Raw genomic sequence first — 576,716 nt, 5'->3', positions numbered from 1 at the left:
GGGCCTGTCTTCTCTCTTTCCCTGGTGTCTGAGATACTGCAGTCTTCCTGATGCTGCAGCATCTTGACGCTTTGCTTTGTTCTCAGTGGCCCCCAACCTGGCAAGCAACTATGCCACCAGTTCTCATCAACACTCTTAGTCAAGTGAGACAGAATATTCCCTCAAGGAGCCCCACAAAAACTTTGGGCCTATGTTCCACTCTTCTCTTTTCTTCCTACAGGAGAAGCTGGGCATTGGGAGTTTTCTCCCAACTGTGCCATGCTATGGGGAATGGGGGGAAAAGCTAGGGCAGGCAAAATGCAACAAGGTTTTCTACCTGCTTCAATGTGGCTCTCTTGGCTTTGTATTAGCCTGGGTGCTGCAGCCTCTTAACTGGTTTGTGGAAGTCTGACAATGGCAATTTGGTCTGTATGTTGTTAAGTTGCTGTCTCTATAGGGCAACAAGGGCCTAGGTCTTCCTATTCTGATATCTTGCTGATGTCCCACCCTCTAAAGCTCTATTTTTAAATGTAATACACTATACTCCTTTGAACCGAGAACTGATTTTTCTGACTTTGCCGCAACTGAAAATTTATTTAACCATTTGAATTGCAAATAAGTGATTGAATTGGGATATTGTCATTCAGCTTCACAGTGGTCATGAGAAGTCATTGTCTTAATACTAAAGATACACTAAGAAAAATCCAAGGGGACAGGACAAAGCATATAGTCCTATGTCTGTGTTGTTGTTGCTGCTGCTGTTTTACAGTAATTTAGACTGTGAGCACAAACTCCGTAGTCAGACTTCCTGGGCTTTTATCCAAGCTCTACCACTTACTAGCCGAATGTCCTTGAGCAGGTCATGTAATCTCTCCTGCCACAGCTTCCTCATCTATAAAAAGGGAAGAACAAAATTACCTACCTTATAGGGTTGAGGATTAAATTATATGCTTAGAAAAGTACCTGACAGAGCGTAAATACTTGTTATTGTTGTTCCTACTATTGTTTTGATTCACACAGAAAAAAATCATTACCTGAGAATATGAATTTAAAATTGATTTTTAACTTGGGGAGAAAAAAAATGAGAACTTATGAAATCCACTGTTCTTTTCTCATGAATTCTTCGCTTTCCACTCATATTAACAGAAGGAATAATAGTATAAATAGAATAGTGAAGCAGCTGTGAATACCCAATTATATTTTATTTAAGCTAATGCTGAAGTTAGTTTACTTTGCTTAGTATAGGTCAGTGGAATGGATTAGCCAAACACGATGTGTGGCAGGGAAGGAAGAGGATGGGTCAGATGGTGTGAAACACTGGTTGCAAATTGGCAGATGTTAATAACTGTTGACATCCATTGGGTGTTCAGTCACTGCTCTAAGCACTTCACTTGTAGTTACTCTTTCAAGTCTGACAACACATTGAGGAGTATATATTAGTATTATCTCCATTCTGAGGTGAAGAAACTGAGGCCCTGAGTGGGTAAACAACTTGCCCAAGATCATACAACTAGTCATTGGCATAACCAGAATAATCCACGCATGTATCATTGAGAATGAACTTTACATGGTGAAGAAAATAAGAATGTCATTATTTATTATAGAATCTTAATTTGAAGGAATTTACATGTAATCTCTTTGAATCACTAGGATATTTGTGCCAATTTGACATCAGATGATATTTTTCTTAAAGTTCAAGTACATAAATAACTGTATGTGTAAAATTAATGCAGAACTACTTCAAAGAGAGTGTTTTTTTTACATGGTATCATTTTTTTTTTCCAGAACTCAGTTAATATTGTCAAGATAACTAACCATTTTTCTGGAAATTGAGGCACATAGTCCTACTTCTTAAGTTAGTCTCTCCTTTGAATTGATGTGTTACTAATAATTTATCTTTTGAATGATCTATCTCTTGTAAGAGTCTCTGTAATTCTTTCTTAAGAGTCTTAACTTTGTGTGTGTTGTTCTCAACTGGGGACAGTCCCCTCACCCAGGGAATACCAGGCAGTGTCTGGAGACATTTTTAATTGTCACAACTTGGAGGAGTGTGAGGTGCTACTGGCATTTAGTGGGTTGAGGCCAGAGATGCTGCTAAACCTCCTACAGTGCACAGTGTACACGACAGTCCCCCACAGCAAAGAATGTTAATAGTATCAAGGTTGAGAAACCCTGATGTGTGTGTATGTGTGTGTGTGTGTGTATCAATGACATTCTAAAACATAGGGATACAAAAAGAAATTAATTTTTAGATGGTACTTTGTTATCAAATGCAAATGTTTATTCTTTATCATTCAGTTATAATTGATCACTTCCAAACAATTGTCACTTGATAAGATTCTATAAATGTGTATTGAGCACTTCTTCTTTGCCAGGCACCATGCTAGACACTAGAGGTAGACACCATTCTCGCCATCATGAATCTTAGTATATCCTTCTAAAGGGACCTGAACATTAAGTTTTGTATCAGCCTAGATTAGACTATTTCACAGTATGATATTTTCCCCCAAAAAGAAGAAAGGAAATTGGCTATTGACTTTCTCAACTCAAGATAGAAATATAAAAGTAAATTAAATGAAAATAAATGGAATTAATGAAACTGGTCATTGTTGGCTTGAGTAAATTGATGGAAAGTGTTGGCGATGTCAAACCACTGATTTTTCTTTTCTCCTGTCCTTTAGGGAGTAAGTTTCACAGATATCATTGCTCTTACTAAAAGTCGCTGTCTCTTAGGACATAGTGAAAATGACATTTGGAATTTTTAAAATGGTCTCTTCTAGTCCTACTCTTCCTGTTTAGTGACACTGTTAGTGTTATGCATAATCTGGCAGAGCTAACCTTATGCAGGAATGAAATGAATATAGCAACACAAAAGCACTCAAAATATTTATCCCCGTTATGCCTGAAGTTGCAGCACTTGAGAATAATTCCTTTGGGTAGGCATTATGTCTTCAAGAGTTTTGTATTAAAATGCAGATACTCCAGAGAGAAAAAGAGGGAGAATATAACAAAAAGTAAAGTTTGTAAAAGATTTTATTTTAAATTTTCCTACTTTGGGGATTTAGAAAAGATACTAACTTGGAAAAATATGAGGGGAGAAAAGCAGATTACAATTTACAAAATAGCAGGTACAATGTAAGATACGTATCACATGCTTCGTGTATAATATGTGGCATATATATAATACACTCTCAGTGGTGTGATGGTAGGAGATTTTTATTATTTACTTGCTCATACACACATATATTTTGTTTCTTTTCCAGTTAAGGTGTCCTATTTATGTCAGTTTTTTATAAAGTTAATTATTTAGGTCAAAAAGAAAGCACTGAGTCCTCAGGTAGGTTTAAGCTCAAACTACACAAAGTGTTCTGGAGATCTGGAGGGGGTGGGGCACATTTTGGCCCCACCAAAGAGAACATGTGCAGTCCATGAAGGACCCGGGATGGAATCGCAGAGGTCTAACTCTTGACACAGCTCCTGTCAAAGTTGAGCATGTTTCCACTGAGCGGGCCATTGAGCTTACACAGGATATAACGCACGCTGGAGACGGCAGTGTGACTTTGTCCTGAGTCGGGGATGGGTGTCACTACATGAGGAGGAAGAGATGAGATTGTTTCCTTGGCAGATTACAGTTACATTCTGCTCAGCGTGAGCTGTAAAGACACAAGCCCTTTTTCAAAATCTGTGACACACTGAAAAGATTTCATGCTCAACATAAGCAACCAAACCAAATGCACAAACATGTGCCAAACAGTCTGCCACCGTCCTCAAAGGAAGGCTACAGACAGACACACTTCTAAGTAAACCACCACATCTAATGGCTGAGAATTCTGCTAATGACATACTTGATTCAAAGAAATGCAATATCAGAACTTCAGAATATAGAAGTGTTTAAGTTACAGCCAGTGTTTGCAGGTTAATAGCTCGGAAAATACTCTGAAATCAACAGTGAAGATTGTTCTCTGTTGCAGTGTGATTATGTGCAATGTTTCCATTTGTTTCACCAAGCATATGTTGAGTACCCGCTGTGTTTCATCTGTGCTAAGTTTGAAGCTAGACAGATGAATAAGCTATGATCTGTGCACACAGGGCTTGGAGTTCAGTGAGGGGCACCAGCCCGTATGGTGTGTGTATGATGCCATGGAGCACAGAGGAGGGATGCTGGGGGCATGGGGGTGCTGGGAAGGTTTGGGAGGAGATGATGCTGGAACCGAGCCTTGCCAGACAGACAGGGTGGAAAGGAAGTTTCAAACTGACATAAAAGCACAGAGACATGCAAGAGCCCAGAGTTTTAAAAAACTGCAAATAGGGGCTGGCCGGTGGCATAGTGGTTAAGTGAGCACACTCCATTTCGGTGGTGCGGGGTTCAAGGTTAGGATCTCAGGCACGCACCAATGCACTGCTTGTAAAGCCATGTTGTGCCGGTGTCCCATATAAAGTAGAGGAAGATGGGCACCGATGTTAGCCCAGGGCCAATCTTCCTCAGCAAAAAAAGAGGAAGATTAGCATCGGATGTTACCTCAGGGCTAATCTTCCTCACACACACACACACACAAGAAAATGGCAAGTAGTTCCAAAAGATTGAATTGTACTTCCACTTCTGGCCAAGATGGAATAACATGGACTGGGTTTACCCTCCCATCAGAAACAACTTAAAAAACAGGCACAATGTAGAAAACTCTTGTTTTCAGACCCTGCACACCAGGCAGTGAGGACAGTGACCCCTGAGAGAGGGGAAACCAATGAGGGGAGCCCTGTGGTCATCCTAGCTCACTGCCTGGAGAGAGTCTCCAGGGTGCAGCTTAGAGAGTGGGAGCCCATGTGGAGCCTGAGTGTCCGGGGAGGCCATGGCATCTTCAGTTCTCAGGAAGAGAAGCAGGGAGGGGAGCGCTGCACAGGGAGAGAGCTCCAGAGACCCGCAGAGGCTCCCAGAGTCTTCAGGGGAGTACTGATCACCTGAGGGTGGGGGAGCTACCCGAGGCTCAAGAAAGAACCATTGGATAGGAGCAGAGGGAATAGTCCTTGAATGAAAAACCTGATAATTCACAGGGCATCAGATAGAGTATTTAAAGAACTTTGCTTCAGTAGTGTGGCAAAATTAGCTCTAGAATAAAGGCCACTCTCATCCTGCCTATCAAAGCTTAAAAGAAGCTTCAAAAAGATGACACTGTGTCTAAGTTTTTTTAACTGCTTCCCAGAATAAAGCTCAAGAAAATATTTATAGGAATAGAAAAATATCCAGCACCTAAGAAGGTAAAATTCACAATGTCTGGCATCCAGTGAAAAATGACAAGGTGTGCAAACAAGCAGGAAAATACAATGAATAATGAGGAGAAAAATCAGTCAATAGAAACATTCCCAGAAATGACACAGACATTAAATTAGACAAAGATAGAATTAGTATATAAAGACATTAAACAGTTATTATAACTATATTCCATTTCTTTAAGAATCTAAAGGAAAGACTGAGCATATTAAGTAGAGAAATGGAAGACATTAATAAACAAACTGAACTTGTGGACATGAAAAATACAATATCTATGGTGAAAAACATACTGGATGGGATTAACAGCAGATTAGACACAATAGAAGAAAAGAATAGTAAAGGTGAATGTGTAGCAATAGAAACTATCGAAAATGAAACACACAGAGAACAAAAGTTTAAAGCAAAATGAGCAGATTGTCAGTGAGCTATGGGACTTCAAGTTGCATACACTGTAACACTGTACCTGAGGCCAAAGCTGATTGATTTACAGGTGGACACCTTGACCATGGCTGGGTCCATGACTTTCTTCCTTGGGACTGTGAATTTAGGACCCAGAGAGAATCAAGCCAGTGTCACTCTGTGTGACTGAAGCAGGAACACAGAAATCTTCATTGTTTCCCACCAGGTAGACTGAGAAGCAGAAGAAGTTAGTCTATAACAATGGGAGGAAAGAAACAGACATATAGAGGAAAGTAGAGATGTAATATGGAGGGAGAAATCATGGAGTTTTCCACGTCCTGGTTCCAGTTGCTTCTGAGCTTAGTTGTACCCATCCTATTCAGCTTCTTCTTAGAGTCCATGAAATATGTTTTTTTGTCACATATAATGAAAAAGGCCTTAAATTATATAGAGGTGATGCATTTGATTTTGGACTCATGATGGGAGTGTTTATGGGATATCAACATGGAAATGTCCAATAGGCAGGTGAACAGACTTCTCTGAAGTTCCGAGAACAATTATGCACCCCAAATTTACATTTTTATTCTATCCATCTATAGAATAAATAGACTCCCTAAATCTGTAGCAGTATATGAAATTGACAATGGAGAAGATATAGAGGGAAACAAAAATAAAGCCAAGGATGGGACCAGGAAAACAACCACATTAAAGAGGCAAAAAGTGTATCCAGAGAAAGACTGAGAAGGAACATTTATCAAGGTAGGATGAGAGCATAAAGTTGAGGAAATCAAAAGAAGGCAGAGTCTAAAGAAAAGAGAAATTGATAATATTGTCAAATTCCTAAAGGACCTAAGACATTCCTAAGCTTTGATTGGCAACCACCAACTTCCTATATTTCTAACCTTCCTTCCTTTTTTCTGCCCATATTTACCATACTTGAGTTTATATTTCCGTTTCTGATCTCAACATGCTAAGATAACCATAGTTATTCATCTCTTTAGGATAGTTTGACTTTGGCAGTCTTAACCCTACATTATTTACAATACCTGACAAGGATCTGATCAAAGCAGATCCACAGAGAAGAGCTGAGCCCTTCTCCCCAGAAAAACAATTGCATGCCAGTAGGGATTGGGGGAGGCCATGAAGGAGCTGGAGGAGAGCATATGTTTTCCATAAGAGGAAATCAGGCCTCATCAATCTATGAAAGCTCTTTTGGGAGGCACATATGAATACGGACAAAAGCCCATGAATGGTGTCTACTTAGATTTCCAAAAAGCCTTTCACAAAGTTCCACACAAAAGGCCATTTTAAAAATGGAGTTATCCTGGTATGATGGAGACTGGTGCAATGCACAGGGATGTTGCTTAGAGACAAGAAATAATGGTTTAGGATAAAAAGGCACTTCTTGGGAAGAATCGTGAACACAGGCATTCCCCTATGACAACACTTGTTTAATATTTTTATGACTTATTTGCAGGAGGGAAGGCACAATGAAAAGCCCAAGGATATGGGAATAAATTGATGTTAGTATGAGGCTATGTGAGAAGGCAGAAAATATTGAATTGTACTTTATAGGGGCAAAAATATAATATAGAACTTAGGGAAAAATAATCTCAAGTATACTTAGAAGTTTCTTTACTCATTCATTCATTACACAGTTATTGAGGATCTACTATGTGGCCAGATATTGTGCTACAAGTTGGGGAGAAAATAATTGAGAAGGGGTTTCTCCCTGCTGTGAGAGAGCTTAAATGGAACAAGAAGATATTCCTGAATCTTGAGAAAAGTAAATTAAAGGTGAATAAAAGGATGTAGCTCACACAACAGGAAACACATGGAGCTTAGTTTTCTAAGAGTTAAGCTAAGGTTGCAAAAGGTAAATATACTCAAAATATTTAGATAATTCCTAAAAGGCACTGATATGCTGGCTCTGTTAAGGGAAGCTAGAATATTTGGGGCTGCATCCATAATATCTCTATACATCAGACCCACTTTTTGTTGCAAGGGACAAAAACCCAATTCAAAACCAACTGAAAAAAAGGTAAGCCTGACTTCAGGCATAGCTGGGTGTGGAGAGGCAGGAGATGTCACGAGAGCTTGGTGTAGCTCCCTCACTCTCCACCTCTCAGCTCTCTGTTATTCTGTGTTGGTTTCATTCTGAGAGTTTTTTCACAGGGAGTAAAGGCGGCTTACATATGGGTATGGAAAGTGGAAAAAATTCCAGTTTTCTGTGTTGCACAGCACCTGTGACCTTAGGAGACCCTTTTTTTCCCAGCACCCCCGTCAATTCCTGAAAAAGGACAGTGAACGGCCCATCCCTGAACCACTCACTGTGGCCAGAAAGTTGAAGTATCATTACTGGCCAGGCTGGGGACACCACAGCTGCCAACCCGAAGAGCCAGGGCGAGGGGGAGCAGTCAGCCTCCCAGAACCACACAGACTGAGAATGAGGAGGAAGTCATTTCCCAAGTAGATGGTCGGCAGACAAGAAGTAAGAGAGAACTATCTGCTTCCTCTCTATGTCACCATAGACTGATTACGGTGTGGCAGGAGCCTCTAAGATAATCCCCCTCTCATTCCTGCCTCCTGCTATTCACACCCCTGTATAATCCCCTCCCTTTCAAGGTGGGGGATTTAGTGACTCCCTTCTAAAGAAAAGAATGTGGCAGAAGCATGGAACGTCACTTCTGAGATTCCGTTATAAAAGACTGGGCGTTCCAGGGGCCAGCCCCATGGCCTAGTGGTTGAGTTCAGTGCGCTCCGCTTTGGTGGTCTGGGTTCACAGGTTTGGATCCCAGGCATGGACCTACACCACTCGTCAGCTATGCTGTGGCAGCATCCCACATACAAGATAGAGGAAGATTGGCACAGATGTTAGCTCAGGGCCAATCTTCCTCAAGCGAAAAAAGAGGAAGATTAGTTCAGGGTGAATCTTCCTTGGCCAAAAAAAAAAAAAAAGACTGCAGATTCCATCTTGGATGCCCTCTTTCTAGCTCTCTCTTGGATTGTTCACTCTGGGGCAGCCAGCTACCATGCTGTGAATCAGTCCTATGGAGATGCCCAGCTAAATGAGCTTGGAAGTGGACTTTCTGAGACTGATAATAACCAGGTGTATGAGCTTGGAAGTGGATCCCCCCCACGCCAGTCTTTAGATGAGACTGCAGACCTGGCTGACAGCTCAACTGCAGCCCCATGAAATAACTGGAGCCAGAGGCACCCAGCTAAGCTGTCCCCAGATTCCTGACCCACAGAAACTGAGAGATCATACATTTTTACCATTATAAGCCACTAAGTTTTGGGGCAATTTGTTAAACAGCAATAAATAACTAATACACTGTGGTTGGTACAATAAGGCAATATTTATGTTCTTATGTACAAGTGACCAAAAATAGGTAAATACATACAAGATCAGATAAACAAATCTGTTAAAATATCATATGTGATTCTGTCATATGTTTGAATATTTTCTGTGTTGAATGTGAAGAAAATGAACTTTTCCCCCATAGATGAAACTATTGGGTATTATTTTTATCAATAAATAGACTGAATATATAGCAGCTGCATTGTATCTTATTAAATACAAATATTAAATCAAGTTACAGTAATTACAGCATTCTGTAGCTAGTTAAAGTCTAGACTACATTATTTGGCTGTGTTCTGGACTGTTTCTCTAATTTTTTTGTGGTTCCAATGAGATTTTCAATTGTAATTGGAGGTTAAAAAGAATCATTTTGCCAAGTTTCCTTTGACTCCTTGTTTAAAAGATCTGACACAGATCACCATGAGGGAAAGGACCATATGAGGTCAACGTGACTTTGTCTTTGAGATCTGTTTATGTCTTCGTGTTGGTAGTTACCTAAGTACCTCTCCCTGATGAAAAGTCTAAAAAAATCTCAAGGGAAAAAGAAAGAGGACTGAGTCCAATATCAAAAGGATGTTTATTAAAGCCAATTTTCTTTAGCAGCAGCCTTGCAATAAAAGATATTTTTAAATGTATAAATTCATAAGCCTGGGTATAAACCTAGACTGATGCAGTTCCATAAAAATTATCAAGTTGTAACCTCTAAAAGCTAAGTAGGTAATAGAACTGTTGATTAACCTCAACTGAAGTGCTTATACCTGCTACTATATTCAGAAGTTAATAGCTACCCTGGGGCGTTTTTAACTTACGTGTGACGTTGAGTAGGGTTTTCCTCTGATGATCGCCCTAGTATTTCAGAAAATTCTAATTAGCAACTAATTACCATTGCACCCTGTCATCACACAACCCTCATGTTGCTGCTGTAACTTTATTTCTTCAAATACGACAGAGGGAGGCTCCAACAAGTTCTGAAGCTGCTTTTGATAATTATATAGCACAGGGAACAACACTACCTTTACTATTACTTCTGTAAGATATAACTGTCTCCAGACAACCAGTGTGCTCAATGTAGAGCCAAAACAAAGTTGGTCTGCTTGTGTATTTGGGAGACCAGCGTCTCACAGTGAGCCTGTGATATGTTTCCCACCGTCTCATAGGGAAGGTTATATGTCTCCAGATTTTCTTGCAAGGCACTGGAAGCAGGGCCCTTTACTTGGGATTCATTGGAATTCAATGAATACCTAGAATTCATTACTCATTACCAGTTAACTCATTTTATGGTGCAAATTTCTTCATCCTAACCAATTCTCACTCACGTGCATAGAAAATTCCATGTTTTAACATATAGTATTACATTTGGTTGAGTTTTTTTTTTCTTTTCCTTCCTTATATAACTTGCAAGTACTGGAGAGGACTGTTTTGAAAGTATTTAATTGTTGTTCAGTCCTCTGAAGCTTAATGAGGAAAGTTGTATGAATATACACATAGTAATGCAAACATATTCCTTTATTGTCTAGGTGCTAGGTAATGCCCAAAGTTATTGAGCCCAAGGAACTGAAGTCGTGTTTGTGATGATGGATGCTTTGCAGAGAGCCAAGTCTATAGAAACTGGAAAAGAAACAGAACTGATAGTTCCATCTTCTCTTCCAGGGACAAGAACTTCGACACCCCAGGGCCCTGAGAGGTTTAGATCACCCTGGAGCTGTTGCAAAGCTAATCTGGTGCCATTCTGTGGAAATGGAGGGATTCTGTGCACCACCACCCTGATTTCACATTGGAAAGCCAAGGGTTTTTTATTCCAACTCCAGACAATTCCACAGAGAAGTGGTTATTATGTATGATTATTTGCCTACTTAAACTAGAAAAGTTTTCTATATATAATAGCAAAGAAAGAAACCATAAAGGAAAGACTGATAGATTTTCCTACAAAAAAGGGAAAACATTTCCAAGCAAAAAGAAAATACAGTAAATAAAACTAAAAGGCAAATGAAAATAATGGAAGGTATTAGCAAAATGTATGACAAAGGATTAGAGCTAATGTTTTTAATACACAGTTCTTTTTAATCTCTATAAATACAATTAAGTTTCTTTTTCTTTTCCTTTTCTGGGGATAGTGTCTAGAGGCATTCAAATTGGTCCAGCACTCGACATACTGTTGTAGGCTATCTTACAATACAGCCTCCAGCAATACCAGGCTGTCCTGAGCCCCGGGTATTAGAATTGTCTATCTTTATACCAAGAAGGGAGGGACAACACCAGAATCCACATGTCACGTGTGTCCAGGACAGCTTCAACGATTTCATGCCGTGAGACCTCAAGTTCTTATGAGATTGTCTAAAACAAAAAACCATATCATCTGGGCCTGTGGTGCCTCCATGGTTGCTAAATGTGTCTATGACAGGTTCAAGTATGCTTTTCTAAAGGAGGAACAGAAAGTGTCGACAGCACAAGCACAGTCAGAAAGCTAGATTTAAAAATGGAGATTTTTTTTTTTTTTTTTTTTTTTTTTTTGTGAGGAGATCAGCCCTGAGCTAACATCCGCCAATTCTCCTCTTTTTTTTTTTTTTTTTTGCTGAGGAAGACGGCCCTGGGCTAACATCTGTGCCTATCTTCCTCCACTTTATATGGGACGCCGCCACAGCATGGCTTACCAAGCAGTGCGTCGGTGCGCGCCCGGGATCCGAACCAGCGAACCCCGGGCCGCCGCAGCGGAGCGCGCGCACTTAACCGCTTGCGCCACCGGGCCGGCCCCTAAAAAATGGAGATTTTTTTGAATAATAAAAATAAAATCAAAAGCCTTCTAAAAATTTAAGTTTCTTCTGTTACTACATCATGGGAAAATGGATGGGCATATTTTCACCAAATTGGGAGACATATTTGGGGTGACCTGACTTAAAATATAGCCTATGTGTTGTATAAGAGGTCCATTTGGGAGGACCCTGGGGAAAACCAAGGGAGTTGGGCAGTGCTGCGTTAGAGCAGCTGGACCTGAGGCTCAAAGCAAGGCCCTTGGGAGTGTCCATTGGGTCAGACATACTAGCTGAAGTATTAATGGTATTAACACTGGCTAAAGCATAGAGTGTTGTGAGGACTCAATGACATCATCCATGTAAAGTGCTGAACTCAATGCCTGGCACATTCACTCATTGATTCATTTACTCAGTAAATTTTTATTGAGTGACTGCTGTATATCAGGTGCTCTGTTGTGTACTAGGGATACAGCAGTGATCAAAACAGACAGCAATCTCCACCCTCTTGGGGCTTACATTCTGCTTAGGTTCCTTTTTTTCTAAATTATCCAATTTGCTGGCATGTAATTGTTCATAGCAGTCTCTGATAATCCTGTGTATTTTTTGTGATATCAGTTGTAATGTCTCCTTTTTAGTTTAAATTTTACCTATTTGAGTCTTGTCTCTTTTCTTGGTTAGTCTAGCTAAAGGTCTGTCTATTTTATCTTTTCAAAAAACCAACTCGTATTTTTGGTGGTCTTTTCTATTGTCTTTCTAGGCTCTATTTCATTTATTTATGCTCTAACCTTTATTATTTCTTTCCTTCTGCTAACCTTTGGGTTCGTTTGTTCTCCTTTTTCTAGTTTTTATAGCTTCTTGAGGCATAAAGCTAGGTTGTTTGTTTGAGATTTCTTTTTTCTTAGTGTAGCCATGTATCACTTTATATTTCCCTCTTAGAACTATTTTTGCTGCATCCCATACATTTTTGTATGTTGTGTTTCTATTTTCTTTGACTCAAGGTATTTTTTGATATCTTCTTTAAACTATTGATCGTTCAGAAGTATGTTGTTTAATTTCCACATATTTGTGAATTTTCCAGTTTTCCTCCTGTTATTGTTTTCTTGTTTCACACCTTTGTGTTTGGAAAAGATAGCTGGGATGATTTCAGATTTTTAAAATTTGTTAAGACTTGTTTTGTGGCCCAACATTTTGTCTATCCTGGAGAATCATCCACGTGTAAGGAAGGAAAAGAAAAATGTGTATTGTGCTGCTCTTGGATGGGATGTTCTAGACAAGACTTGTAGTTCCTTTTGGTCAATAGTGTTTTTTCACTTCTGCTGTGTCCTCATTGATTTTCTGTCTCAATGATCTATCCATTGTTGATAGTGGGGGAATGAAGTCCCCTCTTACTATTTTATTACTCTCGATTTCTCCTCTCATTTCTGTTAATTTTTACTTTATATAGTTAGGTGCTCCGATGTTGAGTGCAGTATATTTACAATTTTTATGTCTTCTTGATGAACTGCCCTTGTATCAATATATAGTGACCTCCTTGTCTCTGGTGAACAGATTTTGACTGAAAGATTATTTTGTCTGACATAAGTATAGCCACTCCTTCTCTCTTTTGGTTACCATTTGCATGTTATTTAGTTCGAGTCCTTCATTATTACTCTATGTATGTCCTAAAAGCTAAAATCAGTCTTTTGTATGTAGCACAATGTTATATCTTGTTTATTTTGTCTGTTCAGCCATTCTTTGTCTTTGATTGGAGAATTTAATTCATTTACCATTAAAGTAGTTATTGGCGGGTTAGGACTTTCTATTGCCCTTGTGTGTGTGTTTGTGTGTGTGTGTGTGAAGATCAGCCCTGAGTTGACACCTGCTGCCAATCCTCCTCTTTTTTACTGAGGAAGATTGGCCCTGGGCTAACATCCGTGCCATCTTCCTCTACTTTATGTGGGATGTCTGCCACAGCGTGGCTTGATGAGCAGTGTGTAGATACACGCCCAGGATCTGAACCTGCGAACCCTGGGCCACCAGAAGTGCAGTACACGAACTTAAGCACTATGCCACCAGGCCAGCTCCACTATTGCTCTTTTTTGGATTTTCTGGTGGTTTTGTAGTTTCTTTCTTCCTCTCGCTGTCATCTTTTGTGATTTGTTGATTTTTTTGTAGTGCTATGATTTGATTTTTTTCTCATTATCTATTGTGTATCTACTAGAGAATTTTTCTTTGTGATTTCCATGAGGCTTATGTAAAATATCTCCTACCTATAGAAGTCCAATTTAAAGTGATAACAACTCGACTTTAATTGCATACAAATCTGTACACTTTTATTTCTCCCCTCATTCACATTTTATGCTATTAATGTCTCACAATTTACATATTATTATATTGTGTATCCACTAACATATTACTGTAGCTATAGTTATTTTAATATTTTTGCTTTTAACATTCATACCATAGTTAAAAGTGTTATGCACCATCATTACAGTGTTGGAATAGTCTCAATTTAACTATATGTTACATTTACCAGTTAGATTTATACTTTCATATGCTTTCATGTTGCTACTTAGTGTTTTTTCATTCAACTTGAAGAACTCCCTTGAGAATGTCTTGTAAGGCAGGTCTTGTATTGATGAATTCCCTCAGCTTTTGTTGGTCTGGGAGTGTCTTCATCTTATCTTCATTTCCGAAGGACAGCTTTACTGAATAAGGTGTTCTTGATTTGCAGTGTTTTTCTTTCAGCACTTGGGATAGGTCACCCCACTCCCTCCTGGCCTGCAAGGTTTCTGCTGGGAAAACTACAACCCCTTTAAATGTGATGAGTCACTTCTCTCTTGCTGATTTCAAAATTCTCTTTTTGTTTTTGACTTATGACAATTTGACTATAATGTGTCTTGGGGTAATATTCATCACATTGAACTTGGTGGGGTCTTTTGAGCTTCAAGAACCTGAATATCTATATCCCTCCCAAGATTTAGGAACTTTTCAGTCATTATTTCTTTAAATAAGCTTTCTGCCCATCTCTCTCTCTCTTTTCTCCCTCTGGGACTTTCTAATATGTATATTCCTTCCCATGGTGGTGTCCCATAGATCTCATACACTTTTTCACTCTTTTTCATTATTTTTTCTTTTTGTTCTCCTAATTGGATAATTTCAAATGATGTTTTTGAGTTTGCTTATTTTTTCTTCTGCATGATAAAATCTGCTGTTGAAGCTCTCTCTTGAATTTTTAGTGTTGTCATTATACCAGGGTTTCTGTTTGATTCTTGTTTATGATTTCTATTTCTCTATTAATCACCTCATTTTGTTCATTCATTATTCTCCTGCATTTGTTTAGTTGTCTATCTGTGTTCTCTTGCATCTTATTCAGCTTCTTTAAGATGACTAATTTGAATTTTTTGTCAGGCAGTTTGTAGATCTCCACATCTTTGAGTTAGGTTACTGGAACTTTGTTACTTTTGATGGTGTCATGTTTTCCTGATTCTTTATGATCTGTGTAGCTCTGTACTGTTGTTAGTACATTTGAAGAAGCAAATACTTCTTCAAGCCTTACAGACTGGGTTCCACTGGTAAAAATCCTCCTGTCAGGTCCGTGGTCTGATAGGTTTGCCTTCAAGGTCACAGTCAAGCCTACTGGAGATGGGTCACATGGTTTTGGCTGGGTCCACAGTGGTGTCCATGATTTGTGGGGCTGTTACTAGGGGCTTGGGCAAGCTGAATCCTGTCTGGCCCCTCAGTGGATAGGACTGCATCCAGGACCTTGGTCAACAGGGCTGGCTGGGCCAAAGGTCAACTTCAGGGTTCACATTAGAGTCTGCAGAAGGTGGACCTGTTTCCAGGTGTGTGGATGGTTAAATGGTAAATCTCTTGTCAGATTCCTGGGATGGCCCCACCAGGACACTAGGTGGATCCCTGGGTGGCAGGACTAGCCCAGTGCCACAGCTTAGAGGTGTTCTAAATAAGTCACAGGGCTCCTTCAGGATCTGCAGCCAGATTGAGGTCTGCAGGTCCTCCTTAGAAGGCACAGATGGGGTGCCTCCTACCAGGTCCCTTGGTGGGCATGTCTGCTCCCTCACTGCTGCTGAGAGGGGCTGGAGCCACGTTACAGGACTGCTTCAGAACCCATGGTTGGACCTAGGTTAGTGGACCTGCCTCCAGGGGCACAGATGGGCGTGTCTCCCAGCAGGTGCCTGGACAGGCATAACTGCTACTGGAGTGTGGCTGGGATGGACAGGAGCCAGGTTACTGGGCTGATTCAAGATCCACTTTTGGAATGATGTCTGTGGGCCATCCTCTGGGGACATGGATGTGTGTGTCTCCCACTGGGTCTCTGTATAAGCTTGTCTGCTTCTGGAATGTGGCTGAGAGAAGTTGTAGCTTGGTCATAGGCCACTTCAGGGTCCACAGCAAGGACCAAGGCAGACGGTGCTGTTACGTAAGACACAGAGAGGCGTAACTCCCTCTGGGTCTCTTGGTGGTTGGTGCTGATGGCAGGACCAAGGCCAAATGGGGCTGTAGCCAATTCAACAAGGAAACAAGGCTTTTAGTATGGGTGCAGCCAGGGATATGGTCAGCAAGCCTGAGACCTGGCTGTGGGGTTGCCTTCTCAAAGAAAAGTCCCTCCCCAGTCTTGGGCTCCACCAGTGTTTCACAGCTGCCTACTTGGATCTTGAAGGTCCCAAAAAGTCACTTTTGTCCATAGATGGCTGCCAAATTATTGTTCTTATGGGGAGACAAGAGGAGGAAACGTCCTATCCACTATCTTGCTGTCATCCCCATAGGTATGATCTTTTCGGTTACTCTGGGGATTACATAAAATATCTTATAGTGATAACAACCTATTCTAAATGGATAACAACTTAACTTCAATTGCATACAAAATCATTACTCCCTTACATTTCCAACCCACACTTTATATCACTTTCAAAATTACATATTTTTATATTTTGTATCTATTAACATAGTTTTATTGTTATATTGTTATAGTTACCCTCTGTGCTTTTACCTTTTAAATGGTATACGAGAATTATAAGTGATTTTTGTTACCGTTATCACAGGATTCTGTATTTGTCTATATGTTTACCCTACCAGAAAGCTTTCTATTTTCATGTTTTCATTTTGCTTTCTAGTGTCCTTGTGTTTCAAGATGAAGGACTCTTTTACAATTCTCGTAAGGCAGTTCTGTTGGTGATGCTCTTCCTCAGGTTTGTTTATCTGAGGAGGTCTTTATCAAGCCTTCTTTTTTGAAGGACAGTTCTGCTTGATATAGTATGCTTGGTTGGCAGGGTTTTTAAAATCTGACTGCACTTTGAATATATCATCCCACTCCCCTCTGGCAGGCCTGTAATGCTCCTGCTGAGAAACTGCAGATAGTTTTATAGGTCTTCGCTTGTATCTGATAGGTCCCTTTCATGCTGCTTTCAAGATTCTCTCTCGTCTGGGACCTTTGTCAGTTTGACTATAACGTGTTTAGCTGGAGCCTTTTAAGCTTCTTGAATTTGGATGTTCATTTCCTTCTTCAGATTTGGGAAGATTTCAGCCATTATTTCTGCAAAGAAGCTCTCTTCCCCTTTCTCTCTCTTTTCTCTTTCTGGGACTCCCATATGTGTATTGATCTGATTGATGAAGTTGCAAAAATCCCTTATGCTTTCTTCATTTTTCTTTGTTCTTTTTGTTCCTCTGACTCAAGGATTTCAAATGACTTACCTTCAAGTTCACTGATTATTTCTTCTGCTTGATGAACTCTGGTGTCCAACCACACTTGTGAATTGTCCAACTCAGTTATTATATTGCTCAACACAAGAATTTTTTGAGGTCATTTTTATAGTTTCTTTACTTGTTGGATATTCTGATTTTGTTCATGAATCATTTTCTTGATTTAATTTGTGTCTTTCTATGTTCTGATGTAGCATGTTGAACTTCTTTAAGGCAATTATTTTGAATTTTTTGTCAGGCAATTCATAGATCCCTGTTTCTTTAGGATCAGTTTCTGGAGATTTATTTTATTACTTTAATTGGGCTTTTTCCTGCAGCCAAACCTGGACACAGTTCACAAGCAGAAGCCTTGTGCTCTCTTTAACAGTTGGGGGCAAAGGAGGGAATGTGGAATTGTAGGGTTTCCACTTCAGCTGTCTGTCTGTGCTGGCCCTTCATCCTTGGCAGGTTCCTAGGTGTGATTTATGGTCTCTGAGAGAGGGTGGGACAGAGCTTCAGGAGTGGGTTCTGGAGCCAGACTGCCTGCCAGACTTCCAAATCCTGGCCCCACCCATTAGAGCATTGTGACCATGCATAAACTTACTCATCATCTAGGAACCTTGCAAATAGTTGTGCTACCTCAAAGAGGAAACAATACTACTTGGCAGATGGTAATCCTTTCTGATTCATTCATTCAAAGCTATTCACTCATTGAGCAAGCAATATGAGGATAAAGAGATGTCTCCGTAGGACTGCTGTGACAAGCTCACAGTCACTGGAGCCACAGACACAGACATGTAGACTCCAGAGGGTGTGAAAAGATTATAGGAGAAACACAAATAATGAGGAAGGAGAGGCAGGGTGGTGGATGAGAGGCAGGAGGTAACTCAACTGCAGATGGGACATTTGGGCTGAGGTCAGTAGGATGGTAGGATTGCTACAGTTAGAGATGAGGAGAGAGCCCCCACTGTGCAGATGAAGACAGGAAGGCAGGGCATGTTAGAAGAAGAGAGGGTATCTAATATGGTGGCCATGTAGTGGCCTTAGATGATCAGGGGCAGGGAGTGGGCACAAAGCAACAAGGCCAGATCGGCCTCTCTGTAAGAGGACCCATAAACTAAGGACAAAATTTGGGCTTTTATCCCATAGGCAACAGGATACCATGTGATCAGGTGGTCATTTGGGAAGTTTCCTCTGGAGGACTTGAGCAGTTCCAGCTGGGGGCAGGTCACTGTTACAACACACAGTGGGAAAGCCACAGTCTTTATGATAACAACAAAACCAGCTGTAACCACGTGAGATTTCTTATTGTACAAGAAACTTCAAAACCCAAGGATCCCAAGATATGTTACAGTCCCTGCTAACATTTGTCCTGCTTAGCACCCTCTACACTGTGTCTGAGTCGGTCCTCACACCAGTGCTGTGAGGTGGGGACAATCAGCTCCTGCTTAGAGCACGAGGTCACACAGCTAGGATATGGGACAGTTAGGATTTGAGCACTAGTCTGGGGAGGTCCTGAGCCGGCCTGCCTCGCCGTCTTCTCATAAGAAAGGGTGCTGTCCCTTCACAGGAAAGTGTTCCACAGCTGCAACTACTTCACATTCTACAGTGTGCTGCTGTGCCTGGGGGCCTGCCTCTCCAGGCTGCTCATCAGCTGCATCGAGGGCACATGGCTGACTGCCCTCGTAGACAAGGCCATCACGCAGAATGGCTATGAGGGAGCAGACATGGGTAAGTGGCCCATCCCAACTGGCCACAAACCTGGGGAGGGCTGGTCTTGCACCTTTGTAGAAGCTTCCTGGAGGTCAGGTATCAGCAGTTCACAGTTCATACTCTTCACTTGTGCTCAGAGCTTATCTTCCCGTGGAGGCTATAAAGCTGAGTGGGAAAAACATTCAACCCAGTGGTTAGAAGGGAGTTTAAGTCTACTAAGTAACCAGCACTTTTGACAGACCTTTGAAGTGTAATGGAGGGCAGAAACAGGTAGCGGGATTCGAGCTGAACAATTAGAAGTTTAATTTATGGATGCATGGCTTAGACATTTTTGAGAAAGAATGCCTCTTAGATTTAATGGTGTCAGTTGGAAACTTATTTAGTCAAGAAAATGGTCTGTTCAGTTGAAATACTTCAAAATCAGCCATTTCTGTGCAGCAAAGGTAGTTTTTCTACTTCGGGCCCACGTCTATTCATGCAGTCATCCATTCGTTATGTGACTGATGCCTTCTCTCTATTAGCCACAGCAGCTCCCAGCCCCTTTGAGATTCAAATTCCTCACAAGATGGATGGACTAGAATGTGATCTCTATGAACCCTTGCAGCTTTTTGTACCTCATTTTCTAGATTCTCAGCAAAGACACAGGCACCATTTAGGAACAAATTGATGCTGGGCCAGCCTGTGACCTACTGCCTGGCTTGATTGCCTTTGGGATTTTGGGGGCTCTATGTGGACCATTATCACACCAACCCATGCTCATCAGCTTTTCTCGCATCCTGATTGCAGGCCACAGGCTGTCAAATACTGGGGCCTAAATCAGTCAGCAGATAATGCCTGCTGTTTGAATCCACACTGGGGTTGAACTCCAGGACACAAGTACGCTGACTTCCCTGGTATCCCTGAGATGCTTCAGGTTCCCCCTCCCCTGCCCCCTTTCTCCACACTCCATGCCCTGGGAGCCCTTCTACCTGGGAGATCAGGAGGCTTAGCCCCCTGTCAGCCTGGCCATGGGACCCCTGAAGCCTCGTGTCCTTGCCCTTCCAAATAGGCTCCTCTCTTTTTCCTGGAAATGAACTCTACCTCTGCTAGCTGAGTCCTCCGTCCCCCATTTCTTGGAGTCTCTGTCCATATTCCAGGCTGCAGGCCTGCTGCCCTCCACGATGGGGCTCAGTTTTGCCTAATCTGCCCTGTTGCTCACCAGAAGCTCTCTAGGTCACCAACTCCTGCCCCCTCAAGGCTCTATACTGTCTACTCCCACCCCTTCCACCCCTATTCCTCTGCTCTGACTTCTCCTTGGAAGCTCATAGCCATGTCTTATCTGTGGACATTCAGTGCCAGTCAGGACTCGGCTCATTTCTGTTCCTAACACTGTAGATACCCAGCTCTGTGGGACAACCTCAGATCCCTCCAGCCATCTTCATGTCCCCGGGAGTCCTGGTCCAGCTCCTCCTTTCACATGTCACACCACCCAGAAAGCTTTTCCAACAGGCTCTGAGAAGAACAGAGACAAGCTGCCCCTTCCCCTGGCCCATCTACTCTGATTCTATCTTAGGTTCCTGCCTCTCAGCTAGGTCCAGGATGAGGTGGCTCCTGTTGCAGACTTTGATCCATAACCCTAGACTGGTCATCCTCAGAAAATCAAAACCAGGCCATGGTTCCTGTGAATTTACCCAGATTCTGCAGACATGGTTCAAGAGTTGACACTGTCCTCCAGCATCTGCTCCAAGGCCACTCCAGGATGTCTGCCCCCTAGAGAAGATGCAGACTACCCAGAAGTTGTCCCCTGCAGTGTGATAGCCGGCACAACCACTGTCCATGCAGATAGCATACAGCACTGACTACTCGGGGCTGGCCACGAGCTGAGCTCAGCTGGGCTGAGTGATCAAGTCGTAGGTCTATTTCACTCCCTCGGCAAAAAGATCAGTACTAGTTTAGAGTTCTGTTGATCAAACTTTGCCCAATGATTTCCACCATTCATGGGTAGGAATAGCCTCAGGGAGTTGCATGTTAAGAAGCACTTAGTTTGACTATATGACAGAACTTTGTTTTACTGAAGCAGATGATAAATTATCTACATCAGGGCCTTTTAACTGTGTGGCTCTATTTTTCTCTGGAAGAAGTATGGCCTCAACCCAACAAGATTCCCATTGCTTCCTCCTTTCTATGTCTTATAGTGCATGGGATAGAACATAATTTATGATCCCTTCCTCCAATCTGTTAGGGCAAGCAGGAATACACTGAGCTCTCTCTCCCTTGGCCCTTGGGATGAGGAAAGGATCAGAAGTGACCTGACCTTGGTCACGTGGAAGACACACAGATTCCCTCTGACAGGGTGGAGTCACCTAGGAAATCCACCTGTCTGAGGAGGCAGAGATGGGGTGGATAGGCATTCTATGTGGGGGACAAGAAGAGCAGAGGTGTGGGAGGAGAAAAGCCCTGGGCATGTTTGAGGAGCGTGATCCATCTGGTGTGTTGAGTTTAAGAGTGTTGGAGGCTGGTTAGGCCATTCTGAGGAGGCCAGAATGCCAGGCTGGGAGGCCCAGGGCTTACCCAAATTCTTCACATTTCAAGCATAAGGTCTGTGATGTCCTGGGACCTGCTCAAAGTCTGACCATTCAAAGTCACTCACAAAGCTTGTGCAAAAGCTATGAGGACCCACCAACACGATGAGGGAAGTCCTGTCCACCTCGTGAGTCCCACAGCCACTGAAATTCAGTAATCATTAGTGAGCACCTATTGTAAACTCAGTCGTGTTGCTAGGTGTGTTTTCCTCTTTTAACTTAATCCGCACAACTAAGCTTTGTCATTCTGCTTTCAGAAACTGAGGAAACTGGGACTCAGAGTGTTGGGATCCCCACACCACCAATTTCTAGTTGTGTGACATCCGCCAAACTACTTTGCCTTTCTGTGCTCCTTTTACCGTATATATAAATAGGGAGTGATACCTACCACATCCAAAATTCTTCTGAGGACAAAACGAGTTTATGCATTCAAACACTGTCAATCTAGTATGTGACATGTCCTACACTCCCCATAAATATCAGTTATTGTTTTTTGTAATGTGACACTTTGTGGTGATCTGATGACTGTCTTCCCACCTCTCACTGTTCTCCCAGATCCATGAAGAAAGAGGCCTTCTCCAGTTTTACTCACCATTACCAAGTACGTGCCTGTAACGTGGTAAGATCTTGGAATGAGTAAAAGAACAAGGCTATGATGAATGAATCTTTCAGCCATGAATTCAATACTGAAATCACTACTGGCATCATGGACAAGTGGGAACGAGAAGAAGATCAGGAACACGGGGTTCTGGTTTGAGCTCTGCCACTAGCACAAATCTCAGTTTCCCTGAATGAGAGCTAGTGCTGCCATCACAGTCAGTGCTCCTCACTTGCAACCAGCCAGTGCTTACTGAGCACGTGCTACATGCATTTGCCATCCCAGGGACAGAGGACACCTAAGGAGATGAGGTCCTGCTGCAGCATGTGGCACAGGCCTCTCTTGCAGCTCTTGCTGTGATGGTCTGTCAGTCTCTTCCCTGGACTCCTTGTGAGTTCCTCAAGGGAAGCAATCAGGTGTCTTTCATTCATGATGGCATTATGTATTGATAAAAAGTACAATCCATCAAGACGATGTCACAATTTTAAACACACATATCTAACAGCAGAGATCCCAAAACATATTAAGCAAAATCGACAGAATTGAAAGGAGAAATAGACAGTTCTCCAAAATAATGGAGATTTCAATACTCCACTTTCAAAAAAGGATATTACAACCAGACAGAAAATCACTAAGGAAATAAAGAACTTGAACAACACCATAACCAATTAGACTTAACCTTCCACCCAAAACAGCAGAATATGTATTCTTCTCAAGTGTATATGGAACATTCCCCAGGATAGACCATATTTTAGGCCCCCAAACAAGTCTTAGCAAATTTTTAAAAAAATTGAAATCAAATAAAGTATAATTTCTCATCACAATGGAGTGAAATTAGAAATCAAGAACAGGAAGAAAACTGGAAAAGATCATAAATACATAAAAATTAAACAATACAGCATTAACACCCAGTTGATGAAAGTTGAAAATATGAGGGACACTAGAAAACACCTTGAATAAAATGAAAATGAAAATACAACCTACCAAACTCTTGGAATGCAGAAAAAGAGATGCTCACAGGGAAATTTATAGTTGTAAACACCTACATTAGAAGAAGAAAGATCTCAAAACCATAACCTAACTTTACACCTTGAAGAGTAGAAAATGAAGAGTAAACCAAACCTGAAACCAGCAAAAAGTTATAATAAATATAAGAGCAGAGGTGAAATAAAGAACAGGAAAACAAGAGGGAAAATCAGTCAAATCAAAAGTGTTTTCTCGGAAAAAAGCAATAAAATTGGCAAACTTTTAGCTAGACTAACCAGCAAAAAAGAAAATGGATAAAATTATTATAACCAGAAATGAAAGTTGGATATTACTACAGACTCTACAGGAATAAAAATGATTATAAGATTGTACAGTCTTCTTTGCCAATGAAGAAGCCCTCCCAGCCCTGCATGAGGGGGTGAACTCTGCTTTTCCTAAGGACTCTGTAATGGTCTCCCCCAGGAAGCTGCCTTGCAAGTACTGCTGATTCTCCTGAGGACCTACACCCACCAGCCCCATTTGCTACTAGGCCTAGTAGCCTCAATTCCCAGCATGTCCCAGAGACTGAAGTGTAAAATATGACCCATGAGGAGTTGTGCTATGTTCCAAAATAGCTGCATCCTTTCCCCAGTGTATACAGAAACAAATCTAGGAAAACTGTGTGCAAATGGCTATTAAGGGGTTTGGATAATGGTGGAAGGAACATAAAGTTGGATCCGGTCAAATTTATTGATATGGGCCAACTAGGCAGAGATTCTCTACTCTTTGCTGTGTCTTGAGAGAATACAAAGAGTTCCAGCAGTTTGATTGGTTGCCTGGAATACACTAAGTGAGGCTGACCTTCCTTGGTCTCCTATAGAAGAAGGTATCCAAGGCTTAGGTGATTGGAATGTTAGAATGTATTTATCATGAAAGACATGCCTACCCACCCCAACAGGGTCCAGAGGACACACTTGCACTACTACTGTGGAAATAAATTCATGAGGGCAGCCCCAGAGTCCGTGAAGAGCTCTGTGGCCACTCTCCTCTTTAGGGCAGACATTACAGTGGAATTGCTGCCAGTGACCTGGGATCTTGATATGCAGTGAGGACACCTGGATCCCGGGGCAGCAGAGACCAAGCAGAGGCACTGAATCTCAAGAGACAAGGTGGTTATGGTTTCTGTAATGGATAGTGGAGTCAAGGCAATAATGAGAATCCATTTGACTCACAGAAACCTATGGTGGTAGCTAGTTGATCAGAGTGTCTGTAGAGGGAAAGAGAAGGCAGTTGATGAAATTCTTGATCTGTGTAAGAATAGTTCTAGATCAAGTGAACAGAATCACTGCAACAGTCATGGCCCTTCAAGCATTTCCCAGCCTTGAGCCACTTGAGAGATACAGGAGCCCTGGTGTGAAGGGGAGGCTGAGTCCCTTGAGTAAGGATCTAGATATACTATTTAAAATTAAAACGTTTAGGGGCCGGCCGGGTGGCGCAAGTGGTTAAGTGCGCGCGCTCCGCTGCGGTGGCCCGGGGTTCGCTGGTTCGGATCCCGGGCGCGCACCGAAGTACTGCTTGGTAAGCCATGCTATGGCGGCGTCCCATATAAAGTGGAGGAAGATGGGCATGGATGTTAGCCCAGGGCCGTCTTCCTCAGCAAAAAAAGAGGAGGATTGGCGGATGTTAGCTCAGGGCTGATCTCCTCACAAAAAAAAAAAAAAAAAAAAAAAAAAAATTAAAACGTTTAATCTTTTCCCAACCTTCCCCTAAAGGATATACATCCTTTTGTGATGGTGACCATAATTAGGGAAAAGGAAATAATCAGAATTATAGGGATTATTGAATACAGGCTCTGAAGTGACACACTAATTCCAGGAGACCCAAAACATCACTGTGCTCCATGAATCAGAGTAAGGCTTATAGGATCAGGTGATCAATGTAGGTTAGCCGAGATCTGTCTCATAGTGGGTCTAGTGGGTCCCTGAGCCCATCCTATAGCTTTTCCCCCAGTCCCAGAATGCTTAGTGGTAACTGACATACTCAGCAAATGGCAGAATGGGGTTCCCTGACCTGTGGAGTGAGGGCAATTATGGTAGGGACGGCCAAATGGAACCCACTAGAACTGCCTCTACTTAGGAGAATAGTAAAATAAGAGAAATACTGCATTCCTGGAGGGACTGCAGAGATTAGGACCACCATCGAGGACTGAAGGATGCAGAGGTGATGAATCCCACTACATCTGCATTCAGGTCATCTCATGGCCTGTGTATAAAACAGATGGATCTTGGAGAAGGATGGAGGATTGTCATAAACTTAACCAGATGGTGACTACAACTACACCTGCTTTCCCACATATAGTTCCATTAATTGAGTCCTGATACCTCGTATACAGCTTTTGATCTGGTAAATGGTATTTTCTTTATCTGTTATAAGAGACACTAGAAATAGTTTGCTTTGGCCTGTCAAGGCCAGCAATAAACTTTCAATGTCCCACCTCAAGGTGTAGCAGCTCTCAAGCTCTATGTCATAACTTAGTCTACAGGGACCTTGATCACCTTTCTCTTCCATGAGGCATAACACTGTTCCATTACTTTTCTGTTTTTTGGGGGGTTTTTTGGTGAGGAAGATTGGCCTTGAGCTAATATCTGCGTTCATCTTCCTCTATTTCATATGTAGGATGCCGTGACAGCATGGCTTGATGACCAGTGCGTAGGTCCACACCCGGGATCCGAACCCGCAAACCCCAGACCAGCAAAACGGTGAGTGAACTTAACCACTCACCACCACGCCAGCGCCTGTTCCGTGACATTTTTGACATCATGCTCATTCAACCTAGTCAGCAAAAGTAGCAGCTGTTTTATTGGAAGACACTTGCATGTCAGAAGGTGGGAAATAAATGAAATGAATCAGGGGCCTCTCACCTCTGTGACACGTCTGCGAGTCTAGTGGTGTCAGGCCTTTTGAGGTGTCACTTTTATGGTTAAAGATAAGTTGCGGCATCTGGCCCTTCCTACAAATGAAAAAGAGGCATACTGCCTAGCGCGCCTTTGTGTATTCTGGAGGCAACATATTCCTTATTTTGGTGGGTAACTCCGGCTCTTTTACCGCAAGATCCAAAAAGCTGCTAGTTTTGAACGGGGCCCAGAGCAAAGAAGGCCCTGGGGCAGGTGCAGGCTGCTATGTAAGCTACTCTGGCATTAGGGCCATGTGATCAAGCAGATCCAATGGTGATTGAAGTGTTGGTGGCATTTGGAGATGTTGTTTTGTGGCTTTAACAGCCTCCTAAGATGAATCACAGCACAGACCCTTAGGATTTTGGAGCAAAGCCCTACTATCCACTGAAGACAACTGCTCAGCTTTTGGCTTGCTGCTGAGCCCTAGGAGAACTGAATGCATAACCATGGGCCACCAACTTAGCCCGTGACCTGGGATGCCCGTCATGAACTAGGTGAGGCAGCACCCCACCGTCCCATGAAGTGGTGTCTACGAGGTCAGTCTGGAGCAGGGCCTCAGGCACAATCAAGTCACATGAGTGTGTATACCCAATGTCTGTGACCCCCAGCCCTGACACATTCCCTTCACTCTCCCAGACCACATCTATGGCCTCATGGAGGATACCTACAATAAGTTGACTGAGGAAAAGAAGACTCAGGTCTGCTTTATATATAGTTCTATGTGATAGGCAGGCGCCACGCAAAACCACACCAGCTGAAGCATTACAGTGTCTGTGTGGGACATCCCTGAAAGAAAGTGACAAGCTACAATACTCCCAGGGGGCCCAGACTTAAGCAATGCACCTGGTTGTTTATTTTGCTTGGAGGGAGAAATGGCCAGAGATAACGAGTCAAGTTCAGTTCACAGAGGCACGATTTGGCTGGCTGGTCAAGAGCTTGGAAGGAATGTGAGAGGAACATTGGTGGCAAGGAGGTGTGGAGAAGAGGCATGTGCCTATACTTCTCTGAATGGGCAAAAAAGGTGAATTTCTTTGTTTCCTATAAGAATGCGCACCAAAGGGTAACCTCAGCAGAGGAGGATTCTAATAGTCAAGTGGACAAGATGACCTGTTGTGTGGGCACTACCCAGCTTCTCTTCCCAGCCACTCCTGTCGAGGCCCAAGGGGGCCATGAACAAAGTGGCTGAGAGGCAGGAATGGGGGTTATGCATGGGTTTAGCATCGTGGACTTCCACTCATCGAGGTTGATCTGTCCACAGCCACTGCTGAGTGCCAAATCTGCCAGGAGCCTAGACCAAAACAGGGTCCCTGATAGGGCACTATTCCCCAGGGTGATCAGGAAGCAACCAGGTGGCAGGTGATTACAATGCACCTCTTCTACCATGGAAGGGGCAGTGTTTTGCTCTTAGTGGGTTAGACACCTACGCTGGATACAGATTTGCCTTCCCTTCACACAATGTTCCTGTTAGCTACCATCTGTAGACTCACAGAATGCCTTATTCACCATAATGGTATTCCACTCAGCATGGCTTCTGATTAAGGAACTCACTGCCCATAAATGAAGTGCAGCAATGGACCCATGCTCATGGAATTCACTGGTCTTTTCCTGTTCCCCACCATCTGAAGCCGCTGACTTGAGAGAAGAATAGGTGTGTGAAGACGCAGTTACAGTACTACTACCTAGGTGGCAATACCTTGCAGGTTTGGGGCGGTGTTCCCCAGGAAGCTGCTTATGCTCTAAATCAGCGTCCATTATATAGCACTGATTTTCCCATAGCTGGGATTCACAAGTCCAGCAATCAAGGGTGGAAATGCGAGGGGCACCATTCACTACTACCACTGTTACCCCTCATGATCCACTAGCATAATTTTTTTTCATGTTCATGTGACCTTATGCTCTACTGGTTTAGGGATCTTCATTCCAAAGGGAGAAAACACATTGATTTCTTTGGACTGGAAATTAAGACTGCCACCCAGCCCCTTACGGCTCCTCTTGCCTCTGACTCTACAGGCAAAAGGAAGAGAGTTTCCATGCAGGCCGCGGTGATTGATCCTGATTACCAAGAGGAAACTGGACTGCTGCTCCACAATGGAGGTAAGGAATACAGGAGATTCCTTAGGGTTTTCTTAGTATCACGTGCCCTGTGATTAACGTCAATGGAAAACTACAAGAAACCAGTCCAGGCAGGACTACGAATGGCTGTGACCCTTCAGGAATGAAGGTCAGGTTCTACTACTGAAATTGAAAAGGGTTTGCAAAGAACCACAACCAGCTGAGGTGCTTGCTGAGGCAAAGGGAATATGAAGTGGGTAATGGAAGAAGGTAGTTATAAATACCAGCTATGAAAGGGTGACTACCTGCAAAAACATGGAGTGACTGTTATATTTCTTCCTTATTCAGGTATGAATAAGTTTGAGTATTTTGTGTATTTTGTACATTAGTTAAATTTACATAAGTTTAAAAAAGCAGTAATACATCTGATAAGGGCTTAATCTCCAAAATATATAAAGAACTCATGCATCTCAACAACAAAAAAACTACCAACCCAATTAAAAAATGGGCAAAAGACCTGAACAGACATTTCTCCAAAGAAGATATACAGATGGCCAACAGACACATGAAAAGATGTTCAAAATCACTAACTATCAGGGAAATGCAAATTAAAACTACAATGAGATATCACCTCACGCCCGTCAGAATGGCTATAATTAACAAGACAGGAAACAATATGTGTTGGAGAGGATGTGGAGAAAAGGGAACTCTCATACACTGCTGGTGGGAGTGCACTGGTGCAGCCACTATGGAAAACAGTATGGAGATTCCTCAAAAAATCAAGGATAGAACTACCATATGATCCAGCTATTCCACTGTTGGGTATTTATCCAAAGAACTTGAAAACACCAATTTGCAAAGGTACATGCACCCCTGTGTTCACTGCAGCGTTATTCACAATAGCCAAGACTTGGAAGCAACCTAAGTGCCCATCAAGGGACGAATGGATAAAGAAGATGTGGTATATATACACAATGGAATACTACTCAGCCATAAGAAACGATGAAATCCAGGCATTTGTGACAACATGGATGGACATTGAGGGTATAATGCAAAGTGAAATAACTCAGAGGGAGAAGATCAAATACCGTATGATTTCCTTCATTAAGTAGTAGATAATAACAACAATAAACAAACACATAGGGACAGAGATTGGATTGGTGGTTACCAGAGGGGAAGGGGGGAGGGAGGAGGGTGAAAGGGATAATTTGGTACATGTGTGTGGTGATGGGTTGTAATTAGTATTTTGGTGGTGAACATGATGTAGTCCATGCAGAAATAGAAGCACAATGATGTACACCTGAAATTTTTACAATGTTATAAACCAATAAAAAAATAAATAAATAAAAAAATAAAAAAGCAGTAAAAGATTGAGTGATATGTACCGTTGTGCAAACGTGATTCTCTTATGGATGACTGTAAGTGCACTTTTGACAAATGGATGCCCAAAGGTGCAATAAATTGTCGCCCTTCTGCTATATCATTGGGCACAAGGGTTATTAAATGTTGCCACACGCAGGATCAGTTCTCAGGAGCCTCATAGTCCTACAGTAGAAACCCTGCGGGCACCCTTGACTACCTCCTCGTCCTGATTAGACATGGGAGCTGGCGCTTCTCTTTCTATTTGGAGCTAAAGTATAGTCTTCCCTATCTTTCCTTTAGCAAATCACTTTCCTGGATGGCTGTGCCATGTCAGGAAGGGCCTGGGCTGCTGGGAACCAGGATGTATGCTCAACACCAGCTTGCACTGTAAAGGCCTCCCTGGCAGAGTCCAGCCTGCTGTGTGTCTGAAGGACACTTGCAGCCTTCTGATGGAGGAGGATAGCTCAGAACTGCCAAGCAATTCATCTGGGCCTTGACTTACAGGGTGTTTCCAGACGTGATGTTCAAAAAGCCACGTGGGAACCCTTTAGTTCCTGGTCATGGGGTGGGTTCTCAGGGTGAGCTCAGAGCAGTGTCTGTTCACCACCAGATGGGAAGCACTTCAGTATTTTGATTGGTAAGACTGTGTCCATTCATGGCCATGGATCATCAGTGTGGTGGCATTCCCTCAATGGACCTGCCTACACCCTCCCCTCTCATGCCTCATCTTTCAAAGCTCCCAACAGGAAAGGTTCACAGCCCCCATGACACATAACCACAGCACAAGGCTGTGGCAAATAACACAGCCATCCCAGGGGGCTACAAAATCTATGGGTTCAGGCCCATCTAGCCCTTTAGGACACGTCAGTAAAATCATGACTGAATGTGTAAACTGGCGAATGTCAGAGACCATGGACTTCAGAACCACACAAACCCAGAAGTCACCTTGGTATGCAACGGAGAGGGTGGTGGTTTTCTGTGGCCAAATAGAGGGACCCATAGCCTGGGAAATGAAAACCCATCCCTGATCCACCAGATCAACTCCCTCAGGGAAGAGTGGCCACAATGTACCTGACAGAGGCTGGGGCCTCCAGGACATTTCCTCCTGAAACAGCATTACATAAGTACGTGAAGGGATGCTGGAGAGCCTAGTGTGTAGGCAGCATAGACATGACGGAAGGAGGCCCAGATGTAGCCTTAAAAGCTGCATCACAAATCTTCGCCTGTGGATAGAAAACAAGCAGGAAAAGGAAGTCAGAGACCTGGACAAGGATCCCAGGAGGATTCAAATCTAGGTCAGGGGTGAACACGGAGCCCCTAGAGGGGCCTGAGGAAGGAAAGTCCTGCCTGCCTTTAGACCATTTACAAGTGACCTTCCTCGGGCCTTGTCCTCTCCCTGTGCACGTTTTGATATTTTTACCTCGTTTTCCCCACTTACAGCTGATGCAATTCCAGAGGTTGAACTAGAAAACTACAAGTTCCTAAAATGTGATCAAAAGAAACCTCAACAAGATAAGCAGAATGTAGAAAGGCAGCCCCTGCCTGTAGCACGACATGGTCCTGGGTAGTGCTGTTTTAAAGACACCCACATTTCAGTGGTTGTTGCTCTGCCTGTGAAAGTACCTTCAACCTTTAAATCCCAACAGAATGGGCACCGGGCCGTGTCTGCTCCTGGAGCAGCTGAATGATACTGAAATGAACTTGTCCTCTGACTTAGGAGTGACCCCACTGGCCAGGGAAGGGGCTGGCCCTTCTCCCTTCTCCTACATACAATAAGCTGATGACCCAGAAGAGTTCTTGATTCAAGGAGAAATGTGAGATTCTATGTCTCCCTTACATGCCGACAGAAAGCGACAGAACCACACCACAACTCCCAGGCTATAAAGGGAACAGGACTTTAATATAATATTCAAATATGGCATTTATTATTTACAACACATAACTACTGTCACTCCCCAATGGGTGAATAGGCGCTGGGGTAGACATGTCAGGGAACTGGGGTGGGGTCGTCCCCGCTCTCTTGGGGTTCACGGGGCCCCAGGAATCAGCTTGCAATGCTCCCCTACCCATCAGGTGGGAGGAGCCGGCCCGGTGCATCGCAAGCGTCCCAGCTGTGTCCCCGCTGCTGAGGATGCGGCTGTGATTGGCCACTGGTATGGGGCTCGGTGTTGGGGCCTGGGGGCTGAGTAGAAGAGTCGGGTTATCTTGGGGGCCCTCCCTCAGAACCATGGCGCCACACCCTGTCCCCACTGCACTGGGTGCTCCAGTCCCTGTGCTCAGTGCTGTCAGCCACCAGTACCCCATTTGTCCCTGTCACATGAGCGATCATTTAGTATCACCTATTTTACAGAGGAGGAAACAGAGTCTCAGGAAGCTGGAGAGAGTCACCCCAGTCACAGGACTGCTCAGTAGTGGAGCTGGGATTCCAGTGCCAGCTGTCCGACTCCCAAAGGCCACGCTTAGCCCGAAGCTTTACTGAACCCCTAGGAGTCAGTCACCCCGGCCCAGACACTCACTCACCCCTGACCTTGATGATGGCCGGTTCTCCTTGGCCTTGAGTATTCTGCTGGCCAACTAGGCCTGGGGCCCTAGCTGGCAGGACAGGCTGTAGCTACAGGACACAGAAGCACCTGTGAGCCTACCAGGAGCCACACCTCAGGTGCCCCCCCACTGCCTGCCCAGCAGCTGGAGTCTGGGTGTCCCAGAGGTCGCAACACGGTAAGGCCTGGGGCTGACCAGGGGGCCACGGAGACAGGCTCTCTGGACTGGCCAACAAGGAGGGTCCACCTCTGCCCTCAGCCAACTCCTGCCTGGCCTCACCTATCATTCTCCTTGAGCAGCTCCATGTCCTGGAACCAGGCCCCAAATCGCTCCTCGGGCTCTGGTTCTAATTCTTTGCAGCCACCTGGAGCAACAGGATCTCCCTCATGACTCGGTATTCCTGGGGCCAGAGGGAAGGAGAGGATGGAGACAGGGCCTGGGTGGGGGATGCTGCAGCGGCCTTGTGGGGGGTGAGGAGTGGGGCAGGGGACCAGTCCTGGGAACTATCCTTCCCTCCAGTCACATGCAGGCTCTACCTGTTCTCAGAAGGGGAATAATCAGCCCCTCCTCCAGGAAGTTTTCCTTAACGCCATCCTCCCCTCAACTCACCTGCCAATTGGATGGATCTCCCTCTTCTCTGTTATCAAACTCTTCCTCTCAATCTAAGATACTGGGGGTGGAGCCAGGGACTGTTCTGCCCAGAGGGTCTCTGATTTCCACCTCCTTCCCCTCCCCTGCAGGGAGGGCCACAGCTGCTCACCTCAGTCCTTTTCTCAAGGTTGATCTCATTCCCCTGGAAGGCAGACAGCCAGAGTCCATCAGAGCCCCCCAGCCTGACTGGCCCTCTATGCCCACCCCTTCTCATGGTGCACGACTGCCAGGTCCCCAGAGGGGGCCGGGCATGCAGAGAAAACAGGACTTGGACCTAGGCTGGGCTCTGGGCTCCAGAGGAGGAGGACAGGGGGGTGAGGCTGAGGGATCCTCTCTGATGACAGACATGGAGGCTGAGGCCTCAGGCAGAGGGGACTGCTCAGCCACTTATGTGCTGCCTGACTTGGGGGGACCCGACATCTCTCTCCCCCATGGGCAGCATGGGACGGAGAGGCTGAGTCCAGCTTAGATAAAACCTCACGCAGCTGTGCCATCAGGCAGCTCTGAGCTTCCCCAGCCTGGGGATAGTTTCTCAAGTGAGAAACTATCAAAACCACAGCCTGCCCAGTCCCCCTTTCCCCCTCGCCCCTCCTCTCTTTCCAGACCTCCAGCCTCCACTCTACCTTGGTCATCAATTCTCTTCTCAAGGACTTGTCATGGCTATAGAGCTCCTTAAGTTTTTCTGAGCTGTCCCTGAGGGGAGTGGAAAGAAGGAAGGATAAATTGGGGGATAATGAGAGGGGTCTGAGTGCAAATCCCTTTTCTTTGCAAACCCAAGAGATGCAACCTGCCTGGAGGAGTGTTCTCACTGGGCTCCTCTGAGCGCTAAAGTCTCGTGGGACTGGGCGGGGGCTCTCCTGTTGGTCACTGGGGTCTCCATTCCCCAGCTCTACAGAGCACCTCTGTTTGACCACTTTGAGTTTCAACTGGGCATAGAGTTCTGTTGCCATAAACACTTGAAAATCTCCAATGTGGCTCAACCCTGGCATTTAGGGAAACTGAGTCCTGAAGCAGAACTGGTGCACTAAGGACCCCGGGAGGCTTAGAGACCCCCCCACCGAGGCCCAGGCCCTGTCCCCAGCATTTGCTGCCTCCCAGGAGTTCCCACGTGACTGAGGGGGCAATGGCAGACATACGAGAGATCCCCCATCCACCCTGGTCCTCCTATGGAGAGGGGCCTACCCACTGGGAAACATCCACCCACTTGTTCTTCAGGTGGCTTATGGAGGTTTTCTGCAGAGCAGAGATGACAGCACGGAGTGAGGAGAAGTTCTTCAGGATCTCGCACTCCTGGGGAAGGAAAGAGAATGAGCTGTGAGGTGGGGTGCTGGAGACCCGCTTGCTCTAGCTTCAGTCCCCTTCTATTTAAATCTCTCCTCCTGGATGAGACAGATGCTCAGGGAGCCCCAGAAGGGCACATTTAGGACCCAGAGAGTAACACTCACAGGGAGGAGGATTTTAGCTCAACCCAGGGAAGGAGCCAGGGAGGAAGCGAGCATCCTCCCACTGGGACCTGGAGTCAAGGTCAGCGGGCCCCTGGAAGGAAAGGCCTAGGGACTGTGCAGGGGCTTAGACCACACACTGCAATCCTGGGAGCTGATAAAGGTGGAGAGGCCGTTCCCAAGGCTCCAGAGAGGGGCTCCACTGGGCCTCCCGCAGCACACCTGGGCCACTTGGATGCAGTGTTCCACCACCCTCGCCCTGTCCTGGGCCGTCATGCTCGGGTCCCCGAGGCAGGTGGTGACGACGAGGCTGACCACCCTTCTGAAGTGGTCAACGGTGGCTCGGACGGTGGGTGCCAGGTGCTCATTGCCGGGCTTGTTCCTCTTGCCCCAGGTGGATCCCAGGCACTGAGAGGGTACCACCTTCCGGAAGAGCTCCTGGGGAACAGGGGGAGTGTCACCCAGCCCTGCCACACCCCAGCTCCGTGTCTACCACCCCCAAAGTGCCGCACAGGGGTCACGGTTTAGAGCTGGAGCTCAGGAAGCTCAGGATGTGGTCTGAGCCTTGTGAGAGTCCCTGGGTTTTCTTCTCTGTCCACTGCAGGCACCCAGCACAGGATGACCCAGGACCCAATACTGGCAGGGAAGGGAGGGGGCATTTGCACCCAGCCCGTCCTGGCTAACTCCAAGCTCCAGACGGTGGCTCAACTAGGCTCATCCCAAGGGGGCATCTTCCACCACCCTGATGCCCCCTCTGGTCCCACTCCGATTCTGATGCACATTCCCCTGCGGCAGCTACAACCACAGGCTCTGTCTGTCTCCCTTGTAGTGAAGTACACATCAGGTCTCTAATAAATGCTGAGGCTGTTGAGCCTCCTGAGCAGCCGGTTGGGTCACCAGTGACCTGGCTGCACACAGTGAGTTCCCCTCCCCCACTGATGGGCCAGGCCCCGCGCAGCTTTCCGTCTCTTCTACCTCATGGAGCCGGCACAGCCACTCTGTGCAGCAGGTCCTGTTAGTGTCCACCTCTACGGTCTGCAGGTGGACAGCAAAGCCTTGGGGGTTCAGAAAGTTGCCCAGGTCGTACGGTTGGTAAGGGGGAGCACCAGGATTTGGGCCCAGGTCATAGGAGTCCGGATCAGGTCTGGGGCACTGATGGCAGAGGGAAGGCCTGCCCCTCCGCCCTGAGAGCCCAGCTGCTCACCACATCCATCACGGTCAACAGCTCCGCCACCAGCTTAGGAGGGAAGGCCGTGAAGTTAGGCTTCTTCTCATCCTCCTTAATGGCCACAGGTGGAGATGGACTTCCCACTAGAAATGATGGTCCAGGTGACTCCAGCTCAGCAGCTCCCACTCCTGCTGGAGCCGACGTGGGCCCTTGCTCCAGCTCCAACACTGCTGATGGAGGGGACGCTGGCTCCAGCGCTAGAGGGGGTGGTATTGACGGAGCTGGAGCCAGCTCTACCTCCACCACTGTCCACTGCCCTGCTTCTGCCGCCGGCTGGAGCTCTGCAGCTGGCGCTGCAGCGGGATAAAGAGAAAGGTTCACCCACATAGCTGACTTTCCACGTGTCCTTCCAAACACAGGAAAGATCCCACTTCCCTTCCGGGAATACCCAGCCTGCAGGCCGCCTTACCCTCTGGCTCTGCCTCAGTGGCCTCCAGAAGCTCACACCGGGCAAGGGAAAGAGGGTCACGGCAGCTCATCTCCTAAGCAGGCAAGGTGACCTGCATGTACATCCCCTTTAGCTTGAAAAAGGGACAGCCCCAGTCTGGTCCCTCCCTAGTTCTGGTCCAAGCCCGGCATCTCAAGGTCCTGAGTGTGGAGACCCTCTGCTCCTGCTCTCATCTCAGAGCAGCACTGGATGGTGCGGGTGGCCTCGTGCACCTGCCCCTTGTCTAGTGAGTTGGTGGAGTCGAAACCATTGGGCAGCTCCTCGACGACCTCCTGAGTGGAGTTCTGCAAAGACTGCCCGGAAGCTGGGCCAGAAGGAATCAGGGGCTGCTTGCACACTGCCACTGGGGCCGACCCCCAAGAGAAAGTCTGCTCCTCAGTTCAGGCACAGGGGGCATCCCTGCAAAGAACTGTGGTCAGGGAGGGAAAGAGATGAAACCTCTAGGGCTCGGTAACATATGAGAAGAGGAGCTCACCTTGTCACGCTGCCAGCCATGACCCTGTATGAACATGACAGACCCACCAGGCTTCCGACACCGAACTACCAGCTCCTGCCTAGGAATGACCCACCCCTCATGCCCTGCCTTCCCCCCTCCACACAGACACATGCACACACACACACACACACACACACACACACGAAGAGGGGCAAGGAGTGTGGGGCTGATCAGGTGGGATCACAGTTGTGTCCTGGCCTGCACTAGCCTTTCCTGGGCTGCCCTGTTGTTATCTTTCGCTGCCTCCTGCCAGATGCCCAGAGGCATCGGGGATGAGGGCTGAGCCAACGTCGGCAACGACGAAAAAGATTCTCTTTCTGGGCTTTTTTGAGCCAGATCTTCCAAAAATCGGGACACAACAACTAAACATCTTTGTCTGTTGACCGTCGCCAGTCAAGTGAGCTGGATGGGGGTCTGTGGGTGCCTGGTTACCAGAGTTCTAAGATCTGTTGAGGTCTATGACCAAAGAAGTGAGGTCATTTTTCAAGATTCCATTACCTGGGCCCCTTCCCTCAATCAGACTTGCCCAGAGCTGCCCCCTGCCCCCAGGCTGCTCACCCTCCTCCCCCATGTCATCTCCTGAACTGTACACAAGGAGCCCACACAGCCCTAGCCACAGCTCCCTGGAAACCTCACTCGGGTCCTAGCTTTGAGGAGACAGAGATGAAGGCAGACCTCCTTTTTCTTACCAGTTCTGCATCCTGGGAAAGTCACTGTGCCTCTCAGGTCCTCCCCAGTCTCCAAACCTGTACCATGGGGATCAGGCTAGAATCTACTTCCTAGGGACGTCACCCAGTGTATATGAGATAATATCTATTACCCCTGTGGGCTAGTGTCACTTGTACCTAAGGCCCAAACTTAGAGATGGAAGAATAATAATGAGGGGTGACACGCAGCACAGAACACCACTCAAAACAGGCCTGGGTTCCAGGAATGTGATATTGGGACAGTCACATCCAACTTGGCCTCATTTTCAGGTCAGCATCATGAGGGGGTAGAAACTAATGGAAATTCAGATATTGCCATACTGTGGCATAAAACCATTCAATTGTTTGCTGCTTTATGTAGAATCAGATCCAAGAGCCTCATCTTGGCCTATGAGGTGGACAGCCTCCACAGTGGTACCCAGTAAGCCCCACCCATGTTATACACCTCCCCGTGGAACCACTAAGTGGTTAGTCACTGGCTTCTGAACATAATAACAGCCAAAGTGACGGGATGTCTTGTCTAGATTTTAACTAAAAAAGTCTCTCACTTCCACTTACTCCGTGTCTCTCTCTCTCTGTCGAATCCCTGGAACTGCGGAATCAAATACCGGTGTTTTGGGACTGCCCAATGTGGAGGCCCATCGAGGAGAGAAGCAAGGGAGTGCCCAGGCCAACAGACAGAAGGGAACTCAGGCTCTCAGTTCAAACTGAACCCTGAAGGCTGAGAGTGAACTTGGGGGCCAGTCCTCCCCCCGTCGAGCCTCAGTTGAGGCCAAAGCCCCAACCTGTTAAACTCATTGAGGCAGAGGCACCCAGCTAAAACCTGCCTGATTGCTGATCCACACAAATTGTGAGGTAGTCAACATTTGTAGTTTTGAAATGCAAGGTTGCGGCAATGAAGTCAGAGAGGGAAAGGTAACTGACACAGCCCACCAGGCCCTGGCCCTACCTTCCACCCCAGCTCCTGTTCTCTCCTCCCAGGCTCCCTCCAGCCACACTGGCCACCTTTCTAACCTCTTCCGGCCAAACTCACTCTTGCCTGCAAGACTCTGCATCAGTCGCACCTTCTCCCTGACACAATGCTACCAGGCTCATGCAGGGCTGGCTCCCCCCTGTCATTCTGGTCCCAGCAAATGTCACCCCAGTGAGGCCTTTCAGACCCTCCTACCAGTGACCCCCAGCCCTCCCTCACAACCCCCTGCTGTGTTTCTCTACAGCACTTGCTCTTTTCTTTCTCATGTCTTTGCTTTTGTCCCTTTCTCCTCTAGATTGTGAGCTCCTGGCGGGCAGGGACCACTTGGTCATTTTCATCCTGCGCTTCGGCCCACCAGGGCACCCAGCACAGGGTGAGTGCTCAGTGCACAGTTGCTGAATCAGTACATGGGAAGCTCTTGCACCCCTCCCCCTGCTTATGACCAATTTTGATTGTGGAGATGAACACTAGTAAGAGGAGGTACAAGTTGTTTCTGAGGCAGGGGGACAGCCAGAAAGACCTCTGCTTGACTCTTCGCTGCTCCAGGTGCTCAAGAAAAGTTCAGTGGACACTGTGTAAATTCCAGGTTTACAGCAGAATGACTTGATATATATATATTATGTAACGGTTACCAAAATAAGGTTAGTTAACATCCATCACGAAACAGAAATAAAAGCTTTTTTCCTGGTGATGAGAAGTTTTAGGATCTACTCTCTTAGCAACTTTCAAATATACGACACAGCAGTGTTAACTTGCACAGTGCTGTATATCAAGTATGTCTCAGTAGAACTGAAAAAACATAAAAACAAAAACTCACTGGCAACCACTGACACAAGAGGTTGCCTGCCTCCTGGTGGCCAGCACTAGCGCTGCAGCCCTTGCCAAAACTCCACCAAACAGAAAGGAACTTTTCTTCAGGTGTCCTCAAGGCAGAGGCTCTCCAGGGTCCCAGGGGTAAAGGAGCAGGACCTGTCGGCTTCGAGGGAGTGGGAGCAATCTCGGGAGCCTACCTTTCCCCCCATCTTGCTGTCCTGCACCAGGTGTCCTCTTCACTCCTGAGGCATCCAACCTCAACCAGGACAATGAATCTCCCCTCCCTCCAGATGAGGGCCCCGACGGTCCAACAAGGACTGGTCTTCTCCCTGGACTCTGGACTTGGTGTCCAGTGCTCTAGCATCTTCTTCCTTATCCCCAGTTCTCATCCACCCAAGCCCCCAAGCCTCCTCAGTTCTAAAGGATCTCCAGGGGGTGGAAAGCATTTTCTCAGCATTGATGACAGTAGGTCATCGACGGAGAACCCACTCCAACAGACATGTTGCAAGCACATGGAACGCTTGGAGTCACCTGCGGGATGCACTCCACTTTATATAGAAGGACCCTCATTGAGGTCTTCTCTCCTGTTCCCAATGCCTACACTAGGGGAGGATGGGCTCATCACAGTTCTGGGTGCCCGCAGAGGTGGACTGCAGGACCCCAGTCCTGTGCTCCCCAGGCTGGGCCAGGGATGGGTCTGGAACAGGTAGAAACCTAGGAACCTTACACATTCCTCTGCCCATCTCTGCGCCCCTGGACACGTATCTAGGAGAACGGATGTTACTGCCCCGTGGGAGAGCTGCCTGCAACCTCTCTCCCTCTTGCCTCCTGTCACTTCCCCGGTGTCAGCTCTTTCTTGACTGCACCTCCGTGGTCCCCACATGAGAAGTCAGTGAGAGTGGGGGTGCCTGTGCACATGCGATGATGAGGGGAAAATGACCCCATATGGAGAAGGGTGGGCAGCAATCCCCTGGGATCTTAATGCCTCTCATTGCCAAAGGAAACCTGAGGGAAGGGGTGGAGCCTTGGCCAAGGAAGCTGGAGCTCTCTCTAGTCTTCGGGACCCGGACTACCTCCCGTGGTCTGGGCCAGTACCTGCCTCTTCCTGGGCCAGTTTACCAACTGTACAGTGAAGGGTAAGATGTGCAACAGCACAAACATGTGCTCGGCCAGGACAAGTCATCAGGCCCCATAGATACATTAAGTACGCTTTAAGTGTATTGAAGACATTAATATTGCTGTGCAATCATCACCACGATCCATCTTCAGAACTCTTCTCCTCTTGCAAAACTGAAACTCTATACCCATTCATGAATAACCCCCCATTCCTCCTCCTCCCAGCCCCTGGCAAACACCATTCTACTTTCTGTCTCTCTGAATCTAGCGACTTCAGGAACCTCATAGAAGGGAAATCACACAAGGTTGTATTTTTGTGACTGGCTTATTTCATTTAGAGTAATATCATGAAGGTTCATCCATGGTGTGCCATATCTTAGAATTTACTTCCTTTTTTAAGGATGAATAATATGCCATTGTATGTATATACCACATTTTGCATATCCATACATCCCTGGACAGAAACCATAACCGGGCCCAAAAGCAAGCCCAAAATAAAATGGGGCCCCAGCCCGATTTTTATCAACTGTCCCCTGGAGACTCCTTTCTTAAGGCACGTCTCATATGATGTTTACTAAGGATCTAATCTTGAGCCGTGAGTTGTTTTTTTCAGAAACTCCGTTTTTGCTCCTTGAGCAAGTTTCAACTGGTTTGAGCCAACGAGACCACAAGATGGCTGGCAAGACTCAAACCACGAGTGCACAAGTGACTGGAGAATGACCTGGGGGACCAAGAACTCCCCTGTCGATGATGTTAAGGACACCGCCTTTCGAACGGAGGATGTATGACAGAACATGAAAATCTTCTGCGCTTGCAGAAAATGCCTAGGACTGCCCCCAACCTTCCTGCACCTGCTGCTTTGCCCTTAAAAAGCCCTTTTCAACAGCCCATCGGGGAGAAAGATTTAACCTTTGTCTGCTGTCTCCTTGCTGGCCAACCACGTAATACAGCTTTTTCCCTTCTACAAGAGTGGGTATCCCATGTTTGGCTTAAGGGGTGCATTGGGCAGCGAGCCCTTCCTCGGTTACAATACTTGGGTGGCTTCCATGTTTTAGCTGTTGTGAATAATGATGCTATGAACATGGGTGCTGAAATATGTCTTTGAAAACATGCTTTCAACTGTTTTGGGCTGGGGTATATGCCCACAAGTGGAATTGCTGGATCCTATATAATTATATTTTTAATTTTTTTTAGGAATTGTTATACTGATTTTTACAGCAACTATATATTTTATATTCCTGCCACAGTGCACAAGGGTTCCAACTTCTCCACATCTTGGCCAACACTGATTCTACTCTTTTTCTTCTTTTTTTGATAGATGTCATCCTAATGAATGTGAGGTGGTCTCTCACTGTGTTTCTGCTTTGCATTTCCCTTATGATTACTGATGTTGGGCATCTTTTCATAAGCTTATCGGTCACTTGCAGATCTTCTTTGAGGAAATGTCTATTCAAGTACTTTGTTCATTTCTGATTTGGGTTGTTTGTTTTTTATTGTTGAGTTTAGGAGTTCCCTATTTATTCTGGATAGTAAGCCCTTGTCAGATACATGGTTTGCAAATATGGTCTCCCATCCTGTGGGTTGTGCTTTTACTCTGTTGATAATGTTTTTTGAGGCACAAAACTTTTTAATATCCATGAAGTCCAGCTTGTGTATCTTCTTATTTTATTGCCTGCTCCTTGGTGTCATATCCATGAAATCATTGCCAAATCCTATTTTGTCAAGTTTTGTCTTATGTTTTCTTCTAAGGCTATTATAGTCTTACATTTAGGTCTTTGATCCACTGGGAATTAAGCTTTGTATATGGTGTTAGATAAGGGTCCAAGTTGATTCTTTTGCATGTAGATATCCACAATTTCCAGCACAAGTTGTTGAAAAGACTGTCTTTTCCTCATTGAATAATCTTCGCGCCCTTGTCAAACATCATTTGGTCATATGGGTGAGGGTTAATTTCTGGGCTTTCAATTCTGTTTCCATTGGTCAACATGTCTGTCTTTATGCCATGACAATGTTGTTCCGATATTGTAGATTTGTAGTAAGTTTTCAATCAGGAAAGAATGAGTCCTCCAACTTAGTACCTCCTTTCAAGATTGTTTTGGGTATCTGGACTTACTTGAGATTCCATAAGAATTTTTGGATGGGTTTTTTTTCTATTTCAGCACAAAATGTCCTTGAGATTTTGATAAGGACTGCACTGCATTTGTTGATCTCTTTGGATAATATTGACACCATCACAATAAGGAGTCTTCCAATCCATGGTGATGGGATGTCTTTCAGTTCTGGTAGTGCCGGGTGGTTGTTCAGGTTGACGAGTGCTCGAGGTAGTCATGCAGAAACCCACAATTCCTCCTCACTGTGCCTTCACCATTTCCTTAGAACCCATCGACAGTCAACAGAAGGCAAAATGCATGTAAAATGCACGTGGGAAGTTTTCAAGGACTGGGTGTGCATGGAGCACACATTTCTTCCACTCCTCTCCATTAGCAAGAACCACGGACTGAACTAGCAGACCCTAACACAAGGGGCCTGCAGACTCAACCAGCAGACCCCAACAAATGGGGACTGTGGACTAACCAAGGGCTAAGACTGATGCTCTCTTAGAGCATCTTGTCAGTCTAGACTGACCCATTGACCCTGGACTGAAATGCCAGTTAGATCGGGAGCTCAACACAAAGACAGTGGATCTCAGATCCGAGAGGAACTTACCCACGGCCCTCAGAAACAGCGAAAAAGATGGAGACCTCAAAGGTTTTGCAGGTACCAATGCCTGTGTTTCTCATCTCCGAAGCCATCAGATGAGTCCTTTGAATCCCACTGCTGCCACCAAACTGTTACAAAACAAAATTTAACTGAGTAAATTTTAAACATCTTATTGGCTTTATTCAACAATTCATGAATCAGGCAACATCCAGTCTAGCAGAGAGAAAGGAGCGCCAAGGAGCTGGACAACATGAAGGACTTTTATAGGCAGAAGGGAGCAGGAACAAGGAAGTTACACTAGACACAACAGCGGGTTGGTTACTGCAAGGTTACCTTCCTTTAGGGGATGGCAGGGCTCCATCAGGAAGATGACCTACCTGCTGCTCATCAGGCGATTCCCCACTGACTGGTTTAAGATTCCATTCCTGGGAGGGCCAAAAGTCTAATTAAGTCTCAGCTTGTTGACATGGGGCTTAGCCTAAGCGGCTCCATTTGGGCCTGGTGTCTTGTTTTAAACACATGACTTCTGCTGGTCCCTGCTTTCCCCAGTTACCCCCCGGCTGTCCCTTCACTGACCATTGTTGGTCACACACCCACTGCACCTGCCTCCAGTCCTTCCCCCCCAACACCGTAATCTCACACACAGCTCCTCCCGACAGTATCATGACGTCTCCCACCACACGTCCCCTATACCTTCCACACTGCCAGCCAGATGCTTCACAAACACCACCACCATTTATGTCCAATGGGCTGAGAGGGCTGCCCGTGCACTGGGAATCAGGAGTCGCAGGGTCTGTCACTTGGCCTCCAATAACCTATTGTACCCCAGCTGAAGTGCTTACCCTGCGGAGAGACTCAGTTGTAGCCAACTCCATCGAACAACATCATCTTTGCCCCAGGCTTCCTTCAAAATGCTCCCCCCACTTTCTGCCCCAACCGCTCCTTGAGGGGTCATTTTGGGGTAGCCTTCGAGGCCACCCTGGTGATTTTGTGCCCAGGCACAAACATCCCTCGGCCCACAAACACTTTAACCATACCCCCTGAAATCATATAGCACAGGTAACCAGTCAATGGATGCAAATTACTGGTTTTACCTCCAAGACCGCTAATGAATACTTTACACCAGGAGCATCCACATTTGGGTTTTACTGTGGGCTGATATCACAAGGCTCTCACCCAGTGAGCTTCTCTCTTCCCCAGCCCTCTGAGCAGCTTGCTCCAGGATATATTCTGCAATACATCATTGTCTGTCTCTCAGACTGCTTCCCTCAGGTCGCAGGAAACTTCCCCTGAGTTTCCTGCCCTGACTGGCTACCACCAACCCATATAGACACTGTCAGTCCTATAGCACTGGGTGTTCAGTTCTACTAGGACTGACTGACTGGACTGGGCACAGGTGCGGTGGCCCTACCCACACAAAATCAGGAAACTGAGGCAACCAAGAAGTATCGACAACCTTAACCCAACATGGACAACAACTCCGTAAGACCCTATCCTAGCCCTTTTACAACACTCTCATGAGTCTCTTGCCTAAATGGCTTTAGAAAACGGCCTGGCCCTAGAGTGTCTATACCAGCTAAGGAAGGAGGGGTTTGTGCCTTTCCTGGAACCACTTGCTGAATGTACATCAACACACAAGTCCAAACCTACCACCACCAGATGACCCAAGAGGTTAAAATATTGCATAATATTACCCAAATCTTGAACAGATACCCAAGGCCCCTGAGATCACTAACCTACTTTCATGGCTGGTCTCTCCAAGTTGGGGACAATGGAAACGGACTGGATTTTAGACTGTTGCTTGTACAATCACAGGACTTGTTTCTATAGCCCTCATCAGATGTTTACTCTCTTGGCTACAAGATGCCCTACCCCTAATAACTCCATTAATTGCCCTTATTAAATATCCCAACCAACTTAAAATTAACTAAATTAAAATTAATCAATACCCTGATTAATTTAAAAACTGTAAAATTTTTATCCAGGAAAATCTGCTTAACATAGAATACACCGTTGAGAGCATTTTAAAGTATACAGTTCAGTGGCTTTTAGTACAATGATTATGTCGTGTGGCTATCACCACTATCTAATTCCAGAACATTTTCAACACCCCCAAACAAACCCATACTCATTCGCACTATTTTCTCCTAACCCAAGCCCATGGAAACAACACATCTGTTTTCTCCCCCTATGGATTTGCCTATTCTGGACAGTGCATTCAAATGGCATCATGCTATCTGTGGCCTTTGTGGACGGCTTCAGTGAGCACACGTTTCAAGGTTCATCCATGGCTGAGCATGTAGCAGTATCTTATTCCTTTCTATGGCTCTATAATATCCTATATTATGCATAGGCCACATTTGGTTTATGCAGTCGTAACTGGATAGAAATTTGGGTTTGTTTCACCTTTGGACCATTGTGAATAATGTTGCTTTGAATGTCCATGGACAAGTGTTTCTTTGAACATATGTTTCCAATGCTCTTTCGGACATACCTACCATGTGACTCTCCAGGTTAATGGTAATTCTAGGTTTAAGATTTTAAAAAATGCCAAGCTGTTTTCTGCAGTGGCTGCATCATTTTACTTTCCCACCAGTAATGTTATGTGGGTTTCCCGTTCTCCACATCTTTATCAACACTTGTTATTTTCCATTATGTTGAGTATAGCCTTCATTTTGAGTGTGAAATAGTATCACACTATCCTTTGGATTTGCATTTTCCTAATAATTTATGATACTGAGCATCTACCTAGTGCTTATTGGCCATCTGTGTATCTCCTGGAGACATGTCTATTCCAGTTGGTTACCCATTTTCATTGGTTTCTTTGTTTCTTATAATTGACTTCCAGGAGATCTTTATATAGTCTCAATATTAGAGCCTTCTCAGTTACATAACTTGCAAATAGAGGAGACATCAGTACCCCACTTTTAACACTGGATAGAATATCCAGACAGAAAATCAGGAAACAGCAGACATGAAAACATTAATGGACCTATCAGACATACACAGAACATTTTACTGAACAGCAACAAAATGCACTCTCTTCTCAAGGGCACATGGACTATTTTCCAGAACAGATCAAGTGTTAGGTCACAAAACAAGTCTTAACAAAATTAAGAAGACTGAAACCATACCAAGTATCTTTTCCAAATACAATGGCATGAAACTAGAAGTCAATAACAGAAGGAAAACTGGAATATTCATAATACATGGAAATTCAACAACAAACTCTTAAACAGCCACTAGATCAAAGAAGAAATCAAAACGGACATTAGAAAATAGCTCCAGAAATACAAAAACAAAAATAAAAACACCAAAACTTACAGGATGCAGCAAAAGTAGTACTAAGAGCAAAGTTTGTAGTGATAATCTTGTACATTATAAGAGAAGAAAGATGTCAAAGAAACAACCTGACTTACAACGCACAGCATTAGAAAAAGAAAAAATGAAACCCAAAGTTAGCAGAAGGATGGAAGTCACCAAAAAGAGAGAGGGAAAAAATGAAAGAGAGTATGAAAGATCAATAAAAGTAAGACTTGAGTTTTTGGAAAAAAATAAAATTGACAAACCCTTAGATAGAATATCGAGGAAAAAGAAGAGAGATGACTCAAATAAAGTAAATCAGAAATGAAAGAGGAGGCATTACAACTGATGCTTCAGAAAGAAAAAGATCAGAAGAGACTATTCTGAACTACTGTACACTCACAAATTGGGTAACCTAGACAAAATAGATAAATTCCTAGAAACAACCTATGAAGGCTAAATCATGGAGAAACAGAAATCTTGAACAGACCAGTAACAAACAAGCAGACTGAATGAGTAATCAAACACCTCCCAACGAAAGGAGAGTAAAGTGAATGCCCGACTTCACCAGACCCCTGAGCCAGCCTGCCCCAGCCCCAGGCTGACTCCCGTGGACCTAGCTGGCTCCCTGCAGGCTTCTGCAAATCCAGGCCCCTGGCTCACCCTGGAGCATGCCAGCTCTGGTGGCCTCAAGCAGCATCCTTGACACCAGGCTCCCACCATGCTCCTGGGAACCCAGGGCCCCATCTCAGCCTAGGGGCTGCCATCTTAAACAGCCCAAGGTGGCTCCTGTGACCACAAGTGGTGTCCTTGGCACCAGGCTCCTGGTGGGCTCTGGTGAATCCAGACCCTTGCTCACCCAAGTTCCTGCCTACTCCAGGCAGCCACAGGCAGCACCCACAGCCACAGGCAGCTTCCGCAACAGGGCACGCAGTGGGCTCCCACAAACCCAGGACCCCAGATCACTGCAGCACTTACCGGCTCCAGCAACCCCAGGTAGATTCCATGGCATCAGGCTCCCTCAGGGCTACTGGGAAGTCAGGCCCATGGCTCACCACACCACCTGCCAGTTCCAGCAGCTGTAGACAGCTCTCATGGAACCAGGCTCCTGGCAGGCTCCCAAAAACCAGGCCCCCTGCTCACCCAGGTGCTTGCTGACTCAGGCAGCCCTAGGCAGCTCCCACGGCACCAGGCACCAGCAGGCTCCCATGCACCCAGGCTTCCATCTTGACCCAGCACCTGCTGGCTCCTGCAGCCTCAGGCAGCTCCTGTGGCACCAGGCCCCCAGCAGGCTCCCAGGAATCCAGACTTCTGGCCTACCCCAGCACAAGCTGTCTCTCATGGCGCCAGGCTCCTGGCAGGCTCCCGTGAACCAAGGCTCTCAGATCATCCCAGCACTGGCCAACTCCCATGGCCCTGGATGACTCCTGTGGCTGCAGGCTCTCAATCAGGACCTGCCAAACCAGGCTCCAGTGGAGCTACTCATGAACTCAGGGTCCCAGCTGTGCCCAGGGCCAGACACAATACCGTGGACCCAAGCTCTCCACTCACCCCAGTACCAGGCTGCCCAAGGACTCCAGCAGCAAGCCTGCCCCTGGACACCACCAGATGGCCTACCCAGGACCCCTAGATGGGCTGACTGTGAAGGCTTTGGTTTGCTAAAGCCAGTCTGTAAAGAGTGGAAGAGGTGTCTACTTCTTCAAATTTGCAGACACCAATGGAGGCCACAAGGATCATGAATACTCAAAGACCCATGACACCACCAAAGAAAAAGAATAAAACTCCAATGACCGACCAAGAAATGGAGATATAGGAACTATGTGACAAAGGCTTCAGAACAACCCTCTTTGAGAAACTCATAAAACTATAAGGAAACACAGATAGACTACTAAATGAAATAAGGAAACAGCACATGAGCAAGTGAGAAGTTCAACAGAGAAACAGAAATCTTTAAGGAAAAACAAACAGAAATTCTAGAGTTGAAGAACACAATGACTAAACTGAAAAATTCAATAGCAAGCTTCAAAATCAGATTCAACCATGTACAAGAAATAATTAGTGAACTAGAAGATGTGTCATTTGAAATCATCCAGTCAAAGAAGCAAAAAGTAAAAAAAGGAATGGATGGGAACGGGGAAAGGCAGTGTGAATTACGGGATACCGTGAAAAGAAACAGATAAGCATTATTAAAGTACCAGAAGAGAAGACAGGGAGAAAGGAAAAGAAAGTTTACTTAAAAAAATAGCAGGGGCCGACCCGGTGGCGCAAGCGGTTAAGTGCGCGCGCTCCGCCGCGGCGGCCCGGGGTTCGCTGGTTCGGATCCCGGGCGCGCACCGACGCACTGCTTGGTAAGCCATGCTGTGGCGGCGTCCCATATAAAGTGGAGGAAGATGGGCACCGATGTTAGCCCAGGGCCGTCTTCCTCAGCGAAAAAAGAGGAGGATTGGCGGATGTTAGCTCAGGGCTGATCTCCTCACAAAAAAAAAAAAAAAAAAAAAAATAGCAGCTGGGCCAGCCCCAGGGCTTAGCAGTTAAATGCGTGTGCTCCGCTACCAGCGGCCCAGGTTAGGATCACGGGTGCGCATCGACACACCATTTGTCCGACCATGCTGAGGCTGCGTCCCACATACAGCAACTAGAGGGATGTGCAACTATGATGTACAACTATCTTCTGGGGCTTTGGGGAGAAAAGGGGAAAAAAAAAACCAAAAAAAAAAAAAAAGTGATGACTAGAAGAAAGAAGTTAATTATGGGAGGGAATGGAGGTGCTAACTCACTGTACTGTGGTAATCCTTTCACAAATCATCATTTTGAACACGAAAACTTACATATGTTATATGTGACTAATATTTCAAGAAATCTAAAAAAAAAATCTCTCAACAAAGTACAACCCAGGACCAGATGACTGCACTGGTGAATTCTACCAAACCTATAAAGAAGTATTAAAAACAAGCCTTCTTACGCTCTGTCAAATGTTGAAAAAGAGGGAACACTTCCAAACTCATTTTACGACGCCAGCATTACCCTGATACCAACACTAGACAAGGACACTAAAAGAAAATAAAATTACAGACCATTACACCAGATGAACATAGATGCAAAAATCCTCAACAAAGTACTAGCAAACTGAATTGAACAGCGTATTAAAAGAATTATACACTACGACCAAGTGAAATTTATTCCTGGTATACAACGGGAGTTCAACATAGAAAAATCGATCAGTGTAATATACCACATCAATAAAATGAAGGGGAAAAAACATGACCATCTCAATGGATGCAGAAAAACCATTTGACATAATTCAACACCCTTTCATGATAAAACACTCAACAAACTAGAATAGGAGGAAAGTGCCTCACCATAACAAAAACCATATATGAAAAACACACAGCAAACATAATACTCAATGACAGAAGGCTGAAAGCTTTTCCTCTAAGATCAGGAACAAGGCAAGGATGCCCACTTTCACCATTTCTATTCAACACAGTACTGAAAGTTCAAGCCAGAACCATGAGGCAATAAAAATAAATAAATAAAAGCCTTCCAAATTGGAAAGAAAGAAGTAAAATGGTCTCTGTTGGAAGACGATATCATCTCATATGTAGAAAACACGAAAGACTCCACAAAAAAGCCGTTTGACCTGCGGCCGGCCCGGTGGCTTAAGCGGTTAAGTGCGCGCGCTCCGCTGCGGCGGCCCGGGGTTCGCTGCTTCGGATCCCGGGCGCGCACCGACGCACTGCTTGGTAGGCCATGCTGTGGCGGCGTCCCATATAAAGTGGAGGAAGATGGGCACCGATGTTAGCCCAGGGCCGTCTTCCTCAGCAAAAAACAGAGGAGGATTGGCGGATGTTAGCTCAGGGCTGATCTCCTCACAAAAAAAAAAAAAAAAAAGCCGTTTGACCTAACACGAATTCAGGAAAGTAGCAGCATACAAAGTCAACACAAAAATCAGTTGCATTTCTATACACGAACCATGAGCTCTCTGAAAAGGAAATTACAAAAACAATTCATTTATAATAGTATCAGAAAGAATAACATGCTTAGGAATTAACTTAACCAAGGAGGTGAAAGGCTTGCACCATAGAAACTACAAAACATTTCAGAAAGAAATTAAAGAAGACATACATAAATGGACACATATCCCATGTTCATGGATTGGAAGGCTTACTATTGGTAAAGTGTCAATATTACCCAAAGCAATCTATAGATTCAATGTAATCCCTATCCAAATCCTAATGATTTTTTTTGCAGAAATAGAAAAACCCATCCTAAAATTCACATGGACTCTCAAGGGACTCATAATAGCCAAAACAATCCTGAAAAAGAACAAAACTGGAGGACTCACACTTCCTGATTTCAAAACTTACCACAAAGCTACAGTAATCAACAGTATGGTATTCGCATAAAGACAGACATAGAGACCAATGGCATAGAATAGGGAGCCGAGAAACAAAGCCTCACATATACGGTCAAGTGATTTTTCACAAGGGTGCCAAGACCACGCAACGGAGAAAGGTTTCTTTTCAACAAATGGTGCTGGGAAAACTGGATATCCGCATGCAAAAGATTGAAGCTGGACCCCATCCAACACCATATACAAAAATTAACTGAAAATGGATCAAGGACATAAATGTAAGACCTCAAACACGAAAACTCTTAGAAGAAAACATAGGACAAAATCTTCACGACAGCGGACTTGGCAATGATTTCTTGGATATGACACCAAAGGTACAGGTAACGAAAGAAAAACAATGGACAAATTGGACTCCATGAAAATTTTATAAGTTGGTACATCAAGAGGCACTGTCCACAGAGTAAAAAGGCAACCCAAGAGAGGGAGAAAATATTTGCAAATCATGTTTCTGACAAGAGACTGATATCCAGAATATACAGAGAAGTCCTAAAACTAAACAACTAAAAAACAAGCCAAGTCAAATATGGGCAAAGGACTTGAAGAGACATTTCTCCAAAGAAGACTTACAAATGTCATATAAGCACATGAAAAGATGCTCAACACCACTAATTATTAGGGAAATGAAAATCAAAACCACAATGAGACACCACCTCACACCCACTAAAATGAGTGCTATGGAAAAGACAGAAAACAACAAGTGTTGGCCAGGGTGCGGCAAAATTAGAACCCTGGTACACTGTTGACAGGAACGTAAAATGGTGCAGCCGCTATGGAAAACAGTATGGATGTTCCTCAAAAAATTGAACATAGAATTATCACGTGATCCAGCAATTCCACTTCTAGAGATACATCCAAAAGATCTGAAAGCACAGCCTTGAAGAGATATTTGTACACCCATGTTCATAGCAGTATTGTTCACAATAGCGAAAACGTGGAAGCAACCCAAGTGTCCACTGACGCATGAATGGATACACAAAATGTAGTATATCCACACAAAGGAACATTATTCAGCCTTAAAAAGGAAGCAAATTCTGCAATATGCCACACATGGATTAACCTCGGGGACATTATGCTAACAGAAATAAGCCAGTCACAAAAAGATAAATACTGTATGATTCCACTTACACGAGGAACTGAGAGTAGTCAAAATCGTAAGAGATACAAAGTGGAATGGTGGCTGCCAAGGGATGGGGGGAGGGGAGAAGGGAGAGTTATTATTTAATAGGTATAGGGTTTCAGATTTATAAGAGTTATGGGGATGAATGGTGGTGATGACTGTACAATAGTGTAAATGTATTTAACGCCACTGAAGTGTACACTTAAAAATGGTTAAGATGGCACACTTTTTTGTTATGTATATTTTAACTCAATATACAAAAAGGGAAAAAAAAAAAGAGAAATGAGCTATTAAGCCACAAAAAGACATAGTGGACCCTTAAATACATATTGATAAGTGAAAGAAGCCAACCTGAAAAGGCTATATACTCTGTTCCATAGTTTTCATGTATTCCAATTACACGACATTCTAGAAAAGGCAAAAGTATAGAAACACTATAAAGATCAGTGTTGCCAGGAGTTGGGAGGCAAGGAACGAAGAGGCAGAGCACACGGACTTTTAGGGCAATCCAACTCTTCTGTGGGATACTGTCGTGGTGGACACATGAGATTATGCATTTGTCAAATTCCAAGTACATGACAGCGAGACAGCGAACCTTAATGTAAACTACGGACTTGGTTACGAACACTGTAGCAGCATCAGCTCCTCACCTGTGAGGAATGAACCGCACTAACACAGGTGGTCATGCAAGATGTTAACAGTAGGGGAAACCGCAGGGGAGGAGGGAGAAATGCTCTGCACTATCTGCTAAATTTCTCTGTCCATCTAAAACTTTCCTAAAAAACAATCTATTAATTAAAAATTAATCAATGGAAGGTAGGGAGTGGGTAGAAATACGCACGAAACAAGAATATCAGAACACTGATAAATGTTGAAGCTGGGTAATGGGGACATGGGGGGCTATCACACTTTTCTGTTTAATTTGTGAATGTTCAAGGTTTTCCACAATAAAACATTTTTAAAGCTCCAGATTAAATCTAGATTATATATACAAGGAATCAAAGAATATGAAGAAAGCAGATATTTTTGAAGCAAGTACTCAAGGGGCACACTGAGGGAACGTGCAATCACACTGGATAGAGAGTGAACGTCCTGGTTCCACCAGGAAGGTTTGGAGCTCAGTGAGCAAGGCAGGCGACAGCACAGTCAGGCAAGTGACTGATAATGAACACGGAAAATGTTCACCCTCACTGGTCACAGAAATGCCAACGATGGGCCCTGACAGAACTGCCCCAGGATTTACAACGTCGAGACACCCAGAGTTAGAGCGGGCTCAGGGACAGAGCACCACGTCCTGTGAGAATGCCAATCAGCACCGGCTTTCTGGAGGGCAAACCCCCCGAACCCTGGAACCCGCAGGCCACTGGCCCGGCTGCTCTGTTGTATGGACTCTGTCCAAAAACAAAGTGATTGGGTAAAGATGATGGACTGAATAAACATATGTAGAGCCCCTCTGACATAAAATCCCTAAAAAATGACCGAAAGATTCCTTCATTGATGAACAAATTCATAATAGCCCTGGGAACCATCAAGAGAGCCAAAATTTGAGGAAGACATCAAAGAGAGACAACAGCTGGTGACCGGGGACCCCAGTGGGGGGCTCTGGGTGGGCCATGGAGACCCAGCCAGGGCGCCCTCTCTTCCTCCCCCTCTTCCCCCTGCCGCTCACCTAACACCTCCTGCATCGCCCCTCCACTCCCAGCCACTGCCCACCTCACGCTCCAGGAATACAGGAGCAGAGGCGCAGGGCACCCTTTCCACTAGCACAGCTGTCCTCTTGCTCTCTGCGCCTCCCCAGGCGGCGGAGCCCAGCCCTGCACCTCCTCAGGGCCCAGCACGCTCCTCCCGGGCCCTCAGCCTCCTCCTCTCCATCTGGTCCTCCCTGCAGCACCTGCTAGCTCATCTCCACCTTACAAACAAACTCTCCCTTGGACCCATGCTCCCTTCTGGCTACTGTCCACTTGCCCGACTCCCCTTCATGGCGAAACCTCTTAAGTAAAGGGCCTCATCCCTACTGCCCTCCCATGGCTCCCCTTCCCCCACTCTAGACCCAGCTTCATTCCCACCCTCTCAAGGAGACTGAGGTCACCAGTGATCCCACGTGGCCAAGTCCAGCCATCTTCTCTCCATTCTGATCAGAGCTGTATCCCACCCAGCTGAGCACCCCTCCTTTCTGCAATACCCTTTTCCCCTCGTGGCTCCTGCAACCTCATGCTCCACCATTTCAGTCCCCTTTCCTGGACCCTCTTCAGCTACACCTCTGCAAACACTGCCTGCTCCTAGGCTGGGCCCGGGGCCCTTCCACAGCTGCAGTGTCTCCAGGAAACCTCATTCAATTCCACGTTTTTAAACATCTCTGACCTCATCCTCACTCTGCAGACACACCGATGCAACTTCAAGAGCTTAGGTGCTAGCTCCCCAGCATCAGCACCTAAGGAGTATCTCAGACTCGACTCCTCTCAAAATTTCACTGTCATATGAGTTCCAAAATAGCATCAAATATTTCCAAAAAGGAGGAAAAATTTGCATACAATAAATAGTGGTGAACAAAGTAACCGATAAAACGTATACTTACACCCAACCATGGTTGCTTGATGGGGAAAATAAGAACACAGAACTGTGATCAGACAGTCTCAAGCTGGGGAGCGGAAGGTGAGGAGCTGAGAGTGTAGAACACAGGAACTGATCAACTCTAACCATTTCCAGAAAGAAAGGCAGAAACTGTTGTTCCTAAAAGCTGAAAGACACCCACTAGAAGAATAGAAAAATCATGAGAAAACCTAACAAATTAAAAATTAAATTAAATGGTAGACTCAACTTCCAGTTTATCAATAATCACGATTGCGAATGGAGGAAATTGCTCTATAAAAAGACGAAGGCTCTCAAGTTGAGTTGAAATATAGTCATAAAATAAAGGGATATAATATGGTTGAAAATGAGGAGATAAAGAAATAAGATTTTAAATGGACAAAAAGGGGTTTTCTGTGTTGCTGTCAGGAACACTTATGCACCCAACAATATGGTCTTGAAACATAAAGCAAAACTGGACAAACAAGAAGACACAGGCACCTCCAGAATCACAGGGAAACCTACCTTACCTCTCTTAGAAATCCACAGGTCATGGGGCGGCCCCATGGCTTAGCGGTTAAGTGCGTGCGCTCCGCTGCTGGCGGCCCAGGTTCGGATCCCGGGCGCGCACCGACGCACCGCTTCTCCGGCCATGTTGAGGCCGTGTCCCACATGCAGCAACTAGAAGGATGTGCAGCTATGACATACAACTATCTACTGGGGCTTTGGGGGAAAAATAAATAAATAAATAAATAAAAATTAAAAAAAAAAAAGAAATCCACAGGTCAAGTGATACAGTAAGTTAGGAAACAGATCTGTTGACGAACACAAAAAAGCTAGATCTGGCCTCAGCCCGAGGGACAACAACGTAAGCAACTAGTGGAGAGGATGCATTCTCCTCAAACCACAATGAAACAATCACCACAATGGACTGTGTGCTAAGCCACAATGAAATCTCTAAATTGTCCACAAAGCAGAAATCTATAAGTGACCATATTACTAGACCTTCAAGCAATAAAAGTAAAAAATAATCACAAAATATTGGCTCCCCTCCCTCAACCTATCCACTTGAAAATCTGTCCACACTCTTCTAAATCTCTCAGGTTAAAGGGCGGATCCAGACAGACAGACAAACTCTTTAGAAATGAACAGCAAGGAGAGCAGCATGAGGCAAATCCATGGCGTGGGGACAAAGGGACAGACGAAGGGACACAGCCTCCACTGCAGGTATCAGGGAATATCACCTGTACACGAAGAAGCTGAGCACTTCCCTCCAGGAGCCAGAACAACACCACAATAAAACCAAAGACAGAAGAACGAAGCGAGGATTCACGAGGCAGGAACAACAACGTAGACCTGAGCAATGGAGTCAAGGGCTGGCTGTCTGGAAAGACCTGTAACAGTGAGAAACCTTGCGCAGTCTGACCAAGAGGAACAGACAAAGGCACCAAACTGTACCATCAGGTATGACAAACTACAGAAACAGCTTTAACGTGATAGGAGAACATAGCAGATAACTCTGACCAGGACATCAGCGGTCCTCAGCTGGAGCTGTCCTTCCCCCAGGATGCATCTGGAAACACGCGGGATGGGTTTTGTTTCTAGCTTTGTGTTGTCCTAATGGTTGTTGCCCCGGGGGTCCAGGAGGTCCTGAACAGCCTGTCACATAGAGCCATTTCCCACCTGACGTGTTACTGACATCTGGAAAGACAAGCACTGATCCAGATTAAATGAACAATGTGGCTGAGCAGCCCAGTGGCGTAGGGGTTAAGTGCATGCACTCTGCTGTGGTGGCCTGGGGTTCGGATCCCGGGCGCGCACCGATGCACTGCTTATCAAGCCATGCTGTGGTGGCGTCCCATATAAAGTGGAGGAAGATGGGCATGGATGTTAGCCCAGGGCCAGTCTTCCTCAGCAAAAAGAGGAGGATTGACAGATGTTAGCAAAAAAACAAAGAAAGAAAGAAACAAACAAATCAATCAATAAATAAATAATGTGGTAGGGAAATGTTTTCCATGGATGTATAACAGGCAAAAGATGGTACCCTCAGTACGTAAGGAATATCGAGAAACCAATGTTTACAACTACTAAACTGTAAAAGAGTGGGAAAATCAGAAACATAGCCAATAAATACATCAAAAATATATCTAACCTATTTGTACAGGTGGAGAAATATGTATGTAAAGCACAGGAAACAGTCTAGGAGATGACACACCAAATTTTACCATGGACAAGGACAAAAGTTGGGAGATAGGTGAGAAATAGGAGTTTTTACACTTCTTAGTTTATATATTTCTGTAGTTTTAATTTTTACAAAAGTGAACGTATTCTACTCAAACAGATGTTTAAAATTTTAAAGAAATTATTAAAATATTCAAAATGACTTCAGTTCAAGGATATTCATTAAAACATGAATGGGAGGAGTGACGTCAGCGTCACGGCGGAGTGAGCTTTCCCGTAAACTCTTCCCCCGATAAGATACAACAAAAGGAACAGTCACAGACCAACAACAGAATCCTAGACAGTGAAAAGCAAGATCAGAAAGATCCACACTGCTGCACATCTCAGAGAGGAACGTGCTAGGCCCCCAGAGGAAGTGAGGAGAGGTAAGGAGAACTCTTCTCCCTCCCCATCAGATCAGCGATCCCAGTCCACATGGCTCCCAGTGAGGGGATAGGGGCAGCCCTCTGCGGGGAAACCATAGCCCTTCTGGCTCTCTCCGCCAGTGGGAAACTCCCACACAGAGTACTCAGAACTGCTACGGGGTACCATCAACATCTGAGCACCCCAGGAGAGCGGATACCGAGGGGCGAACGAGAAGCCCCCCACACCACGGACCCAGCAGGCAAAAGAGAGAGCACCTCCCCCGCCCGCAAGCTGGACCCTGCGGATCAAAGCGAACAGCTAGGGCAGAGTGCAGGGGGCACAGATTACACAGCCCTTTACCCCCACACAGTGGCAGCGGGTGGAAATTGCAACCAGATATTTCCAGGATGAGGAAAAACAAAGCCAATACAGGAACCACAATGCAATGGTACAGGAAATCACCAGACCAGAAGGAAAATGACAAGCACCCAGAAACCAACGCTGAAGACACAGAAATCCATAACCTAAACGACAGAGATTTCAAAATAGCTATCATTAAAAAACTCAATGAAATACAAGACATCACAAACAATTCAATGAGATTAGGAGTTTCTTCACAAAAGAGATTGAAATCATAAAGAAAAACCAATCAGTGCTGATGGAGATGAAGAACACAATGGAGGAGATAAAGGAGAACCTGGAATCTTTAAAGAACAGAGCTGACAACATGGAGGAAAGAATTAGCATTATAGAGGATAGGAATACAGATATGCTCCAGATGGAAGAGGAGAGAGAACTAAGACTAAAAAGAAATGAAGAAAGTCTCCGAGGAATATCTGACTCTATTAGGAAATGTAACATAAGAGTTACAGGTATTCCTGAGAGAGAAAAGAGGGAAAGAGGAACAGAGAGCCTATTCAAGGAAATAATAGCTGAGAACTTCCCAAATCTGGGGAAGAAGCAGGAAATACCAGTAAGCGAAGCCAACAGATTACCTAAATATGTCAACAGGCAAAGGCCCACTCCACGACATCTAGTGGTAAGGCTAGCCAGAGTCAATGACAAAGAAACAATATTAAGGGCAGCTAGACAAAAACCAAAGATAACGTACAAAGGAACTCCCATCAGGCTCTCAGCGGATTTCTCAACAGAAACTTTACAGGCTAGGAGAGACTGGAATGATGTATTCAAAATACTTAAAAACAAAAACTTTCAGCCAAGAATAGTCTTATCCAGCAAAAATATCCTTCAAACATGATGGAGAAACAGTAACTTTCCCAGATAAACAAAAGCTAAGGGAGTTCATGGCCACGAGACCCCCCACTACAAGAAATACTCAAGAAGGCCCTCAGGCCTGAAAAAAAGAAGAGAAAGGGAATACAAAGCTTGGAGCAAGGAGAAAAATAGGTAGACAAACTCAGAAAAATAGTAGATCTTTACCAGAATAGGTTAGCAACCACTTAAATACCAAAATCAAAGATCAAAGGAAGGAATTCACCAAAAATAAATTTAACCTTATCACTGTAAACACACAACCACAACACAAGATAGAATAAGGTATAACAAGAACGACTTAGAAGGCAAAGAGGAAAGTGATTGAATTGACTTAGTATAAGGAAATAGGAGGCCATCAGATAATGGACTATCTCATACACAAGATTTTTTATACAAACCTCAAGGTAACCACTAAACAAATAATCAACACAAAATCACATATGATAAACAATGAGAAAACTAGAAGAGTCATAAGACAGAAGAACCAAAACTGAATTGGCAGTCCGAAACAAATGGGACAAGAAACAAGGGAAATGCAAAAGAACCAGAAAATAAGTGACAAAACAGCAACATTAAGCCCTCATATATCAATAATTACCCTAAATGTAAATAGATTGAACTCTCCAATCAAAATATATAGAGTGGCAGGATGGTTTAAAAAGCAAGACCCAACAATATGCTGCCTCCAGGAAACACATCTCAGCTCTAAAGACAAGCACAGCCTCAGAGTGAAAGGATGGAAGACAATACTCCAAGCTAATGACAAACAAAGAAGGTGTTACCATACTCATATCAGAGAAAGTAGACTTCAAGATAAAACAGGTTAAGAGAGACAAAGCAGGGAAATATATAATGATAAAGGGGACACTCCACCAAGAAGACATATCACTTATAAATATATATGCACCCAACATAGGAGCACCAATGTACATGAAGCAACTATTAACAAACCTAAAAGGAGACATTAACAACAACACAATAATAGGAGGGGATCTTAATACCCCACTTACATCAATGGATAGATCATCCAGACAAAAAGTCAATAAAGAAATAGTAGACTTAAATGAAAAACTGGATGAGATGGACCTAGAAGACATATACAGAGCACTCCATCCAAAAACAGCTGACTACACATTCTACTCAAGCGCGCATGGAACATTCTCAAGGATAGACCATATGTTGGGAAACAAAGCAAGCCTTAATAAATTTAAGAAGATTGAAATCATAACAAGCATCTTTTCAGACAATAATGCTATGAAACTGGAAATCAACCATGAAAAAAAACTGGGAAAGTGACAAAAATGTGGAGATTAAACAACATGCTACTGAACAACCAATGGATCATTGATGAAATTAAAGGAGAAATCAAAAAGTATCTGGAAACAAATGAAAATGAAAATATGCCATACCAAACCACATGGGATGCAGCAAAAGCGGTCCTGAGAGGGAAACACATAGCGATACAAGCCCACCTTAACAAACAAGAAAAAGCCCAAATAGGCAACCTTAAATTGAACTAGAAAAAGAACAAAGCCCAAAGTCAGCAGAAGGAAAGAAATAATAAAAATCAGAGCAGAAATAAATGAAATTGAGACCAAAAAAACAGTAGAAAGGATTAATGAAACAAAGAGTTGGTTCTTTGAGAAGATAAACAAAATTGACAAACCCTTAGCCAGGCTTACTAAGCAAAAAAGAGAAAGGGCTCAAGTAAATAAAATTAGAAATGAAAGAGGAGAAATTACAATGGATACCACGGAAATACAGAGGATTATAAGAGAATACTATGAGAAATTATATGCCAACAAATTGGACAATCCAGAAGAAATGGATAAATTCTTAGACTCATACAACCTCCCAAAACTGAACCAAGAAGAAATGGAGAATCTGAATAGACCAATCACAAGTAAAGAGACTGAAATAGTAATCAAAAACCTCCCAAAAAATAAAAGTCCAGGACCAGATGGCTTCTCCGGTGAATTTTACCAAACATTCAAAGAAGATTTAATACCCATCCTTCTCAAACTATTCCAAAAGATAGAGGAAGATGGAACACTTCCTAAGTCATTCTACGAGGCCAACATCACCCTGATACCAAAGCCAGACAAAGACAATACAAAGAAGGAAAATTACAGGCCAATATCGCTGATGAACATAGATGCAAAAATCTTCAACAAAATATTGGCAAACCGAATACAGCAATACATTGAAAAGATCATACACCATGATCAAGTAGGATTTATACCAGGGACGCAGGGATGGTTCAACAACCGCAAATCAATCAACGTGATACATCACATCAACAAAACAAAGAATAAAAACCACATGGTCACCTCAATAGACACAGAGAAAGCATTTGACAAGATACAACATCCATTTATGATAAAAACTCTCAACAAAATGGGTGTAGAAGGAAAGTACCTCAACATAATAAAGTCTATTTATGACAAACCCACAGTCAACATCATACTCAATGGGGAAAGACTGAAAGCCATTCCTCTGAGAACAGGAACGAGGCAGGGCTGCCCACTCTCACCACTCCTATTCAACATACTGGAGGTTTTGGCCAGAGCAATTAGGCAAGAAAAAGGAATAAAAGGAATCCAAATAGGTTACGAAGAAGTGAAACTCTCACTATTTGCAGATGACATGATTTTATATATAGAAAACCCTAAAGAATCCATTGGAAAACTATTAGAAATAATCAACAACTACAGCAAAGTTGCAGGGTACAAAATCAATCTGCAAAAATCTGTTGCATTTCTGTATGCTAATAATGAACTAACAGAAAGAGAACTCAAAAAGATGATACCATTTACAATTGCATCAAAAAGAATAAAATATCTAGGAATAAATCTTACCAGGGAGATGAAAGACCTATACAATGAGAACTACAAGACATTATTGAAAGAAATCGATGACGACATAAAGAAATGGAAAGATATCCCATGCACGTGGATTGGAAGAATAAACATAGTTAAAATGTCTATATTACCTAAAGCAATCCACAGATTCAATGCAATCCCAATCAGAATCTGAATGACATTCTTCACGGAAATAAAAAAAAGAATACTAAAATTCATATGGGGCAACAAAAGACGCAAATAGCTAAAGCAATCCTAAGAAAAAAGAACAAAGCTGGAGGCATCACAATCCCTGACTTCAAAACATACTCCAAAGCAATAGTAATCAAAACAGCATGGTACTGGTACAAAAACAGACACACAGATCAATGGAACAGAATTGAAAGCACACAAATAAAACCACACATATACGGACAGCTAATTTTTGACAAAGGAGCTAAGAACATACAATGGAGAAAGGAAAGTCTCTTCAATAAATGGTGTTGGGAAAACTGGACAGCCACATGCAAAAGAATGAAAGTGGACCATCTGCTACCGCCATTCACAAAAATTAACTCAAAATGGATCAAAGACCTGAAGGTGAGACCTGAAACTATAAAACTCGCAGAAGAAAATATAAGGAACACACTATTTGACATTGGTCATAGAGGAATCTTTTTGGATGACATGCCTACCCAGACTAGGGAAACTAAGGAAAAAATAAACAAGTGGGACTTGATCAGATTAAAGAGCTTCTACAAGACAAACGAAACCAGAATCAAGATGAACAGACAACCCACCAGCTGGGAGAGAATATTTGCAAAACATACATCTGACAAGAGGTTGATCTCTGTAACATATAAAGAACTCACACAACTGAACACCAAAAAAACAAACAACCTGATCAAAAAATGGGCAGAGGAAACGAACAGACACTTCTCCAAAGACGATATACAGATGGCCAACAGGCACATGAAAAGATGTTCAACATCACTAATCATCAGGGAAATGCAAATCAGAACAACACTAAGATATCACCTCACACCCGTTAGAATGGCTATAATCACCAAGACAAAAACAACAAATGTTGGAGAGGATGTGGAGAAACAGGAACCCTCATACACAGCTGGTGGGAATGCAAAGTGGTGCAGCCTCTATGGAAAACGGTATGGAGATTCCTCAAAGAATTAAAAATAGAGATGCCCTATGATCCAGCCATCCCACTACTGGGAATCTATCCAACGAACCTGAAATCAACAATCCAAAGAGGCTTATGCACCCCTATGTTCACTGCAGCATTATTCACCATAGCCCAGAAGTGGAAGCAACCTAAGTGTCCCTCGACTGACTATTGGATCAAGAAGATGTGGTATATATATACAACGGAATACTACTCAGCCATAAAAAAAGACAAAACCGTCCCATTTGCAACAACATGGATGGACCTGGAGGGTATTATGTTAAGTGAAATAAGCCAGAAAGAGAAAGACAAACACTGTATGATCTCACTCATATGTGGAATGTAAACCAACACATGGTTTACTGTGTTACCAGGGGCAATGGGGGTGGGGGGTGGGCACAAGAGGTGAAGGGAGACATATATATGGTGCTGGACAAACAAAAATGTACAACCCCAAACTTCACAATGTTATAAACTATTAAAACATCAATAAAATAAATTAATTAATTAAAAACATGAATGGAAAGAACCTCCCCATTACTTTAAGAGTCTCCCATAACTTTTCTAATAGTTTATTATGTCGATATTATTTCACATTTAGATCCTAACTCATTGGAATTTACATTTGTGTGAGAGATGCAACAGAAGCTGACTTTCTCCTGTTCAAGTGGAAAACCAACCATCCAGGCACCATTCATTGGGTAGGTCTGGCTTTCACAGCTGACCTGCAATGCCTCCTTTCCCACCTGCTAAACCCTGACAGCTACCGCTGCCTCTCCAGTGCCCTAGAGCAAGCGGGGTGAGCTCTGCAACCTGGGCTCCCTGTCTACGAAGGGCGGCTACCAGCAGAGCCTTCTCCCAAGACAGCAGCAGGCATGCTGCACACAGAAGTGCTCAGGGGCCGTCTGCTGCATAGCAGGAAACCCCTCATGATGAGCAGGCAGTGGGGGAGCCCCGAGCCCCGGGACTGACCTTGGCTGGGGGCAGCAGGCTGCTAAGGCAGGGAGCCCCCTCCCTTCAGCTCATCTAGCTCCTCCTGCAGCGTCTGCACCTGGCTGTCGGCGGCTGCCCCTCTTCAGCTCGCCGTTCTTCTCCACCTGCCCCTGCAGGCGGCACCCGTGCTCCTGTTCCCCCGGGAGCAGAAGCAGTAGGAGTGCAGTGAGTCGAGGAGTTCTTGGGCCCCCAGTGCTGACAGGATGAGCCCGCTGAGGGACGTGGGGCCGGTGTCGCTGTGCTCGCCCTGCACAGCTTCTGCGGCTGGCTTCGGGGTGACGTCTGTTGGAGTGGAGGGGCTCTGGGAGGGTTTCTGAGGCATCATTGTGAATGATGAACTTGGGGGCTCTGGGCCAAGCCCTCGTCAGGCCTCAGGCTGGTCCCGCTGCAGCTGGGCTCCGCGTCTCTCTTCAGCCTCCTTCGCTCGACAGGCTCTGGGGGACAGATGGCCTCTCTCGAGTGTACACTGAGGAGAAACTGTAAGAAGGAAACCAGCCAATAAATCTGCACGCCCCAGATCCTGGGGGTAAAGTCACCCACGGAAATGCCACTCTTACCCAGCAGCCCCTCGCTGGGAAGAGGGGGTTTCATCGCCAGCATCTACAGCAGACGTGTTTGCATCTCCCTGGCTGCCTGATGCTGTGGAGGCCACACTGTCTCCTGGAGTTCCTTCCAGAGACTCTGCGCCCGCTTCTGACTGGCGGCTTCCCGGGCAGCCCTGGCTGCGGGTTCACCCTGCAGAGGGGCTCGCTTCAACTTGCGGGACCCCGGCTAGGCCCTCAGGTTTTCCCTCGAGGACGACGATGAACCTGCAGCTCCTTTCCCATCTGCCTCACTCACATGTTCCCTCAGGCCCCCGGCGGCCTTCCTGGTGTCCTTTCTCCTGGGGCGGCCAGGGCCTTCAGCCCCCTCTTCTCAGTCAGGTGGAAGATGGAGGGCACGGCCGCAGGTTTGTGCACGTAGTACTGATCCTCCAGCCTTTCCGAGAGCTTTTTTTGCTGAAATGTTCGCTACAGATGAAAGAATGCTTAGTGGGGTCCAGTCATCCCTGTGAACAGCTTTTAACCACTGGACCACACATTTTGAGCTCTTTATGCAGAGCCTGCAAGGATAAATGAGAAAGTAATTAGAAAGAAAGAATTAAATGTCTCGCCCTAAAATGATCAACTATGAAAGCAAAACAAGTGTTTCTGCGGACACCCAAATCTGTAGCGACTTTGCCCATTAAACCTTTAGTAAAGATTTAAGGACTCTTTAGTAAAGATTAAGGCACCTTCTGCTTGCAAGTTATTACTGGAATAGAAAGATGAAAGACCCACTGTCTACCTTAAGAAGCTCACCATCTGTAGGGCAGAGAAGAAAGGAAGGGGAGGACCTCCTCCCAGGCTGTGGTAAGTGCCCTGTAGGGACACAGATGCTCGGGCAGATAGCACAGGATGGCATCAAGACAACAAGAAAGGCTTCAGGAAGCCCCGGACATAGTTCCTAGAAGCTCATGGCTGCCCAAACCTCCTGCTGTCCCTGGGATGCAGGACTTGGGCTGCTAAAACAGAGATGGTTGGTCCCCCCATTTCAAAGCCAGGCCAGGGGTCGGCCAGCAGAGCCTCCCAGGCACTCAGCAGGGCGCCTGGCCCCAGCTCTGCGCAAGCAGCTGAGGATGCAAGACCGCCGCCAAGAGGAGGTCAGCCCCAAGAGCTGCAGTTCCGTGTTCCTCCTGTCCTTCCACTACCAGGAGAAAAGCTGCTCCCTGTACAAAGCAAGCAGCCCCTGCAAGACACCGACCAAGACACTTCATCATCTCTTCTCCTCATTAAGGTAAAATCTCTATTTAGACCAAACTATGCACATGGGTGGGGGCGGGGGGTTGGAGGGAGTCTCTCCCGAGGGCTGTCTGCTCCACCTGAGGTCATCTAGCCCCCTGAGGCCGCTGTGGACCAGACCAGGTGGATAGTAGGTCCTCAGGGAGTTTCAAGCAACATGACCTTCTAACCTTTCTCAATGCTTTGTGACTAGTTACCAAAGGACCCCCACCTCCTTTGCCCCCAGACCACGTTAGACCACCACACGTGCCAAGAGCAGCCTTCTCTGCAGTGCTTTGCCTCATTCTCAAAAACAGTAACAAAACTTTTGGGACACAGGCTCTGAAGGAAACTGTCAAGAAAGCATGGTGGCTAACCTCTGAAACAAGCTCATGTTACTAGTTCTTTGGATAGATTGTAACAACTTCCGACTTAGAACAAACCACTGTAAACTTTCAATAAGATTACAGACAACAAGTGCCATTCAGGTCTTTCAAACTTCAATAACAACCTGCAACACGAAACAAAAGGATCTGCCAGGTTTTCAAAGTAGAATGTCTTCAGCGCACTGTTCTGGGACCTCCAGTGTGGAGTCCAAAGGACTCGGTGAACTGGCTGAATTCCAGAAGCCCTCCTGAAGGGAGCCAGGCCAGGAGGAAGGCAAACCCCTCACCCCGCTGTGGGAGCCCAAGGAAGATGGTGGAGAGAGAAGCCCCTTCCCTGAGCCCCCAGGGTAAGTCTCCCTGTGAGGAGTGGGCTGCGCCTGGCTCTACCCAGGATGCTGTCAGATGCCCAGTCTGCAGGGTCAGCCTCCCCGTAAGGAGTGGGCCGCGCCCTCCTCCACCCAGGATGCTGTCAGATGCTGAGTCCGAGTCCGCACCATCAGCCTCCCCGCGAGGAGTGGGCTGCACCCTGCTCCGCCCAGGATGCTGTCACATGCAGAGTCCGAGTCCACAGGGTCAGCCTGGCCCGCAGGGTCAGCCTTCCCGTGAGGAGTGGGCCGTGCCCTCCTCCACCCAGGATGCTGTCACATGCAGAGTCCCAGTCCACAGGGTCAGCCTGGCCAGCAGGGTCAGCCTCCCCGTGAGGAATGGGCTGCGCCCTGCTCCGCCCAGGATGCTGTCAGATGCCTCTCCAGGACTCACCTCCAGCACAGAGCCACCTTTCTGTGCACTGCCAGGACCCTTCTGCACTGCCAGGACCCTTCTAGCAACAGAGCGCCGGGAGGGACGTCCATCAAAGAGGTACAAGCTGCATTTGCTCAGCCGCATTCCTGATCGCAGAGATCAAGGCAGGCTCCATGCCATCAGAAGAGCAGAAAAGTCACAGCAAATGCAAAAAGATAGTGACCTAAGGAAGAGCGTTTCCAGAACACCCTGTTTCTCGACATTGTTGGCCCCAGCCGGAATCAGTGGAGACCAGGGTGGCCGCGGGGTGGGGGTGAGAGGGTGGTGGAGGCCATAAAGTGGGCGCCAGTGGCCGTGGTGGCCCGAGGCGCCCGGACTAGAGACAGTGGCACAGACAAGGCCACACAGCGCCCGGCGCTGACTCACCCGCTGGACCGGCCCGAGGACAAAGTGCCGCACGCCTCGGGCTGGACCGCGCGGGGGTGCTGACTGGGCGGCAGCGGCCGGTTACCTGCGGAAGGAGACGGCGGTTTCTCCTGCTGCCCGGCGATGGGAGCAGTTCGCGGCCGCACAGCGATCACCATCCCGGGCCTCAGGCTATCGGGCCTCAGGCTATCGCGCCGCCATGCTCAGGCCCCCTCCTCACCACCCCACAGCGGGACCGCCACAAGGGTAAGGGCTCGCTGCGACACTCTGTGGGACGTGGAGCTGATCCCCGAGGCCTGCAGGACGGCAAGATGGCGGCGCGCTCCTGCCCGTCGGCCGTAAAGCAAGATGGCTGCGCCCATGAGCCTAGGCAAAATGCCGGCCAACGCGCCCGCCCAGGGTCGCGCTGCCCAAACGCGTCTGTTCCGCTGCCCCGATAGGTCGCTGCTGCGGTGTTCAGAGCAAACGACCCAGACCGCGGGGGAGCTGACTGTGCGGGCAGGCCCTCTACGCAGGGACCTGCCGTACGCCAAGATGGCGACCCACGCACTTCTGCCTGCACTTCCGGCCTGGCCCGCGTTGCTCGGCCGGATTGGCCCCAGCGGCTGCCCGTCGCGTGGCGCTCATTCTCCAGGGCAGCGGAAAGAAGAACGCGGGTGAGGGCGTGCCTGGGCGGGGCGGCCTGGGAGGCTGCGCTCGCCTGGGCCCTCGGCCGCCAGGACTGGCCGGCGCGGTTTGGGGCGGGGCCGCGGGGCGGAGCATGGTCCTCGAGCAGAGCGGGTGGCGGCGCCTGTGGTGAGACCGGCGCCTCTGACAGCCCGCTCCCTGCGGGTCTGGACGCTCTTCCACTCCGCCCGCTGCGCTCGGGCGCCGGCCTGACAGGACAAGGCCGCTGGGGCGGGTGGGGGGCGGCGAGGGGTAGTGGGGCGTTGGGGAGGGGAGGGGAGGGGAGGGGTGCGCCAGCGGGGCTGGGGCGCCGGCCTGACAGGCCAAGGCCGCTGGGGCAGGGGGCAGCGGGGCGTTGGGGAGGGGAGCAGAGGGGAGGGGTGCGCTGGCGGGGCTGGGGCGCCGGCCTGACAGGCCAAGGCCGCTGGGGCGGGTGGGGGGCGGCGAGGGGTAGTGGGGCGTTGGGGAGGGGAGGGGAGGGGTGCGCCAGCGGGGCTGGGGCGCCGGCCTGACAGGCCAAGGCCGCTGGGGCAGGGGGCAGCGGGGCGTTGGGGAGGGAAGCAGAGGGGAGGGGTGCGCTGGCGGGGCTGGGGCGCCGGCCTGACAGGCCAAGGCCGCTGGGGCGGGTGGGGGGCGGCGAGGGGTAGTGGGGCGTTGGGGAGGGGAGGGGAGGGGTGCGCCAGCGGGGCTGGGGTGCCGGCCTGACAGGCCAAGGCCGCTGGGGCAGGGGGCAGCGGGGCGTTGGGGAGGGGAGCAGAGGGGAGGGGTGCGCTGGCGGGGCTGGGGCGCCGGCCTGACAGGCCAAGGCCGCTGGGGCGTGGGCGGGGAGGCGGAGGCAGCGGGGTGTTGGGGAGTCTGTGGCTCTTTTCCACGAGAGGGGAGCAGAAAATGGCTGCCTGGAATCCTTCGTATGAAGTCCCTGTGCCCCTCCCAGGCTCTCTCCTGGCACAGACATCCTACGGGAAGGCCTTGGAGTGGAGGTTCCTCTGTGCAATCTTTCTTGGGTGTTCTGGCCTGTCAGCACTGCTCCTCCCTGGGTTTGTCACCTTGAAAAGATTTACTCACTTAGTGGAGCTTCAGGTTTTCAAAAGTTAAAGTTTATGTAATCAGTGGCCTTGAAAAGCAGTATAAAATATTTCCAAAGAGGCAAGAAATAGGTACTTCAGAAAAAAATAAAAGATTCTAATATTACATTGAATGTGTTAAAAATTCTGGTTTCCCCCTTGAGCGTGTGTAGTCCTGTTCTGAGGTCAGTTATTTTCTTTGGGATGGGGTGTTCCAAATGGAATTCCAGGGCTTACGTTTGAACAGCAAAAGTGTTAAGTATGATTAATTGTTTATAAAACAGTGTTTTGCCATGGAAATAACAATTAATAATATTTTCTGAAACTAATAAATACATGTGGCTTTTCTCATTGTACCAGAAAAATGTTGTATAACTTTCTTCCCTCCTTTCCACATAAACCGTGGGTTTGTGTGACCTTGCTGGATTCTTCAAACACTGGGCTGTGCCATTTACAAGATCACTGTGGTCCAAAGCGACGTGACTGGGAGCAGAAGCCTGGGGTCAGGGTCTCTAAGCTAAGCCCCCCTTGAGCCTGCACAGGGAAGTACTTGAGGGCCCACACGTTCTTCCTGGGTGTCCTCCCTGGTCATACCCACTGCAGAAGGAGCCTTTCTGCTGAGAGAAGCTGCAGAGCCCTGGAAAGCTGGGAAGGCACCTGCACAGGGGGAGGGAGTTGCTGCCCTTCCTGAGGTTGTCCCTGTGCTCCCCTTGGGCCTGTGTCTACACGTAGGGTGGAGTTTTGCACCCACAGTGCAGGTGCCTGCAGAGGGTAATTTATGCACATTGGGAAAGTCTGTGAAGTCAAGAGTTCTGTGTCTGGATTAGGGTTTATGAATTTAGGGTTCATTTGGGTCACAACCTTAAACCGCATCCTGCCGAGAGTCTCCTCACTTGTGAGAGTGGAAGCTGAGAGAGGGAGCCCTTCTCTTCCTCCCCGGGCGGAGGAGGGTGTGTGAGCTCCCAGAGTCCATTCCTGTGGCTGCTCAGGTGTCCCCACCCTCCTGCACCAGGAACTGACCCACTCAGGGCTTCTGTCCCCACCAGGAGAGTTTAGAATGTGTTTAACTTTCTGAATGTGGCTTTCCTTCTGTCCCTGGGAAGCAGGCTGCTTATCTGTCCTGATTCCAATATTTGTGTTTCTTTGCTTTGGATTCCTGTATCGATTGAACAGTGCAGCCCTGTGCCTCTGGTTTCCCTTAGCACCTTGTAATTTTATTTCCTATATAACAAATAACATTTCGAGTTTCTTGGGCTTAAAAATGTGAATTGATGGAGAGATCTAATGTCAGTAAGGCAAGAAAATTGTGGAACTAAATAGAATTTTTGTCCCTTTTAGGCAAGAGACTCTCAAGATGTGAAAAGAATGTGTTGAAGTTTACAGGTGCAGTTTTCGTCTTTACATCAGTGTTTGCGTGTGCATGTCCCTAGAGAACACTGAGATTTAAAAAGCTAAAGCAATGGAATTTCTATTTTAATTGATGTGAAGAAAACTAATCAAACTAATCCTACTATGTTTAAGGAGCTAAACCCAAACCCCTGTTGCGTTATAATATGCCACTGATTCCTGAAAATACTGCCTGTGTGAGATACAGTGGAAGGACAAACTAGGATGCACCTTGCCCTTTTAGTTAGCAAGCGATATGAAAATTTCATTTCCTCTGGTTTACTCTTTTGTAACCGTTAGTGTGCTAAAGGAATTAAATCTTAGAATGGTTTCCTATGTACAAAAGTTAAAATTAAAGAAAAACTATTAAATGGGAAAACATGGTATGTGTAAATTTCTGTTTATATTAGATAGATCTGTAAGATAGAAAAGTCTAACTTCAGAAGAGTCACTGCCAACACTTCTGGGTCCCCTCCAGCGCTGTTACTCCAGCCACCCCCAGTACACAGTTCTGATCATTCTTGAGCTTCCTGTTGGTGTTTCTTTATATAAAAACAAGCCATTGTGAATGCTTATATAAAAACCAAAAAAAATGTTTATATAAAAACAAGCCATTGAGAATGCATATTTTTGTACGCATGTTAGTCCTTGTAATGAGCGGTCAGACTCCACACGTTTTGATGTGTGCTGACAGCTTACGCCTCTCCTCTCCCTCTTCCCCTCGTGTCCACACCTGGACAAGCTGAGGAGAAAGTCCATAGGCTCCCTTCTCTGGCATTGGCTTTGGATCCAACCACACAATCCCCTGTCTGTGTGCAGAACTCTTGCCCTGGTCTCACCCCTGGCAAAGATTTCTTGCTTTGACCAAACTTTAGTCAGGCTCCTGAATCTTCTTGTAGGCCTGTCTGTGCACTTCCTTGTAAAATCCAGTTTTAGCAAGAACCTTGCTAAGTCAGTTTAACCAGAACCCACACCCGTATGTCTGATCGCCCTGGCCATCTGCTCAGGCTCCTCCTCTTCCTCCACCATCCCTCAGGTGGTGTCTGATCACTCTGGCCTGTGTTCCGTAAGAATCCTGTTAGGTCAGGTTAGCCAGTAACCCAACACTTGTTTTTTCTCTTAGTAATTTTCCATGCCCTGACCCCCACCATGCTGCCTTCGCCGTGAATTCCCACTCGCCCATGCTGCATTCAGAGGCGAGCCCAATCTCGTTTCTCCCCCACTGTGAATCCCATCATGGTGGTCTCTACGTATCACAGTGGTTCTGAATAAAATATGCCTTACCATCTTTGACAAGTGTCATTGAATATTTTTCTTTAAAACCCCCAACCACAATAAAAACCCAGGCCAGGCTCCTTTCCTTGCTCCCTCAAGCCATTTCAGAGCTGCTTGAGATTCTGGACCTGCTCTCCTGGGAGACCTCTATTATGTGAGTCATAAGACTTTTCCTAACTTCTGTGTGTGTGTGTGGAGAAAGGCACACACCAGCATCAGTCTCTACATGGGAACCACAGCACTTGCCAGTGAGCAGTCATATTTTGAAAGGAAGCTCTTTCTCTGAGTGGTAGGTTTCAACAGTGGGCTCAAAGTATTCAGTGAACCATGTTATAAACAGATGTCCTGTCATCCAGGTTTTGTTGTTCCATTTGAGCATTGACTTTAACTTAAAGTCACCAGATGCATCACACCTAACAAGAGAGTAAGCCTGTAGAAAGGCCCGGGGTGGGGGTGGGGTGGATTGGAGGGGGAGGGGAGAGAACAGGATCAGTTAGAGGAACCAGAGGTCAGAGTGTGAGACAGGAGTTGGAGAAGGGGCCAGAGCAGTCCGTAACAGCACAGCAGCCAGGTCAAGGCCCTGTGCACCAAGTCTGGGAGTCAGGACCTTCTCCTAATTGCAGTCAGTGGGGGAGCCCCACTTCTGGTTGGATCCCTGGGGGACAAGAAGGCAGTGTCTTACCACGTCTGTCTGTCCACAGTTCCCAGACCCTGGCCAGGGAGCACGAAGCACTGATGCAGAAGTACCTGCACCTGCTGCACATCGTGGAGACGGAGAAGACAGTGGCCAAGCAGCTACAGCAGCAGATCGAGGATGGGGAGATCAATATCAAGCGGCTGAAGGCAGAGGTGACTGCTGGCTAGGGGTGCAGATGAGGCTGGCCAGGGGGCCCAAGGCACAGGCCCAACACCTCACATTCCGGGCTCCTGCAGGATCGGGGGGCACATGACAGGCAGGGAGCCAGCTTCCAGTCACAGCTAGGCCAGCCTCCAAACTTAAAGTTAGTGATGCTGGCAGAGTGGGAAGGGCCTTAGTCAGATCTGAGTTCAGATCCTACCTCTGCCACTTGACAGTTGCAACCTGGAGTACGTCCCCCCATCCTCTGTCCCTGCATTCCTTCATCTATAAAACAGCCTTTCTCTACTTGCCTGACAAGAGTGTGAGGATTGAGTGAGGTTATTTATGGGCGAGTTTTTAATTACTCTGCTGATGACCACATTGACTAAGCATTCCCACATTATCAGCTGAAGTGTCCGAGGACACAGGGTCCTGGTAGGTCATCATAGTGTGGGCTCCTGGCTCAGTTCCAAGCAGTCGTTCCCTCTGACTGTTGTAAGAGCTCCTACAGGGGCTCACTGGACATCAGTCTGGAGGCCACACTGTTGCTAGGTTAAGCCTTCCAAAACTTCACTACTCAAAATGTGGTCCATGAAGCAAGAGCATGTTAGAAATGCAGAATCTCAGGCCCTGCCCAGACCTCCAGAATCAGAATCTGCACTTTCACAACATCCCAGTTGATTGCCATTTACATTAAAGCTTGAGAGGCGCTGGCTCTCTGTCCCTTAGACGCCCCTCACCAGCTGTCTACCCCAGCGCCGAATGATGTGATTGCCTCTCCCCCCTCATCTCACCATGCTCACCAGATGCTCAGAGCCATTTGGCCATGTCACACGAGGACCGTGGACGCTGAGCTGAGGACGGGAAAATGGAAACATAGATTCTAACCAGGTTCAGCTGCATGATTTGTAGGGCCTGAGGCAAGGGAAAAATGCAAGGCCCTAGGGAAGTCGACCTCCCCTTCTCACATCCCACCAACCCACCCATGGCAGACAGGCGACCCCCCAATATCAACCTCCAACCTCCTCTAACCTCTGTGCCATGATACACTTGGTACCTAGATGAGGGGTGGGCAAGAGGCCCATGCTGAGTCACCCACCTAGTGCCCAGGTATTGTCTCCTCCCCCTGCTCTGAGACAGCATTGGGTGTGCACTGCACCCACCCTTTCTGCACCTACCCCGAGGCCCCTGCAGAGGGTGGAGGGTGACTCACGGTGGGATGTGAGTCTTCCTGGCTGACTCAACCCATTTACTCCCAGACAGAGGGTAGAGGAGGTCATGGGTTCTGGGGTGCCAGCATGTGGGGAGCGAGCAGCTGAGAAACAATCCCAGGGAGGCAGCAGGAGGCAGGAACACATGAGGGCTGAGTCCCACTCCCCTGGGGCGTGCTCAATTGTTCCATCAGATGTTACTCCTGAAACACAAATTCAAAGAGAAATGGTTAAGAACTTCAAGGTGGCAACCACAGAACTTGAAGCCCCAAGCATGGGGCCTTCTGAGCATAGGACCCCATCACACGCCCTTGAAGCCAGCTCTGCCTGGAATGTTCAAAGATCTGAAATTGCCAATTCCATCTTATGGTGCCGCTGCCAAGCTCTGAACTATGGTCACATTAGCTTGGAACTTGAGTTTGAACAAAAGTTTCAGATTCCACACACCTCTTCTACCCTGCACCAGGCTCTGTCAGACATGCTTCCTTAGTCAGTCCCCACAACCATCCTCATAGGATCGAACGAGGAAGCAGGCTCAGAGAACTCAAGTCACCTGCCCAAGCTCACACAGCTGGGAGGTGGCAGAGGCAGGACTAGAACCCAGGTCTGCGTGTCTACTTGCCAGTCTTCCCACTCTACTCGTAGCCTCTTCCCACATGGCTCCTGGGATGGGGGCTTGTCCCGTGTCTAAACCATCTGGTTCATTCTGAGATCTAGCCTAGCCCTACACATATCCCTGAAACCAAGCTGAGTCCTTGCTAGGGACCAGGGAATAGGTCTAGGGACCAGTATCAAGTTAGTGGCATCATGATCAAGGGTGTTATTCACTCACTCACTTGTTCACTAACTGCCTAAGATCAGCTGACCACTGCCTAATCCTGTTCCCCAGGCTCCTCTTCCCTCAACACTCGGGGCTCCAGCCAGTGATCCCTGGTCATGAGCTGAGCACCTCTTGGCCTTTGCACATGCTGGGGCTTCTGTTTGGAGTGCCTCTGCCATCCCTAGGCTTCTCTGCCTGGTAGAATCCTACCAAGCTCGAATGCCTCCTCCTGGGGACTCTCATCCCAGAATGTGCTCCATGCCTCCTGCTCCAACGGCTTTCCCACTGTAAGCATGCCACATCAAAGCCAGCTCCTTGGGTTTCTGTACCCCACCAGGCATGGTGGGACCTCCATGAAGGCAGAGTCATTTATCACTCTGTCCCTTCTGCCTCTCACATAGTGGGTACTCTGTAGGGGCTTGATGAATGAATGGACATCAGGCTCTGTGGTAGACAGTAAAGAGATGGAAGTTCCTACCCTTAAGATCTGATTGTGGTAGAGTGTGCTTGGTGACATATTAGAGCTTGAGGAGTGAATCCAGGTAGATAATGAGTCATTTTATGGCCAAAGAGGGTATGGGTTCATGTCGCATATGGCCTTGAAAGATTTTGGGGGTTGGTAGGCCAAAGAAGGGGTGGGTGCAAAGGTCAGGGCCCTCTCTGGTGCTGGGGAGCACAAAACTGGTCAGTTTTGACTGAAAGTGTGTGTGTGCTTGTGTGTGTGTTTGTCAGTGTGGCAGCAGAGGCCTGTTTGGTGGGAATTTGGAGCAATGTTTCCAACTGAGTGCATTACTCTCCAGGGCAAATAAATTTTTTAAAGAAGACTTTGAAAGATCAGCTTGGTAAAGCTTTCTGGCTGTAGTCTCTCTCTCCCTCCCTCCTTCCCTCCTTTTCTCTCTTTGTCTCTCTGTCTCTCTCTCTCACACACACACACAGACATATCCTGCCGGGCAGAGGGCACCTGTGTGCTCTGGAGGGGCTCCAGGATGGTGAAACAGAGCCCATTTCCCAGGAAGTAGGCCATCAGGTAGGCAGGAGGCGCTGACGAGCCAAATAAGTGAGGAGTGACGCCCATGACAAAGACAGAGGGTCTTAGAACGTCAGAGCTGGGAGGGATCTGAGAACTCTGAGGTCCACAGAAGAGGAAGGGACTTATGCAAAGTCACTCTAAGGTCACTTCCAGCGCTGGAATCCAGGCTTAACCTTGGGTCTCCTGGTGTAGATCCTTGGCCTGTGGCTGACCCACAACTTATTCCTTCCTTGCTGGGGAGACGGGCCAGATAAAAGGTGCATGTTCGGGAACCACTGCGTCACCTGGATGGCTTCAAGCTCTCTTGGGCCACATTTGCTCTGATAGCCAGAAAAATTCCTCAGGCACCATCCCACATATTCCTGAGGATTTTCTAGGGTCTTCCATTTTCCTGGCCACATCTGACTTCCAATTCTGCTCTCCTGACTTCTTGTATCACTTCTCACAATGGCTGTCTTCACTCAGTCTTGACTGCTCCTTACCCCCGTGTGGTCACTCCATGTGTCCGTCAGGTGGAGCTAGATTCTACTGCAATTACAAACAACCCCCAAGTCTCAGTGTCTTAAAACAACAAAGATTGCTTTCTCTCTCACACTGTGTTCATTGTGGGTTCTGCTCCACCACATTCTCAGAGACAGGGACACAGGCTGACGGGGCTCCACCATCAGGAAATTCACTAGTCCCATGGCAGGGGAAGCAATGTGGCAAATGGTGCCTGACAGCTCTGCTCACATTTCATTGGACAAAGCGAGTCACATGACCACACCCGACTTCAGGGTCCTGGGCAGTACAGTCCTGCCCTGTCCCAGGAGGAGAACCAGAGTATCCACGAAAGCCCTAATGACATCCGACTGACTCCTCCTTCAGTCCCCAAGACCCCGACACTGGCAAGTATGGACCAGACTCTCTGAAAGGCTTAGATACAGTAGAGGGGGTTTCCAGTACTGAAACAGAAAATGGCTTACAGGTGAATAGAAGACATCCTTGCCCTCCTGTCACTCAGCCTTTCCTGCTACAGGGATTTCTTGCTGACCTCCTCTCCTGACACTGACCTCTCTCCACATGCTTCCAACTGCCATTTTGTTGGTGGTGGGAGTGTTCATAATCCCTTTATCTGTCAAAACCCTCGCCCCCGTCCAGTGATGTACCAGAGCTGGCTCATATCAACTTGCAAGTTGGTTGTGAAATTTTCAAGAATCTTGCAAGCTTGTTATTCACCCTTTGGTAGATTAAAATGGGCCAAGGTAAGAATGTTTACACCATGGAAATCGGCCAGTGCTACCAGTCAGAGTTTTTCTTTCAGAGAGCTGGTCGTTAATCCTTTACCAATATACCCTTGTCTACACCTTTTTTGAGGACCAGCTAAATACTTTGCTGGGCCCAGTGCAAAATGAAAATGCAGGGCTCTTAAGAATTTCAAGGCAGCAACAGCAGAGCCTTAAACCAGGCATTAGGCCCTTCTAAGCAGGCTGTGCACAGGTCACACATCGAGGACACTGGCCCTGTCTCTACTCCTTCTATACTCTCCACCCCCAGAGCCCGCACCCACAGCCATCTCTCCCTAGAGGTAACAGGAGATCACACCCAAACAAAAGTCTGCACAAAATTTATTATCGAAACTATCCAGCTCTGCTCAGTCTCTTCTCTTCCATCTAAACAGCCCTCTTGGGCCCCATCTTTGGTAATCAAAAAGCTCCAAGGACCATCTAAAGCAACGGGACCATCCTCCTCTAGGAAGAATCCTCTGCTTCTCTAGAATCCTCAGTTTGCCACCATTTCATTGTTTTAATAGCTATTTTTCTCCCATTTATGATTGGAAGTAAGTTGGGATGGCTTAGGCAGCCCTAAAGGGCAGGGTAGGAGTTTAGAGACGGTTGTGGTATTTTCCTGGCTTGGGAGCACTCAGAATCCTGGAAGGCTGACTCTGCAATAAACTGCAGCGATCTTAATTCATGGTTTAAGGTAAAACTGTAGCCGTGGAATCAGGGTTGCAAACCAACTTTGACATAGAGAGGGCCGCCTTGACCCCTTCTGAGGCAGCCCCTCTGCAGGGCCCACTCTATGCCTTGAGTCCTGTTTCCCATGTTCCTCCTGCCATCCACACCCCTGCTGCCCTGCACTCAACACCCTGTCATACTCTGCATCTTTGTTCACACCATCCCCTCTGCTCCAATTCCTTCCATCCTATAGCACACCTATTGGGCACCTTTTTTTTTTTGTGTGTGAGGAAGATCAGCCCTGAGCTAACATCCATGCCAATCCTCCTCTTTTTGCTGAGGAACACTGGCCCTGGGCTAACATCTGTGCCCATCTTCCTCCACTTTATATGGGACGCCGCCACAGCATGGCCCGACAAGCGGTGCGTCGGTGCAGACCCGGGATCCAAACCTGGGCCGCCAGCAGCGGAGTGTGTGCACTTAACTTCTACACCACGGGGCCAGCCCAGTTGGGCTCCTTTTTTGTCCTGCAAAACCTCTGGGTAGCGCTTGTGGCTTCCATGGTGAGACCCTCCCACTGCAGTAGGGGCACACCTCTGTTCTGGCCTCACCTTGTTGGAGTATAAGTTACCTCTGTGGGTATCTGACACCCTTCTTAGGCTGGAAGCTCCTCCAGGGAAGGGATCTGACATCCACCTCCGGCTGTGTCTCACCCATGCCCAGCATGGTGCCCACCACAGAGACTCCATCAGGACATGCTGACAGGATTGGCGCAAAGGGAGACAGAGATGGGCATCTCTTAGGCTTGTAAGAGGCCAGAGGGGATGGAGAATGAAGGAGAGAGAACTGAGTTGTGTGGCAGCTGTTGGAAAAGCAAGAAGTACAGAGATGTTTAGCAAAACCTTGACTGCTAATAAACAAGAGAAAACCCTGGACTAATTCCCCCATCAATGACTGCACTGACTAAATGCATTCTGGATTAAAGACACTGTCTCCAGACAGGGGACTGGGGTGTGGCAGGAGCCAATGAGCAGTGCTGCTAATGGGTGTGGCAAATGAGGATTTGCCTCTGATGGGCCAAGAAGGCCAGACTGTTGGATGGCAAGTGGGCAGGGCTCAGCTGAGATGCCAGGCATTGAGCCAGGTTGGGTAGCCAGAGCTGGACTCTAGCAGGCGAGTTGGGGTGTAAGCCCGAGTCCCAACTCTCCATCGCCATCGTTGACAAGGGTCAACTGAGCTAGCCTTGGACGTCAGCCAAGCCAACCCGGATCCAAAGCAAATGCATCCCCAGAAGGGACCTGCAGGGTAAGAGAAAGGCAGCCTCTGCGAGCCCAGCAGGGCTGGGGCTCTTGCCTCCATCCTGACACTGGTTCATAGCAGGGATGGGCTGTGGCCCAAGGCTTCTGCAGGGTCCCCAGGCTCACAGCTCTCCAGAGCTTTGCCCACCTGGCCCGATCTTTAAATCCGACTCCCAGACTACTGGTGTTGCCTGTGCAGGGAGCAGAGCGCCTGACCTGACTGCGTCTGGTTTTTGCTCTGGTCCCTGTGGAGTAGATGTCCTGTAGATGTCTCTGAGAAGAGCGCCATCAGTTTTACATACAGACTACTTTTACCCACACACTCACCCACACACACACACACCACCATCCTAAAGAGAAAAGGATACCACGTCCAAATCCCAGAACTGGCAAAGAGAGCAGACTGGCATGGGGGTGATGACATCAGGGCAGTGAGGGTGCTGACTGGGCATCCACGTGTCTCTGAGCTCTGCACAAGCCTGTGTGTGTAAGTCTCTTAGCTCTTTAGAGGTCAGATCCAAGAACAGCCATTATTTCATGTGCCAAGGTTCTCAGAGAATCGAAAAAATAGAAAAGCCTGCATCGGCCCTGAATATTTCTCCATTAGATATTTTCAGCCGCTCTTCAAGCACAGGCCGGGGTAGTTTTAGCAACCCGGAAGTGGACAGAGGGTAACTGTCCCATTTTGCTTTTAAAGTGCTCCATTCGCTCAATTGTCAGAGCCCATGCATCCTGCGGTTCAGCAAGTGGCCTTGAGGGGACAAAGCCACATGCCCTGAAAAGGGAGCAGAGCTGGCTCTGTGGCACATTTGTGATTTCCTGAGCTACTATCTTTGGATGTGTGCCACTTAGCTCAGAGGTGTCTCTGCGCCCACTCAGCACTTTCCACCCCCTGCTCTTGTTGTACTGCGCGAGTGAGACCCCAGGTGGGGGTTTGCCCTCAGGGCACAAACTGCTGTGAGAAGGCACAGTCCCCTGTGACAGCTCCCCTTGGAGGACAACACTAGGGGCCTCCAACAGCCAAAGTGCTGGGTCATCACAGAGAGATGGAACAGAGAGCACACATGGAGAATGGGACCAGTAAGGGGCATCTGATGTGGCAGAGAAAGACAGAGACCACTGCAGGGAGATGGGGACAGGCTCCTAGGCTGGGGCTACCCTGACTCCTGGAGGGGTTCACTCTTTCTCTCTGGGCTTGTTTTCCTGTCCACAAATGGAGTGCATGACAGGGTCCCTTTGGCTTCCCCTCTGTCATTCAGCTGAAACCCCAGACACATTGGGGAGGTTCCCAGGTCCCCAGGGAGGTAGGAGCTGGGAGTGATGAGCAGGGGCAGAGGAGGAACAGTTGGGAGGGGAGGGGGCTGCAGGAAGTAGAAGAAGTCTCTCTGGCATCCTTACAGCTCATCCTGGGAGAGGAGACTCGGGCTGTGTTCTGGAGCTGGCTGGCTGGGGAGTACGGGCGGGGAAGAGGGTGCTGGGAGGGGAGCCATGGCAAATGTGGCTGCCAGGGTTGCTCAGGGGCCCCTTACCCAGCCTGGTGCTAAACTGACAATGAGAAGGCATGTTCCCCAGGTCTCTTTAGGTGGTGACAGAGCAGGTGCTTGGGAGAATCCAGGTGTTTTTGCTTTTCTAAGTTTCCCCCCAAAAGGGAGTGGTGGAGAGCTAGCATTTACTGAGCACCTTCTCTGCACCAGGCCCTGTTTTGAGAGGTTCAGGGGATTCGATTGGAGATGTAAAAGAAACTTGCCACTCCAAACAAATGGACTGAAGGTATATTTTATTATACAGAAGAGAGTAAAGGTGATAGTCCGCAAACAGATCCGAATAGGTCAAATAATAAGAGGGAAAAACACTAGCTCAATTGGAAAGGGAAACATCGACATCGACTGAAGGGAAATGACACAAATCAATCAGAAATTCAGACACCAGGTTGACTGAAAAGAGTACACATCAGATTGGTTACTCACAACATCCACTCCCCACTGCTGGGAGAGTGCCTTCAATTGACATGGCTGGGCGGGAATCCAATCATCAAAAGTCCTGGGCCAGGTGTCCCCTTCACAGGTGAGACTCTCACCAGGCCTCAGTCTCCAGCGGTTTATATAGCGTCAGTAGTTTTCAGAGTAAACAGTTACAGAGTTTACAGAGCAAGCATTCAGTGTTCCCATGCACAAATGGTTATCAGTGGCATATGTGCACTGAGCCTCCTGGTTATTGTCCCAGCCTGGCAGTTGTGCATGTGCATTGTTTTCCCTGGTTATGGTCCCAGCCCAGCACAGATGGCCAGTCTGTCCCAGGCTACAATGCCCAAAGGACCTTGAGATGTTACAAATTGCAACTATCTCCGTGGGAGAAAGGCCAGTTCCCACCACACAGAAAGCAGCTTTATATTTCTTTGTGTGCTGGTGGCTGTAGGTCAATGGAACGGCCAAACATGGCTGCACTCATGTCAAGACAGGCCCTCAAATTGTCCCATTACTTGCAGGAGTGACCTCATTTCACCTTCATATTTTACAGAAAAGAGGTTTTCTGAGGTTCAGACATGTTAGGCATCTTGCTAGAGGTCACACAGCTGAGAAGCAGCTGCAGAAGAAGAAGCAGCATAGGGCAGATTTGAGCCTGCTCTGTGTGGGTCTCAAGCCCTAGCTCTTTTCACATCATCAGTGGCATTTCCTCTGAATTCTCCAGAGCCCTGAGTTCCTCTAAGATCCCTCAGGGTCACCCCAGCAGGTGGGCACTGAGGGTGCCAGGAAGGCTGGCAGTGAGAGCAGCTCCTGTCCTCTGCCAGCTTCTGGGGTGTGTGACCATGTTTAGAAAAGCTTGTGTTTGGTTTAGTGCTCTGCTGTCACCATCTTGAAATTTTGTCATTTTTTAAAAAGGGGTCCTGCTTATTTGCTCTGCACTGGACCCCACAAATTACATAGTGTATCCCGCTGATGAGGTTTTCACATAAGGTGTCACATGAGAAAGACATTTGCTGCTAGAGTCCCACGGGTGGTGGCAACCTCTGCCCTCTCCCTGGGCCCCTAAGCTCTGCTGGACTTGGGGGCGGGGAACCCTTGGAGGGGCAGGAACTCCATGGCCGGAGCTTACCCTGTGCCTCCTCTGTCAGTGAGGCCATCGTGTGTTTGCACCAGGTCTCTACCAAGGCCTGAAGGCCTGCATCTCCAGCTGGCCCACTGGGGCCTGGGTGAGCAGGAAGCCCTGGCAGAGGTCCCCAGCCCCACCTGCACCCAAATCCACCTGAGAAGTCCCTCTCCAGGGTCCACTCCTCCAGGCTGGCGGCACTTCCATCCTCCCGGGGTGTAACAGCGGCCCCTTAAAAACACACAGAATCCCTCAGAGGGAGCAGAAGAGGAAAGACAAGTTGGCAAGCTGTTTTTCTAGGACGAAGCGAGGTATTTTTAGTTTCTTATCTACTTTTCCCCTTTTAAAAATTATATATATGAACCCATTTGAGAAAATTTGACAATCTAGGAAAGCAGAAAATGTTAAAAGCTATAACAGCCATAGTTCTGCTTCCCAAAGAAAACCACTGTAAAGACTTTGGTGTGTTTTCTTCAAAATTTTTTCTGTGCACAGGTCTTGGGGTTTTTACCCCCATTTTATTTACATAATGTCACAGGGGCCGGCCCGGTGGTGCAAGTGGTTAAGTGCATGCACTCTGCTGCGGTGGCCTGGGGTTCGCTGGTTCGGATCACGGGTGCGCACCGACTCACCGCTTGTCAAGCCATGCTGTGGCGGCATCCCATATAAAGTGGAGGAAGATGGGCATGGATGTTACCCCAGGGCCAGTCTTCCTCAGCAAAAAAAGAAAAAAAAAGAGGAGGATTGGCAGATGATAGCTCAGGGCTGATCTTCCTCACAAAAAAACAATAATAATAATAATGTCACACATGAATATTGAATTTGAATCTTGATGTGTTTTTTTTTACTTAACATTATAGCACAAATGTTTTCTCATGCTGAAAGTATGCTTTTTGATGGCTGTATGATGCTCCAGTACCTGTGAGCATGCCCTCATCCATGCAGCCATCTCCCATCATTGGCTCTTAAAGTTGTTGCAACTTGTTGCTACTACAAACACTCATCTCTGCATCTGAAATGTTCATATGGGAGAGCATCTCCTTGGGACAGGTTTCCAAAAGTAGAATGACTGAAATAAAAGGTAGAAGCACAGTCAAGGCTCCCACTCCGTCCACCCTGCGTCACTGCTCTCCGAGCTGGCTGTACCGCCATGACGGCCCCAAGGGCTCCACAGCAGGACCCCTGCATTGCGCCTCTCCCATACTGAGTGTGACATTTTGTTGTTCACTTCCCTAAGTCAGAGAGCCCCGCTTTTCTCCAAGGTCACAATGAGAAGAGGCCCTAGAAGGACGAGGTCTGCACTTCCTGTAGTTGCGTGGTTGAAGGTGCTGTCCCTTGGGTAGTGGAATGCCCTGCATAAGCTCCCACTTAGAGTTCATCGCAAAGAAAGCACATTTTTCTTTTTTAATGGAGTTTGTAAGCAGAGGTTTCAGTGGGTCCATCCCTGCCAATCAAATACTGAAGGACAGGTTTGGGGAGATTGGCTGGTGTTTCAGGGGCTGGAAGGCAGGGTGTTGTGTATCCAGGAGATTGGGACAGAGCGGGCCAGCAGCAGACCCAAGTTGCTGAACCAGGGGAGGCATGGAAGGACAGGGACACATGGATAAAGGGACAGACAGCTGATGGGACGTGACTCGGGAGGACATGTCATATGGGGGAAGCCCTGGAATGGGGGACTCAGGAGACCTGGTTCCAGGCCAGCTATTGACTCACCTTATGACCACGGATGGGTCACTTCTGTCACTGGTGGGGCACTCTGGGAGGGAGGCCTCTTGGGAGAGCCAGGGCCAAGGGGGATGTGGAGCTGCAATTCAGTTACCACAGAGGCCTCAGCCGAACCCCCAAAGCTCCGGAGCTGAGTGGCCCTTCAGACCCTCAGGCGGCGAGGCACACCACAGCACCCACAACAGCCCTCTCTGACCTTCCAATACACAGGTGTTGGACTAGACACGGCCACATCTCTATAAAGATCTGTGACTCTGATGCAGTCCCGATGCCTGGGGCCACCTATCTGGCCCTGGATAGGGCAGTGGTGCCAGAGTCATCCACAAAGGCAAGGGTGTCTCTGGGTGGGAGCTCTGAACCTGGACCTGACCTCCGTGGGTGGGGCTGGGTGACCGAGGGCTTGTGGGGCATCTCCCGAGCAGGTCCGTTGGCCATCCTGCTGCTGATGGTCAATTTCTATCAGGAGTTGGTCTCCAGCCACCAGTACAGCCTGCAGATCCTGGCCCACTGCAAGCAGAACAGCGACGTGACTTTGACAAGCTGCTGAAGCACTATGAGGCCAAACTGACTGCAAGGAGAGGGTGCTGGAGGCCTTCCTCACTGACCCCATGTTCCAGCTGGCACCTAGCCCTGTCCTTGAGGGCGCATGCCTGGGGAGCCTACTGGGGACCAGGGCAGTGAGGGCCCTAGCTGGGAGGAAGCCACACCTGGGGGCACCAGGGGGCCATGGCCGGGACAGCCCAGGCCCTAACAGGCCCCAGCTCTGGGCTGCCTGGAGAATGGGGTTAGAGCCAGACCCTGACCCAGCGGATGGCAGGCCTGTCCAGCTCCACAGAGCAGGCAGTGTGGGAAGGTGAGGGGGAGCTCCTGGTCCTGAGCCCACTTCCAGGCCCTTCCTCCTGCTAGCTTAGAGCCTCAAGCTTTGGGCTCTTGGCCCAGACAAGACCCTGGAAGAGGCTCCACGTTAGAGTCTGAGATCAAAAGTGCTGTGGGTGTCTATCCTCAGCCCTGCTGGTGGGAGTGCTGGGAGCTGAGAGAACCATTCTCTGTCTCCTTTGTCTCTCTCTCCCTCGCTACGTTGCTGCTCTGTCTCTGACTTGCTTCATCACTGTCTCTCTCCTTGCCTCTGTCTCCCTGTCCCTCTGTCCTTCCCCATCCTTGCCTCTGTCCCTGACCCCTGCCTCTCCCTGCTGCAGATTCCCAACACATTCTGACACTGCACGAGCTCCTGGCCCACTTTTCATCAGCACATCGAGCCAACAGCCTGGACGACGCCAGGGCTAAATTGGGGGGGCTGTCTGGGTGAGCCCGGCTCCCAGGTGCCCCCACCAATGGACAAGCCAGGACTGAGGATGCTCCCCAGTGGGAGTTTGCTGAGCCCCAGATGGTAAAATCTCTTGTTCAGGTTAGGATCCCAAGGGGTGGTGGTTGGGGGACCCCCAGCCTGCCCCACCTGGAAGCAGGGCCCCTGGAGCAATCTGAGGAGTTCACAGCTCAAGCCCAGGGGAAAGTTGGTGGGATGGTGTGGGTGGTGTGCTGTCCCTGGCACAGATGGGTTTCGAGGAAGGGCCCTGAGCACTCACGTGGGCCCATCTGCCAGGACGGGGATCCGCCCAGTGACTCGCAGGCACTCTGCCAACTTCCCCTGTTCTCCAGTGTCAGTGTGTCACAACGTGTGGTATAGGAGCCCCAGAGGGGAGCCTGGGTGATGGGCCTTCATGTACCCAAGGCTGCATTCAACAGCAGGCAGTGTCATGGGTGGACAAGCCAATGACTTGTCCAGTGTCAGAGGCCCCAGCCCTCTGGTCAAGGCCCCTCTGCTGCCCCTCTTTCTGTTCCCAAAGCCCAGAGGGAACCTTCCTCTGCCAGGGCAGAAATAGAGGGACCAGGGAAGAGGCCACTACAACAGCCCAGGCAGCAGTTGACGGTGGCCTGCACCAGGTGGTGGCACTGGAGGTGAGGAGGAGGTTCAGATTCTGGGTGTGTTTTGAAGATGGAACTAACAGGAGTTTCTGATGCATTAGATGTGAGGTGAGAGAAGATGGGACTCAAGGGTGATTCCAGAGTTTTTGGCTGAGCATGCAGAAGGTTGGAGTTACTGCTAACCGAGATGGAAAAACTGGCAGGATGGGTAGGTGTGGAGGGGAAGTCTTTCTTGCTTCACTGGAGCTTGACTGGGGGCATGTTGAACTTGAGATGGACAACAGTGGTGGAGGGGACAAGAAGGGAGGAGGGCGTTTGAGTCTGGAGTGTAAGGGAGCGAGCCATTCGGGAGCCATCAGCTCGGAGATGGTATTTAAAGTCATAAGACTGGTGAGATCACCAGAGGAGTGAGTTTAGGCAGGATCGAGATGTGTACCAAGAGCTGAGCCCTGGGGTCTCCACTTTGTGCAAGCCAAGAGATGATGAGCAACCTTGTAGTCAGTGATGGGCTGCCAGAAGCTGCAAAGGAGGGTCGGTCTGCAGCGTGTAGGGTCTAGTCCCCAGACCTGCCAACCACTCAGTGCCCTAAATGGCTTCCTGAGTCCAGCAAAAGGCAGCCAGTAAGGCCACGTCTCCCAGCTGGGCAGAGGGAGGACCAGGCTGGAGCAGGACAGGGCACTTGCCCCAGAGTGGAGGTTCATTCAGGGAGCAGATGTAATCAGAGTGTGATTGCAGACTAACAAAAAGCATTGTGGGGTGGGGACCCCAGTCCTCTCCTGCCCCAAGGAGCCAAATCCTGTACACTTCCCCAAGGAGAAGACTTGGGGCTCCAACGAGGCTCCTTGTCCCTGCGGGATGCCCTATCCCGGTGTGGGCAGTGGTGAGGAAGCTACATGGGTGCCAAGACGTTTGTCCCAAGACCCTGATCCCCTTTCCCGAAGCCTACTCGTCTTTTGTCCCACCTGATCACCTGCACCTGGCCTGAACACAGCCCTAGTGACACAGATGAGGGTTTTCCTGTCGCCCTGACAGCAGCCCTTTCATCCTCCTCTCTCCCTCCCTTGGGGGACTGAGGAAAGCTCCCAGCCGGGCAGGAAGCCAGCAGATAACAAATCCTCCCTGGCTCTGCTCAGAAACACTCCTCCCCTGGGGCTGACTCTCTCCTACCTCTGGCCTTTGTCCCGCTTTTTCTCCTGAACCTCATCTCTTGGGCTCACTGTAACCCAGGTCGTCAATTCCAGCTCCCCCGGCAGACTGCGGCCCTGGGCACTCCTCCCCAGCTGCGGTGACAGTGTGGCTCTCAACACAAACCCCAGCAGGGGCTGGCAGCAGTCCTGAGCAGCTGCATCTGGCACTTGTCTAACAGTGAAACTAGTGTTGCTACTGTGGGATCGCCCCCTTGTTTGTAGCAAATACAGCCCTCCTCAGCAAAATCCCCACCCTCGTCAAAAGAAATGGTTCTGCTTACCTTTGCTAACCTGCAAAAATGAGTCCATATCCAGGGAACTAGCATATCCTTGAAAGGTGCCTCCCTGTACCCTGTCCCTTCCAGAAGAGGGCTAGGGCCTGGGCTGCTGAGAAGAGAGTTGCTGGGATGGAGGGACTGAGGCTCCTAAGAAAGAGACCCCATCTCCATGCTTCAGTCTGATAACCAGAAAACAACGATAACAGTAGTTTTATAATAACACCTTTGCAACCAGTGATACTAGAAACAGTGATCACTGCCCTTTACTCAAGCACCTGCCATATGCTGGGCCTGAGGTCAGCACGTGAAATGCATTCTCTTCCATCCTCATCCGACCTTCTACAGATGAGCAAACTGAGGGTCAGAAGGGCCCAGTCATTTGCTCATCACGCTGAGTTCGTTAATCACCGATCCAGCTCGACCAGTGTCATCTCTCACTGCTGGGAGAGTTAAGTTGGACAGTGTCTACTAGAGAACTTCGTTAAGCCACGCATATTAACCAGCCCTCTTGGTGATCTGGTCGTGGTTGTAGAATTTGAGGCATCAGTAGACAAATAAGGGGTTTTGTACTTTTCTTGGAGTAGGTGGAGTACTTTTTCCAGACGCTCCTCCCGCCAAAATTACTAACTTCCTAAGACTCCTGAAAACCCATCAAGGCTCTTAGCAAAGTTGGCAACTCAAACACCTCTTTTCCCAGCAATGCTAGTTTTAAAAAGCAGTTAAATGGCGCCACCTTCTGGAGGAGGGGTGTTGCGGCAGTCAGAAGATGACAAATAAGAGTGTTGTCATTATTCTCAGATTGAGGGGCAAGGTGTGTCTTGCTCCCCCCAAGACGTGCTGGAGCCTACTGGAGTCAGTCTTTCTGTGAGCCAGTGGGATTGCCAGGTGTTCCAAAACTAAGCCATTCCAGGGCCTGAACATTAAGGAAGCAACTGTATAAAGTGCATTGGGGGAGGGATGGAGACAGTAAGTGCAAAGGCCCTGAGGCAGGATGGGTGGGTGGAGTTCTATGGATGGAGATAAGGCCAGTAGTGGTGTGGGGGGCAGAATAGTGAAGAAAGGTTCTTTCCTCTACTCCGGTCCTCCTCCTAGTTTTTCCATCTCTGTTCCACGAGGTTTAGACTTTTAAATCAGACCTGTTTTCTAGCTATTAATCTCCATTTCCTTCACTCTGAAATAAGAACACCTTTCTCTTTGGCCTGTCAGAAGGATGATGTGAGCTTATGCCCATAGAGTGCCCAGCACGGTGGTCATTCAATATGCATTCTCTCTCCCCCTTTGTGACCACAGGCTCCACCTGAGAATCCTGGGTGCCAGGCCTTCTTCCTAGGTCTGGCCAGAGGCCCAGCATTCCCTTCTCCCTGAGAGACGGGGGCAGCCTGTCTCTGACTTATTTTCTGTCCCCACAGGATAATGCACAATGAAGTAAATGAGACAGAGAGCATCCAGGAAAACATAGCCATGGAGGGCATGATGGTCGAAGGCTGTGAGACCCTCCTGGACACCAGCCAGACTTTTGTGAGATGGGGCATGGCACCCTGCCTCCCCCCAACATCAAGGTAGGCCCCAGCAGTGGTGGCATTCGGGGACACCACCAGTTGGTTTGGCTCCCATGTGCCAAAATCTGCCAGCGTGATTGCGGAGTATTCCGGGGCTGCTGGAGGAATGTGACAGCTGTATGTAGATGTCGGTATCTGCACACATGGATGCAGATATTACTGGTTTTCACAGTGCCCTTCTCTCCAGATGTACACATGATTCTTCCCAGATGCCCTTGATGTGTCTGTGGATGTCATAGTAAACACTGACATGTCCTTTTGGGGAGAGAGGAGTGGAGGATGAGGACCGATACTGATTGGCCCCATGAATCACAAGCATGTTCAGCATCTGAGGGGAAGTCGTGTGGGTCAGTCCCTCTGTCCCTTGCTCATCATCCTTGGCCCCTTGCAGGAGGCTGTGATCACAGCGGTTCTCACGGGTAGGAGTTTTCCTTCACCCTCAGCCTCCACTTGCCTTGGGAGCTGTGTTTGAGAGGCACAGCCCTGTGAGGGGGCAGCTAGAGGCTGTGACTGAGGGGACTGACTTCCAACTTGGAGACGTTAGAGCTGCACGACATTTGAGGTCACCTCTTCAGATTCCACTTGCTGTGGGACCCTCAGCTTCTGCTTACATGCCCCCGAGGTGACCTCCACCTCAGATGGGCCTCCTGAGTTCCTTCTATCCAGCCCTGGAACACTCTGAGCAGATGAAAAGCTCAAAGGCTGTGCAGCTGCCTTTGGCCCCTGCTGCCCTTAGCAAGGGTATCGTCGACTTGAAGTTTTGTCCTGAACCCCTGTGTGTGGCCCCCTGTGCCCTTTCCCTAGGCCGACCCTGTGACCTGCTGAGTGCAGGGCCATCCTCCCTGTGTCCGGCCCCCTGTGCCCTTTCCCTACGCTAACCCTGTGACCGCTGAGCGCAGGGCCATCATCCCTGTGTCCTGGCTCCCCCTGAGCTGCATTGGGCCTAAGCTGGAAGTGACCAAAGAATGACCTCTCCTGGGGTGGGCAGTGTCACCACAGTCTAGGAATCTGCTCCATTGCCCTGAGCCTAAGCATTTCCTCCCCTCCTGATGGGCTGGGCTGGATGTGGAGAACAGACAAGGGAGCCCAGCAAGGTTCCAGGCAGTGATGGACATGGGCAGAAGGCAGAGTGGTGGCTCAGAGCAGGCCTGGGGAGATGGAGCGTCAGGGAGGGCTTTCCGAGGAGGCATCACTGGAGTCGAGTCTTGAAGGGTAAGTAGGAGTGCACAGGGTGGATGGGGTGAAGGAAGGGCCTTCCAAGCCAAGGAGCAGCACTCAGGAGCCACAGGTAACTTGCCCTGGAACTAGAGTGGGAGCAGAGAGGGGAGGTGATGGGAAGGAGGGAGAAGAGCTGGAGCAGCCTGCTGGCGGGCCTTGAAGGCCTAAGTCCCGAGGACAGTGAGGAGCTGGCGGAGTAAGTGGGGAGAGGAGGCCTGGAGCATGTCTTAGGGGAGCTGGGTTGGCAAATGGGTTCATCACAGTCCCCTGCTCTGCCCGGGAGTGGCTTTGGAGAGCACATTGTCGAGGACTGGGGGCTCTGCAGCCCAGCACGTCGTGACTGATTGGTGATGTCTGCTGCGGCTGTGTGTGGCAACAGGTGCCCTGTGTCTCTTGCTCATCCCTCTGGGACAGAGCCAGGTCCACACTTGTTCAGCCTCCTGCTCACCCGACCCAACCCTAAAGAGGTACAGCCTTTTAGATACAGGCTACAACCTTCCTTAGAGAGGGAGTACAAACAATACCCTAGTTGGCCTAAATTCAGCTACAAATTAAGAAAGCCTTCAGGTTCAACAATATACTTATCTTAATTTCAATCACAGAAACTAACTCCTAATCTAATGCTGCATTAATCTATTAATTCATAGAAGTAGTACTGTTACTATGAGGAACAAGAATTATTTCTCCTTGCATAATCTTATATCAGAACAGATAATCACCGAAAGTTGACAATAAAATAAATTCAACCCAATAATCATTTATTACATTAATCATTAACCCAACACAGGTAGGCATTCAAGGAAAGATTTCAAAAAGTAAGAGAAATTCGGCAAACACAGCCCCCACCTCTTTACCAAAAGCATCTCCTCTGGCATTTCTGGTGTTACAGGCACTGCTTACCCAGTGACACGGTGTAAAGGCTGCAATGACTGGACCCTGCAAAGGCAGCATCATCATTTGTTGTCTAAATGAGGGCTTGTATGAACGGCCACTCGAGGGTTTTACTCTCTCTTACCTTTAATCAGTGATATTGACCTTTCCCTGAAGAGGCGGGAATGAGAAAATAAGACGAGAAGACCCTATGGAGCTTCAATTCATTAAAAAAAAAAACAAAGGTAAGCCAAATCAAGGGATAACAAAACTTAAATGGACTAACAATTTTGGTTGGGGTGACCTCAGAGAAGAAAATAACCTCTGAGTCATTAAAATCTAGACCAGCTAATCAAAATATTTTATCACTTATTGATCCAAAATGTTGATCAACAGAACAAGTTACCCTCGGGATAACAGAACAATCCTATTCTAGAGTCCATATCCTCAATAGAGTGTATGACCGCGATGTTGCATCAGGAAATCCCAGTGGTGTAGCCACTATTAGTGGCTCATTTGTTGAACGATTCAAGCCCTGGTGAATTCAAGCCCTGAATTCAATCTGAATTCAGACCAGAGTAATCCAGTCGGTTTCTATCTATTCCATATTTCTCCCAGTACGAAAGTGCAAGAGAAACAAGGCGTACTTTAAAAAATCACATTCAAACTAATAGATGATGTAATCTTAATCTAATATATATGTGTATATAGCCCTGCCTATGAACGGGGTTTGTTAGGGTGGCTGATTAATTGCATAAAATGTAAACCTTTATAGCCAGAGGTTCAATATTTCTCCCTAACAGCATGTTCATAATCAATCTTCTTTTATTAATTGTCCCCAATCTACTTTCCATAGAATTCCTTACACTAATTGAATGAAAAGTATTAGTTTATATATGACTCTGTAAAGGACCACATCATTGGCCCCATGGTCTGTGGAGACACCAGTATTTACATCAGTGTCACAAGGCCATCAGCTGGAGTTCACATTGGAAGATGTACCCAGGAAGACACCCTACAAAGGACCCACTAGCACACAACTGAACAAGTCATGTGGACTTTTGTCGATGACCTAGTATTTAAAATGGTAAGATAAAGATGCAGGACTCTAAAGTGTTCATGGAAATGCTGAATGCACAATTCAGAAACAAAGAATAATCAACAAGGTAAACCAACTACAATAGATTTATAATTGCTTACATGTACACAGTAAGAGTTTTTGCTGAACAATTAAGTATTCAGGTATTTGTCTTGATGAAAATATGAAACTTTATGTTGAATAAAAATGGGCCATTTTCCTGTATTAGTACATTACTACTCATCACTTAGCCAATTGCTATAGTTAATGGAGTTATAAACATAATTACAAAGGCATGTATCCATCTGGAAATTGTAGGGCCAAAAATAATGTTTTCAATATTATGTATTAGAATATGTATATACATAACAAGGATGAGAGAAAACTTTGATTAAAGCAGATTAAAATGTAATCTAATCTTAAAAAAATAAAAAGGGTCTCAGTCCTGGGAGATTGGGGATAGGCAGTAAAATTTCATAGAATTCTGAGACTGGAAATGGGCTATTCCCTACTTTCATTTTTTTGTTGTCATTGCCAAGAGAATTTGGCCACCAAGAACAGAGAGATGGAGGGGAAAGAGGACATGGATGGATATTGCAGACATGGGAAGGGTTCCATTTTCAGGACACCTTAGAGCTGCCGGCTGTCCATATTCATTCTTCCTTCCTTCCTTCCTTCCTTCCTTCCTTCCTTCCTTCCTTCCTTTCTTTCCTTTCTTTCTTCCTTTCTTTCTTCCTTTCTTTCTTTCTTTTTCTTTCTTTCTTTCTTTCTTTCTTTCTTTCTTTCTTTCTTTCTTTCTTTCTTTCTTTCTTTCTTTCTTTCTTTCTTCCTTTCTTCCTTTCTTTCTTCCTTTCTTTCTTTCCTTTCTTCCTTTCTTCCTTTCTTTCTTTCTTTTCTTTCTCTCTTTTCTTTCTCTTTCTTTTCTTTCTCTCTTTCTCTCTTTCTCTCTCTCTCTCTTTCTCTCTCTCTCTCTTTCTTCTTTCTTTCTTTCTTTCATCTATCTATCTATCTATCTATCTATCTATCTATCTATCTATCTATCTATCTATTTTTGTGAGGAAGATCAGCCCTGACCTAACATCCATGCTAATCCTCCTCTTTTTGCTGAGGAAGACCAGCTCTGAGCTAACATTTATGCCCAATCCTCCTCCTTTTTTTCCCGCAAAGCCCCAGTGGATAGTTGTATGTCATAGTTGCACATCCTTCTAGTTGCTGTATGTGGGACGCAGCCTCAGCATGGCCAGAGAAGTGGTGTGTTGGTGCGTGCCCAGGACCTGAACCCTGGCTGCTGATAGTGGAGCGTGCACGTAACCACTAAGCCAGGAGGCCGGCCCAGGTTATCCATATTCTAGATCATGTAACCACAAAGAATTTCCCCTGGGAGATGCCATCTGTAGCTCTTCCCTCCCAATTTCCACTCATTGCTTTTGGTGAGATCATCCTAAATGAGAACAGGCTGGGAGGAAAACAGAGCTGCCTGGAGGAAAGCCCATCTTGTAAATTGACCCTGCTCTGGAGCTGGCTGGGCAGAGGACAGGAGCTGGATGATGGATACCGGCCCCTCTTCAGTTCAGGGACTTTCCTTTATTGCCCAAAGCACTGGCTGTTAACACTGAGGTTCACTGAAGGCTAATGGGATGAGGTGTGAGACTAAGGTGTCAATAAATCACTTGATGCAACATGTTTTCATGCGTATCAATATGTGCATAACTACAAAGAAGGGCCCTAATGTCTTCATGATCCTTAAGTGAAATCTGACTCACACCCATTCAGGAATCATTGGCAATAACGTGTCATGTAGAAGAAGGATCGTCAATCTAAATGAACTTATCCACACACTCAGTGTCCTAGTCAGTATGAGATGCTGTAACAAAAATACCATAGACCGGGTACTTTATTTTTTTTGCTGAGGAAGATTCACCATGAGCTAACATCCATGCCAGTCTTCCTCTATTTTGTATGTGAGTCACCCCCACAGCATGGCTGCTGATGCTGGTGTAGGTCTGTGTCCAGGAACCAAACCCAGGCTACCGAAGAGGAGCTCACTGAACTTAACCACTGGGCAGTGGGGCAGGCCCCTAGACTGGGCATTTTTAGGGTTTTTCTTTTTTTTTTTGGTGAGGAAGCTCAGCCCTGAGCTAAGATCTGATGCCAATCCTCCTCCTTTTGCTAAGGAAGATTGGCCCTGGGCTAACATCTGTGACCATTTTCCTCTACTTTTTATATGGGATTCTGCCACAGCATGGCCTGACAAACGGTGCGTCACTGTGCATCCGGGATCTGAACCTGTGAACCCTCTGGCTGCCAAAGTGGAGCATGCACACTTAGCCACTGAGCCACGGGGCCGTCCCTAGACTGGGCATTTTTAACAACAGAAATGCATTCCTCACAATTCTGAAGACTGGAATGTTCAAGATCTAGGTTCAAGCTGATTTGTTTTTGGTGAGAGCTTTCTTCCTGTTTTGCAAAAGGACAGCTTCTTGCTCTACCCTCATCTGGCAGAGAGAGCTCTGGCCCTCCATCTCCTTGTAAGGGCACTAATCCCATCATGGGGGCTTCACACTCATGGCCTCATCTAAGCTAATTAACTCCCAAAGGCCCCAATTCCAAATACCCTCACATCGGGGATTAGGATTTTAACTTATGAAATTGGGTTACATAGACATTCAGTCCATAGCATTCATGAAACCAACAATTAACAAATATTTATAGAAGTCATACAGCCCCAACTGAAGAATGTTCTGGAGATCATGTGGCAAATGATACAATGGCCTTCCCTTCACAGAGTCTTCTAGTGGAGGCAATAAAAATTAACATCCAAACAAAGCTTGTGATATTAGAAAGCTAACATAGATCAATTATGACAGATTATACTTTTAATTGTTTTTCTGGTAAGACAGGTTTCATTTTCTGAGTCCAGATTAAGCAAATTCCCCTGGGTGAGGGCATGTGTGGCAATCTCACCTAAAAAGGCTCTTCCCTTTTTGAAATTTTATTTCATATAGTCCTGTTTGCTTCCACATCCCTTTGGTGTTTTCAAACATACAGTATTTATTAAATCAATGTTTAATTGTTGCTCTGCCTTTACCACATCTGACTGGAAGCAGAAATTACTGGACTTGGCTGGAACCAAATTTCAATTCATTTTTCCTCCTCTTTCTGCTCAGACTCTCTTCTCTCACTGTTGAAATAGCAAATGCCTTAGGGGAGAAGCTGCATGGAGCTGGGGCTCACAATCTTGTGCTTCCCTCGTCTCAGAGATTATAGACTCCCAAGTCCTGTCTGCACAGGATGTTCTCTGACCCTTCACACAGCTGTTCTGTGTGCTTTGTCCTACTTTTCTAGCTGCCCAAGGAAAGCTACTCAGTAAAAGTGGAACCTGCAGTTATTTTACCCTGAAATGTTTTAAATGTTTTAAACCAATGAATATTTGTCATTTTTCAATGAGTATTTCTATAATTTTATAAGAAACATTTAAATAGGAATTTTAACAGCAATATGGCTGTTCTTTGGCCAGAATTCCATGTCATTCATTGTTTGGAATTATATCTAAGCTTTGATGCACTCTCCTCAGTGCCTTTTAAAATATCACTGTTCCTTACATTTAAATATCTTGTGATGGGTTTGTATCAGTCACCTCCTTTGTACCATTTCAGATCCTCTTGGGTCCTCATACCCTTGAGTCACATGTCATTTAGCAACCAGCTTTACAGTTATCATATTTGCTTTATGCAGTTGTCTCTTGACTGCTCCCCACATTTTTTCCCTGTACCCTCTGCCTCTCCGTCTCACCCTGGGGTGTCCATGTTGATGCTGAGGTGTGAAAAACCTCCTGATAAAGCCCATACGTGCACAGCCACGTTCCTTGTTGTGTGGATGTGTGTGTGTTCAGCAATTCTGTATGGTCACAGGGTGCATGTCTATTATGGCATCCATGTGAAGGTGTGTTTTGTTGATGTCTGTGTGTGTTTAGAGAGTTCAAGTCACTGTGGGCTCTGAGACAGTGAGTGGTCTGTATGTGTGTGTGTTTGTGTATATGTTCTGAGTATCAGTGTGCATTATCAGGTGTAGTTTACAGTCTGAATGCTGCTGGTCATTTGCGAATAGTGTGTATGTGGGTGTGGGTGTGTTGTCAGCATTTCCACGTGTTCAGAGGATGTCTGTCATTGTGGTAATGTGTGGAATAAGTATGTTTTTAGAGATCAGTGTGGGCTCCAACACTGTTTGCCTGTTAATAGTTCAACCCTCTACACCCCTGAGGAAACACTGAATCCAGACAGACACAGGCCCCATCAGGCCCACAGAGATCCTACTCAGCTGTTTTCCTCCCCTCACAGAAATATGAATGGGTAGCCAAGGACCACTTGATATTTGAGGAATTCCTCTAGCATGAAAGATGGAGCAAGAAACGCATACACTGAAGTGAGGGACTAAAAGAGCAGCAAGGAAATCCAGAGATCATAGTGAAACTTCAATTGCATATCTAGTAACATCTTCAAAACTATTAGAGATGGACCAGTCCCATGGCCTAGTGGTTAAGTTCAGAGAACTCCACTTCAGCAGCCCAGGTTCAGTTCCTGGGCGTGGACCTACACCACTCATCAGTGGCCAGGCTGTGCCGGCAACCCACATACAAAGTAGAGGAAGACTGACACAGATGTTAGCTCAAGGTGAATCTTCCTTAGCAAAAAGAAGCAGCTTGGCAACAGATGTTAGCTCAGGGTGACTCCTCCTCAGCAAAGAAAAAAAAAAAGATAAGACATCCATTAAGTGTATATATATGTATTGATGTTACCGCACAATATTGAGGTTCTCTTGCCCAATGCACATTAAAAAAGCCAATTATTCTGGCATCAGCTTTTGGGAAAAGAATTGTAGCTTTATTTTGTGAGATTGACCTGCAAGGAAACAGGGGGCATGTGTCTGTCTCAGATCTGTCTCCCCTATCCAGGGCTTGGGGCACAATTTATGGGATGAAGGGCAGGGTGATCTGACATGTGGAGGTAGATGATTGGAAGTAAGGAGAAGTGAGGTAATTGATTTTCTTTTTTTACAATGTATTAAGATTCACTATAAAGCAGTTTAATCAAATATTAAGATATTGGCTTAGGGGTGATGGTATTTTTTCGTTTGTTTTTTTAATTTTTTGTTTATTTCAGCAACATTGGTTTATAACATTGTATAAATTTCAGGTGTACATCATTATACTTCTATGTCTGCATAGATTACATCATGTTCACCACCCAAATACTAATTACAACCCATCACCACACACATGTGCCAAATTATCCCTTTAGCCCTCCCCCCTCCCCTTTCCCCTCTGGTAACCACCAATCCAATCTCTGTCTCTATGTGTTTGTTTGTAGTTATTATCTACTACTTAATGAGTGAGATCACGCAGTACTTGACCTTTTCCCTCTGACTTATTTCACTTTGCATAATACCCTCAATGTCCATCCATGTTGTCACAAATGGCTGGATTTCATCTTTTCTCATGGCTCAGTAGTATTCCATTGTGTATATATACCACATCTTCTTTATCCATTCATCCCTTGATGGGCACTTAGGTTGCTTCCAAGTCTTGGCTATTGTGAATAATGCTGCAGTGAACACAGGGGTGCATGTATCTTTACACGTTGGTGTTTTCAAGTTCTTTGGATAAATACCCAGCAGTGGAATGGCTGGATCATATGGTAGCTCTATCCTTAACTTTTTGAGGAATCTCCATACTGTTTTCCATAGTGGCTGCACCAGTTTGCACTCCCACCAGCAGTGTATGAGAGTTCCCTTCTCTCCACATCCTCTCCAACACTTGTTGTTTCCTGTCTTGTTAATTATAACCATTCTGACGGGAGTGAGGTGATATCTCATTGTAGTTTTGATTTGCATTTCCCTGGTAGTTAATGATGTTGAACATGTTTTCATGTGCTTGTTGGCCATCTGTATATCTTCTTTGGAGAAATGTCTGTTCAGATCTTTTGCCCATTTTTTAATAGGGTTGTTAGTTTTTTTGTTGTTGCAATGCACGAGTTCTTTATATATTTTGGAGATTAACCCCTTATCAGATGTATGGTTTGCAAATATCTTCTCTCAATTTTTAGGTTGTCTTTTAGTTTTGTTGATGGTTTCCTTTGCTGTGCAGAAGCGTTTTAGTTTGATGTAGTCCCATTTGTTTATTTTTTCTATTGTTTCTCTTGCCCCGTCAGACATGGTGCTTGAAAATATGTTGCTAAGACCGATGTCAAAGAACGTACTGCCTATGTTTTCTTCTAGAAGTTTCATAGTTTCAGGTCTTACATTTAAGTCTTTAATCCATTTTGAGTTAATTTTTGTGTATGGTGTAAGGTAATGGTCTACTTTCATTTTTTTGCATGTGGCTGTCCAGTTTTCCCAACACCATGTGTTGAAGAGACTTTCTTTTCTCCATTGTATGTTCTTGGCTCCTTTGTTGAAGATTAGCTGTCCATAGATGTGTGGGTTTATTTCTGGGTTTTCGATTCTATTCCATTAATCAATGTGTCTGTTTTTGTGCCTGTACCATGCTGTTTTGGTTACTATAGCCTTGTAGTATATTTTGAAATCAGAGAGTGTGATACCAGAAGTGAGGTAATTGATGATCTGTGCAAGCATAGTCAAGGTTCATGGCTCTTCATTGGATATGTGTTCACAAATTGGTAGTGTTACCATGATCTGAAGATGGAGTTTTTAGCTCCCTGATGTTAAAGAGGTCACTTATCAAGCATTTGTGCAGGCCCAATTGATAGGTTGGTGGTCTCAACGGGCCTGAACTGGATGAGGGATCTCAGTTCCTGAAAGAAAACTCTTAACTACTCTGTTGATAAGATGAGGTCAGTTGAACTCGTCCTGGAAGGCCCATGGTTACGTTGGTATATGCATATATATGCATATGCATGACATTATCTGTATATGTGTTAACTGTAGAGTATACACAAAGCCAGACTGTAGTTAAAGTGGTCAGGACAGATTTTAGTCAGTAATATACCACTGCAATAGGGAAGAGGGAACAGGGTGAACTGAACTCAATTTTGTTGTACAGAGGTGACTGAGCATTTGAAAGGGAGAGTGAGGGAGCAGGCAGGGGGTGAGCATGGGCTCAGAAGAGTCAGGGAGGGAAAAGTTACAGAGTGTTGGTCAGTGCAGTGTGATCTGGCCAGTTGTGTCTGCTAGTTGGAAATGATCAAAGTTTCACTTCTCTCCTCTCACTGAGTCTGGGAGACAGACACCCTGTCCTCTTCTCAAGGAATGGCTTTCAGGACCTTGAGAAATGCAGTTATAGGAGACACATATACAACTCGAAAGGAGAGAGGAAAGAATCACAGTTGTAAGCACTTTTGGGTAAATGCTCTAAGAAAGGGATGTCAGGGGCCAATGATCAAGTGTTGGCCAGAGCAGTCAATTCTTTTGGCTGCCTTGAGCATTCTCAGGCAGGCACTTTAAGGGGCAGGGGTCATCCTAGGGATGTGGATTTGAGCTGTTAGAGACTATGTCAGTGTTTAAGTCTTATAATGTGTGTGTGTGGTGAAATCATTTGTGCTGAGAGGTCATAGTTATTATAGGCCAAGATTGAGGCCTAGTCAAGAAGAGGGCTCAAAGGATCCTGGCTTGAGTTTGGTCAAGTACAGGATCATATATATAAATAAGATATGTATATTTTTTGAATAATATAAATCTTTATATTGAGTAATATAATATATTGAATTAAATAATATAAATATATATGTAATGAATATATATTGAATGTGTACAAATAACATAAGTATGTGTATATATATTTGAATTAAATAATATAAATATATATATGATTTAAGGAATATTCAAACATAATAACAGAAATTTCCAGAATTAATAAAAGAATCCTATTCTGGATTCAGGCAGCTGAATACATCTCAAGCACAATTAAAAAAACAATCTAGAGCCAGATCCATACAGGGAAAGCAAAGAACACTAAATACAAAAGAAGATATTCAAAGCCCCACAGAGGAACAGAACATTTATGGAGACTTACATTTAGACTATGATACATTTCTTAACAACGGAAGGCAAGAGAGTGTTGGATTAAATCTTTGAGGTACAGAGAGAAAATAACTTTCAGTGTATACCCAATCAAACCATATCTCAAGAACTGGGGTGAATTAAAGATATTTTTATGCAAACATTTACTAAGAGTATTACCACCAACAAATGTTCATTAAGGATCTTATGAAGAATGTACTTTAAGGGGCCAGCCACCCGGTGTAGTGGTTTAAGTTCAGCACATTCCACTTCAGATGCCTGGGTTTGTGGGTTTGGATCCCAGGCGTGGACCTACACCACTCATGAGCCATGCCATGGTGGTGACCCACATACAAAATAGAGGAAGACTGGCACAGAAGTTAGCCCAGGGCTAATATTCCTCGAGGAAAAAACTTAAAAAGTAAAAGAGAATGTACTTTAAGAAGAAAAAAATTGATAGAAGAAAAAATGCTAAGGTGTAAAAATGGATTGTGAGAATAAAAAAGGGTAAACATCTGAATAAATCATTGAAAGCATGACTTTACCAAATAATAATAATATTGACAATGTATAACTGATGGAGTTAAAAACTAATGACAAGGGAACTTCTGTTTTAGAGTAGACGAGGACAGGAAAGCACTCTTTCTGCACAACTGGACAAAGACAGATAAATTATATTTTTAGAGTATCAGAGAACTTCAGAATCAACCAACTAAAATTCCAGAAAGAAGAAAAACTCTTTTATGTGAGCAAGAGTTTTTATCTTTCTTTCCCCTGCCGGCGTTTTCTAATTCTGGGTGCTTGCCAAGGATCTGGCTTGCTCAGTCAGATCCTCGACTAGGGAAAAGAGAAACTAACCAAACTTGTAGTGATTCTGCAGGACTGGTGTGGCAGAGGAAACCTGAGGGCTTTCAGACACACAGCTGCTCTTCCTCACAGCACCTGTGCTACGTTTTGCTGCCACACAGGAATCTGGGGAACTAGGCCAAAAGCTTCCACAAAGCAAAGTGAAACCTCCAGAAGTGGTGGAAGTGGCCTAAGTCAAACATACTGCTAGTCTGACCTTCAGGGAATTTGCCATATTAAGGTAGGAGGCTGGAGACCTGCACTGAGATATCCGAAGGGCGTAGCTGAATTTTCTGTGGGCTCCTAAACTTGAGGAGACAGAGATCTACCAGACTTAGAACCAGACACCTGTGCGAGGGAAGGAAGCACAGCAAACAGGAACAGGGGGAAAGCGGAAGGGCTGGGTTTACTAAAAGTGAGACCCGGCCCCAACTCTGATCAAGGTCTGATTGGACTCAGGTGCTCCAACCTCACTCTGTTTCTCAACGAATGAAGATAAGGTCATGTGAGCCTCTCGAATTACATTACACAGACCTTCCAAAGACACTGGTGAGAGGATGGAAAAGGCAAGCCACAGACTGGGAGAAGACCTTTGCAAATCACATATCTGACAGAACTCTAAAGAACTCTCAAAACTCAGCAATAAGAAACTCCAAATTTAAAATGGGCACAGATTTGGACGCTTCACCAAAGAAGATACACAGATGGCAAATAAGCACATGTAAAGATGCTCAACATCATTAATCTTGAGAAAAATGCACATAAAAACCACATTGAGATACTGCTACATACCTATTGGAATGACTAGAATTAAAGAGGATGACCATACCAAGTGTTAATGAGGATGGAAAGTAACTGGAACACTTCTACATTGCTGGTGGGAACACAAAGTGGTTCAGCCTCTTTGGAAAACAGTTTTAAAGTGTAGTTTGTTATGCTGCTAACAAATTAGCACAAATTTCATGTCTTAAAACAACTCAGATTTATTGTTTTACAGTTCTGTAGGTTAGCAGTCTGACATGGGTCTCCTTGGGCTAAAATCAAGGTGTTGGCAGACCTAGGTTCTTTTTGGGGGACTCTAAAGGTTAATCCATTTCCTAGACTTTTCAAGCTTCTAGAGACAACCACATTCCTTAGGCTGTGGCCCCCCTCTGCCACCCTCAAGACCAAGAACTCTGCATCTCTCTGGCCCTGCTTCCCTTGTTGCATCTTTTTCTACTCTACTGTTTCTCTCTCCCTTTAAGGGCCTTTGTGATGCACTGGGCCCACCTGTATAATCCAGGATAATCGCCCTATTTTGAAGTCAGTTGATTAGCAACCTTACTTCCATCTGCAAATTTAATTCACCTTTGCCAAGTAAACTAATATATTCCCAGGTTCCAGGGATTAGGACATCTTTGTGGGCCATGACTTTGCTACACAAAAGGTTTTTAAAATAAAGTTAAACATACAGATACCATGTGACCCAGCAATTCCACTTCTAGGTGCTTACCCAAGACAAGAAGACTTATGTTCACACAAAAACTTGTTCGTAAAGATATACAGCAGCTTTATTCATAGTCAAAAAAGACAAAACTGAAAATAACTCAAATGTCCTTCAACTGGTGGATGGATAGACTGTGGTACATTCATACAGTGGATACTACATTCAGCAATAAAACAGAAGGAACTGCTGATACAGGCAACAACATGGATGAACACTCAAATCAATGTATTGTGCTAAATGAAAGAATCCAGACTCAAAAGGCCAAATACTGTAGGATTCCATTTATATGATATTCTAGAAAAGACAAACCATAGGGAAAGACAACAAATCATTAGTCGCCAGGGGTTGGCGGGGGGAAGAGATGACTACAAAAGAGCAGCTGAAGGGAGTTCTGGGTGCTGGAACTGTTCTGTGTCTCAATTTTGGTAGTTGCACAGCTATACGAATTTGTCAAAAGAGTTGTACAAAGAGGAAAACAAATACATCATTTTTCACCCATCAGATTGGCAAAACTTTAAAAATCTGACAATGCTGACCTGACAAGTCCCAGGGCAAGGATGACTCAGACACTGTTGGTGGGAATGGAAATTGTTAAAACTTCAGAGGATGATTTGGCTGCAGCTCGTCAAGTTTCAGATGCACGTCAGCCTCTGGCCCAGCAATCCACTCACAGGCAGGTATCCATTCTAGGGAGTCCTCCACACGTGTGCTTGAGGAGACACGCACAAGGATAGTCATTAAACATGCTAGGGGAATCAATTAATTGTGGTTAGTAGTTATTTAAAAAAGAAAGGAAAAAACGCATATGGGAAAGAATCAACCATGCTGGCTACATATATGATTTGAGAAGGTAACTCACTGCTTTGTCTCCTTAATAGTACGTAGCACAGAGAGCATTGTACTAGGAATCCTGAGACAAGCATCTGAGCATTTAGTTCCAACTCTGCCACTACGTAGCATTCAGACTATGGACAACTTAACTCGAGAAACCTCACTTTCCATTTCCTGGAAAATGAAGAGGTTAGACTCTACAACCACTAAAATTATTTCCAACTCAACAATTCTATGATTCAATAAGTCAACAATCAAAAATTATATTCCAAAGTACCTATGTTGAGAAACTGTTTTTCCCAGGCACCCTGAAATCAGAAACTATCAGAGAAATAGGACATCTTAATATATTGATACATAAAATGGTCCAAATTTCTTGGTATGTCTATGATGAGCGTTTTAATCAAGATCGTAACTCAGAGCGTATAAACAGCTAAACCCACCATATTGACTTGGGTCACCCTCAGGTAAAACTTATATATCCTCTCCCACTTTAACATTCCAAAACAAATTCACCATACTAATGAGTCTATCTTGTCAAGTTCAGGTCTGTCTAGCCAAAAGTCATTCATGTATATGGTAAGATTTTAACAAAGATAAAATGATGAAGGGCTTTTTGTATTTTTGCCTGTTTCATCTATAAAGATCTTACATCATAATTTAATAGCTTCAGCCTGCTACAATAATTTAAAGAGCCTTTTGAAACTTGTAATATGCCATGTCCAACAGGATCTAGTAAAAAAATCAGTAGTTCAGAATCCAAAAAAGCTTATTTAAAAATTTCATTACCGCCAATACTTACACTTCAAAGACACCAATAACCAACATGTCATTTCTTCCTACTGCAGAATTTAATAGGTTATTAACTTCTGGTATCATCCAAAAGCATAATTAGGATGGTATCATTAAAATGTATTTTTTAAATCAGAAATATTAAAACTAATGATTAAACTATTAAACTAAATGATTAACTAAATATTAAAACTAATGACAACTAACAATCTGTTGTCTTTCCCTATGGTTTATCTTTTCTAGACTATCATATAAATGAAATCCTACCGTATTTGACCTTTTGACATTTCACCTTGTCAGTCAAATCAAAATTTCAAAATTCTTTTTCCTTGGGCTTTCCAAATCTAAATTCTTACATCTAAATGAGTACAGAGACAAAACACACACTACACACTACTTCTAAAATCCTCCTCCTGATCCGATTTTAATTTTAGCACCAACTGCCTAGAAAATCTTTTTGACTGAAACCAAAATTCTGTACACATTATGTCAATCATCAATTGATCAGTCATCAGTCTATGTTAACAGGTGAGTTATTATTAGGAAGTTACATAATTTGCACCAAAGATTGTTTAAAGCTCCTTTCATTAAATGCAGTTTACAACAATTCACAGGCTTCAAAGTTGGCCTTGCAAATATAGAGTCAATTACCAGAAACCATTAATGCCATTAGGCTTTTCTATAAAGGTGGTCCCAAGGAAGTAGGAACGTTTATTTGTTTAATGAAGGCAATGAGGAGCCCAATAGCCTGAGCCAGAGGTTGGGCTCCCACCGCCTGGGGCAGCCTGCCAGGAGCCCCGTCCCCCGCCCCCGACACCGCGCTCCCGCCGTCTGCGGTGGAGATCTCCAAACCGAGCCCGCTGCCCACCACCTACCTCAGCACTGCCTCCTGCCCAACGCTCCTCCACACTGTAGAAAGGAGAACTCCCCAGCGCTGAAAATCCTGGAGAAAGGATCCAGAAACCACTAATTCCCACCACACAAACCCCTGCAGCACCACCTCCGCACCAGGGACCCCGCCTCCAGTGTGCGCGCCTGGGGCTCTCCAGCTCGCTGGCGCCTCTGCCTCTATGAGCGCCGGTCCTGCGCATGCGCGGGCCTCCGAGGATACAATGGGAACCGCTGGGGGCCAGCCGGGTGGGGGTGAGGGGTTGGAGACCCACGTGTCCCTGAGATGGAGAGCAGTGGCGCTCTGCAGCCCTCGACTCTGCTCTCCTTGGATGACCTTCAGCTCCTGGAGAAGATCTGTCTTCCCTTGAGGCGGCTCCTCCTGTCCTGAGAAGCACGTCACATGATCTAAAATTTGTTTAAAAAAGGACAATGACATCCTTAACACCCGATGTGTGTCGTGTCCCCAGAAGAATTCTCTGCTTCCCCAGAAGACTAGACAGAGAGCAGCTGGGACCAAGTTCTGACCCGGGAAGGAAGGATGCTGAGTGCGCAGCTGTCTCCTCTACCCTGACTCCTTCCCCTGATCTGTGGCCCTGATGGTGTTGGGGGTGCGTGTAGGTGATGACTCTCAAGTGTTTGCCCACGATATTACATTTCTTATGATTTAGTGGTTAAAACGGGAGGCTAGCTGTCAGTTTCTCAGAGAATTTCACTTGTAGAAATGTCTTTGGACAAAGTTTGTTTTCATTTCTGATTTTTAAATTCAATAATAATTAAAATACTTATTTTCTTAATTTCATTTGCATGCTAAAACAAACTTAAGTCACTTAGTTTTCACCAAATTGCCCACATTTTCCTTAAAATTTTGGAAGTATTGCTGTTTGAGGTAAAGAAAGTGTTTGGGAAGAACAATTACCCTCAGATAATATCTTCCCAGGGAAAGGTACGAACACATAGTTAAGAGCCATTTTGAGGTGGCTGGCGAATACATCCAGTTTGAGTTCTACAATGGATCGTCCAAAGGAAAGGTTAAATTAGTAATTTTCTGAGGAGTTTGCAAGTAAATGTTCATGTCGCCTTCACCTAATAGGTCTGCTGATTTAAATGAGGGTTTAGCTTAATGATAAAAGTTTTCAAGAGACTGAGAAATATTAAGTAAATGTACTTTAAAAAAAAAAGTGCAAATTAAAGTAAAGCCCGCCATTATCCTCTTTAAAACAGAGTCACAGTAGCACTATTGCCAAGGTATGAGAAGGAATAGAAATGCTTTATAAAGTCAATTCTTCATTTCTAAAGGACCTAATGTGACATTCTAGAAGTCTCCATAGTCTTTTAGTCATCTACATTTAAATTGCTCAATTTATGTTTTAAAGACTAATGAATCTGAGGGCAAAATATTCAAGGTCAGTGTTTAATTGTTTTTCATTGTTGCAAAGTACATGGGTATAAAGTGTGGCTGAAATCCATGGTCTTGGAGAAGAAAAATATACAGAACTTATTTATTACTCTCACAGTGTGTCCTGACTTAATCCTACAAATGTCCCAAGAATAAAGCCTCAGTGAATTCCATTCTGTTCTTAGATATGACATCTTTCATTCGTAATGAATAGTCTCAAATTAGGCTCTAGCTAGTAATTATGTTCCTGATGCAAATAGGCAATAAAAAAGAAGCCGGGCTTGATTAAATTGGGCTCAAGAGGAATACTTAGAACCAATATTTGTTTTTGGCTTTGTTTTTCTTTATCAATTTCTTTCTCCTCAGCAGAGTCAGCAGATAAATGACACAGAAAGCTGAGAGACTGGAGGGCAGGGTCTTGAGGAATATGAGATTTCCTAATGTTCAAGATCCTGTTTATCTTTAAAATTCTATGGTTTTTGTTATTTATGTAGGGGTTCATTTTTTTAATTATTTCTAATAGTGATCATAATAGTGAGACTAACACAACTTAGCACCTGTGGAACACTTTTCAACGTAAAAATTTAAGTTATTCTGACAATTGTTAATATTTTAAAAAGCTGTTAAGAGCTAACCTGATGCTCAGAGGATTTTTAGCGTAGTGAGACTGTTCTGTACGTAATAGTGGCTACATGTCACTACATGTGTGTCAAAACCCATGGAACTGTACAACACAAAGAGTGACCCTTAAACTAGGGTCTATAGTTCAAAATAACGTATTAATAGTATGTAAACAGAAAATAACTTTAAGCAAGGGGCATTGACTGATGGAATTGTGGACTTAAATTTAGTTATACAGATAGCCAACAGGCACATGAAAAGATGTTCAACATCAATAACTTTCAGGGAAATGCAAATCAAAACTACAATGAAATATCACCTCACACCTATCAGAATGGCTATAATTAACAACACAGGAAACAAGTGTTGGAGAGGATGTTAAGAGAAGGGAACTCTCGTACACGGCTGGTGGGAGTGCAAATTAGTGCAGCTACTATGGAAAACAGTATGGAGATTGTTCAAAAAATTAAGACTAGAACTACCATACAATCCAGCTCTTCCACTGCTGTGTATTTATCCAAAGAACATGAAAAAACTAATGTGTAAAGATACATGCATTCATTCATTGTGGGTTTCTGCACTACTACCTCAAGGAGTGCTGCCCCCTCAACCTGAACAGCCACCTGGCACTACTAGAAATGAAAGACATTCCCTCACCATGGATTGGAGGACTCCTTATTCTGACGATGTCAACATTATCCAAAGAGATCAACAAATCCAGTGCAGTCCTTATCAAAATCCCAAGGACATTTTGTGCTAAAATAGAAAAAAACCCATCCTAAGATTTTATGGAATCTCAAGTAAGCCCAGATACCAAAAATAATCTTGAAAGGAGGTAGTAAGTTGGAGGACTGATTCTTCCTAATTGAAAACTTACTACAAATCTACAGTATCAAAACAGCATTGTCATGGCATAAAGACAGACATATTGACCAATGGAAACAGAATTGAGAGCCCAGACATTAACCCTCACCCATGCGATCAAATGATGTTTGACAAGGGTGACAAGATTATTCAATGGGGAAAAGTCTGTTCAACAAGTTGTGCTGGAAAAAGTGGATATCTACATGCAAAAGAATCAACTTGGACCCTTACCTAACACTGTATACAAAACTTGATTCCCAGTGAATCAAAGACCTAAAGGTAAGAGCTAACACTATAATACCCTTAGATGAAAACATAAGACAAAACATTACAAGATAGGACTTGGTAATGATTTCATGGATATGACACCCAAGGAGCAGGCAATAAAATAAGAAAATACACATGCTGGACTTCATGGATATTAAAAAGTTTTGTGCCACAAAAGTCATTATCAACAGAGTAAAAGCACAGCCCACAGGATGGGAGACCATATTTGCAAACCATGTATCTGACAAGGGCTTAATATCCAGAATAGATAGAGAACTCCTAAACTCAACAACAAACAACAACCTAAATAAAAATTGAACAAAGTACATGAATAGACATTTCCTCAAAGAAGATCTGCAAATGACCAATAAGCATATGAAAAGACGCTCAACATCAGTAATCATTAGGGAAATGTAAATCAGAAACATAGCGAGAGACCACCTCATCTTCATTAGGATGGCATCTATCCAAAAAAAAAAGAAGAAGAAAAATACTAGAACCAATGTTGGCCAAGATGTGGAGAAAAAGGAACCCTTGTGCACTGTGGAGGGAATATATAATATATAGTTGATGTAGAAATCAATATAACAATTGCTAAAAAAAAAAATTAAAAATATAATTATATAGGATCAAGCAATTCCAATTCTGGGTATATACCCCCCAAAGAGTAGAAAGCATGTTCTCAAAGGCATAGTTCAACACTCATGTTCATAGCATCATTATTCATAATAGCTAAAACATGGAAACCACACAAGTATTGTAACTGACGAAGGGCTCACTGCCCAAACACCCTTTAAGCCAACCATGGGCTACCCACTTTTCGTAATAAAGGGAAAAAGCTTTATTACGAAGTTGGCCAGCAAGGAGACAGGAGACAAAGGTTAAATCGTTCTCCCTGATGGGCTGTTGAAAAGGGCTTTTTAAGGAAAAAGGAGGGGGTGCGGGAAGGTTGGGGTCAGTCCTAGGCATTTTGTGCAAGTGCAGAAGATTTTAATGTTCTGTCATACATCCTATGTTCAAAAGGTGGTGTTCTTAACATGATCGGCAGGGGAGTTCTTGGTCTCCCAGGTTATCCGCCAGTCACTTGTGCAGTAGCGGTTTGAGTCTTGCCAGCTGTCTTGTAGTCTCACTGGCTCAAAGCTGTTGAAATTTGCTCAAGGAGGAAAAACGGAGATTCTGAAAAACAACTCATGGCCCAAGATTAGATCCTTAGTAAATATCACATGGGACATGGTTTAAGAAAGTAGTCTCCAGGAGACCGTTGATAAAAATCTGGCTGGGGCCCCATTTTATTTTGGGCTTGGTTTTGAGCCTGGCTATAGTATCAGTCCAGGGATGTATGGATGAGCAAAATGTGGAATATACATACAATGGCATATTATTCATTATTAACAAAGGAAGGAACTTCTAAGATATGGCACACCGTGGATGAACCTTCATGATATTACTCTAAATGAAATAAGCCAGTCACAAAAATACAACCTTGTGTGATTTCCCTTCTATGAGATTCCTGAAATTGCCAGATTCAGAGAGACAGAAAGTAGAATGGTGTTTGTCAGAGGCTGGGGGGAGGCGGAATGGGGAGTTTTTCATGAATGAGTGTAGAGTTTCAGTTTTGCAAGATGAGAAAAGTTCTGAAGATGGATCATGGTGATGATTGCACAACAATATTAATGTCTTCAATACACTTAAAACGTACTTAATGTATCTATAGGGCCTGATGACTTGTCGTGGCCGAGCACATGCTTGTACTGTTGCACATTTTACCCCTCACTGTACAGTTGGCAAACTGGCCCAGAAAGAGGCAAGTACTGTCCCAGACCACAGGAGGTAGTCAGAGTCCTGAAGACTAGCGAGAGCTCCAGCTTCCTTGGCCAAGGCTCCGCCCCTTCCCTCAGGTTTCCTTTGGCAATGAGAAGCATTAAGATCCTAAGGGATTGCTGCCCACCCCTCTCCATATGGGGTCATTTTCCTCTCCTCATCATCGAATGAACACAGGCACACCCACTCTCACTGACTTCTCATGTGGGGACCACGGAGGTGCAGTCAAGAAAGAGCCGACACTGGGGAAGTGACAAGAGGCAGGAGGGAGAGAAGTTGCAGGCAACTCTCCCACGGGGCAGTAACATCTGTTCTCCTAGATACGTGCCGGGGCCCCAGAGATGGGCAGAGGAATGTGTAAGGTTTCTAGGTTTCTACCTGTTCCAGACCCATCCCTGGCCCAGCCTGGGGAGCACAGGACTGGGGTCCTGCAGTCCACCTCTGTGGTCACCCAGAGCTGTGATGAGCCCATCCTCCCCCTTGTGTAGGCATTGGGAAGAGGAGAGAAGACCTCAGTGAGGGTCCCCCTGTATAAAGTGGAGCATCCAGTGGGTGACTCCAAGTGTTCCATGCACTCACAACATGTCTGTTGGACTGGGTTCTCTGTCGATGACCTACTGTGCTCTGAAACCCTGAGTAAATGCTTTCCAGCCACTGGAGATCCTTTAGAACTGAGGAGGCTTGGGGGCTTGGATACATGAGAACTGGGAATAAGGAAGAAGATGCCAGAGCACTGGACACCAAGTCCAGAGTCCAGGGAGAAGAGTAATTCTTGTGGGAACCTCAGGGTCCTCATCTGGAGGTAGGGGGAATCATTGTCCTGGGGGAGGTTAGGATGCCTCAGGAGTGAAGAGGACATCTAGTGGGGGACAGCAAGAGTGGGGGAAAGTAGGCTCCCGAGATTGCTCCCACTCCCTCGAAGCCAACAGGTCCTGCTCCTTTAACCCTGGGACCCTGGGGAGCCTCTGCTTTGAGGACACCTAAAGAAAGTTTCCTTTCTGTTTGGTGGAGTTCCTCCCTGGGTTGCAGTGGTAGTGCTGGACACCAGGGGGTGGGCAGCCTCTTGTGTCAGTGGTGGCCAGTGAGTTTTTTGATTTTTTTCTTTTCCGGTTGTATTGAGATATACTTTATATACAGCACTGTGCAAGTTAACACTGCTGTGTGGTATATTTGAAAGTTGCTGAGAGAGTAGATGCTAAAACTTCTCATCCCCAGGAAAAAATGTTTTATTTCTGTTTGGTGATTGATGTGAACTAAACTTATTTTGGTAACCATTACATAATATATATACATCAAGTCCTTCTGCTGTAAACCTGGAATTTACACGGTGTCCACTGAACTTTGCTAGAGCTCCTGGAGCAGTGATGAGTCAAACAGAAGTCTTTCTGGCTGTTCCCCTGCCTCAGAAACAACTTGTACGTCCTATTACTAGTGTTCATCTCCACAATCAAAGTTGGTCATAAACAGGGGGAGGGGTGCAAGATCTTCCCATGTACTCATTCAGCAGCTGTACACTGAACAGTCACTCTGTGCCAGGTGCCCTGGTGGGGTGAAGTGTAAGATGAAAATGACCAAGTGGTCCCTGCCTGCCAAGAGCTCACAGTCTAGAGGGGAAAGGGACAAAAGCAAAGACATGAGAAAGAAAAGAGCAAGTGCTGTAGAGAAACACAGCAGGGGGCTGTGAGGGAGGGCTGGGGGTCACTGGGTAGGAGGGTCTGAAAGACCTCACTGGGATGACATTTGATGGGACAAGAATGACAAGAGGGATCCAGCTCTGCATGAGTCTGGGAGCAGTGTGTCACGGAGATGGCACCACTGGTCCTAAGTCTCACAGGCAGAAGTGAGTTTGGCCAGAAGAGGTTAGAAAGATGGCCAGTGCGGCTGGAGGGAGGCTGAGAGGAGAGAACAGGAGCTGGGGTGGAAGGTAGGGACAGGGCCTGGTGGGCTGTGTCAGTTGCCGTTCCCTTTCTGACTTTATTGCCCCTAACCTTGCATTTCAAAACTACAAATGTTGACTATCTCACAATTTGTGTGGATCAGCAATCAGGCACGTTTTGCTGCGCACATCTGCCTCAATGAGTTTAACAGGTTGGGGCAGTGGCCTCAACTGAGGCTTGACTAGGGGAAGACTGGCCCCCAAGGTCACTCTCAGCCTTCAGGGTTCAGTTTGGACTGAGAGCCTGAGTTTCTTTCTGTCTGTTGGCCTGGGCACTCCCTTGCTTCTCCCCTCTATAGACCTCCACATTGGGCAGCACCAAAACACCAGTATTTGATTCCTCATTTCCAGGGATTCGACAGAGTGAGAGAGAGAGAGAGATGCAACATGAGAGAGGGAGTAAAAGGAAGTGAGAGACATTTTTAGTTAAAATTTAGATGAAACATCCCATCACTTTGGTTGTTATGATGTTCAGAAGCCAGTTACTAACCACCTAGTGGTCCCACAGGGATGGCTATATCATGGGTGGGGCTTACTGGGTACCACTGTGGAGACTGCCCACCTCATAAGCCAAGATGAGGCACTTGGCTCTCATTCTACTTAAAGCAGCAAACAATTGAATGGTTTTATGCCACAGTATGGCAATATCTGAATTTCCATTAGTATTAAACCCCTCATGATGCTGACCTGAAAATGAGGCCAAGCTGGAAGTCACTGTCCCAATATCACATTCCTGAAACCCAGGCCTGTTTTGAGTGGTGTTCTGTGCTATCTCCCACCCCTCCTTGTTATTCTTCCATCTCTAAGTTTGGGCCTTAGGTACATGTGACACCGGCCCAAAGGGGTAACAGATATTATCTCATATACACTGGGTGACGCCCTAGGAAGTAGATTTTGCCTGATCCCCATGGTGCTGATTTGGAGACTCAGGAGGACCTGAGAAACACAGTGACTTTCTCAGGATGCAGAACTGGTAAGAAAAAGGAGATCTGCATTCATCTCTGTCTCCTCAAAGCTAGGACCCTAGTGAGGTTTCCAGGGAGCTGTGGCTAGGGCTGTGTGGGCTCCTTGTATACAGTTCAGGAGATGACATGGGGGAGGGGGGTGAGCAGCCTGGGGGCAAGGGGCAGCTCTGGACAAGTCTGATTGAGGGAAGTGGCCCAGGTAATGGAATCTTGAAAAATAACCTCACTTCCTTGGTCATAGACCTCAACAGATCTTAGAACTCTGGTAACCAAGCACCCACAGACCCCTATCCAGCCCACTTGACTGGAGACAGTCAACAGGCAAAGATGTTTTGTTGTTGTATCCAATCATTTGGAGGAGCTGGGCTCAAAAAATCCCAGAAAGAGAATCTTTTTGGTCGTTGAAGACGTTGGCTCAGCCCTCATCCCCGACGCCTCTGGGTGTCTGGAAGGAGGCAGTGAAAGGTAACACGGGGCAGTCCAGGAAAGGCTAGTGCAGGCCAGGGCACAACTGTGATCCCACCTCATCAGCCCGACACTCCTTGCACCTTTTCGTGTGTGTGTGCATGTGTCTGTGTGGAGGGGGGAAGGCAGGGCGTGAGGGGCTGGTCATTCTCAGCCAGGAGCAGGTTGTTAGGTGTTGGAAGCCTGGTGGGTCTGTCATGTCCATACCCCGTGTCATGGCTGGCAGCATGAGAAGTTGAGCTCGTCTACTCATATGTTACCGAGCCCTAGAGGTTTCATCTCTTTCCCTCCCTGACCACAGTTCTTTGCAGGGATGCCCCTCTGTGCCTGAACTGAGGAGCAGACTTTCTCTTGGGGGTCGGCCCCAGTGGCAGTGTGCAAGCAGCCCCTGATTCCTTCTGGCCCAGCTCCTGGGCAGTCTTTGCAGAACTCCACTCAGGAGGCCACCCGCACCATCGAGTGCTGCTCTGAGATGAGAGCAGGAGCAGAGGGTCTCCACACTCAGGACCTTGAGATGCCGGGCTTGGACCAGAACTAGGGAGGGACCAGACTGGGGCTGTCCCTTTTTCAAGCTAAAGGGGATGTACATGCAGGTCACCTTGCCTGCTTAGGAGATGAGCTGCCGTGACCCTCTTTCCCTTGCCCGGTGTGAGCTTCTGGAGGCCACTGAGGCAGAGCCAGAGGGTAAGGCGGCCTGCAGGCTGGGTATTCCCGGAAGGGAAGTGGGATCTTTCCTGTGTTTGGAAGGACACGTGGAAAGTCAGCTATGTGGGTGAACCTTTCTCTTTATCCCGCTGCAGCGCCAGCTGCAGAGCTCCAGCCGGCGGCAGAAGCAGGGCAGTGGACAGTGGTGGAGGTAGAGCTGGCTCCAGCTCCGTCAATACCACCCCCTCTAGCGCTGGAGCCAGCGTCCCCTCCATCAGCAGTGTTGGAGCTGGAGCAAGGGCCCACGTCGGCTCCAGCAGGAGTGGGAGCTGCTGAGCTGGAGTCACCTGGACCATCATTTCTAGTGGGAAGTCCATCTCCACCTGTGGCCATTAAGGAGGGTGAGAAGAAGCCTAACTTCACGGCCTTCCCTCCTAAGCTGGTGGCGGAGCAGTTGACCGTGATGGATGCCGTGAGCAGCTGGGCTCTCAGGGCGGAGGGGCAGGCCTTCCCTCTGCCATCAGTGCCCCAGACCTGATCCGGACTCCTATGACCTGGGCCCAAATCCTGGCGCTCCCCCTTACCAACCGTACGACCTGGGCAACTTTCTGAACCCCCAAGGCTTTTCTGTCCACCTGCAGACCGTAGAGGTGGACACTAACAGGACCTGCTGCACAAAGTGGCTGTGCCGGCTCCATGAGGTAGAAGAGACGGAAAGCTGCGCGGGGCCTGGCCCATCAGTGGGGGAGGGGAACTCACTGTGTGCAGCCAGGTCACTGGTGACCCAACCGGCTGCTCAGGAGGCTCAACAGCCTCAGCATTTATTAGAGACCTGATGTGTACTTCACTACAAGGGAGACAGACAGAGCCTGTGGTTGTAGCTGCCGCAGGGCAATGTGCTGGGTCCTGGGTCATCCTGTGCTGGGTGCCTGCAGTGGACAGAGAAGAAAACCCAGAGACTCTCACGAGGCTCAGACCACATCCTGAGCTTCCTGAGCTCCAGCTCTAAACCGTGACCCCTGTGCAGCACTTTGGGGGCGGTAGACACGGAGCTGGGGTGTGGCAGGGCTGGGTGACACTCCCCCTCTTCCCCAGGAGCTCTTCCGGAAGGTGGTGCCCTCTCAGTGCCTGGGCTCCACCTGGGGCAAGAGGAACAAGCCCGGCAATGAGCACCTGGCACCCACCGTCTGAGCCACCGTCGACCACTTCAGAAGGGTGGTCAGCCTCGTCGTCACCACCTGCCTCGGGGACCCGAGCATGACAGCCCAGGACAGGGCGAGGGTGGTGGAGCACTGGATCCAGGTGGCCCAGGTGTGTTGCGGGAGGCCCAGTGGAGCCCCTCTCTGGAGCCTTGGGAACGGCCTCTCCACCTTTATCAGCTCCCAGGATTGCAGTGTGTGGTCTAAGCCCCTGCACAGTCCCTAGGCCCTTCCTTCCAGGGGCCCGCTGACCTTGACTCCAGGTCCCAGTGGGAGGATGCTCACTTCCTCCCTGGCTCCTTCCCTGGGTTGAGCTAAAATCCTCCTCCCTGTGAGTGTTACTCTCTGGGTCCTAAATGTGCCCTTCTGGGGCTCCCTGAGCATCTGTCTCATCCAGGAGGGGAGATTTAAATAGAAGGGGACTGAAGCTAGAGCAAGCGGGTCTCTAACGCCCCACCTCACAGCTCATTCTCTTCCCTTCCCCAGGAGTGCGAGATCCTGAAGAACTTCTCCTTGCTCTGCGCTGTCATCTCTGCTCTGCAGAAAACCTCCATAAGCCACCTGAAGAACATGTGGGCGGATGTTTCCCGGTGGGTAGGCCCCTCTCCATAGCATGACCAGGGTGGATGGGGGATCTCTCGTATGTCTGCCATTGCCCCCTTGATCACGTGGGAACTCCTGGGAGGCAGCAAATGCTGGGGACAGGGCCTGGGCCTCGGTGGGGGGTCTCTAAGCCTCCCTGGGTCCTTAGTGCACCAGTTCTGCTTCAGGACTCAGTTTCCCTAAATGCCAGGGTTGAGCCACATTGGAGATTTTCAAGTGTTTATGGTAACAGAACTCTACGCCCAGTTGAAACTCAAAGTGGTCAAAACAGAGGTGCTCTGTAGAGCTGGGGAATGGAGACCCCAATGACCAACAGGAGAGTTCCCTCCCAGTCCCACGAGACCTTAGCGCTCAGAGGAACCCAGTGAGAACACTCCTCCAGTCTGTTTGAAACTCTCAGGTTTGCAAAGAAAAGGGGTTTGCACTCAGACTCCGCACATCATTCCTAAATTTATCCTTCCTTCTTTCCCCTCCCCTCAGGGAGAGCTCTAAGAAACTTAAGGAGCTCTATAGCCAAGACAAGTCTTTGAGCAGAAAACTGATGACCAAGTTAGAGTGGAGGCTCTGGGTCTGGAAAGAGAGGAGCGGGGTGGGAGGAGGGGTATTGGAAATTCTGTGGTTTTGATTGTTTCTCACTTGAACGTTCTCTGAAACATTCATGTCTATCTTGTCCAGATTAACAGAAGGATCTGTTTGGTCCATGGGTGGGCGGGGTGCAGTTTGTGGGCAGGAGGCCCTGGTCGTGGGACACAGTGGTGTTGGCTGGGCTGTTCCAGGAGGAGTTGCCGAGCTGGTGCCATCAGCAGGTCTCTGGCTTCCATGCATGTCCATCCTGCTGGATGTAGCTTCTTCCAGGCTGTTGGGTGTTTGGGGTGGGTTTAGCCCTCAGCCTAAACCTGTCCTCAAGAAGCCAGGCCACTGCTGCTCCTTCTGTCTTCACCAAGTCTCAAAGTGGAAGGCACCCTGCCCACCCCAGGTTTGGGAACGACAGGAGATTCCCATGGCCCAGGTGGACAAACAGTCTGTTCATCCTTGGGTCTGAACATCTGGACCAGAAACAGATGTGTGTGCATTCTGTGACTCCCCACTGGACCCCTAGAGCAGTCACTTGAGTCAATCACAGGAGTCTCACCTGAGTGCCCAGTTGGCAATGACATATGCCCCAGGTGGCTTATGTGAAGAGTCTAGGCAACTGATGGATTCTTAGTGGATACTGCTGAAAGGACCTTGGTATCTGACGTAAATGAGGAAGCAGAGCCTCCTGTCACTCCCCTCCCTGTGGATCAGAGTATGCACCTTGGGTGTCCGGTTCCCGAGTGGATAAAGAAAGAGTTCAGTGCAGGAGAATATCCTGAGGGGTTCCTTGGGGAGGAGAAGGCGTTGGCACGGCCTCTGTTCCAGCCCGGGGGCCAGACACTCCATGAGACTGGGGAAGGCAGGAGCCACTCAACCAGACTCCCAAGACACCCGTTCATCTCCATCCACGGCTTGGCCCAGGATCACGCTTTGAGAGCTCAGGGGACAGTACTGTGGTCAGTGGTGGGGCGGGGGTTAGGTGAGGAGGATGGAACAGGGCCTCTGGCTGGGAGGGGCAAGCGGCCTCTCCTCTGTGGGCCACTGAGCAACTCACTGCCCCTGTTTGGGCCTCTGCCTCCTCATCACGGAAGGGAGGGATGTTGATTGTGTGGTGCAGGCCTCATACGGTGGTGATGAGATAAGAGGGAGAGAAGGAATGTGGGAGCTTTCCGCCTGCTCCACACGGAGGGGTGAGGCCGAAGACAACGATGACAGTCATATGCCACAGAGTCCTCAGGAGAACCTGTAGGGTAGCTGGAGTTCTCAGACCTTCCAGATGAGGAAAGAGGAGTAGGGAGGCCAGGCCACAAGCCCAAGCTCACACTCAGAGTGAGAGTTCGAGCTGGGCTTGTTCTAGAATCACAAGACCTTGGAGGATGGAGTGGCATTGCTACCAGTTGACTCGAGTCAGATGTCCAGGGTCGGAGGCCAGTGGTGCTGGAGAGAAATGGGGTGAGGGGAGTATGGCCTCACTGACACTGTCCTTGACCCTGGCAGGAGGGGCCCTCCACGTTGCCCCCCGGAGATCATCCCCCAGAGAGTGCAGGAGAAGCAGCAGCAGCAGCAGGTGAGTGTGCCTGTGGGGGAGGGGCTCTGCCCTCCCCGCTGGAGGCCTCAAATCAAGAGAGGAGGGCCCTTCCTCCTGGTGCCACAGTGCCTGAGTCCTCCAGTAGAAGTGACCAGGAGGGGGGTCTGGAAGAGCTGGTGCAGGATGGGTTGTTGTGGGGAGGGCCGGGGACCGCATACCCTGTGATTTGCCAGAAGCTGGCGTTGGGAGGTTAGGAGCAGGAGTCTGGTTTTATTGGGCTGTGAAGGGAGGAGGTATTGAGGGGAGGCTGCTGAGGGTCTCGGGCTGCTCCCCGTGGGAACCCTGGGGTGGGCCAGGAGGCTGAGGGTGAGAACTTTTCAAGGGAGGGTCTGCAGAGGGTCGACTTGACAGCAAAGGCTCATCTCACCTGATGTGACAGGGTGTCGTCCCCTATCTTGGCACTTTCCTCGGTGACCTGCTGATGCTGCACCTGGCGATGAGTGATTATCTCGAGGTGGGTGAACATGGGGACCAGGCAGGGAGGACCAGGATCCTGAGCCTGGGGATGCAGGAGCCCCCGAACTGAGCTCTGAGCTCTCAGCAATGAGCACTTCTCTCACGAGAGCCTTGCAGCTGCCCCTGGGAGCTGGGGCATCAGGCCCATCTTAGGGATGAGTGAACAGAGGCTCCGTCTGAGACACCCATTCTGGTTCCCCGGGCTGGGGAAGCTCAGAGCTGCCTGACGGCAGAGCTGCGTGAGGTTTGATCTGAGCTGGACTCAGCCTCTCCGTCCCATGCTGCCCATGGTGAGAGAGATGTCGGGTCTCCCCAAGTCAGGCAGCACGTAAGTGGCTGAGCAGTCCCCTCTGCCTGAGGCCTCAGCCTCCAAGTCTGTCATCAGAGAGGGTTGTGCTGCCAGGTCCCTCAGCCTCACGCCCCTGTCCTCCTCCTCTGGAGCCCAGAGCCCAGCCTAGGTCCAAGTCCTGTTTTCTCTGGATCCCCGGCTCCCTCTTGGGACCTGGCAGTAGTACAACATGATAAGAGGTGGGCATAGGGTGCTACTTAAGCTAGGGGGCTCTGTCTGATGGACTCTGGCTTCTGCCTTCCAGGGAAATGAGATCAACCTTGAGTAAAGGACTGAAGTGAGCAACTGTGGCACTCCCTGCAGGGGAGGGGAAGGAGGTGGAAATCAGAGACCCTCTGGGCAGAACAACCCCTGGCTCCACCCCCTGTATCTTACATTGAGTGGAAGAGTTTGATAAGGGAGAAGAGGGAGATCCACCCAGTTGTCGGGTGGGTTGAGGGGAGGATAGCTTCAAGGACAACTTCCTGGAGGAGGGGCTGATTATTCCCATTCTGAGAGCAGGGAGAGCCTGCATGCAACTGGAGGGAAGGATAGTTCCCAGGACTGGTCCCCTGCCCCACTCCTCACCCCCCACAAGGCCCCTGAAGCATCCCCCACCCAGGCCCTGTCTGCATCTTCTCCTTCCCTCTGGCCCCAGGAATATCGAGTCATAAGGTAGATCCTGCTGCTCCAGGTGGCTTCAAAGAATTACAACCTAGAGCCCGAGGATCGATTTGGGGCCTGGGTCCAGGACATGAAGCTGCTCAACGAGAGTGAAAGGTGAGGCAGGGCAGGAGTTGGGTGAGGGCAGGAGTGGACTCTCCCTATTGGCCAGTCCAGATAGCCTGTGTCTATGGCTCCCTGGTCAGCCCCAAGTCTTATTGTGTTGCAACCTCTGGGACACCCAGACTCCAACTGCTGGGCAGGCAGTGGGGGGACACCTGAGGTGTGGCTCCTGGTAGACTCACAGGTCCCTCTCTCTCCTGTAGCTACAGCCTGTCCTGCCAGCTGGAGCCCCAGGCCTAGTTGGCCTGCAGAATACTCAAGGCCCAGAAGAACTGGCCACCATCAAGGTCAGGGGTGAGTGAGTGTCTGGGCTGGGGTGACTACCCCTAGGGTTTCAGTAAAGTGAGCTAAGCATGGCCTTGGGAAGTCGGACAGCTGGCACTGAGAACCCAGCTCCACTACTGAGCAGTCCTGTGACTGGGGTGACTCTCTCCAGCTTCCTGAGACTCCGTTTCCTCCTCTGTGAAATAGGTGATACTAAATGATCGCTCATGTGGCAGGGACAAATGGGGTACTGCTGGCTGACAGCACTGAGCACAGGGACTGGAGCACCCAATGCAGTGCGGACAGGTTGCAGGGCCATGATTCTGAGGGAGGCCCTTCGAAGATAACCAGACTCTTCTACTCAGCCCCCAGGCCCCAACACTGAGCCCCGTACCAGTGGCCGATCACAGCCGCATCCTCATCAGCAGGGACACAGCTGGGACGCTTGCGATGCACCGGGCCGGCTCCTCCCACCTAACGGGAAGGGGAGAATTGCAAGCTGATTCCTGGGGTCCCCTGAGGCCCAAGAGAGTGGGGACGAACCCACCCCAGTTCCCTGATATCTCTACCTCAGCACCTCATCACCCATTGGGGAGGGACAGTAGTTATGTGTTGTAAATAATAAATGCCATATTTGAATATTGTATTAAAGTCCTGTTCCCTTTACAGCCTGGGAGTTGTGGTGTGGTTCTGTTGCTTTCTGTCGGCATGTAAGGGAGACACAGAATCTCACATTTCTCCTTGAATCAAAAACTCTTCCGGGTCATCAGCTTATTGTACGTGGGAGAAGGAAGAAGAGACAGGCCCTTCTCTGGCTAGTGGGGACAATCCCAAGTCCCCCTAACCCAGAGGACAAGTTCATTTCAATATCATTCAGCTGCTCCCAGAGCAAACACAGCCCGCTGCCCGTTCTCTTGGGATTTAAAGGTTGAAGGTTCTTTCACAGGCAGAGCAACAACCACTGAAATGTGGGTGTCTTTAAAACAGCACTACCCACGACCATGTCATGCCACAGGCAGGGGCTGCCTTTCTACATTCTGGAGGAAGAGGGAATAGTTTCTGCTTCTCTTGTGGAGGTTTCTTTTGAGCAAATTTTAGGAACTTGCAGTTTTCTAGTTCAATCTCTGGAATTGCATCCACTGTAAGTGAGGAAAACAATGTAAAAGATCAAAACGTGCACAGGGAGAGGACAAGGCCCGAGGAAGGTCATTTGCAAATGGTCTAAAAGCAGGCAGGACTTTCCCTCCTCAGGGCTCTCTAGGGTCTCCGTGTTCACCCCTGACCTAGGTTTGAATCCTGCTGGCATCCTTGTCCAGGACTCTGAATTCCTTTTCCTGCTCTTTTTGAATCCATAGGGAAAGATTTGCGACACAGCTTTTAAGGCTACCGCAGGGCATTATTCCATTTACATGACTGCTTTCTGTGAACTAGGATTTTCAGCGCCCCTGCCTTCCTTATGCAATATCCTTTAGAGCAGAAATTCCCCAGAAGGTCCCCAGCCTCTCTCTCAGGTTCATCCTGGCTCCTCCTCCCTGGCTTGGCCTGATGGTCATGGGTGAGCTCTGCTTTGACAGGATAAGGGACCACAATCCTGGACTGTGAGTGACCCTACACTCTCCCTTGCTGTCCAGGGTGACTTCTGATCCCATGTCATTCTGAGGTCCATGGTCTCAGACAATCTTCCAGTTTATGCACTCAGTGTTGGTGTTACCATCTCGTCCAAAAGGGGCAATTGGGTCCGAGACCTTGAAGTGTGTCATCCCTGGGTGGCTCTGTTTTTTTCCCCACTCGTGCTGTGGTTACATCACAACCACCTGTTGGGGTGTGATCTCTGTTGGGAGCTTTGAAAGATGAAGCAGAGAGGGGTGTGGGGTGTCCAGCAGGGAACGCCACAGCATTGATGATCCATGGACATGCATGAGCAGCCTTAGCAATTAAAATACTGAAATGCTTCCCACCTAGTGTTGAACAGACACTGCTCTGAGCTCACACCGAGAACCCACCCCATGACTAGGAACTTTCAAAGGGTTACCACGTGGCATTTTGAACCTCATCCCTTAGGAACACCCTGAAGACAAGGGCCAGATGAATTGCTTGGCACTTGTGAGTTATCCCCTCCTTTCTGATGGCTACAAGTGTCACCTAGACACACAGGCTGGATTCTTCCAGGAAGTTTCTCAGGACAGCCAGAAGCTGAGGCTGAATCTTGGTTCCCAGCATCCCAGACCCTTCCTGACATGGCACAGCCATCTAGTAAAGTTTTTTGGTAACAGAAAGACTGGTAAGGCTGTAATTCCCTCCAAAGAGAAAGAGAAGAGCCAATAGTGAAAGCTTGATCCCTCACATGGAAAATTAAATCCCAACAAGCGGTGGGTTCTTCACAGATTACTGATGCTGAAAATGTCTCTTTTGATGACAGCTCGATCCCCCAACTGCCACGTCCGTCTTCATGAATCAAATTTCCAACACATATGGATCTAAAAACCTGAGAAATCTGGTATTTCCTTAGATGCAACTCTGAATTAGCATGCAACAAAGAACATAAAAATGGAGACCTAGAAGTAAATATCTAATTTGAGGACATAGACATAAAAGCAATTTTGAAATAATATTTTGTAATCTATTAGAATATTACACAAAAAGAATAATCCACTTTAAGTAGGTTTTACTGTGACTGTGAGGGGAAAAACTGAATAATCCCCTGACGTTGATAACTCGCTGCTGACTTTCAAGTACAAATAAATAACGTAAATAGTAAAGGAAGAGGAGAGAACAGCATGAAAAAGGAAGATCTTTCTCTCCTCACCTGAAACCCAACCTCTCACCTCAGAAAGAAACCGCTGTCAATATTTTCTGTGTCACGCAGTGGAGTTTAATAAAAGTATTGGTATATGTTAAAGTTTCAAGAGCTAAAAGCAAGGAAACATTAGGGACGCTGCCAAGAGACCTCACTGAGATGCCTGCTTCATTTCATCTGCTCTCTTGACGTCCTCCTTGGCCCCGCACTTTCTCTGCCTTGCTAGCAAGTCTGTCTGTCATCAGTGCTATCACCAGTCTCTCTCCTGTGCTCTTCACTGCCCTTTCCTCCTTCCTGATACCTTCCTCAGTCACCAGAAATTGTTGGCAGTGGAGCTGTGGAATGCCCAGATCAGCTCCTGGAATCATCTCTGCCAAATCTGAAGACCGGCAGGAGAGAGCATGGGACCTGGCATGCAGACCACCTGCGAGCACACCTGGCAGGGATTCACCTGTGTGACTAAGTGCAAGTGTTTCCAATGCTTTGGCAAGATTGAAAGGACTTACAAGTTGTCCTGCACTGCTGCAGGCCTGGAGTCCTTGCGGTCTCTCGGGCCAGTAGACCTGGTGGGGCTGGTCCAAGTTGTCCTCCCCAAGGCCCGTCATTGCCAGGATGGGATGGGATTCTAGTAACCGGCCTCTTGAATGTCACTGGACAGCCTCAAAGGGATGGAGATGCTTAAACCAAGCTTTGGTTTGGACTGGTTCCCACAGTCACGCTGCTTCCTCTGTGAAGATGTGACCATCATCCTTCTTATCATCCTTCTTTTCCTCTTACCCTACAAAAATAAATCATGAAAGTGGGTCAAATGATAAAGGAAGCTTGCCTTTTTAGGACAATTATCCTGGCTGTTTTGTACTTCCATCCTCCCTCTATCCTCTGGGGATAGATCTGATCTGTGTCCCGGGATGTCATCAGGCAGATTTGCATCAAGAACAGAACGCTCAAGGTCAAAACTCAAGGCTACTCCAGATCATTTCTCCCCCTCCATCTTGTTAATACTCCCTCCTTGTTTGAGTGTGATTCTATTCTCTTCTTGTCCTTGTCAATCTCAACCACACAAGTCTTGGCACTCCCTCTCAGGACAGTCGGTCCTCAGTCTTTTACTAAATCCCAAATCCTACCATTTCTGTGTTTTCTGACTACTCATTTGCTTAATCCATTGACCACTTGGTGTTCATAGAAGTTAAATCAACAGTGACATTATCAACCACCTCCTTTCAGCGACTTACTCCCATGTCCCAGATGTTCACATAATCCAAATGGTTATGTTCAAAAGTAAATAATTCAGAAAACATATTCACCCACCACAAATTACTGATCTCTAACATTTTTATTCAAACACTCATGCAGTAGATACCTGTCCCTCAAGATCAGAAGTAATGTCAGATCACCAATCCTCACCTTAATTTCCTCCTACACCTATCAATCCTGGATTCCGTGGACTATGACCTCAATAATTTCCTTGGAATAATAAAAAATTCCTTACCACTCATTTATGTTGTAAACCTCCAAACCCAGAAGATCCCGATTATCTGCTATGCCGTAGCTACTGCTGGCCTTATAACAAGCTGAAGAAAAAGCACGAAACATGATCTTTTGATACCACTGTAAATACAAAACCATCTGCATCAACTGGGAAGCACCCATAAAGCCTGGAAATTTTGTTCTCTTTTTTTTTTGTTGGCTCAATAGGAAAAAGACAAATCAATTAAAAAAATGGGCAAGGGAACAGAATAGACTTTTTCCAATGAAGACATACAAATGGCCAACAGGTGTATGAAAAGATGTTCAGCATCACTAATCATCAGAGAATGCAAATCAAAACCACAATGAGCTATCACTTCACACCTGTAAAGATGGCGATTATCAAAAAAAACTAAAGACGACAAATGGTGGTGAGGATGTAGAGAAAGGAACGCTTGTGGGAATTTAAACTAGTACAGACATTATGGAAAACAGCATGGAGGTTCCTCCAAAAATTAAAACTAGAATATGACCCAGCAATCCCACTTCTGGTGTATACCCACAGGAATTGAAATCAAGGTCTAGAAGAGATACCTGCACTCTAATGTTCATTGCAGCTAATTCACAATAGCCAAGATACGGAAGTAACCTAAATGTCACTGATGGATGAAATGGATAAAGAAATGGAATATTAGTCAACCTTGAAAAAAGAAGGAATTCCTGCCATTTTTGACAACATGGATGGACCTAGAAGACATTATGCTAAGTGAAATAAGGCAGACAGAGAATGGCAAATATTTCTATGTGAAATCTAAAATAGTCAAACTCATAGAAGCAGACGTTAGAATGGTGATTGCCAGGAGCTGGGAGGATAGAGAAATGGAGAGCTGATGGTAAAATTTTACAAAGTTTCAGTTATCAAGATAAATAAGTTCTGGAGATGTAGGATATGGCATAGTGCCTACAGCTAACAAGACTGTATTGCATATGTCACATTTGCTAATAGAGTAGATATTATGTTAAGAGTTCTTACCACAGAATAATAGTAATAAAGGAGGTGAGAGAAAACTTTGGGAGGTGATGGATATGTTTGTGGCCTTGATGGTGGTGACAGTCTCAAGGGTGTATACTTATGTCCAAATCCATCAAGCTGTGTATGGAAAAGTATGACTTCATCATTGATTCCTCTTCACCTTGAAATACGCCATGTCCTCATCACAAGAGAAAAAAAATTGTAACTATGTATGGGGACGGATGTTAACTGGACTTATTGTGGTGATCATTTCAACATATACTCAAACATTGAATCATTATGTTGTACCCCTGAAACTAATTTAATGATGTATGTCAACTTTACCTCAATAAAAAAACACAACAGACAAAACCATTTGGATATTGTAAATGAGTTCAGTGAATCCCTGAAACTGCCCCATTCCTATATGGGAGTTACAGGAAGCAGAGAGGATGAAGTAAGATGGAAGAAAGTTGTACAAAACAGTATTCAAATTAAAATCATTTAAGTTGCTATCGGCTCCTTGTGACAAAGTTCTGTGAGCACTGATCTTCTTTCACATTTTTCCTGGAAAAGCATACTTTCAGATCCAACCCATAATAGTTTCATCATTTGCTCTAATAAGACACTTTCAACTTAATAAATAAAACCAAAAGCATCCCTTATGTATGAATAAAGTTAGTGAACTTCACAGAGAAAAGAGCATATTTGCACAATCTCAATAAAGGAAACAGAAGAACTGAATGATGATCGAGACTCATCCAAGTTTCTCTTTGAAAGCCAGTGAAACCAGGTTATCTTTTCAAGGATGTGTGTAGAGCTATCAGCTTTGGAAGATAGAAAGAGTGGCCTCCTCTGGAGCAAAGGGCAGGCTTGCTTACTGCCCAGTATAATAAAAATAACAAACCCCAGGCCAAAGGTCAGCAGACCTCCTGCCCGTTATCAAAGATTTGAGTTAGTTCCTTGAGCTCTGAGATTTTGCGACCTTCTGCATGTCACCTGGCCCACTGTGTATCACCCTGTAGGAAGTGGGATTTAGTGAACTGGTGCAAATGCTGATACTCTGGCCACTGCTATTGCTGTGTCATCAAGTCCTCTGTCTCTGACCCATGGGTCTCGTGTCTTTTGCCAGCATCTGTAAGACCATGGTAGGCTAACTTATTGGTTCGCAGGTAAGGTAAAATATCAGACCTTTCACAGTTCCTGACAAGCCCTTAAAGTAACTAGTAGTCTTAGGAACAGAGAGCTTATCCAGAACAATATGCATGGATGGTCTTCATAGTAGACGTCATAAGTCTCCAAAACTTCAGTAAGTCTCTCTGACTTCTTTTATTTCTACTCCAAGTAGAAGGAGAGGCACCAAGCTATTACAGACCTAGGGCTTGTGCAAGACACCTGGAGACCTAGTGACCAGAAACTTCCCATGGGGAGCAAAGACAGATGGGCATATTTCCAAAATGGACCCATGTGCCTCCCGATCATCCAAAAGCTAGTACATAATCTTAATTTATGATGATTTGTTTCATTAAATTTTTGTGATGGGCCAAAGATACACTTCTAAGAGGATTGAGGCACATGGCAGTTGTAAGCAAATTAACACATTTGGTGAATATCAAACTCTGAACTAAATTTAGTGTTCTAATCAATTATAAGATAGAACAAATTTGCTTAGGTAGATTAAATGATATTTAATGGTATGCCTGATTATTACTCTGCAATAATGAACAAACAGCTCATGTAAATAACTATAATTGGTCTTACTTTAAAATATGATAGTCAGGGGCCTGCACCGTGGTTTAGCGGTTAAGTGCACGCACTCCACTACTGGCGGCCTGGGTTCGGATCCTGGCGCGCACAGACCCATCGCTTCTCCGGCCACGCTGAGGCCGCGTCCCACATACAGCAACTAGAAGGATGTGCAACTATGACATACAACTATCTACTAGGACTTTGGGAAAAAAAGGAGGAAGATTGGCAATAGATGTTAGTTCAGAGCCAGTCTTCCTCAGCAAAAAGAGGAGGATTAGCATGGATGTTAGCACAGGACTGATCTTCCTCACTCACACACACAAAAATGATAGTCAAGACTGTTTGAGATAAGCTGGAGAGAAGGAAGGGGAGAAATTTAAAAGGTAGCTGCTCTGAAGCCACTCTCTAGACCCCTGGATCTACATGTAACCCAGGAGATCGAGGCAGACGGCTGTGTGCCTAGATCCTCCTGCACTGTGGTTCTCAGGGATGTCACGGGGCTGAAGCAGCTTCCTGAATCGTGTTTACACGTCCATGTGTACAATACTCCTGTCCATGGGGATGAACCACCATTCAATCATCCCTTACACCCCTGTAATTAACAATTAGATTTCAAAATCATTGTATCATTACATGATAATTTATTCCTCAAACCTGTAGGAGGCCGAGCTAAAAGAAAATCAAATTTCAATGGCTTATTTTCTTTGAGGGACCAAGATGTTCTTTCACACTTGGAATCCAGATTAGAGGATAAATCCATCAAATCAATGGAAACAACTTAAGAAATGGACAGAGGGATATTTCATTCACATATAGACAGTTTGAACTGTGGCAAAAATAGAGTTTTATATATATATATATTTTTTATTGATGTTTTAATGGTTTCTAACATTGTGAAATTTTGGGTTGTACATTTTTGTTTGTCCATCACCCCATATATGACTCCCTTCACCCCTTGTGCCCACCCCCCACCCCCACTGCCCGGGTAACCACAGTCCAGTTTTCTCTGTCCATGTGTTGGTTTATATTCCACATATGAGTGAGATCATACAGTGTTTGTCTTTCTCTTTCTGGCTTATTTCACTTAACATAATACGCTCCAGGCCCATCCATGTTGTTGCAAATGGGACGATTTTGTCTTTTTTTATGGCTGAGTAGTATTCCGTTGTATATATATATATACCACATTTTCTTAATCCAATCGTCAGTCGAGGGACACTTAGGTTGCTTCCACTTCTTGGCTATGGTGAATAATGCTGCAATGAACATAGGGGTGCATAAGCCTCTTTGGATTGTTGATTTCAGGTGCGTTGGATAGATTCCCAGTAGTGGGATGGCTGGATCATAGGGCACCTCTATTTTTAATTCTTTGAGGAATCTCCATACCGTTTTCCATAGAGGCTGCACCACTTTGCATTCCCACCAGCTGTGTATGAGGGTTCCTGTTTCTCCACATCCTCTCCAACATTTGTTGTTTTTTGTCTTGGTGATTATAGCCATTCTAACGGGCGTGAGGTGGTATCTCAGTGTTGTTTTGATTTGCATTTCCCTGATGATTAGTGATGTTGAGCATCTTTTCATGTGCCTATTGGCCATCTGTATATCTTCCTTGGAGAAGTGTCTGTTCATTTCCTCTGCCCATTTTTTGATCGGGTTGTTTGTTTTTTTGTTGTTCAATTGTGTGAGTTCTTTATATATTATGGAGATCAACTCCTTATCAGATGTATGTTTTGCAAATATTCTCTCCCAGCTGGTTGGTTGTTTGTTCATCTTGATTCTGGTTTCATTTGTCTTATAAAAGCTCTTTAATCTGATAAAGTCCCACTTGTTTATTTTTTCTTTAGTTTCCCTAGTCTGGGTAGGCATGTCATCCGAAAAGATTCCTTTAAAACCAATGTCAAATAGTGTGTTGCCTATATTTTCTTCTATGAGTTTTATAGTTTCAGGTCTCACCTTCAGGTCTTTGATCCATTTTGAGTTAATTTTTGTGAATGGCGATAGCACATGTTCCACTTGCATTCTTTTGCACGTGGCTGTCCAGTTTTCCCAACACCATTTATTGAAGAGACTTTCCTTTCTCCATTGCATGTTCTTAGCACCTTTGTCGAAAATTAGCTGTCCGTATATGTGTGGTTTTATTTCTGGGCTTTCAATTCTGTTCCATTGATCTGTGCGTCTGTTTTTGTACAAGTACCATGCTGTTTTGATTACTATTGCTTTGTAGTATGTTTTGAAGTCAGGAATTGTGATGCCTCCTGCTTTGTTCTTTTTCTTTAGGATTTCTTTAGCTATTCGGGGTCTTTTGTTGCCCCATATAAATTTTAGTATTCTTTTTTCTATTTCTGTGAAGAATGTCATTGGGATTCTGATTAGGATTGCATTGAATCTGTAGATTGCTTTAGGTAATATAGACATTTTAACTATGTTTATTCTTCCAATCCACGTGCATGGGATATCTTTCCATTTCTTTATGTCATCGTGGATTTCCCTCAATAATGTCTTGTAGTTCTCATTGTATAGGTCCTTCACCTCCTTGGTAAGATTTATTCCTAGGTATTTTATTCTTTTTGATGCAATTGTAAATGGTATTATCTTTTTGAGCTCTCTTTCTGTTAGTTCATTATTAGCATATAGAAATGCAACTGATTTTTGTAGATTGATTTTGTACCCTGCAACTTTGCTGTAGTTGTTGATTGTTTCTAACAGTTTTCCAACAGATTCTTTAGGGTTTTCTATATATACAATCATGTTATCTGCAAATAGTGAGAGTTTCACTTCTTTGTTACCTATTTGGATTCCTTTTATTCCTTTTTCTTGCCTAATTGCTCTGGCCAAAACCTCCAGTACTATGTTGAACAGGAGTGGTGAGAGTGGGCAGCCCTGCCTCGTTCCTGTTCTCAGAGGAATGGCTTTCAGTCTTTCCCCGTTGAGTATGATGTTAGCTGTGGGTTTGTCATATATGGCCTTTATTATGTTGAGGTACTTTCCTTCTATTCCCATTTTATTGAGAGTTTTTATCATAAATGGATGTTGTATCTTGTCAAATGCCTTCTCTGCGTCTATTGAGACGATCATGTGGTTTTTATTCTTTGTTTTGTTGATGTGATGTATCACGTTGATTGATTTGCGGATGTTGAACCATCCCTGCGTCTCTGGTATAAATCCCACTTGATCATGGTGTATGATCTTTTTAATATATTGTTGTATTCGGTTTGCCAATATTTTGTTGAGGATTTTTGCATCAATGTTCATCAGCGATATTGGCCTGTAATTTTCTTTCTTTGTATTGTCTTTGTCTGGTTTTGGTATCAGGGTGATGTTGGCCTCATAGAATGATTCAGGAAGTGTTCCATCTTCCTCTATTTTTTGGAATAGTTTGAGGAGGATGGGTATTAAATCTTCTTTGAATGTTTGGTAAAATTCACTGGAGAAGCCATCTGGTCCTGGACTTTTATTTTTTGGGAGGTTTTTGATTACTATTTCAATCTCTTTACTTGTTATTGGTCTATTCAGATTCTCCATTTCTTCTTGGTTCAATTTTGGGAGGTTGTATAAGTCTAAGAATTTATCCATTTCTTCTAGATTGTCCAATTTGTTGGCATATAATTTCTCATAGTATTCTCTTATAATCCTCTGTATTTCCATGGTATCCGTTGTAATTTCTCCTCTTTCATTTCTAATTTTATTTACTTGAGCCTTTTCTCTTTTTTTCTTAGTAAGCCTGGCTAAGGGTTTGTCGATTTTGTTTATCTTCTCGAAGAACCAACTCTTTGTTTCATTAATCCTTTCTACTGTTTTTTTGGTCTCAATATCATTTATGTCTGCTCTGATTTTTATTATTTCTCTCCTTCTGCTGGCTTTGGGCTTTGTTTGTTCTTCTTTTTCTAGTTCTGTTAGGTGCAATTTAAGGTTGCCTATTAGGGCTTTTTCTTGTTTGTTAAGGTGGGCTTGTATCGCTATGAGTTTCCCTCTCAGGACCGCTTTTGCTGCATCCCATATGGTTTGATATGGCATGTTATCATTTTCGTTTGTTTCCAGATAGTTTTTGATTTCTCCTTTAATTTCATCAATGATCCATTGGTTGTTCAGTAGCATGTTGTTTAATCTCCACATTTTTGTCACTTTCCCAGTTTTTTTTTCCTGGTTCATTTCCAGTTTCATAGCCTTATGGTCTGAAAAGATGCTTGTTATGATTTCAATCTTCTTAAATTGATTGAGGCTTGCTTTGTTTCCCAACATATGGTCTATCCTAGAGAATGTTCCATGCGCGCTTGAGAAGAATGTGTAGTCAGCTGTTTTTGGGTGGAGTGCTCTGTATATGTCTACTAGGTCCATCTCGTCCAGTTTTTCATTTAAGTCTAATATTTCTTTATTAACTTTTTGTCTGGATGATCTATCCATTGCTGTAAGTGGGGTGTTAAGATCCCCTACTATTATTGTGTTGTTGTTGATTTCTCCTTTTAGGTTTGTTAATAGTTGTTTTATGTACATTGGTGCTCCTATGTTGGGTGCATATATATTTATAAGTGATATGTCTTCTTGATGGAGTGTCCCTTTTATCATTATATATTTCCCTTCTTTGTCTTTCTTAACCTGTTTTATCTTGAAGTCTCCTTTGTCTGATATGAGTATGGCAACACCTGCTTTCTTTTGTTTGCCATTAGCTTGGAGTATTGTCTTCCATCCTTTCACTCTGAGCCTGTGCTTGTCTTTAGTGCTAAGATGTGTTTCCTGAAGGCAGCATATTGTTGGGTCTTGCTTTTTCATCCATCCTGCCACTCTGTATCTTTTGATTGGAGAGTTCAATCCATTTACATTTAGGGTAATTATTGAAATATGAGGGCTGAATGTTGCTGTTTTGTCACTTATTTTCTGGTTCTTTTGCATTTCCTTTGTTTCTTGTCCCATTTGTTTTGGACTGCCAATTCAGTTTGGTTGTTCTGTCTTATGATTCTTCTAGTTTTCTCTTTGTTTATCATATGTGGTTTTAATTTGATTATTTGTTTAGTGGTTACCTTGAGGTTTGGGCAAAAAATCTTGTGTATGAGATAGTCCATTATCTGATAGCCTCCTATTTCCTTATACTAAGTCAATTCAGTCACTTTCCTCTTCCCCTTCTAAGTTGCTCTTGTTATACCTTATTCTATCTTGTGTTGTGGCTGTGTGTTTACAGTGATGAGGTTAAATTTATTTTTGGTGAATTTCTTCCTTTGATCTTTGAGTTTAGTATTTAAGTGGTTGCTAGCCTATTCCGGTAAAGATCTACTATTTCTCTGATTTTGTCTTCCTACTTTTCTCCTTACTCCAAGCTTTGTGTTCCCTTTCTCTTCTTTTTTTCAGGCCTGAGGGCCTTCTGGAGTATTTCTTGTAGTGGGGGTCTCGTGGCCATGAACTCCCTTAGCTTTTGTTTATCTGGGAGAGTTACTATTTCTCCATCATATTTGAAGGATATTTTTGCTGGATAGAGTATTCTTGGCTGAAAGTTTTTGTCTTTTAGTATTTTGAATATATCATTCCAGTCTCTTCTAGCCTGAAAAGTTTCTGTTGAGAAATCCGCTGAGAGCCTGATGGAAGTTCCTTTGTACGTTATTTTTTGTTTTTGTCTAGCTGCCCTTAATATTGTTTCTTTGTCGTTGACCCTGGCTAGCCTTACCACTAGGAGTCGTGGTGAAGGCCTTTGTCTGTTAATATATATAGGCGTCCTGTTGGCTTCGCTTACTGGTATTTCCTGCTCCTTCCCCAGATTTGGGAAATTTTCAGCTATTATTTCCTTGAATAGGCTCTCTGTTCCTCTTTCCCTCTCCTCTCCCTCAGGAATACCTATAATTCTTATGTTACATTTTCTAATAGAGTCAGATATTTCTCGGAGTCTTTCTTCATTTCTTTTTAGTCTTAGTTCTCTCTCTTCTTCCATCTGGAGTATATCTGTATTCCTATCCTCTAAAGTACTAATTCTTTCCTCCATATTGTCAGCTCTGTTCTTTAAAGATTCCAGATTCTCCTTTATCTCCTCCATTGTGTTCTTCATCTCCATCAGCACTGATTGGTTTTTCTTTATGATTTCAATCTCTTTTGTGAAGAAACTCCTAATCTCATTGAATTGTTTGTCTGTGTTGTCTCGTATTTCGTTGAGTGTTTTTATGATAGCTATTTTGAAATCTCTGTCATTTAGTTTATGGATTTCTGTGTCTTCGGGGTTGATTTCTGGGTGCTTGTCATTTTGTTTCTGGTCTGGTGATTTCACATATTTTTGCATTGTGGTTCCTGTGTTGGTTTTGATTTTCCTCATCCTGGAAGTCTCTGGTTGCAATTTCCACCTGCCGCCACTGTCTGGTGGTAAAGGGCTGTGTAGTCTAAGCCCCCTGCACTCTGCCCCAGTTTTTCTGCTGCGATCCGCAGTTTTGTTTTGTTTTGTTTTTTCCCCACTGCGATCCACGGGTCCAGTCCAGTTTGTTCAGGTCTGCCTCGGATCGCTAGGTCTGGTCAAGCTGCAGACTCCGGGTTGCGGGGAGGGGGGAGCTCTCTCTTTTGCCCTCTGGGTCCCTGACGTGGGAGGCTTCTCATTTGCCCCTCTTTATCCGCTCTCTGGGGTGCTCAGATGTTGATGGCAGCCCTGTGGCTCCTCTGAGCCCTCTGTGCGGGAGTTTCCCACTGGCTGAGAGAGCCCGAAGAGCTACAGTTTCCCGCCGAGGGCCGCCCCTCCCCCCTCTCTGGGAGCCGCGTGGACCGGGATCGCTGCTCTGATGGGGAGGGAGCGGAGTTCTCCTTACCTCTCCCCACTTCCTCTGGGGGCCCAGCACGTTCGGCTCTCAGATGTGCGGCAGTGTGGATCCCTCCACTCTAGGTTTTCACTGTCTGGGATTCCGTTGTTGGTCTGTGGCTGTTGCTTTTGTTGTATCTTGTGGGGGAAGAATTCACGGGAAAGCTCACTCCGCCATGATGCTGACGTCACTCCTAGAGTTATATTTTAAAAAATTAGAATTTTTTGAAATTTGTAGATATTAAAGACTTTGTTCTGCTTATACTCCCTTTGGTTTACCAAATCAAACTCACTCTTTAATGGGCATTTCTAGCATTGAGTGCTAATAACAGCAGGTTTTTAAAATTCTTATTTTTCCCAGGTCAAAGACCAAGGGCAGAGGTCTTCCAGAAGTCAAGTCTAATCTACCTATGGATGTGGCAGACTTAACTATGGATGTTCAAGGCAGACATTGCCAGCAGAACCACATCACTTCACCCATAGGTGAGTTTTTACTAGTAATCACAGAGACTTGAGGCTATCAAAAGAAATTCTTTATTAAGAACCAAAGTTATAGATTCCTATCTTGGGTTCATTACTTTGAATTTTTGACCCAAATCATATATATCTATTGGACCATATTCAATTCTATGATCTTTAGAAGATGCAGCCTACAGCTGAAGAGAAACAGATACAACACCAATATCTTATCCTCTCTGAAGCCCAACTGAGAGCCCCTGGAGTCAGAAGTTTTCAAGACACGAAAAAGTCATCCTTCTTCTGAACAGAGAAAGTAGAGGCTAGTCAAAGATTCAACTTTAAATTGTTAACATGACTTGTTAGAATGTGATGGAGCAAGCAGAATACCTTCTAAGTTTCATGATTTTTCTCCAGAATACTGGGATGGATGACCTTGAAGTGCAGTTTCTCCATAAATGTCTTTATTCAGTGATAAAATTAATTTCCCTATAAAATAATTCCCATAAAAATGTTAAAAATATATCATAGTCTCCGACTAAAGGGAAACAAAGCAAATTGAGCGGTTGAATAGCAGTGTAATAAATTCCATAACAGGATCTTACTGCGGCATTATGTATAATAATGAAACTGGATATCATCCCATCTCTATTGAAGAAGAAATAAACAGATCATGGTATTCCTGTTCTTTGAATAGCTCTAAAACATCTAAAAAGCTAAGTTAGAGTGACGTGCACGGATAAGGAGAGACGTCTATGATATATGGTTTAGGAAACAGCAAATTGCAAAAAGATGCAGTTATGTAATTTATGTTAAAAAATCTTTATGTGTATTTATAAATTCATAAGAAATGTCCAGAAGGATAAACCCCAACCTCTTAACAATAGTTCCTTCTGAGTAGGGGAGCCAGTTTGCAGGGAAGGGGATGAAAGGGGAAGGTTTCACTTTACTCAACATAGATCTGTGTAATTTGACTTTTTTTACAGAATGTATTTCTTTCACAATTAGAAAAATGAGTGATGTGACCGTTGGTGCAGGGCAACAGTATTATGTTCACTAGTCTCTGTAATGTATGTTACTGCACAGCATGGACTGTAGGAGAAGCCCAGAGGAGCAATGAAGACAAAGAAGACATGACACCTGCAAAAAGTCAGTGGAGTATTTCTACATAACAAACCTTCCAGGTGAATGACGGTCAGTATCTTCCACTGCTCCAGCTCTCGCAATGAACCTAGAACCTGCCCAGGGTAAGCCTGAGGACCACGCACCGCTAGTCCACTCCCTGCCCAGAGCCTGTTTGTGCAGGGTGACTGCCATCAAGCAGACAATGGACTCAGGATGGGGCGTGTGCCTTGAGGGGGTCTGGCAGAGAGGCACAAAGTGGAACACCAGCTAAGTGCACACTCCTGAGAGGCAGAGTTCCAGGAGGAGACTCAAAATGTACCAAGAAACTGTGTGAAGTGAAGGAAGCTACTTGACCTCTCTGAGCCACAGTGTCCCCCCTGTAATATGTGGATCACAGACCTACTTCACAGAGCTGTTGGGGAAGATACATAAAAGTGCCTGTGACAGCCAGTGTCCACATTATTAACAAAGTCGTATCCGACTTCAAAATAATCGATGAAAAGAATAATGTTGATGAGACCAAAGACGAGATGCCCAGCTTCATAACAGCCCCAGCAGCATGAGAATGAGAGGAGCTCCAAGTAAGCAGGGTTCTTCACAGCTCCACTGGAGATGATGAACACGGGCTACACCAGGATAAGGGGCTGTTGTACAGTGACTCGTGTAGTGAGGGTGGATCCCTAAAGACGCTGTGAAATACAGTTACAAACAGTGGCTCCTAGGAAACAACTACAAAGCAATCAACGCAGAAGATAGGAATGGGAAGGAGGCAAGCAGAAGAGGGTCAGAGCCACAAAATATGACAGAAGACACTGCACCACGATGAGCGCCCAGCTCTGTCAACAGCTGCTGTGGTTGCGCCAGGAGATCAAACGTCTGAGACAACAATTGTGGGGACTGCTGGGAGCACAGTGGTCACTGCAGCCACACCCCAACAGCAGTGCATCAGAGCACACAGACCCCGAGACTTTCCTCAACATTAATCCTTGTTTCAAGATGATGAATATCCTCATCTTACAATGTCTCTTTCCAACATTTGTGGAAGAGTGTCATCAGAACCCCCTGAAGAGGGCACAGGCCAGTGTGGGATGGAACACTGGGGACTAGGGGAGTGGCACTACACCTGACCACATGGACTATCAGTTGGGCCTATTGAACATGAGAGAAGAACCCGAGGATGTGGTCTAACGAGAATTCCCCGCCTTGCCACATTCAGAGACACTACAGAGTTTCTCTTCCGTTCTTTACAAAAATGTTAAAGAATTCACTTTTCACTAATTCATAAAGAGGCAATTCTTGACAAAATGACAGGGTCCAGTTTCCATAACCAGGTTTTTCAGTTGTTTTGATAATATGCCACATTCAGGAATCGGAAATGTAACCTATTGGGCTGTGTAATATAAACAAGGACGTTTTTTAATGTAGATCAACACCCAGATTTTTAGGGAGGGCGTAAATCATGAAAGCTGCTAACCACTCCTCCACAGCTTTCACTAAAACTTTTAAGTTAATTTACCAATATCAGGAAAAGAGAATTTGGCAATTCAAGTTTTTTGTTTCTGCGTTCAAGCATACAGTACAGTCAAGAGAATGAGCAGAAAAACATTAACAAGAAGGTCTTGGTTGCATTTCATCTTTTGCAAATAAGCAGGATATTTTATGCTCTGTTCCTTTCATCAATCTAATCAATTTTTAAAGAATACGGTACATCTGACTATCCCTAAGCATGTTTATCCTGGAACCTTGCCAGAATCCAAAGCAGAGATGTTAAAGCTGACGGGTTTCAAATGCTGCCCAAGTGCTGTCTACCTTGAACATCCCTCTCCCAAATCTGGACCACCGGTCTCTTCCTGAGGGATCAGAGTCATCACCCATGTCCCTGAGAGACTGGCCACTCATGCCTGGGCTGACATTAGGTTATCAATCAAAAGGGCAAAATGCTTAAGCTATTCTCATCTTAAGGATGCTGTTTCAGAGGCATCTGCACTAGAATGTGTTGATGAAAACGTTCTACTGGATACCTGCCTGGGAAATGGGTTGTTCTCCTCTGCTCTCAGCAGCTCCTAGGGAAACCAATGATTAACTTCATGGATGTCTCAACTTCCACATCTGCAAAAAAGGCAAGCAACAGCCAATGTTACCACCCTGCACAGTTCTTAAGTTGTGCTTGCAAGAGGGGCCACAGGAGCGAATTTCTCTCAAAAGCTGATGAAATGATTGCACTTTTGCTGGAGAAAGCAGATGGCAGCAGGCAAAGTGTAAAGTTTCTAGGATGTCAAACCAGTTCCCATAAGCAGTTTAGAGAAGCACCTGGCCCTGGACTAGGTAGGAGGTTGTGGAAAGACCCATAGGCATGCAGGTAGGAGGAGGAATCAAGCAGAGGAGTGAGGCAGTGGAGAAGAGGCGCAGGTCCAGCTTCTATTTTGGACAAAAGCAGTTGCACTCTGCAGGCCCGAGGCTGCCCATGCAGCCACCACAGCTTCCTAACTCACTGGTCCCGCTCGTCCCATCACATCCCTCTGAGACTCAGTCCACGTGGAGCAGGTGAAGAACCAGAGTCCTCAGCCCAGGGCAGTTTGGTCCTTGGCAAAGAGCACACTGCCCTCCTCCTCTCCCCAGGGTTAAGCACCGCCCCGTGCCCAGAGCGTCCTGGGAGTTGTAGTCCTGCAGCCCTTCAGGCTGCTGGCTGGGAGCCGTTAAGAGACAAAAGCTCCCAGCAGGCACAGCTAGGGGGCCCAACTCCCTCATTGTCCCTCCACCACTGGGCCCCACTCTGCTTCTCCACCCCACCCTCTACCCTGCCTCTTCTCTATACCATGCCCACCCTCCATGCCCTGTCCACCACCCAGAGTATGTGCAGGGTGGTTGGGCCGCATCCCTTGAGGCAGTACTCAGGTAGGGGTGGGGCTCACCAGCCTGGCTGTTGCTGACGATGCTTGCAGCCCTCGTGGAAGCTCCCTGGCCGGTATTTGAAATGTAAATTCAATATCTAAAATGGAAATACCGGGTGACTGGGATCCTGGAATTTGCCTTTTCAAGGCCACCTGTCCTATCATACCCTCGATCCCTCCAGGCTGCCATGATCCTCCCTCTGGACTCCATGGTCAGGGTCGCTGCAGAGATCCTCTTTGGAACCCGCCTGCAAGAAGGGCCCATACCTTGGTCAGGCATCTTAGAAGGACTGCCCTGAGCCATGTTATAAAAAGGAGAAAACATCACAGTGGGCAGCCCCAATTCCTGCATTATACAGACAGGAAACTCAGGTGCACTGGTAAGTGACCCCTAAGCCACTTCAGGGGACCACGCGCATGTCCCTTCTCCGACGATGCACGCAGGCTTGTTCACTGGACTTCCTTATGTAAGTGTGGACCTCTTGGCCTTGTTAACACAGGCAACAACACCAAAACTTCCCGTTGGTCCTTCCCACAACGTTAGGCAAGTTTGTGTAGGAAGGTAATATGCAATTTCTGCTCTAGTATAGGGCTGGCTCCTTGGGAACCAGTTTTAATATCCCTTTTTAAATATACCCTCAGAATCGCAAAATAATTAAGAAAAATAATTTGTTGCTCTTGGGCGTTATGGTGATAATTCTCCTAAGTCATTTTTCCATTTAGCTTCTCTGATTGACTCTAAATACCACAGGACCAAACCCTTCTCAGACTGGGATGCACAGCTCCACTTCTTTGCAGAGAGGACACGCAACAGCAGAATATCCGTGGTCCAACTTCTGAAGCATCAGTATTACCACAAGATTTGGAAGAAGCAAAGTTAGGTCATTTCCAAGGTAAGGAATTAAAAACTTAAAACTAAGATGAGGTGGGAAAGTCATATGCCATTAATAGTTGTCAGTAATCTGTGCTTGAAATGTCAGACTTTCTCTGAGAAAGAACTCTGAGACTCTATTTCCCATTGTTTTAAATAGGAAAAATTAGAAGGCATAGCAAGTCTATCGAAAAATCCTACCAATTTCCTAAGTCACGATATGGCACCTAGATATAAGTTACGAACATCGTTGCTCCTCGTTTTGTTCCTCATTCAACCCAGTCCCACAGGTCTTGAGTGCATGCTGTGAACATGGCACTGTGCTAGGTGTCAAGGCCTTGGTGAGCATCATCGTGGGGGTGGACCTTGCTGGGAAAAGATTGCATCATAAAAACTCAAAGCCACACCACTTGCCAAATTGAGGCAAAAATGGAAAGACCCAGGGCTCCATGCAAGGGTGAGGGCATTAATATATACTTGGGAATATTAAAATCCATCTGATAACGTCATGAGTGAATGTGTTCCACTTTAAAACAAAACACTGCTGTTATTCTGAGATATTGAGTTAGTATCTTTGTGCAAATATGCAGGATTTAAAATATTTGTTGATGTATAACATGAGTACAGAAATATATGCAGAGGTCATCCATGTAAACCTCAAAGAATTATTACAAAGTGAACACACTCCTGTGACCAAGAACTAGCACCAGCTTCACTCAGGCCCCAACAATCCCTTGCTCCCTCCTTCCTCCCCAAAGGTAACCGATATCTTACCAGTGAACACTGTATATTGAGTTTGTCTTCTTATACAAGTGTTTTATTACAGAAAAATTTAAACAGTATACAAAATAAACAAAATAGCATAGTAGGCCCATCACCCAGCTTCAACAACTACTTATAGCCTGCCATTTTTGTTTCATCCACACTCCTTCCCATTCCCACCTGACTTTATTATTCTTTTAGTCCTTTTTGTGTGTGTGGGGGGGGGGTAAGATGTACGCACACTGAAAAGCACAAGTCTCAATCATAAAGTTTTGGTAAATAAAAATGCCCATATAACCTTCACCCCTTTAAGAATAGATTATTTCCATCACCCCCAGAAAACTCCTTCCTGTTCCTTCCCAGGCAATTTTTTCCTTCCCCCGAGGCAGCCACTGTTCTGGTTTTTTCACCATAGGTTCATCTTGGCTGAAATCATCCCACGTGTATTGTTTTCTGTCCAGCTTGCCTCCCTCGGCACGAGGTGGAAGAGACTCACCCAGCATGTGTGTGTCAGCGTTTGCTCCTCCGCACAGCTGAGGGCGTTCTGCTCTGTGGATGCCCCACAGTGCACTCGTCTTTCTCCTGGGGATGTGCAGGTCATCTCCTGCAAACATTCTTATACAAATCCTTTTTGTATGCTGTTTAATTCCTTTATTAGCATTTAAGTGACACACCTTTGCAGTTTTTAGTGGTAGGTCCAGATTACAGTATGCATCTTTAACATAGCACAGCCTACCTAGACTCAATAGTGCACCAGTTTAATCAATGTAAAATATAGAAGCCTTGTTACAGAACAGTTCCATTTACCTCTGTCTGTCCTTTGTGCTATTGTCATAAATTTTACATCTATCCATGTTATAAATCCCACAATACAGTGTTATAATTTTTGCTTTAAATAGTCATAGGTCTTTTAAAGAAATTAAGAGAAAAAAGTTAAGTATTTGGAGGGAGATGCTTTGAGGATCTGCAAATGTACTGTTTCTTCTTTAAGTTTCACTCACAGTTTTTGCATTCATCAGTCAGTCTTGCCCACAGTAATTGTTACTGTGGTGTTCTAGTGGCGATTTTCTATTTCATGCTATCCAGCCACATTTATTATTTGGAATTCTGTGAGGAAGATTCCCCCCCCCCCTTCTTCCTTTCTTTGTCTCTTTCTCTCATTCTATTTTCCCCCTTTTTTTCTTCCTTTCTTCCGTAATCTTTTTTATATCAGTATAGACTCATGGATATTTATTTTATTCTCTGGGTAATAATTCAATGCTACCATTATTTATTTTGTTGCTCACAGTTTTCCAACTTGAGCCATTGGGAAGTCTTTCAGATTGATTCCTTTTGACACATCTCATCACTTTCTGTGTTTTTTCTTAAAAGAACTTTCCTACTTTCTGGCACTACAAGATGCTCCAGGCTCATCTTGTATTTTCCATCCCCAGCTCTAGTATTAGCCATTTCTCCAAGAAAACCTGGTTCTTTTTATTGGAGAATGATATTTAGAAACCAAGATCTGGGAGCTAAATGTGCTCATTGATACTAGGGTGTCACTGCTTCTAGACCCTCTCAGCAGAGCTTGGAACTGTATATATGAATATAAACTCTATCTATCAATCTATCTATCTATCTGGATAGATATATGAAAAGAGATATGGATTCATACTGATACTTCCAACTCCAATCCAGCACCACAGAGTTTATTCTAGCATTCTCCTTTTGTTTATTTGTAACTTCTTTCACCAACAGTGAGAAACTTAGCTCCAGTTAGCTACAATATATTTACTAATGTGTCAACTAGTTTCAGAATCGCTAATTCATACCCTTATGAAAAACAAATTTACCACCTAGAGTACAGTGTTTGTCTCCAGTACTTTAGTTTTACAGTATCCCATCAAAACACTGTCTTCCAAAGTTACTTAGGTCAGGACCTTTCATCCCCACCCCTTCTGTGTGGTTATGTCACATGCTTGTAATACAGTGACATTCATTTGTCACTGCATTCCATCTGAGTTCCCCAGCATGCTGATTGATTTTTAAAATTTGCAGAGTAAAATTCATTCTTTGCGGTGTACAGTTCTATGAGTTTTGAAAATTTTATGGTCATGTCTCCACGTCCACAGTGCCACACAAAGCTGTTTCTTTCACCCCCAAAATTCTCTCATACTGTCTCATTGTAGTCAACCGCTTCCCCCACTCCATCCCTTGGCAACCACTGATCATTTTCCATCCCTGAAATTCTGCCTTTTCTAGAAAGTCATATAAATGGAATCATATACTATATAGCCTGTTGAATCTGGCTTCCTTCATTTAGAGATATGCATCCAAGATTCATCCATGTTGTTGTGTGAATCAAGAGTTTATCCTTTTTATTGCCAAGTGGTATTCTAATGTACTGATGCACCACAGTTTCTTTCTCCATTCACCTGATGAAGGACATTTTGTTTATTTCCAGCTTTTGGCAATTATGAATAAAATGGCCATGAAGATTCACACAAAGATTTTTGTTTAAACATTAGTTTTCAATTTGCTTCAGAAAATACATAGGAGTGGGATAGCTGAGTCATATAATAAGTGTATGCTTAAATTTATAAGAACCTGCTAAACTGTTTTCCAAATGCAACTATCATGTTGCATTCCCAATTCTAGTTGCTCCTAGTCCTCAGCAACACTTGGTGTTTGCAATTTTATTTTTTATTTTAGCCACCTAATAGGTGTGCAGTCTCTTATTTTGGCTTCTGTTTTGTTTTTGAAAGTGAGTTCTGCTAAATATAGATTTCTGTGTTGACTTTTGGGTTTTATTTCTGCACTTGAAAGATGTCATTTTGTTGTTGATTTGTCTCTTTTGTTTTTGGTAATATATCATCCATTAGTCACATTATTTCTCCCTGTATGTAATGTCTTCCCCTGTATATATGTATTTCCCTGACTGCTTTCAAAATTTTCATTTTATCTTTGGATTTTAGCATCTTGACTATCATGTACCTAGGTATGGTTTTATTTTGTATTTTATTTTGTGGGTTTCCTGACTTTCTTGGATCTAAAATTTTAGATTTTCCACCAAATTTTGGAAGTTTTGTGCTATTACTTATTGATTTACCTTTCTGCCTCATTTAATTTTCTGTCTCTCCTCTCTCGGCTGGGGACTCAATCATCTCACAGGTTGTAAGGATCTCTTCATTTTTCTTCAAAATTTTTACTTTCTTTTCTTCAGACTGGATAATTTCTATTGCTCTATATTCATGTTTCTTCTACTGTTTCTAATCTATTGGTAAACTCAAAAGTATTTTTTTATTTCATCTTTCTATTTGGTTCTTTTCTGTAATTTCCATTTCTCTGCTGAGTTTCCAGATCTGTTCATTCATTATGACAATATTTTTCTTTATAAAAGCTGCTTTCTTATCTTTCTCTGCTAATTGCAACACCTTGGAGATAGTTTCTACTGCCTGCTTTTTGTCGTGTATGGATTATATTTTTCTATTTCTTCAAATCTCACGATTTTTTAAATTATGTACTGGAAACCATGGATGATAGTTATAGAGACTCTGGATTCTATTGTATTCCTTTGAAGAGTGTTGTTATTTTGCTAACAGGGATTTAACTTGGCTGGACTGAAACTCCAATCCTCTCTCCTTTACAGTGGCCATAGCTGAAATCCTCATTCAGTTCTTTCATATTCCAACTGCTGTTTTTACACTAGGCCCCCTGGGGCCTACACTGCATGTGTGTTGTTCAAAGATCTGCCAATTTGGTGTTTGTGTGGGACACACTTTCATACATATTTTAACATTTTCCGGTTGTGGCTCCCTCCCTTGCAGAATTTCTTCCCTAATTTTCCAGCTACTCTGCCAGCTCCAAAATACATCCTCTAACATTACAAGTAAGACTGTAGTTTTTCTCCTGTATGGGCTATGCACAAATTTTGGAATGCTTTAAGGCAAAAGACTCAAGCTTGCATATATCTCCTGGTGCAATTCCCCTCATTCAAGGGAAGACTCCCTCTCGGTTCTGCTTCCTTTGGAAGAGATTTATACATACACACATATACACATTTATTATGCCATCAACTTCCATAACCATCAGGAAATTCTATAACTTCTGCAAGATTAACAATTTTACCTTACACTATATTTATCTCATGTGGTTTAAAACATCCAGAAATCATTGATAAACTGACCCTGCCGAAACTAAAGCCTGTTGAATTTTAAGAGATGGTCTCTGTTAACTAGGGAGGGATTTCAGATTGAACTTAATTTTATAAGTGGTCCCTTTATTACAATGTATTGTTCTATTATGTATTTCACTTCTTTTTTTAAAAAAGTGATAGTTGAGGGCACTTAGATAATAAAACGTTGAGAAGATAAGGAACTGATATACTCTGTAAGCTTCAAATGTTTTCAAGCATAAGATACAATAAGAACTAAAACTAAGAAATGGCAGAGGAAATAGAGATCAGAGGATGAAATTGCAAAACTAAATCTATAATAATATCTCAATGGCTAGCGTTGTGGTGCCAAGAAGGTGGTGAAGTCAAAGAATTCATAAAGATGATAATAGACTGCAAAGAAAAAAAGACTGAAATTTTTGTAGAGGGAATTTTTACAGCGATATTACAGATAGAGAACAGGGAAGATAAGTTGGAGTGAGAGACTATTTGTTTCTTAAATTATTTCCACTGTAGAGAACAAAAAAACAATTTTCTGAAATCTTTATTCCTCTCTATGACCCTATCTTTACCTGCAAACTCTCAGCCCTGAATCAGTGTCACAGTCCTCCTTTTCCATCCCTGGGGAATAGGGCAAATAAACTCATCTGAAACCTCAACTGCCCAGCCTGTGAAATAAGACCAGCCATCCATTCTCACAGAGGAGCCAACTGGAGGTAGGATTTTTAGTTCTGAATTCCACTAAACATCTTCAAAGAATTGTATCTGGCCGTCCTTATCCAGGGCTATCAGTGAAGGGCTGGCTGGCTTTCAGAGAAGACCAATTCACAGTCAGCTGAGACATTTTCTGTTGAGCTCTCTAGTGAAGGCTGTGGGGTTTGTCAGTAAGAGTTGATTTCTATATGGGTTATAATTTTTTTATTTTATTCATAGATTTATAAAGAAATTTACATGGTATTACTTATTATCAATAATAAAAGTTGTCTATTCTCTAGTCATTTAGGCAAAATCCTCCTCTCAGGCCCCACCCATGGACAAAGCTCAGATTTAATCTCCAAGAATCTGCCAGGCACTCTGTGGTCCATGGGAGGCCTCAAGTTAGCAATGTGTCCCCTTGTGTGCTGGTACTTAATCTTCCATCTCTTCAGGGTACAACTAGACAGAGACTCAAAGGACTTGACATTGGATAAATGTACTTTGCATTATCTTTAGACTTCTACGCTTTTCCAAAAGACTCTCAACATTTCCAGTAATTGTGTAACAGTTTACCCAACATTAAAGTTCTCACTCTATTAAAATAAATAAATTTTGAAAAGGAAAAAAGTGATCTTTGCAGTTTTGTACAGAATCTGTATAATAGGTGCATCCTTATAAATGGAGGAGAGATAACAAATTTAACTATTTTGGTTAGTTAACACAGTAAGTAATATACTTTATATATTATCAATTTTGAGACTATTTGTATTTAAAAATACTGCTTCAAACCCCTAAATCATTGTAAGTGGTAGAGTCTGCCATCTGCTTTGGCTGAACAATTATATACAGTAAGTCAGCCAAAATTCTTCCATTCCTGTATAATCTTATATATGGGTGGTAATTGTCAGTTCTCATAGATTATTTGAACACGTGCATGTCACAAAATACAAGTGGCCATTAAAAATTAAAATGTTCACCAAATACAAGATTATCTCATTCCCAGGAAAAGAAAACATTACTGTAACATTAAAGCTAAAACTGTCAAAAAGGAAGGCAAGATACACTCAAGTAAAGCTTTTGTTGAAAAGTTAATTGGCTCCTCTTTGAAACTTTGTCATGTTTATTATGTAAGCGAGATACTTTCCGAGCCTAGAATATAGAAATTGCTTATTAGTAAGTTAACATTGTGATCATTTATTTTGTAAATGTTAATATGAGAGACATAATTCATTTTCTACTATATTCATATTTTCAAGTTCTGCTAAATCTAAGGCCACATTAATTGGAAGTTGGGATACCTCTAGACATCTGAAAAATATGAGTCCTACACAGAAGCATATAAATTCTCTAATCAGCAGGCTCTAAATTCTAAAACATTCTAAGGTTTTGGAACAAACCAATGGCATTCCAAATTTACAGTAAGGTTGCATGTGCCATACATGATTCTATAGGAAGAGAAATCCAGATTTAAAATAGAGGAGACTGTGCACAAAAATAAAGTACATTTTCACGTCTGAAAGGGGATTTCAAGAAAGAAGGGACTCTCAGAACATGTGGTAAGTGGTAATTAACTTACCAAGGGCTCTGTAAAGGAGATCATATTGCGGACAAAAGAGCTTCACATGCAGAGAGCTAAAATGGCATCTCTGGAATCCTTACGATGATACAGACACTGAACTACTTTTTCCTAAAATTTTTTTGTGTGTGTGTGTGTGAGGAAGATCAGCCCTGGGCTAACATCCGTGCTAATCCTCCTCTTGTTGCTGAGGAAGACCGGCTCTGAGCTAACATCTATTGCCAATCCTCCTCCTTTTTTCTTTTTTTCCCCGAAGCCCCAGTAGATAGTTGTATGTCATAGTTGCACATCCTTCTAGTTGCTGTATGTGAGATGCAGCCTCAGCATGGCCGGAGAAGCAGTGTGTCGGTGCGCGCCCAGATCCGAACCCGGGCTGCCAGTAGCAGAGTGCCCACACTTAACCGCTAAGCCATGGGGCCGGCCCCTTTCCTAAAATTTAAAATGCATCTTATCCTCCAAACAAATACCACTTCCCTGCCTTGCAGCTTACCTGGGCATGGTGATGTGTGGGAATCATTTTCTAATTCATTGGCTCTTAAACTTGATGGACACCAGAAGCACCTGGAGGCCTTGTTGAAACCCAGATTGCTGGGCCCCATCCCAGAGTTTCCAGTTCAGCAGATCTGCAACAGAACCTGAGAATTTGCATCTCTACCCAGTTCCCAGGTGATGCTGATGCTGCTGGTCCAGGGAACTCACTTTGAGAACCACAGCCTAACTTACACCCTATGTATGGTTACCAAATCCATTATTTCATCCTTTGGCCACTACATTTTCTTTATCACATCAGCACCTTAGCTCCGAATCTCCTCACTTAGCAATGGGAATACTTGGAGAGTTTATAAGCTGGTCCTCCTTCCCGGCTCAGTTCTCCCTTTTCCTCTTGATACTACAATCTCTTGCCAGGTAATTCTTTAAACATCAGTTCATCATCGAGCGCCTCGTTCAAAAACTCATGGCTCTTATGCTGAGCACAAGACATTTTAAATTCTCTACTTGGCTCATAAGGTCTGTAATAGCCTGTAGAATGTGAACACCCTGTTCCCTATCCTGTCTGCTATAAAGGAGTATGTGAGGATTACACAAGATATGCACAGTGATGCTCGTTATGCACAGTGTGACATTCTATAAAGTCACTGTGAACACTGAATCGGTGAATATGACCTACTGCTCCTATGGGAAATGCAGGGTTAGGGTCATGCAAGCCTTAGTCACATTTTCTTCAATGGATCAAAACATGACTTTGTTCTCTGTTTCTCTTTAAAGTCACATTATTTAATATATATTATTGATATATTAACATTGAACTCACACCAACAACACTGTACCTCGTGTCTGAAAGAAGCTTGTCAAACACACATACTTTCTCTGTAAAGACACGTCACAGCCTCTTGCCCTGAGCAACACCAGGCAGCATTGCAGCACTACACATGGGGGACATATTAAACAGCAAAGTCACCAACACAAGGCACAAAAAGATAAAACATGAAGCACTAAATAGACTGCAAGAAGGACACTTGTTTACAGTATGGGCTGAAACGAGGGCAGAACGTCACCTTGTTCCCCCTCAGCAGGGAACGTGCACGTCCAGTGAAACGTCCAGTGCACGTCCAAATTTTTCACCACTTTGTGCATATCTGCAAATGGACATGAAAGCCCTGTGAATGTTGATTTGGGGGCTGCCAGTACATTTTAGCTAGTGGGCAAGTGTGCAAACACGGAATCCACAAATAATGAGGATCAACTATATTATGAAGACATCTTTTCAAAACCAGAGTATTGCTCAGATATAAGAGCAATAATGATAACATAACAGCTAACATTTAAGTGCCTACTATGTGCCAGGAGCTCTTCTAAGTAATTTAAATAAGTTAATGCATTTAAATCTCACTAAAACCCTATGAGACAGGAGTTATCAGTAGCCGCATTTTATAGATGAGGAAACTAAGGCTCGGAGAGGAAATACTTTGCACAGATTCCCCAGTTAAAAGTGGAGTAACTGGGATTGGTGCCCAGACACACTGGTCCAAAGCCCACAGCCTCAACTATTATGGTAGGAATGTGAATGAATTTTCTACCACTCCCTGAAATGCCCCTTCTGCTCCAGCCAGTGTGGTCTCCCACATACTTATTCACTCATCAAACATTTTCTGAGTGCCCCAAAGGTGTCGAGTACTGTGTTTAGATACTGGAGGGACAAATAGAATGTCGACGCAAATAATCCATAACCAATCTATAAATCAAAATTGCGGTGAGTTTATTATGAGCCAACCTCTGAGGACCATATAGCCCGGGAGAGTCCTTTCACGAAGAAATGGAGCACTCCAAAGACATGGGGTGTACAGAGTGGTTCCATACCATCAAAGAGCATGTACCACATGTGTTTGCAATGTCCCTTTTACAATAGCCACAACATCGACCTGTTGGCAGGTCGATTGATGGACACAGTGGGTATCAGGTCTGCTGTCTCCATGGATGTGGCTGTTGTCTTGAGTTGGGTGGTCCCAGGATGGGCGCAGCAATCAAATCCTAGCCTAGGGAGAAATGCTTATCCTTAAGGAAATGCCAATGTGAGGGAAGTTGCATTTACATCTTAAGGGCATTGTTGTTGTCTTTGAGACATGTTAATTGCTTAATGCGGATATACAATGGATGAACAGAGGCTACAGACCCCTTTTGGAAAAAAAAAAAACAAGGTGAGGCCCAATTAGTTTTACACCAAATGGCTTCCTCATGTGCTCCAATGTATCCTGTTGCTCGCCATTTATTTATCAAGAAGAAGGATAGTCTCAGCTTTAAGGAGCTCACTGTCTATGAGACATGAAGAAAACAACAGTTATGGAAAAGTAGATAAGTACAGGGTTCCAGGGTGGGGACATCAAAAGGGGTCTCTGGATGGAGATCTCTCAGGAAAAGTGTCCAAGAGGAAGAAACATTTGACATGAGTTTAGATTAAGAAATAGGAATTAAGTTGATCAAAAAAGTGGGTAGGAGGACAGAAGAAACACATAAAAATACAGATATAAAGGATGCTGAAGATTTCGGAAAATGGTATTTTTAAGGCTGGAACAAAGCGGACATGTAGGAGACAGTGGGTGATGAGGCTCAAGATGAGGACAGCAAGGCAAAGCCTGCGTGCTCTGAGCAGTCATTGAAGGAGTCTAAGCAGATGTCAGATTTAAGCAAATTTGGATTCTAGAAGGTAACTCTGGAGGCACTGGGGAGGAAAGATTAGAAGAAATTAAGACTGGAACTAAAGGGATCTGTTGGGAGACTAGGCAGCGATCCAGATAAGATAGGCTTTGGCTCAGGCATGGGGTCTGCAGGTGGAGGAGGCCAGGGGGTGGGAAGCAGTGCTGGGCTTCTGGAGGAGGAAACTGAGCCTCCTCTCACTCACAGGAAGACTGTGCCTGTCATGGCCTCCCCACCCCCATGCCCAAATGCCATGTTCCTTTCTACGTCTGTACCTTTCCTCTCTTCCCCCATCTGAAATCCTCATTCTTTCTTCCCTCCACCTGCCCAAAAGTAGTCCCTTTGAGGACTTGATCTAGTTTACCTCTCCTAGAAGCTGTCCTTAATTACAATTTCTCGATGACATTACCATTTTTTTAAGTTCTATAATACAACATACACTAATACCTTGGCAGAATCTAATTACATCTTGAAAACAATTTCACGGATGTGGAGAGCTTATAATTCTTTGTATTTCCTTCAATACCTACTACAAATACCTTGCACATATAGGTCAATAGACGTCCAGTAAAGTTCAATAAAGAAGAAGCACCCTTTATTAGCTAAAAACTTTTGTGAGCTCAGTTATTCCTTTAGATCAGCTGCTTGAACCATTTGTCTTTCTCAACAGGTCAACAGTGTTGCCCAGAACAAATGAATTTTACACCTTCTCAAACTCAATAGAGCAAAGATGGGACTTCATTCTCCCTGCAAGCCTTACTGCCACAGAGAAAAGCAAAAACAACGTGTGACATCTAATTTTTTTCTCCACAATCTCGTCTCAAATTGCAACTGTTTTCCAGATGCTATCTGCTTTTCATTCTTAAAACTGACAGAAAAGTTTCTCATTATTTCTTTTTCTTTTCTTTTTGTGAGGATGATCAGCCATGAGCTCACATCCGATGCCAATCTTTCTTTTTATGCTGAGGAAGATTAGCCCTGGATTAACATCTGTACCCATCTTCCTCTACTTTATATTGGATGTTACTACAGCATGGCTTGACAAGCGGTGCGTTGGTGCGCGCCAGGATCTGAACATGTGAACCTGGGGCCGCCGCAGCATAGCACATGCACTTAACTGCTGTGCCACAGGGCCGGCCCCTCTCTTTATTTCTAAAGCTGAAATGTCTAAATCAGTCTCTGGGCTAGCTGGAGTTTCCATAAAATGAAAATGTACATTCCAGAAAAGTCCTTAAATTTCCAAAATCATCCTTAATATATTATGGTAAACACCTTGGCAGAATGTCACTGATTTTCAGTGTCAGTGCCTCCACAAGGGTATCCTTGCATTGTCTCCCCTCCCAACCACCTCTGACTTTGCCCCTCCCCAGGCTCATGGGCTCAAAGTGTTTACTGAGCACTAAGAATGATCAGAGTCTGAGGGAGACTTCAAGGATGACTAAGCCATGTTTTCTGACCCCAACCAGCTCTCTCCATCTCTCCTTTAACCTCTATTTTTCTTGCTCTGGTTTCTACTTTAGTTGTTTACTTGTCTTGTGAATTGTTGTTTTGTGGTTTATAATTACCATGTAAATTCATATTATGTTTTGCCTTAGAGTTTAGAAAGAACTTACGTTAAACAATGTTTTTTTCCCAGAGCTTGATGTGTCTAATATCTTCCAATGCAATTCAAGTGGCTTCTTGTTTTTATGTCTCCATCATTATTCCTTCAGAATTATGTTCACTCCACACTTTTGATCTGACCAATGCTGCTTTACTCTTTAAACTTTTCTATGAGAAGACTCACGTGAGGAATCCCTCAAGCACCATCAACTAGGCGACGCCACATTCCTCACATCTCTTTCCTTGATTTGTTCCTATATAAAGATGTTTCTTTTTTTTTTTTTGGTGAGGAAGATGAGCACTGAGCTAACATCCATGCTAATCCTCCTTTTCTTTTTTCGCTGAGGAAGACTGGCTTTGAGCTAACATCTATTGCCAATCCTCCTTCTTTTTTTCCCCCAAAGCCCCAGTAGATAGTTGTATGTCATAGTTGCACATCCTTCTAGGTGCTGTATGTGGAACGCGGCCTCAGCATGGCCAGAGAAGCAGTATGTCAGTGCGCGCCTGGGATCCGAACCCGGACTGACAGTAACTGAGCGCACTTACTTAACCTCTAAGCCACGAGGCCGGCCCAAGATGTTTCTGAAACTAATAATAAATCGTACCAAGTGGTCATTGTATAAAAAGCACTATCACAGATAACTTAAAGAGAACAAATGGAAAAGAATATTCAATTCCTCAGATAGGTTTGCAATCAAATGACACATTGAGGGGACCTGGGGACACTGAGCAGAGCAGGATCCTAAGAGAAGAGTTTTAAGTCAATTTCAAATGAGGTTAAAACTGGAATGAGATAGTATTTTATCAGTTAGCTGAAATCATAAACATTTTTCTGACCTTTGAGTGTTTATTTGCATATAAACTGTACATGTGGGGTAAGAGAGTGCTGATATTGTTTAATTTCTTTTTATTATTCAGCACTTTGTAATAGATGTGGCTATTCACAATTAATAAATATCATAATGTGGAGAGATCCAACTTTCAATTGCCTGATATTATCAATTCTTACACAAAGCTAGAGTTTTAAAGATCAAATTTCATTCTACTTACCTTTCAACTAGTCCATTTATATCAGAAAGATGCTGAGTTTTAGGAAAATACTTCAAAACATAAATTTTACATGTAATTTCAAAAGCAAAGAATTAGTTAAAAACTGGGTGGTAACCCGTTTTGCTACCATATATTAATCTTTAACATGGGAGCAAACATTTTTAGAAAATATAATTGATATTTGCCTGTTTGTATATTGTAGAATGTTAAAGGATTTAAGTTTTAATAGTATTTCAAATACCAGAGAATAAAAAACAGAATTGTTTCAGTTTTATGAAATACTTTTTTAGACATAGCAGATTTTCAGAGCATATTACTTGAAAATAAAATAATTAGTGATGTTTAAGCAATGTGGTTTTATTTTAAACTTGCTCATTCCATAGGAGCATCAGTAAAAGCCCTCCAGGGGTAGCTGACGCTCTTTCCCTCCACATGAGCACCAGCTGCGTTTGCTTTAAGCATCAGACTCTCGGGCAACACCATAGCCCTCAACTCCGTTTAGTTGAGAAAAGGCTTTAAGAGTAGTGTGTTTTTTCCAGGGGTATGGAGCTCCCAGACTTATTAACTACAGGGAGAGTGTAAGAGTCAGAACGCATTCAATAAACTCCAGTGTGCTCAGGTGAGAGGGTAAGTGCCTGAACTCACATCTGAAGAAGAACTTAGAGGATGCTTTCTGACTCTGCTTCGTGCCTCTGACTAAGCAGCCCTGGACATCCCCGTTACAGCCACGGAATAACACAGGCAACCTTGATGGACCAGAAATCCTCCTATGTCCATCATTTGTACAGAGCAAACTGGCTTAAGACCTCTTGTTTCCTGCTGCAGTGGTAATTTACAGACATACAAAACTGCCATCTAGTGACTAAGAAGAAAACAGCAAGGTGCTTTACATGAAAAATGAAATTGTGATTTTTTAAAAAAAGAACAGTGAAGCACTGAGGTTGGTAAAGTTGACACAATGTGGCACACGAAAGTTATAATAAAACTGAAAAATGTGTAGGTGAAGTAATCAGTTGTTCTCTCTGCCTCTAAAACATGACTTGACATCTGACTCGTAAATAGTATAGTTCAAGTACAGTAGAATAATTTTGGAAATAAACTTCTCATCTCATCCAATGATGTTGGCAGGAGCCGGTATTAAATAGCCAGATGGTGAGTACCCATGTTGAAGTACCATTTTTATCACCGTGGAGAGCATATGAGGCATAAAACCCAACATACTGATGTTCAGGTCTTCCCTCTTACCCTTGATCAATTTTGCAAACATGGTCTTTTTTTATTTTATTTTTGTGAGGAAGGTCAGCCCTGTGCTAACATCTGCCAATCCTCATCATTTTTTGCTGAGGAGGACTGGCCCTGGGCTAACATCCATGCCCATCTTCCTCCACTTTATACGGGACACCACCACAGTGATGGGGCAAGAGGGAGAATCTCCCTCTGCCCTTTTCCTTAAGGTTCTTATGGCTGGCCAAATAATTAACAAGACATGTTAGCAGGAGAAAATAATACCAAGTTTAATAACATGTATACATGGGAGAAACTCAGAAATGAGCAACTCGTCCCTCTGTCTAAGCTGCTTGCTTAAGTATTGCAGCTAAAAGCGAGGAACGTGTTGGGGGTGGGTAGTGGTCTGGGACATCAGAGGCCAGGAAGACAATTCTTTTCAGGGTCGTCTATAGATAATGTGGTCAGGGAGAGACAGAGTTTTTGATAAAAGGGGCTTGGTGCTTTTCCTATTGTAATCTTTATCCTACATTATCTTTACAGCCATCATGATAATAACTCCTTCCTGAAACAGATCTTTTGTTTTAAATTCTTTAGGCAGTTTGGGAGGGGAAACTCAAATATTCTTCCTGAGTTCTCTGAGTCCTTATTGTCTTCAGCTCGAAATAATCCGCATACCAGAGTGGTGCCTCCTGGGGTAGCTTGCCCTGAGCACCATCAACAGCATGGCTTGCCAAGCTGTGCGTCGGCGCACGCCCTGGATCCGAACCTGCGAACCCCAGGCCACCGCAGCGGAGCTAACGCACTTAACTGCTTGCGCCACTGGGCAGGCCCCTAAACATGGTTTTCTTTATCAGTTAAGTATGAATTATAATAGTTACTTTAAAGGATTACTGTAAGAATTGCATGAGGTAATACAGTAAAGGAACCAGTGTAGAGTGATAATTAATTCTCCTGCCCTGTCTCTCTTCTATGAAACATATACAAATCATCTAAGAAGAGAAGTCGTCTATACCATAAACTTATGACAAAGAGTCAATGGCTCCAGAAGTAAGGGCCACCATTGTTGAGAGCTTAACCTCAACTGCTTCCAAATACTCTTAACTCTCAATTAATTTTATGTGTTCTCGGTCTTCCAGACACTTCGCTGGCTACAAGGAAAGCAGAAGGTGTGAAATTTAAATTGATGTGTTTCACCCTTGAATGTCCAAGCTGTAACATCAGGTGTTTTAAATCACCTAGTTCATCAGGTTTTCTGCTTATTACTATATATTTTACCATGGTTCACAGCCCGAGAAAAATAGAAAATCATTATAATATTACACACATGAATCTATTTCTTGACTATTACAGCTGGAATCTTAATATATAGAGCAATGTTGTACAGAATACTTTTGTCCAGGTTTTCTTTGGCATTATCATATATAATGAAGAACTCAGTAACATATGCCCTGGAGATAAGGATTTAGAAAAATCTAATATACTATTCTAGTCATGCCTCAAAAAAAATGCTATAAAAATAATGAGAGGATATTTTGAAGGCACAATTTTTCTTAATTATTTCCAACTTTATGTCCCTTTACCTCTTTTTAATCATTCTGCATCATATTCGCTATGGGCTAATTATCTCACAGTAATTAAATAACCCTCAGCTGAGTCCACCATGCCTCTTCAAGTGCCCCAGCCTGATGTTGGTCTCAGCTCTGACAAAAGGAAGCTGGGAAAACCTGTTTTGTAGCACTATTCTTAAGGATATCTTTACTCTTACAATAATAGTTATATTTTTGAAAGGCACCAGTGGATTATAAAATCAAGTACTCAACAAATGTTGTATCCTCATTTTCCCTCCAGAGGGAACACAACTTCCATGTGTAATGAAGGGCTGCTGCTTTATTGTTTTTTCCTTTCAAGATATCACTTGTAAAACATGTCAACGTAAATAATCTATAATGAATCTATAAATCAAAACTGGGGTGAGTTTATTATGAGCCAACTTTTGAGGACCATGGCCCAGGGCCTTCCTTCCCTAAAGAAGGAAGGGCACCAAAGAAGTGGAGTGTACAGAGCGGTTATATACCATCAAAGAGCATGTATCACATGAGATTGCAATGTCTCTTTCACAATAGCCACAAGATCGCCCTGCCAGATTGCCCTGCCAGAATAGCTATTGACGGACTCAGTGGGGAGGGCGTGGCTGGTGTCAGGTCTGTTGGTTCCAGCTGGGTGGTCACAGGATCAGTGCAGCAGTGAAATCCCAGCCTAGGGAGAAATGCTTATCCTTAAGGAAATGCCAAGGAGGGGGAAGTTGCATCCTTATCTTAAGGGCATATATTCTTCTCTTTGGGACATGGCAAAGCAGATACACAATGCAGGTGACAGGCCCTTCTGGAAAAACAAACCCAGGCCAAATTAGTTTTACCCCAAATGGCTTCCTCATATGCTCTAATATATCCTATTGCTTGCCATTTATTTATCATTTTCTCACTTTCGATCTATAATATTTTGATAGAAAGCATTGAATGATCAAAATATTGTCCCTCGGCCCCAGAGTGGTTGTTGCCTGTCCTGGGTCCCTCATGTCCCTCGGTGCCAGGCTTTTGTCTCATTTGTTTGCCCAGTTGTCCACCTTGGGGGGAATTAATTGGATATAGTGAACAAGCAAAGAGGTATATATATATTAATAGAGGAAGCATTTCATGGGCTTTGGATTAATTTTAGGTTGTTGCACAAACATTGTATCTGTGCTTTTTATGACTCCTTGTGTTTACGCTATTCACAATTATAGAACAAGTACAGTAACAATGATAATAATTTAACTTCTTTGAAAAGATTAGTGTAAAATGAGTTCTTAGGCATAGTCCCTATCAAAAAAGGAAGTTTGTCCTAGGTTATAAGATCAATCGACCACCTCAAGTTTCATTACTCCAGCTTACATGACAGTCTTACAGCACTGAGAAAAGAAAACAGCAATTAGTTTAAATATTATGACTAGTACAAGAATTCCAAGAAGTAATAGAAATAGGAATTGCAATCCAGATCAAAAAAGGGAACCAATACCAGAAGGGAGACAACCAAACAACTCAAGACTGAACGCAGGATCGCTTAGGGCATTCACCTGCTTTTTCATGGGCTTTAGCAGAGATGACACATTGGAAGACTCGTCAGGTATGAAAACACAGCATTCAGTTTGAATGATTGTACATGTACCACCTTGGGATGTAGTTTAAATATCTAAGGCCATTCTATCTTGAAGGACAGTCTTTTTATTAAAGACATTTTAGTATTTAATAAGGCAATTCTTGCTTGACTGTCATTAAGGGCTTCTGTATGTGATGTGACATCATTTAGCCCTAAAAAAGGAACAAATATAGCTAGCTGCTCGGTGGTCATACCAGGGGAACACTGAATGAGCCCATCTGGCATTAAGCAGAGGCAGGTTGGCAGCAGTTGTCACTGTGAATCCTTCCCTGCATTTAAGAGAAGATAGGGTGCAGTGTTTTAGCCATCAGGCCAGTAGTCAAGGCCAGAGATTTGTTCTATACAACCATTAAGTTATATTAGGAGCCACCCGATAAATGCCTGGACTTTAAGACCAGACTGTTCCAAATCAAGCACCTTGCTTAAGTATGATAGTATTCTGAAAATCTTAAATGTAACAATTATAAAATAGGTATACAGTTTAAGCATAACAAAGGTTTAAATGAGTGGATTTAAGGTTGGGAATACAGGCCTGGTCCGGAGTCTTGGGACAGCTGTCTACAATTGATGTCTTCTTCTCATCCTGGTTTGGAGATATTCGTATTGGCCAGTTGAAGTCAGCTTTCAGAAATAGGAACTGTAACACGCTTAGATGCAAAAGCCTCTTTTTAAAACAAGAAATGTGAATCCATGAGTCTATGTCTTTTGATTCTGCAGTGCACGAACTGGTTAAAATTACCTGGTATGGTCTTTTCCAATAGGGCTGTAGAGTCTTTTATTTAATGTCTCTTCTGATAAGTAAATTTTCTAGGTTATCATCCTTATGGTCTGGGAGAGCTCTGTAAAAAGAATCGGCTACCGACTTCTCCTATATATATTTTTTTAAGTGTCTCAATGAGAACTTGGTAGTAATTAAGATATTTTCTTTACATGAAGTTGATCCATACATTTCTTTATCTAATTGCATAGGCTGTCCAGGTATTATCTCAAAAGGAGACAGCCGATATTTAGCAAAGGGCGTGAATCTAAGATTGAGGAGCAGTAGTGGAAGAGCTTTCAGCCATGAGGTGAAATGTTCCTGAAAACTTTGCCAATTGAGTTTTGATTGTGCCGTTAGTTCTTTCCACCAATCCTGAGGATTGGGAATGTTAAGCGAAGTGGAAATGCTGTATCATTGGCCCAATATTACAAATAGACTAATTATTTGTCCAGTGAAATGAGTTCCCTGGTCACTATGTAACTCAGCAGGAATTCCCCAAACAGAAATTATTCTCTCTAATAGTAATTTACCTACTATTAGAGCCATTGCTCTTCTGCAAGGAAAGGCCTCCACCCAAAGTGAGAACACACAGTCATTACAAGATATATTTATCCTTGAGATGGTGGCATTTGGACAAAGTCCGATTGCTATACCTCAAAGTGTCCCTTAGTAAAGGGAAAGTGGCCTTGTGATTCATGTAGTAGTTTCCTTAGATGATATTTTGGGCATATAACACAATCAGTATAGCTTTATGAGCCGCTGTGGGAGAAGGTTTTTAAAAGCATTGCTCTTCCCACAAAATTATCTTTTCAGGTGCCCAATGGGTTAATTGGTGTATATGCTGGAGCAGTGGCAATTGTGCTCCAATAGGTACTATGGGTTTTTTTACTGGGTGCAAACCACATCTGTGAGGGAGTGTCAAAAACTCCCCCTTTTGACTGCTATATCTGTTTCTCTTCTTTCGTGGTGATTTCTTTCAAGCCTGTGGAAAGAAGTCTTTTATTGGGTTAGCAGAGTTAGTAGGTATTAGCAGGTGTGGGAGATCAAGATTTGGCCACCCTGAAATATATCTCTTTACCTCGATTGTTTTCTTTGACCGACATTTGACCTCCCCCAATAACTGCCTAAAGAATTTGACATAGTAACTCTTTCCTGCAACAGATCGTCTATCTGATGGCTGTAATATAATGTAAAATAGATGTTACAATAGGAAAGACACCAACAAGCCCATCTTATCAGAAGTTCTGTCTCTCTGGCCACATTGTCTGGATGGCCCTGCCGAGGAGTTGCCAGACAAACATTTATATTTATAAGGGAAATCTCCATTTGTAAAGATATCTCTCTCTCTGTATTGGGAAGAGGGGGTATGACCTCATTTCTAGAAACTTATCAATGTGGAAGGCGAGGCCTTAAATCTGCATAATAACCTTACTCTTTTTTACAGAGCTTTAGTGGTGATCTGTAACTGACACCCCCCACCCCCACATCCTCCTCTGTCTTTATGTAAAGACGGTATTTAAGATCAGAATTTCTGCTATTGTGTTGAGAAAAGCAGTGTCCCTGGTTTCTCCCATGTATACATGTTATTATATTTGGTATTATTTTCTCCTGCTAACCTGTCTTGTTAATTATTTGGCCAGCCATAAGAACCTTAAGGGAAAAGGCAGAGGGGGATTCTCCCTCTTCCCCCACACAGGCATTCTCGAGGGTAGAAAGCATATCCAGCTTGGTAATATCTTGCTTATCACTTAAGTAAGACCCATCTGTAAACCAAATTAAATAGAATGCAGTCGTGGTCTTTCCTTTTGTAATGTTGGAAGCAAGATAGCAGTGATAAAATAGTGAGTAATATTTACCTATGCAGTATAACCTAAGAAGTTTTATCATTTCCTTGACAAGGCTGCCCGTGCAATTTAGCATACTTAACAAGTCTAATTAGTTTAGCATCTCCCTCTTTATAGGAAGAGATAAAATTTTCTTGAGAATTGCCAGGGCCCTTTGAAAACTCTCAAAGAAAAAAGTTATTAGACAGACTTTATTTAGGATATGAATTTTGTGGAGATTGCCAAAAATATAGAAGGGTTTTAAACACTTGGTCAGACAAGATCAAGGAGTTGCTGCTCTTGTCGCAGTGAAATCATACTTAGTTAACGAACAGCAGTTATACAGTCAAAAAGACCTTAATAGAGAGACCTCAGTCTTTTGAACATAGTAAATTACCTTAACAAAACAGATTTCTGTTCTTTAGATAAACTTAACTCAAAGGTGAAGAAAAATCTTTTTACCTAATAACCTCTATCAAGAGTAGATTAAGAGTAGAATAGGGCCGGCCCTGTGGCTTAGCAGTTGAGTGCGCATGCTCCACTGCTGGTGGCCCTGGTTCACATCCCAGGCGTGCACCGACGCACTGCTTCTCCAGCCATGCTGAGGCCACGTCCCACATACAGCAACTAGAAGGACGTGCAATTATGACGTACAAGTATCTACTGGGGCTTTGGGGGAAGAAAAAAAAAGAGTAGAATAAAATTATCCTTTTAAAAGGAAGAAGACCAAATTTGAATTTTGTACCAGCTTACTTTTGATATTAAAAATCATTTACTTAATTGGATTTAGTTTAATCTTAGCCAACTTGACAGTGTATAAAACTCCTCTGGGTTTCTCTTCAACAAACCTTCTATAACTTTTTGTTTACATTCAGAATTTGTGCCATGTGCTCCTTTTTTTTTCCTTCTAGTACTTTTCAGGGCAAATTTATCTTTCCTAACCAAACAAAAATATTTCCATTTTTCATATCTTCTTAATGAAAACACACATTTTACTCTCCTTGAATACAAACATATTTTTCTTAATTTTTTAGTAGTTTAATCACATATTAGAAATTTTTAACCCTTAGAAACATTAATTTTTAAGTAAAAACTAAGTAAGCAATTATAAAATTTCTTTTGCCATAGCATAACTTGGCTTGACAAATTTATATGGACACTTTTTATAATTTTTGGAAACATGTTACTTTATAGTACAATCTTTTAAATAAAACACAAGACATGTTTACTAATAGACCCAAAACACCTTTTAGCTTTTCTGTAATAAGCCAAAAGTAGATAAACCTATATTTAGCAATCAATGTCTAATATTTTATCTAATTTGGAAATGACCTAGATACTCAATGAATTTTTTTTTTTCTGAGGAAGATCAGCCCTGAGCTAACTTCCATGCTAATCCTCCTCTTTTTGCTGATGAAGACTGGCTTTGGGCTAACATCTGTGCCCATCTTCCCCCACTTTATATGGGACGCCGCCACAGCATGGCCTGACAAGTGGTGCATCGGTGCACACCCGGGATCTGAACCCGAGCCACCAGCAGCAGAGCGCGCGCACTTAACCGCCAAGCCACGGGGCGGCCCCTCAATAATTATTTAGATTGCCTACAAGACTTTATGAGACATTAGATAATATTAGCCATCATTTACTATTTTTGAGACTCGTTTTGTAATAGAAATAACATCAGTTTATCTGACGAATAAAGGCTGCATATCTGCATTTTATTCAATGCTGAAAACTAACAAGATTAAATAAGCTTTTATTTACCAAAGATTATTTCATATCACGTTAACTGGAAAAATATTTGGATTTAGAAACAACTTTTGTAAGTGCTTACTTCAAGTTAATTGAATAGACCTCTTGATTTTGACCATACCCTCCGGAGGTAAGATATCACGCATATATAACATACATGTAGAGACACACACATAAAGAACAGACAGATGCAACAAAGATTTTATAGCCGCTGTTTTAGAAAATTTATTAGTTTCTATCTGCAGAAAGCTTCTTAACCATTTTTTTTTCTTTCAGTCTTAGGCCCCCTGCTGTCTTAGCACTTGGGCAAGTCTCCTGGGTTCAGAGGCCAGGCCGCCCAGCCGGGAACGGTCCAGCAAACTCAATTTCCCGCTTTTATTTTATTTTGCTACAAAGTCTGAACAATTTCTAGGGACTGTGTAGCGGGTCAGGAGTGTACTGCTTGTGAGTGTTACTCACTAAAGAAAGGTCGTAATGACTCTCTTACGTACCTCGGTTTCTCCCGCCCGCAGTCTAGGTACTGCCGTGGGGGTTTGGAGCTCGGGTGACCAACCCTCCTGTGCGGGTCCCCGGACGAACCTGTGATTAATTAACATGAATGATAGTGGAATTCCCTATAGGAAAGACCGTTACACGTCGTGGTGTTCGCCTCTGACACCCCCGTTGAGATTCTCAGTTGCCTGAGAATGCCCGAAAGGCCGGGAGGAGCAATGTGCCTTTTCTACGGAGCTGAACAGATTCAGTCTCTCATTTCTCTATCAAGCAGTTTTGATCATACTTTATAAACATAATTCTTCCCAATTTTAAGCCATATTAATGTCACCCTGCCCCATTCACTCCAAAAGTTCCCCCTAGGCTCCCCAGGCCTATGAAAGTCCCTTTACATTTCTCTTTCCTAGGAATTCCTCCCTAGGTTCCTCTGACCTAGGGAATGTACCAGCACCCCCTTAAGACTGTGGGAGATCAAGATTTGGCCATCCTAAAATATATCTCTTTACCTTGATTGTTTTCTCTGAGGGACATTTGACCTCCCCCACTAACTGCCTAAAGAATTTGACATGGTGGCTCCTTCCTGGAACAGATCTATCATGATGGCTGTAAAGATAATGTAGGATAGAGGTTATAATAGGGAAGGCACCAAGACTTTTTATCAAAAACTTTGTCTCTCCCTGACCACATTATCTATAGATGACCCTGAAAAGAATTGTCCTCCTGCCCTCTGAAGTCCCAGGCCACTACCCACCCCCAACACGTTCCTCGCCTTTAGCTGCAATACTTAAGCAAGCAGCTTAGACAGAGGGGCGAGCTGCTCATTTCCGATTTCTCCCATGCATACATGTTATTAAACTTGGTATTATTTTCTCCTGCTAACCTGTCTTGTTAATTATTTGGCCAGCCATAGGAACCTTAAGGAAAAGGGCAGAAGGAGATTCTCCCTCTTCCCCCGACAAGACACCTAGCCTTAAGCCTTGAAAACAGCTCGAATAAACCCTGGACTGTCGACTTAAAATAAAGAGGTCTAGGTTTCAGGAGAACTCACTAGTGTCACCTGAAGAATGCAGTAATCTGGAGGACACAATGGGTCCCTATTGGTACCCAATGCCAGTTCAGTGTAGATTCCAGGTGGTCTCTGGTGGGTTTCTCTGAAATCCTGCCATGACTACACCAAGAAATGTCTACGTAAATCATCTGTAACCAATGTACAAATCAAAATTGGGGTGAATTTATTATAAGGCAACTTTTGAGGACCATGGCCCTGGGCCTTCCTTCCATAAGGAAGGAAGGGCACTGAAGAAGTGGAATGTACAGAGCGGTTATGTATCGTCAAAGAGCATGTATCACATAGGATTGTAATGTCCCTTTTACAATAGCCACAAGATCACCCTGCCAGGTTGCCCTGCCAGAATAGCTATTGATGGACACAACAGGGAGCAAGTCTGCTGTCTCCATGGGCGTGGCTGGTGTCAGGTCTGTTGTCTGGAGCTGGGTGGTTACAGGATGAGTGCAGCAGTATAATCCCAGCTTAGGCTGAAATGCTTATGCTTAAGGCAATGCCAATGAGGGGGAAGCTGCACCCTTATCTTAAGGGCATTTACTCTTCTCTTTGAGACATGGCAAAGCAGATACACAATGCAGCTGGCAGGCCCTTTTGGAAAAACAAACTCAGGCTGAATTAGATTTACCTCAAATGGCTTCCTCATATGCTCCAATATATCCTATTGCTTGCCATTTATTTATCAAGCTCAGGGCATGTCTTTCAAACAGAAATCATCGAGAATAGCATGAACTAGTCACTTACCAACAGATGTCACTGTGGCAACAGAATATTAACAAGTGGCCATCAAATATAACCATTTTCCCAAATATTGTATTTCACTGAATTAATCAAAAAGGGATTCTTCTTTCTTATACTCACAAATCTCAACTCTGAACTGAACACTAGAGGTAGCCAATTTTGAATAAAGACCTTTAACATCAAAGCCAGCCAATAGATCTTGTTAAAGAAAATCCAAACTTGGGAACACTTTGTTTTCCATCACATGCAAATCCTCTCAAACTCAAGATAAGGTCCTGGTTTTGTGCAGATGGAGAAAAGCTTCTCTTCCTCTTTTTCTATTCTGATAGTCCAGGGAAGAGCCCAAAAGATCTCCTGGTGGAACATGAACAGTTCTTTACATTAGAAACGCAGGCAGTGTTTCCTAGCTTCTTTTCTATAGGCCGAGCGAGACCTGCTGACCTGACCAGAGGAGCAAACTTCTGGGCTCCAACAGTAAATAAGACTGTGTGCAGTTTACCACACCAATGAACTACAAAGATATATCAAGAAATATTTTGAACACCCACACCTAAGCTCTCCGTTTCCCTCTGTTTAATTCCATGGCTACCTGAACTGAGTTCATTCTCCATCCCCATCCCTTTCGTGATAGTTTTTATCTCCTTGAATCACCATGTTATAACATCTAAGAGAAATTTATCAAAACACTTTCTTCAAAATAGCTAGCTGAAGTATAAAAGTTGTAGAGGGTCAAGATTTTAAGATGAATGTGATGTACAGAGTAACTGTACTACAAAGTAAAAAAAAACGAATGAGAACAATAAGGAAGAAAAAATTGATAAGGAGAAGGAATATAATAGAGAGTAAAAGTAAGAAAGAGAGAAAAAAGAAGAAAGAAGGTGTAGGAAAGAGAAAGAGTCAGGAGAAGCATGAGAAATGGCAAAAAGGGGCACGAGCAGAGGGAAGACACCATGCTCAGAGCAAATGACAAGACAACTGGCTTCTGAGCAGGGCTCAGGTCTAGAGTCACTGGGCTGCGTTTGAAAACTCCACTCAGTTCTAACATCCAGAGAATGACCACGCCTCATGCAAACTCTGACGACACTGATTACCAGCGCTGTCCTCTCCCGGGACCTGCTGGAGCTTTGAGAACTGCCTCTGTCAGCAGCTCTGGGACTGACAGAGTCCCCACTAAATATTCATCAAACTAGGATGGTGGTTTTTGTTCTGAATTACTTTTTTTTAAATTTTATTTATTTATTTTTTCCCCCAAAGCACCCGTAGATATTTGTGTGTCATAGCTGCACGTCCTTCTAGTTGCTGTATGTGGGATGCAGCCTCAGCATGGCCGGAGAAGCCGTGCATCGGTGCACGCCCGGGATCTGAACCGTGATATTTTAAAAAGAATAGGGCCGGCCACATGGCTTGGCGGTTGGGTGCACCCGCTCCGCTCAGGCGGCCCAGGTTCAGATCCCGGGGACGCCCCTACGCACTGCTTTTCGGGCCATGCTGGGGCCGCGTCCTAAGTGCAACAACAGGAAGGATGTGCAGCTGTGACATACAACTATCTACTGGGGCTTTGGGGGGAAAATAAATAAATAAAAATTAAAAAATAAATAAAAAATAAAATGAATAGACACAGAGGTAAATGAAAAATCATGGAAAGTCCACACATAGACCTCTGCAAATGCAGACAACTTGATCTTGGTCAAGACAATAAATGCACTCCAACATAAAAAATAATAGTTTTTTAAGTCTTTAGTCTTTTAGTCTCTGGTCATCATCAACCATGGTGATGATACAAAAAGATTACCCTATGGAAACAAATGAACAAAGACACCAACTTTGCACCTTAGACATAAGTTTACTCAAAATCACTCATCAACTTAAATATAAAATACAAAACTGTAAAAATCATACTGGGAAACAGGAGAAAATCTTCATGATTTATAGTTTGATGATTAGTTTTCATATACAAGACAAAAAGCACAATCCATGAAGAAACTAATTGATCATGTGGACTTGGTTAAATTTAAACTGTCCAATCTGGGAAAGACAGCATTCACAGAGTGGAAATACAAACTCCTGACTAGGATAATACATTTGTAAAACACATATCTGCAGAAAGACCTGCATGCAAAATATTCAAAGAACCAATCAAATACTGCAACAAGAAAACAAACTCCCCTAATTAAAATAAATAGACCAAAATATGAATAGACAAGTTACCAAAAATATATATATACATGGGAAATAAGCAAATATAAATTGCTCAACAACAAGAAATTATTGGAAAATAAAATCCATTGTGCATTAAGAAAAAGCAAAATTAAAACACCAATGAGATACTCTACTCTTCTAGTAGAATAGCTAAAAACCAAAAACTGACAATACCAATTACTGGTGAGGATGTAGGACAATAGGAAATCTCATTCACTGCTGATGGGAATACACACAGTACAACCTCTTAAGAAGACATCTTGCTAATTCTTGTGAAGCTAAATATAGTGTCACTATATGGTGCACCAATTGTGCAGCAATGTATTTCTCCAACTACTGTGAAAATATACATCCACACACAGACCCCTAAGAACATCTAAAAAGCAGCTTTATTCACAGTGGCCAAAACCTAGAAGGAACCAATATGTCCTTTAACAAGTGAATGACACCCAAGCGTGGGACACTGAGGGAAGACACTTGAGGCACACATGGGCTACAGGCACAGGGTAAGGAAACACACAAGTTCAGACAGGGGCTAGAGGAAGAGTAAATGAAAACACTGGTTGTCTAGATAGGCTGGAGGCACAGAGAATGTAGACAAACACGAGCTGGCATGGGCTGAAGCACAGCGGACAGGCACACTCAGGGATGGAAAGGGATGCAGACACATGGAGTGAGAGAGACATGTGAGGTTTGGTATAAAATGTGGGCACAGGAGATAGAGACACTCGAGGAAAATATATGCGCTGCAGGTAATTGAGAGAACGACATGAGTTGTCTGACATGGGTTTTAGAGAGAGGGGATGGAGACTCAAATGGGTTGGCAAGGGCTACAGGAACAAGGAATGGAGACTTTTGAGAGGTGGTATGGACTGAGGGGAGAGAAAATCTTGACAAAACAAAAGGGCAGACATGGACTGCAGTCATATGAGATGGTGACACTCAACACAAGATATGAGCTTCAGGTAGAGGGATGGAGACACACAAAGGCTGGCTTGGTTGCAGATCATGGGCTGGAGACGCTATGGGGCCGACATGGCTTGCAGCACAGAATTTAGAAATACACTAGGGAAGACAAGAGATACCAGCTACATCTGTGTGTAGCCTTAAATGAATGTATGACTATGGAAGAAAGACAGGAAATCCACAATCTCAGCTTCTGTCTCAAGAATTAAAAGAGAATAACACGGACAAAAATACAGATAGGAAACAATAATAAAGATAAGAATCAATGAAATAGAAAAATACTAAAGAAATAAATCAGGCTAAAAGTTATTTTTAAAATATTAATAATGTTAATAAACCACTAACAAAACTGATTAAGGAAAAGAAAAAGAAATGAAACACAAATGACCAGTATCAGAAATCAAATAAAAAGTATTCTCTACAGAGTGCTTAGATCTTAACGAGATACATCATTTTGTGAAATACTTAGCACTATGAATTTGACAGCAAAGGTCAAAATTCACTTTATAAAAAATCCATATACTGAAACTGACACACAAAAAAACATAAAATAGGAAAACTCACATATCTACTAAATAAATTGAATTGTTAGATGGTCAAACCAACTAACCAACAAGAACAACAAACACTTTCCACAAGCAAAACTCTAGGTCTGGGATTATTAACTATTCCAGACAATAGAGGGAGGATGGAAGGAAAGGTTCAGATTCCAGATTAGACTGAACACAAAACTAATATAGATTTTATTCACATTGAATACAGTACAAAGATGATTCTTTACCACACAGGACCTCTGAAGTCATCTTTCCACTATACTACCCAATAAATTGAACCTAGAGAAGAACTGGAGAAAAAAAGCACAACACTTATAAATATATATATATATTTTTTATAATTTTATTTATTTTTTTCCCCCAAATCCCCAGTAGATAGTTGTATGTCATAGCTGCACATCTTTCTAGTTGCTGTATGTGGGACGAGGCCTCAGCATGGCTGGAGAAGCTGTGCGTCGGTGCGTGCCCAGGATCCGAACCTGGGCCACCAGCAGCGGAGCACACGCACTTAATCGCTAAGCCATGGGGCCGGCCTTATTAAATATTTTTAATACAGTAAAGAAACTGAGGTGATCTAAACAGAAGAGGAAAATGCTAATAGGTGACAATTACCATCTTCAATGTATGAGGAAGTCCAGAGAAGGCTAAATTTAAAAAGTGGATATAAAGTGAAAATTATTTAAATAACACAAAGAAAAATTTTATTATATGGCAAAGTAATATAGCAGACAATCAACCAATCAATAAAAAACCAATTAATTAATGTATATCATTGATTAGTGATATCAGAACTGATTTCTGGAGGTTGTGGAGTTTTTGTCCCTGGAAACTTCTCAGAAACCAACATTAAGCCATTTGTCCTGGATAGACTTTAGACCTTCTCCTGCTGGGGCTCAAGACCCCTTCAAGTTTCTTCTTTAATTTTAATCTCCTGCTAAATTAAATCAGAGAAGGCATGGTGAAGTCAAATATGAGTGTGGTCTGGGGGGTTCATTAGAGGAGCGGTAGAGAAACAGTAAACACACCTGGGATGCCGTAGGGTTCTGAGAAACAGAGCAATAAGTCTGTGAAGGGCTTGAGACATATTAGGTCCTCAGTAAATAACCATTGTTATCACTAATAATTCGTTTCCAATAGTGTAGATAAAAGAAAGTTGGCTATTCTGTCAAAAAAATCTTCCTCAAAAATGTCTTAATTGACTGAAGATTAAATAATCAAAGCTGGCTTTGTTTTTAATATTCTTTCCTAGCCACATAGGGGTCGAGGGAAGCAAACAAAGTAATTGGGCAACACTTAGGAGAGTCATAAACCTTGAAGTCAGAGTAATCTTTGCTTTAGTCTCTGAAAATTCAGGAGCCTCTAGATCCAAATGCCAACACATTCAAGTTGTTGGTGAATCTTGATTAAGATTTTGATAGTTTTGGCTGTCTGCTCAAGCAAAGCATCCTTTGAAACCTAAGGTTTCTAAGCCGGTGGTTCTCAATGTGTGGCTGGTCAGCAGCATCACCTGGGAAATGGTCAGAGACGTATATTTTCGGGTCCCCCATCCTACTGGATCACAAACTCTGGGATGGGATCAGCATTCTGTGTTGTAGGGGACCTCCACACAGTTCTAATGCACACTGGAGTTCGAGAACCACTGTCTTAGGAGAAGCCAGTCCTAGGTACCACATAGGGTTAGCGTGGATTCCTCTCTCACGAGGGCTTCTCCTGAGGCCCCATGGCCAAAATAAGGATTCTTTTTTTATGGCCATAGGAAGAAGTATCGGCTCAACTCCAGGTAGGCTTCTTCAGGAATTTTTCCAATATGACCAGGAGCTCTGAAATTTGGATTCAAAAAAGAAAAAAATACAAAAAATTGGTTCAACGTTCAAGAAATTTTCCTGCTTCAGATTGAGGGTGGAGAAGTAGCTGAAATAGAGAAAAATTTCCCAGAACACTGATCTATCAGTTCTTGATGGAAACCACTGAGTTCCTTCAGTGGAACTAAACAATGACCAGGAAGGTTATGGTTAGTCTGATGTGTTACAGGAGAAAGAAACACAAAGATAAAGGAAAAAAAAAAAAATAGGAGAGAGGGAGAGTAAGGAAGGGAGATAGAAACAGCGACCATCAGTCAGAGGTGGTGAGAGGAGGGGAAAGGAATAGAAGATGCAGAGGGAGAGAAGCAGCTGCCGCTCGGTAGGAAACATACCTGTTGACACTGTGCACGTGTGGCTTTCATAGAAAGGTGTAAGGTTTCTAAAAAGCAAAGAAAATAAAAACAAATCCATCCAATTTAGTAATTTGTCCTAAATATTAATTGATCAGGTCTGATCACGCTGATGTCTTCCTTCTCCTTTATTCCATCCATGTCTCAAATTCTATGTCCTGCCCTTGTCTAAGGCTTCAGAAACACACCACAATTCAAACTATCACAAGGTGAACCTTTTAAATCATTTCAACTTCTTCTTCCTTGCCCTTCTGCACAAAATAGATGCCCTACGTGTTAGCTTACGCTTCGGTGCCTTTCAAAAAAACTTTATTCTTAAAAGTAGAGTTTGAGATTTACAGATAATTGAACAGAGAGTACATAGAGCTCCATACACTCACCGCACTTCCTCTCCCCTCTCTCCCAAGCCCCATCTCCCCTATTATTAATACCTTTTATTAGTATGATACGTTTGTTATAATGAATGAACAATATTGAAACGTAATGAACTACAGTCCCTAGTTTAAGGGTCACTCTTGGTGTTGTACAGTTTCATGGGTTTTGACTCACATATAGTGACATGTAGCCACCATTATGTACAGAACAGTCTCACTACCCTAAAAATCCTCTGAGCATATTATCAGCTCTTAGTGGCTTTTTAAAATATTAACAGTTGTCAGAAAAACGTAAATTTTTACAATGAAAAATGCTTCACAGGTGCTAAGTTTTGTTAGTCTCCCTCTTATGATCACTATTAGAAATAACGAAAAAAAATGAACTCCTATATAAATAGCAAAAATCATAGAATTTTAAAGATAAAAAAGATCTGGAAGATTAGGAAATCCCACATTCTTCAAGACCCTGCTCTCCAGTCTCTCAGCTTTGTGTGTCATTTATCTGCTGACTCCGCTGACGAGAAAGAAAGAAATCAATAAAGAAAAACAAAGCAAAAAACAAGTTTTGGTTCTAAGTAGTCCTCTTGATCCCGAGTTAATCAAGCATGGATTCTCTATTATTGCCTATTTGCATCAGGAACATAATTATTAGCTAGAGCCTAATTTGAGAACATTCATTATGAATGAAAGATGTCATATCTAAGAACAGAATGGAATTCACTAAGGCTTTATTCTTGGGACATTTGTAGAATTAAGTCAGGACATGCTGTGACAGTGATAAATAAGTTCTATATATTTTTCTTCTCCAAGACCATGGATTTCAGCCACACTTTATACCCATGTACTTTGCAACAATGAAAAACAATTAAACACTGACCTTGAATATTTTGCCCTCAGATTCATTAGTCTTTAAAGTATAAATTGAGCAATTTAAATCTAGATGAGTGAAAGACTATAGAGACTTCTAGAATGTCACGTTAGGTTTTTTAGAAGTGAAGAATTGACTTTATAAAGCATTTCTATTCCTGTCATACCTTGACAATAGTGCTACTGTGACTCTGTTTTAAAGAGGATAATGGCAGGCTTTACTTTAATTTGCACCTTTTTGTTTTAAGCACACTTACTTAATATTTCTCAGTCTCTTGAAAACTTTTATCATTAAGCTCAACCTTCATTTAAATCACCAGACCTATTTGATGAAGGTGACATGAATATTTACTTGCAAACTCCTCAGAAAATTACTAATTTAACCTTACTTCAGATGATCCATTGTAGAACTCAAACTGGATTTCCCAGGCCCTTCAAAACAGCTCATAACTCTGTGTTTGTACATTTATTTGGGAAGATATTATCTAAGGGTAATTAATCTTCCCAAATGCTTTCTTCACCTCAAACAGCAATACTTCCAAAGTTTTAATGAAAATGTGGCCGATTTGGTGAAAACCAAGTGAGTTGTTTGTTTTAGCATGCCAATGAGATTAAGAAATAAGTATTTTAATTATTGTTATTGATTACAAATATCAGAAATTAAGAAAACAAACTTCTTTGTCCAAAGACATTTCTGCAAATGAAATCATCTGAAAAACTGACAGCTAGCCTCCCGTTTTAACCACTAAACCATAAGAAATGTAATACCATGGGCAAACACTTGAGCCTTGTCACCTGCATGAGTCCCCAACGCTGTTGCCCCATCAGGGCCACAGATCAGGGAAAGGAACAGGCAGAGAGGAGACAGCTGTGCTCTCAGTGTCCTTCCTTCCTGGGTCAGAACTCGGTTCCAGCTGCTCGCTGTGTACTCTTCTGGGGGAGCAAAGAATTCTGGGGACACGAGACATCCAGTGTTAAGGATGTCATCATTCTTTTTTAAACAAATGTTAGATCATGTGACGAGCTTCTCAGGACAGGAGGAGCCGCCTCAAGGGAAGGCAGATCTTCTCTAGGAGCTGACGATCATCCAGGGAGAGCAGAGTCAAGGGATGCAGAGCGCCAGCCTGATCCCGCTCTCCCTCTGAGGGACACTTCGATCCCCACCCCCCTCCCAGCGCCCCCCCAACAGTTCCCATTGTATCCTCCGAGGCCCGCGCATGCGCAGGACCAGCGCTCTGAGCGGCAGAGGGGCCGGTGAGCTGGAGAGTGCGGGAGCGCGTGCACTGGAGGCGGGGTCCCTGGTGTGGAAGTGGCTGCCTCAGACGTTTGTGTGGGGGGATTGGCGGTTTCTGGATCCTTCCTCCAGGATTTTCAGTGCTGGGGAGCTCTCCTTTCTGCAGTGTGGAGGAGCGCTGGGCAGGAGGCGGCGCCAAGGTAGGTGGTGGGCGGCGGGCTCGGTGTGGAGATTTCCACCCCAGATGGCGGGAGCGCGGTGTCGGGGGCGGTGGATGGAGTCGGGGGACGGGGTTGCTGGTGGGCTGCCTGAGGCGGGGGAGCCCAACGTCTGTCCCTTGGAGGAGCAGAGGAACGCCGCCTGGCCAGCCGGTCTCTCTGCCTTGGCGGGGCCCCACCCAGCGGAGGTGCTGGGGGCGGCAGGGAGTCGCCTGCCCTCTGTGCGCGCCCTTGAGTTCGCGCTCCCCCAGGACCCCGTCTAGGCCAGGTCGCGACATCCCGGGGTGAACACTTTCCTTCAGAAGACAGCCAGTGGTCAGCGCTCCTCTGCCTGACTCCGCGCAGGCTATTGGGCTCCTCACTGCGTTCTTGAAACAAATAAGCGTTCCTACTTCTTTGGGACACTTTTATAGAAAAGCCTAATCCCATTAATGGTTTCTGATAATTGACTCTATATTTGCAAGGCAAATTTGATGCCTGTGAATGGTTGTAAACTGCATTTAATGAAAGGAGCTTTAAACAATCTTTGGTGAAAATTATGTAAGTTCCTAATAATAACTCACCTTCTGTTAACATAGACTGATGACTGATCAATTGAGGATTGAGATGATGTGTACGGAATTTTGGTTTCAGTGGAAAGGTTTTTCTTGGCAGTTGGTGCTAAAATTAAAATCGGATGAGGAGGTTTTTAGAAGTAGTATGTAGTGTGTGTTTTGTCTCCATACTCATTTAGAATTGTAAGAATTTAGATTTGGAAAGCTCATAGAACAAGAATTTTCAAATTTTGATTTGACTGAGAGGGTGAAGGGTCAAAAGGCCAAATACGGTAGGATTTCATTTATATGATAGTCTAGAAAAGATAAGCCATAGGGAAAGACAACAAATCATTAGTTGCCATTAGTTTTAATATTTAGTTAATCATTTAGTTTGATAGTTTAATCATTAGTTTTAATATTTCTGATTTTAATGATAGCATCCTAATTATGCTTTTGGATGATACCAGAATTTAACAACCTATGAAATTCTGCAAGAGGAACAAATGACATGTTGGTTATTGGTGTCTTTGAAGTGTAAGTATTGTTGGTAATGAATCTAAATAAGCTTTTTTGGATTGTGAACTACTGATTTTTTTTACTAGATCCTGTTGGACATGGCATATTACAAGTTTCAAAAGGCTCTTTAAATTATTGTAGCAGGCTGAAGCTATTAAATTATAATGTAAGATCTTTATAGATGAAACAGGCAAAAATACAAAAAGCCATTCATCTTTTTATCTTTGTTAAAATATCAAGTAAATCTTACCATATACATGAATGACTTTTGGCTAGACAGACCTGAACTTGACAAGTTGGACTCATTAGTATGGTGAATTTGTTTTGGAATGTTAAAATGGGAGAGGACATACGTTTTTCCTGAGGGTGACTCAAATCAGTATGGTGGGTTTCGCTGTTTATACGCTGTTTCTGAGTTACGATCTTGATTAAACAGCTTGTCATAGACGTACCAAGAAATTTGGGCCATTTTATGTACCAATATTTTAAGATGTCCAATTTCGCTGATAGTTTCTGATTTCAGGGTGTCTGGGAAAAACAGTTTCTCAACATAGGTACTTTGGAATACAATTTTTGATTGTTGACTTATTGAATCATAGAATTGTGGAGTTGGAAATAATTTCAGTGGTTGTAGAGCCTAATCTCTTCATTTTCCAGGAAATGGAAAGTGCGATACCTCAAGTTGTCATCCATAGTCTGACTGTTACTTTAGTGGCAGAGTTGGAACTAAATGCTCAGATGCTTGTCTCCAGATTCCTAGTACAGTGCTCTCTGTGCTAAGTACTATTAAGTAGACAAACCAATGAGTTACCTTCCCAGATCACATATGTAACCAGCAGGGTTGATTCTTTCCCATATGCATTTTTTCCTTTCTTTTTTAAATAACTACTAACCACAATTAATTCAGTCCCTTACCATGTTTAATGACTATCCTTGTGTGTGTCTCCTTGAACACATGTGGACTCCCTAGAATGGACACCAGCCTGTGAGTGGATTGCTGGGCCAGAGGCCGATGTGCATCTGCAACTTGACGAGCTGCAGCCAAATCATCCTCTGAAGTTTTAACAATTTCCATTCCCGCCAACAGTGTCTGAGTCATCCTTGCCCTGGGAATTGTCGGATCGGCATTGTCAAATTTTTAAAGTTTTGCCAATCTGATGCGTGAGAAATGATGTATTTGTTTTGTCTTTGTACAACTGTTTTGACAAAGCACAGAGCTGTGCAACTACCAAAATCAAGATACAGAATAATTCTAGCACCCAGAACTCCCTTCAGCTGCTCTTTTGTAGTCAACTCCTCCCCCACCCTTAACCCCTGGTGGCTAATGATCTGTTGCCTTTCCCTGTGGTTTGTCTTTTCTAGAATATCATATAAATGGAATCCCACAGTATTGGGCCTTTTGAGTCTGGTTTCTTTCATTTAGCACAATACATTCATTTTAGTGTTCATCCATGTTGTTGCCTGTATCAGCAGTTCCTTCTGTTTTATTGCTGAATGCAGTATGTATTGTATGAATGTACTACAGTTGATCCATCCAGCAGTTGAAGGACATTTGAGTTATTTTCAGTTTTGTCTTTTTTGACTAGCAAAAATCTGATATAAATCTTTGCAAACAAGTTTTTGTGTGAGCATTAGTCTTCTTCTCTTGGGTAAGCACCTAGAAGTGGAATTGCTGGGTCACATGGTATGTGTATGTTTAACTTTATTTGAAAAACTGTTTGTGGTAGCAAAGTCATGGCCCACAAAGATGTCCTAAACCCTGGAACCTGGGAATACATTAGTTTATTTGGCAAAGGTGAATTAAATTTACAGATGGAATTAAGGTTGCTAATCAACTGATTTTAAAATAGGGAGATTATCCTGGATTATCCAGGTGGGCCCAGTGCATCACAAAGGCCCTTAAACGGGAAAGAGAAGCAGTTGAGTAGAAAAAAAGATACAACTAGGGAAGCAGGGCCAGAGAGTTGCAGAGTTCTTGGTCTTGAGGGTGGAGGAGGGGGGCCATAGGCTAAGGAATGTGGTGGTCTCTAGAAACTTGAAAAGGCTAGGAAATGGATTAACTTTTAGAGTCCCCCCAAAAAGAACCTAGCTCTACCAACACCTTGATTTTAGCCCAAGGAGACCCGTGTCAGACTGCTAACCTACAGAACTGTAAAGCAATAAACTGAGTTGTTTTAAGCCATGAAATTTGTGGTAATTTGTTACAGCAGCATAACAAACTCCACTTTAAAACTGTTTCCCAGGGGCCGGCCCCGTGGTTTAGCTGTTAAGTGCTCGTGCTCCGCTACTGGCAGCCGGGGTTCAGATCCCGGGCGTGACCGACACACCGCTTCTCTGGCCATGCTGAGGCCACGTCCCACATACAGCAACTAGAAGGATGTGCAACTATGACATACAACTATCTACTGGGGCTTGGGGAAAAAAAAAAGGAGGAGGATTGGTAATAGATGTTAGCTCAGAGCCAGTCTTCCTCAGAAAAAAGAGGATTAGCATGGATGTTAGCTTAGGGCTGATCTTCCTCACAAAAAATACATAAATAAATAAAACTGTTTTCCAAAGAGGCTGAACCACTCTGTGTTCCCACCAGCAATGTAGGAGTGTTCCAGTTACTTTCCATCCTCATTAACACTTGGTATGGTCAACCTTTTTAGTTCTAGTCATTCTAACAGGTACATAGCAGTATCTCAATGTGGTTTTTATGTGCATTTTTCTCAGCATTAATGATGTTGAGCATCTTTTCATGTGCTTATTTGCCATCTGTGTATCGTCTTTAGTGAAGTGTCCAAATCTGTGCCCATTTTAAACTTGGATTTTCTTATTGCCGAGTTTTGAGAGTTCTTTATAGTCCTGTCAGATATGTGATTGGCAAAAGTCTTCTCCCAGTCTGTGGCTTGCCTTCTCCATCCTCTCACCAGTGTCTTTGGAAGGTCTGTGTAAAGTAAGTCGAGAGGCTCTACATGACCTCACTGGGAAAGAGTGAGTTTGGAGCACCTGAGTCCAATCAGACATTGATCAGAGTTGGGGCCGGGTCTCACTTTTAGTAAACCCAGCCCTTCCGCTTTCGCCTGTTCCTGTTTGCTGTGCTCGCCTCCCCAGCACAGGGGTCTGGTTCTAAGTCTGGTAGATCTCTGTCTCCTCAGGTTTGGGAGCCCACAGAAAATCCAGCTATGGCCTTCAGACATCTCAGCGCAGTTCTCCAACCTCCTACCTTACATCGCTTCACAATATGGCAAATTCCCTGAAGGTCAGACTAGCAGTATGTTTGACTTCGGCCACTTCCACCACTTCTGGAGGTTTCACTTTGCTTTATGGAAGCTTTTGGCCTATCTCCCCAGATTCCTGTGTGGCACCAAAACATAACACGGGTGCTTTGAGGAAGAGCAGTTGTGTGTCTGAAAGCCCTCAGGTTTCCTCTGCCACACCACTCCTGCAGAATCACTACAAGTTTGGCTAGTTTCTCTTTTCCCTAGCCAAGACTCGGACTGAGCAAACCAGATCCTCGGCAAGCACCCAGAATCAGAAAACGCCTGCAGGAGAAAGAAAGATAAAAATCCTTGCTCACATAAAAGACTTTTTCTTCTTTCTGGAATTTTAGTTGGTTGATTCTGAAGTTGTCTGATGCTCTAAAAATATATTTATAATTTATCTGCCTGTGTCCACTTTTGCAGCAAGAGTGCTTTCCTGTCTTAATCTCCTCTAAAACAGAAGTTCCCTTGTCATTAGTTTTTAACTGCGTCAGTTATACATTGTGAATATTATTATTGTTTGGTAAAGTCATGCTTTCAATGATTTATTCAGATGTTTACCCGTTTTTATCCTCACAATCCATTTTTACCTCTTAGCAGTTCTTCTATCAGTTTCTTTCTTCTTAAAGTACATTCTTTTTTACTTTTTAAGTTTTTTCCTTGAGGAAGATTAGCCTGGGTAATATCTGTGCCCATCTTCCTCTATTTTGTATGTGGGTCACCACCATGGCATGGCTGATGAGTGGTGTAGATCTAATCCTGGGATCCAAACCCACAAACTCAGGCCTTGGAAGCAGAGCGTGCTGAACTTAAACCACTACACCAGGTGGCTGGCCCCTTAAAGTACATTCTTCAGAAGTTCCTTAATGAGCATTTGGTGGTGGTAATACTCTTAGTAAATGTTTGCATAAAAATATCTTTAATTCACCCCAGTTCTTGAGATATGGTTTGATTGGGTATACACTGAAAGTTATTTTCTCTCTGTACCTTGAAGATTTAATCCAACTCTCTCTTGCCTTCCATTATTAAGAAATGTATCATAGGTCTAAATGTAAGTCTCTGTAAGTGTTCTGTTCCTCTGTGGGGCTTTGAATATCTTCTTTTGTATTTAGTGTTCTTTGGTTTCACTGGATGGATCTGGCTCTAAATTTTTTTTTTAATTGTGCTTGAGATGTATTCAGCTGCCTGAATCTAGAGTGGAAGTCTTTTATCAATTCTGGAAATTTCTGTTATTATGCCTGAATATTCCTTTAAATCATATATATATCTTTATATTAATTCAAATATATATACACATACTTATACACATTCAATACATATTCATTAAATATATATTTTAAATTATTTAATTCAATATATTATATTATTCAATATAGCGATTTGTATTATTCAAAAAATATACATATATTATTTATATATATAGTTTCCTGTACTTGACCAAACTCAAGCCAGCCTCCTTTGAGCCCTCTTCCTGACTAGGCCTCCATCTTGGCCTATAATAACTACACCCTCTCAGCACAAATGATTTCACCCCCCCACACACATTATAAGACTTAAACACTGACATAGTTTCTAACAGCTCAAATCCACATCTCTAGGATTACCCCTGCCCCCTTAAAGTGCCTGCCTGAGAAAGCTCAAGGCAGCCAAAAGATTTGACTGTTTGTTCTGGCCAACACTCCATCATTGATCCCTGACATCCCTTTCTTAGAGCATTTACCCAAAAGTTCTTACAACTGTGAATCTTTGCTCTGTCCCTTTGAGTTGTATGTGTGTCTCCTATAACTCAGGACTGCACTTCTTTTTTTTTTTTTTTTAAATTTTATGTATGGGCCAGCCCCGTGGCGTAGCGGTTAAGTGCGGGCGCTTCGCTGCTGGCGGCCCGGGTTCGGATCCCGGGCGCACACCGACGCACCGCTTGTCCGGCCACGCTGAGGTCGCGTCCCACATAGAGCAACTAGAAGGATGTGCAGCTACGACATACAACTATCTACTGGGGCTTTGGGGGAAAAAATAAGTTAATTAATTAATAAAATTTTTTTATTATAATTATAATTTATAATTATATATAAATAATTATAAATTATAATTATAAAAAAATTTTATTAATAAATAAAATTATTTAAAAAATTTATTTATTTATTATTATTATAATTATAATAATATAATTATTATTATTATTTATTAATTAATTAATAAAAATTTTTTTATTATAATTATAATTTATAATTATATATAAATAATTATAAATTATAATTATAAAAAAAATTTATTAATAAATAAAATTATTTAAAAAATTTATTTATTTATTTTTTCCCCCAAAGCCCCAGTAGATAGTTGTATGTCGTAGCTGCACATCCTTCTAGTTGCTCTATGTGGGACGCGACCTCAGCGTGGCCGGACAAGCGGTGCGTCGGTGCGCGCCCGGGATCCGAACCCGGGCCGCCAGCAGCGAAGCGCCCGCACTTAACCGCTACGCCACGGGGCTGGCCCAGGAGTGCACTTCTAAAGGTCCTGACAGCCATTACTTGAGCTGAGGACAGGGTGTCTGTCTCCCAGACTCTGTGAGAGGAGAGAAGTGAAACTTTGATCATTTCCAACCAGCAGACACAACTGGCCAGATCACACTGCACTGACCAACACTCTGTAACTTTTCCCTCCCTGACGCTACTGAGCCCCTGCTCACCCCTCTGCCTGCTCCCTCATTCTCCCTTTCAAATGCCCAGTCATCTCTGTACAAATCAAATTGAGTTCAGTTCACCCTGTTCCCTCTTCCCTAGTGCAGTGGTATATTACTGATTAAAATCTGTCCTGACCACTTTCACTAGAGCCTGGCTTTGTTTATACTCTAGGTTTAACACACATACAGATAATCTCATGCATATGCATAGATACGCATATACCAACATAACCATGGGCCCTCCAGGACCAGTTCAAGTGACCCCATCTTATCAACAGAGTAGCTAAGAGTTTTCTTTCAGGAGCTGAGACCCCTCATCCAGATCAGACCACTTGGGACCACCAACTCATCAACTGGGAGTGCCCAAATGCTTTATAAGTGACCTTTGGACATCAAGGAGCTAAAAACTCCATTCTCTGATCATGGTAACACTGCCAATTTGTGAACATACATCCAATGAAGAGCCACAAAGCTTGACTTTGCTTGTGCAGATCATCAATTACCTCACTTCTCCTTACTTCCAATCATGTACCTCAACACGTCAGACCACCCTGCCCTTCATCCCATAAATTGTGCCCCAAGACCTGGATCAGGGAGACAGATCAGAGACAGACACATGCCCCCTGTCTCCTTGCAGATCAATCTCACAAAATAAAGCTACACATCATTTCCCAAAAGCTGATGCCAGAATAATTGGATTTTTTAATGTGCATTGGGCAAGAGAAACCCAATATTGTGCAGTAACATCAATACATATATATGCACTTACTGATTGTTTTATCTTTTTTATTTTCTTTTCTGAGGAGGATTCACCCTGAGCTAACATCTGTTGCCAATCTTCTTCTTTTTGCTGAGGAATATTCACCCTGAGCTAACATCTGTGCCAATCTTCCTCTATTTTGTATGTGGGTGGCCACCACAGCCTGGCCACTGATGAGTGTTGTAGGTCCACGCCCAGGAACTGAGCCAGGACCACTGAAGTGGAGTTCTCTGAACTTAACTACTAGGCCATGGGACCAGCACATCTCTAAATGTTTTGAAGATGTTACTAGATATGCAAATGAAGTTTCACTATGATCTCTGGATTTCCTTTCTGCTCCTTTAGTCCCTCACTTCAGTGTATGTGTTTCTTGCTCCATCATTCATGCTAGAGGAATTCCTCAAATATCAAGTGGTCCTTGGCTACCTGTTCATATTTCTGTGATGGGAAGAAAACAGCTGAGTAGGATCTCTGCGGGCCCGATGGGGCCTGTGAATGTCTGGACTCAATGTTTCTTCAGGGGTGTTGAGTGTTCAACTGGTAACAGGCAAACAATGTTGGTGTCCACACTGATTAATAACATACTTATTCCACACATTCCCACAATGACAGACATCCTCTGAACACGTGGAAATGCTGACAACACACACCCACATACACACTATTTGCAAATGACCATCAGCATTCAGACTGTAAACTACACCTGATAATGCACACTGATATTCAGAACATACACACAAACTCACACACACATACAGACCACTCACTGTCTCAGAGCCCACAGTGACTTGAACTCTCTAAACACACACACACGTCAACAAAACACACCTTCACATAGATGCCATAATAACCATGCACCCTGTGACCATACAGAATTGCTGAACACACACACATCCACACAACAAGGAACGTGGTCGTGCACGAGTGGGCTTGATCAAGAGGTTTTTCACACCTCAGCATCAACATGGACACCCCAGGGCGAGAGGGAGAGGCAGAGGGCACAGGGAAAAAATGTGGGGAGCTGTCAGGAGGCACTTGCATAAAGCAAATATGATACCTGCAAAGCTGGTTGCTAAATGACATGTGACTCAAGGGTAGGAGGACCCAAGAGGATCTGAAATGGTACAAAGAAGGTGACTGATACAAACCCATCACAAGATATTTAAATATAAGGAACAGTGATATTTTAAAAGGCACTGAAGAGAGTGCATCAAAGCTTAGATATAATTCCAAACAATGAATAACATGGAATTCTGGCCAAAGAACAGCCATTATTGCTGTTAAAATTCCTATTTAAATGTTTCTTATAAAATTATAGAAATATTCCTTGAAAAATGACAAATATTCATTGGTTTAAAATATTTAAAACATTTCAGGATAAAATTACTGCAGGTTCCACTTTTATTGAGTAGCTTTTCTTGGGCAGCTATAAGAGCTTGACAAAGCACACAACAGCTGTTTGGAGGGTTGTAGAACATCCTGTGCAGACAGGACTTGGGGGTCTACAAGCTCTGAGACAAGGAAAGCACAAGATTGTGAGCACCAGCTCCATGCGGCTTCTCTCCTAAGGCATTTGCTATTTCAATGGAGAGAAGAGAGTCTGAGCAGAAAGAGGAGGAAAAATGAACTGAAATTTGGTTCCAGACAAGTCCAGTAATTTCTGCTTTCAGTCAGATGTGGTAAAGGCAGAGCAACAGTTAAACATTGATTTAATAAATACTGTATGTTTGAAAACACCAAAGGGATGTGGAAGCAAACAGGACTAGATGAAATAAAATTTCAAAAAGGAAAGAACCTTTTTAGGTGAGATTGCCAGACATGCCCTCACCCGGGGGAATTTGCTGAATCTGGACTCTGATAATCAGACTTGTCTTACCAGAAGACAATTGTAAGTACAGTCTGTCATAATTGATTTATGTTAGCTTTTAAATAGCACAAGTTTTCTTTGTTAATTTTTACTGCCTCCACTAGGAGACTCTATGAAGGGAAAGATATTGTATCATTTGCCACATGATCTCCAGAACATTCTTCAGTTTGGGCTGTATGACTTCTATAAATATTTGTTAATTGTTGGTTTCATGAATGCTATGGACTGAATGTCTATGTAATCCAATTTCATAAGTTAAAATCGTAATCCCCGACGTGATGGTATTTGGAAGTGGGGCCTTTGGGAGTTAATTAGCTTAGATGAGGCCATGAGTGTGATGCCCCCATGATGGGATTAGTGCCCTTACAAGGAGATGGAGGGCCAGAGCTCTCTCTGCCAGATGAGGGTAGAGCAAGAAGCTGTCCTTCTGCAAAACAGGAAGAGAGCTCTCACCAAAAGCCACTCAGCTTGAACCTAGATCTTGAACATCCCAGTCTTCAGAACTGTGAGGAATGCACTTCTCTTGTTAAGAGTGCCCAGTCTAGGGATGGCCCGGTGGTGCAGTGGCTAAGTGTGGGTGCTCTGCTTCGTGGCCCCAGGGTTCATAGGTTCAGATCCCAGGCATGCACCGATGCACTGCTTCTCAAACCATGATGTGGCAGCGTCCCATATACAAAGTAGAGGAAGATGGGCAAATACGTTAGCCCAGGGCCAATCTTCCTCAGCAAAAAAGAGGAGGATTGGCATCAGATGTTAGCTCAGGGCTGATCTTCCTCACACACACACACACACACACACACACAAAACCCAAAGATGCCCAGTCTAGGGGTCTGCCCCATGACCTAGTGTTTAAGTTCAATGAGCTCCTCTTCAGTGGCCTGAGTTCGGTTCTTGGACACAGACCTATACCACTCATCAGCAGCCATGCTGTGGGCATGACCCATATACAAACTAGAGGAAGACTGGCACGGATGTTAGCTCATGGTGAATCTTCCTCAGAAAAATATAAATAAATAAAGTGCCCAGTCTATGACTAGGACACTGAGTGTGTGAATAAGTTCATTTAGATTGACGATCCTTCTTCTACATGACACGTTATTGTCAATGATTCCTAAATTGGTGTGAGTCAAATTTCCCTTAAGGATCATAAAGATGTTAAGGCCCTTCTCCCTAGTTATGCACATATTGATACACATGAAAACATGTTGCGTCAAGTGCTTTATTGACACCTTAGTCTCACACTAGATCCTATTGGCCTTCAGTTAACCTCAGTGTTACAGTCAGTGTATTCCCCAAAGGGCAATAAAGGAAAGTCCCTGGACTGAAGAGGGGTCGGTGTCCATCGTGCAGCTCCTGCCCTCTGCCCAGCCAGCTCCAGGGCAGGGTCAATTTACAAGATAGGCTTTTCTCCAGGCAGCTCTGTGTTTCTCCCAGCCTGTTCTCATTTAGGATGATCTCATCAGGAGGAATGAGTGGAAATTTGGAGGGAAGAGCTACAGAAGGCGTCTCCCAGGGGAAATTTTTTGTGGTTACATGACCTAGAATATGGACATCTGACTGCTCTAAGGTGTCCTGAAAATGGAACCTTTCTCGTGTCTGCCATATCCTTCCATGTCCTCTTTCCCCTCCATCTCTCTGTTCTTGGTGGAAAAATTCCCTTGGCAACGACAATAAAAAAATGAAGGTAGGGAATGGCCCATTTCCAGTCTCAGAATTCTGTGAAATTTTACTGCCTATCCCCAGTCTCCCAGGACTGACACTCTTTTTATTCTTTTAAGATTAGATTACATTTTAATCTCCTTTAATCAGAGTTTTCTCTCAACCTTGTTATGTATATACATGTTCTAATACATAATATTGAAAACATTATTTTTGGCCCTACAATTTCCAGATTCACTCATAGTTGTTTTCTGATGGATGCATGCCTTTGTAATTATGTTTATAACTCCATTAACTATAGAAATTGACTAAATGATGAGTAGTAATGTAATAATACAGGAAAATGGCCCATTTTTATTCAACATAAAGTTTCATGTTTTCATCAAGACAAATACATGAATACTTAATTGTTCAGCAGAAACTCTTACTGTGTACAAGTGAGCAATTATAAATCTATTGGAGTTGGTTAACCTTGTCGATTATTCCTTGTTTCCGAATTGTGCATTCAGCATTTCCATGAACCCATTAGAATCCTGCATCTTTATCCTACCATTTTATTTTTTTTGTTATAATTTTTATTTATTTATTTTTTCCCCCAAAGCCCCAGTATATAGTTGTATGTCATAGCTGCACATCCTTCTAGTTGCTGTATGTGGGACTTGGCCTCAGCATGGCTGGAGAAGCGGTGTGTTGGTGTGCGCCTAGGATCCGAACCCGGGCCGCCAGCAGCGTAGCTCGCACACTTAACCACTCAGCCACGGGGCCAGCCCTATCCTACCATTTTAAATACTAGGTCATTGACAAAAGTCCACATGACTTGTTCAGTTGTGTGCTAATGGGTCCTCCGTAGGGTGTCTTCCCGGGTATGTTTTCCAATGTGAACTCCAGCTGATGGCCTTGTGACACTGATATAAATACTGATGTCTCCACAGATCATGGGGCCAATGATGTGTGGTCCTTTACATAGTCATATATAACCTAATACTTTTCATCCTATTAGTGTAAGGAATGCTATGGAAGGTAGATTGGTGACAATTAACAAAAGATGATTGATTATGAACATGCTGTTAGGGAGAAAAATTGAACCTCTGGGTATAAAGTTTTACTTTTTATGCAATTAATCAGCCACCCTAACAAACCCCGTTTATAGGCAGGTCTATATATATATATATATATATATATATATATATATATATATATATATATATATATATATATATTAGATTAAGATTATATCATCTATTTGTTTGAATGTGCCTTTGTAAAGTATGCCTTGTTTCTCTTGCCCTTTCGTACTGGGAGAAATATGGAATAGCTAGAAACTGACTGGATTACTCTGGTCTGAACTCAGATCACGTAGGGCTTGAATCGTTTAACAAATGAGCGATTAATGGCGGCTACACCGCTGGGATCTCCTGATCAAACATCGCGGTCATACACCCTATTGTGGATATGGACTGTAGAATAGGACTGTGCTGTTTTCCCGAGGGTAATTTGTTCTGTTGATCAATATTTTGGATCAATAAGTGATAAAATATTTTGACTAGCTGGTCTAGATTTTAATCACTCAGAGGTTATTTTATTCTCTGAAGTCACCCCAACCAAAATTGTTAGTCCATTTAAGTTTTGTTATCCCTTGATTTGGCTTACCTTTGTTTTTTTTTTAATTCATTGAAGCTCCATAGAGTCTTCTCGTCTTACTTTGTCATTCCCGCCTCTTCAGGGAAAGGTCAATTTCACTGATTAAAAGTAAGAGAGAGTAAAATCCTCGAGTGGCCGTTCATACAATTCCTCATTTAGACAACAAATGATGATGCTGCCTTTGCAGGGTCCAGTCACTGTGGCCTTTACACCATGTCACTGGGCAAGCAGTGCCTGTAACACCAGAAATGCCAGAGGAGATGCTTTTGGTAAACAGGTGGGGCCTGTGTTTGCCGAGTTTCTTTTACTTTTTTAAATCTTTCCTTGAATGCCTACTTGTGTTGGGTTAACAGTTAATGTAATAAATAATTGTTGGGTTGAATTTATTTTATTGTTAACTTTCGGTGATGATCTGTTCTAAGATTATGCAAGGAGAAATAATTCTTGTTCCTCATAGTAACAGTAGTACTTTTATGAATTAATAGATTAATGCAGTATTAGATTAGGAGTTAGTTTCTGTGATTGAAATTAAGATAAGTATATTGTTGAACCTGAAGGCTTTCTTAATTGGTGGCTGAATTTAGGCCAACTAGGGTATTGTTTGTACTCCCTCTCTAAGGAAGTTTGTATCCTGTATCTAAAAGGCTGTACCTCTTTAGCGCTGGGTCTGGGGAAGGCAGGAGGCTGGACAAGTGTGGAGCTGGCTCTGGCCCAGAGGGATGAGCAAGAGACACAGGGCACCTCCTGCCACACACAGCCGCAGCAGACATCACCAATCAGTCACGACACGCTGGGCTGCAGAGCCCAGAGAGCCCCCCAGTCCTCAACAAGTTGCACATGGAAGCCACTCCCGGGCAGAGCAGGGGGCTGTGATGAACCCATTTGCCATCCCAGCTCCCCTAAGACGTGCTCCAGGCCTCCTCTCCCCACTTATTCCGCCAGCTCCTCACTGTCCTTGGGACTCAGGCCTTCAAGGCCTGCCAGTAGGCTGCTCCAGCACTTCTCCTTCCTTACCACCGCCTCCCCTCTCTGCTCCCACTCTAGTTCCAGGGCAAGTTACCTGTGGCTCCTGAGTGCTGCTCCTTGGCCTGGAAGGGCCTTCCTTCACCCCATCCACCCTGTGCACTCCTACTTACCGTTCAAGACTCGACTCCAGTGATGCCGCCTCAGGAAGCCGTCCCTGACCCTCCATCTCCCCAGGCCTGCTCTGGGCCACCACTCTGCCTTCTGTCCACGTCCATCACTGCCTGGAACCCTGCTGGGCCCCGTTCTCTGGTCTTCACCTGTACCCCAGCCCCTCAGGTGGGAAGGAAACTCTTAGGCTCAGGGCAGTGGAGCAGATTCCTGGACTGTGGTGACACTGCCAACCTCAGGAGAGGTCATTCTTTGGGCCTCTTCCAGCTGTGGCCCATTGCAGCTCAGCTGGAGCCAGGACACAGGGAGGCTGGCTCTGGGCTCAGTAGATCACAAGGTCGGCCTAGGGAAAAGGCACAGGGGCTACACAGAGGGGCTCGGGACAAAACTCCAAGTCAACGATACCCTCGCTAAGGGCAGCAGGGGCCAAAGGCAGCTGCACAGGCCACAGGAAGTGCTGGCGAGCTTTTCATCTGCTCAGAGAGTCCCAGGGCTGGATAGAAGGAACTCAGGAGGCCCATCTGAGGTGGAGGTCACCTCGGGGGCACGCAAGCAGAAGCTGCGGGTCCCACAGCAAGTGGAATCTGAAGAGGTGACCCTGAAACTCCTTGCGGCTCTAACATCTCCGAGTTGGAAGTCAGTCCCCTCAGTCACAGCCTCTAGCTGCCCCCTCACAGGGCTGTGCCTCTCAAACACTGCTCCCAAGGCGAGAGGAGGCTGAGGGTGAAGGCAACCTCCTATCTGTGAGAACCGCTGTGATCACAGCCTCCCACGAGTGGCTAAGGATGATGAGCAAGGGACAGAGGGACTGACCCACACGACTTCCCCTTGGATGCTGAACATGCTTGTGATTCACAGGGCGAATCAGTATCTGTCCTCCTCCTCCACTCCTCTCTCCCCAAAAGGACATGTCAGTGTTTACTATGACATCCACAGACACATCAAGGGCATCTGGGAAGATGTGTACATCTGGAGAGTCAGGAAATGTGAAAACCAGTAATATCTGCATCCATGTGTGCAGATACCGACATCTACATACGGCTGTCCCATTCCTCCAGCATCCCTGGAATACTCCACAATCATGCTGGCAGGTTTTGGCACAGAGTAGCCAAACCAATTGGTGGTGTCCCTATGTTCCACCACTGCTGGGGTCTACCTTGAGATTCGGGGGAGGCAGGGTGCCATGCCCCATCTCACGAAAGTCTGGCTGGTGTCCAGGAGGGTCTCACAGCCTTCGACAATCATGCCTTCCATGGCTATGTTTTCCTGGATGCTCTCTGTCTCGTTTACTTCATTGTACGTTATCCTGTCGGGACAGAAAATGTCAGAGACAGGCTGCCCCCGTCTCTCAGGGAGAAGGGAATGCCGGGCCTCTGGCCAGACCTAGGAAGAAGGCCTGGCATCCAGGATTCTCAGGTGGAGCCTGTGGTCACAAAGGGGGACAGAGCATGCATATTGAACGCCCGCTCTGCCAGGCACTCTATGGGCATGATCTCACATCATCCTTCTGATAGCCCAAGGAGACAGGTGTTGGAAATGGAAATGGAGATTAATAGCTAGAAAGCAGGTCTGATTTAAAAGTCTGAACCATGTGGAACAGAGATGGCAAAACTGGGAGGACAGGAGTATAGGAAACCTTTCTTCATTACTCTGCCCCCCACACCACTACTGACCTTATCTCCATCCATAGAACTCCACCCACCCATCCTTCCTCAGGGTCTTTGCACTTACTGTCTCCACCTCTCCCCCAATGCACGTTATACAGTTGCTTTCTTAATGTTCAGGCCCTGGAATGGCTTAGTTTTGGAGCACCTGGCAATCCAGCTGGCTCACGGAAAGTCTGACTCCAGTAGGCTCCAGCATGTCTGGGGGGAGCAAGACACACCTTGCCCCTTAATGTGAGAATAAGGGCAACTCTCCTATTTGTCCTGTTATGACTGTCGCAACACCCCTCCTCCAGGAGGTGGCACCATTTAACTGCTTTTTAAAAATAGCATTGGTGGTGGGGCCGGCCCCGTGGCTTAGCGGTTAAGTATGCACGCTCTGCTACTGGCGGCCCAGGTTCGGATCCCGGGCGCGCACCGACACGCCGCTTCTGTGGCCATACTGAGGCCACGTCCCACATACAACAGCTAGAAGGATGTGCAACTATGACATACAACTATCTACTGGGGCTTTGAGGGGAAAAAGGAGGAGGATTGGCAATAGATGTTAGCTCAGGGCTGATCTTCCTCACACACACACACACAAAAATAGCATTGGTGGGAAAAGAGGCCTGTGAGTTGCCAACTTTGCTAAGAGCCTTGGTGGGTTTTCAGAAGTCTTAGGAAGATAGTAATTTTGTGGGGAGAAGCATCTGGAGAAAGTACCCCACTTACTCCAAGAAAAGCACAAACTTCTTATTTGTCTGCTGATGTCTCAAATTCTACAACCATGACCAGATCACCAAGAGGGCTGCTTAATATGCATGGCTTCCAAAGTTCTCTAGTAGACACTGTCCAGTTTAACCCTCCCAGCAATGAGAGATGACACTGGTCAAGCTGGATTGGTGATTAACGACCTCAGCGTGATGAGCAAATTACTGGGCCTCTCTGACCCTCAGTTTGCTCGGTCGGAGTGAGGATGGAAGAGAACGCATTTCACGTGCTGACCTCTGGCCCAGCACACAGCAGGTGCTTGAGTAAAGGGCCGTGATCACTGTTGCTAGTATCACTGGTTGCAAAGGTGTTATTATTCAACTATTATTACCCGTTGTTTTCTGGTTATCAGACTGGAGCATGGAAAGGAGTCTCTTCCTTAGGAGCCTCAGTCCTTCCCTCCCAGCAATGCTCTTCTCAGCAGCCCAGGCCCTAGCCGTCTTCTGGAAGGGACGGGGCACAGGGAAGCACCTTTCAAGGATATGCTGCTAGTTCCCTGGATAGGGATTCGTTTTTGGAAGTTAGCAAAGGTAAGCAGAACCATTTCTTTTGACAAGGGTGGGGGTTTTGCTGAGGAGGGCTGTATTTGCTACAAACAAGGGGGCGATCCCACAGTAGCAACACTAGTTTCACTGTTAGACAAGTGCCAGCTGCAGATGCTCAGGACTCCTGCCAGCCCTGGCTGGGGTTTGTGCTGAGAGCCACACCGTCCACGCAGCTGGGGAGGAGTTCCCAGGGCCGCAGTCTGCCGGGGGAGCTGGAATTGACGACCTGGGTTACAGTGAGCCCAAGAGATGAGGTTCAGGAGAAAAAGCGGGACAAAGGCCAGAGGTAGGAGAGAGTCAGCCCCAGGGGAGGAGTGTTTCTGAGCACAGCCAGGGAGGGTTTATTATCTGATGGCTTCCTGCCTGGCTGGGAGCTTTCCTCAGTCCCCCAAGGGAGGGAGAGAGGAGGATGAAAGGGCTGTTGTCAGGCCGATAGGAAAACCCTCTTCTGTGCCTCTAGGGCTGTGTTCGGGCCAGATGCAGATGATCAGGTGATCAGATGAGTAGGCTTCGGGAAAGGGGATCAGGATCTTAGGATAAAGTCCTTGGCACCCATGTGCCTTCCTTGCAACGGCACGCACTGGGACAGGGCATCCCACAGGGATGAGGAGTCTCGTTGGAGTCCCAAGTCTTCTGCTTGAGGAAGGGTGCAGGATTTGGCTCCTTGGGGCACGAGAGGACTGGGGTCTCCACCCCACAATGCTTTTTGTTAGTCTGCAAACACACTCTGATTACATCTGCTCCCTGAATGAACCTTCACTCCATGGGCTGTGCCCTGCCCTAGTCCAGCCTGGTCCTCCCTCTGCCCAGCTGGGAGACGTGGCCCTACTGGCTGCCTTTTGCTGGACTCGGGAAGCCATTTAGGGCACTGAGTGGTTGGCAGAGCTGGGGACTGGACCTCACACGCTGCAGACCGACCCTCCTTTGCAGCTTCTGGCAGCCCATCATTGAGTATGAGGCTGCTCATCATCTCTTAGACTCCATAAGGTGCAGACCCCAGGGCTTAGCTCTTGGTACGCACCTCGTTCCTGCCTAAACCTACTCCTTTGGTGATCTCACCAGTCTTGTGACTTTAAATATCATCTCTGAGTTGATGGCACCTGAATCGCTCACTCCCTTACACTTCAGACTCAAACGCCCTCCTCCATCTTGTCCCCTCCACCACTGTTGTCCATCTCAAGCTCAACAAGCCCCCAGTCAAGCTCCAGTGAAGCAAGAAAGATTTCCCCTCCACACCTGCCCAGCCTGCCAGTTTTTCCATTTCAGTTAGCAGCAACTCCAACCTTCTGCTTGCTCAGCCAAAAACTCTTGAATCACTCTTGCCTCCCATCTTCTCTCTCCCCACATCTAATGCATCAGAAGCTCCTGTTGGTTCCATCTTCAAAACACACCCCGAATCTGAACCTCCTCCTCACCTCCAGTGCCACCACCTGGTGCAGGCCACCGTCAACTGCTGCCTGGGCTGTTGTAGGCCCCTCCTCCCTGGTCCCTCTGCTTCTGCCCCGGCAGAGGAAGGTTTCCCCTGGGCTTTGGAGACTGAATGAGGGGCAGCAGAGGGGCCTTGACAAGAGGGCTGGGGCCTCTGACACTGGACAAGTCATGGGCTTGTCCACCCGTGACACTCCCTGCTGTGATGCAGCCTTGGGCACATGAAGGCCCGTCACCCAGGACCCCCTCTGGGGCTCCTATACCACAGGTTGTGAGACACTGACACTGGAGAACAGAGGAAGTTGGCAGAGTGCCTGCGAGTCCCTGGGCGGATCCCCACCTGGCAGGTGGACCCACGTGAGTGCCAGGGCCCTTCCTCGAACCCCATCTGTGTCAGGGACAGCACACCACCCACACCATCCCACCAACTGCCCCCTAGGCTTGAGCTGTGAACTCCTCAGATTGCTCCGGGGACCCTGCTTCCAGGTGGAACAGGCTGGGGGTGCCCCAACACCCACCTCTTCGGATCCTAACCTGAACATGAGATTTTAGCATCTGGGGCTCAGGAAACTCCCGCTGGGGAGCATCCTTAGCCCTGGCCTGTCCACTGGTGGGGGCACCCGGGAGCCGGGCTCACTCAGACAGCTCCCCCAGTTTAGCCCTGGCGTCCTCCAGTCTGTTGGCTCTATGTGCTAGTGAAAAGTGGGCCAGGAGTTTGTGCAGTGTCAGAATGTGCCTGGAATCTGCGGCAGGGAGAGGCAGGGAGACAGGGACAGAGGCAAGGATGGGGAAGGTCAGAGGGACAGGGAGACAGAGGCAAGAAGAGAGACAGTGATGAAGTAAGTCTGAGAGAAAACAGCAATGTAGAGAGGGAGAGAGAGTGACCAAGTGGACGGAGAATGGTTCTCTCAGCTCCCAACTCTCCCATGAGCAGGGCTGAGGACGGACACCAACAACACTTCTGATCTCAGACTCTAATGTGGAGGCTCTTCCAGGGTCTTGTCTGGGGCAAGAGCCCAGATCTTAAGGCTGTAAGCCAGCAGGAGAAAGGGCCTGGTGATGGGCTCAGGACCAGGAGCTCCCCCTCACCTTCCCACACTGCCTGCTCTGTGGAGCTGGACAGGCCTGCCATCCGCTGGGTCGGGGGCTGGCTCTAACCCCATTCTCCAGGCAGCCCAGAGCTGGGGCCTGTTAGGGCTTGGGCTCTCCCGGCCATGGCCGCATGGTGCCCGGAGCTGTGGCTTGCTCCCAGCTGGGGCCCTCACTGCCATGGACCCCCAGAAGGCTCCCAAGGTATGTGCCCTCAAGGACAGGGCTAGGTGCCAGCTGGAACATGGGGTCAGTGAGGAAGATCTCCAGAACTCTCTCCTTGCAGTCAGTTTGGCCTCATAGTGCTTCAGTAGCTTGTCAAAGTCACTGTTCTGCTTGCAATGGGCCAGGATCTGCAGGCTGTACTGGTGGCTGGAGACCAACTCCTGATAGGAATTGACCATGGGCAGCAGGATGTCTAATGAGTCTGCACGAGGAGTGGCTCCACAAGCCCTTGGTCACCCAGCCCCACCCACAGAGGTCAAGACCAAGTTCAGAGCTCCCACCCAGAGACACCCTTGCCTTTGGGGATGACTCTGGCACCACTGCCCTATCCAGGGCCAGATAGGTGGCCCCAGGCATCAGGACCACATCAGAGTCACAGATCTTTATAGAGATGGGGCCCCATCTTGTCTGACACCTGTGTATTGGAAGGTCGGAGAGGGCTGTTGCGGGTGCTCTGGTGTGCCTCGCCGCCTGAAGGGTCTGAAAGCCACCCAGCTCCGGAGTTTTGGGGGTTCAGCTGAGGCCTCTGTGGTCACTGAATTGCAGCTCCACATCCCCCTCAGCCCTGGCTCCCCCAAGAGACCTCCCACCCAGAGTGCCCCACCAGTGACAGAAGTGACCCATCCAAGGTCATAAGGTGAGTCAGTAGCTGGCCTGGAACCAGGTCTCCTGAGTCCTCCATTCCAGGGCTTCCCTCCACAAGACATGCCCTCCCGAGTCACGTCCCTTCAGCTGTCTGTCCATTTATCCACTTGTCCCTGTCCTTCCATGCCTCCCCAGGTTCAGCAACTTGGGTCTGCTGCTGGCCCGCTCTGTCCCAACCACTTGGAAACACAATACCCTGCCTTCCAGCCCCCGAAAGCCCAGCCAATCTCCCCAAACCTGCCCTTCAGTACTTGATTGGCAGGGATGGGACCACTGAAACCTCTGCTTGTAAACTCCATTAAAGAAAAACATGCCTCCTTTGCGATAAACTCTAAGTGGGAGCTTACACAGGGCATTCGACTACCCAAGGGATGGCACCTTCAACCACGCAACTACAGGAAGTGCAGACTTCGTCTTTCTAGGGCCGCTTCCCATTGTGACCTTGGGAAAAAGCAGGGCTCTCTGACTTAGGGAAGTGAACAGCAAAATGTCACACTCAGTGTGGGAGAGGCACGATGCAGGGGTCCTGCTGTGCAGCCCTCGGGGCCGTCAGGGCAGTGCAGCCAGCTCGGAGAGCAGTGATGCAGGATGGAAGGAGTGGGAGCCTTGACCGTGCTTCTACCTTTTGTTTCAGTCATTCTACTTTTGGAAATCTGTCCCAAGGAGACGCTTTCTCATATGAACATTTCAGATGCAGAGATGAGTGTTTCTAGTAACAAAAATTTGCAACAACTTTAAGAGCCAATGATGGGAGATGGCTGCATGGATGATGGCATGCTCACAGGTACTGGAGCATCATACAGCCATCGAAAAGCATACTTTCAGCATGAGAAAACACTTGTGCTATAATGTTAAGTAAAAAAACAAACACATCAAGATTCAAATTCAGCATTCATATATGTGACGTTATGTAAATAAAGCGGGGGGAAAAACCCTAAGGTCTGTGCATAGAAAAAAATTTGAAGAAAACACAACAAAGTGTTTACAGTGGTTATCTTTGGAAAGGAGAGCTATGGTTGATATAGCTTTTAACATTTTCTGCTTTTCTAGATTGTCAAATTTTCTCAAATGGGTTCATATATATAATTTTTAAAAGGGAAAAATAGATAAGGAACTAAAAATATATTGCTTCCTCCTAGAAAAACAGCTTTTGCCGACTTGTCTTTTCTCTTCTGCTCCCTCTGAGGGATTCTGTGTGTTTTTAAGGGGCCGCTGTTACACCCCAGGAGGATGGAAGTGCCGCCAGCCTGGAGGAGTGGGCCCTGGAGAGGGACTTCTCAGATGGATTTCAGTGCAGGTGGGTCTGGAGACCTCTGCCAGGGCTGCCTGCTCACCCAGGCCCCAGTGGGCCAGCTGGAGATGCAGGCCTTCAGGCCTTGGTAAAGATCTGGTGCAAACACCAGATGGCCTCACTGACAGAGGAGCCACAGGGTAAGCTCCGGCCATGGAGTTCCTGCCCCTCCAAGGCCTCGCCCAAGTCCATCAGAGCTGAGGGAACTAGGAAGAGGGCAGTGGCTGCCACCACCGGTGGGACTCTAGCAACCTTTCTCAAGTGACACCTTATGTGAAAACCCCATCAGCGGGATAGACTATGTAACTTGTGGCCCAGTGCAGAGAAAATATGCAAGACTCCTTAAAAAATGACAAAATTTCAAGATGGTGACAACAGAACACTAAATCAAACATTGATTTTTCTAAACATGGATCACACGCCCCAGAAGCTGGCAGAGGATGGCAGCTGCTCTTGCTGCCAGCCTTCCTGGCACCCTCAGTGTCCACCTGCTGCGGTGACCCCAAGGGATCTTAGAGGAACTCAGGGCTCTGGAGAAATCAGAGGAAATGCCACTGATGATGTGAAAAGAGCTAGGGCTTGAGACCCACGCAGAGCAGGCTCAAATCCACCTTATCCTGCTTCTCAGCTGTGGGACCTCCAGCAAGATGCCTAACATCTCTGAACCTCAGGTCTTCCCTGTAAAATATGAAGGTGAAATGATGTCACCCCTGTAAGTAATGGGACAATTTGAGGGCCTGGTACAGAGAAGTTGCTCAGTAAATGCTAGCTCTCCACCACCCCCTTTTGGGGGGACAACTTAGAAAAGCAAAAACACCCAGATTCTTCCATGCACGTGCCCTGTCACCACCTAAAGAGGCCTGGGGATCATGCCTTCTGACTGGCAGCTTAGCACCAGGTTGAGTAATGGGCCTCTGAGCGCCCCTGGCAGCCACATTTGCTGTGGCTCCCCTCCCAGCATCCTCTTCCCCGCCCATGGTCCCCAGCCAGCCAGCTCCAGAACACAGCCCGAGTCTGCTTTCCCAGGATGAGCTGTAAGGATACCAGAGAGACTTCAGCTACTTCCTGCAGCCCCCTCCCCTCCCAGCTGTACCTCCTCTGTCCTTGTTCATCACCCTCAGCTCCTACCACCCTGGAGACTTGGAAACCACCCCAATGTGTCTGGGGTTTGAGCTGAACGACAGAGGGGAAGCCAAAGGGACTCTGTCATGCACCCCATTTGTGGACAGGAAAACAGGCCCAGAGAGAAAGAGTTAACCCCCCTGGGAGTCATGGCAGCCCCAGCCTAGGAGCCTGTCCTCACATCCCTGCAGTGGTATCTGTCTTTCTCTGCCACATCAGATGCCCCTCCCTACTGCCATTCTCCATGTGTGCTCTCTGCTCCCTCCCTCTGTGATGACCCAGCACTTTGGCTGTTGGAGGTGCCTGGTGCTTTCCTCTTCTGTGAGCTGTCACAGGGGGCTGTCTCCTCTCCTAGGAGTTTGTGCCCTGAGGGCAAACCCCCACCCTGGGGTCTCACTCTCTCAGTACAACAAGAGCAGGGGCGGAACGTGCTGAGTGGACACAGAGACACCCTTGAGCTGTGTGGCACACGTCCAAAGATAGTAGCTCAGGAAATCACAAACATGCCACAGAGCCAGCTCTGCTCCCTTTTCAGGGCATGTGGCTTTGTCCCCTCAAGGCCACTTGCTGAACCACAGGATGAATGTGCTCTGACAATTGAACGAATGGAGCACTTTGAAAGCAAAATGGGACAGTTACCCACTCTCCACTTCCGGGTTGCTAAAACTACCCCGGCCTGTGCTTGAAGAGCGGCTGAAAATATCTAATGGAGAAATATTCAGTGCCAATGCAGGCTTTTCTATTTTTTCCATTCTCTGAAAACCTTGGCACATGAAATAATGGCTGTTCTTGGATCTGAATTCTAAAGAGCTAAGGGACTCACACACAGGCTCATGGAGAGCTCAGAAACATGTGGATGCCCAGTTAGCACCCTCACTGCCCTGATGTCATCACCCCCATGCCAGTCTGCTCTCTTTGCCAGTTCTGGGATTTGCACGTGGTATCCTTTTCTCTTTAGGATTGTGGGGTATGTGTGTGGGAGTGTGTGTGTGGGTAAATGTAGTTTGTATGTAAAACTGATGGCGCTCTTCTCAGAGGCATCTACAGGACACCTACTCCCCAGGGACAAGAGCAAAAACCAGACGCAGTCAGGTGAGATGCTCTGCTCCCTGCACAGGCAACACCGGCGGTCTGGGAGTCTGATTTAAGGATTGTGCTGGGTGGGCAAAGCTCTGGAGAGCTGTGAGCCTGGGGACCCTGCAGAAGCCTTGGGCTACGGCCCACCCCTACTAGGAGCCAATGTCGGGATGGTAGCAGGAACCTCTGAGCTCACAGAGCCAACCTTTCCCTTATCCTGCTGGTCCCTTCTGAGGATGCATTTGCTTTGGATCCAGGTTGGCTTGGCTGACATCCAAGACCTGCTCAGTTGACCCTTGTCAACGATGACAATGGACAGTTGGGAATTTGGCTTATTATCCCAACCTGCCAGCTAGAGTCTAGCTCTGGCTACCCAACCTGGCTCAATGTCTGGCGTCTCAGCTGAGCCCTGCCCACTTGCCACCCCACAGTCTGGCCTTCTTGGCCCATCAGAGGTAAACCCTCATTTGCCACATCCCTTGGCTGCACTACTCATTGGCTCCTGCCCCACTACAGTGCCCTCTCTGGAGACAGTGTCTTTAATCCAGAATGCATTTAGTCAGTGCAGTCATTGATGGAGGAATTAGTCTATGTTTTCTCTCTTTTGTTAGCAGTCAAGGTTTTGCTAAAGATCTCTGTACTTCTTGTTTTTCAAACAGCTGCCACACAACTCAGTTCTCTCTCCTTCCTTCTCCATTCCCTCTGGCCTCTTCCAAGCCTAAGAGATGCCCATCTCTGTCTCCCTTTGTGCCAATGCTGTCAGCATGTCCTGATGGAGTTCGTGTGGTGGGCACCATGCTGGGCATGGGTGAGACACAGCCAGAGGTGGATAAGTCAGATCCCTTCACTGGAGGAGCTTCCAGCCTAAGAAAGGGGTCAGAAACCCACAGAGGTAACTTATACTCCAACAAGGTGAGGCCAGAACAGAGGGGTGCCCCTACTGCAGTGGGAGGGTCTCACCATGGAATCCACAAGCGCTATCCAGAGGTTTTGAAGGACAAAACAGGAGCCCAATTGGTCTGGCCCCATCGTGTGGCAGTTAAGTGCATGAGCTCCGCTGCTAGCGGCCCAGGATCCAAACTGATGCACCGCTTGTCAGGCCATGCTGTGGTTGTGTCCCATATAAAAGTGGAGGAAAATGGGCACAGATATTAGCCCAGGGCCAGTCTTCCTCAGCAAAAAGTGGAGGACTGGCATGGATGTTAGCTCAGGGCTGATCTTCCTCACAAAAAATAAAAAAAAGGAACTCAACATGTGTGCTAGAGTATAGAAGGAATTGGAGCAGAGGGGCTGATGTGAACAAAGATGCAGAGTACAACAGGGTGTTGAGTGCAGGGCAGCAGGGGTGGGGATGGCAGGAGGAACATGGGAAACAAGACTCAAGGCATAGAGTGGGCCCTGCAGAGGGGCTGCCTGGGGAGGGGTCAAAGTGGCCCTCTCTATGTCAAAGTTGGTTTGTAAACCTGATCCCAAGGCTACAGTTTTACGTTAAACTCTGAACTAAAGATCTCTGCAGTTTCTTGCAGAGTCAGCCTTCCAGGATTCTGAGTGCTCCCAAGCCAGGAAAAGACCATGACCATCTCTAAACTCCTACCCTGCCCTTTAGGGCTGCCTAAGCCATTCCAACTTACTTCCAATCATAAATGGGAGAAAAATAGCTATTAAAACAATGAAATGGTGCCAAACTGAGGATTCTAGAGGAGAGGAGGATTCTTCGCAGAAGAGGATGCTCCCTTTGTTTTAGATGGTCCTTGGAGCTTTTTGGTTACAAAAGATGAAGCCCAAGATGGCTGTTTAGATGGGAGAGAAGAGACTGAGCAGAGCTGGATAGTTTTGCTTAATAACTTTGCTTTTGTTTGGGTGTGATCTCCCGTTACCTCTAGGGAGAGTTGGCTGCTGGTGGGGGCTCTGGGTGTAGAGGGTATAGAGGGACTAGAGACAGGGCAGTGTCCTCGATGTCTGACCTGTGCACAGCCTGCTTAGAAGGGCCTAATGCCTGGTTTAAGGCTCTGCTGTTGTTGCCTTGAAATTCTTAAGAGCCCTGCATTTTCAATTTGCACTGGGCCCAGCAAAGTGTTTAGCTGATCCTGAAAAAATATGTAGACAAGGGTATATTGGTAAAGGATTAACTACCAGCTCTCTGAAAGAAAAACTCTGACTGGTAGCACTGGCCAATTTCCATGCTGTAAACATTCCTACCTTGGCCCATTTTAAGCTACCAAAGAGTGAATAACAAGCTTGCAAGATTCTTGAAAATTTCACAACCGACTTGCAAGTTGGTGTGAGCCAGCTCCAGCACATCACTGGATGTAAGGCGAGGGTCTTGGCAGATAAAGGGATTATGAACACCCCCACCACCACCAAAATGACAGTTGGGAGAGTATGGAGAGAGGCCAGCGTGCGGAGAGGAGGTCAGCAAGAAATCCCTGTAGCAGGAAAGGCTGAGTGACAGGAGGGCAAGGATGTCTTCTATTCAGCTTTCAGCTGTTTTCTGTTTCAGTACTGGAAACCCCCTCGAGTGCATCTAAGCCTTTCAGAAAGTCTGGTCCATACTTGGCCCATGTTGAGGGCTTGGGGAGTGAAGGAGGAGCCAGCTGGGTGTCATTAGGGCTTTCCTGGATACTCTGGTTCTCCTCCTGGGTCAGGGCAGGACTGTACTGCCCAGGGCCCTGAAGTCGGGTGCGGTCATGTGACTCGCTGTGTCCAATAAAACTTGAGCAGAGTTGTCAGGCATCATTTGCCACATTCCTTCCCCTGCCCTGGGATTGGTGAATTTCCTGATGGTGGGAGCCCCGTCAGCCTGTGTCCCTGACTCTGAGTGAGAATTTTGTGGAGCAGAACACACAATGGACACACAGTGTGAGAGAGAAAGCAATCTTTGTTGTTTTAAGCCTCTGAGACTTGGGGGCTGTTTGTAATTGCAGCAGAATCTAGCTCCACCTGACGGACACATGGAGCGACCACAAGGGGGCAAGGAGCAGTCAAGACTGAGTGGAGACTGGCACTGTGAGAAGTGATACAAGAAGCCAGGAGAGCAGAATTGGAAGCCAGATGTGGCCAGGAAAATGGAAGACCCTGAGAATCCTCAGGAATACGTGGGATGGGGCTTGAGGAAGTTTTCTGGCTATCAGGTGGACCCTGAGAGCTTGAGGCCAGCCAGGTGACACAGTCGTTCCTGAATATGCACCTTTTATATGGCCCGTCTCCCCAGCAAGGAAGGAATAACGTGTGTGGCAGGCACAGGCCACGGATCTACAGCCAGGAGACCCAAGGTTGAGCCTGGGTTCCAGCGCTGGAAGTGACCTTGGAGTGACCTTGGATAAGTCCTTTCCTCTTCTGTGGACCTCCCAGTTCTCAGTTCCCTCCCAGCTCTGATGTTTTATGACCCTCTGTCTTTGTCACGGGCATCACTCATCACTTATTTGGCTCCTCAGCACCTCCTGCCTACCTGATGGCCTACTTCCTGGGAAATGGGCTCTGTTTCACCTTCCTGGAGCCCCTCCAGAGCACACAGGTGCCCTTGCTCTGCAAGGTGTGTGTGTCTGTGTGTGTGTGTGTGTGAGAGTGAGAGAGAGTGAGGGAGTGAGAGAGAGAGAAAGACTACAGCCAGAAAGGTTTACCAAGCTGATCTTGCAAAGTCTTACTTAGAGGCCGGCCCCATGGCTTAGAGGTTAAGTGCACCCGCTCCGCTACTGGCGGCCTGAGTTCGGATCCCGGGCGCGCACTGACGCACTGTTCGTCCGGCCATGCTGAGGCGGCGTCCCACATACGACAACTAGAAGGATGTGCAACTGTGATATACACTTATTTACTGGGGATTTAGGGAGAAAAAGGAGGACTGGCAATATATGTTAGCTCAGGGCTGGTCTTCCTCAGCAAAAAGAGGAAGATTGGCATGAATGTTAGCTCAGGGCTGATCTTCCTCACACACACACAAAAAAAGTCTCACTTAAAAAATTGTTTTCCCTGGAGAGTAATGTACTCAGTTGGAAACGTTGCTCCAAATTCTCATTACAAAGGCCTCTGCTGCCACGCTGACACACACACACTTTCGCCAAAACTGACCAGTTTTGTGCCCCCGGCACCAGAGAGGGCCCTGCCCTTTGCACCCACCCCTTCTCTTGCCTACCAAACCCCGAAAACTTTCAAGGCCATATGCGACTTGAACCCATACCTTCTTTGGCCATAAAATGACTCATTTTCTACCTGGGTTCACACTGCAAGCTCTATTATGGTGCCAGTCACACTCTACCACAATCAGACTTTAAGGCTAGAAGCTTCCATCTCTTTACTGTCTCCCACAGAACCTGATGTCCATTCATTCATCAAGTCCTTACAGAGTACCTACTATGTGCGAGGCAGAAGGGACAGAGTGATAAAGGACACCCCTGCCCACCAGACCAGGTGAGGGACAGACACCTGTGGAGCCGGCTCTGCCATGGCATGCTGAGGGTGGGAAAGCTGTGGCAGCAGGGGTCATGGAGCACATTCTGGGATGAGAGTCCCCAGGAGGTGGCAGTCGAGCTTGGTAGGATTCCACCAGGCAGAGAAGCGTGGGAGTGGCAGGGCCACTCCAAACAGAAGCCCCAGCATATGCAAAGGCCAAGATGTGCACAGCTCATGACCAGAGAGCACTGGCTGGAGCCCCAAGTGATGAGGGAAGAGGAGCTTGGGGAAGAGGATGAGTAAGTGGTCAGCTGATCTTAAGCAGTTAGTGAACGAGTGAGTGAGTGAATGACACCCTTGATCATGAAGCCACTAACCTGGTACTGGTCCCTAGACCTATTTCTTTGTCCCTAGCAAGGACTCAGCTTGGTTTCAGGGATATGTGTAGGGCTAGGATAGATCTCAGAATGAACCAGATGGTTTAGACACAGGACAAGCCCCCATCCCAGGACCCACTAGTAGTGTGGCAAGACTGGCAAGTAGACATGCAGACCTGGATTCTAGTCCTGGCTCTGCCACCTCCCAGCTGTGTGAGCTTGGGCAGGTGCCTTGAGTTCTCTGAGCCTGCTTCCTCATTCCATCCTATGAGGGTGGTTATGGCGACTGACAAATAAAGCATCTCTGACAGTGCCTGCTGCAGTGTAGAGGAGGTGTGTGGAATCTGAAACTTTTGTTCAAGCTCAAGTTTCAAGCTGATGTGACCATTAGTTTAGGGCTTGGCAGTGGCACCATAAGGTGGAATTGGAAATTTCAGATCGTTGAACATTCCAGGCAGAGCTGGCTTCAAGGGTGTGTGATGGAGTCCTGTGCTCAGAAGGCCCCATGCTTGGGGCTTCAAGTTCTGCAGTTGCAACCTTGAAGTTATTATTTCTCTTTGAATTTGTTTTCATGGGAAACATCTGATGGAACAATGGAGCACACCCCAGGGGCTTGGAACCTCAGCCCTCATGTGTTGCTGCCTCCTGCTGCCTCCCTGGGATGGTTTCTCAGCTGCTCGCTCCCCACACGCCGGCACCCCAGAACCCATGACCTCTTCTATCCTCTGTCTGGGAGCAAATGGGTGGAGTCAGCCAGGAAGTCTCACATTCCACAGTGAGTCACCCTCCACCCTCTGAAGGGACCTTGGGGCAGGTGTAGACAGGACGGGTGCAGTGCACACCCGATGGTGTCTCAGAGCGGGGCAAGGAGACAATGCCTGGTCACTAGGTGGGTGACTCAGCAGGGACATCTTGCCCAACCCTCATCTAGGTACCAAGTGTATCATGGCACAGAGTTGTGAGGAGGTTGGAGGTTGATATTGGGGGGGTCTCCTGTCTGCCATGGGTGGGTTGATGGTCTGTGAGAAGGGGAGATCGACTTCCCCGACTCCACCCAGGGCCTTGCATTTTTCCCTTGCATCAGGCCCTACAAATCATGCAGCCAACCCTGGTTAGAATCTGTTTCCATTTTCCCATCCTCAGCTCAGAGTCCACGGTCCTTATGTGATGTGGCCAAATTGCTCTGAGCATCTGGTGCGCACTGGTGAGATGAGCGGGGAGAGGCAATCAGATCATTCGGCGCTGGGGTAGACAGCTGGTGAGGGGCGTCTAAGGGACAGAGAACCAGCACCTCCCAAGCTTTAATGTAAATGGCAATCGACTGGGATGTTGTGAAAGTGCAAATTCTGATTCCGGAGGTCTGGGCAGGGCCTGAGATTCTGCATCTCTAACATGCTCTTTCTTCATGGAAAACAATTTGAGTAGTGAAGTTCTAGAAGGCTTAACCTAGGAACAGCGTGGCCTCCAGACCGATGCCCGGCGAGCCCCTGTAGGAGCTCTTATGACAGGCAGAGGGAACGACTGCTTAGAACTGAGCCAGCAGCCCACACTATGATGACTTACCAGGAACTCTGTGTCCCCGGACACTTCAGCTGATAATGTGGGAATGCTTAGTCAATGTGGTCATCAGCAGAGTAACTAAAAACTCACCCATAAATAACCTCACTCAATCCTCACAACCTTGTCAGGCAAGTATAAAAAGGCTGCTTTATAGATGAAGGAATGGAGGCACAGAGGATGGGGGGATGTACTCTAGGTTGCAACTGTCAAGTGGCAGAGGTAGGATCTGAACTCAGATCTGACTAAGGCACTTCCCACTCTGCCAGCATCACTAACTTTAAGTTTGGAGGCTGGCCTAGCTGTGACTGGAAGCTGGTCCCCCTGCCCGTCATGTGCCCCCTGGTGCTCCCTGCAGGAGCCCAGAGTGTGAGGTGTTGGCCCTGTGCCTTGGGCACCCTGGCCAGCCTCCTCCGCACCCCTAGCCAGCAGTCACCTCTGCCTTCAGTCACTCGATATTGATCTCCCCATCCTCGATCTGCTGCCGTAGCTGCTTGGCCACTGTCTTCTTGTCTCCACGATCAGCAGCAGGTGCAGGTACTTCTGCATCAGCGTTTCACGCTCCCTGGCCAGGGTCTGGTAGCTGTGGACAGACATAAGTGGCAAGACACTGTCTTCTTGTCCCCCAGAGATCCAAGCAGAAATAGGGCTCCCCCACTGACTGCAATTAGAAGATCCTGACTCCCAGACATGGTGAACAGGGCCTTGACCTGGCTGCAGTGCTGTTACCGACTGCTCTGGCCCCTTCTCCAACTCCTGTCTCACACTCTGACCTCTGGTTCCTCTAACTGATCCTGTTCTCTCCCCTCCCCCTCCAATCCACCCCCTGGGCCTTTGTATAGGCTCACTCTCTTGTTAAGGGTAATGCATCCGGTGACTTTAAGTTAAAGTCAATGCTCAAATTGAACAACAAAGCCTGGATGACAGCACATCTGTTTACAACATGGTTCACTGAATATTTTGAGTCCACTGTTGAGACCTACCACTCAGAGAAAGAGATTCCTTTCAAAATATGACTGCTCACTGGCAAGTGCTGTTGTTCCCATGGAGAGACTGATGCTGGTGTGTGCCCCCCTCCACACACACACTGAAGTTAGGAAAAGTCTTATGACTCACATAATAGAGGTCTCCGAGGAGAGCAGGGCCAGAATCTCAAGCAGCTCTGAAATGGCTTGAGAGAGCAAGGAAAGGAGCCTGGCCTGGTCTTTTATTGTGGTTGGAGGTTTTAAAGAAAAATTATTTAATGACACTTGTCAAAGTCGGTAAGGCATATTTTATTCAGAACCACTGTGATACGCAGAGACCACCGTGATGGGATTCACAGCGGGGGAGAAATGAGATTGGGCTCGACTCTGAATGCAGCATGGTCAAGTGGGAATTCATGGCCAGGCAGCATGGTGGGGGTCAGGGGATGGAAAATTAGTAAGAGAAAAAACAAGTGTTGGGGTTTCTGGCTAACCTGACCTAACAGGATTCTTGCCAAAGAGAGGCCAGAGTGATCAGACACCACCTGAGGGATGGTGGAGGGGGAGGAGGAGCCTGAGCAGATCTCGATGGTGATCAGACATACGGGTGGGGGTTCTGGTTAAACTGACTTAGGAAGGTTCTTGCTAAAACTGGATTTTACAAGGAAGTGCACAGACAGGCCTACAAGAAGGTTCAGGAGCCTGACTAAAGTTTGGTCAAAGCAAGAAATTTTTGCCAGGGCTGAGACCAGGGTAAGAGTTCTGCGTACAGACAGGGATTGTGTGGTTGGATCCGAAGCGAATGCCAGATAAGGGAGACTCTGAACTTGTTCCTCAGCTTGTCCAGGTGTGGAAACGAGGGGAAGAGGGAGAGGAGAGGCGTAAGCTGTCAGCACACATCGAAAAGTGTGGAGAACAAACATGCGTACAAAAATATGCATTCACAATGGCTTGTTTTTATAGAAAGAAACACCAACAGGAAACTCAAGAATGATCAAAACTATGTACTGGGGGTGGTTGGAGTAACAGCGCTGGAGGGGACCCAGAAATGTTGGTAGTGACTCCTCTGAAGTTAGACTTTTCTATTTTACAGATTTATCTAATATAAACAGAAATTTACACATACCATGTTTTCCCTTTCCACAGTCTTTCTTTAATTTTAACTTCTGTACATAGGAAACCATTCTAAGATTTAATTCCTTTAGCACACTAACGGTTACAAAAGAGTAACCATAGGAAATGAAATTTTCATATCTCTCGCTAACTACAAGGACAAGCTGCATCCTAGTTTGTCCTCCACTGTGTCTCACACAGGCAGGATTTTCAGGAGTCAGTGGCATATTATAATGCAAGAGGGGTTTGGGTTTAGCTCCTTAAACATAGTAGGATTAGTTTGATTAGTTTTCTCCACATCAATTAAAATAGAAATTCCACTACTTTAGCTTTTTAAATCTCAATGTATTCTAGGGACATGCACACGCAAACAATGATGTAAAAACGAAAAACACACCTGAAAACTTCAACACATTCATTTCACACCTTGAGATTCTCTTGCATAAAAAGAACAAAAATTCTCTTTAGTTCCACAATTTTCTTGCCTTATTGACATTATATCTCTCCATCAATTCACATTTTTCAGCCCAAGAAACTCAAAATGTTATTTCTCATACAGGAAATAAAATTACAAAGAGCTAAGGGAAACCAGAAATATAGGGCTGCACTGTTCAATCGATACAGGAATCCAAAGCAAAGAAACACAAATATTGGGATCAGCACAGATAAGCAGCCTGCTTCCCACAGGACAGAAGGAAAGCCACATGCAGAAAGTTAAACACATTCTAAAATCTCCTGGTGGAGACAGAAGCCCTGGAGTGGGTCAGTTCATGGTGCAGGAGGGTGGGGACACATGAGCAGCCACAGGAATGCACTCTGGGAGCTCACACACCCTCCTCTGCCTGGGGAGGAAGAGAAGGGCTCCTTCTCTCAGCTTCCACTCTCACAAGTGAGGAGACTCTCGACAGGATGCAGTTTAAGGTTGTGACTCAAATGAACCCTAAATTCATAAACCCTAATCCAGACACAGAACTCCTGACATTCACAGACTTTCTCAATGTGCACAAATTACCCTATGCAGGCACCTACTCTGTGGGTGCAAAACTCCACCCTGTGTGTAGACATAGGCCCAAGGGGAGCACAGGGACAACCTCAGGAAGGGCAGCAACTCCTTCCCCCTGTGCAGGTGCCTTCCCAGCTTTCTAGGGCTCTGTAGCTTCTCTCAGCAGAAAAGCACCTTCTGTGGTAGATATGAGCAGAGAGGACATGCAGGAAGAACGTGTGGGCCTCAAGTACTTCCCTGTGCAGGTTCAAGGGGGGCTTAGCTTAGAGACCCTGACCCCAGGCCTCTGCTCCCAGTCACGCTGCTTTTGGCTACAGTGATCTTGTAAATGGCACAACCCAGTGCTTGAAGAATCCAGCAAATTCACACAAACCTACACTTTAATGGAAAGGAGGGAAGAAAGTTGTAAAGCATTTTTCTAGTTCAAAAAGAAAAGCCACATGTATTTATTACTTTCAGAACATAATGTAAATTAACTGTTGTTTCCATGGCAAGACACTGTTTTATAAACAGTTAAATCATACTTAACACTTGCTGATCAAGTGTAAGCCCTGGAATTCCAGTTGAAAACACTGCATCCCAAAGAAAAGAACAGACCTCAGAATATGACTACCCACGCTCAGGGGATGCAGAAAGGGAAACAAGAATTTTTAACACATTCAATGTAATATTAAAATCTTTAATTTTTTCTGAAGTTTACCTATTTCTTGCCTCTTTGGAAATATTTTATACTGCTTTTCAAGCCCACTGATTACATAAACTTTAACTTTTGACAACCTGAGGCTCAACTAAGTGAGTAAATCTTTTCAAGGTGACAAACCCAGGGAGGAGCAGTGCTGACAGGCCAGAACACCCAAGAAAGTTTGCACAGAGGAACCTCCACTCCAAGACCTTCCTGTAGTATGTCTGTGCCAGGAGAGAGCCTGGGAGGGGCACAGGGACTTCATACGACAGATTCCAGGTGGCCATTCTCTGCTCTCCTCTCGTGGAAAAGAGCCACAGACAAACTATAAATCTCACAGTCAACTCAACCAAAAGGAAACTCCCAACAGCTCCCCACCAAGCAGGACAGCCCCGAGTCTCCCCAGCTGAGTTTCTTATTTCTTAGCTCAGGCCATAAACTCAGCACTGACTTCAACTCCCCCCTCCCCAGCCCTCACCATTTCCCATCTGTACACAGTACTACCGTCTCGATCTCCAAACACACCCAGAATTCAACCTCCTCTCTCCACCCTGACCTAAGCCTCCAAGGCCTCTTGCCTGGCTTCTTGGAACAGCCTCCTAACTGGTCTCCTTGCCTCTGCCCTGGCCCCTCTGTAGTATATTCTCAACAGAACAGCCAGATCAAGTCTGCTAACCTTTTGTCCAACCATCTTACTCCTTCTCTCAAAACCTTCCAAATGGTCACCATCTCATTCAGAATAAACGCCCAAGTCCTCACTATGACCAACAAGACCCCATGATTGGGACCAAGCCACCACTCTGCCTTCAGCTCCTGCTGCCCTCACCGGCTGTGCCCTGGCCACACTGGCCTCCTTACTGCTCCCAGAGCAGGCCACTTGCCCTTTCTCCTACACTGCTTTTGGGCCTTGTTCAAAACCTACCTCTGCAGTGAGACGTTTCCTGGCCCTCCTGGCTACAACACCATCTCTCTCCAGCCTGGCACACATCACTCTCCCACAGGAGTCACACCATTGGTGTCACATCTAGACCGTCACCCAGGGCATGCTTTTTGTGTTTTGTTCACTTCTCTGGCCCCAGGGTCTAGAACAATGCGTGACACAAACCTTGCACTCAATAAGAAATGTAGCTTAACGAATGGATGACTGTAAAAACAACAAGGAACTGCCTAACACTTGGGTAAGGAAGGCCAAATCTGTAAGAACACCAGGGGCCAGGGGAGGCTGGTCCATTAATCAGCCCTAAAAGGACGCACAGCATCATGTTAGAAAGAAAACTCCCCACCACATCCTACAAATACCATACATCTTTTTAGCAGCATCAACAGAGCCCTTCAAATGTAAACACCTTTTCTACTTTGAAGCAGCCTTCTGTGTCCCATTACCGCTCATCATATGCCTACCGCTAACTTTAACATGATAACTTTCAGATCTAATGTAATATGACTGACATTAAACTGTGTTTTCTACCTTACCCAAGTCTCTCTTGGGAATGATTGTAGGTATGTAAGCAGTAATAACCTGAGAACAGATGGAGAAGTAAATAATTCTATTCCTTCCCCCACCCTGTGCCCCCAGCAAACAGTACAACACTGTCTGATTCTTTGTTTTTTTTAAACAAACTTCACCAGAAATACATCTGCTGAACATGATCCTTTGGAAGTCAGGGCTACTGTTTCCTTCAGACATCTAACGCATTTAAGTGTCCAGATGCCACAAACTATTGAAATATTGCTCACGTGTCTACCGTATAATTCCCAAACTGAGATTTCAGTAAACTTACGTTGCAGCTGCCAGGAAAAGAAAAAGGAAGCAAAAACAATGCCATCCACGATGACAAGTGGAATTAAACCAAATGAAAGTTTTCCTTTACAGATGCAGGGATACTTGAAAGCAAATCACTCCTCACAAGTAGTGAGGGAACTAAAATTGCTGTGGGAAGAAAAAGAGAGCCCGTGTACAAATGCTTTCAAGGCAACTTGCAAAATTCCAAATTATCATGCCAGCAAAGATTAATGAACTGTCTCCTCTGGAGCAGAAGCGTGCTGGCGATGGTGGTCAGGGCAGGCCACTCCAAGATGCACCACTCTGGTATGCGGATTATTTTGAGCTGAAGACAATAAAGAGTCAGGAGACTCAGGAAGAACATTTGCTTTTCCCCTCCAAAACTGCCTAAAGAATTTAACATAGAAGACCTGTTTCAAGAAGGAGCCAATATCATATGATGGCTGTAATATAATGTAAAATAGATGTTACAATAGGATTGGCACCAACAAGCCCATTTTATCAAAATTTCTGTCTCTTCCTGGCCACATTCTCTATAGCTTGCCCTCAAAAGAGTTGTCAGACAAACATTTGTATTTCCATTTCCATGTGAATTGTCTTCTTCCCTGTGAAATCCCAAACCACTACCCCTCCAACACCTTCCATGCCTTTAGCTACAGTACAATACTTAAGCAAGCAGCTTAGACAGAATGACGAGCTGCTCATTTCTGAGTTTCTCAAATGTATACATGTTATTAAACTTGGTATTATTTTCTCCTGCTAACCTGTCTTTTAATCATTTGGGCAGCCATAAGATCTTTAAGGGAAAGGGCAGAGGAGGATTCTCCCTCCTGCCCAACATTAGCATTGACCAAAGCACCAATACCTCACCCCTGCTCCTCCAACACATTGTATTAGGACCCCAAGAAGTTAAGGCCCAACGAGATGGATTGTTTCTCTTTCTCATCACAGAAAAAGAAGTTGGAATGATCTATCAGTCAACAAAAACATGCATGTGTTGTGAGCACTGGAATATGTCCCTCCCCTCCAGCCTACATCATAACTACAGAGGAGTTAGCGACCTTCCACTTCTTAAGTCCTGGCGGGGAAGGAAAAAGCCTCCCAAGAACCATTGCCCCAAACCCACTCAGTGCCCCCCGTCCCCTCCCTGACTCCCTGCTGCCCTTCCCGCCCTAGCAGCCATGGGCTTGTCAGGCCAGCACCGGAGCACCAAGGCTGGATGGAAAGAGCGTCCAGACCCACAGGGACCTGGTTGTCAGATGCACCGGTCTCACTATGGGAGCTCTCCCCACCTGCTCTGCCTGAAGACCCACTCCCCACAACGGCCCCGCCCCAAACTGCACCAGCCAGTCCCAGCTGCTAAGGGCCCAGGCGAGCACAGTCTTCCATGCTGACCGGTGCAGGTGCAGTTACCCGCGTCCCTCTCCCCGCTGCCCAGGAGAATGAGGACAATGTGATGCTCAGCCGCTGAGGCCAATCCAGGTGAGCAACGTGGGTGGGGCCAGAAGTGCGGATGAAAGTGTGTCAGTCGCCATCTTGGCGTCCGGCGGGGCCCCTCTCGGAGGGCCGGCCACATTCTCCCACCCCCTCGGTCTGGGTCATTTGCTATGAATACCGCAGCAGTGACCCATCAGGGCAGCAGAACAGACGCGTTTTGGCAGTGCTCCCCCACGGTGGGTGCATCAGGCAGCAGTTTGCCTAGGCCCACAGACGTGGCCATCTTGCTTTACGGAGGACAGATGGGCACACGCCGCCATCTTGCCATCCTTTGGGGCCTGGGGACCAGCTCCCACTTGCTGCACAGTGTCGCTTTGAGCCCTACTCTTGTGGCAGTCCCACTGTGGGACAGAGAGGAGGGGGCCGGAGCCTGGCAGCATGACAGCCTGAGGCCCGGGATGGTGATCACTGCACTGCCACGAACTGCTCCCACCACTGGGCAACGAGGAGAAACAGCCATCTCCTTCCACAGGTAACCAGATGCTGCCGCCCAGTCAGCCCCCCTGGTGTTCCAGCCCAAGGCAGGCAGCACTCTGTGCTTGGGGCCTTGGGTCCGGTCCAGAAGGTGAGTGAGCGCCAGGCGCTATGTGGCCTTGGTCTGTGCCACTGTCTCTGCTCCAGGCACCTCGGGCCACCGTGGCCATCCTATGGCTACTGGCGTCCACCTTATGGCCTCCACCACACTGTCACCCCCCACCCCCTGGCCACTCTGCTCTCCACTGATTCAGGCTGGGGCCAAAAATGTCAAGAAAGAGGGTATTCTGGAAACACTCTTTCTTAGGTCACTATCTTCTTTCATTTGCCGTGACTTTTCTGCTCTTTTGATGGCAGGGAGCCTGCCTTGATCTCTGCGATCAGGAATGTGGCTGAGCAGATGCAGCTTCTACCTCCAAATGGACACGCCTCTCAGATGCTCTGTTGCTAGAAGGGTCCTGGCAGTGCAGGGAAAGGTGGCTCTGCACTGGAGGTGAGTCCTGGAGAGGCGTCTGACTCTGCAGACTCTGCATGTGACAGCATCCTGGGTGGAGGAGGTTGCGGCCCACTCCTCATTGGGAGGCTTACCCTGGGGACTCAGGGAAGGGGCTCCTCTCTTCACTTCTTCCTTGGGATCCCACAGCGGGACGAGGGGTTTGCCTTCCCCTTGGCCTGGCTCCCTTCATGAGGGCTTCTGGAATTCAGCCAGTTGAGTGAGTCCTTTCCTGCGGACTCTGCAATGGAGGTCTCAGAACAGTGCACTGAAGATATTCTACTTTGAAAACCTCCTGGCAGATCCTTTTGTTTCATGTTGCAGGTTGTTATTGAATTTTTAAAGACCTGAATGCCACTTGTTGTCTTTAGTCTTATTCAAAGTTCACAGTGGTTTTTTTAAGTCGGAAGTTGTTACAATCTATCCAAAGAACTAGTAATGTGAGCTTGTTTCAAAGGTCAGACAACATGCTTTCTTGACAGTTTCCTTCAGAGTCTGTGTCCCAAAAGATTTGTTACTGTTTTTGAGAATGATGCAAAGCACTGCAGAGAAGGTTGCTCTTGGCATGTGTCATTGTTTAACATGGTCTGGGGGCAAAGGAGGTGGGGGTCCTTTGGTAACTCGTCACAAAGCATTGAGAAATGTTAGAAGGTCAGGTTGCTTGGAACTCCCTGAGGACCTAGTATCCACCTGGTCTGGTCCACAGTGGCCTCATGGGGGTTAGATGAACTCAGGAGGAGAAGAAAGCCTCGAGAGAGACCCCCTACGTTCCCATGTGCGTAGTTTTCTCTAAATAGAGATTTTACCTTAATGAGGAGAAAAGATTATGAAGTGTCTTGGTCAGTACATTTCAGGGGCTGGTTGCTTGGTACAGGGAGCAGCTTTCCTCCTGGTAGTGGAAGGACAGGAGGAACAACGAACCACAGCTCTTGGGGCTGACCTCCTCTTGGCGGCAGTCCCATATCCTCAGCTGCTTGAGTAGAGCTGGGGCCAGGCTCCCTGCTGAGTGCCCGGGAGGCTCTGCTGGCCGACATCTGGCCTGGCTTTGAAATAGGGGGACCAACCCTCCCCATTTTAGCACCCAAAGTCCTGCATCCCAGGGACAGCAGGAGGGTTCGACAACCATGAGCTTCTAGGAACTATTTCTGAGGCTTCCTGAAGCCTTTCCTGTTGCCTTGGTGTCATCCTGTGCTCTCTGCCTGAGCATCTGTGGCCCTACAGGGCACTTACCACAGCCTGGGAGGAGGTCTTCACCTTCCTTCCTTCTCTGCCCTACAGATGGTCAGCTCCTTAAGGTAGACAGTGGGTCTTTCATCTTTCTATTCCAGTAATAACTTGCAAGCAGAGGTGTTCCTTACATCTTTACTAAAGGTTTAAATGGGCAAAGATCCTAAGTATGGGTGTTCCCAAAAACACTTGTTTTGCTTTTATAGTTGATTATTTTAGAGGGAGACATTTAATTCTTTCTTTTTAATTACTTTTTCATGTATCCTTGCAGGCTCTACATAAAGGGCTCAAAACTTCTGGTCCAGTGGCTAAAAGCTGTTCACAGGGATGATTGGCCCCTACTAAGCATTCTTTCATCTGTAGTGAACATTTTACCAAAAAAAACTCTTGGACAGGCTGGAGGATCAGTACTACATGCTCAAGCCCATGGCCTTGCCCTCCAACTTCCACCTGACTGAGAAGGAGGAGCTGAAGGCCGTGGCCACGCAGGAGAAATGACACCAAGATAGCTGCCGGGGTCCTGAGGAACATGCGAGTGAAGCAGATGGGAAAGGAGCTTCAGGTTCATCCTCATCCTTGAGGGAAAACCTGAGGGCCCAGCCAGGGTCCCGCAAGTTGAAGCGAGCCTCTCTGCAGAGCGAACCCGCACCCAGTGCCACCCAGGAAGCCACCAGTCAGGCGCGAGCACAGAGTCTCTGGAAGGAACTCCAGGAGACAGTGTGGCCTCCACAGTGTGTGGCAGCCTGGGAGATGCAAACACGTCTGCTGTAGATGCTGGCGATGAGACCCCCTCTGCCCAGCCAGGGCCTGCTGAGTAAGAGTGGCATTTCCATGGGTGACTTTATCCCTCAGGATCTGAGGCATGCACATTTATTGGCTGGCTTCCTTCTTACAGTTTCTGCTCAGCACACACTCAAGAGAGGCCATCTGTCCCTTGAGAGGCTGTTGACCCAAAGAGGCTGAAGAGAGATGTGGAGCCCAGCTACAGCGGGACCAGCCCTGGGCCTGATGAGAGCTTGGCCCAGAGCCCCCACATTCATCATTCACAATGATGCCTCAGAAACCCTCCCAGAGCCCCTCCACCCTCCAACAGATGTCACCCCCGAGCCAGCCGCAGAAGATGTGCAGGGCGAACACAGCGACACCGGCCCCACGTCCCTCAGCAGGGTCATCTTGTCAGCACTGGGGGCCCAAGAACTCCTCGACTCGCTGTCTCCTACTGCTTCTGCTCCCGGGGGAACCGGAGCACGGGTGCCGCCTGCGGGAGCAGGTGGAGAAGGATAGCGAGCTGAAGAGGGGCAGCTGCCGACAGCCAGGTGCACACGCTGCAGGAGGATATGGACGAGCTGAATGAAGGGGGCTCCCTAACTGAGGAGCATGCTGCCCCCCACCGAGGTCAGTCCCGGTGCTCGGGGCTCCCCCACTGCCTGCTCCTCATGAGGGGTTTCCTGCTCCGCAGCAGACGGCCCCTGAGCACTTCTGTGTGCAGCATGCCTGCTGCTGTCTTGGGAGAAGGCTCTGCTGGTAGCCGCCCCTCGCAGACAGGGAGCCCAGGCTGCAGAGCTCACCCCGCTCGCTCTAGGGCGCTCGAGAGGCAGCATTAGTTGTCAGGGTTTAGCAGGTGGGAAAGGAGGCATTGCAGGTCAGCTGAGAAAGCCACGCCTACCCAATGAATTGTACCTGGATCGTTGGTTTACCACTTGAACAGGAGAAAATCAGCTTCTATTGCATCCCTCACACAAATGTAAATTCCAATGAGTTAGGATCTAAATGTGAAATAAAATCGACATAGTAAACTATTGGAAAAGTTATAGGAGACTCTTAAAGTCATGGGGAGGTTCTTTTCATTTGTGTTTTAATGAATATCCTTGAACTGAAGTCATTTTGAACATTTTAATAATTTCTTTAAAATTTGAAACATCTTTTTGAGTAGAATACATTCTCTTTTGTAAAAATTAAAACACCAGAGAAATATATAAGGTAAGAAGTGGTAAAAACTCCTATTTCTCACCTACCTCCCAACTTTTATTCCTTGTTGGTAGTAAAATTTGGTGTGTAATCTCCTCTACTGTTCCCTGTGCTTTACATACATATTTCTCCACCTGTACAAATTGGTTGGATATATTTTTGGTGTGTTTCTTGGCTATGTTTCTGATAATCCTGCTCTCTTACAGTTTAGTAGTTGTAAACATTGGTTTCTCGATATTCCTTATGTATTGAGGGTACCACCTTTTGCTTGTTATACATCCATGGAAAACATTTTCCTACCACATTGTTCATTTAATCTGGATCAGTGCTTGTCTTCCCAGATGCCAGTAACTCTTCAGGAGAGAAACGGGTCTATGTGACAGGCTATTCAGGATCTCCGGGACCCCCAGGGCAACAACCAGTAGGACAACCCAAAACAAGAAACAAAACCCATCCCTCGTGTTTCCAGATGCATCCTAGGGGAAGGACAGCTCCAGTTGAGGACCACTGATGTCCTGGTCAGAGTTATCCACTATGTTCTCCTATCACGTTAAAGCTGTTTCTGTAGTTTCTCGTACCTGATGGTACAATTTGGTGCCTTTGTCTGTTCCTCTTGGTGCCTTTGTCTGTTCCTCTTGGTGCCTTTGTCTGTTCTTCTTGGTCAGACTGCCCAAGGTTTCTCACTGTTACAGGTCTTTCCAGACAGCCAGCCCTCGACTCCATTGCTCAGGTCTATGTTGTTGTTCCTGCCTGGTGAATTCTCACTTCATTCTGCTGTCTTTGGTTTTATTGTGGTGGTGTTCTTGCTCTTGGAGGGAAGGGCTTAGCTTCTTCATGTACAGGTGATATTCCCTGATACCTGCAGTGGAGGCTGTGCACTTCCTCTGTCCCCTTGTCCCCACGCCATGGATTTGTCTCATGCTGCTCTCATTGCTGTTCATTTCTAAAGAGTTTCTCCTGTCTGTCTGGATTCCCTCTTTAACCTGAGAGATTTAGAAGGGTGTGGACAGATTTTCAAGTGGATAGGTTGGGGGAGGGGTGCCAATATTTTGTGATTACTTGTTACTTTTATTGCTTTAAGTTCCAGTAATATGGTCACTTATAGATTTCTGCTTTTTGGACTCTTTAGAGATTTCATTGTGGCTTAGCACACAGTCCATTGTGGTGACTGTTTCATTGTGGTTTGAGGAGAATGTTCGCTCTCCACTAGCTGCTTACATTGTTGTCCCTGGGGCTGAGGCTAGATCTAGCTTTTTTGTGTTCGTCAGCAGATCTGTTTCCTAACTTACTGTATCACTTGACCTGTGGCTTTTTAAGAAAGGTAAGGTAGGTTTCCCTGTGGAAAGGGAAGGCACCTCCCTTGGGGTGCCTGTGTCTTCTTGTTTGTCCAGTTTTGCTTTATGCTTCAAGACCATATTGTTAGGTGCATAAGTGTTCCTGACAGTTATCAACACAGAGAACCCCTTTTTGTCCCATTTAAAGTCTTATTTCTTTATCTCCTTATTTTCAACCATATTATATCCCTTTATTTTATAACAATATTTTAACTCAACTCGAGAGCCTTCATGTTTTTCTAGAGCAATTTGATCCATTTACAATTGTGATTATTGATAAATTGGAATGTGAGTCTACCATTTAATTTAATTTTTAATTTGTTAGGTTTTCTCATGATTTTTCTCTTCTTTTAGTGGGTGTCTTTCAGTTTTTAGGAACAACCATTTCTGCCTCTCTTTCTGTAAATGCTTAGAGTTGATCAGTTCCTGTGTTCTACACTCCCAACTCATCACCTTCTGGTCCCCAGCTTGAGAATATCGGATCTTAGTTCTGTGTTCTTATTTTCCCCATCAAGCAACCATGATTGGATGTAAGTATAAGTTTTATTGGTTATTTTGTACACAACAGTTTATTGTATCCAAATTTTTCCTCCTTTTGGAAAGATTTGATGTTATTTTGGAACTCATATGACAGTGAAATTTTGAGATGAATCGAGTCTGAGATACTCCTTAGGTGCTGATGCTGGGGACCTAGCACCTAAACTCTTAAAGTTGCATTGGTGTGTCAGCAGAGTCGGGATGAGGTCAGAGATGTTTAAAACCGTGGAATTGAATGAGGTTTCCTGGAGACACTGTAGCTGTAGAAGGGACCAGGGCCCAGCCTAGGAGCAGGCAGTGTTTGCAGAGGTGCAGCTGAAGAGGGTCCAGGAAAGGGGACTGAAATCGTGGAGCATGAAGTTGCAGGAACCATGAGGGGAAAGGGTATTGCAGAAAGGAGGGGTGCTCAGCTGGGTGGGATACAGCTCTGATCAGAATGGAGAAAAGATGGCTGGACTCGGCCATGTGGCATCACTGGTGACCTCAGTCTCCTTGAGAGGGTGGGAATGAAGCTGGGTCTAGAGTGAGTGTAGGGGGTCCATGGGAGGGCAGTATGTATAAGGCACTTTATTTAAGAGGTTTAGCCATGAAGGGGAGTTGGGAAAGTGGACAGTAGCCAAAAGAGAGCCTGGGTCCAAGGGAGAGTTTTGTTTGTAAGGTGGAGATGAGCTAGCAGGTGTCTGTGCTGCAGGTAGGACCAGATGGAGAGGAAGAGTGTGCTGGGCCCTGAGGAGGTGCCGGGCTGGGCTCCTGTTATGAGAGGTTTGGGGATTCAATTGTAGATGTAAAAGAAACTTTCCACTTCAAACAAATGGGTTGAAGGTATATTTTATTATAGAGAGGATGGTAAAGGTGATAGTCCGCAAACAGATCTGAATAGGTCAAATAATAAGAGGGAAAAAACACCAGCTCGACTGGAATGGGAAAACATCCACATCAGCTGAGATAGCGGCACATTTGAATAGGTCATATAATAAGAGGGAAAAACATCAGTTCTATCGGATAGGGAAACACCAGATCGACTGAAGGGAAATGACACAAATCAACCAGAAAGAGAAACGCCAGGTTAACTGAAAAGAGAACACATCAGATCAATTACTTCACAATAAATCAATTACTCACAACATCCACGTCCCACTGCCGGGAGAGTCCTGTCAATTGTTTCGGCTGGGCGGAAATCACACGTCCTGGGCAAGGCGTCCCTTCCACAGGTGGAACTCTCACCGGGTCTCAGTCTCCAGCAATTTATATAAGCAGTTACAGAGTTTACAGAGAAAGCATTCAGTGTTCCCATGCACAAATGGTTATCAGTGGCGTACATGCACTGAGCCCCACACTCTGGCTATCGTCTCAGCCCAGTAGTTGTGTACGTGCATTGTTTACCCTGCTTATCCTCCCAGCCCAGCTCAGATGGCTAGTCTGCCCCAGGCTGCAGTGCCCGAAGGGCCTTGAATTTTTTACACATTGCACCTATCTCCATGGGAGAAGGGCCGGTTCCCACCACGCAGAAAGCAGCTTTTATATTTCTTTTTGTGCTGGTGGCTGTAGGTCAATGGAGCAGCCAAACATGGCTGTACTCATGTCACGACAGCTCTGCTGCCTGGCGCCGTGCAGAGAGAAAGAGGACGAGCTGTGCTCGTGGAAAGGGCGCCCTGTGCCTCTGCTCCTGTATTCCTGGAGCGTGAGGTTGGCAGTGGCTGGGAGTGGAGGGACGATGCAGAAGGTGTTAGGTGAACGACAGGGGGAGGAGGGAGAGGGAGAGAGGACACCCTGGCTTGGTCTTCATGGCTCACACGGAGTTCCCCACTGGGATCTCCGATCACCAGCTCTTGACTCTCTTTGATGTTTTCATCAAAATGTCGGCTCTCTTGATGGTTCCCAAGGCTATTATGAATTTGTTCATCAATGAAGGAAACTTTGGGTCATGTTTAAGGGATTCTATGTCAAAGGGGCTCTACATGTGTTTATTCAGTCCATCATCTTTACCCAATCTCTTTGTTTTTGGACAGGTTCCATACAACAGAGCAGCCGGGCCAGTGGCCTGCAGGTTCCAGGGTTTGGGAGATTTGCCCTCCAGAAAGCCGGTGCTGATTGGCATTCTCACAGGACGTGGTGCTCTGTCCCAGAGCCCGCTCTAATTCTGGGTGTCATGACATTGTAAATCCTGGGGCAGTTCTGTCAGGGCCCATCGTTGGCATTTCTGTGATCAGTGAGGGCAAACATTTTTCTGTGATCATTATTTGTCACTTCCCTGACTGTTTTGTTGCCTGCCTTGCTCACTGAGCTCTGAACCTTCCTGGTGGAACCAGGACGTTCACTCTTTATCCAGTGTGATTGCACGTTCCCTCAGTGTGCCCCTTGAGTACTTGCTTCAAAAATATCTGTTTTCTTTGCATTCTTTGATTCCTTGTACATATAATCTAGATTTAATCTGGAGCTTTAAAAATGTTTTATTGTGGAAAACCTTGAACATACACAAATTAAACAGAGAAGTGCGATAGCCCCCCATGTCTCTATTACCCAGCTTCAACATTTATTAATATTCTGATATTCCTGTTTCGTCCATATTTCTACCCACTCCCTACTTTCCATTGATTATTTTTTAATTAATAGATTTTTTTTAGGAAAGTTTTAGATGAACAGAGAAATTCAGCAGAGAGAGCAGAGCATTTCTCCCTCTTCCCCCACAGTTTCCCCTATGGTTAACATCTTGCGTGACCACCCGTGTTAGTGCGCTTCATTCCTTACAAGTGAGGAGCTGATGCTGCTATAGTGTTCGTAAGCAAGTCCGTAGTTTACATTAAGGTTCATTGTCTTGCTGTCATGTACTTGGATTTTGACAAATGCATAATCTCATGTATCCACCACGACAGTATCCTACGGAAGAGTTGGATTGCCCTAAAATCCCTGTGCTTTACCTCTTCGTCCCTTGCCCCCCAACTCCTGGCAACACTGATCTTTATACTGTTTCTATAGTTTTGCCTTTTCTGGAATGTCGTGTAATTGGAATATATGAAAACTATGGAACAGTGTATATAGCCTTTTCCAGTTGGCTTCCTTCACTTAGCAATATGTGTTTAAGTGTCCACTATGTCTTTTTGTGACTTGATAGCTCATTTCTTTTTTTTTTCTTTTTGTATATTGAGTCATAATATACATAGCAAAAAATGTTTCATCTTAACCATTTTTAAGTGTACACTTCAATGGCGTTAAATACATTTCCACAGTTGTACAGTCATCACCACCATTCATCCCCATAACTCTTATAAATCTGAAACTCTATACCTATCAAACAATAACCCTCCCTTCTCCCCTCCCCCCAGCCCTTGGCAGCCACCATTCTACTTACTGTCTCTATGATTTGACTACTCTCAGTTCATACAGTATTCGTCTTTTTGTGACTGGCTTATTTCAGTTAGCATAATGTCCCCAAGGTTAATCCATGTATAGCGTATTGGAGAATATGCTTAATTTTTAAGGCTGAATAATATTCCATTGTATGGATATACTACATTTTGTGTATCCATTCATGTGTCAATGGACACTTGGGTTGCTTCCACGTTTTAGCTGTTGTAAATAATACCGCTATGAACATGGATGTACAAATATCTCTTCAAGGCTCTGTTTTCAGATCTTTTGGGTGTATATGCAGAAGAGGAATTGCTGGATCACATGATAATTCTATGTTCAATTTTTTGGAGGAACATCAATACTGTTTTCCATAGCAGCTGCATCATTTTACATTCCTATCAACAGTGTACAAGGGTTCCCATTTCGCTGCATCTTGGCCAACACTTGCTGTTTTCTGTCTTTTCAATAACACTCATCTTACTGGGTGTGAGGTGGTGTCTCATTGTGGTTTTGATGTGCATTTCCCTAATGATTAGTGGTGTTGAGCATCTTTTCATGTGCTTATGTGCCATTTCTAAGTCCTCTTTCGCAAAGGAGTCTTCAAGTCCCTGCCCATTTTTGAATTGGCTTGTTTTTAGTTGTTTAATTTAGGACTTCTCTGTATATTCTGGATACCAGTCTCTTGTCAGAAATATGATTTGCGAATATTTTGTCCCATTCTGTGGGTGCCTCTTGATGTATCAACTTATAAAATTTTCGTGGAGTCCAATTTTTCCATTGTTTTTCTTTTGTTACCTGCGCCTTTGGTGTCATATCCAAGAAATCATTGCCAAGTCTGGTGTCATGAATATTTGATCTTATGTTTTCTTCTAAGAGTTTTCTTGTTTGAGGTCTTACATTTATGTCCTTGATCCATTTTGAGTTAATTTTTGTATATAGCGTTGGATGGGGTCCAGCTTCAAGCTTTTGCATGGGGATATCCAGTTTTCCCAGCACCATTTGTTGAAAAGAAACCTTTCTCCATTCCATGGTCTTGGCACCCTTGTCAAAAATTACTTGACCATATATGTGAGGGTTTGTTTCTGGGCTCGCTATTCTATGCCATTGGTCTCTATGTCTGTCTTTATGACAATACCATACTATTGATTACTGTGGCTTTGTAGTAAGTTTTGAAATCAGAAAGTGTGAGTCCTCCAGTTTTGTTCTTCTTTTGCAAGATTCTTTTGGCTATTCTGAGTCCCTTGAGATTCCATGTGAATTTTAGGACGGGTTTTTCTATTTCTGCAAAAATCATCATTAGGATTTGACTAGGGAATACATTGAATCTATAGATTGTTTTGGGTAATACTGACTCTTTAACAATAGTAAGCCTTCCAATCCATGAACATGGGATGTGTGTCCATTTATGAATGTCTTCTTTAATTTCTTTCTGAAATGTTTTGTAGTTTTTATGGTGTAAGCCTTTCATCTCCTTGGTTAAGTTAATTCCTAAGCCTGTTATTCTTTCTGATACTATTATAAATGAATTGTTTTTGTAATTTCCTTTCCAGAGAACTCATGGTTCGTGTCTAGAAATGCTGCTGATTTTTGTGTGTTGATTTTGTATCCTGCTACTTTTCTGAATTCATTTGTTAGATCAAACGGCTTTTTTGTGGAGTCTTTTGGATTTTCTACATACGACATGATATCATCTTCAAACAGAGACCATTTTACTTATTTCTTTCCAATTTAGATGCCTTTTATTTATTTATTTTTATTGCCTCATGGGTCTGGCTTGAACTTTCAATACTGTGTTGAATAGAAGTGGTGAAAGTGGGCATCCTTGCCTTGTTCCTGGTCTTAGAGGAAAAGCTTTCAGTCTTCCATCATTGAGTATTATGTTTGCTGTGTGTTTTTCATATATGGATTTTGTTATGTTGAGGCACTCTCCTTCTATTCCTAGTTTGTTGAGTTTTTTATCATGAAAGGGCATTGAATTTTGTCAAATGGTTTTCTGCATCAATTGAGTTGGTCATTTTTTCCCCTTCATTTTCTTGATGTGGCTTATTACATTGATCAATTTTTGTATATCGAACTCCCCTTGTATACCAGGAATAAATTTCACTTGGTGGTAGAGTATAATTCTTTTAACATGCTGTTGAATTCAGTTTGCTAGTATTTTGTTGAGGATTTTTGCATCCATGTTCATCAGGGATAATGGTCTGTAATTTTATTTTCTTTTAGTGTCCTTGTCTAGTGTTGGTATCAGGGTAATGCTGGCCTCGTAAAGTGAGCTTGGAAGTGTTCCCTCTTTTTCAATATTTGACAGAGTGTAAGAAGTCTTGTTTTTAATACTTATTTATATGTTTGGTAGAATTCACCAGTGCAGTCATCTGGTCCTGGGTTTTACTTTGTTGAGAGATTTTTTTTTTAGATTTCTTTAAATATTGGTGACATATAACATAGATAAGTTTTAGGTGTTCAAGATGATGATTTGTGAAAGGATTACCACAATACGGTGAGTTAACACCTCCATTCCCTCACATAATTAACTTGGTTTTTCTAGTGATCACTTTCAAGATCTACTCTCTTAACAACTTTCAAGTCTATAAGAATATAGTATTGTTAATTATGGTCACCATGCTGTACATTAGATCCCCAAAACTTGTTCATTTTACAGCTAGAAATTTGTGCAATTTGACTCACATCTCCCCATTTCCCCCAACCCCGCGACCCTGGGAAACCCATTTTTGTCTCTATTCCTTTGAGTTGGGCTTTTTTAGATTTCACATATGAGTGAGAATATATAGTATTTGTCTTTCTCCGTCTGACTTATATCATTTAGCGCAATGCCTCAAGGTCCATCCATGTTGTCGCAAAATGCAGGATTTCATTCTCCTGCATGGCTGAATAATATTCCATTATATATTACATGTATACATATATCTCACATTTTCTTTATCTATTTATCCATTGATGGACACCTGGATTGTGTCCATGTTCTCTGTGAATAATGTTGAAATGAACATGGGGGTGCAGATATCTCTTCAGAATAGTGACTTCAATTCCTTTGGGTATACAGCCAGAAGTGGAATTGCTCATTTATATATATTTCTATTTTTATTTTTTTGAGAAAATTCCATATTTTTTCCATAGTGACTGTAGCAATTTACATTCATACCATCGGTGCACAGGGTTCTCTTTTCTACACAGCCTCGCCAACACTTGTTGTCTGTTGTCTCTTTGAGAATAACCATTCTAGCAGGTGTGAGGTGATATCTCATTGTAGTTTTGATTTCATTTCCCTGATGGTGAGTGATTACGAGCATCTTCTCAGGTACCTGTTGACCATTTTTATGTCTTCTTTGAAAAAGTATCTATTCAGGTCCTTTGACCATTTTCATATTGTTTTGTTGGTTTCTTTGCTGTTGAGTTGTAACAGTTTCTTATATACTGTGGATATTAGCCCCTTTAGTTTGCCAATTGTTTCATTTGCTATGCAGAAGCTTTTTAGATTGAAGTCATCACACTTGTTAAGTTTTGCATTTGTTGCTTGCACTTTTGATATTATATCCAAAAAAATCTTTGTCAAGACCAGTTTCATGGGGCTTTTTTCTCTATATTTTCTTCTAGTTGTTTTATATTTGGTGTCTTACATTTAAGTCTTTAATTCAATTTGGGATCATTTCTAGAGTGGTGTAAAATAGGAGTCCAATTTCAGTTTTCTGCATGTGGTTATCCAGTTTTCCCAGCACCATTTGTTGTAGAAACTATCCATTCCCCATGGAGTCTTCTTAGCTGACTTGTCAACTGTTAGCAAACTGTATGTGTGTGGTTTTATTTCTGGATCCTTGATTCTGTTCCATTGGTCTAGGTGTCTCATTTTATACCTGTATCATACTGTTTTTATTACTATAGATTTGTAATAAAGTTTGAAATCAGAAATTGTGATGCCTTCAGCTTTTTCTTTCTCGGGGTTCCTTTGGTTATTGGAGGTCTTTTGTGGATCCACATGAATATTAGGATTATTTGTCCTATTTCTCTGAAAAATGCCATGGGAATTTTAATAGGAATTGCATTGAATCTTGAGATGGCATTGAGTAGCATGAACATTTTCAAAATATTAATTCTTCTGATCCATGATCATAAGATATCTTTTCATTTCTTTGTGTCTTTAAGTTCTTTCATCTGTGTCTTATAGTTGTCAGTTTCTAGATCTTTCACCTTCTTGGTTAAATTTATTCACGAGTATTTTACTGTTTTTGATGGTATTGTAACTAGGATTTTTTTCTTTATATCATTTTTAGATAGTTCATTGTTAGTGTAGAGAAAGGCAACCGATGTCTATATGTTGATTTTGTCTCCTGCAGCTTGAGTGAATTTGTTTATTAGTCCTAACAGTTTGGGGAGGAGTCTTTAGGTATTTCTCTACATAAAATCATATCTGCAAACAGAGACCACTTTGTTCCTTCATTTCCAATTTAGATGCTTTATATTTCTTTCTCTGGCCAAATGTCTCTGGGTGAGACTTACAGCAGTGTGTTGAAGAGTGGTGTTGAGACTGGGCACCCTTGTCTTGTTCTTTGTCTTAGCAAGAAAGCTTTCAACCTTTCACTGTTCAATATGATGTTAGCTGTGGGTTTGTCATGTAAACCTTTTATTATGTTCAGGTATGTTCCTTCTGTAACCCTTTCTTGAGAGTTTTTATCATGAGGTGGCGTTGAATTTTGTCAAACTGCTTTTTCTGCATTGAAAGATTATTTTAGGATTTTTATCTTTCATTCTATCAATGCGGTGTATCACATTCATTGATTTGCATCATGTTGAACTTAATCATGTTGTTTGATCCTTTTTTTTGAGTTTAGATAGTTTTGTTCTAATGTGTCTTGGAGAAGAAAGTTTTAGTTTGAAATTTTAGGGTGACCAATCGGCATCAGGACCTTGGATGTCTACATCTCTCCCCAGATTTGGGAAGGTGTCAGCTGCTACTTTTTTAAGTCAACTTTCTTTTCCTTTCTCCCTGTCTTCTCCTCTGGTACTTTAATAATGCTTATCTATTTCTTTTCAAGGTATCCCATAATTCACACTACCTTTCCCCAATCCTATCCGTTCCTTTTTTTCTTTTTGCTCCTTTGACTGGATGATTTCAAATGACACATCTTCTAGTGCACTAATTATTTCTTGTACATGGTTGAATCTGATTTAGAAGGTCTCTATTGAATTCTTCAGTTCAGTCATTGTGTTCTTCAACTCTAGGATTTCTGTTTGTTTTTCCTTAATGCTTTCTGTTTCTATGTTGAACTTCTCACTTGTTCATGCACTATTTCCTTATTTCATTTAGTAGTCTATCTGTGTTTCCTTAGAGTTTTATGAATTTCTCAAAGAGCATTGTTCTGAAGTCTTTGTCACATAGTTCCTATATCTCCATTTCTTGGTCGGTCATTGGAGTTTTATTCTTTTTCTTTGGTGGTGTCATGGATCTTTGATTATTCATGATCCTTGTGGCCTTCCGTTGGTGTCTGCAAATTTGAGGAAGTAGACACTTCTTCCACTCATTACAGATTGGCTTTAGTAAACCAAAGCCTTCACATTCAGCCCATCTAGGGGTCCTGGGTGGGCCATCTGGTGGTGTCCAGGGGCAGGCTTGCTGCTGGAGCCCTTGAGCAACCTGGTACTGGGGTGAGTGGAAAGCTTGCGTCCACAGTATTGTGTCTGGCCCTGGGCAAAACTGGGACCCTGACATCATGAGTAGCCCCACTGGAGCCTGTTTTGGCAGGTCCTCATTGAGATCCTGTGACCACAGTAGTCATCCAGGGCCATGAGAGTTGGCCAGTGCTGGGATGATCTGAGAGTCTTGGCTCACGGGAGCCTGCCAGGAGCCTGTGCCATGAAAGACAGTTTGTGCTGGTGTAGGCCAGAAGTCTAGATTCCTGGGAACCTGGGGCCACAGGAGCTACCTGAGATTGCAGGAGCCAGCAGGCGCTGGGTCAAGATGGAAGCCTGGGTTCATGGGAACCTGCCGGTGCCTGGTGCCATGGGAGCTGCCTGGGGCCGCCTGAGTCAGCAAGCACCTGGGTGGGCTGGGGGTTTGGTTCTGTAGAAGCCTGTCGGAAGCCTGGTTCCATGAGAGCTGTCTACGGCTGCTGGAACTGGCAGGTGGTGTGGTGAGCCATGGGCCTGTGTTCCTAGTAGCCCCCGGGGAGCATGGAGCCATGGAATCTACCTGGGGTTGTTGGAGCCAGTAAATGCTAGAGTGACCTGGGGTCCTGGGTTTGTGAGAGCCCAATGGGTGCCCTGTTATGGAAGCAGCCTGTGGCTGTGGGTGCTGCCTGTGGCTGCCTGGAGTAGGCAGAAACTTGGGGAAGCCAGGGTCTGAATTCATCAGAGTCCACCAGGAGCCTGGTGCCAATGACACCACTTGTGGTCACAGGAGCCACCTTGGGCTGCTGAAGATCGCAGCCCCTAGGCTGATATGGGGGCCTGGGTTTCCAGGAGCCTGATGGGAACCTGGTGTCAAGGATGCTGCTTGGGGCCGCCAGAGCTGGCATGCTCCAGGGTGAGCCAGGGGCCCGGATTTGCAGAAGCCTGCAGGGAGCCAGCTAGGTCCACAGGAGTCAGCCTGGGGCTGGGGCAGGCTGGCTCAGGGATCTGTGGTGAAGTCGAGCATTCACTTTACTCTCCTTTCGTTGGGAGGTTTTTGATTACTGATTCAGTCTGCTTGTTTGTTACTGGTCTGTTCAAGATTTCTGTTTCTTCATGATTCAGCCTTCATAGGTTGTTTCTAGGAATTTATCTATTTTGTCTAGGTTACCCAATTTGTGAATGTACAGTAGTTCAGAATAGTCTCTTCTGGTCTTTTTCTTTCTGAAGCATCAGTTGTAATGCCTCCTCTTTCATTTCTGATTTACTTTATTTGAGTCATCTCTCTTTTTTTCCCTAGATATTGTATCTAAGGGTTTGTCAATTTTATTTTTTCAAAAAATCAACTCTTACTTTTATTGATATTTCATACTGTCTTTCATTTTTTCCCACTCTCCTCTTGGTGACTTCCATCCTTCTGCTAACTTTGGGTTTCATTTTTTCTTTTTCTAATGCTGTATGTTGTAAATCAGGTTGTTTCTTTGACATCCTTCTTCTCTTATAATGTACAAGTTTATCACTACAAAGTTTCCTCTTAGTACTACTTTTGCTGCATCCTATAAGATTTGGTGTTTTTATTTTTTCTTTTTGTATGTCTTGAGCTATTTTCTAATTTCCCTTTTGATTTCTTCTTTGATCTAGTGGCTGTTTAAGAGTTTGTTGTTGAACTTCCATGTATTATGAATATCCCAGTTTTCCATCTGTTATTGACTTTTGGTTTCATGCCATTGTCTTTGGAAAAGATACTTGGTATGATTTCAGTCTTCTTAATTTACTTAAGACTTGTTTTGTGACCTAACACGTGATCTGTTCTGGAAAATAATGTGTGCCCTTGAGAAAAGACTGCATTTTGTTGCTGTTCAGTAAAATGTTCTGTGTATGTCTGATAAGTCCATTAATGTTTTCATGTCTGCTGTTTCCTAATTTTCTATCTGGATATTCTATCCATTGTTAAAAGTGGGGTACAGAAGTCCCCTACTATTTGCAAGTTATATAACTGAGAATGCTCTAATATTGAGACTATATAAAGATCTCTTAGAACTCAATTATAAAAAACAAAGAAGTTTGAAATGAAACTTCATTCAAAGAAGTTTGAAATGAAACCATTTTCATTGGTTACCCAATGAAAATGGGTAACTAGCTGCAATGGACATGTCTCCAGGAGAAACATAGATGGCCAATAAGCACTAGATAGATGTTCAGTATCATAAATTATTAGGAAAATGTAAATTCAAAGCATAGTGTAATACTATTTCACACTCAAAATGAAGGCTATACTCAACATAATGGAAAGTAACAAGTGTTAGTAAAGATATGGAGAATGGGAAACCCACATACATTACTGGTGGGAAAGTAAAATGATGCAGCCACTGCAGAAAACAGTTTGCCATTTTTAAAAATCTTAAACCTAGAATTCCCATGGACCAGGAGAGTCACAAGGTAGGTATGTCCAAAAGACCATTGGAAACATATGTTCAAAGAAAAACTTTTCCATGGATATTCAAAGCAACATTATTCACAATGGTCCAAAGGTGGAACAAACCCAAATTTCTATCCAGTTATGACTGCATAAACCAAATGTGCTCTATTCATAATATAGGACATTATAGAGCCATAAAAAGGAATAAGCTACTGCTACATGCTCGGCCATGGATGAACCTTGAAACATGTGTGCTCACTGAAGTCGCCCACAAAGGCCACAGATAGCATGATGCCATTTGAATGAACTGTCCAGAATAGGCAAACCAATAGGGAGAGAAAACAGATGAGTTGTTTTCATGGGCTTGGGTTAGGAGAAAATAGTGTGAATGAGTATGGGTTTGTTTGGGGGTGTTGAAAATGTTCTGGAATTAGATAGTGGTGATAACCACACGACATAATCATTGTACTAAATGGCACTGAACTGTATACTTTAAATGCTTACAACAGTGTATTCTGTGTTAAGCAGATTCTCCATAAAATTTTTGAATTTTTTAAATTAATCAGGGTAATGATTAATTTTAATTTAGTTAATTTAAAGTTGGTTGGGATAGTTAATAAGGGTAATTAATAGAGTTATTAGGGGTAGGGCACATTGTAGCCAAGAGAGTAAATATCCGATGATGGCTATAGTAACAGATCCTATAATTGTACAAGCAACAGTCTAAAATCCAGTCTGTTTCCATTGTCCCCAACTTGGAGAGACCAGCCATGAAAATATGTCAGTGATCTCGTGGGCCTTGGGTATCTTTTAAAAGATTTAGGTAACATTACGCAATATTTTAACCTCTTGGGCCATCTGGTGGAGGTAGGTTTGAACTTGTGAGTTGATGTACATTCAGCAAGTGGTTCTAAGAAAGGCAAAAACCCCTCCTTCGTTGGTTGGTATAGACAGTCTAGGGACAGGCCATTCTCTAAAACCATTTAGGCAAGAGACTCATGAGACTGTTCCACAAGGGCTAGGATAGGGTCTTATGGAGTTGTTGTCGATGTTGGGTTAAGGTTTTCGATACTTCTTGGTTGCCTCAGTTACCTGATTTTGTGTGGGTAGGGCCACCGCACCTGTGCCCAGTCCAGTCAGTCAGTCCTAGTAGAAATCAACACCCAGTCCTATAGGACTGACAGTGTCTCTATGGGTTGGTGGTAGCCAGTCAGGGCAGGAACCTCGGGGGACCCGCAACCTGAGGGAAGCAGGCTGAGATAGACACAATGATGCATTGCAGAATATAGCCTGGAGAAATCTGCTCATAGGGCTGGGGAAGAGAGAGCCTCACTGGGTGAGAGCCTTGTGATATCAGCCTACAGTAAAACCCAAAAGTGGATGCTCCTGGTGTGAAATATTCATTAGGGCCCTTGGAAGTAAAACCAGTAATTTGCACCCATTCACTAGTTACCTATGCTATATGATTTCAGGGGGTATGGTTAAAGTGTTTGTTGGCCAAGAGCTGTTTGGGCCTGGGCACAAAATCACCAAGGTGGCCTCGAAGGCTACCCCAAAATGACCCCTCCAGGAGCAGTTGGGGCAGAAAGTGGGGGGAGCATTTTGAAGGAAGCCTGGGGCAAGGATGTTGTGCGATTGAGTTGGGTACAACTGAGTGTCTCCGCAGGGTAAGCCCTTCAGCTGGGGTACAATAGATGATTGGAGGCCAAATGACAGACCCTGTGACTCCTGATTCCCAGTGCACGGGCAGGCCTCTCAGCCCATTGGACATAAATGGTGGTGGTGTTGTGAAGCATCTTGATGGCAGTGTGGAAAGTATAGGGGACATGTGGTGGGAGACGTCATGATAGTGTCGGGAGGAGCTGTATGTGAGATTACGGTGTTGAAGGGAAAGGACTGGAAGCAGGTGCAGTGGGTGTGTGACCAACAATGGTCAGTGAAGGGACAGCCGGGGTGTAACTGGGGAAAGCAGGGACCAGCAGAAGTCATGTGTTTAAAACAAGACACCAGGCCCAAATGGAGCCGCTTAGGCTATGCCTCACATAAACAAGTCGAGACTTAATTAGACTTTTGGCCCTCCCAGGAATAGAATCTTAAAGCAGTCAATCAGGAATCACCTGATGCGCAGCAGGTAGCTCATCTTCCTGATAGAGCCCTGCCATCCTCTAAGGAAGGTAACCTTGCAGTAACCAACCCGCTTTTTTATCTAGTGTAACTTCCTTGTTCTTGCTCCCTTCTGCCTACAAAATCCTTCATTTTGTAGAACTCCTTGGAGGTCCTTTCTCTCTGCTAGACTGGATGCTGCCTGATTCATGAACTGTTGAATAAAGCCAATAAGATGTTTAAAATTTGCTCAATTTTATTTTGTTTTGTACCAGTTTGGTGGCAGCAGTGGGATCCAAAGGAGACACCTGATGGCTTCGAGGATGAGAAACACAGTCATTGGTACCCTCAAAACCTTTGAGTTCTCCATCTTTTTCATTGTTTCTGAGGGCTGTGGGTAAGTTCCTCTTGGATATGAGATCCACTCTGTTTGCCGTGAGCTCCTGATCTAACTGGCTTTCCAGTCCAGGGTCAGTGGGTCAGTCTAGACTGACAGGATGCTCTAAGAGAGCATCAGTCTTAGCATTTGGTTAGTCAGCAGTGCCAGGCAAAGGCTTAGCGGTTCAGCTTGAGCTGCCAGATGGTTCTGCCAGGAACCCGAGTCCCTGGCCCTTAATTAGTCCACAGTCCCCATTTGTTGGGGTCTGCTGGTTGAGTCTGCAGTCTCCATGTGTTAGGGTCTGCTGCTTCAGTCTGTGGTTCTTGCTAATGGAGAGGAGTGGAAGAAATGTGTGCTCCATGCACACCCAGTCTTTGAAAACTTCCCACGTGCATTTTACATGCATTTTGCCCTCTGTTGACTGTAGATGCGTTCTAAGGAAATGGTGAAGGCACAGTGAGGAGGAACTGTGGGTTTCTGCAAGACTACCTCGAGGAGTGCCGCCCCCTCAACCTGAACAGCCACCTGGCACTAGTAGAAATGAAAGACATCCCATCACCGTGGATAGGAAGACTCCTTATTGTGCCGGTGTCAACATTATCCAAAGAGATCAACAAATGCAGTGTAGTCCTTATCAAAATTCCAAGGGCGTTTTGTGCTGAAATGGAAAAAAACCTAACCTAAGATTCTTATGGAGTCTCAAATAAGCCCAGATACCAAAAATAATCTTGAAAGGAGATACTAAGTTGGAGGACTGATTCTTCCTGATTGAAAACTTACTATAAATCTACAGTATCAAAACAGCATTGTCATGGCATAAAGACAGACATATTGACCAATGGAAACAGAATTGAGAGCCCAGAAATTAACCCTCACCCATGTGATCAAATGATGTTTGACAAGGGTGCCAAGATTATTCAATGGGGAAAAGTCTTTTCAACAAGTTGTGCTGGAAAAAGTGGATATCTACATGCAAAAGAATCAACTTGGACATTTACCTAACACTGTACGCAAAACTTGATTCCCAGTGAATCAAATACCTAAGTGTAAGAGCTAATGCTATAATACCCTTAGAAGAAAACATAAGGCAAAACTTGACAAGATAGGATTTGGTAATGATTTCATGGTTCTGACACCCAAGAGCAGCCAAAAAAATAGGAAAATACATATGCTGGACTTCATGGATATTAAAAAGTTTTGTGCCTCAAAAGTCATTATCAACAGAGTAAAAGCACAGCCCACAGGATGGGCGACCATATTTGCAAACCATGTATCTGACAAAGGCTTAATATCCAGAATAGATAGAGAACTCCTAAATTCGACAACAAAAAACAAACAACTCAAATCAAAATTGAACAAAGTATATGAGTAGACATTTGCTCAAAGAAGATCTGCAAATAACCAATAAGCATATGAAAAGATGCTCATCATCAGTAATCATTAGGGAAATGCAAATCAGAAACACAGTGAGAGACCACCTCACATTCATTAGGATGGCATCTATCAAAAAAAAAAAAAAAAAAGAAGAAGAAAAAGAATAGAATCACTGTTGGCCAAGATGTGGAGAAGTTGGAACCCTTGTGTACTGTGGTGGGAATATATAGTTGCTGTAGAAACCAGTATAACAATTCCTAAAAAAAAATAAAAATATAATTATATAGGACCCAGCAATTCCTCTTCTGGGTGTATACCCCACCAAGGAGTTGAAAGCATGTTCTCAAAGACACATTGCAACACCCATGTTCATGGCATCATTATTCATAATAGCTAAAACATGGAAGCCACCCAAGTATTGTAATCGAGGAAGGCCTCACAGCCCAATGCACCCCTTAGCCAAACGGGATACCCACTCTTGTAGAAGGAAAAAAAGCTTTATTATGAGGTTGGCCAGCAAGGAGACAAAGGTTAAATCTTTCTCCCCAATGGGCTGTTGAAAAGGGCTTTTCAAGGGCAAAGGAGTGGGTGCAGTAAGTTTGGGAGCAGTCCTAGGTATTTTGTGCAAGCACAGATTTTCATGTTCTGTCACACATCCCACGTTCAAAAGGCAGTGTCCTTAACATGATTGGCTGGGGAGTTCTTGGTCCCCCAGTTCATCCTCCAGTCACTTATGTAGTTGCAGTTTGAGTCTTGCAAGCCATCTTGTTGTCTCATTGGCTCAAAGTAGTTGAAACTTGCTTAAGGAAGAGAAATGGAGTTTCTGAAAAGCAACTCACGGCCCAAGATTAGATCCTTAGTAAATATCATATGGGATATGGCTTAAGAAAGTAGTCTGCAAGGTACTGTTGAGAAAAATCTGGCTGGAGCCCCATTTTATTTTGGGCTTGGTTGTGGGCCTTGCTATGGTATCTGTCCAGGGATGTATGGATGAGCAAAATGTGCTATATACATACAATGGCATATTATTCATCCTTGAAAAAGGAAGGAAAGTCTAAGATACGGCACACCATGGATGAACCTTCAAGATATTACTCTAAATGAAATAAGCTAGTCACAAAAATACAACCCTGTGTGATTTCCCTTCTATGAGGTTCCTGAAATCACCAGATTCAGAGAGACAGAAAGTAGAATGGTGTTTGCCAGTGGTTGGGAGGAGGGGGAATGGGGAGTAATTCATGAATGGGTATAGAGTTTCAGTTTTGCAAGATGAGAAGTGTTGTGAAGATGGATCGTGGTGATGATTGCACAGCAATATTAATGTCTTCAATACACTTAAAACATACTTAATGTATCTATGGGGCCTGATGACTTGTCCTGGCTGAGCACATGCTTGTGCTGTTGCACATCTTACCCCTCACTGTACATTTGGGAAACTGGCCTAGAAAGAAGCAGATACCGTCCCAGACCACAGGAGGTCGTCAGAGTCCTGAAGACTAGAGAGAGCTCCAGCTTACTTGGCCGAGGCTCCACCCCTTCCCTCAGGTTTCCTTTGGTAATGAGAGGCGTTAAGATCCTAGAGGATTGCTGCCCACCCCTTTCCATATGGGGTCATTTTCCTCTCCTCATCATCACATGTGCACAGGCACACTCACTCACACTTGAATTCTCATATGGAGAACTCGGAGGTGCAGTCAAAAAAGAGCCAACACTGGGCAAGTGACAAGAGGCATGAGGGAGAGAGGTTGGAGGCAGCTCTCCCACGGGGCAGTAGCATCCATTCTCCTCGATTCGTGCGCAGGGGCCCAGAGATGGGAAGAGGAATCCCTAAGGTTCCTAGGTGTCTACCTATTCCAGATCCATCCCTGGCCCAGCCTGGGGATCACAGGACTGGGGTCCTGCAGTCCACCTCTGTGGGCACTCAGAACTGTCATGAGCCCATCCTCCCCTTGTGTAGGCATTGGGAACAGGAGAGAATACTTCAGTGAGGGTCCTCCTGTATAAAGTGGAGTGCATCCAGCGAGTGACTCCAAGTGTTCCATGCACTCACAACATGTCTGTTGGACTAGGTTCTCTGTTGATGACCTACTGTGCTCTGAAACCCTGAGAAAATGCTTTCCAGCCCCTGGAGATCCTTTAGAACTGAGGAGGTTAGGGGGCTTGGGTGGATGAGAACTGAGGATAAGGAAGAAGATGCCAGAGCACTGGACACCAAGTCTAGAGTCCAGGGAGAAGACTAATCCTTGTTGGACCCTTGCGGTCCTCATCTGGAGGTAAGGGGAACCATTGTCATGGCAGCAGTTAGGATGCGTTAGGAGTGAAGAGGACACCTGGTGGGGAACAGCAAGAGGGGGGCACGGTAGGCTCCCAAGACTCCTCCCACTCCCTCGAAGCTGACAGGTCCTGCTGCTTTACCCCTGGGATCCTGGAGAGCCTCTGCCTTGAGGACACCTGAAGAAAGGTTGCTTTCTGTTTGGAGTTCCTGCCTGGGCAACAGTGCTAGTGCTGGCCACGAGGGGGCGGGCAGCCTCTTGTGTCAGTGGTGGCCAGTGAGTTTTTGTTTTTATTTTTTTTCAGTTGTATTGAGATATACTTGATATACAACACTAAGTTAACATTGCTGTGTGGTATATTTGAAACTTGCTAAGAGATAGATCCTAAAACTTCTCATCATCAGGAAACAATCTTTTATTTCTGTTTGGTGATTGATGTTAACTAAACTTATTTTGGTAACCATTACATAATATATATATATCAAGTCATTCTGCTGTAAACCTGGAATTTACTCGGTGTCCACTGAACTTTTCTTGAGCTCCTGGAGCAGCGAAGAGTCAACCAGAGGTCTTTCTGGCTGTCCCCCTGCCTCAGAAACAACTTGTACCTCCTATTAATAGTGTTCATCTCCAAAATGAAAGTTGGTCAAAAGCAGGGGGCGAGGTGCAAGATCTACCCATGTACTCATTCAGCAGCTGTGCCCTGAGCGCTCATCCTGTGCCAGGTGCCCTGGTGGGCTGAAGTGAAGGATGAAAATGACCAAGTGGTCCCTGCCTGCTGGGAGCTCACAGTCTAGATGGGAAATGGACAAAAGCAAAGACATGAGAAAGAAAAGAGCAAATGCTGTAGAGAAACACATCAGGGGGCTGTGAGGGAGGGCTGGGCATCACTGGGTAGGAGGGTCTGAAAGACCTCACTAGGGTGACTATTTCTGGTACCAGAATGAAAAGAAGGAGCCTGCCCTGCACAAGTCTGGGAGCAGTGTGTCAGGGAAATGGCACCTGAGCTCACAGGCAGAAGTGAGTTTGGCCAGAGGAGGTTAGAAAGGTGGCCAGTGCAGCTGGAGGGAGGCTGGGAGGAGAGAACAGGAGCTGGGGTGGAAGGTAGGGCCAGGGCCTGGTAGGCTGTGTTCGTTACCTTTCCCTCTCTGACTTCATTGCCCCTAACCTTGCATTTCAAAACATCAAATGTTGACAATCTCACAATTTTTGTGGATCAGCAATCAGGCATGTTTTAGCTGGGTGCCTCTGTCTCAGTGAGTTGAACAGATTGGGGCTGTGGCATCAACTGAGGCTCGACTGGGGGAGGACTGGCCCACAAGGTCACTCTCAGCCTTCAGGATTCATTTTGGATTGAGAGCCTGAGTTCCTTTCTGTCTGTTGGCCCAGGCACTCCCTTGCTTCTCTCCTCAATGTGCCTCACACATTGGGCAGCCCCAATACACCGGTATTTGATTCCTCACTTCCAGGGATTTGACAGAATGAGAGAGAGAGAGATGGCACATGAGAGAGGGAGCAAGAGGAAGTGAGAGACATTTTTAGTTAAAATTTAGACAAGACATCCCATCACTTTGGCTCTTATTATGTTCAGAAGCCAGTTACTAACCACTTTGTGGTTCCACGGGGATGTGTATAATATGGGTGGGGCTTACTGAGTACCACTGTGGAGGCTGCCCACCTCATAGACCAAGATGAGACACTTGGGTCTCATTCTCCATAAAACAGGAAACAATCGAATGGTTTTATGTCACACGATGGCAATATCTGAATTTCCATTAGTTGCAACCCCCTCATGGTGCTGACCTGAAAATGAGGCCAAGTTGGAAATGACTGTCCCAATATCACATTCTTGGAGCCCAGGCCTGTTTTGAGTGGTGTTCTGTACTACATCCCACCCCTCCTTGTTATTCTTCCATCTCTAAGTTTGTGCCTTAGGTACATGTGACACCAGCCCACAGGGGTAATAGATATTATCTCATATACACCGGGTGATGTCCCTAGGAAGTAGATTCTAGGCTGATCCCCATGGTGCAGGTTTAGAGACTGGGGAGGACCTGAGAGGCACAGGGACTATCCCAGGATGAAGAACTAGTAAGGAAAAGGAGGTCTGCATTCATCTCTGTCTCCTTAAAGCTAGGTCCCTAGTTAGGTTTCCAGGGAGCTGTGGGTAGGGCTGTGTAGGCTCATTGTGTACAGTTCAGGAGATGACGTGGGGTCATAGACCTCAACAGATCTTAGAACTCAGGTAACCACGCACCCACAGCCCCCCATCCAGCTCACTTGATTGGAGACAGTCAGCAGGCAAAGATGTTTTGTTGTTGTTTCCCAACTTTTGGAGGATCTGGGCTCAAAAAATCCCAGAAAGAGAATCTTTTTGGTAGTTGGCAATGTTGGCTCAGCCCTCATTCTTGACGCCTCTGGGTGTCTGGCAGGAGGCAGTGAAAGGTAACACGCGACAGCCCAGGAAAGGCTAGTGCAGGCCAGGGCACAGCTGTGATCCCACCTGATCAGCCCCACACCCCTTGCCCCTCTTTGTGTGTGTGTGTGTGTCTGCATGTGTCTGTGAGGAGGGGAGAAGTCAGAACATAAGGGTCGGGTCATTCCTGAGCAGGAGCTGGTTGTTAGGTGTCGGAAACCTGGTGAGTCTGTCATGTTCATACCCCAGGCCATGCCTGGCAGCATGAGAAGGTGAGCTCCTCTAATCATGATACCGAGCATTAGAGGATTCATCTCCTTCCCTCCCTGACCACAGTTCTTTGCAGGGATGCCCCTCTGTGCGTGAACTGAGCAGCAGACTTTCTCTTGGGGGTCGGCCCCAGTGGCAGTGTGCATGCAGCCCCTGATTCCTTCTGGCCCAGCTCCCAGGCAGTCTTTGCAGAACTCCACTCAAGAGGTTGTCGAGTAGTTGCCCAGTGGTTTCAACTCCACCTACTCACTAGACAAGGGGCAGGTACATGAGGCCACCCACACTTTCCAGTGTTGCTCTGAGATGAGAGCAGGAGCAGAGGGTCTCCACACTCAGAAGCTTGAGATGACGGGGTTGGACTAGAACTAGGGCGGAACCAGACTGGGGCTGTCCCTTTTTCAAGCTAAAGCGGATGTACATGAATGTCACCTTGCCTGGTTAGGAGAGGAGCTGCCGTGACCCTCTTACCCTTGTCCAGTGTGAGCTTCTGGAGGCCACTGAGGCAGAGCCAGAGGGTAAGGGGGACTGCAGGCTGGGTATTCCTGGAAGGGAGGGGGATCTTTCCTGTGTTTAGAAGGACACATGGAAAGTCAGCTATGTGGGTGAACCTTTCTCTTTATCCCGCTCCAGCGTCAGCTGCAGAGCTCCAGTCAGCGGCAGAAGCAGAGCAGTGGGCAGTGGTGGAGGTAGAGCTGGCTCCAGCTCCGTTGACACCTCCTCCTCTAGCGCTGGAGTCAGCGTCCCCTCCATCAGCAGTGTTGGAGCTGGAGCAAGGGCCAACATGGGCTCCAGCAGGAGTGGGAGCTGCTGAGCTGGAGTCACCTGGACCATCATTTCTAGTGAGAAATCCATCTCCACCTGTGGCTCTTAAGGAGGGTGAGAAGCTTAATCTCACGGCCTTCCCTCTTAAGCTGGTGATGGAGCTGTTGACCGTGATGGATCCGGTGAGCAGCTGGGCTTTCAGGGCGGGATGGGGCAGGCCTTCCCTCTGCCATCGTTGCCCCAGACCTGATCCAGACTGCTATGATCTGGGCCCAAATCCAGGCTCCACCCTTTACCAACCATAAGACCTGGGCAACTTTCTGAACACCCAAGCCTTTGCTGTCCACCTGCAGACCGTGGAGGTGGACATTAAGAGGACCTGCTGCACAGAGTGACTGTGCCAACTCCATGAGGTAGAAGAGATGGAAAGCTGGGTGGGCCCTGGCTCATCTGTGCAGGGAGAGGCTCACTGTGTACAGCCCGGTCCCTGGTGGCCTAACCGGCTGCTCAGGAGGCTCAACAGCCTCAGGACTTATTAGACATCTGATGTGTATTTCACTACAAGGGAGACAGACAAGGCCTGTGGTTGTAGCTGCCACAGGGGGATGTGCATCAGAATGTGGAGTGGGACCAGAGAGGGGATCAGGGTATTGGAAGATGCCCCCTTGGGATGAGCCGAGTTGAGCCACCGTCTGGAGCTTGGAGTTAGCCAGGACGGGCTGGGTCAAAAGCCCCTCTCCCTTCCCTGCCAGTATTGGGTCCTGGGTCATCCTGTGCTGGGTGTCCTCGGGGGACAGAGAAGAAAAGCCAGGGACTGTCACAAGGCTCAGGCCACATCCTGAGCTTTCTGAGCTCCAGCTCTAAACTGTGACTCCTGTGTGGGACTTTGGGGGCTGTGGACACAGACCTGGGGTGTGGCAGGGCTGGGTGACACTCCCCCTGTTCTCCAGGACCTCTTCCGGAAGGTGGTGCCCTCTCCGTGCCTGGGCTCCACCTGGGGCAAGAGGAGCAAGCCCGAAATGAACACCAGACACCTACCGTCCAGGCCACCATCGACCACGTCAGAAGGGTGGCCAGCTTCGTCATCACCCCCTGCCTCAGGGACCCGAGCATGACAGCCCAGGACAGGGCGAGGGTGGTGGAGCGCTGGATCCAGGTGGCCCAGGTGTGCTGTGGGAGGCCCAGTGGAGTCCCTCTCTGAAGCCTTGGGAACTGCCTCTCCACCTTTATCAGCTCCCAGGATTGCAGTGTGTGGTCTAAGCCCTTGCACAGTCCCTAGGCCCTTCCTGCTAGGGGCCCGCTGACTTTGACTCCAGGTCCCAGTGAGAGGATGCTCACTTCCTACCTGGCTCCTTCCCTGGGTTGAGCTAAAATCCTGTTCCCTGTGAGTGTTACTCTTTGGGTCCTAAATGTGCCCTTCTGGGACTCCCTGAGCATCTGTCTCATCCAGGAGGGGAGATTTAAATAGAAGGGGACTGAAGCTAGAGCAAGTGGGGCTACAGTGCCCCACCTCACAGCTCATTCTCTTCCCTTCCCCAGGAGTGCGAGATCCTGAAGAACTTCTCCTCGCCCTGCACTGTCATCTCTGCTCTGCAGAAAACCTCCACAAGCCACCTGAAGAACACACGAGGGAAGTTTCCCGGTGGGTAGGCCTCTCTCCATAGGAGGACCAGGGTGGATGGGGGATCTCCTGTATGTCTGCCATTGGCCCCTCAGTCAGCTGGGAACTCCTGGGAGGTAGCAAATGCTGGGGACCGGGCCTGGGCCTCGGCAGGGGTCTCTAAACCTCCCGGGGTCCTTAGTGCACCAGTTCTGCTTCAGGACTCGGTTTCCCTAAGTGTCAGGTACTAAGTTGAGCCAAATTGGGGATTTTCAGGTGTTTATAGCAACAAAACTCTATGCCCATTTGAAACTCAAAGCAGTCAAAACAGAGCTGCTCAGTAGATCTGGGGAGTGGAGACCCCAGTGACCAACAGGAGAGCCCCCTCCCAGTACCATGAGACCTTAGCGCTCAGAGGAGCCCAGTGAGAACACTTCTCCAGGCCATTTGAATCTCGGGTTTGCAAAGAAAAGGGATTTGCATTTAGACCCCTCACATTATTCCTAAATTTATCCCTCGTTCTTTCCCCTCCCCTGAGAGAGAGCCCTGAAAATCTTCAGGAACTCAATAGTCAAGACAAGCCCTTGAGCAGAGAACTGATGATCAAGGTAGAGTGGAGGCTGGGGGTCTGGAAAGAGAGGAGGGGTGCGGAGGAGGGGCAATAGGCAGGCTGTGGTTTTGATAGTTTCTCACTTGAACTTTCTCTGAAACATTCCCGTCTATCTCATCCAGGTTAACAAGCAGAGGGATCTGTTCTGCCCATGAGCAGGTGGGGTGCCGTTTGTGGGCAGGAGGCCCTGGTCATGAGACACAGTGGTGTTGGCTGGGCTGTTCCAGGAGGAGTTGCCGAGCTGGCGCCATCAACAGGTCTCTGGCTTCCATGTATGTCCATCCTGCAGGATGTAGCTTCTTCCATGCTGTTGGGTGATTAGTGTGGGTTTAGCCCTCAGCCTAAAACTATCCTCAGGAAGCCAGGACCCCGCTGCTCCTTCTATCTTCACCACATCTCCAAGGGGCTGCAGCCTGCCTGCCCCAGGGATGTGCATGGCAGAGGATTCCCATGGCCCAGGTGGACAAACAGGCTGCTCATCCTTAGGTGAGAGATGTGTGTGCATTCTGGGACTCCCCCCTGGACCCCTAGAGCAGTCACTTGAGTGAACCACAGGAGTCTAACCTGAGTGCCTGGTTGGCAATGACATATGCCCCCGGTGGCTTATGAGAAGCGTCTAGGCAACTGATGGATTCTTAGTGGATCCTGCTGAAAGGAAGTTAGGAGTCTCATGTAAACAGGGAATCAAAATGTCCTGTCATCCCCTTCCCTGTTGATCAGAGGTGGCACCTTGGGGGTCCAGTTCCTGAGTGGATAAAGAAAGAGTTCAGGGGCCTGCCCAGTGGTGCAAGTGGTTAATTGCGCGCACTCCGCTGCAGCGGCTGAGGGTTCACCGGTTCGGGTCCCATGCGCGCACCGACGCACCGTTTGTCGACCTATGATGTGGCAGCGTCCCATATAAAGTGGAGGAAGATGGGCATGGATGTTAGCCCAGGGCCAGTCTTCCTCAGCAAAAAAAGAGGAGGATTGGCAGATGTTAGCACAAGGCTGATCTCCTCACAAAAAAAAAAAGAAGGATTCAGTGCAGGGGAATGTCCTGAGGCGTTCCTTGGGGAGGAGAAGGCTTTGGCTTGGCCTCTGGCCCAGCCTGGGTGCCAGACACTCCACGGGACTGGGGCAGGCAGGAGCCACTCAACCAGACTCCCAAGACACCACATCCTCTCCATCCATGACTCGGCCCAGGACCAAGCTTTGAGAGGTCAGGGGACAGGACTGTTTTCAGTGGTGGGGCTGGGGGTTAGGCGAGGATGTTGGAACAGGGCCTCTGGCTGAGAGGGGCAAGCGGCCTCTCCTCTGTGGGCCCCTGAGCAACTCTCTGCCCATGTTTGGGCCTTTGTCTCCTATTGAGGGAAATGGGGGGATGGTGATTGTGTGGTGCAGGCCTCACAGGGTGGTGTTGAGATAAGAGGGAGGAAAGAAATGTGGGAGCTTTCTGCCTGCTCCACCTGGAGGGGTGAGGGCCAGAACAAGGATGACAGTCTTGTGACACTGAGTCCTCATGAGAACCTGTGTGGTAGCTGGAGTTCTCACACTTTCCAGATGAGGAAACAGGCTCAAGGAGGCCAGGCCACGAGCCCAAGCTCACACCCAGAATGAAAGTTGGAGCTGGGCTTGTTCTGGAATCACAAGACCTTGGAGGATGGAATGACATTGGTACCAGTTGACTCAAGTCAGATGTCTAGTGTCGGAGGCCAGTGGTGCTGGAGAGAAATGGGGTGAGGGGAGTATCGCCTCGCTGACACTGTCCTCGACCCTGACAGGAGGGGCCCTTCACGTTTGCCCCCCCAGAGAGCAACCCCCAGAGAGTGCAGGAGAAGCAGCAGCAGCAGCAGGTGAGTGTGCCTGTGGGGGAGGGGCTCTGCGCTCCCAGCTGGAGGCCTCAAATCAAGAGAGGAGGGTCCTTTCTCTTGGTGCCACAGTGCCCAAATCCCCTAGTAGAAGTGACCAAGAGGAGGGCCTGGAAGAGCTGGTGCAGGATGGGTTGTTTTGGGGAGGGCCAGGGAAGGCACACCCTGTGATTTGCCAGAAGCCGGCCCTGGGAGGTGAGGAGGAGGACTGTGGTGTTCTTGGGGTGTGAAGGGAGTAGGAATTGACGGGAGGCTGCTGAGGGTCCTAGGCTGCTCCTCATGGGAACCCTGTGGTGGGCCAGGAGGCTGAGGGTGGGGACTTTTCAGGAGAGGGTCTACATGGGGTCTACTTGAGAGCAAGGTCTCATCCCACCTGCACCCCGATGTCACAGGGTGTCTTCCCCTATCTTGGCAATCTGCTCAGTGACCTGCTGATGCTGCACCTGGCGATGAGTGACTATCTCGAGGTGGGTGAACCTGAGGACTAGGCAGGAAGGACCAGGATTCTGAGCCTTGGGATGTGGGAGCCCCCAAACTGAGCTCTGAGTTCTCAGCACTTGGCACATCTACTCTCATGAGAGCCTCGCAGCTGCTCCTGGGAGCTGGGGCATCAGGCCCATCTTAGGGATGAGTGTAAAGAGGCTCTGCCAGAGACACCCGTTCCAGTTCCCCAGGCTGGGGAAGCTCAGAGCTGCCTGATGGCACAGCTGCGTGAGGTTTTATCTGAGCTGGACTCAGCCTCTAACTCCTATGCTGCCCATGGAGGGACAGAGAAGTCGGGCGCCCCCAACTCAGGCAGCACATAAGTTGCTGAGCAGTCCCCTCTGCCTGAGGCCTCAGCCTCCAAGTCTGTCATCAGAGAGAGTTGTGCTGCCAGGTACCTCAGTCTCACTCCCATGTCCTCCTAATCTGGAGCCCAGAGCCCGGCCTAGGTACAAGTCCTGTTTTCTCTGCATGCCTGGCCCCCTCTGGGGACCTGGCAATAGTGCAACACGAGAAGGGGTGGGCATAGGGGGTAGTCAGGCTAGGGGGCTTTGTCTGATGGACTCTGGCTGTCTACCTTCCAGGGGAATGAGATCAACCTTGAGAAGAGGACTGAGGAGCAGCTGTGGCACTCCCTGCAGGGGAGGAGAAGGAGGTGGAAATCAGAGACCTTCTGGGCAGAACAGTGCCTGGCTTCACCTCCTGTATCTTACATTGTGTGGAAGAGTTTGATAACAGAGCAGTGGGAGACCCATCCAATTGGCGGGTGGGTTGAGGGGAGGATGGCATCAAGGATATCTTCCTGGAGGAGGGGATGATTATTCCCATTCTGAGAACTGGTAGATCCTGGATGGAACTGGAGGGAAGGATGGTTTCCAGGACTGGTCCCCTGCCCCACTCCTCACCTCCAACAAGGCCCCTGCAGCATCCCCCACCCAGGCCCTGTGTGCATCCTCTCCTTCCCTCTGGTCCCAGGAATACCGAGTCATGAGGAAGATCCTGCTGCTCCAGGAGGCTGCCAAGAATTACAACCTAGAACCCGAGGGAGCGATTTGCGGCCTGGTTCCAAGACATGGAGTTGCTCAACGAGAATGAGAGGTGAGGCTGGGCAGGAGTTGGGTGAGGGCAGGGGTGGACTCTCCCTGTTGGCCAGTCCAGAGAGCCTGTCTCCATGGTCCCCCACTCATCCCCCGGCCTTATTACATGGCGACATCTGGGACACCCAGACTCCAGCTGCTGGGCAGGCAGTGGGGCGACACCTGAGGTGTGGTTCCTGGTAGGCTCACAGATGCCTCTCTGTCCTGTAGCTACAACCTGTCCTGCCAGCCAGAACCCTAGACCTAGTTGGCCTGCAAAATACGCAAGGCCAAGAAGAACCGGCCATCATCAAGGTCTGGGGTGAGTGAGTGTCTGGGCCGGGGTGACTGACTCCTGGGGGTTCAGTAAGGCTTCGGGCTAAGCGTGGCCTTGGGGAGTTGGATAGCTGGCACTGGGATCCCAGCTCCACTATTGACCAGTCCTGCGACTGGGGTGACTCTCTTCAGCTTCCTGAGACTCCGTTTCCCCCTCTGTGAAATAGGTGATACTAAATGATCGCTCACGTGGCAGGGACGAATGGGGTACTGGTGGCTGACAGCACTGAGCACAGGGTCTGAAGCACCCAGTGCAGTGGGGACAGGGTGGGGGGCCATGATTCAGAGGGAGGCCGCAGAAGATAACCCGACTCTTCTACTCAGCCCCCAGGCCCCAACACCGAACCCCGTACCAGTGGCTGATCACAGCCCCATCCTCAGCAGCAGGGACACAGTTGGGATGCTTGCGATGCACCAGGCCAGCTCCTCCCACTTGATGGGAAGGGGAGCATTGTAAGCTGATTCCTGGGGTCCCCTGAAGCCCAAGAGAGAAGGGACGACCCCATCCCAGCTCCCTGACATCTCTACCTCAGCACCTACTCACCCATTGGGGAGGGCCAGTGGTTATTTGTTGTAAATAATAAATGACATATTTGAATATTATATTAAAGTCCTGTTCCCTTTATAGCTTGGGAGTTGTGGTGTGGTTCTGTCGCTTTCTGTAGGCATGTGAGTGAGACACAGAATCTCACATTTCTCCTTGAATCAAGAACTCTTCTGGGTCATCAGCTTATTTTATGTGGGAGAAGGGAGAAGGGCCAGCCCCTTTTTTGGCTAGTGACATCACTCCCAATTCCCCCTAACTCCCAGGACAAGTTCATTTCAGTATCATTCAGCTGCTCCAGGGGCAGACACGGCCCCCCGCCCGTTCTCTTGGGATTTAAAGGTTGATGGTACTTTCAAAGGCAAAGCAACAACCACTGAAATGTGGGTGTCTTGAAAACAGCACTACCCAGGACCAGGTCGTGCCATAGGCAGGGGGTGCCTTTCTACATTCTGGAGGAAGAGGGAATGTTTTCTGCTTCTCTTGTTGAGGTTTCTTTTAACCAAATTTTAGGAACTTGTAGTTTTCTAGTTCAATCTCTGGAATTGCATCAGCTCTAAGCTGGGAAAACAATGTAAAAAGATCAAAACATGCACTTGGAGAGGACAAGGCCCGAAAAGGTGATTTGCAAATGGACTAAAGGCAGACAGGACTTTCCCTCCTGAGACCCCTCTAGTGCCTCCATGTTCACTACTGACCTAGAATTGAATCCTGCTGGGATCCTTGTCCAGGACTCTGAATTCTGTTTCCTGCTTGTTTTGTATCCAATGGGAAAGATTTGTGATGCAGCTTTAAGGCTACCACTGGGCCTCATTCCATAAACACGACCGCTTTCTGTGAACCAGGATTTCCAGCACACCTGCCTTCCGTATGCTATTCACTTTAGGGCAGAAATTCCCTAGAAGGCTCCTCCCTGGCTTGGCCTGATGGATCCCGGGTGAGCTCTACTATGCCAGGATAAGGGACCATAATCCTGACCAGTGAGTGACCCCACACTGTCCCTTGCTGTCCAAGGTGAGATTTGAGGCCGTGTCATTCTGAGGTCCACGGTCTTGGACAGTCCTCCAGTTTACACACTCAGTGTTGATGTTGCCAACTTGTCCAAATGGGGCAATTGGGCCCGAGCCATTAAAGTGTGTCACTCCTGGGTGGTTGTGTTTTTTTCCCCAGTCTTGTGCTGTGGTTACATTACAACCACCCGATGGGGTGTGAACCTGTTTGGAGCTTTGAAAGATGAGGCATGACAAGGGTGTGGGGTGGTCCAGCAGGAAATGCCACAGAACTGATGATCCATGGTCATGTATGAACACAGCCTTACCAATTAAAATACTGAAATGCTTCCCATCTGGTGGTGAATAGATACTGCTCTGAGCTCACACTGAGAACCCACCCCACGACAAGGGCTTTCAAAGGGTTACCAAGTGGCATTTTGAACCTCATCCCTTGGAAACACCATGTAAGACAAGGGCCAGATGAATCACTTGGCACTTGTGAGTTATCGCCTCCTGTCTGATGGCTGCAAGTGTCACCCAGACACACAGGCTGGACTCTGCCAGGGAAGCCTTCTTAGGACAGCTAGAAACTGAGGATGACTCCTGGTTCCCGGCATCCCAGGCCCTTCCTGACATGGCACAGCCACCCAGGAAAGTGGTTTCGTAATGGAAAGACTGGGAAGGCAATACTTCGCCTCCAAAGAGAAAGAGAAGTGCCAATAGCGAAAGCTTGATCCCTCAACTAGTCAATTAAATCTCAACAAGCAGTGAGTTCTTGTCAGATTACTGATGTCGAAATGGTCTCTTTTGATAATAGCATGATCCCCCAACTGCCATGTCCATCTTCATGAATCCAATTTCCAACACATATGGATCTAAAAAACTGAGGGACATCTGGTATTTCCTTAGATGCAACTCTGAAGTAGCATGCAAGAAGGAACACAAAAATGGAGACCAAAAGTAAATATCTAATTTGAGAACATAGACATCGAAGTGCTTTTGAAATAATATTTTGGAATCTATTGGAATATTACACAAAAAGAATAATCCACTTTAAGTAGGTTTTACTGTGACTGTATGGGGCAAAACTGAATCATCCCGTGACGTTGATAACTCGCTGCTGACTTGAAAGTACAAATAAATAACATACATAGTAAAGGAAAATGAGAGAACAGCATGAAAAAGGAAGATCTTTCTCTCCTCACTTGAAACTCAACCTCTCACCTCAGAAAGAAATCACTGTGTATATTTTCTGTCACGCAGCAGAGTTTAATAAAAGAAACATATTGGTATATTTCAAAGTTTCAGGAGCTCAAAGCAAGGAAACATTAGGGACGCTGCCAAGAGACCTCACTGAGGTGCCTGCTCCATTTTGTCTGCTGTCAAGACGGCCTTCTTGGCCCCTCACTTTCTCTCCCTCGCTAGCAAGTCTGTCCGCCATCAGTGCTATCACCAGTCTCTCTCCTGTTCTCTTCACTGCCCTTTCCTCCTTCCTGATACCTTCCTCAGTCGCCAGAAGTTGTTGGCAGTGGAACTGTGGAATGCCCAGATCAGCTCCTGGAATCATCTCTGCCAAATCTGAAGACCGGCAGGAGTGGGCATGGGACCTAGAGTGTAGACCACCTGCGAGCACACCTGGCAGGGATTCACCTGTATGACTAGGTGCAAGTGTTTCCAACGCTTTGGCAAGATTGAAAGGATTTACTAGTTGTCCTGCACTTCTGCAGGCCTTGAGTCCTTGTGGTCTCTTGGGCCAGCAGACCTGGTGGGGCTCATCCAAGGTGTCCTCCCAGAGACCCTTCATTGCCAGGATGGGATGGAATTCTAGTAACTGGCCTCTTGAATATGTCACTAGACATCCTCAAAGGGATGGAGATGTTTAAACCAGGCTTTGGTTTGGACTGGTTCCCACAGTTATGCTGCTTCCTCTGTGAAGACTTGGCTATCATCTTTCTTTTCCTCTTACCCTACAAAAATAAATCATGAAATTGGGTCAAATGATAAAGGAAGCCTGCCTTTTTAGGACAATTATCCTGGCTGTTTTGTACTTCCACCCTCCCTCGATCCCCTGGGGATAGATCTGACCTGTGTCCTGGGATGTCATCAGGCAGATTTGCATCAAGAACAGAAAGCTCAAGGTCAAAACTCAAGGCTACTCCAGATCATTTCTCCCCCTCCATCCTGTTAAAACCCCCTCCTTGTTTGAGTGTGTTTCTATTCTCTTCTTGTCCTTGTCACTCTCAACCTCATAAGTCCTGGCACTCCCTCTCAGGACAATCGGTCCCCAGTCCTTTACTAGTTCCCAAATCCTACCATTTCTGTGTTTTCTGACTACTCATTTGCTTAATCCATTGACCACTTGGTGTTCATAGAAGTTAAATCAATAGTGACATTATCAACCACCCCCTGTTAGCGACTTACTCCCATATCCCAGATGTTCACATAATCCAAATGGTTACGTTCAAAAGTAAATAATTCAGAAAACATATTCACCCACCACAAATTCCTGATCTCTAATATTTTTATTCACACACTCATACAGTAGATACCTGTGCCTCATGATCAGAAGTAATGCTAGATCACCGATCCTCACCTTAATTTCCTCCTACACCTATCAATCTTGGATTCCATGGACTATGATCTCAATAATTTCCTTGGAATAATAAAAAATTCATTACCACTCATTTATGTTGTAAACCTCCAAACCCAGAAGATCCCAATTATCTGCCATGCCGCAGCTACTGCTGGTGTTATAACAAGCTGAATAAAAAGCATGAAACATGATCTTTTGGTACCACTGTAAATATAAAACCATCTGCATCAACTGGGAAACATCCATAATGCCTGGAAATTTTGTTCTCTTTTTTTGTGTTGGCTCAATAACAAGAAGACAAATCAATTTAAAAAACGGGCAAGGGACCCGAGTAGACTTTTTCTAATGAAGACATACAAGTGGCCAACAGGTGTATGAAAAGGTGTTCAGCATCACTAATTATCAGGGAATGCAAATCAAAACCACAATGAGCTATCACTTCACACCTGTTAAGATGGCCACTATCAAAAAAACTAAAGATGGCAAATGTTGGTGAGGATGTGGAGAAAAGGAACCCTTGTGGGAATGTAAACCAGTACAGCCATTATGGAAAACAGTATGGAGGTTCCTCCAAAAATGAAAACTAACATATGATCCAGCAATCCCACTTCTGGTATATGCCCACAGGATTGAACTCAAGGTCTCAAAGAAATACCTGCACTCTAATGTTCATTGTAGCTAATTCACAATAGCTAAGATATGGAAGTAATCTAAGTGTCACTGATGGATGAATGGATAAAGAAATGGAATATTAGTCAACCTTGAAAAAAGAAGGAGATCCTACCACTTTTGACAACATTGATGGACCTAGAAGACATTATGCTAAGCGAAATAAGGCAGACAGAGAAAGGCAAATACTCACTTATATGTGGAATCTTAAATAGTCACACTCATACAAGCAGAGGTTAGAATGGTGGTTGCCAGGGGTTGAGGGGATGGAGAAATGGGGAGCTGATGGTCAAAGGATACAGAGTTTCAGTAATCAAGATAAATAAGTTCTGGAGATCTAGGATATGGCATAGTGCTTACAGCTAACAAGACTGTGTTGCATACATCACATTTGCTAATAGTGTAGATATTAAGAGTTCTTACCACACAATAATAGTAATAAAGGAGATGAGAGAAAACTTTGGGAGGTGATGGATATGTTTGTGACCTTGATGATGGTGACAGTCTCAAGGGTGTATACTTATGTCCAAATTCATCAAGCTGTATATGGAAAAGTATGACACCATCGTTGATTCTTCTGCACCTTGAAATAGGCCGTGTCCTCATCACAAGAGAAAAAAATTTGTAACTATGTATGGGGATAGATGTTAACTGGACTTATTGTGGTGATCATTTCAACATTTATACAAACATTGAATCATTATGTTATACCGCTGAAACTAATTTAATGTTGTATGTTAACTTTACCTCAATAAAAAAAAAAACACACACACACAACAGAAAAAACCATTTTAATATTGTAAATGAGTTCAGTGAATCCCTGAAACTGCCCCATTCCCATAGGGGAGTTACAGGAAGCAGAGAGGATGAAGTAAGATGGAAGAAAGTTGTACAAAACAGTATTCAAATTAAAATCATTTAAGTTGATATCAACTCCTTGTGGCAAAGTTCTGTGAGCACCGATCTTTCACATTTTTCCTGGAAAAGCATACCTTCAGATCCAACCCATAATAGTTTCCTCATTTGCTCTAATAAGAAAATTTTAACTTAATAAATAAAACCAAAAGCATCCCTTATGTATGAATAAAGTTAGTGAACTTTACAGAGAAAAGAGCATATTTGCACAATCTCAATAAAGGTAACAGAAGAACAGAATGATGATGAAGTCTCATTCAAGCTTATCTTTGAAAGCCAGTAAAACCAGGTTATCTTTTCAAGAATGTGTGTAGAGCTGACAACCTTGGAAGATAGAAATAGTGGCCTCCTCTGGAGCAAAGGGCAGGCTTGCTTACTCCCCAGTATAATAAAAATAACACCCCTCCCCAGGCCAAAGGTCAGCAGACTTCCTGCCTGTTATTGAAGATTTGACTTCCTTAAGCTCTGAGTTCTTGCAACCCTCTGCATGTTTCCTGGCCCACTGTGTATCATCCTGTAGGAAGTGGGATTTAGTGAACCAGTGCAAATGTTGATACTCTGGCCACTGCCATTGCTGTGTCATTAAGTCTTGTGTCTCTGACCCATGGGTCTCGTGTCTTTTGCCAGCATCTGTAAGACCATGGTAGCTAACTTATTGGTTTGCAGGTAAGGTAAAATATCAGACCATTCACAGCTCCTGACAAGCCCTTAAAGTAACTAGTAGTCTTAGGAACAGAGAGCTATCCAGAACAATATGCATGGATGGTCCTCATAGAAGACTTCATGCAACCAAAACTTTAATAAGTGTCTCTGACCTCTTTTATTTCTACCTCAATTAGAAGGAGAGGCACCAAGCTTTATAGACCTAGGGCTTGTGCAAGCCACCTGGAGACCTAGTGACCAGAAACTTCCCATGGGGAGCAAAGACAGATGGGCATATTTCCAAAATGGACCCATATGCCTCCCGATCATCCAAAAGACAATACATTATCTTAATTTATGATGATTTGAATCATTAAAATCTTGTGATGGGCCAAAGATACACTTCTCAGAGGACTGGGGCACATGGCAGTTGTAAGAAGATTAACACATTTGGTGAATATCAAACTCTGAACTAACTTTAGTGTTCTAATCAATCAAAAGGTACAACAAATTTAATTAGGTAGATTAAATGATATTTAATGGTATGCCTGATTATTACTCTGCAATAATGAACAAGCAGCTCATGTAAATAACTACAATTGGCCTTTAAAATATGATAGGACTGTTTGAGATAAGCTGGAGAGAAGGAAAGGGAGAAATAGATAAAAGCTAGCTGCTCTGACACCACTCTCAAGACCCCTGGATCTACATGTAACCCAGGAGATCGAGGCAGATGGCTGTGTGCCTAGATCCTCCAGCACTGTGGTTCTCAGGGAAGTCACAGGGCTGAAGCAGCTTCCTGAATCGTGTTTACACGTCCACGTGTACAATACCCTTGACCATGGGGATGAACCACCATTCAATCATCCCTTACACCCCTCTAATTAACAATTAGATTTCGGAATCATTGTACCATTAAATGATAATTTATTCCTCAAACCTGTAGGATGGCGAGCTAAAAGAAAATGAAATTTCAATGGCTTCTTTTCTTTGAAGGATCAAGATGTTCTTTCACACTTAGAATCCGGATTAGAGGATAAATCCATCAAGTCAATGGAACAACTTAAGAAATGGACAGAGGGATATTTCATTCATATATACACAGTTTGCACTGTGGCAAAAATAGAGTTATATTTAAAAAAATTAGAATCTTTTGAAATTTTACAGATATTACAGACTTTGTTCTGCTTATACTCCCTTTGGTTTACCAAATCAAACTCACTCTTTAATGGGCATTTCTAGCATTGAGTGTTAATAACAGCAGCTTTTTTATTTTATTTTATTTTTTTTTTAGATTTTATTTATTTATTTTTTTCTCCTTAAAGCCCCAGTAGGTAGTTGTATGTCATAGCTGCACATCCTTCCAGTTGCTGTATGTGGCACGCAGCCTCAGCATGGCCGGAGAAGCGGTGCGTCGGTGCGCGCCCGGGATGCGAACCCGGGCCGCCAGCAGCGGAGTGCGCGCACTTAACCGCTAGGCCACAGGGCCGGCCCACAGCAGCTTTTTTAAATTCTTATTTTTCCAAGGTCAAAGACCAAGGGAAGAGGTCGTCAAGAGGTCAAGTCTAATCTATCTACGGATGTGGCAGCCTTAACTATGGATGTTCAAGCCAGACATTGCCAGCAGAACCACATCTCTTCACCCATGGGTGAGTTTTTACTAGTAATCACAGGGACTTGAGAATATCAAAGGAAATTCTTTATTAAGAACCAAAGTTATGGATTCCTATCTTGGGTTCATTACTTTGAATTTTTGACCCAAATCATATACATTTATTGGACCATGTTCAAGTCTATGATCTTTAGAAGATGCAGCCTACAGCTGAAGAGAAACAGATACAACACCAAAATCTTACCCTCTCTGAAGCACAACTGAGAGCCCCTGGAGTAAGAAGTTTTCTAGACAAGCGAAAGTCATTCTTCTTCTGAACAAAGAGAGTAGAGGCTATTCAAACATTCAACTTTAAATTGTTAACATGACTTGTTAGATTGTGATGGAGCAAGCCTCATACCTTCGAAGTTTCATGATTTTTCTCCAGAATACTGAGATGGATGTCCTTAAAGTCCAGTTTCCCCATAAATGTCTATATTCAGTGATAAAATTAAATTCCCTATAAAATAATTCTCCGTGGCTTAGTGGTTAAGTGCTCCACTACTGGTGGCCCGGGTTCATATCTGGCACTAACACCCCGCTTCTCCGGCCATGGTGAGGCCACATCCCACATACAGCAACTAGAAGGATGTGCAATTATGACGTACAACTATTTACCGGGGCTTGGGGGAAAAAAAGGAGCAGGATTGGCAACAGATGTTAACTCAGAGCCTGTCTGCCTAGGCAAAAAGAGGAGGATTGGCATGGATGTTACCTCAGGGCTGATCTTCCTCACACACACACAAAAATAATAATAATAACAATAATAATTCCCATAAAATTGTTAAAAATATATCATAGTCTCTGACCAAGTGGAAACAAGGCAAATTGAGAAGTTGAATAGCAGTGTAATAAACTCCATACAAGGATCTTACTGCATCATTTCATTAGTGAAACTGGACGTAAATCCCATCTCTATCAAAGAAGAAATAAACAGATCATGGTATTCCTGTTCTTTGGAGTACCTCTAAAACTTCTAAAACGCTAAGTTAGAGTGGCGAGCACTGATAAGGAGAGACGTCTATGATATACGATTTGGGAAACAGCAAATTGCAAAATGATGTAGTTATGTCATTTATGTTAAAAAAAAACTTTATGTGTATTTATAAATTCATAGGAAATGTCCAGAAGAATAAGCTGCAACCTCTTAACAATAGTTCCTTCTGAGTAGGGGAGTGAGTTAGCAGGGAAAGGGATGGATGGGGTAGGTTTCACTTTACTCTACATACATCTGGGTAATTTGACTTTTTTTTACAGTATGTATTTCTTTCATAATTAGAAAAATGAGTAATGTGACCGTTTGGTGCAGGGCAATACTATTATGTTCACCAGTCTCTGTACTGTATGTTACTGCACAGCACGGACTGTAGGAGAAAGCCCAGAGGAGCAATGAAGACAAAGAAGACATGACACCTGCAAAAAGTCAGTGGAGTATTTCTCCATAACAAACCTTTCAGGTGAGTGATGGTCAGTATCTTCCACTGCTCCAGCTCTCGCAATAAACCTAGAACCTGCCCAGGGTAAGCTGGAGGACCATGCCCGACTAGTCCACTCCCCGCATGGGGCCGATTTGTGCAGGGTGACTGCCATCAAGCAGACAATGGACTCAGGATGGGGCGTGTGCCTTTGGAGAGGCTGGCAGAGAGGCGCAAAGTGGAACACCAGCTAAGTGCACACACCTGAGAGGCCGAGTTCCAGGTGGAGACTCAAAATGTACCAAGAAATTGTGTGAAGTGAAGGAAGCTACTCAACCTCTCTGAGCCTCAGTGTCCCCCCCTGTAAAATGGGGATCACAAGCCTACTTCACAGAGCTGTTGGGGAAGATACATAAAAGTGTCTGTGACAGTCAGTGTCACATTATTAACAAAGTCATCTCCGACTTCAGAAAATCGATGAAAAGAATAATGTTAATGACCAAAGACGAGATGCCCAGCTTCGTAAGCAGCCCCAGCAGCATGAGAATGAGAGGAGCTCCGACTAAGCAGGGCTCTTCACAGCTCCACTGGAGACGATGAACACGGGCTACACCAGGATAAGGGGCTGTTGTACAGTGACTCGTGTAGTGAGGGTGGATCCCTAAAGACACTGTGAAACAGAGTTACACACAGTGGCTCCTAGGGAACAACTACAAAGCAATCAATGCAGCAGATAAGAGTGGGAATGGGGCAAGCAGAGGAGGGTCAGAGTGACAAAATCTGATGGAAGACATTGAACCACGACGAAAGCCCAGCTCTGTCAACAGCTGCTGTGGTTGTGCCAGGAGATCAAACGTCTGAGACAGCCATTGTGGGGACTGCTGGGAGCACAGTTGTCACTGCGGCCACACCCCAACAGCAGTGCATCAGAGCACACACACCCTGAGACTTTCCTCTCCATTAATCTTTGTTTTAAGATGATGAATATCCTCATGTTACAATGTCTCCTTCCAACACTTGTGGACCAGTGTCATCAGAACCCCCTGAAGAGGGCACAGGCCAGAGTAGGATGGAACACTGGGGCCTGGGGGAGCGGCACTGCACCTGACTACACGGACTATCACCTGGGCCTATTGAACACGAGAGAAGCACCCGAGGATGTGGTCTAACGAGACTTCTCTATCTTGCCACATTCAGAGACACTACACACTTTCTCATTCTTTCTTTACAAAAATGTTAAAGAATTCATGTGTCATTAATTCATACAGAGGCAAATTCTTGACAAAGTGACAGGGTCCAGTTTCCATGACCAGGTTTTTCAGTTGTTTTGATAATATCCCACATTCAGGCATCGGAAATGTAACCTATTGGGATGTGTAATATAACTGGGACTTTTTTTCGTGTAGATCAACGCCCAGATTTTTAGGGACGACATAAATCATGAAAGCTGCTAACCATTCCTCCACAGGTTTCAATAAGACTTTTAAGTTAATTTACCAATCTCAGGAAAAGAGAATTTGGCAATTCAAGGTTATTTTTCTGCATTCAAACGTACAGTACAGGCAAGAGAATGAGCAGAAAAAAATTAACAGGCAGGTCTTGCTTGCATTTTATCTTTTGCAAATAAGCAGGATATTTTATGCTCTGTTCCTTTCACTGCTGTAATCAATTTTTAAAGAATACGGTACATCTGACTATCCCTAGGCGTGTTTATCTGGGAACCTTGCCTGAATCCAAAGCAGAGATGTTAAAGCTGACGGGTTTCAAATGCTGCCCAGGTGCTGTCTACCATGAACATCCCTCTCCCAAAGCTGGACCACCGGTCTCTTCCTGAGGGATCAGAGTCACCACCCCTGTCCCTGAGAGACTGGCCACTCAGGCCTGAGCTGAGATTAGGTGATCAATCTAAAGGGCAAAATGCTTAAGCTTTTCTCATCTTAAGGTTGCTGTTTTGGAGGCCACTGCACTGGAATGTGTTGGTGAAAATAGCCTAATAGATACTTACCTGGGAATTGGGTTGTTCTCCTCTGCTCTTAGCGGATCCTGGGGAAACCAGTGATTAACCTCACAGATACCTTAACTTCCACACCTGCGAAAAAGACAAGCAACAGCCAATGTTACCATCCAGCCAAGCTCTTAAGTTGTACTTGCAAGAGGGGCCACAAGGGGGAATCTCTCTCAAAAGCTGATGAAAGGATGGCACTTTGGCTAGAGAAGGCAGAGGGCAGCAGGCAAAGTGGAAAGTTTCTGGGATGTCAAACCAGTTCCCATAAGCATTTTAGAGAAGCACCTGGCCCTGGACTTGGTAGGAGGCTGTGGAAAGACCCACAGACATGCAGGTGGGAGGAGGAATCAAGCAACGGAGGGAGGCGGTGTGGAAGAGGCACGAGTCCAACTTCTATTTTGGACAAAACCAGTTGCACGCTGCAGAACCTCGGCTGCCCATGCAGCCGCCACATCCTCCTAACTCCCTGGTCCCGCTCATCCCGTGGCATCCCTCCGGGATTCAGTCCACATGCAGCGGGTGCAGGACCAGAGTCCTGAGTCAAGGGCAGTTTGGCCCTCGGCCAAGCGCACACCACCCTGCTCCTCCCCCCAGGGTTAGGCACCGCCCCATGCCCACAGCCTTCTGGGATTTGTAGTCTGGCCGTCCTGCAAGCTCCCAGCCGGTAGCGGTTAAGAGACAAAAGCTCCCAGCATACACAGCTAGGGGCCCCAACTCCCACCTTGTCCCCTCGCCCCTGGTCCCCATCCCTCTGCTTCTCCACCCCACTCTCTACCCCTCCTCTTCTCTATACCATGACCACTCTCCATGCCCTGCCCACCCCCCAGAGTATGCGCAGTGTGGTTGGGCTGCATCCCTTGAGGCCGGCACTCAGGTAGGGGTGGGGCTCACCAGCCTGGCTATTGCTGAAGATGCTTGCAGCCCTCGTGGAAATTTCCTGGCCAGTATTTGAAGCGTAAATTCTATATCTAAAATGGAAATACTGAGTGCCTGGGATTCTGGAATTTGCCTTTTTAAGGCCACCTGTCCTACCATCCCCTCCATCCCTCCAGGTTGCCATGGTCCTCCCTCTGGTTCCCGTGGTCAAGGTCGCTGCAGAGATCCTTCCCTTTGACCTCGCACACCCTAAGGGCCCATACCCATCATAAAAACTCAAAGCCATGACACTTGCCAAATTGAGGCAAAAATGGAAAGACCCAGGGGGACACGCAAGGATGAGGGCATTAATAGATACTTGAAAGTATTAAAATCCATCTGATGATGTCATGAGTGAACGTGTTCCACTTTAAAACAAAACACTGCTGTTATTCTGAGATATTGAGTTAGGATCTTTGCGCAAATATGCAGGATTTAAAATGTTTATTGATGTATAACATGAGTACAGAAATATATGCAGAAGTCATCCATGTAAACCTCAAAGAATTATTACAAAGTGAACACACTTGTGTGACCAAGAACTAGCACCAGCTTCACTCAGGCGCCAACAATCCGTTTCTCCCTCCTTCCTCCCAAAAGGTAACTGATATCTTACCAGCAAACACTGTATATCGAGTTTGTCTTCTTATATAAGTGTTTTATTACAGAACACTTTAAACAATATACAAAATAAACAAAATAGCATAGTAGGCCCCTCACCCAGCTTCAACAACTACTAATTGCCAATTTTGTTTCATCCACATTCCATCCCAGTCCCACCTCACTTTATTATTCTTTTAGTCCTTTGTGTGTGTGTGTGGGGGGGTAAGATGTACGCACACTGAAAGGCACAACTCTCAACTGTACAGTTTTGGCAAATAAACATGTCCATATAACCTTCACCCCTTTAAGAATAAAATAGTTCCATCACCCCCAGAAAACGCCTTCCTGTTCCTTCCCAGGCAATTTTATCTTTCCCCCGAGGCAACCAATGTTCTGGTTTTTTCATCATAGGTTCATCTTGGCTGAAATCATCCCAAGTGTTTTGTTTTCTGTCCAACTTGCCTCCCTCAGCACGAGGTTGATGAGACTCACCCAGCATGTGTGTGTCAGCATTTGCTCCTTGGCATGGCTGAGGGCATTCCGCTCTGTTGTTGCCCCGCAGTGCGCTCGTCTTGCAGGTCATCTCCTGTGAACATTCTTGTACAAACCCTTTTTTTTTGCTGCTTAATTCCTTTATTAGCATTTAAGTGACACACCTTTGCCTTTTTAGTGGTTGGTCCAGATTACAATATGCATCTTTAACATATCACAGCCTACCTAGACTTAATAGTGCACCAGTTTAATCAATGTAAAATATAGAAGCCTTGCTACAGAACAGTTCCATTTACCTATGTCTGTCCATTATGTTATTGTTGTCATAAATTTTACATCTACCCATGTTATAAATCCCACAATACAGTGTTATGATTTTTGCTTTAAATAGTCATAGGTCTTTTAAAGAAATTAAGAGAAAAAAGTTAAGTATTTGGAGGGAGATCTTTGAGGCTCTGCAAATGTACTGTTTCTTCTTTAAGGTTCACCCACAGTTTTTGCATTCATCAGTCAGTCTTGCCCACAGTAATTATTACTGTGGTGTTCTAGTGGCAATTTTCTATTTCATGCTATCCAGCCACGTTTATTATTTGGAATTCTGTGAGGAAGATTTCCCCCCCTCCCTCTCCCTTCCTTCTTTCTCTCCTTCTCTCATTCTTTTTTTTTTTTCTCTTTCTTTCTTCCTTTCTTATTTAATCTATTTTATATCAGTATAGACTCATGCATATTTATTTTGTTCTCTGGGTAGTAATCCAATGCTACCATTATTTATTTTGTTGCTCACAATTTTCCAGCTTGAGCCATTGGGAAGTCTTTCAGATTGATTCTTTTTGACACATCTCATCATTTTCTGTGTTTTTTTTAAAGCACTTTCCTACATTCTGGCACTACAAGATGTTCCAGGTTCATCTTGTATTTTCCATCTCCAGCCCTAGAATTAGCCACTTCTCCAAGAAAACCTGGTTATTTTTATTGGAGAATGATATAAACGCAGATCTGGGAGCTAGGTGTGCTCATTGATACTAGAGTGTAACTGCTTCTAGACCCACTCAGCAGAGCTTGGAAATGCATATATGAATATAAACTCAGGTATACACATCTATCTATTGATCTATCAATCTATCTATCAATCTAACTATCTATCTGGATAGATATATTAAAAGAGACATGGATTCATACTGATACTTCCGACTCCAATCCAGCACCACAGATTTTATTCTAGCATTCTCCTTTTGTTTATATGTAACTTCTTTTACCAACAGTGAGAAACTTAACTCCAGTTATCTACAATATATTTACAAATGTGTCAACTACTTTCAGAATTGTTAATCCATACCCTTATGAAAAACACATTTATCATCTAGTGTACAGTGTTTGTGTCCAGTACTTTAGTTTTACAGTATCCCATCAAAACACTGTCTTCCAAAGTTACTTAGGTCAGGACCTTTCATCTCCACCCCTTCTGTGTGATTATGTCACGTGCTTGTAATACAGTGAGATTCATTTGTCACTGCATTCCATCTGAGTTCCCCAGCATCCTGATTGATTTTTAAAATTTGCAGAGTAAAATTCACTCTTTGCGGTGTACAGTTCTATGGGTTTTGACAACTTTATGGTCGTGTATCCATCTCCACAGTACCATACAGAGCTGTTTTATTCACTCCCAAAATTCTCTCATACTGTCTCTTTGTAGTCAAATGCTTCCCTCACTCCATCCCTTGGCAACCACTGATCACTTTCCATCCTTGTAATTCTGCCTTTTCTAGAGAGTCATATAAATGAAATCATATACCAGATAGCCTTTTGAATCTGGCTTCCTTCACTTAGAGAAATGCCTCCAAGATTCATCCATGTTGTTGTGCGAATCAAGAGTTTATCCTTTTTATTGCCAAGTACTATTCTAATGTCCCGATGCACCACAGCTTCTTTCTCCACTCACCTGATGAAAGACATTTAGTTTATTTCCAACTTTTGGCAATTATGAATAAAATGGCTATAAAGATTCACACAAAGGTTTTTGTTTACATATTAGTTTTCAATTTGCTTCAGTAAATCTCTAGGAGGGGGATATCTGAGTCATGTAATAAATGTATGTTTAACTTTATAAGAACCTGCTAAACTGTTTTCCGAATGCAACTATCATGTTGCATTCCCAGTTCTAGTTGCTCCTAGTCCTCACCAGCACTTGGTATTTGCAATTTTATTTTTTATTTTGGCCATCTAATAGGTGTGCGGTCTCTTATTGTGACTTCTGCTTCCTTTATGAAAGTGAGCTCTGCTAAATATAGAATCCTGTGTTGACTTTTGGGTTTTCATTCTGCACTTGAAAGATGTCATTTTGTTATTGATTTGTCTCTTTTGTTTTTGATAATGTATCATCCATCATTCACATTATTTCTCCCTGTATGTAACGTCTTCCCATGTATATATGTATTTCCTTGACTGCTTTCAAGATTTTCCTTTTATCTTTGGATTTCAGCAGCTTGACTATCACATGCCTAGGTATGTTTTTAATTTGTATTTTATTTTTTAGGTTTCCTGACCCTCTTGGATCTAAAATTTTAGATTTTCCACCAAATTTTGAAAGTTATGTTATTACTGGTTGATTTGCCTTTCTGCCTCATTTAATTTTTCTGTCCTTCCCCTCTCTGCTGGGGACTCAATCATCTCACAAGTTGTAAGGCTCTCTTCATTTTTCTTCAAAATTTTTACATTCTTTTCTTCAGGCTAGATAATTTCTATTGCTCTATCTTCATGTTTCTTCTACTGTTTCTCATCTACCGGTAAACTCGAAAGTATTTTTTTATTTCATCTTCTGATTTGGTTCTTTTTTGTAATTTCCATTTCTCTGCTGAGTTTCAACATCTGTTCATTCATTATGAGAATATTTTCCTTTACCACCTTGATCATCTTTATAATAGCTATTTTCTTATCCTTGTTTGCTAATTGCAACAACTGGGGGATAGCTTCTACTGCCTGTTTTTGCTCATATATGGATTACATTTTCCTATTTCTTCAAGTCTCATGATTTTTCAAAATTGTGTACTGGAAACCATGAATGATAGTTAAAGAGCCTCTGGATTCTATTGTATTCCTTTGAAGAGTGTTGTTGTTTTTCTAGCAGAGAGTTAACTTGGCTGGACTGAAACTCCAATCCTATCTCCTTTACAGTGAGCATAGCTGAAATCCTCGTTCAGTTCTTTCATCTTCCAACTGTTGTTTTTACTCTAGGCCCTCTGGAGCCTACCCTGCATGTGTGTTGTTCAAAGATCTGCCAATTTGGTGTGTGTGGGGGTGAGACATTCATATATATTTTGAGATTTTCCTCTTTGTGGGTCCCTCTCTTCCAGAATTTCTCCCCTAACTTTCCAGCTACTCTGACAGCCCCAAAATACATCCTGTAACATTACAAGTAAGACTGTAGTTTTTCCCCTGTCTGGACCATGTACATATTTTGGAATGCTTTGAGGCAAAAGACTCAAGCTTGCAAATATCTCCTGGTGCAATTCCCATCATTTAAGGGAAGACTCCCTCTCAGTTCTGCTTGCTTTTGGAAGAGATTTATACATACACACATATACACATTTATTATATGTGTATTACATATAGATACATGATTCTCTATAAATATATATAATAATTTATGCAGATTTTATCATTGTTATCTGTGAGAGTGTTAGTTCAACATGCTACTCCACCATTACTGGAAGCCAGACCTCGGTTTTGTTTCTTTTTTGGATTTTATATAAATGGAATTATGAAATATATAGCCTTTTGAATATAATTTCTTTTATGCCACATTATGGTTTTGATATTTATCCATGCTATTGCATGTAGCTAGTGTTTGTTTATTTGTTAAAAATAATTAATTTTTTTAAATGGTCATAAAATATGCATAACATAAAATCCACCATTTTAACCATTTTTAAGTGTACAGCTCAGTGACACTCAGTACATTCACATTATTGTGTACTTATAACCTCCAACCATCCACAGACCTACTTTCACCTTGCACTGAAACTTTGTGCCCATTAAGCAACAACTCTCTGTTGTCTCTCCCTCTTGCCCCTGGGAACCACCATTCTCCTTTCTATTCCTATGAATTTGACTACTCTAAGTACCTTATATGAGTGGAATCATACAGTATTTTTCCTTTTGTGGCTGACTTTATTTCACTTAGCATAAAGTCCTTAAGGTTCATCCATGTCATAGCATGTGTCAGAATTCCTTCCTTTTTAAGGGTGAATGGTATTCCACTGTGTGTATCCACCACATTTTTTTTGTCAATTCATGCGTTGATGGACACCTGGCTTGCTTCCAGCTTCTGGCTATTTTGAATAACACTGTTAACAACACGGGTGTACCTATATGTGTTTATACCTCTGCATTGAGTTCTTTTGAGTGTATACCTATAAATAGTGTTCTGAGATTCATTTCCTCCCATGTGGGAGGGTTCCCCAGACCTTCAACAAGCAATTCTTAGGATGTCAGCTGGTCGTCAGATAATTCAACTCAATTTGATTCTGTCAACCCAGAGATACATCAGATTCCACAGGTTGAGGGCTCAATCCTATAGGACTGCACACCCACCCTACCTCACCTCAACTTCAGATGCCAGTTAGAAGCCCAGGCTGTTACCTGTACTTCTGACTGACTGGCTATAAACCAGAGGTTCCCACAACCTCCTCCTTGGGTTTGATTAATTTTCTAGAGTGGCTCACAATACTCAGAGAAACATTTACTAGATCACTAGTTTATTATAAAAGGATATAATTCAAGAACAGCCTGATGGAAGTGGCTCATAGGGAAAGGTATGTGAGAAAGGGCACAGAGCTTTTATGCCATCTCCAGGTGCACCACTCTCCAGGCACTCCTTGTCATTGGCAACCTGGAAGCTCTGTGAACCTCCTTCTATTGGGATTCTTATGGAGGATCCCACATGTAGGCATGATCAATTATTAACTCAGTGTCCAGCCCCTCTCCCCTCTCTGGAGGATAAGGAGTAGGGCTAAATATTCCAAGCTTCTAATCAGGGCTTGGTCTGTTTGGTGACCAGCCGCCATCCAGGAGCCATCCAGGAGCCCACCCAGAGTTGCCTCAATAGAACAAAAGATTCTCCTAGTGTTGTTATCACTTAGGAAATTACAAGGGTTTTAGGAGATCTGTGTCAGGGATGGAGTCAAAGACAAACATTAGAACAAGAGATGCTACTAGTGTTCTTTTCATATAGGAAATTACAAGGGTTTTAGGAGTTCTGTGCCAGGAACTGGAGGAAGAGACCAATAAATATATTTTCTATTATTTCAGAACCCATAAGTGGAATTGCTAGATCATATGGTAATTCTATTTTTAATTTTTGAAGGAACTACCATACTGTTTTCCACAGTTTTATATTCTCACCATCAGAGCACAAGGCTTCCAATTTCTCAACATTCTTGCCAACATGTTATTTTCTGATAGTAACTATCCTAATGGGTGTGAAGATGTATCTCATTGTGGTTTTATTTTGCATTTTCCTGATACTTGGTGACGTTAAGCATCTTTTCATGTGTGTACTGGCCATTTTTTTTTCTTCTTTGGAGGAATGTTTATTCAAGTCCTTTGTGCATTTTTAAATTGGGTTGTTTTTTTATTGTTGAGTTGTGGGAGTTCTTTATATATTCTAGATATTAATCCCTTATCAGATATGTGATTTGCAAATATTCTCAACCATTCTGTGGGTGGCCTTTTACTCTGTTGATAGTATCTTATGATACAGAAAACTTTTGCATTTTGATGAAGTCCAATTTGTTATTTTTTTTGTTGCTTATGTCTTTGGTGTCATATTAGAGAAATCACTGTTGGCAATGGCATTTGGATACAATGACACAAAGATTTTACCCTGTGTTTTCTTCTAAGGATTTTATAGCTTCAACTCTAACATTCAAATCTTTGATCTATTTTGACTTAATTTTTGTATATGGTGTAAGGTAAGCATCCAACCTCATTCTTTTGCATGTGGGTATCCAGTTTTCCCAGCACCATTTGTTGAAAAACTTATCCTTTCTCCAATGAATGGTCTTTGCATCCTTTTCAAAAATCATTTGACCGTATATGCAAAGGTTTATTTCTGGGCTCTCTATACTATTTCATTAGTATATTGTGTGTATTTATGCCAGTACCCCACTGTTTTGATTACTTTGTAGTAAGTTTTGAAATCAGGAAGTATGAGTTCTCTAACTTTCTTCTTCTTTTTCTAGATTGTTTTGGCTATTCAGAGTGCCTTGAGAGTCCATAGACATCTTAGGACAGATTTTTCTATTTTTGCAAAATCGTCATTGAAACTTTTATCTTTTTGAATAAGTTGATTCTTAAGTATTCTACTCTTTTTGATGATATTGTAAATAAAAATGTAAAGTTTGTAGATTTCTTTTTCAGATTGCTTATTATTAATGTATAGACGGACAACTAATTTTTGCATGTTGATTTTGTATCCCAGTACTCTGCAGAATTTATTAGTTCTAACAATTTTTTTGTGGAATTTTTAGGGGTTTCAACATATAAGATAATATTTGTAAACAAATATAATATTAATTCTTCCTTTCCAATTTGGATGCTATTTCTTTCTTTTTCTTGCCTAATTGCTTTGTCTGGAACTTCTAATACCATGTTGAATAGAAGTGGTGAATGTGGGCTTTCTTGCCATGTTCCTGATCTTAGAGGAAAAGCTTTCAGTCTTTCACCCTTGAATATGATGTTCTGTGTGAATTTCTATATATGGCTTTTATTATGTTGAAGTAGCTTCCTTTAACCCTGAAGGATTTTTAGTGTTTTAACATGAAAGCATGTTTAGTTTTGTCAAACGCTTTTTCTGCACCCATCGAGATGATCTTTTTATTTTTTCCTTCATTTTGTTAATGTGGTTTACTACATTGATTCATTTTCATATATTGAAACATCCTTGCATTCTACGAATAAATCTCACCTAAAAATGATGTATAATCCTTTTAATATGCTGCTGAATTTGATTTGTTACTATTTTATTGAGGATTTTTGTATCAATATTCATCAAAGATATTGTAGTTTTCTACAATAGAAATTGTACTTTTCTCTTCTATTGTATTCTATTGTAGTTTTCCATTTCTGTAGTTTCAAAGACCTGTCATTTTATTTTCTCTTAGCATCTTTGGCTCTGCTATCAGGATAATGCTAACCCCACAGGATGACTTTAGAAGTAGTCTCTCCTCTTCAACTTTTTGAAAGAGTTTTAAAAGAATTGGTGTTATTTAATTTAAAAAAATGCTTTGTGCCCAGGAATAAATTCAGCATAAAATAATTACAAATAAATATTTTTTAAAAATGTGAAAAAGTTGTTTTCCTAAAATAAGTTAAAAATTAAGCAAGTAAATCACTTACCACTTTATTTCTTAAAATTTTTAACCTAATAATAGGCATGAACAAATTGTTAGAATTAAAATGACTCAAGTGTTAATTTTCTTCATTGCAAATTTTCTGAGAGAAGTATATGGTGCCATCATGTATGACATCTTTTATGAAAAAATGGTAATTTTTTGTAGTATTTGAGAACATTATGAATTTTCCCAGTGGCCTCTGATATGCAAAGTTATCTTTTCAACATATATGTCTTATCATCATCCTTACCAAATTAACAAACTCTGTCAGGTGCTAATTAATCAACTACTTTTCATATGATTCAGGTTCTCCACTATTAATTTCCCTAACCATCAGGAAATTCTACAACTTCTCAAGATTAAGAATTTTACCTTACACTGTATTTCTCTCATGTGTTTTAAAACATCCAAAAATCATTGATAAACTGACCCTGCCCAAACTAAAGCATGGTGAATTATAAAAGATCGTCTCCGTTAAGTGGGGAAGGATTTCAGGTTGAACTTAATTTTATAAGTGGTCAATTTATTACAGTGTATTTTTCTCTTATGTATTTCAATTCTTTTTTTAAAAAAGTGATAGTTGAGGGCACTTAGATAATAAAAAGTTGAGAAAATAAGGAACTGATATACTTTGTAAGCTTCAAATGTTTTCAAGCATAAGATACAATAAGAACTAAAACTAAGAAATGGCAGAGGAAATAGAGATAAGAGGATGAAATTGCAAAACTGAATCTATAATAATATCTCAATGGATAGCGTTGTGGTGCCAAGAAGGTGGTGAAGTCAAAGAATTCGTAAAGATGATAATAAACAGACTGCAAAGAAAAAAGATCGAAATTTTTATAGAGAGAATTTTTACAGCGATATTACAAATAGAGAACAGGGAAGAGAGGTTGGAGTGAGAGACTATCTGCTTGTTAAATTACTCCCACTGTAGAGAACAAAAAACCAATTTGCTGAAATCTTTGTTTCCCTCTATGACCTTATCTTTATCTGTAAAATCTCAGCTCTGAATCAAAGTCACAATCCAGCTTTTCCATCACTGGGGAACAGAGCATTTACGCTCATCTGAAACCTCATCTGCCCTGCCTGTGAAATAAGGCTGGCCATCCATTCTCACAGAGGAGCCAACTGGAGGTAGGATTTTTGGTTCTGAATTCAGCTAAACATCTTCAAAGAATTGTATCTGGCCTTCCTCATCCAAGGCTATCAGTGAAGGGCTGGCTGGCTTTCAGAGAAGACCAATTCACAGTCAGCTGAGACATTTTCTGTTGAGCTTTCTAGAGAAGGCTGCGGGGCTTGTCAGTAAGAGTTGAATCTGTACGGGTTATATTTTTTAAATTTTATTCATAAATTTATAAAGAAATTTATATGGTATTACTTATTATCAAGAAAAAATGTTGTCTATTCTCTGGTCATTTAAGCAAAATCCTCCTCTCAGGGCCCACCCATGGACAAAGCCCAGATTTAATCTCCAAGCATCTGCCAGGCACACTGTGGTCAGTGGGAAGGCCTCAAGTTGGCAGCCTGTTCCCTTGTGTCCTGTGCTGGTACTTAATCTTGCATCTCTTCAGTGTACAACTAGACAGAGGCTCAAAGGACTTGACATTGGAGAAATGTACTTTTCATTGTCTTTAGACTTCTACGCTTTTCAAAAAGACTTTCAGCATTTCCAGTAATTGTGCAGCAGTTTACCCAACACTAAAGTTCTCACTTTAAAAATTAAAATAAACTTTGAAAAGGAAAAAAGTGATCTCTGCAATTTTGTACAGAATCTATATAATGGGTGTATCCTTATAAATGGAGGAAAGATAACAAATTTAACTCTTTTGGTTAGTTAACAAAGTATTATATTTTATATATTACCAATTTTGAGATTATTTGTATTTAAAAATACGGTTTCAAACCTCTAAATCATTGTAAGTGGTAGAGTCTGCCATCTGCTTTGGCTGAACAATTATATACAATAAGTCAGCCAAAACTCTTCCATTCCTGTATAATCATATATGTGGGTGGTATTGGTTGGTTCTTATAGATTGTTTGAACACATGCATATCACAAAATACAAGTGGCCATTAAAAATTAAAATGTTCACCAAATACAAGATTATCTGATTCCTAGAAAAAGAAAACAATACTGTAACATTAAGGCTAAAACTGTCAAAAAGGAAGCCAAGATACACTCAAGTCAAGCTTTTGCTGAAAAGTTAATTGGCTCATCTTTGAAACTTTGTCATGTTTATTGTGTAAGCAAGATACTTTCAGAGCCGAGAATATAGAAAGTGCTTATTGGTAAGTTAACATTGTGATCATTTATTTTGTAAATGTTAATATGTTAATATGTTAATATGTTAATATTCATTTTCTACTATATTCAGATTTTGAAGTTCTGCTAAATCTAAGGCCACATTACTGGCAAGTTGGGATACCTCTAGACATCTGAAAAATATGAGTCCTACACAGAAGCATATAAATTCTCTCTTCATCATGTTCTAAATTCTAAAACATTCTAAGGTTTTGGAACAAACCAATGGCATTCCACATTTACAGTAAGGCTGCATGTGCCATACATGATCCTATAGGAAGAGAAATCCAGATTTTAAATAAAAGAGATTGTGAACAAAAAATAAAGTATATTTTCACGTCTGAAAGGGGATTTCAAGAAAGAAGGGACTCTCAGAACATGTGGTAAGTGGTAACTAAGTTACCAAAGGGTCTCTAAAAGAGAACATATTGTGGCAAAAAGAGCCTAAACGCAGAGAGCTAAAATGGCATCTCTGGAATCCTTATGATGAAACAGACGCTGAACTACTTTTTCCTAAAATTTAAAATGCATCTTATCCTCTAAACAAATACCACCACGCTGCCAGGGAGCTTACCTGGGCATGGTGACGTGTTGGAATCATTTTTCTAATTCATTGGTTCTTAAACTTGATGGGCACTAGAAGCACCTAGAGGCCGTGTTGAAACCCAGATTGTCGGGCCCCACCGCAGAGTTTCCAGTTCAGCAGGTCTGCACCAGCACCTGAGAATTTGCATTTCTACCCAGTTCCCAGGTGATGCTGATGCTGCAGGTCCAGGGACCCCACTTTGAGAACCACAGCCTAACTTACACCCTATATATGGTTACCAAATCCATTATTTCATCCTTTGGCTGCTACTTTTCCTTTATCACATCAGCACCTTAGCTCCGAATCTCCTCACCTATCAATGGGAATACTTGGAGAATTTAACAGCTGGTCCTCCTTTCCAGCTCAGTTCTCCTTTTTCCTCTCAATACTACAATCTCTTGTCAGGTAATTGTTCCTTAAACGTCAGTTCATCATAGATCTTCCTTGCTGAAAATCTCATGGCTCTTATGCTGAGCACAAGACATTTTAAATTCTCTACTTGGCTCATACGGTTTGTAATAGCCTGTAGAATGTGGACACCCTGTTCCCTACACTACCTACTATAAAGAAGTACGTGAGGATTACATAAGATACAGTCAGTTCTCGTTATGCACAGTGTGACATTCTATAAAGTCGCTGTGAGCACTGAATCGGTGAATATGACCCACTGCTCCTATGGGAAATGCAGGGTTAGGTTGTTGCAAGCCTTAGTCACAATTTATTCAACTGATCAATACATAACCTTGTTCTCTGTGTGTTTCTCTTTAAAGTCACCTTATTTAATATATATTGTTGATATATTAACTTTGAACTCACACCAACAGCTCTGTAACTCGTCTGAAAGAAGATTGTCCAACACACATACTTTCTCTGTAAAGGTACGTCACAGCCTCCTGCCCTGAGGAACACCAGGCAATATTGCAGCACTACACATGGGGGACATATTAAACAGCAAAATCATCAACACAAGGCACAAAAAGATAAGAAATGAGGCACTAAATAGATTGCAAGAGGGACACTTGTTTACAGTGTGGGATGAAACGAGGGCAGAGCGTCACCTGGTTCCCCCTCAGCTGGGAATGTGCACGTCCAGTGAATCAAATGTTTCCCCACTTTGTGCATATCTGCAAATGGACATGAAAGCCCTGTGGGTGTTTATTAGGAGGCTGCCAGTACATTTTAGCTAGTGGGCAAGTGTGCAATACGGAATCCACAAATAATGAGGATCACCTATATTATGAAAACATCTTTTCAAAACCAGAGTATTGCTCAGATATAAGAGCAATAATGATAACTTAAGGTAGCTAACATTTTAGTGCCTACTATGTCCCAGGAGCTCTTCTAAGTACTTTACATAAGTTAATGCATTTAAATCTCACTAAAACCCTATGAGACAAGAGTTATCAGTAGCCGCATTTTATAGATGAGGAAACTAAGGCTCAGAGAGTAAATACTTTGCACCTGTTCCCCAGTTAAAAGTGGAATAACTGGGATTTGTGCCCAGACAAACTGGTCCAAAGCCCACAGCCTCAACCACTATGGTAGGAATGTGAGTGGATTTTCTACCACTCCCTGAAAAGCCCCTTCTGCTCCAGTCAGTGTGGTCTCCCACATACTTATTCACTCATCAAACATTTTCTGAGTGCCCCAAAAGTGTCAGGTACTGTGTTTAGATACTGGAAGGACTAATAGAATGTCGACGCAAATAATCCAACCAATATATAAATCAAAATTGGGTTGAGTTTATGATGAGCCAAACTTTGAGGGTCATAAAGCCCAGGAGAGTCCTTTCACAAAGAAATGGAGGCCCAAAGAAGTGAGGTGTACAGAGTGGTTATATACCATCAAAGACCATGTATCACATGTGATTGCAATGTCCCTTTTACAGTAGTCATGATGTTGACCTGTCAGCACGTCGATTGATGGACACAGTGGGCATCAGGTCTGCTGTCTCCATGGGCGGGGCTGTTGTCTCGAGTTGGGTGGTCACAGGATGAGCACAGCAATCAAATCCTAGCCTAGGGAGAAATGCTTATCCTTAAGGAAATGCCAATGTGGGGGAAGTTGCATTTACAACTTAAGGACATTGCTTTTGTCTTTGGGACATGTTAATTGCTTAAAGCGGATATACAAAGGATGAACAGAGGCTACAGGCCCCTTTTAGGAAAAAAAAAAAAAGGTTCAGGCCCAATTAGTTTTACACCAAATAGCTTCCTCATGTGCCCCAATATATCCTATTGCTTGCCATTTATTCATCAAGAAGAAGGATAGTCTCAGCTTTAAGGAGCTCACTGTCTATGAGACATGAATAAAACTACAGTTATGGAAAAGTAGATAAGTACAGGGTCCCAGAGTGGGTACATCAAAAGGGGTCTCTAGATGGAGACCTCTCAGGAAAAGTGTCCAAGAGGAAGGAACATTTGACATGAGTTTAGATTAAGAAATAGGAATTAAGTTGATCAAAAAAGGGAGTAGGAGGACAGAAGAAACACATATAAAAAGACAGATATAAAGGATGCTAAAGCTTTCAGAAAATGGGGGTATTTTTAAGGCTGGAACAAAGCGAACATGTAAGACACAGTGGGTGATGAGGCTAAAGATGAGGACAGCAAGGCAAAGCCTGCGTGTCCAGCTCAGGAGTCTGAATGATCTCATGGATGCTCTGAGCAGTCATTGAAAGAGTCTAAGCAGATGTCAGATTTAAGCAAATTTGGATTCTAGAAGGTAACTCTGGAGGCATTGTGGAGGAAAGATTAGAAAAAATTAAGACTGGAAGTAAAGGGACCTGTTGGGAGACTGGGCAGCGATCCAGATAAGATAGGCCTTGGCTCAGGCGGGGGGTCTGCAGGTGGAGGAGGCCAGGAGGTGGGAAGCAGTGCTGGGCTCCTGGAGGAGGAAACTGAGCTCCCTCTCAGTCAGGGGAAGACTGTGCCTGTCATGGCCTCCCCACCTCCATGCCCAAATGCCATGTTTCTTTCTACGTCTGTACCTTTCCCCTCTTCCCCCATCTGAAATCCTCACTCTTTCTTCCCTCTACCTGCCCAAAAGTGGTCCCTTTGAGGGCTTGATCTAGTCCACCTCTCCTAAGAGGCTGTCCTTAATTACAATTTCTCAATAACATTCTCATTTTTTTAATTTCTATAATACAACATACACTAAATACCTTGGCAGAATCTAAATACATCTTGCAAACCATTTCATGTATGTGGACAAGCTTGGAACCTTATAATTCTTTGTATTTCCTTCAATAACTACCACAAATACCTTGCACATATAGGTCAACGGATGTCCAGTAAAGTTCAATAAAGAAGAAGCACCTTTTATTAGCTAAGAACTTTTATGAGCTCAGTTATTCCTTTAGATCAGCTGCTTGAACCATTTGTGTCTCTCCACAGGTCAACAGTGTTGCCCAGAACAAATGAATTTTACACCTTCTCAAACTCAATAGAGCAAAGATGGAACTTCATTCCCCCTGCAAGCCTTACTGCCCTACAGAAAAGCAAAAACAACGTGTGACATCTAATTCTTTCTCCACATTCTCATCCTAAATTGCAACTGTTTTCCAGATGCTAACTGGTTTTCATTCTTAAAACTGACAGAAAAGTTTCTCATTATTTCCTTTTCTTTCTTTTTTTGTGAGGAAGATCAGCCCTGAGCTAACTTCCGATGTCAATCTTCCTCTTTTTGCTGAGGAAGATTGGCCCTGGATTAACATCTGCGCCTATCTTCCCCTACTTTGTATGGGATGCTACCACAGCATGGTTTGACAAGCGGTGCATCGGTGCGCGCCAGGATCCGAACCTGTGAACCCGGGGCCGCTGCAGCGGGGCATGTGCATTTAACTGCTGTGCCACAGGGCTGGCCTCTCTCTTTATTTCTAAAGCTGAAATGTTTAAATTGTTCTCTGGGCTAGTTGGAGTTTCCACAAAATGAAAACGCACATTCCAGAAAAATCCTTATCTTTCCAGGATAATCCTTAATATATTATGGTAAACACCTTGGCAGAATGTCACTGATTTTCAATGTCAGTGCCTCCACAAGGGTATCTTCGCATTGTCTCCCCTCCCAACCACCTCTCACTTTGCCCCTCCCCAGGCTCATGGGCTCAAAGTGTTTACTGAGCACTAAGAATGAGCAGAGTCTGAGGGAGACTTCAAGGATGACTAAGCCATGGTTTCTGACCCCAACCATCTCTCTCCATCTCTCCTTTAACCTCTAATTTTTTTTACTCTGGTTTCTACTTTAGTTGTTTACTTGTCTTGTGAATTTTTGTTTTGTGGTTTATAATTACCATGTAAATCCATATTACTTTTTGCCTTAGAGTTTAGAAAGAACTTACATTAAACAAGGTTTTTTTCCCAGCCCTTTGATGTGTCTAATACCTTCCAATGCAATTCAGGTGGCTTCTTGCTTTTACGTCTCCATCATTATTCCTTCAGAATTATGTTCACCCCACACTTGTGATCTGACCGATGCTGCTTTACACTTTAAACTTTTCTATGCCAAGATTCACCTGAGGAATCCCTCAAGCACCATCAGCTAGGCGACCGCACATTCCTGACATCTGTTTCCTTGATTTGTTCCTAAATAAAGATGTTACTTTTTTTGTTTTGTTTTGTGAGGAAGATCAGCCCTGAGCTAACATCTATGCTAATCCTCCTCTTTTTGCTGAGGAAGACCGGCTCTGAGCTAACATCTATTGCCAATTCACCTCCATTTTTTTACCCCCAAAGCACCATTAGATAGTTGTATGTCATAGTTGCACATCCTTCTAGGTGCTGTATGTGGGACACGGCCTCAGAATGGCCAGAGAAGCGGTGTCTCAGTGCGCACCCGGGATCCAAACCTAGGCTACCAGTAGCGGAGTGCGTGCACTTAACCGCTAAGCCACGAGGCCAGCCCAAGGTGTTTCTGAAACTAATAAAAAATTGTACCAAGTGGTCATTGTATAAAAAGCACTACCACAGATACCTTCAAGAGAACAAATGGAAAAGAATATTCAATTCCTCAGATAGGTTTGCAACCAAATGAGGCATTGAGGGGACCAGGGGGCACTGATAAGAGCAGTGATCCTAAGAGAAGAGTTTTAAGTCAATTTCAAATGAGGTTAAAACTGGAATGAGATAATATTTTACCAGTTATCTGAAATCATAAACATTTTTCTGACCTTTGAGAGTTTATTTGCATATAAACTGTACATGTGGGGTAAGAGAGTGCTGATATTGTTTAATTTCTTGTTATTATTCAGCACTTTGTAACAGATGTGGCTATTCACAATTAATAAATATCATAATGTGGAGAGACCCAACTTTCAACTGCCTGATATTATCAATTCTTACACAAAGCTAGAGTTTTAAAGATCAAATTTCATTCTAGTTACCTGTCAACTAGTCCATTTATCAGAAAGATGCTGAGTTTTAGGAAAATACTTCAAAACACAAATTTTGTATGTAATTTCAAAAGCAAAAAATGAGTTAAAAACTGGGTGGTAACCAGTTTTGCTACAATATATTAACCTTTAACATGGGAGCAAACATTTTTAGAGAATATAATTGAAATTTGCCTATTTGTATATTGTAGAATGTTAAAGGATTTACAGTTTTAATAGTATTTCAAATACCAGAGAATAAAAAACAGAATTGATTCAGTTTTGTAAAATAGTTTTTTAGACATAGCAGATTTTCACAGCATATTACTTGAAAATAAAATAATCAATTAGTGATGTTTAAGCAATGCGGTTTTATTTTAAACTTGCTCATTCCATAGGAGCATCAATAAAAGCCCTCCAGGGGTGGCTGACGCTCTTTCCCTCCACATGAGCACCAGCTGCGTTTGCTTTAAGCATCAGACTCTCAGGCAACACCATAGCCCTCAACTCCGTTTAGTTGAGAAAAGGCTTTATGAGTCGTGTGTTTTTTTCTAGGGGTATGGAGCTCCCAGACTTATTAACTACAGGGAGAAAGTAAGAGTCAGAACACATTCAATAAACTCCAGTGTGCTCAGGTGAGAGGATAGGTGCCTGAACTCACATCTGAAAAAGAACTTAGAGGATGCTTTCTGACTCTGCTTCGTGCCTTTGACTAAGTAATCCTGGACATCGCCGTTACGGCCACAGAATAACACAGGCAGCCTTGATGGACCAGAAATCCTCCTTTGTCCATCATTTGTACAGAGCAAACTGGCTTAAGACCTCTCGTTTCCTGCTGCAGTGGTAATTTACAGAGATACAGAACTGCCATCTAGTGACTAAGAAGAAAACAGCAAGGTGCTTTACATGGAAAATGAAATTGTAAGTTTTTTAAAAAAGAACAGTGCAGCACTAAAGTTGGTAAAGTTGACACAATGTGACACATGAAAGTTATAGTAAAACTGAAAAATGTGTAGGTGAAGTAATCAGTTGTTCTCTCTGCCTCTAAAACATGTCTTGACATCTGACTCATAAATAGTTTAAATATAATAGAATAACTTTGGAAATAAACTTCTCATCTCATCTCATTCAATGATGCTGGCAGGAACTGGTATTAAATAGCCAGATGGTGAATACCAATGTTGAAGCACCATTTTTATCACCGTGGAGAGAATAGAGGCATAAATCCAAGAGACTGATGTTCAGATCTTCCCTCTTACCCTTGATCAATTTTGTAAACATGGTCTTATTTTGTTTGTGAGGAAGATCAGCCCGGTGCTAACATCTGCCAATCCTCATCTTTTTTTGCTGAGGAAGACTGGCCCTGGGGTAACATCCATGCCCATCTTCCTCTACTTTATACGGGATGCCACCACAGCATGCCTTGCCAAGCAGTGCATCGGCACGCGCCCAGGATCCGAACCAGTGAACCTCTGGCCGGCGCAGCGGACCGCGCACACTTAACCGCTTGCGCCACCAAGCAGGCCCCTAAACATGGTTTTCTTTATCAGTTAAATATGAATTATAATAGTTACTTTAAAGGATTACTGTAAGAATTGCATGAGGTAATACAGTAAAGGAACCGGTGTAGAGTGATAGTTAATTCTCCTGCTCTGTCTCTCTTCTATGAAACATGCACAAATCATCTAAGAAGAGAACTCGTCTATACAATAAATATATGACAAAGAGTCAATGGCTCCAGAAGTAAGGGCCACCATTGTTGAGGGCTTAAACTCAAGTGCTTCCAAATACTGTTAACTCTCAATTAATTTTATGTCTTCCAGACACTTCACTGGCTAGAAGGAAAGAAGGTGAGAAATTTAAATTGATGTATTTCACCCTTGAATGGCCAAGCTGTAACATCAGGTGTTTTAAATCACCTAGTTCATCAGGTTTTCTGCTTATTATTATATATTTTACCATGGTTCACAGCCCGAGAAAAATAGAAAATCATTATAATTTTGCACACATGAATATATATCTTGACTATTACAGCTGGAATCTTAATGTATAGAGCAATGTTGTGCATGTTTTGTCCTTGTTGATAGTACAGAATATTTTTGTCCAGGTTTTCTTTGGCATTATCATATATAATGAAGAACTCAGTAACATATGCCCTGGAGATAAGGATTTAGAAAAATCTAACATACTATCCTAGTCATGCCTCAAAAAAAAAAAAAATATAAAAATAATGAGAGAATATTTTGAAGGCATTATTTTTCTTAATTATTTCCAACTTTATGTCCATTTACTTGTTTTTAATCATTCTGCATCCTATTCGTTATTGGCTAATCATCTCAAGGTAATTAAGTAACCCTCAGCTGAGTCCACCATGCCTCTTCAAGTGCCCCAGTCTGATGTTGGTTTCAGCTCTGACAAAAGAAGCTGGGAAAACCTGTTTTGTGGCAATATTCTTAAGGATATCTTTACTCTTACAATAATAGCTATATTTTTGAAAGGCACCAGTGGATTATAAAATCAAGTACTCGACCAATGTCGTATCCTCATTTTCCCTCCAGGGGGAGCACAACTTTCATGTGTAATGCAGGGCTGCTGCTTTATTGTTTCCTTTCAAGATATTTTATTACTTGTAAAACATGTCGATGTAAATAATCCATAATCAATCTATAAATCAAAATTGGGGCGAGTTTATTATGAACTAACTTTTGAGGACCATGGCCCTGGGCCTTCCTTCCCTAAGGAAGGAGGGGCACCGAAGAAGTGGTGTGTACAGAGTGGTTATATACTGTGAAAGAGTATGTATCACCTGAGATTGCAATGTCCCTTTTACAATAACCACAAGGTCGCCCTGCCAGGTTGCCCTGCCAGAATAGCTATTGATGGACACAGTGAGGAGCAGGTCCACTGTCTCGATGGGCATGGCTGGTGTCAGGTCTGTTGTCTAGAGCTGGGCGGTCACAGGATGACTGCAGCAGTCAAATCCCAGCCTAGGGAGAAATGCTTATCCTTAAGGAAATGCCAAGGAGGGGGAAATTGCATCCTTATCTTAAGGCCATTTACTCTTCTCTTTGGGACATGGCAAAGCAGATACACAATGCAGGCGACAGGCCCTTCTGGAAAAACAAACCCAGGCTGAATTAGTTTTACCCCAAACGGCTTCCTCATATGCCCCAATATATCCCATTGCTTGCCATTTATTTATCATTTTCCCCTTTTTGATCTATAATATTTTGATAGAAAGCATTGATGATCAAAATATTGTCCGTCAGCCCCAGGGTGGTTGCCGCCTGCCCTGGGTCCATCACGTCCCTCGGTGCCAGGATTTTATCTCATTTATTTGCCCACTTGTCCCCGTTGGGGGGATTTAATTGAATACAGTGGACAAGCAAAAGGTATACATATATTAATAGAGGAAGCATTTCATGGGTTTTGGATTTATTTTAGGTTGTTGCACAAACATTGTGTATGTGCTTTTTATCACTCCTTGTATTTACGCTACGCACAATTATAAAACAAGTACAATAACAATGATAATAATTTAACATCTTTGAAAAGATTATTTTAAAATGAGTTCTTAGGCGTAGTCCTTATCAAAAAGGGAAGTTTGTCCTAGGTTATAAGATCAATCGACCACCTCAGCTTTCATTACTCCAGCTTACATGACATTCTTACAGCACTGAGTAAAGAAAACAGCAATTAGTTTAAATGTTATGGCTAGTACAAGAATTTCAAGAAGTAATAGAAATAGGAATTGCAATCCAGATCAAAAAAGGGAACCAATACCAGAAGGGAGCCAACCAAACAACTCAAGACTGAGCGCAGGATCGCTTAAGGCATTCACCTGCTTTTTCATGTGCTTTAGCAGAGATGACACATTGGAAGACTCGTCAGGTATGAAAACACAGCATTCAGTTTGAATGATTGTACATGTACCACCTTGGGATGTAGTTAAAATATCTAAGGCCATTCTATTTTGAAAGACAGTCTTTTTATTAAAGACATTTTAGTATTTAATAAGGCAATTCCTGCTTGACTGTCACTAAGGGCTTCTGTATGTGATGTGACATCCTTTAGTCCTAAAAAAGGAACAAATATAGCTAGCTGCTCGGTGGTCATACCAGGAGAACACTGAATGAGCCCGTCTGGCCTTAAGCAGAGAAAGGTTGGCAGCAGTTGTCACTGTGAATCCTTCCCTGCATTTAAGGGAAGATCGGGTGCAGTGTTTTAGCCATCAGGCCAGTAGTCAAGGCCAGAGATTTGTTCTATACAACCATTAAGTTATATTAGGAGCCACCCGATAAATGCCTGGACATTAAGACCAGTCTGTTGAAAATCAAGCACCTTCCTTAAGTATGATAGTATTCTGAAAATCTTAACTGTAACAATTATAAAATAAGTATACAGTTTAAGCATAACAAAGGTTTAAATGAGTGGATTTAAGGTTGGGAATACAGGCCTGGTCCGGAGTCTTGGGACAGCTGTCTACAAGTGATGTTGTCTTCTTCTCATCCTGGTTTGGAGATATTCGTATTGGCCAGTTGAAGTCAGCTTTCAGAAATAGGAACTGTAACGCACTCAGATACAAAAGCCTCTTTTTAAAACAAGAACTGTGAATCCATGAGTCTATGTCTTTTGATTCTGCAGCTCACGAACTGGTTAAAAGTACCTGGTATGCTCCTTTCCAATGGGGCTGTAGAGTCTTTTATTTGATGACTCTTCTGATAAATAAATTTTCTAGGTTATCATCCTTAAGGTCTGGGAGGGCTCTGTAAAAAGAATCGGCTACCGACTTCTCATATATATATATATGTATATATATATATATATACATATATATATATATGTTATGTGTATATATATATATATATTTTTTAAGTGTCTCAAGGAGACCTTGGCAGTAATTAAGATATTTTCTTTACGTGAAGTTGATTCATACATTTCTTTATCTAATTGCATAGGCTGTCCAGTTATTATCTCAAAAGGAGACAGCCAGTGTTTAGTAAAGGGCGTAGATGTAAGATTGAGGAGCAGTAGTGGAAGAGCTTTCAGCCATGAGATGAAATGTTCCTGAAAACTTTGCCAATTGAGTTTTGATTGTGCCGTTAGTTCTTTCCACCAATCGTGAGGATTGGGAATGTTAAGCGCAGTGGAAATGCTGTATCATTGGCCCAATATTAAAATAGACTAATTATTTGTCCAGTGAAATGAGTTCCCTGGTCACTATGTAACTCAGCAGGAATTCCCCAAACAGGAATTATTCTAATAGTAATTTACCTACTATTAGAGCCATTGCTCTTCTGCAAGGAAAGGCCTCAACCCAATGTGAGAACACGCAGTCATTACAAGATATATTTATCCTTGAGATGGTGGCATTTGGACACAGTCCGATTGCTATACCTCAAAGGGTCTCTTAGTAAAGGCAAAGTGGCCTTGTGATTCATGTAGTAGTTTCCCTAGATGATATTTTGGGCATATAACACAATCAGTATAGCTTTATGAGCCGCTGTGGGAGAAGGTTTTTAAAAGCATTGGTCTTCCCACAAAATTATCTTTTCAGGTGCCCAATGGGTTAATTGGTGTATATGCTGGAGCAGTGGCAATTGTGCTCCAATAGGTACTATGGGTTTTTTACTGGATGCAAACCACATCTGTGAGGGGGTGTCAAAAACTCCCCCTTTTGACTCCTATATGTGTTTCTCTTCTTCGGTGGTGATTTCTTTCAAGCCTGTGGAAAGAAGTCTTTTATTGGGTTAACAGAGTTAATAGGAATAAGCAGGTGTGGGAGGTCAAGATTTGGCCACCCTGAAATGTATCTCTTTACCTCGATTGTTTTCTCTGACGGACATTTGACCTCCCCCACTAACTGCCTAAAGAATTTGACATAGTAACTCTTTCCCGTAACAGATCTTCTATCTGATGGTTGTAATATAATGTAAAATAGATGTTACAATAGGAAAGACACCAACAAGCCCATCTTATCAGAAGTTCTGTCTCTCTCTGGCCACATTATCTGGATGGCCCTGTGAGGAGTTGCCAGACAAACATTTACATTTATAAGGGAAATCTCCATTTGTAAAGCTCTCTCTCTCTCTGTATTGGGAAGGGGGGGATGTCATCATTTCTAGAAACTTATCAATGTGGAAGGTGAGGCCTTAAATCTGCATAATAACCTCACTCTTGTTTACAGAGCTTTAGTGGCCATCTCCTGTAACTGACACCCCCCACCCCCAACATCCTCCTCTGTCTTTACATAAAGACGGTATTTAAGATGAGAATTTCTGCTGTTGTGTTGAGAAACACAGTGTCCCTGGTTTCTCCCATGTATACATGTTATTATAGTTGGTATTATTTTCTCCTGCTAACCTGTCTTGTTATTTATTTGGCCAGCCATAAGAACCTTAAGGGAAAGGGCAGAGGGTGATTCTCCCTCTTCCCCCACATAGGCATTCTCGAGGCTGGACAGCATATCCAGCTTGGTAATATCTTGTTTATCACTTAAGTAAGACCCATCTGTAAACCAAATTAAATAGAATGCAGTCGTGGCCCTTCCTCTTGTAATGTTGGAAGCAAGATAACAGGGTTAAAATAGTGAGTAATATTTACCTACGCAGTATAACCTAAGAAGTTTTCTCATTTACTTGACAATGCTGCCCGTGCAATTTAGCATACTTAACAAGGCTAGTTAGTTTAGTATCTCCCTCTTTATAGGAAGAGATAAAATTTTCTTGAGAATTGCCAGGGCCCTTTGAAAATTCGCAAAGAAAAATGTTATTAGACAGACTTTATTTAGGATATGAGTTTTGGGGAGATTGTCAAAAATATAGAAGGGTTTCAAACACTTGGTCCGACAAGATCAAGGAGTTGCTGCTCTTCTCGCAGTGAAACCATGCTTAGTTAACAAACAGCAGTTAAACAGTCAAAAAGACCTTAATAGAGAGACCTCAGTCTTTTGAACTTAGGAAATTACCTTAACAAAAGAGATCTCTGTTATTTAGATAAACTTAACTCAAAGGTGAAGAAAAATCTTTTTATGTAATAACTTCTATCAAGAGTAGATTAAGAGTAGAATAGGGCCAGCCTCGTGGTTTACCGGTTGAGTGAGCACGCTCCACTGCTGGTGGCCCTGGTTCGGATCCCAGGCGTGCATCAACGCACCGCTTCTCCAGCCATGCTGAGGCCACGTCCCACATACAGCAACTAGAAGGATGTGCAACTATGATGTACAAGTATCTACTGGGGCTTTGGGGGAAGAAAAAAAAGAGTAGAATAAAATTATCCTTTTAAAAGGAAGAAGACCAAATTTGAATTTGTACCAGCTTACTTTTGATATTAAAAATCATTTACTTAATTGGATTTAGTTTAATCTTAGCCAACTTGACCATATATAAAACTCCTCAGGGTTTCTCTTCAACAAACCTTCTATAACTTTTTGTTTACATTCAGAATTTGTGCCATGCGCTCCTTTTTTTCCTTCTAGTACTTTTCAGGGCAAATTTATCTTTCGTAACCAAACAAAAATATTTCCATTTTTCATATCTTCTTAATGAAAACACACTTCTTACTCTCCTTGAATACAAACATATTTTTCTTAATTTTTTAGTAGCTTAATCACATCTTAGAAATTTTTAACCCTTAGAAACCTTAATTTTTAAGTAAAAACTAAGTAAGCAATTATAAAATTTCTTTTACCATAACATTTCATGTCTTGACAAATTTATATGGACACTTTTTATAATTTTGGGAAACGTTACTTTATAGTACAATCTTTTAAATAAAACACAAGTCATGTTTACCAATACACCCAAAACACTTTTTAGTTTTTCTGTAATAAGCCAAACGTAGATAAACCTATATTTAGCAATCAATGTCTAATATTTTATCTTATTTGGAAATGATCTAGATACTCAATGAATATTTTTTTTTTCCTGAGGAAGATCAGCCCTGAGCTAACATCCACGCTAATCCTCCTCTTTTTGCTGAGGAAGACTGGCCCTGGGCTAACATTTGTGCCCATCTTCCTCCACTTTATATGGGACACCGCCACAGCATGGCCTGACAAGTGGTGCATTGCTGTGCACCCAGGATCCGAACCCGAGTCACCAGCAGCGGAGCATGCGCACTTAACCACCAAGCCACGCGGCCCGCCCCTCAATAATTATTTAGATTGCCTACAAGACTTTATGAGACATTAGATAATATTAGGCATCATTTACTATTTTTGAGACCAGTTTTGTAATAGAAATAACATCAGTTTATCTGACGAATAAAGGCTGCATATCTGCATTATATCCAATGCTGAAAACTAACAAGCTTAAATAAGCTTTTATTTACCAAAGATTATTTCATATCACGTTAACTGGAAAAACATTTGGATTTAGAAACAACTTTTGTAAGTGCTTACTTCAAGTTAATTGAATAGACCTCTTGATTTTGACCAAACCCTCCGGAGCTAAAATATCACGCACATATAACATACATGAAAAGACACACACATAAAGAACAGACAGATGCAAAAAAGATTTTATAGCCGCTGTTTTAGAAAATTTAGCAGTTTCTATCTGCAGAAATCTTCTTAACCATTTTTTTTCTTTCAGTCTTAGGCCCCCTGCTGTCTTAGCACTTGCGAAAGTCTCCTGGGTTTAGAGGCCAGGCGGCCCAGCCGGGAATGGTCCAGCAAACTCAATTTCCCACTTCTCTTTTCTTTTATTTTGCTACAAAGTCTGAACCATTTCTAGGGACTGTGTAGCGGGTCAGGAGTGTACTGCTTGTGAGTGTTACTCGCTAAAGAAAGGTCGTAATCACTCTCTTACGTGCCTCTGTTTCTCCCGCCTGCAGTCTAGGTACTGCCGTGGAGGTTTGGAGCTCGGGTGACCAACCCTCCTGTGCGGGTCCCCGGACGAACCTGTGATTAATTAACATGAATGGTAGTGGAGCTCCCTATAGGAAGGACCGTTACACGTCGTGGGGTTCCCCTCTGACACCCCTGATGAGATTCTCAGTTGCCTGAGAATGCCCGAAAGGCCGGGAGGAGCAATGTCCCTTTTCTACGGAGCTGAACAGATTCAGTCTCTCATTTCTCTATCAAGCAGTTTTGTTCATACTTTATAAACATAATTCTTCCCAATTTTAAGCCATATTAATAAGTCACCCTGCCCCATTCACTCCAAAATTGCCCCCTAGTCTCCCCAGGCCTATGAAATTCCCTTTACATTTCTCTTTCCTAGGAATTCCTCTTTAGGTTCCTCTGACCTAGGGAATGTACCAGTACCCCCTTAAGACACCTAGCCTTAAGCCTTGAAAACAGCTCAAATAAATTATTCTTAAAATGAAGAGGTCTAGGTTTCAGGAGAACTCACTGGTATCACCTGAAGAATGCAGTGATCTGGGGGGCACAATGGGCCCCTATTGGTACCCAATGCCAGTTCAGTGTAGATTCCAGGTGGTCTCTGGTGGGTTTCTCTGAAATCCTGCCATGACTACACCAACAAATGTCTACGTAAATAATCCGTAACCAATGTATAAATCAAACTTGGGGTGAATTTATTATGAGCCAACTTTTGAGGACCATGGCCCTGGGCCTTCCTTCCATTAGGAAGGAAGGGCACTGAAGAAGTGGGATGTACAGAGTGGTTATATATCGTCAAAGAGCATGTATCACATAGGATTGTAATGTCCCTTTTACAATAGCCACAAGATCACCCTGCCAGGTTGCCATGCCAAGATAGCTATTGATGGACACAGCAGGGAGCAGGTCTGCTGTCTCCATGGGTGTGGCTGGTGTCAGGTCTGTTGTCTGGAGCTGGGGGGTCACAGGATGACTGCAGCAGTAAAATCCCAGCCTAGGGAGAAATGCTTATCCTTAAGGCAATGCCAATGAGGGGGAAGCTGCATTCTTATCTTAAGGGCATATACTCTTCTCTTTGAGACATGGAAAAGCAGATACACAATGCAGGCGACAAGACCTTTTGAAAAAACAAACTCAGGCCGAATTAGATTTACCCCAAATGGCTTCCTCATATGCTCCAATATATCTTATTGCTTGCCACTTATTTATCAAGCTCAGGGCGTGTCTTTCAAACAAATCATGGAGAATAGCATGAAGTAGTCACTTACCAACAGATGTCACTGTGGCAACAGAATATTAACAAGTAGCCTTCAAATATAACCATTTTCCCAAATATTGTATTTCACTGAGTTAATCAAAAAGGGATTCTTCTTTCTTATACTCACAAATCTCAACTCTGAACTTAATACTAGAGGTAGCCAATTTTGAATAAAGACCTTTAACATCAAAGCCAGCCAATAGATCTTGTTAAAGCAAATCCAAACTTGGGAACACTTTTGTTTTCAGTCACATGCAAATCCTCTCAAACTCAAGATAAGGTCCCGGCTTTGTGAAGATGGAGAAAAGCTTCTCTTCCTCTTTTTCTATTCAGATAGTGCAGGGAAGAGCCCAAAAGATCTCCTGGTGGAACACGAACAGTTCTTTACATTAGAAACCCAGGCAGTGTTTCCTAGCTTCTTTTCTCTAGACTGAGACCTGCTGACCTGCCCAGAGGAGAAAACTTCTGGGCTCCAACAGTAAATAAGACCATGTGCAGTTTACCACAACAATGAACTACAAAGATGTATCAGGAAATATTTTGAACACCCACACCTAAGCTCTCAGTTTCCCTCTGTCTAATTCCATGGCTGCCTGAACTGAATTCATTCTCCATCCCCATCCCTTTTGTGATAGTTTTTATCTCCTTGAATCAGCATGTTATAACATCTAAGAGAAATTTATCAAAACACTTTCTTCAAAATAGCTAGCTGAAGTATAAGAGTGGTAGAGGGTCAAGATTTTAAGATGAATGTGATGTACAGAGTAACTGTACTACAAAATAAAAAGAAAATGAATGAGAACAATAAGAGAAGGAAGAAAAAATTGATAAGGAGAAGGAATATAATAGAGAGTAAAAGTAAGAAAGAGAGAAAAAAGAAGAAAGAAGGTGTAGGAAAGAGAAAGAGTCAGGAGAAGCATGAGAAATGGCAAAAAGGGGCACTAGCAGAGGGAAGACACCATGTTCAGAGAGAATGACAAGTCAACTGGCTTCTGATCAGGGCTCAGGTCTAGAGTCACTGGGCTTCATTTGAGAACTCCACTCAGTTCTAACATCCAGAGAATGATCACGCCTCATGCAAACTCTGATGACACTGATTACCAGCGCTCTCCTCTCCCGGGACCTGCTGGAGCTTTGGGAACTGCCTCTGTCAGCAGCTCTGGGACTGACAGAGTCCCCATTAAATACTCATCAACTAGGAGGGTGGGTTTTTTTTGAATTACTTTTTTTAAAAATTTTATTTATTTATTTTTTCCCTCAAAGCCCCAGTAGATAGTTGTATGTCATAGCTGCACATACTTCTAGTTGCTGTATGTGGGACACGGCCTCAGCATGGCCGGAGAAGCGGGGCATCGGTTCACGCCTGGGATCCGAACCAGGGCCACCAATAGCGGAGTGCGTGCACCTAACTGTTAAGCCACGGGGTTGGCCCACGACTATTGTTTTGAAAGAGTAACCCAGAAAGAGCTCTCTCAAGGGTACATTTAATCCTGCCAACTCCTTCACTCAGTCATCTGAAGAATTAAGAAACTAAACTTTTTTTTTTTTTTTTAATTACTGTGAAGAAAAGTAGGAGAAAACTTTTCTGGCAAAATTTTAAATGTTCCATCTCTTTGAAGTTACCTCACAAAATTCTGAGCATAATCTAAATTTCTGGGCTCCCTACAGTTCCAAACATGTTTCAGAAATGATCTCTTTATCATGACAACGTAAGCCTATGCCTTATAAAACAAAATAAACTTGGATGAGTTTTATCTTGTAGAGAGAAGGCAGCAAGAAAAAGAGTAGGATTTGCCCTTCTACTATGAAGGAAAATAAATAAAATCATAAAAATATACAAAATATGCCTCTAAAATTGAATGAAACGGTCTCTAAAGAGTTTTACATTTTAAGTAAAAATCCACCTATTCAAAATTATACATCAGTGTGTCTAAAATCTAGTCCACTTAATAGAAGAAGAATTCATTAAGTTTCATTTAAATAGCATGACTCATGATTAGCTGCATAATAAGTGGTAGATATTTTAATTCAGGTATACCATGTCCTTCCACCAATGAAGGTGGGCTTAAACCTATAATTTTCCTAAAAGGGGCCAACCGGATGTTCTGCTTATTTGATTACTTAATAGTATGGATCTGCTCCTCATTGCCAACGAAGGATGTCTACACACAGGCTTTACTTGCATATGTAATGGGAAATGCAGACTGAGTTTACAAAAAGAAAAATTGAAAATGGAGCATTGTCTTTAGGAGATGTGGTCAATCTGTTCAAGAACATTTTCTCCCTTGGTCAAGTGAGAAGCTGAGAGAGAATGCTGTCAGCCTCTTCCTTGGCCCTTCATAGAATTCTGCATTACCTCAATTGAACGTGTCCTATAGTGTTTGAACTAAACTCTGAAATGAGTTGATGATACTGTATTTGTATTACATCACACAGAATCTCTTTCATTAGGCACCATTCAAAACACTTTTTGGGACATTAGAGGCCAGAAAAGTTTTGCTTCTCTGAGAGACTGTTGCTTTTAATCTCATGGACAAGAGATGATAGAGAATTGTTCCCATTTCCCTTTCTACTTTAAACCTGAGGGATACATTTCCAACTACCTTTAAAAACTGCAGGTCCTTCTGAAACACATTTCAGTGCACTGGCTTACTTCAGCTTCATTTCATTGTTCCATCCTAAATTCCTTTCAGTTTGATCTATTTTCCTTTGTAATCCTTTTGTATACCTAGATATTTAAAAGCTGCTCAAATCTATATTGGAGAAAAGTTGGGTTACAGTTCTTTCAGACAGCATGTAAACCCAATTTTTAGGGTTTCTACACAAAAAGTTTCTGCCATGTTTCTACCAGCTCTCCTTCTATATTTTTTCCTCCAGAATTTCCTGTGACAAAATTGCCTTTCTAAAAGCCAGTCCTCTGTTCATTCTCTTGGCCAGTCACATTTCCATAGAAAGATAAAGGACTGGATTTTCCAAAGATGCAACAAGAATGATCAAGTCCTGATCCACACCTAGATATGCTGTTCCTGTTCTCCAAGAATTTTAAAACTAAAGTTAATTTTCTCTTTCACTTTGTCTATATCTATTAAGTAACCTTGGCACTGAGCCCCTAAACTGGTCCACAGACTACTTGAGGAGACACAAAACTCTCTCTCAAATGCTTGCATTCATGTGCTTAGTAGATATTTTATTTATTTAGATCTTATTCCACAAAAGAGCTTCATTTATTCACTCAAATACTTAAGTATACACTATGTGCCCAAAGGTCTTGAAATGTTGGCAGTCTGCAAGGAGAACAGATATATATGAACAGATAAATTACACTACAGAAATAATTTGAATGAAAGAGATATGAATAAACTGCCGTGGGACTCCAGGAAAAGAACCACCATGGGGGGTGGACAGGGTTTGTACCATCTAAGCAAAGGAAAATGAAGTTAGAGAACATAAAAAGAAAACAAGATAAACGGAAAGATTTTCTTCTTATTAATGTTTCTGCCACCAACTTTTGGAGCACACTACTTGCTGATGTCCTTTCTAGCCAATCTTATCCTTCAGCAGGCTTCTATAGACTTCAAAAATTCGATTGTACCAAACTGGGCTTCTCCGTGGAGTCAATGCCAACTACGTAGGGAGTCAGGAGGGGAGCAAAAGATTCACAGGACTCTGCAGGCCTTCTGCAGCTCACTGGTGGGAAGGGGCACCAAGGCTTCACCTTGGCCTCTGTCTCCAAGTTCACATAAAGGAGGGTCCGTTCCTTCCTCGATATATGAAGGTGGAGATAAACATCTTTCTCAGACGGGATTATAGAAAAATTAAAGTGAGAACCATGAAAAAGGCAGAAGAGGTAGCACCATGAATCTGAAGAAACTGGACATGTGAATTAGTAAGCAGTAGGAAGAAGAGCTGAAGACAAAAAAAAGGCAAAAAGCAAGTTCTCAATTTTCTAAGATGGAAATGCAAGTCTTTCTTCTTCAAAAAGAAAAAAGTCATTGAACCCTTTCTTCTAAAATAAAATTGAAAGGGGTCACATGTTGCAAATACTGGTTTTAACCATGATGTCACTACACAATAACGTGTAGCAATCAGTTGTTAAGTGCACTGCAAATAGTTCATTACTTAATAATTATGTTATCAAAGTTTGCAATTGATATATATATTTTAGTAAATAGTAGACTGTGTGCAAAGTTGTCACTATATTATTGATAGTGTCACTCTTACAAATGAAAACATGACTAGGAGGGAAAAGATGGTGTGACCTCAGATTGCTAGAGTCACAGCAAGAAAAGTCAAGAAAGTGCCATCAGGTCATTTGGAAAAAATGACTTTATATAGCTGTTGGGTTTATAACAGATCAAGTTGAGAAAAACAAGTCACTACATTAAATTATTTTCTACTTACCTCCATCACCCTCTCCAAGAACACATATTTTAAAATGAGACAATATATTACATAAAAATTACTGGCTCTCTCATTTTGAAAACTACATCAAATAATGAAGAAAAAACTAGGTTACAAACATCCTGTTATCAATTACAACTACCATCTTTTACCAAACTAAAACTCTAATTATCACTAATTAACTTTCAATCTAGAGCTCCTCCAGTATACTAAATCAGTAACTTAAAATGTTTGATAACTTTTTTTAAATTGCCCTAAAATTTTAGAGGATAATATAAATATATCTCTTGCAAAAGTTGAGAAAGATAAAGACACTAGGAAAGGAAATGATGAAAATATTACCCCAATCAATGATGTAAAACACAAGATATGAACAACTGTTAAAAAGAATTCTCTATGAAATTGATCAATTCTACTATCTCTACACCTGGTTATTTCCTATCAGTCATTTGATGCATAAACAAATAGAATAGTGTATTTAATGGGATCAATTCTTTTAGTTGTGTGCTTTTCCTTTTAAAACTTCATATGCTTTTATGTGCTTGCTTTATTTTCAGGTGGTGTCACATTAGAACACCCTCATCTCTGAATATCTTTGCATTATGGAACTCTACCTTGGCCCTTGATCAACTGTACTCAGAGTTATGATAAACTCAGAGACCTACATGAAACAATGTTTCCTACGTCTTATCTCCCATGAGTTGTTCATGTCAGGGAGTATAGTCCACCAAGTGAACACTAAGCAGTGTCTGAAAAGCATCGGATACTAAAAGGAGGACATGCAGGGTTGGGTGTGGGCCCCCATTCAGTGCCTTAGTGCAAAGAAGGAAGAGGTAAATGCATCCCTCCAGAGACTGGGATAAAAACAGGAAGTTATGAGCACGAGGCTCCCTCTGAAGGCCTTGAAGCAGGGACCTGGAATAAAACTGTTTACACTGTGGATCATTGTTGGTTTTACAGGGAACTCATGAGGAAGATAAGGAGATGAAATAATGATAATTATAATAACAGCAGCAAACACTTCTACTGAACCAGGCACTGCAATCTGAATGTTAATTCTGTGCTTGAACATACATTAACTCCCATAACCCTCAAAATATCCCGACGTAGTAGATGTTGTGCTTCTCATCATTTCATAGATGAAGAGACTGGGTACAGCGGCTAGAAAACTCAGCCAGGTTACAAAGCGGATACATGGCCGAGACCAAGCTCAGTGCTCTTCTGTGATGCTCTTGGACTACAACTCCAAGTGAAGTCTCTAACGACTATCTTTCTCTCTATAATCCAATGGGGGAAACATCAAAATTCTTAACTCTAACACCCATGCTATCCTTTAGGAAAAGTTAGTGAGGAAGAGATTCATGAATAGTAACAATGCCCTTCTATTTACTCTTCACTTATAGATCAGACATCAATATTCCTGATCAGTCCAACAAGAAGAAACTGGGACTTTATTATGCCAAAAAGAAGAAGAAATAAGGAATAAAACAACGAAATTCCTTTAAACATCATTACACAAATGTGATTCTTAATTCCATATGACAAATATAAAGTGCTTTCCTGGTTTGGGGCTCAATATAAAGCTGATGTTAATATCACGCTATCTTCCCAGCCAATAACACAAAATACTTTAAGACAACAAAAGGGAGAAAGACAAAAAACAACCCAACAGAAAAATAAATATTACATCTGAACGCTGTAGAGTTTTTTAAAATATTACTTAAATGTTAGATTTAGTAAAATTTGTATCTCTATCTTGCCTCTCCCAGTTATCTCTGAAGGTAAAGAAAAGGACTAAGAAAGGCACAAGGAAGCCAGTTGGGGAAGCAAGTCAGCGGGAAGAGGTGAGGTGGCCGCCCCTCTGCAGACAACAGACAGAAATCTCCCCTGGGAGCCGTCTCAGGCCTCACAAGATGTGGAGCTTTGACCTCGGGCAGTGGCTACAGCTGGACGCCAGCAGCAGTGCTTCTCAGACTTCAGTCTACACCATAATAACTGGACAAGTCCAGTGTCCCCTTCCCCGGAATTCTAACTCAGCAACTTTGAAGTTGGGACACGAGAATTTTCCATTTAACAAGCCTAAGAGTGATTTTCCTTGAGTTATTGGCAGATTATGGCCAAAGGCATACCTTGAAGAGAAGCACAAACTCACTACCCAGTATGCACTGCACAGATACTTTGTGTCACACACTCTCAGAACATTCCCTGCCCCAGGGGTCCCACCTGCTTCAGCATCCTAGGGCCTGTGTTCTTCATCAGGAGGTGCCGAGGGTGGCAAAACAGACAGGACTCACCTGGGAAACTGCCCTTCTGTGTAATTCAGTGAGTGCGTGGGCTGCCTGCAGCCCAGGTGTAAAGTGGGTCTTGCTACATTTAAAAATAAATTTCTTTTTAATTTTATTGAGGTCATGTGGCTTATAAATGTGTAAATTTCAGGTGTACATTACTATATTTCAGTTCTGTATAGACTGGATCATGTTCACAGCCAATAGTCTTGTTTTCATCTGTCACCATACATATGTGCCCCTTTACACCTTTCCCTCTTTCCCTCTGGTAACTACAACCTGTACTCCTTATCTATGTGTTTGTTTATTTTCCAAATATGAGTGAAATCAATCAGTATTTTTCTTTCTCTAGCTGACTTGTTTCACTTAGTATAATACCGTCAATGTCCATCCATACTGTCACAAATGGCATGATGTTGTCTTCTTTATGGCTGAGTAGTATTTCATGGTATATATGTATATATATCACATCTTTATTCATTCATCCATTGATAAGTCCTTGAGTTGCTTCCCAGTGTTGGCTATTGTGAATAATGCTGTGAAGAACATAGGGGCGCATACATTTTTTTGAATTACTGACTTCATATTCTTCGGATAAATATCCAGAGGTAGAATAGCTGGATCTTATGGTATTTTTATTTTTAATTTTTTGAGTAATCTCCATCCTTTTTTCCATTGTGGCTGCAGCAGTTTGCATTCCCACCAGCAATGTATGAGGGTTCCCTTTTCTCCACATCCTTTCCAACACTTATTATTTTTTGCCTTTTTAATAATAGCCATTCTGATGGGTGTGAGGTGATATCTCATTGTAGTTTTGATTTGCATTGCCCTAATAATTAGTGATGTTGAACATCTTTCATGTGCCTGTTGGCTATCTGTATAACTTCTTTGGAAAAATGTCTTTTCATATCCTCTGCTCATGTTTTGATCAGGTCGTTCATTTTTTTGTTGTGGAGTTGTATGTGTTCTTTATATATTTTGGAAATTAACCGCTTGTCAGATATATGATTTGCAAATATTTTCTCCCAGTTGGTAGGTTGTCTTTTCATTTTGTTGACACTTTCCTTTGCTGTGCAGAAACTTTTTAGTCTGATGTAGTCCCACTTCCTTATTTTTTCTTTTGTTTCCCTTGCCTGACAAGAGACAAAGACAGACATTATATAAGGATAAAAGGGACATTCCGCCAAGAAGACATAATACATTAATATACATGCACCTAACACAGGAGCAACAAACTATATAAAGCAACTATTATCAGATTTAAAGGGAGAAATTGACAGCAACACAATAATTGTAGGGGACTTCAACACCCCACCCACATCAATGGATTGATCATCCACACAGAAAGTCAACAAGGAAACAGTGGCCTTATATGAAACATCAGACCAGATGGTCTTAATAGATATATATAGAACATTTCATCCTAAAACAGCAGAATACACATTCTTCTCAAGTTCACATGGAACATTCTCAAAGATAGACATACGTTGGGAAACAAAGCAAGCCTCAATAATTCTAAGAAGATTGAAATCATATCACGCATTTTTCTGACCACAAATGTATCAAACTAGAAATCAACTACAAGAAAAAATTGGAAAATTCACAAATATTTGGACAGTAAACAATATGCTACTGAACAACTATTGGATCAATGAATAAGTCAAAGGAGAAATCAAAATATACCTAGAGACAAATGAAAATGAAAAACAATACATGAAAACTTATGGGATGCAGCAAACATAGTACTAAGAGTGAAATTTACAGCAATACAAGCCTACCTCAAGGAATGAGAAAAAGTCCAAATAAACAATCTAACACAGTATCTAAAAGAACTAGAAAAAGAAGAATAAACAAAGCCTAAAGACAGTAAAAGGACAGAAATAAAAATCAGAGCAGAAATAGATGAAAGAGAGGCTAGAAAAGGAATAGAAACGTTCAATGAAACTAAGAGCTGATTCTTTGAGACAATAAGTCTCTTTCTTTAGAGGTAGAGATGGCTTGTGGGCCGAGATTATAAGATCAGAAAATCCAGACACTCAATCGGAGAACTCCCTGAACTTTAGTATTTTTTAAGCAATTTTTTAGCATCTTTAATACATTCAAATATGCTGTCCCTTTAACGTCTGTTTGAATACGTGTGGCAAAGTCAAAGGACAGCGTATACTAGGCACCACAGGATGATAATATCTTCCCTGCCTTCAACAACAAAAGGTCCAGGAAACCGAGTTATCTTGGGTCCAAGTTGGGAAGTGTTTTGGAGAAATATAGTGAAAAAGTAAATAAACCAGACAAGAATGAAAGAATTGGACAGCGATCTGCTGGCAAAGAAAACTTTTCCCAGCTACAGGCCAATAGAATCTGGACAGAATGAGAAGGCTCACAACTACACCTGGCACCAGGGAATAAAGTGGAAATCTCACAAAGGAGGCCACTTTGAGGCCTATAAACACCTTGCAAAGCTACTCATTAGGGTTTCAGAACAACAACATGTTTAGGGTGTGTGTGTTCCATATCCGCACGTCCCGGGTTCTCCTCATGACATTTGCCTTACCTATATGTATATTCCGCTAAACCTTTGTGGATTATAAAGCAAAGCGAAGAGAGTAAGAGTGTGGCAGAGGTAAAGCGCAAATTAAAAACAAAAAGCATACTGTAGTCATCATGTTGAGACTATAAAGTAAACTGAATTAACTGATGGACAGGAGATGCTCTTTCTGTAATTTTTTTTAACAAATTAAGAAATTCATAAAATATTCTTCAGCATTAACGGTAATATACAACGCATAGATGAGTTAGTTCAAGCTTTACCTTCAGTACAGTCATTGACCCTAATTGAGAATACAGATTCCAGGGGTCAGCTAGCCTTGTATCAGAAAGTGTCACATTTCAGACCTGGCTGTGCGTTTCAGCTATTCACGTCTCTTTAAGCTAGTCATAGCTTGATAAGCACCAGAGGCTTTGCTACTTAGCTTACTGAATATCAGAAATAGCTTTTCATTGGTGAAATGAGTGGTTCGTTTAATTAGCATGAATTTAGAAATGAGATCTCATTGGTGAAACTGAAGGGATTCTGTATATGTGGATTGGCAAAAACATCAGAGAATATCCTCATACTTAGAGGAAGAAGGTAAGACTCGGGCAAGGGAGGATGTCAGGCGTGATGTCCTGACAGTGCTGCACCAGCTGCTGGTTTAGGAAAATGTCTCCCTGCCTGTTGCCAGCCATTAGGCACAGGATCCTGCCTCCTTCATATCTGTATCATGTGAACATTTCATGGAAGGTGTAGCTGGGCATCTATCTGGGTAGCAAGCTGCACATCCCCTGATGAAGGGACTCTTTCCTAGAGCGCTTCCTCATCCTAATACAATGATTCCATTCAGTCTTGGACATCGCTGGCTCCATATAAAACAAGCGGCACCAACAGCCAAAGTGATAAATGGTTTCACTTAGGATTCCACGTTCACCCCAATACAATGTATGCTATAAGCACTCTATACAACCCCATATAAACTATATATATATGGAAAGTTCAGTTGGTCCTCCAGGCTTTCAGCCACACCCCAGGACTCTCACACATTACAGTGATGTGATGTAATCTCAAAACATCTCCTTCACCGCATGGCTCCAGTAGCAGAAAATAAGGAAAACACAATTTCTTTCATGGCTTTTTAGTGTCTAGAGATGCCATCTCTTCAACCAGACTATCACTTATATTTTTCTACATGCCTCCCGTCCACCCCCCAAATTCGTCTCTCCCTGTTTCCTGAGTCAAGCTCCACTCCACTAGAAGGCCCTCCCTGGTCCTCCCCTCACAGAGTCTCATCAATCAGTAAAGTCAGGTTGAAGCCCCAGCTCACCTGGACCCCTCCGGAATCAGCACACAGACACGGCACACCTGCACCCTTCGTTTTGACAATAATGTTGTGCTGTCTGGAAGGGTGGTGGCTTAACACTTTCCTGAGTGTATCTCATCTTCCCTCAAATGCACTGAAAGTCTCTTCAGCACGAGAAGTGTGCACACTTGTCCTGTCAATCCCCCCACTTTTGACAATTTCATGATGACTGCATAACAGCCACTTAATGTCTATTGAATGAACACGCTTGTCAGGTAGAAAAATAAAAGAGATGGCTTGTCAATATGAGCAGCAGCTGTAGCTGGTAATCTCCTTTTCCTCATTTGCTTAACAAGGGACCAAAAGATACCCACACACTTTGTGGGTTTCATTTGAAAAACCAAGGTAGCAAGTTATCAATTATATCGAAATCTAATGGCAATTACAGAAGATAAAGAAAAATACTGAGTAGACAAAAATCCTAGGATATCATCAATACCAGCACCCAGACAGATCTCCTAACTTTACAAGGCCTCAGCGTTCTCATCAGGAAATCAGGAATGATACCCGCCCTAGCCCTGTTCATGGGGCTGGTGTGAGGCAGGAGCGAACACTATGTGGAAAGAGCTAAGACGATGACAGCTGTTATTCAGAAATAACACACCAGGAGTACCACTCGTTTTGACATTTTAAAAACCTATGTTTAGGGCCGGCCCCGTGGCTTAGCGGTTAGGTGTGCAGGCTCCACTGTTGGCGGCCTGGGTTCGGATCCCGGGCGCGCACCGACGCACTGCTTCTCCGGTCATGCTGAGGCCACGTCCCACATACAGCAACTAGAAGGATGTGCAACTATGACGTACAACTATCTACTGGGGCTTTGGGAGGCAAAAAATAAATAAAACAAAAAAAAAAATCTATGTTTAGTTAGAATAATCACACATTATTTCCTGTGTTTAAAAAATCCTCTTCAGAGGAATTCAACATCATCACCATATGTCCACATCAAGGTCTCTCCAGAACCAGTGCTGAATCTTTGCTTTATTGTGAGAAGCTAGTTGAGCAAACTTGAGTCTCCAGAGCTTTCTTGGCATTTGTGCTGATTGTCGCTGTTTGGCATTCAATTAATAAATTTGCTGTGACATTTCCTCGACCATTGAGGCATGTCTTTTTCTCTACTGTGTTTCTGTTTAGCATTTCAGAAATGTAGTTATTGGGGCCAGCCCTGTGGCTTGGCAGTTGGGTGCGCACGCTCCGCTGCTGACGGCCCTGATTTGGATCACAGGCGGACACGGACGCACCGCTTCTCCAGCCATGCAGAGGCCGTGTCCCACATAGAGCAACTAGAAGGATGTGTAACTATGATATACAACTATCTGTTGGGGTTTTGGGGGGGAAAAAAAAAGGAGGAGGATTGGCAATAGATGTTAGCTCAGAGCTGGTCTTCCTCAGCAAAAAGAGGAGGATTAGCATGGATGTTAGCTCAGGGCTGATCTTTCTCACAAAAAATAAAGAAATGTAGTTATTTTCCAAGTAGGGTAATAAGCTTCTTGTCTGCAGACACTATATCCTATAACTCCAGTTTTCCCCAGGATACTACATATTCTGTATACATAACAGACACACAATGAGTACTAAGGAACTGATAAATAAATGGCACACAATAGGATATATTGGAGCACATGAGGAAGCCACTTGGGGTAAAACTAATTTGGCCAGAGTTTGTTTTTCCAAAAGGGCCTGTCGCCTGCATTGTGTATCTGCTTTCCCATGTCCCAAAAAGAAGAGAATATGCCCTTAAGATAAAGATGCCCTCATTGGCAGTACCTTAAGGATGAGCATTTCTCCCTAAGCTAGGACTTGGTTGCTGCAGTCATCCTGTGACCATCCAGTTTGAGACAACAGACCTGACACCAGCCAAGCCCATCAAGACAGCAGACCTGCTCCCTGCTGTGTCCATCAATTGCTATTCTGGCAGGGCAATCTGACAGGGCGATCTTGTTGCTATAGTAAAAGGGACATTACAATCCTATGTGATACAAGCTCTTTGACAGCATATAACTGCTCTGTACACCCCACTTCTTTGGTGCCATTCCTTCTTTAGGGAAGGAAGGCCCTGGGCCATGGTCCTCAAAAGGCGGCTCATAATAAACTCACTCCAATTTCGATTTATACATTGATTATGGATTATTTATGTAGACGTTTGTTGGTGTAGTCATGGCAGGATTTCAGAGAAACCCACCAGAGACCACCTGGAATCTACACTGAACTGGCATTGGGTACCAATAGGGGCCCATTGTGCCCTCCAGATCACTGCATTCTTCAGGTGACCCCAGTGAGTTCTCCTGAAACCTAGACCTCTTTATTGTAAGTCAACATTTCAGAGTTTATTTGAGCTGTTTTCAAGGCTTAAGGCAAGGTGTCTTAAGGGGGTACTGGTACATTCCCTAGGTCAGAGGAACCTAGGGCAGAATTCCTGGGAACGAGAAACCCAGGGGGAATTTCCTTGACCAGGGGAGGCTAGGGGGCACTTTTGGAGTGAATGGGGGAGGCTGACCTTTTTAATTTGGCTTAAAATTGGAAAGAATTATGTTTATAAGGTCTGAACAAAACTGCTTGATAGAGAAATGAGAGACTGAATCTGTTCAGCTCCGAAAAAAAGGGACATTGCTCCTCCCGGCCTTTTGGACATTCTCAGACCTGAAGCTGTAAAACTGCTAGAAGAAAACATAGGGAAGAGGCTCCTCCACATTGGTCTTGGCAATGATTTTGTGGATACCCCACCAAAACTGCAAACAGCAAAAGAAAAAATCAACAAATGAGACTACATCAAACTTAAAAGCTTCTGCCCAGCAAAAGAAACAACCAACAAAATCAAAAGGCTGGGAGAAAAGTTTTACAAACCATGTATCAGATAAAGAGTTAAATATCTAAAATTTATAAAAAAATTATACAACCCATAACAAAATTTATAAAGAACTCATACAACCCAATAACAAAAAAGCAATCCAATTGAAAAATGGGCAAAGGACTAAGTAGACATTTGTCCCAAGAAGACATCCAAATGGCCAACACGTACATGAGAAGGAGCTCAATGTCACTAATCATCAGGGAAATGCAAACCCAAAGCACAAAGAGCTATCACCTCACACCTGTAAGGGTGGCGATCATCAAAGAGACAAGAGATAATAAGTGTTGGCAAGGATGTGAAGAAAAGGAAACCTTTGTGTGCTGTTCATGGGAATTTAAATTGGTGCAGCCACTATGGAAAAGACAGTGGAGGTTCCTGAAAAAATTAAAAATAGATACACTTCAGTGTATTTATCCGAAGAAAATGAAAACACTAACTTGAAAAGATATATGCAACCTTGTGATTATTACAGCATTATTTATAATAGCTAAGAAATGGAACCAAATAAATGTCCATCAATAGATGAGTGGATAAAGAAAACGTAGCATGGGCCGGCCTGGTGGCATAGTGGTTAAGTGTGTGTGCTCTGCTGTGGTAGCCCGGGGTTCAGATGCCGGGCGCGCACTGCCTCACCGCTTGTCAGGCCATGTTGTGATGGAGTCCCATATAAAGTGGAGGAAGATGGGCACGGATGTTAGCCCAGGGCCAGTCTTCCTCGGCAAAAAGCGGAGGATTGGCACATGTTAGCTCAGGGCTGATTTTCCTCACAAAAAATAAGAAAAGAAAATGTGGTATATGTTTACAATGGAATATTATTCAGCCATAAAAATGAAAAAATCTTGCCATTTGCAATGTCATGGATGGACCTTGAGGTCATTGTGGTAAGTGATATAACTGAGACAGAGAAAGACAAATACCATTTGATCTCAGTTATACATACAATCTGGCTGTGCAGTTGCTCATCAAACTGCCACTGGCAGGCCGAGTCAAGTACCGATTTTCTTTAGTGAATCCAAGGGAATGCCTCTCAGAAAAGGCTTTTAACTGCAGTGTCTTGGAATTTATGTGTGAGACAGTCTTAATTCCTAGAGCTGAGGGAGGTTCTGCACAGCCTCAGATCCAGAAATGGAAGACAGAGATAGTTTGGCTCAGCTCTAGGGACAAGTCTCTAAGGGCTCTGCAGTTTCTTGCCAAACTGCCACTGGCAGGCCGAGTTGAGAACTGGCTTTCTTTAGTGAATCTGAAGGAACGACTCTCAGAAAAGGCTTGTAAGTGCAGTGTGTCTGGGAAGTTATGTGCGAGAGAGCCTTAAGACCTAGAGCTGAGGGAGGTTCTGCACAGACTCAGTTTCAACAATGGAAGACAGGGAGAGTTTGGCTCAGCTCTAGGAGCAAGCCTGTAAGGGTTCTGCAGTCTTCTTGCCAAACTGCCACTGCCAGGCCGAGTGGAAAACAGGCATTCTTTAATGAATCCGAGGGCACGTCTCTTGGAAAAGGCTTGTAACTGCAGTGTTAGTGGTGGCTGTGTGCCTTGGCAGTTCTGGTGAATGGCTGAAATTCAGTGTTCAGATTATTCAATGTCATGATTTGGGATGTTCAAACAGAAATGGAGCCCCCTGTTCTGTGCCCAGATGGGAATTTATAGAGATATCACAAAGAGAAGTTCAAATTCAATATACAAAATTCAGTTGATTTTCTATATACCAACAAATAATTGGAATATGAAACAAAACCATTAACAATACACACACATACACAAAGAAATCCTCAAGTGTAAATCCAATAAAATATTTACAGATATCTGTGGAAAAAAAATATGAGACATTCTTAAAAACAATAAAAGAAAAAATAAATCGATTGAGATATACTCCTTGCTCATGATCAAAAGTCACAATATTATTAAGATGTCAATTCTTCTTAAATTGATCTAAAGGTCCAGTGCAATTCCAATAAAAATCTCACCAAGCTATTTTGTAGACATTGACCAACTCATTTGAAACCTTGAGTAGTCTAGACAATCCTGATGAAGAACAAATTGATGAACTCACACTTCTCAATGTCAAGATTAATTACAAAGTCAAGAGACTGTGATATTTTACAATACTACAATAATCAAGAGACCGTGATTTTTTTAAATAATTTTATTTATTTATTGTTTTCCCCCAAAGGCCCAGTAGATAGTTCTATGTCATAGCTGCACATTCTTCTAGTTGCTGTATGTGGGATGCAGCCTCAGCATGGCCGGAGAAGCCGTGCATCGGTGCACGCCCAGGATCCAAACCGTGATATTTTAAAATGAATAGGGCCGGCCCCATGGCTTGGCGGTTGGGTGCACCCGCTCCGCTGCTGGCGGCCCGGGTTCGGATCCCAGGCGCACACCGAAGCACTGCTTCTCTGGCCATGCTGGGGCGGCGTCCCACATGCAGCAGCTGGAAGGATGTGCAGCTGTGACATACAAATATCTACTGGGGCTTTGGGGGAAAAATAAATAAATAAAAATTAAAAAATAAATAAAAAATAAAATGCATAGACACAGAGGTAAATGAAAAAGCATGGAAAGTCCACACATAGACCTCTGCAAATACAGACAACTTGATCTTGGTCAAGACAATAAATGCACTCCAACATAAAAAATAATAGTCTTTCAGGTCTTTAGTCTTTTAGTCTCTAGTCATCATCAACCATGGTGATGATAAAAAAGGACGACCCTATGGAAATAAATGAACAAAGACACCAACTTTGCACCTTAGACATAAATTTACTCAAAATCACTCATCAACTTAAATATAAAATGCAAAACTGTAAAAATCATACTGGGAAACAGGAGAAAATCTTCATGATTTATAGTTTGATGATTAGTTTTCATATACAAGACAAAAAGCACAATCCATGAAGAAACTAATTGATCATGTGGACTTGGTTAAATTTAAACTCTCCAATCTGGGAAAGACGGCATTCACAGAGTGGAAATACAAACTCCTGAATAGGATAATACGTTTGTAAAACACATATCTGCAGAAAGACCTGCATGCAAAATATTCAAAGAACCAATCAAATGCTGCAACAAGAAAACAAACTCCCCAAATTAAAATAAATAGACCAAAATATGAATAGACAAGTTACCAAAAATATATATATACATGGGAAATAAGCAAATATAAATTGCTCAACAACAAGAAATTATTGGAAAATAAAATCCATTGTGCATTAAGAAAAAGCAAACTGAAACACCAATGAGATACTCTACTCTTCTAGTAGAATAGCTAAAAAACAAAAACTGACAATACCAATTACTGGTGAGGATGTAGGACAATAGGAAATCTCATTCACTGCTGATGGGAATACACACAGTACAACCTCTTAAGAAGACATCTTGCTAATTCTTGTGAAGCTAAATATAGTGTCACTATATGGTGCACCAATTGTGCAGCAGTGTATTTCTCCAACTACCGTGAAAATATACATCCACACACAGACCCCTAAGAACATCTAAAATGCAGCTTTATTCACAATGGCCAAAACCTAGAAGGAACCAATATGTCCTTTAACAAGTGAATGACACCCAAGCGTGGGACACTGAGTAAAGACACTTGAAGCACACATGGGTTACAGGCACAGGGTAAGGAAACACAAGAGTTCAGACAGGGGCTAGAGGAACAGTAAATGAAAACACTGGTTGTCTAGATAGGCTGGAGGCACAGAGAATGTAGACAAACACGAGCTGGCATGGGCTAAAGCACAGCGGACAGGCACACTCAGGGATGGAAAGGGATGCAGACACATGGAGTGAGAGAGACATGTGAGGTTTGGTATAAAATGTGGGCACAGGAGATAGAGACACTCGAGGAAATGTATGTGCTGCAGGTACATGAGAGAATTACATTAGTTGTCTGACATGGGTTTTAGAGAGAGGGGATGGAGACTCATATGGGTTGGCAAGGGCTACAGGAACAAGGAATGGAGACTTTTGAGAGGTGGTATGGACAGAGGGGAGAGAAAATCTTGACAACATAAAAGGGCAGACATGGGCCGCAGTCATATGAGATGGTGACACTCGACACAAGATATGAGCTTCAGGTAGAGGGACGGAGACACACAAAGGCTGGCATGGTTGTAGGCTCATGGGCTGGAGACGCTATGGGGCAGACATGGCTTGCAGCACAGAATTTAGAAATACACTAGGGAAGACAAGAGATACCAGCTACATCTGTGTGTAGCCTTAAATGAATGTATGAGTATGGAAGAAAGACAGGAAATCCACAATCTCAGCTTCTGTCTCAAGAATTAAAAGAGAATAACACTGGAAAAAATACAGATAGGAAACAATAATAAAGATAAGAATCAATGAAATAGAAAAATACTAAAGAAATAAATCAGGCTAAAAGTTATTTTTAAAATATTAATAATGTTAATAAACCACTAGCAAAACTGATTAAGGAAAAGAAAAAGAAATGAAACACAAATGACCAGTATCAGAAATCAAATAAGAAGTATTCTCTACAGAGTGCTTAGATCTTAACGAGATACACCATTTTGTGAAATACTTAGCACTACGAATTAGACGGCAAAGGTCAAAATTCACTTTATAAAAAACCCATATACTGAAACTGACACACGAAAAAACATAAAATAGGAAAACTGACATATCTACTAAATAAATTGAATTGTTAGAACGTCAAGCCAACTAACCAACAAGAACAAGAAACACTTTCCACAAGCAAAACTCTAGGTCTGGGATTATTAACTATTCCAGACAATAGAGGGAGGATGGAAGGAAAGGTTCAGATTCTAGATTAGACTGAACACAAAACTAATATAGATTTTATTCACATTGAATACAGTACAAAGATGATTCTTTACCACACAGGACCTCTGAAGTCATCTTTCCACTATACTACCCAATAAATTGAACCTAGAGAAGAACTAGAGAAAAAAAGTACAACACTTATTAAATATTTTTAATACAGTAAAGAAACTGAGGTTATCTAAACAGAAGAGGAAAATGTTAATAGGTGACAATTACCATCTTCAATGTATGAGGAAGTCCAGAGAAGGCTAAATTTAAAAAGTGGATATAAAGTGAAAATTATTTAAATAACACAAAGAAAAATTTTATCATATGGCAAAGTAATATAGCAATCAACCAATCAATAAAAAACCAATTAATTACTATATATCATTGATTAGAGATATTAATAATCAACAGAACTAGTTTCTGGAGGTTGTGGAGTTTTTGTCCCTGGAAACTTCTCAGAAACAAACATTAAGCCATTTGTCCTGGATAGACTTTAGACCTTCTCCCGCTGGGGTTCAAGACCCCTTCAAGTTTCTTCTGTAATTTTAATCTACTGCTAAATTAAATGAGAGAAGGCATGGTGAAGTCAAATATAAGTGTGGTCTGGGGGTTCATTAGAGGAGTGGTGGAGAAACAGTGAACACACCTGGGATGCCATAGGGTTCTGAGAAGCAGAGCAATAAAAGTATGTAAAGGGCTTGAGACATATTAGGTCCTCAGTAAACAACCATTGTTATCACTAATAATTCGTTTATAATAGTGTAGATAAAAGAAAGTTGGCTATTCTGTCAAAAAAATCTTACTCAAAAATGTCTTAATTGACTGAAGGTTAAATAATCAAAGCTGGCTTTGTTTTTAATATTCTTTCCTAGCCAGGTAGGGGTCAAGGGAAGCAAGCAAAGGAATTGGGTGACACTTAGGAGAGTCACAAACCTTGAAATCAGCGTAATCTTTGCTTTAGTCTCTTACAATTCAGGAGCCTCTAGATCCAAATGCCAACACATTGAAGTTGTTGGTGAATCTTGATTAAGATTTTGATAGTTTTGGCTGTCTGCTCAAGGAAAGCATCCTTTGAAACCTAAGGTTTCCAAGCCGGTGGTTCTCAATGTGTGGCTGGTCAGCAGCATCACCTGGGAAATGATCAGAGACGTAAATTCTTGGGTCCGCCATCCTACTGGATCACAAATTCTGGGATGGGCCCAGCATTCTGTGTTGTAGGGGACCTCCACACAGTTCTAATGCACACTGGAGTTCGAGAACCACTGTCTTAGGAGAAGCCAGTCCTAGGTACAACATAGGGTTAGCAAGGATTCCTCTCTCACTAGGGCTTCTCCTGAGGCCCCATGGACAAAATAAGGGTTCTTTGTTATGGCTCTTTTTATAGGAAGAGCTATCGGCTCAACTCCAGGCAGCCTTCTTCAGGAATTTTTCCAATACAACCAGGAGCTCTGAAATTTGGATTCAAAAAAGAAAAAAATATAAAAAATGGGTTCAACGTTCAAGAAATTTTCCTGTTTCAGATTGAGGGTGGAGAAATAGCTGAAATAGAGAAATTTTTCCCAGAACACTGATCTATCAGTTCTTGATGGAAACCACTGAGTTCTTTCAGTGGAAGTAAACAATGACCAGGAAAGTTATGGTTAGTCTGATTTGTTAGAGGAGAAAGCACAAAGAGAAAAAAAAAAAAAAGAGAGAGGAAGAGTAAGGAAGGGAGATAGACACAGCGATCATCAGTCAGAGGTAGTGAGAGGAGGGGAAAGGAATAGAAGATGCAGAGGGAGAGAAGCAGGTGCCGCTAGGTAGGAAACATACCTGTTGACACTGTGCACGTGTGGCTTTCATAGAACGGTGTAAGGTTTCTAAAAAGCAAAGAAAATAAAAACAAATCCGTCCAATTTAGTAATTTGTCCTAATATTAATTGATCAGGTCTGATCACGCTGATGTCTTCCTTCTCCTTTATTTCATCCATGTCTCAAATTCTATGTCCTGCCCTTGTCCAAGGCTTCAGAAACACACCGCAATTCAAATTCTCATAAGGTGAACTGTTTAAATCATATCACCTTCTTCTTTCCTTGCCCTTCTGCACAAAATAGATGCCCTACAGTGTTAAATTACCTTTCAGTGCCTTTCAAAAAAACTTTAAAAAATTTGATTCTTAAAAGTACAGTTTTAGATTTATAGATAATTGAGCAGAGAGTACATAACGTTCCATACACCCACCGCACTGCCCCTCTCCTCTCCCCCAAGCCCCATCTCCCCTATTATTAACACTTTGCATTAGTGTGATACATTTGTTATAATGAATGAACAATATTGATACGTTGTTAGGGACAAACAGTCCCTAGTTTGAGGGTCACTCTTTGTGTTGTACAGTTCCATGAGTTTTGACACACATATAGTGACATGTAGCCACCATTATGTACAGAACAGTCTCACTACCCTAAAAATCCTCTGAGCATCAGATTAGCTGTTAATGGCTTTTTAAAATATTAACAGTTGTCAGAATAACGTAAATTTTTTTGTTTGTTTGTTTTATTTTTTTATTTATTTATTTTTTTATTGATGTTTTAATGTTTTCTAACATTGTGAAATTTTGGGTTGTACATTTTTGTTTGTCCATCACCATATATATGACTCCCTTCACCCCTTGTGCCCACCCCCCACCCCCCACTGCCCCTGGTAACCACTGTCCAGTTTTCTCTGTCCATGTGTTGGTTTATATTCCACATATGAGTGAGATCATACAGTGTTTGTCTTTCTCTTTCTGGCTTAGAATAACGTAAATTTTTACAATGAAAAATGTTCCACAGGTGCTAAGTTTTGTTAGTCTCACTATTATAATCACTATTAGAAATAATGAAAAAAAAGAATCCCTATATAAATAGTAAAAATCATAGAATTTGAAAGATAAAAAGATCTTGAAGATGAGGAAACCCCATATTCTTCAAGACCCTGCCCTCCAGTCTCTCAGCTTTCTGTGTCATTTGTCTGCCAAATCCACTGAGGAGAAAGAAAGACATCGATAAAGAAAAACAAAGCAAAAAACAAATTTTGGTTCTAAGTAGTCCTCTTGAGCCCAATTTAATCAAACATGGATTCTTCTTTATTGCCTATTTGCATCAGGAACATAATTACTAGCTGGAGCCTAATTTGAGAATATTCATTATGAATGAAAGATGTCATATCTAAGAACAGAATGGAATTCACTGAGGCTTTATACTTGGGACATTTGTAGGATTAAGTCAGGACACACTGTGAGAGTGATAAATAAGTTCTGTATATTTTTCTTCTCCAAGACCATGGATTTCAGCCACACTTTATACCCATGTACTTTGCAACAATGAAAAACAATTAAACAATGACCTTGAATATTTTGCCCTCAGATTCATTAGTCTTTAAAATATAAATTGAGCAATTTAAATGTAGATGACTGAAAGACTATGGAGATTTCTAGAATGTCACATTAGGTCCTTTAGAAGTGAAGAATTGACTCTATAAAACATTTCTATTCCTTGTCATACCTTGACAATAGTGCTACTGTGACTCTGTTTTAAAGAGGATAATACCAGGCTTTACTTTAATTTACACGTTTTTAAGTATGTGTACTTAATATTTCTCAGTCTCTTGAAAACTTTTATCATTAAACTTAAACTTCATTTAAATCACCAGACTTATTTGATGAAGGCAACATGAACATTTACTTGCAAACTCCTCAGAAAATTACTAATTTAACCTTACTTTGGATGATCCATTCTAGAACTCAAACTGGATTTGCCAGGCCCCTCAGAACGGCTCATAGCTCTGTGTTTGTACGTTTATCTGGGAAGATATCAACTAAGGGTAATTGTTCTTCCCAGATGCTTTCTTTACCTCAAACAGCAATACTTCCAAAGTTTTAATGAAAATGTGGCCAATTTGGTGAAAACCAAGTGACTTGTTTGTTTTAGCATGCCAATGAGATCAAGAAAATAAGTATTTTAATTATTGTTATTGATTATAAAAATCAGAAGAAAACAAACTTCTTTGTCCAAAGACATTTCTGCAAGTGAAATTGTCTAAAAAATTGACAGCTTGCCTCCTCTTTTAACCACTAAACCATAAGAAATGTAATACCGTGGGCAAACACTTGAGCACTGTCCCCTGCACAAGTCCCCAGCGCAGTCACCCCATCAAGGCCACAGATCAGGATGAGGAGTTGGCAGAGGGGAGACGGCTTCACACTCAGCGTCTTTCCTTCCTGGGTCAGAACTCGGTCCCAGCTGCTCACTGTCTAGTCTTCTGGGGAAGCAGAGAATTCTTCTCGGGACACGACACACTTCAGGTGTTAAGGATGTCATCATTCTTTTTTAAACAAATGTTAGATCGTGTGACGCACTTCTCAGGACAGGAGGAGCCGCCTAAGGGAAGGCAGATCTTCTCCAGGAGCTGACGGTCATCCAGGGAGAGCAGAGTCAAGGGCTGCAGAGCGCCAGCCAGCTCCTGCTCTCGTCTCATGGACACATCGGTCACCATGCCCCCATGCCCAGCCAGCGCCCCCCTCCAGCGGTTCCCATTGTAGCCTCGGAGGCCCGCGCATGCGCAGGACCGGCGCTCAGAGCGGCGGAGGGGCCGGGGAGCTGGAGAGCTGCGTGATGCGTGCACCAGAGGCGGGGTCCCTGGTGCGGAGGTGGCTGCCTCGGAGGTTTGTGTGGGGGGATTGGCGGTTTCTGGATCTTTCCTCCAGGATTTTCAGCGCTGGGGAGCTCTCCTTTCTGCAGTGTGGAGGAGCGCTGGGCAGGAGGCGGCGCCGAGGTAGGCGGTGGGCGGTGGGCCGCGGGCTCCGCGAGGAGATCTCCGCCGCTGATGGCGGGAGAGCGGTGTCGGGGGCGGCGGATGGGGACGGGGCTGCTGGCGGGCTGCCTCAGGCGGGGGAGCCAAACCTCTGTCCCTTGGAGGAGCAGAGGAGCGTCGCCTGGCCAGCGGGCCCCTCTGCCTTGGCGTGGCCCCACCTCGGCAGGGTCTCCTGCCCACCCAGCAGAGGTGCAGGGGGCGGCAGGGAGTCGCCTGCCCTCTGTGTGAGCCCTTGAGTTCGCGCTCCCCCAGGACCCCGTCTAGGCCAGGTCGCGACATCCCGGGGTGAACACTTTCCTTCAGAAGACCCCCGTGGTCAGCGCTCCTCTGCCTGACTCCGCGCAGGCTATTGGGCTCCTCACTGCGTTCTTTAAACAAATAAGCGTTCCTACTTCCTTGGGACCACCTTTATAGAAAAACCTAATCCCATTAATGGTTTCTGATAATTGACTCTATATTTGCAAGGCGAACTTTGAAGCCTGTGAATTGTTGTAAACTGCATTTAATGGCAGGAGCTTTAAACAATCCTTGGTGAAAATTATGTAACTTCCTAATAATAACTCACCTTTGGTTAAGATAGATTGATGACTGATCAATTGATGATTGACATAATGTGTATGGAATTTAGGTTTCAGTGGAAAGGTTTTTCTTGGCAGTTGGTGCTAAAATTAAAATCGGATAAGGAGGAGGTTTTTAGAAGTAGTATGTAGTGTGTGTTTTGTCTCCGTACTCATTTAGAATCGTAAGAATTTAGATTTGGAAAGCCCATAGAACAAGAATTTTGAAATTTTGATTTGACTGACATGGTGAAAGGTCAAAAGGCCAAATACAGTAGGATTTCATTTATATGATATTCTAGAAAAGATAAACCATAAAGAAAGACAACAGATCGTTAGTTGCCATTAGTTTTAATATTTAGTTAATTATTTAATTTAATAGTTTAATCATTAGTTTTAATATTTCTGATTAAAAAATACATTTTAATGATAACATCCTAATTATGCTTTTGGATGATTACAGAAGTTAATAACCTATTAAATTCTGCAGTAGGCACAAATGACTTGTTGGCTATTTGTATCTTTGAAGTGTAAGTATTGGTGGTACTGAAATTTTTAACTAAGCTTTTTTGGATTCTGAACTACTGATTTTTTTACTAGATCATGTTGGACGTGGCATATTACAAGTTTCAAAAGGCTCTATAATTTATTGTAGAAGGCTGAAGCTATTAAATTATAATGTAAGATCTTTATAGATGAAACAGGCAAAATACAAAAAGCCATTCATCATTTTATCTTTGTTAAAAAATCAAGTAAATCTTATCATATACATGAATGACTTTTGGCTAGACAGACCTGAACTTGACAAGATGGACTCATTAGTATGGGGAACTTGTTTTGGAATGTTAAAATGGGAGAAGGTATATTAGTTTTTCCTGAGGGTGACCCGAGTCAATGTGGTGGGTTTAGCTGCTTATACGCTCTTTCTGAGTTACGATCTTGATTAACAAGCTGGTCATAGACACACCAAGAAATTTGGATCATTTTATGTATCAACATATTAAGAAGTCCTATTTCTCTGATAGTTTCTGATTTCAGGGTATCTGGGAAGAACAGTTTCTCAACATAGGTACTTTGGAATATAATTTTTGATAGTTGGCTTATTGAATCATAGAATCGTGGAGATGGAAATAATTTTAGTGGTTGTAGAGCCTAAACTCTTCATTTTCCAGGAAATGGAAAGTGAGGTTTCTTGAGTTAAGTCATCCATAGTCTGACTGCTACTTAGTGACAGAGTTGGAAGTAAATGCTCGGATGCTTGTCTCCAGATTCTTAGTACAGTGCTCTCTGTGCTGTATACATACTACTAAGGAGACAAACTAATGAGTTGCCTTCTCAGATCATATATGTAGCCAGCAGGGTTGATTCTTTCCCATATGCATATTTCCTTTCTTTTTAAAATAACTACTAACTACAATTAATTCATTCTCCTACCATGTCTAATGACTATCCTTATGTGTGTCTCCTCGAGCACACATGGATTCCCTAGAATGGACACCTGCCTGTGAGTGGATTGCTGGGCCAAAGGCTGATGTGCATCTGCAACTTGACGAGCTGCAGCCAAATCATCCTCTGAAGTTTTAACAATTTCCATTCCCACCAACAGTGTATGGGTCATCCTTGCCCTGGGAATTGTCAGATTGGCATTGTCAGATTTTTAAAGGTTTGCCAATCTGATGGGTGAGCAATGATGTATTTGTTTTCCTCTTGTTACAACTGTTTTGACAAATGCAGAGAGCTGTGCCACTACCACATTCAATATACAGAACAGTTCCAGCACCCAGAACTCCCTTCAGCTGCTCTTTTGTAGTCAACTCTTCCCCCACCCTTAACCCCTGGAGACTAACGATCTGCTGTCTTTCCCTGTGGTTTGTCCTTTCTAGAATATCATATAGATGGAATTCTACAGCATTTGGCCTTTTGAGTCTGGAATCTTTCATGTAGCACAATACATTCATTTTAGTGTTCATCCATGTTGTTGCCTGTATCAGCATTTCCTTCTGTTTTATTGCTGAATGTAGTATCCATTGTATGAATGTACCACAGTTTATCCATCCACCAGTTGAAGGACATTTGAGTTATTTTCAGTTTTGTCTTTTTTGACTATGAATAAAGCTGCTATAAATCTTTGCAAACAAGTTTTTGTGTGAACATAAGTCTTCTTCTCTTGGGTAAGCACTTAAAAGTGGAATTGCTGGGTCACATGGTATGTGTATGTTTAACTTTATTTTAAAAACTGTTTGTGTAGCAAAGTCATGGCCCACAAATGTGTCTTAATCCCTGGAACATAGGAATATATTAGTTTACTTGGCAAAGGTGAATTAAATTTGCAGATGGAATTAAGGTTGCTAATCAACTGACTTCAAAATAGGGCGATTATCCTGGATTATCTAGGTGGGCCCAGTGCATCACAAAGGGCCTCAAAAGGGAAAGAGAAGCAGCAGAGTAGAAAAAGATGCCACAAGGGAAGCAGGGCCAGAGAGATGCAGAGTTTCTGGTTTTGAGGGTGGAGGAGAGGGGCCACAGCCTAAGGAATGTGGTTGTCTCTAGAAGCTTGAAAAGGCTAGGAAATGGATTAACCTTTAGAGTGCCCCAAAAAGAACCCAGCTCTGCCAACACCTTGATTATAGTCCACGGAGACCCGTGTCAGACTGTTAACATACAGAACTGTAAAACAATAAATCTGAGTTGTTTTTAAGCCATGAAATTTGTGCTAATTGGTTACAGCAGCATAACAAACTCCACTTTAAAACTGTTTTCCAAAGAGGCTGAACCACTTTGTGTTCCCACCAGCAATGTAGGAGTGTTCCAGTTACTTTCCATCCTCATTAACACTTCTTATGGTCATCCTCTTTAATTCTAGTCATTCCAATAGGTACGTAGCAGTATCTCAATGTGGTTTTTATGTGCATTTTTCTCACGATTAATGACATTGAGCATCTTTTCATGTGCTTATTTGCCATCTGTGTATCTTCTTTAGTGAAGTGTCCAAATCTGTGCCCATTTTAAACTTGGATTTTCTTATTGCCGAGTTTTGAGAGTTCTTTATAGTCCTGTCAGATATGTGATTTGCAAAGCTCTTCTCCCAGTCTGTGGCTTGCCTTCTCCATCCTCTCACCAGTGTCTTTGGAAGGTCTGTGTAACGTAACTCGAGAGGCTCCACATGACCTTATTTTCCTTCGATGAGAAACAGAGTGAGGTTGGATCACCTGAGTCCAATCAGACGTTGGTCAGAGTTGGGGCTGGGTCTCACTTTTAGTAAACCCAGCCCTTCTGCTTTCCCCGTTCCTGTTTGCTGTGCTCCTCTCCCCCGCACAGGGGTCTGGTTCTAAGTCTGGTAGATCTCTCTCTCTTCAGGTTTGGGAGCCCACAGAAAATTCAGCTACACCCTTCAGACATCTCAGCGCAGCTCTGCAGCCTCCTACCTTACATCGCTTCACAATATGGCACATTCCCTGAAGGTCAGACTAGCAGTATATTGGACTTAGGCCACTTCCACCACTTCTGGACGTTTCACTTTGTTTTGTGGAAGCTTTTGGCCTAGTTCCTCAGATTCCTGTGCGGAACCAAAACTTAGCACATGTGCTGTGAGAAAGAGCAGTTGTGTGTTTGCAAGCCCTCAGGTTTCCTCTGCCACACCAGTCCTGCAGAATCACTACAAGTTTGGCTAGTTTCTCTTTTCCCTAGCTGAGGCTCTGACTGAGCAAGCCAGATCCTCGGCAACCAGTTAGAATCAGAAAACGCCTCCAGGGGAAAGAAAGATAAATATCCTTGCTCACATAAAAGACTTTTTCTTCTTTCTGGAATTTTAGTTGGTTGATTCTGAAGTTGTCTGATGCTCTAAAAATATATTTATAATTTATCTGCCTGTATCCAGTTTTGCAGCAAGTGTGCTTTCCTGTCCTAGTCTCCTCTAAAACAGAAGTTCCCTTGTCATTAGTTTTTAACTCCATCAGTTATACATTGTCAATATTATTATTGTTTGGTAAAGTCATGCTTTCAATGATTTATTCAGATGTTACCCTTTTTTATCCTCAAGATCCATTTTTACCTCTTAGCAGTTCTTCTATCAGTTTCTTTCTTCCTAAAGTATATTCTTTTTCACTTTTTAAGTTTTTTTCCTTGAGGAAGATTAGCCCTGGGCTAACATCTGTGCCAGTCTTCCTCTATTTTGTATGTGGGTCGCCACCATGGCATGGCTGATGAGTGTTGTAGATCCACTCTTGGGATCCAAACCCATGAACCCAGGCCTTGGAAACGGAGCGTGCTGAACTTAAACCACTACACCAGGTGGCTGGCCCCCTTAAATTATATTCTTTAGAAGATCCTTAATGAGCATTTGTTGGTGGTAATACCCTTAGTAAATGTTTGCATAAAAATATCTTTAAGTCACCCTAGTTCTTGAGGTATGGTTTGATTGGATATGCACTGAAAGTTCTTTTCTCTCTGTACCTGGAAGATTTATTCCAACTCTCTTTTGCCTTCCATTGTTAAGAAATGTATCATAGGTCTAAATGTAAGTCTCTGTAAGTGTTCTGTTCCTCTGTGGAGCTTCGAATATCTTCTTTTGTATTTAGTGTTCTTTGGTTTCCCTGGATGGATCTGGCTCTAGATTTTTTTTTTTTTTTTAGTTGTGCTTGAGATGTATTCAGCTGCCTGAATCTAGAGTAGGAGTCTTTTATCAATTCTGTAAATTACTGTTATTATGTCTGAATATTCCTTTAAATCATATATATATTTATATTATTTAATTCAAATATATATAAACATACTTATACATATTCATTATATATTCATTAAATATATATTTATATTATTTAACTCAATATATTATTCAGTCTAGTGATTTGTATTATTCAAAAAATATACATATATTATTTATATATGTAGATTCCTGTACTTACTGTTTGTACTGGGAGAAACACAGAAGAGATAGAAACAGACTGGATTAGTCTTGTCTGAACTCCTATCACGTAGGACTTGAATCATTCAACAAATGAGCCATTAATGGCGGCTATACCACTGGGATCACTTCTCCTTCCTTACCATCGCCTCCCCTCTGTGCTCCCACTCTAGTTCCAGGGCAAGTTACCTGTGGCTCCTGAGTGCTGCTCCTTGGCCTGGAAGGGCCTTCCTTCACGTCATCCACCCTGTGAGCTCACCTTACCCTTCAAGACTCGACTCCAGTGATGCCTCCTTGGGAAGCCCTCCCTGATGTTCTATCTCCCCAGACCTGCTCTAGGCCACCACCCTGCCTCCTGCCCACGTCCATCACTGCCTGGCACCTTGCTGGGCCCCCTTGTCTGGACTTCATGTCCAGCCCAGCCCCTCAGGAGGGGAGGAAATGCTTAGGCTCAGGGCAATGGAGCAGATTCCTGGACTGTGGTGACACTGCCCACCCCAGGAGAGGTCATTCTTTGGGCCTCTTCCAGCTTGGGCCCAATGCAGCTCAGGGGGAGCCAGGACACAGGGAGGCTGGCTCTGGGCTCAGCAGATCACAGGGTGGGCCTAGGGAAAAGGCACAGGGGGCCACACAGAGGGGCTCGGGGCAAAACTCCAAGTCGACAATACCCTTGCTAAGGGCAGCAGGGGCCAAAGGCAGCTGCGCAGGCCGCAGGACGTGCTGGCGAGACTTTCATCTGCTCAGAGAGTCCCAAGGCTGGATAGAAGGATCTCAGGAGGCCCATCTGAGGTGGAGGCCACCTCGGGGGCATGCAAGCAGAAGCTGAGGGTCCCACAGCAAGTGGAATCTGAAGAGGTGACTCGCAAACTCTTTGCGGCTCTAACGTCTCCGAGTTGGAAGTCAGTCCCCTCAGTCACAGCCTCTAGCTGCCCCCTCACAAAGCTGTGCCTCTCAAACACCGCTCCCAAGGACAGTGGAGGCTGAGGGTGAAGGCAACCTCCTACCCCTGAGAACCGTTGTGATCACGGCCTCCCGCAAGGGGCCAAGGATGATGAGAAAGGGACAGAGGGACTGACCCACATGACTTCCCCTCGGATGCTGAACATGCTTGTGATTCACCAGGCCAATCAGTATCTGTCCCCATCCTCCACTCCTCTCTCCCCAAAAGGACATGTCAGTGTTTACTATGACATCCACAGACACATCAAGGGCATCTGGGAAGAATCATGTGTACATCTGGAGAGAAGGGCACTGTGAAAACCAGTAATATCTGCATCCATGTGTGCAGATACTGACATCCACATACACCTGTCACATTCCTCCAGCAGCCCTGGAATACTCTGCAATCATGCTGGCAGATTTTGGCACATGGTAGCCAAACCAACTTGTGGTGTCCCCAAGTGCCACCACTGCTGGGGCCTACCATGAGGGTGGGAGGAGGCAGGGTGCCATGCCCCATCTCACAAAAGTCTGGCTGGTGTCCAGGAGGGTCTCAGCCTTCGACAATCACGCCCCCCATGGCTATGTTTTCCTGAATGCTCTCTGTTTCATTTACTTCATTGTGCATTATCCTGTGGAGAGAGAAAATGTCAGAGACAGGCTGCTCCCACCTCTCAGTGAGAAGGTAATGCCAGGCCTCTGGCCAGACCTAGGAAGAAAGCCTAGGATTCTCAGGTGGATCCTGTGTTCACAAAGCGGGAGAGAGCATGCATATTGAATGCCCGCTCTGCCGGGCAATCTAGGGGCATGATCTCCCATCATCCTTTTGATAGCCCAAGGAGACAGCTGTTGGAAATGTAAATGGAGATTAATAGCTAGAAAGCAGGTCTGATTTAAAAGTCTGAACCACGTGGAACAGAGATGGCAAAACTGGGAGGACAGGAGTACTGGAAACAACCTTTCTTCATTACTCTGATCTCCACACCACTACTGGGCTTATCTCCATCCATAGAACTCCACCCACCCATCTTTCCTCAGGGGCTTTGCACTTAATGTCTCCACCCCTCCCCCAATGCACTTTATACAGTTGCTTCCTTAATGTTCGGGCCCTGGAATGACTTAGTTTTGGAGCACCTGGCAATCCAGCTGGCTCACGGAAAGACTGACTCCATTAGGTTCCAGCACGTCTTGGGGGGAGCAAGACACACCTTGCCCCTTAATCTAGAAAGAAGGACAACTCTCTCATTTGTCCTGTTCTGACTGCCGCAACACCCCTCCTCCAGGAGGTGGCACCATTTAACTGCTTTTTAAAAATAGCATTGGCGGTGGGGCCGGCCCCGTGGCTTAGCGGTTAAGTGTGCAAGCTCTGCTATCGGTGGCCCGGGTTCGGATCCCCGGTGCTCACCAACGCACCGCTTCTCCAGCCATGCTGGGGACGTGTCCCACATACAGCAACTAGAAGGATGTGCAACTATGACACACAACTATCTACTGGGGCTTTGGGGAAAAAAAGGAGGAGGATTGGCAATAGATGATAGCTCAGAGCCGGTCTTCCTCAGCAAAAGAAAAAAAGGAGGATTACCATGGATGTTAGCTCAGGGCTGATCTTCCTTACCAAAAAAAAAAAAAAAATAGCAGTGGTGGGAAAAGAAGCCTGTGAGTTACCAACTTTGCTAAGAGCCTTGGTGGGTTTTCAGGAGTCTTAGTAGGTTAGTAATCATGTGGGGAGGAGCTTCTGGAGAAATTACCCCACCTACTCCAAGAAAAGCACAAAACCTCTTATTTGTCTGCTGATGCCTCAAATTCTACAACCACGACCAGATCACCAAGAGGGCTGGTTAATGTGTGTGGTAGTAGACACTGTCCAGTTTAACCCTCCCAGCAATGAGAGATGACACTGGTCGAGCTGGATCTCTAATTAATGAACTCAGCGTGATGAGCAAATTACTGGGCCCCTCCGACCCTCAGTTTGCTCACCTGTAGAAGGTCGGAGTGAGGATGGAAGAGAATGCATTTCACTTGCTGACCTCAGGCCCAGCACATGGCAGGTGCTTGAGTAAAGGGCCGTGATCGCTGTTGCTAGTATCACTGGTTGCAAAGGTGTTATTATAAAACTATTATTATCCGTTGTTTTCTGGTTATCAGACTGGGGCATGGAGAAGGGGTCTCTTCTTTAGGAGCCTCAGTCTGTCTCTCCCAGCAATGCTCTTCTCAGCAGCCCAGGCCCTAGCCCTCTTCTGGAAGGGACGGGGCACTGGGAGGCACCTTTCAAGGATATGCTAGTTCCCTGGATAGGGATTCATATTTGGAGGTGAGCAAAAGTAAGCAGAACCATTTCTTTTGAAGAGGGTGGGGATTTTGCTGAGGAGAGCTGTATTTGCTACAAACAAGGGGGCGATTCCAGAGTAGCAACACTAGTTTCACTGTTAGACAAGTGCCAGCTGCAGCTGCTCAGGACTCCTGCCAGCCCCAACTGGAGTTTGTGCTGAGAGCCACACCGTCCAGGCAGCTGGGGAGGAGTTCCCAGGGCCACAGGCTCCCGGGGGAACTGGAAGTGATGACCTGGGTTACAGTGAGCCCAACAGATGAGATTCAGGAGAAAAAGCGGGACAAAGGCCAGAGGTAGGAGAGACCCAGCCCCAGGCGAGGAGTGTTTCTGAGCACAGCCAGAGAGGGTTGGTTATCTGATGGCTTCATGCCTGGCTGGGAGCTTTCCTCAGTCCCCCAAGGGGAGAGAGGAGCATGAAAGGGCTGCTGTCAGGGCGATGGGAAAACTCACTTCTGTGCCATTAAGGTTGTGTTCAGGCCAGATGCAGGTGATCAGGTGGAACAAAGGATGAGTAGGCTTTGGGAAAGGGGATCAGAATCTTAGGATAAATGCCTTGGCACCCATGTGCCTTCCTCGCAACTGCCCGCACCGGGACAGGGCATCCCACAGGGATGAGGAGCCTCGCTGGAGCCCCAAGTCTTCTCCTTGGGGAAGTGTGCAGGATTTGGCTCCTTGGGGTATGAGAGGACTGGGGTCCCCACCCCACAATGGTTTCTGTTAGTCTGCAATCACGCTCTGATTACATCTGCTCCCTGAATGAACCTCCACTCCGGGGCCTGTGCTCTGCCCTAGTCCAGCCTGGGCCTCCCACTGCCAGGCTGGGAGACATGGCCCTACTGGCTGCCTTTTGCTGGACACGGGAAGACATTTAGGGCACTGAGTGGTTGGCAGGGCTGGGGACTGTACCCCACATGCTGCAGAACCACACTCCCTTGCAGCTTCTGGCAGCACATCACTGCGTATGAGGCTGCTCATCATCTCTTGGCCTCCATAAGGTGCAGACCCCAGGGCTCAGCTCTTGGTACGCACCTCGTTCCTGCCTAAACTCACTCCCCTGGTGATCGCACCACTCATGTGACTTTAAATACCACCTCTGACCTGATGGCTCCTGAATGGCTCACTCCCTTACACTCCAGACCCAAACGCCCTCCTCCCTTCTTGTCCTCTCCACCACTGTTGTCCATCTCAAGTTCAACACTCCCCCAGTAAAGCTCCAATGAAGCAAGAAAGACTTCCCCTCCACACCTGCCCCTCCTGCACCTTTCCCCATCTTGGTGAGCAGCAACTCCAACCTTCTGCTTGCTCAACCAAAAACTCTCGAATCACTCTTGACTCCCATCTTCTCTCTCCCCACATCTAATGCATCAGAAAATCCTGTTGTTTCCATCTTCAAAACACACCCAGAATTTGAACCTCCTGCTCACCTTCATACCACCACCTGGTGTAGGCCACCGTCAACTGCTGCCTGTGCTGTTGTAGGCGCCTCCTCCCTGATCCCTCTGCTTCTGCCCCGGCAGAGGAAGTTTCCCCCTGGGCTTTGGGGACTGAAAGAGGGGCAGCAGAGGGGCCTTGACCAGAGGGCTGGGGCCTCTGACACTGGACAAGTCATGGGCTTGTCCACCCATGACACTGCCTGCTGTTGACTGCAGCCTTTGGCACTTGAAGGACCATCACCCAGGACCCCCTCTGGGGCTCCTATACCACACGTTGTGACACACTGGCACTGGAGAACAGAGGAAGTTGGCAGAGTGCCTGTGAGACCCTTGGCGCATCCCCATCCTGGCAGGTGGGCCCACGTGAGTGCCCAGAGCCCTTCCTCGAACCCCATCTGTGCCAGGGACAGCACACCACCCACACAATCCCACCAAGTGCCCCCTGGGCTTGAGCTGTGAACTCCTCAGATTGTTCCGTGTCCCTGCTTCCAGGTGGGACAGGCTGGGGGTCCCCCAACACCCACCCCTTGGGATCCTAACCTGAACATGACATTTTACCATCTGGGGTTCAGCAAACTCCCGCTGGGGAGCATCCTCAGCCCTGGCCTGTCCACCGGGGGGGCACCTGGGAGCTGAGTTCACCCAGACAGCACCCCCAGTTTAGCCCTGGCGTTCTCCAAGCTGTTGGCTCGATGTGCTCGTGAAAAGTGGGCCAGGATCTCGTGCAGTGTCAGAATGTGCCTGGGAATCTGCAGCAGGGAGAGGCAGGGGGACAGGGACAGAGGCAAGGATGGGGAAGGACAAAGGGACAGGGAGACAAAGGCAAGGAGAGAGACAGTGATGAAACAAGTCAGAGATATAGCAACAATGGAGAGAGGGAGAGAGAGACACCAAGTGGACGGAGAATGGTACTCGCAGCTCCCAGCACTCCCATGAGCAGGGCTGAGGACGGACACCCACAGCACTTCTGATCTCAGACTCTAACGTGGAGGCTCTTCCAGGGTCTTGTCTGGGCCAAGAGCCCAGAGCTTGAGGCTCTAAGCCAGCAAGCAGAAGGGCCTGGAGGTGGGCTCAGGACCAGGAGCTCCCCCTCACCTTCCCACACTGCCTGCTTTGTGAAGCTGGACAGGCCTGCGGTCCACTGGGTCAGGAGCTGGCTCTAACTCCATTCTCCAGGCAGCCCAGACCTGGGGCCTGTTAAGGCCTGGGGCCTCCTGGCCATGGCCCCCTGGTGCCCCCAGTTGTGGCTTCCTCCCAGCTGGGGCCATCACTGCCATGGCCCCCCAGCAGGCTCCCCAGCCATGCGCCCTCAAGGACAGGGCTAGGTGCCAGCTGGAGCATGGGGTCAGTGAGGAAGGTCTCCAGAACTATCTCCTTGCAGTCAGTTTGGCCTCATAGTGCTTCAGCAGCTTGTCAAAGTCACTGTTCTGCTTGCAGTGGGCCAAGATCTGCAGGCTGTGCTGGTGGCTGGAGACCATCTCCTGATAGAAATTGACCATGGACAGCAGGAGGGCCAACAGGTCTGCTCAGTGGGATGCCCCACAAGCCCTTGGTCACCCAGCCCCACCCACGGAGATCAGGGCCAGGCTCAGACCTCCCACCCAGAGACACCCTTGCCTTTGGGGATGACTCTGGCACCACTGCCCTACCCAGGGCCAGATAGTTGGCCCCAGGCATCAGGACAACATCAGAGTCACAGATCTTTATAGAGATGGGGTCCCGACTAGTCTGACTCCTGTGTATTGGAAGGTCGGAGAGGGCTGTTGTGGGTGCTGTGGTGTGCCTCGCCGCCTGAAGGGTCTGAAGGGCCACCCAGCTCTGGAGCTTTGGGGGGGTTGGCTGAGGTCTCTGTGGTAAGTGAATTGCAGCTCCACATCCCCCTTGGCCCTTTCCCCCCCTTGAGGCCTCCCCCCCAGAGTGCCCCGCCAGTGACAGAAGTGACCCATCCGAGGTCATAAGGTGAGTCAGTAGCTGGCTTGGAACCAGGTCTCCTGAGTCCCCCATTCCAGTGCTTCCCCCACATGACATGCCCTCCCGAGTCTCATCCCCTCAGCTGCCTGTCCACTTATCCACGTGTCCCTGTCCTTCCATGCCTCCCAAGGTTCAGCAACTTGGGTCTGCTTCTGGCCTGCTCTGTCCCAACCTCTTGGAAACACAGTCCCCTGCTTTCCAGCCCCCAAAAGCCCAGCCAGTCTCCCCAAACCTGCCCTTCAGTACTTGATTGGCAGGGATGGGTCCACTGAAACCTCTGCTTATAAACTCCATTGAAAAAGAGAAACATGCCTCCTTTGCAATAAACTCTAAGTGGGAGCTTACACAGGGCATTCCACTACCCAAGGGACGGCACCTTCAACCACGTAACTACAGGAAGTGCAGACCTCGTCTTTCTAGGGCCGCTTCCCATTGTGACCTTGGGGAAAAGTGGGGCTCTCTGACTTAGGGAAAGTGAACAACAAAATGTCACACTCAGTGTGGGAGAGGCGCAATGCAGGGGTCCTGCTGTGCAGCCCTCGGGGCCGTCAGGGCGGTTCACCCCGCTCGGAGAGCAGTGACGCAGGGTGGACGGAGTGGGAGCCTTGACCGTGCTTCTACCTTTTGTTTCAGTCATTCTATTTTTGGAAATCTGCCCCAAGGAGACGCTCTCTTATATGAACATTTCAGATGCAGAGATGAGTGTTTCTAGTAACAAAAATTTGCAACAACTTTAAGAGCCAAGGATGGGAGATGGCTGCATGGATGATGGCATGCTCACAGGTACTGGGGCATCATACAGCCATCAAAAAGCATACTTTCAGCATGAGAAAACAATTGTGCTACAATCTTAAGTAAAAAAAAAAAAACACATTACGATTCAAATTCAATATTCATATGTGTGATATTATGTAAATAAAACGGGGAAAAATTCCAAGATCTGTGCATAGAAAAAATTTGAAGAAAACACAACAAAGTGTTTACAGTGATTATCTTTGAGAAACAGAACTATGGTTGATACAGCTTTTAACATTTTCTGCTTCTCTAGATTGTCTGATTTTCTCAAATGGGTTCATATATATTATTTTTAAAAGGGAAATGTAGATAAGAAACTAAAAATATATCTCTTCCTCCTAGAAAAACAGCTTTTGCCAACTTGTCTTTCCTCTTCTGCTCCCTCTGAGGGATTCTGTGTTTTTAAGGGGCCGCTGTTACACTCGAGGAGGATGGAAGTGCCGCCAGCCTGGAGGAGTGGGCCCTGGAGAGGGACTTCTCAGGTGGAGGCCGGAGCAGGAGGCCTGGGGACCTCTGCCAGGGCTGCCTGTTCATCCAGGCCCCAGTGGGCCAGCTGGAGATGCAGGCCTTCAGGCCTTGGTAGAGATCTGGTGCAAACACACGATGGCCTCACTGACAGAGGAGGCACAGGGTAAGCTCTGGCCACGGAGTTCCTGCCCCTCCAAGGGGCCCTCACCCCCAAGTCCAGCAGAGCTGAGGGGACCAGGGAGAGGGCAGGGGCTGCCACCACCGGTGGGACTCTAGCAGCAAACACCTTTCTCAAGTGACACCTTATGTGAAAACCCCATCAGCGGGACGGACTATGTAACTTGTGAGGCCCAGTGCAGAGAAAATATGCAAGACCCCTTCTTTAAAAAATGACAAAATTTCAAGATGGTGACAGCAGACCACTAAACCAAACACAGACTTTTGTAAACATGGGTCACACGCCCCAGAAGCTGGCAGAGGATGGCAGCTGCTCTTGTTACCAGCCCTCCTGGCACCCTCAGTGCACACCTGCTGGGGTGACCCTAAGGGATCTTAGAGGAACTCAGGGCTCTAGAGAATTCAGAGGAAATGCCACTGATGATGTGAAAAGAGCTAGGGCTTGAGACCCACGCAGAGCAGGCTCAAATCCGCCTTATGCTGCTTCTCAGCTGTGTGACCTCCAGCAAGTTGCCTAACATCTCTGAACCTCAGGTCTTTCCCGTAAAATATGAAGGTGAAATGAGGTCACCCCTGTATGTAATGGGAAAATTTGAGGGCTTGGTGCAGAGAAGGTGCTTAGTAAATGCTAGCTCTCCACCACCCCCTTTTGGGGGAAAACTTAGAAAAGCAAAAACACCCAGATTCTCCCAAGCACCTGCCCTGTCACCACCTAAAGAGCCCTGGGGATCATGCCTCCTCACTGGCAGCTTAACACCAGGCTGGGTAATGGGTCTCTGAGCACCCTCCAGCCACATTGCTGTGGCTCCCCTCCCAGCACCCTTTTCCCCGCCCATGCTCCCCGGCCAGCCAGCTCCAGAACACAGCCCGAGTCTCCTCTCCTAGGATGAGCTGTAAGGATGCCAGAGAGACTTTTGCTACTTCCTGCAGCCCCCTCCCCTCCCAACTGTTCCTCCTCTGCCCCTGCTCAACACCCTCAGCTCCTACCACCCTGGACACCTGGGAACCTCCCCAATGTGTCTGGGATTTGAGCTGAACGACAGAATGGAAGCCAAAGGGACTCTGTCATACACCCCATTTGTGGACAGGCAAACAGGCTCAGAGAGAAAGAGTGAAACCCCTGGGAGTCAGGGCAGCCCCAGCCTAGAAGGCTGTCCCCCTCCCCCTGCAGTGGTCTCTGTCTTTCTCTGCCACATCAGATGCCCCTCCCTGGTCCCTTTCTCCATGTGTGTTCTCTGCTCCATCTCTGTGTGATGACCCAGCACTTTGGCTGTTGGAGGCCCCTGGTGTTGTCCTCCTTGGGGAGCTGTCACAGGGGACTGTGCCCTCTCCCAGCAGTTTGTGCACTGAGGGCAAACCCCCACCCTGGGGTCTCACTGAGTACAATAAGAGCAGGGGGTGGAAGGTGCTGAGTGGGCACAGAGACAACCCTGAGCTGTGTGGCAGACGTCCAAAGATAGTAGCTCAGGAAATCACAAACATGCCACAGAGCCAACTCGCCTCCCTTTTCAGGGCATGTGGCTTTATCCCCTCAAGACCACTTGCTGAACTGCAGGATGAATGGGCTCTGACCATTGAGCCTATGGAGCACTTTGAGAGCAAAATGGGACAGTTCCCCATCTCCACTTTCGGGTTGCTAAAACTACCCCGGCCCGTGCTTGAAGAGCTGCTGAAAATATCTAATGGAGAAATATTCAGGGCTGATGCAGGCTTTTCTGTTTTTTCAATTCTCTGAGAACCTTGGCACATGAAATAATGGCTGTTCTTGGATCTGAACTCTAAAGAGCTAAGGGACTCACACACACACGCTTGTGGAGAGCTCAGAGACTTGTGGATGCCCAGTCAGCACCCTCACTGCCCTCATGTCAGCACCCCCATCCCAGTCTGCTCTCTTGGCCAGTTCTGGGATTTGCACGCGGTATTCTTTTCTCTTTAGGATGGCAGGGTGTGTGTGTGTGTGTGTGTAAATGTAGTCTGTATGTTAAACTGATGGCGCTCTTCTCAGAGACATCTACAGGACACCTACTCCCCAGGGACCAGAGCAAAAACCAGATGCAGTCAGGTCAGGCTCTCTGCTCCCTGCAAAAGCAGCACTGGCAGTCTGGGAGCCTAATTTAAGGATCGGGCCGGGTGGGCAAAGCTCTGGAAAGCTGTGAGCCGGGGGACCCTGCAGAAGCCTTGGGAGATGGCCCACCCCTGCTACGAGCCAGTGTCAGGTTGGCGGCAGGATCCCCAGCCCCACTGACCTCGCAGAGGCTGCCTTTCCCTTATCCTGCAGGTCCCTTCTGGGGATGCATTTGCTTTGGATCTGGGTTGGCTTGGCTAACATCCAAGCCTGCTCAGTTGACCTTTGTCAATGATGGCCATGGAGAGTTGGGACTTTGGCTTATACCCCAACTCTCCGGCTAGAGTCTAGCTCTGGCTGCCCAACCTGGCCCAATGCCTGGCATCTCAGCTGAGCCCTGCACACTTGCCACCCCACAGTCGGGACTTCTTGGCCCATCACAGTCAAACCCTCGTTTGCCACACCCCTTAGGTGCATTGCTCGTTGGCTCCTGCCCTACCCCACTCCCCTCTCTAGAGACAGTGTCTTTAATCCAGAATTCATTTAGTCAGTGCAGTCATTGATGGAGGAATTAGTCCATGGTTTTCTCTCTTTTGTTAGCAGTCAAGGTTTTGCTAAAGATCTTTGTATTTCTTTCTTTTTAAACAGCTGCCACACAACTCAGTTCTCTCTCCTTCATTCTCGATTCCCTCTGACCTGTTCCAAGCCTAAGAGATGCCCATCTCTGTCTCCCTTTGTGCCAATCCTGTCAGCATGTCCTGAGGGAGTCTCCGTGGTGGGCTCCGTGGAGGGCACCATGCTGGGCACGGGTGAGACACAGCCAGAGGTGGATGAGTCAGATCCCTTCCCTGGAGGAGCTTCCAGCCTAAGAAGTGGGTCAGATACCCACAGAGGTAACTTATACTCCAACAAGGTGAGGCCAGACCAGAGGTGCACACCTCCTGCAGTGGGAGGGTCTCACCATGGAAGCCACAAGCGCTACCCAGAGGTTTAGCAGGACAAAAAAGGAGCCCAATTGGGCTGGCCTTGTGGTGTAGTGGTCAAGTGCACACGCTCTGCTGCTGGCGGCCTGGGGTTCTCATCCCGGGCCTGCACCCATGCACCGCTCGTCAGGCTATGCTGTGGTGGCATCCCATATAAAAGTGGAGGAAAATGGGCACAGATGTTAGCCCAGGGCCAGTCTTCCTCAGCATCAAGAGGAGGATTGGCGTGGATATTTGTTGAAGGCTGATCTTTCTCACACACACAAAAAGGAGCCCAGCAGGTGTGTTATAGAATGGAAGGAATTGGAGCAGAGGGGATGGTGTGAACAAAGATGCAGAGTACGACAGGGTGTTGAGTGCAGGGCAGCAGGGGTGGGGATGGCAGGAGGAACATGGGAAACAGGACTCAAGGCACAGAGTGGGCCCTGCAGAGGGGCTGACTGGGGAGGGGTCAAGGCGGCCCTCTTCATGACAAAGTTGGTTTGCAAACCTGATTCCTCGGCTACAGTTTTACCTTAAACCCTGAATTAAGATCTCTGCAGTTTCTTGCAGAGTCAGGCTTCCAGGATTCTGAGTGCTTCCAAGCCAGGAAAATACCACGACCATCTCTAAACTCCTACCCTGCCTTCTAGGGTTGCTTGAGCAGTCCCAACTTACTTCCAATCATAAATGGGAGAAAAATAGCTATTAAAACAATGAAATGGTGCCAAACTGAAGATTCTAGAGGAGGGGAGGATTCTTCTCAGAGGAGGATGCTCCCTTTGTTTTAGATGGTCCTTGGAGCTTTCTGGTTACAAAAGATGAGGTCCAAGAGGCCTGTTAGGTGGGAGAGAAGAGACTGAGCAAAGCTGGATAGTTTTGCTTAATAAATTTTGTGCAGACTTTTGTTTATGTGTCATCTCCCATTACCTCTAGGAAGAGATGGTTATGGGTGGAGGCTCCAGGGCTGGAGAATATAGAGGGAGTAGAGACAGGGCCGATGTCCTCGAAGTGTGACCTGTGAACAGCCCGCTTAGAAGGACCTAATACCTGGTTTAAAGCTTCGCTGTTGCTGCCCTGAAATTCTTAAGAGCACTGCACTTTCATTTTGCACTGGGCCCAGCAAAGTATTTAGCTGGTCCTGAAAAAAGGTATAGAGAATCGTATATTGTTAAATGATTAACCACCAGCTCTCTCAAATAAAAACTCTGACTGGTAGCACCGGCCGATTTCCATGGTGTAAACATTCCTTCCTTGGCCCATTTTAAGCTACCGAAGGGTGAATAACAAGCTTGCAAGATTCTTGAAAATTTCACAAGTGACTTGCAAGTTGGTATGAGCCAGCTCCAGCACATCACTGGACGGGGGCGAGGGTATTGGCAGATAGAGGGATTATGAACACCCCCACCACCAACAAAATGGCAGTTGGGAGCGTGTGGAGAGAGGCCAGTGTGAGGAGAGGAGGTCAGCAAGAAATCCCTGTAGCAGAAAAGGCTGAGTGACAGGAGGGCAGGTATGTCTTCTATTCACATTTAAGCTGTTTTCTGTTTCAGTACTGGAAAACCCCTTGACTGTATCTAAACCATTCAGAAAGTCTGGTCCATACTTGGCTGGTGTCAGGGGCTTGGGGACTGAAGGAGGAGCCAGTTGGGTGTCATTAGGGCTTTCCTGGATACTCTGGTTCTACTCCTGGTACAAGGCAGGACTGTACAGCCCAGGCCCCTGAAGTCCGGGTGTGGTCATGTGACTCACTTTGTCCAGTGAAACATGAGCAGAGCTGTCAGGCATGATTTGTCATGATCCTTCCCCTGCCATGGGACTGGTGAATTTCCTGATGGTGGAGCCCCATCAGACTGAGTCCCTGTCTCTGAGTGAGAATGTTGTGGAGCAGAACACACAATGGACACACAATGTGAGAGAGAAAGCAATCTTTGTTGTTTATGCCACTGAGATTCGGAGGCTGTTTGTAATTGCAGCAGAATCTAGCTCCACCTGATGGGCACGTAGAGTGACCACACGGGGGCAAGGAGCAGTCAAGACTGAGTGAAGACAGCCACTGTGAGAAGTGATATTAGAAGTCAGGAGAGCAGAATTGGAAACCAGACATAGCTAGGAAAATGGAAGACCCTGAAAATCCTCAGGAATATGTGGGATGGGGTTTGGGGAAGTTTTCTGGCTATCAGGTGGACCATGAGAGCTTGATGCCATCCAGGTGACACAGTGGTCCCTGAACATGCACCTTTTAGATGGCCCATCTCCCATCTCCCCAGCAAGGAAGGAATCAGTTGTGGGGCAGGTACAGGTCAAGGATCTACAGCCAGGAGACCCAAGGTTAAGCCTGGATTCCAGCGCTGGAAGTGACCTTGGAGTGACCTTGGATAAGTCCCTTCCTCTTCCGTGGACATCAGAGTTCTCAGATCCCTCCCAGCTCTGACGTTCTAAGACACTCTGTCTTTGTCATGGGCGTCACTCATCACTTACTTGTCTCCTTGGCACCTCCTGCCTACCTGATGGCCTACTTCCTGGGAAATGTGCTCTGTTTCACCTTCCTGGAGCCCCTCCAGAGCACACAGCTGCCCTCTGCCCTGCAGGATGTGTATGTGTGTGTGTGTGTGTGTGTTAGAGAGAGTGAGAGAGAGAAAGAGAGAGACTATAGCCAGAAAGCTTTACCAAGCTGATCTTTTAAAGTCTTGTTTAAAGAAATCTTTTGCCCTGGAGAGTAATGTACTCAGTTGGAAACATTGTTCCAAATTCCCACCAAAAAGGCCTCTGATGCCACACTGACACACACACACACACACACACACATACACACATACACTTTCACTCAAAACTGACCAGTTTGGTGCTCTCCAGCACCAGAGAGGGCCTTGCCCTTTGCACCCACCCCTTCTTTGGCCTATCAACCCCCGAAACCTTTCAAGGTCATATGCGACATGAACCCGCACCCTCTTTGGCCATAAAGTGACTCATTTTCTACCTGGGTTCACACCGAAAGCTCTATTATGGTGCCAGTCACACTTTACCACAATCAGACCTTAAGTGTAGAAACTTCCATCTCTTACTGCCTACCACAGAGCCTGATGTCCATTCATTCATCAAGCCCCTACAGAGTACCTACTATGTGCGAGGCAGAAAGGACACAGTGATAAAGGACACTCCTGCCTTCAAAGAGGTCCCACCAGGCTGGATGGGGGACAGACACCCAAGGACCTGGTTCTGACGTGGCATGCTGAGGGTGGGAAAGCCGAGGGAACAGGGGACGTGGAGCACATTCTGTGATGAGAGTCCCCAGGAGGAGGCATTCGAGCTTGGTAGGATTCCACCAGGCAAGAAAGCGTGGGGGTGGCAGGAGCACTCCAAACAGAAGCCCCAGCATGTGCCAAGGCCAAGAGGTGCACAGCTCATGACCAGGGACACTGGTTGGAGCCCAAAGTGATGGGGAAAGAGGAGCCTGGGGCAGAGGATGAGGCAGTGGTCAGCTGATCTTAGGCAGTTAGTGAACGAGTGATTGAGTGAATGAATGACACCCTTGATCATGAAGCCACTAATCTGGTGCTGGTCCCTAGACCTATTCCCTGGTCCCTAACAAGGACTCAACTTGGCTTCAGGGATATGTGTAGGGCTAGGATAGATCTCAGAATGAACCAGATGGTTTAGACATGGGACAAGCCCCCATCCCAGGAGCCATGTGAGAAGAGGCTACGAGTGGCAAGACTGGCAATTAGACACTCAGACCTGGGTTCTAGTCCTGGCTCTGCAACCTCCCAGCTGTGTGAGCTTGGGCAGGTGACTTGAGTTCTCTGAACCTGCTTCATCTTTTGATCCTATGAAGATGGCTATGGGGACTGACTAAGGAAGCTTGTCTGACAGTGCCTGGTGCAGGGTAGAGGAGGTGTGTGGAATCTTAAACTCTTGTTCGAGCTCAAGTTCCAAGCCGATGTGACCATTAGTTCAGAGCTTGGCAGCGGTACCATAAGGTGGAATTGGAAACTTTGGATCTTTGAACATTCCAGGCAGAGCTGGCTTCAAGGGCGTGTGATGGGGTCCTATGCTCAGAAGGCCCCATGCTTGGGGCTTCAAGTTCTGCAGTTGCCACCCTGAAGTTCTTAATCATTTCTCTTTGAATTTGTTTTCACAAGTAACATCTGATGGAACAATGGAGCACTCCCCAGGGGCGTGGAGCCTCAGCCCTTATGTGTTACTGCCTCCTGCTGCCTCCCTGGGATGGTTTCTTAGCTGCTCGCTCCCCAAACGCCAACACCCCAGAACCCATGACATCGTCTACCCTCTGTCTGGGAGGAAATGGGTTCAGTCAGCCAGGAAGACACACCTCCCACTGTGAGTCACCCTCCACCCTCTGCAGGGGCCTCGGGGTAGGTGCAGAAAGGGTGAGTGCAGTGCACACCCGATGGTGTCTCAGGGCAGAGTGAGAAGACAGTGTCTGGCACTAGGTGGGTGACTCAGCACGGGCATCTTGCCCACCCCTCATCTAGGTACCAATTGTATCATGGCACAGAGGTTAGAGGAGGTTGGAGGTTGAAATTGGGGGGTCGCCTGTCTGCCATGGGTGGGTTGGTGGGCTGTGAGAAGGGGAGGTCGACTTCCCCGACTCCACCCAGGGCCTTGCATTTTTCCCTTGCATCAGGCCCTACAAATCATGCATCCGACCCTCGTTAGAATCTATGTTTCCATTTTCCCATCCTCAGCTCAGAGTCCACGGTCCTCGTGTGATGTGGCCAAATGGCTCTGAACATCTGGTGAGCATGGTGAGATGAGGGGGGAGAGGCAATCACATCATTCGGTGCTGGGGTAGACAGCTGGTGAGGGGCGTCTAAGGGACAGAGAGCCAGCGCCTCCCAAGCTTTAATGTAAATGGCAATCGACTGGGATGTTGTGAAAGTGCAGATTCTGATTCCGGAGGTCTGGGCAGGGCCTGAGATTCTGCATTTCCAACATGCTCTTGCTTCATGGACCACAGTTTGAGTAGTGAATTTCTACAAGGCTTAACCTAGGAGCAGTGTGGCCTCCAGACTCATGCGCGGTAAGCCCCTGTAGGAGCTCTTACAACAGGCAGAAGGAACGAATGCTTGGAACTGAGCCAGGATCCCACACTATGACGACCTACCTGGGACTCTGTGTCCCTGGACTCCAGCTGATAATGTGGGAATGCTTAGTCAATGTGGTCATCAGAAAAGTAACTAAAAACTCGCCCATAAATAACCTCACTCAATCCTCACAACCTGGCCAGGCAAGTATAAAAAGGCTGTTGTATAGATGAAGGAATGTAGGCACAGAGGATGGGGGGATGTACTCCAGGTTGCAACTGTCAAGTGGCAGAGGTAGGATCTGAACTCAGATCTAACTAAAGCTCTTCCCACTCTGCCAGCATCACTAAATTTAAGTTTCGAGGCTGGCATAGCTGTGACTGGAAGCTGCTCCCCCTGCCCGTCATGTGCCCCCTGGTCCTGCAGGAGCCTGGAGTGTGAGGTGTTGGGCCTGTGCCCTGTGTCCCCTGGCCAGCCTCCTCTGCACCCCTAGCCAGCAGTCACCTCTGCCTTCAGCCGCTCGATATTGATCTCCCCATCCTCGATCTGCTGCCGTAGCTGCTTGGCCACTGTCTTCTCGCCTCCACGATCTGCAGCAGGTGCAGGTACTCCTGCATCAGCGCTTCATGCTCCCTGGCCAGGGTCTGGTAGCTGTGGACAATCAGACGTGGTAAGACACTGTCTTCTTGTCCCCCAGAGATCCAAGCAAAAGTGGGGCTCCCCCACTGACTGCAATTAGAAGCTCCTGACTCCCAGACATGGTGCACAGGGCCTTGACCTGGCTGCTGTGCTGTTATTGACTGCTCTGGCCCCTTCTCCAACTCCTGTCTCACACTCTGAACTCTGGTCCTCTAACTGAGCCTGTTCTCTCCCCTCCCCCTCCAATCCACCCCCAGGCCTTTGTACAGGCTCACTCTCTTGTTAAGGGTAATGCATTTGGTAACTTTAAGTTAAAGTCAACTCTCAAATGGAAGAACAAAGCCCAGATGACAGCACATCTGTTTACAACACGGTTCACTGAGTATTTTAAGCCCACTGTTGAGACCTACTACTCAGAGAAAGAGATGCCTTTCAAAATATGACTGCTCACTGGCAAGTGCTGTGATTCCCATGGAGAGACTGATGCTGGTGTGTGCCCCCCTCCACACACACACAGAAGTTAGGAAAAGTCTTATGACTCACATAATAGAGGTCTCCGAGGAGAGCAGGGCCAGAATCTCAAGCAGCTCTGAAATGGCTTGAGGGAGCAAGGAAAGGAGTCTGGCCTGGGTTTTTATTGTGGTTTGGTGTTTTAAACAAAAAATCTTCAATGAAATTTGTCAAAGATGGTAACGCATATTTTATTCAGAACCACTGTGATACGCAGAGACCCCTGTGATGTGATTCACAGCGGGGGAGAAATGAGGTTGGGCTCGACTCTAAATGCAGCATGGGCAAGTGGGTTTTCACAGCCAGGCAGCATGGTGGGGGTCAGGGGATGGAAAATTACTAAGAGAAACTCAAGTGTTGGGGTTTCTGGCTAACCTGACCTAATAGGATTCTTACCAGAGACAGGCCAGCGTGATCAGACACCACCTGAGGGATGGTGGAGGAGGAGGAGGAGCCTGAGCAGATCTCAAGTGTGATCAGACATTCGTGAGTGGGTTCTGGTTAAACTGACTTTGCAAGGTTGTTGCTAAAACTGGATTTTACAAGGAAGTGCACAGACAGGCATACAAGAAGGTTCAGGGGCCTGACTAAAGTTTGGTCAAAGCGAAAAATCTTTGCCAGGGCTGAGACCAGGGCAAGACTTCTGCACACAGACAGGGATTGTGTGGTTGGATCCAAAGCCAATGTCAGAGAACAGAGCCTCCGGACTTGTTCCTCAGCTTGTCCAGGTGTGGACACGAGAGGAAGAGGGAGAGGAGAGGAGTAAGCTGTCAGCATACATCAAAAAGTGCAGAGTCTGACCGCTCATTGCAAGGACAAACATGCGTACAAAAATATGCATTCACAATGGCTTGTTTTTATAGAAAGAAACACCAACAGGAAGCTCAAGAATGATCAGAACTGTGCACTGGGGGTGGCTGGAGGGGACCCAGAAGTGTTGGCAGTGACTCTTCTGAGGTTAGACTTTTCTATCTTACAGATTTATCTAATATAAATAGAGAAATTTACACATACCATGTTTTCCCATTTCATAGCTTTTCTTTAATTTAAACTTCGGTACATAGGAAACCATTCTAAGATTTAATTCCTTTAGCACACTAACGGTTACAAAAGAGTAACCATACGAAATGACATTTTCATATCTCTCGCTAAGTAAAAGGACAAGCTGCATCCTAGTTTGTCCTCCACTGCGTCTCACACAGGCAGGATTTTCAGGAGTCAGTGGCACATTATAATGCAAGAGGGGTTTGGGATTATCTCCTTAAACATAGTGGGATTAGTTTGATTAATTTTCTTCACATCAATTAAAATAGAAATTCCATTGTTTTAGCTTTTTAAATCTCAATGTTCTCTAGGGACAAGCACATGCAAACACTGATGTAAAAATGAAAATGCACCTGAAAACTTCAACACATTCATTTCACATCTTGAGATTCTCTTGCCTAAAAACAAAAACTCTATTTAGTTCTACAATTTTCTTGCCTTACTGACATTATATCTCTCCATCAATTCACACTTTTAATCCCAAGAAACTCAAAATGTTATTTCTCATACAGGAAATAAAATTACAAAGAGCTAAGGGAAACCAGAAATATAGGGCTGCACTGCTCAATCGATACAGGAATCCAAAACAAAGAAACACAAATATTGGGATCAACACAGATAAGCTGCCTGCTTCCCACAGGACAGAAGGAAAGCCACATGCAGAAAGTTAAACACATTCTAAACACTCCTGGTAGAGACAGAAGCCCTGGAGTGGGTCAGTCCCTGGTGCAGAAGGGTGGCGATACCTGAACAGCCACAGGAATGGACTCTGGGAGCTCATACACCCTCCCCTGCCTGGGAAGGAAAAGAAGGGCTCCCTCTCTCAGCTTCCACTCTCACAAGTGAGGAGACTCTCGACAGGATGCAGTTTAATGTTGTAACTCAAATGAACCCTAAATTCATAAACTCTAATCCAGACACAGAACTCCTGACATTCACAGACTTTCTCAATGTGAACAAATTACACTCTGCGGGGCCCCTACACTGTGGGTGCAAAACTCCACCCTACGTGTAGACACAGGCTCAAGGGAAGCAAAGGGACAACCTCAGGAAGGGCAGCAACTCCCTCCCCCTGTGCAGGTGCCTTCCCAGCTTTCCAGGGCTCTGTAGCTTCTCTCAGCAGAAAGCCTCCTTCTGCAGTGAGTAGGAGCAGGGAGGACACCCAGGAAGAACGTGTGGGCCTCAAGTACTTCTCTGTGCAGGCTCAAGGGGGGCTTATCTTAGAGACCCTGACCCCAGGCCTCTGCTCCCAGTCACGTTGCTTTGGACCACAGTGACCTTGTAAATGGCAAACCCAGTGTTTGAAGAATCCAGCAAATTCACACAAACCTACACTTTAATGGAAAGGAGAGAAGAAAGTTGTAAAGCATTTTTCTAGTTCAACAAGAAAAGCCACATGTATTTATTACTTTCAGAAAATAATGTTAATTAACTATTTCCGTGGAAAGACATTGTTTTATAAACAATTAATCATATTACAACTTGCTGTGCAATTGTAAGCCCTGGAATTCCATTTGAAAATACTGCAACACAAGGAAAAGAACAGAACTAACAATATGACTACACACGCTCAGGGGAGGCAGAAAGGGAAACAAGAATTTTTAACACATACAGTGTAATACTAGAATCTTTTTTTTTCTGAAATTTACCTATTTCTTGCGTCTTTGGAAATATTTTATACTGCTTTTCAAGCCCACTGATTACATAAACTTTAACTTTTGAAAACCTGAGGCTCCACTAAGTGAGTAAATCTTTTCAAGGTGACAAACCCAGGGAGGGGCAGTGCAAACAGGCCAGAACACCCAAGAAAGTTGGCACAGAGGAACCTCCACTCCAAGGCCTTCCCATAGGATGTCTGTGCCAGGAGAGAGCCTGGGAGGGGCACAGGGAGTTCATACGACAGATTCCAGGTGGCCATTCTCTGCTCTCCTCTCGTTGAAAAGAGCCACAGACAAACTATAAATCTCACAGTCAACTCAGCCAAAACCAAACTCCCACAGCTCCCCATCAAGCAGGACCTCCCCAAGTCTCCCCAGCTAAGTTTCTTGACTCAGGCCATAAACTCAGCACCGACTTCAAGTCCTCCCTCCCCAGCCCCACCCCTCACCACTTCCCATCTGTACACAGTCCTACTGTCTCGATCTCCAAACACACCCAGAATTCAACCTCCTCTCCCCACCCTGACCTACATCTCCAAGGCCTCTTGCCTGGCTTATTGCAACAGCACCCTAACTGGTCTCCTTGCCTCTGCCCCGGCCCCTCTGTGGTATGTTCTCAACAGAGCAGCCAGATCAAGTCTGCTAAACCTATGTCCAGCCATGTTACTCCTGCTCTCAAAACCTTCCAAAGGGTCACCATCTCATTCAGAATAAATCAATGCCCGAGTCCTCGTTATGAACAACAAGGGCTGACGATTGGGCCAAAATCACAACTCTGCTTTCAGCTCCTGCTGCCGTCACCGGCTGTGCCCTGGCCACACTGGCCTCCTTGCTGCTCCCAGAGCAGGCCACTTGCTCTTCCTCCTGCACTGCTTTTGGAGCTTGTTCAAAATCTACCTCTGCGGTGAGACCTTTCCTGGCTCTCCTGGCTACAACTCCACCCCCCCTCCAGCCTGGCACACATCACTCTCCCACATGAGTCACACCATTGGTGTCACATCTAGAACGTCACCCAGGGCATGCTTTTTGTGTTTTGCTCACTTCTCTGGCACCAGGGTCTAGGACAATGCATGAACCAAACCTTGCGCTCAATAAGAAATGTAGTTTAATGAATGGATAACTATAAAAACTACCAGGAACTGCCTAACCCTTGGGCAAGGGAGGCGGAATCTGTAAGAACACCAGGGGCCAGGAGAGGCTGATCCATTAATCAGCCCTAAAAGGACGCACAGCATCATGTTAGAAAGAAAACTCCCCACCCCATCCTACAAATACCGTACATGTTCTTATCAGCATCAACAGAGGCCTTCAAACACAAACACCTTTTCTACTTTGAAATAGCCTTCCGTGTCTCATTACCACTCATCGCATGTCTTTTCCTGACTTTACCATGATGACTTTCATATCTAAGGTAATATGACTGATATTAAGCTGTGTTTTCTACCTTAACCAAGTCTTTCCTGGGAATGGTCGTAGGTATGTAAGCGGTAATAACCTGAGAACAGATGGAGAAGTAAATAATTCTATTCCTTCCCCCACCATGTGCCCCCAGCAAACAGTGCATCACTGTCTGATTCTTTATCTTTTTTAAACAAACGTCACCAGAAATACATCTGCTGAACATGCTCCTTTGGAAGTCAGCCACCTCACGTTTAAGTGGCCAGATGCCACAAACCATTGAAATATTGCCTACTAGTCTACTGTACCGTTCCCAAACTGAGATTTCAGTAAACTTACGTTGCAGCTGCCAGGAAAGGAAAAAGGAATTAAAAACAATGCCATCCTACTGCCTGGTCAGCCTGCTTCGAGGTTCAGCCCGAGGCAGGCGGCACTCTGTGCTCAGGCCCTCTGGGCCATTCCAGCAGGTGAGTCAGCACCGGGCACTGTGTGGCCTTGGTCTGTGCCACCATCTCTGCTCTGAGTGCCTCGGGCCACTACGGCCTCCCCATGGCCACCAGCACCCACCTTATGGCCTCCACCACCCTCTCAGTCCCACCCCATGACCACCGTGCTCTCCATTGATTTGGGCTGAGGCCTACAATGTCGGTAAACAGGGTATTCTGGAAACGCTCTTCCTTAGGTAACTATCTTCTGGCATTTGCTGTGACTTTTCTGCTCTTTTGATGGCAGTGAGCCTGCCTTGATCTCTGTGATCAGGAATGTGGCTGAGCAAAAGCCGCTTGTACCTCCGGGATGGACGCACCTCCCAGATGCTCTTACTAGACGGGTCCTGGCAGTGCAGGGAAAGGTGGCTCTGCACTGGAGGTGAGTCCTGGAGAGGCATCTGACAGTGGACTCTGCATTTGACAGCATCCTGGGTGGTGGAGGGCGTGGCCCACTCCTCACCCGGGGGCTTACCCTGGGGACTCTGGGAAGGGGCTCCTCTCTTCACTTCTTCCTTGGGCTCCGACAGCATGGTGAGGAGTTTGCCTGTCCCCTGGCTTTGCTCCCTTCATGAGGGCTTCTGGAATTCAGCCAGTTCAGTGAGTCCTTTCCTGCGGACTCCGCACTGGAGGTCCCAAAACAGTGCACTGAACACATTTTACTTTGAAAATCTCCTGGCAGATCCTTTTGTTTTGCATTGCAGATTCTTGTTGTATTTTGAAAGAGCTGAATGCCACTTGTCTGTAGAATTATTTCTACAGGTTTACAGTGGTTTGTTCTAAGTCGGGAGTTGTTACAATCTATCCAAAGAACTAGTAATGTGAGCTTGTTTCAGAGGTCAGCCACCCTGCTTTCTTGACAGTTCCTTCAGAGCCTGTGTCCCATAAGTTTTGTTACTGTTTTTGATAATGAGGCAAAGCACTGCAGTGAAGGTTGCTCTTGGCATGTGTCATTGTTTAACGTGGTCTGGGGGCAAAGGAGGTGGGGGTCCTTTGGTAACTAGTCACAAAGCCTTGAGAAAGGTTAGAAGGTCAGGTTGCTTGGAACTCCCTGAGGACCTAGTATTCACCTGGCCTGGTCCACAGCGGACTCAGGGGGGCTAGATGACCTCAGGTGGAGCAGAAAGCCCTTGAGAGAGACCCCCCAAACCCCCATGTGCAGAGTTTGGTCTAAATAGAGAATTTACCTTAATGAGGAGAAGAGATGATGAAGTGTCTTGGTCAGTACCTTGCAGGGGCTTGTTGCTTTGTACAGGGAACAGCTTTCCTCCTGGTAGGGGGAGGACAGGAGGAACATGCAACCACAACCCTTGGGGCTGACCTTCTCCTGGCTGCAGTCCTGCATACCTCAGCTACTTGAGCAGAGCTGGGGCCAGACGCCCCGCTGAGTGCCTGGGAGGCTCTGCTGTCCGACACCTGGCCTGGCTTTGAAATAGGGGGACCAACCCTCGCCGTTTTAGCACTGCGTCCCATGGACAGCAGGAGGGTTGGGTAACCATGAGCTTCTAGGAACTATTTCTGAGGCTTCCTGAAGCCTTTCCTGTTGTCTTGATGCCATCCTGTGCTATCTGCCCGAGTGTCTGTGTCCCTACAGGGCACTTACCACAGCCTGGGAGGAGGTATTCACCTTTCTTCCTCCTCTGCATTAGATGGTCAGTTTCTTAAGGTAGACAGTGGGTCTTTCATCTTTCTATTCCAGTAATAACTTGCAAGCAGAAGGTGCTTCTTAAATCTTTACTAAAGGTTTAAATGGGTAAATTGGCTACAGGTGTCGGTGTTCCCAAAAACACTTGTTTTGTTTCTATACTTGATTATTTTAGGGGTAGACATTTAATCCTTTCTTTCTAGTTACTTTTACATTTATCCTTGCAGGCTCCACATAAAGGGCTCAATGTCTGGTTCAGTGGTTAAAAGCTGTTCACAGGGATGACTGGACCCCACTAAGCATTCTTTCGTCTGTAGTGAACGTTTCACCAAAAAAAGCTCTTGGAAAGGCTGGATGGTCAGTATTACATGCTCAAGCCATGGCCGTGCCCTCCATCTTCCACCTGATTGAGAAGGGGGGGCTGAAGTCCGTGGCTGCCCCAGGAGAAAGGACACCAGGGAGGCCACCAGGGACCTAAGGAACATGCGAGTGAAGCAGATGGGAAAGGAGGTGCAGGTTCATCATTGTCCTTGAGGGAAAACCTGAGGGCCTAGCAGGGCTCCCGCAAGTTGAAGCGAGCCACTGTGCAGGGTGAACCTGCACCCAGGGCTGCCCAGGAAGCCGCCAGTCAGGGGCAGGTGCAGAGTCTCTGGAAGGAACTGCAGGAGACAGTGTGGCCTCCACAACATCAGGCAGCCAGGGAGATGCAAACATGTCTGCTATGGATGCTGACAATGAGACCCCCCTCTTCCCTGCCAGGGTCTCTTAGGTAAGAGTGGCATTTCCGTGGGTGACTTTATCCCTCAGGATCTGGGGTGTGCAGATTTATTGGCTGGCAACTTTCTCACACTTTCTTCTCAGAGCACACTCGAGAAAGGCCATCTGTCACCCACGAGGCTGTTGACCGAAAGAGGTTGAAGAGAGATGTGGAGCCCAGCTGCAGAGGGACCAGCCTTGTGCCTGACTAGGGCTTGGCCCAGAACCCCCAAGTTCATCATTCACAATGATGCCTCAGAAAGCCTCCCAGAGCCCCTCCACCCTCCAACAGATGTCACCTTAAAGCCAGACACAGAAGCTGTGCAGAGCAAGCACAGCAACACCGGCCCCACGTCTCTCAGAAAGGTCATCCTGTCAGCACTGGGGGCCCAAGAACTCCTCAACTCGCTGCACTCCTACTGCTTCTGCTCCCGGGGGAACAGGAGCACGTGTGCCACCTGTGGGAGCAGGTGGAGAAGAATGGCGAGCTGAAGAGGGGCAGCTGCCGACAGCCAGGTGCACACGCTGCAGGAGGAGCTGGACGAGCTGAAGGGAGGGGGCTCCCTGCCTTAGCAGCCTGCTGCCCCTCGCCGAGGTCAGTGCCTGTGCTCGGGGCTCCCCCACTGTCTGCTCATCATGAGGGGTTTCCTGCTATGCAGCAGACTGCCCCTGAGCACTTCTGTGTGCAGCATGCCTGCTGCTGTCTTGGGAGAAGGCTCTGCTGGTAGCTGCCCCTTGCAGACAGGGAGCCCAGGCTGCAGAGCTCACCCTGCCAGTTCTAGGGTGCTCGAGAGGCAGCGGTAATTGTCAAGGTTTAGCCGCTGGGAAAGCAGGCATTGCAGGTCTGCTGGGAAAGCCAGACCTACACAATGAACGGTGCCTGGATCCTTGTTTTTCCACTTGAACAGGAGAAAATCAGCTTCTGTTGCATCCCTCACACAAATGTAAATTCCAATGAGTTAGGATCTAAATGTGAAATAAAATCGACATAGTAACTATTAGAAAAGTTATAGGAGACTCTTAAAGTCATGGGGAGGTTCTTTCCATTCGTGTTTTAATGAATATCCATGAACTGAAGTCATTTTGAACATTTTAATAATTTCTTTAAAATTTTAAACATCTTTTTGAGTAGAATACATTCTCTTTTGTAAAAATTAAAACACTAGAGAAATACATAAGCTAAGAAGTGGTAAAAACTCCTATTTCTCACCTACCTCCCAACTTTTATTCCTTGTTGGTAGTAAAATTTGGTGTGTAATCTCCTCAACTCTTCCCTGTGCTTTACATGCATATTTCGCCACCTGTGCGAATAGGTTGGATATATTTTTGGTGTGTTTATTGGCTATGTTTCTGATTTTCCCGCTATCTTACAGTTTAGTTGTTGTAAACATTGGTTTCTCGATATTCCTTATGTATTGAGGGTACCATCTTTTGCCTGTTATACATCCATGGAAAACATTTCCCTACTACATAGTTCATTTAATCTGGATCAGTGCTGGTCTTCCCAGATGTCAGTAACACTTCAGGAGGGAAACGGCTCTATGTGACTGGCTGTTCAGGATCTCCGGGACCCCCAGGGCAACAACCATTAGGACAACACAAAACAAGAAACAAAACCCATCCTGCGTGTTTCCAGATGCATTCTGGTGGAAGGACAGCTCCAGTTGAGGACCGCTGATGTCTTGATCAGAGTTATCCACTATGTTCTCCTATCACGTTAAAGCAGTTTCGGTAGTTTCTTGTACCTGATGGTACAGTTTGGTGCCTTTGTCTGTTCCTTTTGGTCAGACTGCGCAAGGTTTCTCACTGTTACAGGTCTTGCCAGAGAGCCAGCCCTTAACTCCATTGCTTAGGTCTGCATTGTTTTTCCCACCTCGTGAATCCTCACTTCATTCTGCTGTTGTTGGTTTTATTGTGGTGTTATTCTGGCTCCTGGAGGGAAGTGCTCAGCTTCTTCGTGTAGAGTTGATATTCCCTGATACCTGCAGTGGAAGCTGTGTCTTTTCTGTCCCTTAGTCTCCACGCCATGGATTTGCCTCATGCTGCTCTCAGTGCTGCTCATTTCTAAAGAGTTTGTCCTGTCTGTCTGGATCCCCTCTGTAACCTGAGAGATTTAGAAGAGTGTGGACAGATTTTCAAGTGGATAGGTTGGGGGAGAGGAGCCAATATTTTGTGATTATTTTTTATTTTTATTGCTTTAAGGTCCCGTAATATGGTTACTTATAGATTTCTGCTTTTTGGACTCTTTAGAGATTTCACTGTGGCTTAGCACACAGTCCATTGTGGTGACTGTTTCATTGTGGTTTGAGAAGAATGTTTCCTCTCCACTAGTTTCTTATGTTGTTGTCCCTCAGGCTGAGGCTGGATCTAGCTTTTTTGTGTTTGTCAACAGATCTGTTCCTAACTTATTGTATCACTTAAGGGGAAGAGGAAAGTGACTGAATTGACTTAGTAAAAGGAAATAGGAGGCTATCAGATAATGGACTATCTCATACACAAGATTTTTTACCCAAACCTCAAGGTAAACACTAAACAAATAATCAAAGCAAAACCACATATGATAAACAAAGAGAAAACTAGAAGAATCATAAGACAGAACAACCAAACTGAATTGGCAGTCCAAAACAAATGGGACAAGAAACAAAGGAAATGCAAAAGAACCAGAAAATAAGTGACAAAACAGCAACATTAAGCCCTCATATATCAATAATTACCCTAAATGTAAATGGATTGAACTCTCCAATCAAAAGATACAGAGTGGCAGGATGGATTAAAAAGAAAGACCCAACAATATGCTGCCTTCAGGAAACACATCTTAGCACTAAAGACAAGCACAGGCTCAGAGTCAAAGGAGGGAAGACAATACTCCAAGCTAATGGCAAACAAAAGAAAGCAGGTGTTGCCATACTCATATCAGACAAAGTAGACTTCAAGATAAAACAGGTTAAGAAAGACAAAGAAGAGAAATATATAATGATAAAAGGGACACTACATCAAGAAGACATATCACTTATAAATATATATGCACCCAACATAAAAGCACCAATGTACATAAAGCAACTATTAACAAACCTAAAAGGAGAAATCAACAACAACACAATAATAGTAGGGGATCTTAACACCCCACTTACAGCAATGGGTAGATCATCCAGACAAAAAGTTAATAAAGAAATATTAGACTTAAATGAAAATCTGGACGAGATGGACCTAGTAGACATATACAGAGCACTCCATCCAAAAACAGCTGACTACACATTCTTCTCAAGTGCGCATGGAACATTCTCTAGGATAGACCATATGTTGGGAAACAAAGCAAGCCTCAATAAATTTAAGACGATTGAAATCATAACAAGCATCTTTTCAGACCATAAGGCTATGAAAATGGAAATGAACAATGAAAAAAAAACTGGGAAAGTGACAAAAATGTGGAGATTAAACAACATGCTACTGAACAACCAATGGATCATTGATGAAATTAAAGGAGAAATCAAAAACTATCTGGAAACAAACGAAAATGATAACATGCCATATCAAACCATATGGGATGCAGCAAAAGCGGTCCTGAGAGGGAAACTCATAGCGATACAAGCTGCTATTTTTTTTAAGTAAACACTCTTTTCCTTTATCCCTGTCTTCTCCTCTGGTACTTTAATAATGCTTATCTATTTCTTTTCATGGTATCCCATAATTCACACTGCCTATCCCCATTCCTATGCAGTACCGTTTTTCTTTTTGTTTCTTTGACTGGATGATTTCAAACGACACATCTTCTAGTTCACTAATTATTTCTTGTACATGGTTGAATCTGATTTAGAACCTCTCTATTAAATTCTTCAGGTCAGTCGTTGTGTTCTTCAATTCTAGGATTTCTGTTTGTTTTTCCTTAATGATTTCTGTTTCTATAATGAACTTCTCACTTGTTCATGCACTGTTTCCTTATTTCATTTAGTAGTTTATCTATGTTTCCTTAGAGTTTTATGAATTTCTCAAAGAGGGTTGTTCTGAAGCCTTTGTGTCATAGTTCCTATATCTCCATTGCTTGGTCGGTCATTGGAGTTTTATTCTTTTTCTTTGGTGGTGTCATGAGTCTTTGATTATTCATGATCCTTGTGGCCTTCCATTGGTGTCTGCAAATTTGAGGAAGTAGGCAACTCTTCCAGTCTTTACAGAATGGCTTTAGCAAACCAAAGCCTTCACAGTCATCCCATCTAGGGGTCCTGGGTAGGCCATCTGGTGGTGTCCAGGGGCAAGCTTGCTGCTGGAGTCCTTGGACAGCCTGGTACTGGGGTGAGTGGAAAGCTTGGGTCTATGGTATTGTGTCTGGCCCTGGGCACAGCTGGGACCCTGAGATCATGAGTAGCCCCACTGGAGCCTGTTTTGGCAGGTCCTCTTTGAGAGCCTGCAGCCACAGGAGTCATCCAGGGCCATGAGAGTTCGCCAGTGCTGGGATGAGCTGAGAGCCTTGGTTCATGGGAGACTGCCAGGAGCCTGGCGCCACGAGAGACAGTTTGTGCTGTGGTAGGCCAGAAGTCTGGATTCCTGGGAGCCTGCTGGGATCCTGGGGCCACAGGAGCTGCCTGAGGCTGCAGAAGCCAGCAGGCACTGGATCAAGATGGAAGCCTGGATTCATGGGAACCTGCCGGTGCCTGGTGCCATGGGAGCTGCCTGGGGCCGCCTGAGTCAGCAAGCACCTGGGTAAACTGGGGACCTGGTTTTGTGGGAGCCTGCAAGGAGCCTCGTTCCATAAGAGCTGTCTACAGCTGCTGGAACTGGCAGGTGGTGTGGTGATCCATGGGCCTGAGTTCCCAGCAGCCCCCTGGGAGCCTGGTGTAATGGAATCTACCTGGGTTGCTGGAGCCAGCAAGTGCTGGAGTGACCTGGGGTCTTGGGTTTGCCCTGTTACAGAAGCTGCCTGTGGCTGTGAATGCTGCCTGTGGCTGCCTGGCATATGCAGGACCTTGGGTGAGCCAGGGTCTGGATTCACCAGAGCCCACCAGGAGCCTGGTGCCAAGGACACCACTTGTGGTCACAAGAGCCACCTTGGGCTGTTTAAGATGGCAGCCCCTAGGCTGAGATGGGGGCCTGGGTTCCCAGGAGCCTGGTGGGAACCTGGTGTCAAGGATGCTGCTTGAGGCCACCAGAGCTGGCATGCTCCAGGGTGAGCCAGGGGCCTGGATTTGCAGAAGCCTGCAGGGAGCCAGCTAGGTCCACAGGAGTCAGCCTGGCACTGGGGCAGGCTGGCTAAGGTCAGGCAGAGTGGAGAAGTCCCTTCTCATTGGGAGGTGTTTGATTACTGATTCAATCTGCTTATTTGTTACTGGTCTGTTCAAGATTTCTATTTCTTCATGATTCAGTTTTTGTAGGTTGTTTCTAGGAATTTATCTATTTTTTCTAGGTTACCCCAATTTATGAGTGTACACTAGTTCAGAATAGTCTCTTCTGATCTTTTTCTTTCTGAAGCATCCGTTGTAATGCCTCCTTTTTCATTTGTGATTTAGTTTGAGTCATCTTTCTTTGTTTTCCTAGATATTTTATCTAAGGGTTTCTCAATTTTATTTTTTCCAAAACTCTGCTTTTACTTTTATTGATCTTCCATACTGTCTTTCAATTTTTTTCCACTTGCCTCTTGGTGACTTCCGTCCTTCTGCTAACTTTGGGTTTCATTTTTTCTTTTTTTAATGCTGTGTGCTGTAAGTCAGGTTCTTTCTTTGACATCTTTCTTCTCTTATAATGTACAAATTTATCACTATAAACTGTCCTCTTACTACTACTTTCTCTGCATCCTAGAAGTTTTGGTGTGTTTATTGTTTCTTTCTTTCTTTCTTTCTTTTTTTTTTTTTTGCTGAGGAAGATTGGCCCTGTGCTCACATCTGCCAATCCTCTTTTATTTTATTTTATTTTTTTTTTGCTGAGGAAGACTGGCCCTGGGCTAACATCCGTGCCCATCTTCCTCCACTTTATATGGGACGCCGCCACAGCATAGCTTGCCAAGCGGTGCGTCGGTGCACACCCGGGATCTGAGCCGGCGAACCACGGGCCGCCACAGTGGAGCACACACACTTAACCACTTGCGCCACCGGACCGGCCCCTATTGTTTCTTTTTGTAGGTTTTGAGCTATTTACTAATTTCCCTTTTGATTTCTTCTTTAATCTACCTTTTTTTTGTGTGAGGAAGATCAGCCCTCAGCTAACATCCATGCCAATCCTCCTCTTTTTGCTGAGGAAGACCGGCCCAGAGCTATCATCCTTGCCCATCTTCCTCCACTTTATGTGAGATGCCACTACAACATGGCCTGACAAGCATGCATCGGTGCGTGACCAGGATCCTAACCCGGGCCACCAGCAGCAAAGCACACGCACTTAACCGCTACAGCACCTGTCAGCCCCCGATCTACTTTTAAGTTGAAGAGATTTTGTTGAACTTCCACGTATTATGAATGTTCCAGTTTTCCTTCTGTTTTTGACTTCTGGTTTCATGCCATTGTGTTTAGAAAAGTTACCTGGTATTATTTCAGTCTTCTTAATCTTGTTAAGACTTGTTTTGTGACCTAACACGTGATCTGTTCTGGAAAATAGTCTGTGTGCCCATGAGAAGAGTGTGCATTGTGTTGCTGTCCAGTAAAATGTTCTGTGTGTGTCTGATAGCTCCATTTAGTATTTAATGTTTTCATGTCTGCTATTTCCTGTTTTCTGTCTGGATATTCTATCCATTGTTAAAAGTGGGTCTTTGATGTCTCCTACTATTTGCAACGTATATAAGTGAGAAGGCTCTTATTTTGAGAATATATAAAGATCTCTTAGAACTCAATTATAAAAGACAAGTCAATGAAATGGGGTAACCACCAACTGGAATAGACATGTCTCTATGAAATACATAGATGGCCAATAAGCACAAGATAGTTGCTCAGTATCATTAATTATTAGGAAAATGCAAATTCAAAGCACAATGTGATACTATTTCATGCTCAAAATGAAGGCTATATTCAACATAATGGAAAATAACACATGTTGGTAAAGATGTGGAGAAAGGGAAACCCACATACATTACTGGTGGGAAAGTAAAATGATGCAGCCACTGCAGAAAACAGCTTGGCATTTTCTAAAATCTTAAACCTAGAATTACCATTGACCTGGAGAGGCCCATGGTAGATATGTCCAAAAGAGCAAACTTGCCCATAGACATTCAAAGTAACAGTGTTCACAATGGTCCAAAAGTGGAACAAACCCAAATTACTATCCAGTTATGACTGTATAAACCAAATGTGTCCTATTCATAATATAGGATATTATAAGCCATAAAAAAGAATTAAGTACTGCTACATGCTCAGCCATGGGTGAACCTTGAAACGTGTGCTCACTGAAGCCATCCACAAAGGCAATAGATAACAGGATGCCATTTGAATGAAATGTCCAGAATAGGGAAATCCATAGGGGGAGAAAACAGATGAGTTGTTTCCATGAGCTTGGGTTAGCAGAAAATAGAGTGTGAATGAGTATGGGTTTGTTTGGGGGTGTTGAAAATGTTCTGGAATTAGATAGTGGTGATAGCCACACGACATAATCATTGTGTTAAAAGCCACACAAATGTATACTTTGAAATGCTTAAAACGGTGTATTCTACGTTAAGCAGATTTTCCACATAAAAATTTTGAATTTTTTAAGTTAATCAGGGTATTGGTTAATTTTAAGTTGGTTAGTATATTTAATAAGTGTAATTAATGGAGTTATTAGGAGTATGGCAGGTTGTAGCCAAGAGAGTAAACATCCGACGAGGGCTATAGTAACAAATCCTATGATTATACAAGCAACAATCTAAAATCCAGTCCATTTCCATTGTCCCCAACTTGGAGAGACCAGCCATGAAAATAGGTCAGTGATCTCGGGGGCCTTTGGTATCTATTCAAAGATTTGGGTAATATTATGCAATATTTTAACCTCTTGGGCCATTTGGTGGAGGTAGGTTTGAACTTCTCTGTTGATGTGCACTCAGCAAGTGGTTCTAGGAAAGGCACCAACCCCTCCTTCCTTGGCCGGTATAGACAGTCTAGGGCCAGGCCATTTTCTAAAACCATTTAGGCGAGAGACTCATGAGACTGTTGTTCAAGGGCTAGGATATGTTCTTATGGAGTTGTTGTCCATGTTGTGTTAAGGTTGTTGATACCTCTTAGTTGCCTCAGTTTCCTTATTTTGTGTGGGTAGGGCCACCACTCCTGTGCCCAGTCCAGTCAGTCAATCCTAGTAGAACTGAACACCCAGTGCTATAGGACTGACATTGTTTCTATGGGTTGGTGGTAGCTAGTCAGGGCAGGAAACTCAAGGGACCTGCGACCTGAGGGAAGCAGGCTGAGAGAGAGACAATAATGCATTGCACAATATAGCCTGGAGAAAGCTGTTCACGGGATTGGGGAAGAGAGAAGCTCACTGGATGAGAGCCTTGTGATATCAGCCCACAGTAAAACCCAAAAGTGGATACTCCTGGTGTGAAATATTCCTTAGGTGTCTTGAGGTAAAACCAGTAATTTGCACCCATTCACTGGCTACCTGTGCTATATGATTTCAGAGGTTATGGTTAAAGCGTTTGTGGGCCAGGAGCTGTCTGGGCCTGGGCACAAAATCACCAAGGTGGCCTCAAAGGCTGCCCCAAAATGACCCCTAAAGGAGCAGTTGGGGCAGAAAGTGGGGGGATAATTTTGAAGGAAGCCTGGGTCAAAGATGTTGTTGTTTGATGGAGTTGGCTACTAGTGAGTGTCTCCGCAGGGTAAGCCCTTCATCTGGGGTACAGTATGTGATTGGAGGCCAAGTGACAGACCCTGTGACTCCTGATTCCCAGTGCACGGGCAGCCCTCTCAGCCCACTGGACATAAATGGTGATGGTGTTTGTGAAGCCTCTTGATGGCTGTATGGAAGATATAGGGGACGTGTGGTGGGAGATGCCATGATAGTGTCGGGAGGAACTCTGTGTGAGATTACGGTGTTGAAGGGGAAGGATTGGAGGCAGGTGCAGTGGGTGTGTGACCAACAATGGTCAGTGAAAGGACAGCTGGGGTGTAACTGGGGAAATCAAGGACCAACAGAAGTCATGTGTTTAAAACAAGACACCAGGGCCTGCCCAGTGGCTTAGCGGTTAAGTGCATGTGCTCCGCTACTGGGGGCCCGGGTTCAGACCCTGGGTGCGCACCGACTGGCACACCCAGTCCTTGCAAATTTCCCACATGCATTTTACATGCATTTTCTCTTCTGTTGATGGTTGATGAGTTCTAAGGAAATGGTGAAGGCACAGTGAGGAGGAATTGTGGGTTTCTGCACGACTGCCTCTAGGAGTGCCACCCCCTCAACCTGAACAACCACCCGGCACTACTAGAAATGAAAGACATCCCATCACCATGGATTGGAAGACTCCTTATTGTGACGATGTCAACATTATCCAAAGAGATCAACAAATCCAGTGCAGTCCTTACCAAAATCCCAAGGACGTTTTGTGCTGAAATAGAAAAAAACCCATCCCAAAATTCTTATGGAATCTCAAGTAAGCCCAGATACCAAAAATAATCTTGAAAGAAGGTACTAAGTTGGAGGACTGATTCTTCCTGATTGAAAACTTACTACAAATCTACAGTATCAAAACTGCATTGTCATAGCATAAAGACAGACATATTGACCAATGGAAACAGAATTGAGAGCCCAGAAATTAACCCTCACCCATGTGATCAAATGATGTTTGACAAGGGTGCCAAGATTATTCAAAGAGGAAAAGCCCTTTCAACATGTTGTGCTGGAAAATGTGGATATCTACATGCAAAAGAATCAACTTGGACCCTTACCTAACACCATATACAAAGCTTAATTCCCAATAGATCAAAGACCTAAATGTAAGAGCTAAAACTATAATACTCTTAGAAGAAAACATAAGACAAAACTTTACAAGATAGGATTTGGTAATGATTTCGAGGATATGACCCCCAAGGAGCAGCCAATAAAATAAGAAAATACACATGCTGGACTTCATGGATATTAAAAAGTTTTGTATCTCAAAAGACATTATCAACAGTAAAAGCACAACTCACAGGATGGGCGACCATATTTGCAAACCATGTGTCTGACAAGGGCTTAATATCCAGAATAGATAGAGAACTCCTAAACTCAACAACAAAAATCAAACAACCCAAATCAAATTTGAACAAAGCACATGAGTAGACATTTGCTCAAAGAAGATCTGCAAATAACCAATAAGCATATGAAAAGATGCTCATCATCAGTAATCATTAGGGAAATGCAAATCAGAAACACAGTGAGAGACCACCTCACATTCATCGATCAAAAAAAAAAAAAAAGTTGGCATCCAAAAAAAAAAAAAAAAGAAGAAGAAGAAAAAGAATAGAACCAGTGTTGGTCAAGATGTGGAGAAGTTGGAACCCTTGTGCACTGTCTTGGGAAGATAAAATATATAGTTACTGTAGAAATCAGTATAGCAATTCCTAAAAAAAATTAAAAATATAATTATATAGGACCCAGCAATTTCAATTCTGGGTATATACGCCCCCAAAGAGTTGAAAGCATATTCTTCAAAACATATTTCAACAGCCATATTCATAGCATCAGTATTCATAATAGGTAAAACATAGAAGCCACCCAAGTATCATAACCGAGGAAGGGCTCGCTGCCCAATGCACCCCTTAAGCCAACCATGAGATACCGCTCTTGTAGAAGGGAAAAAGCTTTATTACGAGGTTGGCCAGCAGGGAGACAGGAGCCAAAGGTTAAATCCTTCTCCCCAATGGGCCGTTGAAAGGGCTTTTTAAGGGCAAAGTAGTGGGTGCGGGAGGTTGGGGGCAGTCCTACGCATTTTGCGCAAGTAGATTTTCATGTTCTGTCATACATCCCACGTTCAAAAGGCAGTGTCCTTAACATGATTGGCAGCTGAGTTCTTGGTCCCCTACGTCATCCTCCAGTCACTTGACTCAAACAGCAGTGATGGTTTAAGTCTTGCCAGCCGTCTTGTGGTCTCACTGGTTCAAACCAGTTGAAACTTGCCCAAGGAGGAAAAACGGAGTTTCTGAAAAAGAACTCATGGCCCAAAACTAGATCCTTAGTAAATATGTGGAACGTGGCTTAAGAAAGTAGTCTCCAGGGGACCGTTGATAAAAGTCTGGTTGGGGCCCCATTTTATTTTGGGCTTGGTTTTGGGCCCGGCTAGGCTATCTGTCCAGGGATGTATGGATATGCAAAATGTGGTATATACATAAAATGGCATATTATTCATCCTTAACAAAGGAAGGAAAGTCTAAGATATGGCACACCGTGGATGAACCTTCAGGATATTACTCTAAATGAAATAAGCCAGTCACAAAAATACAACCTTGTGTGATTTCCCTTCTATGAGGTTGCTGAAATCGCTAGATTCAGAGAGACAGAAAGTAGAATGGTGTTTGCCAGGGGCTGGGAGGAGGAGAAATGGGGGGTTATTCATGAATGGGTATAGAGTTTCAGTTTTGTAGGATGAAAAGACTTCTAAAGATGGATCGTGGTGATGATTGCACAGCAATATTAATGTCTTCAATACACTTAAAACATACTTAATGTATCTATGGGGCCTGATGACCTGTCCTGGCTGAGCACACGCTTGTGCTGTTGCACATCTTACCCCTCACTGTGCAGTTGGGAAACTAGCCCAGAAAGAGGCAAGTACTAGCCCAGACCACAGGAGGTAGTCCGCGTCCCAAAGACTAGACAGAGCTCCAGCTTCCTTGGCCAAGGCTCCGCCCCTTCCCTCAGGTCTCCTTTGGCAATGAGAAGCATTAAGATCTTAGAGGATTGCTGCCCACCCCTCTCCATATGAGGTCATTTTCCTCTCCTCATCATAGCATGTGCATAGGCACCCCCACTCACACTGAATTCTCATGTGGGGGCCATGGAAGTGCAGTCAAGAAAGAGCTGACCCAGAGGAAGTGACAAGAGGCAGGAGGGAGAGAGATGGGAGGCAGCTCTCCCAGGGGACCATGGCATTCGTTCTCCTAGATACATGCCCAGAGATGGGCAGAGGAATCTCTAAGGTTCCTAGGTTTCTGCCTATCTGTCTGTTCCAGACCCATCCTTGGCCCAGCCTGGCGAGCACAGGACTGGGATCCTGCAGTCCACCTCTGTGGGCACCCAGAACTGTGATGAGTCCATCCTCCCCTTGTGTAGGCATTGGGAACAGGAGAGAATACCTCAGTGAGGGTCCTCCTGTATAAAATGGAGTGCATCCAGCAGGTGACTCCAAGTGTTCCATGCACTTGCAATGTGTCTGTTGGACTAGGTTCTCTGTTGATGACCTACTGTGCTCTGAAATGTTGAGAAGATGCTTTCCACCCACTTGAGATCATTTAGAACTGAGGAGGCATGGGGGCATGGGTGGATGAGAACTGGGGATAAGGAAGAAGATGCCAGAGCACTGGACCCCAAGTCTAGAGATGAGGGAGAAAACCAGTTCTTGTTGGATCCTCGGGGTCCTCATCTGGAGGCAGGGGGGAGTCATTGTCCTGGTTGAGGTTGGATGCCTCAGGAATGAAGAAGACACCTGGTGGGGGACAGCAAGATGGGGGGATATGTAGGCTCCCAAGATTCACCCCACTCTCTCGAAGCCGACAGGTCCTGCTCCTTTACCTCTGGGACCCTGGAGAGCCTCTGCCTTGAGGACATCTGAAGAATGATTCCTTTCTGTTTGGTGGAGTTTTGGTGAGGGCTGCAGTGCTAGTGCTGGCCACCAGGGGGCGGGAAGCCTCTTGTGTCAGTGGTGGCAAGTTAGATTTTGTTTTTATTTTTTTCAGTTGTATTGAGATATACTTGATATACAGCACTATGCGAGTTAACATTGCTGTGTGGTACATTTGAAAGTTGCTAAGAAAGTAGATCCTAAAACTTCTCATCACCAGGAAAAAATCTTTTATGTTTGCTTGGTGATTGATGTTAACTAAACTTATTTTGGTAACCATTACATAATATACATATACATCAAGGCCTTTCCTTCTCCTGTAAACCTGGAACTTACACGGTGTCCACTGAACTTTTCTTGACCTCCTGGAGCAGAGAAGAGTCAAGCAGAGGTCTTTCTGGCTGTCCCTCTGCCTCAGAAACAACTTGTACCTCCTATTTCTAGTGTTCATCTCCACAATCACAGTTGGTCAGAAGCAGGGGGCGGGGTGCAAGATCTTCCCATGTACTCATTCAGCAGCTGTGCACTCAGCACTCACCCTGTGCCAGGTGCCCTGGTGGGCCAAAGTGCAGGATGAAAATGACCAAGTGGTCCCTGCCTGCCAGGAGCTCACAGCCTAGAGGGGAAATGGACAAAAGCAAAAACAGGAGCAAGAAAAGAGCAAGTGCTGTAGAGAAACACAGCAGGGGGCCGTGAGGGAGGGCTGGGCATCACTGGGTAGGAGGGTCTGAAAGGCCTCACTGGGGTGACGTTTTCTGGGACCAGAATGACAAGAGGGGGCCAACCCTTCAGGGGTCTGGGAGCAGTGTGTCACGGGGATGACACCACTGGTCCTGAGTCTCACAGGTAGAAGTGAGTTTGGCCAGAGGAGGTTAGAAATGTGGCCAGTGCAGCTGGAGGGAGGCTGGGAGGAGAGAACAGGAGCTGGGGTGGAAGGTAGGGCCAGGGCCTGGTAGGCTGTGTCAGTTACCTTTCCCTCTCTAACTTCATTGCCCCTAACCTTGCATTTCAAAACTACAAATGTTGACTATCTCACAATTTGTGTGGATCAGCAATCAGGCACGTTTCAGCTTGGTGCCTCTGCCTCAGTGAGTTGAACAGGTTGGTGCTGTGGCCTCAACTGAGGCTCAACTGGGGGAGGACTAGCCCCAAAGGTCACTCTCAGCCTTCAGGGTTCAGTTTGGACTGAGAGTCTAAGTTTCTTTCTGTCTGTTGGCCTGGGCACTCCCGTGCTTCTCTCCTCTATAGGCCTCCACATTGGGCAGTCCCAAAACACTGGTATTTGATTCCTCAGCTACAGGGATTCGACAGAGAGAGAGAGAGAGAGATGGAGCATGAAAGACGGAGTAAGAGGAAGTGAGAGACTTGTGTTGTTAAAATTTAGACAAGACATCAGATCACTTTGGCTGTTATTATGTTCAGAAGCCAGTTACTAACTACTTAGTGGTTCCACGGGGATGGCTATACCATGGGTGGGGCTTACTGGGTACCACTGTGGAGGCTGCCCACCTCATAGGCCAAGATGAGGCACTTGGGTCTCATTCTCCATAAAACAGGAAACAATTGAATGGTTTAATGCCACAGGGTGGCAGTATCTAAATTTCCATTAGTTTCAACCCCCTCATGATGCTGACCTGAAAATGAGGCCAAGTTGGAAGTGACTGTTCCAATATAAAATTGCTAGAACACAGGCCTGTTTTGAGTGGTGTTCTGTGCTACCTGTCACCCCTTCTTGTTATTCTTCCATCTCTAATTTTGTGCCTTAGGTACATGTGACACCAGCCCACAGGGATAATAGATATTATCTCATATACACCAGCTGAGGTCCCTAGGAAGTAGATTCTAGCCTGATCCCCCTGGTGTAGGTTTGGAGACTGGGGAGGACCTGAGAGGCACAGGGACTATCCCAGGATGAAGAACTGGTAAGTTAAAGGAAATCTGCATTCATCTCTGTCTCCTCAAAGCAAGGACCTGAGTTAGGTTTCTAGGGAACTGGGGCTAGGGCTGTGTAGGCTCCTTGTGTACAGTTCAGGAAGTGACATGAGAGAAGAGGGTGAGCAGCCCGGGTTCAGGGGGCAGCTCTGGAGAAATCTGATTGAGGTAAGGGGTCCAGGTATAGGAATCTTGAAAAATGACCCCATCTCCTTGGTCCTAGGCCTCAACAGATCTTTGAACTCTGGTAACAAGGCACCCACAGTCCCCCATCCAGCTCACTTGACGGGAGACAGTCAAGAGGCAGAAATGTTTTGTTGTTGTATCCCAACTTTTGCAGGATCTGGGCTCAAAAAAGCCCAGAAATAGAATCTTTTTGATTGTTGCCTACATTGGCTCAGCCCTCATCCCTGACACCTCTGGGTGTCTGACAGGAGGCAGTGAAGGGTAACATGGGCAGCCCAGGAAAGGTTAGTGCAGATCAGGACACAACGGTGATCCCACCTGATCAACCCCAAAATCCAGGCCCCTCATCGTGTGTTTGTGTGTGTTTGTGTGTCTGTGTGGTGTGGGGAAGGCAGGGTATGTGGGGCAGGCCATTCCTGGGCAGGAGCTGGTTGTTAGGTGTCGGAAGCCTGTGGGTCTGTGACGTTCGTACCCAGGTCATGGCTGGCAGCATGAGAAGGTGAGCTGCTCAACTCGTATGTTATTGAGCCCTAGAGGTTTCATCTCCTTCCCTTCCTGACCAGAGTTCTTTGCCAGGATGCCCTCTGTGCCTGAACTGAGGAGCAGACTTTCTCTTGGGGGTTGACCACAGTGGCAGTGTGCAGGCAGCCCCTGATTCCCTCTGGCCCAGCTCCCAGGCAGTCTTTGCAGAACTCCACTCAGGAGGTCATCGAGTAGCTGCCCAATGGTTTCAACTCCACCAACTCACTAGACAAGGGGCAGGTGCATGAGGCCACCCACACCATCCAGTGCTGCTCTGAGATGAGAGCAGGAGCAGAGGGCCTCCACACTCAGGACCTTGAGATGATGGGGTTGGACCAGAACTAGGGTGGGACCAGTCAGGGGCTGTCTCTTTTTCAAGCTAAAGGGGATGTACATGCAGGTAACCTTGCCTGGTTCAGAGCTGAGCTGCTGTGACCCTCTTTCCTTTGACTGGTGTGAGCTTCTGGAGGCCAATGAGGCAGAGCCAGAGGGTAAGGGGGACTGCAGGCTGGCTATTCCTGGAAAGGAAGTGGGATCTTTCCTGTATTTAGAAGGACACATGGAAAGTCAGCTATGTGAGTGAACCTTTCTCTTTATCCCGCTCCAGTGCCAGTTGCAGAGCTCCAGCCAGCAGCAGAAGCAGAGCAGTGGGCAGTGGTGGAGGTAGAGCTGGCTCCAGCTTCCTTGACACCACCCTCTCTAGCACTGGAGCCAGTGTCCCCTCCACCAGCAGTGTTGGAGCTGGAGCAAGGGCCGACATCGGCTGCAGCAGGAGTGGAAGCTGCTGAGCTGGAGTCACCTGGACCATCATTTCTAGTGGGAAGTCCATCTCCACCTGTGGCTAAGAAGCATGAGAAGAAGCCCAACCTACGGCCTTCCCTCCTAAGCTGGTGGTGGAGCAGTTGACCGTGATGGATGCGGTGAGCAGCTGGGCTTTCAGGGCGGGTGGGGTAGGCCTTCCCTCTGCCATCATTGCCCCAGACCTCATCCAGTCTCCTATGATCTGGGCCCGAATCCTGGCTCCACCCCTTACCAACCATACGACCTGGGCAACTTTCTGAACCCCCAAACATTTGCTGTCCACCTACAGACTGTAGAGGTGGACACTAACAGGACCTGCTGCACAGAGTGGCTGTGCCGGCTCCATGAGGTAGAAGAGACGGAAGGGTGAGCAGGGTCTGGCCCATCAGTGGGGGAGGGGAACTCACTGTGTGCAGCCAGGTCCCTGGTGGCCCAACCTTCTGCTCAGGAGGCCCAACAGCCTCAGGACTTATTAGACACCTGATGTGTACTTCACTATGAGGGAGACAGACAAAGCCCGTGGTTGTAGCTACCACAGGGGAATGTGCATCAGAATGGGGAGTGGGACCAGAGGGGGGATCAGGTTGTTGGAAGATGCTCCCTTGGGATGAGCCAAGCTGAGCCACCATCTGGAGCTTGGAGTTAGCCAGGACGGGCTGGATGCAAATGCCCCTCTCCCTTCCCTGCCAGTATTGGGTCCCGGGTCATCCTCTGCTGGGTGCCTGCAGTGACAGAGAAGAAAAGCCAGGGACTCTAACAAGGCTCAGGCCACATCATGAGCTTCCTGAGCTCCAGCTTTAAATTGTGACCCCTGTGTGGGACTTTGTGGGCTGTGGACACAGAGCTAGGGTGTGGCAATGCTGGGTGACACTCCCCCTGTTCCCCAGGAGCCTTTCCAGAAGGTGGTGCCCTCTCAGTGTCTGGGCTCCACCTGGGGCAAGAGGAACAAGCCCGGCAATGAGCACCTGGCACACACCGTCCAGGCCAATATCGACCACTTCAGAAGGGTGGCCAACCTCGTCATCACCACCTGCCTTGGGGTCCCGAGCATGATGGCCCAGGACAGGGTGAGGGTGGTGGAGCGCTGGATCCAGGTGGCCCAGGTGTGCTGTGGGAGGCCCAGTGGAGCCCCTCTCTGGAGCCTTAGGAACTGCCTCCATCTTTATCAGCTCCCAGGATTGCAGTGTGTGGTCTAAGCCCCTGCAAGTCCCTAGATCCTTCCTGCCAGGAGCACGTTGACCTTGACTCCAGGTCCCAGTGTGGGGATGCTCACTTCCTACCTGGCTCCCTCCTTGGGTTGAGCTAAAATCCTCCTCCTTGTGAGTGTTACTCTTTGGGTCCTAAATGTGCCCTTCTGGGGCTCCCTGTACATCTGTCTAATCCAGGAGGGGAGATTTAAATAGAAGGGGACTGAAGCTAGAGCAAGCAGGGCTCCAGTACCCCACCTCACAGCTTATTCTCTTCCCTTCCCCAGGAGTGCGAGATCCTGAAGAACTTCTCCTCGCCCCGCACTGTCATCTCTTCTCTGCAGAAAACATCCATATGCCACCTGAAGAACACATGGAGGAAGTTTCCTGGTGGGTAGTGCCCCTCTCCATAGGAGAACCAGGGTGGATGGGGGATCTCCTGAATGTCTGCCATTGGCCCCTCAGTCAGCTGGGAACTCCTGGGAGGCAGCAAATGATGGGGACAGGGCCTGGGCCTCAGTGGTGGGTCTCTAAGTCTCCCGGTGTCCTTAGTGCACCAATTCTGCTTCAGGACTCGGTTTCCCTAAATGCCAGGTACTGGGTTGAGCCACATTGGAGATTTTCAAGTGTTTATAGCAACAGAACTCTATGCCCAGTTGAAACTCAAAGTGGTCAAAAGAGAGCTGCTTTGTATAGCAGGCGAATGGAGACCCCAGTGACCAACAGGAGAGCCCCCTCCCAGTCCCACGAGACCTTAGCGCTCAGAGGAGCCCAGTGAGAGCACTCCTCCAGGCAGTTTGAATCTCTCAGGTTGTCAAAGAAAAGGATATGCACTTAGACCCCTCACATTATCCCTAAATTTATCCTTCCCTCTTTCCCTTCCTCTCAGGGAGAGCTCTGAAAAATTTAAAGAGAGCTATAGCCAAGACGAGTCCTTGAACAGAGAACTGATGACCAAGGTAGAGTGGAGGCTGGGGGTCTGGAAAGAAAGCAGGGGCCAGGGGGGGAGGGGGACTGAGCAAGCTGTGGTTTTGATAATTTCTCACTTGAACTTTCTCTGAAACATTCCTGTTTATCTTGTCCAGGTTAACAAGCAGAGGGATCTGTTCTGCCCATGGGCAGGTGGGGTGCCATTTGTGGGCAGGAGGCCTTGGTCATGGGACACAGTGGTGTTGGCTGGGCTGTTCCAGGACGAGTTGCCGAGCTGGCGCCATCAGCAGGTCTCTGGCTTCCACTCACGTCCATCCTGCTGGATGTAGCTTCTTCCAGGCTGTTGGGTGGTTGGGTGGGTTTATCCCTCAGCCTAAACCTGTCCTCAGGAAGCCAGGCCCCTGCTGCTCCTTCTATCTTCACCATGTCTCCAAGGGGAGGGCACACTGCCTACCCCAGGGACGGGCACAACAGGGGATTCCCCTGGCACAGGAGGACAAACAGGCTGCTCATCCTTGGATCTGAACAACTGACCAGAGACAGATGTGTGTGCATTGTGGGACTCCCCACTGGACCCCTAGAGCAGTCACTTGAGTCAACCACAGGAGTCTCACCTGAGTGCCTGGTTGGCAATGATATAGGCCCCAGGTGGCTTATGAGTAGCGTCTAGGCAACTGATGGATTCTTAGTGGATCCTGCTGAAAGGACGTTAAGAGCTTCATGTAAACGGGGAAGCAAAGCATCCTGTCACCCCCTTCCCTGTTGATCAGAGGTGGCACCTTGTGGGTCCAGTTCCTGAGTGGATAAAGAAAGAGTTCAGTGCAGGCGAATATCCTGAGTTGTTCTTTGGGGAGGAGAAGGGTTTGGCATTGCCTTTGTCCGGCATGGGGGAGAGACACTCCAGGGGACTGGGGCAGGCAGGAGCCACTCAACAACCAGACTCCCAAGACACCCCATCCTCTCGATCCACGGCTCGGCCCAGGGCCAAGCTTTGAGAGCTCAGGGGACAAGACTGTTGTCAGTGGTGGGGCTGGGGGTTAGGCAAGGATGTTGGAACAGGGCCTCTGGCTGAGAGGGGCAAGCGGCCTCTCCTCTGTTGGCCCCTCAGCAACTCACTGCCCCTGTTTGGTCCTCTGTCTCCCCATCAGGGAAATGGAGGTATGGTGATTGTGTGGTGATTGTGTGGTGCAGGCCTCACAGGGTGGTAATGAGGTAAGAGGGAGGAAAGGAATGTGGGAGCTTTCTGCCTGCTCCACCTGGAGGGGTGAGGGCCAGAACAATGATGACAGTCATGCGACAGTGAGTCCTCAGGAGAACCTGTGAGGTAGCTGGAGTTCTCACACTTTCCAGATGAGGAAACAGGCTCGGGGAGGCCAGGCCAAAAGCCCGAGCTCACACCCAGAGTGAGAGTTGGAGCTGGGCTTGTTCTGGAATCACAAGACCTTGCAGGGTGGAGTGGCATTGGTGCCAGTTCACTCGAGTCAGATGTTCAGGGTCAGAGGCCAGTGGTGCTCAAGAGAAATGGGGTGAGGGGAGTATGGTCTCGCTGACACTGTCCTCGACTCTGGCAGGAGGGGCCCTCCACGTTTGCCCCCCGGAGGGCAACCCCCAGAGAGTGCAGGAGAAGCAGCAGCAGCAGCAGGTGAGTGTGCCTGTGGAGGAGGGGCTCTGCCCTCCCAGCCGGAGGCCTCAAATCAAGAGAGGAGGTCCCTTCCTCCTGGTGCCACAGTGTCTGAATCCCCCAGTAGAAGTGACCAGGAGGGGGGCCTGGAAGAGCTGGTGTAGGATGGATTTGTTGTGGTGAGGGCCAGGGACCACATACCCTGTGATTTGCCAGAAGCCGGCCCTGGGAGGTGAGGAGGAGGAGTGTGGTGTTCTTGGGGTGTGAAGGGAGGAAGAATTGAGGGGAGGCTGCTAAGGGTCCTAGGCTGCTCCCCATGGGAACCCTGGGGTGGGCCAGGAGGCTGAGGGTGAGGACTTTTCAGGGGAGGGTCTGCAGGGGTCCGACTTGAGAGCAAGGGCTCATCCCACCCGCACCCCGATGTCACAGGGTGTTGTCCCCTATCTTGGCACTTTCCTCGGTGAACTGCTGATGCTGCACCTGGCGATGGGTGATTATCTCGAAGTGGATAAATCTGAGGACCAAGCAGGAAGGACCAGGATCCTGAGCCTGGGGATGCGTGAGCCCCCGCACTGAGCTCTGAGCTCTCAGCACTTGGCACATCTCCTCTCGTGAGAGCCTCACAGCCGCCCCTGGGAGCTGGGGCATCAGGCCCATCTTAGGGATGAGTGAACAGAGGCTCCGCCTGAGACATCCATTCTCGTTCCTCAGGCTGGGGAAGCTCAGAGCTGCCTGATGGCACAGCTGCGTGAGGTTTTATCTGAGCTGGACTCTGCCTGTCCCTCCCATGCTGCCCGTGGAGGGAGAGAGCAGTCGCCCCCCCCAAGTCAGGCAGCACATAAGTGGCTGAGCAGTCCCCTCTGCCTGAGGCCTCAGCCTCCAAGTCTGTCATCAGAGAGGGTTGTGCTGCCAGGTCCCTCAGCCTCCCCCCATGTCCTACTAGTCTGGAGCCCAGAGCCCATCCTAGGTCCAAGTCCTGTTTTCTCTGCATGCCCCGCCCCCTCTGGGGACCTGGCAGTAGTGCCACATGAGAAGGGCAGGGCATAGGGGGCTAGTCAGGCTAGGGGGCTCTGTCTGATGGACTCTGGCTGTCTGCCTTCCAGGGGAATGAGATCAACCTTGAGAAGAGGACTGAGGAGCAGCTGTGGCACTCCTTGCAGGGGAGGGGAAGGAGGTGGAAATCAGAGACCCTCTGGGGAGAACAGTTTCTGGCTCCACCCCTTGTATCTTACATTGAGTGGAAGATTTTGGTAGAAGTCGAGACCCATCCAGTTGGCGCGTGGGTTGAAGGGAGGATGGCATCAAGGAAAACTTCTTGGAGGAGGGGCTGATTATTCCCATTCTGAGAACAGGTAGAGCCTGGATGGAACTGGAGGGAAGGAGCGTTCCCAGGACTGGTCCCCTGCCCCACTCCTCACCCCCCACAAGGCCCCTGCAACATCCCCCAACCAGGCCCTGTCTGCATCCTCTCCTTCCCTCTGGTCCCAAGAACACCGAGTCATGAGGGAGATCCTGCTGCTCCAGGTCGCTGCAAAGAATTATAAAAAGACCCCAAGGAGTGATTTGGGGCCTGGTTCCAGGACATGGAGCTGCTCAACGAGAATGAGTGAGGCCGGGCAGGAGTTGGGTGAGGGCAGGGGTGGATTCTCCCTGTTGGCCAGTCCAGAGAGCCTGTCTCCGTGGCCCCCTGGTCAGCCCCAGGCCTTATGGCATGGCAACCTCTGGGACACCCAGACTCCAGCTGCTGAGGTTTCTTTTGACCAAATTTTAGGAGCTTTTAGTTTTCCAGTTGAATCTCTGGAATTGCATCAGCTCTAAGTGGGGAAACCAATGTAAAAAGATCAAAATGTGCATGTGGAGAGGACAAGGCCCGAGGAAGATCATTTGAAAATGGACTAAAGGCAGGCAGGACTTTCCCTCCTGAGACCCCTCTAGGGGCTCCATGTTCACCCCTGACCTAGATTTGAATTCTGCTGGGATCCTTGTACAGGCCTCTGAATTCCTTTTCCTGCTTGATTTGTATCCAGGAGGAACGATTTCTGATGCAGCTTTTAAGGCTACTGCTGGGCCTTGTTACATAAACATGACTGCTCCCTGTGAACTAGGATTTTCAGCACCCCTGCCTTCCTTATGCAATTCCCTTTAGGACAGAATTTCCCTAGAAGGCCCCCAGCCTCCTCCCTGGCTTGGCCTGATGGATCCCGAGTGAGCTCTACTTTGCCAGGATAAGGGACCATAATCCTGGCCAGTAATTGACCCCACATTGTCCCTTGCTGTCCAAGGTGAATTCTGAGCTCGTGTCCTTCTGAGGTCCAAGGTCTTGGGCAATCCTCCAGTTTACACACTCAGTGTTGGTGTTCTGAACTCGTCCAAATGGCATAATTGGGCCCAAGTCATTAAAGTGTGTCACTCCTGGGTGGCTGTGTTTTTTTCCCCAGTCTTGTGCTGTGGTTACATTACAACCAGCTGCTGGGGTGTGAACCCTGTTTGGAGCTTTGAAATATGAGGCATGACAGGGGTGTTGGGAGGTCCAGCGGGGAATGCCACGGAACTGATGATCCATGGTCGTGCATGAACACAGCCTTACCAATTAAAATACTGAAATGTTCCCATCTGGTGGTGAATAGACACTGCTCTGAGCTCACACCAAGAACCCGACCCATGACTAACAGCTTTCAAAGGGTTACCAAGTGGCATTTTGAACCTCTTTCCTTGGGAACACCCTGTAAGACGAGGGCCAGATGAATCGCTTGGCACTTGTGTGTTATCGCCTCCTTTCTGATGGCTGCAAGTGTCACCCAGACACACAGGCTGGACTCTGCCAGGGAAGCCTTCTCAGGACAGCCAGAAGCGGATGATGAATACTGGTTCCCGGCATCCCAGGCCCTTCCTGACACAGCACAGCCACCCAGGAAAGTGATTTGGTAATGGAAAGACTGGGAAGGCCGTACTTTCCCTCCAAAGAGAAAGAGAAGTGCCAACAGTGAAAGCTTGATCCCTCAAATAGACAATTAAATCCCAACAAGCAGTGGGTTCTTGTCAGATTACTGATGCTGAAAAGGCCTCTTTTGATAATAGCACGATCCCCCAGCTGCCATGTCCATCTTCATGAATCAAATTTCCAACACATATGGATCTAAAAAACTGAGGGAAATCTGGTATTTCCTTAGATGTAACACTGAATTAGCATGCAACAAAGAACATAAAAATGGAGACCTAGAAGTAAATACCTAATTTGAGTACATAGATATCAAAGGGCTTTTGAAACAATATTTTGGAATCTATTGGAATATTACACAAAAAGAATAATCCACTTTTAGTACGTTTTACTGTGACTGTGAGGGGAAAAACTGAATCATCCCCTTGACGTTGGTAACTCGCTGCTGACTTGAAAGTAAAAATAAATGATGTACGTAGTAAAAGAAAATGAGAGAACAGCATGAAAAAAGATCTTTCTCTCCTCACCTGAAACTCAACCTCTCACCTCAGAAAGAAACCGCTGTCTATATTTTCTATGTCACACAGCAGAGTTTAATAAAAGAAACGTATTGGTATGTTTTAAAGTTTCAAGAGCTCAAAGCAAGGAAACATTAGGGACGCAACCATGAGACCTCACTGAGGTGCCTGCTCCATTTCATCTGCTGTCAGGACGTCCTTCTTGGCCCCTCGTTTTCTCTGCCTCGCTAGCAAGTCTGTCCGCCATCAGTGCTACCACCAGTCTCTCTCCTGTGCTCTTCACTGCCCTTTCCTCTTTCCTGATACCTTCCACAGTCACCAGAAATTGTTGGCAGTGGAACTGTGGAATGCCCAGATCAGCTCCTGGAATCATCTCTGCCAAATCTGAAGACCCGCAGGAGTGGGCATGGGACCTGGAGTGCAGACCACCTGCGAGCACACCTGGCAGGGATTCACCTGTGTGACTAGGTGCAAGTTTTTGCAACGCTTTGGCAAGATTGAAAGGACTTACCAGTAGTCCTGCACTGCTGCAGGCCTGGAGTCCTCGCGGTCTCTCGGGCCAGCAGACCTGGTGGGGCTGGTCCAAGGTGTCCTCCCAGAGACCCGTCACTGCTAGGATGGGATGGGATTCTAGTAACCGGCCCCTTGACTATGTCACTGGACATCCTAAAAGGGATGGAGATGCTTAAACCAGGCTTTGGTTTGGACTGGTTCCCACAGTCACGCTGCTTCCTCTGTGAAGACATGACTATCCTTCTTTTCCTCTTACCCTACAAAAATAAATCATGATATTGGGTCAAATGACAAAGGATGCCTGCCATTTTAGGACAATTATCCTGGCTGTTTTGTACTTCCACCCTGCCTCTATCCTCTGGGGATCTGACCTGTGTCCTGGGATGTCATCAGGCAGATTTGCATCTAGAACAGAAAGCTCCAGGTCAAAACTCAAGGCTACTCCAGATCATTTCTCTCCCTCCATCCTGTTAACACCCCCTCCTTGTTTGAGTGTGTTTCTATTCCTTTCTTGTCCTTGTCACTCTCAACTGTACAAGTCCTGGCACTCCATCTCAGGACAGTGGGTCCCCAATCTTTTACTAAATCCCAAATCCCACCATTTCTGTGTTTTCTGACTACTCATTTGCTTAATCCATTGACCACTCGGTGTTCATAGAAGTGAAATCAATAGTGACATTGTCAACCAGCCCTTGTTAGCGACTTACTCCCACATCCCAGATGTTCACATAATCCAAATGGTTATGTTCAAAGTAAATAATTCAGAAAACATATTCACTTACCACAAATTCCTGATATCTAATACTTTTATTCAAACACTCATACAGTGGATACCTGTGCCTCAAGATAAGAAGTAATGCCAGATCACCGATCCTCACCTTAATTTCCTCCTACCCCTATCAATCCTGGATTCCATGGACTATGATCTCAATAATTTCCTTGGAATAATAAAAAATTCCTTACCACTTAGTTATGTTGTAAACCTCCAAACCCAGAAGATCCCGATTATCTGCCATGCCGCAGCTACTGCTGGTCTTATAACAAGCTGAAGAAAAAGCACGAAACATGATCTTTTGGTACCACTGTAAATACAAAACCATCTGCATCAACTGGGAAGCACTCATAATGCCTGAAAATTTTGTTCTCTTTTTTTGTGTTGGGTCAATAACAAAAAGAAAAATCAATTAAAAAGTGGACACGGGGGCTGGCCCCATGGCTTAGCGGTTAAGTGCGCACGCTCTGCTACTGGTGGCCCGGGTTCGGATGCCGGGCGCGCACCAACGCACCGCTTCTCTGGCCATGCTGAGGCCGCGTCCCACATACAGCAACTAGAAGGATGTGCAGCTATGACATACAACTATCTACTGGGGCTTTGGGGGAAAAATAAATAAATAAATAAAATTAAAGGCAAAAAAAAAAATTGGCAAAGGACCAGAATAGACTTTTTCCAATGAAGACATACTAGTGGCCAATAGGTGTATGAAAAGGTGTTTGGCATCACTAATCAGGGAATGCAAATCAAAACCACAATGAGCTATCACTTCACACCTGTTAAGATGGAGATTATCAAAACAACTAAAGGTGGCAAATGTTGGTGAGGATGTGGAGAAAAGAAACCCTTGTGGGAATGTAAACTAGTACAGCCATTATGGAAAACAGTATGGAGATTCCTCCAAAAATGAAAACTAGCACGTGATCCAACAATCCCACTTCTAGTATATACCCACAGGAATTGAAATCAGGGTCTCAGCGAGATACCTGCACTCTAATGTTCATTGCAGCTAATTTACAATAGCTAAGACACGGAAGTAACCTAAATGTCACTGATGGATGAAAGGATAAAGAAATGGAATATTAGTCAACCTTGAAAAAAGAAGCAACTCCTGCCATTTTTGACGACATGGATGGACCTGGAAGACATTAGGCTAAGTGAAATAAGGCAGACAGAGAAAGGCAAATACTCACTTATATGTGGAAACTAAAATAGTTAAACTCATACAAGCAGAGGTTAGAATAGTGGTTACCAGGGGTTGGGAGGATGGAGAATTTGGGAGCTGATGGTCAAAGGATACAAAGTTTTAGTTATCAAGATAAATAAGTTCTGGAGATGTAGGCTACGACATAGTGCCTACAGGTAACAAGACTGTATTGCATACATCACATTTGCTAATAGAGTAGATATTAAGAGATCTTACCACAGAATAATAGTAATAAAGGAGGTGAGAGAAAACTTTGGGAGGTGATGGATATGTTTGTGGCCTTGATGGTGGTGACAGTCTCAAGGGTGTATACTTATGTCCTAATTCATCAAGCTGTGTATGGAAAAGTATGACATCATCGTTGATTCTTCTGCATCTTGAAATACGCCGTGTCCTCATCACATGAGAAAATTTTGTAACTATATATGGGGACAGATGTTAACTGGGCTTATTGTGCTGATCATTTCGACATATACTCAAACATTGAATCATTAAATTGTACCCCTGAAACTAATATAATGTTGTATGTCAACTTTACCTCAATTAAAAAAACACAACAGACAAAATGATTTGAATATTGTAAAGGAGTTCAGTGAATCCTTGAAACTGCCCCACTCCTATATGGGAGTTACAGGAAGCAGAGAGGATGAAGGAAGATGGAAGAAAGTTGTACAAAAGAGTATTCAAATTAAAATCATTTGAGTTGCTATCAGCTCCTTGTGGCAGAGTTGTGTGAGCCCTGATCTTCTTTCACATTTATCCTGGAAAAGCATACTTTCAGATCCAACCCATAAGAGTTCATCATTTGCTCTAATACGAAAATCTCAACTTAATAAATAAAACCAAAACCATCCCTTATGTATGAATAAAGTTAGTGAACTTTACAGAGAAAAGAGCATATTTGCACAATCTCAATAAAGGAAACAGAAGAACTGAATGATGATCGAGTCTCAGTCAAGCTTATCTTTGAAAGCCAGTGAAGCCAGGATATCTTTTCAAGGATGTGTGTAGAGCTGTCAGCCTTGGAAGATAGAAATAGTGGCCTCCTCTAGAGCAAAGGACAGGCTTGCTTACTGCCCAATATAATAGAAATAACACCCCTCCCTGGGGCAAAGGTCAGCAGACTTCCTGCCCATTATCAAAGATTTGAGTTCCTTAAGCTCTGAGTTCTTGCAACCCTCTGCATGTCACCTGGCCCACTGTGTATCACCCTGTAGGAAGTGGGATTTAGTGAACTGGTGCAAATGTTGATACTCTGGCCACTAGTATTGTTGTGTCATTAAGTCCTTTGTCTCTGACCCATGGGTCTAGTTTCTTTTGCCAGCATCTATAAGACCATGGTAAGCTGACTTATTAGCTTGCAGATAAGGTAAAATATCATACCTTTCACGGTTCCTGACAAGCCCTTAATGTAACTAGTACTCTTAGGAACAGAGAGCTATCCAGAACAATATGTATGAATATTCTTCATCGAAGACTTCATGCAACCAAAATTTTAATAAGTCTCTCTGATCTCTTTTATTTCTACCCCAAGTAGAAGGAGAGGCACCAAACTATTACAGACCTAGGGCTTGTGCAAGCCACCTGGAGACCTAGTGATCAGAAACTTCCCATGGGGAGCAAAGACAGATGGGCATATTTCCAAAATGGACACATATGCCTCCTTATCATCCAAAAGACAGTACATTATCTTAATTTATGATGATTTCATTCACTAAAATCTTGTGATGGGCCAAAGATGCACATCTAAGAAGAGTGAGACACATGGCAGTTGTAAGCAGATTAACACATTTGGTGAATATCAAACACTGAACTAAACAGTGTTCTAATCTATTATAAGGTACAACAAATTTAATTAGGTCAATTAAATGATCTTTAATGGTATGCCTGATTATTACTCTGCAATAATAAACAAGAAACTCATGTAAATAACTATAATTGGTCTTACTTTAAAATATAATAGTCAAGACTGTTTGAGATAAGCTGGAGAGAAGGAAGGGGAGAAATAGATAAAAGTTAGCTGCTCTGAAGCCACTCTCAAGACCCCTGGATCTACATGTAATCCAGGAGATCGAGGCAGATGGCTGTGTGCCTAGATCCTCCTGCACTGTGCTTCTCAGGGATGTCACGGAGTTGAAGCAGCTTCCTAAATCATGTTTACACGTCCATGTGTACAATACCCCTGACCATGGGGAAGAAACACCATTCAATCATCCTTTACACCCCTCTAATTAACAATTAGATTTCAGAATCATTGTATCATTACATGATAATTTATTCTTCAAACCTGTAGGATGCCAAGCTAAAAGAAAATCAAATTTCAATGGCTTCTTTTCTTTGAAGGACCAAGATGTTCTTTCACACTTGGAATCCGGATTAGAGGATAAATCCATCAAATCAATGGAAACAAGTTATGAAATGGACAGAGGGATATTTCATTCATATATACACAGTTTGTACTGTGGCAAAAATAGAGTTATATTTTAAAAAATTAGAATTTCTTGAAATTTTAGAGATTTTAAAGACTTTGTTCTGCTTATACTCCCTTTGGTTTACCAAATCAAACTCACTCTTTAATGGGCATTTCTAGCATTGAGTGCTAATAACAGCAGCTTTTTTAAATTCTTATTTTTCCCAGGTCAAACACCAAGGGTAGAGGTCATCAAAAGATCAAGTCTAATCTACATACGGGTGTGGCAGCCTTAACTATGGATGTTCAAGCCAGACATTGCCAGAAGAACTACATCTCTTCACCCATAGGTGAGTTTTTACTAGTAATCACAGAAACTTAGGGATATCAAAGGAAATTTTTTATTAAGAACCCAAGTTATAGATTCCTCTCTTAGGTTCATTACTTTGAATTTTTGACTCAAATCATATATATCGATTGGACCATGTTCAATTCTATGATCTTTAGAAGATGCAACCTACAGCTGAAGAGAAACAGATACAACACCAATATCTTATCCTCTCTGAAGCCAAACTGAGAGCCCCTGGAGTGAGAAGTTTCCAAGAAAAGAAAAAGTCATCCATCTTCGGAAGAGAGACAGTAGAGGTTAGCCAAACATTCAACTTTAAATTGTTAACATGACTTGTTAGAATGTGATGGAGCACACCTTCTAAATTTCATGATTTTTCTCCAGAATATTGAGATGGATGACCTTGAAGTCCAGTTTCCCCATAAATGTATTTATTCCATGATAAAATTAATTTCCCTATAATTACCATGAAAATGTTACGTCATAGTCTCTGACTAAAAGGAAACAAAGCAAATTGAGCAGTTGAATAACAGTGTAATTAATTCCATACAAGGATCTTTACTGCAGCGTTATGTATAATAGTGAAACTGGATGTAATCCCATTTCTATCAAAGAAGAAGTAAACAGATTATGGTATTCCTGTTCTTTGGAATACCTCTAAAACATCTAAAATGGTAAGTTAGAATGATGTGCACTGATAAGGGGAGACGTCTATGATATATGATTTGGGAAACAGCAAATTGCAAAACGACGTAGTTATATAATTTATGTTAAAATACTTTATGTGTATTTATAAATTCATAGGAAATTTCCAGAAGAATAAACCCCACCCTGTTAACAATAGTGGCTTCTGAGTAGGGGAGTGAGTTTCAGGGAAGGGGATGAAAGGGGTGGGTTTCACTTTATATAGATCTGTGTACTTTGACTTTTTTTACAATATGTATTTCTTTCATAATTAGAAAAATGAGTGATGTAACCATTTGGTGCAGGGCAACAGTATTATGTTCACCAGTCTCTGTACTGTATGTTACTGCACAGCACGGACTGTAGGAGAAAGCCCAGAGGAGCAATGAAGACAAAGAAGACATGACACCTGCAAAAAGTCAGTGGAGTATTTCTACGTAACAAACCTTCCAGGTGAGTGACGGTCAGTATCTTCCACTGATCCAGCTCTCACAATAAACCTAGAACATGCCCAAGGTAAGCTGGAGGACTACGCCCCACTAGTCCATTCCCTGCCCAGGGCCTGTTTGTGCAGGGTGACTGCCATCAAGCAGACAATGGACTCAGGATGGAGCATGTGCCTTTGGGGAGGCTGGTAGAGAGGGACAAAGTGGAACACCAGCTAAGTGCACACACCTGAGAGGTGGAGTTCCAGGAGGAGACTCAAAATGTACCAAGAAACTGCGTGAAGGGAGCTACTCGACCTCTCTGAGCCTCAGTGTCCCCCCCTGTAAAATGGGGATGACAGGCCTACTTCACAGACCTGTTGGGGAAGATACATAAAAGTGCCTGTGACAGCCAGTGTCCATATTATTAACAAAGCCGTCTCCGACTTCAGAATAATCAATGAAAAGAATAATGTTGATGAGACCAAAGACGAGATGCTCAGCTTCATAACAGCCCCAGCAGCATGAGAGTGAGAGGAGCTCCGAGTAAGCAAGGTTCTTCACAGCTCCACTAGAGAGGATGAACATGGGCTACACCAGGATAAGTGGCTGTTGTACAGTGACTCGTGTAGTGAGGGTGGGTCCCTAAAGACACTGAAATCCAGTTACACACAGTGGCTCCTAGGAAACAACTAAAAGCAATCAACGCAGCAGATAGGAATAGGAAGGGGGCGAGCAGAGGAGGGTCAGAGCCACAAAATCTGAAGGAAGACACTGAACCACGATGAGTTCCCAGCTCTGTCAACAGCTGCTGTGGTGGCACCAGGAGATCAAACGTCTGAGACAGCCATTGTGGGGACTGCTGGGAGCAGAGTGTTCACTGCGGCCACACCCCAACAGCAGTACATCGGAGCACACACACCCTGAGACTTTCCTCTCCATTAATCCTTGTTTAAAGATGATGAGGGCCGGCCCCGTGGCTTAGCAGTTAAGTGCATGCGCTCTGCTGCTGGCGGCCTGGGTTCAGATCCTGGGCGCGCACCAATATGCTGCTTCTCCGGCCATGCTGAGGCCGCGTCCCACGTACAACAACTAGAAGGATATGCAGCTATGACATACAACTATCCACTGGGGCTTTGGGGGGAAAAAATAAATAAATAAAATCTAAAAAAAAAAAAAAAGACTTAAAAAAAAATAAGATGATCAATATCCTCATGTTACAATGTCTCTTTCCAACCCTTGTGGACGAGTGTAATCAGAACCCCCTGAAGAAGGCACAGGCCAGAATAGGATGGAACACTGGGGCCTGGGGGAGTCGCACTGCACCTGACCACACAGACTATCACCCGGGCCTATTGAACACAAGAGAAGAACCCAAGGATGTGGTCTAATGAGAATTCCCCATCTTGCCACATTCAGAGACACTACAGAGTTTCTCTTCCATTCTTTACAAAAATGTTAAAGAATTCATGTGTCATTAATTCATAAAGGGGCAAATTCTTGACAAAGTGACAGGGTCTAGATTCCATGACCAGGTTTTTCAGATGTTTTGATAATATCCCACATTCTGGAATCAGAAATGTAACCTATTGGGATGTGTAATATAAACAAGGACTTTTTTTCATGTAGATCAACGCCCAGATTTTTAGAGATGACATAAATCATGAAAGCTGCTAACCATTCTTCCACAAGTTTCAATAAGACTTTTAAGTTAATTTACCAATCTCAGGAAAAAAGAATTTGGCAATTCAAGTTTTTTGTTTCTGCATTCAAACGTACAGTACAGGCAAGAGAATGAGCAGAAAAAAATTAACAAGAAGGTCTTGTGCCTGCCCGGTGGCTTAGCGGTTAAGTGTGCGTGCTCTGCTATTGGTGGCCCAGGTTCGGATCCCGGGCACACACTGATGCACTGCTTGTCCGGCCATGCTGAGGCCACGTCCCACATACAACAACTAGAAGGATGTGCAACTATGACATACAACTATCTACTGAGGCTTTGGGGAAAAAAAAGGAGGAGGATTGGCAATAGATGTTAGCTCAGAGCCGGTCTTCCTCAGCAAAAAGAGGAGGATTAGCATAGATGTTAACTCAGGGCTGATCTTCCTCACAAAACAAAAGAAAAAAACAAGGTCTTGGTTGCATTTCATCTTTTGCAAATAAGCAGGATATTTTATGCTCTGTTCCTTTCAATACTCTAAACAATTTTTATAGAATATGGTACATCTGATTATCCCTAGGCGTGTTTATCCTGAAAACTTGCCGGAATCCAAAGCAGAGATGTTAAAGCTGATGGGTTTCAAATGCTGCCCAAGTGCTGTCTACCTTGAACATCCCTCTCCCAAAGATGGACCACCAGTCTCTTCCTGAGGGATCAGAGTCATCACCCGTGTCCCTGAGAGACTGGCCACTCAGGCCTGAGCTGAGATTAGGCTATCAATCTAAATGGCAAAATGCTTAAGCTATTCTCATCTTAAGGATGCTGTTTCAGAGGCCCCTGCACTGGAATGGGTTGGTGAAAATGTTCTACTAGATACTTGCCTGGGAATTGGGTTGTTCTCCTCTGCCCTTGGCGGATCCTGGGGAAACCAATGATTAACCTCACGGATGCCTCAACTTCCACTTCTGTGAAAAAGGCAAGCAACAGCCACTGTTACCACCCTGCAAAGCTCTCAAGTTGTGCTTGCAAGAGGGGACACAGGGCGAATTTCTCCGAAAAGCTAATGAAATGATGGCACTTTGGCTGGAGAAGGCAGATGGCAGCAGGCAGAGGAAAGTTTCTGGGATGTCAAACCAGTTCCCATAAGCACTTTAGAGAAGCACCTGGCACTGGACTAGGTAGGAGGCTGTGGAAATACCCACAGATATGCAGGTGGGAGGAGGAATCAAGCAACGGACGGAGGCGATGTGGAATAAACATGAGTCCGGCTTCAATTTTGGACAAAAGCAGTTGCATGATGCAGGCCCGCGGCTGCCAATGCAGTCGCTACACCCTCCTAACACCTTGGTCCCTCTCATCCTGTCACATCCCTCTGAGACTCAGTCCCCGTGGAGCAGGTGCAGGACCACAGGGCAGAGCACACCTCCTTGCTCTTCCCCTCAGGGCTAGGCACCGCCCCGTGCCCAGAGCATCCAGGGAGTTGTAGTCCTGTAGTCCTGCAAGCTCCCAGCCTGGAGCGGTTGAGAGACAAAAGCTCCCAGCATGCAGAGCTAGGGGCCCCAACTCCCTCCTTGTCCCTCCACCCCTGGGCCCCACTCCTCTCCTTGTCCACCCCACCCTCTATCATGCCTCTTCTCTCTACCACGCCCACCCTCCATGCCCTGCCCAACGCCTGGAGTATGCGCAGTGTGGTTGGGCTGCATCCCTTGAGGCCGGGACTCAGGTAGGGGTAGGGCTCACCAGCCTGGCTGTTGCTGAGGATGCTTGCAGCCCTCGTGGAAGCTCCCTGGCCAGTACTTGAAATGTAAATTCAATATCTAAAATGGAAATACCGGGTGACTGGGATCCTGGAATTTGCCTTTTCAAGGCCACTTGTCCTACTATCCCCTCCATCCCTCCAGGCTGCCATGATCCTCCCTTTGGACTCCATGGTCAGGGTCATTGAAGAGATCCTCCCTTTGGACCCCGCCTGCCTGAAGGGCCTATACCTTGGTCAGGCATCTTAGAAGGACTGCTGTGAGCCATGTCATAAAAAGGAGAAAACATCACAGTGGACAGCCCCAATTCCTGCATATACAGATGGGAAAATTAGGTGCACTGGTAAGTGACTCCTAAGCCGCTTCAGGGGACCACACGCAAGCCCCTTCTCCGACGCTGCACACAGGCCTTGTTCACTGGACTTCCTTGGCCTCATTAACACAGGCAACAGCACTGAAACTTCCCGTTGTTCCTTCCCACAATGTCAGGGAAGTTTGTGTAGGAAGGTAATTGCAATTTCTGCTCTACTATAGGGCTGGCTCCTTGGGAACCAGTTTTAATATCTCTTTTTAAATATACCCACAGAATCACAAAATAATTAAACAAAATAATTTGTTGCTCTTGGGGGTTATAGCGATAATTCTCTTGAGTCGTTTTTCCATTTAGCTTCTCTGATTGACTCCAAATACTACAGCACCACACCCTTCTAGACTGGTGGATGTGCAGCTCCACTTCTTTGCAAGGAGGACACGCAATAGCAGAATATCCATGGCCCAACTTTCTGGAGCATCAGTATTACTACAAGATTTGGAAGAAGCTAAGTTAGGTCATTTCCAGGGTAAGGAATTAAAAACTTAAAACTAAGATGAGGTGGGAAAGTCATATACCGTTAATAGTTGTCAGTAATCTGTGCCTGAAATGTCAGACTTTCTCTGAGAAAGAACTCTGAGACTCTACTTCCCATTGTTTTAAATAGGAAAAATTAGAAGACATAGCAAATCTATCGAAAAATCCTACCAATTTCCTAAGTCACGTTATGGCACCTACACATAAGTTATGAACATCATTGCTCCTCGTTTTCTTCCTCATTCAACCCAGTCCCACAGGTCTTGAGTGCATGCTGTGATCACTGCACTGTGCTAGATGTCAAGGCCTTGGTGAGCATCATTGTGGGGGTGGACGTTGATGGAAAAAGATTGCATCATAAAAATTCAAAGCCATGCCACTTGCCAAATTGAGGCAAAAATGGAAAGATCTAGGATGCCAAGGAAGGGTGAGGGCATTAACAGATACTTGGGAGTATTAAAATCCATCTGATGATGTCATGAGTGAACGTGTTCCACTTTAAAACAAAACACTGCTGTTGTTCTCAGATATTGAGTTAGTATCTTTGTGCAAATATGCAGGATTTAAAGTGTTTATTGATGTATAACATGCATACAGAAATATATGCAGAGGTCATCCGTGTAAACCTTAAATAATTATTACAAAGTGAACACACTTGTGTGACCAAGAACTAGCACCAGCTTCATTCAGGCCCCGACAATCCCTTTCTCCCCCCTTCCTCCCCAAAGGTAACCAATATCTTACCAGCAAACACTGTATATCGAGTTTGTCTTCTTATACAAGTGTTTTATTACAGGAAAATTTAAACAATATACAAAATAAACAAAATAGCATAGTAGGCCCATCACCCAGCTTCAACAACTACTAATCATCTGCATTTTATGTTTTATCCAGACTCCATCCCATTCTCACCTCACTGTATTATTCTTTTAGTCCTTTTTGTATGTGTTGGGGGGTAAGATGTACACACACTGAAAGGCACAAATCTCAATCGTACAGTTTTGGCAAATAAACATGCCCATATAACCTTCACTCCTTTAAGAATAAAGTATTTCCATCACTCCCAGAAAACTCTTTCCTGTTCCTTCCCAGGCAATTTTTTCCTTCCCCCGAGGCAACCACTGTTCTGGTTTTTTCACCATAGGTTCATCTTGGCAGAAATCAGCCCACGTGTATTGTTTTCTGTCCAGCTTGCCTCCCTCGGCACGAGGTAGATGAGACTCACCCAGCACGTGTGTGTCAGCATTTGCTCCTCAGCACGGCTGAGGGCGTTCTGCTCTGTGGATGCCCCAAAGTGGGCTCGTCTTCCTCCTGGGGATGTGCAGGTCATCTCCTGTGAACATTCTTGTACAAACACTTTTTGTATGCTGTTTAATTCCTTTATTAACATTTAAGTGACACACCTTTGCAGTTTTTAGTGGTTGATCCAGATTACAATATGCATCTTTAACATATCACAGCTGTCCTAGACTTAATAGTGCACCAGTTTAAGCAACGTAAAATATGGAAGCCTTGCTACAGAACAGTTCCATTTACCTCTGTCTGTCCTTTGTGCTATGTTGTGATAAATTTTACATTTACCCATGTTATAAATCCCACAATACAGTGTTATGATTTTTCTTTAAATAGTCATAGGTCTTTTAAAGAAGTTAAGAGAAAAATGTTTAGTATTGGGAGGGAAATGTTTTGAGGATCTGCAAATGTACTGTTTCTTCTCTAAGTTTCACTCACAGTTTTTGCATTCATCAGTCAGTCTTGCCTACAGTAATTATTACTGTGGTGTTCTAGTGACGATTTGCTATTTCATGCTATCCAGCAGCGTTTATTATTTGGAATTATGTGAGGAATATTCCCCCCCTCCCTCTCCCTGCTTTCTACCTGTCTTTCTCTCTTTCTCTCATTCTTCCCCCCCCCCTTTTTTTCTTTCTTCCTTTCTTATTTAATCTTCCTTATATCAGTACAGACTCATGGATATTTATTTTATTCTCTGGGTAATAATCCAATGCTACCATTATTTATTTTGTTGCTCCCAGTTTTCCAGCTTGAGCCATTGGGAAGTCTTTAAGATTGATTCCTTTTGACACATCTCATCATTTTCTGTGTTTTTTTGAAAGCACTTTCCTACTTTCTGGCAATACAAGAAGCTCCAGGCTCATATTGTATTTCCCCTCCCCAGATCTAGAATTAGCCAGTTCTCCAAGAAAACCTGGTTCTTTTTATTGGAGAATGATATTTAGAAACCAAAATCTGGGAGCTAGGTGTGCCCATTGATACTAGGGTGTCACTGCTTCTAGACCCTCTCAGCAGAGCTTGGAAATGTATGAATGAATATAAACTCAGGTATACACATCTACCTATCGATATATCAATCAATCTATCTATCTATCTGGATAGATATATTAAAAGAGTCATGGATTCATATTGATACTTCCAACTCCAATCCAGCACCACAGAGTTTATTCCAGCATTCTCCTTTTGTTTATTTGTAACTTCTTTCACCAACAGTGAGAAACTTAACTCCAGTTATCTACAATATATTTACTAATGTGTCAAGTAGTTTCAGAATCGCTAATCCATACTCTTATGAAAAACAAATTTACCACCTAGAGTACAGTGTTTCTGTACAGTACTTTAGTTTTACAGTATCCCATCAAAACACTGTCTTCCAAAGTTATTTAGGTCAGGACCTTTCATCCCCACCCCTTCTGTGTGGTTATGTCACATGCTTGTAATACAGTGAGGTTCATTTGTCACTGCATTCCATCTGAGTTCCCCAGCATCCTGATTGATTTTTAAAATTTGCAGAGTAAAATTCACTCTATGTGGTGTACAGTTCTATGGGTTTTGACAACTTTATGGTCATGTATCCACGTCCACGGTACCACACAGAGCTGTTTCTTTCACTCTCAAAATTCTCTCATACTGTCTCTTTGTAGTCAACCCCTTCCCCCATTCCATCCCTTGGCAACCACTGATCATTTTCCATCTCTGTAATGCTGTCTTTTCTAGAAAGTCATATAAATGGAATCATATACTATATAGCCTTTTGAATCTGGCTCCCTTCACTTAGAGATATGCATCCAAGATTCATCCATGTTGTAGTGTGAATCAAGAGTTTATCCTTTTTATTGCCCAGTAGTATTCTAAGGTACTGATGCACCACAGTATCTTTTCCATTCACCTGACGAAGGACATTTAGTTTGTTGCTGGCTTTTCACAATTATGAATAAAATGGCTATGAAGATTCACGCAAAGATTTTTGTTTAAACATTAGTTTTCAATTTGCTTCAGTAAATCTCTAGGAGTGGGATATCTGAGTCATATAATAAGTGTATGTTTAACTTTATAAGAACCTGCTAAACTGTTTTCCGAATACAACTATCATGCTGCATTCCCAGTTCTAGTTGCTCCTAGTCCTCACCAGCACTTGGTATTTGCAATTTTATTTTTTATTTTAGCCACCTAATAGGTGTGCGGTATCTTATTGTGGCTTCTGCTTCCTTTTTGAAAGTGAGTTCTGCTAAATACAGATCCTGTGTTGACTTTTGGGTTTTCTTTCTGCACTTGAGAGATGTCATTTTGTTGTTGATTTGTCTCTTTTGCTTTTGATAATATATCATCCATCATTCATATTATTTCTCCCTGTATGTAATGTCTTCCCCTGTATATGTGTATTTCCCTGACTGCTTTCAAGATTTTCTTTTTATCTTTGGATTTTAGCAGCTTGACTATCATGTGCCTAGGTATGGTTTTATTTTGTATTTTATTTTGTGGGTTTCCTGACTTTCTTGGATCTAAAATTTTAGATTTTTCATGAAATTTTGGAAGTTTTATGCTATTACTCATTGATTTGCCTTTCTGCTTCATTTAATTTTTTGTCTCTCCCCTCTCTGATGGGGACTCACTCATCTCACAGGTCTTAAGGCACTCTTCATTTTTCTCAAAACTTTTATGTTCTTTTCTTCAGACTGGATAATTTCTATTGCTCTATCTTCATGTTTCTCCTAATGTTTCTAATCTACTGGTAAACTCAAAAATATTTTCTGTATTTCACCTTCCTATTTGGTTCTTTTTTGTAATTTCCATTTCTCTGCTGAGTTTCTATATCTGTTCATTCATTATGAGAATATTTTTCTTTACCACCATGATCATCTATATAAAAGCTGCTTTCTCATCCTTGTCTGCTAATTGCAACACCTTGGGAATAGTTTCTACTGCCCACTTTTGGTCGTATATGGATTATATTTTCCTATTTCTTCAAATCTCATGATTTTTTAAATTATGTACTGGAAACCATGGATGATAGTTATAGAGACTCTGGATTCTATTGTGTCCCTTTGAAGAGTGTTGTTATTTTTCTAGCAGGGAGTTAACTTGGCTGGACTGAAACTCCAATCCTATCTCCTTTACAACCGGCATAGCTGAAATCCTCATTCAGTTCTTTCATCTTCCAACTGCTGTTTTTACACTAGGCCCTCTGGGGCCTACCCTGCATGTGTGTTGTTCAAAGATCTGCCAATTTGGTGTGTGTGGGGGGCAGACTTTCATACATATTTTAAGATTTTCCTCTTTGTGGTTCCCTCCCTTCCAGAAATTTCTCCCCCAACTTTCCAGCTACTCTGCCAGCCCCAAAATACATCCTCTAACATTACAAGTAATACTATAGTTTTTCCCCTGTCTGGGCCATGTACAGATTTTGGAATGCTTTGAGGTAAAACACTCAAGCTTGCAAACATATCCTGGTAAAATTCCCATGATTCAAGGGAAGACTCCCCCTCGGTTCTGCTTGCCTTTGGAAGAGATTTATGCATACATACATATACACATTTATTGTATGTGTATTACATATAGATACATGATTCTATATAAATATATATAATATTTCGTGCAGATTTTATCATTGTTATCTGTGACAGTGTTAGTTCAACAAGCTACTCCACTATTACTGGAAGCTAGACCTCAGTTTTTTTTCTTTTTTGCATTTTATATAAATGGAATTATAAAATATATAGCCTTTTGAATATAATTTCTTTTATGCAGCGTTATGGTTGTGATATTCATCCATGTTATTGCATGTAGCCAGTGTTTGTTCATTTGTTGAAAATAATTAATGTTGTTAAATGGTCATAAAATATGCATAACATGAAATTAACCACTTTATCCATTTTTAAGTGTACAGTTCAGTGACATTCAGTACATTCACATAACTGTGTAGTGATAACCTCCAACCATCCACAGATCTATTTTCACCTTCTGCTGAAACTCTGTGCCCATTAAGCAACAACTCCCTGTTGTCCCTCCCTCTTGCCCCTGGGAACCACCATTCTCCTTTCTATTCCTATGAATTTGACTACTCTAAGTACCTTATATGAGTGGAATCATACAGTATTTTTCCTTTTGTGTCTGGCTTTACTTCACTTAGCGTAAAGTCCTCAAGGTTCATCCACGTCATAACATGTGTCAGAATTCCATCCTTTTTAAGGGTGAATGGTATTCCACTGTGTTTTACACCACAATTTTTGTCAACTCATCCGTTTATGGACACCTGGCCTGCTTCCAGCTTCTGCTTATTTTGAATAATGCTGTTAAGAACACGGGTGTATGTATATGTCTTTATATATGTGTTCAGTTCTTTTGGGTTTATACCCATATATGGTGTTCTGAGATTCATTTTTTCACATGTGAGAGGGTTCCCCACACCTCCAACAAGCAATTCTTGGAATGCCAGCTGGTTGTCAGATAATTCAACTCAATTTGATGCTGTCAACCCAGAGATACATCAGATTCCACAGTTTAAGGGCTCAGTCCTATAAGACTGCACACCCACCCAACCTCACCTCAACTTCAGATGCCAGTTACAAGCCCAGGCTGTTACCTGTACTTCTGACTGAGTGACTGTAAACCAGAGATTCCCACAACTTCCCCCTTGGGTTTGATTAATTTGCTAGAGTGGCTCACAAAACTCAGAGAAACATTTACTAGATCACCAGTTTATTATAAAAAGATATAACTCAAGAGCAGCCTGATGGAAGTGGTTCAGAGGGAAAGGTATGTGAGAAGGGGCACAGAGCTTTCATGCCATCTCCAGGTGCACCACTCTCCAAGCACTCCTTGTCATTGCCAATCTGGAAGCTCTCTGAAACTCATTCTATTGGGATTTTTATGGAGGCTCCCTCACGTAGGCATGATCAATTATTAACTCAGTTTCTAGCCTCTCTCCCCTCTCTGGAGGATAAGGGATAGGACTAAAAATTCCAAGCTTCTAATCGGGGCTTGGTCTTTCTGGTGACCAGCCCCCATCCAGGAGCCCACCCAGAGTTGCCTCAATAGAACAAATGATTCTCCTAGTGTTCTTATCACTTAGGAAATTACAAGGGTTTTAGGAGCTCTGTGTCAGGGATGGGGTCAAAGACAAATATTAGAACAAGAGATGCTCCTAGTGTTCTTATCATTTAGGAAATTACAAGGATTTTAGGAGCTCTGTGCCAGGAACTGGAGACAGAGATCCATAAATATATTTTCTGTTATTTCAGAACCCATAGGTAGAATTTCTAGATCATATGGTAATTCTATTTTTCATTTTTGAAGGAACTGCCATACTGTTTTCCACAGTTTTATATTCTCACCATCCAAGCACAAGGGTTCCAATTTTTCAAAATCCTTGCCAACGCTTGTTATTTTCTGATTTTGTGAGAGTAAAACTATTCTAATGTGTGTGAAGAGGTATCTCAATGTGGTTTTATTTTGCATTTTCCTGATACTTAGTGATGTTGAGCATCTTTTCACGTGTTTACTGACCATTTTATGTCTTTGGAGAAATGTCTAGTCAAGTCCTTTGTGCATTTTTAAATTGGGTTGTTTTTTTATTGTTGAGTTGTGGGAGTTCTTTATATATTCTAGATATTAATCCCTTATCAGATATGTGATTTGCAAATATTTTCAACCATTCTGTGGGTTGCCTTTTTACTTTGTTAATAGTATCTTGTGATACAGAAAACTTTTGCATTTTGATGAAGTCCAATTTGTTGTTTTTTTATTGTTGCTTATGTCTTTGGTGTCAGATGAAAGAAATCATTGTTGGCAATGGCATTTGGACCCAATGACATGCAGCTTTTACCCTGTGTTTTCTTCTAAGGATTTTATAGCTTCAGCTCTAATATTAGATCTTTGATCCATTTTGAGTTAATTTTTGTATATTGTGTAAGGTAAGGGTCCAATCTCATTCTTTTGCATGTGGTCATCTAGTTTTCCCATCACTATTTGTTGAAAAACTTATCCTTTCTCCAATGAATGGTCTTTGCACCCTTGTCAAAAATCATTTGACCATATATGCAAAGGTTTATTTCTGGGCTCTCTATACTATTTCATTAGTATATTGTGCGTATTTATGCCAGTACCACACTGTTTTGATTACTTTGTAGTAAGTTTTGAAATCAGGAAGTGTGACTTCTCTAAATTGTTCTTCTTTTTCTACATTCTTTTTGCTATTTATGGTCCCTTGAGAGTCCATTTGAATTTTAGGATAGATTTTTCTATTTGTGCAAAAAACATCACTGGAATTTTTACCTCCTTGAGTAAGTTGATTCTTAAGTATTTTTCTCTTTTTGATGATATTGTAAATAAAAATGTAAAGTTTTTAAATTTCTTTTTCAGATTACTTATTATTAATGTATAGAAGAACAACTAATTTTTTCATGTTGATTTTGTGTTCCACTACTCTGCAGAATTTATCAGTTCTAAAAATTTTTTTGTGGAATTTTTAGGGGTTTCAACATATAAGATATTATTTGTAAACAAATATAATATTACTTCTTCCTTTCCAATTTGGATGCTATTGCTTTCTTTTTCTTGCCTAATTGCTTTGGCTAGAACATCTAATACCATGTTGAATAGAAATTGTGACAGTGGGCATTCTTGCCTTTTTCCTGATCTTAGAAGAAAAGCTTTCAGTCTTTCTCCCTTGAATACGATGTTCTCTGTGTATTTTTATATCTGGCTTTTATTATGTTGAAGTAGCTTCCTTTTACTCTGAGAGTTTTCTAGTGTTTTTAACATGAAAACATGTTTAGTTTTGTCAAGTCTTTTTCTGCATCCATTGAGATGATCCTGTGTTTTTTCCCCTCATTCTGTTAATGTGCTTTATTACATTGATTCATTTTCATATATTGAAACAACCTTGTATTCCAGAAATAAATCCCACTTAAAAATGATGTATAATCCTTTTAATATGCTGCTGAATCTGGTTAGTTATTACTTTATTGAGGATTTTTGTATCAATATTCATCAAAGATACTGACTTGTAGTTTTCTTTTCTCTTAGTGTCTTTGGCTTTCATATCAGGGTAGTGCTAACTCCATAGGATGACTTTAGAAGTATTCTCTCCTCTTCAACTTTTTGAAAGAGTTTGAAAAGAATTGGTGGTAGTTAATTAAAAAAAGGCTTTGGGCACACAAATAAATTCAGCATAAAATAAATACAAATAAATATTTTTTTAAAATGTGAAAAAGACTTTTTCTTAAAAAAAAATAAAAATTAAGCAAGTACATCCCTTATCACTTTATTTCTAAAAGGGTTTTTTAACCTAATAGTAAGCAGAAACAAATCGTTAAAATTAAAATGACTCAAGTCTTAATTTCCTTCATTGCAAATTTTCTGACAGAAGTATATGGTGCCATCATGTATGACATCTTTTATGAAAAAGTGGTCATTTTTTGTGGTATTTGAGAATATTATGAATTTCCCCAGTGGCCTTTGACAATACTCTGATATGCAAAGTTATCGTTTCAACATTTATGTCTTATTATTGTCCTTACCAAATTAACAAATTCTGTCAGGTGCTAATTAATCAACTACTTTTCATATGATTCAGGTTCTCCGCCACCAACTTCCATAACCATCAGGATATTCTGCAACTTCTGCAAGAGTAACAATTTTACCTTACACTGTATTTGTCTCATGTGGTTTAAAACATCCAGAAATCATTGATAAACTGACCCTGCCCAAACTAAAGCATGGTGAGTTATAAAAGATGGTCACTGTTAAGTGGGGAGGGATTGCAGGTTGAACTTAATTTTATAAGTGGTCAATTTATTACAATATATTGTTCTATTATCTATTTCACTTCTTTTTTAAAAAAAGTGGTATTTGAGGGCACTTAGATAATAAAAAGTTGAGAAGATAACGAACTGATATACTCTGTAAGCTTGAAATGTTTTCAAGCATAAGATACAATAAGAACTAAAACTAAGAAATGGCAGAGGAAATAGAGATAAGAGGATGAAATTGCAAAACTGAATCTATAATAATATCTCAATGGCTAGCGCTGTGGTGCCAAGAAGGTGGTGAAGTCAAAGAATTCGTAAAGATGATAATAGACTGCAAAGAAAAAAGACTGAAATTTTTGTAGAGAGAATTTTTACAGCGATATTACAGATAGAGAACAGGGAAGAGAAGTTGGAGTGAGAGACTATCTTCTTAAATTACTTCCACTGTAGAGAACAAAAAACCAATTTGCTGAAATCTTTATTCCCTTCTATGACCCTGTGGAAGATCAAGATTTGGCCACCCTGAAATCTATCTCTTTACCTTGGTTGTTTTCTCTGAGGGCATTTGACCTCCCCCACTAACTGCCTAAAGAATTTAAAACAAAACATCTGTTTCAGGAAGGAGTTATTATCATGATGGCTGTAAATATAATGTACAATAGATGTTACAATAGAAAAGACACCAACAAGCCCATCTTATCAGAAGTTCTGTCTCTGACCATATTCTTTGGATGGCCCTGCAAGGAGTTGCCGGACAGACATTTACATTTATAAGGGAAATCTCCATTTGTAAAGGTATCTGCCTCTCTGAATTGGGAAGAGGGGGAATGACCTCATTTCTAGAAACTTATCAATGTAAAAGGTGAGGCCTTAAATCTGCATAATAACCTCACTCTTGTTTACTGTGCTTTAGTGGTAATCTCCTGTAACTGACTCCCCCCACCCCCAACATCTTCCTTTGTCATTGGCTGAACATGATATTTAAGATGAGAATTCTGCTATTGTGTTGAGAAACGCAGTGTCCTTGCTTTCTCCCGTGCATACATGTTATTAAACTTGGTATTATTTTCTCCTTCTAACCTGTCTTGTTAATTATTTGGCCAGCCATAAGAACCTTAAGGAAAAGGGCAGAGGGAGATTCTCCCTCTATCCCGACAACCCTATCTTTACGTGCGAAATCTCAGCCCTGAATGAATGTCACATTCCTCCTTTTGCATCCCCGGGGAACAGGGCAAATAAGCTCATCTGAAACCTCAGCTGCCCAGCCTGTGAAATAAGGCTGGCCATCCATTCTCACAGAGGATCCAACTGGAGGTAGGATTTTTGCTTCTGAATTCAGCTAAACATCTTCAAAGAATTTTATCTGCCCTTCCTTATCCAGGGCTATCAGTGAAGGGCTGGCTGGCTTTTAGAGAAGACCAATTCACAGTCAGCTGAGACATTTTTTGTTGGGCTCTCTAGAGAAGGCTGTGGGGTTTGTCAGTAAGAGTTTACATCTATATGGGTTATATATTTTTATTTTATTCAGAGATTTATGAAGAAATTTACATGGTAAGTATTACTTATTATCAAGAAAAATGGTTGTGTATTCTCTGGTCATTTAAGCAAAATCCTCCTTTCAGGGTCCACCCATAGACAAAGCCCAGATTTAATCTCTGTGGGAGATCAAGATTTGGCCACCCTGAAATCTGTCTCTTTACCTTGGTTGTTTTCTCTAGGGACATTTGACCTCCCCCACTAACTGCCTAAAGAATTTGACATGGTGGCTCCTTCCTAGAACAGATCTATCATGACTGCTATAAAGATAATGCAGGATAGAGGTTACAATAGAAAACGCACCAACAAGCCCATCTTATCGGGAGTTCTGTCTCTCTGGCCACATTCTTTGGATGGCCCTGCAAGGAGTTGCCAAACAATCATTTACAAGGGAAGTCTCCATTTGTAAAGGTATCTCCCTCTCTGTATTGGGAAGAGGGGGATGAGCTCATTTCTAGTGACTTATCAATGTGGAAGGTGAGGCCTTGAGCTACATAATAAACCTTACTCTTGTTTACTGTGCTTTAGTGGTAATTTCCTGTAACTGACTCCCCCCACCCCCAAAATCCTCCTTTGTCATTGGCTGAAAATTGTATTTAAGACGAGAATTTCTGCTATTGTGTTGAGAAACGCAGTGTCCCTGCTTTCTCCCATGTATACATGTTATTAAACTTGGTATTATTTTCTCCTGCTAACCTGTCTTGTTGATTATTTGGCCAGCCAGAAGAACCTCAAGGGAAAGGGCAGAGGGAGATTCTCCCTCTTCCCCCGACAGTTTTGGCGTAGTCGTCAGGAGCCACACTGGCTGACAAGTTGCCTTCTCTGTCTGGAAGACCTGCCTTCTCCCTGGACTACTGCAGATGATGAGATACGGGAACGCCTGACGAAAGCCGGCAAAAGGTAAGACTTCTTACCACGTCAGCCTCCCAGAATGTCTATCTGCGGAGTCCGGCGGAAGGAAATGGTGAGAATTTTTTCTCTTTCTAAATTTAGATTGGCAGGAGAAAATATTTGGGAAACTAGTTTCTTGGGCTTTTAGTGATTCTTGGTTTAAATTTGGTAGAGTACTCTTGGTTTTGATCTTGATCCCTTTTCCTCCCAGAGTAATCTCTGTCTTGTTCTGTGTCCTGAGAACTTGGCTTTGTGACCAGTGAGAATCTTCTCCTTGGTCTCCACCATACGGAAGGTGCATTTACCGGGGTGCACCTCGGTGGCCAGTCGAGTAGACTGGGGTTCCGAACTGTCTCTTTGTCTGGCTGTGCCAAGCTCTCAGGGGAATTTGTTATAAAGGGCCCAGTCCGTAAGGGCTTTTGTCGTCTTTACCTTCGTTGCTTGTTAGTGCTCGAAAAATCCCATTCCAGTATCGCCTGCCCGGTGTCACAGATTAGCGGGTCTGTGACTGGAGGCGTCCCACACTATTGAGGGAGACCGGAGACACCATCCTTACCGCCTGTGCAATGAAGGTCTTTACTTTCTCTGAATATCTTTGGGAGTGAATTCTGTGGATCACGGGGGCTACATCATCTGCGCCCTCACCAGGGACGCCGCTTTGCGTCCATGGTAGATTTATTCTAAGCGTGGAAAGTTACCTCCGGGTCTTTCCTTAAAAAGGCTTATTGGTTCGAGTCACTATTGAAATAAATATACAAATGAAGATCCTACTCGTCAATGGCCAGACGACGGATCCTTTGAATTGGAAAAACTTCTAAATTGGGGGAAAAAAAATGTTTTGAGAGCTCTCACATAATTAGTTATTTGGTACCTAAGAAAAGGCCAAAAAAAAAGGAAGGGAAAAATTTGACTAGCCTTAAGACATTGACTCAGGTTACAATTGAATTGAGAACATGTAAAAGTGTAAGTGTTGATAAGATTATAAAGGTTGGAATGTTTGAGCTAATTTTACATAGAGGTTACATCAACTTTGCCTGAGTATGTTTTAAAATGTCTGACTGGGAATGCTTCCATTGTCCAAAATTAGAAGACCAAGACCTATTGATAAAAATCTTAATGATAACTATGTTTAAAGGTATAAGAGGTGATAAAATTTACATGAAATTTTGTAGGAAAAAACTGATGTTATTTCTATTACAGAACTGGTTAACAAAAATAGTAATTTAAATGATGGCTAATTTTATCTGAAGTCTTATGAAGTCTTATAGGCAATCTAAATAATTATTGGGAACAAGTAAATAGTTGTGAAAAAGATAAATGTTGGATGAACTATAACAATAATTATGTGTTATGGTGGTTACAGCTTCCAAACTCTTTTTGGTGACTTTTAGAGTTTTGCTAAAATTTATGATAAAAAATTCTCTGAGTATCATCATTTCCAAATAAGATATTAGACATTGATTGCTAAATGTACGTTTGTCTACTTTTAGCTTTTCATTACAGGAAAACTAAAAGGTGTTTTGGGTCTATTGGTAAACATGTGTTTTATTAAAAGATTGTACTATAAAGTAACATGTTTCTAGAAGTTATGAAGTGTTGATAAATTTTCCAAGCCACAAGATACTAATGTAAAAAAAAGTTTATAATTGTTTAGTTTTTACTTACAAATTAAGGTTTCTAAAGGTTAAAATTTCTAATTAATATATGTGATTGAAGCTACTAAATATTAAGAAAAATATGTCTGTGTACAAGGAAAGTAAGATGTATAAAGAAGGTGCAAAGAATGGAAATATTTTGTTTGGTTAAGAAAGATAAATTTGTCCTCAAGTACTAGAAGGGAAAAGAAAGACATGGGACAAATTCTAGATGTAAAAAGAAAGTTATAGAAGGTTTGTGGAAGAGGAATTCTGGAAAAGGAGTTTTTGTATGGTCAAGTTGGCTAAGATTGAAATGAATTTAATTAAGTAAATGAGTTTTAATAGCAGAAGTAAGCTGGTGCAAAATTGAAATTTCTCGTAAAAAGATAATTTGCTTAAACTTGATAAAGAGGTTATAAAAGATTTTTCTTTACCTTTGAGTAAGTCTACCTAAAAAAAAAAAAAAATACCTGTTAAAATAATTTCCTACGTTCAAAAGACTGAGGTCTCGCTATTAAGGCTTTTTGGACTGTTAATGTTCTGTTTGCTTTGATTGCTTATATTTTTGACAAGCTCCACCAAAATTCATATCTTAAAATAAGTCTTTTTTTCTTTGAGAATTTTCAAAGGGCCCTGAAACTTCTCAAAGAAATTTGCCCTCTTCCTATAAGGAGGAAGATACTAAACTTATTAGGCTTATTCAGTATGTTAAATTACATAGAAAACATTGTCAGACAAGTGAAGATAAAACCTTCTTAGGTGGTATTATGTGGGCAACTGTTATTGATATAGGTGTTTTAAAATTGTATAACATTACTGAAATTCTGATCTGTCCTGATTATCAGTCATAATTCTGGTTATTATTATTTTAAAGTGTTGTATGTCACAAAATTAACCAAATTTCTTTGTCAGTTGCCATTTTGAGGTCTTGTTGTTTACAGACTCATTTCTTTGCTCTAATGTTTTTGCAAAATATGTTTCAACTTCAGAAAAATTCTTGGAAAGGACTCTGACATTTACACTGAAGTACAGGCTTCTGATAAACTTTCTGATCATAAAACTAAAGTTGGTAAGAAATTACAGAAATCTGATGGAGAGACTGATAACTTCATGAAGCTGCTAACAAAAAGATTGAGATCAAGAATGGATTACACGGGACTGAATAAACTGATAAGGATGCTTATAATTTTTATGATTTTTCATTTGAAGTATTGCTGAATTTTTAATGTTTTGTTTTTTCAGATTTAAGGAAAACTTTTTCTTGTTTCTCCTGAGCTAGCTATGACTTATAACAATTTGGTAAATGATATTTTTGTAAGTAAAATGGAAATATTTATCTTTTTCTCTCTACCTGATCCCTCCAGGATTTGGAAACTCTTAGTAAGTGAGTATTGTTGTTTTCATGGCAATATGGTTATTTGCATAAATTCAATAAGAATCTGTTCTCCTTATAACAGGACACAATTGGAAACACTTGTTATATTACCAAGGTTGTGACTGGAACATCATATTTGCGATATAACCATATAGCTTTTGAGGAATGAAGATTGGACTTTATGGAATAAAGACACGTGGAAATATTGGCCTGGTACCTTATGTTCCAAGCAGCACTTACCAGGATAAGTAAAGAATGTCACTTGTCTGGCAGGTACAAGGAACCTTGAAGTATTTGGGGGGAACCTTGGAAGAGAAGAATTCACCCAAATCTGTAGGTATTGCAGGCAAAGTCTGATGACAAAATCCTTGGCTTGGCTTTCCTGGCCTCGAGAAGCTTTTGAAGTTCAATGTGAGATTCCTTACAAAAAGTTCCAGCAAAGCAGATTTAAAAGAGCCTATGTGATCAATTGCTATTCTTGCTGTACTTATGTAAATAATTGGTCCAACTCTATTGAAACTAGACTTATTTTGCAAACTAGTTAGTTTTAATTTGGCTATCTTTGATAAAAATGAGGGTGATTTTAGAGAAAAAAAGTTATGTTTCAGTAAAAACTGTAGTATACATTTGCGGATATTAGATCCTAGTTTTGTTAATTGTCTTTTGAGGTTTTTGTTTTATATCTATTGACTGGACTGGATCCTGATTTCTTCTAGTCTCCTGAAATATCTGGCTACAGATGTCCAAACTAACGTTTTTGATTTTTTCCATCATTTTCATTTGAAATCACTAAAAACTGAACCTGCCCTTTTTCCTGAAGCCTTACAAACTAAAGCTGATGGACTTGATACAAACTTAAGAGATTACTTGATGACATCATCAGAGACATTTTAAACTGCAAAAGATGCTTTGACGCTGACATCTAAAATTCTTCTTCACTGGCTGTCCTCTGAACTCAAAAACTGCTTTACAACTTATTCTAGCCATTAACCTTGTTTTTCTTTTGTTTACATGGAAATGCTTCTATTAAATACTTGATTGCTTGCTTCCATAATATAGGCGTAACCTTGAGAGCCCACCTGCATCACCACCTTCCAAAATGAACTTAATTGAACTGATCTATTATCAGGACTAAGAAATGTGTTAAGTGAGATGAAACAATCTACCAACACAGCTTCTGGACTATGAAACTTCTTTAAGTTTCAAAAGGACTGTGAAACTTTTAGTTTCAAAGGCGGGACTGTGGGAGATCAAGATTTGGCCACCCTGAAATCTCTCTCTTTACCTTGGTTGTTTTCTCTAGGGACATTTGACCTCCCCCACTAACTGCCTAAAGAATTTGACATGGTGGCTCCTTCCTAGAACAGATCTATCATGACTGCTATAAAGATAATGTAGGATAGAGGTTACAATAGAAAAGGCACTAACAAGCTCATCTTATCGGGAGTTCTGTCTCTCTGGCCACATTCTTTGGATGGCCCTGCGAGGAGTTGCCAGACAATCATTTACAAGGGAAGTCTCCATTTGTAAAGGTATCTCCCTCTCTGTATTGGGAAGAGAGGGGGATGAGCTCATTTCTAGTGACTTATCAATGTGGAAGGTGAGGCCTTGAGCTACATAATAAACCTTACTCTTGTTTACTGTGCTTTAGTGATAATCTCCTGTAACTGACTCCCCCCACCCCCAACATCCTCCTTTGTCATTGGCTGAAAATGGTATTTAAGACGAGAATTTCTGCTATTGTGTTGAGAAACGCAGTGTCCCTGCTTTCTCCCATGTATACATGTTATTAAACTTGGTATTATTTTCTCCTGCTAACCTGTCTTGTTGATTATTTGGCCAGCCAGAAGAACCTTAAGGGAAAGGGCAGAGAGAGATTCTCCCTCTTCCCCCGACATCTCCAAGCATCTGCCAGGCATTCTGTGGTCAGTGGGAAACTCTCAAGTTGGCAGCCTGTTCTCTTGTGTCCTTTGCTGGTACTTAATCTTCCATCTCTTCAAGGTACAACTAGACAGAGGCTCAAAGGACTTGACATTGGAGAAATGTACTTTACATTCTCTTTCGACTTCTACACTTTTCCAAAAGACTCTCAACATTTCCAGTAATTGTGCAGCAGTTTACCCAACACTAAGATTCTCACTATAAAAATTAAAATAAATAAATTTTGAAAAGGAAAAAAGTGATCTTTGCAATTTGTACAGAATCTGTATAATGGGTGCATCCTTATAAATGGAGGAAAAATAACAAATTTAACTATTTTGATTAGTTAACACAGTAAGTAATATACTTTATATATTACTGATTTTGAGATTATTTGTATTTAAAAATACTGCTTCAAATCCCTAAATTATTGTAAGTGGTAGAGTCTGCCGTTATATACAACAAGTCAGCCAAAACTCCTCCATTCCTGTATAATCCTATATGTGGGTAGTAATGGTTAGTTCTTATAGATTGTTTGAACACCTGCATATCACGAAATACAAGTGGCCATTAAAAATTAAAATGTTCACCAAATACAAGATTATCTGATTCCCAGAAAAAGAAAACAATATTGTAACATTAAGGCTAAAACTATCAAAAAGGAAGCCAAGATACACTCAAGTAAAGCTTTTGCTGAAAAGTTAATTGTCTCATCTTTGAAACTTTATCATGTTTATTATGTAAGCAAGATACTTTCAGAGCCTAAAATATAGAGAGTGCTTATTGGTAAGTTAACATTGTGATCATTTATTTTGTAAATGTTAATATGAGAGACGTAATTCATTTTCTACTATATTCAGATTTTCAAGTTCTGCTAAATCTAAGGCCACATTACTGGCAAGTTGGGATACCTCTAGACATCTGAAAAATATGAGTCCTACACAGAAGCTTATACATTCTCTATTCATCAGGTTCTAAATTCTAAAACATTCTAAGGTTTTGGATCAAACCAATGGCATTCCAAATTTACAGTAAGATTGCACGTGCAATACATGATCCTATAGGAAGAGACATCCAGATTTTAAATAAAGGAGATTGTGCACAAAAATAAAATATATTTTCACGTCTGAAACGGGATTACAAGAAAGAAGGGACTCTCAGAATATGTGCTAAGTGGTAAATAAGTTACCAAAGGGTCTCTAAAAGAGAACATATTGTGGAAAAAAGAGCTTAAACGCAGAGAGCTAAAATGGCATCTCTGGAATCCTTATGGTGAAACAGACACTGAACTACTTTTGCCTAAAATTTAAAATGCATCTTATCCTCTAAACAAATACCACGTCCCTGCCATGCAGCTTACCTGGGCACGGTGATGTGTTTGAATCATTTTCTAATTCATTGGCTCTTAAACTTGATGGGCACCAGAAGCACCTGGAGGCCTTGTTGAAACCCAGATTGCCAGGCCCCACCCCAGAGTTTCCAGTTCTGCGGATCTGCAGCAGCACCTGAGAATTTGCATTTATACCCAGTTCCCAGGTGATCCTGATGCTGCTGGTCCACGGACCCCACTTTGAGAACCACAGCCTAACTTACACCCTATATATTGTTACCAAATCCATTATTTCATCCTTTGGCTGCTACTTTTCCTTTATCACATCAGCACCTTAGCTCCGAATCTCCTCACCTAACAATGGGAATACTTGGAGAGTTTAACAGCTGGTCCTCCTTTCCGGCTCAGTTCTCCCTCTTCCTCTCAAAACTACATTCTCTTGCCAGGTAACTGTTCCTTAAACATCAGTTCATCATAGATCTTCCTTGCTCAAAATCTCATGGCTCTTATGCTGAGCACAAGACATTTTAAATTCTCTACTTTGCTCATAAGGTCTGTAATAGCCTGTAGAATGTGGACACCCTGATCCTTACCCTGCCTACTATAAAGGAGTATGTGAAGATTACATAAGATACAGTCAGTTCTCTTTATGCACAGTGTGACATTCTATAAAGTCACCGTGAACACTGAATTGGTGAATATGACCCACTGCTACTACAGGAAATGCAGGGTTAGGTTGCTGCAAGCCTTAGTTACATTTTCTTCAACTGATCAATACATAACCTTATTTTCTGTGTGTTTCTCTTTAAAGTCACCTTATTTAAGATATATTGGTGATATATTAACATTGAACTCACACCAACAGCACTGTACCTCGTGTCTGAAAGAAGCTTGCTGAACACACATACTTTCTCTGTAAAGGCTAAGCCTCTTGCCCTGAGGAACACCAGGCAACATTGCAGCACTACACATGGGGGACACATTAAATAGCAAAGTCACCAACACAAAGCACAAAAGATAAGAAATGAGTCACTAAATAGACTGCATGAAGGACACTTGTTTACAGTATGAGCTGAAACGAGGGCAGAGCGTCACCTGGTTCCCCTCCGCTGGGAACGTGCTCATCCAGTGAATAAATTTTTCACCACTTTGTGCATATCTGCAAATGGACATGAAAGCCCTGTGAGTGTTTATTTTGAGGCTGCCAGTACATTTTAGCTAGTGGACAAGTGTGCAAACACGGAATCCACAAATAATGAGGATCACCTATATTATGAATGCATCTTTTCAAAACCATAGTATTGCTCAGATATAAGAGCAATAATGATAACATAACAGCTAACATTTTAGTGCCTACTATGCGCCAGCAGCTCTTCTAAGCACTTTACATAAGTTAATGCATTTCAATCTCACTAAAACCCTATGAGACAGGAGTAATCATTAGCTGCATTTTATAGATGAGGAAACTAAGGCTCAGAGAGTAAATACTTTGCACAGGTTCCCCAGTTAAAAGTGGAATAACTGGGATTGGTACCCAGACAAACTGGTCCAAAGCCCACAGCCTCAACCACTATGGTAGGAATGTGAGCGGATTTTCTACCACTCCCTGAAAAGCCCCTTCTGCTCCAGCCAGTGTTGTCTCCCACATATTCACTCATCAAACATTTTCTGAGTGACCCAAAGGTGTCAGGTACTGTGTTTAGATACTGGAGGGACAAATAGAATGTCAATGCATATAATCCATTACCAATCTATAAATCAAAATTGGGTTGAGTTTATGATGAGCCAAACTTTGAGGGTCATATAGCCCAGGAGAGTCCTTTCACAAAGAAATGGAGCACTCCAAAGAAGTGGGGTGTACAGAGTGGTTATATACCATCAAAGAGCACATATCACATGTGATTGCAATGTCCCTTTTACAGTAGTCATGACGTTGACCTCTCGGCATGTCAATTGATGGACACAGTGGGTATCAAGTCTGCTGTCTCCATGGGTGTGGCTGTTGTCTCGAGTTGGGTCATCACAGGATGAGCACAGCAATCAAATCCTAGCCTAGGGAGAAATGCTTATCCTTAAGGAAATACCAATGTGGGGAAACTTGCATTTACATCTTAAGGGCTTTGCTTTTGTCTTTGGGACATGTTAATTGTTTAAAGCAGATATACAATGGATGAACAGAGGCTACAGGCCCCTTTTGGGGAAAAAAAAAAAAACAAGGTCAGGCCCAATTAGTTTTACACTAAGTGGTTTCCTCATGTGCTCCAATATATCCTATTGCTCGCCATTTATTCATCAAGAAGTAGGATAGTCTCCCGCTTGAAGAAGCTCACTGTCTATGAGACATGAATAAAACAACCGTTATGGAAAAGTAGATAAGTACAGGAGCCCAGAGTGGGGACATCAAAAGGGGTCTCTAGATGGAGACCTCTCAGGAAAAGTGTCCAAGAGGAAGGAATATTTGACATGAGTTTAGGTTAAGAAATAGGAATTAAGTTGATCAAAAAAGTGGGTAGGAGGACAGAAGAAACACATATAAAAATACAGATATAAAGGATGCTAAAGCTTTCACAAAATTGGGGTATTTTTAAGGCTGGAACAAAGCAAACATGTAGGAAACAGCGTGTGATGAGGCTAAAGATGAGGACAGCAAGAGAAAGCCTGCGTGTCCAGCTCAGGAATCTGAATGATCTCTCAGATGCTCTGAGCAGTCATTGAAAGAGTATAAGCAGATGTCACATTTAAACAAATTTGGATTCTTGAAGGTAACTCTGGAGGCATTGTGGAGGAAAGATTAGAAGAAATTAAGACTGGAAGTAAAGGGTCCTGTTGGGAGATTAGGCAGCGATCCAGATAAGATAGGCCTTGGCTTAGGCGTGGGGTCTGCAGGTGGAGGAGGCCAGGAGGTGTGAAGCAGTGCTGGGCTCCTGGAGGAGGAAACTGAGCTGCCTCTCAGTCACAGGAAGACTGTGCCTGTCATGGCCTCCACACCCCCATGCCCAAATGCCATGTTTCTTTCTACGTCTGTACCTTTCCTCTCTTCCCCCATCTGAAATTCTCACTCTTTCTTCCCTCCACCTGCCCAACAGTGGTCCCTTTGAGGACTTGATCTAGTTCACCTCTCCTAAGAAGCTGTCCTTAATTACAATTTCTGGATAACATTCCCATTTTTTTAAGTTCTATAATACAACATACACTAATACCTTGGTAGAATCTAATTACATCTTGCAAACAATTTCATGTACGTGGAGGAGCTTGGAACCTTATAATTCTTTGTATTTCTCTCAATACCTACCACAAATACTTTGCATATATAGGTCAATAGATGTCCAGTAAAGTTCAATAAAGAAGCACCCTTTATTAGCTAAAAACTTTTATGAGCTCAGTTATTCCTTTAGATCAGCTGCTTGAACCATCTGTCTTTCTCCACAGGTCAACAGTGTTGCCCAGAACAAATGAATTTTACACCTTCTCAAACTCAATAGAGCAAAGATGGAACTTCATTCCCCCTGCAAGCCTTACTGCCCTAGAGAAAAGCAAAAACAACGTGTGACATCTAATTTTTTCTCCACATTCTCATCTCAAATTGCAACTGTTTTCCAGATGCTAACTGGTTTTCATTCTTAAAACTGACAGAAAAGTTTCTCATTATTTCCGTTTCTTTTTTTTGTGTGTGAGGAAGATCAGCCCTGAGCTAACTTCCGATGCCAATCTTCCTCTTTTTGCTGAGGAAGATTGGCCCTGGGTTAACATCTGTGCCCATCTTCCTCTACTTTATATTGGATGTTACCACAGCATGGCTTGACAAGCAGTGCATCAACGCGCGCCAGGATCTGATCATGTGAACCTGGGATCGCTGCAGCAGAGCGCGTGCACTTACCCGCTGTGCCACAGGGCTGGCCCCTCTCTTTATTTCTAAAGCTGAAATGTTTAAATCATTCTCTGGGCTAGTTGGAGTTTCCATAAAATGAAAATATACATTCCAGAAAAATCCTTAACTTTACAGAATAATCCTTAATATATTATGGTAAACACCTTGGCAGAATGTCACTGATTTTCAATGTCAGTGCCTCCACAAGGGTATCCTTGCATTGTCTCCCTTCCCAACCACCTCTCACTTTGCCCCTCCCCAGGCTCATGGGCTCAAAGTGTTTACTGGGCACTAAGAATGAGCAGAGTCTGAGGGAGACTTCAAGGATGATGCAGCCATGTTTTCTGACCCCAAGAATCTCTCTCCATCTCTCCTTTAACCTCTATTTTTCTTATTCTGGTTTCTACTTTAGTTGTTTACTTGTCTTGTGAATTGATGTTTTGTGGTTTATAATTACCATGTAAATTCATATTACTTTTTGCCTTAGAGTTTAGAAAGAACTTACATTAAACAATGTTTTTTCCCAGTCCTTTGATGTGTCTAATATCTTCCAATGCAATTCAAGTGGCTTCTTGTTTTTACGTCTCCATCATTATTCCTTCAGAAATATGTTCACCCCACACTTTTGATCTGACCGATGCTGCTTTACTCTTTAAACTTTTCTATGCCGAGACTCACGTGAGGAATCCCTCAAGCACCATCAACTAGGCGAACCCACATTCCTCACATCTGTTTCCTTGATTTGTTCCTAAATAAAGAGTTTCTTTTTTGTGTGTGTGAGCAAGATCAGCTCTCAGCTAACATCCATGCTAATCCTCCTCTTTTTCTTTTGCTGAGGAATACCGTCTCTGAGCTAACATCTATTGCCAATCCTCCTCCTTTTTTTTCTCCCCAAAGCTCCAGTAGATAGTTGTATGTCATAGTTGCACATCCTTCTAGGTGCTGTATGTGGGACTTGGCCTCAGCATGGCCAGAGAAGCGGTACGTCAGTGCGCACCCGGGATCCGAACCCGAGCTGCCAGTAGCTCAGCTTGCGCACTTTAGCGCTAAGCCACGAGGCTGGCCCAAGATGTTTCTGAAAATAATAATAAATTGTATAAAAAGCACTATCACACATACCTTAAAGAGAACAAATGGAAAAGAATATTCAATTCCTCAGATAGGTTTGCAATCAAATGAGACATTGAGGGGACCAGGGGGCACTGATCAGAGCAGGATCCTAAGAGAAGAGTTTTTTAAATCAATTTCAAATGAGGTTAAAACTGGAATGAGATAGTATTTTACCAGTTAGCTGAAATCATACGCATTTTTCTGACCTTTGAGAGTTTATTTGCATATAAACTGTACATGTGGGGTAAGAGAAGGCTGATATTGTTTAATTTCTTTTTATTATTCAGCACTTTGTAATAGATGTGGCTATTCACAATTAATAAATATCATAAAGTGGAGAGACCCAACTTTCAACTGCCTGATATTATCAATTCTTACACAAAGCTAGAGTTTTAAAGATCAAATTTCATTCTAGTTACCTGTCAACTAGTCCATTTATATCAGAAAGATGCAGAGTTTTAGGAAAATACTTCAAAACACAAATTTTATATGTAATTTCAAAAGCAAAACTTAGTTAAAAACTGGGTGGTAACCCGTTTTGCTACCATATATTAATCTTTAGCATGGGAGCAAACATTTTTTGAGAATATAATTCATATTTGCCTGTTTGTATATTGTAGAATGTTAAAGGATTTACAGTTTTAATCGTATTTCAAATACCAGAGAATAAAAAACAGAATTGTTTCAGTTTTATGAAATAGTTTCTTAGACATAGCAGATTTTCACAGCATATTACTTGAAAATAAAATAATCAGTTAGTGAGGTTTAAGCAATGTGGTTTTATTTTAAACTTGTTCCTTCCATAGGAGCATCAATAAAAGCCCTCCAGGAGTAGCTGTCGCTCTTTTCCTCCACATGAGCACCAGGTGCGTTTGCTTTAAGCATCAGACTCTCAGGCAACACCATAGCCCTCAACTCCGTTTAGTTGAGAAAAGGCTTTATGAGTCGTGTGTTTTTTCTAGGGGTATGGAGCTCCCAGACTTATTAACTACAGGGAGAAAGAGTCAGAACACATTCAATAAACTCCAGTGTGCTCAGGTGAGTGGATAGGTGCCTGAACTCACATCTGAAGAAGAACTTAGAGGATGCTTTCTCACTCTGCTTCATGCCTCTGAGTAAGCAGTCCTGGACATCCCCGTTACGGCCACGGAATAACACAGGCAGCCTTGATGGACCAGAAATCCTCCTATGTCCATCATTTGTACAGAGCAAACTGGCTTAAGACCTCTCGTTTCCTGCTGCAGTGGTAATTTACAGACATACAGAACTGCCATCTAGTGACTAAGAAGAAAACAGCAAGGTGCTTTACATGGAAAATGAAATTGTGAGTTTTTTAAAAAAGAACAGTGAAGCACTAAAGTTGGTAAAGTTGACACAAAGTTGACACAATGTGACACACGAAAGTTATAGTAAAACTGAAAAATGTGTAGGTGAAGTAATCAGTTGTTCTCTCTGTCTCTAAAACATGTCTTGACATCTGACTCATAAATAGTTAGTTTAAATATAATAGAATAACTTTGGAAATAAACTTCTCATCTCATCTCATCCAGTTATGCTGGCAAGAACTGGTATTAAATAGCGAGATGGGGAGTACCCATGTTGAAGTACCATTTTTATCACAGTGGAGAGAATAGGAGGCATAAAACCCAACAGACTGATGTTCAGATCTTCCCTCTCACCCTTGATCAATTTTGTGAACATGGTCTTATTTTGTTTGTGAGGAAGATCAGCCTTGTGCTAACATCTGCAAATCCTCATCTTTTTTTGCTGAGGAAGACTGGCCCTGGGCTAACATCCATACCCATCTGGTTCCACTTTATACGGGATGCCACCACAGCATGCCTTGCCAAGCGGTGCGTTGGCGCACGCCCAGGATCCGAACCGGCGAACTCCAGGCCGGTGCATCGGAGCGAGCACACTTAACCGCTTGCGCCACCGGGCAGGCCGCTAAACATGGTTTTCTTTATCAGTTAAATATGAATTATAATAGTTACTTTAAAGGATTACTGTAAGAATTGCATGAGGTAATACAGTAAAGGGACGGGTGTAGAGTAATAGTTAATTCTCCTGCCCTGTCTCTCTTCTATGAAACATGCACAAATCATCTAAGAAGAGAACTTGTCTATACAATAAACTTATGACAAAGATTCAATGGTTCCAGAAGTAAGGGCCACCATTGTTGAGGGCTTAACCTCAACTGCTTCCAAATACTGTTAACTCTCAATTAATTTTATGTATTTTGTGTCTTCCAGACACTTCACTGGCTAGAAGGAAATGAGAAGGTGTGAAATTTAAATTGATGTATTTCACCCTTGAATGTCCAAGCTATAAAATCAGGTGTTTTAAATCACCTAGTTCATCAGGTTTTCTGCTTATTATTATATATTTTACCATGGTTCACAGCCCGAGAAAAATAGAAAATCATTATAATTTTACACACCTGAATATATATCTTGACTATTACAGCTGGAATCTTAATATATAGAACAATGTTGTACATGTTTTGTCCTTGTTGATAGTACAGAATACTTTTGTCCAGGTTTTCTTTGGCATTATCATATACAATGAAGAACTCAGTAATAAATGCCCTGGAGATAAGGATTTAGAAAAATCTAACATACTATCCTAGTCATGCCACAAAATATGCTATAAAAATAATGAGAGGATATTTTGAAGGCATTATTTTTCTTAATTATTTCCAACTTTATGTCCCTTTACCTGTTTTTAATAATTCTGCATCTTATTCACTATTGGCTAATCATCTCATAGTAATTAAGTAACCCTCAGTTGAGTCCACCATGCCTCTTCAAGTGTCCCAGCCTGATGTCGGTCTCAGCTCTGACAAAAGAAGCTGGGAAAACCTGTTTTGTGGCACTCTTCTTAAGAATATCTTTACTCTTACAATAATAGCTATATTTTTGAAAGGCACCAGTGGATTATAAAATCAAGTACTCGACCCATGTTGTATCCTCATTTTGCCTCCAGGGGGAGCACAACTTTCATGTGTAATGCAGGGCTGCTGCTTTATTGTTTCCTTTCAAGATATTTTATTACTTGTAAAACATGTCGATGTAAATAATCCATAATCAATCTATAAATCAAAATTAGGGTGAGTTTATTATGAACTAACTTTTGAGGACCATGGCCCTGGGCCTTCCTTCCCTAAAGAAGGAAGGGCACCAAAGGAGTGGAGAGTACAGAGTGGTTATATACCATCAAAGAGCATGTATCACATAGGATTGTAATGTACCTTTTACAATAACCACAAGATCGCCCTGCCAGGTTGCCCTGCTAGAATAGCTATTGATGGACACAGCAGGGAGCAGGTCTGCTGTCTCGATAGATGTGGCTGGTGTCAGGTCTGTTGTCTGGAGCTGGGCGGTCACAGGATGAATGCAGCAGTAAAATCACAGCCTAGGGAGAAATGCTTATCCTTAAGGCAATGCTAATGAGGGGGAAGCTGCATTCTTATCTTAAGGGAATTTATTCTTCTCTTGGAGACATGGCAAAGCAGATACAGAATGCAGGCGACAAGACCTTTTGGAAAAACAAACTCAGGCCGAGTTAGATTTACTCCAAATCGCTTCCTCATATGCTCCAATATATCTTATTGCTTGCCATTTATTTATCAAGCTCAGGGCGTGTCTTTCAAACAGAAATCATCGAGAATAGCATGAAGTAGTCACTTACCTACAGATGTCACTGTGGTAACAGAATATTAACAAGTAGCTTTCAAATATAACCATTTTCCCAAATATTGTATTTCACTGAGTTAATCAAAAAGGCATTCTTCTGTCTTATACTCAGAAATCTCAACTCTGAACTTAACACTAGATGTAGCCAATTTTGAATAAAGACCTTTAACATCAAAGCCGGCCAATAGATCTTGTTAAAGCAAATCCAAACTTGGGAACACTTTTGTTTTCAGTCACATGTAAATCCTCTCAAACTCAAAATAGGGTCCCGGCTTTGTGCAGATGGAGAAAAGCTTCTGTTCCTCTTTTTCTATTCAGATAGTGCAGGGAAGAGCCCAAAAGATCTCCTGGTGGAACACGAACAGTTCTTTACATTAGAAATGCAGGCAGTGTTTCCTAGCTTCTTTTCTATAGGCCGAGACATGCTGACCTGCCCAGAGGAGCAAACTTCTGGGCTCCAACAGTAAATAAGACCATGTGCAGTTTACCACAACAATGAACTACAAAGATGTATCAGGAAATATTTTGAACATCAACACCTAAGCTTTCAGTTTCCCTCTGTCTAATTCCATGGCTACCTGAACTGAATTCATTCTCCATCCCCATCCCTTTCATGATAGTTTTTATCTCCTTGAATCAGCATGTTATAACATCTAAGAGAAATTTATCAAAACACTTTCTTCAAAATAGCTAACTGAAATATAAGAGTTGTAGAGGGTCAAGATTTTAAGATGAACGTGATGTACAGAGTAACTGTGCTACAAAATAAAAAGAAAATAAATGAGAACAATAAGAAAAGGAAGAAAAAAATGATAAGGAGAAGGAATATAACAGAGAGTAAAAGTAAGAAAGAGAGAAAAAAGAAGAAAGAAGGTGTAGGAAAGAGAAAGAGTCAGGAGAAGCATGAGAAATGGCAAAAAGGGGCACGAGCAGAGGGAAGACACCATGTTCAGAGGGAATGACAAGTGAACTGGTTTCTGACCAGGGCTCATGTCTAGAGTCACTGGCCTGCATTTGAGAACTCCACTCAGTTCTAACATCCACAGAATGACCACTCCTCATGCAAACTCTGATGACACTGATTACCAGCGCTGTCTTCTCCCGGGACCTGCTGGAGCTTTGGGAACTGCCTCTGTCAGCAGCTCTGGGACTGACAGAATCCCCATTAAATACTCATAAACTAGGATGGTGGTGTTTTTTTTAATTACTTTTTTTTTTAATTTTATTTATTTATTTTTTCCCCCAAAGCCCCAGTAGATAGTTGTATGTGACAGCTGCACATCCTTCTAGTTGCTGTATGTGGGACGTGGCCTCAGCATGGCTGGAGAAGCGGTGCGTCGGTTCGCGCCTGGGATCTGAACCAGGGCCACCAGCAGCGGAGCGCGTGCACCTAACTGTTAAGCCACGGGGTCGGCCCACAATGGTTGTTTTGAAAGAGTAACCCAGTAAGAGCTCTCTCAAGGGTACATTTAATCCTGCCAACTCCTGCACTCACCCATCTGAAGAATTAAGAAACTAAACTTTTTTTTTTTAATTACTGTGAAGAAAAGTAAGAGAAAACTTTTCTGGCAAAATTTTAAATGTTCCATCTGCTTTGAAGTTACCTCACAAAATTCTGAGCATAATCTAAAATTCTGGGCTCCCCACAGTTCCAAACATGTTTCAGAAATGATCTCTTTATCATCACAATGTAAGCCTATGCCTTATAAAACAAAATAAACTTGGATGAGTTTTATCTTGTAGAGAGAAGGCAGCAAGAAAAAGAGTAGGATGTGCCTTTCTACTATGAAGGAAAATAAATAAAATCATCAAAATATACAAAATATGCCTCTAAAACTAAATGAAACAGTCTCTAAAGAGTTTTACATTTTAAGTAAAAATGCACCTATATGAAATTATACATCAGTTTGTCTAAAATCTATTCCACTTAATAGAGGAAGAATTCATTCAGTTTCATTTAAATAGCATGACTTATGATTAGCTGCATAATAAGTGGTAGATATTTTAATTCTGATATACCATGTACTTCCACCAATGAAGGTGGACTTAAACTTGTAATTTTCCTAAAAGGGGCCAACCAGATGTTTTGCTTATTTGATTATTTAATAGTATGGATCTGCTCCTCATTGCCAACGAAGGATGTCTACACACAGGCTTTAGCTTGCGTATGTAATGGGAAATGCAGACTGAGTTTACAAAAAGAAAAATTGAAAATGCAGCATTGTCTTTAGGAGATGTGGTCGATCAGTTCAAGACCATTTTCTCCCTTGGTCAAGTGAGAAACTGAGAGAGAATGTTGTCGGCCTCTTCCTTGGCCCCTTATAGAATTCTGCGTTACCTCAATTGAACGTGTCCTAAAGTGTTTGAACTAAACTTGGAAATGAGTTGATGATACTGTATTTGCATTACGCACACAGAATCTCTTTCATTAGGCACCATTTAAAACACTTTTTGGGACATTAGAGGCCAGAAAAGTATTGCTTCTCTGAGAGACTGTTGCTTTTAATCTCATGGACATGAGATGATACAGAATTGTTCCCATTTCCCTTTCTACTTGAAACCTGAGGGATACATTTCCAACTACCTTTAAAAACTGCAGGTCCTTCTGAAACACATTTCAGTGCACTGGCTTACTTCAGCTTCATTTCATTGTTCCATCCGAAATTCCTTTCAGTTTGATCTATTTTCCTTTCTAATCCTTTTGTATACCTAGATATTTAAAAGCTGCTCAAATCTATATTGGAGAAAAGTTGGGTTACAGTTCTTTCAGACAGCATGTAAACCCAATTTTTAGGGTTTCTACACAAAAAGTTTCTGCTGTGTTTCTACCAGCTCTCCTTCTATATTTTTTCCTCCAGGATTTCCTCTGACAAAATTCCCTTTCTAAAAGCCAGTCCTCTGTTCATTCTCTTGGCCAGTCACATTTTCATAGAAAGATAAAGGACTGGATTTTCCAAAGATGCAACAAGAATGATCAAGTCCTGATCCACACCTAGATATGCTGTTCCTGTTCTCCAAGAATTTTAAAACTAAAGTTAATTATCTCTTTCATTTTATCTAAATCTATTAAGTAACCTTGGCACTGAGCCCCTAAACTGGTCCACAGGCTGCTTCAGGAGACACAAAACTCTCTCTCAAATGCTTGCATTCATGTGCTTAGTAGGTATTTTATTTATTTAGATCTTATGCCACAAAAGAGCTTCATTTATTCACTCAAATACTTAAGTATACACTATGTGCCCAAAGGTCTTGAAATGTTGGCAGTCTGCAAGGAAAACAGATAGATATGAACAGATAAATTACACTACAGAAATAATTTGAATGAAAGAGATATGAATAAACTGCCGTGGGACTCCAGGAAAAGAACCACGATGGGGGGTGGACAGGGTTTGTACCATCTAAGTAAAGGAAAATGAAGATAGAGAACATAAAAAGAAAACAAGATAAATGAAAAGATTTTCTTCTTCTTAATGTTTCTGCCACCAACTTTTGGAGCACACTGCTTGCTGATGTCCTTTCTAGCCAATCTTATCCTTCAGCAGGCTTCTATAGACTTCAAAAATTCGATTGTACCAAGCTGGGTTTCTCCGTGGAGTCAATGCCAACTGTGTAGGGAGCCAGGAGGGGAGCAAAAGATTCACAGGACTCTGCAGGCCTTCTGCAGCTCACTGGTGGGGAGGGGCACCGAGTCTTCACCTTGGCCTCTGTCTCCAAGTTCACATAAAGGAGGGTCCGTTCCTTCCTTGATATATGAAGGTGGAGATAAGCATCTTTCTCAGACGGGATTATAGAAAAATTAAAGTGAGAACCATGAAAAAGACAGAAGAGGTAGCACCATGAATCTGAAGAAACTGGACATGTGAATTAGTAACCAGTAGGAAGAAGAGTTGAAGACAAAAAAAAGGCAAAAAGCAAGTTCTCAATTTTCAAAGATGGAAATGCAAATCTTTCTTCTTCAAAAAGAAAAAAGTCATTGAACTATTTCCTTTAAAATAAAATTGAAAGTGGTCACATGTTGCAAATAATGGTTTTAACCATGATGTCACTACACAATAACGTGTAGCCATCAGTTGTTAAGTGCACTGCAAATAGTTCATTACTTAATAATTATGTTATCAAAGTTTGCAATTGATATATATATTTTAGTAAATAGTAGACTGTGTGCAAAGTTGTCACTATATTATTGATAGTGTCACTCTTACAACTAAAAACATGACTAGGAGGGAAAAGATGGTGTGACCTCAGATTGCTAGAGTCACAGCAAGAAAAGTCAAGAACGTGCCATCAGGTCATTTGGACAAAATGATGCTATATGGCTGTTGGGTTTATAACAGATCTACTGGAGAAAAACAAGTCACTACATTAAATTATTTTCTACTTACCTCCATCACCCTCTCCAAGAACACATATTTTAAAATGAGACAATATATTACATGAAAAATTACTGGCTCTCTCATTTTGAAAACTACATCAAATAATGAAGAAAAAACTAGGTTACAAACATCCTGTTATCAATTCCAACTACCATCTTTTACCAAACTACAACTCTAATTATCACTAATTAACTCTCAATCTAGATCTCCTCCAGTATACAAAATCAATAACTTAAAATGTTTGATAACTTTTTTTAAATTACCCTAAAATTTTAGAGGATAGTATAAATATATCTCTTGGAAAAGTTGAGAAAGATAAAGACACTAGGAAAGGAAATGATGAAAATATTACCCCAATCAATGATGTAAAACACAAGATATGAACAACTGTTAAAAAGAATTCTCTATGAAATTGATCAATTCTACTATCTCTACATCTGGCTATTTCCTATCAGTAATTTGATGCATAAACAAATAGAATAGTGTATTTCATGGGATCAATTCTTCTAGTTGTGTGCTTTTCCTTTTAAAACTTCATATGCTTTTATGTGCTTGCTTTATTTTCAGGTGGTGTCACATTAGAACACCCTCATCTCTGAATATCTTTGCATTAAGGGACTCTACCTTTGCCCTTGATCAACTGTACTCAGAGTTATGATAAACTCAGAGACTTACATGGAACAATGTTTTCTACGTCTCATCTCCCATGAGTTGTTCATGTCAGGGAGTATAGTCCACCAAGTAATCACTAAGCAGTGTCTGAAAAGCATCGGATACTAAAAGGAGGACATGCAGGGCTGGGTGTGGGCCCCCATTCAGTGCCTCAGTGCAAAGAAGAAAGAGATAAATGCATCCCTCCAGAGACTGGGATAAAAACAGGAGATTATGAGCACGAGGCTCCCTCTGAAGGCCTTTAAGCAGGGACCTGGAATAAAACTGTTTACGCTGTGGAATATTGTTGGTTTTACAGGGAACTCATGAGGAAGATAGGACATGAAATAATGATAATTAAAATAACAGCAGCAAACACTTCTACTGAACCAGGCACTGCAATCTGAATGTTAATTCTGTGCTTGAACATACATTAACTCCCATAACCCTCAAAATATCCTGACGTAGTAGATGTTGTTCTTCTCACCATTTTATAGATGAAGAGACTGGGTACAGTGGCTGGAAAACTCAGCCAGGTTACAAAGCTGATACATGGCAGAGCCCAAGCTCAGTGCTCTTCTGTGATGCTCTTGGACTACAACTCCAAGTGAAGTCTCTAACGACTATCTTTCTCTCTATAATCCAATGGGGGAAAAATCAAAATTCTTAACTCTAACACCCATGCTACCATTTAGGAAATGTTAGTGAGGAAGAGATTTATGAATAGTAATAATGTCCTTCTATTTACTCTTCACTTATAGATCAGACATCAATATTCCTGATCAGTCCACCAAGAAGAAACTGGGACATTATTATGCCAAAAAGAAGAAAAAACAAGGAATAAAACAACCAAATTCCTTTAAACATCATTACACAAATGTGATTCTTAATTCCATATGACAAATATAAAGTGCTTTCCTGGTTTGGGGCTCAATATAAAGCTGATGTTAATATCATGTTATCTTCCCAGCCAATAACACAAAATATTTTAAGACAACAAAAGGGAGAAAGACAAAAAACAACCCAACAGAAAAATAAATATTACATCTGAACGCTGTACAATTTTTTAAAGATTACTTAAGTGTTAGATTTAGTAAAATTTGTATCTCTATCTTGCCTCTCCCAGTTATCTCTGAAGGTAAAGAAAAGGACTAAGAAAAGCACAACGAAGCCAGTTAGGGAAGCGAGTCAGCGGGAAGAGGTGAGGTGGCCGCCCCTCTGCAGACGACAGACAGAAATCTCCCCTGGGAGCCGTCTCAGGACTCACAAGATGTGGAGCTTTGACCTCGGGCAGTGGCTACAGCTAGACACCAGCAGCAGTGCTTCTCAGACTTCAGTCTACACGATAATAACTGGACAAGTCCAGTGTCCCTGCCCCGGAATTCTAACTCAGCAGCTTTGAAGTTGGGACACGAGAATTTTCCATTTAAGAAGCCTAAGAGTGATTTTCCTTGAGTTATTTGCAGATTATGACCAAAGGCATACCTTGAAGAGAAGCACAAACTCACTACCCAGTATGCACTGCACAGATACTTTGTGTCACACACTCTCAGAGCATTCCCTGCCCCAGGGGTCCCACCTGCTTCAGCATCCTAGGGCCTGTGTTCTTCATCAGGAGGTTCCGAGGGTGGCAAAGCAGACAGGACTCACCTGGGAAACTGCCCTTCTGTGTAATTCAGTGAGTGCGTGGGCTGCCTGCAGCCCAGGTGTAAAATGGGTCTTGCTATATTTAAAAATAAATTTCTTTTTAATTTTATTGAGGTCATATGGCTTATAACTGTGTAAATTTCAGGCGTACATTACTATATTTCAGTTCTGTATAGACTGGATCATGTTCACCACCAATAGTCTTGTTTTCATCTGTCACCATACATATGTGCCCCTTTACACCTTTCCCTCTTTCCCTCTGGTAACTACAATCTGTACTCCTTATCTATGTGTTTGTTTATTTTCCAAATATGAGTGAACTCAATCAGTATTTTTCTTTGTCTATCTGACTCTTTTCACTTAGTATAATACCGTCAATGTCCATCCATACTTTCACAAATGGCATGAGGTTGTCTTCTTTATGGCTGAGTAGTATTCCATGGTATATATGTATATATATCACATCTTTATTCATTCATCCATTGATAAGTACTTGAGTTGCTTCCCAGTGTTGGCTATTGTGAATAATGCTGTGAAGAACATAGGGGCGCATACATTTTTTGAATTACTGACTTCATATTCTTCAGATAAATATCCAGAGGTAGAATAGCTGGATCTTATGGTATTTTTATTTTTAATTTTTTGAGTAATCTCCATCCTTTTTTCCATTGTGGCTGCAGCAGTTTGTATTCCCACTAGCAATGTATGAGGGTTCCCTTTTCTCCACATCCTTTTCAACACTTATTATTTCTTGCCTTTTTAATTATAGCCATTCTGATGGGTGTGACGTGATATCTCATTGTAGTTTTGATTTGCATTGCCCTAATAATTAGTGATGTTGAACATCTTTCATGTGCCTGTTGGCCATCTGTATAACTTCTTTGGAAAAATGTCTTTTCATATCTTCTGCTCATGTTTTGATCAGGTCGTTCATTTTTTTGTTGTGGAGTTGTTTGTGTTCATTATATATTTTGGAAATTAACCCCTTGTCAGATATATGATTTGCAAATATTTTCTCCCAGTTGGTAGGTTGTCTTTTCATTTTGTTGACAGTTTCCTTTGCTGTGCAGAAACTTTTTAGTCTGATGTAGTCCCACTTCTTTATTTTTCCTTTTGTTTCCCTTGCCTGACAAGAGACAAAGACAGACATTACATAAGGATAAAAGGGACATTTCACCAAGAAGACATAATACATTAATATACATGCACCTAACACAGGAGCAACAAACTATATAAAGCAACTATTATCAGACTTAAAGGGAAAAATTGACAGCAACACAATAATTGTAGGGGACTTCAACACCCCACCCACATCAATGGATTGATCATCCACACAGAAAGTCAACAAGGAAACAGTGGCCTTATATGAAACATCAGACCAGACGGTCTTAATAGATATATATAGAACATTTCATCCTAAAACAGCAGAATACACATTCTTCTCAAGTTCACATGGAACATTATCAAAGATAGAAATACGTTGGGAAACAAAGCAAGCCTCAATATTTCTAAGAAGACTGAAATCATATCACGCATTTTTCTGACCACAAGTGTATGAAACTAGAAATCAACTAGAAGAAAAAATTGGAAAAGTCACAAATATTTGGACAGTAAACCACATGCTACTGAACAACTATTGGACCAATGAATAAGTCAAAGGAGAATTCAAAATATACCTAGAGACAAATGAAAATGAAAAACAACATATGAAAACATATGGGATGCAACAAAAGTAGTACTAAGAGTGAAATTTATAGCAATACAAGCCTACCTCAAGGAATGAGAAAAAGCCCAAATAAACAATCTAACACAGTATCTAAAAGAACTAGAAAAAGAAGAATAAACAAAGCCTAGAGTCAGTAGAAGGACGGAAATAAAAATCAGAGCAGAAATAGATGAAAGAGAGGCTAGAAAAAGAACAGAAAAGTTCAATGAAACTAAGAGCTGATTCTTTGAGACGATAAGTCTCTTTCTTTAGAGGTAGAGATGGCATGTGGGCCGAGATTATAAGATCAGAAAATCCAGACACTCAATCGGAGATCTCCCTGAACTTTAAGCATCTTTTAAGCAATTTCTTAGCATCTTTACTACATTCAAATATGCTGTCCCTTTAACATCTGTTTGAATACGTGTGGCAAAGTCAAAGGACAGCGTATACTAGGCACCACAGGATGATAATAGCTTCCCTGCCTTCAACAACAAAAGGTCCAGGAAACCGAATTATCTTGGGTCCAAGTTGGGAAGTGTTTTGGAGAAATATAGTGAAAAAGTAAATAAACCAGACAAGAATGAAAGAATTGGACAGGGATCTGCTGGCAAAGAAAACTTTTCCCAGCTACAGGCCAATAGAATCTGGACAGAATGAGAAGGCTCACAACTACACCTGGCACCAGGGAATAAAGTGGAAATCTCACAAAGGAGGCCACTTTGAGGCCTATAAACACCTTGCAAAGCTACTCATTAGGGTTTCAGAACAACAACATGTTTAGGGTGTGTGTGTTCAATATCCGCACGTCCCGGGTTCTCCTCATGACATTTGCCTTACCTATATGTATATTTCCCGAAACCTTTGTGGATTATAAAGCAAAGCGAAGAGAGTAAGAGTGTGGCAGAGGTAAAGAGCAAATTAAAAGCAAAAAACATACTGTAGTCATCATGTTGAGACTATAAGGTAAACTGAATTAACTGATGGACAGGAGATGCTCTTTCTGTAATTTTTTTTAATAAATTAATAAATTCATAAAATATTCTTCAACATTGACGGTAATATACAACGCATAGATGAGTTAGTTCAAGCTTTACCTTCAGGGACAGTCATTGACCCTAATAGAGAATTCAGATTCCAGGGGTCAGCTAGTCTTGTATCAGAAAGTGTCACATTTCAGACCTGGCTGTGCGTTTCAGCTATTCACGTCTCTTTAAGCTGTTTAGTCATATCTAGGGCCGGCCCCATGGCTTAGCGGTTGGGTGCACGCGCTCCGCTGCTGGCGGCCCGGGTTCGGATCCCGGGCGCGCACCGACGCGCCACTTCTCTGGCCATGCTGAGGCCGTGTCCCACATGCAGCAGCTGGAAGGATGTGCAACTGTGACATACAGTTATCTACTGGGGTTTTGGAGGGGAAAAAATAAATAAATAAAATCTTTAAGCTAGTCATATCTTGATAAGCACCACAGGCTTTGCTACTTAGCTTACTGAATATCAGAAATAGCTTTTCATTGGTGAAATGTGTGGTTCGTTTAATTAGCATGAATTTAGAAATGAGCTCTCATTGGTGAAACTGAAGGGATTCTGTATATGTGGATTGGCCAAAACATCAGAGAATATCCTCATACTTAGAGGAAGAAGGTAAGAGTCGGGCAAGCGAGGATGTCAGGTGTGATGTCCTGACAGTGCTGCGCCAGCTGCTGGTTTAGGAAAATGTCTCCCTGCCTGTTGCCAGCCATTAGGCACAAGATCTTGCCTCCTTCATATCTGTATCATGTGAACCTTTCATGGAAGGTGTAGCCGGGCATCTATCCGGGTAGCAAGCTGCACATCACCTGATGAATGGACTCTTGCCTAGAGCGCTTCATCATCCTAATACAATGCCACTCAGTCCTGGACATCTCTGCCTCCATGTAAAACAGGCGGCACCAACAGCCAAAGAGATAAATGGTTTCACTTAGGATTCCATGTTCACCCCAATACAATGTATGCTATAAGCACTCTATACAACCCCATGTAAACTATATATATATGGAAAGTTCAGTTGGTCCTCCAGGCTTTCAGACACGTCCCAGGGCTCTCACACATTACAGTGCCGTGATGTAATCTCAAAACCTCTCCTTCACCTCATGGCTCCAGTAGCAGAAAATAAGGAAAACACAATTTCTTTCATGGCTTTTTAGTGTCTACAGATGCCATCTCTTCAACCAGACTATCACTTATATTTTTCTACATGCCTCCCGTCCACCTCCCAAATTCGTCTCTCCCTGTTTCCTGAGTCAAGCTCCACTCCACTAGAAGGCCCTCCCTGGTCCTCCCCTCACAGAGTCTCATCAATCAGTAAAGTCACGTTGAAGCCCCAGCTCACCTGGACCCCTCTGGAATCAACACACAGACACGGCACACCTGCATCCCTCGTTTTGACAATAATGTTGTGCTGTCTGGAAGGGTAGGGGCTTAACACTTTCCTGAGTGTATCTTATCTTCCCTCAAATGCACTGAAAGTCTCTTCAGCATGAGAAGTGTGCACACTTGTCCTGTCAATCCCCCCACTCTTGACAATTTCATGATGACTGCATAACAGCCACTTAATGTCTATTGCATGAACACGCTTGTCAGGTAGAAAAATAAATGAAATGGTTTGTCAATATGAGCAGCAGCTGTAGCTGGTAATCTAATTTTCCTCATTTGCTTAATAAGGTACCAAAAGATACCCACAAACTTTGTGGGTTTTATTTGAAAAACCAAGGTAGCAAGTTACCAATTATATCGAAATCTAATGGCAATTACAGAAGATAAAGAAAAATACATAGTAGATAAAAATCCTAGGATATCATCAATACCGGCGCCCGGACAGATCTCCTAACTTTACAAGGCCTCAGCGTTCTCATCAGGAAATCATGAATGATACCCGCCCTGGCCCTGTTCATAGGGCTGGTGTGAGGCAGGAGCAAACACTATACGGAAAGAGCTAAGACAATGACAGCTGTTATTCAGAAACAACACACCAGGAGTACCACTCATTTTGACATTTTAAAAATCTATGTTTAGGGCCAGCCCCGTGGCTTAGCGGTTAGGTGTGCGAGCTCCACTGTTGGTGGCCTGGGTTCGGATCCCGGGCGCAAACCGACGCACCGCTTCTCTGGCCATGCTGAGGCCGTGTCCCACATACAGCAACTAGAAGGATGTGCAACTATGATATACAACTATCTGTTGGGGTTTTGGGGGGGGGAAGGAGGAGGATTGGCAATAGATGTTAGCTCAGAGCCAGTGTTCCTCAGCAAAAAGAGGAGGATTACCATGGATGTTAGCTCAGGGCTGATCTTCCTCACAAAAAAACAGAAAGAAATGTAGTTATTTTCCAAGTAGGGTAATAAGCTTCTTGTCTACAGACACTATATCCTATAACCCCCGTTTTCCCCAGGATATTACATATTCTGTATACATAACAGACACACAATGAGTACTAAGGAACTGATAAATAAATGGCAAGCAATAGGATATATTGGAGTACATGAGGAAGCCATTTGGGGTAAAACTAGTTTGGCCAGAGTTTGTTTTTACAAAGGGGCCTGTCGCCTGCATTGTGTATCTGCTTTCCCATGTCCCAAAGAGAAGAGAATATGCCCTTAAGATAAGGATGCCCTCATTGGCAGAACCTTAAGGATGAGCATTTCTCCCTAAGCTAGGACTTGGTTGCTGCAGTCATCCTGTGACCACCCAGTTTGAGACAACAGACCTGACACCAGCCAAGCCCATCGAGACAGCAGACCTGCTCCCTGCTGTGTCCATCAATAGCTATTCTGGCAGGGCAGTCTGACAGGGTGATCTTGTCACTATAGTAAAAGGGACATTACAATCCTATGTGATACATGCTCTTTGACAGCATATAACCGCTCTGTACACCCCACTTCGTTGATGCCCTTCCTTCCTTAGGGAAGGAAGGCCCTGGCCATGGTCCTCAAAAGGCGGCTCATAATAAACTCACTCCAATTTTGATTTATACATTGATTATGGATTATTTACGTAGACATTTGTTGGTGTAGTCATGGCAGGATTTCAGAGAAACCCACCAGAGACCACCTGGAATCTACACTGAACTGGCATTGGGTACCAATAGGGGCCCATTGTGCCCTCCAGATCACTGCATTCTTCAGGTGACCCCAATGAGTTCTCCTGAAACCTGGACCTCCTTATTGTAAGTCAACAGTTCAGAGTTTATTTGAGCTGTTTTCAAGGCTTAAGGCTAGGTGTCTTAAGGGGGTACTGGTACATTCCCTAGGTCAGAGGAACCTAGGGCGGAATTCCTAGGAACGAGAAACCCAGGGGGAATTTCCTTGACCAGGGGAGCCTAGGGGGCACTTTTGGAGTGAATGGGGGAGGCTGACCTTTTTAATTTGGCTTAAAATTGGGAAGAATTGTGTTTATAAGGTCTGAACAAAATTGCTTGATAGAGAAATGAGAGACTGAATCTGTTCAGCTCCGAAAAAAAGGGACATTGCTCCTCCCGGCCTTTTGGGCATTCTCAGACCTGAAGCTGTAAAACTGCTAGAAGAAAACATAGGGAAGAGGCTCCTCCACATTGGTCTTGGCAATGATTTTGTGGATACCCCACCAAAACTGCAAACAACAAAAGAAAAAATCAACAAATGGGACTACATCAAACTTAAAAGCTTCTGCCCAGCAAAAGAAACAACCAACAAAATCAAAAGGCTGGGAGAAAAGTTTTACAAACCATGTATCAGATAAAGAGTTAAATATCTAAATTTTATAAAAAATTTATACAACCCATAAAAAAATTTATAAAGAACTCATACAACCCAATAACAAAAAAGCAATCCAATTGAAAAATGGGCAAAGGACTAAGTAGACATTTGTCCCAAGAAGACATCTAAATGGCCAACACGTACATTATAAGGAGCTCAATGTCACTAATCATCAGGGAAATGCAAACCCAAAGCACAAAGAGCTATCACCTCACACCTGTAAGGGTGGTGATCATCAAAGTGACAAGAGATAATAAGTGTTGGCAAGGATGTGAAGAAAAGGAAACCCTTGTGTGCTGTTCATGGGGATTTAAACTGGTGCAGCCACTATGGAAAAGACAGTGGAGGTTCCTGAAAAAATTAAAAATAGATACACTTCACTGTATTTATCCGAAGAAAATGAAAACACTAACTTGAAAAGATATATGCACCCCTGTGATTATTACAGAATTATTTATAATAGCTAAGATATGGAAACAACCTAAATGTCCATCAATAGATGAATGGATAAAGAAAACGTGGTATGGGCCTGCCTGGTGGCATAGTGGTTAAGTGTGTGTGCTCTGCTGTGGCAGCCCGGGGTTCAGATCCCTGGTGCGCACTGCCTCACCGCTTCTCAGGCCATGTTGTGTTGCAGTCCCATATAAAGCGGAGGAAGGTGGGCACGGATGTTAGCACAGGGCCAGTCTTCCTCAGCAAAAAGAGGAGGATTGGCACATGTTAGCTCAGGGCTGATCTTCCTCACAAAAAAAAAGGAAAGAAAATGGGGTATATACTTACAATGGAATATTATTCAGCCATAAAAATGAAAAAATCTTGCCATTTGCAATGTCATGGATGGACCTTGAGGTCATTATAGTAAGTGATATAACTGAGACAGAGAAAGACAAATACCATTTGATCTCAGTTATACATACAATCTGGCTCTGCAGTTTCTCACCAAATTGCCACTGGCAGGCCGAGTCAAGTACCGATTTTCTTTAGTGAATCCAAGGGAATGCCTCTCAGAAAAGGCTTTTAACTGCAGTGTGTCTTGGAATTTATGTGTGAGACAGTCTTAATTCCTAGAGCTGAGAGAGGTTCTGCACGGTCTCAGATCCAGAAATGGAAGACAGAGATAGTTTGGCTCAGCTCTAGGGACAAGACTCTAAGGGCTCTGCAGTTTCTTGCCAAACTGCCACTGGTGGGCCGAGTTGAGAACTGGCTTTCTTTAGTGAGTCCGAGGGAATGACTCTCAGAAAAGGCTTGTAACTGCAGTGTGTCTGGGAAGTTATGTGTGAGAGAGCCTTAATTCCTAGAGCCGAGGGAGGTTCAGGTCAGTCTCCATTTTAGGAATGGAAGACAGGGAGAGTTTGGCTCAGCTCTAGGACCAAGCCTGTAAGGGCTCTGCAGTCTTCCTGCCAAACTGCCACTACCAGGCTGAGTGGAAAATGGGCGTTCTTTAATGAATCCGAGGGCATGCCTCTCAGAAAAGGCTTGTAACTGCAGTGTTAGTGGTGGTTGTGTGCCTTGGCAGTTCTGGTGAATGGCTGAAATTCAGTGTTCAGATTATTCAATGTTATGATTTGGGATGTTCAAACAGAAACGGAGCCCCCTGTTCTGTGCCCAGATGGGAATTTATAGAGATATCATGAAGAGAAGTTCAAATTCAGATACAAAATTCAGTTGATTTTCTATATACCAACAAATGATTGGAATATGAAACAATACCGTTAACAACACACACACATACACAAAGAAATCCTCAAGTGTAAATCCAATAAAATATTTACAGATATCTGTGGAAAAAAATATGAGACACTCTTAAAAACAATAAAGGAAAAATAAATCGATTGAGATATATTCCTTGCTCATGATCAAAAGTCACAATATTATTAAGATGTCAATTCATCTTAAATTGATCTAAAGATCCAGTGCAATTCCAATAAAAATCTCACCAAGCTATTTTGTAGATATTGAAGAACTCATTTGAAACCTTGAGTGGTCTAGACAACCCTGATGAAGAACAAATTGATGAACTCACACTTCTCAATGTCAAGATTAATTACAAAGTCAAGAGACTGTGATATTTTACAATACTACAATAATCAAGAGACCGTGATTTTTTTTAATAATTTTATTTATTTATTGTTTTCCCCCAAAGAACCAGTAGATAGTTGAATGTCATAGCTGCACATCTTTCTAGTTGCTGTATGTGGGATTCAGCCTTAGCATGGCCGGAGAAGCCATGCATCGGTGCACGCCCGGGATCCAAACTGTGATATTTTAAAATGAATGGGGCTGGCCCCATGGCTTGGCGGTTGGGTACGTGCGCTCCGCTGCTGGCGGCCCGGGTTCGGATCCCAGGCGTGCACCGAAGCACTGCTTCTCTGGCCATGCTGGGGCGGCGTCCCACGTGCAGCAGCTGGAAGGATGTGCAGCTGTGACATACAACTATCTACTGGGGCTTTGGGGGAAAAATAAACAAATAAAAATTAAAAAATAAATAAAAAATAAAATGAATAGACATAGAGGTAAATGAAAAAGCACGGAAAGTCCACACACAGACCTCTGCAAATACAGACAACTTGATCTTGGTCAAGACAATAAATGCACTCCAACATAAAAAATAATAGTCTTTTAGGTCTTTAGTCATCATCAACCATGGTGATGATAAAAAAGGACGACCCTATGGAAATAAATGAACCAAGACACCAACTTTGCACCTTAGACATATATTTTCTCAAAATCACACATCAACTTAAATATAAAATGTAAAACTGTAAAAATCATACTGGGAAACAGGAGAAAATCTTCATGATATACAGTTTGATGATTAGTTTTCATATACAACACAAAAAGCACAATCCATGAGGAAAATAATTGATCATGTGGACTTGGTTAAATTTAAACTGTCCAATCTGGGAAAGGCGGCATTCACAGAGTGGAAATACAAACTCCTGACTAGGATAATACATTTGTAAAACACATATCTGCAGAAAGACCTGTATGCAAAATATTCAAAGAACCAATCAAATGCTGCAACAAGAAAACAAACTCCCGAAATTAAAATAAATAGACCAAAATGTGAATAGACAAGTTACCAAAAATATATATATACATGGCAAATAAGCAAATAAAAATTGCTCAACAACAAGGAATTATTGGAAAATAAAATCTATTGTGCATTAAGAAAAAGCAAATTAAAACACCAATGAGATACTCTACTCTTCTAGTAGAATAGCTAAAAAACAAAAACTGACAATACCAATTACTGGTGAGGGGTTAGGACAATAAGAAATCTCATTCACTGCTGATGGGAATACACACAATACAACCTCTTAAGAAGACATCTTGCTAATTCTTGTGAAGCTAAATATAGTGTCACTATATGGTGCACCAATTGTGCACCAGTGTATTTCTCCAACTACTGTGAAAATATACATCCACACACAGAACCCTAAGAACATCTAAAAAGCAGCTTTATTCACAGTGGCCAAAACCTAGAAGGAACCAATATGTCCTTTAACAAGTGAATGACACCCAAGCGTGGGACACTGAGTGAAGACACTTGAGGCACACATGGGCTACAGGCACAGGGTAAGGAAACACACGAGTTCAGACAAGGGCTAGAGGAACAGTAGATGAAAACACTGGTTGTCTAGATAGGCTGGAGGCACAGAGAATGTAGACAAACACGAGCTGGCATGGGCTGAAGCACAGCGGACAGGCACACTCAGGGGTGGAAAGGGATGCAGACACATGGAGTGAGAGAGACATGTGAGGTCTGGTATAAAATGTGGGCACAGGAGATAGAAACACTCGAGGAAATGTGTGCGCTGCAGGTACATGAGAGAATTACATTAGTTGTCTGACATGGGTTTTAGAGAGAGGGGATGGAAACTCATATGGGTTGGCAAGGGCTACAGGAACAAGGAATGGAGAATTTTGAGAGGTGGTATGGACAGAGGGGAGAGAAAATCTTGACAAAACAAAAGGGCAGACATGGGCTGCAGTCATATGAGATGGTGACATTCGACACAAGATATGAGCTTCAGGTAGAGGGACGGAGACACACAAAGGCTGGCATGGTTGCAGACCATGGGCTGGAGACGTTATGGGGCAGACATGGCTTGCAGCACAGAGTTTAGTAATACACTAGGGAAAACAAAAGATACGAGCTACATCTGTGTGTAGCCTTAAATGAATGTATGAGTATGGAAGAAAGACAGGAAATCCACAATCTCAGCTTCTGTCCCAAGAATTAAAAGAGAATAACACTGGAAAAAATACAGATAGGAAACAATAATAAAGACAAGAATCAATGAAATAGAAAAATACTAAAGAAATAAATCAGGCTAAAAGTAGTTATTTTTAAAATATTAATAATGTTAATAAACCACTAGCAACACTGATTAAGGAAAAGAAAAAGAAGTGAAACACAAATGACCAGTATCAGAAATCAAATAAGAAGTATTGTCTACAGAGTGCTTAGATCTTAATGAGATACACCATTTTGTGAAATACTTAGCACTACGAATTAGACAGCAAAGGTCAAAATTCACTTTATAAAAAACCCATATACTGAAACTGACACACAAAAAAACATAAAATAGGAAAACTGACATATCTACTAAATAAATTGAATTGTTAGAACGTCAAGCCAACTAACCAACAAGAACAACAAACACTTTCCACAAGCAAAACTCTAGGTCTGGGATCATTAACTATTCCAGACAGTAGAGGGAGGGAGGAAGGAAAGGTTCAGATTCCAGATTAGACTGAACACAAAAGTAGTATAGATTTTATTCACATTGAGTACAGTACAAAGATGATTCTTTACCACACAGGACCTCTGAAGTCACCTTTCCACTATACTACCCAATAAATTGAACCTAGAGAAGAACTGGAGAAAAAAAGCACAACACTTAATAAATATTTTTAATACAGTAAAGAAACTGAGGTTATCTAAACAGAAGAGGAAAAGGTTAATAGGTGACAATTACCATCTTCAATGTATGAGGAAGTCCAGAGAAGGCTAACTTTAAAAAGTGGATATAAAGTGAAAATTATTTAAATAACATGAAGAAAAATTTTATCATATGGCAAAGTAATATAGCAGACAATCAACCAATCAATAAAAAACCAATTAATTAATGTATATCATTGATTAGTGATATCAGAACTGATTTCTGGAGGTTGTGGAGTTTTAGCATGCCAATGAGATCAAGAAAATAAGTATTTTAATTATTGTTATTGATTATAAAAATCAGAAGAAAACAAACTTCTTTGTCCAAAGACATTTCTGCAAGTGAAATTGTCTAAAAAACTGACAGCTTGCCTCCTCTTTTAACCACTAAACCATAAGAAATGTAATACCGTGGGCAAACACTTGAGCACTGTCACCTGCACAAGTCCCCAGCGCAGTCACCCCATCAAGGCCACAGATCAGGGTGAGGAGTTGGCGGAGGGGAGACGGCTTCACACTCAGCGTCTTTCCTTCCTGGGTCAGAACTCGGTCCCAGCTGCTCGCTGTCTAGTCTTCTGGGGAAGCAGAGAATTCTTCTGGGGACACGACACACTTCAGGTGTTAAGGATGTCATCATTCTTTTTTAAACAAATGTTAGATCATGTGACGCACTTCTCAGGACAGGAGGAGCCGCCTCAAGGGAAGGCAGATCTTCTCCAGGAGCTGACGGTCATCCAGGGAGAGCAGAGTCAAGGGCTGCAAAGCGCCAGCCAGCTCCTGCTCGCGTCTCATGGACACCTCGGTAACCACGCGCCCATGCCCAGGCTGTACCCCACCCCCAGCCGTTCTCATTGTAGCCTCAGAGGCCCGCGCATGCGCAGAACCGGCGCTCAGAGCGGCAGAGGGGCCGCGAGCTGGAGAGCTGCGTGACGCGTGCACTGGAGGCAGGGTCCCTGGTGCGGAGGTGGCGGCTGCGCTGGTTTGTGTGTGGGGATTGGCAGTTTCTGGATCCTTCCTCCAGGATTTTCAGCGCTGTGGAGCTCTCCTTTCTGCAGTGTGGAGGACCGCTGGGCAGGAGGCGGCGCCGAGGTAGGCGGTGGGCGGCGGGCGGCGGGCTCCGCGAGGAGATCTCCGCCGCTGATGGCGGGAGCGCGGTGGGGGGGGGGGGTCGGCGGATGGGGACGGGGCTGCTGGCGGGCTGCCTCAGGCGGGGGAGCCAAACCTCTGTCCCTTGGAGGAGCAGAGGAGCGTCGCCTGGCCGGCGGGCCCCTTTGCCTTGGCAGGGCCCCACCTCGGCAGGGCCTCCTGCCCACCCAGCAGAGGTGCAGGGGGCGGCAGGGAGTCGCCTGCCCTCTGTGTGAGCCCTTGAGTTCGCGCTCCCCCAGGACCCCGTCTAGGCCAGGTCGCGACATCCCGGGGTGAACACTTTCCTTCAGAAGACGCCCGTGGTCAGCGCTCCTCTGCCTGACTCCGCGCAGGCTATTGGGCTCCTCACTGCGTTCTTGAAACAAATAAGCGTTCCTACTTCCTTGGGACCACTTTTATAGAAAAGCCTAATCCCATTAATGGTTTCTGATAATTGACTCTATATTTGCAAGGGGAACTTTGAAGCCTGTGAATTGTTGTAAACTGCATTTAATGAAAGGAGCTTCAAACAATCCTTGGTGAAAATTATGTAACTTCCTAATAATAACTCACCTTTGGTTAAGATAGATTGATGACTGATCAATTGATGATTGACATAATGTGTATGGAATTTAGGTTTCAGTGGAAAGGTTTTTCTTGGCAGTTGGTGCTAAAATTAAAATCGGATAAGGAGGAGGTTTTTAGAAGTAGTATGTAGTGTGTGTTTTGTCTCCGTACTCATTTAGAATCGTAAGAATTTAGATTTGGAAAGCCCATAGAACAAGAATTTTGAAATTTTGATTTGACTGACATGGTGAAAGGTCAAAAGGCCAAATACAGTAGGATTTCATTTATATGATATTCTAGAAAAGATAAACCATAAAGAAAGACAACAGATCGTTAGTTGCCATTAGTTTTAATATTTAGTTAATTATTTAATTTAATAGTTTAATCATTAGTTTTAATATTTCTGATTAAAAAAATACATTTTAATGATAACATCCTAATTATGCTTTTGGATGATTACAGAAGTTAATAACCTATTAAATTCTGCAGTAGGAACAAATAACTTGTTATTGGTGTCTTTGAAGTGTAAGTATTGGTGGTACTGAAATTTTTAACTAAGCTTTTTGATTCTGAACTACTGGTTTTTTTACTAGATCATGTTGGACGTGGCATATTACAAGTTTCAAAAGGCTCTTTAAATTATTGTAGCAGGCTGAAGCTATTAAATTGTAATGTAAGAACTTTATAGATGAAACAGGCAAAATACAAAAAGCCCTTCATCATTTTATCTTTGTTAAAAAATCAAGTAAATCTTATCATATACATGAATGACTTTTGGCTAGACAGACCTGAACTTGACAAGATGGACTCAGTAGTATGGGGAACTTGTTTTGGAATTTTAAAATAGGAGAAGACATATTAGTTTTAGCTGAGGGTGACCCAAGTCAATGTGGTGGGTTTAGCTGCTTATATGCTCTTGCTGAGTTACGATCTTGATTAAAAAGCTGGTCATAGACACACCAAGAAATTTGGACCATTTTATGTATCAACATACTAAGAAGTCCTATTTCTCTGATAGTTTCTGATTTCAGGGTATCTGGGAAGAACAGTTTCTCAACATAGGTACTTTGGAATATAATTTTTGATAGTTGGCTTATTGAATCATAGAATCGTGGAGATGGAAATAATTTTAGTGGTTGTAGAGCCTAAACTCTTCATTTTCCAGGAAATGGAAAGTGAGGTTTCTTGAGTTAAGTCATCCATAGTCTGACTGCTACTTAGTGACAGAGTTGGAAGTAAATGCTCGGATGCTTGTCTCCAGATTCTTAGTACAGTGCTCTCTGTGCTGTATACATACTATTAAGGAGACAAACTAATGAGTTGCCTTCTCAGATCATATATGTAGCCAGCAGGGTTGATTCTTTCCCATATGTATTTTTTCCTTTCTTTTTAAAATAACTACTAATTACAATTAATTCATTCTCCTACCATGTCTAATGACTATCCTTATGTGTGTCTCCTTGAGCACACATGGATTCCCTAGAATGGACACCTGCCTGTGAGTGGATTGCTGGGCCAAAGGCTGATGTGCATCGGCAACTTGACGAGCTGCAGCCAAATCATCCTCTGAAGTTTTAACAATTTCCATTCCCACCAACAGTGTATGGGTCATCCTTGCCCTGGGAATTGTCAGATTGGCATTGTCAGATTTTTAAAGGTTTGCCAATCTGATGGGTGAGCAATGATGTATTTGTTTTCCTCTTGTTACAACTGTTTTGACAAATGCAGAGAGCTGTGCCACTACCACATTCAATATACAGAACAGTTCCAGCACCCAGAACTCCCTTCAGCTGCTCTTTTGTAGTCAACTCTTCCCCCACCCTTAACCCCTGGAGACTAACGATCTGCTGTCTTTCCCTATGGTTTGTCCTTTCTAGAATATCATATAAATGGAATTCTACAGCATTTGGCCTTTTGAGTCTGGATTCTTTCATGTAGCACAATACATTCATTTTAGTGTTCATCCATGTTGTTGCCTGTATCAGCACTTCCTTCTGTTTTATTGCTGAATGTAGTATCCATTGTATGAATGTACCACAGTTTATCCATCCACCAGTTGAAGGACATTTGAGTTATTTTCAGTTTTGTCTTTTTTGACTATGAATAAAGCTGCTATAAATCTTTGCAAACAAGTTTTTGTGTGAACATAAGTCTTCTTCTCTTGGGTAAGCACTTAAAAGTGGAATTGCTGGGTCACATGGTATGTGTATGTTTAACTTTATTTTAAAAACTGTTTGTGTAGCAAAGTCATGGCCCACAAATGTGTCTTAATCCCTGGAACATAGGAATATATTAGTTTACTTGGCAAAGGTGAATTAAATTTGCAGATGGAAGTAAGGTTGCTAATCAACTGACTTCAAAATAGGGCGATTATCCTGGATTATCTAGGTGGGCCGAGTGCATCACAAAGGCCCTTAAAAGGGAAAGAGAAGCAGCAGAGTAGAAAAAGATGCAACAAGGGAAGCAGGGCCAGAGAGATGCAGAGTTTCTGGTTTTGAGGGTGGAGGAGGGGGGCCACAGCCTAAGGAATGTGGTTGTCTCTAGAAGCTTGAAAAGGCTAGGAAATGGATTAACCTTTAGAGTCCCCCAAAAAGAACCCAGCTCTGCCAACACCTTGATTATAGTCCAAGGAGACCCGTGTCAGACTGTTAACCTACAGAACTGTAAAACAATAAATCTGAGTTGTTTTTAAGCCATGAAATTTGTGCTAATTGGTTACAGCAGCATAACAAACTCCACTTTAAAACTGTTTTCCAAAGAGGCTGAACCACTTTGTGTTCCCACCAGCAATGTAGGAGTGTTCCAGTTACTTTCCATCCTCATTAACACTTGGTATGGTCAACCTCTTTAATTCTAGTCATTCTAATAGGTACGTAGCAGTATGTCAATGTGGTTTTTATGTGCATTTTTCTCATGATTAATGACATTGAGCATCTTTTCATGTGCTTATTTGCCATCTGCGTATCGTCTTTAGTGAAGTCTCCAAATCTGTGCCCATTTTAAACTTGGATTTTCTTATTGCTGAGTTTTGAGAGTTCTTTATAGTCCTGTCAGATATGTGATTGGCAAAAGTCTTCTTCCAGTCTGTGGCGTGACTTCTCCATCCTCTCACCAGTGTCTTTGGAAGGTCTGTGTAATGTAACTCGAGAGGCTCCACATGAACTTGTCTTCCTTCCTTGGGAAACAGAGTGAGGTTGGAGCACCTGAGTCCAATCAGACGTTGATCAGAGTTGGGGCTGGGTCTCACTTTTAGTAAACCCAGCCCTTCCGCTTTCCCCTGTTCCTGTTTGCTGTGCTCCTCTCCCTCTGGTTCTGTCTGGTAGATCTCTGTCTCCTCTGGTTTGGGAGCCCACAGAAAATTCAGCTATGCCCTTCAGACATCTCAGCGCAGTTCTCCAACCTCCTACCTTACATCGCTTCACAATATGGCACATTCCCTGAAGGTCAGACTAATAGTATGTTTGGCTTCGGCCACTTCCACCACTGCTGGAGGTTTCACTTTGCTTCGTGGAAGCTTTTGGCCTAGTTCCCCAGATTCCTGTGTTGTACCAAAACTTAGCACAGGTGCTGTGAGGAAGAGCAGTTTGTGTGTCTGAAAGCCCTCAAGTTTCCTCTGCCACACCAGTACTGCAGAATCACTACAAGTTTGGCTAGTTTCTCTTTTCCCTAGCCGAGACTCGGGCTGAGCAATCCAGATCCTCGGCAAGCACCCTGAATCAGAAAACGCCTGCAGGAGAAAGAAAGATAAAAATCCTTGCTCACATAAAAGTGTTTTTCTTCTTTCTGGAATTTTAGTTGGTTGGTTCTGAAGCTCTCTGATGCTCTAAAAATATATCTATAATTTATCTGGCTGTGTCCAGTTTTGCAGCAAGTATGCTTTCCTGTCTTAGTCTCCTCTAAAACAGAAGTTCCCTTGTCATTAGTTTTTAACTCCATCAGTTATACATTGTCAATATTATTATTGTTTGGTAAAGTCATGCTTTCAATGATTTATTCAGATGTTTACCCTTTTTTATCCTGATGATCCATTTTTACATCTTAGCATTTCTTCTATCAATTTTTTGTTAAAGTACATTCATTTTACTTTTTATTTTTTTTCCTTGAGTAATATTAGCTCTGTGCTAACATGTGTGCCAATCTTCCTCTATTTTGATGTGTGTCACCACCGTGGCATGGCTGATGTGTGGTGTAGGTCCACGCCTAGGCTCTGAACCCATGAACCCAGGCCTTGGAAGCAGAGCGTGCTGAACTTAAACCTCTAAACTGGGTGGCTGGCCCCCTTAAAGTACATTCATTAGAAGTTCCTTAATGAGCATTTGTTGGTGGTAATACTCTTAGTAAATGTTTGTATAAAAATATCTTTAGGGGCCGGCCCGGTGGCACAAGCGGTTAAGTGCGCGCGCTCCACTGCGGCGGCCCAGGGTTCGCTGGTTCGGATCCCGGGCGCGCACCGACGCACTGCTTGGTAAGCCATGCTGTGGCGGCGTCCCATATAAAGTGGAGGAAGATAGGCACCGATGTTAGCCCAGGGCCGTCTTCCTCAGCAAAAAAGGAGGAGGATTGGCGGATGTTAGCTCAGGGCTGATCTCCTCACAAAAAAAAAAAAAAAAAATCTTTAATTCACCCCAGTTCTTGAGATATGGTTTGATTGGGTATACACTGAAGGTTATTTTCTCTCTGTACCTTGAAGATTTAATCCAACTCTCTCTTGCCTTCCATTGTTAAGAAATGTATCATAGGTCTAAATGTAAGTCTCTGTAAGTGTTCTGTCCCTCTGTGGGGCTTTGAATATCTTCTTTTGTATTTGGTGTTCTTTGGTTTCCCTGGATGGATCTGACTCTAGATTTTTTTTTTTTTTTTTTTTTTTTTTTTTTTTTTTGTTGAGAGATTTTTATCGTGAATGGGTGTTGAATTTTGTCAAATGCTTTTTCAGCATCTACTGAGATGATCATGTGATTTTTTTTTTTTTTTTTTTTTTTTTACATTTTTATTGATATTTTAATGGTTTCTAACATTGTGAGATTTTGGGTTGTACATTTTTGTTTGTCCTTCACCCCATATATGACTCCCTTCACCCCTTGTGCCCACCCCCCACCCCCCACCCCCACTTCCCGGGTAACCACAGTCCAGTTTTCTCTGTCCATGTGTTTGTTTATATTCCACATATGAGTGAGATCATACAGTGTTTGTCTTTCTCTTTCTGGCTTATTTCACTTAACATAATACGCTCCAGGCCCATCCATGTTGTTGCAAATGGGACGATTTTGTCTTTTTTTATGGCTGAGTAGTATTCCATTGTATATATATACCACATTTTCTTAATCCAATCGTCAGTCGAGGGACACTTAGGTTGCTTCCACTTCTTGGCTATGGTGAATAATGCTGCAATGAACATAGGGGTGCATAAGCCTCTTTGGATTGTTGATTTCAGGTGCGTTGGATAGATTCCCAGTAGTGGGATGGCTGGATCATAGGGCATCTCTATTTTTAATTCTTTGAGGAATCTCCATACCGTTTTCCATAGAGGCTGCACCAATTTGCATTCCCACCAGCTGTGTATGAGGGTTCCTGTTTCTCCACATCCTCTCCAACATTTGTTGTTTTTTGTCTTGGTGATTATAGCCATTCTAACGGGCGTGAGGTGGTATCTTAGTGTCGTTTTGATTTGCATTTCCCTGATGATTAGTGATGTTGAGCATCTTTTCATGTGCCTATTGGCCATCTGTATATCTTCCTTGGAGAAGTGTCTGTTCATTTCCTCTGCCCATTTTTTGATCGGGTTGTTTGTTTTTTTGTTGTTCAATTGTGTGAGTTCTTTATATATTATGGAGATCAACCCCTTGTCAGATGTATGTTTTGCAAATATTCTCTCCCAGCTGGTTGGTTGTTTGTTCATCTTGATTCTGATTTCATTTGTCTTATAAAAGCTCTTTAGTCTGATAAAGTCCCACTTGTTTATTTTTTCTTTAGTTTCCCTAGTCTGGGTAGGCATGTCATCCGAAAAGATTCCTTTAAACCCAATGTCAAATAGTGTGTTGCCTATATTTTCTTCTATGAGTTTTATAGTTTCAGGTCTCACCTTCAGGTCTTTGATCCATTTTGAGTTAATTTTTGTGTATGGCGATAGCACATGGTCCACTTTCATTCTTTTGCATGTGGATGTCCAGTTTTCCCAACACCATTTATTGAAGAGACTTTCCTTTCTCCATTGCATGTCCTTAGCACCTTTGTCGAAAATTAGCTGTCCGTATATGTGTGGTTTTATTTCTGGGCTTTCAATTCTGTTCCATTGATCTGTGTGTCTGTTTTTGTACCAGTACCATGCTGTTTTGATTACTATTGCTTTGTAGTATGTTTTGAAGTCAGGAATTGTGATGCCTCCTGCTTTGTTCTTTTTCTTTAGGATTTCTTTAGCTATTCGGGGTCTTTTGTTGCCCCATATAAATTTTAGTATTCTTTTTTCTATTTCTGTGAAGAATGTCATTGGGATTCTGATTGGGATTGCATTGAATCTGTAGATTGCTTTAGGTAATATAGACATTTTAACTATGTTTATTCTTCCAATCCACGTGCATGGGATATCTTTCCATTTCTTTATGTCATCGTTGATTTCCCTCAATAATGTCTTGTAGTTCTCATTGTATAGGTCCTTCACCTCCTTGGTAAGATTTATTCCTAGGTATTTTATTCTTTTTGATGCAATTGTAAATGGTATTATCTTTTTGAGCTCTCTTTCTGTTAGTTCATTATTAGCATATAGAAATGCAACTGATTTTTGTAGATTGATTTTGTACCCTGCAACTTTGCTGTAGTTGTTGATTGTTTCTAACAGTTTTCCAACAGATTCTTTAGGGTTTTCTATATATACAATCATGTCATCTGCAAATAGTGAGAGTTTCACTTCTTCGTTACCTATTTGGATTCCTTTTATTCCTTTTTCTTGCCTAATTGCTCTGGCCAAAACCTCCAGTACTATGTTGAACAGGAGTGGTGAGAGTGGGCAGCCCTGCCTCGTTCCTGTTCTCAGAGGAATGGCTTTCAGTCTTTCCCCGTTGAGTATGATGTTAGCTGTGGGTTTGTCATATATGGCCTTTATTATGTTGAGGTACTTTCCTTCTATTCCCAATTTATTGAGAGTTTTTATCATAAATGGATGTTGTATCTTGTCAAATGCCTTCTCTGCGTCTATTGAGATGATCATGTGGTTTTTATTCTTTGTTTTGTTGATGTGATGTATCACGTTGATTGATTTGCGGATGTTGAACCATCCCTGCGTCTCTGGTATAAATCCCACTTGATCATGGTGTATGATCTTTTTAATATATTGTTGTATTCGGTTTGCCAATATTTTGTTGAGGATTTTTGCATCAATGTTCATCAGCGATATTGGCCTGTAATTTTCTTTCTTTGTATTGTCTTTGTCTGGTTTCGGTATCAGGGTGATGTTGGCCTCGTAGAATGATTCAGGAAGTGTTCCATCTTCCTCTATTTTTTGGAATAGTTTGAGGAGGATGGGTATTAAATCTTCTTTGAATGTTTGGTAAAATTCACTGGAGAAGCCATCTGGTCCTGGACTTTTATTTTTTGGGAGGTTTTTGATTACTATTTCAATCTCTTTACTTGTGATTGGTCTATTCAGATTCTCCACTTCTTCTTGGTTCAATTTTGGGAGGTTGTATAAGTCCAAGAATTTATCCATTTCTTCTAGATTGTCCGATTTGTTGGCATATAATTTCTCATAGTATTCTCTTATAATCCTCTGTATTTCCATGGTATCCGTTGTAATTTCTCCTCTTTCATTTCTAATTTTATTTACTTGAGCCTTTTCTCTTTTTTTCTTAGTTAGCCTGGCTAAGGGTTTGTCTATTTTGTTTATCTTCTCGAAGAACCAACTCTTTGTTTCATTAATCCTTTCTACTGTTTTTTTGGTCTCAATATCATTTATTTCTGCTCTGATTTTTATTATTTCTCTCCTTCTGCTGGCTTTGGGCTTTGTTTGTTCTTCTTTTTCTAGTTCTGTTAGGTGTAATTTAAGGTTGCCTATTAGGGCTTTTTCTTGTTTGTTAAGGTGGGCTTGTATCGCTATGAGTTTCCCTCTCAGGACCGCTTTTGCTGCATCCCATATGGTTTGATATGGCATGTTATCATTTTCGTTTGTTTCCAGATAGTTTTTGATTTCTCCTTTAATTTCATCAATGATCCATTGGTTGTTCAGTAGCATGTTGTTTAATCTCCACATTTTTGTCACTTTCCCAGCTTTTTTTTCCTGGTTCATTTCCAGTTTCATAGCCTTATGGTCTGAAAAGATGCTTGTTATGATTTCAATCCTCTTAAATTTATTGAGGCTTGCTTTGTTTCCCAACATATGGTCTATCCTAGAGAATGTTCCATGCGCGCTTGAGAAGAATGTGTAGTCAGCTGTTTTTGGGTGGAGTGCTCTGTATATGTCTACTAGGTCCATCTCGTCCAGTTTTTCATTTAAGTCTAATATTTCTTTATTAACTTTTTGTCTGGATGATCTATCCATTGCTGTAAGTGGGGTGTTAAGATCCCCTACTATTATTGTGTTGTTGTTGATTTCTCCTTTTAGGTTTGTTAATAGTTGTTTTATGTACATTGGTGCTCCTATGTTGGGTGCATATATATTTATAAGTGATATGTCTTCTTGATGGAGTGTCCCTTTTATCATTATATATTTCCCTTCTTTGTCTTTCTTAACCTGTTTTATCTTGAAGTCTACTTTGTCTGATATGAGTATGGCAACACCTGCTTTCTTTTGTTTGCCATTAGCTTGGAGTATTGTCTTCCATCCTTTCACTCTGAGCCTGTGCTTGTCTTTAGTGCTAAGATGTGTTTCCTGAAGGCAGCATATTGTTGGGTCTTGCTTTTTAATCCATCCTGCCACTCTGTATCTTTTGATTGGAGAGTTCAATCCATTTACATTTAGGGTAATTATTGAAATATGAGGGTTGAATGTTGCTGTTTTGTCACTTATTTTCTGGTTCTTTTGCATTTCCTTTGTTTCTTGTCCCATTTGTTTTGGACTGCCAATTCAGTTTGGTTGTTCTGTCTTATGATTCTTCTAGTTTTCTCTTTGTTTATCATATGTGGTTTTAATTTGATTATTTGTTTAGTGGTTACCTTGAGGTTTGGGCAAAAAATCTTCTGTATGAGATAGTCCATTATCTGATAGCCTCCTATTTCCTTATACTAAGTCAATTCAGTCACTTTCCTCTTCCCCTTCTAAGTTGCTCTTGTTATACCTTATTCTATCTTGTGTTGTGGCTGTGTGTTTACAGTGATGAGGTTAAATTTATTTTTGGTGAATTTCTTCCTTTGATCTTTGAGTTTAGTATTTAAGTGGTTGCTAACCTATTCCGGTAAAGATCTACTATTTCTCTGATTTTGTCTGCCTACTTTTCTCCTTACTCCAAGCTTTGTGTTCCCTTTCTCTTCTTGTTTTCAGGCCTGAGGGCCTTCTTGAGTATTTCTTGTAGTGGGGGTCTCGTGGCCATGAACTCCCTTAGCTTTTGTTTATCTGGGAGAGTTACCATTTCTCCATCATATTTGAAGGATATTTTTGCTGGATAGAGTATTCTTGGCTGAAAGTTTTTGTCTTTTAGTATTTTGAATATATCATTCCAGTCTCTTCTAGCCTGAAAAGTTTCTGTTGAGAAATCCGCTGAGAGCCTGATGGGAGTTCCTTTGTACGTTATTTTTTGTTTTTGTCTAGCTGCCCTTAATATTGTTTCTTTGTCGTTGACCCTGGCTAGCCTTACCACTAGGTGTCGTGGTGAAGGCCTTTGTCTGTTAATATATATAGGAGTCCTGTTGGCTTCGCTTACTGGTATTTCCTGCTCCTTCCCCAGATTTGGGAAATTTTCAGCTATTATTTCCTTGAATAGGCTCTCTGTTCCTCTTTCCCTCTCCTCTCCCTCAGGAATACCTATAATTCTTATGTTACATTTTCTAGTAGAGTCCGATATTTCTCGGAGTCTTTCTTCATTTCTTTTTAGTCTTAGTTCTCTCTCTTCTTCCATCTGGAGTATATCTGTATTCCTATCCTCTAAAGTACTAATTCTTTCCTCCATATTGTCAGCTCTGTTCTTTAAAGATTCCAGATTCTCCTTTATCTCCTCCATTGTGTTCTTCATCTCCATCAGCCCTGATAGGTTTTTCTTTATGATTTCAATCTCTTTTGTGAAGAAACTCCTAATCTCATTGAATTGTTTGTCTGTGTTGTCTCGTATTTCGTTGAGTGTTTTTATGATAGCTATTTTGAAATCTCTGTCATTTAGTTTATGGATTTCTGTGTCTTCGGGGTTGATTTCTGGTTGCTTGTCATTTTGTTTCTGGTCTGGTGATTTCATATATTTTTGCATTGTGGTTCCTGTGTTGGTTTTGGTTTTCCTCATCCTGGAAGTCTCTGGTTGCACTTTCCACCTGCCGCCACTATGTGGTGGTGAAGGGCTGTGTAGTCTAAGCCCCCTGCGCTCTGCCCCAGTTTTTCTGCTGCGATCCGCAGTTTTGTTTTGTTTTGTTTTGTTTCTTTTCCCCACTGCGATCCACGGGTCCAGTCCAATTTATTCAGGTCTGCCTCGGACCGCTAGATCTGGTCGAGCTGCAGACTCCGGGTTGTGGGGAGGGGGGAGCTCTCTCTTTTGCCCTCTGGGTCCCTGACGTGGGAGGCTTCTCGTTTGCCCCTCTTTATCCGCTCTCTGGGTTGCTCAGATGTTGATGGTAGCCCTGTGGCTCCTCTGAGCCCTCTGTGCGGGAGTTTCCCACTGGTTGAGAGCGCCCGAAGAGCTGCAGTTTCCCGCCGAGGGCCGCCCCTCCCCCCTCTCTGGGAGCCGCGCGGACCGGATCGCTGATCTGATGGGGAGGGAGCGGAGTTCTCCTTACCTCTCCCCACTTCCTCCGGGGGCCCAGCACGTTCCGCTCTCAGATGTGCGGCAGTGTGGATCCCTCCGCTCCAGCTTTTGACTGTCTGGGATTCCGTTGTTTGTCTGTGGCTGTTACTTTTGTTGTATTTTGTGGGGGAAGAATTCACGGGAAAGCTCACTCCGCCATGATGCTCTGATCATGACTGACTCTAGATTTTTTTGTTTTAATTGTGCTTGAGATGTGTTCAGCTGCCTGAATCTAGAATAGAAGTCTTTTCTCAGTTCTGGAAAATTCTTTTTGTGTGTGTGTGAGGAAAATCAGCCCTGAGCTAACATCCATGCTAATCTTCCTCTTTTTGCTGAGGAAGACTGACTCTGAGCTAACATCTATTGCCAATCCTCCTCCTTTTTTTGTTTCCCCCAAAGCCCCAGTAGATAGTTGTACTTCATAGTTGCACATCCTTCTAGTTGCTGTATGTGGGACGCTGCCTCAGCATGGCCAGAGAAGGGGTGCATTGGTGCGTGCCCAGGATCCAAACCTGGCCCATCAGCAGCAGAGCGCGTGCACCTGACCGCTAAGCCATGGGGCTGGCCCTGGAATCTTCTGTTTTTATGTCTGAATATTCCTTTAAATCATATATATATTTATATTATTTGTGAATAGCTTCTGTTGGAATATGAATGTCCTTTTTCTTGTGTCTTAGAGGAGGAGAGTTCAATAGGGGAAGCTCACTCTGCCATGATGCTGATGTCACTCTCTTCTATATATTTATATGATTTAATTCAAATATATACACACATACTTATTTATACACATTCAATATATATTCATTAAATATATATTATTTAATTCAACATATTGTTCAATATAATGATTTATATTATTCAAAAAATGTTCCTATCTTATTTCTATATATGATCCTGTACTTGACCAAACTCAAGCCAGGCTCCATTGAGCCCTCTTCTTGACTAGGTCTCAATCTTGGCCAATTATAACTATGGCCTCTCAGCACAAATCATTTCACCCCCCCCCACACGTTACAAGACTTAAACGCTGACATAGTTTCTAACAGCTCAAATCCACTTCCTTAAGATGACCCCTGCCCCCTTAAAGTGCCTGCCAGAGAAAGCTCAAGGCAGCCAAAAGAATTGACTGTTTGTTCTCGCCAACACTCGATCATTGGCCCCTGACATCCTTTTCTTAGAGCATTTACCCAAAAGTGCTTACAACTGTGAATATTTCCTTTGTCCTTTTCAGTTCTATATGTGTCTCCAATAACCCAGGAGTGCATTTCTCAAGGTCCTGAGAGCCATTCCTTGAGCTGAGGACAGGGTGTCTGTCCCAGACTCTGTGAGAGGAGAGAAGTGAAACTTTGATCATTTCCAACCAGCAGACACAACTGGCCAGATCACACTGCACTGACCAACACTGTAACTTTCCCCTCCCTGACTCGACTGAGCCCCTGCTCACCCCTCTGCCTGCTCCCTCATTCTCCCTTTCAAATGGCCAGTCACTTCTGTACAAATCAAATTGAGTTCAGTTCATCCTGTTCCCTCTTCCCTATTGCAGTGGTATATTACTGATTAAAATCTGTCCTGACCACTTTAACTAGAGTCTGGCTTTGTGTATACGCTATATTTAACACACATACAGATAATCTCATGCATATGCATATATATGCATATACCAACATAACCATGGGCCCTCCAGGACCAGTTCAACTGACTCCTTCTTATCAACAGAGTAGTTAAGAGTTTTCTTTCAGGAACTGAGACCCCTAGTCCAGTTAAGGCCAGTTGAGACCACCAACCCATCAACTAGGCCTGCGCAAATGCTCAATAAATGCCATTTTTTATATCAAGGAGCTAAAAGCTCCATCCTCAGATCATCATAACACTGCCAATTTCTGAACACACATCAGATGAAGAGCCACAAAGCTTGACTTTGTTTGTGAAGATCATCAATTACCTCATTTCTCCTTACTTCCAATCATCTACCTCCACATGTCAGACCACCCTGCCCTTCATCCCATAAATTGTGCCCCAAGCCTTGCATTGGGGAGACAGATCTGAGACAGACACATGAGCCCTGTCTCCTTGTAGGTAAATCTCACAAAATAAAGCTACAATTCTTTTCCCAAAAGTTGATGCCAGAATAATTGGCTTTTTTAATGTGCATTGGGAAAGAGAACCCCAATATTGTGCGGCAACATCAATACATACATATACACTTAATGGATGTTTTATCTTTTCTTTTTTTCTTTGCTGAGGATTCACCCTGAGCTAACATATGTGCCAGTCTTCCTCTATTTTGCATGTGAGTTGCCACTACAGCCTGGCCACTGATGAGTGGTGTAGGTCTACTCCCAGGAACGGAGCGTGGGCTGCTGAAGTGGAGTTCTCTGAACTTAACCACTAGGCCATGGGACCGGCCCATGTCTAATTGTTTTGAAGATGTTACTAGATATGCAATTGAAGTTTCACTATGATCTCTGGATTTCCTTGCTGCTCCTTTAGTCCCTCACTTCAGTGTATGTGTTTCTTGCTCCATTTTTCATGCTAGAGGAATTCTTCAAATATCAAGTGGTCCTTGGCTACCTGTTCATATTTCTGTGATGGGAAGAAAACAGCTGAGTAGGATCTCTGTGGGCCTGATGGGGCCTGTGAATGTCTGGATTCAATGTTTCTTCAGGGATGTTGAGTGTTGAACTAGTAACAGGCAAACAGTGTTGGTGCCCATGCTAGTCTGTAACAACATATTTATTCCACACATTCCTACAATGAAAGACATCATCTGAACACATGGAAATGCTGACAACAAACCCACACACACACTATTTGCAAATGACCATCAGCATTCAGACTGTAAACTACACCTGATAATGCACACTGATACTCAGAACATACACACAAACTCAGACACACATACAGACCACTCAGAGCCCACAGTGACTTGAATTCTCTAAACACACACAGACATCAACAAAACACACCTTCTGAGTAGTTTTAAGCCATGAAATTTGTGCTAGTTTGTTACAGCAGCATAACAAACTCCACTTTAAAACTGTTGTCCAGGGGCCGGCCCCATGGCTTAGCGGCTAAGTGCGTCCGCTCTGCTACTGGCGAGCGGGGTTCGGATCCCAGGCCTGCACCGATGCACCGCTTCTCCGGCCATGCTGAGGCCACGTCCCACATACAGCAACTATAAAGATGAGCAACTATGACATACAACAATCTACTGGGGCTTTGGGGAAGAAAAAAAGTAGGAGGATTGGCATGGATGTTAGCTCAGGGTTGATCTTCCTCACAAAAATATAAATAAATAAATAAATAAATAATGGACTGTTTTCCAACCACTTTGTGTTCCCACCAGCAATGTAGGAGTGTTCCAGTTACTTTCCATCCTCATTAACACTTCTTACGTTCATCCTCTTTAATTCTAGTCATTCCAATAGGTACGTAGCAGTATGTCAATGTGGTTTTTATGTGTATTTTTCTCACGATTAATGACATTGAGCATCTTTTCCTGTGCTTATTTGCCATCTGTGTATCTTCTTTAGTGAAGTGTCCAAATCTGTGCCCATTTTAAACTTGGATTTTCTTATTGCCGAGTTTTGAGAGTTCTTTACTGTCCTGTCAGATATGTGATTTGCAAAGGTCTTCTCCCAGTCTGTGGCTTGCCTTCTCCATCCTCTCACCAGTGTCTTTGGAAGGTCTGTGTAACGTAACTCGAGAGGCTCCACATGACCTTATTGTCCTTCGATGAGAAACACAGTGAGGTTGGATCACCTGAGTCCAATCAGATGTTGATCAGAGTTGGGGCTGGGTCTCACTTTTAGTAAAGCCAGCCCTTCTGCTTTCCCCGTTCCAGTTTGCTGTGCTCCTCTCCCCCGCACAGGGGTCTGGTTCTAAGTCTGGTAGATCTCTCTCTCTTCAGGTTTGGGAGCCCACAGAAAATTCAGCTACACCCTTCAGACATCTCAGCGCAGCTCTGCAGCCTCCTACCTTACATCGCTTCACAATATGGCACATTCCCTGAAGGTCAGACTAGCAGTATGTTGGACTTAGGCCACTTCCACCACTTCTGGACGTTTCACTTTGTTTTGTGGAAGCTTTTGGCCTAGTTCCTCAGATTCCTGTGTGGAACCAAAACTTAGCACATGTGCTGTGAGAAAGAGTAGTTGTGTGTTTGCAAGCCCTCAGGTTTCCTCTGCCACACCAGTCCTGCAGAATCACTACAAGTTTGGCTAGTTTCTCTTTTCCCTAGCCGAGGCACTGACTGAGCAAGCCAGATCCTCGGCAACCAGCTAGAATCAGAAAACGCCTCCAGGGGAAAGAAAGATAAATATCCTTGCTCACATAAAAGACTTTTTCTTCTTTCTGGAATTTTAGTTGGTTGATTCTGAAGTTGTCTGATGCTCTAAAAATATATTTATAATTTATCTGCCTGTGTCCAGTTTTGCAGCAAGTGTGCTTTCCTGTCCTAGTCTCCTCTAAAACAGAAGTTCTCTTGTCATTAGTTTTTAACTCCATCTGTTGTACATTGTCAATATTATTATTGTTTGGTAAAGTCATGCTTTCAATGATTTATTCAGATGTTACCCTTTTTTATCCTCAAGATCCATTTTTACCTCTTAGCAAGTTCTTCTATCAGTTTCTTTCTTCTTAAAGAAGAAAGTTTTCACTTTTTAAGTTTTTTTCCTTGAGGAAGATTAGCCCTGGGCTAACATCTGTGCCAGTCTTCCTCTATTTTGTATGTGGGTCACCACCATGGCATGGCTGATGAGTGTTGTAGATCCACTCTTGGGATCCAAACCCACGAACACAGGCCTTGGAAACGGAGCGTGCTGAACTTAAACCACTACACCAGGTGGCTGGCCCCCTTAAAGTATATTCTTTAGAAGATCCTTAATGAGCATTTGTTGGTGGTAATACCCTTAGTAAATGTTTGCATAAAAATATCTTTAAGTCACCCTAGTTCTTGAGGTATGGTTTGATTGGATATACACTGAAAGTTCTTTTCTCTCTGTACCTGGAAGATTTATTCCAACTCTCTTTTGCCTTCCATTGTTAAGAAATGTATCATAGGTCTAAATGTAAGTCTCTGTAAGTGTTCTGTTCCTCTGTGGAGCTTCGAATATCTTCTTTTGTATTTAGTGTTCTTTGGTTTCCCTGGATGGATCTGGCTCTAGATTTTTTTTTTTTTTTTAGTTGTGCTTGAGATGTATTCAGCTGCCTGAATCTAGAGTAGGAGTCTTTTATCAATTCTGTAAATTACTGTTATTATGTCTGAATATTCCTTTAAATCATATATATATTTATATTATTTAATTCAAATATATATAAACATACTTATACATATTCATTATATATTCATTAAATATATATTTATATTATTTAACTCAATATATTATTCAGTCTAGTGATTTGTATTATTCAAAAAATATACATATATTATTTATATATGTAGATTCCTGTACTTACTGTTTGTACTGGGAGAAACACAGAAGAGATAGAAACAGACTGGATTAGTCTTGTCTGAACTCCTATCACGTAGGACTTGAATCATTCAACAAATGAGCCATTAATGGCGGCTATACCACTGGGATCACTTCTCCTTCCTTACCATCGCCTCCCCTCTGTGCTCCCACTCTAGTTCCAGGGCAAGTTACCTGTGGCTCCTGAGTGCTGCTCCTTGGCCTGGAAGGGCCTTCCTTCACCCCATCCACCCTGTGAGCTCACCTTACCCTTCAAGACTCGACTCCAGTGATGCCTCCTTGGGAAGCCCTCCCTGACGTTCTATCTCCCCAGACCTGCTCTAGGCCACCACCCTGCCTCCTGCCCACGTCCATCACTGCCTGGCACCTTGCTGGGCCCCCTTGTCTGGACTTCATGTCCAGCCCAGCCCCTCAGGAGGGGAGGAAATGCTTAGGCTCAGGGCAGTGGAGCAGATTCCTGGACTGTGGTGACACTGCCCACCCCAGGAGAGGTCATTCTTTGGGCCTCTTCCAGCTTGGGCCCAATGCAGCTCAGGGGGAACCAGAACACAGGGAGGCTGGCTCTGGGCTCAGCAGATCACAGGGTGGGCCTAGGGAAAAGGCACAGGGGGCCACACAGAGGGGCTTGGGGCAAAACTCCAAGTCGACAATACCCTTGCTAAGGGCAGCAGGGGCCAAAGGCAGCTGCGCAGGCCGCAGGACGTGCTGGCGAGCCATTCATCTGCTCAGAGAGTCCCAGGGCTGGATAGAAGGAACTCAGGAGGCCCATCTGAGGTGGAGGTCACCTCGGGGGCATGCAAGCAGAAGCTGAGGGTCCCACAGCAAGTGGAATCTGAAGAGGTGACCCTCAAACTCCTTGCGGCTCTAACGTCTCCGAGTTGGAAGTCAGTCCCCTCAGTCACAGCCTCTAGCTGCCCCCTCACAAAGCTGTGCCTCTCAAACACAGCTCCCAAGGAGAGTGGAGGCTGAGGGTGAAGGCAACCTCCTACCCCTGAGAACCGTTGTGATCACAGCCTCCCGCAAGGGGCCAAGGATGATGAGCAAGGGACAGAGGGACTGACCCACATGACTTCCCCTCGGATGCTGAACATGCTTGTGATTCACCAGGCCAATCAGTATCTGTCCCCATCCTCCACTCCTCTCTCCCCAAAAGGACATGTCAGTGTTTACTATGACATCCACAGACACATCAAGGGCATCTGGGAAGAATCATGTGTACATCTGGAGAGAAGGGCACTGTGAAAACCAGTAATATCTGCATCCATGTGTGCAGATACTGACATCCACATACACCTGTCACATTCCTCCAGCAGCCCTGGAATACTCTGCAATCACACTGGCAGATTTTGGCACATGGTAGCCAAACCAACTTGTGGTGTCCCCAAGTGCCACCACTGCTGGGGCCTACCATGAGGGTGAGAGGAGGCAGGGTGCCATGCCCCATCTCACAAAAGTCTGGCTGGTGTCCAGGAGGGTCTCACAGCCTTCGACAATCATGTCCCCCATGGCTATGTTTTCCTGGATGCTCTGTGTTTCATTTACTTCATTGTGCATTATCCTGTGGAGAGAGAAAATGTCAGAGACAGGCTGCCCCCACCTCTCAGCGAGAAGGTAATGCCAGGCCTCTGGCCAGACCTAGGAAGAAAGCCTAGGATTCTCAGGTGGATCCTGTGTTCACAAAGGGGGAGAGAGCATGCATATTGAATGCCCGCTCTGCAGGGCACTCTAGGGGCATGATCTCCCATCATCCTTTTGATAGCCCAAGGAGACAGGTGTTGGAAATGTAAATAGAGATTAATAGCTAGAAAGCAGGTCTGATTTAAAAGTTTGAACCACGTGGAACAGAGATGGCAAAACTGGGAGGACAGGAGTACTGGAAACAACCTTTCTTCATTACTCTGATCTCCACACCACTACTGGGCTTATCTCCATCCATAGAACTCCACCCACCCATCCTTCCTCAAGGCCTTTGCACTTAATGTCTCCACCCCTCCCCCAATGCACTTTATACAGTTGCTTCCTTAATGTTTGGGCCCTGGAATGACTTAGTTTTGGAGCACCTGGCAATCCAGCTGGCTCACGGAAAGACTGACTCCATTAGGCTCCAGCATGTCTTGGGGGGAGCAAGACACACCTTGCCCCTTAATCTAGAAAGAAGGACAACTCTCTTATTTGTCCTGTTCTGACTGCCGCAACACCCCTCCTCCAGGAGGTGGCGCCATTTAACTGCTTTTTAAAAATAGCATTGGCGGTGGGGCCGGCCCCGTGGCTTAGCGGTTAAGTATGCAAGCTCCGCTACCGGTGGCCCGGGTTTGGATCCCCGGTGCTCACCAACGCACCGCTTCTCCAGCCATGCTGGGGACGCGTCCCACATACAGCAACTAGAAGGATGTGCAACTATGACACACAACTATCTACTGGGGCTTTGGGGAAAAAAAGGAGGAGGATTGTCAATAGATGATAGCTCAGAGCCAGTCTTCCTCAGCAAAAGAAAAAAAGGATTACCATGGATGTTAGCTCAGGGCTGATCTTCCTTACCAAAAAAAAAAAAAAAATAGCAGTGGTGGGAAAAGAAGCCTGTGAGTTACCAACTTTGCTAAGAGCCTTGGTGGGTTTTCAGGAGTCTTAGGAGGTTAGTAATCATGTGGGGAGGAGCTTCTGGAGAAATTACCCCACCTACTCCAAGAAAAGCACAAAACCTCTTATTTGTCTGCTGATGCCTCAAATTCTACAACCACGACCAGATCACCAAGAGGGCTGGTTAATGTGTGTGGTAGTAGACACTGTCCAGTTTAACCCTCCCAGCAATGAGAGATGACACTGGTCGAGCTGCATCTCTAATTAATGAACTCAGCGTGATGAGCAAATTACTGGGCCCCTCCGACCCTCAGTTTGCTCACCTGTAGAAGGTCGGAGTGAGGATGGAAGAGAATGCATTTCACTTGCTGACCTCAGGCCCAGCACATGGCAGGCGCTTGAGTAAAGGGCCGTGATCGCTGTTGCTAGTATCACTGGTTGCAAAGGTGTTATTATAAAACTATTATTATCCGTTGTTTTCTGGTTATCAGACTGGGACATGGAGATGGGGTCTCTTCCTTAGGAGCCTCAGTCTGTCTCTCCCAGCAATGCTCTTCTCAGCAGCCCAGGCCCTAGCCCTCTTCTGGAAGGGACGGGGCACAAGGAGGCACCTTTCAAGGATATGCTAGTTCCCTGGATAGGGATTCATATTTGGAGGTGAGCAAAAGTAAGCAGAACCATTTCTTTTGACGAGGGTGGGGATTTTGCTGAGGAGGGCTGTATTTGCTACAAACAAGGGGGCGATTCCAGAGTAGCAACACTAGTTTCACTGTTAGACAAGTGCCAGCTGCAGCTGCTCAGGACTCCTGCCAGCCCAAACTGGAGTTTGTACTGAGAGCCACACCGTCCAGGCAGCTGGGGAGGAGTTCCCAGGGCCACAGGCTCCCGGGGGAACTGGAAGTGACGACCTGGGTTACAGTGAGCCCAACAGATGAGATTCAGGAGAAAAAGCGGGACAAAGGCCAGAGGTAAGAGAGACCCAGCCCCAGGCGAGGAGTGTTTCTGAGCACAGCCAGAGAGGGTTGGTTGTCTGATGGCTTCATGCCTGGCTGGGAGCTTTCCTCAGTCCCCCAAGGGGAGAGAGGAGCATGAAAGGGCTGCTGTCAGGGCAATGGGAAAACTCACTTCTGTGCCATTAAGGTTGTGTTCAGGTCAGATGCAGGTGATCAGGTGGAACAAAGGATGAGTAGGCTTTGGGAAAGGGGATCAGAATCTTAGGATAAATGCCTTGGCACCCATGTGCCTTCCTCGCAGCTGCCCGCACCGGGACAGGGCATCCCACAGGGATGAGGAGCCTCGCTGGAGCCCCAAGTCTTCTCCTTGGGGAAGTGTGCAGGATTTGGCTCCTTGGGGTATGAGAGGACTGGGGTCCCCACCCCACAATGGTTTCTGTTAGTCTGCAATCACGCTCTGATTACATCTGCTCCCTGAATGAACCTCCACTCCGGGGCCTGTGCTCTGCCCTAGTCCAGGCTGGTCCTCCCACTGCCAGGCTGGGAGACATGGCCCTACTGGCTGCCTTTTGCTGGACACGGAAAGCCATTTAGGGCACTGAGTGGTTGGCAGGGCTGGGGACTGTACCCCACATGCTGCAGAACCACACTCCCTTGCAGCTTCTGGCAGCCCATCACTGCGTATGAGGCTGCTCATCATCTCTTGGCCTCCATAAGGTGCAGACCCCAGGGCTCAGCTCTTGGTACGCACCTCGTTCCTGCCTAAACTCACTCCCCTGGTGATCGCACCACTCATGTGACTTTAAATAGCACCTCTGGCCTGATGGCTCCTGAATGGCTCACTCCCTTACACTCCAGACCCAAACGTCCTCCTCCCTTCTTGTCCTCTCCACCACTGTTGTCCATCTCAAGTTCAACACGCCCCCAGTAAAGCTCCAATGAAGCAAGAAAGACTTCCCCTCCATACCTGCCCCTCCTGCACCTTTCCCCTTCTTGGTGAGCAGCAACTCCAACCTTCTGCTTGCTCAACCAAAAACTCTCGAATCACTCTTGACTCCCATCTTCTCTCTCCCCACATCTAATGCATCAGAAAATCCTGTTGTTTCCATCTTCAAAACACACCCAGAATCTGAACCTCCTGCTCACCTTCGTACCACCACCTGGTGCAGGCCACCGTCAACTGCTGCCTGTGCTGTTGTAGGCGCCTCCTCCCTGATCCCTCTGCTTCTGACCCGGCAGAGGAAGTTTCCCCCTGGGCTTTGGGGACTGAAAGAGGGGCAGCAGAGGGGCCTTGACCAGAGGGCTGGGGCCTCTGACACTGGACAAGTCATGGGCTTGTCCACCCATGTCACTGCCTGCTGTTGACTGCAGCCTTTGGCACTTGAAGGCCCATCACCCAGGACCCCCTCTGGGGCTCCTATACCACAGGTTGTGACACACTGGCACTGGAGAACAGAGGAAGTTGGCAGAGTGCCTGTGAGTCCCTTGGCGGATCCCCACCTGGCAGGCGGGCCCACGTGAGTGCTCATGGCCCTTCCTCGAACCCTATCTGTGCCAGGGACAGCACACCACCCACACAATCCCACCAAGTGCCCCCTGGGCTTGAGCTATGAACTCCTCAGATTGCTCTGTGTCCGTGCTTCCAGGTGGGACAGGCTGGGGGTCCCCCAACACCCACCCCTTGGGATCCTAACCTGAACATGACATTTTACCATCTGGGGCTCAACAAACTCCCACTGGGGAGCATCCTCAGCCCTGGCCTGTCCACCAGGGGGGGCACCTGGGAGCTGAGTTCACCCAGACAGCACCCCCAGTTTAGCCCTGGCGTTCTCCAAGCTGTTGGCTCGATGTGCTCGTGAAAAGTGGGCCAGGATCTCGTGCAGTGTCAGAATATGCCTGGGAATCTGCAGCAGGGAGAGGCAGGGGGACAGGGACAGAGGCAAGGATGGGGAAGGACAGAGGGACAGGGAGACAAAGGCAAGGAGAGAGACAGTGATGAAACAAGTCAGAGATATAGCAACAATGGAGAGAGGGAGAGAGAGACACCAAGTGGACGGAGAATGGTACTCGCAGCTCCCAGCACTCCCATGAGCAGGGCTGAGGACGGACACCCACAGCACTTCTGATCTCAGACTCTAACATGGAGGCTCTTCCAGGGTCTTGTCTGGGCCAAGAGCCCAGAGCTTGAGGCTCTAAGCCGGCAAGCAGAAGGGCCTGGAGGTGGGCTCAGGACCAGGAGCTCCCCCTCACCTTCCCACACTGCCTGCTCTGTGAGGCTGGACAGGCCTGCGGTCCACTGGGTCAGGGGCTGGCTGTAACTTCATTCTCCAGGCAGCCCAGACCTGGGGACTGTTAGGGCCTGGGGCCTCCTGGCCATGGCCCCCTGGTGCCCCCAGTTGTGGCTTCCTCCCAGCTGGGGCCGTCACTGCCATGGCCCCCCAGCAGGCTCCCCAGCCATGCGCCCTCAAGGACAGGGCTAGGTGCCAGCTGGAGCATGGGGTCAGTGAGGAAGGTCTCCAGAACTATCTCCTTGCAGTCAGTTTGGCCTCATAGTGCTTCAGCAGCTTGTCAAAGTCACTGTTCTGCTTGCAGTGGGCCAGGATCTGCAGGCTGTACTGGTGGCTGGAGACCAACTCCTGATAGAAATTGACCATGGGCAGCAGGATGGCCAACAGGTCTGCTCGGTGGGATGTCCCACAAGCCCTTGGTCACCCAGCCCCACCCACGGAGGTCAGGGCCAGGCTCAGACCTCCCACCCAGAGACACCCTTGCCTTTGTGGATGACTCTGGCACCACTGCCCTATCCAGGGCCAGATAGGTGGCCTCAGGCAACAGGACAACATCAGTGTCACAGATCTTTATAGAGATGGGGCCCCGACTAGTCTGACTCCTGTGTATTGGAAGGTCGGAGGGGGCTGTTGTGGGTGCTGTGGTGTGCCTCGCCGCCTGAAGGGTCTGAAGGGCCACCCAGCTCTGGAGCTTTGGGGGGGTTGGCTGAGGTCTCTGTGGTAAGTGAATTGCAGCTCCACATCCCCCTTGGCCCTTTCCCCCCCATGAGGCCTCCCTCCCAGAGTGCCCCGCCAGTGACAGAAGTGACCCATCCGAGGTCATAAGGTGAGTCAGTAGCTGGCTCGGAACCAGGTCTCCTGAGTCCCCCATTCCAGTGCTTCCCCCACATGACATTCCCTCCCGAGTCTTGTCCCCTCAGCTGCCTGTCCACTTATCCACGTGTCCCTGTCCTTCCATGCCTCCCAAGGTTCAGCAACTTGGGTCTGCTGCTAGCCTGCTCTGTCCCAACCTCTTGGAAACACAGTCCCCTGCCTTCCAGCCCCCGAAAGCCCAGCCAATCTCCCCAAACCTGCCCTTCAGTACTTGATTGGCAGGGATGGGTCCACTGAAACCTCTGCTTATAAACTCCATTGAAAAAGAGAAGCATACCTCCTTTGCGATAAACTCTAAGTGGGAGCTTACACAGGGCATTCCACTACCCAAGGGACGGCACCTTCAACCACGTAACTACAGGAAGTGCAGACCTCGTCTTTCTAGGGCCGCTTCCCATTGTGACCTTGGGGAAAAGTGGGGCTCTCTGACTTAGGGAAAGTGAACAACAAAATGTCACACTCAGTGTGGGAGAGGCGCAATGCAGGGGTCCTGCTGTGCAGCCCTCGGGGCCGTCAGGGCGGTTCACCCCGCTCGGAGAGCAGTGACGCAGGGTGGACGGAGTGGGAGCCTTGACCGTGCTTCTACCTTTTGTTTCAGTCATTCTACTTTTGGAAACCTGTCCCAAGGAGACGCTCTCTCATATGAACATTTCAGATGCAGAGATGAGTGTTTCTAGTAACAAAAATTTGCAACAACTTTAAGAGCCAAGGATGGGAGATGGCTGCATGGATGATGGCATGCTCACAGGTACTGGGGCATCATACAGCCATCAAAAAGCATACTTTCAGCATGAGAAAACAATTGTGCTACAATCTTAAGTAAAAAAAAAAAACACATTACGATTCAAATTCAATATTCATATGTGTGACATTATGTAAATAAAACGGGGAAAAATCCCAAGATCTGTGCATAGAAAAAATTTGAAGAAAACACAACAAAGTGTTTACAGTGGTTATCTTTGAGAAACAGAACTATGGTTGATACAGCTTTTAACATTTTCTGCTTCTCTAGATTGTCAGATTTTCTCAAATGGGTTCATATATATTATTTTTAAAAGGGAAATGTAGATAAGAAACTAAAAATATATCTCTTCCTCCTAGAAAAACAGCTTTTGCCAACTTGTCTTTCCTCTTCTGCTCCCTCTGAGGGATTCTGTGTTTTTAAGGGGCCACTGTTACACTCGGGGAGGATGGAAGTGCCGCCAGCCTGGAGGAGTGGGCCCTGGAGAGGGACTTCTCAGGTGGAGGCCGGAGCAGGAGGCCTGGGGACCTCTGCCAGGGCTGCCTGCTCATCCAGGCCCCAGTGGGCCAGCTGGAGACGCAGGCCTTCAGCCCTTGGTAGAGATCTGGTGCAAACACACCATGGCCTCACTGACAGAGGAGGCACAGGGTAAGCTCTGGCCACGGAGTTCCTGCCCCTCCAAGGGGCCCTCACCCCCATGTCCAGCAGAGCTGAGGGGACCAGGAAGAGGGCAGGGGCTGCCACCACCGGTGAGACTCTAGCAGCAAACACCTTTCTCAAGTGACAACTTATGTGAAAACCCCATCAGCGGGATGGACTATGTAACTTGTGAGGCCCAGTGCAGAGAAAATATGCAGGACCCCTTCTTTAAAAAATGACAAAATTTCAAGATGGTGACAGCAGACCACTAAACCAAACACAGACTTTTGTAAACATGGGTCACACGCCCCAGAAGCTGGCAGAGGACGAGAGCTGCTCTCACTGCCAGCCCTCCTGGCACCCTCAGTGCCCACCTGCTGGGGTAACCCTAAGGGATCTTAGAGGAACTCAGGGCTCTGGAGAATTCAGAGGAAATGCCACTGATGATGTGAAAAGAGCTAGGGCTTGAGACCCACGCAGAGCAGGCTCAAATCCTCCTTATGCTGCTTCTCAGCTGTGTGACCTCCAGCAAGATGCCTAACATCTCTAAACCTCAGGCCTTTCCCGTAAAATATGAAGGTGAAATGAGGTCACCCCTGTATGTAATGGGAAAATTTGAGGGCTTGGTGCAGAGAAGGTGCTTAGTAAATGCTAGCTCTCCACCACCCCCTTTTGGGGGAAAACTTAGGAAAGCAAAAACACCCAGATTCTCCCAAGCACCTGCCCTGTCACCACCTAAAGAGCCCTGGGGATCATGCCTCCTCACTGGCAGCTTAGCACCAGGCTGGGTAATGGGTGTCTGAGCACCCTCCAGCCACATTGCTGTGGCTCCCCTCCCAGCACCCTTTTCCCCGCCCATGCTACCCGGCCAGCCAGCTCCAGAACACAGCCCGAGTCTCCTCTCCTAGGATGAGCTGTAAGGATGCCAGAGAGACTTTTGCTACTTCCTGCAGCCCCCTCCCCTCCCAACTGTTCCTCCTCTGCCCCTGCTCAACACCCTCAGCTCCTACCACCCTGGAGACCTGGGAACCTCCCCAATGTGTCTGGGATTTGAGCTGAACGACAGAATGGAAGCCAAAGGGACTCTGTCATACACCCCATTTGTGGACAGGCAAACAGGCTCAGAGAGAAAGAGTGAAACCCCTGGGAGTCAGGGCAGCCCCAGCCTAGAAGCCTGTCCCCCTCTTCCTGCAGTGGTCTCTGTCTTTCTCTGCGACATCAGATGCCCCTCCCTGGTCCCTTTCTCCACGTGTGTTCTCTGCTCCATCTCTCTGTGATGACCCAGCACTTTGGCTGTTGGAGGTCCCTGGTGTTGTCCTCCTTGGGGAGCTGTCACAGGGGACTGTGCCCTCTCCCAGCAGTTTGTGCACTGAGGGCAAACCCCCACCCTGGGGTCTCACTGAGTACAATAAGAGCAGGGGGTGGAAGGTGCTGAGTGGGCGCAGGGACAACCCTGAGCTGTGTGGCAGACGTCCAAAGATAGTAGCTCAGGAAATCACAAACATGCCACAGAGCCAACTCGCCTCCCTTTTCAGGGCATGTGGCTTTGTCCCCTCAAGACCACTTGCTGAACTGCAGGATGAATGGGCTCTGACCATTGAGCCTATGGAGCACTTTGAGAGCAAAATGGGACAGTTACCCAATCTCCACTTTCGGGTTGCTAAAACTACCCCGGCCTGTGCTTGAAGAGCTGCTGAAAATATCTAATGGAGAAATATTCAGGGCTGATGCAGGCTTTTCTGTTTTTTCAATTCTCTGAGAACCTTGGCACATGAAATAATGGCTGTTCTTGGATCTGAACTCTAAAGAGCTAAGGGACTCACACAAACACGCTTGTGGAGAGCTCAGAGACCCGTGGATGCCCAGTCAGCACCCTCACTGCCCTCATGTCAGCACCCTCATCCCAGTCTGCTCTCTTGGCCAGTTCTGGGATTTGCACGCGGTATTCTTTTCTCTTTAGGATGGCAGGGTGTGTGTGTGTGTGTGTAAATGTAGTCTGTATGTTAAACTGATGGAGCTCTTCTCAGAGACATCTACAGGACACCTACTCCCCAGGGACCAGAGCAAAAACCAGATGCAGTCAGGTCAGGCTCTCTGCTCCCTGCAAAAGCAGCACTGGCAGTCTGGGAGCCTAATTTAAGGATCGGGGCGGGTGGGCAAAGCTCTGGAAAGCTGTGAGCCTGCGGACCCTGCAGAAGCCTTGGGACACGGCCCACTCCTGCTACGAGCCAGTGTCAGGTTGGCGGGAGGAGCGCCAGCCCCACTGACCTCGCAGAGGCTGCCTTTCCCTTATCCTGCAGGTCCCTTCTGGGGATGCATTTGCTTTGGATCTGGGTTGGCTTTGCTAACATCCAAGCCTGCTCAGTTGACCTTTGTCAACGATGGTCATGGAGAGTTGGGACTTTGGCTTATACCCCAACTCTCTGGCTACAGTCTAGCTCTGGCTGCCCAACCTGGCCCAATGCCTGGCATCTCAGCTGAGCCTTGCCCACTTGCCACCCCACAGTCTGGCCTTCTTGGCCCATCACAGTCGAACCCTCGTTTGCCACACCCCTTAGGTGCACTGCTCGTTGGCTCCTGCCCCACCCCGCTCCCCTCTCTAGAGACAGTGTCTTTAATCCAGAATTCATTTAGTCAGTGCAGTCATTGACGGAGGAATTAGTCCATGGTTTTCTCTCTTTTGTTAGCAGTCAAGGTTTTGCTAAAGATCTCTGTACTTCTTTCTTTTTAAACAGCTGCCACACAACTCAGTTCTCTCTCCTTCATTCTCGATTCCCTCTGACCTGTTCCAAGCCTAAGAGATGCCCATCTCTGTCTCCCTTTGTGCCAATCCTGTCAGCATGTCCTGATGGAGTCTCTGTGGTGGGCACCATGCTGGGCACGGGTGAAACACAGCCAGAGGTGGATAAGTCAGATCCCTTCCCTGGAGGAGCTTCCAGCCTAAGAAGCGGGTCAGATACCCACAGAGGTAACTTATACTCCAACAAGGTGAGGCCAGACCAGAGGTGCACACCTCCTGCAGTGGGAGGGTCTCACCATGGAAGCCACAAGCGCTACCCAGAGGTTTAGCAGGACAAAAAAGGAGCCCAATTGGGCTGGCCTTGTGGTGTAGTGGTCAAGTGCACACGCTCTGCTGCTGGCGGCCTGGGGTTCTCATCCCGGGCCTGCACCCATGCACCGCTCGTCAGGCTATGCTGTGGTGGCATCCCATATAAAAGTGGAGGAAAATGGGCACAGATGTTAGCCCAGGGCCAGTCTTCCTCAGCATCAAGAGGAGGATTGGCGTGGATATTTGTTGAAGGCTGATCTTGCTCATACACACAAAAAGGAGCCCAGCAGGTGTGTTATAGAATGGAAGGAATTGGAGCAGAGGGGATGGTGTGAACAAAGATGCAGAGTACGACAGGGTGTTGAGTGCAGGGCAGCAGGGGTGGGGATGGCAGGAGGAACATGGGAAACAGGACTCAAGGCACAGAGTGGGCCCTGCAGAGGGGCTGACTGGGGAGGGGTCAAGGCGGCCCTCTTCATGACAAAGTTGGTTTGCAAACCTGATTCCTCGGCTACAGTTTTACCTTAAACCCTGAATTAAGATCTCTGCAGTTTCTTGCAGAGTCAGGCTTCCAGGATTCTGAGTGCTTCCAAGCCAGGAAAATACCACGACCATCTCTAAACTCCTACCCTGCCTTCTAGGGTTGCTTGAGCAGTCCCAACTTACTTCCAATCATAAATGGGAGAAAAATAGCTATTAAAACAATGAAATGGTGACAAACTGAAGATTCTAGAGGAGGGGAGGATTCTTCTCAGAGGAGGATGCTCCCTTTGTTTTAGATGGTCCTTGGAGCTTTGTGGTTACAAAAGATGAGGTCCAAGAGGCCTGTTAGGTGGGAGAGAAGAGACTGAGCAAAGCTGGATAGTTTTGCTTAATAAATTTTGTGCAGACTTTTATTTATGTGTCATCTCCCATTACCTATAGGAAGAGATGGCTATGGGTAGAGGCTCCAGGGCTGGAGAATATAGAGGGAGTAGAGACAGGGCCGATGTCCTCGAAGTGTGACCTGTGAACAGCCCGCTTAGAAGGGGCTAATACCTGGTTTAAAGCTTCGCTGTTGCTGCCCTGAAATTCTTAAGAGCACTGCACTTTCAGTTTGCACTGGGCCCAGCAAAGTATTTAGCTGGTCCTGAAAAAAGGTATAGAGAATCGTATATTGTTAAATGATTAACCACCAGCTCTCTCAAATAAAAACTCTGACTGGTAGCACCGGCCGATTTCCATGGTGTAAACATTCCTACCTTGGCCCATTTTAAGCTACCGAAGGGTGAATAACAAGCTTGCAAGATTCTTGAAAATTTCACAAGTGACTTGCAAGTTGGTATGAGCCAGCTCCAGCACATCATTGGACGGGGACGAGGGTCTTGGCAGATAGAGGGATTATGAACACCCCCACCACCAACAAAATGGCAGTTGGGAGCGTGTGGAGAGAGGCCAGTGTGAGGAGAGGAGGTCAGCAAGAAATCCCTGTAGCAGGAAAGGCTGAGTGACAGGAGGGCAGGTATGTCTTCTATTCACATTTAAGCTGTTTTCTGTTTCAGTACTGGAAAACCCCTTGACTGTATCTAAACCATTCAGAAAGTCTGGTCCATACTTGGCTGGTGTCAGGGGCTTGGGGACTGAAGGAGGAGCCAGTTGGGTGTCATTAGGGCTTTCCTGGATACTCTGGTTCTCCTCCTGGTACAAGGCAGCACTGTACAGCCCAGGCCCCTGAAGTCCGGGTGTGGTCATGTGACTCACTTTGTCCAGTGAAACATGAGCAGAGCTGTCAGGCATGATTTGTCATGATCCTTCCCCTGCCATGGGACTGGTGAATTTCCTGATGGTGGAGCCCCATCAGACTGAGTCCCTGTCTCTGAGTGAGAATGTTGTGGAGCAGAACACACAATGGACACACAATGTGAGAGAGAAAGCAATCTTTGTTGTTTATGCCACTGAGATTCGGAGGCTGTTTGTAATTGCAGCAGAATCTAGCTCCACCTGATGGGCACGTGGAGTGACCACACAGGGGCAAGGAGCAGTCAAGACTGAGTGAAGACAGCCACTGTGAGAAATGATATTAGAAGTCAGGAGAGCAGAATTGGAAACCAGACATGGCTAGGAAAATGGAAGACCCTGAAAATCCTCAGGAATATGTGGGATGGGGTTTGAGGAAGTTTTCTGGCTATCAGGTGGACCATGAGAGCTTGACGCCATCCAGGTGACACAGTGGTTCCTGAACATGCACCTTTTAGATGGCCTATCTCCCCAGCAAGGAAGGAATCAGTTGTGGGGCAGGTACAGGTCAAGGATCTACAGCCAGGAGACCCAAGGTTAAGCCTGGATTCCAGCGCTGGAAGTGACCTTGGAGTGACCTTGGATAAGTCCCTTCCTCTTCCGTGGACATCAGAGTTCTCAGATCCCTCCCATCTCTGACGTTCTAAGACACTCTGTCTTTGTCATGGGCGTCACTCATCACTTACTTGTCTCCTTGGCACCTCCTGCCTACCTGATGGCCTACTTCCTGGGAAATGTGCTCTGTTTCACCTTCCTGGAGCCCCTCCAGAGCACACAGCTGCCCTCTGCCCTGCAGGATGTTTATGTGTGTGTGTGTGTGTGTGTGTGCGTGTGTGTGTGTGTTAGAGAGAGAGAGAGAGAAAGAGAGAGACTATAGCCAGAAAGCTTTACCAAGCTGATCTTTTAAAGTCTTGTTTAAAGAAATCGTTTGCCCTGGAGAGTAATGTACTCAGTTGGAAACATTGTTCCAAATTCCCACCAAAAAGGCCTCTGATGCCACACTGACACACACACACACACACACACACACACACACACTTTCACTCAAAACTGACCAGTTTGGTGCTCTCCAGCACCAGAGAGGGCCCTGCCCTTTGCACCCACCCCTTCTCTGGCCTGTCAACCCCCGAAACCTTTCAAGGTCATATGCGACATGAACCCGCACCCTCTTTGGCCATAAAGTGACTCATTTTCTACCTGGGTTCACACCGAAAGCTCTATTATGGTGCCAGTCACTTTACCACAATCAGACCTTAAGTGTAGAAACTTCCATCTCTTACTGCCTACCACAGAGCCTGATGTCCATTCATTCATCAAGCCCCTACAGAGTACCTACTGTGTGCGAGGCAGAAGGGACACAGTGATAAAGGACACTCCTGCCTTCGAGGAGGTCCCACCAGGCTGGATGGGGGACAGACACCCAAGGACCTGGCTCTGACGTGGCATGCTGAGGGTGGGAAAGCCGAGGGAGCAGGGGACGTGGAGCACATTCTGTGATAAGAGTCCCCAGGAGGAGGCATTCGAGCTTGGTAGGATTCCACCAGGCAAGAAAGTGTGGGGGTGGCAGGAGCACTCCAAACAGAAGCCCCAGCATGTGCCAAGGCCAAGAGGTGCACAGCTCATGACCAGGGACACTGGCTGGAGCCCAAAGTGATGCGGAAAGAGGAGCCTGGGGCAGAGGATGAGGCAGTGGTCAGCTGATCTTAGGCAGTTAGTGAACGAGTGATTGAGTGAATGAATGACACCCTTGATCATGAAGCCACTAATCTGGTGCTGGTCCCTAGACCTATTCCCCGGTCCCTAACAAGGACTCAACTTGGCTTCAGGGATATGTGTAGGGCTAGGATAGATCTCAGAGTGAACCAGATGGTTTAGACATGGGACAAGCCCTCATCCCAGGAGCCATGTGAGAAGAGGCTACGAGTGGCAAGACTGGCAAGTAGACACTCAGACCTGGGTTCTAGTCCTGGCTCTGCAACCTCCCAGCTGTGTGAGCTTGGGCAGGTGACTTGAGTTCTCTGAACCTGCTTCATCTTTTGATCTTATGAAGATGGCTATGGGGACTGACTAAGGAAGCTTGTCTGACAGTGCCTGGTGCAGGGTAGAGGAGGTGTGTGGAATCTTAAACTTTTGTTCAAGCTCAAGTTCCAAGCTGATGTGACCATTAGTTCAGAGCTTGGCAGCGGTACCATAAGGTGGAATTGGAAACTTTGGATCTTTGAACATTCCAGGCAGAGCTGGCTTCAAGGGCGTGTGATGGGGTCCTATGCTCAGAAGGCCCCATGCTTGGGGCTTCAAGTTCTGCAGTTGCCACCCTGAAGTTTTTAATCATTTCTCTTTGAATTTGTTTTCACGAGTATAATCTGATGGAACAATGGAGCACTCCCCAGGGGCGTGGAGCCTCAGCCCTCATGTGTTACTGCCTCCTGCTGCCTCCCTGGGATGGTTTCTCAGCTGCTCGCTCCCCAAACCCCAGAACCATGACCTCGTCTACCCTCTGTCTGGGAGGAAATGGGTTGAGTCAGCCAGGAAGACACACCTCCCACTGTGAGTCACCCTCCACCCTCTGCAGGGGCCTCGGGGTAAGTGCAGAAAGGGTGAGTGCAGTGCACACCCGATGGTGTCTCAGGGCAGAGTGAGAAGACAGTGTCTGGCACTAGGTGGGTGACTCAGCACGGGCATCTTACCCACCCCTCATCTAGGTACCAATTGTATCATGGCACAGAGGTTAGAGGAGGTTGGAGGTTGAAATTGGGGGGTCGCCTGTCTGCCATGGGTGGGTTGGTGGGCTGTGAGAAGGAGAGGTCGACTTCCCCGACTCCACCCAGGGCCTTGCATTTTTCCCTTGCATCAGGCCCTACAAATCATGCATCCGACCCTCGTTAGAATCTATGTTTCCATTTTCCCATCCTCAGCTCAGAGTCCACGGTCCTCGTGTGATGTGGCCAAATGGCTCTGAACATCTGGTGAGCACGGTGAGATGAGGGGGGAGAGGCAATCAGATCATTCCGTGCTGGGGTAGACAGCTGGTGAGGGGCGTCTAAGGGACAGAGAGCCAGCGCCTCCCAAGCTTTAATGTAAATGGCAATCGACTGGGATGTTGTGAAAGTGCAGATTCTGATTCTGGAAGTCTGGGCAGGGCCTGAGATTCTGCATTTCCAACATGCTCTTGCTTCATGGACCACAGTTTGAGTAGTGAATTTCTACAAGGCTTAACCTAGGAGCAGCGTGGCCTCCAGACTCATGCGCGGTAAGCCCCTGTAGGAGCTCTTACAACAGGCTGAAGGAACGAATGCTTGGAACTGAGCCAGGATCCCACACTATGACGACCTACCCGGGACTCTGTGTCCCTGGACTCCAGCTGATAATGTGGGAATGCTTAGTCAATGTGGTCATCAGAAAAGTAACTAAAAACTCGCCCATAAATAACCTCACTCAATCCTCACAACCTGGCCAGGCAAGTATAAAAAGGCTGTTGTATAGATGAAGGAATGTAGGCACAGAGGATGGGGGGATGTACTCCAGGTTGCAACTGTCAAGTGGCAGAGGTAGGATCTGAACTCAGATCTAACTAAAGCCCTTCCCACTCTGCCAGCATCACTAAATTTAAGTTTCGAGGCTGGCATAGCTGTGACTGGAACCTGCTCCCCCTGCTCGTCATGTGCCCCCTGGTCCTGCAGGAGCCTGGAGTGTGAGGTGTTGGGCCTGTGCCCTGTGTCCCCTGGCCAGCCTCCTCTGCACCCCTAGCCAGCAGTCACCTCTGCCTTCAGCCGCTCGATATTGATCTCCCCATCCTCGATCTGCTGCCGTAGCTGCTTGGCCACTGTCTTCTCGCCTCCACGATCTGCAGCAGGTGCAGGTACTCCTGCATCAGCGCTTCATGCTCCCTGGCCAGGGTCTGGTAGCTGTGGACAGTCAGACGTGGTAAGACACTGTCTTCTTGTACCCCAGAGATCCAAGCAAAAGTGGGGCTCCCCCACTGACTGCTATTAGAAGATCCTGACTCCCAGACATGGTGCACAGGGCCTTGACCTGGCTGCTGTGTTGTTACCGACTGCTCTGGCCCCTTCTCCAACTCCTCTCTCACACTCTGACCTCTGGTCCCTCTAACTGATCCTGTTCTCTCTCCTCCCCATCCAATCCACCCCCAGGCCTTTGTACAGGCTCACTCTCTTGTTAAGGGTAATGCATCTGGTAACTTTAAGTTAAAGTCAACTCTCAAATGGAAGAACAAAGCCCAGAGGACAGCACATCTGTTTACAACACGGTTCACTGAGTATTTTGAGCCCACTGTTGAGACCTACTACTCAGAGAAAGAGATTCCTTTCAAAATATGACTGCTCACTGGCAAGTGCTGTGATTCCCATGGAGAGACTGATGCTGGTGTGTGCCCCCCTCCACACACACACAGAAGTTAGGAAAAGTCTTATGACTCGCATAATAGAGGTCTCTGAGGAGAGCAGGGCCAGAATCACATGCAGCTCTGAAATGGCTTGAGGGAGCAAAGAAAGGAGCCTGGCCTGGGTTTTTATTGTGGTTTGGGGTTTTAAACAAAAAATCTTCAATGAAATTTGTCAAAGATGGTAAGGCATATTTTATTCAGAACCACTGTGATACGCAGAGACCCCTGTGATGTGATTCACAGCGGGGGAGAAATGAGGTTGGGCTTGACTCTAAATGCAGCATGGGCAAGTGGGTTTTCACAGCCAGGCAGCATGGTGGGGGTCAGGGGATGGAAAATTACTAAGAGAAAGTCAAGTGTTGGGGTTTCTGGCTAACCTGACCTAATAGGATTCTTACCAGAGACAGGCCAGCGTGATCAGACACCACCTGAGGGATGGTGGAGGAGGAGGAGGAGCCTGAGCAGATCTCAAGTGTGATCAGACATTCGTGTGTGGGTTCTGGTTAAACTGACTTTGCAAGGTTGTTGCTAAAACTGGATTTTACAAGGAAGTGCACAGACAGGCATACAAGAAGGTTCAGGGGCCTGACTAAAGTTTGGTCAAAGCGAAAAATCTTTGCCAGGGCTGAGACCAGGGCAAGACTTCTGCACACAGACAGGGATTGTGTGGTTGGATCCAAAGCCAATGTCAGAGAACAGAGCCTCCGGACTTGTTCCTCAGCTTGTCCAGGTGTGGACACGAGAGGAAGAGGGAGAGGAGAGGCATAAGTTGTCAGCATACATCAAAAATTGCGGAGTCTGACCGCTCATTACAAGGACAAACATGCGTACAAAAATATGCATTCACAATGGCTTGTTTTTATAGAAAGAAACACCAACAGGAAGCTCAAGAATGATCAGAACTGTGCACTGGGGGTGGCTGGAGGGGACCCAGAAGTGTTGGCAGTGACTCTTCTGAGGTTAGACTTTTCTATCTTACAGATTTATCTAATATAAATAGAGAAATTTACACATACCATGTTTTCCCATTTCATAGCTTTTCTTTAATTTAAACTTCGGTACATAGGAAACCACTCTAAGATTTAATTCCTTTAGCACACTAACGGTTACAAAAGAGTAACCATACGAAATGACATTTTCATATCTCTCGCTAAGTAAAAGGACAAGCTGCATCCTAGTTTGTCCTCCACTGCATCTCACACAGGCAGGATTTTCAAGAGTCAGTGGCACATTATAATGCAAGAGGGGTTTGGGATTAGCTCCTTAAACATAGTGGGATTAGTTTGATTAATTTTCTTCACATCAATTAAAATAGAAATTCCATTGTTTTAGCTTTTTAAATCTCAATGTTCTCTAGGGACAAGCACATGCAAACACTGATGTAAAAATGAAAATGCACCTGAAAACTTCAACACATTCATTTCACATCTTGAGATTCTTTTGCCTAAAAACAAAAACTCTATTTAGTTCTACAATTTTCTTGCCTTACTGACATTATATCTCTCCATCAATTCACATTTTTAATCCCAAGAAACTCAAAATGTTATTTCTCATACAGGAAATAAAATTACAAAGAGCTAAGGGAAACCAGAAATATAGGGCTGCACTGCTCAATCGATACAGGAATCCAAAGCAAAGAAACACAAATATTGGGATCAGCACAGATAAGCTGCCTGCTTCCCACAGGACAGAAGGAAAGCAATATGCAGAAAGTTAAACACATTCTAAACTCTCCTGGTAGAGACAGAAGCCCTGGAGTGGGTCAGTCCCTGGTGCAGAAGGGTGGCGATACCTGAACAGCCACAGGAATGGACTCTGGGAGCTCATACACCCTCCCCTGCCTGGGAAGGAAAAGAAGGGCTCCCTCTCTCAGTTTCCACTCTCACAAGTGAGGAGACTCTCGACAGGATGCAGTTTAATGTTGTAACTCAAATGAACCCTAAATTCATAAACTCTAATCCAGACACAGAACTCCTGACATTCACAGACTTTCTCAATGTGAACAAATTATACTCTGCGGGGCCCCTACACTGTGGGTGTAAAACTCCACCCTACGTGTAGACACAGGCTCAAGGGAAGCAAAGGGACAACCTCAGGAAGGGCAGCAACTCCCTCCCCCTGTGCAGGTGCCTTCCCAGCTTTCCAGGGCTCTGTAGCTTCTCTCAGCAGAAAGCCTCCTTCTGCAGTGAGTATGAGCAGGGAGGACACCCAGGAAGAACGTGTGGGCCTCAAGTACTTCTCTGTGCAGGCTCAAGGGGGGCTTATCTTAGAGACCCTGACCCCAGGCCTCTGCTCCCAGTCACGTTGCTTTGGACCACAGTGACCTTGTAAATGGCAAACCCAGTGTTTGAAGAATCCAGCAAATTCACACAAACCTACACTTTAATGGAAAGGAGAGAAGAAAGTTGTAAAGCATTTTTCTAGTTCAACAAGAAAAGCCACATGTATTTATTACTTTCAGAAAATAATGTTAATTAACTATTTCCGTGGAAAGACATTGTTTTATAAACAATTAATCATATTACAACTTGCTGTGCAATTGTAAGCCCTGGAATTCCATTTGAAAATACTGCATCACAAGGAAAAGAACAGAACTAACAATATGACTACACACGCTCAGGGGAGGCAGAAAGGGAAACAAGAATTTTTAACACATACAATGTAATACTAGAATCTTTTTTTTTCTGAAATTTACCTATTTCTTGCGTCTTTGGAAATATTTTATACTGCTTTTCAAGCCCACTGATTACATAAACTTTAACTTTTGAAAACCTGAGGCTCCACTAAGTGAGTAAATCTTTTCAAGGTGACAAACCCAGGGAGGGGCAGTGCAAACAGGCCAGAACACCCAAGAAAGTTGGCACAGAGGAACCTCCACTCCAAGGCCTTCCCATAGGATGTCTGTGCCAGGAGGGAGCCTGGGAGGGGCACAGGGAGTTCATACGACAGATTCCAGGTGGCCATTCTCTGCTCTCCTCTCGTGGAAAAAGCCACAGACAAACTATAAATCTCACAGTCAACTCAGCCAAAACCAAACTCCCACAGCTCCCCACCAAGCAGGACCTCTCCAAGTCTCCCCAGCTAAGTTTCTTGACTCAGGCCATAAACTCAGCACCGACTTCAAGTCCTCCCTCCTCAGCCCCACCCCTCCCCATCTGTACACAGTCCTACTGTCTCGATCTCCAAACACACCCAGAATTCAACCTCCTCTCCCCACCCTGACCTACATCTCCAAGGCCTCTTGCCTGGCTTATTGCAACAGCACCCTAACTGGTCTCCTTGCCTCTGCCCCGGCCCCTCTGTGGTATGTTCTCAACAGAGCAGCCAGATCAAGTCTGCTAAACCTATGTCCAGCCATGTTACTCCTGCTCTCAAAACCTTCCAAAGGGTCACCATCTCATTCAGAATAAATCAATGCCCGAGTCCTCGTTATGACCAACAAGGGCCAACGATTGGGCCAAAATCACAACTCTGCTTTCAGCTCCTGCTGCCGTCACCGGCTGTGCCCTGGCCACACTGGCCTCCTTGCTGCTCCCAGAGCAGGCCACCTGCTCTTCCTCCTGCACTGCTTTTGGAGCTTGTTCAAAATCTACCTCTGCGGTGAGACCTTTCCTGGCTCTCCTGGCTAGAACTCCACCCCCCTCCAGCCTGGCACACATCACTCTCCCACATGAGCCACACCATTGGTGTCACATCTAGAACGCCACCCAGGGCATGCTTTTTGTGTTTTGCTCACTTCTCTGTCACCAGTGTCTAGGACAATGCATGAACCAAACCTTGCGCTCAATAAGAAATGTAGCTTAATGAATGGATAACTATAAAAACTACCAGGAACTGCCTAACCCTTGGGCAAGGGAGGCCGAATCTGTAAGAACACCAGGGGCCAGGAGAGGCTGATCCATTAATCAGCCCAAAAAAGGACGCACAGCATCATGTTAGAAAGAAAACTCCCCACCCCATCCTACAAATACTGTACATGTTCTTATCAGCATCAACAGAGGCCTTCAAACACAAACACCTTTTCTACTGTGAAGCAGCCTTCCGTGTCTCATTACCACTCATCGCATGTCTTTTCCTGACTTTACCGTGATGACTTTCATATCTAAGGTAATATGACTGATATTAAACTGTGTTTTCTACCTTAACCAAGTCTCTCCTGGGAATGGTCGTAGGTATGTAAGCGGTAATAACCTGAGAACAGATGGAGAAGTAAATAATTCTATTCCTTCCCCCACCGTGTGCCCCCAGCAAACAGTGCATCACTGTCTGATTCTTTATCTTTTTTAAACAAAAGTCACCAGAAATACATCTGCTGAACATGCTCCTTTGGAAGTCAGCCACCTCACGTTTAAGTGGCCAGATGCCACAAACCATTGAAATATTGCCTACTAGTCTACTGTACCGTTCCCAAACTGAGATTTCAGTAAATTTACGTTGCAGCTGCCAGGAAAAGAAAAAGAAATTAAAAACAATGCCACCCTGCCGTCTGGTCAGCCTGCTTCGAGGTTCAGCCTGAGGCAGGCGGCACTCTGTGCTCAGGCCCTCCGGGCCGGTCCAGCAGGTGAGTCAGCACCGGGCACTGTGTGGCCTTGGTCTGTGCCACCATCTCTGCTCTGAGTGCCTCGGGCCACTACGGCCTCCCCATGGCCACCAGCACCCACCTTATGGCCTCCACCACCCTCTCAGTCCCACCCCATGACCACCGTGCTCTCCATTGATTTGGGCTGAGGCCTACAATGTCGGGAAACAGGGTATTCTGGAAACGCTCTTCCTTAGGTAACTATCTTCTGGCATTTGCTGTGACTTTTCTGCTCTTTTGATGGCAGTGAGCCTGCCTTGATCTCTGTGATCAGGAATGTGGCTGAGCAAAAGCCGCTTGTACCTCCGGGATGGACGCACCTCCCAGATGCTCTTACTAGACGGGTCCTGGCAGTGCAGGGAAAGGTGGCTCTGCACTGGAGGTGAGTCCTGGAGAGGCATCTGACAGTGGACTCTGCATTTGACAGCATCCTGGGTGGTGGAGGGCGTGGCCCACTCCTCACCCGGGGGTTTACCCTGGGGACTCGGGGAAGGGGCTCTCTCTTCACTTCTTCCTTGGGCTCCGACAGCATGGTGAGGAGTTTGCCTGTCCCCTGGCTTGGCTCCCTTCATGAGGGCTTCTGGAATTCAGCCAGTTCAGTGAGTCCTTTCCTGCGCACTCCGCACTGGAGGTCCCAAAACAGTGCACTGAACACATTTTACTTTGAAAATCTCCTGGCAGATCCTTTTGTTTTGCATTGCAGGTTCTTGTTGTATTTTGAAAGAGCTGAATGCCACTTGTCTGTAGAATTATTGAAGGTTTACAGTGGTTTGTTCTAAGTCGGAAGTTGTTACAATCTATCCAAAGAACTAGTAATGTGAGCTTGTTTCAGAGGTCAGCCACCCTGCTTTCTTGACAGTTCCTTCAGAGCCTGTGTCCCATAAGTTTTGTTACTCTTTTTGAGAATGAGGCAAAGCACTGCAGTGAAGGTTGCTCTTGGCATGTGTCATTGTTTAACGTGGTCTGGGGGCAAAGGAGGTGGTGGTCCTTTGGTAACTAGTCACAAAGCATTGAGAAAGGTTAGAAGGTCATGTTGCTTGGAACTCCCTGAGGACCTAGTATCCACCTGGTCTGGTCCACAGCGGACTCAGGGGGGCTAGATGACCTCAGGTGGAGCAGAAAGCCCTTGAGAGAGACCCCCCAAACCCCCATGTGCAGAGTTTGGTCTAAATAGAGAATTTACCTTAATGAGGAGAAGAGATGATGAAGTGTCTTGGTCAGTACCTTGCAGGGGCTTGTTGCTTTGTACAGAGAACAGCTTTCCTCCTGGTAAGGGGAGGACAGGAGGAACACGCAACCACAACCCTTGGGGCTGACCTTCTCCTGGCGGCAGTCCTGCATACCTCAGCTACTTGAGCAGAGCTGGGGCCAGACGCCCCGCTGAGTGCCTGGGAGGCTCTGCTGTCCAACACCTGGCCTGGTTTTGAAATAGGGGGACCAACCCTCGCCATTTTAGCACTGCGTCCCATGGACAGCAGGAGGGTTGGGTAGCCATGAGCTTCTAGGAACTATTTCTGAGGCTTCCTGAAGCCTTTCCTGTTGTCTTGATGCCATCCTGTGCTATCTGCCCGAGTGTCTGTGTCCCTACAGGGCACTTACCACAGCCTGGGAGGAGGTATTCACCTTTCTTCCTCCTCTGCCTTAGATGGTCAGTTTCTTAAGGTAGACAGTGGGTCTTTCATCTTTCTATTCCAGTAATAACTTGCAAGCAGAAGGTGCTTCTTAAATCTTTACTAAAGGTTTAAATGGGTAAATTGGCTACAGGTGTCGGTGTTCCCAAAAACACTTGTTTTGTTTCTATACTTGATTATTTTAGGGGTAGACATTTAATCCTTTCTTTCTAGTTACTTTTTCATTTATCCTTGCAGGCTCCACATAAAGTGCTCAATGTCTGGTTCAGTGGTTAAAAGCTGTTCACAGGGATGACTGGACCCCACTAAACATTCTTTCGTCTGTAGTGAACGTTTCACCAAAAAAAGCTCTTGGAAAGGCTGGATGGTCAGTATTACATGCTCAAGCCATGGCCGTGCCCTCCATCTTCCACCTGATTGAGAAGGGGGGGCTGAAGTCCGTGGCTGCCCCAGGAGAAAGGACACCAGGAAGGCCACCGGGGACCTAAGGAACATGCGAGTGAAGCAGATGGGAAAGGAGCTGCAGGTTCATCGTTGTCCTTGAGGGAAAACCTGAGGGCCTAGCAGGGCTCCCGCAAGTTGAAGCGAGCCACTGTGCAGGGTGAACCTGCACCCAGGGCTACCCAGGAAGCCGCCAGTCAGGAGCAGGTGCAGAGTCTCTGGAAGGAACTCCAGGATACAGTGTGGCCTCCACAGCATCAGGCAGCCAGGGAGATGCAAACATGTCTGCTATGGATGCTGACAATGAGACCCCCCTCCTCCCTGCCAGGGTCTCTTAGGTAAGAGTGGCATTTCCGTGGATGACTTTATCCCTCAGGATCTGGGGTGTGCAGATTTATTGGCTGGCAACTTTCTTACACTTTCTTCTCAGAGCACACTCGAGAAAGGTCATCTGTCCCCCACCAGGCTGTTGACCGAAAGAGGTTGAAGAGAGATGTGGAGCCCAGCTGCAGAGGGACCAGCCTTGTGCCTGACTAGGGCTTGGCCCAGAACCCTCAAGTTCATCATTCACAATGATGCCTCAGAAAGCCTCCCAGAGCCCCTCCACCCTCCAACAGATGTCACCTTAAAGCCAGACACAGAAGCTGTGCAGAGCAAGCACAGCAACACCGGCCCCACGTCTCTCAGAAAGGTCATCCTGTCAGCACTGGGGGCCCAAGAACTCCTCAACTCGCTGCACTCCTACTGCTTCTGCTCCCAGGGGAACAGGAGCACGGGTGCCACCTGTGGGAGCAGGTGGAGAAGAATGGCGAGCTGAAGAGGGGCAGCTGCCGACAGCCAGGTGCACACGCTGCAGGAGGAGCTGGACGAGCTGAAGGGAGGGGGCTCCCTGCCTTAGCAGCCTGGTGCCCCCCGCCGAGGTCAGTGCCCGTGCTCGGGGCTCCCCCACTGCCTGCTCATCATGAGGGGTTTCCTGCTATGCAGCAGACTGCCACTGACCACTTCTTTGTGCAGCATGCCTGCTGCTGTCTTGGGAGAAGGCTCTGCTGGTAGCTGCCCCTTGCAGACAGGGAGCCCAGGCTGCAGAGCTCGCCCCGCCAGTTCTAGGGTGCTCGAGAGGCAGCCGTAGTTGTCAAGGTTTAGCCGCTGGGAAAGGAGGCATTGCAGGTCTGCTGGGAAAGCCAGACCTACACAATGAACGGTTCCTGGATCCTTGTTTTTCCACTAGAACAGGAGAAAATCAGCTTCTGTTGCATCCCTCACACAAATGTAAATTCCAATGAGTTAGGATCTAAATGTGAAATAAAATCGACATAGTAACTATTAGAAAATTTATAGGAGACTCTTAAAGTCATGGGGAGGTTCTTTCCATTCGTGTTTTAATGAATATCCATGAACTGAAGTCATTTTGAACATTTTAATAATTTCTTTAAAATTTTAAACATCTTTTTGAGTAGAGTACATTCTCTTTTGTAAATATTAAAGCACTACAGAAATATATAAGCTAAGAAGTGGTAAAAACTCCTATTTCTCACCTACCTCCCAACTTTTATTCCTTGTTGGTAGTAAAATTTGTTATGTAATCTCCTCAACTCTTCCCTGTGCTTTACATGCATATTTCTCCACCTGTACGAATAGATTGGATATATTTTTGGTGTGTTTATTGGCTATGTTTCTGATTTTCCCGCTCTCTTACAGTTTAGTAGTTGTAAACATTGGTTTCTCAATATTCCTTATGTATTGAGGGTACCATCTTTTGCCTGTTATACATCCATGGAAAACATTTCCCTACCACATAGTTCATTTAATCTGGATCAGTGCTCGTCTTCCCAGATGTCAGTAACACTTCAGGAGGGAAACGGCTCTATGTGACTGGCTGTTCAGGATCTCCGGGACCCCCAGGGCAACAACCATTAGGACAACACAAAACAAGAAACAAAACCCATCCTGCGTGTTTCCAGATGCATTCTGGTGGAAGGACAGCTCCAGTTGAGGACCGCTGATGTCTTGGTCAGAGTTATCCACTATGTTCTCCTATCACGTTAAAGCAGTTTCGGTAGTTTCTTGTACCTGATGGTACAGTTTGGTGCCTTTGTCTGTTCCGTTTGGTCAGACTGCGCAAGGTTTCTCACTGGTACAAGTCTTTCCAGAGAGCCAGCCCTTAACTCCATTGCTTAGGTCTGCATTGTTTTTCCTGCCTCGTGAATCCTCACTTCATTCTGCTGTTGTTGGTTTTATTGTGGTGTTATTCTGGCTCCTGGAGGGAAGTGCTCAGCTTCTTCATGTAGAGTTGATATTCCCTGATACCTGCAGTGGAGGCTGTGTCTCTTCTGTCCCTTAGTCTCCACACCATGGATTTGGCTCATGCTGCTCTCAGTGCTGCTCATTTCTAAAGAGTTTGTCCTGTCTGTCTGGATCCCCTCTGTAACCTGAGAGATTTAGAAGGGTGTGGACAGATTTTCAAGTGGATAAGTTGGGGGAGGGGAGCCAATATTTTGTGATTATTTTTTATTTTTATTGCTTTAAGGTCCCGTAATATGGTTACTTATAGATTTCTGCTTTTTGGACTCTTTAGAGATTTCACTGTGGCTTAGCACACAATCCATTGTGATGACTGTTTCATTGTGGTTTGAGAAGAATGTTTCCTCTCCACTAGTTTCTTATGTTGTTGTCCCTCAGGCTGAGGCTAGATCTAGCTTTTTTGTGTTTGTCAACAGATCTGTTTCCTAACTTATTGTATCACTTAAGGGGAAGAGGAAAGTGACTGAATTGACTTAGTATAAGGAAATAGGAGGCTATCAGATAATGGACTATCTCATACACAAGATTTTTTGCCCAAACCTCAAGGTAAACACTAAACAAATAATCAAAGCAAAACCACATATGATAAACAAAGAGAAAACTAGAAGAATCATAAGACAGAACAACCAAACTGAATTGGCAGTCCAAAACAAATGGGACAAGAAACAAAGGAAATGCAAAAGAACCAGAAAATAAGTGACAAAACAGCAACATTCAGCCCTCATATATCAATAATTACCCTAAATGTAAATGGATTGAACTCTACAATCAAAAGATACAGAGTGGCAGGATGGATTAAAAAGAAAGACCCAACAATATGCTGCCTTCAGGAAACACATCTTAGCACTAAAGACAAGCACAGGGTCAGAGTGAAAGGACGGAGGACAATACTCCAAGCTAATGGCAAACAAAAGAAAGCAGGTGTTGCCATACTCATATCAGACAAAGTAGACTTCAAGATAAAACAGGTTAAGAAAGACAAAGAAGGGAAATATATAATGATAAAAGGGACACTACATCAAGAAGACATATCACTTATAAATATATATGCACCCAACTTAGGAGCACCAATGTACATAAAGCAACTATTAACAAACCTAAAAGGAGAAATCAACAACAACACAATAATAGTAAGGGATCTTAACACCCCACTTACAGCAATGGATAGATCATCCAGACAAAAAGTTAATAAAGAAATATTAGACTTAAATGAAAAACTGGACGAGATGGACCTAGTAGACACATACAGAGCACTCCATCCAAAAACAGCTGACTACACATTCTTCTCAAGCGCGCATGGAACATTCTCTAGGATAGACCATATGTTGGGAAACAAAGCAAGCCTCAATAAATTTAAGAAGATTGAAATCATAACAAGCATCTTTTCAGACCATAAGGCTATGAAACTGGAAATGAACCATGAAAAAAAAACTGGGAAAGTGACAAAAATGTGGAGATTAAACAACATGCTACTGAACAACCAATGGATCATTGATGAAATTAAAGGAGAAATCAAAAACTATCTGGAAACAAACGAAAATGATAACATGCCATATCAAACCATATGGGATGCAGCAAAAGCAGTCCTGAGAGGGAAACTCATAGTGATACAAGCTGCTATTTTTTTTTTAAGTAAACACTCTTTTCCTTTATCCCTGTCTTCTCTGGTACTTTAATAATGCTTATCTATTTCTTTTCATGGTATCCCATAATTCACACTGCCTTTCCCCATTCCTATGCAGTACCGTTTTTCTTTTTGTTTCTTTGACTGGATGATTTCAAACGACACATCTTCTAGTTCACTAATTATTTCTTGTACATGGTTGAATCTGATTTAGAACCTCTCTATTAAATTCTTCAGGTCAGTCGTTGTGTTCTTCAATTCTAGGATTTCTGTTTGTTTTTCCTTAATGATTTCTGTTTCTATAATGAACTTCTCACTTGTTCATGCACTGTTTCCTTATTTCATTTAGTAGTCTATCTATGTTTTCTTAGAGTTTTATGAATTTCTCAAAGAGGGTTGTTCTGAAGCCTTTGTGTCATAGTTCCTATATCTCCATTGCTTGGTCGGTCATTGGAGTTTTATTCTTTTTCTTTGGTGGTGTCATGAGTCTTTGATTATTCATGATCCTTGTGGCCTTCCATTGATGTCTGCAAATTTGAGGAAGTAGGCACCTCTTCCACCCTTTACAGACTGGCTTTAGCAAACCAAAGCCTTCACAGTCATCCCATCTAGGGGTCCTGGGTAGGCCATCTGGTGGTGTCCAGGGGCAAGCTTGCTGCTGGAGTCCTTGGACAGCCTGGTACTGGGGTGAGTGGAAAGCTTGGGTCTATGGTATTGTGTCTGGCCCTGGGCACAGCTGGGACCCTGAGATCATGAGTAGCCCCACTGGAGCCTGTTTTGGCAGGTCCTCTTTGAGAGCCTGCAGCCACAGGAGTCATCCAGGGCCATGAGAGTTCGCCAGTGCTGGGATGAGCTGAGAGCCTTGGTTCATGGGAGACTGCCAGGAGCCTGGCGCCACGAGAGACAGTTTGTGCTGTGGTAGGCCAGAAGTCTGGATTCCTGGGAGCCTGCTGGGATCCTGGGGCCACAGGAGCTGCCTGAGGCTGCAGAAGCCAGCAGGCACTGGATCAAGATGGAAGCCTGGGTTCATGGGAACCTGCCGGTGCCTGGTGCCATGGGAGCTGCCTGGGGCCGCCTGAGTCAGCAAGCACCTGGGTAAACTGGGGGCCTGGTTTTGTGGGAGCCTGCAAGGAGCCTCGTTCTGTAAGAGCTGTCTACAGCTGCTGGAACTGGCAGGTGGTGTGGTGATTCATGGGCCTGAGTTCCCAGCAGCCCCCTGGGAGCCTGGTGTCATGGAATCTACCTGGGTTGCTGGAACCAGCAAGTGCTGGAGTGACCTGGGGTCTTGGGTTTGTGGGAGCCCACTGGGGTCTTGGGTTTGCCCTGTTACAGAAGCTGCCTGTGGCTGTGGGTGCTGCCTGTGGCTGCCTGGCATACGCAGGACCTTTGGTGAGCCAGGGTCTGGATTCACCAAAGCCCACCAGGAGCCTGGTGCCAAGGACACCACTTGTGGTCACAAGAGCCACCTTGGGCTGTTTAAGATGGCAGCTCCTAGGCTGAGATGGGGCCCTGGGTTCCCAGGAGCCCGGTGGGAGCCTGGTGTCAAGGATGCTGCTTGGGGCCACCAGAGTTGGCATGCTCCAGGGTGAGCCAGGGGCCTGGATTTGCAGAAGCCTGCAGGGAGCCAGCTAGGTCCACAGGAGTCAGCCTGGCACTGGGGCAGGCTGGCTAAGGTCAGGCAGAGTGGAGAAGTCCCTTCTCATTGGGAAGTGTTTGATTACTGATTCAATCTGCTTATTTGTTACTGGTCTGTTCAAGATTTCTATTTCTTCATGATTCAGCTTTTGTAGGTTGTTTCTAGGAATTTATCTATTTTGTCTAGGTTATGCAATTGATGAGTGTACACTAGTTCAGAATAGTCTCTTCTGATCTCTTTCTTTCTGAAGCATCCGTTGCAATGCCTCCTCTTTCATTTCTGATTTAGTTTGAGTCATCTTTCTTTGTTTTCCTAGATATTTTATCTAAGGGTTTCTCAATTTTATTTTTTCCCAAACTCAACTTTTACTTTTATTAATCGTCCATACTGTCTTTCATTTTTTTTCCACTCTCCTCTTGGTGACTTCCATCCTTCTGCTAACTTTGGGTTTCATTTTTTCTTTTTTTAATGCTGTGTGTTGTAAGTCAGGTTGTTTCTTTGACATCTTTCTTCTCTTGTAATGTACAAGTTTATCACTATAAATTTTCCTCTTAGTACTATTTTTGCTGCAGCCTATAAGTTTTGGTGTGTTTATTGTTTCTTTTTTTTTTTTAAAGATTTATTTATTTATTTTCGCCACAAAGCCCCAGTAGATAGTTGTATGCCATAGTTGCACAGCTTTCTAGTTGCCGTATGTGGGACTCGGCCTCAGCATGGCCAGAGAAGCGGTGCGTCGGTGTGTGCCCGGGATCCGAACCCGGGCCACCAGCATCAGAGAGCACGCACTTAACCGCTAAGCCACAGGGCCGGCCCATATTGTTGCTTTTTGTGTGTGTGTGATGAAGATTGGCCCTGTGCTAACATCTGCCAATCCTCTTTTATTTTATTTTATTTTATTTTTTGCTGAGGAAGACTGGCCCTGGGCTAACATCCGTGCCCATCTTCCTGCACTTTATATGGGATGCTGCCACAGCATAGCTTGCCAAGCGGTGCGTTGGTGTGCACCCGGGAACTGAGCCGGCGAACTACGGGCCGCCGCAGTGGAGCGCACGCACTTAACCGCTTGTGCCACCCGGCCGGTCCCTATTGTTTCTTTTTGTATGTTTTGAGCTGTTTTCTAATTTCCCTTTTGATTTCTTCTTTGATCTACATTTTTTGTGTGTGAAGAAGATCAGCCCTGAGCTAACATCCATGCCAATCCTCCTCTTTTTGCTCAGGAAGACCGGCCCTGAGCTATCATCCTTGCCCATATTCCTCCACTTTATATGGGATGCCACTACAGCATGGCCTGACAAGCATGGGTTGGTGCGTGCCCAGGATCCGAACCCAGGCCGCCAGCAGCGGAACACATGCACTTAACCGCTACAGCACCTGTCTGCACCCTGATCTACTTTTAAGTTTAAGAGTTTTTGTTGAACTTCCACATATTATGAATGTTCCAGTTTTCCTTCTGTTATTGACTTCTAGTTTCATGCCATTGTGTTTAGAAAAGTTACTTGGTATTATTTCAGTCTTCTTTAATCTTGTTAAGACTTGTTTTGTGACCTAACATGTGATCTGTTCTGGAAAATAGTCTGTGTGCCCTTGAGAAGAGTGTACATTTTGTTGCTGTCCAGTAAAATATTCTGTGTGTGTCTGATAGGTCCATTTAGTAGTTAATGTTTTCATGTCTGCTATTTCCTGATTTTCTGTATGGATATTCTATCCGTTAAAAGTGGTCTTTGAAGTCTCCTACTATTTGCAACTTATATACGTGAGAGGGCTCTTATATTGGGTATATATAAAGATCTCTTAGAACTCAATTATAAAAGACAAGTCAATGAAACGGGGTAAGCAACTGGAATAGACATGTCTCCAGGAAATACATAGATGGCCAATAAGCACAAGATAGTTGCTCAGTATCACTAATTATTAGGAAAATACAAATTCAAAGCACAATGTGATACTATTTCACACTCAAAATGAAGGCTATATTCAACATAATGGAAAATAACAAGTGTTGGTAAAGATGTGTAGAAAGGGAAACCCACATACATTACTGGTGGGAAAGTAAAATGATGCAGCCACTGCAGAAAACAGCTTGGCATTTTCTAAAATCTTAAACTTAGAATTACCATTGACCTGGAGAGGCCCATGGTAGATATGTCCAAAAGAGCAAACTTGCCCATAGACATTCAAAGCAACAGTGTTCACAATGGTCCAAAAGTGAAACAAACCCAAATTTCTATCCAGTTATCACTGCATAAACCAAATGTGGCCTATTCATAATATAGGATATTATAAGCCATAAAAAAGAATTAAGTACTGCTGCATGCTCGGCCATGGGTGAATCTTGAAACATGTGTGCTCACTGAAGCCATCCACAAAGGCAATAGATAACAGGATGCCATTTGAATGAAATGTCCAGAATAGGAAAATCCATAGGGGGAGAAAACAGATGAGTTGTTTCCATGGGTTTGGGTTAGCAGAAAATAGATTGTGAATGAGTATGGGTTTGTTTGGGGGTGTTGAAAATGTTCTGGAATTAGATAGTGGTGATAGCCACACGACATAATCATTGTGCTAAAAGCCACAGAAATGTATACTTTGAAATACTTAAAACGGTGTAGTCTATGTTAAGCAGATTTTCCACATAAAAATTTTGAATTTTTTAAGTTAATCAGGGTATTGGTTAATTTTAAGTTGCCTGGTATATTTAATAAGTGTAATTAGTGGAGTTATTAGGGGTGGGGCAAGTTGTAGCCAAGAGAGTAAACATCCGACGAGGGCTATAGTAACAAATCCTATGACTATACAAGCAACAGTCTAAAATCCAGTCCATTTCCATTGTCCCCAACTTGGAGAGACCAGCCATGAAAATAGGTCAGTGACCTCGGGGGCCTTTGGTATCTATTCAAAGATTTGGGTAATATTATGCAATATTTTAACCTCTTGGGCCATTTGGTGGAGGTAGGTTTGAACTTCTCTGTTGATGTACACTCAGCAAGTGTGGTTCTAGGAAAGGCACTAACCCCTCCTTCCTTGGCCGGTATAGACAGTCTAGGGCCAGGCCATTTTCTAAAACCATTTAGGCGAGAGACTCATGAGAGTGTTGTTCAGGGGTTAGGATATGTTCCTATGGAGTTGTTGTCCATGTTCTGTTAAGGTTGTTGATACTTCTTAGTTGCCTCAGTTTCCTGATTTTGTGTGGGTAGGGCCACCGCACCTGTGCCCAGTCCAGTCAGTCAATCCTAGTAGAACTGAACACCCAGTGCTATAGGTCTGACATTGTTTCTATGGGTTGGTAGTAGCCTGTCAGGGCAGGAAACTCAGGGGACCTGCGACCTGAGGGAAGCAGGCTGAGAGAGAAACAATAGTGCGTGGCACAATATAGCCTGGAGAAAGCTGCTCAGAGAGCTGGGGAGGAGAGACGCTCACTGGGTGAGAGCCTTGTGATATCAGCCCACAGTGAAACCCAAAAGTGGATGCTCCTGGTGTGAAATACTCCTTAGGTGACTTGAGGTAAAATAATTTGCACCCATTCACTGGTTACCTGTGCTATATGATTTCAAGGGGTATGGTTAAAGTGTTTGTCGGCCAAGAGCTGTTTGTGCCTGGGCACAAAATCACCAAGGTGGCCTCGAAGGCTACCCCAAAATGACCCCTCAAGGAGCAGTTGGGGCAGAAAGTGGGTGGAGCATTTTGAAGGAATCCTGGGGCAAAGATGTTGTTCGATGGAGTTGGCTACAACTGAGTCTCTCTGCAGGGTAAGCCCTTCAGCTGGGGTACAGTAGGTGATTGGAGGCCAAGTGACAGACCCTGTGACTCCTGATTCCCAGTGCACGGTTAGACCTCTAAGCCCATTGGACATAAATGGTTGTGGTGTTTGTGAAGCATCTTGCTGGCAGTGTGGAAAGTATAGGGGACGTGTGGTGGGAGACGTCATGATAGTGTCGGGAGGAGCTGTGTGTGAGATTACAGTGTTGAGGGGGAAGGACTGGAGGCAGGTGCAGTGGGTGTGTGACTAACAATGGTCAATGAAGGGACAGCCGGGGTGTAACTGGGGAAATCAGGGACCAGCAGAAGTAATGTGTTTAAAACAAGACACCAGGGCAGGCCCAGTGGCTTAGCTGTTAAGTGCGCACGCTCCACTACTGGCGGCCTGGGTTCGGATCCCGGGCGTGACCGACGCACCTCTTCCCCAGCCATGCTGAGACTACATCCCACATACAGAAACTAGAAGGATGTGTAACTATGACATACAAATATCTACCTGGGCTTTGGGGAAGGAAAAAAGGAGGAGGATTGGCAATAGATGTTAGCTCAGAGCTGGTCTGCCTCAGGAAAAAGGAAGAGGAGGATCAGCATGGATGTTAGCTCAGGGCTGATCTCCCTCACAAAAAAAATAAATAAATAAAATAATAAAACAAGACACCAGGCCCTAATAGAGCCACTTAGCCTAAGTCTCACGTCAACAAGCCGAGATTTAATTAGACTTTTTGCCCTCCCAGGAATAGAATCATAAACCAGTCAATTGGGAATCGCCTGATGAGCAGCAGGTAGGTCGCCTTCCTAATAGAGCCCTGCCATCCCCTAAAGGAAGGTAACCTTGCCGTAACCAACCCTCTTTTTGGTGTAGTGTAATTTCCTTGTTCCTGCTCCCTTCTGCCTATAAAAGTCTTTCATTTTGTACAGCTCCTTGGAGCTCCTTTCTCTCTGCTAGACTGGATGCTGCCTGATTCATGAACTGTTGAATAAAGCCGATAAGATGTTTAAAATTCACTCAGTTTTATTTTGTTTTGTACCAGTTTGGTGGCAGCAGTGGGATCCAAAGGAGACATCTGATGGCTTAGGGGATGAGAAACACAGGCAGTGGTACCTGCAAAACCTTTGAGTTCTCCATCTTTGTCACTGATTCTGAGAGCCGTGGGTAAGTTCCTCTCAGCAAGTGCTGTAGAGAAACACAGCAGGGGGCTGTGAGGGAGGGTTGGGCGTCACTTGGTAGAAGGGTCTGAAAGGCCTCAATAGGGTGACATTTGCTGGGACCAGAATGACAAGAGGGAGCCAGCCCTTCAGGGGTCTGGAAGCAGTGTGTCAGGGAGATGGCACCACCGGTCCTGAGTCTCACAGGCAGAAGTGAGTTTGGCCAGAGGAGGTCAGAAATATGGCCAGTGCAGCTGGAGGGAGGCTGGGAGGAGAGAACAGGAGCTGGGGTGGAAGGTAGGGCCAGGGCCTGGTAGGCTGTGTCAGTTACCTTTCCCTCTCTGACTTCATTGCCCCTAACCTTGCTTTTCAAAACTACAAATGTTGACTATCTCACAATTTGTGTGTATCAGCAATGAGGCACGTTTTAGCTGGGTGCCTCTGCCTCACTGAGTTGAACAGGTTGGGGCTGTGGCCTCAACTGAGGCTCAACTGGGGGAGGACAAGCCCCCAAGGTCACTCTCAGCCTTCAGGGTTCAGTTTGGACTGAGAGCCTGAGTTCCTTTCTGTCTGTTGGCCTGGGCACCCCCGTGCTTCTCTCCTCTATAGGCCTCCACATTGGGCAGTCCCAAAACACTGGTATTTGATTCCTCAGTTACAGGGATTCGACAGAGTGAGAGAGAGAGATGGAACATGAGAGAGGGAGTAAGAGGAAGTGAGAGACTTGTGTAGTTAAAATTTAGACAAGACATCCCATCACTTTGGCTCTTATTATGTTCAGAAGCCAGTTACTAACCACTTAGTGGCTCCACAGGGATGGCTATGCCATGAGTGGGGTTTACTGGGTACCATTGTGGAGGCTTCCCACCTCATAGGCCAAGATGAGGCCCTTGGGTCTCATTCTCCATAAAACAGGAAACAGTTGAATGGTTTTATGCCACAGAAGGCAGTATCTAAATTTCCGTTAGTTTCAAACCCCTCATGATGCTGACCTGAAAATGAGGCCAAGTTGGAAGTGACTATTCCAATATCACATTGCTAGAATCCAGGCCTGTTTTGAGTGGTGTTCTGTGCTACCTGTCACCCCTTCTTGTTATTCTTCCATCTCTAAGTTTGTGCCTTAGGTACATGTGACACCAGCCCACAGGGGTAATAGATATTATCTCATATACACCGGGTGAGGTCCCTAGGAAGTAGATTCTAGCCTGATCCCCATGGTGCAGGTTTGGAGACTAGGGAGGACCTGAGAGGCACAGGGACTTTCCCAGGATGCAGAACTGGTAAGAAAGAGGAGGTCTGCATTCATCTCTGTCTCCTCAAAGCTAGGACCTGAGTTAGGTTTCCAGGGAACTGTGGCTAGGGCTGTGTAGGCTCCTTGTGTACAGTTCAGGAAGTGACATGAGAGAGGAGGGTGAGCAGCCCGGGCTCAATGGGCAGCTCTGGAGAAATCTGATTGAGGTAAGGGTCCCAGGTAAAGGAATCTTGAAAAATGACCCCATCTCCTTGGTCCTAGGCCTCAACAGATCTTAGAACTCTGGTAACCAGGCACCCACAGTCCCCCATCCAGCTCACTTGAATGGAGACAGCCAAGAAGCAAAAATGTTTTGTTGTTGTATCCAAACTTTTGCAGGATCTGGCCTCAAAAAAACCCAGAAAGAGAATCTTTTTGATTGTTGCCGATGTTGGCTCAGCCCTCATCCCTGACGCCTCTGGGTGTCTGACAGGAGGCAGTGAAGGGTAACATGGGGGAGCCCAGGAAAGGCTAGTGCAGGCCAGGACACAACGGTGATCCCACCTGATCAACCCCACACTCCAGGCCCCTCATAGTGTGTGTGTGTGTGTTTGTGTGTCTGTGTGGAGTGGGGAAGGCAGGGTATGTGGGACAGGCCATTCCTAAGCAGGAGCTTGTTGTTAGGTGTCGGAAACCTGGTGGGTCTGTCACGTTCATACCCCAGATCATGGCTGACAGCATGAGAAGGTGAGCTCCTCTACTCGTATATTATTGAGCCCTAGAGGTTTCATTTCCTTCCCTCCCTGACCAAAGATCTTTGCCAGGATGCCCTCTGTGCCTGAACTGAGGAGCAGACTTTCTCTTGGGGGTTGGCCTCAGTGGCAGTGTGCAGGCCACCCCTGATTCCCTCTGGCCCAGCTCCCAGGCAGTCTTTGCAGAACTCCACTCAGGAGGTCGTCGAGTAGCTGCCCAATGGTTTCAACTCCACCAGCTCACTAGACAAGGAGCAGGTACATGAGGCCACCCACACCATCCAGTGCTGCTCTGAGATGAGAGCAGGAGCAGAGGGCCTCCACACTCAGGACCTTGAGATGATGGGGTTGGACCAGAACTAGGGTGGGACCAGTCAGGGGCTGTCTCTTTTTCAAGCTAAAGGGGACGTACATGCAGGTAACCTTGTCTGGTTCAGAGCTGTGCTCCCTTGACCCTATTTCCCTTGTCTGTTGTGAGTTTAGGAGGCCACTGAGGCAGAGCCAGAGGCTAAAGGGGACTGCAGGCTGGCTATTCCTGGAAGAGAAGTGGGATCTTTCCTGTATTTAGAAGGACACATGGAAAGTCAGCTATGTGAGTGAACCTTTCTCTTTATCCCGCTCCAGAGTCAGCTCCAGAGTTTCAGCCAGCAGCAGAAGCAGAGCTGTGGGCAGTGGTGGAGGTAGAGCTGGCTTCAGCTCCGTTGACACCACCCCCTCTAGCACTGGAGCCAGTGTCCCCTCTACCAGCAGTGTTGGAGGTGGAGCAAGGGCCAACATGGGCTCCAGCAGGAGTGGGAGCTGCTGAGTTGGAGTCACCTGGACCATCATTTCTAGTGGGAAGTCCATCTCCACCTGTGGCTAAGAAGTGTGAGAAGAAGCCCAACCTACGGCCTTCCCTCCTAAGCTGGTGGTGGAGCAGTTGATCGTGATGGATGCAGTGAGCAGCTGGGCTCTGAGGGCGGGGTGGGGTAGGCCTTCCCTCTGCCATCGTTGCCCCAGACCTCATCCAGTCTCCTATGATCTGGGCCCGAATCCTGGCTCCACTCCTTACCAACCATACGACCTGGGCAACTTTCTGAACCCCTAAGCCTTTGCTTTCCACCTGCAGAGCGTAGAGGTGGACACTAACAGGACCTGCTGCACAGAGTGGCTGTGCCGGCTCCTTGAAGAGAAGGAAGGGTGAGCAGGGCCTGGCACATCAGTAGTGGAGGGGAACTCACTGTATGCAGCCAGGTCCCTGGTGGCCCAACCGTCTGCTCAGGAAGCTCAACAGCCTCAGGACTTATTAGACACCTGATGTGTACTCCACTACAAGGGAGACAGACAAGGCCCGTGGTTGTAGCTGCCAGGGGAGAATGTGCATCAGAATGGGGAGTGTGACCAGAGGGGGATCAGTGTGTTGGAAGATGCCCCCTTGGGATGAGCCGAGGTGAGCCACCATCTGGAGCTTGGAGTTAGCCAGGACGGGCTGGATGCAAATGTCCCTCTCCCTTCCCTGCCAGTATTGGGTCCTGGGTCATCCTCTGTGTACCCTCAGTGGACAGAGAAGAAAAGCCAGGGACTCTCACAAGGCTCGGGCCACATCATGAGCTTCCTGAGCTCCAGCTCTAAACTGTGACCCCTGTGTGGGACTTTTGGGGATGTGGACACAGAGCTGGGGTGTGGCAATGTTGGGTGACACTCCCCCTGTTCCCCAGGAGCTCTTCCGGAAGGTGGTGCCCTCTCAGTGCCTGGGCTCCACCTGGGGCAAGAGGAACAAGCCAAGCAATGAGCACCTGGCACACACCGTCCGGGCCACCATCGACCACTTCAGAAGGGTGGCCAGCCTCGTCGTCACCACCTGCCTCGGGGACCCGAGCATGATGGCCCAGGACAGGGTGAGGGTGGTGGAGCGCTGGATCCAGGTGGCCCAGGTGTGCTGTGGGAGGCCCAGTGGAGCCCCTCTCTGGAGCCTTGGGAACTGCCTCCACCTTTATCAGATCCCAGGATTGCAGTGTGTGGTCTAAGCCCCTGCAAGTCCCTAGGCCCTTCTTGCCAGGGGAATGCTGACCTTGACTCCAGGTCCCACTGCAGGGATGCTCACTTCCTACCTGGCTCCCTCCCTGGGTTGAGCTAAAATCCTCCTCCTTGTGAGTGTTGCTCTTTGGGTCCTAAATGTGCCCTTCTGGGGCTCCCTGAGCATCTGTCTCATCCAGGAGAGGAGATTTAAATAGAAGGGGACTGAAGCTAGAGCAAGCAGGGCTCCAGCGCCCCACCTCACAGCTCATTCTCTTCCCTTCCCCAGGAGTGCAAGATCCTGAAGAACTTCTCCTCGCCCTGCACTGTCATCTCTGTTCTGCAGAAAACATCCATATGCCACCTGAAGAACACATGGGGGAAGTTTCCTGGTGGGTAGGCCTCTCTCCATAGGAGGACCAGGGTGGATGGGGGATCTCCCGTACGTCTGCCATTGGCCCCTCAGTCAGCTGGGAACTCCTGGGTGGCAGCAAATGCTTGGAACAGGGCCTGCGCCTCAGCGGTGGGTCTCTAAGTCTCCTGGTGTCCTTAGTGCACCAATTCTGCTTCAGGATTCGGTTTCTCTAAATGCCAGGTACTGGGTTGAGCCACATTGGAGATTTTCAAGTGTTTATAGCAACAGAACTCTATGCCCAGTTGAAACTGAAAGTGGTCAAAAGAGAGCTGCTCTGTATAGCGGGGGAATGGAGACCCCAGTGACCAACAGGAGAGCCCCCTCCCAGTCTCACAAGACCTTAGCCCTCAGAGGAGCCCAGTGAGAGCACTCCTCCAGGCAGTTTGAATCTCTCAGGTTGTCAAAGAAAAAGATTTGCACTCAGACCCCTCACATTATCCCTAAATTTATCCTTCCCTCTTTCCCCTCTCCTCAGGGAGCGCTCTGAAAAACTTAAGGAGCACTATAGCCAAGACGAGTCCTTGAGCAGAGAACTGATGACCAAGGTAGAGTGGAGGCTGGGGGTCTGGAAAGAGGGGAAGGGCCACGGGGGGAGGGGGACTGGGCAAGCTGTGGTTTTGATAGTTTCTCACTTGAGCTTTCTCTGAAACGTTCCCATCTATCTTCTCCAGGTTAACAAGCTTAGGGATCTGTTTGGCCCATGGGCAGGTGGGGTGCCGTTTGTGGGCAGGAGGCCCTGGTCATGCGACACAGTGGTGTTGGCTGTGCTGTTCCAGGGCGAGTTGCCGAGCTGGCGCCATCAGCAGATTTCTGGCTTCCATGCACTTCCGTCCTGCTGAATGTAGCTTCTCCCAGACTGTTGGGTGGTTGGGTGGGTTTATCCCTCAGCCTAAACCTGTCCTCAGGAAGCCAGGCCCCTGCTGCTCCTTCTATCTTCACCATGTCTCCAAGGGGAGAGCACACTGCCTACCCCAGGGACGGGCACAGCAGGGAATTCCCCTGGCCCAGGTGGACAAACAAGATGCTCATCCTTGGATCTGAACAGCTGGACCAGAGACAGATGTGTGTGCGTTCTGCGACCCCTTCTGGACGCCTAGAACAGTCACTCGAGTCAACAACGGAGTCTCACCTGAATGCCTGGTTGGCAATGACATATACCCCAGGTGGCTTATGAGTAGCGCCTAGGCAACTGATAGATTCTTAGTGGATCCTGCTGAAAGGAAGTTAGGAGCTTCATGTAAACAGGGAAGCAAAATGTCCTCTCACCCCTTCCCTGTTGATCAGAGGTGGCACCTTGGGGGTCCAGTTTCTGAGTGGATAAAGAAAGAGTTCAGTGCAGGGGAATATCCTGAGTGGTTCCTTGGGGAGGAGAAGGGTTTGACATTGCCTCTGTCCCAGCCTGGGGGCCAGACACTCCACGAGACTAGGGCAGGCAGGAGCCATTCAACCAGACTCCCAAGACACCACATCCTCTCCATCCACGCCTCGGCCCACGACCAAGCTTCGAGAGCTCGGAGGTCAGGACTGTTGTCAGTGGTGGGGCTGGGGGTTAGGTGAGGATTTTGGAACAGGGTCTCTGGCTGGGAGGGCCAAGTGGCCTCTCCTCTGTGGCCCCTGAGCAACTCACTGCCCCTGTTTGGGCCTCTGTCTCCCCATCAGGGAAATGGAAGGATGGTGATCGTGTGGTGCAGGCCTCACGTGGGGGTGATGAGGTAAGAGGGAGGAAAGGAATGTGGGAGTTTTCTGCCTGCTCCCTGGAGGGGTGAGGGCAAGAACAGTGATGACAGTCATGCGACAGTGAGTCCTCAGGAGAACCTGTGAAGTAGCTGGAGTTCTCACACTTTCCAGATGAGGAAACAGGCTCAGGGAGTCCAGGACGCAAGCCCAAGCTTACACTCAGAGAGTTGAAACTGGGCTTGTTCTGGAATCACAGGACCTTGGAGGGTGGAGTGGCATTGGTACCAGTTGACTCGAGTCAGATATCCAGTGTCGGAGGCGAGTGGTGCTGGAGAGAAATGCGGTGAGGGGACTATGGCCTCACTGACACTGTCCTCGACCCTGACAGGAGGGGCCTTCCACGTTTGCCCCCCGGAAATCAACCCCCAGAGGGTGCAGGAGAAGGAGCAGCAGCAGCAGCAGGTGAGTGTGCCTGTGGGGGAGGGGCTCTGCGTTCCCAGCTGGAGGCCTCAAATCAAGAGAGGAGGGCCCTTTCTCTTGGTGCCACAGTGTCCGAATCCCCCAGTAGAAGTGACCGGGATGGCCTGGAAGAGCTGGTGCAGGATGGGTTTGTTGTGGGGAGGGACAGGGACCGCATACCCTGTGATTTGCTAGAAGCCTGCCCTGGGAGAGGAGGAGGAGGAGTGTGGTGTTCTTGGGGTGTGAAGCAAGGAGGAATTGAGGGGAGGCTAGTAAGGGTCCTAGGCTGTTCCCCGTGGGAACCCTGGGGTGGGCCAGGAGGCTGTGGCTGTGGACTTTTCAGGGGAGGGTCTGCAGGGGGTCGACTTGAGAGCAAGGGCTCATCCCACCCGCACCCCAATGTCACAAGGTGTCGTCCCCTATCTTGGCACTTTCCTTGGTGACCTGCTTATGCTGTGTCTGGCGATGGGTGATTATCTCGAGGTGGGTGAACCTGAGGCCAGGCAGGAAGGACCACGATCCTGAACCTTGGGATGCGGGAGCCCCCGAAATGTGCTCCGAGCTCTCAGCACTTGACACATCTCTCCTGGGAGCCTCGCAGTGGCCCCTGGGAGCTGGGGCATCAGGCCCATCTTAGAGATGAGTGAACAGAGGCTCCACCTGAGACACCCATTCCGGTTCCCCAGGCTGGGGAAACTCAGAGCTGCCTGATGGCACAGCCGCGTGAGGTTTTATCTGAGCTGGACTCAGCCTCTAACTCCCATGTTCCCCATGGAGGGAGAGAGGGGTCGGCCCCCCCCAAGTCAGGCAGCACATATGTGGCTGAGCAGTCCCCTCTGCCTGAGGCCTCAGCCTCCAAGTCTGTCATCAGAGAGGGTTGTGCTGCCAGGTCCCTCAGCCTCCCCCCATGTCCTCCTTCTCTGGAGCCCAGAGCCCGGCCTAGGTCCAAGTCCTGTTTTCTCTGCATGCTCCGCCCCCTCTGGGGACCTGGCAGTCGGGCACCATGAGAAGGGGTGGACATAAGGGGCTAGTCAGTCTATGGCATTCTGTCTGATGGACTCTGGCTCTCCACCTTCCAGGGGAATGAGATCAACCTTAAGAAAGGGACTGAGGTGAGCAGCTGTGGCACTCCCTGCAGGGGAGGGGAAGGAGGTGGAAATCAGAGACCCTCTGGGCAGAACAGTCCCTGGTTCCACCCCCTGTATCTTACATTGAGTGGAAGACTTCGATAACAGAGAAGTGGGAGACCCATCCAATTGGCGGGTTGGTTGAGGGGAGGATAGCATCAAGGATAACTTCCTGGAGGAGGGGCTGATTATTCCCATTCTGAGAACAGGTAGAGCCTGGATAGAACTGGTGGGAAGGAGCGTTGCCAGGACTGGTCCCCTGCCCCACCCCTCACCCCCCACAAGGCCCCTGCAGCATCCCCCACCCAGGCCCTGTGTGCATCCTCTCCTTCCCTCTGGTCCCAGGAATACTGAGTCATGAGGGAGATGCTGCTGCTCCCAGTGGTTGCAAAGAATTACAACCAGAGCTGGAGGAGTGATTTGGGGCCTGATTCCAGGACATGGAGCTGCTCAACGAGAATGATAGTTGAGGCTGTGCAGGAGTTGAGTGAGGGCAGGGGTGGACTCTCCATGTTGGCCAGTCCAGAGAGCCTGTCTCCATGGCCCCCTGCTCAGCCCCAGGCCTTATTGCTTGGCGAACTCTGGGACACCCAGACTCCAGCTGCTGGGAAGGCAGTGGGGGGATACCTGAGGTGTGGCTCCTGGTAGGCTCACAGGTGTCTCTCTGCCCTGTAGCTACAGCCTGTCCTGCCTGCTGGATCCCCAGATCTAATTGGCCAGCAGAATATTCAAGGCCAAGAAGAGCCGGCCATCATCAACTTCAGGGGTGAGTGAGTGTCTGGGCTGGGGTGACTGACTCCTAGGAGTTCAGTAAAGCTTTGAGCTAAGCGTGTCCTTGGGGAGTCCGATAGCTGGCACTGGGATCCCAGCTCCACTACTGAGCAGTCCTGTGACTGGGGTGACTCTCTTCAGCTTCCTGAGACTCCGTTTCCTCCTCTGTGAAATAGGTGATAGTAAACGATTTCTCCCGTGGCAGGGACAAGTGGGGTACTGGTGGCTAACAGCACTGAGCACAAGGTCTGCAGCACCCAGTGCAGTGGGGACAGGGTGGGTGGCCATGATTCTGAGGGAGGCCCCCCAAGATAACCCGACTCTTCTACTCAGCCCCCAGGCCCCAATACCGAGCCCCATACCAGTGGCCGATCACAGCCCCATCCTCAGCAGCCGGGACACAGCTGGGAAGCTTGCGATGCACCGGGCCAGCTCCTCCCACCTGACAGGAAGGGGAGCATTGTAAGCTGATTCCTGGAGTCCCCTGAAGCCCAAGAGAGAGAGGACGACCCCATCTCAGCTCCCTGACATCCCCCAGCACCTATGAACCCATTGGGGAGGGACAGTAGTTATTTGTTGTAAATAATAAATGCCATGTTTGAATATTATATTAAAGTCCTGTTCCCTTTACAGCCTGGAACTTGTGGTGTGGTTCTGTCGCTTTCTGTAGGCATGTGAGGGAGACACAGAATCTCACATTTCTCCTTGAATCAAGAACTCTTCCGAGTCATCAGCTTATTATATGTGGGAGAAAGGAGAAGGGCCATCCCCTTCTCTGGCTAGTGGGGACAATCCCAAGTCCCCCTAACACCGAGGACCAGTTCATTTCAGTATCATTCAGCTCCTCCAGGAGCAGACACAGCCCACCACCCCTTCTCCTGAGATTTAAAGGTTGAAGGTACTTTCACAGGCAGAGAAAAAAACCACTGAAATGTGGGTGACTTTAAAACAGCACTACGCAGGACCATGTCATGCCACAGGCAGGGGCTGCCTTCCTAATTCTGGAGGAAGAGGGAATGTTTTCTGCTTCTCTTCTTGAGGTTTCTTTTGACCAAATTTTAGGAACTTGTTGTTTTCTAGTTCAATCTCTGGGAATATATCAGCTCTAAGTGGAGAAAACAATGGAAAAAGATCAAAATGTGCACGTTGAGAGGACAAGACCCGCGGAAGTTCATTTGCAGATGGACTATAGGCAGGCAGGACTTTCCCTCCTGAGGGCCCTCTAGGGGCTCCATGTTCACCTCTGACCTAGATTTGAATCCTGCTGGAATCCTTGTCCAGGACCCTGAATTCCTTTTCCTGCTTGATTTGTATCCAGGAGGAAAGATTTGTGATGCAGCTTTTAAGGCTACAGCTGGGCCTTGTTACATAAACATTACTGCTCCCTGTGAACTAGGATTTTCAGCACCCCTGCCTTCCTTATGCAATTCCCTTTAGGACAGAATTTCCCTAGAAAGCCCCAAACCTCCTCCCTGACTTGGCCTGATGGATCCCGAGTGAGCTCTACTTTGCCAGGATAAGGGACCATAATCCTGGCCAGTCAGTGACCCCACATTGTCCCTTGCTGTCCAAGGTGACTTCTGAGCCCGTGTTCTTCTGAGGTCCATGGTCTTGGACAATCCTCAAGTTTACACACTCAGTGTTGGTGCTCCAAACTCGTCCAAATGGGGCAACTGGGCCCAAGCCCTTAAAGTGTGTCAACCCTGGGTGTCTGTGATTTTTTCCCCAGTCTTGTGTTGTGGTTACATTACAACCACCTGCTGGGGTGTGAACCCTGTTTGGAGCTTTGAAAGATCAGGTATGACGGAGGTGTGGGGGGCTCCAGCAGGGAAAGCCACGGAACTGATGATCCATGGACGTACATGAACACAGCCTTACCAATTAAAATACTGAAATGCTCCCCATCTGATGGTGAATAGACACTGCTCTGAGCTCACACCGAGAACCTACCACATGACTAGAAGCTTTCAAAGGGTTACTAAGTGGCATTTTGAAGCTCTTCCCTTGGGAACACCCTGTAAGACGAGGGCCAGATGAATCGCTTGGCACTTGTGAGTTATCGCCTCCTTTCTGATGGCTGCAAGTGTCACCCAGACACACAGGTTGGACTCTGTCAGGGAAGCCTTCTCAGGACAGCCAGAAGCTGAGGATGAATTCTGGTTCCCGGCATCCCAGGCCCTTCCTGACACAGCATAACCACCCAGGAAAGTGGTTTGGTAATGAAAAAACTGGGAAGGCCATACTTTCCCTCCAAAGAGAAAGCGAAGTGCCAACAGTGAAAGATTGATCCCCCAAATAGACAATTGAATCCCAACAAGCAGTGGGTTCTTGTCAGATTACTGATGCTGAAAAGGCCTCTTTTGATAATAGCACGATCCCCCAACTGCCGTGTCCATCTACATGAATAAAATTTCCAACACATATGGATCTAAAAAACTGAGGGAAATCTGGTATTTCCTTAGATGCAACTCTGAAGTAGCATGCAACAAAGAACATAAAAATGGAGACTTAGAAGTAAATATCTAATTTGAGAACATAGACATCGAAGTGCTTTTGAAATAATATTTTGGAATCTATTGGAATATTACACAAAAAGAATAATCCACTTTAAGTAGGTTTTACTGTGACTGTGGGGAAAAACTGAATCATCCCGTGACGTTGATAACTCTCTGCTGACTTGAAAGTAAAAATAAATAATGTGCATAGTAAAGGAAAATGAGAGAACAGCATGAAAAAAGATTTTTCTGTCCTCGCCTGAAACTCAACCTCTCACCTCAGAAAGAAACCACTGTCTATATTTTCTATTTCATGCAGCAGAGTTTAATAAAAGAAACGTATTGGTATGTTTTAAAGTTTCAAGAGCTCAAAGCAAGGAAACATTAGGGACGCTGCCAAGAGACCTCACTGAGGTGCCTGCTCCATTTCATCTGCTGTCAGGACGTCCTTCTTGGCCCCTCACTTTCTCTGCCTCGCTAGCAAGTCTGTCCGCCATCAGTGCTACCACCAGTCTCTCTCCTGTGCTCTTCACTGCCCTTTCCTCCTTCCTGATACCTTCCTCAGTCGCCAGAAATTGTTGACAGTGGAACTGTGGAATGCCCAGATCAGCTCCTGGAATCATCTCTGCCAAATCTGAAGACCGGCAGGAGTGGGCATGGAACCTGGAGTGCAGACTACCTGCGAGCACACCTGGCAGGGATTCACCTGTGTGACTAGGTGCAAGTTTTTGCAACGCTTTGGCAAGATTGAAAGGACTTACCAGTTGTCCTGCATTGCTGCAGGCCTGGAGTCCTTGCGGTCTCTCGGGCCAGCAGACCTGGTGGGGCTGGTCCAAAGTGTCCTCCCAGAGACCCGTCACTGCCAGAATGGGATGGGATTCTAGTATCCGGCCTCTTGAATATGTCACTGGACATCCTCAAAGGGTTGAAGATGCTTAAACCAGGCTTTGGTTTGGACTGGTTCCCACAGTTACACTGCTTCCTCTGTGAAGATGTGACTATCATCCTTCTTTTCCTTTTACCCTACAAAAGTAAATCATGAAATTGGGTCAAATGACAAAGGAACCCTGACTTTTTAGGACAATTATCCTGGTTGTTTTGTACTTCCACCCTCCCTCTGTCCTCCAGGGATAGATCTGACTTGTGTCCTGGGATGTCATCAGGCAAATTTGCATCAAGAACAGAAAGCTCCAGGTCAAAATTCAAGGCTACTCCAGATCATTTCTCCTCCCCCATCCTGTTAACACCCCTCCCTGTTTGAGTGTGTTTCTATTATATTCTTGTCCTTGTCACTCTAAACCGCACAAGTCCTGACACTCCCTCTCAGGGCAGTCGGTCCCCAAACCTTTACTAAATCCCAAATCCTACCATTTCTGTGTTTTCTGACTACTCATTTGCTTAATCCATTGACCACTTGGTGTTCATAGAAGTTAAATCAATAGTGACATTATCAACCACCCCCTGTTAACGACTTACTCCCATATCCCAGATGTTCACATAATCCAAACAATTATGGTCAAAAGTAAATAATTCAGAAAACGTATTCAGTCACCACAAATTCCTGATCTCTAATACTTTTATTCAAACACTCATACAGTAGATACCTGTCCCTCAAGATCAGAAGTAATGCCAGATCACCGATCCCCACCTTAAGTTCCTCCTACACCTATCAATCCTGGATTCCATGGACTATGATCTCAATACTTTCCTTGGAATAATAAAAAATTCCTTACCACTCATTTATGTTGTAAACCTCCAAACCAAGACGTTCCCAATTATCTGCCATGCCGTAGCTACTGCTGGTCTTATAACAAACTGAAGAAAAAACATGAAACATTATCTTTTGGTACCATTGTAAAAACAAAACCATCTGCATCAACTGGGAAGCACCCATAATGCCTGAAAATTTTGTTCTCTTTTTTTGTGTTGGGTCAATAACAAAAAGAAAAATCAATTAAAAAATGGGCAATGGACCAGAATAGACTTTTTCCAGTGAAGACATACAAGGGACCAATAGGTGTATGAAAAGGTGTTCGGCATCACTAATCAGGGAATGCAAATCAAAACCACAATGAGCTATCACTTCACACATGTTAAGATGGTGATTATCAAAAAAACTAAAGATGGCAAATGTTGGTGAGGATGTGGAGAAAAGGAACCCTTGTGGGAATGTAAATTAGTACAGCCATTATGGAAAACAGTGAGCTTCCTCCAAAAATGAAAACTAACATATGATGCAGCAATCCCACTTCTAGTATATACCCACAGGAATTGAAATCAGGGTCTCAACGAGATACCTGCTCTCTAATGTTCATTGCAGCTAATTCACAATAGCCAAGACACGGAAGTAACCTAAATGTCACTGATGGATGAATGGAAAAAGAAATGCAATATTAGTCAACCTTGAAAAAAGAAGGAATTTCTGCCATTTTTGACAACATGGATGGACCTGGAAGACATTATGCTAAGTGAAATAAGGCAGACAGAGAAAGGCGAATACTCACTTATATGTGGAATCTAAAATAGTCAAACTCATACAAGCAGAGGTTAGAATGGTGGTTACCAGGGGCTGGGGGGATGGATAAATAAGGAGCTGATGGTCAAAGGATACAAAATTTCTGTTATCAAGATAAATAAGTTCTGGAGATGTAGGACAAGCATAGTGCCTACAGCTGACAAGACTGTATTGCATACGTCACATTTGCTAATAGAGTAGATATTAAGAGTTCTTACCACAGAATAATAGTACAAAAGGAGTTGAGAGAAAACTTTGGGAGGTGATGGATATGTTTGTGGCCTTGATGGTGGTGACAGTCTCAAGGGTGTATACTTAGGTCCAAATCCATCAAGCTGTATATGGAAAAGTAAGACATAATCGTTGATTCCTCTGCACCTTGAAATACACCGTGTCCTCATCACAAGAGAAAAAAATTTGTAACTATGTATGGGGATGGATGTTAACTGGACTTATTGTGGTGATCATTTCAACATATATACAAACAATGAATCATTATGTTGTACCCCTGAAACTAATATAATGTTGTATGTCAACATTACCTCAATAAAGACAATATAACAGAGAAAACCATTTGAATATTGTAAATGAGTTCAGTGAATCCCTGAAACTGCCCCATTCCCATATGAGAGTTACTGGAAGCAGAGAGGATGAAGTAAGATGGAAGAAAGTTGTACAAAACAGTAATCAAATTAAAATCATTTAAGTTGCTATGAGCTCCTTGTGGCAAAGTTCTTTGAGCACTGATCATTCACCTTTTCTTGGAAAAGCATACTTTCAGATCCAACCCATAATAGTTTCATCATTTGCTCTAATAAGAAAATTTCAACTTAATAAATAAAACCAAAAGCATCCCTTATGTATGAATAAAGTTAGTGAACTTTACAGAGAAAAGAGCATATTTGCACACTCAATAAAGGAAACAGAAGAACTGAATGATGATTGATTCTCATTCAAGCTTATCTTTGAAAGCCAGTAAAACCAGGTTATCTTTTCAAGGATGTGTGTAGAGCTGTCAGCCTTGGAAGACAGAAATAGTGACCTCCTCTGGAGCAAAGGGCAGGCTTGCTTACTGCCCAGTATAATAGAAATAACACCCCTCTCTGGGGCAAAGGTCAGCAGACTTCCTGCCCATTATCAAAGATTTGAGTTCCTTAAGCTCTGAGTTCTTGCAACCCTCTGCATGTCACCCGGCACACTGTGTATCACCCTGTAAGAAGTGGGATTTAGTGAACCGGTGCAAATGCTGATACTCTGGCCACTGCTATTGCTGTGACATTAAGTCCTTTGTCTCTGACCCATGGGTCTTATGTCTTTTGCCAAGATCTATAAGACCATAGTAGGCTGACTTATTAACTTGCAGGTAAGGTAAAATATCAGGCCTTTCACAGTTCCTGACAAGCGCTTTAAGTAACTAGTAGTCCTAGGAACAGAGAGTTACCCAGAACAATATGCATGGATGGTCTTCATAGAAGACTTCATGCAACCAAAACTTTAATAAGGCTCTCTGACCTCTTTTATTTCTACCCCAATTAGAAGGAGAGGCACCAAGCTATTACAGACCTACGGCTTGTGCAAGCCACCTGGAGACCTAGTGACCAGAAACTTCCCATGGGGAGCAAAGACAGATGGGCATATTTCCAAAATGGACCCATCTGCCTCCCTATCATCCAAAAGACAGTACATTATCTTAATTTATGATGATTTCATTCATTAAAATCTTGTGATGGGCCAAAGATACACTTCTAAGAGGAGTGAGGCACATGGCAGTTGTAAGTAGATTAACAGATTTGGTGAATATGAAACTCTAAACTAAACTTAGTGTTCTAATCAATTATAAGGTACAACAAATTTAATTAGATCAATTAAATGATATTTAATGGTATGCCTGATTATTACTCTGCAATAATGATCAAGAAGCTCATATAAATAACTATAATTGGTCTTACTTTAAAATATGATAGTCAAGACTTTTTGAGATAAGCTGGAGAGAAGGAAGGGGAGAAATAGATAGCTGCTCTAAAGCCACTTTCAAGACAGCTGGATCTACATGTAACCCAGGAGATCGAGGCAGATGGCTGTGTGCCTAGATCCTCCCTGAACTGTGGTTCTCAGGGATGTCACGGGGCTGAAGCAGCTTTCTGAATCGTGTTTACATGTCCATGTGTACAATACCCCTGACCATGAGGATGAAACACCATTCAATCATCCCTTACACCTCTCTAATTTACAATTAGATTTCAAAATCATTGTATCATTACATGATCATTTATTCCTCAAACCTGTAGGATGGCGAGCTAAAAGAGAATCAAATTTCAATGGCTTCTTTTCTTTCAAGGACCAAGACGTTCTTTCACAGTTGGAATACGGATTAGAGGATAAATCCAAGTCAATGGAAACAACTTAAGAAATGAACAGAGGAATATTTCATTCCTATATATACACAGTTTTCACTGTGGCAAAAACAGAGTTACATTTTAAAAAATGAGAATTTTTTGAAATTTTATAGATATTAAAGACATTGTTTTGCTTATATTCCCTTTGGTTTACCAAATGAAACTCACTCTTTAATGGGCATTTCTAGCATTGAGTGCTAATAACAGCAGCTTTTTAAAATTCTTATTTTTCCCCGGTCAAAGACCAAGGGCAGAGGTCATCAAGAGGTCAAGTCTAATCTACCTACAGATGTGGCAGGCTTAACTATGGATGTTCAAGCCAGACATTGCCAGCAGAACCAAATCTCTTCACCCATAGGTGAGTTTTTACTAGTAATCACAGAGACTTAAGAATATCAAAGGAAATTCTGTGGTTTTTTTGTGTGTGTGTGTGAGAAGGACCAGTCCTGAGCTAACATCCAATGTCAATCCCCCACTTTTTTGCTGAGGAAGACCGGCTCTGGGTTAACATCCGTGCCCATCCTCCTCTACTTTATATGGGACACTGCTACAGCATGGCTTAAGAAGCGGTGCATCGCTGTGTGCCTGGGATCTGAACCGGCAAACCCCGGGCCGCTGCAGCGGAGTGTGTGGGCTTAACCGCTTGTGCCACTGGGCAGGTCCTCAAAGGAAATTCTTTATTAAGAACCAAAGTTATAGATTCCTATCTTGGATTCATTACTTTGAATTTTTGACCCAAATCATATATATCGATTGGACCATGCTCAATTCTATGATCTTTGGAAGATTCAGCCTACAGCTGAAGAGAAACTGATGCGACACCAATATCTTATCCTCTCTGAAGTCCAACTGAGAGCCCCTGGAGTCAGAAGTTTTCAAGACAAGAAAAAGTCATCCTTCTGAACAGAGAGAGTAGAGGCTATTCAAACATTCAACTTTAAATTGTTAACATGACTCGTTAGAATGTGATGGAGCAAGCATAATACCTTCTAAGTTTCAAGATTTTTCTCCAGAATACTGAGATGGATGACCTTGAAGGCCAATTTCCCCATAAATGTATTTATTCAGTGATAAAATTAATTTCCCTATAAAATAATTCCCATAAAAATGTTAAAAATATATCATAGTCTCTCACTAAAAGGAAACAAAGCAAACTGAGGAGTTGAATAGCAGTGCAATAAATTCCATACAATGATCTTACTGCAGCGTTATGTACAATAGTGAAACTGGATGTAATCCCATTTCTATCAAAGAAGAAGTAAACAGATTATGGTATTCCTGTTCTTTGGAATACCTCTAAAACATTTAAAATGGTAAGTTAGAATGATGTGCACTGATAACGGGAAACGTCTATGATATATGGTTTGGGAAACAGCAAATTGCAAAACGATGTAGTTATGTAATTTATGTTAAAAAACTTTATGTGTGTTTATAAATACATAGGAAATGTCCAGAAGAATAAACCCCACCTTGTTAACAACAGTTCCCTCTGAGTAGAGGAGTGAGTTTTCAGGGAAGAGGATGAAAGTGGAGGGTTTCGTTTTCTATAGATCTGTGTAATTTGACATTTTTAACAGGGTGTATTTCTTTCATAATTAGAAAAATGAGTGATGTGGCCATTTTGTGCAGGGCAACAGTATTATGTTCACCAGTCTCTGTACTGTATGTTACTGCACAGCACGGACTGTAGGAGAAAGCCCAGGGGAGCAATGAAGACAAAGAAGACATGACACCCGCAAAAAGTCAGTGGAGTATTTCTACATAACAAACCTTCCAGGCGAGTGATGGTCAGTGTCCACTGCTCCAGCTCTCTCAATAAACCTAGAACCTTCCCAGGATAAGCCGGAGGACCACGCCCAACTAGTCCACTGCCTGCCCGGGGCCTGTATATGCAAGGTGACTGCCATCAAGCAGATAATGGACTCAGGATGGGGTGAGAGGCGGAGTTCCAAGTGGAGATTCAAAATGTACCAAGAAATTTTGTGAAGTGAAGGAAGCTACTCGACCTCTCTGAGCCTCAGTGTCCCCCCCCCTGTAGAATGGGGATCACAGGTCTACTTCACAGAGCTGTTGGGGAAGATACATAAAAGTGCCTGTGACAGCCAGTGTCCACATTATTAACAAAGTTGTATCTGACTTCAGAATAATCGATGAAAAGAATAATGTTAATGAGACCAAAGACGAGATGCCCAGCTTCGTAAGCAGCATGAGAGTGAGAGGAGCTCTGACTAAGCAGGGTTCTTCACAGCTCCACTGGAGAGGACGAACACGGGCTACACCTGGATAAGTCAATGTTGTACAATGACTCGTGTAGTGAGGGTGGGTCCCTAAAGACACTGCGAAATACAGTTACACACAGTGGCTCCTAGAAAACAACTACAAAGCAATCAACACAGCAGATAGGAATAGGAAAGGGGCAAGCAGAGGAGGGTAAGAGCCACAAAATCTGATGGAAGACACTGAACCACGATGAGCGCCCAGCTCTGTCAACAGCTGTTGTGGTTGCGCTAGGAGATCAAACATCTGAGAAAGCCATTGTGGGGACGCTGGGGGCACAGTGGTCACTGCAGCCACACCTCAACAGCAGTGCATCGGAGCACACACACCCCAAAACTTTCCTCTCCATTAATTCTTGTTTTAAGATGATGAATATCCTCATGTTTCAATGTCTCCTTCCAACCCATGTGGACGAGTGTTGTCAGAACCCCCTGAAAAATGCACAGGCCAGAGTGGGATGGAACACTGGGCGCTGGGGGAGCAGCGCTGCACCTGACCACACGGACTATCACCTGGGCCTATTGAACACGAGAGAAGAATCCGAGGATGTGGTCTAAAGAGAATTCCCTGTCTTGCCACATTCAGAGACACCACAGAGTTTCTCGTCCATTTTACAAAATAACATTTTACAAAAATGTTAGAGAATTCATGTGTCATTTATTCATAAAGAGGCAAATTCTTGACAAAGTGACAGGGTCCAGTTTCCATGACCAGGTTTTTCAGTTGTTTTGATAATATCCCACATTCAGGAATCGGAAATGTAACCTACTGGGATGTGTAATATAAACAAGGACTTTTTTTCATGTAGATCAATGCCCAGATTTTTGGGGAGGACATAAGTCGTGAAAGCTGCTAACCACTCCTCCACAGGTTTCAATAGAACTTTTAAATTAATTTACCAATCTCAGGAAAAGAGATTTTGGCCATTCAAATTTTTTATTTCTGCATTCAAGTGTACAGTACAGCCAAGAGAATAAACAGAAAAAAATTGACAAGAAGATCTTGCTTGCATTTCATCTTTTGCAAATAAGCAAGCTATTTTATGCTCTGTTCCTTTCACTATTCTAATCAATTTTTAAAGAATACGGTACATCTGACTATCCCTGGGCGTGTTTATCCGGGAACTTTGCCGGAATCCAAAGCAGAGATGTTAAAGCTGACGAATTTCAAATGCTGCCCAAGTGCTGTCTACCTTACACATCCGTCTCCCAAAGGTGGACCACCGGTCTCTTCCTGAGGGATCAGAGTCGTCACCTGTGTCTCTGAGAGACTGGCCACTCAGGCCTGAGCTGAGATTAGGTGATCAATCTAAAGGGCAAAATGCTTAAGCTATTCTCATCTTAAGGATGCTGTTTCAGAGGCCTCTACACTGGAATGGGTTGGTGAAAATGGCCTACTAGATACTTTCCTGGGAATTGGCTTGTTCTCCTCTGCTCTTAGCGGATCCTGGGGAAACCAGTGATTAACCTCAAGGATGCCTCAACTTCCACATCTGCAAAAAAGGCAAGCAACAGCCAATGTTACCACCCTGCAAAGCTCTTAAGTTGTGCTTGTAAGAGGGGCCACAAGGGCGAATTTCTCCCAAAAGCTAATGAAATGTTGGCACTTTGGCTGGAGAAGGCAGAGGGCAACATGCAAAGTGGAAAGTTTCTGGGATGTCAAACCAGTTCCCATAAGCATTTTAGAGAAGCACCTGGCCCTGGACTAGGTAGGAGGCTGTGGAAAGACCCACAGGCATGCAGGTGGGAGGAGGAATCAAGCCACGGAGGGAGGCGGTGTGGAAGAGGGATGAGTCTGGCTTCAACTTTGGACAAAAGCAGTTGCACGCTGCAGGCCCGAGGCTGCCCACGCAGCCGCCACACCCTCCTAACTCCCTGGTCCTTCTCGTCCCATCACATCCCTCCGGGGCTCAGTCCACGTGGAGCAGGTGCAGGACAAGTGTCTGCAACCAATGACGGTTTTGCCCTCAGCCAAACACACACCACCCTGTTCCTCCCCCTAGGGCTAGGCACCGCCCTGTGCCCAGAGCATCCTGGGAGTTGTAGTCCTGCAGCCCTACAGGCTGCCTGCTGGGAGCAGTTAAGAGACAAAAGCTCCCAGCATGCACAGCTAGGGGCCCCAATTCCTGCCTCGTCCCTCCGTCCCTGGGCCCCAATCCTCTGCTTCTCCACCCCACTCTCTACCCCGCCTCTTCTCTATACCACACCCACCCTTCATGCCCTGTGTACCCCCCAGAGTATGCGCAGTGAGGATGGACTGCATCCCTTGAGCCCGGTACTCAGGTAGGTGTGGGGCTCACCAGACTAGCTGTTGCTGAGGATGCTTGCAGCCCTATTGGAAGCACCTTGGTCAGTAGTTGAAAAGTAAATTCAATATCTAAAATGGAAATACCGGGTGCCTGGGATCCTGGAATTTGCCTTTTCAAGGCCACCGGTCCTACCATCCCCTGCATCCCTCCAGGCTGCCATGATCCTCCCTCTGGACCCCGTGGTCAGGGTCGCTGCAGAGATCCTCCTTTTGGACCCCACCCACCTGAAGGGCCCATACCTTGGTCAGGCATCTTAGAAGGACTGCCCTGAGACATGTCATAAAAAGGAGAAAACATCACAGTGCACAGCCCCAATTCCTGCATTGTACAGACAGGAAACTCAGATGCACTGGTAAGTGACCCCTAAGCCACTTTGGGTAACCACACTCATGCCCCTTGTCCAACGCTGCACACAGGCTTGTTCACTGGACTTCTTTATCCCAGTGTGGACCTCTTGGCCTCGTTAACACAGGCAACAGCACCAAAACTTCTCGTTGCTCTTTCCCACTATGTTAGGCAAGTTTGTGTAGGAAGGTAATATGCAATTTCTGCTCTACTATAGGGCTGGCTCCTTGGCAACCAGTTTTAATATCCCTTTTTAAATATACCCTCAGAATCACAAAATAATTAAGCAAAATAATTTGTTGCTGTTGGGGGTTATGGTGATAATTCTCTGAAGTCATTTTTCCATTTAGCTACTCTGACTCCAAATACTACAGCACCACATGCTTCTCAGACTGGTGGATGCACAGCTCCACTTCTTTGCAGAGAGGATGCACAACAGCAGAATATCCATGGCCCGACTTTCCGGAGCATCAGTATTACTACAAGATTTAGAAGAAGCAAAGTTATGTCATTTCCGAGGTAAGGAGTTAAAAACTTAAAACTAAGATGAGGTGGGAAAGTCATATGCCATTAATAATTGTCAGTAATCTGTGCCTGAAATGTCAGACTGTCTCTGAGAAAGAACTCTGAGACCCTATTTCCCATTGTTTTCAATAGGAAAAATTAGAAAACATAGCAAATCTATCGAAAAACCCTACCAATTTCCTAAGTCATGATATGGCACCTAGACATAAGTTACGAACATCATGTACTCCTCGTTTTGTTCCTCATTCAACCCAGTCCCACAGGTCTTGAGTGCATGCTGTGAACACTGCACTGTGCTAGGTGTCGAGGCCTTGGTGAGCATCATCGTGGGAGTGGAACTTGCTGGAGAAAGATGACATCATAAAATCTCAAAACCATGCCAGTTACCAAATTGAGGCAAGAATGGAAAGACCCAGGGGACCACACAGGGTGAGGGCATTAATAGATACTTGGAAGTATTAAAATCCATCTGATGATGTCATGAGTGAATGTGTTCCACTTTAAAACAAAACCCTGCTGTTATTCTGAGATATTGAGTTAGGATCTTTGTGCAAATATGCAGGATTTAAAATGTTTATTGATGTATAACATGCGTACAGAAATATATGCAGAAGTCATCCATGTAAACCTCAAAGAATTATTATAAAGTGAACACACTTGTGTGACCAAGAACTAGCAGCAGCTTCACTCAGACCTGGACAATCCCTTTCTTCCTCCTTCCTCCTCAAAGGTAACCAATATCTTACCAAAAAACACTGTATATCAAGTTTGTCTTCTTATACAAGTGTTTTATTACAGAAAATTTCTGTTTTATTACAGAACAATATCTGAGAGCATTCTGCTCTGTGGATGCCAGAAAAATTTAAACAATATACAAAAAAACAAAATAGCATAGTAGGCCCATCACCCAGCTTCAACAACTACTAATCATCTGCCATTTTTGTTTCATCCACACTCCATCCCATTCCCACCTCACTTTATCATTTTTTTAGTCTTTTGTGTGTGTGTGGAGGTAAGATGTACAGTGAAAGGCACAAATCTCAATTCTACAGTTTTGGCAAATAAACATGCCCATATAACCTTCACCCCTTTAAGAATAGAATGTTTCCAACACCCCCAGAAAACTCCTTCCTGTTCATTCTCAGGCAATTTTTTCCTTCCCCTGAGGCAACCTCTGTTCTGGTTTTTTCACCATAGGTTCATCTTGGCTGAAATCATCCCACGTGTATTGTTTTCTGTCCAGCTTGCCTCCCTCGGCACGAGGTTGATGAGACTCACCCAGCATGTGTGTGTCAGCGTTTGCTCCTTGGCACGGCTTAGGGTGTTCTGCTCTGTGGATGCCCTACAGTGTGCTCGTCTTCCTCCTGGGGAATGCAGGTCATCTCCTGTGAACATTCTTGTACAAAAGCTTTTTGTATGCTGTTTGATTCCTTTATTAGCATTTAAGTGACACACATTTTGCACTTTTTAGTGGTTGTTCCAGATTACAATATACATCTTTAATTTATCACAGCCTACCTAGACTTAATAGTGCACCAGTTTAATCAATGTAAAATATGGAAGCCTTGCTACAGAACAGTTCCATTTACCTCTGTCTGTCCTTTGTGCTATTGTTTTCATAAATTTTACATCTACTCATGTTATAAATCCCACAATACAGTGTTATAATTTTTGCTTTAAATAGTCATAGGACTTTTAAATAAATTAAGAGAAAAAAGTTAAGTATTTGGAGGTAGATGCTTTGAGGTTCTGCAAATGTACTGTTTCTTCTTTAAGTTTCACCCACAGTTTTTGCATTCACCAGTCAGTCTTGCCCACAGTAATTATTACTGTGGTGTTCTAGTGGCAATTTTCTATTTCACGCTATCCAGCTGCGGTTATTATTTGGAATTCTGTGAGGAAGATTCCCCTCCTCCCTCTCCCTTCCTTCTTCCTCTCTTTCTCTCTTTCTTTCATTCTTTTTTCCCCCTTTTTTCTTTCTTTCTTATTTAATCTTTTTTATATCAGTATAGACTCATGGATATTTATTTTATTCTCTGGGTAATAATCCAATGCTACCATTATTTATTTTGTTGCTCACAGTTTTCCAACTTGAGCCATTGGGAAGTCTTTCAGATTGATTGCTTTTGACACATCTCATCATTTTCTGTGTTTTTTTTTTAAAGCACTTTCAGACTTCCTGGCACTACAAGATGCTCCAGGCTTATCTTGTATTTTCCATCTCCAGCCCTAGAAGTACCCATTTCTCCAAGAAAACCTGCTTATTTTTATTGGAAAATGATATTTAGAAACCAAGATCTAGGAGCTAGGTGTGCTCATTGATACTAGGGTGTCACTGCTTCTAGACCCTCTCAGCAGAGCTTGGAAATGTATATATGAATATAAACTCAGGTATACACATCTATCAATCGATCTATCAGTCTATCAATCTGTCTATCTGGATAGATATATTAAAAGAGACATGGATTCATACTGAGAATTCCAACTCCAATCCAGCACCACAGAGTTTATTCTAGCATTCTCCTTTTGCTTATTTGTAACTTCTTTCACCACCAGTGAGAAACTTAACTCCAGTTAGCTACAATATATTTACTAATGTGTCAACTACTTTCAGAATTGCTAATCCATACCCTTATGAAAAACAAACTTACCACCTAGAGTACAGTGTTTGTGTCGAGTACATTAGTTTTACAGTATCCCGTCAAAACATTGTCTTCCACAGTTACTCAGGTCAGGACCTTTCATCTCCACACCTTCAGTGTGGTTATGTCACATGCTTATAATACAGTGAGATTCATTTGTCACTTCATTCCATCTGAGTTCCCTAGCATCCTGATTGATTTTTAAAATTTGCAGAGTAAAATTCACTGTTTGTGGTGTACAGTTCTATGGGTTTTGACAACTTTATGGTCGTATATCCACCCCCACAGTACCATACAGAGCTGTTTTATTCACCCCCAAATTTCTCTCATGCTGTCACTTTGTAGTCAACCCCTTCCCCCACTCCATCCGTTGGCAACCACTGATCATTTTCCATCCCTGTATTTCTGCCTTTGCTAGAATGTCATATAAATGGAATCATATACTATATAGCCTTTTGAATCTGGCTTCCTTCCCTTAGAGAAATGCATCCAAGATTCATTCATGTTGTTGTGTGAATTAAGAGTTTATCCTTTTTATTGCCAAGTAGTGTTCTAATGTACCGATGCACCACAGTTTCTTTCTCCATTCACCTTATGAAGGACATTTAGTTTGTTTCCATCTTTGACAATTATGAATAAAATGGCTATGAAGATTCACACAAGGATTTTTGCTTAAACATTAGTTTTCAATTTGTTTCACTAAATACCTAGGTGTGGGATATCTGTGTCATATAATAAGTATATGTTTAACTTTATAAGAACCTGCTAAACTGTTGTCTGAATGCAACTATCATGTTGCATTCCCAGTTCTAGTTGCTCCTAGTCCTCACCAGCACTTTGTAGTTGCAATTTTATTGGTATTTGCAATTTTATTTTTTTATTTTAGCCATCTAATTGGTGTGTGGTATCTTGTTGTGGCTTCTGCTTCCTTTATGAAAGTGAGTTCTGCTAAATATAGGATCCTGTGTTGACTTTTGGGTTTTCTTTCTGTACTTGAAAGATGTGAATTTGTTGTTGATTTGTCTATTTTTTTTTTTTATAATATATCATCCTTCATTCACGTTATTTCTCCTTCTATGTAATGTCTTCCCTGGTATGTATGTATTTCCCTGAATGCTTTCAGGATTTTCTTTTTATCTTTGGATTTTAACAGCTTGACTATCATGTGCCGAGGTATGGTTTTATTTTGTATTTTATTTTGTGGGTTTGTTGACTTTCTTAGATCTAAAATTTTAGATTTTCCACCAAATTTTGGAAGTTTTATGTTATTACTTATTGATTTGCCTTTCTGTCTCATTTAATTTTTCTGTCATTCCTCTCTCTGCTGGGGACTCAATCATCTCACAGGTTGTAAGGCTCTTTTCATTTTCCTTCAAAAATTTTACATTCTTTTCTTCAGACTGGATAATTTCTTTTGCTCTGTCTTCATGTTTCTTCTACTGTTTCTAATCTACTGGTAAACTCATAAGTACTTTTTTTTATTTCATCTTCCTATTTGGTTCGTTTTTATAATTCCCATTTCTCTGCTGAGTTTCCACATCTGTTCATTCATTATGAGAATATGTTTCTTTACCACCATTATCATCTTTATAAAAGCTAATTTCTTATCCTTGTCTGCTAATTGCAACAAGTTGGGGATAGTTTCTACTGCCTGCTTTTGGTCATACATGGATTACATTTTCCTATTTCTTCAAATCTCATGCTTTTTTAAATTGTGTACTGGAAATCATGTATGATAGTTATAGAGACTTTGGATTCTATTGTATTCCTCTGAAGAGTGTTGTTATTTTTCTAGCAGGGAGTTAACTTGGCTGGACTGAAACTCCAATCCTATCTCCTTTACAGTGGGCATAGCTGAAATCTTCAATCAGATCTTTCATCTTCCAACTGCTGTTTTTACAATAGTCCCTCTGGGACCTACCCTGCATGTGTGTTGTTCAAAGATCTGCCAATTTGGTGTGTGTGGGGGGGAGACTTTCATACATATTTTGAGATTTTCCTCTTAGTGGCTCCCTCCTTTCCAGAATTTCTCCCCTAACTTTCCAGCTACTCTGGCAGCCCCAAAATACATCCTCTAACATTACAAGTAAGACTGTAGTTTCTCCCCTGTCTGGGCCACGTACAGATTTTGGAATGCTTTGAGTTAAAAGCCTCAAGCTTGCAAATATCTCCTGGTGCAATTCCCATCATTCAAGGGAAGACTCCCTCTCAGTTCTGCTTGCTTTGGAAGAGATTTATACATACACACATATACACATTTATTGTATGTGTATTACATATAGATACATGAGTCTATGTAAATATATATATATAAAGTATATATATATACTATATATATACAATATGTATATACTATATATATATATACAATATGTATATATAATAAATATATAAAATATTTTATGCAGATTTTATCACTGTTATCTGTGAGAGTGTTAGTTCAACAAGCTACTCCACCATTACTGGAAGCCAGACCTCGGTTTTGTTTCTTTTTTGGATTTTATATAAATGGAATTATACAATACATAGCCTTTTGAATATAATTTCTTTTATGTATCATTATGGTTGTGATATTCATCCATGCTATTGCATGTAGCTAGTGTTCGTTCATTTGTTGAAAATAATTAATTATTTAATGGTCATAAAATATGCATAACATAAAATTGACCATTTTAACCATTTTTATGTGTACAGTTCAGTGATATTCAGTACATTCACATTATTGTGTAGCCATAACTTCCAACCATCCACCGAACTATTTTCACCTTGCACTGAAACTCTGTGCCCATTAAGCAACAACTCCCTGTTATCCCTCCCTCTTGCCCCTGGGAACCACCATTGTCCTCTCTATTCCTATGAATTTGACTTCTCTAAGTACCTTATATGAGTGGAATCATACAGTATTTTTCCTTTTGTGGCTGGCTTTATTTCACTTAGAATAAAGTCTTCAAGGTTCATCCATGTCATAGCATACGTCAGAATTCCTTCCTTTTTTTTTTGTTTTTTGGTGAGGACTATCGGCCCTGAGTTAACATCTGCCAATCCTCCTCTTTTTGCTGAGGAAGACTGGCCGTGGACTAACATCCATGTCCATCTTCCTCCACTTTATATGGGAAGCCGCCACAGCATGGCTTGCCAAGCAGTGCATCAGTGCGTGTCCATTATCCGAACTGGTGAACCCCTGGCCACCGCAGCAGAGCGCAGGCACTTAACCGCATGCACAACCGGACCGGACCCAGAATTCCTTCCTTTTTAAGGGTGATTGGTATTCCATTATGTTATAAACCACATTTTTTTTTTTTTTGTCAATTCATCCTTTGATGGACACCTGGCTTACTTCAAGCTTCTGGTTATTTTGAGTAATGCTGTTAAGAACACGGGTGTACATATATGTCTTTATACCTCTGCATTCACTTCTTTTGGAGGTATACCCATAAATGGTGTTTGAGATTCATTTTTTCACATGGGGGAGGGTTCCCCATACCTCCAACAAGAAATACTTGGAATGGCAGCTGGTCGTCAGATAATTCAACTCAATTTGATGCTGTCAACCCAGAGATACATCCGATTCCACAGGTTGAGGGCTCAGTCCTATAAGACTGCACACCCACCCAACCTCACTTCAACTTCATATGTTAGTTAGAAGCCCAGGCTGTTTCCTGTACTTCTGACTGACTGGCTGTAAACCAGAGCTTCCTACAACCTCCTCCTTGGGTTTGATTAATTTGCTAGAGTGGCTCACAAAACTCAGAGAAACATTTCCTAGATCACCAGTTTATTATACAAGGATATAACTCAAGAACAGCCTGTTGGAAGTGGTGCATAGGGAAAGGTATGTGAGAAGGGACACAGAGCTTTCATGCAATCTCCAGATGCACCACTCTCCAAGCACTCCTTGTCATTGTCAACCTGGAAGCTCTCTGAACCTCCTTCTATTGGGATTTTTATGGAGGCTCCCTCACGTAGGCATGATCAATTATTAACTCAGTTTCCAGCCCCTCTCCCCTCTCTGGAGGATAAGGGGTAGGGCTAAAAATTCCAAGCTTCTAATGAGGGCTTGGTCTTTCTGGTGACCAGCCCCCATTTAAGAGCCCACCCAGAGTTGCCTCAATAGAACAAAAGATTCTCCTAGTGTTCTTATCACTTAGGAAATTACAAGAGTTTTAGGAGCTCTGTGTCAGGGAATGGGTCAAAGACAAATATTAGAACAAGAGATGCTCTTAGTGTTCTTATTGTTTAGGAAAGTAAAAGGTTTTCAGTAGCTCTGTGCCAGGAATTGGAGGCAGACACCAATAAATATATTTTCTATTATTTCAGAACCCATAAGTGGAAATTCTAGATCATATGGTAATTCTATTTTTAATTTTTGAAGGAACTGCCATACTGTTTTCCAGTTTTATATTCTCACCATCAAAGTATAAGGGTTCCAATTTCTCAACATCCTTACCAACACATGTTATTTTCTTATTTTGTGATAGTAACTATCCTAATGGGTGTGAAGAGGTATCTCATTGTGGTTTTATTTTTGCATTTTCCTGATACTTTGTGATGTTGAGCATCTTTTCATGTGTTTATTGGCCATTTTATATCTTCTTTGGAGAAATGTGTATTCAAGTCCTTTGTGCATTTTTAAATTGTTTTTTTTTTTATTGTTGAGTTGTAGGAGTTCTTTATATATTCTAGTTATTAATCCCTTATCAGATATGTGATTTGCAAATATTTTCAGCCATTCTGTGTGTTGCCTTTTTACTTTGTTGATTTTATCTTGTGATACAGAAAACCTTTGCATTTTAATGAAGTCCAATTTGTTTTTTTGTTGTTGCTTATGTCTTTGGTGTCATATTGAAGAAATCATTGTTGGCAATGGCATTTGGACCCAATGACATGCAGCTTTTTCTCTGTGTTTTCTTCTAAAGATTTTATAGCTTCAACTGTAACATTTATATCTTTGATCCATTTTGAGTTAATTTTTAGATATCGTGTGAGATAAGGGTCCAACCTCATTCTTTTGCATGTGGGTATCCAGTTTTCCCAGCACCATTTGTTGAAAAACTTATCCTTTCTCCAATGAATAGTCTTTGCACTCTTGTCAAAAATCATTTGACCGTATATGTAAAAGTTTATTTCAGGGCTCTGTATACTACTTCGTTAGTATATTGTGTTTATTTATGCGAGTACTACACTGTTTTGATTACTTTGTAGTAAGTTTTGAAATCAGAAAGTGCGAGTTCTCCAAATTTGTTCCTCTTTTTCTAGATTGTTTTGTCTATTCAGGGTCCCTTGAGAGTCCATATGAATTTTAGGATAGATTTTTCTATTTTTGTAAAAAACATCATTGGAATTTTTACCTCCTTGTGTAAGTTGATTCTTAAGTATTTTACTCTTTCTGATGCTATTGTAAATAAAAATATAATGATTGTAAATTTCTTTTTCAGATTACTTATTATTAATGTATAGAAGAACAACTAATTTTTTCATGTTTATTTTGTGTTCCACTAGTCTGCAGAATTTATTAGTTCTAACAATTTTTTTTGTGGAATTTTTAGGGGTTTCAACGAATAAGATATTATTTGTAAACAAATATAATATTACTTCTTCCTTTCCAATTTGGATGTTATTTCTTTTTTTAGCTAGATCTTCTAATATCATGTTGAATAGAAGTGGTGAATTTATGACAGTGTATTGTTCTGTTATGTATTTCACTTTTTTAAAAAGAGTGATAGGGCCGGCCCCGTGGCTCAGCGGTTAAGTGCGCGCGCTCCACTGCTGGCGGCCCGGGTTTGGATCCTGGGCGCGCACCAACGCACCGCTTCTCCGGCCATGCTGAGGCCGCGTCCCACGTGCAGCGACTAGAGGGATGTGCGGCTATGACATACAACTATCTACTGGGTCTTTGGGGGGAAAAATAAATAAATAAAATTATAAAAAAAAAAGAGTGATAGTTGAGGCCACTTAGATAATCAAAAGTTGAGAAAATAAGGAACTGATATACTCTGTAAGCTTCAAATATTTTCAAGCATAAGATACAATAAGAACTAAAACTAACAAAATGGTAGAGGAGATAGAGATAAGAGGATGAAATTGCAAAACTGAATCTATGATAATATCACAATGGCTAGCGTTGTGGTGCCAAGAAGGTGGTGAAGTCAAAGAATTCGTAAAGATGATAATAAACAGACTGCAAAGAAAAAGACTAAAATTTTTATAGAGAGAATTTTACAGCGATATTACAGATAGAGAACAGGGAAGAGAAGTTCGATTAAGAGACAATCTGCTTCTTAAATTACTTCCACAGTAGAGAACAAAAAATCAATTAGCTGAAATACTTATTCCCCTCTATGACCCTATCTTTATCTGCAAAATCTCAGCCCTAGATCAATGTCACAATCCTCCTTTTCCATACTTGTGGAACAGAGCAATTAAGCTCATCTGAAACCTCAACTGCCCCACCTGTGAAATAAGGCCGGCCATCCATTATCACAGAGAAGCCAACTGGAGGTAGGATTTTTGCTTCTGAATTCAGCTGAACATCTTCAAAGAATTGTATCTGGCCTTCCTTATCCAGGGCTATCAGTGAAGGGCTGGCTGGCTTTCAGAGAAGAGCAATTCACAGTCAGCTGAGACATTTTCTGGTGAGCTCTCCAGAGAAGGCTGCGGGGCTTGACAGTAAGAGTTGATTTCTATACAGGTTATAATTTTTATTTATTCAGAGATTAATAAAGAAATTTACATGGTAAGTATTACTTGTTATCAAGAACCAATATTGTCTATTCTCTGGTCAGTTATGCAAAATCCTCCTCTCAGGGTCCACTCATGGACAAAGCCCAGATTTAATCTCCAACTGTCTGCCAGGCACTCTGTGGTCCGTGGGAAGCCCTCAAGTTGGCAGCCTCTTCCCTTGTGTCCTGTGCTGGTGTTTAATCTTCCATCTCTTCAGGGTGCAACTAGACAGAGGCCTATCAGATCCTCAAGGGACTTGACATTGGAGAAATATACTTTTCATTATCTTTAGATTTCTACACTTTTCAAAAAGACTTTCAGCATTTCCAGTAATTGTGCAGCAGTTTACCCAACACTAAGGTTCTCACTATTGAAAATTAAAATAAATAAATTTTGTAAAGCAAAAAAATGATCTTTGCAATTTTGTACAGAATCTATGTAATGGGTGCATCCTTATAAATGGAGGAAAGATAACAAATTTAACTATTTTGGTTAGTTAACACAGTAAGTAATATACTTTATATATTATCAATTTTGAGATTATTTGTATTTAAAAATACTGCTTCAAACCCCTAAATCATTGTAAGTGGTAGAGTCTGCCATCTGCTTTGGCTGAACAGTTATATACAACAAGTCAGCCAAAATTCCTCCATTCCTGTATAATCTTATATATGGGTGGTAATGGTTAGTTCTTATAGATTGTTCGAACACGTGCATATCACAAAACACAAGTGGCCATTAAAAATTAAAATATTCACCAAATACAAGGTTATCTGATTCCCAGAAAAAGAAAATATTACTGTAACATTAAAGCTAAAACTGTCAAAAAGGAAGCCAAGATACACTCAAGTCAAGCTTTTGCTGAAAAGTTAATTGTCTCATCTTTGAAAATTTATCATGTTTATTATGTAAGCAAGATACTTTCAGAGCTTAGAATATAGAAAGTCATTATTGGTAAGTCAACATTGTGATCATTTATTTTGTAAATGTTAATGTGAGAGATGTAATTCATTTTCTACTATATTAGGATTATGAAGTTCCGCTAAATCTAAGGCCACGTTACTGGCAAGTTGGGATACCTCTAGACATCTGAAAAATATGAGTCCTACACAGAAGCTTATACATTCTCTATTCATCAGGTTCTAAATTCTAAAACCTTCTAAGGTTTTGGAACAAACCAATGGCATTCCAAATTGACAGTAGGGCATACATGATCCTATAGGAAGAGAAATCCAGATTTTGTTTTTTTTTAAATTTTATTTATTTATTCATTTTTCCCCCAAAGCCCAAGTAGATAGTTGTATATCATAGCTGCACATCCTTCCAGTTGCTGCATGTGGGAAGCAGCATCAGCATGGCCGGACACGTGGTGTGTCGGTGTGCACCTGGGATCAGAACCTGGGCCACCAGCAGCAGAACACGTGCACTTAACTGCTAAGACACGGGGCCGGCCCAAAAATCCAGATTTTAAATAGAGGAGCTTGTGCACAAAAATAAAGTACGTATTCAAGTCTGAAAGGGGATTTCAAGAAGGAAGGGACCCTCAGAACATGTGGTAAGTGGTAAATAACTTACCAAGGGCTCTCTAAAGGAGAACATATTGTGAACAAAACAGCTTCACAGGCAGAGAGCTAAAATGGCATCTCTGGAACCCTTAAAATGAAACAGACGCTCAACTATTTTTTCCTAAAACTTAAAATGCGTCTTATCCTCCAAACAAATACCACCTCCCTGCCTTGCGGCTTACCTGGGCATGGTGACGTGTTGGAATCATTTCTTTAATTCCCTGGCTCTTAAACTTGATGGGCACCAGAAGCACTGGGAGGCCTTGTTGAAACCCAGATTGCCAGGCCCTACCCCAGAGTTTCCAGTTCAGCAGGTCAGCAGCAGCACCTGAGAATTTGCATTTCTACCCAGTTCCCAGGTGATGCTAATGCTGCTGGTCCAGGGACCCCACTTTGAGAACCACAGCCTAACTTACACCCTATATATGGTTACCAAATCCATTATTTCATCCTTTGGTTGCTACTTTTCATTTATCACATCAACACCTTAGCTCTGAATCTCCTCACCTAGTAATGGGAATACTTGGAGAGTTTCACAGCTGGTTCTCCTTTCCGGCTCAGTTCTCCCTCTTCCTCTCAATACTACATTCTCTTGCCAGGTAATTGTTCCTTAAACATCAGTTCATCATAGTTCTTCCTTGCTCAAAAACTCATGGCTAGGGGCCAGCCCCGTGGCGTAGCAGTTAAGTGCTCACGCTCTGCTGCTGGCAGCCCAGGTTCGGATCCCAGGTGCACACCAATGCACCGCTTGTCAGGCCATGCTGTGGCGGCGTCCCATATAAAATGGAGGAAGATAGGCACAGATGTTAACCCAGGGTCAGTCTTCCTCAGTAAAAAGAGGAGGATTGGCCATAGATGTTAGCTCAGGGCTGATCTTCCTAACCAAAAAAAGAAAAAATTCATGCCTCTTATGGTGAGCACAAGACATTTTAAATTCTCTACTTGGCTCATAAGGTCTTTAATAGCCTTACTTGAATAGTAAAATGTGGACACCCTGTTCCCTACCTATCTACTATAAAGGAGTATGTGAGGATTACATAAGATACAGTCAGTTTTCATTATGCACAGTGTGACATTCTATAAATTCACTGTGAACACTGAATCAGTGAATATGCTCCTACGGGAACACTGCTCCTACGGGAAATGCAGGGTTAGGTTCCTGCAAGCTTTAGTCACATTTTCTTCAACTGATCAATACATAACTTTGTTTTCTGTGTTTCTCTTTAAAGTCACCTTATTTAATATATATTGTTGATATATTAACATTGAACTCACACCAACAGCACTGTAACTCGTGACTGAAAGAAGCTTGTCTAACACACATACTTTCTCTGTAAAGGCACGTCACAGCCTCTTGCTCTGAGGAACACCAGGCAGCATTGCAGCACTACACATGGGGGACATATTAAACAGCAAAGTCACCAACACAACGCACAAAAAGATAAGAAATGGGGCACTAAATAGACTGCAAGAAGGACACTTGTTTACAGTATGGGCTGAAACAAGAGGGCAGAGCGTCACCTTGTTCCCCTCAGCTGGGACATGCACGTCGAGTGAATCAAATTTTTCAACACATTGTGCATATCTACAAATGGACATGAAAGCCCTGAGAGTGTTGATTTGGGGGCTGCCAGTTCATTTTAGCTAATGGGCAAGTGTGCAAACCCGGAATCCACAAATAATGAGGATCAACTATATTATGAAAGCATCTTTTCAAAACCAGAGTATTGCTCAGAAATAAGAGCAATTATGATAACATAACAGCTAACATTTAAGTGCCTACTATGTGCCAGGAGCTCTTCTAAGCACTTTATATTAGTTAATGCATTTCAATCTCACTAAAACCCTATGAGACAGGAGTTAGCAGTAGCCCCATTTTATAGATGAGGAAACTAACGCTCAGAGAGTAAATATTTTGCACAGATTCCCCAGTTAAAAGTGGAATAACTGGGATTGGTGCCCAGACAAACTAGTCCAAAGCCCACAACCTCAACTACTATGGTAGGAATGTGAGCGAATTTTCTACCACTCCCCAAAAAGCCCCTTCTGCTCCACCAAGTGTGGTCTCCCACATACTTATTCACTCATCAAACATTTTCTGAGTGCCCCAAATGTGTCAGGTACTGTGTTTAGATACTGGAGGGACAAATAGAATGTCAATGCAAATAATCTATAACCAATATATAAATCAAAATTGGGTTGAGTTTATTATGAGCCAACCTTTGAGAACCATATAACCCGGGGGAGTCCTTTCATGAAGAATGGGAGCACTCCAAAGAAGTGGGGTGTACAGAGTGCTTATATACCATCAAAGAGCATGTACCACATGTGATTGCAATGTCTCTTTTACAATAGCCACGACATTGACCTGTTGGCACGTTGATTGATGGACACAGTGGGTATCAGGTCTGCTGTCTCCATGGGCGTGGCTGTTGTCTCAAGTTGGGTGGTCACAAGATGAGCACAGCAATCAAATCCTAGCCTAGGGAGAAATGCTTATCCTTAAGGAAATGCCAATGTGGGGGAAGTTGCATTTACATCTTAAGGGCATTGTTCTTGTCTTTGGGACATGTTAATTGCTTAAAGTGGGTATATAATGGATGAACAGAGGCTACAGGCCCCTTTTGGAAAAAAAAATGGTCAAGCCCAAATAGTTTTACACCAAATTGTTTCCTCATGTGCTCCAATATATCCTATCACTGGCCATTTATTTATCATTTTCCCCCTTTTGATGTATAATCTTTCAACAGAAAGCATTGATGATCAAAATATTGTCCCTCAGAGCCAGGGTGGTTCCTGCATGCCCTGGGTCTATCAGGTCCCTCAGTGCCAGGCTTTTATCTCGTCTATTTGCCCAGTTGTTCACGTTGGGTGGAATTAGTTGGATATTGTAGACAAGCAAAGAGGTATATATATATATATATATATAAACAGAGGAAGCATTTCATGGGTTTTGGATTAATTTTAGGTTGTTGCACAAACATTGTATATGCACTTCTTTTAATATTTTTTATATTTTATATTATATTTATTTTTATTTTATATTAAAAAATATATTTTTAAATATATATAGCCCCTTATGTTACATTGTGCACAATTATATAATAAGTACGGTAACAATGATAATAATTAAACATTTTTTTAAAAGATTAGTTTAAAATGGACAATATCCAGAAAAGGATATTTGTCCAGGGTTATAAGATTGATTGGCCATCTCAAGTCACTGAGCCACCATTACTCTAGTTTGCATGCCAGTCTTACAACACTAAGTAAAGAAAAAAATAATCAGTTTGAATATTATGATTAGTACAAGAATTCCAAGAAGTAATAGAAATAGGAATTGCAATCCAGTTCAAAAAAGGGAACCAATACCAGGAGGGAGCCAACCAAACAAATCAAGGCTGGGTATAGGATCGCTTAAAGCATTCACCTGTTTTTTCATGTGCTTTAGTAGAGATGACACATTGGAAGACTCGTCAGGTATAAACATACAGCATTCAGTTTGAATGATCGCACGTGTACCACCTTGGGTTGCTGTAAGAATATCTAAGGCCATTCTATTTTGAAGGACGGCTTTTCTCGTTAAAGACATTTCAGTATTTAAGAAAGCTATTCTTGCCTGACTATCGTTAAGGGCTTGTTGAGTAAATTTTGTCAGAGCCTCTATATGTGATATGACGTCTTCCAGCCCCAAGGAAGGAGCAAATATAGCTGCTAGGTGGTCATACCAGTGGAACACTGAACGAGCCCATCTGGCCTTAAGGAAAGGCAGATTAGCCACAGATATTAGCTCTGGTCGAATCTTTCCCTGTATCCAAGAGAAGCCAAGAGTGCAGCGCCCTAGCCATCCTGGTGGCAGCCAAGGCTAGAGATTTGTTCCACATAACCATTGAGTTCCATTAGGAGCCATCCAATAGATGCCTGGTCTTCGAGACCAGTCTGTTCCAAACCAATCACTTTTTTTATGTATAATAGTATTCTGACATTACTCGGGGGATATCCAACCCATCTTTAGAGTGTAATTTGGTAGATTTTGTTTGGAATGATTTCTCTGTTCCCAACATAAAGGTGCTGGTATGTTTAAAGATCCATGGCTAGGAGTAAGCCAAACATACCCATCCAAATTTGTGTGAAACCTTCCATAGTTTTTACTGTAATGTCTGGTTTCTTTTGTTTATCTGCAATTTGTTCGGATAATTGGATGGTTTGAGTAACAGAAAAAGAATAACCGTGTCCTGTATTATTAATAGTATGGGCTATTGACCATGTTTCAGGATCATAATTAGTAATATCAGATGAACTGTGAACATTAGAACTAGATCTTTCTATCACAATAAATTGCTTTAGAGCTTTCCAATCTGTGCCTTGAAAGGGAAAGACCCACCAAGGCAACCCAGAGGTGTTAGAAAGCGGAAGTTGGCCACATAGCCAACAATTGGACTGATTTTTGTGAGTAGCAAAGAAATGTGCCCATTGCAGAAAAACATTGCCATCAGAGGTCCATTCAGATGTAGACTGGAAAAACAAAGCATTAGGGAAACCTTGAATGGCATTTTTTTTTTTTTTGTAATCAACAAAAGGTTTTGTAATTAGGTTCTGATCTATCTTATAAAGTTGAAGGGTAAAGCATTGGTGTAGGAAAATGGTAAGGCAATCTAGAAATTGATTATTTTAGCAATTACATAAAGCTTAAACACTACAAGGGTTTAAATGAGGAGATATAAGGTTAGGAATACGGGCCTGGTCCAGAGTCTCGGGACAGCTGTCTTCAACAGATGTCATCTTCTTCTCATCATGGTTTGGAGATATTCGTCTTGGTCAGTCGAAGTTGGGTGTCAGAGACTGGAGTTGAAGTCCATTCAGGAGGAGAAGACTATGTTAAATGAGAAATGTGAATCCATGAGTCTACGCCTTTTAATTTTGCAGCACATGGATTGGTTAAAAGCACCTGACATGGTCCTTTCCAACGGGGCTGTAAAGAGTCCTTTATCATGTGTCTTTTCCAATAAAGAAAATCTCCAGGTTGTAATCCATGATCCTTAAGGTCTTCGTCTCCCGGGAGCTTACTGTGAAAAGAATTAGCTACCAGTTTCTCATTTCTTTTAAGACCCTCAATGAGACCTTGACAATAATGTAAAATATCTCCTTTAAGTAAAGTTGGTTCATACATTTCTTCATCTAATTGCATAGGTTGTCCAGTTATTATTTCGAAAGGAGACAGTCGATATTTACCAAATGATGTAGATCTAAGACTAAGGAGCACTAACGGAAGACCTTTTGGCCATGAGAGATTAAATGCTTCTGAAAGCTTTGCCAATTGAAGTTTGATCCTGCTATTAGTTCTTTCCACCAATCCTGAGGATTGGGGATGGTAAACACAGTGGAAATGCTGCATTATTGGCCAAATATTACAAATAGATTTAATTATTTGTCCGGTGAAATGAGTTCCCTTGTCACTATGTAACTCGGCAGGAATTCCTCAAGCAGGAATTATTCTCTCTAACAGTAATTTACCTACTGTTAGAGCCGTTGCTCTTCTGCAAGGAAGGGCCTCAACCCAATGTGAGAACATACAGATCATTACCAAGATGTATTTATATCCTTGAGGTGGTGGCATTTAGACAAAGTCCAATTGCCATACCTCAAAGGGTCCCTTAGGAAGGGGAAAGTGACCTTGTGACCCATGAAGTGGTTTCCCTGGATTCTACTTTGGGCATATAACACAACGAATATAAGTTGTATGGGCCACTGTGGGAGAAAGTTTCCAAAAGTATTGTTTTCCCCATAAAATCATCTTTTCAGGTGCCCAGTGGGTTAGTTGGTGTATATGTTGGAGCAGGGGCAATTGTGCTCCAACAGGTACTATGGGTTTCCTATTGGGCCCAAACCACATCTGTGAGGGGAGTCTAAAATTCCCCCTTTTGACTGCCATATCTGTTTTTCTTCTTCCGTGGCCACTTCTTGGGCCTGTAGAAGGAAGTCTTTTCCTGGGTTAGTAGAGTTACTAGGAAGCAGCAGGCATTCTCGAGGCTGGGTAGGGCAAGACTTCAAGGCTGCTTGTTTAGCAGCTGCATCAGCAAGCCGTTTTCCTTTAGCTTCCAAAGTATCAGATTTGGAATGCCCTAGTATTTTAATAATCGCTAGTTGTCTCGGCAGCTGTATAGAATGTAATAATTCTGCAACCTGTTTCTCCGTCTTTATAGGCTGATCTGAAGAGGTTAAAAACCCTCGTTGTTTCCACAGCATTCCAAAGTCATGTGCTACTCCGAAAGCATAACGGCTGTCAGTGTCGATATTTGCTACCTGGTCTCTGGCCAATTGACAAGCTCGAGTTAAAGCAATTGACTCGCCTTGCTGTGCTGACTTTATCTCTGGTAAATTACGTCTACTGAGGACGTTGCTGCATATCCAGCCCGATAACACCCTTGTTCATCCTTTGAGTAAGATCCATCTGTAAACCAAATTAGATCAGCATTATCAATGGGAGTTTCTTGTAAATCATTCCTAGGAGTAAGTAGGTAATTAGTTAATAAATGTAGTCATGGGCGTCTTCTTCTTGTGATGCTGGAAGTAAAGTTGCAGGGTTAAGATTATTACACCGGGCTAAGGTAATATTAGGAGCAGAGAGCAACAGAGCTTCATAGGAGGCTAGTCAGCTGACAGAGTAATGCTGAGTATGATGAGATTTTAGGAGAGATTAGACTGAGTGAGGAACATAGATAGTCAAAGGAGATCCCATCACTATTTCTTCAGTGGTCTTGCATAAGAGCGCTGCTGCTGAAATGGCTCTCATACAAGGCGGAAGCCCTTTTGCCACTGAGTCTAACTGCTGACTATAATACCCTATAGGTAGATGTCGACCTCCGTGTTTTTGAGTTAAGATACCTAAGACATTTCCTTTATCTTCATGTACGAAGAGGAAAAATGGCAAGCTGTAATTAGGATGTCCTAAGGCTGGTGCTTGGGCCAAAACAGACTTAAAGGTAGTTACTGCCTTCTCTCCTTCTGGTGTCCATTCAATTACATCAGGCTGGTCAGACTTTAGTAATGTATACAAGGGCTGGGCAATAAGTGAAAAGTTAGGTACTCAGTTCCTGCAATATCCAGTTAGTCCTAGGAATCCTCAACTGTTTCTTTGTCTTAGGGAGAGAAAAAGCCAGGATTCCTTTAATCCTTTCAAAATCAATCAATCAACAGTCCATCCTTAGATATCAAGTGTCCTAGATATTTTACAACAGGCAGGCAAAAATGCAATTTGTCCTTGGACACTTTATGCCCCTTAGATGCTAGCTGTTGCAACAGATAAATTGTGTCCTTCTCAGAATCCAACTTAGTGTTTGAACACAAGAGAAATCATCCACATATTGAATTAAAGTGGAGTCATTAGGGAATTCTATATTCACTAAATCAGCCTGGCGTATCCGGGAAAAATAAGTGGGCATCTCAGTATAGCCCTGTGGCATAACTGTCCAGGTATCCTGACGATCTTCCCACGTGAAGGCAAAAAGATATTGACTATTATTTTCTACGGGAATGTTGAAGAAGGCACTGCATAAATCAGTGACTGAGAAATAGCAGCTGTTAGTTGGAATGGCCGAGAGCAAAGTGTGTGGGTTAGGAACCACAGGATGTCGGGGAATCACGATGTTATTTATAGCTCTCGGATCTTGAACAAATCTCCAGCCTTTCCCATTTGGCTTTTTACAGGCAACATAGGTGTATTACAGGGACTAGTACAAGAAATTATAAGTCTCTTTTCAAGAAATCCTGAATGATAGGGTTTATCCCATTTAATGCCTCTGGTCTAAGTGGATATTACCGAATATTAGATAGAGGCTTAGGGTTGTCAACAGTCACCTTAATAGGAGTGGCTGATTTAATTTTCCCAATATCTGAAGAGGATGATGACCATAATTCTCTAGGCACTTGTAATAACAGGTCATCAATTTTCTCTTTTATTTGAGTCATTGATTTCACAATCATCAACCTTTCAGCAATTACAGTCTGGTCAGCATCCCGATTTTCTGAATCTAGAATCATTTTGCCCTTTCGTGAAAAGGCAATATGGACGTTGTATGGTTCTAGAAGATCTCGTCCAATCAAATGAATTGGAGCACATTTAACCAGGAGAAACACATTTTTACTGTGATGGTTCTTAATTGAAAAATTATTGGTTCTGATTTAAAAACCTACATTGGAAAATTCGAAACCTCTACCATTTCAACTGCCCCTTTACTCCGAGGGAGAGGGCAATGAATAAGGGTAGGGTTGAGGACAGATAAGGTAGCCCCGGTATCTACAAGGACCTTTAAAGTTTCTCCTCCATTATTTATCTAATTTCCCCTAAGGCATTTGTGAGGAGGAGGGGAAATGCCCTCTCGTAATCCTTGGAGCAGCCCTATTCCTGTGTTTTGTTGTCACCCCCTAAATCCCATTTGAGTTTATGGCAGTCTTGTTTGAAATGACCGGGATTTTTGCAATAGTAACAAACACGGTGATTTCGTTTCTGGTCAGATTTTAAAAGGATGGCGTTTGTTGGGCCACTAAGCTGTTATAGCTGTATACTCATAACCTCAGTGGCCTTTTTTTTTTTGCTGGAGGGTTTTAAAGATTTTATTTATTTATTTTTTCCCTCCAAAGCCCCAGTAGATAGTTTATGTCATAGCTGCACATCCTTCCAGTTGCTGTATGTGGGATGCATCCCCAGCATGTTCCGGAGAAGTGGTGCGCGCCTGGGATCCGAACCCGGGCTGCCAGCAGCGGAGCGCGTGCCCTTAACCTCTAAGCCACGGGGCCGGCCCTCTGGAGGGTTTTAGATAGTTTATCTGTAATAGTGACAAGAGCACTAGTGTGCATTAAAGTCCAATCCAGTTCATGTCTCTTAACTAATTTTGCTAATTCCTCATCTAATCCTTCCAAGGAAATTGAATTGAAAATTGAATCATTTTAATGATCCTCAAAACATTCGGGAGCCGCCCCAGAGTGCTGTTTGAAGGCTCTCTCAAGCCTTTCGAAATAATCAAAGATAGAGTCCTCGGGTCCGTGCTTACATTGATGGACTTTAGCCCAATCTATCCTCCTGGGAAAAACTACTGGACTGGCTTTGTGTAAGTTTCGAGCAATATTCCTACACTCCTTAAGGCGGTGAGGCTCATGCTTATGGAAATCCTCCAGGGGGTCTCTCCAATCTGCCTCTTTTATCCATTCATTTGCTTTGTTCTCAGACACCAGCAAATGCACATGCTGATATAAATCTAAATATCCTGTGCATATGTTCTAACAATAAAATCAAATTCTTGAGCAAACTCTAAAGGATCTTGCAAAGGGCCTGGGAAGTCCTTCGTCAAATTCTTAAATTCAGTTCTAGTCCAAGGAGTATACACAAGAGCAGGCTCACCTCACCCAGTAACAGTTTTCTCCTTAAAGGCAGCCACTATAACTTTAGGACTTTCAGTATCTGCTCCCTGAGAGTTACTTCTTGTTTTCTCTAGGGGTGGAGGAGGAGGGGAAGGTGAAGGAGGAGGAGGAGGTGAAGGAGGAGGAGAAGGTGACGGAGGAGGAGTAGGTGAGGGAGGAGGAGGAGAGGAAGGAGGAGGAGGTGTGGGAGGAGAGAGAGGAGGAGGAGGTGAGGGAGGAGGAGGAGGTGAGGGAGGAGGAGGAGGAGAGGGAGGAGGAGGAGGTGAGGGAGGAGGAGGAGGTGAGGGAGGAGGAGGTGAAGTGGATAGGTCAGGGTACGGAAGCTCAGAAAGGAAAGGATACACGGGTGCTGAGGGAGAAGGAGATGAGCTCTGAGGTGCTGAAAGCAGCGGTGGTGGAGGAGGTAGAGGAGGTGAAGGGGGTGGACAGCTTCTGACTTCTTATCTCTCTTTAATTCAGAAATATTCTCAGTCAGTTTATGGTTAGTCTCCTGTAAAGAGGTCATTTTATCATTATTACACTTTGAAGCCTCTAAATGCCAATCGTAATAATCTTCCCCTTCTTTTGTTTTGGTTTTATCGCCGGCTTTTTCAACATGGGCGTGCAAATACAGTAGTTTTCAGAGGTCAAACGTTCCCCATTTTGGCCATTTACGACCTAAGTCATCCTTAGTTAACCTTTCCCATTTAGTTAAATACTTGCAAGCATTGTTTCCGTCTGCAGTATACGGGAAACCAGCGGGAGTCCCCGTCGGGGGTTGTCCATCTGGAAGCCGGCAGGCTTTTGAAGCACGGTTTCCCATTTTTAGTTCTGTTTGTTCGTTTGTTTTTTCTAAAGTCTGAACAACTTCTTGAACTGTGTAGTGGGTCACAAGTGTGCTGCTTTGAGTGTTATTCCCTAAAGGAATGTCGTAATCACTGTCTTATTTGTCTAGGTTTCTCCCGCTGGCAGTCTAGGACCACTGTGGCGGTTCGGAGCTCGGGTGACCAACCCTCATGTGCGCATCCCCGGACGAAGCTATAATTAATTAATGTGAGTGATAACGGAATGCCTTATAGGACGGCTACACATCGTGAGGTTCACCTCTGACACTCCTACTGAGGTTTTCCAGTCACCTGTAAAACGCCTTTTCAGCCGGGAGGAGCCATGTCTCTTTTCTTCATAGCTGAACAAGATCAGACTCTCATTTCTCTATCAAGCAGTTTTGTTCAGACCTTATAAACATAATTCTTTCCAATTTTAAAGCCAAATTAAAAGGACAACCAACCCAGTTTACTCCAAGCTTCCCCTAAAGTTCCTTGGCCTGGGAAATTCCCCCTAGGTTTTTCTCCACCTAGGAAATGTACTGGTACCCTTCAAAACCTCTAGTCTTAATATCTTAAAACAGCTCAAATAAACTCTTGGACTATCAACTTAAAATAAAGAGGTCCAGGATTCAGGAGAACTCACCAGGGTCACCTGAAGAATGCAGTGATCCGGGTGGGGCTCAAAGTGCCCCTGCGGTACCAACTGTCGGTTCAGTGTAGATTCCAGGTGGTATCCGGTGGGTTTCTCTGAGATCCTGCCGCAATTACACCAAGAAATGTCGATGCAAATAACCCATAACCAATCTATAAATCAAAACTGGGGTGAGTTTCTTACGAGCCAACCTTTGAAGACCATATAGCCTGGGAGAGTCCTTTCATGAAGAAATGGAGCACTCTGAAGAAGTGGGGTGTACACAGTGGTTATATACTATCAAAGAGCACGTATCACATGTGATTGCAATGTCCCTTTTACAATAGCCGTGACATTGACCTGTGAGCACCTCAATTGATGGACACAGTGGGTATCAGGTCTGCTGTCTCCATGGGCGTGGCTGTTGTCTCGAGTTGGGTGGTCACAGGATGAGCACAGCAATCAAATCCTAGCCTAGGGAGAAATGCTTATCCTTAAGGAAATGCCAATGTGGGGGAAGTTGCATTTACATCTTAAGGGCATTGTTCTTGTCTTTGGGACATGTTAACTGCTTAAAGTGGATGTACAATGGATGAACAGAGGCTACAGGCCCCTTTTGGAAAAAAGTTATAAAAAAATAGGTCAGGCCCAATTAGGTTTACACCAAATGGCTTCCTCATATGCTCCAATGTATCCCACTGCATGCCATTTATTTATCAAGAAGAAGGATAGTCTCAGCTTGAAGGAGCTCACTGTCTATGAGACATGAATAAAACAACAGTTATGGAAAAGCAGATAAGTACAGGGTCCCAGAGTGGGGACATCAAAAGGAGTCTCTAGATGGAGACCTCTCAGGAAAAGTGTCCAAGAGGAAGGAACATTTGATATGAGTTTAGATTAAGAAATAGGAATTAAGTTGATTAAACAAGGGGTAGGAGTGCAGTAGACACACATAAAAAAGGCAGATATAAATGATGCTAAAGCTTTCAGAATATGGGGGTATTTTTAAGGCTGGAACAAAGCGAACATGTAGGAAACAGTGGGTGATGAGGCTAAAGATGAGGACAGCAAGGGAAAGCCTGCGTGTCCAGCTCAGGAGTCTGAATGTTCTCTCCAATGCTCTGAGCAGTCATTGAAAGAGTATAAGCAGATGTCACATTTAAACAAATTTAGATTCTAGAAGGTAACTCTGGAGGCATTGTGGAGGAAAGATTAGAAGAAATTAAGACTGGAAGTAAAGGGACCTGTTGGGAGATTAGGCAGTGATCCAGATAAGATAGGCCTTGGCTCAGGCGGGAGGTCTGCAGGTGGATTAGGCCAGGAAGTGGGAAGCAGTGCTGGGCTCCTGGAGGAGGAAACTGAGCTCCCTCTCAGTCACGGGAAGACTGTGCCTGTCATGGCCTCCCCACCCCCATGCCCAAATGCCATGTTCCTTTCTATGTCTGTACCTTTCCTCTCTTCCCCCATCTGAAATCCTCACACTTTCTTCCCTCCACCTGCCCAAAAGTGGTCCCTTTGAGCACTTGATGTAGTCCACCTCTCCTAAGAAGCTTTCCTTAATTACAATTTCTCGATAACATTCCCATTTTTTTTAGGTTCTCTAATACAACATACACTAAATACCTTGGCAGAATCAAGTGACATCTTGCAAGCCATGTCATGTATGTGGAGGAGCTTGGAACCTTATAATTCTTTGTATTTCCTTCAATACCTACCACAAATACCTTGCACATATAGGTCATGCCTTTAGATTAGCTGCTTGAACCATTTGTCTTTCTCCGCAGGTCAACAGTGTTGCCCAGAACAAATGAATTTTACACCTTCTCAAACTCAATAGAGCCAAGATGGAACTTCATTCCCCCCGCAAGCCTTACTGTCCTAGATAAAAGCAAAAACAACTTGTGACATCTAATTCTTTCTCCACATTCTGATCTCAAATTGCAACTGTTTTCCAGATGCTAACTGGTTTTCATTCTTAAAACTGACAGAAAATTTTCTCATTATTTCCTTTTCTTTCTTTTTTTGTGAGGAAGATCAGCCCTGAGCTAACTTCTGATGCCAACCTTCCTCTTTTTGCTGAGGGAGAATGGCCCTGGATTAACATTTGTGCCCATCTCCCTCTAATTTATATGGGATGTTACCACAGCATGGTTTGACAAGCGGTATGTCGGTGCGCACCAGGATCCGAACCTGTGAACCGGGGCTGTCACAGTGGAGCACGGGCACTTAACCGCTGTGCCACAGGGCTGGCCCCTCTCTTTATTTCTAAAGCTGAAATGTCTCAATCGTTCTCTGGGCTAGTTGGAGTTTCTATAAAATGAAAATGTACATTCCAGAAAAATCCTTAACTTTCCAGAATAATCCATAATATATTATGGTAAACACCTTGGCAAAATGTCACTGATTTTCAACGTCAGTGCCTCCACAAGGGTATCCTTGCATTGTCTTCCCTCCCAACCACCTCTCACTTTGCCCCTCCCCAGGCTCATGGGCTCAAAGTGTTTACTGAGCACTAAGAATGATCAGAGTCTGAGGGAGACTTCAAGGATGACTAAGCCATGTTTTCTGACCCCAACCAGCTCTCTCCATCTCTCCTTTAACCTCTATTTTTCTTATTTTGGTTTCTACTTTAGTTGTTTACTTGTCTTGTGAATTGTTTTGTGGTTTATAATTACCATGTAAATTCATATTACTTTTTGCCTTAGAGTTTAGAAAGAACTTACATTAAACAAGGTTTTCTCCCAGCCCTTTGATGTGTCTAATACCTTCCAATGCAATTCAAGTGGCTTCTTGTTTTTACGTCTCCATCATTATTCCTTCAGAATTATGTTCACCCCACACTTTTGATCTGACCAATGCTGCTTTACTCTTTAAATTTTTCTATGCTGAGACACGTGAAGAATCCCTCAAGCACCATCAACTAGGCTACCCCACATTCCTCACATCTGTTTCCTTGATTTGTTCCTAAATAAAGATATTTCTCTTTTTTTGTGAGGAAGATCAGCCCTGAGCTAACATCCATGCTAATCCTCCTCTTTTTTTTTGCTGAGGAAGACCAGATCTGAGCTAACATCTATTGCCAATCCTCCTCCTTTTTTTTCCCCCAAAGCCCCACTAGATAGTTGTATGTCATAGTTGCACATCCTTCTAGGTGCTGTATGTGGGATGCAGCCTCAGCATGGCCAGAGAAGCGGTACGTCAGTGCGCGCCCGAGATCAGAACTCAGGCTGCAAGTAGTGCAACGTGCAAACTTAACCGCTAAGCCACAAGGCCGGCCAAAGATGTTTCTGAAACTAATAATAAATTGTACCAAGTGGTCATTGTATAAAAAGCACTGACACAGATACCTTATAGAGAACAAATGGAAAAGAATATTCAATTCCTCAGATAGGTTTGCAATCAAATGAGACATTGAGGGGACCAGGGGGCACTGATCAGAGCAGGATCCTAAGAGAAGAGTTTTAAGTCAATTTCAAATGAGGTTAAAACTGGAATGAGATAGTATTTTACCAGTCAGCTGAAATCATAAGCATTTTCCTGACCTTTGAGTGTTTATTTGCGTATAAACTGTACATGTGGGGTAAGAGAAGGCTTATATTGTTTAATTTCTTTTTATTATTCAGCACTTTGTAATAGATGTGGCTATTCACAATTAATAAATATCATAATGTGGAGAGACCCAACTTTCAACTGCTTGATATTATCAATTCTTACACAAAGCTAGAGTTTTAAAGATCAAATTTCATTCTAGTTACCTGTCAACTAGTCTATTTATATCGGAAAATTGCTGAGTTTTAGGAAAATACTTCAAAACACAAATTTTATATGTAATTTCAAAAGCAAAAAATTAGTTAAAAACTGGGTGGTATCCCGTTTTGCTACCATATATTAATCTTTAACATGGGAGCAAACATTTTTAGAGAATATAATTGATATTTGCCTATTTGTATATTGTAGAACGTTAAAGGAGTTACAGTTTTAATAGTATTTCAAATACCAGAGAATAAAAAACAGAATTGTTTCAGTTTTATGAAATAGTTTCTTAGACGTAGCAGATTTTCACAGCATATTACTTGAAAATAAAATAATCAGTTAGTGAGGTTTAAGCAATGTGGTTTTATTTTAAACTTGCTCATTCCATAAGAGCATCAATAAAAGCGCTTCAGGTGTAGCTGACGCTCTTTCCCTCCATATGAGCACTAGCTGCGTTTGCTTTAAGCATCAGACTCTCGGGCAGCACCATAGCCCTCAACTCCATTTAGTTGAGAAAAGGCTTTATGAGTCGTGTGTTTTTTCTAGGGGTATGGATCTCCCAGACTTATTAACTAGAGGGTGAGAGTAAGAGTCAGAACACATTCATTAAACTCCAGTGTGCTCAGGTGAGAGGGTAAGTACCTGAACTCACATCTGAAGAAGAACTTAGAGGATGCTTTCTGACTCTGCTTCATGCCTCTGACTAAGCAGTCCTGGACATCCCTGTTACGGCCACAGAATAACACAGGCAGCCTTGATGGACCAGAAATCCTCCTATGTCCATCATTTGTACAGAGCAAACTGGCTTAAGACCTCTTGTTTCCTGCTGCAGTGGTAATTTACAGACATACAGAACTGCGATCTAGTGACTAAGAAGAAAACAGCAAGGTGCTTTACATGGAAAATGAAATTGTAAGCGTTTTAAAAAAGAACAGTGAAGCACTAAAGTTGGTAAAGTTGACACAAAGTTGACACAATGTGGCACAACAAAGTTATAATAAAACTGAAAAATGTGTAGGAGAAGTAATCAGTTGTTCTCTATGCCTCTAAAATATGACTTGACATTTGACTCATAAACAGTATAGTTTAAATATAATAGGATAACTTTGGAAGTAAACTTCTCATCTCATCTCATCCAATGATGTTGGCAGGAGCCGGTATTAAATAGCCAGATGGTGAGTACCCATGTTGAAGTACCATTTTTATCACAGTGGAGAGAATAGAGGCATAAAACCCAACAGACTGATGTTCAGATCTTCCCTCTACCCTTGATCAATTTTGTAAACATGGTCTTTTTTATTTTATTTTGTGAGGAAGATCAGCCCTCTGCTAACTTCTGCCAATCCTCATCTTTTTTTGCTGAGAAAGACCGACCCTGGGCTAACATTCGTGCCCATCTTCCTCCACGTTATACGGGACGCCGCCACAGCATGTCTGGTCAAGCAGTGCATTGGCGCGTGCCCAGGATCAGAACTGGTGAACCCCAGGCTGACGCAGCAGAGTGCGTGTGCTTAACCGCTTGCGCCACAGGGCAGGCCCCTAAACATGGTTTTGTTTATCAGTTAAATATGAATTATAATAGTTACTTTAAAGGATTACTGTAAGAATTGCATGAGGTAATATATATCACTCCACAACCGGTGTGGAGTGATAGTTAATTCTCCCGCCCTGTCTCTCTTCTATGAAACATACACAAATCATCTAAGGAGAGAACTCGTCTATACAATAAACTTATGACAAAGAGTCAATGGCTCCAGAAGTAAGGGCCACCATTGTTGAGGGCTTAACCTCAACTGCTTCCAAATACTCTTAACTCTCAATTAATTTTATGTGCTTTCGGTCTTCCAGACACTTCACTGGCTACAAGGAAAGCAGAAGGTGTGAAATTTAAATTGATCTATTTCACCCTTGAATGTCCAAGCTGTAACATCAGGTGTTTTAAATCACCTAGTTCATCAGGTTTTCTGCTTATTACTATATATTTTACCATGGTTCACTGCCTGAGAAAAATAGAAATTCATTATAATTTTACTCACATGAATATATATCTTAACTATTACAGCTGGAATCTTAATATATAGAGCAATATTGTACATGTTTTGTCCTTGTTGATAGTACAGAATACTTTTGTCCAGGTTTTCTTTGGCATTATCTTATTTAATGAAGAACTCAGTAATATATGTCCTGGAGATAAAGATTTAGAAAAATCTAACATACTATCCTAGTTATGCCTCAAAAAAAATGCTATAAAATAATGAGAGGATATTTTGAAGGCACTATTTTTCCTAATTATTTCCAACTTTATGTACCTTTAACTCTTTTTAATCATTCTGCATCTTATTTGCTATTGGCTAATCATCTCACAGTAATTAAATAGCCCTCAGCTGAGTCCACCATGCCTCTTCAAGTGCCCCAGGCTGATGTCACTCTCATAGTTGACAAAAAGAAGCTGGGAAAACCTGTTTTGTGGCACTATTCTTAAGGATATCTTTACTCTTACAATAATAAAGCTATATTTTTGAAAGGCACGAGTGGATTATAAAATCAAGTACTTGACCAATGTTGTATCCTCATTTTCCCTCCAGGGGGAGCACAACTTTCATGTGTAATGCAGGGCTGCTGCTTTATTGTTTTTTCCTTTCAAGATATTACTTGTAAAACATGTCGACGTAAATAATCTATAATCAATCCATAAATCAAATTGGGGTGAGTTTATTATGAACCAACTTTTGAGGACCATGGCCCAGGGCCTTCCTTCCCTAAAGAAGGAAGGGTACCAAAGAAGTGGAGTGTACAGAGCTGTTATATACCATCAAAGAGCATGTATCACATCAGATTGCAATGTCCCTTTCACAATAACCACAAGATCGCCCTGCCAGATTGCCCTGCCAGAATAGCTATTGATGGACACAGTGGGGAGGGCGTGGCTGGTGTCAGGTCTGTTGTCTGGAGCTGGGTGGTCACAGGATCAGTGCAGCAGTCAAATCCCAGCCTAGGGAGAAATGCTTATCCTTAAGGAAATGCCAAGGAGGGGGAAGTTGAATCCTTATATTAAGGGCATTTATTCTTCTCTTTGGGACATGGCAAAGCAGATACACAACGCAGGTGACAGGCCCTTCTGGAAAAACAAACCCAGGCCAAATTTGTTTTACCCCAAACGGCTTCCTCATATGTTCCAATATATCCTATTGCTTGCCATTTATTTGTCATTTTCTCCCTTTTGATCTATAATCTTTTGATAGAAAGCATTGAATGATCAAAATATTGTCCCTCGGCACCAGAGTGGTTGCTGCCTGCCCTGGGTCCCTCATGTCCCTCGGTGCCAGGCTTTTATCTCATTTATTTGCCCAATTGTCCACCTTGGGGGGAATTAATTGGATATAGTGGACAAGCAAAGAGGTATATATATATTAATAGAGGAAGCATTTCATGGGTTTTGGATTAATTTTAGGTTGTTGCACAAACATTGTATCTGTGCTTTTTATGAATCCTTATATTTACGCTATTCACAATTATAGAACAAGTACAGTAACAATGATAATAATTTAACATCTTTGAAAAGATTAGTGTAAAATGAGTTCTTAGGCATAGTCCCTATGAAAAAAGGAAGTTGGTCCAAGGTTATAAGATCAATCGACCACCTCAGCTTTCATTACTCTAGCTTACATGACAGTCTTACAGCACTGAGTATAGAAAACAGCAATTAGTTTAAACATTATGGCTAGTACAAGAATTCCAAGAAGTAATAGAAATAGGAATTGCAATGCAGATGGAAAAAGGGAACCAATACCAGAAGGGAGCCAACCGAACAACTCAAGACCAGGTGCAGGCTCGCTTCAGGCATTCACCTGCTTTTTCATGGGCTTTAGCAGAGACGACACATTATAAGACTCGTCAGGTATGAAAACACAGCATTGAGTTTGAATGATTGTACATGTACCACCTTGGGATGTAGTTAAAATATCTAAGGCCCTTCTATTTTGAAGGACAGTGTTTTTATTAAAGACATTTTAGTATTTAATAAGGCAATTCCTGCTTGACTGTCATTAAGGGCTTCTGTATGTGATGTGACACCATTTAGCCCTAAAAAAGGAACAAATATAGCTAGCTGCTCGGTGGTCATACCAGGGGAACACTGAATGAGCCCGTCTGGCCTTAAGCAGCGGCAGGTTGGCAGCAATTGTCACTGTGAATCCTTCGCTGCATTTAAGGGAAGATCGGGTGCAGAGTTTTAGCCATCAGGCCAGTAGTCAAGGCCAGAGATTTGTTCTATAGAACCATTAAGTTCTATTAGGAGCCACCCGATAAATGCCTGGACTTTAAGACCAGTCTGTTCCAAATCAATCACTTTCCTTAAGTATGATAGTATTCTGAAAATCTTAAATGTAACAATTATAAAATAGGTATACAGTTTAAGCATAACAAAGGTTTAAATGAGTGGATGTAAAGTTGGGAATACAGTCCTGGTCTGGAGTCTTGGGACAGCTGTCTACAACTGATGTTGTCTTCTTCTCATCCTATTTTGGAGATATTTGCTCTCTTCCTATAAGGAGGAAGATACTAAACTTATTAGGCTTACTCAGTATGTTAAACTACATGGGAAGCATTGTCAGACAAGTGATGATAAACATGCTTAGGTGGTAGTTTGTGGGTAAATGTTATTGATATAGGCGTTTTAAAATTGTAAAAATTACTGAAATTCTGATCTGTCCTGGTTATCAGTCATAATTCTGGTTATTATTATTTTAAAGTGTCGTATGTCACAAAATTAACCAAATTTCTTTGTCAATTGCCATTTTGAGGTCTTGTTAGCAGACTTATTTCTTTGCTCTAATGCTTTTGCAAAATGTTTCAACTTCAGAAAAATTCATGGAAAGGACTGTGACAGTTACACTGGAGTACAGGCTTCTGATAAACTTGTTGATCATAAAACTGAACTAGGTAAGAAATTACAGAAATATGATGGAGAAACTGATGACTTCATGAGGCCACTAACAAAAAGATTGGGATCAAAAATGGATTACACAGGACTGAATGAACTGATAAGGATGATTATAATTTTTATGATTTTTTATTTGAAGTATTGTGGAATTTTTAATGTTTTGTTTTTTCAAATTTAAGGAAAACTTTTTCTCTTTTCTCCTGAGCTAGCTATGACTTATAGCAATTTGCTAAATGATACTTTTGTAAGCAATATTAAATATTTCTCTTTTTCTCTCTACCTGATCCCTCCAGAATTTAAAAACTCTTAGTAAGTAAGTATTGTTGTTTTCATGGCAATATAGTTATTCGCATAAGTTCAATAAGAATCTGTTCTCCTTATAACAGGACACAATTGGAAACACTGGTTATATTACCAAGGCTGTGACTGGAACATCATATTTGCGATGTAGCCATACAGTTTAGAGGAATGAAGATTGGACTTTATGGAATAAAGCCATGTGGAAATATTGGCCTGGTACCTTATGTTCAATGTTCCAAGCAGCATTTACTGGATAAGTAAAGAATGTCACTTATGTAGCAGGTACAAGGAACCTCGAAATATTTTGGGGGAATCTCGGAAGAGAGGAATTCACCCAAATGTGTAGGTATTGCAGGTGTGGGGAGAGAGGGAGAATCCCCCTATGCCCTTTTCCTTAAGGATTTTATGGCTGCCCAAATAATCAACAAGACAGGTTAGCAGGAGAAAATAATACCAAGTTTAATAACATGTATACATGGGAGAAAGCAGGGACACTGCGTTTCTCAACACAATAGCAGAAATTCTCGTTTTACATACCATATGGAGCTAATGACAAAGGAGGATGTTGGGGGTGGGGGGAGTCAGTTACAGGAGATTACCACTAAAGCACAGTAAACAAGAGTAAGGCTGTTATGCAGATTTAAGGCCTCACTTTTCACATTGATAAGTTTCTAGGAATGAGTTCATCCCCCCTCTTCCCAAATACAGAGAGGGAGATACCTTTACAAATGGAGATTTCCCTTATAAATGTAAATGTCTGTCTGGCAACTCCTTGCAGGGCCATACAAAGAGACAGTTCTGGAGACAGAACTTCTGATAAGATGGGCTTGTTGGTGCCTTTTCTATTGTAACATCTATTTTACAATATATTACAGCCATTAGATAGAAGATCTGTTCCAGGAAGGAGTTACTACGTCAAATTCTTTAGGCAGTTAGTGGGGGAGGTCAAATGTTCTCAGAGAAAACAACCAAGGTAAAGAGATAGATTTCAGGGTGGCCAAATCTTGATCTCTCACATTATGAACTACAGTCCCTAAATTAAGGGTCACTCTTTATGTTGTACAGTTCCATGGGTTTTGACACACATATAGTGACATGTAGCCACCATTATGTACAGAACAATCTCACCACCCTAAAAATCCTCTGAGCATCAGATTAGCTCTTAGTGGCTTTTTAAAATATTAACAGTTGTCAGAATGACGTAAATTTTTACGACGAAAAATGTTCCACAGGTGCTAAGTTTTGTTAGTCTCACTATTATGATCACTATTAGAAATAATGAAAAAAATGAACCCCTATATAAATAGCAAAAATCACAGAATTTTAAAGATAAAAAAGATCTGGAAGTTTAGGAAATCCTACATTCTTCAAGACCCTGCCCTCCAGTCTCTCAGCTTTCTGTGTCATTTATCTGCTGACTCCGCTGAGCAGAAAGAAAGAAATCGATAAAGAAAAACAAAGCAAAAAACAAATTTTGGTTCTAAGTAGTCCTCTTGAGCCCAAGTTAATCAAGCATGGATTCTTTTTTACTTCCTATTTGCATCAGGAACATAATTACTAGCTAGAGCCTAATTTGAGAATATTCATTAGAAATGAAAGATGTCATATTTAAGAACAGAATGGAATTCACTGAGGTTTTATTCTTGGGATATTTGTAGGATTAAGTCAGGACATGCTGCGAGAGTGATAAATAAGTTCTATATATTTTTCTTCTCCAAGACCATGGATTTCAGACACATTTTATACCCATGTACTTTGCAACAATGAAAAACAATTGAACACTGACCTTGAATATTTTGCCCTCAGATTCATTAGTCTTTAAAATATAAATTGAGCAATTTTATCTAGATGAGTGAAAGACTATGGAGACTTCTAGAATGTCACGTTAGGTCCTTTAGAAGTGAAGAATTGACTTTATAAAGTATTTCTATTCCTTCTCATACCTTGACAATACTGCTACTGTGACTCTGTTTTAAAGAGGATAATGGCAGGCTTTACTCTGATTTGCACCTTTTTGTTTTAAGTGCATTTACTTAACATTTCTCAGCCTCTTTAAAACTTTTATCATTAAGCTCAACCTTCATTTAAATCACCAGACCTATTTGATGAAGGCGACGTGAATATTTACTTGTAAACTCCTCAGAAATTACTGATTTAACCTTACTTCAGATGATCCATTGTAGAACTCAAACTGGATTTCCCAGGCCCCTCATAACGGCTCATAACTGTGTGTTTGTACATTTATCTGGGAAGATATTATCCAAGGGTAATTGTTCTTCCCAAATGCTTTCTTTACCTCAAACAGCAATACTTCCAAAGTTTTAATGAAAATGTGGCCAATTTGGTGAAAACCAAGTGACTTGTTTGTTTTAGCATGCCAATGAGATTAAGAAAATAAGTATTTTAACAATTGTTATTGATTACTAAAATCAGAAATTAAGAAAACAAACTTCTTTGTCCAAAGACATTTCTGCAAGTGAAATCATCGGAAAAACAGACAGCTAGCCTCCCGTTTTAACCACTCAATCATAAGAAATGTAATATGGTGGGCAAACATGTGAGCGTTGTCACCTGCACGAGTCCCCAAAGCTGTGTCCCCATCACGGCCACAGATCAGGGGAAGGAGCCAGCAGAGGGGAGACAGCTGTGCCCTCAGTGTCCTTCCTTCCTAGGTCAGAACTCAGTCCCAGTTGCTCGCTGTCTAGTCTTCTGGGGAAGCAGAGAATTCTTCTGGGGACACGACACATCAGGTGTTAAGGATGTCATTCTTCTTTTTTAAACAAATGTTAGATCATGTAACGTGCTTCTCAGGACAGGAGGAGCCACCTCAAGGGAAGGCAGATTTTCTCCAGGAGCTGATGGTCATCCAGGGAGAGCAGAGTCAAGGACTGCAGAGAGCCAGCCCGCTTCCGCTCTCCCTCTCAGGGACACCTTGGACCCCACACCCCCACCCCCCTCCCGGTGCCCCCCAGAGGTTCCCATTGTAGCCTTGGAGGCCGCGCATGCGCAGGACTGGCTCTCAGAGCGGCAGAGGGGATGGCGAGCTGGAGAGCCCCGGGGAACGTGCACTGGAGGCGGGGTCCCTGGTGCGGAGGTGGCCTCCTCGGAGGTTTGTGTGGGGGGATGGGCGGTTTCTGGATCCTTCCTCCAGGATTTTCAGCGCTGGGGAGCTCTCCTTTCTGCAGTGTGGAGGAGCGCTGGGCAGGAGGCGGCGCTGAGGTAGGCGGTGGGCGGCGGGCTCGGCGTGGAGATCTCCGCCGCAGATGGCGGGAGCGCGGTGGGGGGTCGGCGGATGGGGCCGGGGGCCGGGGCTGCTGGCGGGCTGCCCCAGGTGGGGGAGCCCAACTCTGTCCCTTGGAGGAGCAGAGGAACGCCGCCTGGCCGGCGGGCCCCTCTGCCTTGGCGGGGCCCCACCCCGGCGGGGCCTCCTGCCCACCCAGCGGAGGTGCAGGGGGCGGTAGGGAGTCGCCAGCCCTCTGCGCGCGCCCTTGAGTTCGTGCCCCCGGGGGCCCCGTCTAGGCCAGGTCTCTACATCCCTGGGTGAACACTTTCCTTCAGAAGATGGACTGTGGTCTGCGATCCTCTGCCTGACTCAGCTCAGGCTATTCGACTCCTCATTGCGTTCTTTAAACAAATAAACGTTCCTACTTCCTTGGGACCACCTTCAGAGAAAAGCCTAATCCCATTAATGGTTTCTGATAATTGACTATATTTGCAAGGTGAACTTTGAAGCCTGTGAATTGTTGTAAACTGCATTTAATGAAAGGAGCTTTAAACAGTCTTTGGTGAAAATTATGTAGCTTCCTAATAATAATTCACCATATGTTAACATAGACTGATGACTGATCAATTGATGATTGACATAATGTGTACGGAATTTTGTTTTCAGTGGAAAGGTTTTTCTTGGCAGTTGGTGCTAAATTTAAAATCGGATAAGGAGGAGGTTTTTAGAAGTAGTATATAGTGTGTGTTTTGTCTCCATACTCATTTAGAATTGTAAGATTGATTTGGAAAGCTCATAGAACAAGAATTTTCAAATTTTGATTTGGCTGAGAGGGTGAAAGGTTAAAAGGCCAAATACGGTAGGATTTCATTTATATGATATTCTAGAAAAGATAAACCATAGGGAAAGACAACAGATCGTTAGTTGCCATTAGTTTTAATATTTAGTTAATCATTTAGTTTAATAGTTTAATCATTAGTTTTAATATCTCTGATTAATAAAATACATTTTATTGATAGCAGCCTAATTATAGTTTTGGATGATACCAGAATTTAACAACCTATTAAATTCTGCAGTAGGAACAAATGACATGTTGGTTATAGGTGTCTTTGAAGTGTAAGTATTGTTGGTAATGAATCTAAATAAGCATTTTTGGATTGTGAACTACTGATTTTTTTACTAGATCCTGTTGGACATGGCATATTACAAGTTTCAAAAGGCTCTTTAAATTATTGTAGCAGGCTGAAGCTATTAAATTGTAATGTAAGAGCTTTATAGATGAAACAGGCAAAAATACAAAAAGCCATTTATCTTTTTATCTTTGTTAAAAAATCAAGTAAATCTTACCATATACATGAATGACTTTTGGCTAGACAGACCTGAACTTGACAAGATGGACTCATTAATATAGTGAATTTGTTTTGCATTGTTAAAATGGGAGAGGACATATGTTTTTCCTGAGGGTGACCCAAGTCAATATGGTAGGTTTCGCTGTTTATATGCTCTTTCTGAGTTACAATCTTGATTAAACAGCTTGTCATAGACGTACCAAGAAATTTGGGCCATTTTATGTATCAATATTTTAAGATATCCTATTTCCCTGATAGTTTCCAGTTTCAGGGTATCTGGGAAAAACAGTTTCTGAACATAGGTACTTTGGAATATAATTTTTGATTGTTGACATTGAATCATAGAATTGTGGAGTTGGAAATGATTTTAGTGGTTGTCGAGCCTAACCTCTTCATTTTCCAGGAAATGGAAAGTGAGGTTTCTCAAGTTAAGTTGTCCATAGTCTGACTGCTACTTAGTGGCAGAGTTGGAACTATATGCTCAGATGCTTGTCTCCAGATTCCTAGTACAGTGCTGTCTGTGCTACATACTATTAAGTAGACAAACCAATGAGTTACCTTCCCAGATCACATATGTAGCCAGCAGGGTTGATTCTTTCCCATATGCATATTTCCTTTCTTTTTTAAATAACTACTAACCACAATTAACTCATTCCCATACCATGTTTAATGACTATACTTGTGTGTGTCTCCTCGAGCACACGTGGATTCCCTAGAATGGAAACCTGCCTGTGAGTGGATTGCTGGACAAGGGGCTGATGTGAATCTGCAACTTGACGAGCTGCAGCCAAATCATCCTCTGAAGTTTTAACAATTTCCATTCCCGCCAACAGTGTCTGAGTCATCCTTGCCCTGGGAATTGTCAGATTGGGATTGTCAGATTTTTAAAGTTTTGCCAATCTGATGAGTGAGAAATGATGTATTTGTTTTCCTCTTTGTACAACTGTTTTGACAAAAGCATAGAGCTGTGCAACTACCAAAATCAAGACACAGAACAGTTCCAGTACCCAGAACTCCCTTGAGCTGCTCTTTTGTAGTCAACTCTTCCCCCACCCTTAACCCCTGGCAACTGATGATCTGTTGTCTTTCCCTATGGTTTGTCTTTTCTAGAATATCATATAAATGGAATCCTACAGTATTTGGCCTTTTGAGTCTGGATTCTTTCATGTAGCACAATACATTCATTTTAGTGTTCATCCATGTTGTTGTCTGTATCAGCAGTTCCTTCTGTTTTATTGCTGAATGTAGTATCGTGTGAATGTACCACAGTTTATCCATACAGCAGTTGTAGGACATTTGAGTTATTTTCAGTTTTGTCTTTTTTGACTATGAATAAAGCTGCTATAAATCTTTGCAAACAAGTTTTTGTGTGAGCATTAGTCTTCTCCTCTTGGGTAAGCACATAGAAGTGGAATTGCTGGGTCACATGGTATGTGTATGTTTAACTTTATTTTAAAAACTGTTTGTGGTAGCAAAGTCATGGCCCACAAAGATGTCCTAATCCCTGGAACCTGGGAATACATTAGTTTACTTGGCAAAGGTGAATTAAGTTTGCAGATGGAATTAAGGTTGCTAATCAACTGACTTCAAAATAGGGAGATTATCCTGGATTATTCAGGTGGGCCCAGTGCATCACAAAGGCCCTTAAAAGGGAAAGAGAAGCAGGAGAGTAGAAAAAAGATGCAACAAGGGAGGCAGGGCAAAAGAGGTGCAGAGTTCTTGGTCTTGAGGGTGGAGGAGGGGGGCCATAGGCTAAGGAACGTGGTGGTCTCTAGAAGCTTGAAAAGGCTAGGAAATTGATTAACATTTACAGTCCCCCCAAAAGAACCTAGCTCTGCCAACACCTTGATTTTAGTCCAAGGAGACCCGTGTCAGACTGCTACCCTACAGAACTGTAAAACAATAAATCTGAGTTGTTTTAAGCCATGAAATTTGTGTTGATTTGTTACAGCAGCATAACAAACTCCACTTTAAAACTGTTTTCCAGGGGCCGGCCCCATTGGTTAGTGGTTAAGTGCGTCCGCTCCAATACTGGCGGCCCAGGTTCGGATCCCGGGCATGCACTGATGCACCGCTTCTCCGCCCATGTTGAGGCCGCATCCCACATACAGCAAATATAAAGATGTGCAACTATGACATACAACTATCTACTGGGGCTTTGGGGAAAAAAAGAGGAGGATTGGCATGAATGTTAGCTCAGGGTTGATCTTCCTCACAAAAAATAAATAAAACTGTTTTCCAAAGAGGCTGAACCACTTTGTCTTCCCACCAGCAATGTAGGAGTGTTCCAGTTACTTTCCACCCTAAATTAACACTTGGTATGTTCATCCTCTTTAATTCTAGTCATTCCAATAGGTACGTAGCAGTATCTCAATGTGGTTTTTATGTGCATTTTTCTCACGATTAATGACGTTGAGCATCTTTTCCTGTGCTTATTTGCCATCTGTGTATCTTCTTTGGTGAAGTGTCCAAATCTGTGCCCATTTTAAACTTGGATTTTCTTATTGCCGAGTTTTGAGTGTTCTTTATAGTCCTGTCAGATATGTGATTTGCAAAGGTCTTCTCCCAGTCTGTGGCGTGCCTTCTCCATCCTCTCACCAGTGTCTTTGGAAGGTCTGTGTAACGTAACTCGAGAGGCTCCACATGACCTTATTGTCCTTCGTTGAGAAACAGAGTGAGGTTGGATCACCTGAGTCCAATCAGACGTTGATCAGAGTTGGGGCTGGGTCTCACTTTTAGTAAACCCAGCCCTTCCGCTTTCCCCGGTTCCTGTTTGCTGTGCTCCCCTCCCCCGCACAGGGGTCTGGTTCTAAGTCTGGTAGATCTCTCTCTCTTCAGGTTTGGGAGCCCACAGAAAATTCAGCTACATCCTTCAGACATCTCAGCGCAGCTCTGCAGCCTCCTACCTTACATCGCTTCACAATATGGCAAATTCCCTGAAGGTCAGACTAGCAATATGTTTGACTTAGGCCACTTCCACCACTTCTGGAGGTTTCACTTTGTTTTGTGGAAGCTTTTGGCCTAGATCCCCAGATTCCTGTGTGGCACCAAAACTTAGTACATGTGCTGTGATAAGAGCAGTTGTGTGTCTGAAAGCCCTCGGGTTTCCTCTGCCACACCAGTCCTGCAGAATCACTGCAAGTTTGGCTAGTTTCTCTTTTCCCTAGCCGAGGCTCTGACTGAGCAAACCAGATCCTCAGCAGGCACCCAGAATCAGAAAACGCCTGCAGGGGAAAGAAAGATAAAAATCCTTGCCCACATAAAAGACTTTTTCTTCTTTTTGGAATTTTAGTTGGTTGATTCTGAAGTTCTCTGATGCTCTGAAAATATATTTATGATTTATCTGGCTTTGTCCAGTTTTGCAGCAAGAATGCTTTCCTGTCCTAGTCTCCTCTAAAACAGAAGTTCTCTTGTCATTAGTTTTTAACTCCATCAGTTATACATTGTCAATATTATTATTGTTTCATTAAGTCATGCTTTCAATGATTTATTCAGATGTGTAACCGTTTTTATCCTCACCATCCGTTTTTACCTCTTGGCATTTCTTCTTCTGTCAATTTCTTTCTCCTTAAAGTACATTCTTTTATAATTTTTAAGTTTTCTCCTTGAGGAAGATTAGCCCTGGGCTAACATCTTTGCCAATCTTCCTTTATTTTGTATCTGGGTCGCCACTATGGCATGGCTGATGAGTGGTGTAGGTCCACACCTGGGATCCAAACCCACAAACTCAGACCTTGGAAGCGGAGTGTGCTGAACTTAAACCACTACACCAGGTGGCTGACCCCCTTAAAGTACATTCTTTAGAAGATCCTTAATGAGCATTTGTTGGTGGTAATACTCTTAGTAAGTGTTCCCATAAAAATATCTTTAAGTCACCCTAGTCCTTGAGATATGGTTTGATTGGATATACACTGAAAGTTATTTTCTCTCTGTACCTTGAATATTTAATCCAACTCTCTCTTGTCTTCCACTGTTAAGAAATGTATCATATGTCTAAATGTAAGTCTCCGTAAGTGTTCTGTTCCTCTGTGGGGCTTTGAGTATCTTCTTTTTTATTTAGTGTTCTTTGCTTTCCCTGGATGGATCTGGCTCTAGATTTTTTTTTTTTAATTGTTCTTGAGATGTATTCAGCTTCCTGAACCTAGAGTAGAAGTCTTTTAGGAATTCTGTAAATTTCTGTTATTATGTGTCAATATTCCTTTAAATCATATATATATTTATATTATTTAATTCAAAAATATATAAACATACACATTCATTATATAATCATTAAATATATATTTAATTCAATATATTATATTATTCAATATACTGATTTATATTATTCAAAAAATATACATATATTATTTATATATGTAGTTTCCTGTACTTGACCAAACTCAAGCCAGGCTCCTTTGAGCCCTATTCTTGTCTAGGCCTCGATCTTGGCCTATAATATCTACAGCCTCTCAGCACAAATGATTTCACCTCCCCACACACAGTTTATAAGACTTAAAAACTGACATAGTTTCTAACAGCTCAAATCCACATCCTTAGGATGACCACTGCCCCCTTAAAGTGCCTGCCTGAGAAAGCTCAAGGCAGCAATAAGGATTGACTGTTCTGGCCAACACTCGATCATTGGACCCTGACATTCCTTTCTTAGAGCATTTACCCAAAAGTGCTTACAACTGTGAATCTTTCCTCTGTCCTTTTGAGTTGTATGTGTGTCTCCTATAACTCAGGAGTGCATTTCTCAAGGTCCTGAGAGCCATTGGAGGACAGGGTGTCTGTCTCCCAGACTCTGTGAGAGCAGAGAAGTGAAACTTTGATCATTTCCAACTAGCAGACACAACTGGCCAGATCACATTGCACTGACCAACACTCTGTAACTTTCCCCTCCCTGACTCTACTGAGCCCCTGCTCACTCCTCTGCCTGCTTCCTCATTCTCCCTTTCAAATGCCCAGTCACCTCTGTACAAATCAAATTGAATTCAGTTCATCCTGTTCCTTCTTCCCTATTGCAGTGGTATATGCCTGATTAAAATCTGTCCTGACCACTTTAACTAGAGCCTGGCTTTGTGTATACTGTACATTTAACACACATACAGATAATCCCATGCATATGCATACACACGCATATACAAACACAACCTTGGGCCCTCCAGGACCAGTTAAACTGACCCCATCTTATCAACAGAGTATTTAAGAGTTTTCTTTCAGGAACTGAGACCCCTCGTCCAGTTCAGACCAGTTGGGACCACCAACTCATCAACTGGGAGTTCACAAATGCTTTATATGTGACGTTTTTGACATCAAGGAGCTAAAAACTCCATTCTCCGATCATGGTAACACTGCCAATTTGTGAACACACATCCGATGAAGAGCCATGAAGCTTGACTTTGCTTGTGCAGATCATCAATTCCCTCACTTCTCCTTACTTCCAATCATGTACCTCCACATGTCAGACCACCCTGCCCTTCATCCCATAAATTGTGCCCCAAGCCCTGGATCAGGGCTTGAGATCTGAGACAGACACATGCCCTCTGTCTCCTTGCAGATCAATCTCACAAAATAAAGCTACACTTCATTTCCCAAAAGCTGATGCCAGAATAATTGGCTTTTTTAATGTGCATTGGGCAAAAGAACCCCAATATTGTGCAGTAACATCAATACATATATATACACTTACTGGTTGTTTTCTCTTTATTTTCTTTGCTGAGGAGGATTCACCCTGAGCTAACATCTGTTGCCAATCTTCTTCTTTTTGCTGAGGAAGATTCACCCTGAGCTCACATCTGTGCCAGCCTTCCTCTATTTTGTATGTGGGTTGCCACCACAGCCTGGCCACTGATGGGTGGTGTAGGTCCACGCCCAGGAACTGCACCTGGACCACTGAAGTGAAGTTCTCTGAACTTAACCACTAGGCCATGGAACTGGCCCATCTCTAATTGTTTTGAAGATGTTACTAGATATGCAGTTGAAGTTTCACTATGATCTCTGGATTTCCTTGCTGCTCCTTTAGTCCCTCACTTCAGTGTATGTGTTTTTTGCTCCATCTTTCATGCTAGAGAAATTCCTCAAATATCAAGTGGTCCTTGGCTACCTGTTCATATGTTTGTGATGGGAAGAAAACAGCTGAGTAGGATCTCTGTGGGCCTGATGGAGCCTGTGAATGTCTGGACTCAATGTTTCTTCAGGGGTGTTGAGTGTTGAACTAGTAACAGGCAAACAATGTTGGTGCCCACACTGATCTCTAACAACTTACTTATTCCACACATTCCCACAATGACAGACATCCTCTGAACATGTGGAAATGCTGACAACACACACCCACACCCACATACACACTATTTGCAAATGACCAGCAGCATTCACACTGTAAACTACACGATAATGAACACTGATACTCAGAAGACACACACAGACACATACAGACCACTCACTGTCTCAGAGACCACAGTGACTTGAACTCTCTAAACACACACACATCAACAAAACACACTTTCACATAGATGCCATAATAGCCATGCACCCTGTGACCATACAGAATTGCTGAACACACACACATCCACACAACAAGGAACGTGGTTGTGCACGAGTGGGCTTGATCAAGAGGTTTTTCACACCTCAGCATCAACATGGACACCCCAGGGCGAGAGAGAGGGGCAGAGGGCACAGGGAAAAAATGTGGGGAGCTGTCAGGAGGCACTTGCATAAAGCACATATGATACCTACAAAGCTGGTTGCTAAATGACATATGACTCAAGGGTATGAGGACCCAAAAGGATCTGAAATGGTACAAAAAAGGTGACTGATACAAACCCATCACAAGATATTTAAATGTAAGGAACAGTGATATTTTAAAAGGCACTGAAGAGAGTGCATCAAAGCTTAGATATAATTCCAAACAATGAATGACATGGAATTCTGGCCAAAGAACAGCCATTATTGCTGTTAAAATTCCTATTTAAATGTTTCTTATAAAATTATAGAAATATTCCTTGAAAAATGACAAATATTCATTGGTTTAAAATATTTAAAACATTTCAGGATAAAATTACTGCAGGTTCCACTTTTTTTTTAAAGATTTTATTTATTTATTTTTTCCCCCCAAAGCCCCAGTAGATAGTTGTATGTCATAGCTGCACATCCTTCCAGTTGCTGTATGTGGGACGCGGCCCCAGCATAGCCGGAGAAGTGATGCGCGCCCGGGATCCGAACCCGGGCTGCCAGCAGCGGAGCACATGCACCTAACTACTAAGCCACGGGGCCGGCCCCAGGTTCCACTTTTATTGAGTAGCTTTTCTTGGGCAGCTATAAGAGCTGGACAAAGCACACAACAGCTGTTTGGAGGGTTGTAGAACATCCTGTGCAAACAGGACTTGGGGGTCTACAATCTCTGAGACAAAGGAAACACAAGATTGTGAGCACCAGCTCCATGCGGCTTCTCCCCTAAGGCATTTGCTATTTCAGTGGTGAGAGAAGAGAGTCTGAGCAGAAAGAGGAGGAAAAATGAACTGAAATTTGGTTCCAGCCAAGTCCAGTAACTTCTGCTTCCAGTCAGATGTGGTAAAGGCAGAGCAACAGTTAAACATTGATTTAATAAATACTATATGTTTGAAAACACCAAAGGGATGTGGAAGCAAACAGGACTAGATGAAATAAAATTTCAAAAAGGAAAGAGCCTTTTTAGGTGAGATTGCCAGACATGCCCTCACCCGGGGGAATTTGCTTAATCTGGACTCTGATAATCAGACCTGTCTTACCAAAAGACAATTGTAAGTACAGTCTGTCAGAATTGATCTATGTTAGCTTTTAAATAGCACAAGTTTTCTTTGACTGTTAATTTTTACTGCCTCCACTAGGAGACTCTATGTAGGGAAAGACATTGTATCATTTGCCACATGATCTCCAGAACATTCTTCAGTTTGGGCTGTATGACTTCTATAAATATTTGTTAATTGTTGGTTTCATGAATGCTATGGACTGAATGTCTATGTAATCCAATTTCATAAGTTAAAATCCTAATCCCCGACGTGATGGTATTTGGAAGTGGGGCCTTTGTGAGTTAATTAGCTTAGATGAGGCCATGAGTGTAATGCCCCCATGATGAGATTAGTGCCCTTACAAGGAGATGGAGGGCCAGAGCTCTCTCTGCCAGATGAGGGTAGAGCAAGAAGCTGTCCTTCTGCAAAACAGGAAGAGAGCTATCACCAAAAGCCACTCAGCTTGAACCTAGATCTTGAACATCCCAGTCTTCAGAACTGTGAGGAATGCACTTCTCTTGTTAAGAGTGCCCAGTCTAGGGATGGCCCGGTGGTGCAGTGGCTAAGTGCGGGTGCTCTGCTTCGTGGCCCCAGGGTTCATAGGTTCAGATCCCGGGCATGCACTGATGCACTTCTTCTCAAACCATGATGTGGCAGCGTCCCATATAAAAAGTAGAGGAAGATGGGCAAATACGTTAGCTCAGGGCCAATCTTCCTCAGCAAAAAAGAGGAGGATTGGCATCAGATGTTAGCTCAGGGCTGATCTTCCTCACACACACACACACACACAAACACACACACACACACACACACACACACACAAAAGCCAAAGATGCCCAGTCTAGGGGTCTGCCCCATGGCCTAATGTTTAAGTTCAATGAGCTCCTCTTCGGTGGCCTGAGTTCGGTTCCTGGACACAGACCTATACCACTCACCAGCAGCCATGCTGTGGGCATGACCCATATACAAAATAGAGGAAGACTGGCAAGGATGTTAGCTCATGGTGAATCTTCCTCAGAAAAATATAAATAAATAAAGTGCCCAGTCTATGATATTTTTGTTACAGCATCCCATACTGACTAGGACACTGACTGTGTGAATAAGTTCATTTAGATTGACGATCCTTCTTCTACATGACACGTTATTGTCAATCATTCCTAAATTGATGTGAGTCAAATTTCCCTTAAGGATCATAAAGATGTTAAGACCCTTCTCCCTAGTTATGCACATATTGATACACATGAAAACATGTTGCGTCAAGTGCTTTATTGACAACTTAGTCTCACACTAGATCTTATTGGCCTTCAGTGAACCTCAGTGTTACAGTCAGTGTATTCCCCAAAGGGCAATAAAGGAAAGTCCCTGGACTGAAGAGGAGTCGGTATCCATCGTGCAGCTCCTGCCCTCTGCCCAGTCAGCTCCAGGGCAGGGTCAATTTACAAGATAGGCTTTTTTCCAGGCAGCTCTGTGTTTCTCCCAGCCTGTTCTCATTTAGGATGATCTCACCAGGAGGAATGAGTGGAAATTTGGAGGGAAGAGCTACAGAAGGCATCTCCCAGGGGAAATTCTTTGTGGTTACATGACCTAGAATATGGACACCTGACTGCTCTAAGGTGTCCTGAAAATGGAACCCTTCCCATGTCTGCCATATCCTTCCATGTCCTCTTTCCCCTCCATCTCTCTGTTCTTGGTGGAAAAATTCCCTTGGCAACGACAATAAAAAAATGAAGGTAGGGAATGGCCCATTTCCAGTCTCAGAATTCTGTGAAATTTTACTGCCTATCCCCAGTCTCCCAGGACTGACACTCTTTTTATTCTTTTAAGATTAGATTACATTTTAATCTCCTTTAATCAGAGTTTTCTCTCATCCTCGTTATGTATATACATGTTCTAATACATAATATTGAAAACATTATTTTTGGCCCTACAATTTCCAGATTCACTCATAGTTGTTTTCTGATGGAAGCATGCATTTGTAATTATGTTTATAACTCCATTAACTATAGAAATGACTAAATGATGAGTAGTAATGTACTAATACAGGAAAATGGTCCATTTTTATTCAACATAAAGTTTCATGTTTTCATCAAGACAAATACATGAATACTTAATTGTTCAGCAAAAACTCTGTGTACAAGTAAGCAATTATAAATCTATTGGAGTTGGTTTACCTTGTCGATTATTCCTTGTTTCCGAATTGTGCATTCAGCATTTCCATGAACCCATTAGAATCCTGCATCTTTATCCTACCATTTTATTTTTTTGTTATAATTTTTATTTATTTATTTTTTCCCCCAAAGCCCCAGTAGATAGTTGTGTGTCATAGCTGCACATCCTTCTAGTTGCTGTATGTGGGACTTGGCCTCAGCATGGCCGGAGAAGCGGTGTGTCGGTGTGCGCCTAGGATCCGAATCCGGGCCACCAGCAGCGTAGCTCTCGCACTTACCACTCAGCCATGGGGCCAGCCCTATCCTCCCGTTTTAAATACTAGGTAATTGACAAAAGTCCACATGACTTGTTCAGTTGTGTGCTAGTGGATCCTTTGTAGGGTGTCTTCCCAGTTACGTTTTCAAATGATCATCGACAAAAGTCCACATTACTTGTTCAGTTGTGTGCTAATGGGTCCTCCGTAGGGTGTCTTCCCGGGTACGTTTTCCAATGTGAACTCCAGCTGATGGCCTTGTGACACTGATATAAATACTGGTGTCTCCACAGATCATGGGGCCAATGATGTGTGGTCCTTTACATAGTCATATATAACCTAATACTTTTCATCCTATTAGTGTAAGGAATTCTATGGAAGGTAGATTGGTGACAATTAACAAAAGATGATTGATTATGAACATGCTGTTAGGGAGAAAAATTGAACCTCTGGGTATAAAGGTTTACTTTTTATGCAATTAATCAGCCGCCCTAACAAACCCTGTTTATAGGCAGGTCTATATACATATATATATTAGATTAAGATTATGTCACCTATTAGTTTGAATGTGCTTTTGTAAAGTATGCCTTGTTTCTCTTGCCCTTTCGTACTGGGAGAAATATGGAATAGCTAGAAACTGACTGGATTACTCTGGTCTGAACTCAGATCATGTAGGGCTTGAATCGTTTAACAAATGAGCGATTAATGGCGGCTACACCACTGGGATCTCCTGATCCAACATCGCGGTCATACACCCTATAGTGGATATGGACAGTAAAATAGGACTGTGCTGTTTTCCCGAGGGTAACTTGTTCTGTTGATCAATATTTTGGATCAATAAGTGATAAAATATTTTGACTAGCTGGTCTAGATTTTAATCACTCAGAGGTTATTTTATTCTCTGAGGTCACCCCAACCAAAATTGTTAGTCCCTTTAAGTTTTGTTAGCCCTTGATTTGGCTTACCTTTGATTTTTTTTAATTAATTGGAGCTCCATAGGGTCTTCTCGTCTTTGTCATTCCCGCCTCTTCAGGGAAAGGTCAATTTCACTGATTAAAAGTAAGAGAGAGTAAAACCCTTGAGTGGCCGTTCATACAAGTCCTCATTTAGACAACAAATGATGATGCTGCCTTTGCAGGGTCCAGTCACTGTGGCCTTTACACCGTGTCACTGGGCAAGCAGTGCCTGTAACACCAGAAATGCCAGAGGAGATGCTTTTGGTAAACAGGTGGGGGTTGTGTTTGCCGAGTTTCTTTTACTTTTTTAAATCTTTGCTTGAATGCCTACCTGTGTTGGGTTAACAGTTAATGTAATAAATAATTATTGGGTTGAATTTATTTTATTGTTAACTTTCGGTGATTATCTATCTGTTCTAAGATTAGGCAAGGAGAAATAATTCTTGTTCCTCATAGTAACAGTACTACTTCTATGAATTAATAGATTAATGCAGTATTAGATTAGGAGTTAGTTTCTGAGATTGAAATTAAGATAAGTATATTGTTGCACCTGAAGGCTTTCTTAATTGGTGGCTGAATTTAGGCCAACTAGTGTATTGTTTGTACTCCCTCTCTAAGGAAGGTTGTATCCTGTATCTAAAAGGCTGTACCTCTTTAGGGCTGAGTCTGGGGAAGGCAGGAGGCTGGACAAGTGTGGAGCTGGCTCTGGCCCAGAGGGATGAGCAAGAGACACAGGACACCTGCTGCCACACACAGCCACAGCAGACATCACCAATCAGTCACGACATGCTGGGCTGCAGAGCCCAGAGAGCCCACCAGTCCTCAACAAGTTGCACACGGAAGCCACTCCCGGGCAGAGCAGGGGGCAGTGATGAACCCATTTGCCATCCCAGCTCCCCTAAGACGTGCTCCAGGCCTCCTTTCCCCACTTACTCCGCCAGCTCCTCACTGTCCTCGGGACTCAGGCCTTCAAGGCCCGCCAGCAGGCTGCTCCAGCACTTCTCCTTCCTTACCATCGCCTCCCCTCTCTGCTCCCACTCTAGTTCCAGGGCAAGTTACCTGTGGCTCCTGAGTGATGCTCCTTGGCCTGGAAGGGCCTTCCTTCACGTCATCCACCCTGTGCATGCCTACTTACCCTTCAAGACTCGACTCCAGTGATGCCTCCTCAGGAAGCCCTCCCTGACGCTCCATCTCCCTAGGCCTGCTCTGGGCCACCACTCTGCCTCCTGCCCACATCTGTCACTGCCTGGAACCTTGCTGGGCCCCATTCTCTGGTCTTCACGTGTACCCCAGCCCCTCAGGTGGGAAGGAAATTCTTAGGCTCAGGGCAATGGAGCAGATTCCTGGACTGTGGTGACACTGCCCACCCCAGGAGAGGTCATTCTTTGGGCCTTTTCCAGCTTTGGCCCATTGCAGCTCAGCTGGAGCCAGGACACAGGGAGGCTGGCTCTGGGCCCAGCAGATCACAGCGTCGGCTTAGGGAAAAGTTACAGGGGGCCACACAGAGGGGCTCGGGACAAAACTCCAAGTCGATGATACCCTTGCTAAGGGCAGCAGGGGCCAAAGGCAGCTGCACAGGCCACAGGAAGTGCTGGCGAGCTTTTCATCTGCTCCGAGAGTCCCAGGGCTGGATAGAAGGAACTCAGGAGGCCCATCTGAGGTGCAGGTCACCTCGGGGGCATGCAAGCAGAAGCTGAGGGTCCCACAGCAAGTGGAATCTGAAGAGGTGACCCTCAAACTCCTTGCGGCACTAACGTCTCTGAGTTGGAAGTCAGTCCCCTCAGTCACAGCCTCTAGCTGCCCCCTCACAGGGTTGTGCCTCACAAACACCGCTCCCAAGGAGAGTGGAGGCTGAGGGTGAAGGCAACCTCCTACCCGTGAGAACCGCTGTGATCACGGCCTCCCACAAGGGGCTAAGGATGATGAGCAAGGGACAGAGGGACTGACCCACATGACTTCCCCTCGGATGCTGAACATGCTTGTGATTCACCAGGCCAATCAGTATCTGTCCTTCTCCTCCACTCCTCTCTCCCCAAAAGGACATGTCAGTGTTTACTATGACATCCAAAGACACATCAAGGGCATCTGGGAAGAATCATGTGTACATCTGGAGAGAAGGGAACTGTGAAAACCAGTAATATCTGCATCCATGTGTGCAGATACCGACATCTACATACAGCTGTCACATTCTTCCAGCAGCCCTGGAATACTCCACAATCATGCTGGCAGGTTTTGGCACATAGTAGCCAAACGAACTGGTGGTGTCCCCAAGTGCCACCACTGCTGGGGTCTACCTTGAGATTTGGGGGAGGCAGGGTGCCATGCCCCATCTCACAAAAGTCTGGCTGGTGTCCAGGAGGGTCTCACAGCCTTCGACAATCATGCCCTCCATGGCTATGTTTTCCTGGATGCTCTTTGTCTTGTTTACTTCATTGTACATTATCCTGTCAGGACAGAAAATGTCAGAGACAGGCTGCCCCCGTCTCTCAGGGAGAAGGGAATGCCGGGCGTCTGGCCAGACCTAGGAAGAAGGCCCGGCACCCAGGATTCTCAGGTGGAGCCTGTGGTCACAAAGGGGGAGAGAGCATGCATATTGAATGCCCGCTCTGCCGGGCACTCTATGGGCATGGTATCACATCATCCTTCTCATAGCCCAAGGAGACAGGTGTTGGAAATGGAAATGGAGAGTAACAGCTAGAAAGCAGGTCTGATTTAAAAATTTGAACCACGTGGAACTGAGACGGCAAAACTGGGAGGACAGGAGTATAGGAAACAACCTTTCTTCATTACTCTGCCCCCCACACCACTACTGGCCTTATCTCCATCCATAGAACTCCACCCACCCATCCTTCCTCAGGGCCTTTGCATTTACTGTCTCCACCCCTCCCTCAATGCATGTTATATAGCTGCTTCCTTAATGTTCAGGTCCTGGAATGGCTTAGTTTTGGAGCACCTGGCAATCCAGCTGGCTCAATGAAAGTCTGACTCCCGTAGGCTCCAGCATGTTTGGTGGGAGCAAGACACACCTTGTCCCTTAATGTGAGAATAAGGACAACTCTCCTATTTGTCCTGTTCTGACTGCCGCAACACCCCTCCTCCAGGAGGTGGCGCCATTTAACTGCTTTTTAAAAATAGCATTGGTGGTGGGGCCGGCCCCGTGGCTTAGCGGTTAAGTGTGCACGCTCCGTTACTGGCGGCCCGGGTTCGGATCCCGGGCGCGCACCGACACGCTGCTTCTCCGGCCATGCTGAGGCCACGTCCCACATACAGCAACTAGAAGGATGTGCAACTATGACACACAACTATCTACTGGGGCTTTGGGGAAAAAAAGGAGGAGGATTGGCAATAGATGTTAGCTCAGAGCCGGTCTTCCTCAGCCAAAAAAAAAAAACAAAAGGATTAGCGTGGATGTTAGCTCAGGGCTGATCTTCCTCACACACAAACAAATAGCATTCGTTGGAAAAGAGGCCTGTGAGTTGCCAACTTTGTTAAGAGCCTTGGTGGGTTTTCAGGAGTCTTAGGAAGATAGTAATTTTGTGGGGATGAGCATCTGGAGAAAGTACCCCACTTACTCCAAGAAAAGCAGAAATGTCTTATTTGTCTGCTGATGCCTCAAATTCTACAACCACGACCAGATCACCAAGAGGGCTGCTTAATATGCATGGCTTCCAAAGTTCTCTAGTATACACTGTCCAATTTAACCCTCCCAGCAAAGAGAGATGACACTGGTCGAGCTGGATCGGTGATTAACGAACTCAGCGATGAGCCAATTACTGGGCCCCTCTGACCCTCAGTGTGCTCACCTGTAGAATGTCGGAGTGAGGATGGAAAAGAATGCATTTCACCTGCTGACCTCAGGCCCAGCACACACGGCAGGTGCTTGAGTAAAGGGCCGTGATCACTGTTGCTAGTATCACTGGTTGCAAAGGTGTTATTATCCAACTATTATTACCCGTTGTTTTCTGGCTATCAGACTGTGGCATGGAGATGGAGTCTCTTCCTTAGAATCCTCAGTCCCTCCCTCCCAGCAATGCTCTTCTCAGTAGCCCAGGCCCTAGCCCTCTTCTGGAAGGGTCGGGGCACAGGGAGGCACCATTCAAGGATATGCTAGTTCCCTGGATAGGGATTCATTTTTGGAAGTTAGCAAAGGTAAACAGAACCATTTCTTTTGACGATGGTGGAGATTTTGCTGAGGAGGGCTGTATTTGCTACAAACAAGGGGGCGATCCCACAGTAGCAACACTAGTTTCACTGTTAGACAAGTGCCAGCTGCAGCTGCTCAGGACCCCTGCCAGCCCCGGCTGGGTTTTGTGCTGAAAGCCACACCGTCCAGGCAGCTGGGGAGGAGTTCCCAGGGCCGCAGTCTACCGGGGCAGCTGGAATTGACAACCTGGGTTACAGTGAGCCCAAGAGATGAGGTTCAGGAGAAAAAGCGGGACAAAGGCCAGAGGTAGGAGAGAGTCAGCCCCAGGGCAGGAGTGTTTCTGAGCACAGCCAGGGAGGGTTTGTTATCTGATGGCTTCCTGCAGGGCTGGGAGCTTTCCTCAGTCCCCCAAGGGAGAGAGAGAGGAGGATGAAAGGGCTGCTGTCAGGGCTATAGGAAAACCCTCCTCTGTGCCACTAGGGGTGTGTTCAGGCCAGATGCAGGGGATCAGGTGATCAGATGAGTAGGCTTCGGGAAAGGGGATCGGGATCTTAGGATAAATGCCTTGGCACTCATGTGCCTTCCTTGCTATGGCCCGCACCGGTACAGGGCATGCCACAGGGATGAGGAGCCTCGTTGGAGTCCCAAGTCTTCTCCTTGGGGAAGTGTGCAGGATTTGGCTCCTTGGGTCATGAGAGGACTGGGGTCTCCACCCCACAATGGTTTTTGTTAGTCTACAAACACACTCTGATTACATCTGCTCCCTGAATGAACCCCCACTCCGGGGCCTGTGCCCTGCCCTAGTCCAGCCTGGTCCTCCCTCTGCCCAGCTGGGAGACGTGGCCCTACTGGCTGCCTTTTGCTGGGCTCGGGAAGCCATTTAGGGCACTGAGTGGTTGGCAGGGCTGGGTACTGGATCCTACATGCTGCAGACCGACCCTCCTTTGCAGATTCTGGCAGCCCATCGTTGAGTACAAGGCTGCTCATCATCTCTTAGCCTCCATAAGGTGCAGACCCCAGGGCTCAGCTCTTGGTACGCACCTCGTTCCTGCCTAAACCTACTCCCTTGGTGATCTCACCAGTCTTGTGACTTTAAATACCATCTCGAGCTGATGGCTCCTGAATGGCTCACTCCCTTACACTTCAGACTCAAACGCCCTCCTCCATCTTGTCCCCTCCACCACTGTTGTCCATCTCAAGCTCAACATGCCCCCAGTCAAGATCCAGTGAAGCAAGAAAGATTTCCCCTCCACACCTGCCCATCCTGCCAGTTTTTCCATCTTGGTTAGCAGCAACTCCAACCTTCTGCTTGCTCAGCCAAAAACTGTCGAATCACTCTTGCCTCCCATCTTCTCTCTCCCCACATCTAATGCATCAGAAACTCCTGTTGGTTCCATCTTCAAAACACACCCCGAATCTGAACCTCCTCCTCACCTCCACTGCCACCACCTGGTGCAGGCCACCGTCAACTGCTGCCTGGGCTGTTGTAGGCGCCTCCTCCCTGGTCTCTCTGCTTCTGCCCCGGCAGAGGAAGGATCCCCCTGGGCTTTGGAGACTGAATGAGGGGCAGCGGAGGGGCCTTGACCAGAGGGCTGGGGCCTCTGACACTGGAAAAGTCAGGCGTTTGTCCATCCATGACACTGCCTGCTGTGACTGCACCCTTGGGCACATGAAGGCCCATCAGCCAGGACTCCCTCTGGGGCTCCTATACCACAGGTTGTGAGACACTGACACTGGAGAACAGGGGAAGTTGGCAGAGTGTCTGCGAGTCCCTGGGCGGATCCCTGTTCTGGCAGATGGGCCCACGTGAGTGCCCAGGGCCCTTCCTCAAACCCCATCTGTGCCAGGGACAGCACACCACCCACACCATCCCACCAACTGCCCCCTGAGCTTGAGCTGTGAACTCCTCAGATTGCTCCGGAGACCCTGCTTCCAGGTGGGGCAAGCTGGGGGTGCCCCAACCACCACCGCTTGGGATCCTAACCTGAACATGATATTTTAGCATCTGGGGCTCAGGAAACTCCTGCTGGGGAGCATCCTTAGCCCTGGCCTTTCCACTGATGGGGGCACCCCGGAGCCGGGCTCACCCAGAGAGCTCCCCCAGTTTAGCCCTGGCATCGTCCAGTCTGTTGGCTCTATGTGCTCGTGAAAAGTGGGCCAGGAGCTCATGCAGTGTCAGAATGTGCCTGGGAATCTGCGGCAGGGAGAGGCAGAGGGACAGGGACAGAGGCAAGGAGAGAGACAGTGATGAAGTAAGTCAGAGAGAAAACAGCAATGTAGAGAGGGAGAGAGAGTGACCAAGTGGACGGAGAATGGTTCTCTCAGCAACCAGCACTCTCATGAGCAGGGATGAGGACGGACACCCACAGCACTTCTGATCTCAACTCTAATGTGGAGGATCTTCCAGGGTCTTGTTTGGGGCAAGAGCCCAGATCTTGATGCTCTAAGCCAGCAGGAGAAAGGGCCTGGAGGTGGGCTCAGTACCAGGAGCTCCCGCTCACCTTCCCACACTGCATGCTCTGCGGAGCTGGACAACCCTGCGGTCTGCTGGGTCAAGGGCTGGCCCTAACCCCATTCTCCAGGCAGCTCAGAGCTGGGGCCTGTTAGGGTCTGGGCTCTCCCGGCCATGGCTCCATGGTGCCCCCAGCTGTGGCTTGTTCCCAGCTGGGGCCCTCACTGCCATGGACCCCCAGAAGGCTCCCAAGGCATGTGCCCTCAAGGACAGGGCTAGGTGTCAGCTGGAACATGGGGTCAGTGAGGAAGATCTCCAGAACTCTCTCCTTGCAGTCAGTTTGGCCTCATAGTGCTTCAGCAGCTTGTCAAAGTCACTGTTCTGCTTGCAGTGGGCCAGGATCTGCAGGCTGTACTGGTAGCTGGAGACCAACTCCTGATAGAAATTGACCATGGGCAGCAGGATGTCTAATGGGTCTGCACGAGGAGTGGCTCCACAAGCCCTTGGTCACCCAACCCCACCCACAGAGGTTGAGACATAGTTCAGAGCTCCCACCCAGAGACACCCTTGCCTTTGAGGATGATTCTGGCACCACTGCCCTATCCAGGGCCAGATAGTTGGCCCCAGGCATCAGGACACCATCAGAGTCACAGATCTTTATAGAGATGGGGCCCCATCTTGTCTGACACCTGTGTATTGGAAGGTCGGAGAGGGCTGTTGTGGGTGCTGTGGTGTGCCTCGCCGCCTGAAGGGTCTGAAGGGCTACCCAGCTCCGGAGTTTTGGGGGTTCAGCTGAGGCCTCTGTGGTCACTGAATTGCAGCTCCACATCCCCCTCAGCCCTGGCTCCCCCAAGAGGCCTCCCTCCCAGTGTGCCCCACCAGTGACAGAAGTGACTCATCCGAGGTCATAAGGTGAGTCAGTAGCTGGCCTGGAACCAGGTCTCCTGAGTCCTCCATTCCAGGGCTTCCCTCCACAAGACATGCCCTCCCGAGTCACGTCCCTTCAGCTGTCTGTCCCTTTATCCATTTGTCCCTGTCCTTCCACACCTCCCCAGGCTCAGCAACTTGGGTCTGCTGCTGGCCTGCTCTGTCCCAACCTCTTGGAAACACAATACCCTGCCTTCCAGCTCCCGAAAGCCCAGCCAATCTCCCCAAACCTGCCCTTCAGTACTTGATTGGCAGGGATGGGTCCACTGAAACCTCTGCTTATAAACTCCATTAAAGAAAAACATGCCTCCTTTGCAATAAACTCTAAGTGGGAGCTTACACAGGGCATTCCACTACCCATGGGACGGCACCATCACCCACACAACTACAGGAAGTACAGACCTCGTCTTTCTAGGGCCTCTTCCCATTGTGACCTTGGGGGAAAAGCGGGGCTCTCTGACTTAGGGAAGTGAACAAGAAAATGTCACACTCAGTGTGGGAGAGGCGCGATGCAGGTGGTCCTACTGTGCAGCCCTCGGGGCCGTCAGGGCGTTGCAGTCAGCTCAGAGAGCAGTGACGCAGGGTGGAAGGAGTGGGAGCCTTGACCGTGCTTCTACCTTTTGTTTCAGTCATTCTACTTTTGGAAACCTGTCCCAAGGAGACGCTCTCTCATATGAACATTTCAGTTGCAGAGATGAGTGTTTCTAGTAACAAAAATTTGCAACAACTTTAAGAACCAATGATGGGAGATGGCTGCATGGATGATGGCATGCTCACAGGTACTGGAGGATCATACAGCCATCAAAAAGCATAATTTCAGCATGAGAAAACACTTGTGCTATAATGTTAAGTAAAAAAACAAACACATCAAGATTCAAATTCAACATTCATATATGTGATATTATGTAAATAAAGCGGGGGGAACATCCCAAGGTCTGTGCATAGAAAAAAATTTGAAGAAAACACAACAAAGTGTTTACAGTGGTTATCTTTGGGAAGGAGAACTATGGTTGGTATAGCTTTGAACATTTTCTGATTCTCTAGATTGTCAAATTTTCTCAAATGGGTTCATATACATAATTTTTAAAAGGGAAAAGTAGATAAGGAACTAAAAATATATCACTTCCTCCTAGAAAAACAGCTTTTGCCAACTTGTCTTTCCTCTTCTGCTCCCTCTGAGGGATTCTGTGTGTTTTAAGGTGTGTTTTACACCCCGGGAGGATGGAAGAGCTGCCAGCCTGGAGGAGTGGGCCCTGGAGAGGGACTTCTCAGGTGGATTTTGGTGCAGGTGGGGCTGGGGACCTCTACCAGGGCTGCCTCCTCACCCAGATCCCAGAGGGCCAGCTGGAGATGCAGGTCTTCAGGCCTTGGTCAAGATCTGGTGCAAACACACGATGGCCTCACTGACAGAGGAACCACAGGGTAAGCTCCGGCCACGGAGTTCCTGCCCCTCCAAGACCTCGCCCACAAGTCCAGCAGAGCTGAGGGGACTAGGGAGAGGGCAGGGGCTGCCACCACCGGTGGGACTCGAGCAGCCTTTCTCAAGTGACACCTTATGTGAAAACACCATCAGCGGGATGGACTATGTAACTTGTGGCCCAGTGCAGAGAAAATATGCAGGACCCCTTCTTAAAAAATGACAAAATTTCAAGATGGTGACAGCAGAGCACTAAACCAAACATAGACTTTTCTAAACATGGATCACACGCCCCAGAAGCTGGCAGAGGACGGGAGCTGCTCTCGCTGCCAGCCTTCCTGGCACCCTCAGTGTCCACCTGCTGCGGTGACCCCAAGGGATCTTAGAGGAACTCAGGGCTCTGGAGAATTCAGAGGAAATGCCACTGATGATGTGAAAAGAGCTAGGGCTTGAGACCCACACAGATCAGGCTCAAATCCACCTTATCCTGCTTCTCAGCTGTGTGACCTCCAGCAAGATGCCTAATATCTCTGAACCTCAGGTCTTTCCTGTAAAATATGAAGGTGAAATGATGTCACTCCTGTAAGTAATGGGACAATTTGAGGGCCTGGTACAGAGAAGTTGCTCAGTAAAGACTACCTCTCGACCACCCCCTTTTGTGGGGACAACTTAGAAAAGCAAAAACACCCAGATTCTCCCAAGCACATGCCCTGTCACCACCTAAAGATCCCTGGGTATCATGCCTTCTCACTGGCAGCTTAGCACCAGGTTGGGTAATGGGCCTCTGAGCACCCCTGGCAGCCACATTTGCCGTGGCTCCCCTCCCAGCACCCTCTTCCCCGCCCATGCTCCCCAGCCAGCCAGCTCCAGAACACAGCCCGAGTCTCCTCCCTCAGGATGAGCTGTAAGGATACCAGAGAGACTTCCTGCAGCCCCCTCCCCTCCCAACTGTTCCTCCTCTGTTCTTGTTCATCACCCTCAGCTCCTACCACCCTGGAGACCTGGGAACCACCCCAATGTGTCTGGTGTTTGAGCTGAACGACAGAGGGGAAGCCAAAGGGACTCTGTCGTGCACCCCATTTGTAGACAGGAAAACAGACCCAGAGAGAAAGCGTGAAGCCCCCGGGAGTCAGGGCAGCCCCAGCGTAGGAGCCTGTCCTCATATCCCTGCAGTGGTCTCTGTCTTTCTCTGCCACATCAGATGCCCCTCCCTAGTCCCATTCTCCACGTGTGCTCTCTGCTCCCTCCCTCTATGATGACCCAGCACTTTGGGTGTTGGAGTCCCCTGGTGCTTTCCTCTTCTGTGAGCTGCCACGGGGCTGTCTCCTCTCCCAGCAGTTTGTGCCCTGAGGGCAAACCCCCACCTTGGGGTCTCACTCTCTCAGTACAACAAGAGCAGGGGTGGAACGTGCTTAGTGGGCACAGAGACACACTTGAGCTGTGTGGCACACGTCCAAAGATAGTAGCTCAGGAAATCACAAACATGCCACAGAGCCAGCTCCCCTCCCTTTCCAGGGCATGTGGCTTTGTCCCCTCAAGGCCACTTGCTGAAGCACAGGATGAATGGGCTCTGACAATTGACGGAATGGAGCACTTTGAAAGCAAAATGGGACAGTTAGCCACTCTCCACTTCCGGGTTGCTAAAACTACACCAGCCTGTGCTTGAAGAGCGGCTGAAAATATCTAATGGAGAAATATTCAGTGTCAATGCAAGCTTTTCTATTTTTTCCATTCTCTGAGAACCTAGGCACATGAAATAATGGCTGTTCTTGGATCTGAACTCTAAAGAACTAAGGGACTCACACACAGGCTCATGGAGAGCTCAGAGACACGTGGATGCCCAACCAGCACCCTCACTGCCCTGATTTCATCACCCCCATGCCAGTCTGCTCTCTTTGCCAGTTCTGGGATTTGCACGTGGTAGCCTTTTCTCTTTAGGATTGTGGGGTATGCGTGTGGGTGTGGGTGTGTGGGTAAATGTAGTCTGTACGTAAAACTGATGGCGCTCTTCTCAGAGGCATCTACAGGACATCTACTCCCCTGGGACCAGAGCAAAAACCAGATGCAGTCAGGTCAGATGCTCTGCTGCCTGCACAGGCAACACTGGCAGTCTGGGAGTCTGATTTAAGGATTGTGCTGGGTGGGCAATGCTCTGGAGAGCTGTGAGCTTGGAGACCTTGCAGAAGCCTTGGGCCACGGCCCACCCCTGCTAGGAGCCAATGTCAGGATGGCCGCAGGAACCCCAGCCCCTCTGAGATCACAGAGACAGCCTTTCTCTTATCCTGAAGGTTCCTTCTGAGGATGCATTTGCTTTGGATCCAGGTTGGCTTGGCTGACGTCCAAGGCCTGCTCAGTTGACCTTTGTCAATGATGACCACGGAGAGTTGGGAATTCGGCTTATTATCCCAACTCGCTGGCTAGAGTCCAGCTCTGGCTACCCAACCTGGCTCAATGTCGGGCGTCTCAGCTGAGCCCTGTCCACTTGCCATCCCACAGTCTGGCCTTCTTGGCCCATCAGAGGCAAACCCTCATTTGCCGCATCCCTCGGCGGCACTGCTCGTTCGCTCCTGCCCCACCACAGTCCCCTCTCTGGAGACAGTGTCTTTAATCCAGAATGCATTTAGTCGGTGCAGTCATTGATGGAGGAATTAGTCCATGGTTTTCTCTCTTTTGTTAGCAGTCAAGGTTTTGCTAAAGATCTCTGTACTTCCTGTTTTTCAAACAGCTGCCACACAACTCAGTTCTCTCTCCTTCCTTCTCCATTCCCTCTGGCCTCTTCCAAGCCTAAGAGATGCCCATCTCTGTCTCCCTTTGTGCCAATCCTGTCAGCATGTCCTGATGGAGTTCGTGTGGTGGCACCATGCTGGGCATGGGTGAGACAGCCAGAGGGGGATAAGTCAGATCCCTTCACTGGAGGAGTTTCCAGCCTAAGAAAAGAGTCAGAAACCCACAGAGGTAACTTATACTCCAACAAGGTGAGGCCAGAACAGAGGTGGGCCCCTAATGCAGTGGGAGGGTCTCACCATGGAATCCACAAGTGCTACTCAGAGGTTTTGAAGGACAAAACAGGAGCCCAATTGGGCTGGCCCCGTGCTGTGGTAGTTAAGTGCATGAGCTCCGCTGCTGGTGGCCCGGGATCCAAACTGATGCACCGCTTGTCATGCCATGCTGTGGTTGTGTCCCATATAAAAGTGGAGGAAAATGGGCACAGATATTATCCCATGGCCAGTCTTTCTCAGCAAAAAGTGGAAGATTGGCATGGATGTTAGCTCAGGGCTGACCTTCCTCACAAAAAAAAAAAAAAGAAACTCAACATGTGTGCTAGAGTATAGAAGGAATTGGAGCAGAAGGGATGATGTGAACAAAGATGCAGAATACAACAGGGTGTTGAGTTCAGGGCAGCAGGGGTGGGGATGGCAGGAGGAACATGGGAAACAGGACTCAAGGCATGGAGTGGGCCCTGCAGAGAGGCTGCCTGGGGAGGGTCAAGGTGGCCCTCTCCATGTCAAAGTTGGTTTGTAAACATGATCCCAAGGCTACAGTTTTACTACAAACCCTGAACTGAAGATCTGTGCAGTTTCTTGCAGAGTCAGCCTTCCAGGATTCTGAGTGCTCCCAAGCCAGGAAAATACCATGACCACCTCTAAATTCCTACCCTTCCCTTTGGGCTGCCTGAGCCGTCCCAACTTACTTCCAATCATAAATGGGAGAAAAATAACTATTAAAACAATGAAATGGTGCCAAACTGAGGATTCTAGAGGAGGGAAGGATTCTTCTCAGAAGAGGATGTTCCCTTTGTTTTAGATGGTCCTTGTAGCTTTTTGGTTACAAAAGATGAAGCCCAAGAGGACTCTTTAGATGGGAGAGAAGAGACTGAGCAGAGCTGGACAGTTTTGCTTAATAACTTTGCTTTTGTTTGGGTGTGATCTCCCGTTACCTCTAGGGAGAGTTGGCTGCTGGTGGGGGCTCTGAGTGTAGAGGGTATAGAGGGAGTAGAGACAGGGCCAGTGTCCTCGATGTCTGACCTGTGCACAGCCTGCTAAGAAGGGTCTAATGCCTGGTTTAAGGCTCTGCTGTTGTTGCCTTGAAATTCTTAAGAGCCCTGCATTTTCAATTTGCACTGGGCCCAGCAAAGTATTTAGCTGATCCTGAAAAAAGGTGTAGACAAGGGTATATTGGTAAAGGATTAATGACCAGCTCTCTGAAAGAAAAACTCTGATTGGTAGCACTGGCCAATTTCCATGCTGTAAACATTCCTACCTTGGCCCATTTTAAGCTACCAAAGAGTGAATAACAAGCTTGCAAGATTCTTGAAAATTTCACAACCGACTTGCAAGTTGGTGTGAGCCAGCTCCAGCACATCACTGGATGTAAGGCGAGGGTCTTGGCAGATAAAGGGATTATGAACACCCCCGCACCACCACCAAAATGGCAGTTGGGAGAGTGTGGAGAGAGGCCAGCGTGAGGAGAGGAGGTCAGCAAGAAATCCCTGTAGCAGGAAAGGCTGAGTGACAGGAGGGCAAGGATGTCTTCTATTCAGCTTTCAGCTGTTTTCTGTTTCAGTACTGGAAACCCCCTCGAGTGCATCTAAGCCTTTCAGAAAGTCTGGTCCATACTTGGCCCATGTTGAGGGCTTGGGGAGTGAAGGAGGAGCCAGCTGGGTGTCATTAGGGCTTTCCTGGATACTCTGGTTCTCCTCCTGGGTCAGGGCAGGACTGTACTGCCCAGGGCCCTGAAGTCGGGTGCGGTCATGTGACTCGCTGTGTCCAATAAAACTTGAGCAGAGTTGTCAGGCATCATTTGCCACATTCCTTCCCCTGCCCTGGGACTGGTGAATTTCCTGATGGTGGGAGCCCCGTCAGCCTGTGTCCCTGACTCTGAGTGAGAATTTTGTGGAGCAGAACACACAATGGACACACAGTGTGAGAGAGAAAGCATTCTTTGTTGTTTTAAGCCTCTGAGACTTGGGGGCTGTTTGTAATTGCAGCAGAATCTAGCTCCACCTGACGGACACATGGAGCGACCACAAGGGGGCAAGGAGCAGTCAAGACTGAGTGGAGACTGGCACTGTGAGAAGTGATACAAGAAGCCAGGAGAGCAGAATTGGAAGCCAGATGTGGCCAGGAAAATGGAAGACCCTGAGAATCCTCAGGAATACGTGGGATGGGGCTTGAGGGAGTTTTCTGGCTATCAGGTGACACAGTGTTTCCTGAATATGCACATTTTATATGGCCCGTCTCCCCAGCAAGGAAGGAATAACGTGTGTGGCAGGCACAGGCCACGGATCTACAGCCAGGAGACCCAAAGTTAAGCCTGGATTCCAGCGCTGGAAGTGACCTTGGAGTGACCTTGGATAAGTCCTTTCCTCTTCTGTGGACCTCTCAGTTCTCAGATCCCTCCCAGCTCTGACATTCTATGACCCTCTGTCTTTGTCACGGGCATCATTCATCACTTACTTGGCTCCTCAGCACCTCCTGCCTACCTGATGGCCTACTTCTTGGGAAATGGGCTCTGTTTCAACTTCCTGGAGCCCCTCCAGAACATACAAGTGCCCTCTGCTCTGCAGGGTGTGCGTGTGTGTGTGTGTGTGTGTTTGTGTGTGAGAGAGAGAGAGAGAGAGAGTGAGAGTGAGTGAGTGAGGGAGTGAGAGAGAGAGAGAGAGAAAGACTACAGCCAGAAAGGTTTACCAAGCTGATCTTGCAAAGTCTTACTTAGGGGCCGGCTACATGGCTTAGTGGTTAAGTGCACCCGCTGCGCTACTGGTGGCCCGGGTTCGGATCCCGGGTGCGCACTGACGCACCGTTCGTCCAGCCATGATGAGGCGGCGTCCCACATACGACAACTAGATGGATGTGCAACTGTGATATACACTTATGTACTGGGGCTTTAGGGAGAAAAAGGAGGACTGGCAATATATGTTAGCTCACAGCCGGTCTTCCTCAGCAAAAAGAGGAAGATTGGCATGAATGTTAGCTCAGGGCTTATCTTCCTCACACACACACAAAAAAAGCCTTACTTTAAAATATCGTTTTCCCTGGAGAGTAATATACTCAGTTGGAAACGTTGCTCCTAATTCTCACCACAAAGGCCTCTGCTGCCACGCTGACACAAACACACACACACACACTTTCACCAAAACTGACCAGTTTTGTGCTCTCCAGCACCAGAGAGGGCCCTGCCCTTTGCACCCACCCCTTCTCTGGCCTACCAACCCCCGAAAACTTTCAAGGCCATATGCGATATGAACCCATACCTTCTTTGGCCATAAAATGACTCGTTTTCTACCTGGGTTCACACTGCAAACTATATTATGGTGCCCATCACACTCTACCACAATCAGACCTTAAGGCTAGAAGCTTCCATCTCTTTGCTGCCTCCCACAGAACCTGATGTCCATTCATTCATCAAGTCCTTACAGAGTACCTACTATGTGCGAGGCAGAAGGGACAGAGTGATAAAGGACACCCCTGCCTTCAAGGAAGTCCCACCAGACCAGGTGAGGGACAGACACCTGAGGAGCCGGCTCTGCCATGGCATGCTGAGGGTGGGAAAGCTGTGGCAGCAGGGGTCATGGAGCACATTCTGGGATGAGAGTCCCCAGGAGGAGGCATTTGAGCTTGGTAGGATTCCACCAGGCAGGGAAGCGTGGGGGTGGAAGGGGCACTCCAAACAGAAGCCCCAGCATATGCAAAGGCCAAGGTGTGCACAGCTCATGACCGGGGACACTGGCTGGAGCCCCGAGTGATGGGGTAAGAGGAGCCTGGGGAAGAGGATGAGGCAGTGGTCAGCAGATTTTAGGCAGTTAGAGAATGAGTGAGTGAGTGAATGACCCCCTTGATCATGAAGCCAGTAACCTGGTACTGGTCCTTAGACCTATTCCTTCGTCCTTAGCAAGGACTCAGCTTGGTTTCAGGGCTATGTGTAGGGCTAGGATAGATCTCAGAATGAACTAGATGGTTTAGACATGGGACAAGCCCCGATCCCAGGACCCACAAGTAGAGTGGCAAGACTGGCAAGCAGACACACAGACCTGAGTTCTAGTCCTGGCTCTGCCACCTCCCAGCTGTGTGAGCTTGGTCAGGTGCCTTGAGTTCTCTGAGCCTGCTTCCTCGTTCCAACCTATGAGGATGGTTATGGGGACTGACTAAGAAAGCATCTCTGACAGTGCCTGCTGCAGTGTAGAGGAGGTGTGTGGAATCTGAAACTTTTGTTCAAGCTCAAGTTTCAAGCTGATGTGATCATTAGTTCAGAGCTTGGCAGCGGCACCATAAGGTGGAATTAGCAACTTCAGAGCGTTGAACATTCTAGGCAGAGCTGGCTTCAAGGGCGTGTGATGGAGTCCTGTGCTCAGAAGGCCCCATGCTTGGGGCTTCAAGTTCTGCAGTTGCAACCTTGAAGTTATTATTTCTCTTTGAATTTGTTTTCATGAGAAACATCTGATGGAACAATGGAGCACACCCCAGGGGCTTGGAGCCTCAGCCCTCATGTGTTCCTGCCTACTGTTGCCTCCCTGGGATGGTGTCTCAGCTGCTTGCTCCTCACATGCCGGCACCCCCAGAACCCATGACCTCCTCTATCCTCTGTCTGGGAGCAAATGGGTGGAGTCAGCCAGGAAGACTCACATTCCACAGTGAGTCACCCTCCACCCTCTGCAGGGGCCTTGGGGTAGGTGCAGAAATGGCGGGTGCAGTGAACACCCGATCCTGTCTCAGGGCAAGGCAAGGAGACAATGCCTGGGCACTAGGTGGGTGACTCAGCAGGGGCATCTTGCCCACCCCTCATCTAGGTACCAAGTGTATCATGGCACAGAGTTTAGAGGAGGTTGAAGGTTGATATTGGGGGGTTGCCTGTCTGCCATGGGTGGGTTGGTGGGCTGTGAGAAGGGGAGGTCGACTTCCCCGACTCCACCCAAGGCCTTGCATTTTTCCCTTGCATCAGGCCCTACAAATCATGCAGCCAACCCTGGTTAGAATCTGTTTCCATTTTCCCATCCTCAGCTCAGAGTCCACGGTCCTTATGTGATGTGGCCAAATTGCTCTGAGCATCTGATGCGCACTGGTGAGATGAGGGGGGGAGAGGCAATCACATCATTCGGCGCTGGGGTAGACAGCTGGTGAGGGGCATCTAAGGGACAGAGAGCCAGCGCCTCCCAAGCTTTAATGTAAATGGCAATCGACTGGGATGTTGTGAAAGTGCAGATTCTGATTCTGGAGGTCTGTGCAGGGCCTGAGATTCTGCATTTCTAACATGCTCTTGCTTCATGGACCACATTTTGAGTAGTGAAGTTCTAGAAGCCTTAACCTAGGAACAGCGTGGCCTCCAGACTGATGCCCGGCAAGCCCCTGTAGGAGCTCTTATGACAGGCAGAGGGAACGACTGCTTAGAACTTAGCCAGCAGCCCACACTATGATGACTCACCAGTAACTCTGTGTCCCCGGACACTTCAGCTGATAAGGTGGGAATGCTTAGTCAATGTGGTCATCAGCAGAGTAATTAAAAACTCGCCCATAAATAACCTCACTCAATCCTCACAACTTTGTCAGGCAAGTATAAAAAGGCTGCTTTATAGATGAAGGAATTGAGGCACAGATGATGGGGGGATGTACTCTAGGTTGCAACCGTCAAGTGGCAGAGGTAGGATCTGAACTCAGATCTGGCTAAGGCCCTTCCCACTCTGCCAGCATCACTAAATTTAAGTTTCTAGGCTGGCATAGCTGTGGCTGGAAGCTGGTCCCCCTGCCCATCATGTGCCCCCCCGATCTTGCAGGAGCCCAGAGTGTGAGGTGTTTGGTCTGTGCCCTGGGCCCCCTGGCCAGCCTCCTCTGCACCCCTAGCCAGCAGTCACCTCTGCCTTCAGCCACTCGATATTGATCTCCCCATCCTCGATCTGCTGCCGTAGCTGCTTGGCTACTGTCTTCTCGTCTCCATGATCTGCAGCAGGTGCAGGTACTTCTGCATCAGCTCTTCACACTCCCTGGCCAGGGTCTGGTAGACGTGGACAGACAGATGTGGTAAGACACTGCCTTCTTGTCCCCCAAGAGATCCAACCAGAAATGGGGCTCCGCCACTGACTGCAATTAGGAGATGGTCCTGACTCCCAGATATGGTGTGCGGGGCATTGACCTGGCTGCTGTGCTGTTACTGACTGCTCTGGCTCCTTCTCCAAATCCTGTCTCACATTCTGACCTCTGGTCCTCTAACTGATCCTGTTCTCTCCCCTCTCCCTCCGATCCACATCCTAGGGCCTTTGTACAGGCTCACTCTCTTGTTAGACATAATGCATCTGCTGACTTGAAGTTAAAGTCAATGCTCAAATTGAACAACAAGGATGTGACAGCACATCTGTTTACAACATGGTTCACTGAATATTTTGAGTCCACTGTTGACACCTACCACTCAGAGAAAGAGATTCCTTTCAAAATATGACTGCTCACTGGCAAGTGCTGGGGTTCCCATGGAGAGACTGATGTTGGTGTGTGCCCCCCTCCACACACGCACCAAAGTTAGGAAAAGTCTTATGACTCGCATAATAGAGGTCTCTGAGGAGAGCAGGGCCAGAATCTGAAGTAGCTCTGAAATGGCTTGAGGGAGCAAGGAAAGGAGCCTGGTCTGGGTTTTTGTTGTGGTTGGAGGTTTTAAAGAAAAATTATTTAATGACACCTGTCAAAGATGGTAAGGCATATTTTATTCAGAACCACTGTGATACGTAGGGACCACCGTGATGGGATTCACAGCGGGGGAGAAATGAGATTGGACTCTACTCTGAATGCAGCATGGGCAAGTGGGAATTCATGGCCAGGCAGCATGGTGGGGGTCACAGGATGGAAAATTACTAAGAGAAAAAACAAGTGTTGGGGTTTCTGGCTAACCTGACCTAACAGGATTCTTACCAAAGAGAGGCCAGAGTGATCAGACACCACCTGAGGGATGGTGGAGGAGGAGGAGGAGCCTGAGCAGATCTCGATGGTGATCAGACATACGGGTGGGTGTTCTGGTTAAACTGAATTAGCAAGGTTCTTGCTAAAACTGGATTTTACAAGGAAGTGTACAGACAGGCCTACAAGAAGGTTCAGGAGCCTGACTAAAGTTTGGTCAAAGCAAGAAATCTTTGCCAGGGGTGAGACCAGGGCAAGAGTTCTGCACACAGACAGGGATTGTGTGGTTGGATCCGAAGCCAGTTCCAGAGAAAGGACTTCTTAATCCTGGCGGGGAAGGAAAAAGCCTCCCAAGAACCATTGCCCCAGCCCCGCCCAGCACGCCCCTCCCCTCCCTGACTCCCTGCTGCCCCTCCTGCCCCAACAGCCATGGGCTTGTCAGGCCAGCGCCAGAGCACCGAGGGCGGATGGAAAGAGCGTCCAGACCCGCAGGGACATGGTTGTCAGACGCACCGGTCTCACTATGGGAGCTGCCCCCACCCGCTCCACCTGAGGAGCTGCTCCCCCCGACGGCCCCGCCCCAAACCATGCCAGCCAGTCCCAGCGGCTAAGAGTCCAGGCGAGCACAGTCTTCCATGCTGACCGGTGCAGGTGCCCCTACCCGCGTCCCTCTCCCCGCTGCCCAGGAGAATGAGCAGAATGTGATGCTCAACCACTGGGGCCAATCCAGGTGAGCAACGTGGGCAGGGCCAGAAGTGTGGGCGGAAGTGCATCGGTCGCCACCTTGGCGTCCGGCGGGGCCCCTCTCGGAGGGCCGGCCACATTCTCCCTCCCCCCTCGGTCTGGGTCATTTGCTATGAACACCGCAGCAGCGACCCATCAGGGCAGCGGAACAGACGCGTTTTGGCAGCGCTACCCCAGGGTGGGTGCATCAGGCAGCAGTTTGCCTAGGCCCACAGATGTGGCCATCTTGCTTTACGGAGGACAGATGGGCACGCGCCGCCATCTTGCCATCCTGCGGGGCGTGGGGACCAGCTCCCACTTGCTGCACAGTGTCGCTTTGAGCCCTACTCTTGTGGCAGTCCCACTGTGGGGCGGAGAAGAGGGGGCCGGAGCCTGGCAGCATGACAGCCTGAGGCCCGGGATGGTGATCACTGCACTGCCGCAAACTGATCCCACCACTGGGCAACGAGGAGAAACAGCCATCTCATTCCACAGGTAACCAGCTGCTGCCGCCCAGTCAGACCCCTGGTGTTCCAGCCCAAGGCAGGCAGCACTCTGTGCTTGGGGCCTCGGGGCCGGTCCAGAAGGTGAGTGAGCGCCGGGCGCTATGTGGCCTTGGTCTGTGCCACTGTCTCTGCTCTGGGCACCTCGGGCCACTGCGGCCATCCCATGGCCACTGGCACCCACCTTATGGCCTCCACCACACTGTCACCCCCACCCCCTGGCCACTCTGCTCTCCACTGATTCAGGCTGGGGCCAACAATGTCAAGAAACAGGGTATTCTGGAAACACTCTTTCTTAGGTCACTATCTTCTTGCATTTGCCATGACTTTTCTGCTCTTTTGATGGCAGGGAGCCTGCCTTGATCTCTGAGATCAGGAATGTGGCTGAGCAAATGCAGCTTCTACCTCCAAATTGACACGCCTCTCAGATGCTCTGTTGCTAGAAGTGTCCTGGCAGTGCAGGGAAAGGTGGCTCTGCACTGGAGGTGAGTCCTGGAGAGGCGTCTGACTCTGCAGATTCTGCATGTGACAGCATCCTGGGTGGAGGAGGTTGCAACCCACTCCTCACTGGGAGGCTTACCCTGGGGACTCAGGGAAGGGGCTCCTCTCTTCACTTCTTCCTTGGGATCCCACAGCAAGATGAGGGGTTTGCCTTCCCTTTGGCCTGGCTCCCTTCATGAGGGCTTCTGGAATTCAGCCAGTTGAGTGAGTCCTTTCCTGCAGACTCTGCAATGGAGGTCCCAGAACAGTGCACTGAAGACATTCTACTTTGAAAACCTCCTGGCAGATCCTTTTGTTTCATGTTGCAGGTTGTTATTGAATATTTAAAGACCTGAATGCCACTTGTTGTCTTTAGTCTTATTCAAAGTTAACAGTGGTTTGTTTTAAGTCGGAAGTTGTTACAATCCATCCAAAGAACTAGTAATGTGAGCTTGTTTCAGAAGTCAGACAACATGCTTTCTTGACAGTTTCCTTCAGAGTCTGTGTCCCAAAAGTTTTGTTACTGTTTTTGAGAATGATGCAAAACACTACAGAGAAGGTTGCTCTTGGCATGTGTCATTGTTTAACGTGGTATGGGGGCAAAGGAAGTGGGGGTCCTTTTGTAACTTGTCACAAAGCATTGAGAAATGTTAGAAGGTCAGGTTGCTTGGAACTCCCTGAGGACCTAGTATCCACTCGGCCTCATGGGGGTTAGATGAACTCAGGAGGAGAAGAAAGCCTCGAGAGAGACCCCCTTCCTCCCCATGTGCATAGTTTTCTCTAAATAGAGATTTTACCTTAATGAGGAGAAAAGATTATGAAGTGTCTTGGTCAGTACATTTCAGGGGCTGGTTGCTTGGTACAGGAAGCAGTTTTCCTCCTGGTAGTGGAAGGACAGGAGGAACACAGAACCACAGCTCTTGGGGCTGACCTCCTCTTGGCGGCAGTCTTGCATCCTCGGCTGCTTGAGTAGAGCTGGGGCCAGGCGCCCTGCTGAGTGCCTGGGAGGCTCTGCTGGCCGACACCTGGCCTGGCTTTGAAATAGGGGGACCAATCCTCCCCATTTTAGCACCCAAAGTCCTGCATCCCAGGGACAGCAGGAGGGTTGGACAGCCATGAGCTTCTAGGAACTATTTCTGAGGCTTCCTGAAGCCTTTCGTGTTGTCTTGGTGCCATCCTGTGCTCTCTGCCCGAGCATCTTTGTTCCTACAGGGCACTTACCACAACCTGGGAGAAGGTCTTCACCTTCCTTCCTTCTCTGCCCTACAGATGGTCAGCTCCTTAAGGTAGACAGTGGGTCTTTCATCTTTCTATTACAGTAATAACTTGCAAGCAGAGGTGTTCCTTAAATCTTTACTAAAGTTTTAAATGGGCAAAATTCCTAAGTGTGGGTGTTCCCAAAAACATTTGTTTTGCTTTTATAATTGATTATTTTAGGGGGAGACATTTAATTCTTTCTTTTTAATTACTTTTTCATGTATCCTTGCAGGCTCCACATAAAGGACTCAAAACGTCTTGTCCAGTTGCTAAAAGTTGTTCACAGGGATGACTGGACCCTATTAAGTATTCTTTCATCTGTAGTGAACATTTCACCAAAAAAAACTCTTGAACAGGCTGGAGGGTCAGTACTACATGTTAAAGCCCACGGCCTTGCCCTCCATCTTCCACCTGACTGAGAAGGAGGAGCTGAAGGCCACTGCCGCCCCAGAAGAAATGAGACCAAGATAGCCGCCAGGGACAAGAGGAACATGCCAGTGAAGCAGATGGGAAAGGAGCTTCAGGTTCATCCTCATCCTCGAGGGAAAACCTGAGGGCCCAGGAAGGGTCCCGCAAATTGAAGCGAGCCCTTCTGCAGGGCAAACCCGAACCCAATGCCACCCAGGAAGCCACCAGTCAGGAGCGGGCAAAGAGTCTCTGGAAGGAACTCCAGGAGACAGTGTGGTCTCCACAGCGTGAGGCAGCCAGGGAGATGCAAACAGGTCTGCTGTAGATGCTGGCGATGAGACCGCCTCTTCCCAGCCAGGGCCTGCTGGATAAGAGTGGCATTTCCGTGGGTGACTTTATCCCTCAGGATCTGAGGCATGCAGATTTATTGGCTGGCATCCTTCTTACAGTTTCTCCTCAGCACACACTCAAGAGAGGCCATCTGTCCCTCGAGAGGCTGTTGACCGAAAGAGGCTGAAGAGAGATGTGGAGCCTACCTACAGTGGGGCCAGCCTTGGGCCTGATGAGAGCTTGGCCCAGAGCCCCCACGTTCATCATTCACAATGATGCCTCAGAAACCCTCCCAGAGCCCCTTCACCCTCCAACAGATGTCACCCCGGAGCCAGCTGTGGAAGATGTGCAGGATGAACACAGCAACACCGGCCCCAGGTCCCTCAGCGGGGTCATCCTGTCAGCGCTGGGGCCTAAGAACTCCTGGACTCGCTGCACTCCTACTGCTTCTGGTCCCGGGGGAACAGGAGCACGGGTGCCGCCTGCAGGAGCAGGTGGAGAAGGACAGCGAGCTGAAGAGGGGCAGCTGCCGACAGCCAGGTGCACACGCTGCAGGAGGAGCTGGACGAGCTGAAGGGAGGGGCTCCCTAACTGAGCAGCCTGCTGCCCCCAGCCGAGGTCAGTCCTGGGGCTCAGGGCTCCCCCACTGCCTGCTCCTCATGAGGAGTTTCCTGCTCCACAGCAGACGGCCCCTGAGCACCTCTGTGTGCAGCATGCCTGCTGCTGTCTTGGGAGAAGGCTCTGCTGGTAGCCGCCCCTTGCACACAGGGAGCCCAGGCTGCAGAGCTCACCCCGCTCGCTCTAGGGTGCTCAAGAGGCACCGGTAGTTGTCAGGGTTTAGCAGGTGGGGAAGGAGGCATTGCAGGTCAGCTGGGAAAGCCAGACCTACTCAATGAATGGTGCCTGGATAGTTGGTTTTCCACTTGAACAGGAGAAAATCAGCTTCTGTTGCATCCCTCACACAAATGTAAATTCCAATGAGTTAGGATCTAAATGTGAAATAAAATCGACATAATAAACTATTGGAAAAGTTATAGGAGACTCTTAACATTATGGGGAGGTGCTTTCCATACATGTTTTAATGAATATCCTTGAACTGAAGTCATTTTGAACATTTTAATAATTTCTTTAAAATTTGAAACATCTTTTTGAGTAGAATACATTCTCTTTTGTAAAAATTAAAACACTAGAGAAATACATAAGCTAAGAAGTGGTAAAAACTCCTATTTCTCACCTACCTCCCAACTTTTATTCCTTGTCGGTAGTAAAATTTGGTGTGTAATCTCCTCCACTGTTTCCTGTGCTTTACCTACATATTTCTCCACCTGTACAAATAGGTTGGATATATTTTTGGTGTGTTTCTTGGCTATGTTTCTGATTTTCCTGCTCTCTTACAGTTTAGTAGTTGTAAACATTGGTTTCTCGATATTCCTTACATATTGAGGGTACCATCTTTTCCCTGTTATACATCCATGGAAAACATTTTCCTACCACATTGCTCATTTAATCTGGATCAGTGCTTGTCTTCCCAGATGTCAGTAACACTTCAGGAGGGAAACGGGTCTATGTGACAGGCTATTCAGGATCTCCGGGACCCCTGGGGCAACAACCAGTAGGACAACCCAAAACAAGAAACAAAACCCATCCCGCATGTTTCCAGATGCATCCTATGGGAAGGACAGCTCCAGTTGAGGACCACTGATGTCCTGGTCAGAGTTATCCACTATGTTCTCCTATCACGTTAAAGCTGTTTCTGTAGTTTCTCGTACCTGATGGTACAATTTGGTGCCTTTGTCTGTTCCTCTTGGTGCCTTTGTCTGTTCTTCTTGGTCAGACTGACCAAGGTTTCTCACTGTTACAGGTCTTTCCAGACAGCCAGCCCTTGACTCCATTGCTCAGGTCTATGTTGTTGTTCCTGCCTGGTGAATTCTCCCTTCATTCTGCTGTCATTGGTTTTATTGTGGTGTTGTTCTGGCTCTTGGAGGGAAGTGCTCAGCTTGCTGTACAGGTGATATTCCCTGATACCTGCAGTGGAGGCTGTGTCCCTTCTTCCGTCCCCTTGTCCCCACGTCATGGATTTGCCTCATGCTGCTCTCATTGCTGTTCATTTCTAAAGAGTTTCTCCTGTCTGTCTGGATTCCGTCTTTAACCTGAGAGATTTAGAAGGGTGTGGACAGATTTTCAAGTGGCTATGTTGGGGGAGGGGAGCCAATATTTTGTGATTATTTTTTACTTTTATTGCTTTAAGTTCCAGTAATATAGTCACTTATAGATTTCTGCTTTTTGGACTCTTTAGAGATTTCATTGTGGCTTAGCACACAGTCCATTGTGGTGACTGTTTCATCGTGGTTTGAGGAGAATGTTCGCTCTCCACTAGATGCTTACGTTGTCCCTGGGGCTGAGGCTAGATCTAGCTTTTTTGTGTTTGTCAGCAGATCTGTTTCCTAACTTACTGTATCACTTGACCTGTGGCTTTTTAAGAGAGGTAAGGTAGGTTTCCCTGTGGAAGGGGAAGGCACCTCCCTTGGGGTGCCTGTGTCTTCTTGTTTGTCCAGTTTTGCTTTATGTTTCAAGACCATATTGTTAGGTGCATAAGTGTCCCTGACAGTTATCAACACAGAGAACCCCTTTTTGTCCCATTTAAAGTCTTATTTCTTTATCTCCTTATTTTCAACCATATTATATCCCTTTATTTTATAACAATATTTTAACTCAACTTGAGAACCTTCATGTTTTTATAGAGCAATTTGATCTATTTACAATTGTGATTATTGATAAATTGGAATGTGAGTCTACCATTTAATTTAATTTTTAATTTGTTAGGTTTTCTCATGATTTTTCTATTCCTTTAGTGGGTGTCTTTCAGCTTTTAGGAACAACCATTTCTGCCTCTCTTTCTGTAAATGCTTAGAGTTGATCAGTTCCTGTGTTTTACACTCCCAACTCATCACCTTCCGGTCCCCGGCTTGAGAATATCTGATCTTAGTTCTGTGTTCTTATTTTCCCCATCAAGCAACCATGATTGGATGTAAGTATACGTTTTATTGGTTACTTTGTTCACAACTGTTTATTGTATCCAAATTTTTCCTCCTTTTGGAAAGATTTGATGCTATTTTGGAACTCATATGACAGTGAAATTTTGAGACGAATCGAGTCTGAGATAGTCCTTAGGTACTGATGCTGGGGAGCTAGCACCTAACCCCTTAAAGTTGCATCAGTGTGTCAGCAGAGTTGGGATGAGGTCAGAGATATTTAAAAACGTGGAATTGAATGAGGTTTCCTGGAGACACTGTAGCTGTGGAAGGGCCCTGGGCCCAGCCTAGGAGCAGGCAGTGTTTGCAGAGGTGTAGCTGAAGAGGGTCCAGGAAAGGGGCCTGAAATGGTGGAGCATGAAGTTGCAGGAACCATGAGGGGAAAGGGTATTGCAGAAAGGAAGGGTGCTCAGCTGGGTGGGATACAGCTCTGATCAGAATGGAGAAAAGATGGCTGGACTCGGCCACATGGGATCACTGGTGACCTCAGTCTCCTTGAGAGGGTGAGAATAAAGCTGGGTCTAGAGTGGGGGAAGGGAAGCCATGGGAGGGCAGTAGGTATGAGGCACTTTATTTAAGAGGTTTAGCCATGAAGGGGAGTTGGGAAAGTGGACAATAACCAAAAGGGAGCATGGGTCCAAGGGAGAGTTTTGTTTGTAAGGCGGAGATTAGCTACAAGGTGTCTGTGCTGCAGGTAGGACCAGATGGGGAGGAGGAGTCTGCTGGGCCCTGAAGAGGTGCCGGGCTGGGCTCCTGTTATGAGAGGTTTGGGGATTCGATTGGAGAGGTAAAAGAAACTTTCCACTCCAAACAAATGGACTGAAGGTATATTTTATTACAGAGAGGATGGTAAAGGTGATAGTCCGCAAACAGATCTGAATAGGTCAAATAATAAGAGGGAAAAAACACCAGCTCGACTGGAAAGGGAAAACATCCCCATCGGCTGAGATAGCAGCACATTTGAATAGGTCATATAATAAGAGGGAAAAACATCAGATCTATCGGATAAGGAAACACCAGATCGACTGAAGTGAAATGACACAAATCAACCAGAAAGAGAAACACCAGGTTGACTGAAACGAGAACACATCAGATCAATTACTTCACAATAAATCAATTACTCACAACATCCATGCCCCACTGCTGGGAGAGTCCTGTCAATTGACACTGCTGGGCGGGAATCACAGTCCTGGGCAAGGCGTCTCTTCCACAGGTGGAACTCTCACCGTGTCTCAGTCTCCAGCAGTTTATATAAGCAGTTACAGAGTTTACAGAGAGAGCATTCAATGTTCCCATGCACAAATGGTTATCAGTGGCGTACTAGCACTGAGCCCCACCCTCTGGCTATTGTCCCAGCCCAGTAGTTGTGTACGTGCATTGTTTACCCTGCTTATCCTCCCAGCCCAGCTCAGATGGCCAGTCTGCCCCAGGCTGCGGCGCTTGAAGGGCCTTGAATTTTTTACACATTGCAACCATCTCCATGGGAGAAGGGCCAGTTCCCACCATGCAGAAAGCAGCTTTTTTATTTCTTTTTGTGCTGGTGGCTGTAGGTCAATGGAGCGGCCAAACATGGCTGTACTAATGTCAAGAGAGCTCCGCTGCCTGGTGACGGGCAGAGAGCAAGAGGACAGATGTGGTCGTGGAAAGGGCGCCCTGTGCCTCTGCTCCTGTATTCCTGGAGCGTGAGGTGGGCAGTGGTTGGGAGTGGAGGGGCGATGCAGAAGGTGTTAGGTGAACGGCAGGGGGAGGAGGGAGAGGGAGAGAGGACACTGTGGCTTGGTCTTCATGGCTCACATGGAGCTCCCCACTGGGATCTCCGATCACCAACTGTTGACTCTCTTTGATGTTTTCATCAAAATGTCTGCTCTCTTGATGGTTCCCAAGGCTATTATGAATTTGTTCATCAATGAAGGAATCTTTGGGTCATTTTTAAGGGATTCTATGTCAAAGGGGCTCTACATGTGTTTATTCAGTCCATCATCTGTACCCAATCCCTTTGTTTTTGGACAGATTCCATACAACAGAGCAGCCGAGCCAGTGGCCTGCAGGTTCCAGGGTTAGGGAGATTTGCCCTCCAGAAAGCCGATGCTGGTTGGTATTCTCACAGGACGTGGTGCTCTGTCCCTGAGCCCGCTCTAATTCTGGGTGTCATGACATTATAAATCCTGGGGCAGTTCTGTCAGGGCCCATGGTTGACATTTCTGTGATTAGTGAGGGCAAACATTTTTCTGTGATCATTATCTGTCACTTCCCTGACTGTGCTGTCACCTGCCTTGCTCACTGAGCTCTGAACCTTCCTGGTAGAACCAGGACGTTCACTCTCTATCCAGTGTGATTGCACGTTCCCTCAGTGTACTTGCTTCAAAAATATCTGTTTTCTTCACATTCTTTGATTCCTTGTACATATAATCTAGATTTAATCTGGAGCTTTAAAAATGTTTTATTGTGGAAAACCTTGAACATACACAAATTAAACAGAAAAGTGTGATAGCCCCCCATGTTTCTATTACCCAGCTTCAACATTTATTAATATTCTGATATTCCTGTTTCGTCCATATTTCTACCCACTCCCTACCTTCCATTGATTATTTTTTAATTAATAGATTGTTTTTTAGGAAAGTTTTAGATGGACAGAGAAATTCAGCAGAGAGTGCAGAGCATTTCTCCCTCCTCCCCCACAGTTTCCCCTACGGTTAACATCTTGCGTGACCACCTGTGTTAGTGCAGTCCATTCCTTACAAGTGAGGAGCTGATGCTCATAGAGCGTTCATAACCAAGTCCGTAGTTTACGTTAAAGTTCATTGTCTTGCTGTCATGTACTTGGATTTTGACAAATGCATAATCTCATGTATCCACCATGACAGTATCCTACGGAAGAGTTGGATTGCCCTAAAATCCCTGTGCTTTACCTCTTCGTCCCTTGCCCCCCAACTCCTGGCAACACTGATCTTTATACTGTTTCTCTAGTTTTGCCTTTTCTGGAATGTCGTGTAATTGGAATATATGAAAACTATGGAACAGTGTATATAGCCTTTTCCGGTTGGCTTCTTTCACTTAGCAGTATGTATTTAAGTGTCCACTATGTCTTTTTGTGACTTGATAGCACATTTCTTTTTTTTTCCTTTTTGTATATTGAGTCAAAATATACATAACAAAAAGTGTTTCATCTTAACCATTTTTAAGTGTATACTTCAATGGCGTTAAATACATTTCCACAGTTGTACAGTCACCACCACTATTCATCCACATAACTCTTGTAAATCTGAAACTCTATACCTATTAAACAATAACCCTCCCTTCTCCCCTCCCCCAGCCCTTGGCAGCCACCATTCTACTTACTCTCTCTATGATTTGACTACTCTCAGTTCATACAGTATTTGTCTTTTTGTGACTGGCTTATTTCAGTTAGCATAATGTCTCCAAGGTTAATCCATGTATAGCATATTGGAGAATTTGCTTCCTTTTTAAGACTGAATAATATTCCATTGTATGGATATACTACATTTTGTGTATCCACTCATGTGTCAATAAACACTTGGGTTGCTTCCACGTTTTAGCTATTGTAAATAATACTGCTATGAACATGGGTGTACAAATATCTCTTCAAGGCTCTGCTTTCAAATCTTTTGGGTGTATATGCAGAAGTGGAATTGCTGGATCACATGATAATTCTATGTTCAATTTTTTGGAGGAACATCCACACTGTTTTCCATAGCAGCTGCACCATTTTACATTCCTATCAACAGTGTACAAGTGTTCCCATTTTGCCGCATCTTGGCCAACACTTGCTGTTTTGTCTTTTCGATAGCACTCAACTTAGTGGGTGTGAGGTGGTGTCTCATTGTGGTTTTGATGTGCATTTCCCTAATGATTAGTGGTGTTGAGCATCTTTTCATGTGCTTATATGCCATTTCTAAGTCTTCTTTCGCAACGGAGTCTTCAAATCCATGCCCATTTTTGAATTGGCTTGTTTTTTATTTGTTTAATTTAGGACTTCTCTGTATATTCTGGATACCAGTCTCTTGTCAGAAATATGATTTGCGAATATTTTGTCCCACTCTGTGGGTGCCTCTTGATGTACCAACTTATAAAATTTTCATGGAGTTCAATTTTTCCATTGTTTTTCTTTTGTTACCTGTGCCTTTGGTGTCATATCCAAGAAATCATTGCCAAGTCTGGTGTCATGAAGATTTAATCTCATGTTTTCTTCTAAGAATTTTCTTGTTTGAGGTCTTACATTTATGTCCTTGATCCATTTTGAGTTAATTTTTGTATCTAGTGTTGGATGGGGTCCAGCTTCAAGATTTTGCATGGGGATATCCAGTTTTCCCAGCACCATTTGTTGAAAAGAAACCTTTCTCCATTCCATGGTCTTGGCACCCTTGTCAAAAATCACTTGACCATATATGTGAGGGTTTGTTTCTGGGCTTGCTATTCTATGCCATTGATCTCTATGTTTGTCTTTATGACAATACTATACTATTGATTACTGTAGCTTTGTAGTAAGTTTTGAAATCAGGAAGTGTGAGTCCTCCAGTTTTGTTCTTCTTTTGCAAGATTGTTGTTGGCTGTTCTGAGTCCCTTGAGATTCCATGTGAATTTTAGGACGGGTTTTTCTATTTCTGCAAAAAATATCATTAGGATTTGGATAGGGAATACATTGAATCTGTAGATTGCTTTGGGTAATACTGACACTTTAACAATAGTAAGCCTTCCAATCCATGAACATTGGATGTGTGTCCATTTATGAACGTCTTCTTTAATTTCTTTCTGAAATGTTTTGTAGTTTTTATGGTGTAAGCCTTTCACCTCCTTGGTTAAGTTAATTCTTAAGCATGTTATTCTTTCTGATACTATTATAAATGAATTGTTTTTGTAATTTCCTTTCCAGAGAGCTCATGGTTCGTGTATAGAAATGCTGCCGATTTTTGTGTGTTGACTTTGTATCCTGCTACTTTTCTGAATTCATTTGTTAGATCAAACGGCTTTTTTGTGGAGTCTTTTGGATTTTTCTACATACGACATGATATCATCTTCAGAGACCATTTTACTTATTTCTTTCCAATTTAGATGCCTTTTATTTATTTATTTATTTTTATTGCCTCATGGTTCTGGCTTGAACTTTCAATACTGTGTTGAATAGAAGTGGTGCAAGTGAGCATCCTTGCCTTGTTCCTGATCTTAGAGGAAAAGCTTTCAGTCTTCCATCATTCAGTAATATGTTTGCTGTGTGTTTTTCATATATGGCTTATGTTATGTTGAGGCACTTTCCTTCTATTCCTAGTTTGTTGAGTGTTTTATCATGAAAGGGCGTTGAATTTTGCCAATTGGTTTTCTGCATCAATTGAGTTGGTCATTTTTTTCCCCTTCATTTTCTGGATGTGGCTTATTACATTGATCGATTTTTGTATACCAGGAATAAATTTCACTTGGTGGTAGTGTATAACTCTTTTAATATGCTATTGAATTCATTTTTAATTGGCTAGTATTTTGTTGAGGATTTTTGCATCTATGTTCATCAGGGATAATGGTCTGTAATTTTATTTTCTTTTAGTGTCCTTGTCTAGTGTTGGTATCAGGGTAATGCTGGCCTCGTAAAGTGAGCTTGGAAGTGTTCCCTCTTTTTCAATATTTGACAGAGTGTAAGAAATCTTGTTTTTAATACTTCTTTAAATGTTTTGGTAGAATTCACCAGTGCAGTCATCTGGTCCTGGGTTTTACTTTGTTGAGAGATTTTTTTTTTTAGATTTCTTTAAATATTAGTGACATATAACATATGTAAGTTTTAGGTGTTCAAGATGGTGATTTGTGAAAGGATTACCACAATACCCTGAGTTAACACTCCATTCCCTCACATAATTAACTTGTTTTTTCTAGTGATCACTTTCAAGATCTACTCTCTTAACAAATTTCAAGTCTATAATATAGTATTGTTAATTATGATCACCATGCTGTACATTAGATCCCCAAAACTTGTTCATTTTACAGCTAGAAATTTGTGCAATTTGACTCACATCTCCCCATTTCCCCTAACCCCGGGACCCTGGGAAACCCATTCTTGTCTCTATTCCTTTGAGTTGGGCTTTTTTCGATTTCACATATGAGTGAGAATATATAGTATTTGTCTTTCTCCGTCTGACTTATATCACTTAGCGCAATGCCTCAAGGTCCATCCATGGTATCTCAAAATGCAGGATTTCATTCTCCTGCATGGCTGAATAATATCCCATTATATATTACATGTATACATATATCTCACATTTTCTTTATCTATTTATCCATTGAGGGACACCTGGATTGTGTCCATGTTCTCTGTTTGTGAATAATGTTGAAATGAACATGGGGGTGCAGATATCTCTTCAGAATAGTGACTTCATTTCCTTTGGATATACAAGCAGAAGTGGAATTGCTCATTTATATATATTTCTATTTTTATTTTTTTGAGAAAATTCCATATTTTTTCCATAGTGACTGTAGCAATTTACATTCATACCATCAGTGCACAGGGTTCTCTCTTCTATACAGCCTCGCCAACACTTGTTGTCTGTTGTCTCTTTGAGAATAACCATTCTAGCAGGTGTGAGGTGATATCTCATTGTAGTTTTGATTTCATTTCCCTGATGATGAGTGATTACGAGCATCTTTTCATGTACCTGTTGACCATTTTTATGTCTTCTTTGGAAAAGTATCTATTCAGGTCCTTTGACCATTTTCATATTGTTTTGTTGGTTTCTTTGCTGTTGAGTTGTAAGAGTTTCTTATATACTGTGGATATTAACCCCTTTAGTTTGCCGATTTTTTCATTTGCTATGCAGAAGCTTTTTAGATTGATGTCATCCCACTTGTTAAGTTTTGCATTTGTTGCTTGCACTTTTGATATTATATCCAAAAAACTCGATGTCAAGACCAGTTTCATGGGGGTTTTTCTCTATATTTTCTTCTAGTTGTTTTATATTTGGTGTCTTACCTTTAAGTCTTTAATTCAATTTGGGATCATTTTTAGAGTGGTGTAAAATAGGGGTCCAATTTCAGTTTTCTGCATGTGGTTATCCAGTTTTCCCAACAGCATTTGTTGTAGAAACTATCCATTCCCCATGGAGTCTTCTTAGCTGACTTGTCAACTGTTAGCAAACTGTATGTGTGTGGTTTTATTTCTGGGTCCTTGATTCTGTTCTATTGGTCTAGGTGTCTCATTTTATACCTGTATCATACTGTTTTTATTACTATAGATTTGTAATAAAGTTTGAAATCAGAAATTGTGATGCCTTCAGCTTTTTCTTTCTCGGGGTTCCTTTGGTTATTGGAGGTCTTTTGTGGATCCACAGGAATATTAGGATTATTTGTTCTATTTCTCTGAAAAATGCCATGGGAATTTTAATAGGAATTGCAGAGAATCTTGAGATAGCATTGAATAGCATGAACATTTTAACAATACTAATTCTTCTGATCCATGAGCATAAGATATCTTTTCATTTCTTTGTGTCTTTGATTTCTTTCCTCTGTGTCTTATAGTTGTTAGTTTCTAGATCTTTCACCTTCTTGGTTAAATTTATTCATGAGTATTTTACTATTTTTGATGGCATTGTAAATAGGATTTTTTTCTTTATATCATTTTTTTTAATAATTTTTATTTATTTATTTTTTCCCCCAAAGCCCCAGTAGATAGGTGTATGTCATAGCTCCACGTCCTTCTAGTTGCTGTATGTGGGACTCGGCCTCAGCATGGCCGGAGACGTGGTGCGTCAGTGCGCGCCCAGGATCCGAACCCCGGCCGCCAGCAGCGGAGCTCGCACACTTTACCGCTAAGCCACGGGGCCGGCCCTTTATATCATTTTTAAATAGTTCATTGTTAGTGTAGAGAAAGGCAAGAGATTTCTATATGTTGATTTTGTCTCCTGCAGCTTGAGTGAATTTGTTTATTAGTCCTAACAGTTTGGGGAGGAGTCTTTAAGTATTTCTCTACATAAAATCATATCTGCAAACAGAGACCACTTTGTTTCTTCATTTCCAATTTAGATGCTTTATATTTCTTTCTCTGGCCAAATGTCTCTGGTTAAGACTTGCAGCAGTATGTTGAAGAGTGGTGTTGAGACTGGGCTCCCTTGTCTTGTTCTTTGTCTTAGCAAGAAAGCTTTCAACCTTTCACTGTTCAATATGATGTTAGCTGTGGGTTTGTCATGTAAACCTTTTATTATGTTCAGGTATGTTCCTTCTGTAACCCTTTCTTGAGAGTTTTTATCATGAAGGGGCCTTGAATTTGTCAAACTGCTTTTTCTGCATTGAGAGATTATTCTAGGATTTTTATCTTTCATTCTATCAATGCGGTGTATCACATTCATTGATTTGCATCATGTTGAACTTGATCATGTTGTTTGATCCTTTTTTTTGAGTTTAGATAGTTTTGTTACAATGTGTCTTGGAGAAGAATGTTTTAGTTTGAAATTTTAGGGTGACTGATCGGCATCAGGACCTTGGATGTCTACATCTCTCCCCAGATTTGGGAAGGTGTCAGCTGCTACTTTTTTAAGTCAACTTTCTTTTTCTTTCTCCCTGTCTTCTCCTCTGGTGCTTTAATAATGCTTATCTATTTCTTTTCAAGGTATCCCATAATTCACACTGCCTTTCCCCAATCCTATCCGTTCCTTTTTTCCTTTTTGCTCCTTTGACTCGATGATTTCAGATGACACATCTTCTAGTGCACTAATTATTTCTTGTACATGGTTGAATCTGATTTAGAAGGTCTCTATTGAATTCTTCAGTTCAGTCATTGTGTTCTTCAACTCTAGGATTTCTGTTTGTTTTTCCTTAATGATTTCTGTTTCTATGTTGAACTTCTCACTTGTTCATGCACTATTTCCTTATTTCATTTAGTAGTCTATCTTTGTTTCCTTAGAGTTTTATGAATTTCTCAAAGAGCATTGTTCTGAAGTCTTTGTCACATAGTTCCTATATCTCCATTTCTTGGTCGGTCATTGGAGTTTTATTCTTTTTCTTTGGTGGTGTCGTGGATCTTTGATTATTCATGATCCTTGTGACCTTCCATTGGTGTCTGCAAATTTGAGGAAGTAGGCATTTCTTCCACTTATTACAGACTGGCTTTAGTAAACCAAAGCCTTCACATTCAGCCCATCTAGGGGTCCTGGGTAGGCCATCTGGTGGTGTCCAGGGGCAGGCTTGCTGCTGGAGTCCTTGAGCAGCCTGGTACTGGGGTGAGTGGAAAGCTTGGGTCCACGGTATTGTGTCTGGCCCTGGGCACAGCTGGGACCCTGAGTTCACGAGTAACCCCACTGGACCCTGGTTTGGCAGGTCCTCATTGAGAGCCTGTGACCACAGGAGTCATCCAGGGCCATGAGAGTTGGCCAGAGCTGGGATGATCTGAGAGTCTTGGCTCACGGAAGCCTGCCAGAAGCCTGTGCCATGAGAGACAGTTTGTGCTGTGGTAGGCCAGAAGTCTGGATTCCTGGTAGCCTGGGGCCACAGGAGCTACCTGAGATTGCAGGAGCCAGCAGGCGCTGGGTCAAGATGGAAGACTGGGTTCATGGGAACCTGCCGGTGCCTGGTGCCATGGGAGCTGCCTGGGGCCGCCTGAGTCAGCAAGCAGCTGGGTGGGCTGGGGGCTTGGTTTTGTAGAAGCCTGTCAGAAGCTTGGTTCCATGAGAGCTGTCTATGGCTGCTGGAACTGGCAGGTGGTGTGGTAAGCCATGGGCCTGAATTCCTAGTAGCCCCCGGGAAGCCTGGAGCCATGGAATCTACCTGCGGTAGATCTCTTAGAACTCAATTATAAAAAACAAAGAAGTTTGAAATGAAACTTCATTCAAAGAAATTTGAAATGAAACCATTTTCATTGGTTACCCAATGAAAATGGGTAACTAGCTGCAATGGACATGTCTCCAGGAGAAACACGGATGGCCAATAAGCACTAGATAGATGCTCAGTATCATAAATCATTAGGAAAATGCAAATTCAAAGCATAGTGTGATACTATTTCACACTCAAAATGAAGGCTATACTCCACATAATGGAAAGTAACAAGTGTTAGTAAAGATATGGAGAATGGGAAACCCACATACATTACTGGTGGGAAAGTAATTTGATGCATCCACTGCAGGAAACAGTTTGCCATTTTTAAAAATCTTAAACCTGGAATTACCATGGACCAGGAGAGTCACAATGTTGGTATGTCCAAAAGACCATTGGAAACATATGTTCAAAGAAAAACTTTTCCATGGATATTCAAAGCAACATTATTCACAATGGTCCAAAAGTGGAACAAACCCAAATTTCTATCCAGTTATGACTGCATAAACCAAATGTGCCCTATTCATAATATAGGACATTATGGAGTGATAAAAAGGAATAAGCTACTGCTACATGCTCGGCCATGGATGAACCTTGAAACATGTGTGCTCACTGAAGTCATCCACAAAGGCCACAGATAGCATAATGCCATTTGAATGAACTGTCCAGAATAGGCAAATCAATAGGGGGAGAAAACAGATGAGTTGTTTTCATGGGCTTGGGTTAGGAGAAAATAGTGTGAATGAGTATGGGTTTGTTTGGGGGTGTTGAAAATGTTCTGGAATTAGTTAGTGGTGATAACCACACTACATAATCATTGTACTAAATGGCACTGAACTGTATACTTTAAATGCTTACAACAGTGTATTCTGTGTTAAGTAGATTCTCCATAAAAATTTTGAATTTTTTAAATTAATCAGGGTATTGATTAATTTTAATTTAGTTAATTTAAAGTTGGTTGGGATAGTTAATAAGGGTAATTAATAGAGTTATTAGGGATAGGGCACATTGTAGCCAAGAGAGTAAATATCCAATGATGGCTATAGTAACAGATCCTATAAATGTACAAGCAACAGTCTAAAATCCAGTCTGTTTCCATTGTCGCCAACTTGGAAAGACCAGCCATGAAAATAGGTCAGTGATCTCGGGGGCCTTGGGTATCTTTTAAAAGATTTAGGTAACATTACGCAATATTTTAACCTCTTGGGCCATCTGGTGGAGGTAGGTTTGAACTTGTGTGTTGATGTACATTCAACAAGTGGTTCTAAGAAAGGCAAAAACCCCTCCTTCGTTGGTTGGTATAGACAGTCTAGGGCCAGGCCATTCTCTAAAACCATTTAGGCAAGAGACTCATGAGACTGTTCCACAAGGGCTAGGATAGGGTCTTATGGAGTTGTTGTCGATGTTGGGTTAAGGTTTTCAATACTTCTTGGTTGCCTCAGTTACCTGATTTTGCGTGGGTAGGGCCACCGCACCTGTGTCCAGTCCAGTCAGTCAGTCCTAGTAGAACTGAACACCCAGTCCTATAGGACTGACAGTGTCTCTATGGGTTGGTGGTAGCCAGTCAGGGCAGGAACCTCAGGGGACCTGCAACCTGAGGGAAGCAGGCTGAGATAGAGACAATGATGTATTGCAGAATATAGCAATACAGGAGGAGCAATACAGGAGAAATCTGCTCAGAGGGCTGGGGAAGAGAGAACCTCACTGGGTGAGATCCTTGTGATATCAGCCTACAGTAAAACCCAAAAGTGGATGTTCGTGGTGTGAAATATTCATTACGGCCTTTGGAAGTAAAACCAGTAATTTGCACCCATTCACTAGTTACCTATGCTATATGATTTCAAGGGGTATGGTTAAAGTGTTTGTCGGCCAAGAGCTGTTTGGGCCTGAGCACAAAATCACCAAGGTGGCCTCGAAGGCTACCCCAAGAAGACTCCTCAAGGAGCAGTTGGGGCAGAAAGTGGGTGGAGCATCTTGAAGGAAGCCTGGGGCAAAGATGTTGTTGTGCGATTGAGTTGGGTACAACTGAGTGTCTCCGCAGGGTAAGCCCTTCAGCTGGGGTACAATAGGTGATTGGAGGCCAAGTGACAGACCCTGCGACTCCTGATTCCCAGTGCACGGGCAGACCTCTCAGCCCATTGGACATAAATGGTTGTGGTGTTTGTGAAGCATCTTGATGGCAGTGTGGAAAGTATAGGCGACGTGTGGTGGGAGACGTCATGATAGTGTCGGGAGGAGCTGTGTGTGAGATTACGGTGTTGAAGGGGAAGGACTGGAGGCAGGTGCAGTGGGTGTGTGACCAACAATGGTCAGTGAAGGGACAGCCGGGGTGTAACTGGGGAAAGCAGTGACCAGCAGAAGTCATGTGTTTAAAACAAGACACCAGGCCCAAATGGAGCCGCTTAGGCTATGCCTCACATAAACAAGTCGAGACTTAATTAGACTTTTGGCCCTCCCAGGAATAGAATCTTAAACCAGTCAATCAGGAATCACCTCATGCGCAGCAGGTAGGTCATCTTCCTGATAGAGCCCTGCCATCCTCTAAAGGAAAGTAACCTTGCAGTAACCAACCCGCTTTTTTATCTAGTGTAACTGCCTTGTTCTTGCTCCCTTCTGCCTATAAAATCCTTCATTTTGTAGAACTCCTTGGAAGTCCTTTCTCTCTGCTAGACTGGATGCTGCCTGATTCATGAACTGTTGAATAAAGCCAATAAGATGTTTAAAATTTACTGAATTTTATTTTGTTTTGTACCAGTTTGGTGGCAGCAGTGGGATCCAAAGGAGATGCCTGATGGCTTCGAGGATGAGAAACAGTCATTGGTACCCGCAAAACCTTTGAGTTCTCCATCTTTTTCACTGTTTCTGAGGGCTGTGGGTAAGTTTCTCTTGGATCTGAGATCCACTCTGTTTGCCTTGAGCTCCTGATCTAAGTGGCTTTCCAGTCCAGGGTCAGTGGGTCAGTCTAGACTGACAGGATGCTCTAAGAGAGCATCAGTCTTAGCACTTGGTTAGTCAGCAGTGCCAGGCAAAGGCTTAGTGGTTCAGCTTGAGCTGCCAGATGGTTCTGCCAGGAACCCGAGTCCCTGGCCCTCAGTTAGTCCACAGTCCCCGTTTGTTGGGGTCTGCTGGGTGAGTCTGCAGTCTCCATGTGTTAGGGTCTGCTGCTTCAGTCCGTGGTTCTTGCTAATGGAGAGGAGTGGAAGAAATGTGTGCTCCATGCACATCCAATCTTTGAAAACTTCCTGCGTGCATTTTACATGCATTTTGCCCTCTGTTGACTGTCGATGGGTTCTAAGGAAATGGTGAAGCCACAGTGAGGAGGAACTGTGGGTTTCTGCACGACTACCTCGAGGAGTGCCGCCCCCTCAACCTCAACAGCCATCCGGCACTATTAGAAATGAAAGACATCCGATCACCGTGGATTGGAACACTCCTTATTGTGACGGTGTCAACATTATCCAAAGAGATCAACAAATGCAATGCAGTCCTTATCAAAATCCCAAGGGCATTTTGTGCTGAAATAGAAAAAAACCCATCCTAAGATTCTTATGGAATCTCAAATAAGCCCAGATACCAAAAATAATCTTGAAAGGAGATACTAAGTTGAAGGACTGATTCTTCCTGATTGAAAATTTACTATAAATCTACAGTATCAAAACAGCATTGTCATGGCATAAAGACAGCCATATTGAGCAATGGAAACAGAATTGAGAGCCCAGAAATTAACCCTCACCCATGTGATCAAATGATGTTTGACAAGGGTGCCAAGATTATTAAATGGGGAAAAGTCTTTCAACAAGTTGTGCTGGAAATAGTGGATATCTACATGCAAAGGAATCAACTTGGACATTTACCTAACACTGTATACATAACTTGATTCCCAGTGAATCAAATACCTAAGTGTAAGAGCTAATGCTCTAATACCCTTAGAAGAAAACATAAGGTAAAACTTGACAAGATAGGATTTGGTAATGATTTCATGGTTCTGACACCCAAGAGCAGCCAATAAAATAGGAAAATATGTATGCTGGACTTCATGGATATTAAAAAGTTTTGTGCCTCAAAAGCCATTATCAACAGAGTAAAAGCACAACCCATAGGATGGGAGACCACATTTGCAAACCATGTATCTGACAAAGGCTTAATATCCAGAATACATAGAGGAGAACTAAAGTCAACAACAAAAAACAAAAAATCAAATCAAAATTGAACAAAGTATATGAGTAGACATTTGCTCAAAGAAGATATGCAAATAACCAATAAGCATATGAAAAGATGCTCATCATCAGTAATCATTAGGGACATGCAAATCAGAAACACAGTGAGAGACCACTTCACATTCATTAGGATGGCATCTATCAAAAAGAAAAAAAAAAAGAAGAAGAAAAAGAATAGAACCACTGTTGGCCAAGATGTGGAGAAGTTGATACCCTTGTGTACTGTGGTGGGAATATATAGTTGCTGTAGAAATCAGTATAACAATTCCTAAAAAAAATTAAAAATATAATTATATAGGACCCAGCAATTCCTATTCTGGGTGTATACCCCACCAAGGAGTTGAAAGCATGTTCTCAAAGACATATTTCAACACTCATGTTCATGGCATCATTATTCATAATAGCTAAAACATGGAAGCCACACAAGTATTGTAATCAAGGAAGGGCTTACAGTCCAATGCACCCATTAGCCAAACAGGATACCCGCTCTTGTAGAAGGGGAAAAAGCTTCATTACGAGGTTGGCCAGCAAAGAGACGAAGTTTAAATCTTTCTCCCCAATGGGCTGTTGAAAAGGGCTTGAAAAGTGCAAAGGAGCGGGTGCAGTAAGTTTGGGAGCAGTCCTAGGCATTTTGTGCAAGCACAGATTTTCGTGTTCTGTCACACATCCCACGTTCAAAAGATGGTGTCCTTAACATGGTTGGCAGGGGAGTTCTTGGTCCCCCAGTTCATCCTCCAGTCACTTATGCAGTTGCAGTTTGAGTCTTGCAAGCCGTCTTGTTGTCTCATTGGCTCAAAGTAGTTGAAATTTGCTTAAGGAAGAGAAATGGAGTTTCTGAAAAGCAACTCTCGGCCCAAGATTAGATCCTTAGTAAATATCATATGGGGTATGGCTTAAGAAAGTAGTCTCCAGGGTACTGTTGAGAAAAATCTGGCTGGGGCCCCATTTTATTTTGGGCTTGGTTGTGGGCCTTGCTATGGTATCTGTCCAGGGATGTATGGATGAGCAAAATGTGCTATATACATACAATGGCATATTATTCATCCTTGAAAAAGGAAGGAAAGTCTAATATACGGCACACCATGGATGAACCTTCAAGATATTACTCTAAATGAAATAAGCTAGTCACAAAAATACAACCTTGTGTGATTTCCCTTCTAGAGCTTCCTGAAATCACCAGATTCAGAGAGACAGAAAGTAGAATGGTGTTTGCCAGTGGGTGGGAGGAGGGGGAATGGGGGATTATTCATGAATGGGTATAGAGTTTCAGTTTTGTAAGATGAGAAGTGTTCTGAAGATGGATCGTGATGATTGCACAGCAATATTAATGTCTTCAATACACGTCAATACACATTAAAACATACTTAATGTATCTATGGGGCCTGATGACTTGTCCTGGCCGAGCACAAGCTTGTGCTGTTGCACATCTTACCCCTCACTGTACAGTTGGGAAACTAGCCCAGAAAGAGGCAGGTACTGTCCCAGACCACAGGAGGTCGTCAGAGTCCTGAAGACTAGAGAGAGCTCCAGCTTACTTGGCCAAGGCTCCACCCCTTCCCTCAGGTTTCCTTTGGCAATGAGTGGCGTTAAGATCCTAGAGGATTGCGGCCCACCCTTTTCCATATGGGGTCATTTTCCTCTCCTCATCATCACACCTGCACAGGCACACTCCCTCACACTTGACTTCTCATATGGAGAACACTGAGGTGCAATCAAGAAAGAGCTGACACCGGGGAAGTGACAAGAGGCATGAGGGAGAGAGGTTGGAGGCAGCTCTCCCACGGGGCAGTAGCATCCGTTCTCCTAGATTCGTGCACAGGGGCCCAGAGATGGGAAGAGGAATCCCTAAGGTTCCTAGGTTGTTCCAGATCCTACCTGTTCCAGATCCATCCCTGGCCCAGCCTGGGGATCACAGGACTGGGGTCCTGCAGTCCACCTCTGTGGGCACCCAGAACTGTGATGAGCCCATCCTCCCTTTGTGTAGGCATTGGGAACAGGAGAGAAGATCTCAGTGAGGGTCCTCCTGTATAAAGTGGAGTGCATCCAGCAGGTGGCTCCAAGTGTTCCATGCACTCACAACATGTCTGTTGGACTAGGTTCTCTGTTGATGACCTACTGTGCTCTGAAACCCTGAGAAAATGATTTCTAGCCCCTGGAGATCCTTTAGAACTGAGGAGGCTAGGGGGCTTGGGTGGATGAGAACTGAGGATAAGGAAGAAGATGCCAGAGCACTGGACACCAAGTCCAGAGTCCAGGGGGAAGACTAATCCTTGTTAGACGCTTGCGGTCCTCATCTGGAAGTAGGGGGAATCATTGTCATGGCTGCAGTTAGGATGCCTTAGGAGTGAAGAGGACACCTGGTGGGGAACAGCAAGGGTGGGGCACGGTAGGCTCCCGAGATTCCTCCCACTCCCTCGAAGCTGACAGGTCCTGATGCTTTACCTCTGGGGCCCTGGAGAGCCTCTGCCTTGAGGACACCTGAAGAAAGATTCCTTTCTGTTTGGAGTTCCTGCCTGGGCAGCAGTGATAGTTCTGACCACGAGGGGGCGGGCAGCCTCTTGTGTCAGTGGTGGCCAGTGAGTTTTTGTTTTTATTTTTTTTCAGTTGTATTGAGATATACTTGATATACAGCACTAAGTTAACATTGCTGTGTGGTATATTTGAAACTTGCTAAGAGAGTAGATCCTAAAACGTCTCATCATCAGGAAACAATCTTTTTTTTTCTGTTTGGTGATTGATGTTAACTAAACTTATTTTGGTAACCATTACATAATATATATATATCAAGTCATTCTGCTGTAATGCTGGAATTTACTTGGTGTCCACTGAACTTTTCTTGAGCTCCTGGAGCAGCGAAGAGTCAACCAGAGGTATTTCTGGCTGTCCTCCTGCCTCAGAAACAACTTGTACCTCCTATTACTACTGTTCATCTCCACAATGAAAGTTGGTCAAAAGCAGGGGGCGGGGTGCAAGATCTACCCATGTACTCATTCAGCAGCTGTGCCCTGAGCACTCACCCTGTGCCAGGTGCCCTGGTGGGCTGAAGTGAAGGATGAAAATGACCAAGTTGTCCCTGCCTGCCAGGAGCTCACAGTCTAGAAGGGAAATGGACAAAAGCAAAGACATGAGAAAGAAAAGAGCAAGTGCTGTAGAGAAACACAGCAGGGGGCTGTGAGGGAGGGCTGGGCGTCACTGGGTAGGAGGGTCTGAAAGACCTCTCTAGGGTGACATTTTCTGGGACCAGAATGTCAAGAGGTAGTCAGCCCTGCACAAGTCTGGGAGCAGTGTGTCAGGGAGATGGCACCACTGGTCCTGAGTCTCACAGGCAGAAGTGAGTTTGGCCAGAGGAGGTTAGAAAGGTGGCCAATGCAACTGGAGGGAGGCTGGGAGAAGAGAACAGGAGCTAGGGTGGAAGGTAGGGCCAGGGCCTGGTAGGCTGTGTTCGTTACCTTTCCCTCTCTGACTTCATTGCCCCTAACCTTGCATTTCAAAACAACAAATGTTGACAATCTCACAATTTTTGTGGATCAACAATCAGGCATGTTTTAGCTGGGTGCCTCTGTCTCAGTGAGTTTAACAGATTGGGACTGTGGCCTGAACTGAGGCTCGACTAGGGGAGGACTGGCCCACAAGTTCACTCTCAGCCTTCAGGATTCATTTTGTATTGAGAGCCTGAGTTCCTTTCTGTCTGTTGGCCCAGGCACTCCCTTGCATCTCTCCTCAATGTGCCTCCACATTGGGCAGCCCCAATACACCGGTATTTGATTTCTCACTTCCAGGGATTTGACAGAGTGAGAGAAAGAGAGAGATGGCACATGAGAGAGGGAGTAAGAGAAAGTGAGAGACCTTTTTAGTTAAAGTTTAGAAAAGACATCCCATCACTTTGGCTCTTATTATGTTCACAAGCCAGTTACTAACCACTTTGTGGTTCCACAGGGATGTGTATAACATGGGTGGGGCTTACTGGGTACCACTGTGGAGGCTGCCCACCTCATAGGCCAAGATGAGGCACTTCGGTCTCATTCTCCATAAAACAGGAAACAATTGAATGGCTTTATGCCACAGGATGGCAATATCTGAATTTCCATTAGTTGCAACCCCCTCATGGTCTTGACCTGAAAATGAGGCCAAGTTGGAAGTGACTGTCCCAATATCACATTCTTGGAGCCCAGGCCTGTTTTGAGTGGTGTTCTGTACTAGATCCCACCCCTCCTTGTTATTCTTCCATCTCTAAGTTTGTGCCTTAGGTACATGTGACACCAGCCCACAGGGGTAATAGATATTATCTCATATACACCGGGTGAGGTCCCTAGGAAGTAGATTCTAGCCTGATTCCCATGGTGCAGGTTTAGAGACTGGGGAGGACCTGAGAGGCACAGGGACTATCCCAGGATGAAGAAATAGTAAGGAAAAGGAGGTCTGCATTCATCTCTGTCTCCTCAAAGCTAGGTCCCTAGTTAGGTTTCCAGGGAGCTGTGGGTAGGGCTATGTGGGCTCATTGTGTACAGTTCAAGAGATGACGTGGGGTCATAGACCTCAACAGATCTTAGAACTCTGGTAACCAGGCACCCACAGTGCCCCATCCAGCTCACTTGATTGGAGACAGTCAACAAGCAAAGATGTTTTGTTGTTGTTTCCCAACTTTTGGAGGATCTGGGCTCAAAAAATCCCAGAAAGAGAATCTTTTTGGTAGTTGGCGATGTTGGCTCAGCCCTCATGCTTGACGCCTCTGGGCGTCTGGCAGGAGGCAGTGAAAGGTAACACGGGACAGCCCAGGAAAAGCTAGTGCAGGCCAGGGCACAGCTGTGATCCCACCTGATCAGCCCCACACCCCTTGCCCCTCTTTGTGTGTGTGTGTGTGTGTGTGTGTGTGTGTGTGCATGTGTCTGTGAGGAGGGGAGAAGGCAGGACATAAGGGGCGGGTCATTCCTGAGCAGGAGCTGGTTGTTAGGTGTTGGAAACCTGGTGAGTCTGTCATGTTCATACCCCAGGCCATGCCTGGCAGCATGAGAAGGTGAGCTCCTCTAATCATATGTTACCAAGCACTAGAGGATTCATCTCCTTCCCTCCCTGACCAGAGTTCTTTGCAGGGATGCCCCTCTGTGCCTGAACTGAGGAGCAGACTTTCTCTTGGCGGTTGGCCCCAGTGGCAGTGTGCAGGCAACCCCTGATTCCTTCTGGCCAAGCTCCTAGGCAGTCTTTGCAGAACTCCACTCAGGAGGTTGTCGGGTAGCTGCCCAATGGTTTCAACTCCACCAACTCACTAGACAAGGGGCAGGTACATGAGGCCACCCACACTTTCCAGTACTGCTCTGAGAAGGGGGCAGGTACATGAGGCCACCCACACTTTCCAGTACTGCTCTGAGAAGAGAGCAGGAGCAGAGGGTCTCCACACTCAGAAGCTTGACATGACGGGGTTGGACTAGAACTAGGGCGGAACCAGACTGGGGCTGTCCCTTTTTCAAGCTAAAGGGGATGTACATGAATGTCACCTTGCCTGGTTAGGAGATGAGCTGCCGTGACCCTCTTACCCTTGTCCGGTGTGAGCTTCTGGAGGCCACTGAGGCAGAGCCAGAGGGTAAGGGGGACTGCAGGGGGGGTATTCCTGGAATGGAGGGGGATCTTTCCTGTGTTTAGAAGGACACATGGAAAGTCAGCTATGTGGGTGAACTTTTCTCTTTATCCCGCTCCAGCGCCAGCTACGGAGCTCCAGCCAGCAGCAGAAGCAGAGCAGTGGGCAGTGGTGGAGGTAGAGCTGAATCCAGCTCTGTTGACACCACCCCCTCTAGCACTGGAGCCAGTGTCCCCTCCATCAGCAGTGTTGGAGCTGGAGCAAGGGCCAACATGGGCTCCAGCAGGAGTGGGAGCTGCTGAGCTGGAGTCACCTGGACCATCATTTCTAGTGAGAAGTCCATCTCCACCTGTGGCTCTTAAGGAGCGT

At 44.6% G+C, this 576,716-nt stretch overlaps 1 protein-coding gene, 4 long non-coding RNA genes and 1 pseudogene across 23 annotated transcripts; 5 read left to right on the top strand and 1 right to left on the bottom strand.

Annotated features, from left to right (window-relative positions):
- Window positions 1-33,996: 33,996 nt before the first annotated feature.
- On the bottom strand, window positions 33,997-66,541 carry LOC131402312 (peroxynitrite isomerase THAP4-like; annotated as a pseudogene).
- A 4,928-nt stretch (window positions 66,542-71,469) lies between these two features.
- LOC131402313 (uncharacterized) lies at window positions 71,470-90,192 on the top strand. The gene is made up of 3 exons (XR_009218517.1): window positions 71,470-71,623; window positions 87,518-87,667; window positions 89,911-90,192. It is a non-coding gene; the product is annotated as an uncharacterized LOC131402313 (long non-coding RNA).
- A 79,953-nt stretch (window positions 90,193-170,145) lies between these two features.
- LOC131402319 (uncharacterized) lies at window positions 170,146-210,946 on the top strand. Of its 2 annotated transcripts, XR_009218532.1 has the most exons (4): window positions 170,146-170,290; window positions 207,490-207,533; window positions 208,380-208,515; window positions 210,014-210,946. It is a non-coding gene; the product is annotated as an uncharacterized LOC131402319 (long non-coding RNA). The 2 variants fall into 2 exon arrangements; XR_009218531.1 differs by lacking the exon at window positions 170,146-170,290 and having other exon boundaries at window positions 207,367-207,533; window positions 210,014-210,945.
- A 16,124-nt stretch (window positions 210,947-227,070) lies between these two features.
- LOC131402323 (uncharacterized) lies at window positions 227,071-234,625 on the top strand. Its single transcript, XR_009218536.1, has 3 exons — window positions 227,071-227,101; window positions 227,349-227,470; window positions 234,416-234,625. It is a non-coding gene; the product is annotated as an uncharacterized LOC131402323 (long non-coding RNA).
- A 1,570-nt stretch (window positions 234,626-236,195) lies between these two features.
- On the top strand, window positions 236,196-238,672 carry LOC131402321 (uncharacterized). Its single transcript, XR_009218534.1, has 3 exons — window positions 236,196-236,755; window positions 236,880-237,029; window positions 238,518-238,672. It is a non-coding gene; the product is annotated as an uncharacterized LOC131402321 (long non-coding RNA).
- An 11,140-nt stretch (window positions 238,673-249,812) lies between these two features.
- On the top strand, window positions 249,813-472,485 carry LOC131402314 (ral guanine nucleotide dissociation stimulator-like). 18 transcript variants are annotated; one of them, XR_009218519.1, is made up of 10 exons: window positions 347,271-348,772; window positions 348,943-349,019; window positions 350,128-350,230; window positions 350,730-350,799; window positions 350,926-351,982; window positions 352,342-352,412; window positions 353,495-353,997; window positions 360,978-361,099; window positions 361,257-361,394; window positions 362,137-362,870. XR_009218519.1 is itself a non-coding variant. In XM_058537141.1 (7 exons), exons 2-7 carry the CDS (start codon window positions 350,196-350,198, stop codon window positions 472,321-472,323), a joined length of 480 nt encoding a protein of 159 aa, XP_058393124.1. In that variant the 5' UTR covers window positions 347,270-348,772; window positions 350,128-350,195; the 3' UTR covers window positions 472,324-472,485. The 18 variants fall into 18 exon arrangements, 9 of the variants coding, with proteins under 9 accessions (XP_058393124.1, XP_058393123.1, XP_058393126.1 ...); XR_009218518.1 differs by lacking the exon at window positions 348,943-349,019; XR_009218520.1 differs by lacking the exons at window positions 348,943-349,019; window positions 350,926-351,982 and having other exon boundaries at window positions 362,137-362,869.
- Window positions 472,486-576,716: the final 104,231 nt, after the last annotated feature.

This window comes from Diceros bicornis (genome assembly GCF_020826845.1).
Source record: "Diceros bicornis minor isolate mBicDic1 chromosome 7 unlocalized genomic scaffold, mDicBic1.mat.cur SUPER_7_unloc_2, whole genome shotgun sequence".
Classification (NCBI taxonomy): Eukaryota; Metazoa; Chordata; class Mammalia; order Perissodactyla; family Rhinocerotidae; genus Diceros; species Diceros bicornis.
The sequence above is the reverse complement of the archived record's forward strand: the minus strand, read 5'-3'. Positions and strand labels throughout refer to the sequence as shown.

Excerpts from the sequence above, each read along its gene's own strand:
- LOC131402314 (XM_058537137.1), top strand. The coding sequence starts at position 349,511 with ATGCTGGGTGACACTCCCCCTGTTCCCCAGGAGCCTTTCCAGAAGGTG. Across the intron at positions 349,757-350,127 it reads GCTGGATCCAGGTGGCCCAG|GAGTGCGAGATCCTGAAGAA; the intron begins GTGTGCTGTGGG and ends TCCCTTCCCCAG. Across the intron at positions 350,231-352,341 it reads CACATGGAGGAAGTTTCCTG|GAGGGGCCCTCCACGTTTGC; the intron begins GTGGGTAGTGCC and ends CGACTCTGGCAG.